The sequence below is a fragment of the Bradysia coprophila genome, unplaced genomic scaffold (genome assembly GCF_014529535.1).
Source record: "Bradysia coprophila strain Holo2 unplaced genomic scaffold, BU_Bcop_v1 contig_732, whole genome shotgun sequence".
Lineage (NCBI taxonomy): Eukaryota > Metazoa > Arthropoda > Insecta > Diptera > Sciaridae > Bradysia > Bradysia coprophila.
In genome coordinates this window covers 5,210,075-5,704,699 of record NW_023503972.1, presented here as the reverse complement: position 1 = coordinate 5,704,699, position 494,625 = coordinate 5,210,075, and the positions used below count along the sequence as shown (strand labels likewise).

General features: G+C 36.4%; 28 protein-coding genes, 5 long non-coding RNA genes and 1 pseudogene across 55 annotated transcripts; 13 read left to right on the top strand and 21 right to left on the bottom strand.

Annotated features, from left to right (window-relative positions):
* Positions 1–12,918: 12,918 nt before the first annotated feature.
* LOC119084345 lies at positions 12,919–13,617 on the bottom strand. The gene is made up of 2 exons (XR_005089048.1): positions 13,454–13,617; positions 12,919–13,093 (listed from the first exon to the last, which is right to left on the bottom strand). It is a non-coding gene; the product is annotated as an uncharacterized LOC119084345 (long non-coding RNA).
* A 42,235-nt stretch (positions 13,618–55,852) lies between these two features.
* Positions 55,853–57,426, bottom strand: LOC119084344. The gene is made up of 4 exons (XM_037194285.1): positions 57,182–57,426; positions 56,831–57,126; positions 56,525–56,776; positions 55,853–56,462 (listed from the first exon to the last, which is right to left on the bottom strand). Exons 1-4 carry the CDS (start codon positions 57,340–57,342, stop codon positions 55,915–55,917), a joined length of 1,257 nt encoding a protein of 418 aa, XP_037050180.1. The 5' UTR covers positions 57,343–57,426; the 3' UTR covers positions 55,853–55,914.
* An 11,797-nt stretch (positions 57,427–69,223) lies between these two features.
* LOC119084342 (low-density lipoprotein receptor-like) lies at positions 69,224–231,541 on the top strand. 9 transcript variants are annotated; one of them, XM_037194274.1, is made up of 16 exons: positions 69,224–69,965; positions 92,394–92,537; positions 164,224–164,343; positions 171,960–172,082; positions 204,022–204,248; positions 214,462–214,726; positions 214,803–215,022; positions 215,084–215,183; positions 215,259–215,855; positions 215,914–216,123; positions 216,299–216,497; positions 216,862–217,116; positions 219,023–219,331; positions 227,737–227,867; positions 228,020–228,169; positions 230,386–231,541. In XM_037194274.1, the coding sequence occupies exons 1-16, from the start codon at positions 69,809–69,811 to the stop codon at positions 230,428–230,430; spliced, it is 3,252 nt and encodes a 1,083-aa protein (XP_037050169.1). In that variant the 5' UTR covers positions 69,224–69,808; the 3' UTR covers positions 230,431–231,541. The 9 variants fall into 9 exon arrangements, with proteins under 9 accessions (XP_037050169.1, XP_037050170.1, XP_037050173.1 ...); XM_037194275.1 differs by lacking the exon at positions 171,960–172,082 and adding an exon at positions 164,484–164,603; XM_037194278.1 differs by lacking the exon at positions 219,023–219,331 and having other exon boundaries at positions 69,226–69,965.
* LOC119084343 lies at positions 194,055–195,564 on the bottom strand. Its single transcript, XM_037194284.1, has 2 exons — positions 195,015–195,564; positions 194,055–194,957 (listed from the first exon to the last, which is right to left on the bottom strand). Exons 1-2 carry the CDS (start codon positions 195,439–195,441, stop codon positions 194,107–194,109), a joined length of 1,278 nt encoding a protein of 425 aa, XP_037050179.1. The 5' UTR covers positions 195,442–195,564; the 3' UTR covers positions 194,055–194,106.
* Positions 231,542–234,816: 3,275 nt separating the features above from the next.
* LOC119084341 lies at positions 234,817–235,386 on the bottom strand. Its single transcript, XR_005089047.1, has 3 exons — positions 235,279–235,386; positions 235,051–235,218; positions 234,817–234,999 (listed from the first exon to the last, which is right to left on the bottom strand). It is a non-coding gene; the product is annotated as an uncharacterized LOC119084341 (long non-coding RNA).
* A 4,215-nt stretch (positions 235,387–239,601) lies between these two features.
* LOC119084340 (transmembrane protein 165-like) lies at positions 239,602–240,841 on the top strand. The gene has a single exon (XM_037194273.1). The coding sequence runs from the start codon at positions 239,812–239,814 to the stop codon at positions 240,766–240,768; it is 957 nt and encodes a 318-aa protein (XP_037050168.1). The 5' UTR covers positions 239,602–239,811; the 3' UTR covers positions 240,769–240,841.
* Positions 240,842–246,226: 5,385 nt separating this feature from the next.
* On the bottom strand, positions 246,227–249,058 carry LOC119084339 (collagen alpha-5(VI) chain-like). The gene is made up of 6 exons (XM_037194272.1): positions 248,963–249,058; positions 247,889–247,997; positions 247,727–247,815; positions 247,510–247,633; positions 247,224–247,438; positions 246,227–246,864 (listed from the first exon to the last, which is right to left on the bottom strand). The coding sequence occupies exons 2-6, from the start codon at positions 247,974–247,976 to the stop codon at positions 246,289–246,291; spliced, it is 1,092 nt and encodes a 363-aa protein (XP_037050167.1). The 5' UTR covers positions 247,977–247,997; positions 248,963–249,058; the 3' UTR covers positions 246,227–246,288.
* A 3,256-nt stretch (positions 249,059–252,314) lies between these two features.
* LOC119084338 lies at positions 252,315–256,044 on the top strand. Its single transcript, XM_037194271.1, has 5 exons — positions 252,315–252,409; positions 254,232–254,388; positions 254,788–254,858; positions 255,008–255,131; positions 255,210–256,044. The coding sequence occupies exons 2-5, from the start codon at positions 254,307–254,309 to the stop codon at positions 256,010–256,012; spliced, it is 1,080 nt and encodes a 359-aa protein (XP_037050166.1). The 5' UTR covers positions 252,315–252,409; positions 254,232–254,306; the 3' UTR covers positions 256,013–256,044.
* A 1,711-nt stretch (positions 256,045–257,755) lies between these two features.
* On the bottom strand, positions 257,756–260,055 carry LOC119084337. Of its 2 annotated transcripts, none has more exons than XM_037194268.1 (2): positions 259,812–260,055; positions 257,756–259,064 (listed from the first exon to the last, which is right to left on the bottom strand). In XM_037194268.1, exons 1-2 carry the CDS (start codon positions 259,878–259,880, stop codon positions 257,844–257,846), a joined length of 1,290 nt encoding a protein of 429 aa, XP_037050163.1. In that variant the 5' UTR covers positions 259,881–260,055; the 3' UTR covers positions 257,756–257,843. The 2 variants fall into 2 exon arrangements, with proteins under 2 accessions (XP_037050163.1, XP_037050164.1); XM_037194269.1 differs by having other exon boundaries at positions 259,821–260,054.
* Positions 260,056–263,206: 3,151 nt separating this feature from the next.
* Positions 263,207–270,093, bottom strand: LOC119084336 (zinc finger protein 62 homolog). Of its 2 annotated transcripts, XM_037194266.1 has the most exons (7): positions 269,892–270,093; positions 269,630–269,830; positions 269,008–269,175; positions 268,854–268,949; positions 266,756–266,821; positions 264,674–264,769; positions 263,207–264,613 (listed from the first exon to the last, which is right to left on the bottom strand). In XM_037194266.1, exons 1-7 carry the CDS (start codon positions 270,024–270,026, stop codon positions 263,330–263,332), a joined length of 2,046 nt encoding a protein of 681 aa, XP_037050161.1. In that variant the 5' UTR covers positions 270,027–270,093; the 3' UTR covers positions 263,207–263,329. The 2 variants fall into 2 exon arrangements, with proteins under 2 accessions (XP_037050161.1, XP_037050162.1); XM_037194267.1 differs by lacking the exon at positions 266,756–266,821.
* Positions 270,094–270,373: 280 nt separating this feature from the next.
* On the top strand, positions 270,374–272,810 carry LOC119084335 (probable nucleoporin Nup54). Of its 2 annotated transcripts, XM_037194265.1 has the most exons (8): positions 270,378–270,535; positions 270,603–270,726; positions 270,781–270,857; positions 270,921–271,103; positions 271,166–272,049; positions 272,115–272,282; positions 272,347–272,554; positions 272,618–272,810. In XM_037194265.1, exons 1-8 carry the CDS (start codon positions 270,481–270,483, stop codon positions 272,743–272,745), a joined length of 1,827 nt encoding a protein of 608 aa, XP_037050160.1. In that variant the 5' UTR covers positions 270,378–270,480; the 3' UTR covers positions 272,746–272,810. The 2 variants fall into 2 exon arrangements, with proteins under 2 accessions (XP_037050159.1, XP_037050160.1); XM_037194264.1 differs by having other exon boundaries at positions 270,374–270,535; positions 270,603–270,857.
* A 1,502-nt stretch (positions 272,811–274,312) lies between these two features.
* LOC119084330 lies at positions 274,313–292,060 on the bottom strand. Its single transcript, XM_037194261.1, has 9 exons — positions 291,754–292,060; positions 280,315–280,437; positions 276,747–276,933; positions 276,442–276,546; positions 276,208–276,342; positions 276,013–276,141; positions 275,769–275,929; positions 275,543–275,693; positions 274,313–275,466 (listed from the first exon to the last, which is right to left on the bottom strand). The coding sequence occupies exons 1-9, from the start codon at positions 291,762–291,764 to the stop codon at positions 275,347–275,349; spliced, it is 1,122 nt and encodes a 373-aa protein (XP_037050156.1). The 5' UTR covers positions 291,765–292,060; the 3' UTR covers positions 274,313–275,346.
* A 1,649-nt stretch (positions 292,061–293,709) lies between these two features.
* LOC119084327 (26S proteasome regulatory subunit 6B) lies at positions 293,710–295,411 on the top strand. Its single transcript, XM_037194257.1, has 4 exons — positions 293,710–293,867; positions 293,983–294,072; positions 294,140–295,017; positions 295,084–295,411. Exons 1-4 carry the CDS (start codon positions 293,832–293,834, stop codon positions 295,325–295,327), a joined length of 1,248 nt encoding a protein of 415 aa, XP_037050152.1. The 5' UTR covers positions 293,710–293,831; the 3' UTR covers positions 295,328–295,411.
* Positions 295,412–297,889: 2,478 nt separating this feature from the next.
* LOC119084324 (serine/threonine-protein kinase SIK2) lies at positions 297,890–353,273 on the top strand. 3 transcript variants are annotated; one of them, XM_037194254.1, is made up of 15 exons: positions 297,890–298,419; positions 311,209–311,916; positions 322,321–322,437; positions 330,315–330,378; positions 330,544–330,659; positions 335,219–335,389; positions 336,378–336,501; positions 345,272–346,182; positions 346,241–346,498; positions 346,763–346,881; positions 347,169–347,599; positions 347,667–347,826; positions 347,887–348,449; positions 348,531–348,784; positions 351,987–353,273. In XM_037194254.1, exons 2-15 carry the CDS (start codon positions 311,632–311,634, stop codon positions 352,104–352,106), a joined length of 3,693 nt encoding a protein of 1,230 aa, XP_037050149.1. In that variant the 5' UTR covers positions 297,890–298,419; positions 311,209–311,631; the 3' UTR covers positions 352,107–353,273. The 3 variants fall into 3 exon arrangements, with proteins under 3 accessions (XP_037050149.1, XP_037050148.1, XP_037050147.1); XM_037194253.1 differs by having other exon boundaries at positions 348,504–348,784; XM_037194252.1 differs by having other exon boundaries at positions 348,501–348,784.
* Positions 353,274–355,785: 2,512 nt separating this feature from the next.
* Positions 355,786–381,349, bottom strand: LOC119084333. Its single transcript, XR_005089045.1, has 3 exons — positions 381,337–381,349; positions 371,880–371,891; positions 355,786–355,906 (listed from the first exon to the last, which is right to left on the bottom strand). It is a non-coding gene; the product is annotated as an uncharacterized LOC119084333 (long non-coding RNA).
* On the bottom strand, positions 356,482–356,832 carry LOC119084334. The gene is made up of 2 exons (XR_005089046.1): positions 356,751–356,832; positions 356,482–356,650 (listed from the first exon to the last, which is right to left on the bottom strand). It is a non-coding gene; the product is annotated as an uncharacterized LOC119084334 (long non-coding RNA).
* On the top strand, positions 359,537–360,275 carry LOC119084332. The gene is made up of 2 exons (XR_005089044.1): positions 359,537–359,674; positions 360,064–360,275. It is a non-coding gene; the product is annotated as an uncharacterized LOC119084332 (long non-coding RNA).
* On the bottom strand, positions 361,519–363,937 carry LOC119084326 (SET and MYND domain-containing protein 4-like). The gene is made up of 4 exons (XM_037194256.1): positions 363,727–363,937; positions 363,256–363,522; positions 362,088–363,193; positions 361,519–361,981 (listed from the first exon to the last, which is right to left on the bottom strand). The coding sequence occupies exons 2-4, from the start codon at positions 363,514–363,516 to the stop codon at positions 361,612–361,614; spliced, it is 1,737 nt and encodes a 578-aa protein (XP_037050151.1). The 5' UTR covers positions 363,517–363,522; positions 363,727–363,937; the 3' UTR covers positions 361,519–361,611.
* On the top strand, positions 366,117–368,398 carry LOC119084325 (large subunit GTPase 1 homolog). Its single transcript, XM_037194255.1, has 4 exons — positions 366,117–366,356; positions 366,416–367,706; positions 367,775–367,980; positions 368,056–368,398. Exons 1-4 carry the CDS (start codon positions 366,261–366,263, stop codon positions 368,311–368,313), a joined length of 1,851 nt encoding a protein of 616 aa, XP_037050150.1. The 5' UTR covers positions 366,117–366,260; the 3' UTR covers positions 368,314–368,398.
* On the bottom strand, positions 369,413–370,984 carry LOC119084331 (RNA polymerase II subunit A C-terminal domain phosphatase SSU72). Its single transcript, XM_037194262.1, has 4 exons — positions 370,441–370,984; positions 369,932–370,061; positions 369,735–369,863; positions 369,413–369,661 (listed from the first exon to the last, which is right to left on the bottom strand). Exons 1-4 carry the CDS (start codon positions 370,668–370,670, stop codon positions 369,560–369,562), a joined length of 591 nt encoding a protein of 196 aa, XP_037050157.1. The 5' UTR covers positions 370,671–370,984; the 3' UTR covers positions 369,413–369,559.
* LOC119084328 lies at positions 375,691–377,875 on the bottom strand. Of its 2 annotated transcripts, none has more exons than XM_037194260.1 (4): positions 377,650–377,875; positions 376,956–377,283; positions 376,840–376,896; positions 375,691–376,776 (listed from the first exon to the last, which is right to left on the bottom strand). In XM_037194260.1, the coding sequence occupies exons 2-4, from the start codon at positions 377,271–377,273 to the stop codon at positions 375,940–375,942; spliced, it is 1,212 nt and encodes a 403-aa protein (XP_037050155.1). In that variant the 5' UTR covers positions 377,274–377,283; positions 377,650–377,875; the 3' UTR covers positions 375,691–375,939. The 2 variants fall into 2 exon arrangements, with proteins under 2 accessions (XP_037050155.1, XP_037050153.1); XM_037194258.1 differs by having other exon boundaries at positions 377,659–377,875.
* Positions 381,350–384,944: 3,595 nt separating the features above from the next.
* Positions 384,945–386,443, top strand: LOC119084323 (latent-transforming growth factor beta-binding protein 4-like). The gene is made up of 2 exons (XM_037194250.1): positions 384,945–385,084; positions 385,300–386,443. Exons 1-2 carry the CDS (start codon positions 385,021–385,023, stop codon positions 386,412–386,414), a joined length of 1,179 nt encoding a protein of 392 aa, XP_037050145.1. The 5' UTR covers positions 384,945–385,020; the 3' UTR covers positions 386,415–386,443.
* Positions 386,444–388,745: 2,302 nt separating this feature from the next.
* Positions 388,746–389,606, bottom strand: LOC119084322 (annotated as a pseudogene).
* A 453-nt stretch (positions 389,607–390,059) lies between these two features.
* Positions 390,060–391,727, bottom strand: LOC119084321. Its single transcript, XM_037194249.1, has 3 exons — positions 391,521–391,727; positions 391,060–391,462; positions 390,060–390,992 (listed from the first exon to the last, which is right to left on the bottom strand). Exons 1-3 carry the CDS (start codon positions 391,592–391,594, stop codon positions 390,147–390,149), a joined length of 1,323 nt encoding a protein of 440 aa, XP_037050144.1. The 5' UTR covers positions 391,595–391,727; the 3' UTR covers positions 390,060–390,146.
* Positions 391,728–394,859: 3,132 nt separating this feature from the next.
* LOC119084320 (sperm-associated antigen 7-like) lies at positions 394,860–396,188 on the top strand. Its single transcript, XM_037194248.1, has 4 exons — positions 394,860–395,086; positions 395,214–395,370; positions 395,514–395,842; positions 395,916–396,188. Exons 1-4 carry the CDS (start codon positions 395,008–395,010, stop codon positions 396,029–396,031), a joined length of 681 nt encoding a protein of 226 aa, XP_037050143.1. The 5' UTR covers positions 394,860–395,007; the 3' UTR covers positions 396,032–396,188.
* Positions 396,189–402,988: 6,800 nt separating this feature from the next.
* LOC119084319 (nuclear hormone receptor FTZ-F1 beta) lies at positions 402,989–417,387 on the bottom strand. Of its 2 annotated transcripts, none has more exons than XM_037194246.1 (8): positions 417,215–417,387; positions 413,268–414,292; positions 412,793–413,207; positions 410,978–411,220; positions 410,771–410,920; positions 410,597–410,699; positions 410,372–410,526; positions 402,989–407,571 (listed from the first exon to the last, which is right to left on the bottom strand). In XM_037194246.1, the coding sequence occupies exons 2-8, from the start codon at positions 414,242–414,244 to the stop codon at positions 407,488–407,490; spliced, it is 2,127 nt and encodes a 708-aa protein (XP_037050141.1). In that variant the 5' UTR covers positions 414,245–414,292; positions 417,215–417,387; the 3' UTR covers positions 402,989–407,487. The 2 variants fall into 2 exon arrangements, with proteins under 2 accessions (XP_037050141.1, XP_037050142.1); XM_037194247.1 differs by lacking the exon at positions 417,215–417,387 and adding an exon at positions 415,480–415,726.
* A 4,873-nt stretch (positions 417,388–422,260) lies between these two features.
* On the top strand, positions 422,261–425,756 carry LOC119084318 (zinc finger protein 227-like). Of its 2 annotated transcripts, none has more exons than XM_037194244.1 (7): positions 422,261–422,630; positions 423,124–423,768; positions 423,840–424,004; positions 424,074–424,130; positions 424,373–424,567; positions 424,678–424,734; positions 425,489–425,756. In XM_037194244.1, exons 1-7 carry the CDS (start codon positions 422,481–422,483, stop codon positions 425,579–425,581), a joined length of 1,362 nt encoding a protein of 453 aa, XP_037050139.1. In that variant the 5' UTR covers positions 422,261–422,480; the 3' UTR covers positions 425,582–425,756. The 2 variants fall into 2 exon arrangements, with proteins under 2 accessions (XP_037050139.1, XP_037050140.1); XM_037194245.1 differs by having other exon boundaries at positions 422,283–422,851.
* A 380-nt stretch (positions 425,757–426,136) lies between these two features.
* Positions 426,137–428,214, bottom strand: LOC119084317. Its single transcript, XM_037194242.1, has 3 exons — positions 428,101–428,214; positions 427,971–428,037; positions 426,137–427,905 (listed from the first exon to the last, which is right to left on the bottom strand). Exons 1-3 carry the CDS (start codon positions 428,115–428,117, stop codon positions 426,202–426,204), a joined length of 1,788 nt encoding a protein of 595 aa, XP_037050137.1. The 5' UTR covers positions 428,118–428,214; the 3' UTR covers positions 426,137–426,201.
* A 2,839-nt stretch (positions 428,215–431,053) lies between these two features.
* LOC119084316 (aminoacylase-1-like) lies at positions 431,054–433,168 on the bottom strand. 2 transcript variants are annotated; one of them, XM_037194241.1, is made up of 7 exons: positions 432,972–433,168; positions 432,217–432,912; positions 431,835–431,917; positions 431,645–431,778; positions 431,357–431,417; positions 431,113–431,288; positions 431,054–431,081 (listed from the first exon to the last, which is right to left on the bottom strand). In XM_037194241.1, the coding sequence occupies exons 1-6, from the start codon at positions 433,054–433,056 to the stop codon at positions 431,145–431,147; spliced, it is 1,203 nt and encodes a 400-aa protein (XP_037050136.1). In that variant the 5' UTR covers positions 433,057–433,168; the 3' UTR covers positions 431,054–431,081; positions 431,113–431,144. The 2 variants fall into 2 exon arrangements, with proteins under 2 accessions (XP_037050136.1, XP_037050135.1); XM_037194240.1 differs by having other exon boundaries at positions 431,058–431,288.
* A 3,394-nt stretch (positions 433,169–436,562) lies between these two features.
* On the bottom strand, positions 436,563–444,118 carry LOC119084315. 6 transcript variants are annotated; one of them, XR_005089043.1, is made up of 8 exons: positions 444,031–444,118; positions 443,658–443,758; positions 442,910–443,599; positions 442,250–442,843; positions 441,851–442,185; positions 441,651–441,785; positions 440,814–441,384; positions 436,563–440,722 (listed from the first exon to the last, which is right to left on the bottom strand). XR_005089043.1 is itself a non-coding variant. In XM_037194236.1 (8 exons), exons 1-7 carry the CDS (start codon positions 444,039–444,041, stop codon positions 440,866–440,868), a joined length of 2,385 nt encoding a protein of 794 aa, XP_037050131.1. In that variant the 5' UTR covers positions 444,042–444,118; the 3' UTR covers positions 436,563–440,778; positions 440,858–440,865. The 6 variants fall into 6 exon arrangements, 5 of the variants coding, with proteins under 5 accessions (XP_037050131.1, XP_037050132.1, XP_037050133.1 ...); XM_037194236.1 differs by having other exon boundaries at positions 436,563–440,778; positions 440,858–441,384; XM_037194237.1 differs by having other exon boundaries at positions 440,858–441,384.
* Positions 444,119–447,458: 3,340 nt separating this feature from the next.
* On the top strand, positions 447,459–466,390 carry LOC119084314 (nuclear cap-binding protein subunit 1). Its single transcript, XM_037194233.1, has 8 exons — positions 447,459–447,682; positions 447,793–449,128; positions 449,187–449,290; positions 465,022–465,266; positions 465,384–465,627; positions 465,708–465,829; positions 465,899–466,087; positions 466,152–466,390. Exons 1-8 carry the CDS (start codon positions 447,637–447,639, stop codon positions 466,263–466,265), a joined length of 2,400 nt encoding a protein of 799 aa, XP_037050128.1. The 5' UTR covers positions 447,459–447,636; the 3' UTR covers positions 466,266–466,390.
* On the bottom strand, positions 450,190–454,968 carry LOC119084313. Its single transcript, XM_037194232.1, has 3 exons — positions 454,677–454,968; positions 453,133–453,368; positions 450,190–452,571 (listed from the first exon to the last, which is right to left on the bottom strand). Exons 1-3 carry the CDS (start codon positions 454,737–454,739, stop codon positions 450,252–450,254), a joined length of 2,619 nt encoding a protein of 872 aa, XP_037050127.1. The 5' UTR covers positions 454,740–454,968; the 3' UTR covers positions 450,190–450,251.
* Positions 466,391–471,375: 4,985 nt separating the features above from the next.
* LOC119084312 lies at positions 471,376–472,806 on the top strand. Its single transcript, XM_037194231.1, has 4 exons — positions 471,376–471,908; positions 471,993–472,108; positions 472,167–472,500; positions 472,563–472,806. Exons 1-4 carry the CDS (start codon positions 471,535–471,537, stop codon positions 472,804–472,806), a joined length of 1,068 nt encoding a protein of 355 aa, XP_037050126.1. The 5' UTR covers positions 471,376–471,534.
* A 9,543-nt stretch (positions 472,807–482,349) lies between these two features.
* On the bottom strand, positions 482,350–483,684 carry LOC119084310. The gene is made up of 2 exons (XM_037194230.1): positions 483,065–483,684; positions 482,350–482,864 (listed from the first exon to the last, which is right to left on the bottom strand). Exons 1-2 carry the CDS (start codon positions 483,644–483,646, stop codon positions 482,586–482,588), a joined length of 861 nt encoding a protein of 286 aa, XP_037050125.1. The 5' UTR covers positions 483,647–483,684; the 3' UTR covers positions 482,350–482,585.
* Between the last annotated feature and the right edge of the window lie 10,941 nt (positions 483,685–494,625).

Here is a 494,625-nt window from a genome sequence, read left to right as displayed (position 1 = left end):
TTAAGTTGCCTTGTGTGGATGAAATTTGACATTTCAAAATGACCTTGGAACAAACCTATTGTTTATTGACAAATTTTCATTAAAAAATATTATTTGACAATTATTTGTGCGAATTTCTATCAATCTGTTTGAACTAAAAATTTAAAATTATTGCCACTTTTGTGGCTCTCATTAAATTTATACCAGTGGCGGATCAAAAAATGTTGTTTATTTTGTAGCAGATCATCTTAGAGAGGCTAAACATCCGTTAAAAAAATCACTGCTTGGATCAGTGCTATGATTGAGCCTGTTATTAAACGTGTACACAAAAAGTGCGAAGCCAATAAACGGTACTCTAAATAGGATACCGCAACTTCTTCATTACTTGCGCTCCTAGGATGAAATAACTTCACTCTGCTAAATATTCATGAAGTGTCAAAGTAGTGAAGCTGGTTACGAAAAAGTAGAGTAGAGAAGAGTAAAGTAGAGTTCTGGCTTCATTAATCTCATAACGGAATGTACTAGATGTATAGTAGAATTAAAGAAAAATCTATTACATTATTGAGCTTTAGTTTCCAAACGATGATTGTCGTAATAGTATTTTACATGACTAGGGATAAAAAGATGAAAAGTAGAGTTTTCGTGTGAATTTTGTTGATCCGAGGCGAAGCCGAACACGAAAACGAGACTTTTAATTTTTATCCCAAGTTATGTTATGGATTTTACATGCTGAGGGCGTCGAAAGAAGTGCTTCAAACATGAAAAGTACGGTTTTCGACGCATGTAGCATGTAAATTTCTATTACATTTCTGGTACATTTACGCTAAAGTCAGAGATCTATTTTTTTGTGAACTATCTTCACTGCTATTTGATATATCATAGATATTTAGTAGAGTGAAGTTATTTCACGTGCAATTAGAGCGCAACGAATGAATGTACTGACAAAAATTGTGAGGCCTCTAGGCCAACCGACTTTTCCTACCCTTCAATGGTTCATAATAAATAATTCATTTATTATCAAAGCGAAAAAAAGACTGCTCGCATACGGCGCAGTCAGTAAAAAAACGATCTATTCCTTCCTAAAGTTCCAAGAATACATGCCGCATTGCCTCTTTGTATAGCAATAGAAATTTTCTACAACATGTAATCTTTGGAACGTGGCTTCCCTGATGCTCTCTTCAGTAACGATCACAACTTCTCAATAAATTTCTTTGTTTGTTGTCAGGACCCATGCAACCTAATGATTTAAAGGCAATGGGGTAAATAAATAGTTTTCTTTAAGACGTATGTAATGCTTGAATATCTCCGCTTTATCCGTGATGGATCCTGCTTTCTTAGAGGATTCAGTGATGTATGAAGAAGCTAAAGTATCACGTATTGTCATATCCCATAAAAGTGACTTTCCATGACTCCACTGAACTATTGTCATACCATCAGGTCTTTCACCGTCGTCTCTAGAAATACCAGGTGGTTGCAAAATATTGGGAGATCCTGCAGAGGAAAATGCATGAGCAAAAACATTATTGACAGAATCGTGTTTAACAATAATCACTATCTTTAACTTGCACGATAAACCATGCAAACCATCCTTTTTAACCACATTACCACAAATTCACTTGTACTCTTCACACAACTGGGATCCTAAACGAAGAACAACAGTAATTATCGCTGCATTGTTATCTAATACTTTAGAAAAAAACCAGGACAAGCATCAATTGTTATGCTTACCTACAGCATCTACAGCATCTTCAAGAAGGGCCCAATGAACTGAAGATTGCTATATGGGAGTACTGTGCTGATTTATCCTATTGCTTATTCTTTGGAAAACGTATTCTATTACAGATTCTATTGCAGATTCGGAACGAGGTAGAGATGTTAAATTTTGATTAACGACAATTTCTCAGATCTCCTATAACAAAAGCTTTATATTCTCGAAAAGATTAAAAGTTTACAGTGCACATAATTTGCCTTAAATTCAAACTTTCGGTAAGTGAGAACTTCAGATTTCTAGTTAGATGACGGATACACACACACACCGAACTTGGAACCTAAACGGAAGATGTTTGGATGGAAGAGCGATTATCACCGAAAACATAAATACGATCGAATATATTAAATTATCCATCAACTTGGTTTTGTGTAACCACATCATGACTGGATGGTATTATAAATAGATGTAGCATCATATCGGATAAATGTTACTGCATGGGTGGTTGTAGTGCTTTCGATTCCATGTATCCGCACCATACACACATAATATATAAATTTCCTCAAGCTAAAAACAAAGATTTATAGCTAGCAATTTGTCTTCCTAATATTGGCATTCCATAGGGCATATAAAATTAGTTTATTACATTTTATACTGCCTCCCCTCCTTCCATGAGCCATTCATTTCATATTTTATCGTCTCGGTACGACTTTTGCAAAATATCTATTTCATTTTCTCTGTCTCTCCTACGAAGAAAATTTAATGACAGACTCGGTTCGGCTGCCTTGAGCACCATTTATGAAAAATGTTCTTGTTTTGTTTACCACTATTCGACATGTATGAAGGATTATGGTAAGCTACTAACGCCACCCGATCGATTCGAACGTGTTTCGAACCACAATTCAAGACTAAAATTGAAGTGAGTGCCGTTTGAATTGATGTATTTTCGGAGTTGATTGAAATCTTCGTCGCAATGCAAACAATTAATTAAATCATCGTGAAGGACTACTCGTCATAATTGCGTCAAAATCACTTCATTTCTGAGAAAATTTCGAATTAACTTTCAATCAATTTCCTCTTCAAGTCTGTATAATTAAGGAGGTCACGCTGAAGATACGCGGGTGACAAAGCACTAGATGATAATATGACAGATTTTCGCACAAACAAGTTAAGGACTTAGCAGACGCGGCGACGTTAGCCCGTACGTACCCGTGTATATGTGTTCCTAGTTCGTCCGTATGCCTATATATACTACTTGCCCGAATTAAGTACTTGCCCGAATTAAGTACTTGCCCTAATAAAGTACTTGACCCAAATAAAGTTCTTGGGACAATTAATTACTTGACCCAATTAAGTACCTGATCCAATTAAGTACTTGACCCAAATAAATACTTGCCCGAATAAGGTAACTGTGCCAACTTGTCACAATTAAGTACTTGTCCCAATTAAGTACTTGTCCCAACTAAGTACTTGTTCCAATCAATCAATTAATCTGAAAATTTGATAATGAAATGACTGTCAAGTTAAGTGAAAGTTTATAACCACGACCATCACTTTTTACACAATGGCTTCATGACGAAACTTTTTCCAATTTACATTTCAAGCTATTCAATTTGTAAACGATTTCCGAGTATCTCTTTCTGTAAACTTTAATTCCCACCGTCACACAATAAGCGAAGGCCTGGGATGGATGTTTATTACTACAGAGCATAATTTTTGGAAGAAAACGTCACAAATAAGCCTAATTAATGGGTTCGCATACAGTGTGATACAATTAAATTTTGTGTACGGTGCATGGAAGAAGCATACCATAAAGCACTTGTAGAATTTACATTGCAAAATTCTATTGTACAGCACATCGTCTGTACATGGCACATGGATACGAAACAATTCTCTCAAAATGGAAAATCTTACCAAGCAGCCAAACGTACCCTTTTTCGCAAATTTACCTCTTTTGTTGATTTAATCTTCTTTCCCAACGAAATACTGCCCTTATTTATGTAATTATACGTAAATTCAACCAGGAAAATTATTTTCCATAATTAAAACGCACACATTTTCCCATCCACCTTATGTAAATGTAATATTTATTATACGAGAGCGCGATGGCATTATTATACGAATTCCACATTTTCAGTTTGGAAGATATTATTTTGTATTTATTTGTGATATGAGCGAGTTTTCACTTCCTTTTTCTATTTAAAAAAAGGAAAATTTAATTACCACAAAAACACACCCCTGTAACACCATTTTCCCACGATGAAAATTTATTCATGACACTTTCGTAGGAATATTATATCTATCTCTGCGTTGACTTGCTGTATATTTGTTTGAAATGAATGCTGTGCTTAAATATACGAAATGTGGTTTTTGTTCGGAAACTTTCAGAGCAACAACAACAACAGCAAAAAATGCGTATGCTTAATGCTAAAAGCTTTCGACTATGATTGACTTAACAAATTAAAATTAATTTAATGGAATGGATATGATTCCGATTGAAAAACTTTTCGGCAAGAATTAGGACGTTCGCTTGATTTGAATAAAAAAATGAAACGAAGGGGAAAAAAGTGAGAGAGAGAAAAAAGTTTATTTTATGAAGTAAGAATTTGTGGTTATGTTATGATGACCTGGTCCCTTTATAAATTAACTTGTCTGCTTAGAAGCTTCTCGATACTGTTCTGAGAACTGAATTTCGGTACAGGTAAAGTTTTACCTGAACTTAATTGACATACAAGCCTTTGTTTTGATCTGAATCTGATGCAATGTTTGACCAAACCTGAACTGACCTGAAATCTAAATTTAATATTCAGGTCAAACCTGGCCTGAAACCTGACAGGCTACCTGGAAAAACTGACAGTTCTGAATAAAGCCAGGTTCACATCAGGTTTTCTTTTCTGCTGAATTTTTATGGAATCGAACTCACCTCACCTCTAGATGCAACTTGACGCAAACGAATTCAATATGTGTGCAACATAACGAAACTAAATTTACCTAAAGATAGGGATCCGTTGGGATGCTACCAATGCAGATTTTTGGCATTGAATTTATAAGCTAAAATGTGCTGCAATGACTTAAAAACCATTGAATGTACAAACCAGGTATGGTATGTCCATACAAACCGGAAGATATAGCGATTTCATGTAAACAAACTCACCTCCCATAAGAGGTGAGTTTGTTTATATGAAATCGCTATGTCCTCCGGTCCATACAAAGTTTGACGTTCGACCATACCTTGTGTTGACGTTCATTGTTAAAAACGAATTTAGAAGAAACAATACAATCGAAGGCATAGATTAGGAGATAATTTCGCATGAAGTAGGTAAACCAACAAATTTCTACTTTCCTAATGCGGATTTAATGCCTTAAACTGCATAAGCCCAAACGCGCTGCCATAAAATGTATACCTAAAGTAATATTAAGAAGGAAAATTGAAAAATGTGATGGCGTGCTCGTACATAGATCATTTTCATTATACGGTACTTGTCAACGTAACCACACTTAATTTTTCGTCAAGTAGTCCTTAACCTCAATCAATTGACGTTAACTGCGTTCAATTTACTGATTTTTATATGAAAATGGTTCGTTCAATTCATTCGATATTTTTCGACATGTCTGACAGTTGGGATCGTGTCTGACGTTTACAAGGTCATGAAAATGATCTATTATCCGAGTTAGAAATCTCACAATCGTGCTAAATGATAAGCGTGATTTCTGTTGCTACCGAATGACACTTCAAGTTATGCATAAGTTTTATGAATTCATGTTAACTTTCTTATTAAATTTTCTATAAATTATTAGGGTTTCCCGCAACTCCCACTGTCAGCTGTGCATTTCACGAACAAGATTTTTCTAAAATTTTCAATCTCAAGTAAAGTGCCCATTCCACTCAACAAAATGTACTCCGTGAGAGAGCAAGCTGTCAAATAAACAAAGCAAAAATTGAAAAAATTCAATTTTGTCTCTCACACGGAGTACTTTTTTGGTAAGAGGAAACTAAAGGTAAGTAAACAATAATAGAGAACGTTAGCTAAACGGCCGCTAACGCTAATTTCCAACGCTAAATCCCCCGCTAACGCTAAAATCAACGGTAATGCCCTGTCAATAAATGGCACCATTGTGAATGCATACACATGGACGACGCAATTTTCGATTTATTTTCATTTATTATTTTAAAAGGTCATCCGGATCAATATTTTATTACTGCAATCCGTAGATCTAATCAGCTTAATACCGCTGGCTTCCTACAATTTAGATCTACTAATTCCATTGATAAAATGTTAATCCGATCACATTGTGGGAGTAATAATCACAAAATTATTTTCAGGTGTTTCAATTGCAGGTTAACCACGTGATTGTTGTGTAGTGGAGGATGTTTGTCGTCGAACAGCGTATTGTAAAGTGAATAGATTTTTTCCAGTACAGTGTCGCTACCTTACTGCAAATTAGATCTACGGATTGCAGTAATAAAATATTGATCCGGATGACCTTTCAAAATAATAAATGAAAAATAAATCGAAAATTTCGTCGTCCATGTGTATGCATTCACAATGGTGCCATTTATTGACAGGGCATTACCGTTGATTTTAGCGTTAGCGGGGGATTTAGCGTTGGAAATTAGCGTTAGCGGCCATTTAGCTAACGTTCTCTAATATTGCAACGAAATAACCTCAAATTAACTGTCCCAAACTTGTCATGCAATAATTGGATGAAAATCCGAGAATAATTTTTAAATGCTCTCATTTGTGGACCCACCATCGTATAGGTAAATTAATATTTAATTAATACTGTTGGAGCGATCGGGTTAAAAAAACAAATAAAACTGATTTTAGCAGCAATGTGGCCTAATTACACTCCTCCACCGTCGTTCGTCCCCCCATCATATAATAAACTTTTGGCTTTATTAATAAATTGTTAAACCGAAAGCTTCCCAACTTTTTGCACAACTTTGATATTGATTTACATTAATAGATATTTATGTAAAATGGTGCGATTTCGATTATTTATTATTTATGTTGCACGATACTTATACTGTTCCACTTCATGATTCATATCATACCGGAATGAAAATTTATCGGAAGAACGTTTCTTATTATTGCTCTCCTGTCTGTAGTACTTCTTTTTCCGCTAAAAATGAAAATAAATTGTTTGTTTGTTCAAAATTGTGCTATCAAACACGAAAACATGGAAGCAAAAGAGAAACAAAAAATAAAATTCCAAGTCTTTTTTGCTTCCAGTTAAAATGAACGTGACATAAATTTACTTGCGAGGAGTGCTGTCCAATAAATGACTACAAGTAATTATAGGCATGCTTTTATTACAAGAAAAAACATGCTAATGATTTCGGGGACAAAATGTTTTTTTTACGAACTCAATTTGCTTTGATGATAACGGAATTTCATAAAAAAAATTAAATTCGTTTTTTTACTTCCGAAGAACGAGAGTTGGTTTTTTAAACCAATTTCCGTGATTAAAGTCATAAAATCGGGTATCTTTTTCCACAAATAAAAACGATGAGAAATGGGAAGCTTTCGTTTCACATTGTACTAGCAAAAAATCACCAATCAACCCAACATTCCACCAAGGGGATTTAAAATGCTGTTAATGTCAAGATCTCCAGAGTCCAATGTCGTGTATTATAGAATGGAAATGTTAATACGCTTTCGATTTTCCTCAAAGGCATTCCGAATTGATGCTTTTGAACTTTGGATTTTTCGTTTTCTAACAATGAATCTAACAAATTGAAAGTAAATGCGGAAAAGTGGAGCGGAACCTTGCGGGTGAGTTCAATTGCAGCGTCATGTTTAATAGAATTCACTCAGTGTTGAATTACTTATCCAAAATTCGTGCTCTCATATTCACCTCAACCCATCATCTCCACTAAAATCGAATGTGCTACACTTCGCTGCACTCGAATTAGCTGCACTTCAACCAAAAGTTCTTCGACTGACAGCTGCCAAATAGAGTATTGTTTTGTATGACATTGTATTTTTACAGTGCTTTTTACAGTTGTTCGATACACTGTCCAGTTTCAGTAGTGTCTATTTAGAGTACCAATCATGCTTGAAGGGCTTGAAGTGCGTTGGTACCATAATTATTTTAAAGCTCATGTGAGTTCCATGCAAGAGTTGCCTTTCCCTTGTGTCCGTTCTGGAATCCACTAATTGTGGACGATTTTTTTTTCGACTGTCATGACTGATTCAAAGTAACGTTGATAACACGAGACAAATTTCGTTTTTGTTTCCATTAATATTCCCCATGTCGAGTACGTAAAAGTTTGAATAATTTTTTTCCCAGCAAAAACACACAACGCTGAGCTTCAAATGACATAAAATGTAAAGAGAATTTGTTTTAATTTATACTTTGGAAGCGATGGCACAAAAAAAATGTGTGTGTACACAGTCCATCTTTTTATACTCCATACACAGAACAAAGATGTGGAAAAACAAACAAGAAAAATTTCAAAACAAAACTGAACGAAAAGTTTGAAAAGTTTTGTCAACTAAAAATACAAGACCCAAGAGACCCAAACTCGTTCATATTGATATGGTGAAAACCAAAAGAGACGACAGTTTCATTTCGTCGTGGAGAGGAAAGAGAATGTTTGTATAATGATGACAAAGCTGTCTGTGTAACATCTGCATCAAAAAGCTTTTTAAATTTATTCTGTCCATGCATTTTTTTTGTATACGTTCATAAATAACACCCCGACTTCAACTAGAGCAGGTTACGGAGTTCTTGATAATTTTTTTAAAGCTCAAGAACGAATGCCCGAAGGTTGTTGACTGGTAAAATTATTGAATACAGTATGAAGTTTAAGTGGGATAACCGAGGGGATAACTGTGTAATGTTAGTTGTAGCACTTAAGAGTCAATTCGCCAAAACTTCGTACAGCTTATATGGAATCGGGATTCAAGCCGACGGCGATCCAAACGAGCTATGGCTCAAATGAATCGTCGTTCAATTCTAATAATATCGTGGAACAACTTTTTTTCCGAAAATTTTTTGTTGGGCTGTCATGGCTATTAGAAAAATTTTCTCCGAAGTGATCGCGAAAATCGTTTTTTATCAACTAGGCCCCACCTGTTGGGTGGGTCAGATCCCTTGTCTGAGCTTCTCAATAGTATTTTTATTGACAATGATTTATTGATTTATTTCAATGAAATGTAATTTTGTATGTTGATTGCCACAAAAACGCATTTAGAAGAAGAACTACTGGAACGGTCAATAAATCTCTCATTGATGATTTAATTCTGTTTAGTTTCACTAAAAATCTTCGAAACTATGTATATAAAATGCCCCGGTAAAAAATGACGTATGTTTTCAATAACATTTAAACTCGTGTCAATTGCGGCCCTCGCTTCGCTCTGGCCGCAAGCTTCACACTCGTTAATTTTTGTTCTATTTATTCGGTTTTGTTTACAAGGCAAAGTCACATAACAAGAAAAATACTATTGAAATAAATACAAAAATTCTGTTAGCAACATCAGCTTGTTCGTTAGACCAACATAATCTATCTTAGAACCTAACCTCAGGAATTGATTCCATTCTCCACCAAACATCTTGTTTTTAAATCGGTTGAGAATTACTCCAGTTGTCGTGTTAACAAAAAGCAGAAGAGCCTTCTTCGAGAACTACTCCCAGATGGTTGAACCGATACCGCCCATTTTCGAATTTGACCTGAGGATTTCAATACTTCGTCGATTAAAAAAAAGTTTTTGAAAATCGGTTGAGATTTACTCAAAATATCGTGTTAACAAAGAGCAGAAAAGGCTTCTTTCAAGAACTACCATTAGATGGTTGAACCGATACCACCCATTTTGAACTTAACCTGGGGATTTCACTACTTCGTCGAATAAAAAAAAGTTTTTGAAAATCGGTTGAACTTTGCTCCAGTTATCGTGTTAACAAAGAAAGGGCTTCTTTCGAGAACTACCACCAGATGGTTGAACCAATACCGCCCATTTTCGAACTTGACCTGAGGATTTCAATACTTCGTCGATTAAAAAAAAGTTTTTGAAAATCGGTTGAGATTTACTCAAGTTATCGTGTTAACAAAGGGCAGAAAATTTTACATTTAACGTTTTTTCATCACATTTCCATACATTTTTAATCATAGTGAACGTGTTATGTACGGTGTATTTGTTTTCGTAAAACCCATGACTTACAGTCAAGGGAATTACTCCAACATGCGAGATGTGAATAATGTCAAATTGTGTACGTTTATGAAGGTCGATGAGCTGAATATTATTGACCAACAAACGCCGAAGTTCGACCCACTCAGCCGCCGAACCAAGTGGAAGACCTCGAAAAAACCGAAATTTTTAAAGGGCTCTGGACGGTTGGGAAAGTTAGTTGCAGGAAGCTCTAACCCGGAGTTTTGTAGCTTACTTCTCGCCCTATCCATTGACACCCCACTCGACCATACTCACCGTCCCAGATGGAAATGGAGTTCATTTTTCACAATGTATCTCAACCCATCAAATTTTGGAAACTCTTCGAACTTCCCCAAATAACGTTTTTTCGAACGAATTTTATTATTTATAGTTTTACGAGATAATAGTCAGTAAAACTACCGTGATACAGCCAGAAGATGAGCCATAGACCTTTTTTTTGTAGAGGACGTTGCCATTGTGAAATATCAACTCCATTTCTATCTGGCACAATTTAACATTATTCACATCTCGCATGTTGGAGTAATTGATAAAAAACGATTTTCGTGACCACTTCGGAGAAAAATTTTCTAAGGGCCATGTCAGTCCAACAAAACAATTTCGGGAAAAAAGTTGTTCCACAATATTATCAGAATTGAACAATTGACGATTCATTTGGGTCGTAGCTCGTTTGGATCGATGTCGGCTTGAATCCCGACTGTTAGAAGTTTTGGCGAATTGACTCTTAATTCATTTAATGATGAAAAATGTATCCATGGCTGGCATCTATTTTGCGTAAGAATTAACAAATTATCAAAAATAGTTTAAGGGAATCTATTACTTCAATTCATATATTGCCAAACGACAAATTGACTTTCCTGTAGATAATATGACTACTCTACTATTAAATTCGTGTATACCACCACTACGTTACTTTCTTATAACATTGCAATACTTTATTCGCGTTCAGAGCATTTAAATCTGCATTTCAAAATAGCGAAACCCATCATCGAAATAAAATAAGCTTGTAATTCGGTTAGAAGCAGTCTAAAACCATTCAAACAGATTTTTTTTTCTACTCGCACCAAGGAACACAGAGATTAATTCCGTAGTTCGCCATAAATTTTGTAAACAACATACGAACAGAAACATCCAAAACACTAAAGGCGAGGGGGTGTGAATATGGGTGGTTCATTTATGTGGTCTTATGGATGGTTCTATCAATTTTTTGTTAACATTAAATTTGTAGTTTAGCTGTTTCCCCATCTATGCATTTAGATAGAGAATTATTTTCTGTTTGCTGGTGCGTTATTAACGGATTAATGAATAGCGGAGATGGAGTAGTTACCGTGAAACACCATCATCATTTCCAGTTCCGATTTTATGAGCAGCAAAATGAAATAGTTAGCATTATATCAATTCTTTAACATTGAACGCCAGAAGCATAGCACTGCTCCTTGCAGAGCTGTGCCAGCCAGCCATATTACTGCAATGCTTGCAGTTAAATTACCCAAACTAAAAACTACTACATGCTAACCTTGCTTGAAAGCTCCTTCACATTATCGACTGTATCTACCAACCTAATCGACTGACTGAGCGACTTCATTAACAGGATTACATTTCAGCCAAAGAGTTTTTAGCCCCGTACGAAGTACGAAGGGGCTTATAGGATTACGATGCCGATAGGATTACGAATGACACGGCAAATGATAGGTATTGTCAATACCAATCCAGGAAAAAGAAGTTTTTTTAAATCGGGTGAGTGGACCGTGAGTTAGGGCCTTAGAAGTGAAAAGCTACTAGGGCCCTATGCGTATTTTACATAGAACTCAAGTAAATTTCATTCGTTTTTCGTAATTTTTGTGTCATTTGGAAGGTAATCAAAGGCCGAATAGAATGTTGTTGAAAAAAAAATTAAATTTGGGTCCTCGGACTAAGGCCGCTACTAGGGCCCTATGCGTATTTTACATACAACTCGAGTAAATTTCATCTGTTTTTCGTAATTTTTGATTCATTTGAAAGATAATCGAACACCGAATAGAATGTTGTTGAAAAAAAAATTAAATTTGGGTCCTTGGACTAAGGCCGCTACTAGGGCCCTATGTGTATTTTACATATAACTTGAGCAAATTTCATCCGTTTTTCGTAATTTTTGTTTCATTTGGAAGGTAATCAAAGGCCGAAAAGAATGTTGTTGAAAAAAAAATTAAATTTGGGTCCTTGGACTAAGGCCGCTACTAGGGCCCTATGTGTATTTTACATATAACTTGAGCAAATTTCATCCGTTTTTCGTAATTTTTGTTTCATTTGGAAGGTAATCAAAGGCCGAATAGAATGTTGTTGAAAAAAAATTAAATTTGGGTCCTCGGACTAAGGCCGCTACTAGGGCCCTATGTGTATTTTACATATAACTCGAGCAAATTTCATCCGTTTTTCGTAATTTTTGTTTCATTTGGAAGGTAATCAAAGGTCGAATAGAATGTAGTTGAAAAAAAAATTTAATTTGGATCCTCGGACTGAGGCCGATACTAGGCCCTATGTGTATTTATACTCAATAAATTAAAATTTTAGGGCTATTTGAAATTTTTGTTTTATTTGAAAGGAACGTCGTACGGGGCTTCGTAATTGCGCTATGCACAATTTCTAAGATGTGTACACATTACATAATAATTTTACTTTAACTACTTTAACCGGCGCATAGGCTTACGGTCAAAGTAGGGTGACAGACGCACTAGGGTCACGTACGCAATAGATATACGGGTTTGTACGGGGCTCAGTCGCAGCAAACGCTCCGACTGTTCTGATGGCTCGTTTAAATCGCTTGCAATTTGTTCGATTCATGCAACAAAATGTGCGAATGCTTGTTCATAAGGGTGAAAAATGTACACGTATGCGCGTTGAAACAGCTGAAACAGAATACGTCACACATCTCATAGTCGCCGACTGTAACGAATACTTGTGAAATCTAGGGATGACAACAATTTTTTGTGGACAACACCAGTCCTGGTCCTTTATTCATTACGCACCCATAATACTTGACATAATTCAAGAAAATATCAAAAACTTCAGAGGACATTTTCAGATTCAGTCAAATTTTCGATTTATTTACAATTTTCATTCAAAAGTTCTCAATTTTAAGCCAATGTGCAGCAACATTTGATGTATTGCCAGAACAGATTGAATCGAATTTCCCGTTGACAATTCAAGAAATCGTCACTTTCACAGACACCCCATGGCGGCAAAATGAAGCAGTTATCTGATGAAGCAAAATTTTGTTAAACACACTTTTTTGAAAACGATAAGTTTTTTTTTTGTTTTCTCTACATTTCTCCTTAATTAATGCGTTAATTAGTAATTTTTTCTTCACTAATTAAAGAATTAATTATTTGCCACACAATTGTCGAATTTATTTTTTGATTATACATCAAATGTTAATTATATTAACCAAACAAACGTTTAAGAGCAAATAGCATCAATGTTTCAAATAATTTGACAAAATAAATTCGACAAATGTGTGGCAAATAATTAATTCTTTAATTAGTGAAGAAAAAATTACTAATTAACGCATTAATTAAGGAGAAATATAGAGAAAACAAAAAAAAACCTTAACACTTACCATCACGATAGAGTCCCTCAATCGATACCAGGAACGATGCAATGAAAATCAAGCACACAAAACCGAAAATTTTACTCATTTTGTCAAGGTGAGATTCCTAGAATGGACTATTAATTGGTTAAAATGTTTACTGAGCACTGATGGTGCATTTGGAGTGCATCTATGCTTTTATATGGAATCAGACTTTCGTTCAGTTCTTTGTAACCGGCGATCGGACGTGATTCAATTCACATTTATTTTGTGATGTTTTTCTGGATTCACTTGTATCATCATAATGTTTACGATTGTCCGGAATTGTTCATTGTTATCGCTTTGATATGTTAGTGTTTTCATTCATATATCGTACACCATCAATTGATGGTTATATCTTCTCATCGGAAAGTTATTTGATGAGTGTTGATAGAGACGAGAACTATATCACAATCAATGACATTGACCTTTCTGGTGTTTTATTTGTTGTTTTCGTCTCGAGTGTATGTGCAGAAATCGAACAATTCGTCGCTACCGCTCTATTCATAAATAAATTGATCTGAATGAGACCATTTTTCGCTAACTTACTCGACAAATATTTTGTTTGTTTTGGTTGTTTCATTTTCATATTGTAGTTTACGAATCACCATTTCGGACATGATATTCCATTCCAATTTAGTTAAAATCAAGGTTAATATCAAATTCATGAGTTTAACATTGTGTTGTGTACTAAATGTAACAACACCGGCTCGTTTTTCAGTGCTAGGCAGTTTTTGCTATTGAAAAAAATAAATGCATTCGAACAGTCAGCGTTTTCGGAAGCATGTTAGTGGGACGAACGAAAAACTCTTCTGTGAAATTAATTAGTGCAATATCAGAGTGTAAATGCAATTTGCTTTAAGTATAGTTTCCACTTAAAAAGAGCACTCCGTTTAGCCTCCGTCTACATGACAGTTGTAAAATAGAACAAAAGAACTGTCACGCAAACGGAGTGGAAATTGAATTTATTTCAATTTTTTACTCCGTTTACGTGACAGTTCCTTTGTTCTGTTTTACAACTGTCATGTAAACGGAGGCTAAACGGAGTGCTCTTTTTAAGTGGAAACTATACTTTAACGACATTATGTGGATAGTACTGGTGGGTGAAACAGCTGGAAGCGATAGGTTCAAAATTGAGTACTCTTGTATTTCACCTTTTACGATGCTTTCGGATTTAGAGTTTCACGACATTATGTGGATAATACTGGTGAGCTTAAAGAGACAAAAAGTCGAATTAGAAAAACGTTACTTAAGAGGCACCGGCACTTAGCTAAAATTGTAGCCTACATTTGCGTGTTTCGTATTTCATTTTTGTTAATATCTTTTCATCAGAATCCTTTTTGAAAAACGTACGACCGCAATTCCGACCACGAATCTGTTAGCTTTAAATAAAAATTAGTTTTGGTTGTAGTCGTTTGATCAGCTCTGAGAAAAGTGAGCAGTTTAATGAAATTTTCATAAACTGCTCATTGTTCTCAGAGCTGGTCAAATTGTTATAACCAAATCTATTTTCTGTTAAAAGCTAACACATTCGTGGTCGGAATTGCGGTCGTACATTTTTGAAAAAGGATTCTGATGGAAAGATATCGTCAAAAGTAAACTAAAATCCTGTATTTAAAAATCGCCCTAATGTATGCTTTTCGGAAAAGTACCGGTGCCTCTTAAATAGACAAATTTGGTTTGCTGTAGAGTTTTAAGCCTTTACTTTCAGCGGTGCCAGAGCCGTTATCTTGTTCACCTCAAATAAACTCAAAATTTACATCAAAGAAAATTTTCAAAAAAAAGTCGTCACAAAATTTACAGAACAGAGGATTTCTGTGGGAATTTGCACAAAAACCTTTTTCGAAAAATAAAACGAAAGAAATCTTTTGTTCCATTTTTCTAAAAAGATTTTTATGCAATTTATGGCAAATTTGGATTTCCTCTTTAAAACGTCTTTCGATGCACTTTTTTGTATTTTCAAATCTTCATTAACATCTGCAAATGAAAATTTTCTTTGATAAGTGTTTTGAGTTCAGATACAGAATGTGTCACCAATACTGCCGTAATTTTAACGGACTTTTATTTTTTCAGAACAATAGAAACTCTTTGGTTCTAAAAAAGTTAATTTCCTTATGCAAATTACGGCAGAATAGCTATGTCAGATATTTTGTAAGTGAAGGCATAGTACTTGCTTCACCTTTACTAATATATGAAAAGATAATTTTTTGACGCCTTGGATTATCTCCCTAACAGTCGGCAACAATGACCCCATTAAAAATGTCATGTAAAATTTCTAACACTCCGGACAATTCGTGTGTGATAGTGTGAAGAAAATTTCCCAGACCATCACGCAACCTACCTTTGTCCAATATAATCCTACTTCCTAGATTTAATCGAGTAGAAAATAGGATAAAATTTGGTGTCACTTGAACCAGTCGTTCCGGAGATGTGAGGTTAGGTGTACGAAGTTTTGAAACTTCATAGGAAAACGAAGATGTCCTATTTTTTACCAACTTAATGGGCGATAGCTCGTTGGAAAGACCTCAATGAGTACTAAAAAATAGATTTACAATTTACTATTTTAATGCGCTGCAGCGCATAAAGCTCTACAAAAACGATTTTGAGGGAAAATTTCCTTAAGTGTAACGTAAACGTGTTCCACGTTCAACAAGTGGTTTTTAGGGATAGGAGACGTTCAAAATTATCGATAATATCAATCGAAAGAAATTATCGATAATCGATTATCATATCGTTATCGATAATTTAATAATTATCGATAATTATCAAAATATCAAAATTCGATAATTATCAAAATATCGATATTTTGATATTTATCTGAAAATTCATGATAATATACCGATGTATCGGACCGAAATAACGATATATCGAATTATCGATACCTTGGTAATTATCAAAATATCAATAATTATCGATTATCGATTTTTTTTTTTGATAATTTTCGATAAAAAAAGTCGATAATTATCGATAATCATTATCATTATCGCCCATGCCTAGTGGTTTTTTTTAAGGTCATAAAAATAGGATAAGATTTGAAGAATTGGAGATCATTAAAGATTAAGAAATATATTTACAAGAAAGCGCTCAAAATGGCAAGTATGTCGAAAATACCCTAAAATTTCTTCTAGAAGAGTTCAGATCCTTGACTCGTTAGAAAGACCTCGTCTAGAAAATGATACAGCTTGCAGTCTTTGAATACTACACATTAATTTTGAAGAAAGAGGAGCACATACAAAAATATACCTTTCGCGTTCAGCTCCACTGGAGAGTCTCCAGTACACTTCAAGTTGAAGGAGTTACAGTATATTACGAAAATATTAAAATAAAGTTCTAAAACGTGTTTTGCTTGGTCCAATCCCGAACAAGTTGATTGAAAAGCTGTTTTCATTTCAGGAAAGAAATGTGAAGTTTCGGGTTTACCAAACCCACTTTGATTTTGAACAGACCCAGAATGGTCATATTGGACCATCGGAAAGAACCGTTGGCTTTTTATACATGCTCTTTAGGCCAGTAAATATAATTTTGGCTGAAGCTTAAAAGATCGCCCGACAGGCCAGTTCCGCTATGATTTTGAATCACAAAGCTTTTACTTACTATGACTAAATGCAAATAGAATTATAACTCAGACAGCAACATAGTTACTGTTCACATGATGTTCGTTGCATTAGTGCAGGTGCATGCTGAACAAACTGTTTTATTGTTTAAACAATGTAAATAACATCAGCACATGCCGTCGGAAATGAAACAAAAACTATTTTTCGTATTTTAATTCTTTTCTCACTCGCTGGCATCTGCTGAGAACTTGTTTATTACAAAGTTGTGTAAACTTTAGTACACACAAAAGTTTCTGAATTTCTTTTACCAAATATCGTCTGTGACGGCTTATGTAGGTACCAATACTTTTCGTATGCACTGGCTGCACGTACCAAATAACACTTTCTTCTGTCGGAAACAAATAATTCTATTGAAAAATACACTCCGGGCAAAACTTTTAAACTTATCACTCTATGGAGTAATGGAGTAATGGAGTAATGGAGAAAAAGGTAACAATATAAGAAAATGTGGAACGAACTGCATCTCGTCTGTGTTAGTAAGAGAACGTAAAGTATTTTAGATTTTACATTCACCTAACAGTGAACTCAGTGCTGTCTGAAGCTCTGGTGGAGCCAAGGGAAATTATTCTTTTGGCTGAGGTCCTGAGAAAATGAAGCTAAATTTTCTTTTAGAGCTTAAGAACTATAAAAGTTCTGGCATTTTCAAAAAGCATTTTTCGCCTTACGTTCGGGCTTAGGTAAAAATATTGCAATGACTTTATCAAAATCTTATCACAGAGCCGAGGCTTGGTATGAGGTTCAGATTATCCAAACTTGAATAAAAAAAGGTCCAGCCCGACCTGTTCCGAGAATAGACTATGGTATACAGGTATACTATGTGGTGGAACACATGTGAAACGAAAGAAACAAACAGAACCCGCAAAAAGTAAAAGCTTATGATGAGATAAGTTCAGTACCGGACTGGCTCGAAAAAGCCCATCGGGGGCTCCATGCAACTCAATTTAAAATAGGCCCACAAATTAAAAATTCTCACACAAAAATCCAAAAGGCCCATCGGGAAGAAATGTGATATAGTTATTTGTTCACTAGATCCAGTGCTATGCAAAATGTAAATTTAACCAGGCATGATGTGCAACCTAAAATAGTCTCTGTGTGAGGACGGAACGCTAATCTAAAGCAAAAATTGAATTAATGTTACATTAAATTGCAACAATTAATTGTAAGGCCCTTTACCAAATCCCATTAATCAATTTAAAGTTAATTAAACCGATATTCCAAATACATTTTTTTCTGAACCGGGACCGTATCGCGATTTGTATCTAGTTGTGAGGGCGGAGATAGAATTCGGTAAGAAGAACATTTTATACCGAAAATACGTTCATTCCGACAAACTTTATAATTTTCAATACAGTTTAACCGGTGACCTCTCCGCTTCTCTCCATCTTTGAGATAACATCGCACTATACGAGTATAGAACTGGGGGATGAATGGAATGAATAAAGTTAAATTGGTCGTTTTTAAATTGTAATTATCTCACACCCAGGCTTTTTCAATTATTTTTGTCGCTGAAATAATACACCGAGTAAAAAAGAAAGAAAGAAGGAATTGCAAAAGGCATAATGGCATTGTTAAGCGAGATATTATGAAGTGTGTGACGATGTTGATAGAGATGGAGAGGAATGGGGTACACAGAAAAGAATAAGATCTCGGTGTTAAATTTTAATTTTCATTAAAATTTCAGCAGTCACAAAGATTGGATCTAATGTTGTTAGCACATAATGCTGGTAAAGATCCGCAAAAAAGTTTCTTCCTGCGCTGTTGCGATGCCAGTGCAAATGTAGTACACCACCATGACTTTCAATGTCTTTAAGATGCTGTCGTTATTTACATTAATTCATTAAGCAAGCTACCAGGCAAGCTGTCTTTTAATAATAAAAAACAGCTCTAACAACTTGCGTGTACCGAGAGTGTTATTGCCATTACAGAATAAGATAATAGGAAGGTATAACAGTCATTAAATGATCACCATACTCGGGTTTTCATCGTTGCATAAGTTCGAAAACAGACGAGTAGTTTTACGTTGCTGAGATCGAAAATGTCGATTCGACATCGACCAGCAAAATTGCTTGTGTATTTTCGGGCTGAGTATTTGGTTGTATTCTTCACGATGATGTCTACAATCGTTATCATCAACCTGTTATTTCTTTATATCTAAAAAATTCCTAGAGACTGATTGAAACTCTTCTACTTCTTATTCTTTCAATGGATCAATGTGCGTTCGTAACTCTAATTGTCCAATAACAAACCGTTTGTTACAAACGAATGTTCGTACAAAATGGTAGACACTATTTGGCGGCTGTCAATACGATGACTCATGCTTGCAGTGCGTTGATTTAACGGCACGCGTTTTCTAAGTGTATGTAAAATGTATCGCGAATATTCAATAAAAAAAATCAATGAATCTCACCTTTGATATTTTCCATGTAATCGAAGCTTGCGATTCTTTTCTAAAAGGAATGTAACGAACGCTTGTCTTGTTTCTGCAATTTACGCCACACATCAAAGAATCCACCGTGATGCAAACGATGAATAATATCGTTTATGCAGTCGGTAGATGGAAATTCTCGAATAATAAAAGTTTAAAATCATTTGCTCAAATCAGATCTCGTTATGATATGCTTTTATGTTCAATCGTTTCTGTGGTGTTACATGTGCTTGAGACACTCAATCACGTTCGGTATAAATGCCACAGAATCTTTGTGCACGTCCCATTCTAGCAATGGATGTCTTTGATCATATGGAATTTTGTGGCTGAAGAGTGTGACCTCTAGTGCCATATGTGACATTGACCAAATCGTAATTGTCGAACGGGTCTGATGTGTAAACTACCCTCGCAATGTTTATAATTCCATGTCGATCAAAAAAAGGACTCAACGGTGTCGATGGAGGTAAGTGCATTGGTGAAAAACATCCCAATTTTTACATCATTGTAAAGCATCTTCCTAAAACTTTGAGTTATTTATCAAAGTGTTTGTCTTAGGTATTTGAGGTGTAAATTTACGCCTGGCACGACAACATGAAATTCAACATGAAAATATTGTGGGTGTCAAAGTCGAAAAAATCGATCAGTTGAGAGATTCGCGATTGTGGAAGCAATCCTTAGTCATCATTGATAGATAGTATAAGTTTAAAATTGTCGAATATAATTTGTAGTTCATCATGTCTAACTGAAGTATGGAACTCAATATGAATACTAACTCGTATTTAATGGTATCACCTTTTGCTGTGGTTGATGAGACAATGGAATGGTTGATTGTTTCTCATTAATGGTTTTTCACTGTCTGTTTGTCTAGACGAATGAATAGTAATTAATTGAAACTCTCTGTTCATAGGACAGTTTGGGGTATGTGGTAGCCCGGTAAATTCAATTGTATTACTCACTATGTCATAGTTCATAAATCATTGGGCTTTATGGTGATTAGTACCAGCAGAATCAAAGAAGACAAGCTAGAATTAGTACATATACTAGACGTGATCCTTTGTCTTGTGCACTTGAAACTGGATCAGCATACCGGAACATCTGCAAGCGAAGGTCACATTTCGGGCCAGGAAAATTTGATAAAAATTCAATCATCTCTTTTTGCCAAAGTGGGAGTAATACCTTATGTATTAATCCTCATTACTTTCCAACTGGAGTTTGGGTTTGGCTAAGGTCACGTAATTTTTTAGTTCTGGTAACCTGTTCCTGGGAATCTCAAGCTGAGTGTCATTATCAGAACAAAGATTATGCCAATCTGATTATCTGCAGGATTATAAACGTCTACACGCGAAATGAAGGAGAATTATAATGATCTTGTCCAGTGGTTACCTGTGCTAGCCTTTCACCAAAATTATCCGGGTTCGATTCACCGTACATGACAGTTGGAATTTCATGCAATAAAGCGAGTTCATGGCGAAATATCACAGACGTTGACTGTAGATTTCGTAATTCAAATTGCGAAAACTGGCAGTTGAATGTTGGGTCAATAAAATGAAATGGAAGTATGTGGGACACGTTCTTCCATCGAGTTGTAAACCACCCTCAATTGAACCATTCTTTAACCAACAACGCATTTCCACTCCCGTTCCGCCTCGTATATGCATTGCATATATTATAGTGCCTAATTCACAAAATAATACATCGGCCTGACTCTTTCCGCGTTTTCCATCCAATAAAAGAAGCATTAAAGCAAATTTATTTATTATTTTATAATTCATCCCAAAACAATTGAAATGTGTGTTTTACACATGCGGCAACGCTGTGGTTTTGTTGGTTTATTATTCCAAAATTGCCCCTAAAATATATCCCTATTAAGCAAAATGTTTTCGTTCAAAGTATAAATAATTCGAGAGTAACATAGCAAGACCCTCTTGTTCCACTGGATGCTGGTGCCGAATGGTGATGTTTGTTTGTTAGTGTGTGTGTGTGTGGAGGAGGAGGGCTGAAATGAGGAGGTTTGTATATGACGGTGGCGTCTGTTAAAGTAGATGCAACATCGTCGTAAATCATCATGATTTCGTAAGCTTTTCTGCTCATAACAAAATTCATTGCTCTTTGCTCTGTTTGGATAGATATATATGAAAATGGAATGTAATGTTGGATGTGAAGAACGTTTTTGGCTTTTATCTGGTATATATGTGTTGTATCAACGACGGTACAGTTATTCGTGTAACATAAAATGATGTACAATATGAAAATGCTAAAGAGTTTCTTTGAAATGCGCTGGATAGAATAAACGAGATGTGTGGAAAGACCGTTATGTGTGTATAACCGCGAAACATAAATGGCAGGCTGAAGATTTTTGAGCTTTTGTTGTCTTTTTTCTCTAAAAAAAAATATTTCGGATTTCATGTTTGCTTATATGTGAAAGCAAAAGATTCTTTATTTTATGTTAAAATTCAAGAATGACAGAAAATATTTCCTTTACCAACTACTTGAAACCCTATATGTGACGAATGAGTGACGCTCAACAGATGGTATGTGCCACTATTGATGTGTTTTGCTCCTCTTGACATTAGAGTATTACCGATTCCACTTTGCAATGTGTCAATTTTTGACTGCTAAATATCCGTCTTAGAAACGAATATCTGTCCTTCACTTCACAAGATATTGGAAAAATAGTCTCTAAATCACTTCCATGTCTTGAAATAAAATTCCAGTTGTTCAATCGACACTAACTTAACACTTCAAGTAAAAGTGCTTCAACTGACAGCTCGATCTTCCATTTTTTTTAGCAGTGCTAAAATTAGTATGGTACACTGTCCAGTTTCAGTACTCTATCTAGAGTACCACTCATGCTTGAAGTGTTAATCAATAAAAATGAAAACAAATTCTGGAGATTGGAAAACGGATCTTACACTAAACTGTCTATTTCGTTGGGTAAAAAAGCACTTTGCATACATAAACCATCATGTTCATCGTTTATAGAGCAAAATATCTAAAAAAATTTATTCTTTTTATTTAACATTTATTTGAAGAAAAAAATAGGAGCTCAAAAATTGAGATTTATTTTTCGTGCACACGTAATGTCTCGTCTCAATTTTATGCTATTTTGCTGGTTGATTGGCTTGAAAATTGATAATCGAAAAATACGAATCACAGGTCACGGCCAGATAAGTGAATGTAATTAGGTGCACGTCCGACGGTACACTTTTACATTGTACATACTAATGACATTTCGACGAATACAATTTAATTTTCATGTGTCGGGGCCGAAAATGAGGGAGTTTCGAGATTTTTCTCGGGTTTTCGACCCCTTACATGAAATTTTTTTTGAGTATCTGTTTTGGACGATTGATTTTAGGCACTTTCGCATGTAGCCCTCACTTCGTTCGGGCTACAACTCGCGAAATTGCCTAAAAACAATCGTCCAAAACAGATACACAAATAACTATTTCTTTTAATTATTAATAAATCAGTCCATTGGAAAATGGAATTACACCATTAGGTAGGGTTACTGCGTCGCGAAGGCTTCCTATTTAATTTCTGTTCTTTTGCCTGTTCTTGAAGTTTATTGGTCACTTACAATGATATCAGTTGTTTTGGAAGTATACCAGGGGCGTCACTTTCTACTCTTTTAAGGGCTATTCACAGCTCCGGACTGGCTCAAAAAAGCCCTTCGGCCGTTGTTTGGAGAAATTTTTGAAAAAGCCCTTCGTCATCATTTATCCATACAAAAATCAAAAGGCCCTTCGGGAATCGCCAGTCCGGCACTGGCTATTCACTGACAGTTGCTACTACAGTTTGTCAAATATCTGACTGCTGGTTAAGATTGATACACTTTGTATGAAAGAAACCTGAGAGGAAACCTTTGTTACGAAGACAGTGCCTCGGCAGTGCCTTTAAGTAATCAATATTTTCTACTTGTCTTTTAAAGAGGCCGACTTATTTCTAATGCTATCTGATTTTGGAGAGTTCAATCGTTAGGACTTAACATCCCAAAAGCATATGCGAATAAAAAATTTAAGAATTCAAAGCTACACGTTGTGGAAGGCATAATTTGTTGACCGTAATTAAAACTTGAAATCGATTACAACATGAAACACGTAACATTTGTCTATCTAAAACAATTTTTCAAAAAAAAACATTTTTCAATGTAGTCAGGTCTGGTTGGTTGAGGCCTGAAGGCAATTTCCACGGAACCATAACTGAAAATTTACTATAAAAGTATGCTCATTTTTTCAGAATTTTTAGTTTTTTTTTGAGTCTTTTTGACCGTTACAAAAATCTGTTCCTGTGCCTGTTCTTGGAGTGCGTTGATAATCTCAATGAATCTATTAATGAAAAACTTTTCGTGAATTGGATTTATTTTTTAAAAATCTTGTGATTTAATGGTACGTTTGAATATGCTCCCATCTGCACTATGCCCATACCGAAAATTATGAATAATAATTTTTCTTTATGAAAATATATCGCGAATGGGGATAGATCTTCAAGATACGGTATTTTCACACGTAACCTCACTTAAGTTTCGTAAAATGTTTCGTTCATTCATTCATTTGAATGAGATTCTTTTAACGTGGATGGCATTTCTTATCGTGGATGGCATTTCAAACGGCCTTGAAGATGATCTATGATACTCGTCGTGTTAGTTGTCACTTTCCATTTTGAATTTTTAGCGCACTTAACCTGACAAACCTGACTACAATATAATGATGGACTCATGATCGATTGATTTGATTTTAACTTTGTGATTATAAAATGACACCCGACACCCGAGTTAGTGACCAGTAAAATTTCGTTCAAGAACTATGGAAATTCAAGCAATCCTAACCCTGCTGTCGCTACCATCTCAAGAAACAGAACTTATTGGCGCTTTGAACAACTGCTTCAACTTCGACCACAATATCCTCTTGGTAGACTCCAGAGGAGATATCAATAATTTTGTGGGACGGGGAAATCAACCGAGAAGTATATTCGCTTTCGAGAGTGCCAACGGAAGTGTCACGGGCCTGGCTAGTCTGCCACAAATAAGAAGCAAAAATGCCTTCATGATTGCCGTTCCCCAAAGTTCATCATTCGACAAGAACTTGAATATGCTACAACAGCTCAAGGAAATTCAATATCAAGCCATAAATATGAAGTTTGGAATATTCTTTGAAACTAACACTTCAATGGACGATATTCAAACTCATTTCCAGTGGTTCAGAGATGAGTTGGTTGTTAATGCATTTGCGGCAGCTTACCCAGATACTAGTCGTTCGTTGAATATTTTTACTTTCCATTCATTTGGGAACTTTGAAGTGATTAACGTAACGAGTTGGAAGACATGTGAAGAGTTTTTTCCAAACCTAGACTCCAACTACCATCAATACAAATTCCGAGTGGCACCGTTTGAAAGTGTTGCCTATAAACGATTCTGGATGGCAGTGTTTCAGTTAATGAATGCGTCATATACAACAGAGGATGTTCGGAAATATCATACGTACATAGAGTATTTCATGAATGGAATTGAAATTATTCCTCTACTCCATGGGTACTCCGTAAAATCACGCAAGTTTCGCATGTACCCAATTATGTTGACACATGAAAATATTATTGTTCCCGAAGCAGAACCATATTCCGGCTTCTATGCTTATTTTCGACAATTAACGTCGAACGAATTTTTCGTATACTGTGCGGGTGGAATTGCTGCAATTGTACTAACATTGAGCGCATGCCGTTACATGAAACATGCAAAAATTTTACTTGTTCAAAGCTTGGTGGATGTTCTGAACCTTCTGATCAATGACAACGAGCGCATAAAATATCAACGACTCTCTCGCGCCGAAACCTTCGTGATTGGTCCACTAACATTCGTAGGATTCATTGTCGTCAATGGATATCTTTCCAATTTGCAAAGCTATCTGACAAAACCGACTTTACAACCCCAACTGAAAACCATCGCTGACATTTACAATTCACCAATAGCTATTGCCGTTCCCCCGAGCTTCGTGGACATTGTTCTCGAAAGAGTAAGTTATCGGTCAGCTTATGACGGTTGGAGTAAGAAAATTGTTGCTAATCCAAATAATTACAAAACTCAATTTCGTAATTTTAACACGTCGACAGCGTATTTGTTGACTGACAATGATTTCGATGTGCTTTCGAGAGTTCAACGACGGTTAAACATTAGAGGTTTCTACGACACTGGTGTAACAGTGATGAACTCACTTCCTATATTTTTAGTACACGACTCGGTGCTGTTCTTTGATAGACTAAACGAAATTATTCACTGGACACATAGCTCTGGACTGCTTTATCACTGGATAGAGGAAAATTATGCTGACCAGGAGAGACTTCTTCTAGCTCTCAACGGTAATAGATTAAAAAATCGACATGCAGTAGATGAGTCGGAATTTCCTATGTTTATTGTTTACGGTTGGATTGCCGGCACAATTGTACTACTAATTGAAATTGTGTGGGCTAAGCTACGAAAACATTTTCCAAACAAGTTTTATTAAGGAAAAGACTCCAGCTCTCAATCATCTCTTAGATGCGCTACATCTGATCACATTTTGCACACAAAAAGATCTTGCTAAAGATTTTTGTTGACGTAGATCTTTCTAAGCTTTCGATATAATTCAAAAGAAAAGTTTCAAAAATTAGAATCATCGCAATGACATTTTTTGGATGATTGACGTCCTGCAGTTTTTTTTGCCCATCGTTCCACATTATCGACACCAAAAGGAACGTAAAGAGAGTCGTCGCTCTCAGTTTGAGAACGGAAGACATATAAAGAGAGAACGCAAAGAACAAAACGAATAACAACTTATCTCGGCATCCTTTCTTAATTTTTCAAAATTACTTACAGTTTGAGGCAGTGAAATACTGAAATTTCATCATAAATTTGCTTCAGCTGTTTTTCATCTGATCTAATCAAAACTATTTATACGGTTTAACCCTCGGCTCGGCTTTACCACTGCTTTCATTTGCGAAATACTTTTGAATAAGTTCACGAAGGTAACTTAGAAACACTGGAAATTCTTTGTTTGTTTTAAAGCACAGCAACCACGTTTTTTGAAGATTAAGAGGAAGTGTAAAATTTGTTGGAAGTAATAGTCACCATGTAACATTTGTTGTTGTCATGTGAACATCGTCCTATTCGTCCTACAGACGCAGTTTTCATTAGGGAAATGAAATTAATGAAACCCGATTCGGATAATTGAGAAAGTTGTTGTTGTTGAATTTACAGTGAATAAAATATGACTTTGATTGACGTATTTCAGGTAAATCTACTATCCCCTTTTTCTCCTATTTACTGATTTACTAGAAAATTCCAACAAGACACAAAGCGAAGTTTTCGACTAGAGCGATTGAACGAAACACGGCAGAGTAAAATAAACCAGGCAGGAGTGGTTCATTTTCGAAACGTCAAATAAGGGACCCAATACACTGTATGAAAATGAACTCAAATAAACACTTAACATAAATTGAGAAATTTTATTCGCAACAAATATAGGGCTAGATTATTCAGGTCCCTAATCAAACCAGCGCTCCTGCCTGGTTAACTTTACTCTGTCGTGAACGAAAACATTAATTCATTTTCAACATTTTAAAAAACAAAGTGCTGATTCAGGTGACATAACTTCCATTGCTGTGAGTAAGTGGAAATTTTCTCATCTGTTTCGTAATCAGAAAAAATCTCTTCAAAATTCCATTTTGGCACGGCAAAGTAAAAGTAACCCAGGCAGCCTTACAGTGCCGGACTGGCTCGAAAAAGCCCTTCGGGCGTTGTATGAAGAAATGTTTCAAAAGGCCCTTCGTTGCTCTTTATCCATACAAAAATCAAAAGGTTTTTCGGGAATCGCCCGAACGCCCATAGGGCCAGTCCGGCACTGCAGCCTTATTTATTTTGCGAATTAAATTTTTCAACTTATGTCAGTGTTAATTTGAGTTCATTTTCATACAGTGTATTAGGTCCCTCAATTGACTTTTCAATAATGAACCGCTCCTGCCAGGTTAACTTTTACTCTGTCGTGATTTTGGCAAAGGCATTTAACGCTGCATGCTGCGAAAATGATTCATTACATGAGGGAACAATTTTGAGATACGAGTTAAGTCATAAATGTGTTGTTGAGCAACAAACTTCGGTAACTGTCAGTTTCGATAAGTGTGTAAACCATTTTCGCAGGGGGCTAATTTATATTTAATAATCAATTTTCGCATGGGGCAAGCAATAAAATGTCTTATCCTTGGCTTCGCGTCGGAGTTCCAGTTTGCCATCTAGTGCGGTAAAATATCAACATAATCAACATTACGATCTGTGTTCCATAAATTACTACTTGTTCATTGTTCAAGGAGAAAAGAAGTCACCAGACCATATATAATCAGACACTTCGATTCGATATACCGATTCTATTATTCTAACAATTAAGTTTACAGATAAAATCTTTACAAAGGCCTTAAGCACCCTTTAATGCAGAGCCTATTTTGAGAAAATATTTTCTTGGAAGTTTTGCAACATTTCTTAAAATCTTTCTCGAAATGAATTTTAAAGAAAATTGTGAGAGTTCAAGAAAATGTTTTCTCAAAAATAGGCTCTGCATTAATGGTTTCGAATGTCCTTATTGAACGGCTTATTGATTATTCTTTTCGAAATTGCAAACTGACGAGCTTTAGTTGATTTAATGGCACAATTTAAATAGTTGTATGGATTCAACAGACCGAACGCTAATGGGAAAAAATATATGGCTTATATTTGTTTAAATGTGTGCGCTCGTATATATCCTATCGGCCTCCGACTCCACTCCCTTCACGAACATTCAACTCAGATACACCCTCCCACATCGTGCAATCATGACTCACTTGACCAGTTATGTAACATACTACTTTTCGATGATAATCTGGGGACTAATGCACCCGATTGACTGAATGAAATTTTACAAAAAAGACTTCCTAATTGATTGAGGACCCTTCGGTCCAAATTATGCTTCCTTTCGCCTTGCGTTGGTGTATAAACTTCCAGAACCGTTACCCACTTTACGATAACAATAAAGGTATGTGTATTGATTAAACAATTTACCATCATCTCGCGACAAATTTTATGTTTATTCTACTAATCTTCCATAGTAAAATTTGTCGAATCTGGCAACCAAATTTTTTTAATTAATTTTTAATGAAATAATTGAAGAAATTGTGCGTATCGCATACCGAAATGGAACTCAACCGAACGCTATCATTCAAATTCCTAATTTTATAAATTGCTATTAGCAAAGTGTTCGTCTAAAAAACCCACAAATCCGAACGTTGCACAACCCTTTCGAAACCACCACGTAAATTTTACCCATCACTCACATACCGATCATTATACACACATATAACACACCCACCCCGCGATTATGTAACCAAATGATTGATTTACTTTTAACACTCATCGCTGAACATAATAATAAAAAAGCACCATTCTACAGCGATGCTCCTCCGTTTCTCTCCTAGTTTTTATCCCATCGATATACAACAACGAAATTCCCGTACCCTATTATTCGAACGCAGAAATTTACAAAATATTCCAATTACTTACAGACATTTCGTCGAAAATGAGTTTTGTCGGGGAACACCAATTTATTATACACAAGTCGAAGTTTAAGCTTAAGCTAACTAAACTAAAAAAAAAAGTTCTTGGATGATTGAACTCTCTAAAGAGAAGAAAAAAAAATCGTTTTTCCGCATCAATGTCGATGAAGGCAAAATGGTATATGGGTTGTACATATAGACGTTACATCCATAACGCTAAGAAAATTGAGAAAACAATTTACTTTTTCTGGATAGATGGATGATGGTTTAAGAAATGAACTTTGCAGACGGGTAAATTAGCTAACAAAAAAGCGATGTATTGAGTTTTCGTTCTGAATAAGAGATCCCACACCCAGAATTAAGTAATTAGAATAAATGAGTGAAAAGCCAAAAGATGTGGAACTGTGAAGAAGACGAAAACGAAAAGGATTAATTTTAATAAATTAATTTGTCTCTGGAATTTATTTTATTTAGAATCGACGAAACCAAAAACAGAACAGAACTCGTCGGTTAATACTCTTCTTAGTTGTCATTAGTGACTAAAATAAATGCTAGGGACTACTCCATTAATTCCAACAATTTCATTCGATACCAACAATTCCATTTGTTTCAGAAAATTCCACAAAATGTTGTAATAATTCCACAGATTATAACAAAACCAATAATTCCACAAACTCAATTGTTTCCACAAATTCCACTGAAAATTCAAATATTTAAAAAAACCGGCAATTTGACTCAATACTCAACACCAAACATTCCATTCAATACCATATTCACGCCACAAGTGCGCCAAAGATTCAAATATTATCAACTGACAGTCGCAAAAAATAACGATGTAAGTGTACTCTATAGGTATGGTCTAATATCAAAATTTGTATGGAGCGGAGGAAATAGCCATTTCCTATCGCCCAAAACCACTTACAGTGGAGGTGTGACGCAAGTCCTGTTATTCACTTACAAAAGAACTGATATCGGTGTAGGTGAGGCTTACAGATTCGACACGCAAAAAGATATGCATCACAAATGGCAGCTCATGAGGAAAGTCCGCGAAAGTTTTATCAACAAAAATCTTACCAGAAAAATTTTAGGAAGAAAATTATAATAAAAAAAATTGCGTCAAAAAGTGGCAGATGATTCGGCTTTCTTCCGTTTGAATTCCATTCATTAAAGGAATATATTTCACAATTTTAAAAATTTTCCTTCCTTAACATCTCTAAGCATCACCTGCACCGATATCAGTTCTTTCGTAAGTGGATAACAGGACTTGCGTCACACCTTCACTGTAAGTGGTTTTGGGCGATATCAGCTCTTTTGTAGGTTGTGATTTTTTAGAATTTGGTCGTAGATAATAGACAATCATATTGTACAGTTTGAACGAAAATATTCTTCTTATAAAACTGAACCTTCCAGCTTTCATTTGACGGAATTCGAAATCGAAAATTTGATGAAAACAAAAAATTTGACGGAATTTGAAAATTTGACGATAAAAATCCTTTGATAAAAATCGAAAATTTGACTAAAACCGAGAAATTTGACGCACTTAAAACGCTCATGGCTCCCAAATAAGCGACTTTTTAGTGAAACCATGAAGCATGTATCGACTAGAATCTAAAACTCTATAACTTTGTCTTTTACACAAGGTTTACATCTGTCGTATTTTCCGAGTTATGGCTGACATAGTTCGCACTTAAAACGCTCATAGCTCCCAAATAGACGACTTTTTAGGAAAACAATGAAACACGTGTCGACTAGAATGTGAAACTCTATAAGACTGTCTTTTAAACGAACTTTCTATCTGCAGTATTTTCCGAGTAATGGCTGACATAGCTCGCACGCAAAACGCTCATAGCTCCCAAATATATATACTTATGCCAGAGTGCATTGAAATTTATTTTTTGATTCATATGTTCATCCACCGATTAACCCAAAATTCCGATGCTGAAGCGCACTTACGATATGTTTCAATATTAGGCTCAAGAAGCGACCGAAGCGAGTACATAGATGTAATATCTATGCACTTCCCTCACGATTTTTGGGAAATGGATTAATTCAACTTAATTCCTTGATCTAAACAGGCTCTGAGAAATACTTATAATAAAATTAGACCACACTTTCCGGAGATATGAGGAAATTAATTTAGATGTAGGACGTTTGGACGTTGGGAAAATGCGTTGGAAATTCCTTAAAAACTCTCTACAATTTCTGGTAGATAGAAATGTGTCACAAAATAAAATGCAAAAGTGTCTCTAATGTCCATTAATAACAGACTCGACAGCAAATTCATGTACATGGTCGTTTGCGCGTCCCAATCTGATCTCCGTTTCTCCTCTGTGTGTATTGGTAGTACATCAAAGACACTTAATTCTATAACCACACCAAATTAATAGAAATGGATATGAAAGCTCTTCCCTTTCACCTGATATGGCGCCAATTTCAAAGGTAGATTTAATTATCAGATATCACCGCAGTCACAAAGGTCACAATGTATATCGTCTACAAAATGTTATTTTGAAAATGGAATGTAAATAATACACAGCTCGTATCAATGGGCTTTCATTACACTGATGAATCCAACACACATAATAATCATTTGTTTGATACGTTTCCAAAATGTTTTCTTTGGTTCACGTTTTAAGTTCATTTGATTTTACAATGGGACGTACACGTATCCTTCGTACACACACAACAGTGGAGTTAGTATGGATGGTTGGATGAATGGATATTCCCACTTTATAATAACCCTTTTCGAATGAATGGTAAAAGTTGTCAAAATGGATATCTTATAACTATGTACTCCATCAGCTTCATCTTCGGGTCGTATGTTAAATTGTCAGTCAAATATTTGTGTTTGTCAAACTTTTATTCGTTTTGTTTAAGTTATACACGACAGGGATTTATATCATTTGTACTTCGTTACTTCGTTACTTGCAGACAAGAGTCGAAAAAAGCTGGTAATTAACGAAGTTAAGGATACTTCACCGTTCACAGGTACTTTTCCCTTGACCAAAAGTCAGGGTCTTACGAAATAATTGCATGAGGGATAAGGTGGTAAAAAAAACACTTTGTGTGGCTTGATCGGGGTTAAGCTAATTGTACTGCTAGCCAAAATCAGAGAAAGAAATTAACTGAAAGTACAGGCCTCCTGAAATCGACAGGCCATTTGTTTCAATGAATGTCAACACAAGGTATGGTCGAATGTCAAACTTTGTATGGGAGCGGAGGACATAGCGATTTCATATAAACAAACTCACCTCTCATGTCCTTCGGTTTTTATGAACAGACCATACCTGCTTATACATACATTGATTTGTTTATCTTTTTAAAACATTCGATATATCAGTCTTTTACTTGCTACTCGGAAGCAACAAGAACGCTTAAATGAGAGACAAAGAAAACTGAATCCGTAAAAAACACAACAAAACACAAGAAACACAATCACTAACAAGGTGAAACCAGAACACCAAGACCTAGGCTCGTCGTTAACAACACTCTGGCTACGACGTCCAGAGATACGTAACTTCCAAGTTCCAAACCTAACCTCACTTTAGTTTCGTTAAATGTTTCGTTAATTCATTCATTTGTATGAGATTTAACGTGGACGGCATTTCAAACGGAGATTCAAGTTCTCAACAATTTCATCTACCAAAATCTAATTGCTCGAATTCTATTGCTTAGTTTGTAGCATAATGCCAGTATGAGCAACCGGCACGCTTAGGCTAGAAAGACCCCGTTAATTTTGAGTTGCTGAAATCGATAAATATGCTGTACTATGTTTACTATTGATTCAACAAATAGGATTACAATGGAAGACACAGCATAACTGTTGATGTCCGATAAACACAATTGCTCGTGTGTTTTCGGCTTTAGCGATTAACGGATGTTTTTCACATTTCGGCAATCTCACTTAAGTGTCTGCAACGACAAGCAAGGCGGATAATAATTGGCAGTGTTCCTGTAATTAAAGCGAAATGTAAAGATTCTGGTATAAATGCGACACGGACCACAAAGCATAGATAGAGAGGTTAATTACGTAATGTGTTAAAGCTCAGGTCGTAATCAATTTTGCTTTATCAATTGTTCAATGGTTATACAGGTGTGCTTTGTGTAGCATTAATAGGTGATTGTGGTTAATACTAAAAGCTTTCCATCTGGACACATCTCATAGAAAATGAAAATTTGCAATGAAAATTCAATGGGAGAACCTTTTCAAAGATTCAGAATGTAACTGTAATTGTAACCTCTGAATAGCAAAACGACGATAGCGATGTGAAATTACTTCATTTTCTCTGCAGCTATAATGAAACGAGCATAATCTTAATGTAAATGGTATACGTAATAGCAATTAGGTGCTCGGCATATAGTTGTTGGATGGAATATGGAACTTTTCCACAATTTCAGATAAATATTATTTAATTTGACGAGTACAGAGCGAGCGACTTGCTTTTTGTTTTGTTTCCTATTTTGCCTTTAAAATGATTCAATTGTTTCCATGTTTTGCTCGTGTATGATGGGAGAAACGGCATCGCAGTACAGAATCCATTAGAAGTTTATTAATGTAATGAGCTTTTTGAAGAAGATCAAAAGATTTTAATCCAAAAATTACTTTGCTGGAAACAATAGACGAAAATTATTTTCCCTCTTTGTACATTTTATCTGGCATTCTTCGCTTCGTGGATATGAAGGGAACAAATACAATGAAAATATTTCAAAGCAATGAAAATATTCATATTCTTAAAGATAATAATGGAAAGATTTCACTCGAGAGTGTTATGAAAATACAAAACTACGAGACAATTGACACATTTAAAAAAAAAACTGTATCAACCATACACCACGCTCTAGCAGCGACCCAACATTTTTTATAGTGTTTAGGGATATATTGACAGGCCACTGTCTTCAAACGCCTTCTCGATAGCATCCCATGCGGCCTTGGCAGTCGTAGTTGTTGCAATATAGGAATATACTGATTCGTCCAACAACAAATTCAGCTCCGACCACGTCAGTAAATCCGTGTGATAGGTTATGTGCCATCACGAACTTGTGTGGTTACCAGAAAAAAAACACAACCAAATTGATCCAACGAAATTTACGACAAACGATGACCATCCGCTTTAGAAATTTTATAAAATGACGACCAGCTTCCTTTTACCATCCATCGATACACTTTATATTTTTAAGCGTTTCTGGGCCCATAACCCGTTACGTTTTGGTGTTTTCGGGAGCAAAACAAAACACGTCCATTAGCTTTCGATTAATAGAAGAGAAGAAATTTATTAACAAACGTCAAATTACAATATTGAAGTTCGTCACTTAAACTAGACAGATGACCGAATGCCATCTTTGTCCGGAATTCACAAAAATCCAACAAAAACGATGTTGCTAAAAACGTAATAAGCAAGAAAATGAAATAGCATCGCCGCTTCACTCCAATTAGATATTTGGTGGCATAGTTTAATTTTGTGTCGCTGCTAGAGAGTGCAATGGAGCATGCTGTTGCAGGCCAAGGCTGTATACTTTGAGGAGGTCACGCAGACCGCCATTTTATCAGATACGCGGGAACACACCACTTCTGATGATTTTACATGTAAAAAAAATTCACCACATCATCAAGACGACGAGAATCATCAGAGTAGGTGAATTTTTGTATGAAATCGGCCATTTTATCATCAACTGTGGTGTGTAACCCGCGTATCTGTATCTGCGTGACCTCCCCAAAGTATACAGCCTTGGTTGCAGGCGTGGGGAAATAGTGTGTTTTGGGGACTATTTGATTGCGCGTGTGTATAGTGTCTCTTGGATGCCAAAGTCTTTTCCAGCCAAATTACGTAATAGTATATTATGTCACTAGAGCAAAAACGTGTATTTTTGAACCAGGCACCAACATCGTTACATTCAGTTTTTGGTCTGAATATAAAATTACTTTCTGCATCTTCGGATCATAATTCGACATTTTTCGTCGCTGCAACTACAATCGAAAAATTTAATTTTTCGGTATTACTCAGAGAGAGGTATTTGCGGCCATGAAGAGCTGCCGATAATGGAAGTTCATATATGCTTTTAAAGCCACAATTGAATGTGAATAATAGTTACTAAAATTGTTGTAGAGTTATTTCTATGTGTGTATTGTTGTGGTTTCGTCTCGTTATGATCCGTGAGGCACAAAAAGCGTTTTTCGTAACTCGTGAGGTATTTTTTAGGACACGTTGTAAGGTTCGACGTTCGACCGGCCGACTTCTCACTACACTTTTCGGCACTTGTAACGAAAAATACTATTTCCATCATTCTCAACTATACAACATAGTTATTTGTTGAACGAGCTTCGTTCAACGAAGTAAGAAAAGTTGGAAATTCAATTTTTGGGGGGTTGTAGCAGAGCGTATCGAGGGTCACTATTTCCAATTTTTTTCCCGAGTTAAACACAACGTTTTTCACAACAAAGGCTTTCGAAGTTTGAGCGGAGGAGGAAAAACGACTATTTTCTCGCTAGCATTGTAAAAAAAAAACATTTGTACGATCCTATACACTATATGCCAACGCCTGTAAATAGTCATCATGGGTTCCTATAGGCTATAGCATCATCAAGTTTAAAATGACGTATAGATTTTAACATCTAAAATGTCTCACTATCATGTTTTCTTAGAGTATTCGCAATGGCATGACACATTGGATTCTCAGAAAAACTTTGACAGTGAGACATTTCAAATATTACAGATACCGATATTAGAAACTGTACATTGAAGGATCTACTTTCTTTTACTTAAATGTCACTTAATTGAGAAGAGGGGGTGTCAAAATCATGAAAACTTATAAGATGCTATTTTATGAATGGCTCTCAAGTGCTAGGAACGAGCTTAGTGTTCAAATTGAAAATGGTCATCATAAAATGTTCGAAATATTGAAACGGATCAATTTAAGTAAATGTCAACCGTTTATCTTTGCAATAAATTTACCAACCACATCAATAAATTCTGGGATTCACAATTTTCGATGTTCACAAATTCGTTCAATTTGAATGTGAAAACATTTGTGCAAATTGGACTCTGAGGCATACATAGCTAACAGTCCAGCCGAAATATATTATAGAAAAAAAGCAAAAAACCTCTGACAAATCGCTCTTTATCAAACATCAACACAATTTGCCAGTTCACCCAAGGCGCCACATATTGATAACCTCTTATTGCAAGCCACTCAAATTCAACACCTAACAAAACTATAGTCGTATGGTAAGCACATTCGATCCCACCATAAATCAAAAAAACGAAAATACCAACAACAACGAATAAAAATTCTAATTTTTGTCCCAGTGAATTTCCATATATACCACCAAACCCTTGGAGACTATAAATTTCTGTCTAATCTGCAATCGATCCGTATTCGTTTTCACATGTTATCAAAATCGGTTCATTTTCCAATTTCGCCATAATATGAAATGGCAGGGAATTAGGTAGCGTCGTAGCATGCCCACACGTTTGTAAGCGGGCGGGACGCAAGTCCACAACTACAAAATTTTCCAAAACAATTTTTAGGAACTAATACCTGCATATTTGGAATCTAGTCATCCATACGAGTTCAGCGAGCTATGACACGTTAAAGTAGGTTAAGATTTGGCCGAGATATTAAATTTCGAAATCTTGGGTTAGTACGACTAGTTAATTATTTAGTTCCTCTTACGATTTTCTTGAAATTTTGGTTATAGGTCAATCTCGGGCCTTAGATCAAAATAAGATTTAAAAAAACGGGGGGAAAATTGACCCAAAAAATTAAGAAAGAAAAGACAAAAAAAAATTCCGTCACAAGTGGCAGATGTGAGGAAACTCTTGTTAGGAAAATGTTTCCTGAAAAAATGGAATTTAAACAGAAGCAAGCCGAACAATCTGTACTTTGTGACGCAAATTTTTTGTAAAATTATCTTTCTTAAATTTTTTGGGTCAATTTTTTGTTGATAAAAATTTTGCGTACAGGAGCAGAATACTTCACCCTCAGCGATATCAATAATTTTTTTGGACTTGCGTCACTTTCACGCTTCGGGTTTTTAGACTGATAATATAATCATCATCATCATCATCATCGTCATGTGCCGTATAGTGTGTGGGTGGGGGGATTAAGTATGTGAAAAGATATGGGACTTTGTGACGATGATGGCGTTTATCACATAGTAGTTTGCTGAAATGAATTTTATCATCGAAAACGGAATGGAATTTTCCCGAATCGAGCAATGTGAACGTTTTTGCGCTCTAAATTAAAAATGTACCCAGATGACGGTCGGTATATATTGAATACTTATGGTGTGTGAGCGGTTTTTCACACTATTGCCGTTAATAAAATTTTCGGCATGGAAATAATATTATCTGCCGTTATAGTTACTTTCGCTGTTGAATGGCATAAATATCCGATTTAAAGCATTACCTCAACAATAGTTTCACATCTCAGAATCTCATTTGCGAGTATATGTGTCAGTGCTATAATCACCAAGAATTTATCCTGTTAAGCTTCTCAAATACACTAACTGCTTCTTCACACAATACCCGAACGATTTTTAATTCGACCAATTTATTTGTTGCAACAATTACATGCATCCCGATACAACGTATATTAGTGCAAAAAATATTGCTTGCAATGACATTGTGGATTGTGGATTGTATTACCCGAATGTTTGAATGGAAAGGGTTGGTTATCTTAAATTTGCGGTCTTAACCGAAAAAGACAAAGACTTTCTCTTTACAAAAAAACTACCTTCGATGCTTTTCAATAGAACTTGTGCTGCAACACAGCACTGCTCCCAGCATGAACAATGAATTGGCATGTGATAAATTTGGAGGTTTTAGTTATAGGAGCTAGATTATATGTTTTAGCTCATACAACGACCACAAATCATCTATCCTTACACAAGAAACGAAGTGCCTGCTCTGATTTCATCAAACTCCGAATATTTTCTATGTTCATGCTAGGAGCAGTGCTGTGACTGCAGATATTTCAACATTATGTTTGCTTTTCTAGACTTCTAAAAACCATTAATCATTTTTTTTCTCATTTAAACGAACTTCCCGGGTAAAAAAAAAAGTGGTTGTGAGACGTCTCTTCGAGACAGCTATTTTGTATGGAGGCGAGACGTCTCTTTTTTGACCTTTGAGACTGGATTAGTTCTCATAATTCATCCAAAATTCATCCGAATTCATCTGAAACTGTTGAGAAGTCTTGTTTTAAATGTCTTTCGGAGATGTTTGAGACTGGATGAGTAGTCTCTTTTCAAACTTTTACGAGACTTTATGAGAATGTCAGAGTGGTCTCATTTTGTATATTCTTCGAGAATGTTTGAGACTGAACGAGAATACTTTTTGTTGGACTTCAAGAGACTGGTGAGAAGTCTCATTTCGACCTGATTATACATTGTGAGACTGAAGGAGTGGTCTCATTTCGGCTTTTCGAGACGCTGTGAGACTGAAGGAGTGGTCTCATTTCGGCTTTTCGAGACGGTGTGAGACTGTAGGAGTGGTCTCATTTCGTCTTTTCGAGACGCTGTGAGACTGAAGGAGTGGTCTCATTTCGTCTTTTCGAGACGCTGTGAGACTGAAGGAGTGGTCTCATTTCGGCTTTTCGAGACGCTGTGAGACTGAAGGAGTGGTCTCATTTTGACTTTTTGAGACGATGTGAGACTGAAGGAGTGGTCTCATTAAGGATTTCTTAGACGTTATGAGAATGGATGAGTGGTCTCATTATGGATTTGTTAGACGTTATGAGAATGGATGAGTGGTCTCATTTTGATAAGAAGAAATAGGATAAAAAAGACTGTTTGAGTTTTTCCGATACCCTGTGAGACTTCTCATTTTTTAGTTTTTCCGAGACCCTTTGAGACTTCTAATTTTTGAGTTTTTCCGAGACCCTATGAGACTTCTCATTTTTGAGTTTTTCCGAGACCCTTTGAGACTTCTAATCTTTGAGTTTTTCCGAGACCCTTTGAGACTTTTTATTCTTGAGTTTTTCCGAGACCCTTTGAGACTTCTCATTTTTGAGTTTTTCCGAGACCCTTTGAGACTCCTCATTTTTGAGTTTTTCCGATACCGTTTGAGACTACTCATATTTCATTGCTTTGGCCATGCTGTTAGACTATTTTCTTCTTTCGATATTATTTATCGGACGATTTGTTTATGTGAATATCTGTACTTCTATGTTGAGTTCATAGATGGCCACTGCCCTTTACTTTTCTTATAATTCGCTAGATCAAATTGACTGAAATTATGTAGAATCGTTAGTAATATTTTTTTTTTACCTTTTTGTAATGTTTTTTCCGGTCACCCATCCAAGTACTAACCGCGACGAATGATGCTTAACTTTCAATCTGGACGGCCATCGACGTTACTCATGTTGCTAAATCAGATATATGTATTTGTGGATCTAATTTTGAACCGTTGTTGCAATTTCCGAGACCAGATGAGTAGTCTCATTTCTAAAGTTTTTTCTACTTTTGAGACCCGTTGAATGGTCTCATTTGAAGAAAATATTTCCTTTGATTTGTGAGACCCGTTGAGTGGTCTCATTTGAAGAAAATATTTTCTTCGCTTTGTGAGACCCGTTGAGTGGTCTCATTTGAAGAAAATATTTTATTCCATTTTTGAGAACGGAAAAGTGGTCTCATTTCGAAAAAAAAAATTTTCTTCCAATTTTGAGAACGGAAAAGTGGTCTCATTTCGAGAAAATATTTTCTTCCAATTTTGAGAACGGAAAAGTGGTCTCATTTCGAGAAAATATTTTATTCCATTTTTGAGAACGGAAAAGTGGTCTCATTTCGAGAAAATATTTTCTTCCAATTTTGAGAACGGAAAAGTGGTCTCATTTCGAGAAAATATTTTATTCCATTTTTGAGAACGGAAAAGTGGTCTCATTTCGAGAAAATATTTTATTCCATTTTTGAGAACGGAAAAGTGGTCTCATTTCGAGAAAATATTTTACTCCAATTTTGAGAACGGAAAAGAGTTTTCTCATTTCGAGAAAATATTTTATTGGAATTTTGAGAACGGAAAAGTGGTCTCATTTCGAGAAAATATTTTCTTCCAATTTTGAGAACGGAAAAGTGGTCTCATTTCGAGAAAATATTTTATTCCATTTTTGAGAACGGAAAAGTGGTCTCATTTCGAGAAAATATTTTCTTCCAATTTTGAGAATGGAAAAGTGGTCTCATTTCGAGAAAATATTTTATTCCATTTTTGAGAACGGAAAAGTGGTCTCATTTCGAGAAAATATTTTACTCCAATTTTGAGAACGGAAAAGAGTTCTCATTTCGAGAAAATATTTTATTCCATTTTTGAGAACGGAAAAGTGGTCTCATTTCGAGAAAATATTTTCTTCCAATTTTGAGAACGGAAAAGTGGTCTCATTTCGAGAAAATATTTTCTTCCAATTTTGAGAACGGAAAAGTGGTCTCATTTCGAGAAAATATTTTCTTCCAATTTTGAGAACGGAAAAGTGGTCTCATTTCGAGAATAAAATATTTTCTCGAAATGAGACCACTTTTCTGTTCTCAAAATTCGAATAAAATATTTTCTCGAAATGAGACCACTTTTCCGTTTTCAAAATTCGAATAAAATATTTTCTCGAAATGAGACCACTTTTCCGTTCTCAAAATTCGAATAAAATATTTTCTCAAAATAAGAACACTTTTCTGTTCTCAAAATACGAATAAAATATTTTCTCGAAATGAGACCACTTTTCCGTTCTCAAAATTCGAATAAAATATTTTCTCGAAATGAGACCACTTTTCCGTTCTCAAAATTGGAAGAAAATATTTTCTCGAAATGAGACCACTTTTCCGTTCTCAAAATTCGAATAAAATATTTTCTCGAAATGAGACCACTTTTCCGTTCTCAAATATTTTCTCAAAATGAGAACACTTTTCTGTTCTCAAAATTCGAATAAAATATTTTCTCGAAATGAGACCACTTTTCCGTTCTCAAAATTGGAAGAAAATATTTTCTCGAAATGAGACCAATTTTCCGTTCTCAAAATTCGAATAAAATATTTTCTCGAAATGAGACCACTTTTCTGTTCTCAAAATTCGAATAAAATATTTTCTCGAAATGAGACCACTTTTCCGTTCTCAAAATTCGAATAAAATATTTTCTCGAAATGAGACCACTTTTCCGTTCTCAAAATTGGAAGAAAATATTTTCTCGAAATGAGACCACTTTTCCGTTCTCAAAAATGGAATAAAATATTTTCTCGAAATGAGACCACTTTTCCGTTCTCAAAATTCGAATAAAATATTTTCTCGAAATGAGACCACTTTTCCGTTCTCAAAATTCGAATAAAATATTTTCTCGAAATGAGACCACTTTTCCGTTCTCAAAATTCAAATAAAATATTTTCTCAAAATGAGAACACTTTTCTGTTCTCAAAATTCGAATAAAATATTTTCTCGAAATGAGACCACTTTTCCGTTCTCAAAATTCGAATAAAATATTTTCTCGAAATGAGACCTTATTTTCCGTTCTCAAAATTGGAAGAAAATATTTTCTCGAAATGAGACCACTTTTCCGTTCTCAAAATTCGAATAAAATATTTTCTCGAAATGAGATCACTTTTCCGTTCTCAAAATTTGAATAATTTTTTTTTTAAATGAGACTACTCGTTCAGTCTCGGAAAGTATTAAATCCGAGACCACTCGGACAGTCTCATCGCGTCTAACAAATGAAAGTCTAAAAAGACTACTCATTCATCCTCAAACATTCTCGAGAAGTAGTCGAAACGAGACCACTCGGTCAGTCTCGGAAAGTGTAAGGAAAAATTATTCGAAAAGAGACCACTTGTCCAGTCTCAAAAAGTATTAAATCCGAGACCACTCGGACAGTCTCATCACGCCTAACAAATAAAAGTCAAAAAAGACTACTCATTCATCCTCAAACATTCTCGAAAAGTAGTCGAAACGAGACCACTCAGCTTCTCTCGTTCATTCTTGTTCATTTACATAAAATAAATTAAAATTGAGACTTCTCGTAAACTGAAAAAGTCAATGAGACCGAAATGAGACCCTTGAGACTACGTATTTTTAGGTCTCACTGAGACTGAAATTTTTACCCGGGTTGGGACAGCATTTTCCCCAATCCGAGTTTTCCCCAATCCAAGTCCTTATGCTTTACAGGTATCTGTTGTTGTCTGAGACCGGAATATCTCTTTTCCTTACGCGATATTTTGTATTTTTCAACCTTGACTGAGTGACGGACTATACAAACTAATGTGCGTTTGATCAACTCATAGATTTAGTTTATAATCGGTTCAGTTATTCACAGCCGTTGCTGTGCTTGTTATTTTCCGCTTAATAAATTAATGGCTATATCAAGAGAATGGTTAATGTATAGGATGGGCTTGTACGTGCAACGTAAGCCAACGACAAGGGCAGTAATCACTTAAATCAATTTGCAACTAACATTATCGAAAAACAGTAACCGAAGCAGGTTGTTTCCGAATCAGTGAATTATGTAGCGGAGTCTAATATATTCTGGTTTTTTGCCTTCCCCATGCAAAAGTTGAATATCACAAAAAAATTCAAGGTAAATGAACCGAAACCGAAAATTTGTTGTATTTTGTTATGTAATGGATCGTTTTCGCAGTGGATAAACTGCCACTTAATGGTCTGGTTTCGCGTGGGCCTGGCCATAAAGTCTTTTAATTCACCGAAAAACTAAAAAAAAGGCAGATGAAGCCTGGAACATAAGAGTACATTATGATACCGGTGAATATTACCAGCGTCATACAACCGTGTATATTACATTAGTGCAACGAATGTCTTTGCAATATACAAGAGTATTATGCGTGCAACGATAAATTGTTCAACCCAACCAGATCTAGACAAGCTAGTTAGTTAGCTTGGAAATTAAATTCAACAACCTGTTTCGGAACCGATCTAATCTGATTATTTATCGACCGACCCAACCGTAATATAACGCTTCGACCGAAAATTAGATCATTTTCGCAAATTAAGTGATTATCACCGGCGTCCTTATATTTCCTTCTTTATTTGACCCTGCTTGTACAATGGGTAGGTATGTGTATTCCCTAATGATAAAATAACTTCATTATCCATTATAACGAGTCCCTCAAGGATGCCGTCAAAGACGGGTGTGTAAATTTATATTATATCGCACGATACACACACATTCAGTCAGTCGTTCGCATATTTTCTATGGTAAACATTTTCTGGTAACAACGTGTTACAAAACTCATAAAACTTGTCATTAAGTGGTAATGTTGCACATTTTGTATATGGTTAGCATGTTATCCAAATTTCGATCTCCCGCGTCACCACACATCTACTAAACCCACCATATGGAACGGAACGAATTAAGTGTGGATGTGGTTGGAAAATAAACTTTTCACTCATTAATAACATTTCTATCGTACACACCCACACACACACACATTTGTTTAAACAATATCCGAGAAGCAATCTATGCCCATAAATTCAATTAGCATAAACTGTATTCCCTTGGCTAATAAAAAAAAAAATTAATGCGTTGTTGCCCATTTGCATTATAACTCTCCCTAACGTTATAAGTACGGAACAAATGGACTTCTGCACTGCTTGTATATGAATGGGAGATTACAAATAATGGTATATTATGCTTCACGTGACATTGTTGGTGGTGAATTTTACCGATTGTTCTGCTTTCAATACAAAAAGGGGGACTATGCAAAATCTATTCAATAAAGTAATAATGTTGTTACATCGACCATTTTGTGAGATGTGTCTGGTGCACTTCAAATCCCATATTCAATGAAAATATTTCGAACCGATATTTCCCTAACACAAGAATTCTGCATCAAAACTGGATGTCTACTTAAGAAGGGACATTTGGCTTAATGTATATTGTCATTGATCCTTACTATTGATAAAATTGGATATCATTGCGACGATGACTTTGAGTTCGTTGGTTGTGTAATTTTGTAACAATCATATTTTGAGTGACTGTTTGAATAGAAGCGAAATGTTTTGAAAACAAAGGGTTTTGAGATGAATGCATACATCCAGTGCGGTCCCGTCTTCCATAAAAGACGTCTTCTCTTCTTCTGAGTATTACCTTTTATTCTTTGTAATTCCATTCATGTAATAGACTGTAAGGCAAAGAATTACTGCTGATGTAAGTGACTAAATTCTTTTTAAAATGCGTTCATTTAGTTCTTTCAATCCCATGCGGTGGATGTGAAAAGGGGGTCATTAATGTACATTTTTAAGAAGAATTCACAGTGATGGCCGAGTACGTCAGCAGGTGAATTTTAATGTATGAAAATCCACCGTATTATCTTCACGTCAGAAACACTCAAAAAATTTACTTAATACACTCTCTAGCAAACAAACTTCGTTTTGACGCCGTCAAAATATACTGTCAAAAAATACTGTCATCTAGCTTCACCCTAACAAATTTAGTTAGGTTGCTATAGAGACTATTGCTTTACTCCAAAATCTCATTAGTTTAAAGTAAATTCCTAAGCACGAAATGCAATACATTCCGTTTATTCACCGTTTACGCTATAACATTGGAAAGAGAGGACAGTGGAACTACCACTATATTTTTCTCTCCTCAATAGGCAATGAGAAGATTGCATTTTCCTGACGATTGGTCGAAAGAACTTTCTAGTGAGAAAAATGCAGCCATTTTTTTCTAGTCCGTGGGGACAAAATAGAACTTTTCTCACTCGAATTGTCACTTAAGTTGTCAAAAATGGCATATGGTGAAATAATATTCTTTCGTTTCGTGAAAAAGGTAAATCACAGCTAACACATATGACAAATTTGCGTCCACCTTTGGAATAAATCATGTCCGGAGCGATAGCGGAGGACTTGACGCAGTCAAACTTGCAAAAAAAGAACGAAGAAATTTTTTTGAGACGCGGCAACTATGTAAAGGCGAGATTTCTACTGTCGCCAAAATGTCCAATATCGTAACCAAATCATTTTTTTTGCACTTTTAGGGTATATCGGGCAGCTGAAAATATTTGGTCAATTTCAGGGTATGTTGGGCAGCTGGAAATATTTGGTCACTTTCGGGTAGTTGATTTTCGTCAGATTTTCGATTTTCGTCAAATTTTCAAATTTCGTCAAATTTTCGATTTCGATTTTTGATTTGACTACACTTCTAAAACGACTGATATCCCAACAAAAATCTCTTCTGTCCTCGGCAAAAAATAGTTATTTTCATGTTTGGAAGCCGAAAACGAGGGTTTTTCAAATTCCTTCTCGGGTTTTCGACCCCCTACATGACAATTTTTGTACTTTGTTCGGGTTGCAACATGCAAATCTGGTTAAAATCAGTTGTCCAAAACAGATACGCAAAAAACTATTGACTGTCTAGCAGGTTCATTGTAAACCAATTAGATTTGGACATCTAAACTGTATAACAAGGGAACTCTTCGGGAAGTAATTAAATCTTTATTACCGTGTAAAATTATCACCCTTTCTCATTAACGTCTGTTATCAGATTCTCCAATAATAAAGGAATGTACAACAACCAAGAATAGCAATTAAGTTTATGTTCCGTACAAAAACACCATACATTAAGCAGGAAAAAGAGAGTGGAAAATTCTGAAGCGAATTAAACTCTTAATTTGAAAGCGACCACTTGCATTCCGTTCTTGGATATAAATATAAAATGAAAAAAAAAGTTGGTGGGTAGCAAAATTACATACATAAATCTGTGGATAAGATATGGTCTCCCACAAAGTTGGAATTATATATCTTACACCCGAAGCGATAAAAATGTTTTTAAAAATATATAAAACAATAATGCCGTTTTTCTGTTTCCTCCGCCACCACCATATATACCGTTTCTTCATCCATTCCTTTTTTTTTACTTTACAGCAAAAATTACATTGTTCTTGTTCTACCATCCATGTCCTATTTATATACATCTTGTCATATAATGTTAAGTAAGCAGTAAGCAGATGACAAAAATAATCGCCATGTGAACGACTTAAGATGTTGTAATGCAATAGAATATAGGAACTTCTTCATGTCAAACGAGTTAATCCATTAAAAGTTTTTGCTATTCACATCAATTCATCTAAAATGTTAGTTACGGTCACATTTTATCTCTTTTTTGCAGTTTTGCAGCAACTTTTTCACGAAAATAGAGCAATGTGAATTTATATAGTTGCAGTTATATTGTGAGAAGTGATGATTTGAGGCACTTCAAAGAAAAATCGGTTGGATGTTGGTCAGTGGAATTCGTAAAAGATGTGGGTCGATTCAGTTTAAATCGATCGTAAAAAAATTCACGCAGGTATGTGGAGAGAGATGGAAAAGGGTGTTTCGTTTACTTGAACAAAATCTGTGAAAGGTTTTGTAAGTAAAGCCACACGTAAAAATTATTCTACAGTTCAATAAGTAGCTAAGTGCAAGTTGTTGGCTCATTTTTAATGTAGAAAATTATCAACCCTTCATTTCAGTTTTGTTTGCAATGAACTTTGCTCTTGCCATGGCTTGACTCATTGTTGGAAAATTAACTTTTGTAGAGTCGGATCTAATACTTCTTTAGTACTCACATCATTAAAGTGTAAGAGTTCTTTTCTAAAGCCACACAGAATCTGAGATAAGTCCTTGACCGATGAACAAGTTTAATGAATTATAAGAAAAATGAATTGGTAGAATACGTACTCTGACTTCCACATTTTATTTTAGAGTGAATCATAATGGAAAATGAAAATACAAACAGATAAAGAAAAATATTTAGATGACGAATGGACTCGATCAATACTCTCTCTAGCAAACAAACTCTCAAATTGTATTCTACAAACACTATTCTACATTTTGACTGACTACGATGTAATTTACATGTAAATTCCAAAGGTCCAAAGGCTACTTGACACTTTCACCGCTTTAAAAAAAAGTGGTTTGATTGCTAGAGAGAGTATTGACTTGATACAATAACCTATAAAGTTACATTTTGAAGAAAAAAAAAATCGGAATTTATTACCTTCAATGACGAGATCATTAGAAAAATTTGAATCCCCGAAAATGTAGAAAATCTAAACTCAATACCACACGTCTTGTTGCAAGAAATAGTAATCGTGTACAGGATGAAAATTGCCATGGAACCAAACTATGAGTTTGTATCCTCCTCAAATCTTGTTTTGTTAAATGGCTTACATCAAAATATGTATTTCCATTCGTATAATGTCCATTGTTCATCCACTGAACAAAACAAGTAGAGAATGTAGCAGGCGCTGCGACGTTAGCCTCGTACGAACCCTTATACCTAGCGCTCCCAAACTCCTAATGCTGAATTGGTTTTACCACTGTCGCCATGGCCATGGTACGATGCTTATCACATATCTCACAGTTCGAAACAGTGGCCAGAGACCATTTTCAATTGGAAATAGTTTATGTCAGCTCTTGACACTGATGTTTGTTTGGTCGTTGGAGGTTGGACAGCTTTGCAATGACACCAAACAAGCATGGGTTTTGGTGAGGCTTTTTAAGTGGCTCTGGCGTCCAGGGACCTTTCAGGGCACATCTAAAAAAGTACAAGTAATGGATCCCTCATACAATTTTTTGTGGATTCGTCATCTGCAACCGTAGACAAATGCTTTGTCATTATCGTCTGCCTTGAATTCCGTGTGTTACGAACGGCATTATAGTCATAAAATCCCCTACTACTTCGTATGATGCTAAAAATTGAATGGAAATCAATTTTCCGAATAACAATCCATGGCTCGCAAATAATATTCAGTCTGAGTGCGCTTATCGGAATCGAGTACAAGGGGATTTTTCCATGATTCAGCAAAACATGTCAATAATTTCACACCGAATGCTAGAAATCAACGAAAAAGTCGAAAACAACTTTAAATAAATGTGAGCAACTAAAAAGCTTAAAGGGGTTGATAGTGCCGAGAAAGGGATGGTGGGCGTAAAATATATCTGCTTTTGTATTCCATCAAGCGTTTTTTCGGTTGAATATTACTTGATAGTTTCTCGAGTGAGTGTTGGAGTAGATTCGAGTGTATTTCCATAAAATATACACAAATCCATCTGCAGTAAAAACGGAATGCCACACTTGAATTTCCACATATTATATCGACATTTTACAACATGGTGAACGGAACTTGAAGAATATGTTACATCAACTTCGAACATTCTACCGAAAAGTGTAAAATTGGAGCTACGCCATTAATTTTCTCCTGTCGAACAAACAGGAAAGTTTTCTTTCTACTACAACCATGTTCACTATTCACATCTCATCCATTTTTAAAGATATGGAAGGAAAAAAATCTTTTAACGACTTTTCAAATGGAATTCAAAAAATACGTAAATCACTTCATTGGACACCACCATATCCACCATACACACACCATTTTTCTTTTGCATCATTGTTGAACGGAAATCTTTCGAATTAAATCCATTTTATCGCAAATGCATTGAAGATAGAAATTGATTGAACGAAAGCGAGGAAGGACGAAGGAAAATATTTTTTTTTAGAAAAAAAACAGCTCGTTTTACAATGCACTTGCTGCTTATACTAAACATTCTACAGGATGTCGGGTAATTTCAATTTTATCTGAATAGGAAATGGAAACTACAAAATCAAATTGATGTCATCCATAAGCTTAGGATTATTTCAAAATTTGCATTTCTCTTCTTTTTTTCCGCTGCGCTCGATGGGACGTGCATGTCTACAAGCACACATTATTATGTCACGATTTCTATAAACTTAGAAAATCTTTGCCCTCGTTTATTTTCCCAGGAATAAGATTGATTTGTCTGTCGATTTGATCGATTCCAATAGTTGCAGCAGGGCGGTTCTTTGTAGTTAAACGATTGGAAAGTTGTATAGACGAACGAAGCGGGATGATTTTACATAAAATTGGATTTTCATTTCAAACAATTTTTATGCCAGAAATGGATAGCTGCGCATCAAATCTGATTTATTTTTATTGTAATCATCCAACAGGATCCAGAACACATTTTTCAGAATATATTTTTTACGGTTTTTCGTGCATTGAATCACCTCTTAGTCCAAAAAAGACGTCTATGGTTTTGTAACAGCAATTTGATTTTTCATCTTTTTATCATTCTCTCCGCTCGTATGGAAAACTTGGGTCTAGTGCTGAAAAAATCAACATTTTAACACAAACATACTATTACAGAACAAGGCATAATAAGTTTAAAAGTCCAGTTTTCGTGTGAATTCTGTTGACTTGAGACGAACTTGAGTTATGTAATAGAGTTTACTGCCTGCCACATGCTAAAGTTGATCATTAAATAGCAATTTTCCACTGCGAAAATGATCGATTACATGAAGATTACTATCGTTGGAGTAGAGTAGAGTTTTCGACGCATGTTGCATGTAGAGTATTTTTTGCCAGACCCATACCCTCTCTAGCAAACAGACTTCGATTTGACGCTGTCAAAATAACACCTTATTCCTTTGTTTGTACAATGTACAATCATACACTGTTAAGTAATTTCTAATTTTAAATGTAAAATTCAAAGGCTACGTTGATTCTTTTACCACCTTAGTTAGTCTGATCGAGAGGGTATTGGCCAGACCTGTAACTCTAACAAGTATGGGGAATCACAATAGCCACAGTTTCATCTTTTCATACTAGCCAATCTACACAATGAAAAGCATTTATAAAATGTTTAAATCGCTGGCTGAGGACTGGCTCAAATCATGAATGTACAAATCAACAATGATAAAGAATTCATGGAATTTAAAAAAATAAAAATATTTATCACTGTAAATCCGACACACACAACAGTCATGCATTTTCATTCATTTTTTCCTCCTTTTCATGCAAAAAAGTTTCGGTTTTATTTTCATCATAGAAAATAGAAAAATATCACAAGAAATGAAAAATATAAAAAATAACAGAAATACTTCGGAGACACATAGTTTTGTACTTAGTCTGTGTGTCACATCCATGCTCATACGTTCTTGAAAAAAATAGAAGCGAAACGAAAAGGAAATAGTTTATGGTTCTGTGTTATGTGTACAGAGAAACGTACCTATCAAAATCGCATATAAATATCAGAACACAATAACTTAACCCTCTGTAGAATACGACCGAAGAGCTGGAGAAAAGTCATAAATAAACTGAAAATTTAAAATGTATCTCAACGACGTTTTTATTTACTCGAATGTACAGCAGAAAAGCTTTATACCACAGAAGAAAAACATTTTCTTTAAAATAAGTTGACTTGACAATATCGAAACACTCGCAACCTCCCTTACGGACATAGGCCTTTTTAAAATACTAAAAAGGGAATAGAGGCCCTAAAGAAGATCAGTTTCATTATCGACCCGCTCACTGTTGTCGTTTCTAGCCAAACGCCATGGTCAGAATATTTTTTGTCAATTTTTTTGTCAAATAGAAAGATGAAAAGTAAAATTTTCGTGTGAACTTTGTTGATTCGAGTCGTACCCGAGGTCAATAAACACACAATAAAGAGACCTTTCATTTTTATATCGAATGGATTTTACAAGGTGAGGGCGTCGAAAGTAGTGCTTGAAGCATAAAAAGTACGGTTTTCAACGCATGTAGCATATAAATAACAATTAAATGTCCGCCTTCATATTATGACTAGATCTCTTTGCAACTGCTGATATTTTCTTCGTTCACTCAACCTATTATTACCTAGCAGGTGCTACGAATATAAACATGTTTTCAAGCAACGCACTGCAAGCAAAAGTGCTTCGATTGACACCTGACAAATTGAGTACTTTTGAACGAAACTTTATTTCAACTCTTTTTACAGTGTAAAATTTTGTATGGAGCACTGTCAAGTTTCAGTACCCTTAAGAGTACCACTTTTGCTTGAAGTGCGTTGTTTCAATGCGATACAATATTCATAAAATACATTTCTCGGTAAATTCACTGTCTTGGTTTATTGTTGATGACGGTTGATGACTTGTAGAAAAAGGAAGACGTTGAAGGACTTTTTTCTCGGAATTGTCGTTCCATGTTGTTGCAACCGAAATTTACATTCTAGTGTTTGGGGTCATTCATAAGTTACACTTTCATCTAAAAGATGAATCAGGGAATTTTCGAAGTGCGTGCCCTTCTGTTTGTCAGTCTGTGTGCCTGTTCCGAAAATCAAGTGTACAAACCTTCCATTTCATTACACTCAATCCGATGATGTAAATAAACGTCCGTTGAGTGGACTCATTCCAATAAAAAAATACCAAGGTAATTGTGATAGCAACTATAATTACCTTGAAAATTTTGTGGCTAAAGTTTTGTTGTCGAGTTTCAAAGTTCTTCAATAATGATGCTACTTTACGGTGGGTGCTTTATCATAACATCATTAGGAATATTTTTCCAATGACAAAATATGGAAACTATTAGAAAAATATGCTCGGAATCCTCAGAATAGTTATGCCAAGAGAAAATGTGACAAAAAACGTTCGATTTACAAATGTAAATAAACATCTCGTACGAAAAGGTACTTTTTCCCCATATTCGATTGTTGAAATGGTTTAGAATTATCCATAAATCACCTTTATCGCCAGTAAATTCAAATTTTATTGCAATTTTTATGATTTTCCGTTTGTTTTCGATCGTTATATGGCTAAAACCATTGCTATCCACGTTACATATTTTGATAACTTCTCATAGTGAAAATTCGGTTTTTCATTTTCGACGTTGTAGACGACTTTTCGAATTAACGGCGAATCTCATATATTGAACCAACGCACTTCAAGCATGAGTGGTTACTCTAAATAGGGTAGATAAACTTGACAGTGTATAAGACACTGTAAAAAACCATTTTATACAAAATAGTACTCAATTTGGCAGCTGTTGATTGAACGAATGGCTTCCAGAAAGTAACGACTAGTAGATACATCAGTCATAGTCTATGGCTCATAGATACTTATGACTAACAGATATTTACTACTCACATAATACTAAGGACTCACAGTTTATGAGTCATCCTTACATACTTTAGAAATTTCGACAAAACTGACGTTTCCGTTGAACTATTTTTATCGAATCGTTAACTTAAATCCACGAAAAATTCTGGCCTTCTGTTGGTCATTGCAATTGTCTAGCGCAAAAATAATTTTCACAAAGCAGTCGAGAAAATAGCCTGAGTAACATAATTTGCCGTTCTCCGTCACGGCAAGTACGATCGAAAAGTTCATTATTTTGGTACTACCCAGCTTATTTGCGGTCTTGAATAGTTATTTTCCTAAAGCGTGCTGAAAGGCTTTTTTTTTAGCGAATGAGAGGTTTCCAGCACGATCCGGAGGCGAGTTCTGGAATCGAATTCGCTAAAAAGCATATGTTAGGAACAACGTTTTTCCTAAACGACGTCGGAAGTACGCGACGAAGCGGCGATATTTCAACAGTAGTTAGGAAATGTAATTTCATTTTCGGACGCGATTGAGTGTGCAACGGTGGTTGCTAAGAAAAATTGAAATTACGCAGAAAACGTCGTTTTTCATTCGTAACTTTCACTTTCATCATAAATGCCTAAAAAAGCATTTATCACTCGGTTGTATAAATAACTATTTCTCACCTCATCTGAAACTTCTCTGTAGCCTTTGTTGTGAAAAACGTTGCGTTGACATCGGGAAAAAGTTGGAAATTTCATTTCGAGGCAGTTGTGTGTGGCCAGAGCGTAGCGAGAGAACAAATACCCATGTCGTAGAACTCCAATTTTACAGATCCACTCAAATGTTTCAATTTCAGTCGGGTAACGTTTCGGCACGTCTTGCATAAAGAACTATGTCGAATAAATAAATTCCAATGTTCAGACCATAAATATCGCATGAATATTTTTGCATTTTCCTTGGCATTGTTGACAATGTTTTCAATGAAATTGATGTTCGCCCAAGTGTATTATGTACATGGAAATTTCTACCAGGATGAAACGTATTTTTCAATTTTCCTTTTCTATTATTTTAAGAATCAATATGCGAAATTGAATGAAGGAATTCCATTTTCTAATATATATCGATTGTCGGGGTTGTTTTGTCCGGACATTTTGAGCATTACGAAAATAAAAATTATTTCCATGAACAAAATTGTGTACGTAATCTAATTAAGGTTACTGGTAAAAAAAATTATTGAAAAGTTTGAAAAACAAAAATAAAGAAAAACCTGAATGACATCCAACAAAGCTTTACAACTTACGTCGAAGTCTTTTCATGTCAAGTGGAATATTATAGTTGGAAATTAGGAAAGAAAGAAAAAAAAACAACTTGAACTGGGGGAGTTTAGTTGTGCGGCTTTGCATTATAATAAGGAACCCGAATAAAACGAAAAACCCTCAAAAGATTCACAATGAATAAAATTCTCCATATTATCGTGCAGTTGCATGCATTTATGCATATAGCTAGGCGCTTGATATGCACCGAATGAATAGAACATTTCGAGTTTTCGAGTTCGGAATTATATGTAAAGTAAAAGTCGGTGCAAAAAAAACTTATTTTTCTCGAAAAGTTTTTGAGCTTCGAATGCAATATATGCAATGCAAAATCCACACAACAAACATTAAGTTTTATAAGCTCAGCAGATTTGGAAAAATTAGTCTGTTTATGAATTTGTTCAATGAAATAAAACACTGACGTTCATGGAAACGAGATTATTTTTATTTAAGTTTAATCTCAAATTTTTAAGTTTTTACAGGTGCAGTTTTACGTTAATAAATAAATGAATCGTGCTGTTTGGTGATAATTTAAGTTTACGAAAGAAAGAGAGAGAGGGACACACAGACGATGGGTGAAGGGGTAAAGTTTCGAGGGTTTTTTTCTGTGTCACGAGCACGACAGAGTAAAGTTAACCAGGCAGGTAGCGCTGATTTGACAAGGGACCTGAATAATCTAGTAGCCCTATATTTTTTGCGAATAAAATTTTTCAATTTATGTCAGTGTTCATTTGAGTTCATTTTCATACAGTGTATTAAGTATAGTTTCCACTTAAAAAGAGCCTCCGTTTACATGACAGTTGTAAAATATAACAAAGGAACTGTCACGTAAACGGCGTAAAAAATAGAAATAAATTCAATTTCCACTCCGTTTGCGTGACAGTTCTTTTGTTCTATTTTGCAACTGTCATGTAGACAGAGGCTAAACGGAGTGCTCTTTTTAAGTGTAAACTATACTTTAGGTCCCTTATTCGACGTTCTAAAAATGAACCGCTCATGCCTGGTTTATTTTACTCTGCCGTGGTCACGAGCGATGTTGTAAAATAGTAGTAGGGAGCGTTCCTTTTTTTTGAACAATAAATCCTAATGATGACACAAACATAAAGGGTAAGATGGATCAACGACAACGAAATGTTGACTGCACGGATTTTAATCGAACAAAATGTGTAGCCAGTGAACTCAGAGGCCAGTATTAATTTGATCAGATCGATATCTCCCAAGTGATAAGCGATTGATTTCAATGATATGCAATTTCGAGAGTTGTTTTCATGCAAAAGCTCAAAAATTCTAGAAAAACATCCGAAATTTCTCTCATTTTCGGCACACAAACACAAGCATGAAAAAGTCACATTTCGAACAAAAATTGACACAACTGGAACGAAAAAGTTGGAAAAACTATTTCCAATTTGGCTCTCTATCTGGTGAGAGAATTTGATGTTTTTGGCCTGAATACGAAATCGTTGTCTCAGATCACTGACGAAGAGTAAAGCAGCTGTTGTCTTTGTTGAGCTACTTGAATGTATCTTTCGCATGGACACCTTATTAAATGAGTCATTTATGAAAAATGAATTGGAACCTGAAAAAAAAATTGTTCCGCAACTTTTCATGGCAAACAACATGGAACATCAAAAAATTTTAGGAACCTAAGGCCCGTCATAGGGAAATGACAGGACAGTTTCCCGAAAATGTATGGAAAATTTTATCACAAAAATTCACCGAAAAAAATTAAAGAAACTCACCTCTTATGCTTTCCATTGTCGCCAAGGCATATTTGAACACTAAACACTTTTTACTCGATGCAAAAACAAAAAGTTTTTTTTTTGTTTTGTCTCGACAAAAACACAGAAAACATTTCGACACAACTGTCGAATGAAAATATTTTACCGCCGAAGTGAACACAGCAAACATTCATTCTAGTTATTCTAGTTAATAATAGTGTCACAGTTGTGTCGAAATATTTTCTGTGTTTTTGTCGTGACAAAACAAAAAAAACTTTTTGTTTCTTAATCGAGTAAAAAGTGTTTTAGTGTTCAAATATGTCTTGGCGACATAAAGAGACTATGCCCGAATACAATGGAAAGCATTGGAGGTGAGTTTCTTCGAATTATTTTGGTGAATTTTTGTGATAAAATTTTCCATACATTTTCGGGAAACTGTCCTGTCATTTCCCTATGACGGGCATTTAAGGAGCCATTTTCATGTTACTGAACTATATTATTGAAAGGAAAACATTTCTAACATATTTTGAGACAGCAAAATGTAGCGGATAATATCATAACAAATAGATGCCCTTGCCTTGACAACACGGATGGCTCAAGTACTATGGAATTATGTTACGCTGGTACTGTTCGGGAATTAAAACTTCGATCAATTGTAGTCCAATTCATTCCATTAATTCCTCAGCCCTCTCATGGAGAATTTACTGAAACTTTACTAATTTTCTTTGTGATGCTCGCATTGAAAAACAGTGAGCGTTAACCGATACTTTCACTTTCTCTTCTTTTCGATTTTGTTCTAAAGATTTGAAACTAGAATCAAGACAGTTCAGATTCAGAGTGTCTCCTAGTATAGTGCTGAAGAACACAATTTTCTACTTGGAATTATGGGAGGGGCTAACACATGAGAATAACAGGAAGTTCTTGCACAAATTGGAGTCATAATGGTGATGGTTTAATCGATGGAACCAATTTTATTGAAGCCTTCGATTGGCTCAACACAACAGCATGAGCTAAGCACTAATCACCAAATTACATTTCGCGTAGAACTGCTTGCAATTACCCTTGACATTGTGCTTGATGCTTAGATGTTTCGACATTCTGCGTTCACTGACTCGAACATAGTCGCAAATGTTGCACACAAATGCCGCCAAATAATCCTCGCCCACACAATTGTATTGCTCGTAGATGTCTGTGGTCAGAGTCGACTGGCATGTGTTATGCTGGTGGCGCTTCGAAAAGGTTCGTCCGCACTGTTTGCAGAAGTAAAAATTTTCTTTGGTGTGCGTCAGAAGATGTAGTTGCCACTGCAGTCGTGAGAATGAATTGCGCTGATCGCAGAGGATGCACAGACCAGTTCTCCGTTTCCAATTTCGCTGCGAACCAAGCTGACTTCGTTCAGAAGCAACAGAGCTCAGTGTATTCGGTTCAGCCGAAAATGTAGAAATCGACTTTTTCTTCTTCAAATTTTCGATTTTTTTCATTCTTTTGGCTTTTCTCAACGCTGAACCGAACAGCTTGGGCGTTCGTTTTTGCTTCGGATCTGATTCTGCCGTTCCTCCTAGATATGTGAATTACGTGAGGATTTTCTATTTAACAAAATGTTGTGTCATAGCCCCTTACCTGTGGACGGTTTGGATGAAGCTTCATCTGTCGACGGTGTCGGCAAAGGTTCAACTGTAGTCATCTCGTGCATGTCATTCGAGAAACGTACAACAGTAACAGCCTCGTTAAAGCTGACATGTTGATTAGCGAGATCTACGAATTCCTTAGCATGCAACGACCTTCCACAAGTGCTGGGACTGTATTTTTCGTCTACGATATCGACCTCATATTCGGAGGAATTTTCTGCCGGACTTGATTCACAGGATTCTTCTACACAGCTAAATCAGATGACAATTCATTTATATTAATTGTGTCGTATCTTACCAGTCGACGAAATTGACGAAGATTCATCCATTTCATTTTGGAAATGTACAACCGTAACAGCATCCTTGAAACTGACTGCCTGTTCGGTAAGATCAACATGTTCCTCGATGTAGAATTGCGTTGAACGAGTGTCACTGTTTGGTCGATGTTTCTCTTCGGCATCACTAACAGCTGGGGAATCACCAGGACTCACATGATCCATACCCTCAACTTCAACCGATGCACCAGCACAATCGTTTCCTGATTTGATTGTCATAGCAGTGGTCTCGAAAATCGATCGGTACAGGTCGATCAATCTGGAAATTGCGAAAATTGGTATAGACTCGAGCATTTAAATGGCTTCCCACATACTTGTCATTAACACGAAGCGTCTGACAATTGTCAGCAATGAATGCGATGTCCCGATCCTGATTCCATTTTGTTCGGAAGGTTTTCAGCAGATCGACATTTTGTTCGTATATTTCAATAGAATTGTCGATCGCGTTTTCAAGATTCTTTATTTGAACATTCATTTTTGACTTGAATAAGCAAAACTATTCACGCGTCTTTTTCACTAAATTGAAAGATCATGAAAGGAAACTGACACTGACAAAAGCTTTTTTTTTACGATAAAAGCTTTTTGTTGAATCGGTCCAAATCGGTTCAAAAAAGTCATTTTGCTCAAATGTTTGAATGAACAGGTTAACACCGCACATTGAAATTAATTGCGGCTCGCCAACTTTCGGCATTACTTAAATTACTTAAATAGTCGAGGAATGCCTCCAATTAAATTTTTAAAAATCCAAAACTGAATTCTAGACTTTTAGTTTGGAGGTATTCCACGACTATTTAAGTAAAGTCCAGGGTGCCGAAAGTTGACAAGCCGCAATTATTTTGAATGGAACGAATTTGGCACGGTTCTGAAAGAACCAGGTTAAGACTTAAGACAACTCTGAGTTGATCAAGGTTCTGAAAAAACCAGGTTAAGACGACTCTGAGTTGATCACGAAGGCGGTGACACACAAATTGAGTTCAGCGGCTACGAAGTTTATATGAAAAGGGCAACGTAACAAAAACAAAATTCCGAATTTTCCTAAAAAAACATTTTCTTCAAGTTTATTTCACATACAGATTCCCATACTGAGTGCGTTTATCGATTTCGGTGTCACCCGCCGTCGTGGGTGTCTTAACCTGTTCTTTCAGAACCTTGGAATTTGGCACAGTCATGACTTTTCGTTACATGTCGTAAAAGGGCGCATACTATGATCGCGTGTGCCAGATTCCCCGATGCCGTGTAAATATTTTTGCTATCTCATCTGAACAGATGGTTCGATTTTCTCCTCCATTTTGTTTTTAACGAAGGGAGGAGATAGCGTTTATACCGAACTTTCGTGCCACCGTACATCTGATTTGGTTATGGCATTACTTCTGGGTTCTTATATACATCCGCGCGCTGGTGAACTTATCGAAATTTTGACAATGGAATATAATAGAGGTGTTAAAGTTGTAGAACAATTTTCTTTTCTTGGTGTCACGAACCGGTAATACCGGTAAAATAAAAGGTTTACAGTGTAAAACTAAAAACTTGAATATCTCCGTTAAAAACCAACATTTTTCTTTGGGGTTTGTTTTGCTTGATAGCCTCGTTCATTGCCGACATTTTATGGAAGAACTTTTTCTGGGATTGGTCCTAGATCCCAAAAATGTGACCCAAATAAACCACTAGCTGTGACCCCAATACTGGCCAAATCGAAAATATAGGGCTCTATAAGATCTCATCGGTTGACGGCTGGCAGTGCCATCGCATGCCAAAATTTGTGTGCAAACTAAACATAGTCAACTTCGCAAAGAGGGGAAATTTTTGAAATATTTTTTTTGGAAGACAGTTAACATAGAAAATGCTAATGGAAAACTGAATTAAACACATTTAGTAACCGTGAAATGTTTATATTTAAAGTCAAGGAAAATAAAAGCGTTGAATTGCTCGATAAAATGTTTAAAATTTGTTGCTGCATTTGCAGGAATTTAAATAATTTTCCGTCTTTGCGAGGTTGCCCATGGTTAGTTTGCACACAAAATCGTCGAAGTAATCCATTCGCTGTCGAAACTCTGGGGACAATTTGCAAGGATGGTCTTAAGTTTATCAATGAAATTGCAAAGCGAATTGAAGACGTAACTGGTGAGAGTCGCGCGAAAGAATTCTTACTATAAAGAATAAGTATCGCAGTTCAACGTCGCAATGCAGCATCATCTGTTATGGGAACATTCCTCAATGGAAAAGCGTTGGATGAAATTTTTAATTTGTAATTCGTTAATTTTCTTATCTATATTTATATGAAAACCGATCTCTGATATGACAACCGATGAAATCGTGTTCGTTCGGCTAGTTTTACTAGCCCGAAATATCGCGTTTACAGTCACTTGGAATTAACCTATTTTGGTGGGTTTCGTTTTATATTACACGTATTCCACCACACAGAAATAGAGATTGCCTTTACGTTTCTTCAATTCGACACGTACGTGTGAGTGAAACGACTACCTTTACGCTTCTTTTGTTGACAACATGTGGTTCAATGTGGAACCATTAAAACTTCATTTGCTATTTATCCCAAGGCTGTAAACTTTGGGGAGGTCACGCAGATGCAGATACGCGGGTGACACACCACACTTGATGATAACATGGCGGATTTCATACAAAAATGCACCTACTTCCCAAAGTTTACAGCCTTGATTTATCCAAGTCAAAACTTGTGATGAGGTCCGTTTAGGAAATTTTTTTCGACCACCGCCATTCTCTGCTATTTCTTAGAATTTGAGGGTTCTGGAAATCAGTTTTCAATACAGGGAAGAAACCATTATTTCCACGAGCGGTTTTATTTAAATCCGGATCTGGCACCCGACAACAAAAACGAAAGTCGGCGCACCTGATTGCACCATTTACGATCTTAGGAGAATCGTCACACACTTTTCTGAGGCTCACAAAAAAGAAAAGAAAAATTGCATTTTCCGTCGCAAGAGTACATTTTATATTTTTATTGAATGAGCTCATGAGAGACTTACAAAGCCACAACAAAATTAGAAAAATGTTTTATGTTAACCAGATACAACAAACGTTACCCGCTGTGCAAGTATATTGATTATGTTCAATCACATCAGGACACTCAGCAAATGGAATGCATTCTCCACCTTGTTCACGACATTCCGGTGTTGTCGGGTCGGCATTTGGGTCAGTAGCTGGGTCGGTATTTGGGTCAGTAGTTGGCTCGGCAGCTGGTTCAGCGGCTGGGTTAGCGCTTGGTTGGACAGTTTTTACAGGAGGTCGTGTCCAACAATCTTAACATAATTTAACCGTTCCAATGTTCCGGTTTTGAAAATGCTTTTAATTAAACATGAAATTTAAATACTTCTCCTGAAAGGCAGTAACCCCACACTCGAGCAAACCATCATCAAGTTCAAAATTAAACACACCTTGAGAACCATTGTTACTTTTTCTAATTCAAGTAGATTTTATCGTCGTTTTTGCACTGAATCTAATAATTGTCTGTCGCCTTCATTTATATCTTAGCACAAACACCTTTGGTCTTAAGTAACCTTTACACCAACAACAAAAATTCGAGTTTGAATGACTCAAGCACAGCCTTGCTCCTAGCATTATCATCGACAATATTTGGCTGCTGATGCAATTGGATTTCTTTCGACGAGATTACAGTCACTCATACATGCATTAAAATGAGGCGTTTTGACGTCTGAAACGTCTGAGAGCAAAAACGAATTTTGACAGGCCGAAAACGACCGACCGTCATCCACAGAAGCTACTTAAACAAATTTGTTCGTTAAAACTTCAAAGTGAGGTTGTGTTGGCTTCTCTGTGGATGACGATTGACATTTTGAACGGCCTTGGAAGAAACCTATACATCAAGTTAAGTAACGTGCTCTCAGTTCTTTCTTTTTATTAAATTTGAACGTATAGTTTGATCCAGGGCCTAATATTTGACAAAAAATCACAAATGTTTTCCAACACTTGTGAAACTTTGTCAAATATTAGACCTTGATTTGATCAAAAACTTTTACCTTCGTTTAAATATTGGATCTTTTCAAACGGAGAGTGATTCTTCTACTAAGATCCCAAAGTACATAAACACTGAAGGTAATGCAGACCCTCAGCGGATCAGAGAAATTGCGGATGAAAACTTTCAGGTGAATTCATTTTCGTATGTTGTCTAACTTAGACTTGTGCAACATGACGGCCCTAAATCCTTCCAATTCACCACTAAATACAACTTGACGGAAACGAATTTTATATGTGTGCAACATAACGTCGCTAAATCGTTCCAAATTCACCACTAGATGCAACTTGACGCAAACGAATTCAATACGTGTGCAACATGACGGAGCTAAAATTCACCTGAAAGTTTGGATCCGTGTGTAACTGTGGATTTGCATTAACTTCAGTGTTTATATACTTTGGTGTTGTCTAACTCAGACTTGTGCAACATGACGGCCCAAAATCCTTCCAATTCACTACTAAATACAACTTGACGACACAAACAAATTTTATATGTGTGCAACATAACGTCGCTAAATAGTTCCAAATTTACCACTAGATGAAACTTGACGTAAACGAATTCAATACGTGTGCAACATGACAGAGCTAAAATTCACCTGAAAGTTTGGATCCGTGTGTGTAACTGTGGATTTGCATTACCTTCAGTGTTTATATACTTTGCTAAGAGTCTACATGGAAGGCAATGACATCTGATATGTCACAAATATTTACAGTAAGTAGCGCCAGGGGCACCAAGTTCATTTGACGACATGTGTGGCAAGATTATATGTTGATAAAAGTTATATTCGTTAAAAAATTGGAGACTAATTTAAGTTTTGTCTTATAGGTTTTGAATAATTCCATGCTCAATGGAAGTCGGCGCCCTGAATAGCGCCAATGAGTCTTTGCAAAGCTTTAATTCTAGAACAATTTCATGTTGCTCGTGTGTAGTTAACTTAAATATGCGTCAGTAAATTATTTTAACAGGTGGCTCAATAAATTGGATGTTTTTGCAGAGTTGAAAAGCAAACATGGAAATAATAAAAAGTTCTAGCTTGTCACCATTAATGCTAATCACATGCCTGTTGAAAACAAAAATTGAAATAGTCTGCTGTTGAGACTCATTTAAATAGTATTGTTTCCATTTCCCATGACTTTTCTAGCTAGCTGCTAGTAAATGCAGCATTACTGTCTCGCTTTCGGTTGTTCATAGCAAAATAAAAGCTCAAGCATAATTCTCTATTGATCCAGATAATACTCTATTGATCCAGAACCATGGAAACTGGCCTGATTCAGGAGAATCAGGGGAAAACATTAACTATCGTTTTTTATTCTCATTCGAAAGAAGATAATAAACCTTGCCCAATGATTGGGTTGACGGCAATGTACCGAGCACAGAAGCTGAATTTCCACGTTGAATGTTTATGGATAATCTTTGCCGAAGGAAAAACGTAGCTCTCTTCTCGTTAGTGACATTCGAGATTCTCTTGCCTAATTCGGAAACAAATTGCGTTGCATGAGGACACCATATGGACCTAGCGTTTCAAAACCTAAAGGAACAAAGTGATATTGGCCAATTAAAGGATTGTATAGTGTGATCTTTTTATCCTCTGCCGTTTTTGCCACCCAACCAACATGTCTTGAACTGTTCATCAAATACGATTATCATAAGATTATTGATTATAGATATAGAATTGTGAAATGACAAAAAAAAAAATTAATGCGTCAGAAGTATTTTCACGTGTCGAAAATTTATTTTCACGCATCAAAAATCTTCACGAGGTAACAAAACAAGGTCTCTTCCTTTAAAGACTGCATCCACGACCACGCCCAAAACGACATAAAATTTAAACAAAAATTGTGATTTTTTTTTGAACTTTCCCTTAGCAGTCGGAGACGTCTCCAATGCTTGATTTTATTTTACGCCGTTTACGCTCTGTTTAGCTAAACCACGCCTTTTTTTATTATTTAAAGAGTAAATGGAGTGCAAACGGAGCGTAAACGGCGTAAGAGGAAATCAAGCATAAGTGGTCAACACTGCTATAGGTACTAAGGCGCAAAATATTCAAAAATCTCTAATAGTGTAAAATACTTAGAATACTTGTCGGAATTCACGTGGTCCCTAGTGTTAGCAATGAAAGTGTAAAACAGGTATGGTCTATTGTCCGCCCGGAGGACATAAAAATTTGATTTTCGTACTTAAACGCACTCATTTTCATAATATTTTGACATAAAATTAAGACGAATTCGACGATCGACCATACCTGTTCTAGACTTTCATTGAGTGTTAGGTCCTTACAATACCATGTAAAAGTACATTCACTAGTTATAGCAGCAAATGGAATCCGAAATCTGTCACTTTGAAATGTGTCCTCCCGGCTGAACAATAACCATACGTTATTATTATTATTATTATTATTATTATTATTACTGTTGCTTCCAGAGCAGAGTTACTTCGCGCCATGGTTTACTAATTAAATATTTCTATTTTAGATGGATAAACACTCACAGGCACATTCATCTTCCGAAAAGTTTGTTTCTTGTGAGAATTACCAAAGAGTGTTATACAGTGTCGCCAAGATGGAACACAACCATAAAATTTCAAATAAAGTCTTCTTCATATCGTGAAAAAAATCCGATTTTAACTTTGAAAGTAAAATGCGATTTGTGGTATAGGTATTTTGCTGTTACTGAGTTATTCCTTTGTTGTCACACTTTAAAAATCAACGACTGACTTTCCTTATTCTCTATTCATAAGTTAAAGCTTAAGTGTTCCGGCGATAAAAGTAAAAAGTTTTATTTCAACAGAAACTTTTGGTATTATTCCCTTTCTTAGTGTAATTGGACTACTTTTTCATAAAATTTGAAATGAATGACGTAGTTAAGATTATTTTTGACTTTCATTTAGTTTTATCGTTCGGCACATTGAAAACTGCGGGTAATTAATTCGTTACTACTCCAAAATTTGCAGTGCAAATAGAAAATAAAACGCTTTTCCGCTGGAAGAAAAAAGGATTTTAAATTTTTTGCGCTATTTTTTGTCCTATCTAACGATGAATCCCAACTTTCAGTTGAATTAATATTTGTAACGTTGCTGCTAAGTTTGTACGAAATCGAATTCACATCGAAAGGGTGTTAAGGAATCTCGCGCCGCGTCATTCACAATAATTCACAAAGTGTCATCTTCCTTATACAAAATGTGTCAAAATGTGAATTATTGTGAATGACACTGCGCGAGATTCCTAGCAACCATCGAAAGTCACTGACGCAACATAACAAAAATTATATTCATCTGAAACTTGTGCTCCGCTAAGCGTTCCCGTTACCTTCAGTGTTTATTCATCTGCGTTGTGCGTAACTGTATTCAGTGTTTTTATACTTTGGAAATGACTCACCACTATGGCCAATGACTACTATTACGATCACAGACAGAACGGTGATGTAAAGTGATTGATACCGAAGACAGTGTAATACACAGAAAAAACAACTTACCGAGTGCTGACATGATAAATAAATAAATGAAAATTAATGCACAGTATCTGCTGAGAATGCGTCAAACACATACTGGGTCTTCACTTAACCTTGTATGAACCAAGGCTATACACTGTTAGGGAGGTCACACAGATCAACGGGTGACACACACAAAATTTGACATTTTCATAGTAGAATCTACTAGGTAGATGGATTCTCAAATTTTACAACTCCATAGTCTAATGAAATGGCGCTCTTCGTGACTTCCCCAACAGTCTGTAGCCTTGGTACGAGGAGAGGAGGTTAGTGTGAACAATTCAACATCTGATAAATCGTCAGCAACGACTAATAATATGTAGATTATGCACCTCTGTCTAAAATGTTTATTTTGACGATTTGGAAGTTATATACCGAGCCGAAGGCGTTATTCCAAATCGTCAAAATAAACATTTAGGACAGAGGTGCATACGCCATTTAAAGAAATTTGCCCAAGAGGGCTAACATCGAGATTATCGTTCTAGGCAGATAAACAGATAATTTCCACAATGGAATGGTGAAATTAAATTCCTTCCCATAAATTAGGAAATACAATCGCGGAAGGCAATAAAAAACAAAGAATCTACTGCAACAAAACAATTTTATCATGCCTGCACGTCATTTAGTAGGTGTGACGCAAGTCTCAACGAAAATTGACTCCTCACGTCCTTCCTATAACTCGGCTTAGAGCATACTAAAGCTTCGGTCCAAAAATTAAACTTGATTTGTTGTTAAAGAAGTTGTGCGAATTATTTTAGCCGATGGAGAGTTTTTCACGGAGAACAAAGATGGAGAAGGAAGTGTATCTCCATCTCTTCATCCAGGGAACCCACAGGCCGAAATAGCATTAAAACAAAAAAGTTAGAATGCCAGTGACCTTCTGTAGGACTGCAATATCCCAGGGTGAGAACTCTGGGATTTTGAAGGTTTTTTTTAATTTTTTTTTTGGTTCCCTTCTGGTCCATTAGGAGCATCAAGGTGTTGATAGAATGGTTAGTAAAATTCCACTGCCCGTCATCTTCTCAGGGCGAGAACTATTTGGGCTTCTGAGGGTTTTGTTTGGTTTCCTTCTGAATTTTTGACATAATTGAAGTTAGAGCTAGGAACAGATCAGACCAATCTGAGAATTTTCAGATCAGATTGAGAAATTTTCAGATCCGATCTGAACTGAATCTGAAAAATGCGATCTGAAACTTTCAGATCGCTTTATTTCAGATTCAGTTCAGGTAAAAACTTATTTGATCTGTTTATCTGAAATATTTGTATGAAAATTTCAAAAAAATTCAGAAATTTTCAGATCAATCCGAAAATAGTTATTCAGATCAGATTGAAAAATTTTAGATTTTTAGGTTTCATTTTGAATTGAGATTTAATCTGAAATTTTCAGATTCAGATCAGATAAATTTTAAATCAATCTGAACTGAACCTGAAAATTTCAGATCGCATTTTTTCAGTTACAGATCTGTTCCGAACTTTAATTGAAGTCGTGATAATGTTCTTAAATTTCCATGGTGACGTAAATTTACGGTATGATAAAGAAATTGACGAAGGACGTGATTAGATCCTTAGATTCGTAATGAAAAAGTTAGAGCGGATGTTGAGGAAGGTTTTAAAATCTTTGTTAAAATTTTAGAGTTATTTTGTAAGCAAATGCACAACAACTTGCGTCACCTTCACCCTATAAGCGTTCTCTGACTAATTTTTGTTTTATTCATAAGATCTCAAATTTTTATTTTAAATTTACGCATTTTGCCCGCGGCCTTTTAAAAACCAACATTCATGAGCCTGAACAGGTAAATATTACATAATACATATCGTAGAGTAAATAACATACAGAATTACAGCTTTTCCACCCAATAATAACACACATCAATATAAAATTTTAGAGTTATTTTGTAAGCAAATGCACAACAACTTGCGTCACCTTCACCCTATAAGCGTTCTCTGACTAATTTTTGTTTTATTCATAAGATCTCAAATTTTTATTTTAAATTTATGCATTTTGCCCGCGGCCTTTTAAAAACCAACATTCATGAGCCTGAACAGGTAAATATTACATAATACATATCGTAGAGTAAATAACATACAGAATTACAGCTTTTCCACCCAATAATAACACACATCAATATAAATTCCTTCGACTGACACGAACAACACTAGTAATTTCCCTGTGGATTTTGCATATAAGAAGCGTATGGAAAGCACTGGAAAAAAATTTTTCCGATTGAGTGAATTTTGACACTGGCAAGCATGTGTATTAGTCCAATGCGTATATATACAGCGCATTTTCTTCTCAAGCAATAATGTTGTTATATGGAAATTTAACGAGAGATAGATAGATATATTTCGCAAAGATCATTTCCAAGGAAGGAATAACTTTGCTGGTATACAAAACGTTCTTACCACATTTTCCCAAAATGTTGGTCTCTGTAGCTATATGGCTTATAAAGTAACTTACACGCGTATCACGGGAGTGCTACACTTAATAGATTCGAAAGTGAATGATCGAGAACGGACAGTCTCTCAGTTATAGACACAGAAAATATGAAGGCGAAATCACCATCCAAATAGACATCCGTATTTTGACATGTGTCTCGTTCAGTTTAGTGCTAGGAGTGCTTTGATAGAAGGAAACCGATTAGAAAGAACGTTTTTCCTGAATAGTATTCGAATACTAATTGCGAATATGTGAAAATTGGGCCTGCTGGAGATTCTCCAGGGGAGAATGGGTTCCTTAAACAAAGTCTTAAAGTTTAACCAGCCGAAAAATTGACGCATGGAATAGATGTAAAAGGAAAAATGGGGGTGGGAGTGGGATAACATAGATACGATATGATAATGTCTATTACTCCGTTGGTTAATCGATAATTTACGCACTTGATGTGAAATTTATACGTAATGGATTCCCAATATTTTCTACCTCATCTAATGAAATCAACCAACCGAGGTGGAAAATACGAATATTTAAAATGCAAAGATATTTTTGTATGATCCGCATTTTTACCACACAAAATACCCATAAGTGTAGTATACATCAAATCGAATCGAAATGTATTCTCTTTCTGATATAAATGCCTTACGTCCATTTATTTCTCTCATGAAAATCGGAAATAAAATTGTTTTCCATTTGAACATTTACCCCAGTATGTAATGCTTCTCCGTAAATCGTACACATCCCTTCCTGAAATCATTCCTAAAAGTTACCCCTTGAGATTAATTTTTATTTTTTCTGTTCCGCACTGTAAATGCGTAGTAATATGTGTTTTACTAACTAACCTACACCAACAACTGCGGAATTAATGATTGAGGAACGTGTAGTAATGGGAAATCAAATGTATTCGATTGTGTAACAAAAAAGTGGAAAAGGATATCTTCGGAAGAACGAAAAAGTTGGGCCATCAGAAAAAGCGTTTGGACTAATGTTGGTAAAATAAGTCATGGAAACTGAAAAAAAAAAAACGTTCAAAGTAGAAAAGGTTTATGCGTTCAGGCCAAGGCTGTATGCGGGAGGTCATGCAGATGCAGATACGTGGCAGAACCTTGGATACGCGGTTTACACATCACATTTCATACAAAAAATTCACCACGCCATACAAATCCAATTTTGGTGAATTTGTTTGTATGGAAAAGGTGTGTTCCCGCGTATCTAATAAAATGGCGATCTGCGTGACCCAACATACACAGCCTTGGATCCAAAGAGTTTTTCCATACTACAGCGGCATCTAGTGTCATTTTTTTCGATTGTCAGTATTTTTCACTTTAACGGACTAGTGCGAAAAAAACATGCATTTCGATGTCTAAATAGTTAGTAAATGACAGATGAAAATTTAACATTTTAAAATCAAAGAGTAAAAAGATTTCACTTTATTGACTCTTAAGGCGAGCAGTCACTTTATCATGCTTAGGAGACGAAAATAAGGTCAATCGGGATCTTTTCTCAGGATTTTGTCCCTTTGCATGAAAAATTACACAAGGTTCTGAAAGAACAGGTGAAGACACTTACGAAGGCTGGTGAAACACAAATTTTGACAGTTTAGACAGGTTTTGTAAAACACACTCATTGAAAACAAAACTTGAAAAAAAAAATGTATTTTTATCAAGTTGACATTTCACACAATCTGTTATCAGATTATCAAATTACATACGTACACGGCCACTGCAAGAAAAAGATAAACATAACTAGGCTTCAAATTCCTTTTAGAATCTAGTTTCTGATATCAACTCTTACACTTCAACCGAGGTTGTTGCTTTTTTTTGTCGTCGTTATACGTTATCGATAGCAGGTTGGATGGAAACTTAATTTTAGAAAGTATTACTGCATTCCTCGCCTTTGGCTTGAAACACAAACTTTCCCACACGCCTGTCAACAAAAAATGTCTCAGCAAGACAGAACGGAATTTTGTTGCCTTGCGGCCAGAAAATGCGAAAAACTGATTTTTGTTTATGCAGTAATGAGTCGTTTTCGGCTTCATATCGGGTCGACAATCGACATCTAGTGCGAAAAAATACCTTCATACCAACCTCGGTAGATAAGTAACTTTATGCCACTCGGCATCATAAATTGCATTGCATTGCATAAATTACTAAAATATAACATTTACATATTACGATACATGTTATGCTACCATGGCTTACGATACAAACGGCTTAGTTCTGCTGACACTCGTATCAAAGTATTTTATCCGACACGCATACCAATGCATAATCTAAAACGTCATTCATATATCCTCACATCAGAAAAATATCTGCACACATCGGAACACACTCATATAATATTGACATTAGTTCGTATTGGTGTGCGCCACTCTCGACTCTCTTTCACACTCTTCGAAATCATTTTAGTGCCCTGGTCGATCGGCAACGTCTGCCTGTAAATTCAGTTCGTTATGATTCCTTTTAATGTAATGTAATGCGCCGAATCACAAAATAGATGAAAATTTGTAATATTTCGTATTATGCGGGTGGTTTTTACGTGCCGATCTAACAGTGTAGTTTCATATGTGCAATACACACCTCCGGATAGTAATATTTCGAATAAATTACAGAATTAAACAAGAGGAAAACAAAAATCGGAAAACAAACACCGATTCCCGGACACATAACCTCAATTTATCGGAAATAAATACAAAAAAAAAACAAACCGAAAATCAGAAAAGTGTTGTACGATTTTCCGTGGACAGACAATAAATTCGGAACAGAATAGTTGAGCTCAATTTTCTCATTTATTTGTTAAGATCCTTTTTCGTGTTCAAGTAAATTGTGTTATTTTGTGTAAAATCGATAAGAGATGATATTTACAGCATAAGCTACAGGAACCAACAAAAAAAAATTGTCCAAAGAAAGACCAGCCGAGTGTGTAGTACACTAATAATATTGCTGTGATCGGATTCGGATTTCATTTATTTATATTTTTACGAATAATTTTTGTTCCATTCTATATCTAAAACATGTGTTGGTATAGTACTAGTCGAAAGTTTATTTTTAAAATATTTGTGGCGTGTTTTTTAGTTCAATTTTGTGTGTTCGTACAAGGTGGCAAAGGCATTAGCAATAATTATACAATCGTCAACAACGGTACCAAATTGTCCAAAGGATACAATTCAGGTTAGTGGGGGGAATTTGATTTTTGTTTCATTTCAATTAAGGAACACGTATCCCCCACATCGAAAGCAATCGTAGAACGTGTGCTGAATTACACACTATCCGATAGTCAATACGTAATCAATTGTTTTGGAAATTTTATTTATTTATTTATCGAAAAACCTGTTCTTCTACGTATCCGAATGAGAAGGTAAACACATACTCACACTTTGCATCTTACAACGAAACGTACGGAATGTGTTTACCAAAAATATCATTTTGTTTACTCTATGATCAAAAAAAAAAAAAAAAAATTGGTTCGATTGAGAAAAACCAGGTTTTAGCAAATTGATGAGAAATGAAACGGACAGTTTTCCTTATATTGTCAAAATATGCCAAGGTGATATCAATTAGTGTCCGCAAAAATTGTCGTAAGACCTGCAGCTCACTTCACTCATTTAACTCAGTTATAATAATTTATACTATACAAGCAACAATACAACACACCTCCCAGTACTACATACTACATAACAATCCGACGTATTTTACAAACTTGAATGTGTAAACAAAATAAAATATCGGATGATCATCGAAATTTTTTTATCACTTTTCTCCGAATTTACCATGAATAACCCATGTAATGCAGTGAATGTTAGTGTTATACCTATATATTGGTGGTGTATATGCTATGCCACTATTATTTATGTTCTTTACATATGAAACACACCTCCGCTTTATCTCAAGATTGTATGGATTGGTATAAGTTAGATTTTATACTTAATTGATGCTGTCTAATTTCATTCATCGTCTTCACATATTTGTTTGATATTCTTGCACTCTATATATCTCATCTTTCTCTCATTTTCATTCTCTCCCTGTCTCTGCAGCAGTGTTTGCATGTGTGTTCCATATGTGATTAGGTTGATGATTAGTGTGTAAACATAAGATCTGCAATGTTATGCAGATAACAATGAAAAGAAAACCGTTTTTCCGAAGATATGTTGACCAACTTTCAGTTACAGTCCGAGACGAATTTTCAAAGTTGGTCTTGTGATATCTCCGAACAGCTGATTTGTCGTCTTTATGCAACTATGATTATACTATTCGACCCATTGTGTACCTGTACCATACGCTTACACAGTGGATTGAAGCTTTTAGAAACATCAATCATTTTGTGATCTAGTACTTCTTTTGTTTCACGCCCAGTGTTCGATATAATAATCTTTTACTTCATCATTTTTAACACAGCATTTTTCGCAATATAAGCGAAGGACACCGAAAAACCATATGCTCACTAAACTCTAAGTTCAACCTACAGTTCAACCAGACGTTGAACTGGTTGGACCTTACATATAATCTTTACGTTCTATCGGAAATCCACTCCCTATGTGGACTATGTTAACCATGTCATTTACATGAGAATGGACCGCGCTTGTCCTCTTCCAAGTTTGTCTTTTCGTCCAATAATCCCAAACATCCTATTTACATCAAACTATTTAATTTTCATATTTCTTACAATTCGCTAGTGTGATGTGTCCGCTTTCTATATTTAACGATTCAAATACAGTCCCGATTGGAAATGTTTGTCAAACCCAAGTGCAATAACAGGAAGATAACTTTGAATATTTGAGAGAGATTAACCTGTTGTAAATATTGGTTCTGTTCGGTAATTTTCCGCAAAATTTATCTTTCTTTTAGAAAATGACGTTGATCTCACCAAAACAATTATCTCCAAATTTCAAAGAACGAATATATACGGAACGAACGTGTATACACATACACACATGACTCAGAGTCAGTGGGTCTTTTTTGATGTTTCGTGACTTATTGCCAACGATCCTAATCTTATCGCTAATTTAGTGCAATTAGGCCAATCAAAACGAATGCTGACGGGAGGGAAACAACAATGTTGATAAGCTGTTAGGCTGTTACGTAATGTAAAAAAAAGTGAAAACGTGTAATCATATTCGCGCTCACGCAATATTGATGCAGTTTATTTACTTTAGCTGCTTCATAAATTCATAGAAGTCAAGGGAATGAACTGAGAGCATTACTGAAATATGTACTGATAACACAGCTCAGCACAGAATGGACGCTGCTCTTAGACAAGATTATTTCAAAGAATTTTAAATTTTAACTCTGAAGGGATGCACTCGAATTCACTAAATATAATGAGTTTTTTCTCGGATGTGCAGTGTCCTTTGTGACATCACATTTCATTAAATCTCGTAGGTACTGAACGAAAGATATGAAGCTTCATCAAGTATCACAAGAAAACAGTGTTCGATCGTTCTCCTAATATGATGAGGCGTTACTTTCAGTAAGGACCGAACTGGCTACCCAAACGCCAGTTTAAAAAAAAAGTCGAAATCACCTTCGGGCCTCACAGACCTGCTTTCAGTATATTCCTGTTACATTTCTGAAAACTATTTTCTAAAGTTTCGAGTTGTCAAAAAGCCAGTGGAAGTTCAAGTTACGCCCGAGTCCTGAAGGCAATTAGACGATTTTACATCTTTTAGTGCCTGCATTTCCACCCCAGAATTCAGTCCCCTAGAGAATTACAGTTCCACAACAATGAATTGATATTTCGAGTTAAGGAAAAGAACAGCGTCGTTAAGTAGACAAATCTCTAATAACAAAATCTGAAATTAATTCCAATTAATGTTGTGCTGCGTCACAATGATACATCACCTGTATTTCGTCATTATTAAATTACAATTCCTCAAATACAAACTGCCAAGTAAACAAATTGCTGAATAGAATATGTTCGCAAGACGCTCGTAAATAATATAGTGCACAGCACTGTGTTCTTCGTCTTCTAGTTTCGTGTGTTTAACATTTAATAAATTTAATTTGTCAGATCACTCTAACACCTGTAGCAAACATATCTATTTTTACGACCCAGGAAAAACTTCTGTTGAAAACAACATAACCCGACAGTTTAGCACATTTTAGCAGCTTTTAACATAACGCATAATTCCGATGTTGATCTCGTATCTTCACAGATTGAGATAAACATTACGGTTGATGCCATTGGAACTTCGACAAGATGGACAAGATGTTGAATATGGAAATCGAAATTTCGATCAATTTTCTATCTGAACTTGAATTTGTGCCAATCAAGTAGTTCGTCATTTTGTGTTGTTTATTTTTCTTCAGATTATTTAATTGCGAAACAGAAGAAAAGGTTGTTGATTTGAACCCATCTTATCATCGCATTAAATTGTTTTTGTGTTTATCAACAATGGTGGGCGGGCAATGGCGAGACGGAGACGATAAATCTTTTCAAAATTAGATAATTTTCAATTTACCGTTGGTTAGTATTGTATTTCTTAGCGCCGTATAATAAGCGCCTGTGTATGATTAGACGCGCAATTGTTATGAATGGAGATTAAATGGACATGCTGATATCAGTTGATACGGCTGGTGTCAACGTAACGTAAATTATTTGCTCTATTACATAGCGATTGTTCAATGAAATTTCTTGAGTAGGGTAATCAGTTGATCATTCAATGTAATTTTTTGATTGGACGTACTTGACGAGTTAAGTTGTTCATTTTACCATCTAAAGTGCTATCTCTATCTCTGTCTCCTCGATAGTGAACAAACCGTTTAGTTCTGCTCCCAATTATTTTTTTGCGTGCCAATTAGCTTCTTTCCATCTTCTAGCAAAAGTACCAGTTCAACAACATCCCAATAATATTAATCACAACCTTCGCTAGGTCCATTCATCCGTAAGCAAATTATTACAAGAAATTTCCATGGTTTGTGCTTGATTTTGCATTCAAACCTAATCCAATTTAGAATATAGAACCAAATCGAAAAGCAATTAATTGATGAACGCAAATTGTTGTTGGATACCGCGTTATGTAACATCCGGTATTTGCTGTGCTGTATTGCCTTTATAGTATATGATGGTAATGGTAATGTTGTCGATGTTTGAATGTCAGACATATGAGATGAAGGAGTCGAATGGCAATAGAACGAAAAAATTTAAAAATCCCATTTCGAGTCTACGAATCGCAATATCGTACAGATACAAGTGCCATCACATACTTTGCGTTTATAATGCGAAACAAGAGCACAGAATTCTTCGTAAGGCATTTCTATGTGCAATGTAGATTTCCAGGCATTTTCCTCTTTTGCATTTTATTCGTGGAATTTTATCCTCAGTCTGCTGAAGTGTAATTATTTATGTAACACGTTGAAGTGTTCAGTAAAGAGTTAAAATCACACTCGTGAAGTCAGACGCTTCCACTGTGTTAATTATAAATGTTTACATGCCAAGGCATTTTGAAGCTCGATTGCCTTCGCCTATGTTTGAGACACGAAAGTAGCTTTTAAAGACTGTCTGCGATTTACGATCTTTGAAATGTATCGTCATTACGTAACATAAAATTCCTGTTTGGGGGACGATTTCGAATGGTCCTTAGAAAATGACATTTATTTGTATGGAAAAATCGTACGATAAAGGAGACGATGAGTCGAACATTACTAAGAAAAGAGTACGTAATTTGTGTACATTCCCTTTCCACTGATACTCCGTTACACATTTTATGATCAACTCCTTAATCACCTTCCCGAGCTTGAAATCTAACTAAAGCTCTACCTCTGTGCGAAACATTAACTATTATGAGATCAAAGAATCCTTCAAAGGGATGAGACATCGCCATTTCCATCCAAAGTCCATCCTAGTGGAATCGCGCCTCATCCTTTTAATATAGAATAGGGAAAATTGGATGCCAATATGCAAAAGTGAGGAGAACTAATGAAATTGATGTTCACCGAGGAACGGACATTTCGATTCGGTCAATCGAACATGCAACAACAATTAAACGAAGCAATTAATTGAATCGCTCTGCATTCGTTTTCACATCCATTTGTTATTCGGACTGAAAAGTTAATAACACACTCACTATATCGCACTTCGTTCCCATTTGTTTTTAACCCCTTCACTATTTCAATTCGATTTTTTTTTCCATGTACGACAGAATTGCATTACGGTAATGCATTAGATGAACGAAAAAAAAAATGTAATTTGCATCCAATTCGAATTCAGGGCGAAAATTATGTGAAAAATTACGCATTAAGCATGACCCTCGACATTAACTGGACGTCAACTGACTATCATTGTAACGAGTCACACAATTGTGCAATTTGCAAGTATAGTGTGAAGCAAGCCGCATTTACTCGGTCAGTATTTCCACTCGCAAGTCTTTCGGGTCAAATGTGTGTTTTCTGGAGATTCCGTCGCTTCTATAAGTGGGTGTTGGGAAGCTTTAAATCTGTGAAACGACCATCCTACTGTAGAATTATTTTTGGTAACCTTTTAGAAACGGCAAGGTCACTAAGTCAAATATGAACAGATACAGTTAATTCGAATCGATTCATCAAGTCCACCCAATCCGGTATGACTTTACGACGTAGTGATCTCCAAATCTATTACTTCTGTTGTTCAAAGTATCGCCCAGTTTTTGTTTTATCATTAATTTTACTATTAGGAGACCCAATGTACCAATGTACTTGATCAAAGGTCAAGTAGTTGATTTCATAGTTTCATCTTTCAGCTATTTCAAATGTCAGCATTGAGGAATCTTGTACTTCGAAATTCTGCTTTTTACCGTACTTATGTGAAAGCCATTAATTAGAATGGACATGGAACCACTTAAATAGCACCTTTGTTCATCAATCAACCTCAACTTTTCTGACAGAAAATTCCGAGTCCAATTAAAAGTGAATTGAAAGTCCACATTAAGTTTGAAACAGATCAGACTGAACCTGTCTTATAGTTTACGTTTAGCCGAACCTGACTTGCATCTGAACCTGACTTGCATCTGAACCTGACTTGCATCTGAACCTGACTTGCATCTGAACCTGACTTGCATCTGAACCTGACTTCCATCTGAATCTGAGTTGCATCTGAACCTGACTTGCATCTGAACCTGACTTGCATCTGAACCTGACTTGCATCTGAACCTGACTTGCATCTGAATCTGACTTGCATCTGAACCTGACTTGCATCTGAACCTGACTTGCATCTGAACCTGACTTGCATCTGAACCTGACTTGCATCTGAGCCTGACTTGCATCTGAGCCTGACTTGCATCTGAACCTGACTTGCATCTGAGCCTGACTTGCATTTGAACCTGACTTGCATCTGAACCTGACTTGCATCTGAACCTGACTTGCATCTGAACCTGACTTGCATCTGAACCTGACTTGCATCTGAACCTGACTTGCATCTGAACCTGACTTTTCTACATTGGCCCTGGCCACGATATGACTTCTGATGCTTGAAGTCAATCTTTTAAACTACGGTCAGGTTCCTGAACCTGAACTTAGCAAGAAAAATATTCAGCTGTCCAGACATGATAAGCCTGACCTGTTCCGAGGCTGAGTCTGCATTTTAACGTAAACATTTTGATAATGAAAATGTTTACCTTAGTGGTCTTACGGACGGGCGGGAGACTAAACACATTCACTACCAATACGTAAAGAATGTAAATTCAGAATGCAATTTCAAGTAACGTGTGTGTAAGTTAACTGAAATAGAAGTGAACTTGTGAATGTAAACTTCAGTCGATCAACGTCACGAAAAATCATTATGTCATTGATTGCAATTCATCGCAACGTGCAATTCCCTTTGGTGTGTGTGCGTACTATTGTGTATGCAGATTCCAAGTAGCTATTTGATGTGCTAATTCATCAGAAAATTAATTACACTTTGTTCTTGTTCGGTACAATTAACTTGGTTATTACATTTAAGCACACTCGTCAAAGGGGAGCTCAATTGAACGAGAATTGTCTTTGATGATAATTGAAACCAAAACTCTCATCAATTCAAATGGTAAATTCATCTATCATACATTTTCGATGATCGAACATCATGTAATTGGTTGGTGTGTACGCATTGTAGACAGGCAGACACACTAGAATCGATGCATTGTAGAACAGTCCTACCACGGGATGATGATACAACAGCACACTCTACACATTCCTATGCAACATACGTGCAAATTTTGCTTTCGTGTGAGAAACCGTGCACGCAACCGTTTTTAATTTTTTCGCCAATGAAAAATGAACGTAACGTTTATATCTAAAAACCATTAGCACTTATATCTGTAACTGTAGAGGTCGTGTCTCTACTAAAAACAAACGGTCACGTGATATATCGTACGATGTATTAACACATTGACAAAAGAATGTTTTGTACTATATTCATTTTGCTGAGTGGCGGCCGAGTCATGAAGGCAAAATAATAAAAGTCTCTCGTTCCCATGTGTGCATAAAATGTAATGTAATATGTAACATCATGCTTGTATGGAGTATCACATTACGCTGTATTAACGTAGACATTACCTCGTTGTTACGACTTTACAAATTTTACAAAAAAAAAAAGTTTTTTTTTACCTCGTCGATAACAAGAAAAGGTTGAGGTATAACACGATACACAGAAAGTGATACGCCGAAATGTTAACTCGCAAATTGTTATAATGCTGGTGTTGGTTGAATTCATCCATGCTGCGGGTGTATTAGATATATATGATGTGTGATGCCGCTAAATTTGGATACATGCGTTCATTCATTTGTGTATCGTATGATACCGCACCGAAATGACAATTTCAAATATTTTTGCTATTCAAATGGTTTTGTTGGCGGGATTATCTTCTAGTAAACAGGAAAACACCTGCCGTAGAATGTAGGTCTCGGAAAGGGAAATTTTAACTTGAACTTTTCGAGCATCAAAATTTTGGCTCGAACAGGGGGCAAGTACTTTAATGTTCGCTGAAGTTTGGTTAAATGTCCAAAGTTTTCAAAGTTAAATGTTCTTATCTCAGATTTAGCGGAATGCCATAGGAAATGATTCGTTGCTGGTTCTCGGAAGAGAATATTTTGGAGAATATTTCATCGGATTTCGTCAGATTTTGTGTGAGTAACATCAAATTGGAAAACTTTGGAGATTAGATCGACTGTGATGGATACATAATACTTAACAACAAAGCCAAGCCAAGTTTTTTATCTGTTCATTTGTCGTGGTGTCTCGATGTTGTCCGTTTATTTTTTGGCTTGATGCGTATTACGAGTTCTCTATCTACGTACTTCCAGTCAATGTTATTTGGATACTTTAGATGTTGTCATTTTAACTCAATCTGCTACAAACGACAAGCATTTATCACAGTGCAGTCATTAAATCTATTACTTCGAGTATTACTTACAAGAAATTTTTCGAGTACAAAATCTTTTACTTCATTAATCATACATTTTGTTAAATAATATAAAAGTACTTAGAAAGGATCGGCTTAGCTTAGTTCACATGGCGGCGCAGGGACTGACCGCTAACAATTAGACGTAATAATCGATAGGTCTCTTTCTAATTATTTAAAACTTATGTTCGGAATAGGTCAAGTTCAGATCAGATCAGAAAAAACACAACCTGAATGCCTCGGTTCCGGATCTGACGTGACATTAAAAATTACCTGATCTGACCTGACTTGAGTTGGTGGAGTCAGGTTGATATTTATTTCAATTTAAGTCTCAGATTGACCTGACCTGTTCGGAGCTTATTTGGAACCAAGAAAGTTCTTATTGGCTTTCGAGTTTTAAAAACGTCCCTACGATTTGATCAAAATAATATCTAACGAAACTGATCACATTAAACCACCAAATACGAATGATGCTCATACTGGCTCAACAGTAAATTGGATCGACAAAAAATATTTTTTTTTGTTTATTAATACAGGCGAACGAAAATTGCTGACAGAAATATTACGAAAAATCTCCTGACGATAAATAGCGATAAATTTGTTGATCAAAAATAAACAATTTTTGCGTTAATTGAGCGCGTTAAAGAATAATTTCGCCAAAATTTATAGCCCACACATGTCAGAGCGTTCTTTGCGAGTTTTTTTTTCGTTTGAACGTAAGCAAAAAAATGTAATTTATTTCTGTAAATTGACAACCACATTGGAAAATTTGATGGTAGTCCACAATTTTGTCCAATATTCATGCACCCAATCAAAATATTCGATGGTACATACAATATGTGCGTGCATTTCATGTATTCTTTACGCTTCATTCATTATTTGATTTACATTGGATTGGCATGAATGGAGTGAATATAGACTGTTATTAAAATGATTGAACAAAACCCGACAATAAACTAACCAATTCAAAATATTGAACCAATTTATTCTCGGAACATTTATGTAGGTAGTTTAGATACACAATATGGTACACGATGAAAAATTATGATGATAAATACATGAAATGCTAATTTATTTATGTTCGAATATTTGAGAATGTTCGATTAAATTGACTTTTAATTGTGACTAATTGAATTAAGAACGGTTACAGTTGATATTGCCAGCCGATAATAATATTATACGTATGGCGTCTCTGTTAATATGCTAATTTCGATCATTGCTAAAGATCTGGGATCAAGGGATGTGAATATAGAAAATTCAACTGCACATTTTAAATCTGTTTTTAAATAGTCCTGATTTAAACTGATCATACTTTAAACTGGTCCTGCTTTAAACTGATCATACTTTAAACTGGCCCTGCTTTAAACTGATCATACTTTAAACTGGTCCTGCTTTAAACTGATCATACTTTAAACTGGCCTTGCTCTAAACTGGTCCTGTTTTCAGCTGGTCCTGCTTCAAACTGGTATATATTTTAACTGGTCCTGCGTTGACATGATTCCAAGAACACTCACACTCCGACGTCAAATTTCTTATCCAATTTGCTCAACTTTGTATGAATGGCAAGCGTTTCGACCTTTTATCGTTAAATCTGATACCTCTGTTGCTCGAATTATTTTGTAGTGCTTATATACCTTAGTTACGGCCAGGGTCTAAAGTAACATATAAGCTCGTGGGAAAAATCCCCCGCAGTCCCCTTTCAATCCTCCCGGTTTTTTTAAATCTTACAAATCCCCCCGACTGGAGGGCCTGAGATCAAAAAAAGGCCATCGAAAACAAAACTTTAATCTAACTAAATTCAAGTTGTTTACGTTTACCATAAGTTCACTAATGGCAGTGTCCTCGATTTTTCAGTTGATGAAGAAGGTCAAAATCAAAGATTATTGCTAAATAAAGAGCTGAACCAAGTTTTCGTATTTTTGCTCAAAGCTTGACTGAAAGTAAAACCAATACAAGATTCTCAATGAATCTTTGGATCATGTGTTACTGATCAGATGGTTTTACAAGAAAATAATTATTTGCGGAACGGTTTTCCCGTTTTTTCGAAGGATTAGCTCAGATATAGTGGGACGGGCATTCTGAGTCCTCTGAGGTCCCATCACTACTATTCCATAATTCTGAAAAAAATTGAAATTGAAAAAATGTTTTATGTGAAGCGATCTGCTCAGACGTTGCGGAGTGGTTTTCTTTTCATACGAAAATTTCAAGAAAAAAGCACTCTTCGACTATGGATGGTGGTTTCTTGTAAAACGATTACATCTTTATCGATAGAGATCTCGGCTCGGTTAGCGTTAGAAACGCAAATGGTCGATCCTTAGATTTTCTGAAAATGTCATCTCAAGATGAAGGTTACTTAGGATGAACATTACATGATCTAAAATGAACTCAGGACTGATGATTTTTCAAGAGATTACTTTTATCAATTTTTTAAAGTTTCTTAAACTTCTTGAGTGTTTCTTCATTTCTTCTGCATTTTCAGTTCAATGTTAGTCTCAAAATATCAATCCTTCTTAGCTTATCCCCGAGGCTTCATTTTAAGAAATTTCCTTGAAAGTTTTCCTTTTTTCAAAGTTTTCTTTAATAATTTAGAATTTTTTTCAGAAAGTAAGGAAATTTGTAGTGAATATGAACCGTAAAGTCTAATTTCAATTTCAGAAAAAAACTAAAACTTCACTTTTGAGCCGAACATTTTTTTCGCTACGGATAAAGGTGCCCTTCTGACAGACAAAAGGTGTCATTCTGACAGAAAAAGATGGAACTTCTAGACATTTCCTCCCCCGGCTAAAAATCCTTATTTTAGGCCCTGGTGGTGGTTACGGCCATCTCAATCTCAACTTATGCTTTTATTTTAAATCTATTGCATCGTTCTGGATAATTTACGTGACACTTCAGGTGCACTTGAATCTGTACTTTATCAAAAAATATTTTTTCATTATGTCCTCTTTAATATCCTTTAAATTATTAAAGTTAATGCGTTCTGTACGAAACAACCTGCTAACACACATAGAAATATACATCCCGTGGATATATATATGAAAACACCTTCTGACTGCGACCCAATTTAAGTCCTTTTACATCACCAGCAATTTCGGTTTAATGTTTTGTTGCTTGCCACTGTATCCTCTCGGTTTTTTTTGTGTCCATAAAATAAAATTTAACACCAGTCGACCGTCTCCTTGTGTATACCATTATTGCTGTGTATAGCCATAATATTGCGTTTAGTGTTTATGTTACACGTCTAGCTGTATCTTCTGTAATCCGATATTATGATTTTTTTCTACTCGAAAAATGAAGAGTTTCTGGGCTTTATGTTTTATTTTGGTTAATTTGGTTAAGGCAAAAATTATTACATTAATTCGGGGAATTGGTTTTAGAGCAGTGTCCAATTTAACTAGAGCGCCGAAACTTTGTTTGTATAATAAAATGAAGTGAAGCGGGTGGGTCGCTCGAAAAGGGAAATCTGAACTGAAAGTCGTTTTGATGAAAAGAGAACTCATTTCGGCTCGGTCCATTGTGTAGCCACCTCAGTTTATATTGATCGCTGCACAAAACGCAAAACTCCATATTTTTCCGACGATATCCGACGATATTTGTGGTGATTTTCATTTCCGCGGGGTGTCGCGTAACTTACGTAATTATGTGGATATTGGGATGATAACCATTGCCTCTGGCGTGAGTTACACATTTTCCATTTGTCAAAATAAAAAAAAGTCCGAACAACGATGTTATCTACTTCGTTTGTTGAAGAAAGAGACTGAAGATATGGTTAAAAATGTGATGGAAAGAGATGCAAATAGTCGTCACGCATACTTTACAAATGATGCCTAACATAAATCGTTGTTGACTTTTCCAAGTAAAATCTAAAATCTTGTACTTCAGGTTTTTTAACGTTTGTTTTTCCAGTTTCTCTGATTACTTATTTTTGTTGGGTCATTATCGATAACGAGTCATATAACAGTACTTATCTACAACATCAAGTAAAGTGGTGCTGTGAAAGAACCAATTAATTAAGACCACCTACATATCCACCCACACGAAATTGTCATAGTGCGTTAACTCAATTCTTACTAACGTTCGCAGAGAACAGGTTAAAATACCTTTTGAGGTGATCACAGAGTTGATGGCAGCTAATTTCTATGTTGACTCCTCCAACTGTTATTTAGAAGAAGACGTTTTGTGCACTAAAAATTTTATTTAAAAAAAACACTGAACTCGTGGAGCTCTAGCCGCCTTCGTGACCGTGAGTGTCTTAAGCTGGTCTATGTATCACGCTCTTCGTCCTCTCCATTCAAATTTCTTACGTTCGAAGACGAGGTGACTTTTGAAGAGCGTAGTTCTCAGACAAAGATAACGACGATCGTTTTTGTAAAAATACTGAAATATATGGAACATATCTTTTAACCGCTATGGAACCAACTTCCTTAGCGAAATTTCTCCCCACATTTTTCGTGTGGCGTCTACAAAACATTGAGAATAATGAATGCACAAGGCCAATTCTACAATTATGATGAGTCTAATCCATTCGCAATTCTGAAAATGTTTTCCACTTAAATCGAATGAAGTTTCTGATTCACTTGTATGAAACGCATCCATTGAACCCAACGAATAAAGTGGAAATAGAGAAATGGATAGACAGTAAATGAACATTGATTGATGAATCGAATTTGGTTTTTGTGAAAGAACTTCGTTGGGCACTTGTTTCGGGACACACCTTAAGATCTCACATGAAATCATTTGGACACCCGGTCAATGTCACTTGTAAGTTGTAACATTCTGACCACACCTCTCCAAATTCTCTGAAAGAGTGGATCATTGAATCAATGAAAATTATTTCCCGTTTCACGACGGCGGATGTTACACTGCTTCCTTAACCCGTATCGAAATCAATTGATTTCAATAGGAACATCACAAAATTCCAATTTACAATGTGAAATGACCCATGAACACGTCATAATTGCCTTGTTTCACTATTATTGTGATTGTGCAACTAAAGAACGAATTAAAGAAGTTAATTTAAACTTGATCGGCTGCCTGGAACCGACGATAAACAAGTGAAGTGCTCAGCTCACGATTGTTTATTTGACTTCCATTTCTTCTTCTCTTTCGATTAACATAATTTTCGATAGTAAAATTCTCGACTAGTTCTTTACATGCTGAAACGAATAGTATACAGTACATCGACAATTTCAAATTTAAATGCTTCTTCTCGTGTTCGTTGTCTCATTTAATTTCAGTTTAAGTACACGCCGTCTCTATTCGGGTAACTTCTTTTTTCGGGTACATCAGAATGGTGTATGTGTGTGCGGATGACATCAAGTCAAAAGTGACGAAGCGAGACATGAATTCCTAGAAAACGTATTTAATGAAGTTAAAGACTGTTTTTATATAAACATCTTAAAAATTCCATCCTATTAAAGACACTGCGTATACATCGTTTGTTTGAATGAGTTGAGTGATGCATTCGTGTTAATTTATTCCGATTTAACTGCAGCACCATCACAAGCTATCAATAGACGATTTTGTGGCTGGGAGTTTTGTACCGAACATGATATGTTATTATGAATGAATTATTTAAATTGAGATATTGAACTTCACGAAAATATGTTCGTGGTGTGGATCGTACGTATATATATCATTTTGGCTGTCGTACCGCTATGATGAATGTTCTTTTAATTGAAATCAATTAGAATCGAGCTGTGCGTATGTTCGTGTGTGATTTTTACTTTTATGAATCCATAATTTGGACTATATTTGATTTGCTTTTGATTTATGACTGGCTTTATGAGCTGTATATCAATTACGTTCGAATGTGCCACATGCATGGACTGATGTGGTTGAGGTATTGTGGGAATAACACGACGCCACGAAACTGAAATTTGCTGACAATAACATAGCAAACGGGCACAATAGTAACCGCATTTGTGTTTAGCGCAATATGATTGGAAATCAAAAAGTAAAAAGGAACCTCATACGGCCAAGACTTGAAGTCTATGCTGTATACTATAGTATTGCACTTTATCCGAGACCAATTCGGGTTTTGAACACTTGAGATGACTGAAAAAAAGTAGTCTAAATGATGATTACGTATGTAGTTGAGTATTTCGTATTTACATAATTTATGTGATAGATGGTAAAATCGGTAAAATGCGTACTGAAATATGTATGGAAGTTTCAGTGCCGGACTGGCCCTATGGGCGTTCGGGCGTTTCCCGAAGGGCCTTTTGATTTTTGTATGGATAAATGACGACGAAGGGCTTTTTGAGAAATTTCGCCATACAACGCCCGAAGGGCTTTCTTGAGCCAGTCCGGCACTGGGAAGTTTATAGAGCACAATTGTAGTCCCCCTATATCCTAAAGTACTGACCAACACTTGTATCACGAAATTACGTAGATACGAAATGTCCAATTACGTACGTAATTCACGATTGTGACGCCGCGCCGTAGAGATGTTATAATGCAGAATAATGCCAATAATGCGACTTTTAAACTCAAATTTTTTATTGAAACATGTGTTGAAGTGTCTGACATTTTCATTAGTTCTTAGACTCTTACTCTGCATCATGTTCGTTATCAAAACCTTTTGCTTTGTTAACCTCAATTCATTCAAATAGTTCGAAATTAAGTTCCGATTGATTTTCCTGTCCGTTGCAGAAGTTTTGCACAGATAAGAATAGAAATTGTTTAAAAACTTACATAAACTTCTACTTGGAAAATGACGACGACGATTGATCTCGATTGGAGTGCTTGCCTTATGTTCAGAACAGTATTTCTCATCACATAGATTCGCATAACATCATTTTCTGCGTTTGATTTCATTTCCTTAATTAAAGGAAATCGCAACGGAATTTGTAATACTTTATAGAGTTTAACGCTGTGTAGAATATTGGAATTTAAAGTATTTAATGACGGGTACCCATTTTTTTCCTAGATTTTAATATTTAAGTCGCACTTTCATTTTGTATAACAATTAAAGACCTAGATCTATATTGTGGATCTATACACCAGATAAACTAGGTCCCACCTTTTGGGCGGGTCAGGTCCCTTGACTGACAATTTTTTCAATATATTTCTGACCAATTTCATTGTTGAACTTCCGGTGCATCACTGATGCAAATGCCTACATTTAATATATCGATTACTCTAAACATGACAACGAAATTTGACAGAAAATGTTCTTCTAATAAACCTTCGAAGACCGAATGATCTTTGAGTTCTGATTTTTCTTATAAATTTGCAGCAAGATTTTCAATCAACCACACAAATCGTAAATAAAAAGCGACTCGTGTGAATTACGGCCCTCGCTTCGCTCTGGCCGCAAACTTCCCACTCGTATGAGCTATCTATTATTCTGTTTGATTGCCATTTCGTCATATTTAATCAGAGCAGATGCGAAGTTTTACAAATGTGGAACGATGAGAGGACTCTTTCACTTTGGTAAAAAATTAAAAAAAACCGATAGATGTTCTTTTCGTACAGTTTTGTACAAAAAGGAAGTCCCCCGGTATTTTACAAAACCGTCAGTCGTGAATAAAATGTGGATGGTAATAAACAACCGATAAATTAATTAATTTTTTTTTCGTTTCTTCACTTTTGTCGATTCAGAAAACGACAAAAGTGAGGAATTGACAAAACGTCTTTAAGTTACTTTTCGTAGAAGGATGAATTTCCCTAGGAACGAACAAAACGTCTTTAAGTTACATTTTGTAAAAGGATGAATTCCCTTGGAACGAACAAAACGCCTTCTCGTTACATTTTGTAAAAGGATGAATTCGCTAGGAAATCGACAAAGAGTGAAGCAAAGACAATTTTTTTTTTACTTTTTACTGATTTACTGAAGAGGTGCCAGTGACATGTACCACATTTCTATCGGTATTTTATTATTTTTTATCGGTAAAATTGAATTTTTCTATTGGTCGAATATAATATCCCATAAAATTATTACGACTCGTGAGAATTACGGCCCTCGCTTCGCTCTGGCCGCAAACTTAACTCTCGTATGGGAGGTGTAACATATTTTGTTTGATTGTTGGAATAATGGATTTAAAAAAAAATATTCAGAAATTTGTTGAGAATGACTTATATCTTATATTATTGCCTACAAAGAATGATGGTTACATTTAACGTTTTTCATAAAATTTCCTACACTTTTCAATCATAGTGTGCTCATGACATTTTTCTGCCGTAAGACCTTGAGTAAAAAAAACAACTTTCTTTGGTAGTAGACGCATTAAATTTGTTAGTCAACTATCAAGTTGTTAATCAACTATCAAATTTGATAGTCAACTATCAAGTTGGTAGTTAACTATCAAGTTGTTAGTCAACTATCAAGTTGTTAGTCAACTATCAAGTTGTTAGTCAACTATCAAGTTGTTAGTCAACTATCAAGTTGTTAGTCAACTATCAAGTTGTTAGTCAACTATCAAGTTGTTAGTCAACTATCAAGTTGTTAGTCAACTATCAAGTTGTTAGTCAACTATCAAGTTGTTAGTCAACTATCAAGTTGTTAGTCAACTATCAAGTTGTTAGTCAACTATCAAGTTGTTAGTCAACTATCAAGTTGTTAGTCAACTATCAAGTTGTTAGTCAACTATCAAGTTGTTAGTCAACTATCAAGTTGTTAGTCAACTATCAAGTTGTTAGTCAACTATCAAGCTGATAGTCAACTATCAAATTTGATAGTCAACTTTCAAGTCGTTAGTCAACTATCAAATTTGATAGTCAACTATCAAGTTGATAGTCAACTATCAAATTGTTAGCAGTTCACTAACAAGAGATGTTTACCGGTTAGAGGCTGGGCATGTAGTGCCGAAATTTTTCTTTCTACTTGTTTCATGGACATTATCGAAAACATACTTATACGATTTACACACACTACGCAACAAAATCAAATTTCATCAAAGTAATCTTTTTCGATTGAGGCTATAATCAACAGTGTAAAATCCTGTTTTTCTGGGATAGCTTCCAGATCCTTCGTCCCACATAGCCCATCTTCGAACTTAGCCTCAAATTGCAATTTTTTATTTATTTAAACAAGCGAAAAAAAAGACTGCTCACAAAGGCGCAGTCAGTAAAAAAACGATCTTTTCATCAACTTAGCCTCGGTATTTTACTTCCACAAATTTAAAAAAGAGAATCATCCAAGTTGGCTAACAATTACTCAAGTTATCGTGCCCTCAACGATTTTTTGTTACCCACATTTAACGTTTTTCATACCATTTCATACATTTCAATCACAGTGGACTTTTTTGTTACGCACATATTTCGGTATTTTCTGGTGTAAGACCCTGACTTTCAGTCAAGGGAATAACGTCGTTAGGGGATTTTCGAAAAAACGTTCCGGTTCTCTGTAAAAATGAGTAAAATAGCGTGATATCATTTTTGAACTTCCCGATACGCTACACACTCAGCCCTATGTGAGAAATTTTGAAAAGATCGGAAACCAAAAAAACAAATCATTTTTTGTGTCATCCCTGTTTTAATACGATTTTTTCAGATATAAGAAAACCGTGGTGGTAGCGTAAAATTGAACTGTTCTACGGATGTGAACAACAGACATTGTCTATAGAGTTGAAGCTAGAACTTATTCTGAAGGACTTAAAACAGTCACTTATTGAAATGTTCAAATCCAAAAACAATCACAATCCTCGTCACAATCCCAATGACATTCTCTCACTTATATTAAACATTAGGCATCCATTGGGTATATTAAAACGAAGAAAACTCTCCTCCGCTTGGGTATTTTCTTCACGTTTCAGCAAACTATTCCATTGTTTAAATTTTAATTAGAAACGTCGTCAAAGTCTCAAATCATAAAATTTTCTTTCGTGTAATCCCATAATCAACCACTTTCCCAAAGTTTCAACACGAAGACACTATATGCTTTCGTTATTCGTTAGCGTTATGATTATGATTGTTGTAAGTACCTCATCGTTAAAATGATGATCCTCTTGCGATACGTAATACAATATGCAGAAAATGTTTGCTATTCCAAGGAACAACGTTGTACACAAGCACAAATTTATATAAAACGAAACCCCATTCATTCCATAATGCTCATTAAGCATTGTGAGCAATGCAATGGTATATAGAGGACTAGTAAGAAATATTGTTCAAATATTTTCTATGGTTTTTTGAGTTCTGAATTATTGTTTTGGGTTTACTGGATTCAAGTGCTTGTTGTAGCGTAGCTCTCAACAAAGCTAGAAACGGTTTTTTCACGTAAATAACTTCTCGCACTCATATCTCAGAGTTTATGAACGTACTTCTATCAAAAACACTGTCTGATTGTCTGGCAGTTTTTACATGTTATGCGTGTTCTTATATGCCATTGCCTTTGAATATTTGCAAGGATCAAAAGCATGTTTGTGACATCTATGATATATAGTGTAGTTTGTGTGACTTCAGCACCTTATTGTAAGTGATGCGACAGTGCAAAAATGAGTAAACTCCAAATGACAGACGTGATGAACACTTCAAACTAAAGATTGTCATCAGAGTAATTTATGCAATTCCTCATCAAGTTGGATATTTAATGCAATTTAAATGCATGGTTGATACTTGTTCGCAATTGAAGCAATTACAACCCGTACAGGATGTCAATGATAAAAGCCTCTCACTCAAAAAGGAACGAGAATATTAGGGACTCACACTACACACATATTGTTGTCAGTTGCAAAATATTAGATTGAACGTGTATTTACGAAATGACAATCAATGAAACCATAAATATCAGCCTGTAACGTAAGTCTTAGTGTGTTACGTGTACATCGTCGATCTCTGTCCGTGACATGAAAAGCGGATATGTGAAAGCTTTAATGAAAACTTATTACGATATTCTGATGTGTAGTTTCAAAGTTTACTTTCGGAACTTTTGCTGATGGTAGTTGAGAATTTTCTTTTTTATTGAGGAAGAAGTGGGAAGTTGGAATAGTTTTTGTACGATTAGTAGAAAAAACATCAAGGCGAAAGTCTATTTCATTGGCACAAAGGTTGTCGGTTCTCCATGGTTTAAGTATAGTTTCAAATCTTTTGCCCGCTTGAACCGCGATTTTAGTAACTGACTTATTTTGGTGTTGGGCAAAGACAAGAAGTCGACTCATGAAACATTTCCACCAAATGCAAATACTCCCTGAGATGCACACACTCCCCGAGATGCATATACACCCCGAGATGCACATACTCCTCGAGATGCACACACTCCCCGAGATGCACACACTCCCCAAGATGCACACACTCCCCGAGATGCACACACCACAGCGTTATGTTCAAATATTATTTAAATCGATTCAATGACCTGAATAAGATTCAAATTGGTTTTATTTGTCGGAGCTGATGATTCGATAGTAGAACTGCTTCTATATCAATTCTGTCTTGCAAGACATGTCTTTAATTTATACGCTCTATATGTCGACTTTCTTACAATCACACATATGTGTTCAATGCACACAATATCTTGCAGATCCCATTTAGAGCGCATAAATAACGTGTGCCAATTGGGGTTATATATTAGCCAGCTAGCATAGCTCCACAATTTATAATACAAATACCTCTGCCACATTAATCGAAATTGAGTAAATATTTGTTGACAAATTGCTATCAATTGAATACCCAGTTAAATGCGGTTATTGAAGGAGGATATTTATTTTCGAAGTAGAAAATCGTTTTCGGAAATTATATATGTCGTTGTATGTTATCGCGCACACACGGGTTCAAAACGTTTTAAGCTGGGTACGAGTATTGAGTCGTTTAACTATGACAACAAATAGATCAATCGCTGTATATTCCTGTTTTATCCAAGATGTTTGTGAAATATGGAGATGGTTTTTAAGGAAGAAAAAGAAGTGGAAAATTCGTCAATATCTTTTCCGATTCTATTTGGCATCTCACGGATATTGAATTACATATACGAACCATACGACAACGACGAAGAAGGTAGATTAGGCGTTTACATATTTCCTTTTCTGTATCATCTATATGTAGAAAACATCAATATCAGATGATTTCTTTTACATGGGTTTAATGTACCGATTAAGTCTACAGATTTTCATATTTCATATTAGGTAAATGATGGCGATGCAATATTCAGGTTCAGAGATGGATGAAAGGATGAGTAGGCACTCGAGCGAATAGCCAAAATAAAGAAAAAATCGTGTTGAGTCAATAATGTATATTCGGTAAATGCCATTCGCACTCAGTGAATCGTCTCGACTCAGTCACAATTTGACTAATCACTGAGTGCGAATAGCATTTACCGAATAGTGATTTTATAGTTGCCGAATTAAATGTTACCGTTCAGTACATACCACACATCTAACTTCAAATTACCGCATACGCTGCAGATAATATTCACATTTTTGGTCATGCAAATGAATTGAAAATTAAGTTGGCAAGCCGTTTAAGTTTATTTCTGAGTTTGAAAGGCATCATTGCGTTAAATTATCGAACATTCAGCTGTGAAAAGAGTTCCTGTGCTATATCCTAGCGTTCATAAGCAGAAAGGCCACAGGTCTTATGTGGGGTGATATGGACACGCAGTCTGAGTTAGTAACATTTTGTCAGGCTTTTCTCGTTGTATTTGGTGGTAGCAAACTAGAGATGTCTCGAAATGATTTATGTCAACAGAAATTTATAAGCCAAAAATATATTTGGAGACAATTAAATTTCCCAGAATTTTACTATTTCCGTATCTAACTTCCTTACTATACTTTCATCTAGTTACTTGAAACTTAAATGAAATGAAAATTCCAGGAATTTTCATCCGACAAAGTGCTTGTTGTCATGGAATAATATTTACTATTTCTACGGCGAATCAAGCTAACCTACGTTTTAACTATACTCCTTTAAAGACGTCCAAGTCAGAACAAACTTATGTTAAATTTGTAGGACATACGGTCATAGCAACGAAGGTAATAATAATAATAAAAAGAGGATGGTCAGAAACTATATCAAAACTTACGGAGTTCCTTTATGGACAGCCCGTTAGAGCTGCACAATGAAAGTCCTTCTGAACCAGAATAAATGACTCACTAATATTAAATTGGCAGCTTAATTAAAAGAACGCCGAAAGTGCAATCGATGAACCTACCTTTTCAAATCAGGGTCACTTATTATCGACAGCTTCAACAAAAAAAAAGCGATAAGCTCAGGTCAATTCTGTTAAATTATAGGAAATGTTTGTTAAAATGGATTCTTTTGAAAAACAGCCTGCCCAAATAAATGATGGAATTTGTTTATGTACTGTCCGTTTGACAAGAGGATCGCCACGGTTCAGCAGGGGGTTTTGAACATTTGTTTTTTACACGTTGGCACACGTGCTCTTGTCAGATTCAAGATTCTTTTTACGAAGGTTACGCTGATTATACTTTGTGAAAAAGGCCAATACCTTGCAAATATGTCACATCTTGGACAGAATTTGACACTGCAATATCTGCAACATGAAAAAAACTAAATGTTCGAAACCCCCTGAAACCCCGTGCTTCCACCTACGTAATATACACAAACTAGGTGAGCCAATCTTAATTTATCGGACGCATTTTCTAGTGGATTTTTTGATATGTGCCTAGATATGTATTGGTCTCTAGAAGTTAAAACCACTTTCAAAAAAATTCGTCCAAGCTTGTGTAGCTAGTGAGAGGTGACCAGAAACCTAAAACATGCACGTTTCTAATGGAAATTTCTCGTAGGCCACGAAACGTACAAGGTCGTGTGGGGTGTCATTAGAAAGGTAATTGCATGTACTTTCGGGGCAGATTGGGTCTTGTTGGGTTTAAAATTCATCCACACTGAGTTATGAGCAGTTGAAAGTATGGGTAAAAAATGGATATAGGCGAATTTCTAACAGTTCCCATGCAACCGAAAAGCAACAGAAAAATAAAAAAAACTGTTTTCCCCATATGATACTGGTCTTAGCTTTCCAATAATAATTTAAACTAAATAATGAAGAAAAGATTATGAAACAGTAGGCGACACTTTAAACAAACGAAGTAGTAGATGTAATTAATTACGCTTGTCGTTTTTAAAAGAACATAACATTAAAGCTTATAAATCAATATATGAACCACTACTGACGAAAAACACTCACTTAAGATGCAACACCGCAACGACGTTACATTAAATGAAAATCCTTTGAAGAAATTTATTTTAATTAAATTACGCACAAAGTTTTACCATTTTCGATCTACCAGCTCTATGGATCCGATAAATTTTATTTTCCTTTCATTCAAAAAAGTTTCTTTTGTTTTCTTTTCAGATGCAACAAATAATCAGTCAAAGTGCTCAGATAGACAATTTCGTTGCGGAAACGGTGATTGTATACACTCAAGTTATGTGTGCGATTCTCAGATAGATTGCGATGACGGAAGTGACGAGTTTTCTGAACTGTGCAATTCAACTTGTAAGTAAAAGATGTATTTTCTTCTTTTTTTTTAAGTTTTCTTTTACAAAAGGAAATCAACATAATTTGATCATAACATAAAGCATTTTCATTCTCATATTCCCTTTGAAAGGGAGAAATAATTAACATAATTCTGATCTGCCTACCCCACCGACGACATTCGTAAAAGTAATTCAGCTAATGTATGTAAAGTTGTAAATATGACTTCAAAGTTCTAATTTTGCCAAGAAATTGGTTGAGTGTACAGCGCATAATATAATTTTCACATGTCGTTGAAACTTTCATAACTTTTCCTTGGTGTTATGAGGCGCTTTTTATGTCAGTTTTATGCACCAACAACAACGACAACAACAACAATAATAATATACGAATTTTGGATGCAAAGGAGTTAGATGTTTGGTTTCCTTGTTTGCATCTTATAAATTTTCATCATAGTTTTTAGCAAAGGCACAAGCAGTGACGAGGATGTTATTTTCCAACTAAATAGAAAGTATGCATAAATCGAAAGCCCTACACTGTCTTGTGCAAACACATTTAAAAAAAAGTGTTAATGACAAAAACCAGAGCAAAGGATTGGTCTTAGGCTGAATGGTCACGAAATGTTTGTGTCTGAAAGAAAAAAAAGATTTTATGACTTTTTCTCAGGAGAGAACAGTGCTATTGGTACCTCACGAACGAAATAGTTGTTTGTTCAACGAGAGGAAAGAAGTTAGAAATTGTTTGTTTTTCACTTCGGCACCTTTGGTGACTTATGACCCTCGCTACGCTCTGATGGCCACAAACAAAAGCCTCTAAATGCAACTTTATTTCCCTACGAATAACTATTCCGACATGTATAGATCGAAAGCCTATGTCAGTCAACTTGTCACCTAGTAAAGATCTCCGATAGATTTCATCGTGCGAAGCTACTAAAAATAAAACAAAAATTTGTTGAACTGCCTCTCTGGCCGGGACAAGCTGCCCTTACATTTTATTAAAAAAACGAATCAATTTGAGGAAATAAATTCATTTTTGTGGGTAGACTTGAAATTACAGTTGACTTCAGTGAAATTTAGACATGAATCGATGAACAAAGTTGATTATACGTATTTACACGGTTTTACAATACTACCGCGCACATGTGTTATTTTACTCGTATAATGGCTCGTATAACACTTTTGTTTGTATAAGAGAACCAGCTGAAAACAGCTGAGTCAAATTGATGTCTAAATTTCACTGATTGTAGATTCAAGGAAATGCTCGTTTTCTTTGAAAGAATCCCTTCAGTTCCAAATTGAAAATTTTTAGGAGCAAGATACCTCGTTTTTAGAAATATTCCACCTTTGCTTCACTTCCTTAATTTCCCAATCAATCCCCTTCTAAGAAAAGTGTACTATGGATGGTCGGCCTTGTTTTTCATTTAAAATCAAAACTCATCTTTCAATTAAAAATTCACTTCAAAATTACCAATTCTAAGGCTTCCACAACAGTATTAGAAACGAAAATCCGAATTTAATACAGCTCTACATATCCAACGAATTATTATTCATTTTGCAAAAGCCTTTTCAACGATTTATATGACCAATACTTCACCATTATTATGATAAATCGTTGAATTATTGAATTTATATTGCTTTCAATTAGTAATGAAGTACGTATACACTGATTATACATGACGGACGACAATTGTGTGCCATGTCGTTTATTATAGTATATGTAATACCAAATGATTAATTGTTTTGTTTGTTATCTGAACTGAAAAATACACAAACGTGCGCGGACGTGCATCACTGTCGTCTGTATTATTTAACAATTGTTACCAATTTCGTGCACTGCCAATACAAACTATTAGCCGGATTCATTTTTTTTTTTTAAATTGATTTCTGGATTATTTTTGGTGGAATTTAATGCGAATTATGAGATTAATGTAATGCCTCAATCGCATTGTAAAACCTTATTGAACGATTGGTGGAAGTAATTAAAATGCATGTCATATTCGTCACGTGTAGCGTGAGAGGATTTGATGCATTGCCATACAGACGGTATTAACGACACAATAATTTATTGATTATTCGTATTGCATACAAGGAGCCTTGTTATTATTCTGAAATTTTTCGAGAACTCTTCAGAATTTTCAGGATTTTTTAAGAACGACGTGACTTTTTGTAGGCGCATGCGAATAGTCCTATTATTAAATGAGAATTGGACTATTTGCAGGCGCCTACAGATAGCATTTTCAAAAATAATTCTTTTCGCAGGAATTCTTTTTAATATTTAAGAATTGAAATGCCGAATAATAAGCCCTGATTGCATTGCATAACACAAAAACTACCTCAGTTGATGCAAAGAGTGTGTTACATAAACACAAAAGTTTCGTTTCACAATACAAACGACAAAACGAACAACGTAATCAGAATACCCTTTGACAATATGTCTCAAAGTTACATTCGCAGTTACAACGTGATTTTCATTTACTTTTAATTGAACGAATAACAAGAATGACATTTTCCAGTTTGAGGACTTTTAAAATTGCATTCTCCTCTTCGTTTTAACAATAAATTGAATACGAAATAATGGCAAGCAATGTGTATTGTAATAAAATTGAGCATTGCAATTGAAACGGAAGCGACAGAGGTGGAAGAAAATATTTTCCAATTCTTATCGCAGTACCGATTGAGAATAAAGCATTGGGTGCATTGGGTGGAATTGTACCCTTGACTTTTCGTAAACATTTTAGTTCTTTGTAGAATTTACATTGTCCCACTCACTCTTTCCGATTCTTCCCTTTATTGTGCTTACCCATTTTCATACAAAGGCATCTAAAATCATAAATATCTCAAATTTTAAACAGTCGGTCGATGCAAATTGAATGTATACACGAAATATATGAATGCGTTAATGAAATATTCAAAAACTACATCTGCATTTTCAAGCTTCATCCATGCGCCAGTGTGGTGTGGCCGCTTTTAACCCTTTTCAAACAATGATGCAATTTCGGTCTCTAACGCAACAAAAACTCGAAAACCATCCTTAGTCGTGTGGTTTTCCAGAGCCTGTTATTTAAGACTTAGATCTCAAAATTCTCAAGAATTGCATATAGTGTTTATTTGGTTCGGATTTAAATAGTCTAAAATACACCATTTCCACTCGGGTGGAATGCAAATAGTCTAGAATCTACTATTTACACGCAATTGTCATAACACCCAATTTCTAGACTAGTTTCTACAAGGAAGTTTCAAGTTGTTTCTGACATCCAATGGTTATGCCAGTTTGTATAAGAATGATTCAAGTTGCTTCTGGCGAAAAACTCAATTGTTAATCTTAGTTTGTAGAATGAAAATTAAAGTTGCTTCTGTCTTTTAATCCAGTTTGTAGGATGAAGATTCAACTTGCTTCTGATGAAACACGTAATCGTAAGACCAGTGTGTACAAGAAAAAATTAACTGTTGCAAGGCCGCATGGGTGTAAGTATTGTTTTATAAACAATTTGCAATCCGGGTGTAAAAAATCCCTTCGTTCTCTAAAACTCCAAACTCAACTCTCAAATAAGCTGCTTCTCTGTTCTGCTGTGTCCCCTCTTTAAAAGGCATACCATTTAATGGGGTAAACCATTTCAAACAAAGTAAAGACTTTTTGTGCAAATACAAGTCTATAAGTACAATCAAAAGAAGTAACAGACTTAACTGCAATATCGTGACTCCCTTGCCGTTTCTGAAATTTTACATAATAATAATTATCCAATCAATTCGACAAGCATAAATATAGAAAATGCCTTCAACCGTGTATACGCGTCTAGCTCACATTTTCATTTTAAATTTAGCAAATATTGAAGACGTAGGGGTCTATGATGTTACTCATACTGTTTCCATTCGAAGCTTTGAACATTTTTTTCTTTCTTGATAATCGCAAATTAAAAGGGAAAAAAGCGAAGAGAATTAAAGACGCGGTTTTAATATGTGAAAATAAGTAAAATGAAATATTACCTCGGGCTGGTTTTTCAGCCTTACGGTTATCGTTTGCACAAAAAAAATAACAAAACTCAATATATGCGCGCACCATTGAATAAATTTCATTAAAATCCAAACAACAGAATTATAATTTAATTTTAAAATGTTCCCCAGCAACATATACGTTTATAAAATATACCCCGAGCTTCCATAGCATATGGTTTCGATGTGTTTCTATGTTTTATAAAATAATAAATCTGCCGTAGTGTGCAATAATCCTTTGGATTAATTAAATATTAAAAATGTTACTGGTGCTCAATACGTTCTGCTGTTTTGTGTAAACCGATACTGTTGTCGAAATATTAAATTTATGTCACATTGCGTTCTGTTTTCATTGTATGTTGAACATTTGCAGCTGAAGTACATAAATTGGAATCGATCGGTAGTTCGGCCATTTTTTAAATTTGAAAATCAAGTATTTAGCAAGACAAACCTTGACATCAGCTCGTTGAGCGCGCAGCGCGAAGCGCTGCGCTCTTAATACATGACTTTCCAACAATCTAAAAAACAATGCCCGAAGGGCATCGTCCATTTTAAAAATCTAAAAAGTAGGTAGGAGTGTTTTTTAGGTTGGAGAGATGGGAAAAAGTCGAATTCGGACCTAGGTTAGGACTGAGGCCGTACCTCGGACCTAATGATTTTATCATTGATTTCGGTAGTGCTTTTGATGCTGATTCTGGAAATGTGGGTCAAAAAATTTTTTTATGCGTCGCTTGGCCGCTAGGTGGCTTCAAAGTCGGAATTTTTGAAATTTAAAACAGCTGCCATTTCGCCTAAAATTAATGGATTGGCGTGAAATTTGTGTCTAAAGGGTTTTCGAGGTCGGCGCTTCCAATAAAACACATTTGAGAGCGGTCAGAAGCGTGTGAGCGGCCACAAATAGCAAAAAACTGCTTTTTCTGACAGTATTTCTCGATTTTCTCTAAAATTTGTCGATGGATTTTTTTGATATGCACATCAATCGATAGCCACTGGAAATACCTATCGATTTATGTGCATATCAAAAAAATCGTCGGAAGCGTTTTTGAGAAATGTCGAAAAATATGCCAAAACATAGCAACAACTTTGACGTTGGTACGGCGACAAGATGGCGTCGTAGAGTTTTGGTTTCTTCGGAGAAAATGTTCACACAAAAAAGTTGAGGGGGGTCCCAGAACAAATTTTTGATGGCCGAGGTCAGTAGACCGATTTGAGATTTTAAGTCACTCGATGTTCCAAGAGTCTCAATGTGCGGCACCAAAATGTCATTTTACAGTAGAGATCTTTATGTAGCTTGAATTTCGTATACAACAATATCCTCATAACGCATCGATTCTAAGACAAAAATCTATTTCCCAAAATTTGAACCGGCAATAATCTGAATCTAATTTAAGCAGTTGATGCCGGATCATTTTCCTAAAAGAATTCGAAAATTTCAATCAGTGCATCTTTCGATGCATGTTTATGAATTAAATTACCTGCTTAAAGATAAGACCTATCAATTCCACAACATTTCGTCATCAAACACTAAATATTTTATATTAAAATATTCGAGTTTTGATTTCAACTCTTACAGAATTCCATTAATACAACGAACCATTTTGTAAACATCAACAATGTTTTTCATTTCGCTTTCTCAATACGTCAAAATGGCAGTACTGAACGTACTAGATCAAGAGGTGCAACAAATCGTTTGTTTTTTGTGAGCGCTAAAATTCGAAAAAGTTCATAAGTTCACATGCAACGGGATACTGATTGATTGCTTTACTGTTTTGCCATTCAATACGTTTAAGTTGACATACACAAAATTAAAACTTCTAATTTTTAAATCTAATGTAAAAAAAACATTAAATTTTTAAGGTAATTTGCTGTCCATCGATTACATGGGATCGCTATGACGATTGCAAATTGTTTGACACCATCTATTTTAATACACTTTCAATAATTTTAAAGTGAAATATTTGCTTTGGTTCAATTGAATTCATCCTTTTACGAATTGTTATAGGAAAGCAGTTTTGCCTTTAAAAATCTGGAACAAATAGATGGTTTCGTGGATTGATCTAAATTTTAAATAATCTTTTGCGACGTTCGAACGGATCTTAAATAAATGGCCACGTTACCCCGTTACATGGCGAAGGAATCGCGTCGGCTATTAGTGTAAAACTTCTTGAACCAATTTTCCGAAGATTAAGAATTTTCAGCCAATTTTTTAAAAGAAAGAATCATGGCCTTCGTGTGTCCATTTTCTCTTTCATTTTCAATGTTCAACGGAGTCACTATGTAAAACGTCGTTAATGGTTAGGACTCTAAATTATGGAGCGGTTATCCAAAGAAAGAAACGCGGGTGACACACTAGATCTAATGATAATTAGCGTCGCCGTGATAATGGATTGAATTTTATTTTTATGTAAAATCGCCAAAGGTCCTACCCAAAAGTAGATTATATGTATTGAAGGATTAATTTAAACAGATTAAAACTGTAGTTTCTGCACTGGGTCAGTAATGCAAAAGTGTCTGCATTAAAGTTTTTCACAAACGATTTATCTAACTCATGAAGAAAACCTAGGATGATGGTTAAGCAGCTTTAGCTCTTTTTGAGTTTACAACTGTGTTTGGATCATAAGCAGCGAATGAGATATATAATAGACTAGTAATGCGAACCTTAATCTCTGTTTCTATCATAAAAATGACGTTCGAATTTCTCATAAAAACGAGGTAAAGTTTAAAATTTGTCCATCTGTAACTTTGATCGCGACCAATTCTAACTAAACTAAAATTAAATTTATGTGTCTAAGGTTTTCCCCTCTATCTCACCGTACATATCGGTATGTTTAACCCGATGGTAACGAATTCACAAAATTCTAAGAATTCTTTTATTCTTCTTTTGTTATAATGGCAGACGATACCAGCCGTATTTGTAGAGTTAAGACGAATAAATCTCAATGAAAATGCTTCGTATGGGCACAATCTTTCGTTTGTTGCTTGAAAACTTATTCATAATCCATCCTTTAAGTAATACTCGCTTGGGTAGTCAGGAGAAAACTTTAATGAAATCTCGAAATTGCGGGAATTTTAATCAAAGATTCAAACCATTCTACAGTAGGTTTTTTAAGTTCTGAACATATTTGAAATAAATTTCTAAAAATTGAAAGTCATCGATGTTCCCAGTCAATTAAGTCATTCCTGTGAGGCCTTATGATATATTGGTACAAAATTTGAAAATCCCTTAGAGAATTCAAATTTTGCGCCAAAATATCATATACTAGAAATCACTTAATTGACTGTCGATTACATCGATGACTCTGATAAATATAAAATTGTGTTTTTTAATGCTTGATTTCCTCTTACGCCGTCTACTCTCCGTTTGCCCTCCTTTTACGTTTTAAACAATAAAAAAGAGGCGCGTATTAGCTAAACGGAGCGTAAACGGAGTAAGAGGAAATTAAGCATAACTGTGCCTTCACACAGCGATGCGAAAGTGACAGTTGCTAGATTTTTCTTTTGTCCTAATGTCAAAGAACAAAAGACAAATTTCGCATCTGTCACTTTCGCGTCGTTCTGTGTAGGTACAGTAAAGATTAATAAGCTGATCGACCTCTAACTTATTTTTTACCAAAACCAATTCGAAGTTCGGAATTGACCGAAAAACCGTTCATTACGTATGGCTCGAAATTCGACATCATATGCTACTGTTGATAGGTTTTTTTCCATCGTACGAATTTTGACAGGCCGAAAACAACCGACCGTCACCCACAGAAGCAAAATTACTCGCAACTTAAACAAATTTGTTTGTTAAAACTTCAAAGTGAGGCTGTGTTGGCTTCTCTGTGGATGACGATTGACAATTTGAACGGCCTTGGAAGACACGTATTGAACTACGATCTTGTGCTAGGTGTTGGACTAGTTGACTAGTAACTTCCAGGCTACAAAAGGCTTTTAGTTAATTACCTGTCACAAACAACTCACTTTTAGACGAGCTTTTAGATGACTTACCGTTTGCAATTTAAACGTGAAAAGCGTGTAACACACTCCAACTCCACGTAATGTCCTTCTGTTTTACTAACTCAGTATCACAACGTCTATTTTCGACAGCATTCTTTGTAACAACGGAAGAATGACAGCTACATTAGTAGTAGATTATAGGAACTAGTTTGTACACACGTTTATTTTGATGTGTCAGGTCATTAGCCTGTTCCGATAGGAATGTAATTAGGCAAATAGGAATTCAAAAGCAGTTACTTACTTCATTTCATCTGCTACGTAATAATTGTTCCGCTTAACGAAGAAAATTCGTACCTACGAAGTACGGAGCTGTTTCTAATAGTAGTAAGCGTACATACCTATGTAGTCGGTTTACTCAATACATTATATTGGGGTGCATTGTAATGGCAAACACTTATAACTTAAATGATAATTACTAGCGCGACTAAAGGTATTTACTTAGAAATTAGATCAATTGCTACTGAAGTGAATTTTTTTTTTAATTCGGTTTCAAATTGATAATGTACACGAAGTCAACTCATGTCGTCTCAACACGGTGTAAACCTTGGACACAATCCCACTGTGTATATCGTTTCGACGAAGAAATGGGAAACATTGTAATCACACCCCGAGTTGGAATGGGACTGGTTTTGCATGGCTGGATTTAGACTAATGTGTTTATTAATTCGGTTTAATTCAAGTATGGTCGTTCGAAGCATGTTTCGTGGAATGCATTTCCGTATTACGAAACACGGATTTACAAAATATAGGCACACTGATTGTGTGCACTTTATTAGCGACCGTAAATATATATGTGTGTGTATTGTGCATTTAAAACGTCGTCGTTTTCAATTTTATTCGAGTCGGATCTAAGGGCTTTTACGTGATATTTTATTGTTGCAAAATAGTAACGATTTGACGGTCGTTCGTTTATGTGTTCAGATTTAAAACATTTTTACCCCGAAGTCAATGAATTATTGAAATTTAAGGTTTTGATTAACAGGGTGGAGCGGAGTAACACGTGAACAATCAAAGATAATCCACCGCACGTTTTTATTTTACATATGGAAGTCATTGAGAGTTGAATGTAACTGTTAAATTTGCCGCCTTTTTCCAACAGGTTAACGAGGTTAACACAAATTGCGTCAATGGCTGCAAAGTTTATATAAAAACTGCAACTTAACAAAAACAAAATTCTGAATTTTCGAAAAAAACAAATTATTTTCTTCAAGTTGATCTCTCACACTATCAGTAGTGAGTGCATTTATAAATTTTGGTGTCACCAGCTCCCGTGGTTGTCTTTCTAGAAAAAGTACGACCATCGTTTAGTTTTAAAATGTGTTAGTTTTCAGTAAAAATTTAAATGTTTGTGGTGATGCAACCTCAGTCCGAGAAAACTCAATATTTCTCGAAAATTGACACAGATTTTGAGTTTTCTCGGGTTTAGGTTACATCACCACAAACATTTCCGTTTTTGTTGAAAACTAACACATTATTGAAAACTCGAAAATTAGTTTGAAAATGTAAAGTCACGTTTTTGTGTGATCAACACGCCTCTGATTCAACACAGATGAACTAGACTTTTCATCGTTTTATGTCATTTGTAAATAACTATTGTTGTTCAAATGGCAGAGTTTATGAGACTGTTGTACTTAACTCAAAAATGTGTGTTCGTAGACACGATTTTCTGGGTGTTAGATGACGTCAGCTTTTAAGGTTAGGAGGACTGAGTCTTAAAAAAGATCATGAACTGGAGGCCACCTAAAACAAGACCTAGAGGTAGACCACCAGAGAGATGGAATAATAGTATAAAGCGAACTGCAGGCGTAAATTGGCAACGGATCGTTCGGAATGGAAGAGAATTGAGGAGGCCTACGTCCAGCAGTGGATAGAAACAGGCTGAAAAAGAAGAAGAAGAAGAAGGAGGACTAAGTCTCGGCTACAATCCAAGAATTCATCCTCAAAAAAAAAGTTTCGAGCAAGTTGACTCTGTACTCGATTTGTTTCTTTATTTCACGCGGCAATTTCTTAAAACAACTAAATCTTTGTTATTGTTGAGAGAGTTGAGGCATTAAGATAATTCTATTCGCTTGTTGGCCTAATTTCGTCCTCAATAAATAGCTCGCATAGTATATCAAGCTAGAATCGACGAGTTTCAGACAATTAGAAAGAATATACCTTATGAATGACCCCATCTATATCCTTGATCGTAATATGGAGTTGCAGCATCAGTATCCCTGATACACTGACGCCTTTTCTAATAGCTAATATTTTACACAATTGTGTTATGCAACAAAAAGACAGAGACAGATGAGTGAGCGATAAGGAAAGGGTGAGTTAACGATAAGCAAACGATGGGAAAGAGAGGTTGAGAGACACATTAATGACGTTAAAATGTAATCCTATTTCACAGTCATGCATAAGTTAATAATAATCAAAATACAAAATGAAACTTTGATGGAAAACCTAAATCATTTTTTCAAAGAAAACCTGCACCTACAAAATAATCAAACTTTTTTTTCACTAAAACTTTTCCTTCCTTGAAGAAAGTTTGTTCGCCTCCTCCTTTTTCTTCTTCATCTTCTTCTCCAAAACTGAATTGCATTTGCATCAGTTTTGTGAAAGCTTTACCTAATAACGGAAAGTTGAACGAATCTTCCGATGCTACGTTCTTCACTATCATATCTACTACCTCTATAATAAATATATATTCGTTGTGTCTACAGTGTGTACGTTTCTTATAAAACGAGGACATGATCTACAACTGCTTCCTTTCTAGCTACATTTATTTTCTTACGTACACCTATATGGATCTTCCATGCATGCTATGTATATCATCTAATAATGCCTCCAATTATGTCTAACTTAAGGACCTACATAACATTGTGCTGGCATTTAATATATTCCTACTAGTCGGGGTACAGGTGATGTTTATTTTATTTAAATTGGATATCAAGCTGACTGTACACAGGCAAATCAAGTCAAACTTTGTGAATATTTCACATACATATATTGAGTGCTCATAGAAGTTCATGGGGCATATAGGGTGTGTGTTAAAAGATTTATTGATTAAATATCCCATGTAACAACATTGTCGTTTTTAAAGGGTAACATTTTGTTGGTTCGTTGCTTTATATGCGAAATATAAATTTTGATTTAATAACCAATAACTGAATTGATGTTATCGTTATTGACATAATTGCTTCGGCATTTGATGTGAACATTGTACGGGAATGAGCCAATATTTAGGCAACATGAGAATTCAATTTAAACTCTTCGAATAAGTCAAAATGTTCGCCTGTCTGCAAACATACAGAGATATGTTTGTGCCATGTGTTCTGTTAAAATGGGAATGTACATGTACGATATTAGGCACGCTATTTTGTCATTATAAATTAGAATTGAGTCTCACTTCGTTGTGATATAGTGAAACATTTATTATTAGACCGAATAGAATACAATACAAAGTGTTATGAACAAATGAGACGTCCACACAATGAGTGGGATTTGGCGAAATGTTTCGAAAATGTGCTTGAGGGAAGAACTATCAAAACTGCCTAAACATATATGGATATTCCCTAAAAGCTTTTATGATTTGTTTTCTTTCAACTATTGCTTTTCCACCAGTGCCTATTTTTTAAAAATTAATTTCTCTTTCTAAAAATCTCTCAAATTATTTCTAAATTTTCTAAAATTATTTCCCAAATTTCTCAAAATATGTTTTAGAAATTTTAGAAATAATTTGAGAAATTTTGGAAATTTTTATAAATTTGAGAAATTAATTTTTGAAAAATAGGCACTGTTTTCCACTTACATAGATCGTAATCATATCCCCTAATCATATAATCACGCAAATACTCTATGAGTAAAGTTAGGTGGTTAAGTGATATCTCGCCTAAATGTGGGCTAATTGTATTTGGGTTACACACGAGTCATTGAGTGTGTACATCGTTGCAGCCACCAAATACACTGCAACTACCCAAATTGTAAAGTTGAGGAGTGAACTTTAGGACGTTACCAAATAGATATAATCGTTAGAAAAGTACCATGTGGAATTATCTGACACGGGAATCGAGCCCAGCTCATTTTAGCGGAAGGCTAGTACATCAAATGACACATCTAAGGTAAACCTAGTCATTTTTCCGCTTAAATATGTTTGGTTTTGAGTATTTTACTTCTCTTAAACCAAGCTTTTTCAACCTATTCATGAAAAATCTTTTACTTCATTTGTTTTGACATAATTTGCGATTATATAACCGATCATCTTTAACATCAGATGATTATTCAAGATTTTCTGATTTCCACGTAATAAGGTTCTCTTCTACATCAACAAATAGTTTCATTTAAAATACAATTTCCAATCCGATGCAACTGTATTCGAGCATATTCTCTGACATTGTCTCTGGTATATGAATACAATTCAACCGTATTTTAACTTCAGTGCAATTCCGTCTGATTATTTTATACATGCGCTAATTCACTGTATGTATTGTATACATAAATCATTTGCCAAAAAACCATTTTAATTAAAAACTATTTTCGATGTGTCGTCAGTGAACTATTGTGGAGATGCCGTGCAGTGGGTACTAAAAATATATAAATAACTGAAATTGAAACTCCACATGCAGGCGTTTTAATAAAGCTGTAGGAAAGGCTGTAAATGCCGCCACGATAATGTAATGATCGTATCTTCACACTTGCCATAAAAATCGACATGAAAATGAAATTTTAGAGACTAAAAATTGAGAGAAATAAATTTCATTTTTTTTAATGATTTACGGTTATGATTGCATTTTATCGATAATTGTGTGTCACCTGTTTATAGTTTCCCGTACAATGGAAACTACAGAATCTTCGGTGCATTTCCTTTTCAATCGCATCGTCGTTCACGGTTTATTGTTTGAACATTAGCATGGGACAGAATTTATTTAGCAAATGGGAATAGTGTGGGCTACCCCTCGATACTGTTGCAATAAACAATTCCATTGAATAGTACATGCACAACTGACTTCGATTCATACAATTAAATAGTCAAATAATCAATTCGTTAAAAGCGAAAGCTTCACGGTCCTTGATTAGTTACTATAGACTAAATTCGTTTTGTCATTGCTATTTCATCCCATTTGCAACAAACGAACGATGCCAATGAAATTTTAGGTCTTCGCTGTTATATTACATTAACTTTTCGAACTGTTAGTGGAAATGAGAGCTCATCCATTTATATATTCCTTTTATTGTTTACATTCGATGGAAAATTGCTTTACAAATAGCATAAATGCATTGATCCATGTAAATGGAAAAATTCGAATTGTTTTCCTCGTTCTTTTTTTTCTCTATTTCTACATTGATATGGATGGTACGACATTACCAACCACATACCATTCTATATTGTTAAATTCTATCACAGTAAAAGTGTTGCTTATACTTATATGTATATATAGTGCTGCTGCAAAAGGAGCAGTGCCAACAAAAAGAGTTATTTTTTTCTCAGTATTTCCAACTTATCAAGACAAATGATTTGAGATTAGCTTACGTGTCCATGAGAATATAATGTAATCTAATACTGTTTTTCGGTTTATGGTTCGCCTTTTTAGTTATCGCATTTTACGGCTTATGTTCAAACGTATCGTATGTGTCCAAAAATAAAGTTTTGTTTTTAAAAAGAAATATTCGGGAAATTTATTTCGTCAAATACCCACAAAGTCGGTGAAAAATGGCTGGATTCGCATAATAAATTTCCAACATATTTTCCATTCAAAGTTAATTAAAACGAGCGAGGGAAAAATGAAACAAATAAATTGGACTTTTTGTTGCATTCAAAAAATTGTCATATATGTGCGAGTTGCAGTTTTTCCTAATTTCGGAAATGCCACAGCGTCTCTAATGATTAATTAACATTTTTCCGAGTTTTTTTCTTTTGTTATTTTTTGCTATTTTTGCATAACATACGATTCAAACAAATGCCGAAAATGTTTCCCTCTGGTAAATTTTCATTCGTTGCAAGCTTTTGCAATTTTAACTAGATTTTCATTTCTCGCGGTTACATGTCTGTTTATGGATGACCTACTTGAGAAAAAGTATCTTGGAAAAATAATTCAATAAACTGCGGAATGCATTGTTCGCGTCACTAACTAATTTATGGTAATTATTGTAAGGACCTCATTTATTACGAACTTTTTCCAATGAACAGTTGACTGAAAGTTTTTTCTCCGAAAACGAGGAGTGATTTATCGATCAAAAAGATTCTTTTGTACAGTTTTCGACGCATGTAGCGTAGCATGTATAAATGACTGTTTACGAAAATAGTTCTTTTCATGTTTCAAGCACTACTTTCAACGCCCTCAGTATGTTAAACTCCTTACATAACTCGGCATAAAAATGAAACACTCCGTTTTCTTGACCTCAGCTTCGCCTCGGATTAATATAATTCACACTTAAACTCTACTTTTCATCCCTAGTTATGTACAGTTCGTTAGCTACTATTACTGACGGAAACTACGAAATATTCATTTTCAATAATCATCACCTAAGTAACAAAGACTTCATTATTGTACCCTCCAAAAAAAAAATGTTTTTTTGCCAACAATCATTCAGAAAACCACTTTTAAGAAATATGCGGCACTAGGAGCCTGAACTAAATTTTATTGAAATTTTTTGCGCATTCGATTTCTCTTCGTATTTCACTTTTTTTTTTGTCCATAACAAACCCATCGTGTACAATACAATAAGGAAAAAAGTTGGACCAGCAAACGAAGATAATATAAAACAATTCAATACGCACTGGATGTCTTTCACGGGCTTATAATATTATTTTTTTCAATGAAAAGAAAAGTCTATAAATGCAAAGAAAAGAATTTTCATATCCGTTCAAAGCCAGTGCTTTGCTTGGTGCTTTGGTAACACCATGCAGACTTTTGTGATATTAGCAAACGGACAGGATTTTTTTTGCAAAGAGACGAAAAACAAGTACCCACCCACCTATATTTATGAATCGTTTTATCTCGAAACAAGATGTTTTCTAGAATTTTCTGTCCGAAAATTTTTTGCTTTTCCAAAGCAGGTTTTTCTCTGCTTTGCTTTGGTTATTTTTGTTTTATAAATAGTTGCGAAGGTTGTTGTTGATGTCGAATCTTTTCAAAAGAAACGATTCAATGGGCTTAGGCACAAACAATAGGATTTACGCAAAATTCGAGCCGATTACGAGCCGGTCAATAATTGTTTAATGGAAGCGTCAAAATTCGTAGTCAAGTCCCGTGTGTAAATCCGCTCGCTTAACGTTTTATAAATTTCTTCTTTAACTCATCTGATTGGTCATGGAAAACGATGGAAGCTGGAAAATCAACTTTTACATAAAGAAGTCATAAATAAGTGAAAACAGGATAAATTTTGTTGAAAATGCAACTGAAACGTCACAATTTAAAGTTAATAGTGTGATGATGAACATATTCATGGAATGTAAAAATATATCTCTTTCGTCGTCAATAGAATGAGATAAAAGTGTCCAAAGTTCATGAAGATGTGACGGTAATCCCCATACTTCAGAATGATATTTTTTTGTAGATTTGACATCGTAAACACCAAACCGATGACCTCAGCTTTCCAACGAACCGATGGTCAAATGTGTTCCTCAACTGGAGTGTCTGTAATTTTTGAAAGACAACTTCACTTCTTCGAATTATGGAGATTCTTCCAAACTTTGGAATCCAAAATCCACATGAATTTTGGAATTTTGCTTTGAATGTGGTTGTAAAATCTAGGCATCAAGGCATTCCAAAAAGCTTAACAAATTGATGTGACCGATTTTCGTATGCTGTTTCTCAAAAGAATCAATCACTCTAGCACATTATTTAGAAATTTCAAGCGTATCACAATTAATAGTCATTTTTACTTCATGTTACTTCTTTTGTTTACAAAGGATCACCTTCTGTATACCACGTTTGTTTAACCTGAGACGAAAAGCTCAGTGGCGCAGATTGCAAGAACCAAATTCCGTTTCACATCCTCCGACTTTCGAAGAAAAACTCTTCGTAATGACAAGCAGAGCTATAGCTCTACCCTTGCCCGCTCATCACGTGAAGTGGCAAAAAGAAGAAGAAAAAACTGTTTCCTCTGTAAACTTCCAATACGTTTTTAATTGGAAAGTTTACTGCTGTCTAGTGTAGGAGGCTGGCGGAAGCAACTGAAGATAGTCAGTCCACTCTGACCTCGGAGCTCCGCTAGTTCTCAAGGTCGAAACAGCTTCTTCTTCTCTTTTTTGCCACTTTACGTGATGTACGGGCAAGGGAAGACCTATAACTCTGTCTGTCGTTCCAAAGAGTCTTTCTTTGACAGTCGGAAGATGTGAAAGGAAATTCGGTTCTTGCAATCCGCGCCCTGAGCTTTTCGTCTCAGGTTAAGCAAACTTGTTATGCAGAAATTAGTGTACAAAATCTCCTACTTCATTTGTTGTAACATACATTTTGCCATTAAGAAAACACTATCCAGAGATTGGTTGCTCATTTTTGCTGCAGTTTTGGATAGCACATGATCAGCCGTTTCTGAAATGTCACTTTAGCTGTGAAAAGAAGGACGAAAAGTAAAAACTTTTGCTCTGTAAATAAGCCATACGTCAATTTGGATATAAACGTTCATAGCGCTCTAGACCTATAATAACTGTTTATCCCTACATTATTTGACTAGAGATGAGCGGGCCGACCTTTTTTCAATACCCAACCCGACCCGGCCCGATCCAATTTTTTGAACCCGAGCCCGACCCGACCCGAGAATTTCTAAGCAAGACCCGGCCCGGCCCAACTCGGCCCGTATTTTTTAAATGAACGAAAAAACCTAAAATTGTTATATTTGAACAAAAATAAGTGTCCGCATCTGACCTGACATCCAATACAATAAATTAGTCAACATTTTGAAAATATTTATTTGATCTCTTTATCTTTTAATTTCACAAGAAAAAGATGACAAATTAAATTTAAAGGAAGTTTACCTGTATCGAATCAGTTACAGTCATTTTACAACAAAAAATATGAAAAATCACCATAAGCGAAACCGTATCAGTCTTTTTTTAAATGGGTGAGATTTTGCTGGACGAAAATGGTGTCCGATAAAGTATTGATATCCAGCAAAGTTCGTCGGGGATTCATTGCGTATCCCGCCCCTGAAAAAACCCTCTCCGCTGTGATCTCTGACGCTGGTACTGCCAAAACACGCATTGCAATTTTTTGAAAGTGTAAAATCAAATTCAGATAATGACTTGGGAGCCTCGATATCGACTACTCTTGGTCGTTTTCATTGGTTCTATAAATAATACAGTAAAATTGATGATTCATCAAATTCATCAAACTAAGACGTAGAAATACACAAGGGTTAACGGACGATGACGAGTATATACAAACACAACATTGATCGGCATTTAAACCAAACATATTTCACAAAATCACAGGTTAGCCTAACATTTATATCCTTGCCCAATGCTGTAAAGATTTGCATTCATATCACATGATGATCACAAATATGTTTACCTTTTCAGATTGCGCTTAGCGCAGTAATTATGTTATTATTTAAATTAAATTGCACAAATAATGATTTTTTTCATAATTTTATGAAAAAAATTCAGATTACGTAATTCACGTATCAACCATAAAATATGACTAGCCAGAAAGACCGAATTTTATTGGCAGTCATGCAATAATGGCACAATTAAAACCTTTTTCAGTGTCTACCTCTGTGAGAATTCTATGTAGTTATTGGAAAGTCTCCATGATAGAGCCTAATTCTTTTTAAATACAAAATGTTCGAATGGCAATGAAAGTTGAATCTCTTAACAGATCATTGAAAAAAAAAATAAGTTTTCTTTAACTCTCCATCACAATTAACATTAACATTAACATTAACAATATTCCAGACGCTTAAATGTAAGTTCAGCCTGAACTGAACCTGAACGTTCTGATTTTTTTTAAGGTCCGAAATTCCCGGGCAACCCGAATCTTTGTTTTTGAAACCCGAACCCGCCCGAGCCCGACTAATTTTTGAAACCCGGACCCAAACCCGGACGGGCCGGGCTGGGCCGGGTCGGGTAGGCGAATTTCGGGCGGCCCGCACATCTCTATATTTGACCTAAATTTCATTGGCTACAAACATGATACTCAATTATACACACTAATATATAAAGTATCCAGATATCCATAATCAGAACGGCGTTTCTCGAAAATGATTAATCGAAGCCATTTCGATATGATCCAGGAATAGAAAACAATATAAATGCACAAAAATAATCAATCATAAATTTGTTTCACATTCGTTTTGTGTGCATAATGTATAACAAAACGAAAATTGATTGCAAAGTTCATCTCCAGTCAGTCCATGTTTAATTTACTTCGTATCAAATGTGTGATACATGTACCTCGACATGTACTCTCTACATAGAGACAGTGAGTGTTATGAACTGAAACACACAATATAAAATGTCGTATTTTTCGGTCAGAGACATCCAATAATTCTGATAAAATGGTTTGGCGATTTTTTTTTCGGTTCTGTTCTCGACAAAGTTCATAATTTGCTTATTATTATTTACTGATTTCAATCAATAATAAGTCGCAAATTAACATTTTATTGGGAGTAATAAATAATGCGCCATATAAATCACATCCGAAAATTTATGTCACAAAGAATTACAACTGGAAATTGTTTGTTATCTCGTTGCAAAAAAAAACTGTTTGTAAACTATTTCTATTATGAAAATTCCATTGCTATGAATGAGAGAGAATGAAAAAAAAATTGATAAATAAATGTGAAATTATCGCCATTTCGTCATTTTCTTATCAACTTGTGAAAACGAGTAATGACATTGAGATTGGTCCATTAATATGCTATTTAGAACACGAACACACGAACCTACATTTTATTTATTACGCTTAGAAAACGTATATGTATAAAGTTATAGTAAAAAGATTTATTAATTGTTATGGCTTCAGTCAACTCATCCATCAGTTATTTTACAGAGAATTTAGGTACTATATTATTAACGTCGTAATAAACATTAATGTAAATAAAAATAATAAAAAAAAGGAAAAATGATTTTGTCTCTCGCTTGTTCGGAAAATATGTCAAGGGATGAAATGAAAATGAAATAAATAAAATTTGATTGCTCTCTGCGACAACGCAATGTTACCAAGTTTTTATTTCTGTTTCTGGATGGCAAATTGAAATGAAACATTGAATTACTATATTGCCAACAATGAAAATTAATTACTCGGCTGAAGTGTATGGATGGGGTTTGCTGGATACATATATTTATATACAGATTTCGAAATGGCCTTATCGTTTGATGAGGAGGAAGTGATGTTCATAAGCTTAACAGAATACTGTCTCGTTGTCTGAGTGCAATGAGAGAAGCACCAGTTTGTACTGTTTTCTATGTAGATATTTTCTATTTTTATGTAATAGTCGAGGATGTCAAGGAGAAAGGGAGAGATAAGAGTCAAGGAGTTAAAGCATCATCTTCTGTTTGTATGGACGGCATAATATTGCTTTTTTACAGTGTTTTGTTAGCTCTTTAATCATCCACTCCCTTGAGCTCGTTCTGATAAATTTTCTTTATTTCAATTCGAGCGAAACAACTGAAAGTAGACTTTTCACGATGCGGCTGGAAACTTTTTTTTTCATGTGTTCAGTGTGAATAATAGTGTATAAATGCGCTATGCTCCGCTACATCCTCGGACATTTTCACCACATGGGTCAAAAAGAGACCGTTTTGTTCTGAGTAACATTTACTATATTTGAAGGAATTTACTTTGCACTTGCTAGAATCTCACGCCTCTTGAGTAGCTGATTATGCATTTTGTCAGTGACAGATGTTCCTAACTTTGCAACAATATCAAGACCACCCTTGAGTCCCGTCAGACATATTTTATAATAGTTTTTTTTGCGGCCAGTTCGATTTGAGGATGAGCCAAATAAGTCCTGTTCGCTCTCTTCTAGTTACCATGATTACTGTAAGGAATGTGCATGACTGTTTTTTTTTACCACCGATTCGGTCGTGGCGTCTTCTATTCCAGTGCACATCGTTGAAATCACATTTCATTCATATAAACTACCAGCTATGGTCTAATGGCACCGCGGAGGACATAACGGCCTTAGAAACGTAATCAAACGCACTCATTTTCGTATTATTTTGACATGTACCGAACTCTGTCTCTGTCCAAATAATTGATCTCCTACCCAGGTTGGGCTAATTTTCGTCTTTATTTTATAAGTTCAAATATCTGGCGGACGAGATTTTCTAACATCTGCCTGACTTGATTCATAATGGTGAATTTCAGCCAACCAAAATGAAGACGGATGTAATGCTTTGGTCTGATGGGCTCAGGGCTTTTGAAAGGATTTTTACCGTGGTATCGCCCACATTGACTTCAACATTTTGTTCCTTTTCAAATTTTGCATGAATTGGTTTCGTCATGAAAAAATCAGCTGAAGAAATGATTTTTCGTATGATTTTGTTTCGATCGACATTACATCATTCAACGCATATACAAGTAAACGAACGCACCATGCTATCAAAAACCTGATGAAATTAAAATGTTAATGACATACGTGCTTGATGGTTAATAGCCATAAATATACACCAGCAGAAAATATGCAACCTACAAATCAATTGTGTATGAAAAAAAAAAAACGAAACGAAAATGATGTTAAAGTCGAGACAGGTTTTTTTTTCACTCGTCGGAACGCTGGTTCTTTTTTTTTTCTTCTCCCAACAAGTATCGCATTCTTACACACCGTTAAAAGGCATTATACTGCAGATAAGTCCATCTATACACACGCTGTAATTTTAATGTTGCATTTTCAGTTCTCATTTTCCATCATATCTTATGGTGCTTTCCTCCACCACAATGTTCGAGAATATCACAACAGCGATACTCATACAAATAACCACTTTGCTGATGAAGTGAAGATTATGAATTGCAAATTGCATGCTCACAATCGACACACAAAAGTGCCACTTTTATATGCGCTCATACCAATGATGAATTGCATCAGATAACCACTTTATATGAAACCAAAGTGTAAGAATATTGATCGATGACAACAAAAAGAAGCAAGAGGAGTGAAAGGGAAAAAAATTGTAGGGAAAAAAATTCACCAAGACGAAAACGGGAAAAAATGATGAAAAATCGAAGACAATTTAACATTTTTATCGTTTTCATTGGGAAAATATTATGAAAACTAGTGACTATGGCACTTTGATGTAGAAAATCGGGATCGGTTGTAAATTATATGAGAAAAATGCTCCAGTTTCTTTTTTATAGGACTTGCCGTTTCTTGTGGTCTGTAAAGCTGTCAAGACTAACAAGCTTACAATATTGATATTTTGTGGGTATAAATGATGAGCTGTGAAATGAAGGGAATACCTTGTGTACCGTCTATCTAAGGTATCATGGCATTTTCGTTTGAATATCGAGAACTGCTGCTGGCCATGACGGCAAGCTGTTACTTTTTTACTACTGAAAATCAATCGCAGTATTTTGTATAGGTCCCGCAGACAGATTAATGGGATAGAAAAACTTAAGAATGAAATGTGGCAATACAACGTTTGCACAGTCCTTGGTTCACTTTATCACAAACGATAAACTGTTCTGCTGACTGCACTTCTACTGACATGAGAGGGACAAGAGGCCAAAAGTTTGCACAATAAAAACGTTTATTTTTAGAGCACTCTGCGCGGTAATCGAAGCCAGACAAAAAATGCCCGAAGCTTGGAAAATTTTTGACGACCACCCGAACAATTTTCTGCTTCTTCTCGGACTGATCACTCAAAATTTCACTCATCCACTCCTCAAGAGACATCTTCACCTGAACCGAAAAAGTCTAGAGAAAATGGAACGCTTGGCGTTAGCGAATTCATTTATTAAATATCCTAAATTTCCTGTTGTCGGGCAGCTTACAGCTCGCACAGATTTCGTCAATCGATGGGGATTTTCTTTATTGAGGTCCGTGTGCATCGATTAACAATTATTACGGGTTGTATGGTCATCACGACATGTTATTGGTTTTCCTTTTGTCGGACACGGTTCTTTAGGCAGTTTTCTTTAAAACCATAGAACCATTGAACACTACACTGCCAATGATGGGCAATGGGAATCTTAGACGAGAATCCGTGACGTTTGAGGGACTGAAAAGCAAACATTCTTTTTCGTAAACAATTGAGTGACGTCCTCTCCTTTTATGTAGTGCCAGTTGACACCATACAGTGATTCGTCGAATATGTGGGCGTTGCATCGTCTATAAATTTTCCTGACTGTATCATCACTGATTAAAAAACTGTTTTTTCTCACGATTCCTTCTGGAAATGTTTAAACTTTTAAAAGCAAATTCGAGTCGCGGTGAGTTTTAAACCTGTCGATGTTGGTTTTTTTTATCAACGGATGTAGCCTAGAATGCTTAAACTATTGAATAGTTTCTACTGTCAACATTAAGAAGATTGTGGGTTGACTCATTAGTTCATTAATGCTTTGCTAAGCTTTTTGACTTTGCGATTTTCACGATGTCAATTATGAGAATTATTTCCTTCGTTACTGCCAATTATAATTGAAGTATTTCACTGTAATCATTATAACATTTCTCTAATTTCTATTGATTAAACAAAATCCTCTTACTGTGCATTACCGTAATCTCGTTAATATTTTCTCAATTCCATTTTTAGCAATCAACATTGAATCCGTAACGATTACCTACACCCACTTTCCATCATATTCCCACTTTATCCGCATGTAATATAAAGTCGTTGAAAAAATCTACATTTTATTTACAAAAATGAATATATCTGCAATCTCCATGTTTATTTATATCAATAACATAATTGAAGAGGAAATGTTCATCCCTTGTATTTCACCGATCTGCAAACTGAAGTGAAATCATCAAGGCATAAGGAATATGCCATTAATAAGACTCAGTGTTTATCCACGAGAAATAAAAATAGAAAGCTTGGAGGAGAGGGAGAAAAAAAATTAAAGAGAAAGAAAAAAGAAACTCGCGAGAAATATCAAAATATTGGCATTTTCGGAAGCTGGTTATTTATATTCAAATTGAAATATCTGAATAAATATAGCAAGATTTTAATAAATATTTTTCAATTTTCTTTCGCTTTAACAATTCTTTTTTTTGGCCTTATCAGAACTTCGCGGCCCCACCCGGTGTCGATGATACATCACATATAACGTAACTAAAATTGTATAGATGTGAGTTAAATTGTAAACTTTTATCGAACCATTCAATGGGGCCTATTCTTTAAAAATATTCCCACCATTTTTTCTTTCTTTGCAAAGTCAAATAAAATTCGATTGGAGAAACTCGTTGTTAATTTGGATACAATGGGACATTGAACTTTTGACATTTTTTGTATTTAGATTAAGAATGTTATTGTAAACAAAAAATTGTTCTACACTATTGCCGAAATTTCAAGTTTTTTACTTTTAATTTATATTTCAATTACGACTACGACCCAAATTCAACCCAAAAGCATACCTTTTTCGTGAGAGAATTAAGAAAAAATGACATGAGAAGAAAAGAGAGGCATATAGAGACGTATAGTCTTTTTTATGTTTGACTGATCTTTGAAAATCAGAAAACAATTAATTAAAAATATAAATGTTTATAATTTTACGATAGTGTAGAATAATTTTTTGCTTAGAATAATGTTGTCTATCGAAATTATTGAAACTTCAGTCCCCCATTCTGAAAAACACGAAATTTATTCAAACCAAAGATTTTGCCTTTTGTTGCAACATAAAACTTTCAATATAAACAGCGCAGAAAATGAATTGCGATTTTTAAAGTCAATGTTTGGTTGGAGCAAAAAGTTGCATTCTATGAAATAAAAATGTAAAATTCAGTAATGGCTTTTTAACATTCTTTTGAAAAAGTTTCTGAAAGGAAAGCTAATAACTTTGTTATATCTCTCTAAACGACGTGAATTTTCTGCTTTAGCCAGAGTGGTTGCTACTTCCGGTTAAGATTTAATTCCTTCGGTGTCCTTTAATGTTGAAACATGAGGAATAATGCAGGCATATACGCAGATGATGGGGGACATCCACAAAAGACGTCTACAATTCAGTGTTGTCAGACAAAGTAATAACTCGAGAAATACCTATTTTCGGAAGTTACATTTATGCTCTACCCCCTGTGTAGGTTTTCTTTTTCTTTATTAAAAGCGAAAAAAAAGCTGCAAAGCGCAACCGATAAAAAAACGATCGTTTCAAAAAAAAAAAACAAATATTTACAATAAATAAAAATCATCAATTCTATTACGTCCCAAGGTCCCTAAAATACAACTGGAATTTCTTCGTTGAACGATCATCGTTCGGAAAATCATATTTGTTGAATGATATACTTAATGATTTAGGACATGTATGGCAACACTGAATTGATGACGTACTTCATGGATGTTCCATGAATCACCATCGGCCATCGTTCGTAATCGTAATTCCAGCTATCTTTGGAAAACTACGAAATCCGTAATAAATTATGTGATTCCAATTACGGAACGTCTCTTCTAATATCATAAAATTAAGAGTTAAGGGCAGATTTTAGAGCAGCATTTATTGACCTACAATTGAAATTTCCGTAATTCCTTTGACTGTAAGTCAGGGTCTTAGTCCAGAAAATACCCCAAAATGTTTGTCCCAAAAGATGTATGAAAAACGTAATTGTTTGTCCCAATTTTTTTATTGTTAACACGATAACTTGAGTAACTTGCGTCGTTGTTGTATTTAATTTATGATTGATGGTTGAAAATCTTGTCGCAAATTAACAATAAAATTGAGAACACAAAAAGTACTTTTGATGGCTTATTCCAAAGAATTCTTTTTTGTCATTACTGTCATTTTGCGTAAAGTCTCAACATAGAAATAAGTTGGACTCATGCGAAGGTTTTTGTATAAGTGATTTGTGATGCGTTGGAAGATTACAACGACAAATAAAACGAAATTGTTGAAAAATAAGTTCAGAAAATTGTTAGTCAAGGGACCTGACCCGCCCAAGAGGTGGGGCCTAGTTTTCTTAGATTTTTTCATAATTGCTTAGCTTTCCCTAATATTTGGGTCAATTCGGAAATTGTGGAAAAATTCTGGGAAATAGCATACATTTCACATTGCTTTTTTTGATCCAACAGTTGAAGTGCATTCAACAGAAATTAATATAAGGAAATGATATGGGCTACTAAATATAGCCATCGACATTAAGTTGAAATTCCTCAAACGAAAAATCGTCAATGACCTTAATTTTCATTCAACAAATTTTCCTACTTCTGAGAACTTGCTGCTGTTGTTGTTTTTACATATTTTTGATTTTGTTTTGCTTTCGAATGTAAGGGCCGATGGCAATGGTAACGTATTTTCCTGTATTTGAAACATATTCTATCATAACAAAAACAAACCAGGTAGTAAATAGACATTGCAAACTGGAAATGTACGCCAATTTAATATAATTTAAGGGAAACAAATATTTTCGTTGTATTTTTTTTACATTTTGTAAACTTTGATGTTTCTATCGCTGTTCATTGGAAAAACATTCAACAGTCGAAAGTATTGTTCTAAGTCAGGAAACGTTCAGCAGATTTGTATGTCTTATAGTAACACTTATCTAGGTGTACAGTACACAAAAGCTTGATCAAAATTCCATCAAAATTTCGTACATATTCTACAGTCGATTGTTCTATTGCAAAATTAATTACAACATTTTTTATTCTTTTTCTTTTCAGGTAAGTTTGAACTTTGGCAACTTTGAATACGATTGGTTGAACATTGAAACAAATATTACGTAAGATATTGATACAATATTGTCTAAACGCATTTCTCCAGCTCTGTTTTACTATTCCGTGGAGAATTTATATTGACTGAAACGATTTTATGACATTCGACCTATTCGAATCGCTTACAGGCTAAACGCTGTAGAAAATATTGCGCTGTAATTGAGACCCGTAATTGAGATAAAATTTCCCGTTAATTATTATTCACTGTGTCCTGTAGTTATACTTCGATACCAACGCAACAAAAATGAATAAACCTATGGAATCCAAGACGTCCATTCATTTATTTCAATGATGGTTAAAGTTATAATTTGTTGCTTCTTGGAATTTCCAATTTTAATTCACAGCAAATATAACGGTTAATAAGGTAAAAATGACAAAGAAATTCTTGGGAATATCAGCCTTTTAAGCTGGAACCGTATTTTCCTCCATTGACAAATTATGCTCTTCGTTAATGAGTAGTGAGATTCTAGCTTTTGTCTCCGTTCAGTTCAGAGGTCTCCCTAAAATTTATTGGCTCACCAGCTTCTAATTAACTATCGTCTAAGCGGACGAGCTGTTTTTTTAAAACCGGAGTTAATGCGATTCCAGCGTTAATTGCTTTCTTTGGTTGACTTAGCTTAAATGAATTTCCGATTGTATTGTGATATGTGAGCAGCCGAAAACACACTTTTTCGAATCTTAGCCGCCAGCGCTGCACAAAAGTCGTTTGAGTAATATAAATTGTCCTTTGAATCGTGAAACCAATTTTCACAATCGCCGCATAAAAACAGTCTCTTTCGTGTCATTATTTCACTGCTGGAAAAAGAGTGACAGAAAGTGCATACATTTTCGATCAAAATTTCACGATGGTAGCTTAAGGCTTGATTTCCACTTACCAAAGACGTACTCCGTGTGAGAGATAAAATTGAATTTTTGGGATTTTTGCTTTGTTTACCCTCTCACGGCTCTCTAGCGGAGTAATTTTTCTTGAGTGGAAACCATACTGATGCTTAGTTCCCTTTTACCAAAAGAGTACTCCGTGTGAGAGACAAAATTGAATTTTTTCAATTTTTCCTTTGTTCATGTGACAGCTCGCTCTCTCACGGCTCTCTCACCGAGTACTTTTTGTTGAGTGGAATGGACACTTTAAAAAACTAAAATCAAAAGTTCAGTTCCGGACAGCATTTTTCAACGGTTCTCTCGTCTCTCAGCTGAATGAACGTCATTCGACGACTCTTACGTCTTTTATATAAATTGAATACGTCATTGAAGTACTCCAATTTAATCGTAACTATATTCATCGTCTTGAAAGTTTGTGCTCCATACAAAAAACTATTTATTTCATTTAAAACATCATTCAATTATAGAAAGCTTTGATCGTCGGATGAATACTTACATCTGTAGATATACCGTCGTCGATTTAAATTTGAAAATTTTCAAATTCTCCGTTGAAACGAATCCTTCTCCTAAAGCTAATTAAATCTCATTATGAATATCATGCTGAAGGTATCTCAATTAAAAAATTATAAAAAACTAAAGGAACAAACATGCTTCGTCTTTTTTGTTAATGTTTCTTCTCTTAAGTTTTATATCATTTTCGTCTCGCCGTTATTATCTTAGAACAAAAAAATGTTTTTTTTCCTGTTCCCTTGCAAAAGTTATTCGGTAAGCTAGGTGCTCTGCTTTTCGACTTTATCATTCATTAGCATTGCACGTTCGTATACATAATACAATACCAACACAGTGAAAGTATTTTTTTCCCCGAACATTTTCTACTGAGACACACTGTGTATAGATAAGCAAACAGTAGCAACTTTTCTCCCTTCGTATGTATGTCTATACACATCTGTAGATATCAGTCGTGGTAAATAAAATTTAATATTGCGGTGTGTTGAACACAAAACATATTTTGTTATACCCAGCACGCTTTTGCGCCACACATACAGCATCCACTTGGAACGATACGAAAGGACCATACGAGAGACAGTCTAGTGTTGAATTCGATGAGATTCTGACGTGTTGCGTGTTATTGTTGTTCGGTTTTTAATTTTGAACCAATAAAAAGAAAGAAAAGTTCCGTTTGGAAGGGAATGTTACCATAAAATTGTCGTTTCATTTCGATGAAAAATGAATTTTTGAGTAATTAAAGCAAGTAAAGAAGACATAAAACATAAAAAACATTCGGTTCGTTTTGCGGAATGATCTTGACGAAAAATTGAAGAAAAACATTTGGAAAAAGTAATTTCATTTAAATTGTAATTGTAACAGTGAACTGGTAAATACGAAGAGTGTTTTGGGTGGTGGTTTTTCGTCTCCTGTTATTTTGTTTAAAAAGTCTAGTTGATTTAACGAAAAATTTGTGTGGTTTTACTCCGGATCCCCCCTTTTTATATTATAAAAGACAAGGGACATTAAGTTCTTTTCCTTTTGTTTTCTGTTTTCTTTTTTTTTTCTCGCTCGATTGTTGTCGAAAATTTTAATTTGTCAAGAGTGTGAACAATATCACTTGTTAAATTGTGTGACAACGAACATAAAAACTTGGATCAACAGAAAAAATGGAAAAACTTTACTGGCCAATTCCCTGGATTATCTTATTCGCTGGCATAATTTATGTAAATGCTGCGGTTCCGCAACAGGAACGATTAAGCAAAGGTATCCAAACAATGTTAACATTTATCAACAATTTTATGAGTCGACAACGTTTTTTTTTTGTATTTCTGTTGTATATGCGTCTGCGGATGCCTCTTTTTTTTCGAATGCCTCATTTTCATTAGCCACAGAGTGTTGGGCGAGGATTTCAAATTTAATTCTCACAACAAAAAAAAATATTCGAAACAAGCCAGGGCTTATTTTTTGGATTTTTTTCGAGAATTCTAGAACTTTTGGCAATTTTTAAGGAATTTTCGAAATTTTAAGAATTTTTTAGAATTTATGAGAATTGCAATTCCGAATAATAACCCCTGCAACGAACGTTTTACATGGGTACACAGTCTTCCCTCTGTGCTGTAGGTTTTGATTTATTTCATGTGTTTCGCCAATAGACATTTTTTTGTGTGTATGTCTCTGTTTATCTTCTGAACATAAACTCGGAATACATATTCATTCGGCCGTGACTTGAAATATTGGCGAAATTTCTCGTCTTTTTTTTCCAGATATTTTTTCTGCTGTTTATCTGTACAGCAGATATACATCGGGCTATGTCAATTGAAGGGGGTGGTAAATAATGTATACACGGCAAAGAGATGTCGCAAAGTTCACAACTCCATTATTCTCGTGTCTCAAATGTGTGTTAAATGTAAAAATGAACGATGTTCGAGAGAGAATGTAAGAAAAATAATAATTAAGAGGGTGGTAAAAGTAAACATGCGTCATTCTTGTCATTCATTTAAAATTCAAAGAACACACCATATTGTGTGTACCATGTTAAAAAACACGAACTAAAGAAAATGTTTGGCTTTTGTATACCAGTTCTTTCTTTTCTCCCCGAATACTGATTTGATCGACATTTTGCTATTCAAAAATTTAAAAATAAAAAAGAAAAATTCCGAATATAAAATGCTCGTCAGGGATGATTTTCCGTATTTCTCCGAGTTTTTCTTTATTTTTATATCGGTATCAAACAAGAATAAAAAAAAGATTCACGCACTTGGTGATGGGTGTTTATTCAAATTATATTGAAACATATGACAAAATCTGTCAGTAAATGTTTTTAAGAAAATATTTTAATTTTTTTGATATTTTTTTTCTCGTGCGTGTGTTACATGTCGGATGAACATCGAATAGATTTAGATGTAGAAAGAATGTTGTCAGAGTTGACATATCATTAAATTTCCATCATAAATAAATATCGTTTCGTAATCGAAAATTGTTTCCGAAAGTTTGGAGGATTTTACACGCATATCTGGTGGATGATGAACAATGTTTTTACCATTAAAAGCTCAACGTAGTAGGTAGACATGCATATAGTATACTGGTGAAGGGGTTACTGAAGGGCTGATAAAAGAATTTCTGCGGAAATCCGCCGAAAAAATTGGAAAATATTCTTCGAAGAAAGTCTTCAATTTCACTGAAATCCGTTATTGATCTTCAAAATGTTCAGAACACGTCCAAATAGTTCAAGAAAATCCTCAATACACGAAAACGAAAATCCTCCAAGAGAAGTCTTTTTTCTTGTCTACAAATTCTATCGTCACTGAAATTTTCGAGTATCCGCCGCACGGTAATTACCACAGCATAAGGTATTGTTAACATTTTTCCGCCATGGCATGTGTCAACTCCATTTGAACAGGCATTTTATTGAAGTTAATTAAAATGGGAAAAGATATTGGCCTGTCTTCGTATACATAGTCAATGAACAGTCTCAATAAATCAATAAAAAAAATAATCGAAAATTCGAGCATACCCATTCGGTCGTAGAATTTCTATGTAGTAAAGAGTATAATGCTCTTGGCATTATGTAATAAAAGACTGTTCGGTACACAGATATTGGCTTTATTATTCGCTTCTTAACTGGTCGAGTGCCGGTAATAGACTGATTTATAAAATCACTCTAGTTACAATGATAAGCAGTCTGATGTGACAACACGAGTGTGGATGTATGTGTGTACCTCGTCTACGGGTCACTACATTACTTCCCTTCTAGCGAAGCGACTAACTAAAAAAATCAAATACTTTTTAATAAGACTGAACGAAAACTTATACAAAACAATTATATCAATTGGAGCACTCGATCGTCATACTAAACATTCGACTCAAATTTTGCATTTACTTTTTTTTTTTTTTTTAATTTTACACATCGTCATAGCTCATTAACAAATTGAATAAATGCGGACGACTTTACCGTTTGACGATGTTTACAGTTACGGGCGCTTTTTGCGATTTCTTGTTGTTTGGTTATGCTTTTCGACTACTTCACAAACCGTTACAGCACTCCTTTGTGTTGATTTGCACACAGTATCCATGGAATGCTCACAGAATGATATGTCCTTAAGCCTGTCGTTGATTCGGTACTGGTGTCCAGCCTTTGGTTGACGACAATTATATGGTCTACCGTGTCGGCAGCCACTCGATGAACCATATCGCTAAGACTAGATGCCCTTGATGCTTGCCGGTACCCCTCGTTGACTCTTGCCTCTTTCATAACTTCCAATGTAGAAATTTTTATGTTAAAAGAGATCGGCTTCACGATGGATGTACACGCTTTTGATTCTATTACTCGATCGTTATTTTTTCTTATTCGACCAGTTTCTTTGTGTTGCATTAAGCCCGGTGATGTTGTTTAGCGCCAAAATCGGATGGAATTTTACAATCAGTTTAGCGTCCTTCGCGCCAAACTCCACCAAATTTCTCGAAACTTTCGGAATGTTCTATTCGACCAATTCCAATCCAATGCCGAATTACGGTTTATCTGCGGCGATTACTTGTTCCGAGTTTGTATTGATTTCATGCCAAACAGATTTTATGTGCACCGAAACTGTTTTCTATCGTACAACGCTGAATTATTAGCAAAATTACGCAAAATTACTTTGATGAATCGATGTCCATTTAAACTTATGCAATTCACTACGTCGAATGTAAAAAAACTTTATTTTCACTTTTCATGTCCAAAAAAATTTATCAACGTCGGGGTCACCAATATAATGCTCTTGGCATTATGTAATAAAAGACTGTTCGGTACACAGATATTGGCTTTATTATTCGCTTCTTAACTGGTCGAGTGCCGGTAATAGACTGATTTATAAAATCACTCTAGTTACAATGATAAGCAGTCTGATGTGACAACACGAGTGTGGATGTATGTGTGTACCTCGTCTACGGGTCACTACAAGAGCTTTGTTGAACCAAATCTCAAGCCAAGTCTCAAGCTGTAATTGCGTTTGCTCCCTTCGTTCGGGTTACAATTCGCAAAATTGCCTAAAATCAATCGTAATGCGTAAAAATTCACTACCCTTAATGTATAAGTAACTAATTTTATGACACATACTGAGAAAGTTCGTATTTTCGCCCCTCAAATGAAGGCTTAAAGTTAAGATAGTTATCTATGTATCTGTGGTGGACGGTCAACTTTAGGCAATTTCGCGAGTTGAAGCGCGAACGAAGTGAGAGCGACAAGCGAAGTGAAAGTGCCTAAAATAAACCGTCCACAACAGATGCGCATACAACGTTTGATGATGCTAGCCTAGAGAAAAATTCCAAAATTTCTGCCCAAGGCATGGGCCAAGGTGACCCAACAGGAAACGCCGAAAATGGGTAGGCCCAAAATCACGTCGACGAAATGAAAAAGGCGAGAAAGAATAGGAAGTCAAGGCATCGAACAGAATACAATGGCGACAACTTGCAGACTCTCTAGTAAGGAGTAAGACGACAGATGATGATGATGATAATGATGATAAATATAAACTGAAATCACGCCCGTTGTACCTCACGATCTGTTTACCTTCTACGAAAACGGCAACGATGAGAACACGATGTGATCATTAAATCTGCGACATTTTGTTATTTAAAAAGACTGTAACCATCAGCAGGTTAATTTTCTTGCTTATCAAGTAAATTCCATTTCAAACAAACTCCTCTTAACTTCTGAATCATTTACGTACACACTCATTCTTCCGATATGCACCTAAGAGAAAAAAATGAAAATTTTCCATTCGTGTTCTTTCCATACTTTGCAACTACACATTTCATCATCCGTCATTTCCATTGGAGTGTTTTCTTTATCTTTAAAAAAAATATTTTAATCTATAAATTCCAAGTAGCAAAATATTTTGTTATCGAAATAGATCTGAATGTTTAAAGAAACTCAATTGTGTGGAAGTTTAAACTTTCTGATTTATAACGTTTCGTTATGAAATAATTGTATAGCTTCTAGGATGACAAGAATGACATCAGGTTCTAAAAAGAAATTGGAGTACAGACTTCCTATGCATGTTCTTTCTGTAATTTTGCTCATTAATTAAGTTGTTTTCCCTAAAGATCTAGACTAATTAAATGTCTGCACGCAATGTATAATTAAACGGACAACAAACACTTCACGTTAATAAAATAAAGAAAAATCCGCACGTTTCTATTTTGTATCCTTTAAAACGAAAGCCATTCCTTCTTAAATGGTCGGGTGCATATCTTTACTCGTTTAAAAAATTGCTCTGTGTTTCGAGGGTGAATACACAAAAAAGGGAACGCTGCTGAATGAAATATTTTTTTTTGTTTAAAAAAATTGCTTAAATCAAAACGAAAGGAATTTCGGCTTTAATTATTTCACTTCTGTTTAGAAAAAATCAAATTTGTTTCGGCGGAATGAATTACAGCTTTTTTTTTGTTGTTGTTACTAATTGAATGAATTTGCAATAATTGCCCATAAACAAGAAAAATTATGCAAACGAAATTATTATTTGAATTTAAAACAAGCCTTCAACGATGAAAATGTTTTATTCGAAAAAATAAATAACATTTTTTTATGATTTTGGTAACCGCTTTTAGTGACCTAATTTTTGTGGATACAAGGTCGATGACTGTTATTTGAGTAATCAAATTTCCATCGACGAAAAAAACGGTGATTGGAAATATTCGCTTCAATTCACAAACTCCGCTCAAAACATTTTTTTAAATTGTGTTTAGTAGTTCCTATCGACGTTCGATCAAATACTTTTTAATTTATACCCCCAACAAGTCAGGGCATAATATTCAGAAATATTTCACTAAATTTCACCAAATTTCATAAAATTTAGTGGAATTTTATGAAATTTAGTGAAATTTTATGTCCTGCGCCGAATTAACAATGTACATCGACTGAAATCCTAAAATTCTCTAAAACAATTCCCCAAATTTAGCACACAAAAATGTTTTGAAATAAAATGAAAAACTTTGAAAATTTAGTACAAATTTAGTACAATTTAGTATAAAGCTCGACACAGTACCTGTACCTGTTTTTTCCTGAACCCGCGATATTGCTAACTTTGACCTGACCGGAAACTTGAATCTCAGGACAAACGTTACCTACAAACTCTGGCAAGTTTTTTTTGGAAAATTTTTATGAAAATTTCAGCTTACCGAAAGCTTGGCATGACTAGGATCGAATAAAATTAAATAAAATTAGATTCAGATCAGGTTCGTTTTCTATAATTGCCTGACCTGTAGTATGTTGTGCTGAATTTCGACCTCAACCGATTCCGAGCTTTATGCACAGAAAATTTGAGTAAATTAATTCTCAAATATCACTTACAGTCGAGGACGTTCTCATTGTGACATTTCATGTTTTATCAATTTCAGCTGTTTCGCAATTGTGATTTTTATTGGTAAAACAGCTGAAATTCATAAAACAGTAAATGTCATATTTTAGGCTGTCGGTTATCTAACCATATTGGGGTTGCATACTCTTTCTAACATATGAATGTCTGAACCCCTGGCTGGGTTAATAACAATATCCCACACCAAATGTCTATCCATTAGACCATAAGACAAGAATCACCCTTTCCGGTAAATTGCAAAAATTTCTACGCATTTCATTCGGTTCCATTCTAACTAGATTCGACTATCGACTGATTTATGAAGTTCACCCTATTAAATTATAATTCAACAGCTGATAAAGGCGGTCAAGCTATGTATATATCTTATACGCCGAATCTAGGACAGTGACGTGTTGGTTGAAGTAAAAGGCAACTGAAAATAATTCAACCACACCGACCGTACCTCTAGTCGAAATAATTATGCAGATTTATTTGAAATCCATTCGAAAAGCGTAACTTTTGTACTCTTATTAGCTATGAATAACTTATAGATTATAATTAACTCGAAAAGCAAACGACTAAAAACCCTATAACCCGTCCGTCGCCATTCGGATGTTAGCCTTGGTATCAATTTTTAAAATGCAAATTTAAAGTTGAAAATTTGGACTCAGGTGCAGGTTTCATGCATCGAACATTCAAAGTTTTTTTATCGGCTTTTTTGCCTTCTGTAAAACAATTAAAAACCAGTTGCTGTGTATACCATATGTACACATTTTCTGAGTACGTGATGATGGAATTAATATGAAAATTACAGAGTTTTTGCAGAATTTTTTTTTGTTGCAAAATTATTTCGAAAATTAAAAACTTGAACACGAGTTTTTGAGTGTGTGAGCATGTCGGAAAAGTATGTCAGTTTCATTTAGCGCAAAAACGAAATTATAGACGATATTTAGTACTCTAAGCGTGCATCGTTAACATTAAACCACTTTCGAATGCCAATGTGAGACATTGATGTGTATATAATGATGCTTGAGAAATAAATTTATTTTTTTTCGTAGTTTTCCATCAGGAACGTAGTCAGATAGGATTTTAAAAAGGATCTCAGAGCGGGGAAAAGAACTTTTTATATAAAAAAAATCAAGAAAAACTGGGTCAAGCAAGTATATAGACTCCCTCTAGGTCTTGCTTCCATATGAACTCTTCGACTATCAGATGACCATGGATGTGTCTCATTAGAAAATAAGAAATTAGAAAATTCAATACATGACGAAAATGATATGTAGGCAAGGATGTGTCTACTGGGTCTTCTTGTCTATCATTATTGATTTTGCAAATTATTTTCATTCTTTGAGCAACGGCTTTCGTATCGTGGCGTAATCATTAAATCTGTTACTCCTTTTGTTGACAGTAAGAGATCGTTCATAATTAACGTTCGCATTATTTCCACGTTTTTAGATCCTCCTCCCTTCTCTGCTATTTTTCATTGAATGTGAACTTTTTTGCATAAACTGTCTGTTTGTGTAGATAGATCAACCTCACCCCAAGCACATTCGTCATTTATTAGCGCTCTCTTACGCTATATGTTACAAATTCTTTATTGCATGCGAGTTCCTCGTTCATCGGATGTCATCGCTGATTTACCTTGTTGTTGTCGACAACAGATTATTACAGTGTTTCTACTAGGACTGTATGATTGCCCTTGACATGAGTATCATCTGTTGCGGCCTTGAGTTGATCTCTCGAGTAGAATCTATATTTCCAATAATTTTGTTTCCGAACACCTCGTTGATGAGATCAATTATACATTCGAGATCAAAAATTTTATAAAGTTTAGACACCCTGTAAAACTCACACACCATCTTATGTCTGGGAAATAAGAAAATTTTGCTAAATATTTAGTTAAATCAGCGGAAACGATTCTACGATTTCCCTTTAATAGTTTCAATTGTATTTATGGCCTCCAATGGACAAATCCCTAACACCCCGTGTACATATATGAGTACGTTATAAATCACTTAAACTGTGATTGATGATGTGTCCCGTGGAGCACATACACCCACTCATTCCTCTCCATATCATCAGTCAAAAACAATGTCATGATAAATATTTTTCACCCCATACCCGTCATGCCGTTCCTTCATGCCAACAATATTTATTTAATTTACTCTACTGTTTTGGCGTGTGCTTTTGCCTCACTGCCTGACGATCCATAAAACTCAAAACATCGTCAAAACAAAATAATCTACCAATCAAACGAACGTTTCAATTTTGCGTAAAATGTTTGTCGGCTCACAATAATAATAAATAAATTTCGTCATGCCTAGCCATATCAACATGGTGGAAAAACAAATGAAAAAAAAGCATCATTCGCGAGACGGCAACCTTCTTAACCCCTTATTGTGACAACATTTCTCCTTATTGTAGCGAATAATGACGGAATTAGCACTGTCAAAAGTCAGCAGGAGCGCATACATTCAGATCTTTCGTTGTTTCGCATATCAAAATTTGATGAAGTCGTTAAAATTTACCAAAAACAATTCGCTGAAACTTGTCTTCTTTATCATCAACGAACATATTATAACGAACGATATTAACAATTATAAACGCCCAATGTATGTCTGCTTATCTGTTTATCTATTTCTCTATTTGTCGGTCACAAATTCCCAGCGTGAAAAATACGCAAATAAAAAACCCCCAGCCAAAAAAATTGGCAAAACAAAAATAATTGTGCCATGCAAACCAATTAGAGTCGATAAGCTCACACACAGCACCACGTAATGTGATACGAATGTATGAAATTCAATGACCCTAACCATAGTACGACGTACGATAATATTTAGCGATTAATAAGAATTATGTATCACTGTTTTTTATATGAAAATTTTTATGTATGTGTCGGTATAGTGAGTGTGTTTGTTATGCATGCATAGTCAGCGCGTATATTTTGTCGGTATAATGTTATGCATGCGCAGTGTGTGTGTGTGTGTACATTGTCAGATTGAAATATTTAATTTGAATTTGATATTTTTTTGTGATATTTTCGTTATTAGGATTGTATGTTGTTGAGACAGATGGAATATTGGTTTCTTCGGCAAAGTCTTAGAGTTTTGAGAGTAGAAGACGACGGCATTCATGAAAAAGTCGGGAAGTTAGAATTGGCTATTTCAATTAGGTTTTTGGGATTATCTCTGGAACTATGTGAGATGGAATATTGGTTTCTTCGGCAAAGTCTTAGAGTTTTGAGAGTAAAAGACGTCGGCATTCATGAAATAGTCGGGAAGTTAGAATTGGCTGTTTCAATTAGGTTTTTGGGATTATCTCTGGAACTATGGGAGATGGAATATTGGTTTCTTCGGCAAAGTCTTAGAGTTTTGAGAGTAGAAGACGACGGCATTCATGAAAAAGTCGGGAAGTTAGAATTGGCTATTTCAATTAGGTTTTTGGGATTATCTCTGGAACTATGTGAGATGGAATATTGGTTTCTTCGGCAAAGTCTTAGAGTTTTGAGAGTAAAAGACGTCGGCATTCATGAAATAGTCGGGAAGTTAGAATTGGCTGTTTCAATTAGGTTTTTGGGATTATCTCTGGAACTATGTGAGATGGAATATTGGTTTCTTCGGCAAAGTCTTAGAGTTTTGAGAGTAAAAGACGTCGGCATTCATGAAAAAGTCGGGAAGTTAGAATTGGCTATTTCAATTAGGTTTTTGGGATTATCTCTGGAACTATGTGAGATGGAATATTGGTTTCTTCGGCAAAGTCTTAGAGTTTTGAGAGTAAAAGACGTCGGCATTCATGAAATAGTCGGGAAGTTAGAATTGGCTGTTTCAATTAGGTTTTTGGGATTATCTCTGGAACTATGGGAGATGGAATATTGGTTTCTTCGGCAAAGTCTTAGAGTTTTGAGAGCAGAAGACGACAGCATTCATGAAAAAGTCGGGAAGTTAGAATTGGCTGTTTCAATTAGGTTTTTGGGATTATCTCTGGAACTATGGGAGATGGAATATTGGTTTCTTCGGCAAAGTCTTAGAGTTTTGAGAGCAGAAGACGACAGCATTCATGAAAAAGTCGGGAAGTTAGAATTGGCTGTTTCAATTATGGTTTTGGAATTATCTCTGGCCCTGCGGGAGATGGAATATTGGTTTCTTTGGCAAAGTCTTAGAGTTTTGAGAGTAGAAGACGGCGGCATTCATGAAAAAGTCGGGAAGTTAGAATTGGCTGTTTCAATTATGGTTTTGGGATTATCTCAGGAACTATGGGAGATGGAATATTGGTTTCTTCTGCAAAGTCTTAGAGTTTTGAGAGTAGAAGACGGCGGCATTCGTGAAAAAGTCGTGAAGTTGGAATTGGGTGTTTCAATTATGGTTTTGGGATTATCTCAGGAACTATGGGAGATGGAATATTGGTTTCTTCTGCAAAGTCTTAGAGTTTTGAGAGTAGAAGACGGCGGCATTCGTGAAAAAGTCGTGAAGTTGGAATTGGGTGTTTCAATTATGGTTTTGGGATTATCTCAGGAACTATGGGAGATGGAATATTGGTTTCTTCGGCAAAGTCTTAGAGTTTTGAGAGTAAAAGACGTCGGCATTCATGAAAAAGTCGGGAAGTTAGAATTGGCTGTTTCAATTAGGTTTTTGGGATTATCTCTGGAACTATGGGAGATGGAATATTGGTTTCTTCGGCAAAGTCTTAGAGTTTTGAGAGTAGAAGACGACGGCATTCATGAAAAAGTCGGGAAGTTAGAATTGGCTGTTTCAATTAGGTTTTTGGGATTATCTCTGGAACTATGGGAGATGGAATATTGGTTTCTTCGGCAAAGTCTTAGAGTTTTGAGAGCATAAGACGACAGCATTCATGAAAAAGTCGGGAAGTTAGAATTGGCTGTTTCAATTAGGTTTTTGGGATTATCTCTGGAACTATGGGAGATGGAATATTGGTTTCTTCGGCAAAGTCTTAGAGTTTTGAGAGCAGAAGACGACAGCATTCATGAAAAAGTCGGGAAGTTAGAATTGGCTGTTTCAATTATGGTTTTGGAATTATCTCTGGCCCTGCGGGAGATGGAATATTGGTTTCTTTGGCAAAGTCTTAGAGTTTTGAGAGTAGAAGACGGCGGCATTCATGAAAAAGTCGGGAAGTTAGAATTGGCTGTTTCAATTATGGTTTTGGGATTATCTCAGGAACTATGGGAGATGGAATATTGGTTTCTTCTGCAAAGTCTTAGAGTTTTGAGAGTAGAAGACGGCGGCATTCGTGAAAAAGTCGTGAAGTTGGAATTGGGTGTTTCAATTATGGTTTTGGGATTATCTCAGGAACTATGGGAGATGGAATATTGGTTTCTTCTGCAAAGTCTTAGAGTTTTGAGAGTAGAAGACGGCGGCATTCGTGAAAAAGTCGTGAAGTTGGAATTGGGTGTTTCAATTATGGTTTTGGGATTATCTCAGGAACTATGGGAGATGGAATATTGGTTTCTTCGGCAAAGTCTTAGAGTTTTGAGAGTAAAAGACGTCGGCATTCATGAAAAAGTCGGGAAGTTAGAATTGGCTGTTTCAATTAGGTTTTTGGGATTATCTCTGGAACTATGGGAGATGGAATATTGGTTTCTTCGGCAAAGTCTTAGAGTTTTGAGAGCAGAAGACGACAGCATTCATGAAAAAGTAGGGAAGTTAGAATTGGCTGTTTCAATTATGGTTTTGGAATTATCTCTGGCCCTGCGGGAGATGGAATATTGGTTTCTTTGGCAAAGTCTTAGAGTTTTGAGAGTAGAAGACGGCGGCATTCGTGAAAAAGTCGTGAAGTTGGAATTGGGTGTTTCAATTATGGTTTTGGGATTATCTCAGGAACTATGGGAGATGGAATATTGGTTTCTTCGGCAAAGTCTTAGAGTTTTGAGAGTAGAAGACGGCGGCATTCATGAAAAAGTCGGGAAGTTAGAATTGGCTATTTCAATTAGGTTTTTGGGATTATCTCTGGAACAATGGGAGATGGAATATTGGTTTCTTCGGCAAAGTCTTAGAGTTTTGAGAGTAGAAGACGACGGCATTCATGAAAAAGTCGGAAAGTTAGAATTGGGTGTTTCAATTATGGTTTTGGGATTATCTCAGGAACTATGGGAGATGGAATATTGGTTTCTTCTGCAAAGTCTTAGAGTTTTGAGAGTAGAAGACGACGGCATTCATGAAAAAGTCGGGAAGTTAGAATTGGCTGTTTCAATTAGGTTTTTGGGATTATCTCTGGACCTATGAGATTCGGATTATTGGTTTCTTTGGCAAAGTCTCAGTTTTGAGAGTAGAAGACGGCAGCATTCATAAAAAAGTGTGGAAGTTGGAATTGGGTGTTTCAATTATGTGTTTGACGGAATTATGTGTTTGGCGGGATTAGTTGTTTCACGGCATTATGTGTTTGACAGGATTAGGTGTTTGACGGGATCATGTGTTTGACTGGACTAGGTGTTTCACGGAATTACATGTTTGACGAGGTTAGGTGTCTCACGGGATACGGGATTAGGTGTTTGATGCGATTGGGTGTTTAACGGGATTAAAGTTTCACGGGATTAGGTGTTTGACGCGATTGGGTGTTTCACGGAATTACATCTTTGACGAGATTTGATGTTTCACGGGATACGGTATTAGGTGTTTGACGCGATTGGGTGTTTTACGGGATTAGGAGTTTCACGGGATTAGGTGTTTGACGCGATTGGGTGTTTCACGGAATTACATGTTTGACGAGATTAGGTCTCAATCTTAATTCAATTCCTAAATTGACTGATCTTGAGTTGAGATCTCAACTCAACTTAATTCCTAACTTTCTTCTCGCCCTAAAGGCGTTTTGTTGGTTCCTAGGGAGCTCATCATTTTATGAAATATAACGTTACGGAGTGTTGTTCGTCCTTACAGAATTCATCTTTTTACGAAAATTTACAATTTTCTTTGTACATAAAAAGCGGTTTAACACGCCGAGCGATCCGGCCCATTGCCCCGGAGCGAAGCGGAGGGCCGCAATGCGAGCCGGGCGCCGGAACGGTGTCGGTAACTTAGGAGTTATTTTTTTTTCTTTCGCAACGTCTAATAATTAGTATGTGTAACTTTTGTTATAAAAAAATTTAAATTTACAGAACCAAATTATAGACGGCAACTGAATTCACCCTTTAATAAATTGTATTAGGTAAATTGTTTGGTTTGTCATAGAAAGGTAAAAAGTTGGTTCTGGAGATATTATAACTAGATATGGAAATAACAAATGTATGGAATGGAGATAAAACATATTAAAAAGTTGAGATAACAATTTCAGAAAAGAAGATAACATCAGAGATTAAAAATTTAAAAATGAAGATTTCAAATGGAGATAAAAACAACTAAGACTGAGATAACAACATGAAAATGCAGAAACTATGAAGTATTTGACGACATAAGGGATTAGGTGTTTGACGGGATTAGGTGTTTGACGGGATTAGGTGTTTGACGGGATTAGGTGTTTGACGGGATTAGGTGTTTGACGGGATTAGGTGTTTGACGGGATTAGGTGTTTGACGGGATTAGGTGTTTGACGGGATTAGGTGTTTGACGGGATTAGGTGTTTGACGGGATTAGGTGTTTGACGGGATTAGGTGTTTGACGGGATTAGGTGTTTGACGGGATTAGGTGTTTGACGGGATTAGGTGTTTGACGGGATTAGGTGTTTGACGGGATTAGGTGTTTGACGGGATTAGGTGTTTGACGGGATTAGGTGTTTGACGGGGAAGCTTGCTAGGCGGCGATGTGGCGCGTAGCGCCACGGGAGTCGACTAGTTTGATAGATATAGCACAGCGACAAGTCACATTCGCTTTTGTGTAACAAAAGGAGTTAAAAGTTTTCTGTCGTACAACACAACGTATTGCAATGTCGTTGATTCGTTCCAGAAAACTTTTTATAATAAATTGTGTGTCTGGGACCAGATATTGCAACTTAAAACTTTTTCCATATGTGCGAATATGTACACTCATACAAAGGAATTGACACTTCAGTCGAGGGCGTACATATATATATGGGGGTGCTTTATATCCGTATGCCACTATGACAGTTTTATACGCAGAGCAGCTACATCATATAGTATACGTTGATGTACGAGATAAATGTGCTTCGAATTTCGGAATTTGATTGCTCAGTCGATTCTTTTCCATTATATTGCATTCGAAGTCGGTACACAAAATTGGTGCATGACTTTTCGGTATATTGGTTTTTGGCCACGTTTGTAACAACTGGGTGTAGTCTTATTGGCAACAGAATGATATATTCAAGTGTTGTTCTGTATCACAAGTGTTGAACCTGAGTTGAACCCGTGCGTCTTTTTGCTGTGTAATGTTTAAATAGCAGACAAGCAACAATCCAAAGGTCAGAGCCTCTAAAGCTGAGTTAGCGTGTTCCAGTTCGTCATAACACAATTATGGTCCGCAGTCTCAACTGTTCGAAAACTGCGCTGACTTCATAATAGAGCTTTTCATTTCGAAGAGTTAGCACAGTTTTCGAACAGTTGAGGCTGTGGACCACAATTTTGGCATAACGAGCTGGAATATTCTATTAAAACAATTAGTACCCGCAGCCTCAACTGCACTAACTGTTCGAACTGGAACACTCTATCCTAAAAAAGTGTGTTGAAGGACAAGCCTGTTAAAAAGAGTTGAACAATAATGGAAAATCTAATTCAATAAGGTACGTCGTGCGGATGTATGAAGTCGAGACAGTGGTCGCCGCAACTTTTTTCTAGTCATCATATTGCATGAGACTTTATTTTTCTCCAATCGCTCCAAATTGTATCCTCGTCACAAGAATGTCATTGGAACATGTCTGAACGTATTGATGTTAGTTCGCATCTGTCTTAGTCGATAACACAATTGAAATCGAACACGTTCTAAGATATTTATTGTGGACTCGTCACACTCTTTCGGCATTTCAATTTTATTATGTTGAATGTGTAGCAGTTAAGTGTCACTTTCGTTTTGTACGTTACGTTGTCTTGGCTTTTTTCATAGTTATATCGAAGCTTTTCCTAAGCATTTATTGCACAGGAACTGTTCAGGCTTCAGAAAAGCGTTTACCTCGTGTAAGATAGTGGTCTGAAACAGTTGAAACATTCAAATATGGCATTCTCAATCGAAACTGGATTGCTGCAATGCCATTTTAACAGACCACAAACACTTCTGCCTTTGTCATATAAAATTTCCAATCTCTATCAATCCAATTAAATTTTAAAATGTCTCTTTGCCTGCACAAAGAAGTAACGACTTTACAATAGACAGCAAACAATTACGCTTGTAAAAATACGTCCATGGATGCCAGACTTTATTTTCATTCATTAAATTTCTTTTGAAGTTCAATAGGTAGAAAATTTACGATTTTTTTCATTGCAATAAAGTTTCCGTTGAAAAATATAATGTCAAATTGATCCCGTTCAATCAATTTTAATTGTAATATTCCTTTGGGGATCTTTTTTTTTACATGGAGTACATGGTAGCGACAAATAAATTCTACCTGGAGGAAATTGAGTGACCTGGTTTACCACAGTTTGTTCAACAAAAAAAACGGATTCAGATTTATCAGAGTTTTAAAAGACGCAGTCAATGAAGTGATTCTTAGTTTACGATATTTTGGCGCAAAATTTGAATTCGCTCAGGTGGTTTCAAATTTTGCGCTATAATATCATAAACTGGAAACACTCGATTGACTGGGAAAAAATCTCAAATATATTCATAACTAACAAAAACTCTCTGTAGTTCAGCCAACTATTTGTTTGTAGATTGGAACTTTTATCTGCCAAGTGCGAAGGAAATTCCAAACAATTCCGTATGGTAAACCTCGGTAAACGACCTTTAATGACCCAATGATAATAATTTCCAAGGGGTGCAGCGAGTTTATAGAGTTTACACAACAAGGGATAAAAAATTCAAAGGTTCAACGAGGCGAAGCCGAGATCAATAAATAAGCTAAAATGTTTAATCCGCAGCTGTTCGTTTCCTTTTGTAAGCCTTTCACCATGATCTTGGACACCAAAGGATTTCTTGATAAATACAATTTTTCTTGTGAGATTTATTCAGACGAGGCGAAGTCAAGTTTAAAAGCTACGCAAAAGCGCAATGCTTAATTTCTTCAAACTATTTCGCCGTTTTCTTGAGTTGTGCACTGTCTTAAAAATTCAAACCGTTACCGAGGTACCTGCTGAAAATTCGTATTACATATGTAATATTCGTAGATTGCCCTTATAATTGGCTCCTTCAGAGTACTTAACGTCATTCAATATTAGAAATTAATTCTCTATTATCAGATTGCATGGTTGTTGCACCGCACAAGGCACAAACCAATAAAGTCAATTCATCGTAGAGATATAATATCTCTTGTTAGGTTGAAAGTGTTCCGATCAATGAAAGTTAATTATTTTCAATCAATCAAACTTTGTAAAACTGAAATTAATTTTTAATTGAGTATAAACATTCATTCACAGTATATACAGTTCAAAAGCGAGTTACCGAAAACTTTCGCAAACTAATTTACCAGTCTAATTTCGTTACGTTCAAGGAAACATTTCTAATCAATTTTAGCGCTGAACAGATTCGGTTATACAGGACATTTTTCTTTATTTATCGTAACTGGAAGTGGAAACATTTTATTCTTTCGTTTTATCTTTGACTGATTTACTCGTCGCCCGTGGCGTTGTGGTGCATTTTCCGTTGAAACGGTAAATTTGAAGAAACAAAAAATTTCTTCAATCACAAAAGCACTTTGTTGGTCAGTAATTGCAACTCGTCGTACAACCCCGAATGGTATATGGTATATATATGCAATGCATCTTCCCTGTTATCGGTAACAACGACAAACTTCGTTGATTCGTTTTCATTCAACGTATATTGTCTCTGTAACGAAGTTGGATTCTTGCATAAGAACGTAAATTGGTGGAACCCTAAACAAAACAAAGTACTTACGCCAATGGCATTCTGAGCAGATAAAACAATCTACGAAACAGCAGTACGTTAAGCACTTATTCCGTCGAAAATGAAAATTTTTGGCAAGCGCTTCTGGCATTTCTGGAATTTCATTTTCAAGAACACACATACGAGAGTTAATCGATATTGTTACAGGATCAGAGAATGGGATACCATAAATGACGATTGGATTGGAATGAATTCATTGCTAATTATCGCATTCATGGTTATACACAATATGATACGTCCGTTTCTCCATATCCATAAATTTCGGATAATGTATTCTTGTGCATATGCTGGCCCGGATCCCGGAGGCTACAACGATCATTGACCTGAAGTTGAACAAAATGTAGTTCTTTTGATGGCGCTTTGCAATGCGATAAGTGTATTATGTATGTAATGCGCTGTGTGTACGCAATAGCACAGTGGTAATGTTTACCACCCACAGCATGTGGTAGAACAGTATGAAGTGCTTAGCTTGTCTGGGGGATAATGTAATCAGGTGATTAGTTTCATTTGTGCTATTTTAAGACTTGACTTAATGAACTGATTCGAGATAATGATTTGAATAATTCATTTTGCGGGGACCCACTTCATTCCAACCACTTAATCAATTTAGGCTTTTATCAAAGGGGATGTTTTCGAGATTTCGTACAGATTTTTACAATTCGTTTTTTTTGCTTTCGTTTTTCTTTGTAAATGAAATACATTGAAAAGGAAGGAGATGTATTCAATGTGTTGATGTAATGAAGTGGTATACCATTAACCACACCAAATGAAAGGTCATTCTTTCAGAAAAGTAGATCGTGTGTTGCGTTATTAGCACCTGCTACTTTTTTACTTAACGTAATCATTTCGTGTTTGATACAAAATCTCGAACTTCATTTACCTTAACATATTGCTACGTATGCAATCTCGATAACAGGAGTTTTTATCCGTTTCAAAGAGAACACTCAGAAAGAGACAATTTCATTGATATTTCAGTTTACATTATGGGAAATATTGCTCCTGAAAATGCAACGAACACGAACGAATTCTCCATCTCATACTTTGATGTGATTTTGCTCGGACCATTTCAGTATTTGATGCTCCAACAGTTTGTAGATAGAAAATTTCAGATGTAAACATTTAGGTCAAATTGTCTTCATAAAAAGAATTCAGGTCAGCAATTTGCCAAGTGTTTCCCTTCAAATGATTTCCCTTTGACATTCGCAGTAAATTCCTTTGAATGTACATAAACATCTACCAACCCAACAGGATGAATTCACGGACCTTTTTCATACTTATCAAATCAGCAACATTGCTCATATTTCGTGAAGCAAAAAATGTTTCAAAAACTATCTTAAATCTGTGACATTTTCGGAGAAATAAATGACAAATTCCAGTTCCGACCTCCGAATTCTTGTAAATTTATTTTCTATTTTTTCGTTCGAACAATGCGAAGAATTTACCTGTGTCACATTGATTAACGTTAAGAAGTGCGTTAAGTGGACTGTGTACACCATAGATACGACATTTTTTGATCAAACTTACTGGTGGTCGTCTATAGCTTTGAAACAGTTTACGGAAACCATGAAAACTCTACGATGAAGTTTAACATGATATCGAAGCCAAACCCGCTAGAAACTTGATTGTTCCGTTTCCGTTATGTGTTCGACGTGCATTTCGTAAATTTACATAGCAAATTTTACCAACCAAACAAAAGATTTCGTTTCAAAACTTAGAAATTATGAAAGCCCTGAAGTGGAACAACCGGAGACCGTTGCATAGATCGCTAGAACTTTTTTTTTCTACTGAAAATTAACTAACAAAATTGAAGTGAAAACATTATGTTCTGCATGGGCACTGTACAATGTATAGTAGGAAACACTGTAAATGCACGACGAAATCGAATTTTATATCCACAAGAAAATTAACACCCAACTTTCTTAACAATGACTAACTGTGACATAACATTAAACATCTCACCGCATTAACCTTAATGATTATTCCCGCGAGATATTTTCATTTTCCTATCTTCCGCTTTCCATTTTCTTGTTCTTTTTTTTCCTGCTCTTTCTGTATAATGATTTCCACCTTATTATCCATATCATTGAGTAGATGGGGAACCTTGACATCTATTTCAAGTTTCTCGTGGGTTTTTTCTTCGTTTTTTTTTTAACTTTTACTTTAAACAAAAATGATCTTTCGCTTCACTCATTTAGTTTTTTTCTCTCTGTTCGTTTGTTTTCTTAATGCCAACCATTTCCTGGCACGCAAAAAATAAAACAAGAATAAAAGAAAATTTGTATTTGCTTATACATTGTTAATATTTCCTCTGAAAATCTTTTGCAAATTTTATCCAAAAAAAAAGAGGAAAATTCCCGTTCACTGTTATCCTTCTAAACAAGATTAAGTGCGGGAGTTTATTTTATTTATTTTGTGTTAGCGCGTTTTTTCTCTCTACTTTCCTTATGAATGCATAAATTGTATATTTACCTTTGTGTGCTGTACAGAAGCAGCCGCTTGACGGGCTACACAAAAGCTAAGGATATATGAGCGTAACATATTCGTTGTTTAAACTCATTATTTAAATAAAGAAAAAGTAAGGAAAATAAAAGGCGACGAATACAAAAGGTGCAAGAATATACCTAATATGAAAAAACAAAAAATTGTCTGCAAAGTAAATTGTATACCTGATGGTTGAACGGTGATGGGGTTCCATGAGAGTGTTAAGCAAAGACCGTATGTTTATAAAATATTACATCATTACCCTCACCGTCTGATTGAAAATGTGTGTAACAGTGTGGACCATCCACGAAGTTATCATAAAATAATGAACGTTGATGTAAAGTTGTAATTTTGCGCAAATTGGCAAATTCGAAAAGCTTTTTAAAACATGGAAAAAAGTAAGAGGAAAATACGTTTCATTTTATAGTTCAACCTCTTGTGTCAGAAAAAGTGTCGGTTCTCTGGCTTTAGGTTTTTAGAATTTTTTTCGTTACCTCGTATGATTGAGGATGAGAAACTGTGGACCTAATTTTTCGAAAGGGAAAATCTCTATGTCGAGGCCATTTTGTTTAACATGAAAAAAAAATGGTTCCACGAAATATTGGTATTTAATCAGAGGCTTTCAAGAGAAAAAGAAGAAGAAATTTTAAAAAAAGTTGTCACGCTCACGTTCGGCAGACTTTACAATTATCATGCTTATTGCTCACTCACATGAGACAACGAAAAAATTCGAAAAACTTAAGGTGAGCGCGGATTGACACAAGGGCCTGAACTATTATTATAAATTGAAATGGAAAAAAAATCAATTAATGAAATTTCCCCGAAATAAAAAAAACCAATCACTCACTCAGTTCAGTTCTCTTTTTTGCATTACATTTTATGTAATGCATTCCGTATATAAAAAAATCGCTTTGGCGAGATATACATTTTCACAATTTCAATGTTAATAAATGGGAAAATAATAAATTTGGAGCAATATTTTGTAATTGGATGGTTATTTATGGGATATCCATTAAGGAAATTTATTGAAATTAATTAGTGTATTCATTCAACCACAACCCCTATTTGAAGAATTCTACTTATAATTGGTATTTGGATGGCTTTATCTAAACGTGGAATTATTTTACTTTCACGAATATCAATTCTATTTATTCCGCTTGCGATATTAATGTTACTAATTAAGCTTTGAGTAGTGCAAACAGATAAATTCAATAAATGTCAAGTAAACGATAGATTCAACAAAAAATAAAATGAAAATGCTTCGATTTCCACTTAGTTCTTTGAATCTTTAATAGCGGAAATTTACAAAAATCTATTAAATCAATATTTAATATTTAATTTAACCTCCAACTTATGCGGTACGTTCCACATAATATAGCGACTCAGACGTTACTATATACATGTTTCGCAATGTTGTTCACATAATTGTTTTGACTGATTATGAAACGAGCGAGAATTGAATTGAAATGGTCGGTTCTTTTGAATAGTTCTCTAACAATAAATTTTCTCCAAAAATTTCCGGAACATGTGCCAAATTTTAGATTTTAATTTGAAAGTTTAAAACTTACGTCAGCAGCTTCAGTGTCCGGCTTATGTCAGGAGTAAAGCAACCTAGGGATCCTGAAATATGTCTTTTTCGATGAAATATGATCTCGAATAATCGTTTGAATAGCTTCAGCTACTACCCAGAACTAGAACTACCCTCATTACTAACGCCATATAAATAGTAATGTGTCTGTCTGTTCACTTCATCGATGAAACATTTTTTTCGGCGTATCAGAATGTTAAATATTGTATAAATATTCACACTAAAACACGACGTTTCAACGTTTATGCCCTTGTTACTTAATGTTATTTATGAAACTCAGCATCATAATGTGCAAAATTTGCAAACTTTAGACTAAAAATTGTGTCATAATTACACATCCAGAGCCTAATGAAGTGCTTTGTACTCGATAACTATCTATTTCATGTAAAATATGGAAAACCGGAGAAAATTTCGGAAAAACCACCGTTTTCTGCCCGACACATAGACCAGTTTTTCTTTCGTTATTTAATCCTTTCACTCTGTTCCAAATTCGAATAGAGTGTGTGGATTGCAGGACATATTTTACTGAAGTTATTGGTTATTGAACTAAATAATTGTAATAAAAAAAGACAATTTCAATTTTTCGGATCGAATATACTTCATATATCAGATATCCAATAGATTTTGCGAAGGATTTTCTTTTATTAGGTTTTTTTTCGCTCATGTCTTTTTTTTCCTCTATATTACCATACTCTCTTATTTCATCTATTCAAACATAATACCCATTATAATAATGTGTACGGATTGGATATATACATACACGTACTCATAATGGATACTAAAAGAAGCAAAGGATGAAGAAAAAGAAAGCAAAAAAAACTTGAAAAGCTTATAGCTTCGCTTTATATTCGTTGTTGTATACACTATATGTATACACTTATTCGTTCAGTAGCATATCACGGAAAGGAGGACTATAATGTAAAATATGTATACGAAAAGGGAAGACGAACAAAATAAAAAAATTGTCTAAAAATAGGGTTACTGATCGCAGTTCGTACTCATCTCATTGGGATAACATAAAAAGCCTTCATGACACATACAACGCTTTTTGAAAGATTTTGAATTTATTGTGTATGAATGCATGAGACATAAAGTGTGTTTGTTATGTATATTTTGGTAGCAAATTGAAAAGAAATGTAAAAAGAAGTGGTAAATTTGACGAGTATGTGGAAAATATATTTGTGCTGAAGGCCAACAAATAGAACGAGAACAGAAAATATTGGCTGACTTTAGTATTTACAATCGCGTGTGATATTTGTATCTCGAAAATATTTTTCCATTTTTATTTGTTTGAATGTTGATTGTGTTGCTTGATTTATGAAAGATGACTTTGTAGGATAATAGAGATGTCGTAGTGCAAATTCAAAGTTCGTTTGTTGTTCAACCCAGGCGACTCAAATGTTTCTAGCACAAACTCGATAATATATCGAGACCTACGTGTCTTTCATTCATCATTTTAATTTAAAACGAACGCCTGGAAATCTTTTATCAATTCAATGTTTTACCGTTTGTTAGTAAAGTATAGATCCGTTCTCAGTAAAATCAACATGAAATTTGACTGTTAAGAAATTTCTCATCGGTAGTTTTTTCAGCAGAATAGGAGAAGACTTTGAGGCAGGAAGACAAATTTGTTCAACCTTTTTTCTCAGCATTACCCCGAAGAGTTGTTGTATTGAAATCAATATTTTATTTCTCATCTTTCCCTGTTAAGAGCAATGGTTCCTTAAGCTTACATGCAAACATTGTATCAATAAAATACAGAAAATGAACATAAGAAATATCCAACAGAAGTAGGATAGCTTACGGCGATTTTGATGTATAGAACTTCGTCTTTTGACCCCACGACATTCTCAGTTGATTTTCACAAAAAAATAATTATTTATCTGCCGCAAATTGAAAATATTCATAATTTTTAGCAACAAACTAGTTAGAAAACGTTAGTGATAGCTATTTTGCTAACAAGTAAATGGTGTTTTACTAGAACGATGTGTTGCCGAACTCGTATCTCACATCTAGTATGCAAAACAACCCCATTTACTAACTAGTTAGCAAAATAGCAATACTTTTTGAGTTCTAAATGTGCCGTAGGCTGAGTGTGACAATGTACGTCGTGTCCCTAAAATAGCATTTATATGTTTTCTTCAAAAAATCCAACGAATTAATTCAAAATTAGAAATCATAAACCGAAACGTAATGAATTTAAATCTGAGAAGAAAAATTTGTTGCACGGATGGGACGCGAACCCACAACCTTCAACAACTTGCCGGACTGATGCTCTATCATTGATTTACCATGTACATTCTCTTCTCTCAAACCTAATTTTGAACCGTTCTTTCAAATGCAAAGTTTACGATTTCTAATAATTGTTGTACCAGTTCTAGTAACTTTAACTAACCATTAGTCTAAGATTTAATTAAAAATTACTTTTTGTCACTTTTTTATGGGAAGTGACAGTGCGTGATACGTTGGCTCCTTCATACATTGGTGAAACTGCAGAGAAAGCGGAGAGATTAAAGCATAATCATTATAGAAAACTTAAAGAAAATTATTTATTCACCCCGCTTGCTTTTGAATCTTTTGGTTGCATGGGTCCAGAAACAAAGAAATTTGTCACGAAATTAGGATAGTTGATGAAAAAAGCATCAGGGGAAAAGCGTTCAACAGATTACTTATTGCAAAGAATTTCAATAGACCGTGTGCGATTTTGAGAAAAAAGTTTCATATTTTAATGAAATAAAGATCTACCATGAAAACCATTGAATAAAATATTTAATTTATTTTATAGAAATTATTGAAAAATATTGTTGCCATCCCGATGCCATCCCACTTATTAGAATCTTAGTAAGAATCCAATTAGAATGAATTAGAATGGATCGGATATCCTTTAAGTCTAATTCAAATTACAGCTTTTAAAGTGAGATATAAAATCAAGCAGACGCTTTTTAGATATTCTGTTTGCACTTTTGTCTACAGAATAATAATTTACATCAATTAAAAATAAGTTATTTATACTTCACACGGTCTGTTGCTATTCAAAGAGGAAACGCAGCATGTATTCTTGGAACATTGGAAAGGAATAGCGTGGACGATTTTTATTTATTGTAATTTCTGTTTATGAAAAGATCGATTTTTTACTGGCTGTGCAATTTGAGCTGTCTTTTTTTCGCTTATCTTAAAATGAAAATACAATATTTTGTCACTGAGTTGCGGAAAATATTATTTTAGAAATGTAAATATTTGTCTATTTAGTCCGATGTTCTGACTGACTCACGTCTCTCATCGAGCCTCTATTTACGTAATCTCAAGTGTTCTAAATTGTGTCATAATCCAGAATGACGTGATTTCTAACCAATCATATTTAGCTGATGCAACATTTCAAAGTATTGCGTCATCTACATAAAACATCCAATAACATCAATCAATACCCTCTCTAGCAACCAAACTTCATTTTGACGCAGGCAAAATACCACCTTATTTCGACAAATGTGACACTGACTTTTTTTTTGTAATAGAATTGCCGTGCCGCGCTCTTTTTTAAAGCAATATCGACGTCACACGAAAAAGATAAATTTAAAACTATTTCATTTTTGAACACCAAAATAACGAAGCAACACACAAAAAAACACGTCACAATCACAGATTATTAATTTTCGAACACCGAAATGGTAAGAGTCCTAGTTTGGTTGCTAGAGAGGGTATTGCATCAATGAAATACATCATGTGACATCAATTCAAACCGATCATTCTTCATTACTAATTTTCAATAACAGTAGTCACGTGATATACGAGCCCTTAGAGTATGACGTTAGATTAGCTTTTCCATCTTAAATACGGAAAGTACGCAGTTTCAACCAAACCTGTAAATATTCTCAGAACTATTTCGTCTCAAAATTCATTAATGTTAATACGTTGAATCAACTAAATAAAGTTGCTTTCTGATTGTTGACTGAAAAAGAACCATAATAACTCAGACAGCTACAAACAGTTAAGAATAACATCATCAATAAAGTTGATAGTCCCGAGGAAACAATAAATGAAAACAATTTAAATTCCTCCAATAATCCAATAAAAGTTTTGTGTATGAAAAACATTTTCTAGAGGAAATTCCATGGAAAGTTTTTCGAATTCATTTGCCAAAATATTGGGACCAAGATATTGGATATGAGATGTAGTAGAGCATACATATACACAAATCTAAAAACTTATTTCAAATTTCATCAATAAAAACAATAGTTTTCTGGATGCGTCTTCGATTATCGAATAACTTATCGAAATTTTCGAAAAACTCTGAATCGACTCTTTTTACCGTGAAATTGGACTAGTTTTCAAACAGACGAAAAGATGAATAAAAGCGAAAAAGTTTTGTGTTCGAAAATTATTTTAACTTTAACCAAAGTTCAAATGTTAAATTTCCATTTATTAATCCGCCAACTGAACGATTTCGTTTCGCAATTCATTGAACGAGAAAAAAAATTGAATTGTACCGAAGGGTAAAACACACCTTGGGCAACGCACTACTGGGAAGCAGACGAACTAGGAAAAACGTTTCGAACATTGTTTGAGAAATTATATACAAATTTTCTTCATACGATAGCTCACCTTCGATAGCCCTTCAGGCATCGAGTGTCTGTATGACTCTAGGCAATGAACTGGACTAGATTTTATGTTCACACAGGGGTTGCTTGAAGTTGCAATTTTTTGTATTAAACAGATGTTACCAGCAACTATTTTTGGGAAATCATTTTCCAAAATTGTATCAAATTTTGGCACATTTTTACAGGTTTTTCCATATTATCTAAAATTAAAAAAATTGCAAATTTTGGGAAATTGTGAAAAAATATGGTAAAATGTTGGAAAGTTGGAGAAAATGTGTTCCCAAACATTCTACGTGTAACGGCCGATGCCTTCTAAAACTCTTTCGAAAACTCGTCTCGCACGATTCTCACAAGATGCCTACCCCTCCCAACACAACAATAACTTTTCCCTCTCTCCTACAATTTTTCACAGTCTCACATTATTCGAATAATAAAGCCTTTGGCTATATTCCCCACACCACAGCTGAGCTTAAATTAAAAATCGATTATTTATTATGCTACTTCGTCCATTTGTTCTGATAATTTTTGCTACATTAAACACGGAGAATGTTTAACTGTTAGAAGAAAAGTAAAGGAAAAAAAAAACGTGAAAAGTCTGGGGCCATTTAATTTTCGCATGCATGCACAGCAGCTTTCCTGTTTTTTTTTTATAATTTTAGTTTGATGACTATAATAGATATCAGAGAATATACTTATAAAAAGCATGCAGCTAACTATATCGGATATTTCATACGATTTTATGTATAAGCACATGAGATCTATTGTACGAACTTTGATAGCAAAACTTTTTTAATCAAAAGCATTTCGCCCTTTTTTGTTAGATATTATGAAAAATATATACCACGGCGATGCTGGTCTGTAGCGATTTTTTAGAATCATGGCCGATTATGGTCGATTATAGCCATTAAACAGAATTGCGCACACATCGTACATCGTGTGAAACGTGCCACCGAAATTACAATTTGATTTGTGTAATGAATTTACTGTCGCATTTGTCGTTCAAATGATTGATATGTGATTGTGCATTGTGTAAGTAAAGTGTTTCGATGCCATGCTTCACTAACCAAGTCATTTCGAGATTTCACTCACAATTCTGTAAATAATTGAACTGTGTGACTGCTGTCAATTTTACATTTGACTCAGCATCAATTAAGTGTTTGAGTGGCGCTGCGTATAATTGATTTTTATTTTACATACAAAGATCAGTCGATTCGAATAATTAATGTTATTTCAGTTCAGTCGTGAAATTGAACTTTTAACTCAAGATAAGGCTGGCTGCTAACCGTATATTGTTGACGAAAAAAAAGGTTTAAATTTGATCTCTTTCCTATAAGCGGCGATGTTGTACTCTATCAATTTTGATTATTAATTTTGAATGCTATGCTAACCTAGTTTTCGTTTTCGTTATTTTTTAATTAAGAGACGCTTAACCCAATTAAATTGCTCAAAAACAAGTGCAATGTTTTCGCTAAATGTGTACGGTTACGAGACGTTTTTCGTTTCGGTTTTGTTGTGAATTAATTTCATTCAAAGCTTTTCGTGTAGATAACTCTGGAAGAACGAGAAAAAAACATTCGAAAAAATCATTTCTCAACCCGACTGCGCTTGTTCATTGATAACGTGACGAAGGAAAGTTGCAATTTTATGGGAAATACGCAGCGGGAATAACAGAACAAGACAAAATAATTGAAAGAAAAACAAAACAAAATTTAACTCGAATGTCATCCAGAGTTTAAAATTTTTCCGAAATCACAAGAACTTTTAGCTGAGACAATGATGAGTTTTCTTTGTTTCTTTTATTTTTATTTTTTTTTCAATTGAAATAGGACAGAAAAAGTATGTGTCGAATCTACACAGAAACTATTTTTGGGAAAACATTTTCTTGAATTTTACCACTTTACCATTTTCTTACATTTTCCTTGAATTTTCCTATTTTTTTTTAATTTTCACAGAAATAGGAAAATGCTTGGAAATTTGGAAAAGCCAGGAAAACTTCTAGTAACGTTTTCCCGAATTTCCTTTGAATCTATAAAAACGAGTTCTGCCGATTCTTTCAATTTATATGCAAACGTTAGCATCAGGGCTTAACCTCACGCATTCGGGTACCATTCCTCCATGATCATGACTTTTATAATGCATTACAATTGTTATTTGTTTACCAAGGGGAAAAAATATAAACGAATATTTGCGGCCATACCGAAGCGAATTGAAAAATTAAACTTTTCAGACAACTGAGGGGTCATTCATAAAGTATGTCACGCTGAAATCGATGATTCTCAGAATTTCGACAAAAATGTATGAAAACCTTTAAAAAAATGTATCAACTGTCATGCTAGTTCAGAGCCCCAGTCTTACTCTGAAATTGGTAGACTAGAACAACTCAATAGCGCAATGTGTAAATAGAAACTTCACAATAAATTATTGAATTGTCAGTTGTGGGTTCGAAATTCAACCGCAAAACATGGGAATCTATGCATCCGACCGTTGTCCACAGTAACTCTATTTGATCGAATCGAATGACATGGTTTACGCCTCCGATTTAGTACCAATAACGTCACTCTCTATTACTACGAGTAGGTCTCGTTTGTAAATGTCATTCAGTCAGCTTAGGCCTGTGTGCGGTTCCTTTTAGAAGAAACCTTAGTTCTGAACTCAGAAGCAACGAGGTATTTAGTATGCTGACCCATACTCATACGTTAGTGACATTGATTGTGTCTCTGAACACATTTTCCTCACATCCCACCACACACACAATACTTCACAATACTTAATTTGACGGAATCCTCGGTATTTATCGTTCATTTCCAACAACAATTATTCGTTACGAACGAAAATTATTGACATTGCAGTGAATTAACCAGCCTCAACATGTCACATCCTACGCAAAATGATTGATTGCCTAAAATTTACAAAATCATTTCAAAAATGTATTGGAAACCTTTAAAACGGTTACGATTTTCTTGCGATTCATAACACTATAGACCCGAGAAAAAAACTTTTTGCCTTCCATCAGCTTTTGCGTTTACCATTTGATGCATATTATACACAGTATACGATTGCGATATTTGTGTCTGCTGATAGCATAATCCCCAGCTATAGCTGCCACACAATGGAATTTCATTATCCTAAAGACAATGAACTCTCATTCCAGTTCCTTTCAATCAACACATTTTCCAGCCAAAATAAAAACACCGGAACGTGGGTTCGTTTTTCTACTGTATTGAAATTATATTTCCTATCTCCGATGTATAGTCGGTTTTTATCTGGGGGAACCAGAAAAAGGTCGTTAATTAAATCAGAGCCAACAAAGTTTTGACATTCTTTTTTTTGGTATATGGAATAAAATTATATGAACGAAACACAAAATGTTAATGACACTTTCCAATCAGCCACATCGACAATGTATTTCATTAAAAAAAATTGAATTTTAAATTCGCTGTATCTCGTTATTTCCAATCAAAATTTTGATTCCACATTTTAGTACTTCAACTCAAAACCAAACAATTTAAATCATATCGCGGAGGGTTATCATTTTGTTTGTTGATTACATTTTTTTCTGCCCAAATTATATTCGATTTTGAGTGTGAAAATGGAATAAATTTATTTGCATTGTAATGCAGTTCGTCAATTGAACGAAAAAATGGTGCAAAGACTGAAAATTCATTGTCAATTTACTGAGGCTTGTAATTTTGAATAAAAATAAAATATTTCTTTCTGTTTCTTCGCTGATAATTTCCACACGAAAACGGTTTCTGCCACTGTTTCTAACTGTGAGACGATAAAATAGCACCTTTCGATGATTATGGCATTTAATAATGCTGCTCAAAAATACCACAGCTCATCAAACCATGGCGATAGCGACACAGATGTGACCAAGACCTCTACGGAGTAGGTCATACCCCTTTGCATGTACAAGTTTAGCGAATTATAAATGAAATGGAAGTACATTTTGATATCATTTCATCACCAGATGTGCTAAAACACGAGGTTGTTGTAATGTAGTGACGATTGAGATACAATATAAAGCCAGACGTAGGGCATACGTCTTTGCATGTACAAGTGTTACACGAGGGTACCGACAATTGAGATACAATATAGAATCAGACGTTACACGCACTAGTGTCGAAATTTGAAGTTTTCATCCTCCAAATGTTCATGAGAAGCACTGGTATGTCTTTTTGTTGGGATGAATATTTAAGGTGAACGCTGGTATATATGCGACCGATTGACACAGGGGCGCCGACTTCTAAGGACAAGCGAGGCTCGGGCACCACTACTCGAATGATGATATAACCCTTCCAATTGCTCCCGAAAATCACTCTTGCCGTCCAAGAGAAATTTTCGGCTCATGAACAATTAGAACGTTATAGTTTTGCAATAGAAACTTCTGGCGTCAATCACTTGATAAATTAAACAAACCGAATTAGCGACCGTACAAAAAGAAAATATTTTTATTCAGATTCCTCTTGTTTCCTTAAAACTAATATTTAACTTCAATTTTTCACTTCTTAATTATCATTTATTCTTAAGCCTAAAATTTCTAAATGCGCAAATAGAATAAAAAAAAACTCACGATGGGTACCTTACTGCAATTGATGAATTTGTGTCCATCCATTTTCGAAGACCATGCCACCCAAAATCGTCTCTATGTTACGTAATAATATCGTGCGATATTCAGTTACCGTTCTTCGCAATTTATTTCACTTTTTTTTTTATAATTTCTATTGGAACTGTTAACCTTGCAATATACTTCGGCAACAAATGTTAATAAATGCACTTGTCCCTATTCGCTGGGAAAACAGTTGGACTAAATTTGTCTTATCGACTGAGAAATTTTAATATAAAACGAAAATTGACTTTATATGAGAAAATTATTTCACGCGATTTTATATTTAAAATTCTTGATCACTCTTAGTTAATTTGGCGATGGTGCAACGGGTAAGAGACCGAAATCAGTGACTGTACCAGTATATATAACCCTTTTAACCTCTCTCTCTATCCGGTTTTGGTGGTGAATATAACTCGGTCAGTCAAAGCGGTCAAAGCTCTATCGAGTTTTAACAAATTTCGTTCACTTAAACATTATTCGAGCTTAATTTGAATTATTGAGGCTTATATCTAATACCTTAAACTATGGTCGCTTGTCTTTTCTTTTATTATTTTGAATTTTCTTGTTTATTTTTATTTATTTTTTCTAAGGAGAAAGCGTCATAGCGCACTAAAACTCCCCGTAAACGTTATAAGGAGGTTCTTATTCTAAACTTAACTACAGGTCGCTTTTCGATATATGATATGACGCCTATTAAAAATACTTATAAGGTTTCAACTCATGAAGTGGGTTGACACGTTATAATGAGCACCACTACATCTTTCCAGTTTTACTTGAAAGAGCACCATTACTCCCATATTCGCTTGTTGTATGAGCACCACTACTCCCAAACACAAGTCGGCGTCCCTGGACTGACAGCACACTTAAAGTATCAGTCCCTCGCCCGGATATAACGAAAAATGATTATTTAGTTGAGCAAACTAAATTTACACGTTCAGCACACATTTGTCCTAAAATGTGTGACTATTTGTCGTGAAAATGTTGCGGTAATTGAAGAACCTCATACATTTGACTTCATAAAATGAATACCGACCAAATTGGTTGCGGTGAATATATCTTTATTGTAAATTTGAGATGTCCATAATTCATTTGTGGTCAATTAAGATGTCAAGTTCTCAAGTGTCTAAACCGTTCTTGGCTACGAAAAAATGTATGGAAAATTTCGTCAGAAATAAATGCATCCGTACACGCACGGAATTTTGAAAACTGACACATACTCTGTTTTGTGATTTACTGGTTTTTTGTGAATTTTGAAAGTTCCGTGCGTGTATCAATTTCGAATAAAATTATAATGATCAAGTTGGAGTAACTAACGATTCTGAGAAAATCTATTCATTTGCATAACATTCCCCGATATATATCTGAAAAAGATATTTCACAAAATTTCGAACAAAAGTGAATGAAAAGAGTAGTAACTGACACAATTGATAGAATTGAGAATTCTCTATTTTGTCATGGAAACGTGACATTGTAGTCGTTTGAAGCGAATTTAATATTTAGAAAGCTTAGCGATCGTCTGTTGGTAGAGTAGATAGAAACGATAAAAAGACACGTCGCAACAAAATCGGATTACAACCGCATAGAAATTAATCCCTCCCATGTCATGGGTATTTGAAAATCACAATGTACATAATGGTTTACGAAGACTCGTTACACATAATTTGTGGAAGCGCATCAAACTAATTACATTTCCTCTGAAAAATAATACAATTTTTTGGGTTATGAAAACTTCTAATTCAGTTTTCGAATGAAATTTAACGATTTCGAGGAGGAGTGTTTTGTGAACTGGCGTGGTACAGTCTATACAATTTGTTTTCATAAATTTTTGTGTGACAGTAGGTGGTCTTAAAAATGTCGATTTCATACTTTATGAATGACGAATAACCCCTAGTACACTTGACATTATTTACTGTTCAACTTTCCTCTTCAACTCCATATGCACCACATGTTGTCCACAGCCCAAGGTCTTCGTCACCTTCGTCATATAAAACCTTGGCTTATTAACATACATACACGTTCTTCGCTAAAATTTACTCGTCGCAGTCAATAGCAGACAAAATGGTCGGCTACAAACTGGTAGGAGCGACATATTTACGTTCTGTTTTCTGACAATAGTTTGTGAATGTTTTCAATTCTCAATTTAATCCCAAATTTGAAATTTCGGTGTAATTGGTTTCGTTGGAAAATTAATTATTCGACTGCACAGTTGGCCAGCTAATCATCCCACATGAAAATTATGGAAAGCTCATAAAAGCTTACAAGGTCACACTAAATTGAACAAGACTGTCATTATTATGACTATTTATGACATCGAGTGCAAAGTACTTTATTATGCTGTAGACGTGTTATTATGACACAAGGCCGCAGTGAGCCCAATAAAGTACTTTGCACCGAGATTCATACAAAGATTTATGCAACAGAGACATCTAAAGTTTGCAATTTTTGCACATTATGATGCTGAGTTGCATAAAAGTAAAAAAAGGTCGCACTCAAAAGGCCTTTGATGTTCATAGCTGGCTGCATCAAAAAATAAAAGAAAGAAAAACGTCAAAAACAATTAGTTGCTTCATTACTCAAACATGAAAAGTGTTCAGCCACAGCTGCACACACACACATTTTCGAATAATAATTTTTCACGTCGCACAGAAAATTGAAAAATTGCCAATTACAGCCATCGTCGTGGAATATACGCTGTGGCTGACGAGTGTATGTGGTTGGTTGCGCTATAAACTTCACAATTTGAAAATATTTACATAATTTTCCGTTCGAAAGCTATAGCAAAACAAATTATTTGTTGTCTTAACTGCTTAGGAGAAACATTATTCAAAATAGCTTCTTTGGCATGCAATAAAAGAACCTTCGAATACACATCGTCGTCTTTTCATATATAAATACTGTGCTCTCCCATTGTATAACCTTTATTGAAGGAGAAGCCTTCGAAACGACGACTGTCGCTGTGTGCACGGGTATCATATACGTCTTGCGACAAAAAAAAAAGAATCGCTTCAGATAAAGCTATGTAATATGTGCGGCACACATATTAAAGAGCAACGACAAAATATGCTCCATTGTAAAGTAGAGGGGAAAATAAATAAATAAAAGAAAATGGAAAGTTAACGAGTAGGCATTAAACGTCAAAAGCACATGTCTGCCTCATTAATCTGAGATGCGTGTGTGAGAATTGTAAATGATATTACCGTGGCATTACACCCCAAATCCCTATCCCGTAACAATATTATAAACTGTGAGGAGTAATTTTTTTTCCCTTCGGTGAATCTCACAAAAAGTTCGGCTTCGGAGATGATTATTGAATAATTTTTAAATTTTGGTACATGTGTATGGGGTATGGGGTACAGATCGATGGGGTCGATAGACTCATTGAATCGTGACCAATTTAACCAACTTTTTGTCTTGGGAAAGGGTGACTTGTGTATACCTATCTTCTCCAATATTAACACTTAGGGGATAATGCTCGAGCAGGCACTTTGGGCACGCCGGAAAGTGCTAAGGGGGTCGTGGAATACCTCCAAATAAACTTCTAAAAATCAAAAGTCAAATTTTTGATTTTTAGAAATTTATTTGGAGGTATTACTCGACTCCCTCAGCACTTTCCGGTGTGCCTAAAGTTGACAAGTCCTAATAACCGGCAACGTGTCAAAGGCGATTTTACACCAAAAAAAGTCTCACAGTTTTCATTCCGTTTAAACAATAGAGCACATGTTAAAAGAGGCATGGCCTATGAGATATTTTTGAATCGCTGAATTCTAATTCAGGAAAATACGCAGAAATGTCGGTAATTTTCATTGCATGGCAGTGCGAAATTCAAGTAAACTTGAATTGCACTGAAATTAACCTGATTTTCTCCTCTCAAATGCGTTGATGAAATGACGTTTTCTAGACAATGGCAGTGACGACAACTCGGTTGAGAAAATTCCTATTTTCTCGCAACTCTGCAGAAGAGTCTGCGAAGAAAGAGAGCGGGATGAAAATAGAAATTTTCTCACCTGAATATATTGTGGAAATCGGGCAAACATCAGCAATGGCACTGATTAAAAAAAATTTAAAAAAAAAACAATAATTTGGTTGTGTTCGATCAAATTGTCCATGAAAATATTGTTTCTATGAAGTGACAGAAGACCGACTTGCCGACAGAGTCAATCTGTGACAGTACTGACAAATATTGCTCAAATCCACGCTCTATATAATCATTTTCAAGTACGTTGGGAATGACATCCACGAAATATTTAACGAAACTTTAGTGAGGCTACGTCTGAAAGTACCGTAACTTGAAGATGATCTATAGCTCAACTCAACATTCCTGTATTTGCAAAAATAATATTCTCTGGATTCTCAGCGTTCTAACCGACAAACTTAATATTTAATTGAAAGTTATATGATTTCCTCAGACGCCTGCGAGCATATTTTTTTGTATTTACCAAGTTGTAATACACGTCTAGCTACACACATGCAACACAGGTATCAACATCATTATTTAAACTGTGTGCTCTAAAAATGTCATAAAAACCCATTTTTCCATTAATGTCACATACAAAGTACGAAAAGCGACATCAAACTCGTTATAATGATGGCAGTATAACCAAACCACACACGTGCAGGTTATGCTTTACTATACTTTTCTATATTCACTTATGCGCTACAACTGTATCACTTTAGGTTTGATTTTTCTCTGGTTTTTTATTCATGAAAAAACAACCTACATCGTCGAATTGGTAGAATTTTTACAGAACAATACCCAACCTGTACGGTTGTGATGTTATTTTGTTTTTTTTTTTTTTGTTTTCTTCCTTTATTTTGCATTGTAGCCATCAACCATAACGTACCCTAAAATATCAACATTTTTTTCCTCTTCCTTATCTGTACACATTTGTATGACCGAACGAAGTCATCGTTTGTATTACATTCTTTGCGCCACAAAAGTGAGACCTAATCTCGTTTTCTATTCGCGTATGTGTACCATACGATCATCATCATATATGGATGGTATATCGTTTTCTCGACTTAATTTATGGATTTATGTGGATGTTGTACAGCACCGACCAGTTCTCTTGCCAATATTGTTGTGTTATGTATCCATTGGACATATAATCGAACCCCGAACACAATATTATATTTATACACATCGCATCCATCATCAAAACACAATTCCGTGTAGGTTTTATTACACGGGAAAACGGTCGATATATTGTGTTCGAGTTTATTAGTCATTCCAATTATTATCGAACACAATGTTACCTGGGAATGGATACAGGGGATTCGTATAATTCATTATATAACTTAGCAATTTATGATGTTTGAAACAATGAACTTATTATGGTCGATGTACCATGGTAAATAATGATCGGAATGGATGACGGGGTTCATTTTAGCGAAAAAAAACAAGGGAAGAATGTTGGCGATGTTAAAAAACATGAAGAAAATAGTTTTTGAAATAGAAACAACAAGTCAACAAGTAACATTAATCTGAACATGGCTGTTAGCTGATGAATACAATTATTCAAGAGATTGTTCAACGAGATTTCGCGATTCATTCATTTATTCAAACTACCATAATGAAAGGCGCGATGCTGTGAGTACACGGAACAATGAGTAAAAAACAAAGAAAATATCTGTCCATTTTGCAAACAATGAATCAACAAACCAAGCTACGTAATACTGACAGAAGTGGCCATTATTATTTTTAGCTCAATAGCATTCTGCTAATACAACTGAACAATAGGATAGAAACTCAATTGCATAAATATTTGAACCGATTGTCACATTTGTGATTGATCCGGCTCAAATAGAATGAAGTTGTCTGTAAGATCCGTCAGTAAAATGCGTTGTTGAAACGAACCGGTACTACTAAAATACTCTCATTCCTAGTACACAGTAGATTGATGGTTTGTTTCACAGTTTATTACTGGCACAGTAAAATGTTTCCAATAAAAAACGATCCCAAAACCTTTGTGAGATGTTAGGACTCAGACTTCACACAACGAGAATGGGCGAGGTATGCATCCATTTTTTAGAGTTTACGTATAGTCCGGGCCCAAACTATTGAGCTTTGAGCTCCACAAAGTTGCAGTAATCCAAAAATCTTGAACCAAAAACGCACAAGCCTTTTTACATTGTAACATTGTCAGTCAAAAACTGAAATTTTTCCAACTTCATATAAAGGAACAACATAACGAGCCTTCAGAACAGTCGGAGCGTTTGCTGCGACTGAGCCCCGTACTAACCCGTATATCTATTGCGTACGTGACCCTAGTGCGTATGTCCCCATACATTGCCCGTAAGCCTTTTGCATGAAATCAGTACATCTTAGAAATTTCGCATAGCGCAACGACGTTCCTTTCAAATGTAACATAAATTTCAAATTGACCTAAAATTTTAATTTATTGAGTATAAATACACATAGGACCTAGTAGCGGCGGTGGTCGACTACCTTACAAATAAAACAAAAATTAGGAAAATCAGATCAAATTTACTCGAGTTATATGCAAAATACACTTAGGGCCAAGGAGCGGTCCTAGTCCTAGAAGCCAAATATAAAATGTTTTTCCACCACATTCTAGTCAGTATTCAAAATTAACAAAATCCGATCAAACATTTCCATCGTTTATTTTGCCGTAGATATCCCCAAAAGACCTTAAAACACTTAAAACCATCTTCGAACTTAGCCTCACAAAAAATTTTGAAATCGGATTTGATTTACTCAAGATATCGACGTGACGTACAGACGTACAAACAAAATTTTTATTGCGGATTCGTTATCTATGAACATAGACAAACACTTTGCCCTTAGCGTCTGCTTCGAATTCCATCAATTACACACATCACCGTAATCCTATAAGCACCTTTGTACTTCGTACGGGGCTAAAAATGTTTACAATTGCCTTATGATTCACTAGAGCTGTACATATAAAAACAAAACTACTTCTTTGATGTCGGTTATCGCTGCGTTATTGTCACTGCAGTGTTGAGGAATGACATTGTTTAAAGTCTGTGTTCATTACAAATATTGTAATGCATTTGTTTCTGAGATAGAAACAATAGCAAAGCAAATTGTCTTAAGATTGAATTGGGTTAAATAGATCGTGCAAGGTGCTTCAAAAATATTGCGTTCTGTAGCTTGCAACGTAATAGTACAACTTACTCCACAAAATAACGTTGGAGCACTGTCATCCTGTGATTTATTGAAACGATCCAGGTCCAGTTTGAGGAACTTTTGAAAGCGTATTATTAAGCCTTGTGTTACCAGCAACTTATACATTTCAATCAGTTTGGTTTATGAAGTGCCTTTTGAATTCGAATTTAATTTGGAAAATGGCTGGCGTTTCCATCGAGACTTTGAAACGTTTCTCTTTTAATTAAGCTAATTAAAAAATCATCAAAAATCAACTCGTTCCCTTTGTATTTTTGAGAGAGTTGGCAGTGTTTATATTCCGTAACCCAAACATATAACATCGGTAATGTTTCGGGTCGTTGGCAAGTAAATCAAGATACTGAACTCCCTCGAAATAAAAACATAAAATTTTATGTTCGGATAATTTTATTACCCTCCCGATTTTCTTTTAGTTGTGAAAGCTTTTCTTCTACCGAGGCAACGTTCATAAAAACATTATGTTTATTGACGGCACAGTTCGTGCGAGTGTTTTGCCCGAACCGTTGATAAAGTAAAATTGTCGAACATGACAGCATTCGATTGTCGATTTCGCTAGCTTTACCATTTATTGTTTTGCTTCCAATTTTTTTTTTTTATAATTTTTTTTATGTCTACCAAAGTAGAACTATCCAACGGTATTGAATTGAATTGATGGTAAAAGCTTTATTTTTCAGTTTGATGTGTTTGTATGTGCTTTTGCCATTTGCACAAACACAGAGTATACATGGTGGTGGTGTACACAAAATAACATTTCGACATCTGTACGGTGTAATAATAATCATATTGAATTTTATGACTTTTGATTCTCATTGCAATAAAAACGTTTTCCCAGATAAAAACTGAAACACGAAAATGAAAAATCATAAAAAACAACAACATTTAAAGCATAAAGATATGGAGACGAAAATATTTTGTGTTTGTTTTTTATGGGAAAACATTTTATGGCTTTTATGGGAAATGGTGGAACCGACCGTTTCAATTTTAACTGGACGAATAAATCTCTTTGCAGAAGAATAAAAATAAATTCTCTCGCCAAAAAAACAGTGTAAGCGAAACCCTATAATAATGAACATCCATTTAAATTAATGTACTGTACCGACGACGCAAAAACGAAACGAACGAAATCTGAGAGTTCAGGTATAATTTCCCTTATCAGACGAATTTTACTTTTATTTTCGGGACTCTAACCAAAATTGTTTTTTTTGTTTGTCGATTTATATTTGACACAGACAAAGTTCTGCTGTAACGAAGCATTTTTTTTCGCTTCCTCCCATCTGAGAGTTCATAGCTCAAAGTGGTAATGTTTGTACATTGATCTTTATCGAAACGAATTACGAACCGAATGACTGATTCGACACACACTCTCACAATAAGTTTATTGGTTACCGAATGTATCGATTCAATGAAGTTGAATTAATTGCAAATAATCAATTCATGTCAAGCATATGTTAATGATTGATATTGGAGAGTAAACGTGTTTCAGGCAAGTGTTGTGTGTACTTAAAGAGAATTGAGTCTGAAATTTATGGTAAACTTTTAAGTTAAATAACTGAGGTTTCATGTGTGGCAATAACATCAATGTTTGTAATTAGTTTCGCAAAACTTTCAAACAGTTGATCAGGTATGCCAAAAGATGAATGTTGCGCTAGCTTTCGAAAGGGTGCGGTGATAGATTATTCCATTTCAATGCTGATGAGATCGATTTTAACACAATTTTCTTAATTGAACCGAGAAACTCCTGACTTTTACAACCTACAGTTTTGACGGAATTTTTTCGATTTTAGTAATGAAATAACGTTCGTTTTCTCGGTAAAATGGTAATGCAAATTCCTGACAAAGCCAAAGGAGACTTTCGCCTCGAATCCGTACATCGTGAACGAAACACTCAATTTCACCTTCATTTTAAGCCCTCCTGGGATCGTTCATTAACCACTCTTGCATTATTAAAATGACCCACGATATATAATCAAATTACAAAACAATTTAATATAGGCCAGTCCTCAACGCGTCGTCGTTTTTCCAACAGCTTTCACATCTGTTTACCGTTACCATTTGAATTTCCAGTCCAAATCTTTGTTGTAAAATATGTCCCGTTCTAATGACCATGCCAAGCGTGTACATAAGGTGGACTTATCTTTAAATTTACCGTCTATTGTATCCTTTTTGAATACATGGCATGGCATAGTTGAATGCAATTAAAGTCTCTCCGTACACAAACGTTCCACAATTTCAGTCAGTGGTTTAATTATATTTTGCAATTTTGGTTAGGGTGGTTGGTACGTTTTGCATTATGCATATCATGCGTTTGAATGTTCAACAAGCTAAAATTTTGATTGCTTACCATTACATTCTCAGACAGTTAATGTTACTGTTTGTATTGTATATGAACGGTGTTCAATAATTGTCGATGTCGGTCCAGGTAGTTCAACATCTAAATAATCGTTTACAACCGCAAGAGTTGCAAGATACAATCGTTAGATCTGCTACTTCTTTTGTTCAAATTGTCTTTTATTTCATCAGCAACAGCATGCAATACACATTAACGTTCAATGTTCACGACTCAAATTACGCTCTTAGTTTCCAAAGCTCGTAGGCCGCAAAATCGATTACATTCGGATAGTACTTTTCACAACGCAGGCGAGAAAATTGTCATTTTCTCTCCTCCGACGCAACCTGAAACTTTGGAAGCCTCTGTTGTGAAAACGTTGTGTTTACCTCGTTGAAAAAAGTTGTAATTTGCATTTTCTGAGGTAGCTTATGGCTCTCGCTACGCTCTGCCTTGTCAACAACACCATTGAAAGGCAAATTTACAACTTTTCTTCCCTCGTTGAAACAAATTACTATTTTAAGATTAAGTGATGGTTCTATTTTCGGCCGCTTGGAGGCCCGGAACTAACGAGAGAAACCGAATTGGTTTCTCATGAAAAATGACATATGTTGAAGACACGTCAAATTTCAAATTTTGTAATTTTCAACATATCCGTCCCGTCAGGGGTTACACTCAAAACTACATTGTTCAGGCGACCCATTTTATTTACTCGACCCATAAATTTGATTTGTTTAAATGCAGACCATTATTTTCTTCAAATGGACGAAATATGTCTTCAAAATTATGTTCATGCACTTTGGCCGCCCTATTGTATGCGAACATCTCCACAACAGTTATCTTCACATTGTATCGACCGAATAGCATTTGGAACGTTCGTATCCATTTCTCTGCACACAGAATCTTAGCCATTTGCATTAGGAAACAACTGGTGACGCCAATTCAAATTATAAATTTCTGTGTTGCATAAATTTTCCCTTCACAGCATCGTTCTCGATACGACAAATTAAATATGCAAATTACAACTTGCCGCGCAATTACAATTAATATAAAATGCCATTTTCCTTTATCCACTTTGTATAATACAATACGGAATATAACAACGCAAAACATTGTGTATAAGTAAGTGTGTATATGCACAGAGTGCTGGCATTCGATAAATAAATGAATTTATAGTTAATATCCATCGCAGCCGACACATAAAACATAATCTTTTGAGTAAAATTAATTTCGATATCTGCGACAAATCGGCGATTATAAATTGTCATTTTGAATGATAATTGGTAAATTATTCTGCTTGTTGTAGGTAATTTAAATGTTCAACATTATCCGAGTGTAATAATCGCCTGAATTTGAAATTACGTTTTAAATTGGTCATTACACCGAGTAACTAAAAATGTCATAATAACGACGCGACATCAACAGAGCCGTCATTTGATACTTTGTACTTTGGGTGGGCAAAATTTTTCTTTAATTTTTCCATTTTTCGTAAATATGTTTTATTGCCTATCCCATGCGAAAGTTGAACATTACATAGCAATTTGCCCCCTGCGAAAATGGTTGATTAAATGTAGGACATCGGTTCATTTTACGTGATATTGAACTTTTGCATGGACGGTAAACGGTCACAATAACCTCAAAGAAATATCGAACGGACAAAATAACTACGATCAAAGTTACACTGGGTAAAAATGTGAAAAATGTCAAATGAACGAAATAACTAAGGAACTGTTTTCCGACAATTAAGGTTTAAGTTACAAGCATTTGTTGAAAAGACAGCTACCGAGCTTGTTGCTCAAAAACACACTTAGACTTATGTAATGAAATACTTTCGCAGCATCCAATACTACTACCTGTATCCTTAATGTTTGATTCGATTTAAGACCGCACTAACAGCTTGCTACTGGTCTATTTCTCCTCATACATTCTTAGCTTTCATTCAACACTACACGTTCCACTATCAGATTCAGGTCAAGGCTGGATACCTGAAGGCGCATAGGGCATTTAGTCTACTGGCACAAAATGTTACTCTAATTATGTAAGATACCAATAGCAGTGGCAGTCATTGAGGCGAATTAAAAAAAAAGAGTTTTCTATTTCAAAATACCGAGACCCAATTGGCTCTTAGGCTAAGGTGGTACTGAACCCAAGTTTAATGTAAGGAATTTTCCTTCGATTTCATTACTAAAACGTTTTCATATACGCAACATTGTTATACATTATCCGTCGACACATTTCCTAAAAGACTAAGATCCTGAAGGATTAGCCGGGAAATGATAAATAAATTATTATGTTGAAGAGGCGGGGCACGTAAAGTATACAATTGTTTACAATAGAAAAGAAAGTATTGTGTCTTCATGTTCAACGATGGTGTAAGCTTAGTGTTTTATGTGCTACGATTCGAATGGAAGAATGGAAGCCATAAGAACTCAATTGATTTTCTTTCTTTTCTTTTCATTTCTTTTTTTTATCGTATAAAGCTGTGAAATCCGAAACATTCTTTGTTATTTATAGAGAGCGACAAAATAGATGGTTTTTCCAAGAGTCTATTATACGCCGAACATTAACATAGATTCGACATTCTCAACATGAATTTGTCAATTTCAATTATTCAATATTTTAATGAAATTTTCTTTCTTTGTTTGAGAAGGCGCACAACGGCTGGGTGCGTAGGTACATTAGAATCAACAAGAACAAAAGCGATACATACAATTTTCTCACTTTGAATATATGTGCGCCCTGGGTATTTCATTTTTTTTTCTTCATTCGTATGATCGATACTCTCATTTATTTATTTTTTTGATAAAAGAAAAGTCATTGGGAAAATTATTTTCTTTTCAGACTCAGGAAAACTCTATTCCGATATTCTCTTTAATGTTTTCTCATTTCGTTTTGCAATCGTTCGCTTGGGGTTTTCATTTAATGAGATTCTTTGTTGTTTTTGTTGTTGTTGTTGGTTTATTTCTTCTCGCATCCTACCTGAATCAATGATTAATTAACTCTGTGTCGTGGACAAATTGTAAAAAAACGACAGAAAGAAAAATAATTATTTCGTAATCAGCTCCGGCTTTTTTTTGATATGACAGGGGAAAGGATTCCTGTGACCATTTGAGAAAACTGACAAAAAGAATGGTAAATGCAATCGGCATAATGTGTAGTCTCACAAGTGACTTCATGCAATTTTGCAGATTTTTCGATACCTTCTCGTGTCACGGAAAAGGGGTCAAAATTGACCCAATTTGTTAGAACCGCATTGAAAATTCACTATTCGCACATTCAGGTATGGACAACAGTGTTGCTTTCACCATGGAAATAGTCTCAATAAAGGAACTAGAGAAATGAATCAATGGTCCTTTGGGTCTTGTTTTGTAAATTTGATAGTCTCTCGAGTCACATTGTGTTTAAAAGAATCGAAATTTTCAAGTCTCTCGCAGCGTCATTTTGGGGAAGAGGAAAACTGCCTTTCGCATTGTGTTTTGTGTATGAGTGAAAATCGATCTGTTCACTCAGTTCGTTTGAAAACTTTTAGTAAACCCTTTTGGAATTGTTATGATCGCATATCATAAATTGGCACTAAAGCCGTAATTATATTCACGCGCTACAAATTCTTTCATTTCCATATATCGCTAGACACTAGCACTAGGTATTCTGCCTTCTGTTGCAACTATACTGGATGCCTTTACGCACTTTTTTACGAGACCTCAATCTGTCATTTTGTTAAGGTCATTAATACACTGTTATGACGACATAGAAGGAAATACAATTTAGACCAACCAGTTATTTTAACTTACCTTGGGGTATATGTCAAAAATTTATATGAAAATATGCAATGACAAGTACCCCAAGGCAAGTTATAATCAACTGGTATTGGGAACTCTCGCTCTAGTCATAACAGTCTCCTTAGATGGGACAAGATATTCGGCACCGTATAACAAGGAACACGGTTCGATAAATTCTGTAAAATTGTCCAAACCGAAGTTTTCTCTTTCAATGTCAATAATTCCGTCAATTTTCTTGTTTCAGATACTCAATGTAAACCGGATCAGTTTAAGTGTAAAAACAACAGATGTATACCTTTAAGATGGCAATGTGATCAAGAAAGTGATTGTGGTGATGGCTCGGACGAAGATTCAGCACTGTGCAGTAAGTTAACTTTAGATTTCCCTTGGCAAGATTTTTTTTTTGTAAATATTTTGCATGCAAATTACACTGAAATCTTCAAACTGTCGTGGCAATGCGACAGTTTTGAAATATAATAACATTTCTTTCCTCGAATCACAAAGAAAAGACAATCTGTTTACGTGGTGAATTTCTGTGCAAGTCGTACGAAAAATGCATACCCGAAGCTTGGGTATGTGACGGATCAGCCGATTGTAATGATAGTTCGGACGAAAGTAATTGTGGTAAGAAAAAAAAATGCAATTTTGGCATGCTGTTCATCATCAGCCAATCAAATCACATCAACAGCATCGAATTTTCGGTTATAAAATGAATTAAGTTTTTTTTTGTAATCAAATTACATTATTAATTCTCGCTCTCCACCACACCAACCCGGAACGCTTCCATAAGTTTCCGATATAGTACTCACCACTGAATGTTATCATCATCGGTTACACAATTTGAATTTTGTGAACTTTTCGTCAAACTTTTTCATAATTAAGTTTTTTAACTGTAACCGTTGAGTGGAGAGGAAGGTAGACTTTATTTACATAGCACAGCACACCGATTTATGTGCTTTATTCCAATTACTCGTTTACTTTTTTATTAGCCACGTTATTTACGAAACCGAGAAAAGTTTTGCTCCGAAAGTTGTTTTCTACTGAAATTTTCGTTTTGTTTTTGAATATTTTAGTTAGCTGTAATCCAGCAACATGGCCAACAGACAAAAGTTGCTAAGACTGGTTAATTAGAACAATTTTTTTGTTATAAATATAAAAATCGTTAATCAACTCTCCGTCTCGTCGCGTGATTGGCATTTCGTCGCAGTTGTAGGGAGGTATTATTTGTAATACATCGGAAAATGATTTTGCGCAATCTGGGTTTTTTGTTTGATTGCATTCAATGCCCCGTCTACAAATCGTAACTTCTTCTTTTCAAAGCATTGTTGGTTCTAGTTCTAGAAGATGTTTCATAAAGGTGTAGGAATATTTTTGGGGGTGATTATGATGTATTAAAAAAGACATCAATTAACTGCTGCATATGAGATGTAACCCGTTCGCAAACGGCAATATAATTTACTGTCTCGGACGTATCTCGTCGCCAAGGAATAATTAACAATCCATGACAAATTAGTGGTGAATCAATTTGTATGGTGTGCCAGATTACCCCACGCTCAGTACAATGTGTTAGGAGCAAAATTGGTAGTAAAACCGGCGTCTCAGTAGCAAGTAAATGTGTTGTGGTTAGCCACCGATTCCGATAGCGCATTTTAATGGTTGACCTAAAATAATCACACCCCATACGGCAAGGTGTTTTCATATTTTAGTTGTGTGTGACGAGTGGTAGGGGATGTCGAAAATTCAGTATAATATCGTGACTTTTTTGCGAACAGTGAGCAAACATGAACAATCGAAAAGTTTTATTTATTCGTTCCAAAATGTCGTCGATGTCAAAGAATAGTTTTCCTTATCCTAATGCTGGACAATTTTAGGTATCGCGGAATATTTTGAGTGTTAAATGGTAAGAACTTTACTCTGATGTAAAGCATTGCTCTCGCTGTTAATTGCATCAATCAATACCCTCTCTAGCAAACTAAACTTCGTTTTGACGCTGTCAAAACATCACTTTATTCTTTGTAGAATCATAAACTTGTTGACTGATTCTAATTTTACCACCTTAATAACTGAAATTAGGTTACTAGAGAGGGTATTGCGCCAATTGATAATAAAAGCATATACTGTGCTCAGCCTCTTTCAAGGCAGGTGTGCAATGTAATTCACCTGCAATAACGGTCGTCCTATGAATATGTAAAATATTATCACTACACACTCTTTACGTTCCTCTTTACATTAATTACGTGCAAATTGAATTTAGTCAATCTACACTACCGACGCTATCACCAACAACACGCTTTTATGTTTTTGATTACATTTTACTGTAACTCAATTAAAAGCAAAGTTAAACACACAAAAAATGGAAATTTTATTAAATTGTGTATACTACTCAGTGTGCACGTAAAATCACATTCACTCGATATAGTCGATTTTAATGAGTAAGTGAAATTAAATTGTAATTTCGAAGATTTATGAATGTGGCATTTCGACAGTAGTCCTCTTTTTTTGGGTGGCGCGGTCATATTTAATTCTATACGAAACAAAATGGCCGCATAGAATGGTTGTAATTAAAATATATTTTTCAAATTAAATGACTTTTTACGCACACAAATTTATCGCCGGGATTTTTTTTTTGTCAGACAGTAAATTCGGTGCATTATTTTTGCAGAACCAACAGTTCATTATTTTTAATTTGCATGCACACAATAAGACTATTACGGTAAATAATTTATCAATGGATAATGGAAAAGCCATTTATTCTATGGGAGAGGTTATAATCGCACCCGGACTGGGAGTTGTATATTTTAAACAAAGAGATGAAAAGTTGGCGACTGGGACGTCGCTTCGACAGACAGAGGTAACATCTGGGGCCATTTGTAAAAATATTGAATCCAATGATACCAATAGAAACCGTCATAACCACACATTTTAAATTATTTTCAACACAACTAATTTCGACGAATAAATGTGATGCGTGTAACATCAGAATGAACACAAAATAATTTTTGTAAGAATCAGATTCAGTATTATGCACAAATTCTTCCTTTCAAAAGTTCCGTTTTGGAGACCAATTTTCGAACGCGTATATCTCCGACAATATGGAAGTAGCTCGACAATGAATGTACGTTAGTTTTGACAATGTAGGAAAACTATTCCCATAATTTGTAGCTCGAATCATTGCAGTCAAAAATTATTTTTTTTGTAAACAACAAACCCATTTTTGGAAATTGTCGGCCATTTTTGACTTTTCATTCGTTCTATAGAAATGGCTCACATGTTACCTCTATCTGTCGAAGCGACGTCCCAGTCGCCATCTTTTCATATCTCTGATTTTAACTGTTTAACCAAGTAGTTGATTTTTTGACGAGCAAATCGGCTAGAAACGTTGAAACTTATGAACAGAAAAGCTGTTTGACTCTTTGCTACCGGAAGGAAACATAATTTCTACTTTCTGTTACCACTATTTCAACGCTCAAAAATACTGTTCTGCGAGTAATTCCTTCACTAGCTTACTAACTGGTACATGAGGCTCGATGACAACCAATTTCCTTTCGATGTTTTTACCAAAATGACTCGTGCGACAGAAGGTAATTGTTGTGCAAAAGTAATCACAGAAAAATCGCTTCGCGCATCTACCAACCTCAGCCGTCATTCACAAAGTACAGTTCTTCACCTTTAGAAAACACAATTTAGATTTGTCAGAGTTTTAACAGTCATCGATTAAGTGATAACCTGGAAACACTTTATTGACTGGAAACATCGATCACTTTTAAAACTCTAAAAAAAGAGTCAAACATGTTCTGAACTAAAAGAAACCCCACTCGTTGTCACGCTAAAATCTATCAAAAGTCTATCAATTTACCGAGACAAACTTTTGTCTATGAGAGATAAACTTGTCAACGCCGATAAACTCTGACGGGAATTGAGCTGTTTCCTTCTTTTAGTTAAAGATTGAGTTTGGGTTCGTTTCGTCTCTTTAAGATTCTTTGTGACTAGAGGTGTGCACCGCCGATTTTACGCCGGCGCGCCGCCGATTTTTTGCTAAATTTTCGGCGCGCCGCCGCCGAAAAATAATAGCTCACGCCGCCGCCGCCGCCGATTGTATTTTCGTCGCGCCGAAATTTTATACGTTTAGTGCTTTCAGAAATTTTAATGGGCGACAATAAATATAAACTTAAATTGAAAAATCTATACAAAAGTGTGTGCCTGAGTACATGTACAAGGTTTTAGCAAATGTTTATCGCTCTTAATTTATAAGTCAGGTTTCTATATGCTGCTATGTTTCTATATGCGTAGAAACTTTCTACTAGAAAGGAGTTTTTTGTTTAAAAAAATTTGTTGAAACTTTGGGTTTTTCTTCTTACTTGCACTGTACGACGGTGATTTTGTTTCTGATGCTACGATAGGGTTATCTTCGAAGTAGCTTTCTATAACGTATCCTATTTCCATCAGTAGATGGCAAGTGTTTTATGCATATTTTTAAATACTTCTTCTTCTTCTTTTTCAGCCTGTTTCTATCCACTGCTGGATGTAGGCCTCTCCAACTTCTTTCCATTTCGTACGATCCATTGCCATTTGCTGCCAGTTTGTACCTGCAATATTCTCAATTCCGTTTGTCCATCTCTCTGGTGGTCTACCTATAGCTCGTCTTTTATATGGTCGCCATATAAATACTAGTCCAAAGAAAAAGTTGGCTGCTGTCTTGGGAAGGGTATCGATGGATACTACTGAGGATGGTCAGATCACGCTGGCCCGAGACCGCCATCGATACCCGAGGTCGAAACAGCATTTGTCTTTTCTGTATCCTCACTTAACGTGAACTCTTGGGTACGATACTCTATTTTCTGTGCATATAAGAGGAAGAAGAAGGAGAAAAAAATTCAGTGAATCAGTCAAAACTACTGTAAGAGGGGCAAACTTAAGACCTTATGTGGAATTTGGGTGGAAAATGGCGCAAATCATGTGTTTTAGGAATTTATAAAGTGGAAAATCTTTCCGGTTTCAAGTTTTTTCGTCAAAAAGACGAGACACGGGTATCTTTATTTTCAATTTTTAGCTGCTTTATTTAAAAAATTTGGGGAAAAAATCATTTTGGCGTAGTCTATGCACTTATTACTTATAAATTTAAGTTTATCTAAATCTCTTATTTGCGAAAACCTTCTACTACGATCTCACTCCTTCATCGAAGATGGACTAAAGGCAACGGGAACGGTTATTGCATAAATCGAAAGATAATAGTAGTGAGTTTGCGTAAATGACATAAATTATAAGTTGGAAATAAGAAGCCTGCAGAACATCTGGTATGAAGATGTGACTTAAAATTTCTAAATTATAATTTGACTTATAGCTTACATGTCATTTACGCAAACTCATTAATCATTCTTGGATTCATTAAATTAGATGTTTTCAAAATAATAGGTGATTGTACATTGTACACAATATAAAAGGTGAGATACGCCTCAGTTGATTCCCCTTGTATAAGTGGTTGATACTTCAGATTGCAAGATAGTAAGATTTCAGTGTTCGGAAAAATGATTGCGCACGCTTTTTCAAATGTTTTTGCATTATTTTCGAAAGTTTAGATTTTTTGTAAATTTATCGGCGCGCCGATCGGCGCACCGCCGCCGACTATAAATTTCTTCCGGCGCGCCGCCGCCGATCCCTTACCAGTCGGCGCACCGCCGCCGACTATTTTAAGATCGGCGCACACCTCTATTTGTGACAAAATCCATTTACAACATTGTGGAATGAAAATAACATGAGAAATATCACGTATGGTATGTGATCCGTGCTAATCCTATATTTTATACAAATGTTGACCTTTTTATGGCATACCAGAAAGGAGAGTAAATTTGAGCACAAATTAGTCGGAAATTTGTGAACTGTAAAAGAGTTCATGATAATAGGCGACGAATTTGCAATTAAGCATAATGTTTGAACAACATTGACAATTTGGACGGACATAATACATAATCCACTATTGTTGAACGGCTATGGTACAAAATCGTTTCACTAGTTTCTGAACAGAAGCTTTCAAAAGAACACCACATCGAAGCCGGCACTCGCTCACTTTTGTGAATCTAAGCACTAATATGAAATTTTCAATATAACAAACAGTAGATATGAGCAAAACAGATAACGAATCAAATTATGATTAAACCGTCAACAACACATCAAATATACAATTCACCTACGGGGCATAATTTCGGGATATACAACGAATAAATAACGGACGACAAAAGTACATTATAAGTCACTCTAATTTCACAAATGTTTGGAAACTAAATATTCAAATATTTTTGGCAACCACAATCGAATCGATAATAGTTATTTACATAATAAGGAAAACTGATTTTTTTTAATGAGTTCGCAGTGTTGCAACCCGAGCGGAAGGCAAAAAAAACACTTTCCTCGTGTTATATACAAAACTTCTCATGCCGAGGTTGGCAAAAGTTGATCTATATTCTTCACCCCAAGGCATGAAAAGCGATGTGTGTTATATAAAGTTGTTGGTTTATGTCTAGCCTACATTTAGGCGAGATATAAATTTAGCGCCTAACTTTCACTGAGTATTTGCATACTTTCAGGCGTTGTTTGGAAATCAAGTTAAGCCAGACTGCACTTGTTATTGGCTGTTAAAGGCTGTTACTGAGTCTCTAAGCAAATCAAATTAAATTACAAGTTTAGTAAGTGAGATGGTAAATATATCTGTAACATTTCGTGTATTTCCAAGGAACCGATATTTCCTAGTAGTCTCCACATATCTATCACAATATTTACCAGAGGCTTATATTTGCCTCTAATCGGCTTTTGTATAATGGATGTCAACCTGTTGGAAAATATTTAGCATTAAATTTTAAAAACTCATAAAAAATCGGCTGGATTTTCTTTAATTTATTGCCGAATGCTTTGCTCACATTTTCTTCCGGTGAAAAACATAAATTTACACACAACCACACACACATATACATTACGTAACACAAAACCACCCATAACCATTTTTCTTGCGGTTGGATATATTTAAAAACAAATTTGATTTTGCATGTTAATGCTTCGGTATTACTATATTGTACATATGTCAATTTAAAAAGGCTGCTCAGTGCTCGGGAGGGCTGTGTTTTTTTGCATGTTTTTTTATTGGAGTAATGAAACAGAAAAATGGGGCATATTATACGGCATTTTATTCTATACAGATAACACCACCGCTACGTATGCTATATTAATATGGCATGAACACGGTATATGAACCGCAGAGTATGTTTTTTCATTGCTAAATTGTTCGCTAATTGAAATCATTCGATTTGTTTTATGAATCGACTGGAATGTATGGGAAAAACAATTTTTCAGATGAAAAAATGTTTAGCGACGAAACTTTTCAAAAATAAATAGTTTCGCTACTTCAACTGATTGGCACACCGCAGTGCTTCTCTAGTGGACGATGCAGCTATTGGGCAGATGAGTTTTTTTTAGTTTCGTTTTGTGGGATGAGGAATTATATTTTTGAATAGCTCGGATTGAATTTTAGGGCTGAAGTGGTTGGATGCAATGATGAACTGTAGCAGCAAAATCAACATTTTGTGAAACGTTTTTCACTTTCATTGAAGTACTAGATTTTGACGATAACAGAACTGTAAATTCTTTGCAGTCAGCATGCGACCATTTCGCGACTCCTCAATACAATGCTGAATTTTCGGGGACTAATTCAATCGTGAGATTAGCAAGGTGTAATAGTTTCTGTTTGACAAAATGTAGAACAAGTTCGCAAAAAAAAAAAACGCAGAGACACAACACAACCACAAACAATACACACACCACACACCTTTACGAAGACTGAGTGATGGATTGCGATGCTGAAGCAATAAAATAGAAAAATTTGCAAATACAAAATCAACTTTTAAAAATTCGGAAAGGATCCTTTCCGATTGCCCTATCAGTCAATTACACTTTTAACCGACCGGAAACCGAACTTTTTTTCTCTATTTTCAGAGCATAAAACATGTACATCGGAAGAGTTTGCTTGCAAAAACAATGAAGGCGAATGTATACCATTAGCATGGATGTGCGACCAAAACGACGATTGCACTGATGGATCGGATGAAGCCGCATGCAGTAAGCTAAATTTATATGTGTTCTTGTCCTTGTGTTACACAATTTTCATTTCACTTTACATTTCACTCCATTCATCACCCTCATGGAAATCGTACAAAAAGAAAGGAAATTCATTTTCCTTCTTTGTATTTACAACATACGCACAGTTACTATTTTTGGGAAACATTTTCATTTCGGGTTTTGTCCTCGTTATTTTATTGTATGTTACAATTGTTGAAAGGTTGGAAAAACTGAACGAGAAAATGTAACAAAAAATTTTCTCTGTAGCACAACTGGTATGGCATGGTTCTACCATATATATATAAATCGCATCGGGTTCTAATAATATTTTTATGATGGATTTCAATATATAATCATTTTCGCATGAAAAGTGGGATAATGTTTTGCAATAAAAGGCGCCCCCCGATATTATTTACAACAATAAATTTGCTCGAGTGTGGGACGTATATATATATTATGGGTATGGGATTGGGATATATTTTTCATTGGCATAACTTTTATTATATACGGGGTATGTATGATTGACGATACGCTGCCATTTTTTGGGATATCTTTATGTTTAACGGCCATATTTTATGCAATTTATTTATAGTTTTCTACTCTTAACGAGACGTGTTATTTATCGGCAAATTTTACTGTCTATCCCCATTTACGAAATGTGATCCATCTCTTGAAAACACATTTTGTTGGACGGTTGGTCGGGGTAAGAATGACTTGACAATAAATGTACCTCGTTCAAGTGTCAAATTTACATTATTATCAGATGTAAGATTCACATGAAAAAGCGAACTCTTGATGTCTGAAAGGCTTAAGTCTGAGACATATCTTGTAGGTATCTTGACAATTCTAGGTCAATTGTTTCGACTGCTACGTATTTTGTTAAATGTACAGCAAGAGGCAGTGAAATTTGAGCATGAATTCGCTTCAGCTGTTTTTCAGCTGATCCACACATACAATCAAAACTGTTTATAATTGCTTATATGGTTGAAGCTGCTTCTCGCACACGCGTGGTAGTGGTAAAATCGTATAAACAGTTTTGATTGTTTGTGTGGTCCATCTGAATAAAATTCATGTTGAAATTTCACTGCCTCTAACCGTATTTATAGTGCCAGATTTAGTGCATAATTTGCTGTATAAGCGAAACCAAGCGACATTAAATATAATTCGTTGTAATCGAGGGGTTGCTCACTCTTTTTGATTAACCTGATTTACTATGATCCATTGATTTACCATTGATTATCCAAGTTAAACATCGTAACTTAGCTAGAAATCGTGATAACTCAATGAAATAGAATTTAGCTCGGAAGTTCTCAGATCATGGTAAATCACCGTCATAATTTTTGGTTGTAATTGCTATCGATAATAGATCACAGACCGCGTGTTTCCAGTTCTGATTTTTTCATTTGCTTCGACCATTTCCTTCCGAGACGTAGTGATTTTCAAATTACTTTTTCTCACATTTAGCAGATGATTCACCCAATTCGATTTGACTATGTTATGCTCTAACACTTTTGGTGAATTCAATTTTCAGCAGATTTTTTTCTGTGAAGTTCATTTCATGAATTTGTCTTAGTTTAATCGAAATGTTCTTATATTACCACTCTCAAACACCCAACACAGTTAGATAATCTACACTTTTAGCTGCATGAAACACATCCTAAAGCTTAAGCCTGTTTCCATTTTGATAAAAATGTCAGGCTCGCAACAACTCTGAGGGGACATTGATAAAAAACGTCCGCTTTTTCACAATTTTAATCTTCCCATCTTCCACTCTGTCCGCACTTTTCCAATACCTACAACCCACTGACAAAAAAGAGTTGAAAATCTCACCTGACATAAATAGCTTTGTCCCCAGGTGATCAATAGCTGCCAGAGCTGTGCCCGCTTCTTACGAAAAACGCAGCTGTGGCAGATAATGTAGACAGGATGGTCCCTAAGATATGTGTCAAGTTATCCAATGGGCATTTTAAATATTAGAGTCCCATTCGTCCCAAAATATACAGAAAATGTCGTCATGCTTAACTCCAAATTGTTCCTAAGAATCTCCATTCACATTCCCTCTAGAAATAATCGAAAATCACCTCATTGATTTAAGTATTTCATCTGCTGATTGGACTAGAATTTTTTTTTTCCATACGATTGTAAACCATTGCAACTATAATGTCGTCATTCATGCAAATTATCAAAATATTTTTTTATAAAATTCAAAATTTGACTTTCCCTGTGACGATAACAATCTGAAAATTATGTTTTTTTCACTGTAGAGCAACATTTCGAAACGGATAAACGAATCAATGAATTCATAATGTTCCATCAATTTTTCGCAAAGCTTTTTTACATTTTATGATACGTTATATGACGACGACGTCTATATTATGAAATTTATTCTACCAGCATTGCAATCTATACACCAATGCCATGCATATATGTATAGCGTTCGCTATGTACTATAATATCCGGGAAGCATAGCCAATAAATAAATTTAAATTCAAATCTGCCTCAATGGTCCCATTAAATTCAATTGAATGTTTTATGATAAATATATTTTTTTCAGTTATTTTTTCCATGGATAAAAACGGAACGGTTTCTCACCACTCCACCATACATCGGGTGTGTTAACATTGAAATGAAGTTGTATTTTTTTTGCCCGTTGTTAACGGAGTACATGTTGTACTCGCGTTTCGTTTTTCTTTTTTTTAAACATTTCGTTTAAAAACATAGTGAAATTGAACGTGGAAAATGTGTGGTATAACTTGCGGTAGAAAAGTCGAACAACAACAATAAAAAATCATCTCCCCAGTCGACACTCTGGAGGTAACGATTCTGAATTCGGAGCATTTTTCGTATTGAAGAATAAGACCGTGAAACTTTATTGAAATTCATATTTTGTTCCCTTTCTGCTCTCTATCCCTCTGTTAATTTAATCAAACGGAAAAGATAATTCCGCATAAACGTAACTCAAAATTTCTATTCCATTATATACTACGGTCACCCGGTCATATACTGCGTATATAGTATGTATTAGGCGTGTGCGCCGCCGAGATTCATGTGTTCCATTTGGTCGATTGAGTCTTGTATTATTCAATTTCTAAGTGGGAAACTACTCCTTCTCAGTAGATTTTTTGAAGCTCAAGACGCAACTGTACGTTGTAATGGAAAATTAATCAATTCGCAATTTTTAACCATCCCCCACTATTAGCCGCAAGGTGCGATACTCCTCATTCACAGTGGAATTGCAATTATATGTCATCCTATTAATTCAGGCAAATGCAACCCAATTTTCGTCGTGGGTTGCTTCAGCTGTTTTATCAGTTGGCCCATTCTCACTATCGAACCGGTTGGTATTTTGTTTTGCCACTTCCAAGCGCGTTTATGTGACTATTACAACTAAAATCCCTAAGCAATGAGTGAAACTAGTAGACGTAGAATACCGGCAGGTGTTATTGGTCGGTAAGCCGTGTGACAGTAGTTGACTGTAGTTGATTGAACCCAGAATCGAACCGGTTCAGTCAGCTGTGTTTGGTATACAGGTCTAAGAACCGTTTTTTTTCTGTTGCGGTTAAGTTTCGAACCCTCGCACTGACAACTCATTAATCCATTAGTTCATCGGCCCGCAGTTTCATACATTTTACGATCGGCGCACACCGCTAGTGTGTTACGTTGGTAAACGTTCAGCTTTAACGATGATAATAAACATTTCATGGATATTTTCGAGGTTATTTTCCTCTCAAAGGACAGACTTTCCGGAGGATTTATTTTCATTCTTCCATCCTTCGGAACGTAATACATTTTTTTCCGTCTGCCCGATCATTCTGCTTTTGGCGAAATTGAGGTTCGTTCGTTTTTGGCTGTAAAACGGAAATAAAATACAGAAATGTTTTCCATGTTGCACCTTGATGAATAAATAAAGAAATAAAATCTTTCTCTCATATATGCTGAAGCACTCCAATTTCCTGTTTCAACATTATATTTATCAAAAGTAACTTCGTTCTGTGTTGGACTTGGTCCAACAAAATCTTGAGTACATAAATGAACACTCAAAGACGACACGATATTTACACAAAATTTCATTTACATATTACATTTTACAACCATAGCGCTCAGCAAAGTTCTCTCTTCAATTCCATTCTTTATTTGACTTTATGGCCAAAGCTGTGCTCGAGGCATTATAAGTTTTTTTGTGTGTGTAAAATACTGAAGATTAAAACAGCTTCCGTGTGCATCTTACGATACTTCTGTCTTCTCAAGCAACGGATACACACATGAAAGCGAATGTGTAAATAATAAAAGGGATGTATAATAGTGCTGCACAGAAAAGAAGACCATTTCAATTCACAGGCGATGTTATACAGTTTTTCTATTATATAATGTGTGTTGCAGCTGCAGTAATATTATTGGCTTTTTAAAGAATTTCTTTCATCGCCGCTTTTATTCTCAGCGTTTAAGAAGAAAGAAGGGAAAAAAATTTCAAAAAAGAATGTAGTCGAGTAATCGACTAGTTTTTTTTACATCGCCTCCTCCCCCTTCTTCTTCTCCTTCATTTTCTTTCATCCATTTATAGTCACATTATTTAGATGGTGTTCAAGAAAGATGTGAGCTCAGTCGAAAGTGTAGTTAGAGACAAGCTAAGTGTTTAAATTTGATGGTTAACGAGAGTATTTGTGTTTTGCAGTGAAAGGCAGCAGGGAGAACAAAAAAGGAAAAAAAGAAAAAAATACTCGAGGTGTTAGTGGAAGATAATATTAAATTAGATATAAAGCTCTTTGCGGTCGTGTAGTCAAAAGAATGGTAGTTCGATCTGTACGATTTATACAAAATGGTGTATGATGTTAAATGGATGTGTACATACAAGCACTAAATGGGGGGAACGTTTGTTTTTACAATTGATTCGTAGAACAAGATTTCTTCAGATTGTATTCGATTGTTTGTGAAGGTGGAAAAGTATTCGAGTGAAAGTCGAAGCAATAATTATGGAGTTAACTTTGTGTGTCATTGTGTGTAGCATTTAATTCTGGTCAGTTCGTTATATTAGAGTGGTGTGGATACAATTTATTTTCTGCTAATGAACTTAAAAACGTTTGAACGATCAGAGTGATTTCATGATGATTGTACATCTTCACAGCTACAATACACAATGTAACAGGTAATGCTGACGTCAATCAGACGAAAGTTTAACCAAAATTAATTGGAAGTTAGTTTGCTAACAGATGACTAGCCATGCCAATAAGGTTATAGAAGTCGATATACATGACAAACGAAAATGTGGCTCGTGTGATAGCATGTCCTATTTTGAGAAAGGCACAATGTGTGAATAGCCAAAGAATTATGAAGCGACTCGCACTTTCTGGAGAAATAGCATCTTCGTTTGTGAAATCGGGTTCTTAAATATTTCTAAAAATTTCTTACAAAGTTTCTCAAAAATAGTTCCTGTTTCCACTTTTGATCTACCTGTTTTCCGACCCTACCTGTACAGTTCGTTGCGTATGCATTGGCTAAGTAGTCCAGAGGGAAATTTAATGTATATTTGAGATGGAAATTGAAAATGTTTTTAGACACACTGACTCGGTGCGTACTTAATGACTGTGTACCACCACTTCTGGCTTTGCTTTTTATATTTTTAATGAAAAATTAGCAGAACGTTTATCGTACTTGAGATAATTAAAGGCTCATTTCCATTTACTTTTATGGGAATATGCAGTTTTACTGTCGTCTATCGTTGATGCTGCTTTAAAATACAGTACCCAACCGGTAGCAAAAATTGTAAATATTTAAATCTGTTGGAAAACTGGCCCTTATCGTCGCATATTTATAGAGACTTCAGGAAACTACTCCACAAAGTTTACTTTAAAACGACACCACTAAAAAAGCGCTACACATACACACAGAGTTGCATAATCTTAAAAGTTTCGAATTTCCAACGTTGAAAAATTGCAACGTTATTTGCTTACCATTTGTCTGCATTTCCATGGCATACATATTTATCTACAAGCGAAATGTTTATTTAAAACATTCATATTATTCACGGAAAATTGTGAAGCAGAAAAATGAAATGCAAAATGCTAAAGAAAAATAATAGAATTTTCAAGTAGCAACATTTTCAAACTCGATTTGGGTGGAACAAAATTGCAGATTGCAGAAAAGTGCAATAGATTTTTCCATATCAACATTCGGTGCAATTCTCTTGATGTGAATTTTTCTTATTATTTTATTATGTGCAAGCTGTGTGCATTGAGACTTTCACACATCAGCTTTGCCGATTTTGAGGCCAAGTGCTTCCCATTTTTCTCATGAAAATATACTTAGATTCATGCCACTGACTGATGAAGGGCTTTTGTCAAAATACCAACTAAAAGCTTTTGACGTGTTATCACAAAGAAGTGTGTTAACGGGCACCGTGACGCAGTTCTGGCTTTGCTAGAGACTACAGACTGAAATGCTTTTACCATTCATTCATAATCGTTTTAACGAGACCTTAGTTTAAGGTGAGGAAGTATACATGTACCTTATGTCGTCTGACGGTTTCTGTATCAAAACGAAAGTGCACTCGCTCGTACATAACAGGTTCATTTAGTATATTGCTAAAGATCGATTACTCTCTGGATTCAGACACCCTCCTCCAGGGCTGAACGCCATTTATATCTGTAAATGCAGTCTGTAATTTTTATACCTAACAGCGACTGTGCTTTAATACTCAGGCAACTTTTATTCTACGTATGACTCTCCCACAAATGTACGTACAGTTCGTCCAAAAAAGATAAATTTACGCTACAATTGTGCTGCAGTGAAAAGTACGGCAACAAGAAGTAAGAAGCAAGAACAAATTTTGACAAAAGAATTCCCGAAGCTGTATTTTGACAAGTAATATAAAGCCAAGTGACGTTGAATCTGTCTTTTTTAGGAGACCTGTACTTGCTGTAACCAATACCAAATTAATATTCAAAAGAATTTTTGAATTAAAGTTTCTACTTTCGTACAAAGTGTACTTCAATGTTTTAATATTCTGACAGACAGCTCCCAAATTGTGATTGGTGATACACTATGCCAACGCAATATGGCAAGATACGGCAAAATGTCTTGATTGATGTCTATCATAAAGTTTTCTTTTTCATTGGAAAAATTTACTTTTTCCAACTCTGACAGAGAAATGAAATGAAGCAAAGGAAGAAGAAAGAAAAAAGTGTAATTGATGTGGTACGGACTGACGGGCTGATAGGGAATTCTCAATTCATATAAAAATGAAATTTTCGATCACATTCATTCAATCAATACTCAATAGCGAAGATGGTAAGACTATTCTTTCAACAAACTTTGGCACTGTTTGACTTTAATTTGAATGGTCGTTGTTGATCAAGACGTATTTGCTATTACATACAGGAATTGATTGCCCCAAATGTCAGCTGCAATTCGCTCATAACCAGTTTTCATTGTATGAGTGAACCAGCTGAAAAATCGGCTGAACCAAACTTAGACTGAAATTTAATTGTCCTTTCCTGTAAGACGAAAACTTTTCTTCAAATTTTTAGTTTTCAATCTGAAGAACATCTGCCCCTTAAAACTTAAAATTGATTTCCCTTACCAACAGATTGAAGCAAAGTTTTTGATGTTGATTATCTTGAAGATGATATATAGGACCTAAGAGTAATTATACCTAGAGAGGAAATTTCGAACAAAATTACGTAAAATATGTGGTCCCAACATGAAATACGAAATGTTTATTGATATGTGTGCTTGCCCTCCTAATTAAGAGGGCAAATTGAACTATCAAAAGCGAAATTGCGTCAACGCATACATGTGTTGGTGTAAAATTATACGAAATGTGTATATTATACAAACTGATGTTAGGACCACATTTCGTCGTACAAATTTCCTCTCTAGGTATAATTACTCTAAGTATAGGACTTGAGGAGCGTCCATATATTACGTAACCACTTGAAGTGTTGGGTCTCTAAAAAGAACACAATAATTGCCTACGATGTTTCTTGGTCTAGCGGTGACTGAGACCTGAACACGCTGTAAGCATGCTTACGTAAAATGTTAACACTTAGAGAAGCTTTCAGAAGCAATAATATTCACGATATCTTCTGTCCCGGCCCTGCCATCTGGTGCATGCAAACTTCCGTACAAAATTGATTGCCGCCCACCGTACTCAATTTACATTAAAATATTTTGTTTCATATTTTTGCTGGTAATTAGGTAGCTTCATTGTAGTTTGTAGACGAACTTCAGGAAAAATATTTCGTTATTGCTGAATCACGTCTCTTTTTTCGACGTATCGAGCAGCGAGCTGACCAACATTTCAGTTTCCATTTAAATCCAGATAAAAAACATCTAATTTACAGAATCTCTGCGATAAAAAACAAAACGAAACTTTTCCACTCACATAATTTCACTAACATTACGGTTATAGCCGCAAACTTTTAGCGAAATAAATATTTTTCAAATGAAATAGCACAGAACGGTTCGTGGTTTTTTTTCTGTCCTGCAATTCCGAATATAGTTAGTGCACAATTCCACAGCGAAATAAAAACTCACTCACATAATATACTTTCCATCTTCCAGCTAAAAGTTTTTAAACCAATTCTGCAAATGAGAAACAAGCAAAAAAAGGACAATTTCATTGTGGTTTTTATCGTACAGATGTTTATAATTGCTGTTTAATCTGAATTGTATGGGATAAATCCACTTTCGGAATTGTAAGTACGAAATTACATTAAATTGATCTGCCAAGTTCGCTGGGAGGAAAAGCAGGACAGAAAATATTTCTGCAAATAAAAGTTATGGGTTCCGCCGCGCCATGGACACAAATGTAACGTTAGGGACGTTGATGTTTATATACTTTTTCAGATAAACTTTAAATAATGTTTTGCTCATCTCATATTCAATGTTCCCATTAGGCATCCTTCTCAAAAATATTTTTTCAAGAAAAAAGGCTGACACTACTAAGAAACCATAACCTGTCTGAAATCAGGTTACATAACACTGGGTGGCTGGATGTGCGATGTGCTAGGCAATATGTGATTATGGCAGTAACTGGAATTTTCTTTTGAAATTCATGTTGAAGTTTTCCCTAACGACACCCATCTTCAGAACATGTAACGTCTTTCAAGAGTATAAGAAATTCGTTTTGCTTTCGTTTGTAATTTAAATTGCAAAAGTAGAGTTCATTCATCACAGCTTTTAAATTTTGCTTGCCATTTAGTTTTGACTTTTACTTTGCTTTCGAAAGTGTCGCGGTACGTGTCAAAGCTTTTCTTTTACGTATCTCGTATGTCAAGTATTGATCAATTGAATTATATACTGGCACTTTGAAGAACAAATATTAAATTGTGTAAGATGTCTGAAGACATTAATATTTCAACAACGGAACATAGAATCTGTTACTTCGTTTGTTTAAAGTGTTGTATTCCCCTTACTTCTACTGTGATACGTTCACTTTTTAGACATCTGTTTGCAACAATGATTCTTCTTTTTATCGCACAAAAAATCTATTCTTCATTAGTTTTAAAATGAATTTTTTTACATATTAGCGTCAGCTCATCGTTTTCTTCTCGTCGCTGTCGAAAACAGATAACTAGCACTGATAGGCAAGTAGTTCGAACCGTATGTACAACATTCGTCATGCAAAGAATAGGTTTCGGCCGAGACCGAAATGTCTCCTTTTCTGGTCGTCTGGAACAACATGTACATATGTTTGCGTGGCTCCGAAAGACTGCAAGAGTTTGAGAGAATAATTTTTCTTTTCCGAGGTTATTCGCATTCCAAATCGTACAGAACAGTTTGACTATGAACATTCAACTTGAGGTACCAATTAATTGGATGCACTGGAAAGTGCACACCACGCAAATTGCACCCCAGCTCGTTTACAGCATCAATAATTAGTTATTAGTCTATTAATTTATTCAAAAATATGATTCGAATAATAAACATCTGTTGAGATCCACTTATACAATTCAATGCACTTACATACAGCGCAAAACGTGCGATAGTTCATTACGTATTCATTCATACGTTATTCACATTCAAATGGATGGCGTTAATTAACTTAAAATTTTCGCTAAATCTGTTTGTCAAAACCGAAAACTATTTCCGTGACACTCAATTCAAAGGGAATGACATCAGGTGTCCGACAAAAATGTTTAAACATTTAACCCTTTTCAAAGAAAAAAAAACGAACAAACTAACCGAAAAGAAGTGAAAAACTGGAATCTGCTAACACTTTTCGGAAATCTAATTTGTTCTTTTCGGGAAGCAATTTTTCCTTTAACATAAAAGATGTAAGTTACTCCCACATGGAGAACCTACGTCTCCAACATTAGAAACAACAACGAATATTTTGATATGAAATAGTTATAGCCATGGGTATTGGGTATGTTTATATTGCGTCCACATGGATGCTTTAAAATCCATTATGGCGATCCGAAATTTCCAAATTTAGATCCAAAGTTTTTAAGGATATATAAAAAAATGGAGCGCTAACTCTTTTCCTGTTGCCACCGCACCACACACACACATACATATCAAAACAAATCTAAAGAACAACACAGTCCCAGGATATTGTTTTGCAACGAAAAGCATTTGATGTAACCCTTGTCATTTAAGTTACCTACGTCCGAAGTTTTGTCAGTCCCACAGTGTAACTTTATAAAACAAGAAAACCATCTCGACGAACCGGAAATGGACCATAAATAAATTTACGAAAGTAAAGGAAAACAATTAAAGTGATTTGTTCGTTGCCATCACTAACATATTTATGGGTCTCTCCATACTACACATATACACTCGGCATGGACAAAATGGAGAAGACGTTTTGTGTTCCCTCTTAACATTGCATAGTAACATTTATAATTGTCCCAGAGAGTTATAGGTGGATAGTAATTCCGGAAAACGAAATCAATAATTTATACATACCAAAGACTCCCTGCATACCCCACGTAAATGTGTAACATAAACTTCACATTTTGGTATGTCACTATCGTGTTCCCGTGTACGATAGCGTTGTAATCCTTAAATTTCATGAGCTTTTCAAATAATTTAATCTGCCAGTATGGCTTTATAATCCTAAAATTAGAGAGCAATTAGTACTGGCTGGTTATCGTGATCCTCTCGTATATCAACTGGAAAACCTAAGATTGTTACAATTATATGTGCGCGGCTATACTCTATATACGGGATTGTTATGTGGTGGTTTTATGGATAATGTGTTTTTGGGATTGGTATGGGTTGGAATCGGTGTGGGATTCTCATGGTATAGTAAATTATACAGATGAATGGCTCTCGTAACAAAAGCTATTCCGAAGAAAAAAGTTTTGTAGGAAAATGATTTATAGAGGAAGTGGATTTGTTGTGTAACGGACAGAGATTATGATTTCAATAATGGTTTCTTGTTTAATTCTGTCTTCAAGTCAGCCCAGCAATGGTGGTAGTACTAAATGGATCTAATATTTAATTGCTAGGTAGTAGTATCAAGATCGCGATAGCTCTGACCAGCTTTAATATGAAATTGTAGTCTAACGTTTCTAACCGATTTTGAAAAGAATCTGAATGGATTCGTTGGGCACCCATGCATGGATGAACGATTGAATTTTGACAATGTTTCCATTCCTAATTTAAAACCAGGGACTGGAATCAAAAGTCGGTGTATTCCATCTGTCAAAGTGACGTTTGAAACGTCAAACGAAAATATGCCGAGTCTTAACCCTACTGTTAAGCAACCCAGGGGCTAAACGGTGAAGTGCGATTACAGCTTAATTCGCATATCTTTTTTTGTTGACGTTCAAACGTCACTTTTCCAGATGGAATAGATCATTTTCATTATACGGTACTCGTCGACGTAACATCACTAAATGTTTCGTCCAGTAGTCCTTAACCTCAATTAATTGACTTGACTGCGTTCAATTTACTCGTTTTTACATGAACATCGTTCGTTCAATTCATTCGATATTTTTCGACATTTCTGACAGCTGGGATCGTGTCTGACGTTTACAAGGTCATGAAAATGATCTATAGACCGACTTTTGATCCCAACAGTCACATTACATCGTTAGGGTTCGCTGTAAACGAAAAACCTTACAAATTCGTGAAAATATTGCAAAATCCATTGCCAACGATGTGTCCTCGTTACAAGACCACATAGTTAAAGTCAATTATGCGTTATGTACTGCAGGATTACCATCCTGTGTCATACATGTCGTGTAATAGATGAATCGATTGAAAAACGTCAATTCGATATTTCCGATATTCAATTGCATTTACTCGTCAATGTAACATACGATTCATGGAACATTCCTCTCATGCAAAACCACATTTTTACATCCAATCAGATATGGTTGGAATGTTCTCGGTAAATTCGGCAATGTTCCATCCGTGTACTAATTTTAGCGGTTCGATATGAAGGATTTTTAACGATTCAATTGCACAAATCACATTGCGTGACAATATATTTCCGAGCTGCCATGTAGAGAAATTCAATATACCAAACATTACCGTTCAATATCCTCGATTTACACAAATCAGAAATTGTTTGCGACAGTATTATGGAGCCGTGATACGATACACACACGTGTGCACGTGTCGCTGTTTGAGTAGCAAATTTGCTGGAATTGATTCCATCCGTATATTATTGCATGTTGTTTTATTCACCACCCCATTCCCCATGTCAAGGAAAAAAATACATTTCTGTTTACTCAGACCAGATATGTTAGCCGCCGACTTGACGTCGCCACCGCCGGGATGGCTAGTTCCACTTCTGCCAATGATTTTCACCGAATGAAAGTCGGAACGACTTTTGAGACATCTCTACTTTTAAAAAATTCTTTGCGCTTCAATAAAAAGTGCAGTTCAACTCACACCCCACCGACACAACCAAACACTCAGTAAACATTAGAGATCAATAAAATTTTAAAATCTGCTCAGTTTTAACGCAACTGTAAGATAATTCTTTACCGACCGGCGCACGCCGCCAACATTTTTTTTTTTCGACCGACTAACATGTCTGTATTGAGACTATTTTTATTCGAATCGAAACAACGAATTTTGTTTTTGTGTACACGACCGTATAGTTAGGTCTTAAGATTTTCTTCTGATCTATGGAGTATTTTATTACAGCAAAATTTTATGGGAATGGTGTGTAATAACGAATTCATGATGTTTCGTTATGATGAAAGCATTTGTGGACATTTTTTGTCATTATTTATGTAGAACACAAAAAGCCCTATACAATGGGAATGGTAAATTGATACACGCACAGTCCTTATTGCGTATATAAATTAATGAGATGGTCCTCCTTCAAACCGAATAGACATTTTCACATCGTTGAACTGGTGAAAATTTCTCGCTTGGGTAATTGATTTCGTGTGATTTCACTTTTCGTTACTTGATTTGATTGCTGTAATGAGGCTCGTTGTCGTTCAAACGCTTAAATAACTTCTAAAGAAAATTCTAATTTTACGCCTCACTCGTCCAAATGGCATGCCATGGCATACAATAAACGTCTAGCAATAGCAGTAATAGATGCTTCGACATCTCGTTACGCCATCCAATCGAAATAATTATCGCCCGTTTCGACTACTATTTAACTTTCTTTTCGTTCCACACCAAGTAATCAAATCTTAATTCTTTAGCATGTCGCCACACAAAATCTTTTACTTCAAATATTTTAACCGAAAGTTTTCTATTTTGAGAGGACATGAGTAATTATTAATTGGACTTGCTGTCGTACGGATGGATGGTTGATGGTGGGGATCTTCGGAAGACGTCCTAACAGATCTTTCAAATCATGTCACCACATTTAAATATCATTATCCCTTCAAAAAGCTTTTTTCGGATTCGCCTTTTTCATTCATTCCGGTAGTCGTAAGTTTGAGCCCTTATATTGTAATGAAATCGATTTATCATCGTAGAAACCGTAGAATTCTTAGCTTTTTTGTAATTCTCATATTCTCTTGATTTCTCCTCTGCCTCGAGATAACGTTGTATGCCAGCTGCATATCTGTACTATGCGAACCTTTTTCTGACCATTCGAAATCGGCTTTATTTTTCATTTGTTTCTAAAGTCCGACACACAGTACAATATCTTGATTGGTACAGTAACTGAAAAGCGTTGCTGTTCGGCCAGTGTGCACCTTTTAAAGATATATATTTAAACTCAGAAACGGAAACTTATATTACATAAATTAGTTAGCTTTATGGTGTACACGTGAACTGTATCCACTATCTAACGAATAATTTATGAGTTAATGTTCCTATCTCCATATCCATGAAGGCGAAAAAAAAGCTCTTTTAAAGCGATAAAATGGAAATGGATTTGGAAGAAAAGACCTACGGACGGCAAGTAGAAAGTTCAGGAAAAATTTGGATTGCGGAGCTATCCCATTTAATGTGAAAATGGGAGTGAAAAAAGGTGAAATGGGATTTCATTTGAATATTTATTTTACTGTTCCGAAATTGGATAATTTTGCGATGGAATATGTACAATTGCAAACATTTCGATGGGCTGGCGAACAACGAATCGGATCGCTTTGATGATTTGAATTCGTAATTATCAAAAGACGACTCGTCTGCAGCTGACGAGAGAGTTGATTCGTTTGGTAGTTTAATTTTTAATAAAAGCTGCAGAATAGCAGAAATTTAATTTAAATTCAGGAAATGTCCAACACAGCATGGACAATTCAATAATGCATAAAGCAGCTTTTGTGTGTGTGTGTGTGTCTCGCTGTCTCTCCGATCAACCTAGTGCAGAAATGCCTTAGGTAACATGCATACTCTATTATTTTACTGTGTTTCTGTATTTACGACACATCAGTTCACAGTTCACATACGACAGATACTTCCATTCAAAGCAGTAACTTCGTGTACGGAGTTTTAACCCCGGGGGAATTTTGTATTTCGTTGTTTCGGATTATTGAACTAACAAAAATCGGTCGAAGTCAAACGGAAAAGGGTTGATCAACACAATTATTTCAAGTTGGCTTTCACATTAAACTTTAATGTTATGTGGTTTCCATTTTGTGTTTCGTTTTATAATAAAAGAATTCGTGACGATGGCAGTGTAACATTGTGTTTTGTACACTTTCTATCAAATTCGGTCATTCTCAAATGTAAATGTCCAGGGACAGATGCCTAGCCAACATTTTCTTAGTATTATTCTATGTCCTGTGTATTTGCTACGCATAATAAAAATGTTTTCGTAAAATGAAACCGCCACGGACCGTCTGGGAAAACCACAAAAGTAATCTGATACAATTATCCTTTTCAAGAGGCAGACATCAAAGTGGATTTTTCTTAAATTAGACTCATCGAGAGTAGTTAATTGATCAGTGTGACGCCTTCGCTTATTTATGTCATTGTTTGAGTTATTTTTTAACTAGTGTCAATAGACTGACAGAAATTCTCTCACAGTCACAGCTTTCAACCATTAACATAACGGCTCCAACTGGCGAAATAATAAGTTTCAAACAAGGAGGTAATCTATTACGACTTCTCAGCACTTTCTCTCCCGTTTGGTTTGAAAATAAAAATTTAGCTCTCGTTTCGCTCTGACAGAAAAATTCACTCTTTTTGGAACTTCCTATTTTCTCCCATCGTTAAACAAATAACTATTTCCTACGACCTTTTGAGCGCCATGAGCCGTAACGCAGATAGGGCTTAGTGTATATCATCGCCGTCACACATTGTAAAAAATTGAAATTGATGTTGAAGGTACAGTAAACGTCAGCGAAATTTAGACATGAATTTGCTTCAGCTGTTTTCCAGCTGGTCTACTCAAACAAACAAATCTGTTCATAAGTCTTTATACGGTTTTACCACTACCACTACGATCGGGTAACTATTTCATCCATATAAGAACGTTTAGGCACTTTTTTTTGAATGAGCGGACCTGAATTTTAGTGACACACAGGTCATTAGTTTCCCTACTAGCGCTCAAGAACAAATGTAGTACAACATTATGTTTGTTGTGTACTCCTCAGCATACAGACTCTATATTTACCATATTTTGGTTAGTTCGATAAATTTTACAGAATACACATATCAAATTACGACAATAATAGTTCGGTTGAACGTTTGTAACGTATAATCGTGTTTGTGTTAGTCCTTTCAATATTATGCAATCAGATAATTTTGAATTGTTGAAACTGTTTGCATTGCGGTTGTATATTGTTCGTAAACGGTTAAATAGAATTGCAACACAGGGAATCAAAATGTAGAAATACCCGAAAAATATAAACTTTACCATGCGCCCTACAGCTCATATCTGAACATTTAACCTATTTAGAAAGTTAAAAACTTATGCATCAGATAAAATATGCATTCACAATAACAGGGAACTCTCTCCATCTCGCACGCTCTCCCTTTCCCTATTACGCTAACTATAATGCTGTTTATTTGCAACGAAGTTTTAGATTAAGTATATTTATTCGTTTTGAATTGTTTAAATGCGCTCGCTTTTAAATTCATAAACTTGATTATACGATGTGGTTTCGAGATATTCATTCGTGAATTAAGTCTTAAAACTTTTGTGTACACTGAATGTTTGTACATAACTGTATAGATGCTGTATGTGCAGTTAACGAGCTTTTTCGTCTTGAATTTTAGTTTTTATTTAGCGAGTGTATACGTATACGATCGACTATGAATGCATTTCGAAACTCTGGATACAGTCACACAATTCCTACGGGCAAAATGAAACGGAGGCAAAACATTCTTGTGTATATAAATGTACATGTGTTATTTAATGTGCCAGCAATTAAATTTTAATAGTCAAACCATAAAAGTCCTTAAGTCAAATAAAATGAAATTTAAAGTGCACTTTTATTGGACCAATTTTCACATGGAATTCCACTCAATTGCAATAAGTTTGCCAATTGTTTTTAATGTGGGTGTGATAGGGGGAATAGATTTTCGGTGGAGGAACGTCCTCCAATTTTAATGTGTTCTAATGCACTATCCCGGCATGTTAATGTTCAAATTAGTTTCATCCTCTCGGGATATGTCTGTTCATATTACGTGAATTTTTTAAACACGTCCCATCCGTTAGAAATACCAATGTTTAGAAAAGTGTCTGCAATTTAGGATAACTCATTTACCGATTTCAGACTAAAGTAGAGTCTGACCGACAGTTTAAAATTTTGCTGGCCTATGGCAATTTTCACTGACAAAAAGAGGTGAAAATCCTCAACTGTAGCTGGTAATGTGGTCTACAAGTATTGTACACAATCTGCCACAGCTGTTGCGCTCCATACAAAAAAAATACAGCTGTGGATTACCTGGATACCAAGTAACCTGCTACAGGTGATATTTTCAACAGTCTCTTTATTTGTCAATGATAAACATTTGAATGGTCAAAAATTTACCATAATCAGCGTAACATACGTCCAGGCAGCTCAATCGGAAGAGCGATGGACTCGCGCCCTATGTGGGCTCGACTCCTGTGTCAGACATTGTTCATAGGCTTTGACCTAATCGTAAAAGATTAGTCTCTACTGTTAAGTTAACAATAGTCAGCTCTATCGACCGTAATAGGTCTTTAAGAAAAACCGAATTTTCCAACCTGAGCACAGTTAACAATACATCACATCACAATTGTGATTCTAAAAAATATTAACTACTAGCGACACCTATGTTCTAATAGGTTAATCATACGATTTGCAGTTCACAGATGTTCTTCTCTCTAAACTATGGGTCTACACAACAGGATCAGCTCTGTTGTCGATGTTCTCCTGTTCTTTCCTATATCCTATAGTTATCGAAGTGAGTATCCAAAATTCTTCACGTGTACATCTTTCAGTTGTTTTTTCCATTCAGGGATGAAAGGAGTAAACATACTAAGCAACGAATAGGATTAAATTCAGAATGAAATAAGCTAACGTGTACGTTAGAGCATGTTTCGTATACTAAGTGTGTCGTAGATCATGCTAGACTAGATATCCTTCGTTGTATAACTATTAACCCGTACAAATGGTACAATTGCGTTACACAAAGGTGAAAAGAAAAGAATTGCGAAAAGACGAAAAGGATTCGTTATGTCTCATAAATTTTCCCACACATTCTTCGATGTGACTGATGCAGTTAAGTTTTATAAATCGCTTTCTTTCATAGAAAATAAATGGATAAATATATCACAACGAGATTATTGTTATAATCCTCCCTTTTATATTGTCATCTTCTTTCATCGCTGGTTTTATTTCGGTAGATGGATGTGTTGTATAGCATTTCCGTGTGTGTACACACATAACACCAGATAATACAATAAACAATAAATTAACAGTAGCAGACAGTATACGCAACAGAGAGAGCACATAAGTGTAGTGTGTACTACTTGTAAATATACCGACCACTTCAATACATTTTATCCGAACGAGAACCGAAGAAACAGAAGGAAGAAAAGTAGAACCTCTTATAATATGCATCGTAGACGCTCAAAAGCTTTCCATTCATATCGCATATATCTCTGCTTCAAAAAACAAGCGAACTACCCTCGAATTGTAAAACTTTTTCGTATTATTCCTTTGCCTCTTACATATACGTCTCATTTTTCACCCCACCCGTAAAAACACTTATTCGGTGAGAAGAATGTTGAATGTTGCCATACACTAGGTGTGAATTGAAAGACATAAAAAGAAATTCATTTTAGGCGTAAAATGTTATATAAATGTAAAGTAAAAGGGAAGCGGAACAAAAAATCGTTTAGAGATAAGAACGACTTTTGCTGGGATACTGTTACACCATGACTGATGTTTCAAACGAGGTATAAAAAAATGAGACTTTCAAAGAAGGAGACATATAATATGCACAACGACACAGCATATTCCCGAAACGTAAATATGTGTGTAATATGGGACAAACCTGATACCTTCATGATGCGATTTACGGTAGGTTTGTAGTGTTTTGTATTTATTTCGCATTTTTCTTTGGGAACGTTTTAGGGGCATCATTCCTTATCTTGAACACGGAGACTTGATGAGCGTTCACGTTTTTACATCTTTCTCTTTGATGATACGTAATGTATATCTCAGTGCTTGTCGCTTGATGAACTTTGCAGCTTGCATGTTCATTTGAATGTACAGCATTGCTTGGTTTCCACTTACCCAAAAAGTACTCCACGTGAGAGACAAAATTAATTTTTTTCAAATTTCTTTGTTCGCTCTCTCACGGAGCACTTTTTGTTGAGTGGAAACCATACTTAAGTGTACGTACTGATCGTAGTTTTGTCGTTTCAATTTTGGAAAATGCGCCATTCTTAGATCCAAAGTATCCCATTCATCGGGAAACTTAGCCCAAATATGCAATTTTAAAAGTGACGTGATCTGCATAAGTTCGTGGAATTTCTTTTTGAAATCACTAGCAAATTTTGTATTTTTTGAAACGTACAAATGTCGGCTAAACTATCAGCGAAGCATCAGTGGCTCTTAAACCCTGGACACTGTCAACTGACTTGTCAACTTTAGGCACACCGGAAAGTGCTAAGGGATACCTCCCACTAAATTTCTAAAAATCAAAAATTTGACTTTTGATTTTTAGAAATTTATTTGGAGGTATTCCTCGACCCCCTTAACACTTCCCTGTGTGCCTACAGTGCCTGCTCGAGCATTATCCCCTACGTGTTAAATTCTTGAACAAATATTTGACATTGCGGTCAAGGAGAGATTCTCACTGCGAACAAGATGTAATGGTCCCCAATGCTTGTCTTGCTCACTGTCTTGAACCAATGATTTGTAAACAAAACAACTTTTTGTTTGTTTTGTTGAACGCCTTGCATTCGACTCACCCGAAACATCATCATGGCTAAAAGGCGTTGCGGGTTTTGTCCATTAAAAAAGGGGGAGATGTTTCAATGACTTAAAGATGAATTTCTATACCAATTTTTGCTCGATTTTCGAGGACTTTTATCAATTTTTCAGTTGAGTATTGAAAATTTTCTTAGATATTCAAGGTTTTTCTTGGGATCCACTTTTAAAATTTTTCTCGATTTGAAAGATTTTCTTCGGTTTTGAGGATTTTGAGTATTTTTCGGTTGACAAAGAATTTACCTGTTTATCCGCCCCTCGATTGTGTTATGTGTAACACAGATACTTTGAATTTCAAAACCTCTGAAACTGGAGTTTCCATCTACGTAACATAGCGTGACAATTTAAATCTTTGAGTGCCAATTCTAGGAAAAATTTGCTTCGATGAAAGTGTTGTTCTCATTAAACATTGAACGAATGTGTTATGTCATAAATCAACGGCACACATTCCTGGAAGAATCCTGCTGTAAGTTTTAAGTCGTTTAAGTATGCACTGAGTGCATTGCACTCCACTCCAATGTAATTTCGCAATGAAAGATTTACGCCAACAAAGTTGAAATTACAGTACAACAGTGCAACGTCGAAATGCAAAGCCGTTCTAACCGTTGAAGTGGATGAACGAGCTAAAAGCCGAATTGAATAAAAATTCAACAGCATTTCGCACATATTTCGTAAAAAGCTTTTTCCATCACACACATAGCAGAGCAAGTTATTTTCATTATAATTTCATTTTTCGTTCTATATTTGTTTTTATAAAAAGCTCATATCCTGTTCTACTGTACGGATAGGTGTGTAGGTATTTCCAATGCCACCAGTAACTTTATTATTCTTTAATTCACAATTTCCTCCAACAGTTTTTTTTTCGCTCTGCTTTTCTCCGTTTATATACATTGCGTGTATGAGGTTACATAAAAAAATAATAAAAGTTCACAGTGTTCCGTGTTCCACTACATATACCGTCTAAAAGGAGAGAGCATTTCGTTATAGTCATTATGTATAATACATTCCTGCAGCTTTAACCTGACGGCTTAATGGAGATAATAGCCTCAAGTATTTTCATTTACGTTTACGTTCAAGGATTTAGCTAACAAAACCATTATAAACGTAAATGCACAGAAGGGAGTATTATTCCCGAGTAAATATAACTTTCGTCTATGAGAGACTATGAGAATTTATTTGAGGTCTTACTTATAATAATCATTTATAAAACGAAGTTAGCAATGTTTTTCGGTATTACCAGCCAACCGGAATAAGGAAAATTTTTATGATAAGATAAAAAAAACGAAGAAGAAACGAACAAAAGTAAGGTAAATTTTCAGTTGCCTTAAATCGGATGTAGGAAGAAGAGACTTAATACTTTAAGTACAGCAAATACAGCGAATGTATTTATAAAGAACACAACTTAATTGTTGAAATAAGAACTTCGTGGTCGTTGAAAATATCGATGCATTTACGTTAAGTAGCTACGATGTCGAAATGGTGCCATGTTTGTAATAAATTCTTTAAAAACTGTACAGTCTGTTGTTGAAGAGGTTGTTCAAGCTCCATCAACGGAAAAATTGTACTTGAGGAAGCTTATACTGGAAACACTACCATTGGTAGTCTACCTCTACCAATACCAATCGCTTTCATATGTATTTATGTGGTTGCCTCAGAAGTTATTGTTGCTAGTGTTGTGGGCAATTAGGATGGAAATGTTATAGTCAAATAATTCTAAAAATGTTTATTGTTTGGAGTGGGCTTGGTTACATGCTTCTGACAGCAATTTGAACTTAGACACATTGTTTGAAGTTACCTTTGATGAGCTAACAGAACGATAGAATAAACCTTAGCAGTGTTTAGTTTCAAGTTTCCAAAGAAATATCAGAATTTATAATACCGAGTGTAATCGGTTCGGCACTCGTCTCTTTGATGAGAAAAGGGTGGCAACGAGATCACATTTCTCAATAGTTTCATTGTCAGGTTCTATGATAGTGACAACGCTTCTGAAGATTGTTCATATTTTTCTCAGTATCACCGAATAACCACCTCGGCTGAGAGAAATGTCGCTTAATCTTCTTAAGTATCACTACTCGCAAACCGATGGACAAGTAAGTTGTTGATTTCATACTATGCTTGTTGTTAAATGATAAAAAAAATTGAGATAGGATTGGGAGGTCACACACTCGGTCACACACAAAACACCTGCTTACAAAAACTTTCTTTTATTGATCTTTCAAGCATTTGAAATTTTCGTTTTTGTTTTATGAATAGATCGGATTAATTCTCATTTCAACCATATTTTGTGCAGCTTCTCTCGATTTAAATACGAAAAAATCAATGTCAATCTTACCGTAAATCACCTTAGGATCTTCCACAACATCATATACGCCACCAGGGTGATACTCTATTTTCTCTCCCCTCTCAAAAGTCGCGTCTTCTATATCCTTACCGTCGATAGGATCAACCCCGCCGCCGCCACGCAAAACCGACATAGTAGCGCCCTTTCCACCACTCCGAAGCGACATACTCATTGGTTTCACTTCCTCATCGAAGTACACTTTTTTCCCATCCTGAATGAACGAAGTAAGTTTCCAAACTAAAACCGTCAAGCGACGATGGCCCAGTTTTTCTCTGGTTGGAATGCCCACGTCCTTAGCCGAAACAATTATAATAGCGTCGTGGTTGTCATACGCTGATATTGTTAGTCCTCTATATGGACAAATTACCCAGGAAACAATATCATCTCCTTCTTCCGGTTTTATACTGAACATCATTCCTTTATGGCGCCGAGTTTCCACACGGATGCCTATTGATGTTCCCTTTTCGCACAGAACTACGTTAGAGAAATCCGTAACCACACCATCTTCTCTGGCCGGTCTTACATGTGTCATCATTATTGGTTGGAACTTGTCCTTTGAAATACCGTCATTCCGTGAAACTATAACGTCAATGTCTCCATCGTTGAAATAGTCCGAACTAACACCAATTAGATCGGGCTGGATCTTACGCTTAATATCGACCATGCGTACTTTGCTGCTGCCATAGAGAAAATCTTTTACCTTCGTCGTCTTTTCACTTCCATCCATTGTGATAATTGCGTCATTCACGGTACCTGTTTGTTTGAACCCTTGTAATTTCCATGTAGAAGATTAGATTAATTTCGTTTTACCTTTCTCCGGATCGAATGTCGGTGATAAGAATCGCCAACCGGTACCTTCAGTATCGTCGATAATGAACTTTCGTTCGATCAAAACTTTTCGTAGCTCAGCAAGGGTATTCGTAACATCGAATTTGACCTTTTCCTTAGCAGAGTCTGCGAATACTTGAAGATCTTTCTTGAGATTGGTTATACGTATTTTGTTGGTGTCGTAGATATAATCATTGACTGGAATGTATATCTCGAACATCTTGTCAGTTGGTTCAGTTGCTTTACCATCCTCTACTTTTACGAAACGCCAAGGCTGCTTTTCGTCATCATCAGAAATGTGATTTAGGTCGATCAAAGTTTTCCGTAAGTCGGCCAATTTGCCAGTAATATCGAACTGGATTACTACTTCTTGATCATCACTTGCAACGATTAGTTTTTGTACTCCCATTTTTAACGATCCGTTGATTTTGTCGACTTACAAAACTTCACTTTCTTAGTTTTATGAAGATTGATTGAACTGCAAAGTTTGTGGCACAATAATGGTCTACACTCTGAACAAACATCGTCAATGTCCAGACCTTTTATGTTGGGCACTATCATAAAACGTTTTTAATCTAAGCGGCAATGTCATATGCCATATAAGCCGTTCTCATTTTGTGTTTTGATTCTTTGGTTTACAGAGTAGACTCGACGGCCGCTTAATAAGAGCTAAAGTTTTAAGTGTTGACAGCACACGATATGGACTTAGTGTGGACGTAACCTAGTGCGACATATACACGTCGATTGTTATAACGGTTGACTCTGCAGAAATTAGTAAAGCAAAGTAGTAAAGCAAAAACCTAATTTATGTCTTCATAAGTTATGTCATTATGCACTTAGTATCCAGTCCAGTGAGGCGAGCACTCTCTCGAATTGTAGTAGAATATAAAACCAATTGCAGTCTGCAACCACAAAAGTTGTTTTTCGACCGACTCCGCAAAAGTATTAGCGGCGCACAGGTCTAACTTAAATTTAATGACGGACAAAGTTTAGATGAGATGATCTTCTGACCCGACTTTCTTTAAGCAACATTAAAACAAATTCAATTAATGCAATACGCTACGCTTGATATGCACCGTCTTATCAGATACAAAAATATTTTAAATTTCAATTCTTTCGACTGTAAGCATAGCACTGCTACTAGCTCGAACACTCATTCTATGAACATCAAAATAGGATCCAAATTTCAAAGATGTATGCGTGTACGATTGCATGTGTCGTGCGTTTTTATAGGTTTGTTCCAAGGCCATATGAATTGTCAAATTTCTCAATTTGTATGCTCAATTTGTATGAAATATCACGTAAGCGACGGTGCTGTGGATGAAATTGTCGTTGTTCAGGTTGTCAAAGTTCGTGTTTACAGTTACTTGGAACAAACCTACACTAACAAATCATGACTCCTGTTTTTACAAAAGAATTACAACGTCTGTTAAGATAGCATTAGCCTCCAAATATTTCTTATGTTCATGCTAGTAGCAGACCTGTGCTGTAAGTCATTGGTCTTTTACAAAAACAAATAACTCGAAAATGTCGAAGATGTTTTGCGTGATTTTTTGGTTTCTATGAAAGAAAAATAACATTTCAATGAATGTGAAGTTGACACGAGTTGTATACTTTATTCACGAGCAAATGGGACAAATTTTCTAAGTAAATTAGGTATAAAAAAGTCTTACAAAATAGAAAATTTCAACGAGGGTGAATTTTGCGGCCTTGTGAAGCGAGCGAAATTCACAAAAGTTGAACTTTTATTCGATGGATAAGCGAGAAATATACCCTCTTTCCCGCGCCTTTCACGAGAATCAGACTAATGCATCACTCGTTTGAAAATGTGAGAAAAGGTTCGATTTGTTTATCGTGAAAATTTGTTGATCTAAGATAAAGCAAGACCATTTTATGGTATTTGTGTAACAATTGCAAAAATCTATCGAGAAAATCAGTCAGTCAAGGGACCTGACCCAACCAAAAGGTAGGGCCCAATAGCAATATCGCCACATAACTTACACGAATTCGATCTTTAATTTCTTTCGATCTACGTCACTATTTTGCAATTACAATAGCCTACATTTAGGCGAAAAATATTCTTTTTTGATGATTTATCTGAACTTTTTTTTGTGGAAAAGTAAACCACTAGAGCACGCAAAAATGTGTTACTTTTAAAAGAAAAATGGGTTTTTGAGTCATAACGTATCCCACTTGTATTGGAGAAACCTGTGCAGATTACATAAAATTTACACAATCTGCAAAGGTTTCTCCAACAGTGATAAGTTATCACCCACACACAAATTGTTCCTTTAAAAGTAACACATTTTTGCTTACTTTAGTGGTTTACTTTTCCACAAAAAAAGTTCAGATAAATCATCAAAAAAGAATATTTTTCGCCTAAATGTAGGCTAAAAATTTGCAAAAAGTGCTCTTAATAAATTTTACTGAAGGTATCCGTACTCAGAATAGTAAACACTATATAAGGACATATGAGATGAGTGTGCACTGTGCATTGTGCAATTGAAAAGCGTTACACCCACATCTAATAGCGGAAACATTTTCAAAAATCCCGACAATGTCCTACTCGTTATTAACACCCTTCAGATCTATTTTAGGTGAAATTTTTCTTCTTTTGTTTATTCAATCTTCATTAGCCGTTGTTTTGATGTCGACTTTCAACTGCAAACACTTTAAGCATCACATCATGTACACAATTATTTGATGTTCCGGTTTGAGTAGCTCTACATGTATACATACCATTCATTAAAACCCCTGTTATTATACGACGTTATGTATGTGTAGAGATATCGGAAGATAATATAACATCCATTGAATGCTTGTTTATTATTATGTTCTCTGGATGTGTTTCAGATAATGCTAAATTAAACTTGACATCCTGTATTCGAATGTTAAAGCTGTTTAATATGAAATGAATAGACAAAGTGGCAGAGAGATACGAAGTCGAGAAAAGGAATATTACGAAATACAATTTATTAAATGTGTTCTCTTCCGGGGGGCTGGAACAATGGTACCATAGCATGTCTTATATGTCTACCCGAAATATCAAAGTAAACATTTCCATTAGAATATCTCGAAAATATCGTTGGTTTCGTTAACTTCAACCGACGATGACTGATAAATCACGCCAAATTTCTATTTAATATTTATGTTGATGTGATGTGAAGTGATTTTATAGCACACATTCTACATTATATTTCTCATGCTGAACTAGTTATGCTCTGAGACACTCAGCAAGATTCTGTCAAATAAATGGTAAGATGAAGATGCTGTTAAATGTGTGTCGTTATGAGGCAGTATGATTGTGACATTTAGAACTTATGTTTAGTATATTGTCAGTTTCAGTACACATTCCTGCCAGAGTAAACTCAACATTTGCTTTGAATTAATGAAAGTTTTGCAATAATTCCAAGAATCTATTAGATTAAACCACCAACGAACTGCATGTTTGCCATGTTTATTATCGCTTTGAACCTCAACGCGTATACTAACTCCTTTCTGCCAAACATTACAATCGACCAAAAACGACCTTTTTCTTCAATTTTCTCTGCTTTTGATGTGATACGCTTATAAGCGTATACGCTTATACACTCACAATGTACACATGCTTCGATACATGGCTTTGTTCATTTAAGATGTTTTTTTCTGTTCTCAAAAAGAGAAAATTTGAGCTTTGTTTTACGTTCGGTTTTATGGGAACTTATAAATTTTGCAATAAAATATTCAGAACGTAAAAAAAACCGTTCGAAATGTCCTACGAACTTCAAAGGGAAATGGTTACGGTTTACGGTACATAAAGCAGATGGAATACTGGCGTTGATTCGGCTGATTTCTATTTCTTAGAAGCAACATTGTCATCATACTTCGTGTGAGCTCTACATTGGCTTTACCATAAAAAATTTAATTTTTCGTTTTTTTTTTACCGCTCACAACCTTTCCCAGGGTAGAACTAACGTCATTTATGTCTCTGAATTTTTTTTTAGAAAATTCTCGTCACGTGACTACAACTCTTTTCAAATAAATTCATAAAAATGATACCGAATTGTGTTGCCGTTTAGACACGGTCGTTGGTAAATTCTCCATTCATTTTTTTAAAGTCTCTCTTATGTTGATTAGGATCGATGGGAATGACTTTTTTTTATGGACTTGACTCGAAGTTTTTCCTGTCGTGGAAATGTAAATTTATTTTGCGTTTTGTGTTCAGACGACAGAGCAGTGAATGATTTCAGCACTGGGATTAACTTATTTTATTTGTTTGACGGGTTGGAGCAAAGAAGAAAGAGCACATAAATGGATAAATGTTAATAACGTTTGAATGGTCCACCATAGATTTAGATAATGTGAAATTTATGGGCAGACATAAAATGAAATGGTTGGAATCTGTCGAATATCAAAATTGGGTTTTTAAATAACGACCGTGAAACGTCGTACGTTCGTCATTCATTCAAATTTTTTTTGTGTGGAATGGAGAGGAAAGATTTTGAATCAACGTTCGAATGTTTCAAGATTAGGCCACAGTCGCCATGACCCCATGAAACAGTGGCTAGGCCGTTCGTATTTCAATAATTATTGCAAAGTCCGATGTAGATTCAGACAAATAAATCGTGGAGCTTGGAACAGGTCGACTGCGGTTATAAACCATAAAAGTTCTGATATATTTAAGAAAGGAACCTAATCTGACATGAACCTAGTTCTATTCAGGCCTCTTATTTCGGGCCATGTCAGGTCAGGTTTGACCTGGGTAATATATTCAGAAGGGTTTTAATACAAAGAAGACATGCTAGAGAGTAGAGTCCCTTGGTATTTTAAGACAATGCTTGGTCCATAGCACTGCTCCGAGACTATAGTGATAAGAGCTACTGCTTAAGTTTGTTTGTAATGTATGTCCTAACTCATACAACGGAAACAAGTCATCTATTTTAACGCCATACTGTGATTTTATCTGCCTCTGAATATTTTCTATGTTCATGCTAGGAGCAGTGCTATGCATATACTTAAAAACAGATGACTTATTTATTGACTTTATTTATTAAAACATACGAACAATCTTAAACAGAAGGTTTTAGCGTAAAGATCTCCAAATTTTAGGCATGTCAATTGAGTGTTAATGCTAGGAGTAGTGCTATGCTTGGTACTAGTCAAATAATCGAATATTTTTGTATTGTACCATCATCCTTTATTTAAAACGACGAACATCCCTTTAACATATGCAAAAAAGCAGCTTTTACGAAGAAAGCTGCGGGAAAGTGTGAAAAATATTCTTTTTTGTCAAATAAAAGCCTTTTTATGTTATAATGTGTTTTTTTCATACTTTCCCGCAGCTTCCCGAATTTTTCAACTGTTTGTTAATTTCGTTTTGTCTAAATTATGGTCTCGTAAAATTTGTTAGGACGCGCGCGCGTTTTCAAATGACTTGAATAATTTATTCTAACTTTAATCAAATAACAGAAAACTCCGACTTAACCGCATAAAGTAAATAAATAAAAACAGAAATTACAAACTTTCGCATTCGTTGTTGTTTTGACTGGATAAACGCCACCACCTACGCACGAACCCGAAGAAAAACTTCGTTCGGTTTACTCTTTTTTGTGTGTCTATGTTCGCCGCATCAATTCGTTTTCATCCGAATTACTTCGATGAATCTTCCATCCAAATCTTGGCCGAAATAATGTCTAACCAGTGAGATAGTGAAATAACCAATATATAAGTATACCGGAACGTGATCAGAAAGCCGAATTGAGTTTATGAGGATTAAAGTATGCTTGATGGAATATAATAATGCAAAGGGAACCATTAGACATGAGAACACTTTGGGATGAATGGATGGTATGCTATATAACGATGTAGTATGCAGACTGCGTATTATTATAATGTACATCAGCGATATAAGGCCAGGCATTCGATATAGAAAGTATAACGACCACACGATTCTAATGTTCAATATCATATCAGATTAGAAACCGTGTGGCTATGGATGTTTTATCGAACGCTGGCTGGTATATGGAACCAAACGATTCGACAGCTTTTCGGTTTAATTCCGATCAAAGTTTCATTGCGAGACGATTTTGTCTCGTAAAATTTTGTTATTATATTTTTGCACATATTTTCCGTGACGTTCTGTATCGCCAGTCACGCCACACAAAAGTAATTTCGTAAGCTATCTGTTATTCGATATAAATATAATGATAACAACATCGGAAATATTGCTCGTTGGAGGCTGTGGGATGTTATTCCAATAATTTGTTGTTGTTGTTGCTTCACTTTTATCTCATAAACATTATGGGCAAACAATCTTCTAGCCTCGTATATATCATAATTTGGCTCTAATTGTCAAGCTATTTATCGATTTTTCCATCACAAAATCCCAATAAACCGTGTGAGATGAAATGCCGAGTCATTTTGTTCCATCCCATCTCTTTTTCGCCTCAATATCGTTCCGGAATATTTTCGTAATGAAGATGAATTTAATGATGTATAATGCTACAGTTCGGAGCTGTTAGAGTAGAAAATCTACGGGAAATATTATGATTTGGAAATGAGATCCTTGTACATAACGTTAATACCACCGCAACAGCATGTTGTTGTGTGCGAGGGTGGAATCAATGCGTTTGACACATATAGAAAACACAACAACCAATGGTAGTGAATACGAAACTAACATTTCCAATTTGAGCTTTAAACGAATTTCTTGGTATTCCAATGGAAGGGGACGTGTATGGTGTGGATGTTTGTTTGCCAATTGAATAATCAAATCATTTCAACTGTGATGGTGTCGGTTTTCGTACGGAATTTTTCTAGCACTGATAACGTCCTAAAGTTCACTTCATAATTTGGGTAGTTGTGACGATGTTCACACTGACGTAACCCAAATACAATAAATTTGTGGGCACGTACTACTAACCTACATTTAGGCGAGATATGAACTTAGAAACTTATTTTCCTCAGACAATATTTGAATACTTCGGGCGCGGTTCGGAAGTCATGGTAAGCCGAGGGTTCAGACTGCACTTGTTATTGACCGTAAAAGGCTATTAGCGAGTTTTCTGGCATCGAGCCATCCAAACGTAGTACTTTTTTCTTACTTTCCTAACTCTCTTACCTTGTAAACTCTTCAAATTTAAACCTCTGAAACTGCCTAAAGCTAAAAGTTACAAGTAGCTGTGGTGATCGGTTTTAATTCACTGCCCACCGATCCAATCACGGCAGAGTAAAATAATCCTTTAACTTTACTGTGTCGTGGTCCAGTGGATTGGTTTAATAAAATCAGCGATAGTCGGCTTCTTTCTAGAGCTGACCAAAACCTTTGCCCAAGAATACGAGCTGCCACCTTGAGTTCAAACCAATGTATTGCATTCGACGATGAAATGTCTGTTCAAAAAGGAACAAAAGTTTGTTGAACCGAATGCATTTGCCGAACAAGGACTTGGGTATTTAGTTCAATAAACTACGAGCTCCTTATCCAATGATTTTTTTCCCTCTATTAAACGTCGTATCAAGTCTGACAACTTTTCGGTGGTTTTTGATAAATTTTCTGTAAAACAAGACGAGTCATTACCATCGTCGTCGTGTAACGGAGCAATATTTTGGATTTTATTTTTATTAGCCATCGGCGGTTTAACTGAGTCTTGCCAGTATTTAAAAATAAATTTCCTAAATTACACATTGCAAAATTGTTCCATTTTACTGTCTGGTCTACCCATACAAAGTTCTGTGTAATAAAACATCAAGAAAATTAATTCTTTTTTAATAAAACCGTACTGTTCTCTTCTGCTAATCTAACAACAACGAAAGAAATGGAACGAACAAAAAGCAAAAATTGTTGGTAACTCAGTTTTACTTTAAGCCCAAGGATGGTAGATTAAAAGATTGAAGACGAACTTTTCAATTTACTCCCGCTGCTGACGTTCTGAGGTGTAAATAATTTAATTAATGTAAAATAAAAGTTTCCGTATTCCGAGATGGATTTTCTTTTTATCTTCCCTTTTATAACATTTTATTTTCTTTTATCTTTTGAGTAATGTTTTCCGGCGACCGGATAAAGCGCATCATAATGAACAAGTGAAAAAAAAACACACACAACGAAGTACATTGCTACTGATTAAAAACTCATTTTACTAATTTAACACGAAGTGGCCTCCTTGTCGGGAAAGCGGAGGAAAAAGCTGTAGGGAAAAAGTTTATTCTTTGCCTTTTGCGCTAATTGATGGACTTTATTTTCTATTTTAAATGAGCGAGTCTGAATCGTACCATTTTGAATTCATGCTTCAAAGTTAATAAGTCATCGTAATGTATTATAAGTTAAGAGCATCATTCACCAAGGTTTTCAAATCGTTTGGATAAACTTTTTTTTGAAATAAAAAACTTCTCTGGTCTTGGAGTGATAATAAAAGTTTTCACATTTTTTTCCCTTCTAAAACTTTCTTTCGTTCGGTCGGGTGGTTTTATACATATAACATAATCCACCCCTCTTGTAGCCTTCCGGTGAAAAGTAATTCAAAATAAAATATTCGTTGGATTCTCCGTAATTTTTTTTTCTCTTCCTTTTCTTATCTTATCAGCAACTCAACACACGTCAAGTTCAACACCTCTACTCAAACCCACACCGAAAAATATTTAATTCACTTGACGAACACATTTTTCATTCATTTGAAATTATATCTACCCAGGCTTCTCATTAACAACGTGGCACTTAAAATATAGATAAATGGAGGAGAGAGAATACAACAAACATCTCTGAATATTCATCAAGTCCCACAAAATTATTCATTTCAACCCATTATCGCACCATAAAACAATTTTCATTAAACATTCACCAGAGCACACACATTTTAGCTAACACCGAAATTTATTCAAAATCATTATACATTTACATCGCAACGCATTATACATACACACAACTAAAAACCAACCCGAAAAACATCATTCAGTTCTCTACAATAAGAAAATTAATTAAAATTTGTTTTTCCTTACATTCTCGTGCCCATCATAGATGAAACCTGCCGCTCCGATGAATTCACTTGCGGCAACGGTCGTTGTATACAGAAACGCTGGCGCTGTGATGGTGATGATGACTGTGGCGATCAGAGCGATGAACAAGGATGTCCACCAACTACCTGTCCGCCGGAAACGGACTTTAAATGCTCGGATAATTTTTGCATCACCAACAAATGGCGTTGTGATGGGGAACCTGATTGTCCAGACGGATCGGATGAACGAGTGAGTATAGTTTTTGTTTGCGGTTGTTTTGTTACTTTTGCCCTTAATTTGCATTGAAAACCGTCCATGGTGAAAAGTGAGGGGAAAACCGCTGGACAAAATCGTGTGCCACATACTTCTGTGTCCTTTAATTTAATTGAAGTCGATTGCGAAGCCAATCACAGTAAAGTTAAATGCCAATTAATTTTCGGAACAGGTTGGGTTTAACCTGAGCTTAATCAGTGTCAAGTATGTTAAAGGTTCAACGTGAGTGAGAATCTATCAATAATTTGAGATCGGCGTTCAGGTTGACCTGGAATTCTTTTACCAAAACCAGATTAAACTAAGTCAAATCAGCCGATCCCGATCATTTACCGTTACTTTACTTCAATCCTATCTTCTTTGCCGACGATTTGGCTGATGTTGACCATGGCTTTATATGAAGAGGTTACGCCCATCATTGGGCTGAAATTTTCATACAAAATTGTAGAGCGATTTCAGTTCAGTTGAAATTTTGAATTGAACTGCAGTTTGAGTTACCGATAGCCGCCATCAAAGCACCTAGCAGGGTAATAGAAAAAAATAAAGTGGTACTTTAATCGAAGTATGCCAATATTTCCATACCTTTTTTTCATAATGTCATTGCAAAATTACCATTACGGCTGATAATGGTATTATTGGTATCAAAAAACTACTCTATTTGACGTGTAAAATCCTCTATTACCCTGCTAGGTGCTTTGCCGCCATGTTTTGTTTACGATACGGCCCCAGTGAAATAATGGCAATAATGGGCTTAACCTCCTCACATACAACCTTGACTTTGCTGGTGGTTGATTTGATTGAAAGGAACTAAATCCATCCTTTCACTTGCTGGTGTCCCCCTCGTTTATTAAAACATTGGAGGCAAATATGACAAAAAAGCTGGATGAATAAAAGACGTCAAAGGATGACAAAACATGGAAAGGAAAATGAGATTAATTTGAATACAAAAACATCCCCCTGCGTTTTCCATAGTTTCAATTTATGTTAATTTAGAATTTAAATGTTATTTTCCCTATTTATCTTCACACAATCTTTCACTCTCTTACACACACACACACACATGCACACACCACGTAACGTTTATTTGGTTTATGAAGACAATAAGCATTTTACGTGTTTTGTTTGCCTTGTACATATTTAGCACTACAAAATTATTTATTAAGTCGTTAATCAACAAACACAGGTAGATTAATTAAACAGAACAGAAGAGGAACGAATCGTCGAACCGCCAGAAATAAGAAAGTTTGTAGTCTCTAATAACATTGTAGTTTCAGATGTCGAACAACAGCAGAAAATGAAATTAATAATTAAGAAATCCTGTTGTGAAGGATATGACTTTCATGTTGTGGATGTTGTATTGTATGAAGATAGCACATTGTAGGCAACTTTTACGTGATCCTTGTTTGTTTTTGATCTTATTGTGACAGTGTTTAGTCGTTCAAAGTTGGCATAATGAACAAAACTGAATTTGATAACTCTGGTAATACAATCAAGTTTTCACACGATGTTCATTCACTGCTGTATAGGAACATTAACACCAAACACAAAAGAATAAAGAAAACGTTCCCCAGCGACAGTCAATTAGTGAGATGTATTGGTTTTGTAATATTTGAGTTTTCGTTGCTTGCAAATACCTCTATGTGTCAAGACGAAACGTTAACTTCCGTGCCACTTTATAAGTAGATTTTCTTGGATTGGTGGGAATAAAATCAAAAATTTCATTTGGAATAATTCAAATAGTGCACGGAAGGGGGTCAGGCCAAAGCGTGCACTACATACATTTTCATTTTTCCTATCTATTTATGCTTGTGTGGGGAGGGGTTTTTAAAATCGTATTATTTAGCGTGTGCAATGCTGTGAATTTTCACGAATATATGGCTAATGTCACACAATCTAAATTATTGCTGAAATTGTTGCCAGTTTTCTTTCATTTCTATTGTTTAATCTTAAGTGTACATTCCACTCAACAATAGTACTCCGAGAGAGAGCCGTGAGAGAGAAAGCTGTCAAATAAAGAAAGGAAAGATTGAAAAAGTTCAATTTTGTCCCTCACACGGAGTACTTTTGTGGAGAGGAAACTAAGCATTAGAAAAAATATTAGGGAAAATTCGAGGGACTGGACCGATGCGTTCACTGAACGAAAATTTATGTCCAAACCAATACAGTGTAAAAAGGGCATAAAAGAGAGAAAAATGACCAGTTGCTTAACTGGTTTCGATGGGTGATATGTCAAAAACTGAATGTAAAAGTCCAGTTAACTAGGAACAAACCAGTTAATTTAACTGAGCTCGATGGGTGAACACTCTTTTTGACATTCTATTTTAACACTATATATAGATTGTGGAAACTGTTATCGTCACTACCGCAAAAATCACCGATGGCACTGCCTTCGAGTCGGTCTTTTGAGATACGAAATTTAAAAATCAAAATCATTTGTTTGGAGATTAAATTTTTTCGGTGAAATGACAGAAGTGACCGACTTGCCGACAGCATCAATCATTCAGAGTCCTGTGAAGTAGTGCTCAAATCTACGATCCATTGGAGGAGACATGGTTCTGTGTGATCAAAAACCACTTGTGTGCTTTGTAGTTCCAGCCCACGTTCACAACAATTTTGTGATTAAATATTAATCATCAAACTGAACGCAAGAAAGTCCTGAAACAGGTCTAATTTTGTAATTTTAATTACTTTGTGTGATTAGTCTTTATTTGAATATTATTCAATAAATAATCGCCTCGCTAATCGCACAAAGTGCGAGTAGTGAAATAATGATTAAAGGCACTTTGTGCGAATAGTCTTTATTTCACTATCGCAATACTAGACTGAACATCTTTTTATGACGCAATTTATGAAGCATTGGCTTAAATCAAATGTAACCGACGACCTCTCGTGTTATATTTAGATACGAAGTGCGAATAGTATGCCTACCAATTTTCATGAAGATATGTGTTGACGTTGAGTCTTCAACATTGACTAACTAGCAGTTATCCTTCGAATTGTGGACTTAGGGGTTGGGTGAAAGTAAACACGTAATTCGGGCGTGTTGCCCTTTCAACGTTCGTATTTATTCTGCTGATTTTTCTCTAACAAAGTTTTCCTCAGAAAACTTAATCTCTTTTTTGTTACATGTTACAATAGCTCACTTCGATTCGGTGTTGCATCAATATGGGTAATGTCAAACAATGAATGTACAAACCAGGTCTGGTCTATCCATACAAGCCTAAGGAAATAGCGTTTACGTATCGATTGAGGAGGCCGAAAGAGTTACGTATTAAGTTTTGTATGCTTGCTAAGAGGACCGAAAGTAAGTAAATGTCAATTTAAGGGGCGAAAGCGATAGCTTTCGCCTCGCGAATTGACAGCTTTACTTTCGGTCCTCTTAGCAAGCATACAAATAAGCATTCAATAGTTTCAATGAAAATCATTGAGAGGTGAGTTTGTTTATATGAAATCGCTATTTCCTCCGCTCCATACAATTTTTGACATTAGACCATACCTTGTGTAAACATTCATTTATGTCGCACAGTCTACATTATGGCTGAAATTGTTGCCAGTTTCCTTCCATATCCAAAAATGTTAGTAATTTTCAGTCATACAAAACTACGATAAAAAAAACTTTATGAAATTTATAGTCATGTGATTCGTTAGTGTAGTTTTTGATTACTTTTATTACATAAATTCAAAGCTACAATGCATTGCACATTCATTTGCCTTAATTTTCTACTCGCTAATTACTTTGCCAGTTTCAGGGGAAAAAGTTGAGTACATTTCCTCTTTGTGTATAAAAGCACATATGTGTTTACGGACAGACTTAACTGCAATTTCAATTAACTTGTGCTGACAAACAGATATAGATGTTCATGTTGAAGTCTCGTGCACGGTTCTGGGATTGAAAATTTAATTAAAATTAATATTTTCCTTTACATTTACATGAATCCTCCGTGGTGCAAATTGATAAGCGTAAGCCATCTTTATTTAGATAGTTTACTAAAGCGTTATGTTCTGTGGACAAACTTAGAGCACAAAATTGGGTTCTAACAGAATACCATCTTGTCATGATAATCTTGAGCATGTCTTCAAAAACGTTTAATCAAAAGCCAAATCGTGTTTGAACGACGAAATTTCTAAGCTCCAAGTTTCTTTGATAATTTGCTTCGATATACGAACCACTGAATAGAAATCAAACATCCATCACATCATAAAACCATTCCGTCCGGTGCAATTCAATGTATAAAGAAATGTATAGCAAACATTGATTGAATATCCTTTTCCTAACTATACTTTGCCCCAGATATATCATGTGTCAAAGAAGCTGGAAAGAAAGGAAAAACTAGAAATCAATTCTAAGTGGAGAGCCAATTTTAATCCGACTGCAGAAAAATATCAAACGTGAAAGCATTTTATACCGTTTATGAAATATGAAGCTTAAGAGGGTTCTGAAGAGAACGGTAACATGTCGGTATTTCTTTTTGCATTGAAGTAGACAAACGGATTTATTGTTTCGAAGGTTTTTCAAATATTTGTCAAAGAAGCAGCTTTTATAGAACCAATGGATAAATCAAATCTTGACATATCAGTCGACAACAAAAGAAGAAGCATTAATGTGATGCAATTAAATGTCTTGTGCAATTGCAAGCTTGAAAATTCGTTTGGTGAACGCTTAGAATAAATTTTGATTGTCCGAAGTGTCGTTGTCAATTTTATGAGATTTTTTACTCCAATAGCGAAGGCGTGTATACACTCAATTCAGTCACATATCGCGTGTAAGAGAACTTCCAAAATAGCCAAACGAAAACTAGGAATTTCTCTCACGTTTTGGTGTATCATTTTGCCCTTGGCCTCATATAGTTGCTAATGGATCAATCATCAACGTCTGTGGTATAATATATGGTTGGTAAAACTTGCTTTTTTGAGTCATCTGTATCACGCCAAATTATACCATTTACCATTTACCAAGTACCTGCAGTTCAAACTAGTTCACGCGAATTACGTCGACAATCTTTGTGAGATGAGACCAATATTTGGGCCTTAGAATAATCTTTTTCGATGATTAGGTTAACACGGTTAAAAATACTACCCTGACCTTGGTAGACTCGATACTCAAGACTCGAAACAGGTCGATTTTGAACCTGACCTGAACCTGAAACAGACGACCTGAAATGTTCAGGTCATGGTCAGGCTTCTCATTAAAATTACCTGACCTGACCTGATTTACCGTGCACCTGATCTGTCTTCATTTAACCCGACTTGAGTTGAATTTTAAATGTAAAATGGAGAAACCTCACATCGAAAATCAGGTCAGGGTAAAATTAAACCAATCAACTTCACGTCCATTCAAGCTCATGTAACCCGGCTTCAGGCTAAGAACAGCTTGACCTGATTTCGATTTTATCCAAGACACCCAAGGGTTTATATACCAGCGTTACGTAATGCGGTCACATAATTTTAGTTGTTTAATTACTGAGATAAGGGTAAATAACTACAGTTTGAGTTGCTATAGGTTTCTCAGTGCTCCTCAGTGGTCAAAGCTTAAATTCATCGAAATTTTGCAGAATTCTAATGAAAAATTATCTCGATGTTAGCTCTTCACCATCGAACAACGAATTAAGTTTTAAGTACAGAATCGAATACGTCTGAACGTTGATCGTATATATACACCAACGTAACGTTCCAACCCGTTTAGTTGCTATGGTGCACTTCTAATCAACCTAAGGAATATTTATACCATTCGAGTTTCTTAATAACTGTATCACTTGTTCCAAACATAAACTCTGAATACATATCCCCACACAATCTTCGAGCCATAGACATTGTGTAACGGTAAGGTTTATAAACTCTTACGCTTTGTAATAAATGCTTAGATAAACATTACCATGTTAGATGGGAGAGCCAAAGCATACACAAATCCATTCTATTTACCTCAGAATACATATTTCTTCTTACCAACTTACCAAAGAAAATCGTGGCTTTAAGCTAAATAGAAATCAAAGTTTACGAACCAAAACAAAGTCCATCTCTCTGTACGTGTGTGGTATGTCCATAATGTCTAGTTTAGTGCTATATATTATGCTCAATGTACGTACAGCTTTACAGACGAAAATTTTAGTATTTGCTCGGTATGAGGGCAAGATGCAATGTGGGATTAGCTTTTGATTTATACTTTGACATAAAAGTTTGGCTACACATATCTTTGCATTTGTTTTGGAACGGTCGAAAATCTCTGTATTAGAATTGATCGATATTACAGAAATTGTATGTAACGCTACACGCACTGGGAGAACAACGTTTCTGAAAGAATCGAATGCGATGGAGATAAATAAATCCATATTTTATGCACAGCGACGGATAACAGAAGGAGCTTTAGCTCATCGTTGAGACAATTTTGTCGCATTCTCACGACAGTTATCTTGATTTTGGCAAGGGTTTTGTGGTTGGAATATAGGAAATAGGAATCAAATTTATATATTCTTATCGCTTATGTGGCAACAGCATTTTTGTTACTTTACTGCAATCCAAACGAATCAACGACGGTGGAAAGTTCTAATAGGAAATATGTTGCGTCGATGCATTAAGAATTCATCTAAATCCTTAATGAAGCTAGTAATTTGGAGCTGGTTTCGTACAATAGGTTTGTGTGACGGACACAAAACGCAACTTTCCGACCGTCGATGCAATTAATGTTAAATCGTATGTTGCCTTGGACACGATCCAAAGATTTTCTTTTCGTTTACAAACAATCAAATGATAAATTGTGATCTAAACTCAGTTCAACGAACTACTCTAGTACTGATTAAGTTTCGGTGGGTATTTGGCGCTACGGCTACTTGCTAACGAAATGTTAAAATTGTATGGCCATCAAGATTATTTTACAAAAAGTGGAATGTGTTGCACTAGCAAGTTATAATGAAAATGTTTCTCGTTATCAAAGGAGCAATCCCACTCATACAATAGGAGGAATTTAAGGAGTGTGGTTCCTCATTTCGACAATTTGTATTCAATATTCACTCTGAGTTTGGTCGTTTCAGAGTCTTTGCAAAATACTTTTCCGCTTGCCTTGGTGCAAGGAATTCTTTTGCAATCGAACATGACCAATGTTAGACCAACGTCACAAAAGCGCCTTTTTATTGGGAACTTTAATTCTGAAAATTCCGAAAAAATCTGAGAAATTTCCGAAAAATTGTCAGAAAAATCCTTTTTTTCGGAATTGTTCGGAATTTTTAGAAGTCGCAGGAAGTTTAGGAAGTTTTTTTGCATCGATAAATTCAACTCTTGGAATGACCCAAAATCGAAGGCAATATTGTTTTGAGTAACAGATGGGTGGATAGCCCGAACTTTTTCGAAGGCTCGACCAAAGCCTGATTCACTTTAGGGTTTCAAAATTTTCATTCGAATTTGGTTCGTTTTGCTTTTTTTTCGGCCAGGTGATTTTGATTATTATTTTTTAAAGTTTTATGTGGAACTCCAATGAAGTCTGTCAACATATGAGGTGGTGCTCTCGCCTTGGGTTCGCAGCTGTCGGATTTCGAAAAATGTCGACCCGCTCATCTCTAGTTTTTAGTCCAAAGTTCATTTTCGAAATTAAAACGCCAGAATTTTGCTTTTGTGAACACGAGACAGTTGTCATTCGGCACATAATATGTCCAATTTAATCGAATCTAAGTGATATGAACATGCTAACAACATACATAAACATAAATTCCGTTTAGGATGTCGAATACATTCCTTAAACTCCATTTCGATCCATTAGAAATTCTTAAATATTTACAAATTGGATTTATTTATACAGAAAAGAGAGACGAATCCATTTCACTATCTCCAAAAATCAGTCCCTCTAACCGAAACCTAAACGGAACAACAAAAATTTGCCAAATCAGCACCATAATTTAGAATTAACCTTTTTTTCATATTATCCATGGACGAGAGATGATTGGAATGAGTGAGTGTATTAGCATTTGGTAGGCGGATAGTATACCTCACGGCATATACCTTTATCTTTTTGCACTTAGGAGTGAAACCTGCCTCCAAATCCGAAATGAATATATTTGTATGATGATGATGGAGATGAGCCAGAACGTTGTGGTCCATTATTGTGTTCGCTTTTTGTATACGTTTATATATATGTAACGATAGGTCGACGGAATACCCAGCCAAAAAAAAAATGAAGAAGAAAAATCGGAATAATAAAAACGAATGAATGTAATACACAGATTACATGGAAATAACAATGGCAAAATTTATTACTTCAATTTTCCTTTCTATTTTCCTAAATTTTTTCTCTCTATGGTTGTGCACCCCTCTCCTCGTCTTCAGAATACATTTTTTCTACCCCCTACTTTTTGCGGGATCATTGAAATACTCTATGTGAATTGCCGGTCATATTTTCTCTATATGTTGCTATTTTATGGTCCACAACAATGATAAAATATAACAATTGAGTCGAAGGATATCCTGTAACATGCCGTTGAATATAACGTAGCAAATTCATCAAATGGACGACACACAAAGCTGGTGTGTTTGATTCGCGTTTGAAGCGTTTTTCGCTCGAAGGCATGTGGATGTGTTTGCGAGAGATGTTCGTTAACATTTTTCACGATAAAATTAGAAGGAATTTGGTATTTATTAAACCTGTTGATTTTTCGAATTTATTTACTTTACTCTTTCGCTGCTGAAATGTAACAAAACGCAAATGAAAAATTGGATTAATTTGAATTAGCCGAGTAAAATGATAAAGTCAGACAGTAATTGAGATGTAAATCTGAGTGGGATTCCGTAGTATTTTTCTTCGTCGTTTCCTTTCTGTTCTATTTAACTGGTTTAATGAATTCATAGTAGAGATCAGAGGCTTTATTTTATAAGTTGATAGATTTCAGTTCTACGACGTAGAACTTCTACGTAATGGAAACTCATGTGTAATGGCAAAAATGTGGATGGAGTGGTAGGGTAATTTAAACAGTGTACAACCTTATTTAAAGAGAGTACTTACAAATATTTGAAGGAAAAGTGGTGTTGTACGGCCAGACATTTATTAAAAAGTATAAGGAAAGTAGGGTGGGCGTACTAGTCTTTGGAGAGCCATTATTCTTTCATTGATAAACGTTTAAATAAATAAATGAACAACACGTGTCTGACTAACGATTCATGTCCTGATACTGGTGCCGTCAGCCTGATTGCTTATCCCTCATTATGTTTGTCGTTGTCAACTATATGACCATACCCGTTCTTTAAAGATTTCTGAATCGCATGTCTGGCCAGGCCTTCCTATCACAAAAGTGTCAAAACGAACGGTTTTCGTTCAGAGCATTAGAGGGGTTTGCAGACTGTGGCCTTGAGAAGGACGCTGATGGAAAAGCATAGGGAGCACAGGAGCATTGCTCCCGGGAAATTTGTCCCATTCGGTACAAATTTTTTTATTTTATTCAAAATCGGGAAGTTTTTGCTTATTTTTCTCCCGGGAAGAAAATCGGTTTTTCCATCAGCAGAAAGGGACCGACAAACACTATAGTCTATTGATTCGCAATCTAACGTCACTCATTTTTTTCTAATCAGCGTATAATTGTGGTGAGTTGTCTTGCATCACAGTGGCCCTTGAGCCGCTCGTGACACGAAAATGAAGATGAGAATGAGTTATCGGCAAAGTGAAAGTTTACAACGAATTCGAACATTTCCACATCAAATCCTCGCCAACAACTCAATAGCGTAGTGGTTAACGTGTCGACTACTTTATTGAGTTGAGAGTTCAAAACTCTTTGAATCGGTTCAAGTAGGGTGAAATTGAGTGTAGAACTTTGGCACGGTTCACTGGTAATATTGTTGAGAGAAACGATATTCGACTCCTACCTGCTAGTTACGCTCCTAGTACATCATAGATGACATTAGGTTGGGTGTGAAAATTTCACCTGAAGCAGGTAACTTTGTACCCACGTAATCTACAATAGCTGCCACACAAAAGAACAGCTATTGCAGAAAATGTAGTATACCTGGCGATAAAGAGACCTGAGACAGTGAGATTCTCAACTGCACAAAGTTTCGGTAATGAATGGGTCTTAAAGATTGAAACAATAACAGAGCTAGTATCTAGTGTCGCCTAGTGTTTGACGCGACATCTTTTATGTCATTTCTTCCCATGCCAGACGGTTTTTTGACCCTGAGATTCGACAATTCAAACAAAAAATTTTCCTTCTTCAATTTTCAGGGTTGCAATAACACCGTTCGTGCTGTTTCGCTATGCCTACAAACCGAATTCCAATGCAACGATCGTATCACATGCATTCACAAAAGCTGGCTTTGTGATGGCGGCGTAGACTGTCCGAATGGTGACGATGAAAAGCCACCACATTGTCAAAATGTTACGTGTCGTCCCGATCAATTCCAGTGCAAAGACCGCACTTGTATACCCGGTCATTTGATGTGTTCCGGAAAAGCAGAATGTGCTGATGGAAGCGACGAATTCAATTGCAGTAAGTTGTCTATTGGAATTTTGAGAGTAGAATCTCAAATTGTCGAGTCGAAAAATTAATTTATTTTGTGGTACAGCCATGCCAATGCGAAAATGTGATCCAAAGACCGAGTTCGACTGTGGTGGTGGCATGTGCATACCTAATTCCAAAGTGTGTGACTCGAAAATAGATTGTCCGGACTCACAGGATGAACCTGTCAGTAAATGTGGCATTGATGAATGTAGACAGCGTAATGGAGGTTGTGAACACATATGCGTAGATACTCCAGCTTCTTTCTATTGCGAGTGTCGATCTGGGTAATAATGCTGTTGAATTGAGGTATTATAGAAATGGTTGAGCTAATCGGTTTGATTTTAGCTACAAATTGGTAAATAACAAGACATGCGAAGATATTAACGAGTGCAGCGATCCTGGGGCCTGTTCGCAGACTTGTATTAATGAAGTCGGCAGCTTCAAGGTAATGAGCCATTCAAAGTTGAATGCAAAAATCGTTTGAACGAATAATTAACGAAAAAAACTGTTCAACTTGCAGTGTGAATGCGGTGCTGGCTATATGCGTGATCCAAGACACCATACCCGATGCAAAGCAACGGAAGGTCATGCGTCGTTACTGTTTGCCCGTCGTCTAGATATTAGAAAAATTGCGTTGGACCACAATGAAATGACGTCGATTGTAAACGATACGAAATCGGCCACAGCTCTCGACTACGTATTCCGAACGGGAATGATTTTCTGGAGCGATGTGTCCGAACAGAAAATCTACAAAGCACCCATCGACGAGGGCAATGACCGGACCGTCGTTGTCAAGGATCAACTGGTTACGTCGGACGGTTTGGCCGTTGATTGGATCTACAGTCACATTTACTATTCGGACACAAAGAAGTGTACGATCGAAGTGACCAATTTTGACGGAAATATGGGCAAATCGTTGATTAAGGACGACTTGGAAATTCCGCGTGCAATCGCTCTGGATCCGTTGAACGGATGGATGTACTGGACCGATTGGGGATCATCGCCGCGTATTGAACGTGCTGGCATGGACGGCACACATCGACAAGCGATCGTTAGCAGTAATGTAAAGTGGGCGAATGGTTTGACTTTGGATCTAGTAAGAGAACGGGTGTACTGGGTATGAATGCAGCTAATGTCCGTTTACTGCAATTTAATCGCAAATTTTACGGTTGCAGGTTGACGCTAAATTGCATGTGATTTCATCGTGTAACTATGACGGTTCGGATCGCAGGGTGATTCTGTATTCGTCAGACAATTTGAGACATCCGTTCTCCGTAACGACATTCGAGGATCATATTTACTGGACCGATTGGGATAAAGCAGCTGTGTTCAGAGCAAATAAATTCAATGGAGACAATGTGACTGCTATCACCCCACTGAGAATGGTGAGTTTTCTATCTCCCTTTAAATGGCGGGTTTTTTCGAATTTTGGTTGAACCACATCCAAACCTTACTAATTGGAATGTGAATGACGAGATCGTTACTCCGTCACCGTTCGTTCGGATTAAATTCTTCAACTTTAAGTGATTTTAACATTGTCCTTTAAATCCACCTAAATAGCTTCAGCATCCAATGACCATCCATGTATACCATCCATATCGTCAACCAGACGGTATAAATTATTGTCAAGCAGTCAACGGCCACTGTTCGCATCTCTGTCTTCCCGCTCCGAAAATCAACAACCGAAGTCCTCAGATATCGTGTGCATGTCCGACCGGTTTGAAACTAATGGATGATGGCCTGATGTGTGTGGAAGACGGTAAGTACCCAATTCTGTGTATTTTGTACGCCAACTTAAGCTACACTCGAATCGGATTTGGCCAAGTTATTAACAAAGCGATTTTGATTTTCCTCCTTTTTATTTTTCAAACTCTCTTTTTACTTGTATACAACCACCACCACCACCACCGTCACCTACACAAAATTCATACTCGCGATGTACAAAATTTTTCTTTTTTGTTTTTCTTGATTTTTGATTTTTTTTTTCTTATTTATTTTTCTTCTTTCCAACTCACTATGTATATCCGACCAACTGTGTCTCCCATCCATGAAAATAATAAATTTTACTCGAACAAAATGAAAATAATAAAATCGAACCGGGAAAATATTCCAAATAAACAAAGACACGACAACAACAACAAAGTTCCCATCCACCACATACCGTGGTCGAATAAAAACAACGACCACTTTGCCACGATCGGATAAAACAACAACGACACCACCACCAAAAATATTCGGTATGCCGACCAAATACCCTAAGAAAACAAGCATTGAACATCAATCGCCTTATGACAATGATACTGAAAAGCACCGTCTCAATAAGCCAACGAATAGTAGCGGAACAAATCATTTGGTGCCTCCATCGTTTCATTCTCCTTGTGAGTATCTTCCATCAATATTAATAAATCATAGTAACCATTCCATTCACATCCATCTAACCGGACGCGGCCGGGTCCAATGGAAAAGCTTTATTCATAACAAACGAATAGAGAAAAATTCAATTTTGTCATCAAGCTTTTTCATTAAATTTTACGACTTCTGATCCGGGGGATTTTTTTGTGCTATTTTTCATTTAATCCATTAATAATGCATGGAGTGGCTCAAACAGATGTTGACGAATTTATTGTGAATTTTATTTTAATGAAATGCTGTGTATGATGCGACGCAGATTTTTTCCAATTTATTTTCCTTTGGCTCGTCTCTCATTGACACACGGCATCGAACGGATAGTTGATAAAATCGTTTTATTGGCATAGGGTGGATCGGTTCGGTGTTATTCCCTTTTCGGCATTCATAAGATTCGATTTCCACTAACGGTCATTTCAGAATATTTTTGTTTTCAGTCAACACACAACACTTTCGGTGAAACTAAGTTTCGTTAAGCCTGACAGAGTGTCGTTAAGTTCTATAGAAATTCGATAAGTTCCACTAAGTGCAAAGATTCGAAAAAACTTTGCTTCACAAGACTTTTGAGTCACCCTTAGTTGTTGCAATCCTATTAATTTAGTAGGACGAAAGAGTGTATTGTGTTCCCATGGTGAAAAAAAATGGAGTGAATTTGATTAGATTGGAATTTAGGTAGCTTTCCGACATGTGAAAGCAGAAACCTAGATCAAATATCTTTCCTAGACCCCAACACTTACTCCTTCTTCTGTCACTGGAATTTTCCAGGTTTCAGCAGAAAGTTGTTAAGAGGTCTTCCTCATCCAGGGATGGTAAATCGTCATCGTGAAGTTCATAATATCCGAATGTATAAAACCTAAGCCGATGTAAAGAAGATAATCCCTGAGGATATGCACACCAGTCTCTGGTGCTTTAACACCCAAACAGACCCCACTATTTGTGTTGGTGTTAAACACTACTCACCCAAAAGATGGAATAAGATGGATTTGTAGTCCCCAAAAATTTGTAGTCACGGGACAATGTAAACAATCTATTACTTCACACCTTCGTAAACTCTTCATTGTTTTCAACAAAAATGGTGCAAAAATTCCAAACGTGCGACACTGATTTCTTCGTCTCCAAAGGAACTCTAGATACGATATGTTGTTGTCATTAGTATGAAAACGTTTCTATACGTTGCAAAATGAGAGAGTTAAATATGTTACTTCAGTTGTTAAAACTACTTTCTAGTGTCTGATGGTAAAAGTAATCTCTTCCTTCATTACTTTTGCATTCATTATGTCTGTCCTAAAAGAGTAATTCCAAAAATTTGAATAGACTATGGTTTACCAACAGTATTTTAGCGGTTATTCCTCCTGGTGTGAAAAATGAATTACTAGCCGATAAAAAACGTAGCACCAAACCATCCTACTTTCGATTCCATTGCAATACCAATGGGTAACTAAATTTTCTGCATTCTTTCCTCCCGTCCGAATATGTAGAACACACGTTCCCATCGCAAAGTTCAAAATTAAGCTCTGTGCTCCCATTTGTTATCCGCATATAGACGGCCAGCTCACCTCTGTTCGGTATTATATCGATCAAACGCTTATTCGATTATAGCCGTTCCGAAATAATTTTCGGGAAATTTGTTCAGTCGTTAAACCACATTGACCACATGGAAAATCGCATTGTATCGTAACGCATATCGAATAAAAACCACAATAATCGCGTCAACTATTTAAGCCTAACTTAAACACAGTCGACCGTAAATACCATAGATATAACCTGACATCACATCCATTGCTTTTTTGAATTTTGAAATGAAAAAAAAAATTGTTTTGTGCTAATTCTGTCGATAAATTTCACCGATTTTTCTCTCCCATATCATTTTCCAACCAGCTTTTGTAAATAATACCCATGGTTCATACCTGTACGCTTTTTGCTTGAACCTAACCCAATCCTCGTCACACAAATATCGCATCAAATCGCCAGCATCGCCATCATCATCATCATCGTCGATAATAAGTGCCAATCCGTCCGCCACCGTGATTATGACTTCCTACTGGAAAGATAATCGCGACTTTCATCCGATTAATGTCCATATCGAACGGACCGTGGCACAGAAGTATGATGAAAACGTTGATACGTTAGATAATCAATTTGTGTCGACGAATTATTTGGATTGGTTGTGTACGAAGGTGCTACAAGGTACACGTTCATTTACGTAAAAAAAAACGGAAACTTCATTTTAGTTTAAAATCCTTTTAGTGTGTTGGAGGTTTTTGTTTTTCCTGTTTTTTTTTTTCGATTTATTTTTTGTTTCCTTTTTTGTAAGATTTTTTTTTGTTGTTGTAATATTATTTGTGTTGCGAGTTTTGTATTTTGTTTGTATCCCCATTTCCGTTTTGGTCTCGTTTTATTTCTCTCTCTTAGCCCATCAGTTTTTATATTATTTTTTTGTGTAAAGCGAACATACATTTTGGTGGTGGTTTTAAATTATATTGTGGGTTTGGTGTTGAGCTATTTTTTTTTCTCTATTCCATAACATACTTTTTCAGGGAAAACACACTCATTTTACACAGCGTGTTTGAGTGTTTGGCACACTTTGTATTACTTTTTTTGTTTGTTTATTTTTTTACACCACACGTAACACGGGTAACTGACGATGGAGTTAACTCAATCATTCATAGATGCTAGACGCAATGAAAACATAAAACTTTTTACTTTGTTGATTTTTTTGTGTAAATTTATTTTCATTATTTACAAGCAAAATAAGCAGACCGTGTGACCAGAGAGAAACCACAGTCGGTGAAAATTGGAAATAAATTCGATTCAACGAATTAATTTTTGAATTAGATTTTCAGATGCGAATTTAATGATTGTGTTTGGTGTGTTTTCTTGGGTTTTCAGTAAGTCTCGAATTATTATCCCCTGTCCTATGCGAAAGTTGGCCATTAGATAGCAATTAGATAGCGAAAATGATGCATATCCATTACGTGTGACTATTTTCGGTTAATTTTTTTCATTCACCTGGGTATGGAAATCAACTTTCCCAATGGGTTGTTAGTAAATCAGAATACATTTGGTACTGCTGCGTACTTCATTACAACTGTGTGATACTCTCAAACTTACTCGTGTGTATTTGAGCAACTGGCTTCGGCAGCTGTTATTCGACAAGAGTAGTTGTCTACCTCACAAAGTTGTTTCCGAAGTAATGAAGTATTCCCGGTTCCGGTAAATTGATTCGTGGTACTAATTTTATCGTTGGCAATGCAATTCCCAACAGTTTTTCATTTATCTTAAACTTGATTTTGTTATGAACCGCATGGACCCAAGGTTGTACGCAGAATGGTGCAAAGAATTGATCACAAGAGAATTTATTTTAAATTAGTTTTTCCTAGGAGCAGTCAAAAGATATTTAATTTTTGTGGTATAGTACTCCGTTACCATTACTATTGACTAGAGTTGTCAGCCTGATAATGTAGCTTTGACGTGGCACTAACATGCTGGAGATAGAAAACTCCATTCGGTCATGGTAGCTCCATCAACTTTCCACCAGCGTTACAATAGTACCACTCGTTTAGTTCCACTTTTTTCCGTAAAAGGGAAAAAGTGAAACTATTGTAATGCTGCATATATGCAACGTTACAATAGTTCCACTTGTATAAGGAAAATGGAACTAAAAAAGTGAAACTATTGTAACGCTGCATATATGCGGCGTGAAGATAGTTCCACTTTTTCCTTTTACGAAAAAAGTGGAACTAAAAGAGTGGTACTATTGTAACGCTGGTCAACTTTCCCGACCATGACTTTTTAACCAAAGATTCCAACTTTATTTGCGGACTTTGTGATATGGCATCATCTCGTGACATAAGCTCTTGGACCAAAAATATTCTCGTGTTTTACAGTTCTTCGTGTTTTTTTGCTATAAGTTTATTAGAGCCTATCAATATTAAGTTAGATAACAGACAAACAAATGAGCAGGCTACTCGGGAATAGACCTGCCACCATATTAAACATTTTTGGCATGTGTGAGAAATCCACTCACCTAAAATACTTTGTGGATACAAAACTTACGTCATACAATGTCCGACTACCATCTCGGCAATCAATAAATGAAACCGTCAGAGAAAATACCCAAAATTATCGTAATTGAGCTAAGAAAACGTGCAATCACTGTCCATACAGTTCCATTCCACCGAAGCTGGTAAAAAATTTGGAAAGAAAAGAAAATAGAAAATTAGTGTCACCTCATCAATACCCATTACTCCAAAAATACCAACCAGACGATTAATCATTTACGGTTTCTTTTTAACACAAATTATGCGCGACTATAATCGACACAATTCAAAACATTCCCATATGTTAAAAGATTTGAATTTGTGCAATGTGTTCGATGACAAATTCTAGCGGAATTAATTGTTGTTTTTTTATTGTGTATGAGGTAGGTGGATTTGTTGTTCTGCTTCTTGACATAGTTTCCAAATCCGTCAAGAATTTTCTCGAATGATTTCAAGTATTTTTCTCAAACTAAATAGATTATCAAACTGTTTAAAATGGAAATTTCTCACTGCAAAATAGAGCAAATGTACCAATGGCAAAGATGATAAAATTGTCCTTGTAATCCCCACCGATCAATATCCGATTAAACGAAAGCTTCACTTCAGAAAACTTTTAAGCAATCGAAAGCCATCAGAATCGTTCAAGAGAACAAGAAAAGCGATTCAACTTTCATTTGTGATGGTATGTGCACAAATGATATGCTGGCTGTAAACTACAGAGATATAGTTTTTAGCTTCGAAACAATTTCAAAATTGGAATTCCTTAATTGATTTACGGTTTTGTACATTTCTCGTGTAATATCAGAAAATCCTCCACGTAATAACCTTACGGCAACGAAGAATGTGGCAGTGAATGACGAAAAGCGATTTTCCGTTTTTTCTTCTTTTATTCATTTTATTTCACTGAACTGATTAAATTCCACCTGTAATTCGTCTACAAAGTATTTATAATGTAAGTCATTGCTGTCAGTTTGGGAATTTGTTTGGTATGGGTTGTGAAGAGAACAGATAGGCAACTGACAGGATTTGTCTACTTTATCTGCACTCAGCATTTACCTTGCATTCACTATGTATTTATTTGATTTCGAGTTAAGCTTTTGCCTTTTGACAGCATTTGTCAGAGGCTTTATCTATCCTAGATCCGAAATTATCTGAGAGCTGCATAAGTTTTCAGCCAAACGAAAATAAACCCATCGGTGATAGGATTTATGCCGACAGCAATTCATCTTTTAATAAAAAAAAATATTTCCATCAAAAGCACATATCATCAGACTAAATAAAAGTTTTGGTTCTGTTTGTAGATCACCCTCAGGATAGTCAATTACAAAATTTGATTAAAATTCATGTTTTTTGTACATACATGCAATTCCAGTCACAAAAGTTGCGTTCCTTATTTAGAAATTTTTGCACAGATTTACTATACATCGGACTCGGAAAGTTTGCAGTTTCAAATTACAAGGGATATTCGAAAAATTTCTCTCGAAAATTCGATGATTTTTTTGAGATTTTTTCTTTGTTTCAATTTTCCGTCACGAAAAAACACCATTTGATTTGGTGTACGTAGCAGCAAGTTGGTCTGTCGTCATATTACAGTGGGAAACAAATGCAAAAACTGTAGGTCTAAGCAGAAACTTTAGTTAGGTTGAATCACTGAATAATTCAAGCACGACTAATACAATAGTGCAAATGTATAACATTCAAAAAAATCTATTACTTCTTTTGTTAAAAGTATCGCCCTTTGCATCACCTGTATGTTACATTCAACAATCTATTACTTCATAATATTTTAACATCATTTTTGCTATTTAAGAGCACAGCATCCATATCTCATTGCTCATTTTCGTCGTTACTGACAATAGCAGATGACTATGGCTCCACTCCGCTCGTTGTATATTGTTTCAATTTTTTAAAATAGTTTCTCAGCTCCAGCTGGAAAAGCGGTTTATATGAAAAAATGAAAGTCAAATAAGGAAATCCTGACCAAGTACCAACATTTTGTGGGACAACTTTTTCGATTGAAACAAAATGGCGTCAATTCCGAAAATCTCTAAACCTCGAGGCTATTTCAGGCCAATTCCAAACCGATTTCAATAAATGAGGGTCGAATGCTGCCTTTGGGTTTGCACTTTCCAGGACTTTTTTTAATTTTACAGCCAGAAGTAGCGGACCTTTTCCAAGAGCATGCCACACAAGGTCACTTCATTTAGCATTTTGTTTCGTCCATGGCTCACGTTAAGTGAGTAAATTATATTCCTTGGATTGACACAAGCGATTGAACTTTAATAGTCCTACGTATGGTTCATAGCTTTGCCTGACAAACTAAACTCTTGTTCACTGATTCGATTTATCAATTTTGTTCGAATACTTTCAACGTTGAGCTAATTTCCCATTTTTATTACTTTCCCATCAACCAACGATATAAACATTCTTCATTCCAAATAAAATCTGTTCAACGGAACACCATCATCGCCTGTCGGAAGAAAAACACATTTTAAGTGTTTGTTAATGTTCTCTCCGCTGAACATCTGTACCGATCATAAAAATTATATTTCCACGAAAATTGTTCGCTCTATCACTACCGCATAGCACTTCACATTTTCAGTAGATCGTCATTATTAGTACAGATAATGTGCGGATAATATACCGTACATTGGCCATAGTGAATTTTGTATAAAAAGAAAATTTTTCGTGTGAACAATATAAATTGCGAGAACGAGCATGCCATTCAGCAAAATAACATTTAAAATTCTGAATCGAACACTCTGCGGTGTGTTGTGTTTGATTATACACGGACGATAGTTTAATCTTTTATCAGTTTTGTTTGTTATGAGTGTCAATATGTGGCGAAAAGTTTTTGACAGAAAAAGCACGCATTTCTCTGGCGGACTTTCTTATCCCATTATTTTTTAGCATTGAACGTAGTGACTGCAGCAAAATTCCGAATTTGAAAAAACGAGAAAAATTTCCAAACTTTGAAAATATGAAAGCTTTGCCTTAATATCGATTCAATCTGCCATACTAGTGTCTCGGAAAATATTCGCGAAAACTATGCTTTCATTGGGAAGGAAAAAAATGCACAACAATGTCACACCAACTCGCGTAGAACTTAGTTGCACTATAGTAGGTAGCTTCCTGTCCGTATTATTTATATGCCAAAACATCCACCCACACGGTATACATGTTGGGTATAATTATGCAGAGTTATTCGTCTCAGGTTCAGCTATTCCAAAGTTGTTAGAAAACAATGTGACATTCTGGTGTTGTGCATGAAATTGAGCTATGTATGGTACCGAGTTACGTACCGACGCTGTGTGTTCGGAGTTAAGATACCAGTGTAATGGATAGTGTGTGATTACCTCATTTTATTATCTCATTTGCCATATTATTGTATTGTGGCTCGTTTCGTTTTGAATATGTATATAAGAGTGAACTAATTAAACTAATCCATCAGACGGTTGAGCTGTTTATGTCAGTAAAATTTCGATGCATACGAGAGTTTCGTATTATGAAACAGATTTTATTGTTAAGGTCTTAATATCGCTGATAATGGTCATACGGAAATCGATTTTATTCGACCTACCTGACTTTAATTGTTTATTTGATGATCAATACAAATTTAAACGTTAAGTAAAGTTGATTTTACGTGATGACCGCGAAACTTTGTCCTAATTTTTTTTGAAGTACTTGCGGAGTTCCCACGACTTAGGAAGGCTCCTAAAATTCCTAATTTTAATTCAATTATTCAATTATTCAATTTAATTTTAACGGTAATTTTAGGAGAATTTTAGGAGATTTTGCAAGTAATTTTATGAGTATTTTAGGAGATTTGATAAAGGTTTTATAAGTAATTTCCAGAGGAATTTTTGCAACCTCAAGATCTTTCTGTTTCTCATACACTTCGTAAAATAATAAAAGTGTTTCAGAAAATTAATATGTTCAATTAGGGATGTGCGAAGGATATAGGATCGAGACAGGCATAGTCCACAAAAAATTGTTATCATCACTAGATGTCAAAAACTCGATTTTCTCAATTGAGCCATTTTGCCTCAATTTTAGACCAAACAAACACTCACGAAACAAACATTTCTCACATGATTTTCAAAAACTTTTTTGTTCTGGATAGCCTACAACATTCGCAAAAATTTAAGCCCACTTGAGCAAAGATCGAATTTTCAGTTCATATTTATTTATTCAAAGCGATAAAAAAGACTGCTCGCATACGGCGCAGTCAGTAAAAAAACGATCTTTTCAATCAACAAATATTACAATAAATAAAAATCATCCGCTCTATTACTTCCTAAAGTTCCAAGAATACATGCCGCATTGCCTCTTTGTATAGCAATAGAAATTTTCTGCAACAGATAATCTTTGGAACGTGGCTCCCCTGATGCTCTCTTCATCAACGATCCCAACTTGTCAATAAATTTCTTTGTTTCTGGACCAATGCAACCTAATGATTCAAAGGCAAGGGGGGTAAATAAATAGTTTTCTTAGATCGAATTATTTTCTTGATAGAATTTCCGAATTTTCAAGTTTAAAATCCACTCAATTTTTCATAGTCGGCAAACTTTGACGACTCACCAAAAATACCTTCTCGACAAACTTCGCCTGGATTTAATTTTTTTTGTAGCACTGGACTCCAATTAGTAGAATAAGACTAATGCAGCTAACAAAGATCTCAAAGAAGGTTTTTGGTAGAAGTCGAAGTAGGTGGAAGACCGAAAACTAAAAAATTTAGCTTCTATGACTTGTCTCAAGTTGTAAATGAATTTTTAAAATTTACGCCAGTCTCGATCCTTTCTCCATCATACACCCCTAATTGACAAAAAGTTTTTTTTTTATCAAAGCATCGTTTTACTTATGTAGTTCAATAATTGAAACTTTTATGGTTTACACTTTTTTGACGCCAGTTAAGACCAGGAACTTGGTATTTATCAGTTGTTTCTTGTCGACTGGACCCTTCTTTCAAGTTAACAAGATTCACCATAATTTTGTTTTCGCTAAATCCACGTTCAGGATCAAAGAAAGGACTGTTTTCAAATTCATTGCAGCGTAATTAAAAAAATTACTTGTTATTCAGTTTTAGGAATTTTAGGAGTTTTAGAAGATTTTAGGAGATTTTAGGAGGATTTGGTCCATTTTAGGAATTTTATGAATTTTAGGAGGAGTGGGAACTCTGTACTTGTCAACTTGTCAATAAATCAAATTTGATGAAAATGTCTTCTCGTGAGAGTCTTCGCCTCAGATTAATAAACTTCATACCAGAAGTACTATTTCCATCATTTGTCCTATATTGATGAGTAATGTTCTATTGCACATTAACTTAACTTCGAAGAACTACCAGGCAAATGTAGAGTTTTATAAGTCGAGACTTCTTGTAATTTTTCTGCTGTAATCACCAGACACGTCGTTACTCGGGACTTTCAGGTCCTGAAAACTAAACGCGACCGTCTTGGTAAAGGGTTCGTTAGTGAATATAAATGACATGGTTTTTAGACGGTGTCAGTGAATTTCCATTGCTCATGACTCTACTACCGTAAAGCTGTAATCGCACTTACGCCGTTTAGCTCTCTGTTTACTTCTTGACAATGAAAAGCGGGAGGAGATTCTGCTGTTAGCGGAGAGCTACATGGCGTAAGTGCATGGAGACCTTAAGGACTATATGAGCTTCTAAATCTGAAAACATTTGAACAGATTTTTTGGGTTACAGAGACATATGAAACGTATAGCCGTTTTGGTCAAAAGGAAGAAATATTTTGGGAAAATGTTGGAAAGTCTAGGAAATACGGGAAATGTTTTCTCAAAAATTGTCCCTGTTTTGTGATTATATCTCTGGTCTTAACGGATATAGCGTAACACTTGACTTAATCACGTTCGTGATACTCGGCCTCTTTAGTTCAAATGTAACAAGTATCGGTCAATATAACTCGGGCACTCAGTACAATCCACCCACTTCTTATTAGGCCTATTTCCGATGTTAAACATGAAAATTGTATTTCGTTTGGGTCGGTTGATGGTAAACCGTAAACCTTTGATTTCCACTTCAAATATCTGCTTTCAATGAGTAAAGTCTAAAAATAAATTCAAATGTTTATGGTTGAAAGCGATTTTAATATCGGAATGAGTGAATGGTTTAGCAGAAATCAAATCTTGTGTCTAAATATTTCCACAGCGAAAAACTGTTTATGAGCAACGTATGCGAAAAATTTCGATTAAATGAAAATTGCTGGCCGTCTTCTGATTTGATGGTTGTTTGCGGAGAATGTGGTTGGCTTAACCCTATCGAGATCGAAATTCTTAACTCTTCCTGGATGAATAATAAAATAAATCAGAGCGGGGGTTTCAAATCTCCAAGAATTTCACAATTTTACTTTTGGATACATTAGGACAACTCTGTCAATTGTGTCTCACTTAATACGAGAATCTGACAATTTGTTTCGGGTTTTATGTTTTCAATTGTAGCAAATCAAACAAAATTGGTGACGGTGTATTGTGTTCACTCACAACAATGAAGGGAAATGAAAAACTAATTGCAATTTTACAATTTTCTAGCCGCAGTTCGTCCAGCTGGAAACAATACATTGCCCGATGGTACTTTACTTCATCCCGAGGAACCCGACAATGGCGTCGTGGCTATCATAACCATCGCTGTTTCGATCGTTGTTATTTTGGTACTAGGATCGGTAAGTTGTTGGGGCGGGAGAATAAGAGTGAATTTTTGAACGGAGAGTGGTGAATGAAATGGAGAGTGAAGGAATGTGAAATTTAGCGAGAGAAAGATCGATCAAATGAAACAGAAACTATAAATCAAAACAAAATTCTTTTCTTCCCGCAGATAATACTGTGCTGTTATCGACATTTCATGCATCGAAATTTGACTTCAATGAATTTCGATAATCCCGTCTACCGTAAAACGACTGAAGATCAATTCAGTTTGGAAAAGAATCTACCAGCTCGAATGTATCCCAGCACAGTTGACGAAGAGGTAAGAACATTGTCACGTGACCATCGTGATTGTATGTTGGGCTTAAGATAAATATTACGGTAACGGTTTGGTTGCATAAACAGTAAAAAAAAGAATTTATTGACATACGAAAGGGAAAATAGTCCATTTTCTTTGGGAGATAATGAGAGCGAGAGCGAATGGGAGGAAGGGAGCGATAGATTCATGAAAATCCCATTTATCAAAAATTGGGCGAATGTTTAACTAAAATTGAAGACGAAGCAGAAGAAAGCTCTAAACTAAAATTAATGAACAAAAAAAAAGTTATATTTGCACGACGAATTATCAACCTAAATAACGGCACAAACAATTGTAAAAAAAAATGAAATGAGATTTAGCCATAAAGAAGACAATGATCCAGAACCCATAAATTATTGCAAAATAACTTGAATGTTTTCTATTTGATAAGAATGTCAATTTTCTGATCAAAGTTAATTAAGATTTGTATATCCTATCTATCTTAACAGTAGAATTAACGTAACGTAATGAGACTCAAAACACCCGTTCAACTTTTTTAGAACTTTTAATTGGGAGCCGTACAACGGTGCGCTCTAACGCCACAACAATTCATCAAAAGGTCTATCGGATTTCTCCGTATTTTTATCAAGTTTTCAGGCCAACAGGCAACAGTTCCTATAAAAAGACTTTTGGAACAGTCCGCGAAATAGATCGTCACATTTATTTGCTGTTATTGGTGACCTGTCGGTCATCATGGCCGGATTACATTAGAATATGGAATTCATTCGGTCACTCACTAAATTATCATTTAGTTCCTCAGTGTTCGGCCGAAATTCACTCACATGCATCAATTGAATTTCATTGATAACTAACTCTATCTGAGTGTTCACTGAGCGAGTTGTTCGATGAGCGAGTTGTTCACTGAACGAGTTGTTCACTGAGCAAGTTATTCACTGAGCGAGTTGTTCACTGAGCGAGTTGTTCACTGAGCGAGTTGTTCACTAAGCGAGTTTTTCACTGAGCGAAATTTTCATTGAGCGAGTCAATATTGTCTACTCAGTTGAACATTTACCACTTTAATTATTCGATAATCTGGAGTTGTTGCTCGGATTTAATATACAGTAGAAGAATGCTGTTAAATCATCAGATGTAGTTGCACCGTTGCACCAAAACTTGATGGAATCTGCAGAGAAAAGCGAAGAGGATTTTGTTGAACTTCAAATGTTAAAGCGCACTGTGTTAATGGGGTTGGACGTTTATTATTATTACGATGCGACGGGTAGAATTAAAGTTTCGAATTAATTTTTTTCGTTTGAATCAAGAATCAAGAAATTTTGTGCCAAAAAACAAATGAAAATCTGCTCATCGTCAAGACAATTTGTGCCAATAATTTACCGAATCGAGACTATTTTCGATGCATATTAAGTTTCACAAATTTTCCACATAAAATTTTCCATTTTTCTCAATTTTCCAATTTCAATTCATTTAACATGCCTGAACGAAGTTTCTTGCGAGAGAATTTCAATTAATTGGTAAGTATGGTTGGACGTGACTTGATTTTTAATTTTGTATTTTCTATTTATGTTGAACCGTTTGCAAACGGCATATATACGTATAGCCATGTAATCGATAAATCTGCAACTTCGTTTGTCTAAGTATCGCCTAATGTTTGATACAAAACCTTTTACTTCAATTGTTTCTACATACAAATTTCTATGTAAGTGATCACCATAACTTGAGCTGACCGTTTATCTTTGGTCGTTGTCGATAACAGATGGCTTGGACGCTTTTAAAATATTTATTGCAATTCTATCTTCTATATGCCAATGATCTAACAAAAAACATTTAATGTCAAGTTGTGAATTTTAAGGATGGAACAATGTTTTTTACCTCAAATAGTCCCTGACTCTCCACCTTTGAAGAAAGGACTATAGCATAGAGATAGGAATGGAAGAACATCAGTGCAACTATGCCAATTACTGAACGTGGTCTAAAGAGAGCCTATTTTTGGAATTTATTAAGAAAGTAGTCATAAAAATAAGCTGTGGGTCTACATGGCTCATTTGTTATCATATTTAAAAAAAATCTTTTACTGATTTACAAGAACACTTACCTTTCCGATGATATCAGACCTGACTGAACAAAGTTACAGTGGTTATGCTTTCAATATGTGTTACGACGAGACTCAATTCAAATCTATACAAATCAACTAATTTCATTTTTTTAAATTTAATTTACAGACTCAAGAACCGCTAAACAAACCCGGAACAAATGAATTTGTTTAAAATAAAAAATTGAGATGTTAGAGAAACGAAGGAGGAATGAAGGTCCACAGTGATATAGATTTATGTATATCGTCACGTAAAAACAAATATGAACGCATCCCAGTTAATAAGGAACCATAACAAGAACAACAGTAAATTATTTTCGTACATACGATTTTGTAAAATCAACTAAATTATAAATGTAAAACTTACAAAAACAAAAATGGTAAATTTTGTTAGTCAACACAAACTGAGAGAAAAAAGAAGAAAAATTTGGAATGTTTGTGGAATGCAGTGAAGGTGTTACGGAACAAAATGAAAACATCAACAATAGAAATCGAATGAAAAAGACAAAATAATTAACAAAGAAACAAAAGCCATAAAGATTTTTGCTCATTTTGTACTCACTAATTTTTGTTTTTAATTTTAATTAGGGGAAATTTTTTAAATTACTAAATTATGTTCGCGTATGGGGCTGTTTATTGTGTTACACAGTAGACAAATGATAAATTAATTTATAAGGAAGAGAAAAAAAATGATAATGGGAAAGGTGAAAATCATTTTGATTGAACCTCTAAAAAATTGAGAGGAAAAGTTTTGCTTTACCGAAATATTTACGTAAATAAATGCAACAAAAAAGAAAAAAAAAAGAATCAAAAATAGTCGTAGCAACAAAATTCATTTCGATTTTGAATCTAAAAAATTTGTTTTTTTTTTGTTTTGTTGATTTGTTTAATTTTAAAATTGAAAAGTGAAAGTTAAAAATTAATTAAAAAAAATCGTCAGATAAATATATAAAACTAGATGTATGTTTTTAGATAACACACAAAAAAATATTATTGAAAATAACTATAAACAATTGTAGGTGTAAGAAATGAAATGGAGTTTTTATGTTTAAAAAAAGTGGAAAATTTAAATTTAAAAAAGAAATATTTAAAAAGAAAACAAACAAAAAAATCAGAGAGAATTGTATATATTAAGAGTTAACTTTGACCTTTGTTAACTATAATTTATGGAATTAAGTGATTAATATATATGGGAAAAATATAAAAAAAAGAAGAAAAATTGAGGTCGAATGTTTACTAATGTCAAATAAGCTCAATTGTGCGAATAAAAAATTTTTTGTTTTTAATTTAGAAAAATTTAAATTCTATAACAGATCTGAGAGTCGTGGAAAAATTGCTAGCGCAGCCCCAAAATTCTCGATTTTTCTATAAATTTTCAGAAAATTCAAGAATTTTGAAAAGAATTGACAAACTTAAGGAAATTTGAAAATGGCTAAAATTCTTGTAAGTTCACGGAAATTATTGATGACTCATGCAAAAAAAATCCGCGTCGGTGTCGAGACTAAAATTAGATTTCTTTGGATTGGGACGAGCCCCGCACCTAAGCCTCTGATGGGCCTATTGTGCTTACCCATTTCTTCTAATTTGACCAACTGATTAAAGTGGAAACTACTGTCAAACGCAGGCCCTATATTATTTTTACGTCGAGAGACACATTTCAACTTTCAATCTCGTACTGGTATGAAATCCGTGCAAAATCTTTGCATTCGATTTATTCTATTTATGTCAACCTAATAGTGGTCAGTGCCAAGGTTCTAAAAGAACAGGTTAAGACAACCCTGAGTTGATCACGAAGGCGGTGACACACAATTGCGTCAACGGCTGCGAAGTTTATATGTAAAATGGAACTTAACAAAAACAAAATTCTAAATTTTCGAGAAACATATTTTCTTCAAGTTGATTTCGCCCACTATGTGTTTATAAAATTTGGTGTCACCCGTCTTCGTGGTTGTCTTAACCTGTTCTTTCAGAACTTTGGTCAGTGCAAGGTGCAAGCAGTATCTATTAGTAAAAACCGTATGAGTAAGTTTGCTCTGGGGATCGAACGCAGAACTCATATGTTATGTGACCAACACTTAACAGATTGAGCTAACCGACTAACACTGACGGTTTAGATAGGTGTCATTCGGTTCACTGCTGACATAAACTGAAACGTCAAAAATAAGGGAAAGTTTGTATGAATTTTTAGTGCATATTGTCCAGGTACCTGGGAAACCTTTTTTTTTCATATTTCCTTCAATTTTCAAACATTCTCCTAACCTTTCACATATTTTTCCTTAATTTTACAAAAAAATAAAATAAAATGGAAATAGGAATGTAGGAAAATGCAAGAAAATTGAGGAAAATATTTTCCAAAAAATAGTCCCTGATATTGTCAGGCACTGTGTCAAATCATTATCATTAGTCATCATTATTTTTCTAACAATATCAGTCAAACATGCCAGCAGCAAAATTTCCGATTTTCTGCTGTCTAGAGACGATTTACCAGCAGCTTGTCGGATGTCGTATCGCTTACGATAGTTACATTCGATTTTTTTTGAAAAAAATGCGAAAAATTTTGATTTCTATGACAAAGGGTCAAAAAGTCTAATGTAAGGAGTACAGTGCCACTTCAATATCCACAACAATTTTTTTCAGGTTGGACGCCTGAAGGTCATACCTAATTATACCCTTAGTATGCTAAAAAGATCGACTGATTTTCGACGGCTCTCAGCTTTCTTCCAATTAAATTAATTTAGTTTCAATACCGAGTGCAACTGTTAGTCGGACTTCCCAATGACTTCATACAATTATTTTTCTCGGTCCGATTTCGTAAAAAATTAATTGATTAGGACTGAAATATAGTTGATAATAATCGTCGTCCTAACAACAACAACAAAAAAAAAACGTTGCATTTCGATAAATTAGCACTTTTTTTAACTAATAAAGAAAAACAATTATTTTAATCTAAAAATTTAGAAAAAAAAGAAAAACATTTTCGACGAATCAATCTACGTCAAAATAAAAATTTGTTTTCTCATTATTTTACAATGGAAGTCGTTAAGAAAAACAAAAAACAGAAAAAGAAAAATTTGTATTTTTAGGATTCGCTGTGATTTCTTTTGTTTATTGTAAAAATTCTTTAAATTTAATTTGTAAATATAATTGAATTTAGTTATTGTTTGTTTATTCAATTCATTTTACTTCTACTTCTACTACCTACCAGCTTATACATCTTTCTCGCTCTTTCTTTTTATTTCCAACTTTAAAATGAGATTTCCAATTAAAGTTCCTCAATAAAATTGGTGGAAATATAACTGGTCTTTCAAACACCCTCTCGCTGTAACGTGATAACCTCTGGTTGGAAACTTTGTTCTTGGGATCAGCACAGCAAGTGTACAAGGAATCGAAATGTTCATCAACCAAGACCAAAACTCAAAGTTTCGTAAAACGTATTTTTACGTCTCAAAAGAGAGTAGAGAGTAGAAAGGATTAGAAAATTGTGAGAAAAAAGTTCCTGCATTCAAAAACTACCTAGTTCTAAGGTCATTGAAAATATCAATCGTCATATGCATTATTGTTGTACAAGCTCAGTTTTTAACGAAAGAATTTGTTCACGGTGCGGCTATGTTTGCATCTGTGGATAACGGTCAATTGTTTCTGGCCTATCAAAATTTCTTTTTACCGTACGATGGAACAGACCTATAAATCTAACTGATTAAAGTGCGCACACTTTTTGTTCAATGTACCCCAAAAATCATTTGCAAGTGTTCGAGAAAAAATGACTAAAAATACATAAAAATGAGTCTCAACAGCAGGGACTCGGCGATTATTTTTATCTGTTACATACGGCAAGCATCCGACCAGTATTATTATCGGGTCTTTTACTTCCATCGATCAGAGTATTTTTAATCGGTTGATTTTAAATCTTGTACTTCAATTTTTTTAACATGTTTTCTCCCATATAAAGGACCATATTACCTAGATCTTGCCATCATTTTTGTTGTCGTTATCGTATGTGACAGGTTAAAAACGGGAAAATCCACGTGCCCTAGAGTACAGCTGCTGAAGCAACTAAAGTCGGTTTTTAACTGTAAATTTTTCCAATATATTCACATCACCCATACCCTTTAACAATAGGTATTTGCATCACTTGGATTGAAACCACGAAATTACAGTACACGTGTGAATGAGTGTTTTCAATCCTGTGGTGCACAAAATTTTACACTCGTCACACCATTAAATACACAAAGAACAAAACCAAATATAGTACACACCGTTCAAGGCTGAACTTGAATGTATAGAAGAAGAATGAGAATAAAAACGAAACCGAAGATACGCGATATAAAGCCGAATGAGTTGAGCGTTTGATGTGCATCACACTACTCGTTGATAGGGATCTCCGCCTTCGTATCAAATTTCTCTCTTTGACGAATAAACAAACTCCACCATTAAGGAAAACATCACCTGGATCCCTAGACCTGTTTGCAAGGTCTGCTGAGAGAGAACTAAAAAAGTGTGGTTTCCGATAACTTTTGACGCGTGATATTCAGTGTTTTCATGGTTTGGCGAGTGTAAATAAATTTTTGTTTCAGAACTCTACAGCACTCGTAGGTTTCACTTCAAAATAGTCCGTGAAAGACACTATAAATTCTTCCAAGTTGTTTACAATTTTCGATACAATGGTGTCCACTTTCCATTCTCCTACTGGTACCAACGGGAATCGTTCGTATTCCGGAACGTACGGCTTTATGAATCGATGGCCCTAAAAGTAGTCATTTGTAATCGTTTGCTGTTATTTCGTGTTCAATCATACAGTAATGGGACACGGATCGAACACATTTCCCTTTATTTCGTATTTTCAAATTCGACTGAAGAATGGGTGGTTCGTCGTGTTTTTAAGTTGAGCACACAGTTCTGACTTCAATTTTAGCATATGCTGACGGTATGCGGTTCGAAATTTCTTATATCCAATAATTTCGATCTGTAATTGGATTGGAAATTTTACAAAAATCGATCAGCAGACTGAAATGAAAAATTATACATAGATTGGCGCCTCCACTTTGAGTCCAGGACGTAAGTATAGATCCATCGAACACAATTTTGATGTACGATTTAACGGACGGCACTTAGCGGATACGTTGCAATATTTTTTATTAGAGAACGTTAGCTAAACGGCCGCTAACGCTAATTTCCAACGCTAAATCCCCCGCTAACGCTAAAATCAACGGTAATGCCCTGTCAATAAATGGCACCATTGTGAATGCATACACATGGACGACGCAATTTTCGATTTATTTTCATTTATTATTTTAAAATGTCATCCGAATCAATATTTTATTACTGCAATCCGTAGATCTAATTTGCAGGAAGGCAGCGACACTGTGCTGGAAAAAATCTATAAACTTTACAGTGTGCTGTCCTCTACTACACAACAAACACGTGGTTAACCTGCAATTGAAACACCTGAATTAATTTTGTGATTATTACTCCCACAATGTGATCGGATTAACATTTTATCAATGGAATTAGTAGATCTGACTTGTAGGAAGCCAGCGGAATTAAGCTGGAAAAGTTTTATTCACTTTTGATTGCAATAAAAGGTTTTACGAATCACATTGCATGTTCGTCGTGTGAAGGATACTATTTGTAACATTAAAAAGAGAATAAAAAACGTTTCCAGCTTAATACTGCTTGCTTCCTACAAGTCAGATCTACTAATTCCATTGATAAAATGTTAATCCGATCACATTGTGATAGTAATAATCACAAAATTAATTCAAGTGTGTTTAGGACTCGGTGTGTTTGGGACTAAACCTGTCTTGCCCGTTTCTCTTCTATATACTCATTGAAGAGTATAACCTGAAGTGAATCATAACTCGCCGATCCATGAAGCAATCGTCTTCTTCTCGTCTTTTCTACCTCTTAATACATTCCTCCTGAACCCAATACCACATCTCGCAATGAGAATGGAATTTTTTACCTGTCGTATTAAGAAAGACGCATAGGGGTTTAGAGCGTCTACGGATTATCTGTGTAAGAAAAGAAATCTCGTTCACTCACAGTCTCAGCGTCACTTTTTTACCATATTCAAGACTTCAACCGAGCTAAACAGAACAATAAAAACCACGACAGAAGGGCCATATTCTAAGTCCAAGTACAGTCAAATCCGCGTAAAAACGCAAGAGCGAATTAAACAAAAACGAAAAGTCATCCGAGTCTCGTCCCTAGAGAACCCAGAGACAACGTTTTGATCCGCTAAATTCAAAAACTTCGGAGTTCATCTTTACAATTCCAGTGAAATGTAAAGTGAAGACAAACACATTGGGGAACTCATCAGGGACGACTCGGTGTGTTTGTTACCTGTCTTGCCCGTTTCTCTTCTATATACTCATTGAAGAGTGAAGTGAATCATAACTCGCCAATCCATGTGTTACACCGAGAAACACACCGACACCGAGACACACCGAAATTGCGTCGTCCATGTGTGTGTATGCATTCACAATGATACCATTTATTGGCTGGGAATTACCGTTGGTTTTAGCGTTAGCGGGGGATTTAGCGTTGGAAATTAGCGTTAGCGGCCGTTTAGCTAACGTTCTCTATTACATTTTCCGTAGGACCTTTGAAGAAAAACGGACATAAACTGAAAACATTTCAATTAGAGGCTTTACAGCTACGAGGAAAGATAAATGAAGAAGCGTATAACCTGATCCGAATTTATATATTCGATGCAGAATAGAAGCAGCAGAAAACATACAATATTTGTTATTAACTTCATCATCTCGTCAAAAATACTGAGTTATAGTGTGATTGAGCGGATTCGGACGATTTGGATAAATTCATCGATGTGGAAAATTGTATGCTTTTAACTGTGATATTTAACGAGCCAAGTGCAGTGGTCCAATTACTCGGTGCAAACAATTCCGCCACGTTTGTAAAATATGCAAGCTTTGATTCGGTAATGATTTTTTAAAATCGCTGCGACAGAGGTCAATAGCCAGGAGTGAAGCACTCTGTGCCTGAACTCAAACATTTTGAAACACTAAACGGTTTTTTTTAGTAAAATCTTTGGTCTCTGACTGATTTTATTTCTCGGATATAAACCATGGTTTGCGTAGGGAAGGGAATTCGGTACAAAGTACAAGTACAATCTCATAATACGAGGAAGTACTGCAAGTGCACACATAACTACAAGCCGTTTGTCATATCCAATGTCGTAGTGTTGTGAGCGAATGATCCAGCCTCTGACTCGGATGCAACAGTCTCAACTACAGATAGAAAGATGAAAAGGAAGGTCTGCGTGTGAATTTCGTTGATCCGAGGCGTAGGTAGCCGAGGTCAATAGAAACTCGAAAAAGAGACTTTTCACTTTTATAAGTATGAAATGGATTTTTTATGCTAAGGGGATCAAAAATATGAAAGATGAAAAGGATGGTTTTTGACTAATGCAGCATGCAACGAGAATAAGGTGAGTAAGTGTCATAGCAAGGCTGATGTTTCTTTTAACAAGAAATCAATGTTGTCTGTAAAATTGCATCAATTAATCCTAATTGAGAGTTCTATAAGATCTACTATCTATAAGATCTAGATATTAACAGGAGATCTAACCAGACAGACAAATCCAAATTTGTAAGTCACAACTCCATCAACCTTATCAGCATCATCAACCGAAATATTGTTTTATCAATCGTCATAATATTCTATTTGCGGTAAATAAATATTTAACTCGGTGATTGTACATCTAACTCGATCGCACACAGCACACAGCACGTAGTACGATTTTTATCGTTTTTGATTAAACAAAAGTCAGATTATATACTTGCACATCAGTAAAACTTCTTTGGCGCATTTCATCATTATAACTATAAAGCAAACCAACGTTGGTAGTACTAGCAATAAAACAAATTGTTCACCTCTCAATTGGATAGTGAATAGGTAATTAACGTCTTCAGTTTTATAAATTAACCTTTCGCAGACGGATAGTTGAACTTTTTACGACAGCGACGATAATATGGAGATGAGCACCGGGATTGAAGTAAAAGATTTTGCATCGAATACAAGGCAATACTATAAATAAGTCAACCTCGATAATATACCAGTGATATGCATGTCGTCTGCGAAAGGTATGTGGTTCATTTTGCTGATAACATGTTGAATAACCCACAATCCAAAGGGCAGTTTGTATGTATGCGTCATATCAGTAGATTGTGCTTTTTCTACATACTTGTTGTTAATACTGAACATGACGTTTTTAGATGTGATGTAAATTTGCAGCACAGCTGCGAGACAGAACTATTTCTAGGAAATCTATAGAAATCGTCGTGAGAATATTCTGTCGTTTTCTCTTTTATCACTCTCGTATGCGAGAACGTATCGGGAAGCTCAGCTTTTCTTATAAGGCTTGATTTCCCCTTACCAAAAAAGCACTCCTTGTTAGAGACAAAATTTATTTTTTTCTCATGGCTCTCATGGAGTACTTTTTGTTGAGTGAAAACCATACTTAAGGCAAGTACTGATAGCAAAAGAGAATAAACAATCAAACAACGCCATTTGCCTTACAGGAGAGAGTTTGAACCATTCAGATGATAGTATTTGCCTTACATGAGACAAATTTCCTGTAAATTGCACTTACCTTATGGGTGTTGCTAGAAGTTTTCCAATAAAATTGAATGTTGGAAATAGAAGCCCCTATACTTTCCAGTCCATTCAGGAAAATGTTGAACACGTCGCAAAAAATTTGTTCGAATTCTAAGGTTGTACTTAGGCCCTGATTGGCCGTACTGGCTTTTTTCGCTTGACAGATAGAAATATAGATCTAGATTTAAATCTTTTTGGGATTATCAGGACGCGATCGAATCTTTTGTGGCTTTCAAATTGAATCTCTCAGGGATAACTTCAATCACGGTTGGAACTGTACTGGACTGGTCATCTACTGCGTGTTCCCCTTCTTACACATCTGGTATGGTATGAGTAAGTTCTTCGTGTACCCGACAAAATTTGAACACGGGACTTACACACCCATCCTAACTCTAAGGTCAGAAATTTTTCAAACTTTATGGACATCTTACGAAAAAGTATTTTTGGGAACCACAGTTCGGCCCTGTTTGTACTTTGGTTGCGGGTTAATAGCGACGGAAACATCACATAGGAAAGCTGCCATAGATTTTCATTTTCAACTTCAAGGGAAAGCTCGTCACAGAAAGTTTATTTAAAATCTTCCTGCTCTTTCGAACTGTTTCTATTACACCCATTGTACGAAACAATGACGGTGTTATTTACATCAGCTTTGTAATATATAATTCGGAAGAAATTTTACAACAAACAAATCGTAAACCAAGATAAAGCTCGAGTATTTGTCACTAGCGCACAACAATTTAAGTGTCTCAGTTGAACGGAATCGGTTAGATCGAAGACAACACTCTTTTGTAGTGCAGTGACTCAGTGTGACGATTAAGTTTCATGTGTCTATCGGCGTTCAGAAAAGTTAAAATCAAAGAAATGCCCACTGAATCCACCATTTGACGAACCATAATTCAATCGAACAGAAAAATAAATCAAACAAAATTGAAGAACGATGACGAAGTCTGCGACCATCATGGTGGATATCTTAAATAAATATTTACCGACAAACATGTTAGTGCCGACCAAACACCAGACAATTTTTATTTGTCTCATGTTGCTCTGCCAAAGCAGCATAGTTCTGTGCGATGACTCGTATGAAGCGGCACGTATGGTCGACTATCCGAACACAACCGTCGAACAGAATGTATCCATTGCAACAGATCCCACACCAACCGAATCTCAGTCATTTTTTTCCAATCTGCTGAACAATGGTTTCGTCCACGCGTTCGTCGCTTCGTTATCGGTCATATTGGTGTCGGAATTGGGCGATAAGACATTCTTCATCGCCGCCATAATGGCCATGCAACATTCACGGATAATCGTATTTCTCGGTGCAATATCAGCCTTAGCATTGATGACCATACTGTCGGCTGTATTCGGATTAGCGGCCCAATTTATACCGCACATTTACACATTTTACATATCAACGGCGTTGTTCGTGTTCTTCGGTTTGAAGATGCTGTGGGACGGCTATCATATGACGGCCAAAGACAGCAAGAATGAACTGGAAGAAGTTCAGTCGGACATTCGACGGCGAGAGATTGAATTACAGTCGACCACAATATCACCGGATGCAGAGAGTGCGACGAGTGGTAAACAGTCCAGATTTCTCACATGGAAAGTGATCCTGCAAGCGTTCACAATGACATTCTTGGCTGAATGGGGCGATCGCTCACAACTGACAACAATAGTTCTGGCTGCCCGTGAAGATATTTATGGCATAATGGTTGGCGGTTGTTTGGGACATGCAATTTGTACTGGTGCTGCGGTAATTGGAGGGCGATTGGTTGCACAGAAGATATCGGTGAAACATGTTACGCTGATTGGTGGTGTCGTTTTCCTAATTTTTGCTGTAGTATCGTTGATAATGGGACCGAATGATGAGAAACCGGAAGACGTAGCTCCATAATTTCTTCAAAATTTTTTTTTGTAAATAAAATATTTTTAGTTGTAAGCATTTAAGCCACAGCAACCACTCATTATACTGATGATGTTACTTTATTTAACACTTTGCCCTTTAGTAACTGAAACAAGAAGCATACCTAAAGCTTGAAGCAATCGTTAGCAAATCACCAGAAAAGAAATTAGTTGCGAAGTGGTTAACCAGTTTCTAGCACTAGTTTCGTTCATAGATACGTACACATCTATAGCGAATCATAAAGGAAATGAAAGGAAAGTTAACAACATTTAGCCCTAATGCGTCTGCGGCCACATTATGTACTTCATCCTATAGCCTGCGTCTTAGAAATTGCGCATAGCGAAATAATCAAAGCTAGTACGAAGTTCGTGGTAGTTCCAGACTTAAGATCGGGACCATTTTATACACGTGAACTAAAACGTTTCTCCTTTTTGTTCAAGAAACATCGTTGCGCACAGCTATAGGTACTGGTAAAATTGATATTTCGAGTTTCAGCATTACAGCGGTAGGGTATTGGACAACGTACTAGTTCACCCTGAAAACTATAAAATCGCCATATTCAGCTGAAGAAAATTTGCTGACAAGTGGTGAAAACGTCGACAAGATCCATGCCCTATTACTACACGAAAAATGTATCGAGCATTCGAGCATAGACATTGCTATACATTCCACTCGACTTTGCATAAAATTTATAGATTTTGAAAATTACAAATAATTCTCTGGATTGGGTTATTCTAGTCGAAGAGGTGTAAAGGTACGCTCTTCATTTTTGATGCTGTTCATTGAAAGCATACTTGTGGTATAAAGTAATGCGATTTGAAAATGGTTTTTAAGTGGATCGAAAGGGATGAGTGGGATAATTTGGTGCAATTTTCTGGTTTCTATAGACATTGAAATACGTGCAAATCTATACTGAAATTCGAATTATTTTGAACAGAAATTTGCATACGTGCACTTTACAACTGAATATATTATATTTAGCGCCAACAAATACCTAAAACCGAAATGGACGTCTAAAATTGTAATGTGTTCGATATTTCGAATGCATTGTGTGTATTCTCGAGAGCTTAATTTAACACAAAGGCGGGTACACCACAATAGGCGAAAAGAAGAACTTCATTGAGCTGTTTTTATTAGAACTAGAGTCTGCTTGCGGCCCTGAACAGCTTTCCACAAAAAAGATATTTTCAACCGTGCAGTCCGGAGCAATTGGACCAAGGCTCCCCAGAGTGCTCTGTGGGTGCGAAAGATTTGATTGGAATTGCAATCGATGGGGTATGGAATTCTAATAGTCATGGCATAAAAAATTGGTCCTGTGGATGCAAGATATCCTGGTCGGGCCTCGTTGAAGGTGAAAAATTAAAATTTTTGAAAATTGTCGCGGTGGTATTACACCAACATGCAAAACTTAATTTACATGAAAAATTCTGACTACTGCCTCGAGCATGCCCCTTGTTTTAAATCTATTCTTGTGGATGTTTTGGAGTGCGTTGGTCACACTCCTGATAATTTTTCGCAACTAAGCTGCTCAATTTTGTTTTGTTAGTCTCAGCTTTCCAACAATACCCATTTGCTAAATCTCCGGTCAACAGTGCCGTTCTATTGAGTGCTTAAGTGAGGCAAGTCCATATACGACGAAATTTTAAGTATGCAAAGAAACGATAACTAAGACAAAAATCTGCAGTGTTGTCAGCCTATTGAATGGGTAGAATTTCAATCTAACTTTATATAGATCCGACAAGATAGTTACATTACCACCATGCGCCGCTGGCTGTTGTGTATCAGTTTGATGAGTTCCAGACCACACAGTCGCGGAATTGGTAGTACCCTCCAACGACAGCACAACATTTTGATTGTTAGATTAATTCATCTCAACTCAACAAGGGATCAATCTAAATCCACTGTGTAATTGTACAGTTATTAAAGATTCAATTATGATGACATGATGCACTGACAACGAGTTACGTAATATATGAAGGACCCCCAAATTGATTGTGACCTCAAGACTAAATTGAAATCTTCCTGAAGAGCTGCAGCTGAGAATAGGGTCAAAAATGTTGGTATTTCAGGTTTTTTTTGTAACAACATTTTCTGGTCTATGCCAACCACGGGCCTGACACTATTCATGCTATTCTTCATTTTTTTAATGCTGCTATTCATAGTGTCCAGCCCGTGATGCCAACAGAAATCAACCAATTAAATTCCTTAAAATGTATCGTCTATTATTAGTCTATTATCGTTTGTGGCTTTCTTGTCACTGGTCTGCCGTTGTGTAAGAACGTTTATCTACTGTAAGTTGAAAAAATTCATAATTTTCAGCATGAATCTACTTAGCAAAGGCAGTTAATTGACACACTAAAATTTCCGTGCGCATAAGTTTATATATTTAGTTATATGCCTTAGGGAAAGAGGGGTAATGATGTATATAACCAACTTCTTCTTCTTCTTCTTCTCCGGCGCTACAGCCACTTGTGGGCCTTGGCCTGATCGAGAATCCGGTCCCCTGCTACACTTCGCCAACTTCTTATTCCCAGCGTCCGTAGATCTGATTCGACGCCATCTATCCATCTCATCTTTGGACGACCTTTTCCTCGTCGCCCTTCTGGATCGTTTCGGAATAACATCGAGGGGGCTCTGTTCATATCCATGCGTGCTAGATGCCCCGCCCACCTCAACCGTTGGACTTTCACCACTGCCACAATATCCGGTTCACCAAAATCACGTTTCAGTTCAAAGTTGTACCGTCGCCGCCACCTTTCACCTTCGCGCATTGCTCCAAAAATGGTACGGAGGACTTTACGCTCGAACGATAGAAGCAACTGTTCATCGCTTTTCTTCACCGTCCAAGACTCGCATCCGTAGATTAGAAGCGGGCGAATAAGCGTTTTGTAAACTTGGCACTTCGTTTTCTTTGATAGCAACTTTGATCGTAAATGTTTCATTAGCCCGTAATAGCACCTGCTTGCCGCCATGATTCGCCTTTGTATCTCCGGCGTGTTGTCGCCATCAGATCGAATCAGCGCACCAAGATAGACGAATTCGTCGACTACCTCGAGGATCAACTCATCAATGCTCATCACGTCTCCTTGTTGATTGGCTACCGAATCGGGCTCGGCCTTCATGTACTTTGTTTTTGATTCGTTTATCATCAAACCCATTCTCTCCGCTTGGATTTTCAGATTTGTGAAAGTGTCCACTGCTGCTGCATGTGTGCGGCTGGCGATGTCCAAGTCATCTGCAAAGCCCAGGATTTGGACTGTTCCATTCGCCAGTGTTTTGTTGGTTTGGATACCAGCACGCCTCATGGCAATTTCCAAAGCCAAATTGAAGAGCAGGCATGACAGTGCGTCGCCCTGCTTTAGCCCTTCCATAACAGCAAAAACATCGGACAAGTCATTTTGCACCTTGACACGACATCTGGTGCCTTCCAATGTCGCTTTCACAAGTCGAATCAATTTTGTTTCGAAGCCCAGCTCTTTCATCGCCATATACAGCTCTCTACGCTTGGTCCTATCGTAGGCTTGCTTGAAGTCGATGAAAAGATGGTACGTCCGGACTCGAAATTCTCTGCCTTTTTGCAGAATCAGACGAAGGCTGAAAATTTGGTCGGTTGTTGAACGATCTCGTCTGAATCCGCCCTGGTACTCTCCTATGACATTCTCAGCTCGTGGATTTAATCTACCGAGTAGCACTCGTGCAAAAACCTTGTACGCCGTGTTAAGCAAAGCAATTCCACGGTAGTTTTCGCAAATCGTTTTGTCTCCTTTCTTGCGCAGAGGTATAATGGCACCCTCTAGCCACTGGTCAGGCAGCGATTCGTTGTTCCATATTCGCAAGACTAAATCGTATATCACGTTACACAATTCCTCACCACCCATTTTCAGCAGTTCCGCTGGTATATTGTCCGGACCGGAAGCTTTGTTGTTCTTGAGTGAGGATATTGCTGCTGTTACTTCCTCCAACGTTGGTGCATCCACGCTACGACCGTCGTCGTTGAGAAAAGAATCATCCATGGTAGTGTCGTCTTCTACATCCCCGTTATATAGCACATTGAAATGATCCTTGAATCGCTCCAGGACATCATGTTTGGCTGTCAGCAACGTGCCGGTCGCTGATCTGCAAATGGTCATTCGGGAATTGAAGCCCTTACGCTGGTGGTTGATCTGTTTGTAGAACTTTCGGGACTCGTTCGCGCTACGAAGTTGTTCGAGGTGAAGAAGCGTCCTTTCTTCAAGCTCCTTTTTCTTACGCCGGTGCAGACGTTTTTCAATCCTCCTAAGTTCCTTGTAGCGCTCACCCGCCGCCGCTTTTTGCTCTCTTGTTCTCGCAGTTTCCTTCTCTATGCGTGCAGCATTTTTTTGTTCCGTCGCATCAGCACATTCCGCATCAAACCAGGTCTTGAAATCGTTAGGCCTCTGATAACCTAAGGTGTCGGTTGCTTCTTGTTTGATTACCGCGCTCACCGATTGCCAGTCGGGAGGGTATCGCCTGGTTGAGCTTGTCGTAATTGCTGAAGCTTTGTGCTGATGTTATCTGCAAACGTCTTCACTATCTGTGCATCCTTAAGTTTGCCCACCGCAAATCGCCTCACAGCTTCACTCTGTCCATTATGAAACCGGGCGAGATGTGCTCTTAGTGTTGACACAACAAGATAGTGATCGGAGTCGACGTTTGCTCTCCAACATGATTTGACGTCAATGACGTCTGTGAGGTGTCGCCCGCTAATCAGAAGGTGGTCGATCTGATTTGCTGGCAGATTGTCGTTGGGGTGTTTCCAGGTAGCCAGGTGCCTGCTCTTATGTTGGTGGAAAGTACTTTTCACAATCAGGTTCCTTTCAGCAGCGAAGAAAATCATTCGCTGGCCGTTCTCATTGGTAATGTTGTGCAGGCTGTACTTTCCAATTGTTGGTCTGAACACTTCCTCTTTGCCTACTTTGGCGTTGAAATCTCCAATCACGATTTTAATATCGTGTGCCGGTAGTTCATCGTAGACACTTGCAAGCGCTTCATAATAATCGTCCTTAACCTCTTCCGCCGATTCATTATGAGGTGCGTGTACGTTTATCATGGAGTAGTTCTTAAAACGGCCTTTCAGACGTAACACGCATAATCGCTCGCTGACCCTTCGGAAGTCCAGAACCAGGTGTTCCTTCTTCGTGGCTACCAGGAAGGCATATAACCAACTTATGCGCACGCAATTGACAGAATCCTACTACGATCATGTTTAGGAGGATTTTATGTTGATGAGTTTTGCTTGAAAATTATGAATATTTCAACTAATAGTAGATAAAATCTTGTTGCTAACACGTTAGTAAATGGGGTTTTGCGCACACGATGTGTTGCCGAACTCGCTCCGTTCGGAACTCACATCTAGTGCGCAAAACAAGCCCATTTACTAACTAGTTAGCAAAATAGCTATAGTCGTCTGAATAAAATATCTGAGACACGATCTTAGTTTATAAACGATCAAGTGTTCTGGCACCATTTGTATTTCAAATTTTTCATACGATTTTATGATGGGCATACTTTCAAACTAAGTGGCGCTAACAAATTAATCAATAGGTCAAAATTATCTGTTGTGAACACTCGGTTTGCATCATTTCCAGCTATCACAAGTAGTTCCTGTAGATTTACGCCTTGTGTAATACCGACAGAAAATGTCCGAATTCCCGCACTAATGGCCGCTTGTGCCGCAGTAACGGTCAACGCGGGATACGTAGACGCACCGTCCGTCAAAACGACCATATTCATGGGCACGCCTCGTAGATTCGATGTTAGCTGCGACGTTGCCAAGTTAATAGCTAGATCCGTTGCCGTATTGCCAGCTTCCCATGGAGTTGCCAGAATCGAAGAACTAATTGCTGCTGGTGTTAGATTGTTCGTCAAGTCGATGCGCACTGTTGCACGATCCGAATACGTTATGAACGAAAGGCGACTCGGATCGTACTGGACAAAGGCGTTGGCCAGTCGTTCTACGAATTGCTTTGCTTTTTCAAAATTAGCGCTGCCAATGCTTCCCGATGAGTCGAGCACAATTGCTAGGTCATTGATTTGATAGCAGGGAATGGCTATTGTTGGCACTTGTACCTTTGATTGTTGGAAAGAACAGGTTGGTTATTACCTTGCTTCCAAATTAACGAGTCAGTTAAATGAGAGACAGAAGTGATGCTAAAGCTGTGATCGCAATTCACCGTTTTAATAATGCGCATGCGCAAATAGACAATTATCTCTATATGTGCATGTACATATTCATAGCAGAGACCTAAAACGGTTGGGTGCGCGGAGATTTTAAAGCGTGAAATGAGTACATATGAACAAACACCCATGTACAATTAACTGTACATTTTTTGAGTTTCAAATTGCGCGCGGAATTTTTCTCGTTTTATTTTCATTGAACAACCTGGCAACTATTATACACACAGAAACAATGAAACTCATTCTTGTACCTCGCATATGTACCGATGGAGCTGCGTATTCGAAACCGTTTTCCAATAAGTGTCGTAACGATTGCCATAATAAATCAACACACGTAACAGTGTATTCGGGGTGCTTGGATAACCTGTTCCCCACGGTGCAAACGGTGGCAATTGCACATTATTGGCGGCCCAACGCCAACGACTGTTTGGTGGATCGTAGAGTCCACTGGTCCAATAGTCAGTGGCTGAGTTCGGAAGTAACGGATTGTTATTAAAAGGGGAAAATTTGGCAGTCACATTCGATTGATGTTCATACCGAATCCATAATTTTCCAGAATCTCCTTTAAAAATTCCCATTCTTCTTGCGATTCAATAGCAACTATTGTAGCACTATCGCCGAGTAGTGCCTTGCAATCAGCTTGTGCGCTATTCCAGGCTCCCTACGATAATCATTTTGTTGTTAAGCGACAAATTGGCCAAAAACTGAAGTTAATTGACTTTGTGAAGTCTACCGATTCTTATCAGATACATACCGCATTCTGACTGATGTAATAGTTGCTTTCGTCGAACGACTGCGTACCTTCGCTCGATCTCGATCTGAATGTTCCAATGTATGTTAGTCCTATTGGACAAAAAGTTGCATTAGCTTTTGAAAGGCGGAATTTTTCACAAATTCATGTCCAACGGAAGATTACCATTTTCAGATGCAGATGGAATACCCTTTGCCAGCACTACGCCAATAGCAATGACAATTTGCAGTGAGATCAAAAAGAATCTCGACATTTTTGTTAGTGTGTACTAAGCCTGAAAACAATGAACGGACGTTCAATTCAGAATGATACGACAAGTTAAATATAGTCAAGTGACCAAAAAATTTCATTGTCTTTGTCTTTCAATTAATTAATTTTTAATTCCTAAATGGTCAGGATCTCTCTGAAATAGGGCCTAATCAAGCTTTCCTATTTTATTTAAGTTGAGTTGAACTTAGTTTCAGTCTGAAAAATAATCCGAAACCGGAAAATCGTTGACCGGTTAACCTATCTTGGAATTTAAGTCAATCAAACCTAGGAAATCATTTGTAGAAGACTAAGCTTGGCTCAATGTTTCTAAGTTTCTCTGTAATCAGAGAAGTGATAACAGATGTCACAGCGCCACCTGTTATCATTCCTCAGATTGTAATTTGGTATGTCAATATATGTCCAAGGTCTCTAATTTGTGTTAGGTGAAGTCATTTTCAAAAAAGCATTCCGCGTATTCTTACAATTAAAAAAAAAAATTGAATTTGTCGAAACTCGAAACCGGTGGCGAGCCACTAATATCTTAGTATGATTTCTAGTCGACATCAACTTTGTACATCATTGCACATATCGGTGCTACAGTAGGTTCCAACTTAAGTCCGGACAAACCCGGAAATGAGTCAAACACGAGGTCAAATATCCATGGAAAATTACTAAAAGTTTTTAAAAATCTTGAAAATCTACCACAAAAATCGCGACAATTTTTTTCAAAATCTTTTGCTCGGGATTTTTTTTTGAAAATCTGAAATACTTATCGAAGAATAAGGACCTGACAAAGTAGTGCAGATGTAAGTTCAGGTAAAATGAGAAAATTCAGTGAAAACAAAAGGCTAAAATACAATTGAGCATAAGTCCCATGAAAAAAAAAAGATTTTACGAAAAACTGCTGGCTGCTGGCAGTTTTGCACAGATCCGCCCTTATCTACCCATTTCTTTAATTCATTCAAACAAAAAGTAAAAAAGTTCACTTACTCTACCTGTACCTTTATTATAAAAGAACTAAAAGCTACTGAACAATTTCAAAAGTTGACCAGTAAAACGAAAGCTATTTCTGTCAGTGATAAAGAGATTACACAAAGAGATTTAGTCGAGACTATTCGATGCGCTTTTTTTTACCAAAAAAAAATGTAAACTCTTCAGTGTAGATGTCGTTGTTGCTGTTAATTTGTTTAAAGACGCCACTAACATCCTTGGTTATTTGCTTCATGTCGATTTACTTTCAGAGGCACCACAATAACGTTCACGACCTCTGTGGTGGTATTAGCTTGAAATAAAAATTGGTTTTGGTTGTAGTCGCTTGACGAGCTCTGAGAAAAGTCAGCAAGTTAACGAAATTTCTGGTCAAACTGTTACAAGTGCTACAACCAAATCTATTTTCTATTGAAAGCTATCACATTCATGGTCGTTATTGCTGTCCTTAATTTTGAAAAATGATTCTGGCGAATGATATCATCAAAAGTAAACTAAAATCCAGTATTTAAAAAACACTCCCAAATATTTGCTTTTCAGCAAAGCATCGATGCCTCGCATTTAGACCATCCATGATGGGTCTATTATGAGTTGTCCCACTAACATTCTTACGGACATTCGAAAGTTTTTTCTGGCTTAACATGACTTCTTAACCACATCTCGATGAATGCACTTGCTAGACAAAACCGATCGATCCAATCGATTAGTCTGATAAAAATAGTCAACTTCCAGCAATAATGTAACACAGACCTGACTAAGGAAATTAGTACTTGGCTAAGTCGGTTACTTGGCAACGTTTTTATTTTAATTTTTATTTGCGTCACCATTATACGTTTAAATGCACTCTCTGTTGTGTTACAGGTCACTCCCTTTACGTCTCGGTTTTAATAGTACGCGTGCACGGAGGGAGAATAGAGTTGGGGCCTTTCGACTTTTTCGACGCAGAACGTTATTTTACGTTATTTTATGCAAAGAGTTGTCCTACAACTTCAATCACGTCGTATCCGGGAATACTCTAAAAAAAATCCTTGAGAGATAATTTCTCCTACTTACAGTCAAACCGAAAGCGAACATTTTGATAGCAGGAGATAGTATGAAATCTGATTGGCGACAACAAATTAGATTTTGGCATTCACAAACGTAAGGCAGGAGATACAAAGTAAAGGTAATATATAAATTCGTATAGATTGATTAAACTTAGGGGACACCCATATAGAGGACGTCCGCAATTAGGTGTTCTCAGCAAAAGGACCCGAAGACGAAGAGTGAGTTCAATATAGCGAAAATCGTTTGTAAAATTTAAAATTTTTGCAGAAATTTAATTTATATAGAAAAGGCCCAGAGCTCTACCCTCCCAAAGTTTTTCTTTTTTTCTCGATTCTCGAAGTTTTTTTGAGGTGTAAATCCCTAGATGAAAATCACTGTCGCACAATGCCTTTTTTACCTTTTAGAACTTATATGTTTAAACAAATGAAGTAAAAGATTTCTCAATTGCTGCCATCAAAATTAATCTTAAATAGAGACTATGTTCGCGTTTTCTTGAGTTTTAAAAGTCGAGTTCAGAAATCTTGGGCTTTATTTGTTTGAACATATTCTATACGATATAAGATACTATGCTCATTATTTTCATCGAGACTATCCATTAGTAGGGATGGGAGGCGTTCACAATTATCGATAATATCAATCGAAAAAAAAATTATCGATAATCGATTAATCATATCGTTATCGATAATTTAATAATTAATAATTATCGAGAATTATCAAAATATCGAAATTCGATAATTATCAAAATATCGATATTTATCTGAAAATTCATAATAATATACCGATATATCGGAATATATCGATAAATATCGGATTTTCGGACCTAAATATCGATATATCGAATTATCGATATCTTGATAATTATCAAAATATCAATAATTATCGATTATCGATATTTTTTGATAATTTTCGATAAAAAAAGTCGATAATTATCGATAACTGATAATTGATAATTATCGATAATCATTATCATTATCGCCCATTAGATATTACCAATATGTAACTTTTTAAGACGTGTGTCCGCTTATACGGTTTTCACACTCAAAGCTAAGTTGATTTGATGATAAAGATCGTTTTTTTTTCTCACGTACACATTTCGTTACATATAAAGACGTTTCGGCTAAAAACATCAGCAATAGGAGGACTGACCTTGAGAATCTTCCTGATTATTCGCAATATTTTTTTTTTCTTTATCAATGATGTGATAAATTATCAAATCTCTTAGTTGCCGACGTCGTCGCTCAAGCAATTAAATTTTCAATTTTTATTTGTGGTCGCAAAGAGATTAACTTTCACTTATCATTTCTTGGAAAATGCAGGAAATTTCAAATTAATTTGCGATTAATCAATATCTGGTTCAATGTCATCGTTTGTTTGTTTTCTATTTTCAGAGCCTGAAATTGATATTGGGTTAAATCAATGAAGTGGACTACTGAAAGGTTTGCTGATTGAAATGATATGCACCGATTTGATTGTTGTTGTTTTTACACACGCGCTAGATCTTCATCATTCAAGACTGATTTCTGAAATGGTTTGACGACTTGCAATCTATTTGTGGCGACCTTGAATGGATTTAAATTCAATGATTTGATTCTGTAATCGACATAGATAGACGTTGATTCTTACTTCGATTAATCGATGTAGCTCTACCACAAGCTACACATAGCGACGTACCGACGTAACGATATCTAATTTTTCTTTCGTTCTCCTTGCAACTTAGACGGTGTAACAAAAAAAAACTAACAAAAATATTTATGGTGAGCAAGCGCATTTAGGCCTTCGTCTGGACTCCTTTTCAATTTTAGAAACTGTTCTTTAAGAACTTCTTTTAGTACAGAGGCAACGCACTTCAATCAAAATTGATCATAGTCGACAACTGCCAGATAGAGTAGGTACTAATTTGTTTTTTACAGTGTTTTGCAGTTATATGACACACTGTCAACTTTCAGTACCCTAATTAGAGGAATTCTCATGCTGTTGGTGAAGTGCGTTGTTTTTTTTGAAGATGAAGGCATTCGAACGTCGAACCGTTACGCACGTCCAATACACCCGAATTACTATTTGAATTACTAAATTAGCCTGCAACAACAAAATTAGAAAATTACAGTCAATCGGAGATATTATCAATGTTTATCCATTGGTAATATTGTACGCAATATAGATATACCGACTTTATTGTCTGATGAACGCAGATGATAATAAAGCTTTTTAGTGTTGTATATAATCAGCGAAAAGCGATTTCGTTTGGTTAGTTGTTTGCGTTTGTTGAAATTTTACACTTTTCATTCCATATATAAGTAGTTATTGTGCATTAGAAACAGTATTCCAGTAAAATTGTTCAGTTACGCACGAGGTTACGCAATACACGACATCACCATTGACATTATCGGCATCTTCAAAATATAGGTTACTATTAACATTACTCGAAAGATCTTATCGAAATTGTTTATATATTTTCGGCACATTTTTAAGTGACGTGACGACGTATCAATATGAATATTGTCCATTAATGATTTTGTTATATTGGGTGGGATAAACCCAAGACGAAATTACACCTCTGGTTCATTTTTCTTATCGCAATACCTAGTTGTAATAGCTATTACTTTCTGAACTCTTTTATTCGTCCATTCATTTGGATCGTTTCTACTATTCTCATGAAATAGGTAAAACCAATCGTACCCTGTCCTTTTTAGTACATTACTGTCTTGCTGCGACATTTTTTGTTGAGTGGTGCGAGGGGTATTTCGAGCCGAATGCCTCAACAAAAAATTTCCCAGCAGGATAGCACGTTACTTTGTTGTCTTCAGAGCCTAATATTCGGGATAACTCCCAAAAATTCGCATTTTTTTTTGCTTGTTCATAGTTTTTAAACGTTTCTGAGCATTTAATGCAATTTTTGGATATTAATTCCTAAATATTACTATCTGCTAGTGGCCAGAACCCTCTAAAACTGGTTTTGGGCAAGACAGTAATGACGCAATTTCTGGCCGCAGGACAACAAAAAACTATTTCAGCAAACGTACAACTTAATATAATAGGTGCTTCAAGAGTCGCATGTATATGTTCTTCCTCCTTCAAATATCTGTTAGGAAGGTGGAACGGCAATGCGACCATGGGTTTATCCAAAGCACTGTCAAGCACCTAAGCTGTCGGACGTCAAAGTTAGCTTCGGTGCTAGACAGTGCGTTGGTTTATCAGAAAAGTGGGATCAATAGATGAAGTAGGCACTAAAAATATTTTCAAAATATCCAAACAATTACATGGACTTAAAAATTTCAACTTTATCTTCGGATAAAATCTGCTAACCATGACCTAATGAGGGATAAGGCCTGAACGGATAATTTTATGGAAAACTCAGTAGAAACAAGAAATTTTCGAAAACTTAGGACGCTTTTGTTAAGAGGCATAGATAAAATTAGAGTCTAGAGTAGGGTGTTTTTAGGGATATTTTTGTACAAAAAAAGAAAGGAAAATATTAGACGACAATAGGTTTGTTCCAAGGTCATATGAATTGTCAAATTTCATCCATAGAACCATAACCTCAATAATATCTCTGCGTAAATCGCGTAGGCGACGTTGCTCGATTTGTATGAAATATCACGTAAGCGACGTTTCTATGGATGAAATTTTCGTTGTTCGGGTTGTCAAAGTTCGTGTTTACAGTTACTTGGAACAAACCTATAGCCACCACAAACTAATTAGCTTTCAATTAAAAATAGACTTATTTGTGGCTTTGACCATTTCTGAGAAAAAGCCGACAGAGCTGTTCAAACTGTTAGTGTCGTCACTACTACTCGTAGTGGTTAGTGTCGTCTGACATTTTTCAAAAATGGATCTTTGTAAAAAGATTTCAGCGAAGTGCGTACAGACTGTCCGCCGTACAGTGCTGAAAAAACTCCGTAATGTAGGCTATTCCACAAAACATCCTACTTATTTTGAAGGACGAAATCGGAACGTCTTCAATGTACAAGCGTGTGTCTCCTGAGGAAGCAGTTCTGTGCTGTGTTTAATGGGGTCTTCTTGTTCATACAACCTCTTATTTCCATTCCATTTATAGGTCACCCTAAGGTGTTGAGTAATTTCGCGCCGCGTCATTCACAATAACCCACAAAGTGACATTTTCCTTTTGTCAATTATTGTGAGTGACGTGGCGCGAAATTCCTAGCAGTCCACCCTAATTTTTAGATCTAGCTTTGAATTTGATTTGAATTTTTAATGTACATTGCAGAACTGGAAAGTTGCCAATAAAGACAAGAGAGAGCCTGTCTTCATTGAACAAAAACAGATAAATTGACGAATTGCAATGATTGGAACATTCACATTATTTTCCATACTGCAAATACTGTTAACTACATGTCTAGTGTCGGCTAGAGTTGTACCTAAAGGTAATCTTAATCAACGTAAGCAAGTCGTAATTGAATTGGTCTTCGATAGGCTTTCTAGGTCAAACGATCCGAAAAGAGCAGACTTTCAGTAGATTTTGTTCTAGGGTGTTTACACTGAGAGTAATTTTTTTCGTGATACCTCTCGCGGTAAGAGCAATCGATGCTTAGCTGAAAAGCCTACATTCAGGCGTTTTTCCAATTTTTAAAGGCCACAAATGTGTTAGCTATCAGCCAAAAACAGATTTTTTTGCTGCAATTTGTTTAGAAAATGCTACAGTACGAGCGTTTATAGCCCGCAATGAAGACAAGTGCTACAAACAGCTCCCCAAATGAATATACCTGTAGATTTAAGACACCAGAGGTGTGCATACCTTTAACGAATAATTTTCTTATTGATAGGCTTCTCCCATATTGGATCCTTTCGAACGTCAAGAACTGATGAGGAAAATTATTACATCAGCTCGAATAAGGTAATTGAGACGAATGGTTATGCATTCGCCTATTCCGGTATCACCCAGTCTTATATTAAGTTCTTCCTCCTGAAAAGCATTCCTCTTTCCATGCTAATCCTATACATTACCCTGCCGTGTGTTTGAAGTAAAATTTCCTTCGATTACAGCTGCAATGGCCGAGTGCACAGCAATCTTGCAAAACCTTATTTGGTACCAATTCTAGCACAGTATCTGTAAATACAGTGGAGGAATGGAACTACCTCAAATCCATTATTGAAGTATATGATGTCGGTATGATTGGAATCACTGATCTGATGTGATGAGACGTCCAGATTCTGAAAATTTACTAAAAATATTTTTTCCACTCAGGAAGTACGTACTGGACGGCCGGCATGTATGACAGAAACTCGAACGTCTGGAGATGGGCATCAGATAATTCGATTTTACCATCATGGGCACCGTGGGACACCAATCATCCGGTATCGAATCCGTCTGCTCTTCATCGTGTTCTCATTGCACATACGAATCATAATGTGGCACCGTGGCGCACCGTTTCTAACAGTCAATTGCATCGGTTCATTTGCGAGGTACCCTATTCATCACCGATTCCAGTTTTGTGCTTGGACATGGACTTGGTCATAGTACTGGACTCGTCGGCCAGTATTGGATCACACAACTACAAAAAGGCAAAGAATTTCGTTGCGGAATTGGTGGCAGAATTTACGAACAATGACGCAAATCGCATTGCCTTTCTGATTTATTCTGACACAGCTACGTCTGTCATTGAGTTAGGCAATACGCTTACACCTGCACAGATCTCTACAGCTATTAGGGATGCTCCGTATCTTAAAGGCAGCACTGCCACTCATATTGCAATCGAACAGGCAATCGAGCAATTTAAATCTTCACCAAGGAACAATATTGCAAAGAATGTTGTGGTTGTAACTGATGGCGAATCCACAAATGCAGCATTGACTGCTGCAGCTGTGAAGACAGCCACCGATTTGGGAATACGTACATATTCGGTTGGAGTCACTCCGTCGGCGGACGAAGATGAACTTCTTGTTATCGGTGCGGGACAGAATGACTATGTTTTCACAACTGATGAGTGTGACAAGTTAATTTCGTTAGTAGAGCCAGTTGCTCGAAAGATTTGTCCGGATGATGATTGATTAAAGCGAAAGAAGGTTGTCATGTGATAAGAGCTGTGTGTGCTGGGTTTTACTGTTGTTGTTGCATAAGGCTCGGGCAACATTACGACTAAATTTGTCGAGGCTGAGCAATATCACGACTCGTCAATACATTGAGAATTTTTTTGTCTTTATTTAACGAAAAAGTGCATTGCTGCGTAAGTAACAAATCAATCTTGGGAATTCTATAACTCTACCTATTTTTGGATCTATTACTTCTTTTGCTCTAAGTATTGTTAACCAAGTTGAACCGATACCGATTCTTTTCCTCCAGAGCTTATTATTGGCGTCATTATCGATATCAGCCACTCGTCAGTGACTACCTAAATAAAAGTTTTTACATGATTACTAGATAAAGGTAACGCAAGAACACACGGACCACTACTTTCGGGTGAATAAAGAACGCAGTTCCAACAACATTGTTATCTTAAACGCACGGTTGAAACATAATAAATCTTACATTCTCCCGAAACTTGAAGGCCGTATTTCATGCTATTCCCTGAGGATTTGCGATACCTTCAGTATGTTTGAGCGCAACGAGGTCGCGTAAAGTTCTGACATTTACTCTAAGAACCCTTGCGATTTAATCATGACAGATGGGGCCGATACCCACAGAAAGGAGTTTAAGGCATTAAAACCTGTTACTTATCAACTGTTATCGATAACGACGACAAAAATAATGACAAGCTCTGGATAATATGGTCCGTTATATAGTAAAACGAATGTCAAAACAATTGAAGTACAAGATTTGAAATCAACCGATTAAAAATAACTTGATCGATGGAAGTAATAGACTAGACCCGATAATAATACTGGTCAGATGCTTGCCGTCTGTAACGGGATAAACAGTTCATTCGCTACAGAATTCTTGCAAATGTCTTGGAAAAGGGTCAGCGACGATTACCGAATCATGGTATCATAGCACTGCAACTGAACCCAGAGGTTGGAAGACAGTATGTGGAGAGAGAAATTTCTTCGATGTGGTAATTCCAATGTTCCAAAAATTCCATCTTTTCGTACGGAATTTGTTCTAGTGGTGTCCCAACACTTAATTTCCACTCGAATTTGTATCCGAATGACGTCATGCAAAAGTTTGTAAGTAAGGTGCCATTCACAAAGTACGATGGAGGATGGAACAGTCGCTAAGGATAGGACGCCACCCATAGAAGTATAAGTATTTCGACTTGTGCAAAAATTTCGACCAACACCACGCGACAACATAAAACGGTGCCCCTGAAAATTTCTAAGAATTCCATTGTTCAAATTTCCTTCCATAGTCCGGTTTTGTTAGCAATGATTTGCGTAAATCATGCGTAAATAGAACTTGTCAGGTCCTATTTTTAGGAATTTAAAATCGTACGAAATGTGTAGAAACTGATGTTGGGGACACATTTTATCGTACGAAATACCAGTCTAGGTATAATTAGCCTAGTCTCAGACCAGAAATGGAAGGCTACTCGGCCCTAAGTATTTTTTTTTATCGAATAGAATGTTGTTAAAAAGAGTGATTTTGGGTCCGTGGACTGCCGTGTCGCTTCTTCAGGGCCTTGAGTGAGTTTCCACAATTTCTGTTTAACTTGAAAGGTACTTCGTACGGGCTTGCGTAATCACATTTGTGCAATTTCTAAGATGTGAACTTTTAGTGGAATTTTTCCGTTGCTCGCTAAGCTGATGTGGGCAATACAGCTAAGGAAATCCCAGAAGATGTAAAGTGAAACAATTCGATAGATTGAATTTGAAATTAATTTTTATTTTGCTATCAAAATGCTAAAAACATAATAAGAATGCGTACGCACGACGAGAAACGAAGAGATCACGGTAGCGTATGAAAATCAATAAACGGCTCGGTGTTATTGCTGCATCGTTCGAAGTTTTGATTCAGTTCTACCGTTGCATTAAAAAATCCGCAATTTTTCAAGTAAAAATCCGACTCAACAACACCGCCGGCAAAATCTTGTCGATTCCGTTCAGATGTAGCATCACCCGTGAGCTGAGCTGCTGTGATCTCATGCCAATTCTGATGACAATCCCGAATCCATTGATTACCGAAACGAGCCATTCGACAGATGTGACCCGTTTCGGGTAGGAAATTCTCCGAGAAGGAGTACAAATTTCGCAGAAATAAACAGTCCATCGGTCGCACAAAGCTTGCAATCAACATCCAGTGATGTTGGTCCGGTGACCAGAACCAAGCGGTAAACTGTGTGTGCCTGTCACTGGGCGATGGTGTGGCATTGACAAGAAATTTGTATTTGGTTTCCGGTTTCCAGTTGTATCTCAGAAAGGATTGCCCGCCCGATCCTTCATTGCCGAATTCACCCACATAGACATTGTCGCCTTTTCTGCTCAGACGCACTTTGTACTCGTCAGGGATACACGCAGGATTGTCTGTATTGTACGGTGACCAGATCGAAAACAGTATTCTCCTTTCCGTCGTGCTATTCACTTGTATACCGAAATATCCTCCATCGAAACCGGCTGCACAAAAATAGGCACCAATTGCATCCTCTCCTTGCGGTACAATGATTTCATTGTAAAAATAGGAAATATTTTTATTGCAAGGCAGCTGATACTTCAAATGAATGGATGGTCCTCTCCGTCCAAAATAAAAATCATCTGCAACGCACCGAATCTCATGCAGACATTGAATCATCAAATCCGAAACGTCGGCAAAGAAACCGCCAGTCGTGTGAACACCTTTCAGTTCCAGTTTCATGTACCCCACTTTACACAGTGGATAGTTTCCGATTGTTACGGTATGGTACTCAGATCCCGTAAGATCTTTTAAAATTACTTCGTGATGGGTCACGTTGTCCGCACACTTTAGGGTAACTTTGATGGTGCTCGTTCCGAACGGCACTTTCAGTCGTAGAGCCAGTTGTGCTTCACAGCTTTCGGACACATGAAAATAGATATTCGTAACAGTTTCCGGTGACATCCAATTGCCCAGACCATAATCGGTTATTACTTCGGTGTGATTAGGATCGCATGCGGTGATGAACGCATTTCCGGCCAATGGTATCGTCCATGCGTTCTGTAATGTAAACTTTATTCAAATTTGCTGCTTTGATAGACCAGAAATTACCAAAGATATGATGAAAAAGGATGTCGCCTCCACCTGTCGGGCGAAAGCAACGCCACTTGTTATCATTTCTCTGGGAATTACACAGGCAGGAAGGGACCCTAAGAATAAAAGGTATAGGAGTCTTATATAGTGAGCATTACTACTTTCCTCTGCTGCATGATTTGTGAAAATCGTATCAAAAGCTAAATGGCCAGTAGACACTAGGGTTCCCTAACCAAGTTTCGAAAGAGTCTATGAAACCCTGTCACACTTCCCAAAATGGTTTTCTATGATCTCCCAGATTATGCTCTCATTTCTCTAGAACACACATCAAACTGGGCCCAATGAACCGATAAATTCTGCTGTGGTATCGTCGCTACTCCATCAAAACAACACAATACCAATCATAGATGGAATGCCCTCCAATTTAATAATTTTTCTTATGAAACTAATCGACTCTTCAAGTCAAACATAGTCTATGTATCCGACTCTGTACTGTACATACCAGTAGACGAACAAACCTTTCACTAGCAGAGGTCTTACAGAATCCAATTCATAACGCATTTTAGATTCTGCGCGTTGAAGTTTTTCGAATAGTCACCGATTCTTCGAACAGCTGACTCTTACACATCAGCCGAACGAATAGAGTGAATCATACAGAATGGATTTAGGAATGTCACGTATGCTGTAACTGTAAAAACAAAATTTTATTGTAACTTCCCGTACATTAAATGAACAATGTCCATGTGCAACGGTTTTAATCGGTGTGGATGTTGTTTCACCCATAATTGTTAGCACTGGTGGTCACAGTAAAAATCGTAGAAATCTGCTGCACACTAAACAAATGAATTCTAATTACTAACAGGCAACGTTTTCGTACCACAACATCACGACTCACGACCTATCGTTCGGAGTCAAATAAATGTTTGTCCGTGTTGTGACGGTGTGGTGTATAAACGAAAAACGATACATCGTGTTTTTGTTTTCGTACGTTTAATTTCGGTAAAATTTTAGATATACGGAACTGTGTTGGCTATTATCAGTCTTAGATTCATATTGCAATGTCGGTTTACAATTTGTTTGTATGGTAAGACTCATTTAAAAATTAAAGATCGGCGAACACCTTTTGATGTTGATATGAGATGCATATCAACGAATGAATAATACAATATAAAGAATCGTGGAATTAGTACTCGGAACGGCTTGGCCTCGATCTGACATGAACCAGAACCTGATTTCTACCCGAACCTGAAATTTTGGATTCCGGACTCAAACCGAATCCGAACTGAATCTGCGTTAGTTCTTGGAATTTTTAGTTTCGGGTTTAAACCCGACCTGATCCGACTTGAAGGTTTCAGGTTTATGACGGCTTCGGGTTGAAAATTTCAGGTTCAGATCAACTTCGGGTTTGGGTGGAAAATCCGAGTCGAGTTAAGCTGAATTGAAACATGCCAAACCGATCCGAGCCATACTTTGAATCTTTAATCCGTCACAGTCTGAAACATATTTGAACTGTCATTTATCCAATGATGTACTTTGCAAGCAAATGGCTGAAAGGGATTCTTTCGTAAAAATTACATGCCGGACGCTTTTTCCAGTGAACGTTTTTATGTGTGCCTGGATAGTAGGGCGTATCGAATTTTGCAAATTTTAAGGACTGCGATAGCCTGTGTGCGGAAAACGTATATCATCGAAAACTGTGTCCGGGCATGTAGTTGATGGATCCAATGGAGCCATGGAAGAAGTCCCCCCGGGCGACTTTAAGTTTCCGAAGGTCATAATTCGGAAAGTTGATAGTATTTTTGAAAACAATGTTCTAGCGGAATGTAGAGCTTTGAAAACTCTACAAAACTACCGAAGAAACCGATGGTCCAAAAGGTGTCACTGCCAAGATTGCCTAACATCGAAAATGTGACCTTTTGGTTTTTGACTTATATTTCCTGAGAGACAAATGATTTTGTTTAGCCTGTGGTATGAGATAGTAGAGGAGGTCGAGCACTACCAGTACACTAGGCATTTCCCGATCGGATATACTCTTGAAATCACTTTTATAACATTTGTGAATGGAATTTTTAAGAGTGGCCACGTCGCCCACGAAGTGCAGACACTGCAACCGGTACTGGTGAGTCGAAGACACCTTGGCCAGTAAGTATGCATAATATTCCATGACAGTAGCTGAACTCTTTCACAAAATATTTGTTATTTCGATGTGGTACATGAATTGAAAAACTATACTACGAACTTCAATTTTTCGTAAATATATCGAAAAATATGTATAATCTGTGTATTTGCAACGAAATCGACTTCTTACTACTATTGAGTGGGTGAAATAACTAATTAAATCGATTATTTCTCGTTTTTCTCATAAATTCAATTTATTCAGATTTTGTAGTACAAAGTGTGCCACATCGAAATCACAGATATTTTGTGAAAAAGTTCAGCTACTGTCGTGGAGTATTATGCATACTTACTGGCCAAGGTGTCCTCGACTCAACAGCACCGGTTGCAGTGTCTGCACTTGCTTCGTGGGCGACGTGGCCACTCTTAAAAATTCCAATTAAAAAGGTTAAAAAAGTGATTTCAAGTGTATAATGGATCGGGACATGCCTAGTGTACTGGAAGTGCTCGACCTCCTCTACCACCTCATACCACAGGCTAAAAAAAATCATTTGTCTCTCAGGAAATATAAGTCAAAAACCAAAAGGTCACATTTTCGATGTTAGGCAATCTTGGCAATGGCACCTTTTGGACCATAGGTTTCTTCGGTAGATTTGTAGAGTTTTCAAAGCTCTACATCCCGCTAGAACATTGTTTTCAAAAATACTCTCAACTTTCCGAATTATGACCATCGGAAACTTAAAGCCGCCCGGGGGGACTTCTTCCATGGCTCCATCGGATTCATCAACCACATGCCCGGACACAGTTTTCGATGATCTACGTTTTCCGCACACAGGCTATCGCCTTTATGTCCTTAAAATTTGCAAAATTCGATACGCCCTACTGGATAGGTATTGGTCCTAGAAGCCACAAATATTTTTTTTAAAAGATTTCTAGAGCTCTCGGGCAAATAGGGTCTTATTGAGTATTGAAATTCATCCACTCCGAGGTATTGCTAGTTAAAAACATAGAGACGAGAGTCTAATATTTGGGAACTAATTCTCAATACTCCCAAAAATTCTCTAAAATTGGCATATCGCCAAAACTTCAGGTGATGTTGATAGGGGAACAAGCGATTTTAATGAGTGATAGCACGTTAGATTCGTCTTTCAATTCAGCATGAAAAGTTGTATACGCATCTGTTGTGGACGGTTTATTTGAGCCACTTTTCTATAATATACCATCCTCAACAGATACGGTAACAACTATTTCTCGCTCGTCGTGTATATTTTGCTGTCGCTTTCGTTCCACTTCTTACATCATCAGAACTGGTCGTTTGTACATCGTTAATTTTAGTAAGTAGCGACATTCGGTCCAATCGATGTTACAGCCAGAGCCTAATATTTGGGATTTAATTCTCGGTTTTTCCGAAATTCCCAAAAATTCCTTAAATTCCCTAAAATTTCCTAAAATACTCAAAAACAATTCCCAAATATTAGGCTCTGGTAGTGACACGATGAATGTACCTTTAAAGTGTAAATTCGATAGTCAAATCATCTACTCGAATATCTACGCAGAAAAGATTTGATAAAAAAAATGAGCCACGTATGGCTCCAAAATGTCTCCGTTTTCGATATCAGCGAACGTAAACCCATACAAAATAACAGTCACAAAAAGTTCTTACATAAAATGTGATGAATTGATGATCATAAAAAAGGCAGTTACTTCTCGAGTTAGAACGGACACTCAAACGGTAATTTGACCGGTAATATTGACCAAAAAAAAGCTCCACAACTTTCGATACTTCAACTAGAATCAATTCAAAAAAATCAAATCTTGAAACCTTGAATCTCACAGGATGACACAATCGTACGAGCTGGAGAAACTCATCTGCACGAAGGTTTTTGATAGACAATTATCTCCGACTGAAGAAAGTTGTATGAAAATTCCAAACCAATGGCTTCCACCTGGATACCGTATTCTGTCTTGCGTTATTTGCGTTGATGATGGAAAAAGACCGAAATTTGTTTTGGTTTTAACTTTAATGAAAAAACTAAATTTTTAAACGGAAAACATTTCAGAAATGACACAAAATAACAATCTTTGTCCGTGTCTCATAGCATGAGCTCTTTTGTTCTCTATGGCTTCGATTTACAGTAAACCGAATGCTTCCAGCAAGCCGATAGGTGTTTGAACGTCGTCGCACAAAATTCACACTGTAGACTGTTCCGATGATCGCCGCGCACAAAATGGTTCAGCATGGACCGTTTCGATGAAAACGATCGCCCGCAAATATCACAAATGAAATGCGTACCGCTTCTCTCGTTCAAATGGATTTTCCGGAAGTGTTTCTTCAAATTCGTATTTCTGGTGAAAATTCTCGCACACACCGTGCACTGATATCGTGGCAACTCCTTCTTCTTGCATTTGCTACGTCGGAAGTGTTGCTGGTACAATTTTTCGCCGAATGTAACGTTGCATGTGGGACATTTGAAGTGCTTTCGATTCTTGTGCATTCGTTTCCGGTGCTTGGCCAGAGTCAACGCGGTGGCGAATGTTAAATTGCACGTCGAACACGAGTGCTGAGGTATCGACATATTATCGTCTTGGATCGCGAAGTTCTTTTCGACATGAACCTCCGTCTGATGCTCCAGCAGATTAGCTTTACTGATGAACGAACATTTGCAAATTTCACATGCATGTGACGATCCCCCATTCGGATCGCCGGCAACCGTGCCGTTGTTTTGGGAATATTTTTCGAACGTTTTCTTCGGTATGCAGTGCTTCTGATGCAAATTGCGACCGCTCTTGGACTTCAATGTCAGATTGCAGTAGGTACACTTCAGGTCGATGTGAAGCTTCTTCATGTGGTAGTTCAAGCTGTTTTTGGTGAAGAAAAATTTTGTACACTTCGGACAGTCAAGTTTTTTTGTGGTATTGTCGATGCCATGCACTCCAGCGAAATGCTCCATCAATTTCGCTTTGCTCGGCAACAGTCTCGCACAATAGTCACACTCGTATATGATGAGCTTGGCACATTTTTGCGCCACATGTAGAATATACGAATCCCAGTAACGGTACAAGAATCCTCGTCCACAATCATTGCACCGGAAATTGTCCGGTTTCGTGACGTGCGTTCGTTTTACGTGTCGGTTCAGTTCGAATTTGTTGAAAAATCGCTTATTGCACTGCGAACAGCTCGTGTTGAGCATATCTTGAGGACGTCGACCATCCACACAGGCGTGCATCCGGAACGACGGTGCACTGGAATACGACTTATCACACAGTGTGTTCGGACAACGGAAACGCTTGCGTTGCAAATTGGAGTGGGCAAATTTCATGTGACGGTTTAACGTTCGCTGTTCGTAGTAGGACATGACACAAATTTCGCAATGGAAATGTTTGACTCGTTCACGATGTGTCTGAAAGTGGAAAACAGAGGAATTAGTCGACAGGGACCGGAATACGGTTTGGACCTTCACCTTCATATGTTCGTATACGTGGCCCTTTTGACGAAACCGTTTTTTGCAGATGTCGCACTCGAACTGTTTTTCTTCGTGAATCATCTGATGACGAATCTGGAAAATTGAGCAAATTTTTTTACTGAACAAATCCCACTTCCGAACGGCAATATGAGGCCGACACAGATAGATAGATAGAATAAGTGGGTGGCTTTTACGCCTGCACCTAAGCCTCAGATGGGCCTGTTGTGCGTACCCACGGTCGTTTATATTCTTTTAGTCTTGTTTAGAAATTTGAGGATGTTTGATGGAGCGATACTCCATATCGAGGTGTACTTGGTTACGTATGAACCTAGATACTGTGATCGAGCCATAATGTATGCTGGGCATTCGCAAAGAAAGTGTTCTGTGCTTTCGATTTCACCACACTTTTCGCAGTGTGGATCGTCTGCCACCCCAATTGTGTGGAGATGTTTCTTTAGAGAATTGTGACCTGTAAGTATGCCGGCAAGTCTTCTGAGGTTATTCCGATCGAGTGACAGGCAGTATTTCGAATTTTTGTTGTTTATTCTGATCGATATTTTTGCCTGTCTGGCAAAGTCTAGGGTATTCCAATAATTATTGAATTCTTTGGTTTTACTGTTCAGAATGAGCCGATTAAGTGTTGAGAATGATAAGGCCATTGCTGGCTCAGGTCCTATGAAAGGTGTACTAGAAGCTAATCTTGCTAGTTCATCTGCTTTTTCGTTACCAGCGACATTCGTGTGCCCTGGAACCCAAATAAGTGACACTTGGTGTTTTCCAGATAGTTCTTCTAGAGTATCGCGACATTCAAGGACTATTGAAGATGAAAATTTAAAGCCGCTAATCGCTTTAATTGCACCTTGACTGTCTGAGCAAATATTTATGGGTGAGACATTAGCTTCGTGGTTATTAATTATTTCTCTGCAGCATTCCATGATTCCAGTAATTTCTGTAGTGAATACTGTTAAAAAATTTCCTAGTGACACGGATATTTCTTTAGCTATGCTAGGGCAAAATATTCCCGACCCGGTTAGATCGTCCTTTTTTGATCCATCAGTGAACCACGAGAAGTGATTGTGTGCAATTGCATTCGGGGTATCCCAGAAACTACGATCCGGTATATTTACTTTAAATGATTTTTCGAATCTGTAAGTTGGGATGATTAAGTCGCAGGGCATATTGACTTCAGGTATTTGTTGGGACATGGCTGACCACAACTTAGTGTGCCCGAAATTGGCATCATTGATCAAGAGTTCAGACTGTTTGAACCTTAAAAGGGACGACTTGGCAAGAGACTTGATGTGAATATGTAGCGGTTCTATGTTCAATAGTGCTTCGAGTGCTGCTGTTGGGGTAGTTTTCATGGCGGAAGTGATTCCAATTAATGCTAATCTTTGTAATTTACTCAGTTGGGTTTGAACAGATTTCACTTCGCATCTGGGCCACCAGACTACTGCTCCATAACATAGTCTTGGTCTTACTATGGCTGTGTAAATCCAATGGAGTACTTTGGGGCTAATCCCCCAGTCATTGCCAAATAATCTGCGACATTGCCATAGGGATGCTACCGCTTTTTTAATGACGTATTCTGAATGGATGATCCAGTATAGTTTTGAGTCTAATATGACGCCCAAAAATTTTACAAATTCGGAAAAATCGATTTCCTTGCCAAAAAATTTGGGTTTTTTGAGTCCTGTAACCTTCCTTTTACGAGTGAATAATATCAGTCTCGTTTTATCTGGGTTCGCTGATTGCTCCCTACTATGACACCAGGATTCAACTAGTTTTAGTGCTGATTGCATCAAGTTTGACAGGGTCGAGATGCAGATTCCTACTAGGAGAATTGCGAGGTCATCGGCAAAGCTTTGAGAGTAAAAGCCAGCATTATTAAGTAAAGATAGTAAGCTGTCTTTAACCAAACAGTATAGTAAAGGCGGTAGAATACCCCCTTGAGGACAGCCTTTGCTTACGAAAACGCTTACTTTGGCAGTATTAAGGTAGGAGGATACAATTCGATCCCTAAGCATTTTAATAATCCATACAGTTACAGTAAGGTCCAATGAGGCCGACACAACTTACAAAGCTCTTTTTCAGTGCAAATGTCTTGAGGCAAACTGGACAGCAGTGTTGTGGTTCTTGGTGACACTAAAATAAAGCAGAAGACAAATCAGTTCGATGTCCAGACAGTCGACAGTGTCAATCACATAGACAATGTGCCGTGCATTCTGTTCTCAATACTAAACAGACTAGGGACTAACTAGATCAGCCGATTCATACCAAAATAGAAATTGTTGAAGCGAACTAAGGAAATCAAGACAGAAGCTGAAGAATTTAGCACACGCTGAAAGGGGTCTGTAGTCTGGATAAACTTTGAGTAAATAAATCCGTCGAATGAAGAAGTTCATGAAACTAACAAATGATGAACAAGTTAGACGATTATTCCAGTCAGTGATGTGATTGAAGAATTGGCATTCGATCTTTGACGGTAAGCGAAACGAATTCCTTTGCTTGGCCCCATTGAGCTGAAACGAATTCTTGCAATAGTGAAACAGAATAACAGCCTAATCATTCCTGCAGTTATAAAGTGAACTTTTGTTGCGTTTGTGATTAATTCAATGACTGTCGATGTCTCGATGGATGACCTGGATGACTACAGTCAGAGTCAAAATTTTGTTCCTTTTCTGCAAAAGAACCGAGCAGAATCCTTGATGCAAAAGTGAAACATTTTTCCAAAATTTCACTGTTTTAAAACAGTCTTGTCCATGATCTTCCCTACTTTTGATTTGTCGCAGTGATTTTAGTTATCCAACGTTCTTCTACGTCAGAGCCTGTAGAGACAGTATTTTCATGATTCTTCGGGAATTTTCACGGTTTTCGTGAATCTCAAAAATCATTGAAATTATTCCAGTGAAGAATTGCCAAAAATACCGATTTTCCTTGGCCTTCATTCACACACTGGCGATTTTTCCTGGCGTTTCTTCACATTCTGTCGATTTTTTTTTTAAATGAGCAATCAAAAATGATAATTTTAATTAGCGACATGGTTTCTGCTACTGTTTCGATCCGAGAGACAGTGAAATGCAATGTCATAATTCCTCAAAAGTTCTAAAGATTTTTTTTTGCCAAAATCTCATCAAAGTCTAGTGAATCATTAGCAAAATGAAAGTACACCTTAATTCCACTTAATCTCTAGCCATGCAGTCACATGCGGGACATGTGGTCAGGTACCACAAAACTGCAGATACCAACAAAAAACACGTACGAGTGTTGTGCAAGAACGATCTAAGAACGAAACTTCGAACACCGAGGTATTTGAAAATGATAATTTTGTTCGATTCCATAGAATCTATCCTTTTACGACAATTAACGCAAAGGCCTTATATTCAATCCTACGGAAGGTCTCCTCTTACAAACGGTGAAGGAAAGTCGTTTTGTTCGATTGTAAGGAAATGTAGCAGAATAGACACAATGTAAGTCGTTTTATCCGTTTTTTTAGTGTACGACAGTCTTTTTTAAGCAATCCTAGAGGTATTATTTCACTTTGGTGTTTTTTCACACTCTGACGATTTTTCTTGGCAATTCATCATTTTTGGTTGGTTTGTTTATTCACCAAGAAACATCGCTAAAGTGTGAAAAGAATTTGTGACTATACAGTCACTGCTTTGCGCAAAAAAAAACTTTTGGTGTCAGGGGTTCGAATTCTGGCCAATGCTAGATTTTTCTTTATAAAAATTCAGTCTTTGTTGAAGGCTCTAGAAGAGCGAAGTAGTATTTTTCGTAACTCACTAAAAAAAAGTCCTTTAGCAACATTTTTTTTATGGGTCGAAAATGAGCGACGAAGTCGCGATATTTTAGCATTAGATAAACGAGAAAAATTCTTATTTCACTGCGTGCGAAAAAAGGTCGTATTTCACTGTGTCTTCACATTCTGGCGATTTTTCTTGGTGATTTAACGAAGCCACCAAAAATGATGAATTGCCAATTAAAATCGCCAAATCGAAAAAATTCGTGACAATTCACGGCTGTATGGAAATTCGTTTTCAAGATTACAGGCCTCTGTTTTATATAGCTCTCGCTACCCGTTCATCTTTAGCTTCTCATTCCTTTAAATTCGAATTTCGATTGCGAAAATATTCGCTCCCCCGCTCGACAACACCGTCACCATTCAAATTCTTACCTTCATGTGTTCGTAAATGTGCGATTTGCTCTTAAACACGTGTTTGCATAAATCGCATTGAAATTTCTTTCCCTTGTGGATGCTTCGGTGTGCTATCTGATGAACGACATAACATTATTCAGCGAAATTAACGAAACAAAAATGTCCTTCTTACCAAACTTTTCACAATTGGAAACGTTAGCGAGCAAACATTGCAAGCGTATGGTGGTCCTTTCGATGAGATTTCCTTGTATTCAACTATCGAAATGTCTGTGCGTTTCAGATTCTCATTTTTTTGCAAAGTTTTCGACGGTCTCTTCTTTTTGCTGCCAATTTCATAGTCCTGTGAAGTGATAAGGAGATGTCGTGAGAAATATTGGTGCGATTAAATGGGTGTTTTTGACAACGTATCAAGCGACTTCTCTCAAATTACTCGACTTTGAAGCAAAATAAATTTCAAAATTTTACAGAATTTTTCACGAGTAAAGCAGAAGTAATGTACTCTGTTTAAGCCTCGGATCGGGACCTGTTTTAATTCAAGTTGACCCGAACCGGATTTTAACCCAAGCCTGAAGTCGGCACGAACTTGACTTGAAGCTTAAAATTTCGATTTCGAGTTCAACCCAAACCAATTCAGACTCGGGTCGAAATCTTAGTGCAGGTTCGGGTTCCAGTCCCAGTTCCGAGCATTAACAGTGACAGAGGCGTTTGAACTATTGCGACCAATTAAAACTTAGAGCGCCTTTACATTACTCAGAGAAACAGTCGAGACTGCCACAACAATAACATTCACCCACCTCGTCTGTATCATTTTCGCCATCTTTATCATCATATTCCGAATCGGGTTCGTAGTCACTTGTCTCATTGCCTCCATTGTGTGACTCTATGTTCACATATTCCAATGGATCGACTGAGTCAGCTCCATCATTATCACCATAAATAGCTGGTTCGAAGATATGTTCAACGCATTCCTGTTTCACTTGAACTGGAAAATTTTCCTAATTTTTCAATTTTGAATGTGAAATTAGATCGAACGTGACAATTCAAAAAGAAGGTTACCTTCAGTTGATCAACCTGCGGTGTGTACGTATCTAAGGCCACATTCAGTTGTTCGTCCGATATCGACGATATGAGGTAGTATTCGACTGGCTCCTCTTGTTTTATTTCTTTGGGTAGTCTCCATTTCACATCCATTATTTTTGCGATGCTTCACTCTCTACCCTCTCTACTCCCCGTACCAGAGTATTTACGTTGACAGTTTGAATGTCATAACAAACACTTTTTCATTGTGTGTGCTGTGATGTGACGTATGGACTGTCAGTGACATTGCGCCAGTGCTGAGATGATTTCAAATACTGATTAGCAATAGTTTCAATGTTTATCGTTCTGAAATCCACTGCCCGCCATGTAATAACTCATTTTTTGTGTTAAGCATCAAGTCTCTAGATATCAGATTTAGACATTCAAATTTTACTTTCAACATGCATCGACGCACTGCTTTCTGTCTACATTTTAGCGTTTACGGATGTGTGTGTATGTCACACTGTTTTCGTGTGTATGTACACGCTGTATGTCAACTGAAACGTTAGAAGATCGTCGATTGTTGTAGGTTAAGTAGTTGAAGTTTTGTATTTTCTGCGTTGAAGACATGGCATCCTTTAATTTTGGAAATACTGGCCTGGCTAGCAGTACACCTGCAAAACGTAATACTTTGTCGTAAAACCGTCCCGCAGCGCATGGAATTTAATCGAACGAAATTTTCCATTTCAGCAACTGGATTCGGAAATTTTTCATTTGGTGGGAACACAACGACTCCTGCGTTCGGTGCAAATCCAGCAACTCCAGCATTCGGTGCCAATACATCAACAGCGGCGTTTGGTGCTAATGCATCAACTGCGGCGTTCGGTGCAAACACAACAACACCTGCTTTCGGTGCTAACGCAGCGAATCCTGCGTTCGGGGTAAGCACAGCAGCTCCTGCATTCGGTGGAATTCAATCGACTCCAGCCTTCGGAGCATCTACTGGTAAGAAGAATGTTGGTTTTCATTTTTCATTTCATTTCAACGACAAACAATTTCGTCCTCAAGGTTTCGGTCAAGCATCGGCTGCTCCTGCATTCGGAGCTACTGGATTCGGTACGAACACCTCTTCAACTTCAGCTCCACAATTTGGCTTTGGAACACAAACGACATCATCCACTGGATTCGGAGCACCAGGAACTCAAGCTTCTGCATTCGGCAGTGGATTTACCGGATTTGGCGCGACACCAGGTAATTTTCGGAACTTTTCGGTTCTGACAACTCAATCTCATTATCTGCCTAATTTTCTTCAGCTTCGTCAGCACCTACATTTAACTCATTCGGAGCGGGTGGGTTTGGTGGAATGAACACAACCTCGTCAGCAGCGCCATTATTCGGTGGATTCGGAAATACAGCTACAACATCTGGATTATCCGGAGGATTTGGAGCATTTGGAAAACCAGCTACTGGTACGCCTGCATTCGGTTCAACATTTGGTCAGCCCCAACAGCAACAACAACAGCAGCTTCCACAGCAATTGAATCCAGACGAATGTTTCGCTCAGTCCATTTTCAACGTATCAATTTTCGGCGACGAACGTGACACGGTGATAGCAAAATGGAATTACTTACAGGCAATGTACGGAACGGGGAAAGCTTTCTACAATCAAAGTGCGGCTCCGATCGAAATTACTCCGCAAAATTATTTGTGTCGCTTCAAAGCAATGGGCTACAGTAAAATGCCAGGCAAAGACAATAAAATGGGACAAGTGTCGCTAGTGTTTAACAAACCAGTGAATCAGGTGAAGGACAATCAGCCACAGATAGTGAATCAATTGAACCAGGTGCTGGGCAATAAGCCAACACTTATCGTAAATGTGGACAGTATTGTGCCACTTTCCGACAATAAGTCACAGTTGGTGATTTTCGTGGAGGAGAAGTCGCAGACATCCAACGAAACAAAGAAAATTTTGGCCACTGAACTCTGCAGCTTCTTGAACCAACCGATGACTAAGAATCAAGTGACCGGTATGGGTGTTGAACAGGTCATTGCTATGGTTTTGCCCGACGAAGATCTGTTAAAAGAATATTTGGACAATCCGCCGAAGGGCATCGACCCGCGCATGTGGAAACAGGCCAAACAGGACAATCCCGATCCCAAAAAATTCATTCCAGTGCCGATTGTTGGCTTTAGTGAGGTGAGGTATTATTCGGTGACACGAGCCCGTGAAACTAATTTATTTTCGAATTTTCGTTCAAACAGCTCAATTGGCGAATCAAGTGCCAAGAAGCCGAAACTGACATACACAACCAGTACATGTCGAAATTGACAAAAGACATTGAAGAATTGAAGCAACGGCACGCCAGCACAACGGCTAAAATGATGGAGCATCGCAGGAAATTGGCGGACTTAAGTCACCGCATATTGAAGGTATATAAAGTTGCATCGCAATCAAACCGAACCAGTTTCAAATCCGATTCTAACGAAATTTCAGATCATTGTCAAGCAGGAAATTACTCGCAAAGTGGGTGTCGGTATGACACCGGAAGAGGAGATTCTGCGAAGTAAATTGGAGAATATGCAAGTGCTGGTATCGGCACCGACGCAATTTAAAGGACGCTTAAGCGAACTGTTGTCCCAAATGAGAATGCAACGGAATCAGTGGCATCATGCGGTCGGAAATGGTTACACTCTCGATAAAGGTAACGAAAATTTGGTTCAATTGTCCCGGACAACATTCTCAATTGCATTTTCCACCCACTTAGACTCGTCCGAGGAGATGAAAACATTTTTGACGATGCAGCAAAAGGCCATGGCTTTCGTGATAGAGACCGTGAACAAGGACATGAAATCGCTGAAAATAATCACGGACGGAATGAATCAAATGGTGTAACATTAGCTTAGAATAAATGAACAGAAAGCAGCAAAAAAATTCTCGCCAAACTGTTCCACACACACGACGTGTTTTTGTTTCATTTGAGAATGTGCGAAGGTCTCTTTTGTCCTCCGATGTGCCCTGACAAACAAAATTGTCACCCAAAATATCATTTCTGCAAGTTAAAGAATCGTTTTCTCAAACTACCACACTATCCTCAGCCGATGCGGATCAGTAATCATATCTCTGGATGTTTGTCAATGTTTGGTCATTAATTTGTACTTTTTTAGTGGGTACACCGGAATCAGATGAAAACCTGCCCATTTGCGTAACAAGTTCAAATTGAGGGCGAACAGGTGTCAGACATGTCGTCTGTGAACCCAATCTTCATTTCCCGGTGAATGAACCGAATATACGAATGTCTTTGTTTGTACGTACTTAGAGTGCACATGGTAATGTTTGGTGAATTTTAAGCAAAATGAATTGGTTGTAATCAGTCGGTCGAACTATGAGTGTGTGTTGTGTATGAGTACTATACAACATGAGGTACATTCGTACACATGTTGGGATGTGTATACCGTGTTAGATTGGAGACGCTTATAATATTTTCGATGAAATTTTCTTTGTGATTGATGGGAAAGGTATGCAATAACGGTGGGTATCGCTGTAAATTCTATCATCCATTCGTGGTCTTCTATTGTTTTGATTTTCCTTTCATTGTTTATTTGCTGGAATCACTTTACTTGGATTCATGTCTCACGATTTTTATACGGACACCAAACCGGACTGATTCGGTAATTTCATTCTAATATTTGCGGTTACGTTGGCTTCCTTCAATCACCGAAATCACCAAAATTACTGAGTAGTCCAACTACTTTCGCTCGTTGAACTTTTGAATGGTTTCTTTACGTTAAATCAACCTCTTGTTCTCCTTTCATCTATTCCTCTAAATGGTGTATGATGTCCGTCGGCATTGCATGGAAATTGTAGAAACTTGGATCTCAATTTTGTGACGCTTTATAGGGCAACTTTTCTTTAGCTGAACATGGTGCTGTTGTAGTTTTCAGGGTAAACTAGTCCCACAGCAGTCAGGACAGTTTTGGCTCAGGAAACAATTTTTGTGTTTCGGGTTGAAAAGAAGATCTGATTCTGAAGATGGTTTTTAGTGCTTTGGAGTATAGTCCAATTGGTCCTCGAGAACACTCCATTGATCGTAGCTCTTTCGAATTGACTTCGTCACACTAGAGCTACGCAGATGTTTTTTGTATTTATATTCGAATTTAAACTGAAATAAATGAAATGAAATGAAATGAAATGAAATGAAATGAAATGAAATGATATCTCAAATTTGAAGTTTTTTTTCGGAACCAATTCAGCTTTCAAAGTAATAACAGGCCAAATGAGAAAATGAGAAATATTTAAGGAGACACAACACCACAAATAAATTCTCCCATTTCCCATAGTTTAGTCATTTATCTTGTTCCAAGAATTTATGTGTGCGATTTGTTGTTGCAGAGATTCTCTGGTGACTTTCCAGGGTACGTTTCTGACTGTCGCTTAAGGGTACAAAGAGAAACTCATCTGATTTTTTATGAAACTAGATATGTTGATCGCTCAATTTTATTTCTTTTGTTTTTGTGTGTACTTTACAATTTCAATTTCAATTAACAAGTGTCGTCTTTTCTAAGAAATCATATGATTTTACAAAAAAAAATGTTTTGCTGTGTCCTACGAATGATTAGATTTTACCCGCAGTTCGGTAACTTATAAGAGAAATGGTAACAGTGGCTATGCAACCCGATCGAAATGTTAACAGCAATTATCACTTTATCCTTAGACACATTATCGACGAGGTAACGACAATCTTTTTGCGATTTCCTGATCAGAACGACCTTGTAAGTAATTATTATTACCCGATGTTACAATGAAATACGAAAGGGACTTGTATTAATACTCTTACAAGCACTCGTGTACGTACGCGTCTCTTACACATTTCGCTAAAGCAACACTATTTCCTCGGTAAGTCTTTGATTGACCAGTAAAGATTGAATTGAATCGTAGATAAAGTGATAATTGGACTTATTAACCAATGGACTGTATGTGACGAGGAACAGAGAGAAAGAGAGAGAGAGCGATATTTTCATTGAAATTCTAAATGAAATTTTTTTAAATTTTATTTCAATTAAAGCCTAGGGCTTATGTGATTTCTGCTAATACAAAAACATTGTTTTGCATCACAAGGGAATGTGGTTGCGTTTACATATTATAGGAACATTGTGGAATGGCGTCATGATCGAGAATTCTATTTTCTATTAAATAATAACGGGCCGGGCGACTCGGATTGTATTGATATTAAAGGAAAAATTAAGTTCTTAAGTACTGTTCGCGTGTGATGACGAGATAAATCCCTGAAAACGTCTTCCCTAACTAATTAAGTAACTCTACTAACGACTATATTTACACACAACCTCTTGCAATGAAAATAACCGAAAAAAAAATTCTAAACGAAAACCAAAAAAACCTGCAAATAAAACCGGAGATACTTGACGTGGTCATAGAAACGCTTTAAGTAGCTGCCTGAACCAAACCAAACTGTTAAATTACAAAGCACCGACATATTTATACAGGTCGCCGAGTACTGTTCCGCTGTGACAGCACCGAATCCGAGTTTTTTAATTCCATCGCCAGCTTGTAGCCCAACTCTGGTCGTCGATCTCTACCCTCAACCATCGCTTTCACCTGTCAAAGCAACACGATCGAATTAGTATACCGAATGAGCTGCATAGTCTGAATCACACAGTAAATGGAAACGAACCTCTTTCGAATGAGCTATGATCCCATTGCTGGAAATGACCGTTTCCTTGGTGTGTTCAATGTCTTTCAAATCGACACCGCGGCAACAATCATCGATTAAGATTGTACGGTATCCAGCTGAGATGGCATCAATAGCCGTAGCACCGACACAGCTAAAAAACGAACGAAGAGGGAAAAATTAGATGAAAATTGATTAGCACATTCATTGTCATGATAATCGTACTCACACATCATACGCCAGTCCGCATACATAGATATCGGACGTTCCTTTCATTTTTAGTTGCGCATTCAGTGTCGTGTCCGACAGTTTCTTATTATCCCAAAACACCGAATAGGAATCCACTTCTGGATTCGTGCCCTTGTACACTTTAATGGAATTTTCGGCCACCTAAATTATTCAATCGAGTCGACAACATCGAGACGAGGAAAGTTAATTTTATGTTTCTCGTTCGGCGAAGTGGTGTCATATACCTTTAAGTCCTTATGCAATTCAGCTCCCCACGAATCTTGAACACAATGACGAGGCCACATTCTCTGTTTCATCGGTGGTGGTCCAGCATAAATCACTGTGTCATACACTTGTGCTGTGTCGGCGTCAACCTGAAATTGTCAGCATAGTCGTTGGTTTTGGATGGACGTCTTCTTCTTTCATTCGTCAACACTTACAGGGCTCTCTGAGTGCAAGGGTCGCTTTTTGATATTGTCGATGAAAGAAATGTGATCGCTTGGATGCCAATCCAACGAATAGAAAATCGCATCGAATTCAATGGTGTTTATCAACTTGTTGATGGGATCGATGATCTTTAAAGAGAGAGAAATTTTTGTAAAAATTGTCGAAATAGACGTCCTAATACTCGTCATGGGATAGTGCATTTCTCCATTATCTCTATTTACATTTACCTCGAGTCCATTCTGTTGTGCACTGCAATTGCTGATGTCCAACGAGCCGCTGATAAAATCATTTTGAACATCCACAACCAAAAAGGCATTGATCGGCCGGACGATCTTTTAAAGTAAAGACAATTTTGGCTTCTGGTTTGTCAAACTATTGTTTTAAGCCGAAAACACACAAGCAATTTTAACTGCTGAGATCGACAATTACACAGCATTTTCCATTGTTAAACGGGTGCTATAAATCGATTTACAATGGAAAACACCATTGCTCGTGTGTTTTCGGTTGTATCGTGCAACACGAAAATTCTTACCGTTTTGATCCAATGATTCCAGCAGAATTGAAATTCTTCCCGATCAATGAATCCGTCCCCGTTTTTATCGAATACCGAAAACATTTGCTCTAGCCGTTCCTGCGGTACAACGTAAATGTGACCTTTGTCGTTGCGGAATAGTGCGCGACAAATGAGCGTAAATTCGGTGATGGACAGCAGATCGTCGCTGTGGGAATTGGATTAGTAGAATAAAATATTTTTGATATTGTTTAACGCAACCGGAAATTGAAAATGAAAAATGATTAAAATTTGCGTAAGTACGAATTGTTATGCGGTGTACGCCTCTTCATTTTCGCACACAATCGGTTTTTTGATGTAATTTGTAAAATAATTAAATTTTGCGATACTTTCAAAAGGATTCCACAGCAACAATGATTTTCGTTGAATAATACGACTTGAATAGACCAATCATTTTTCGATAATACAACGGTCAAAATTTACATGAAAATTGATGTGCTTTGATTGTACGATTCTGTAACAAATTGTAGCTCATTGTGCTGTGGACAAATATGTTCATTGAATTTTCTAGAGCTTCAGAATATGAAACGTATGTTGTAGGAGTCAAAGATCCCACATTGGACATACTTCAAATTTGTGGGCGGATGAGTAAGGATGGTTTAGTAAGTAACACAGAAGCACCGCAGATTTTTTACACAAATAGTGGTTTAGGTCTCGATGCCATGAGTACGAAACGCGCATCCGTTGGTTCCAATGAAGTCTCATGGTTCCACTGCAGCCGTTTCACAAAAAAATGTTAGAAGTTACTAAAAAAGGTAACTTATTGGTGCAGCAGGAATCTAAGGTGCAGTGAGTTTAAATAACGAGCCCAGATGAGGTCTTCACTACCTATCGTTAGTACAATATCAAAATAAGACAAAAACTACTCATTCCTGTAAACCTTCGATATTGTACTAACGATAGGCAGTGAAGACCTATAGAGTGGCACCGCAGATACTTCCCGCACGAATAACTGTTCCGTTCCTATTACTTTTTTTGTGAAGAGACTGTAGTGGACCACGACTTCATCGGGAGCAACTAGAATTTAAGATTAATAACCTAACCCTCAACCCGATGCTTACATCTTCAATATCGGCTTAAACAGGTCATTCCAGAACTGAACAACTTTCATGACCTGAATCAAATCAGGTTCTTTACACTTCAAACCCGACCTGTTCTGAGCAGAAATTCTTAGCAGAACAAACTTCTCCAACTACAGAATCCTAATTTTAAATGTTACAAACGTAATAGTTAGTGTACCAGTGACTACAGTAGAATAACACATGGCAACTGAAATTATTGTGAGGAAATATGTAGGAGACAGTGTGCCTTCGTATCGTTCAATGTAAAACAAATAATCAAAATAATCCAGTTCGTGTCACATGATTGTCCCATATATTCATTTTTCATTTAAAAACAGAAAATCGAATGCAATGATCTGATGCGCGCTTGAGTTCTGAAAATAGAACTGCAGCAACAATTCAATCGAACTATAGGCTCAACCAACCCAGCTTATATGAATTATTGCAGTTCAATGAAACATTGAAATTTAGACTGAAGCGAGTCAATGATTTTGGTTTCCGGTAGTAACTAGTCATACAATTGATTGATTATGTATGCCAAAAAAGGCACTTAGTTAAACAGGTGTGTGGCACAATAAAATCAGAATACAATTTCGTGCACACGATAAATTGTTTCGTTTAATTTTGATGGGAAAATAGATATGAAAATCGCGTTATTGCCACTGTAATTGGCTAATTATGACACAGTGGATTGGAGTACAATCGATGTATTACGGTGTACTAAATTTGAATGAGAAGAATGGAGTTTGAAGACTTCTTTTGAAAACTTCATTGGCAGTCATTCAAAATGTCGATTGTTTGACAACTGACGTAGTTCCTCCGGCATATAGACGCATATAACTGACTTTCTGATCGTGCCGATGAAAAGTGATAACGACTACAAGACTTCATCGCTCAGTTGACTAGGGATTCCATAGCTATTAGTTTAAATGTGTTTGTCCCTGAGAAGCTGACTATGGACCTTAGTTACAATTTTAGAATTTTGTGCAACCGGCAATTCAAGGGACCATCAGTAAATTACGTGTGTTTGCAGATTTTTGTATCACATCGTCCATGACTTTACATATCTCACTTAACCAAAATCCGCCGCCCTTTTTGAAGTAAACGTCATTTACGTGGCTGTCAATAAAAGATGTCTGTAATTTTTACAAATTCTTACAAATTTACAAACGCTTTTATTATCAAAACACCTATGTTCGTTTTATGACTTTTAAATATCTTTGTTTTCCCTAGGGTCGAAAATGGCTTATTACAACCCTAGCGAGTAAAATTAAATTGACTTTAAACTCAAAAGCATGTTAAATCCATTAAGTTGGGCTCTCGTTTGTTTATCACGGACGATCCCTAGTGAAAAAAAGAACTTGGTACAAAAAATTGGGTGTGAAATGGTGTAGCTTAAGTCCCGTGCAAAAAAAAAAATCGCATTCTTTCCACAGCAAAACTACAATAAAATTACGCGATTCGATTGGATATTAACTTTTAATTAAATCAAATTTAATTTACTCGGTTGGCTTAACACATTACCGGGTTATCTTGTAGTCGCAGAAAATGTAATTGAAAATTTGAGCGGATATGAGTTTTATGAAGGAGTGTTTGCTATCTCATACTGATTTGAATTACGATACAATTCAACTTAAGAGCTTGGACGCAAACACTGTCCTCTAGATAACAAGGTCATTTAATTATTGGGCGAACAATCGATAAAATTTTGCGATTTAATTCCATAACCACTGATCATTCTACGAGTACTGAGGATATTTCAGTAATTTTGTGCCAAATAGGTTATTAGTGGGCGATTTTGATTGAAAATTGACCAGGACGAACAGTTGTCTCATCATGTAAAATCAGAAAATTGCAATATTCTAACGGTAAAAATTGATTGACTCAATGGAGGTTCTGTGAAGCAGCTGCGAAAGTGAATTTTCAAAGTTTCCTTTCAGCTTTCGAATGCTTTTAATGATTGTCTGGGTCAAGATTTTACAGAAATCATTTGAAGATCACAAAGAAATTGAAAGTAAAAATATAGAAAAAATCAATTGCACTGCGACTCAAAATGTTTATTGGACACGCATACATCAAGAGGAAGCAGCGCGATATTTATTTGGATTACCTCACCGAATAGCATGACGAAAAATTGCAGATATTTTTTTGTGTTGAAATCGTATCAATGACGAACCTTTGTTAAGACTGAATATATCCGTCCATAGAGGGTATTTTGAAGGCCTTACCACCATTTTACTAAAAATTTTTTTTTTGTTTTTTCAAGACCAAACACTAATTTTCCAAGAAATTTTAGATTAGATATTACGCAGAATGCCGATAACAATTCGCAATGCAAACACCAATTCTCCGATATTTTGTTGTTGTTTTCAAATATTTTTCAAAGTCACAAAATTTTCATCATTTTTCAAAATTCACTCCTCAACAGTCCTCCGACAGTATTATGCATCAAAAAATATTGCACTCACCCATCCTTATCGAATGCAGTAAAACACGCGTCCATTGCTATGAATCGAGGATCCTCAACTAAATGTTGACTCGGTGATTCCATCACGACGGTCGCTAAATGATAGTTGATTGCGGGCATAACGCTGCAACGAAACCGAACAAAAAAACATCAAAAAATTTATCGAAATAACAAAGTCCTGAGATTCACATGCGCATAGAGACTACCGTTGTGCTATGATAATGAAGTATAGACACTATGGTGTATGCGAACGGTTGGTGTATATGTTCTTTTACTACGTAATGCCACAAGTCTACGTAGGAAACCGAAATGATTGAGCAAGAAAAACGTCATGCTTATTCAACCAAAACGAATTTTGGATTTACTGGATGTAAGTACAATGGAGGATAAAACAACAATTTTGTTTCGGCATACAATAGAAACACGGAGTCATGTTATCTATGGCGTAATAAAAAGTATCCAATGAATTCGTAAACACTTAGTCTCAGTCACCGCATTTGATATCGCTATGCTAACAGGTAGAGTGTATGAGGAGGAATAGGAATACGAACTTTGCTGAATTGGAATCTACATTCCATCGTTCAGAATGATTATTTGTTTAACAAGCGAAATTTTTTCCACTGAATGGTAAAGAGTGAAAGAAATTTGCAGTTTTCTCAACGCATTTCAACGGACAAAATAGCTATTTACATAACTGCGCAATTGATCCGAAAATAGTCAAGTCAAGTCAAGTTGAGGCGTAGCCGAGGTTTCCAACAAATCGTATGCGCAAAATACCAGTTTAGGCACAAACTCGGAAGAAAATTTTGAGCGGCTTGAAAACATACATGCCGAAATCGTACGCAGTTTCCAGCGGACTGCCTCAGTAAAAAAAAATTGTAATTGAGACTTCTCTAAAGCCTAAATCGAACGAATTCAGACTTCTGAGTGATCAACTTCATACAAAATTTTCCTCACTAAGACAGTGAGAAGTCTGAATTCGATCGATTTAGGCTTTGTGAGAACTCTTTTTTTACATATTTGACATATGTAGACTCTTGAAGCCAATTTTTTTCTTTACTTTTTCGATGGTTGTGTGGCTAGTAGGAAGATGTTTGGATGTTGCCTTGCTAGCTGTCCTTGTTGATCGCTTATACTGTTTTATCAATTTAATAGTGATATCGCCAAATCTTCAGGTGATTGGGGAACAAGCAGTCTCCGATTTTGATGAGTCATACCTCGTTGGATTCGTCTTTCAATTCTAGTAAAACACGTATCTTTCACTTTTTCTAAAAAAAATTGTTTTCTTTGAAAAGCGTTCAAAAGTGAAGACATGTCAGAGGGTACCGAAAACAGTTTTTCGACAATAACTCTCAAAGAAATCTACATTTCGGCACCAACTTTTTTTCCAAGACTTCTGTAGGCTTGTAACCCAAAAGTACTGGGTTCATTTATATGTGCAACGACAGTGGGTGAGGCCAGCTACAACACCCCATACTCAGTTCCGTGGAACATCTAAGCTGCAGAGAAGGCGGACTCTCCGAACATTCACTATATTTTAGTCATAACAATCGTGGACCTACTAGCACCAAGCGGTGCCTATACTCTACCTGTAGGTCTTTCCAAGGCCGACATTCGTACAACATTACAACAATTTAAAATAATTTTTTCTTGAGGTATTGTCGAAAAACTGTTTTCGGTACCGTCTGACATGTCTAAATTTTTGAAAGCTTTTCACAGAAAACAATTTTTTTTATAAAAAGTGAAAGACACGATAATAAAATGAGCTACGCGGTGCGATTAGTTTAAGAAATATTTTTTGTAAATAAATGTAATTGAAATTGAAATTGATGTGCACTTTTCTTATGAATTTATCTCTGAAAACACGAACGCGAGGTGTCGGTGTCAAATAGGGTCTTGTTGATTATAAAATTCATACCTTCCAAGATATGGTCGATTGAAAATATGGGTAAAAGTTTGACTACTTCAGCGAACGTCTAGTGGTTCCTCTGTAACCAGAAAGCAACAAAAACATCAAACTGGTTCATCCGATATCGACATGTATATTTTCAAAATAGTCCCTCTGTGCGTATGAAATGCATTAACGCACTAATTTGATTCCATAACTGTACTTGTATGATTGTGTAAGACGGCCGAACTTTGTGAAGAAAGTGAGACGACGATTTTCATTCAAAAATTTTTAGCTGAACTAACGGCGAGTAGTTCACTCACATGTGCAGAAACTACTCGCTATTTTCACTACAGTTCTTTTTTTACTATTTGAACGTGTTGCTGGAAAACATTTTTAGCACAAAATCTTTATGATTATCGAAGGTTACGCCTTTACACTTCTACTCACAGGAAGGAGTCGATGAAGCACATAGATATTAATTTCGGGCACTGCGGTAACTGTTTATGATTCGGTCAAGCATTCGTGTATCACACACGGAGTTACACATTTAGACGACAAACGACAGGATAAATAATAGTAGGTTACAGTGCACCCTGCGAAAATGATTCATTACATGGGGGAACAATTTTGAGATATGAGCAACTCACAAGTGTGTGTTTAAGCGCCTCGGTTTGAAAACTGTTATTTTGACGCGGGTAGTTACATACCTCGCCTTCGGCTCGGATATGCAAACTCTACCCTTGTCAAAATAACAGTTTTCAAACCGAGGCGCTTAAACACACACGCGTGAGTTGCGAGTTTCAAAATTGTTCCACCATGTAATGAATCATTGCAGCAGGATGCACTGTATTCTATTTTATTGCTTGCCCATGCGAAAATTGATTCTTACATATCAATTTCTATAAATAGCAACAAAAGCTGATTTAAATACAACCATCTCTGTAGACAAAATCAACAAAACAAATAGAAATTTTTTCGGCACTATAAAACCAGTACACAGCCGAAATCGGCTCATACTTCTTCATAAAATATCCCGAAAATATTGGTATTGGTACAGCAGTACCAACCGTACCGAAAGTGATCGAAGTGATCACACTATAGCAGGTGCCATGTTGTCATTGAATTGTTATTCCGTACCATGATAATACATTCTAAGCAATGATTTTGTTGTCTTTGTTATTTAGACGAAAAATTTTGCAGTGGAATGAATTGTGTCTAAAATTAATCAATGTGTGAAGTATTTTCGAATTTAAGTGAAAAATACGCAACTAAAAGTGCTCGCTATGTGTGTTCATAACAAACATTGAAATTATTGCTAGAACAAATATGGCCGACGCTTTCAGTTTTGTGATTTTTCTTTTTAAGAATTGAAATTCTTTTGCCACACTGAACTCTCGCCACTGCAAAATAATTGTCCAAAAACACAAAACATCAATAATTATTCTCGTTTTCATGTCAAAAAGCATAAAATATTTCAGATGACGCATTCACTTTCAAATGGCTGCACCCCACGAAAACTGATTTTACATGAATGACTCGAGCAACCCGCGAAAATATAGATTCCCTGACGAAAGTGTCACGCAAATATCCCTAAGGGAATCGACCATTTTCGTGGGGCCCAAATTGATATGTATGAATCAATTTTCGCATGTGGCAAGCAATAAATAAATAAAACGACTAACGTCTCCAATGTCTTTCAAGTCTTGCGAGTACTAAAGATAAAATGATTGTAGTGCAAGGTAGCTGCCTTGTTGTAGTGTCATACAACTATGACAGTAGACGTAAGACTAATTGTCGTCATGTCACGGTTGTTTTATTAAAGATATCAACATACTGATAATGAAAAAAATGTTCTCCGCTCCGAAATAATATTCTACGACACGACAGACGTCTTTGCTTTGCGTAAAAAGATGTTAGGAGAACGTAACTGATAGCGAATGGCATATGGGTTAGTCCAATAATACATTTACTAAAGTCATTTCGACCTTTACAGTGATTATATTAAATTTTCTGATGTCTTAATTTGACCTCAAAATTTAAACTTCTCTGAATGGAACCGTAGCACTTAAAATGTCAATTTTTGGCCTACACATTCTTAAAATTGATTTTTAACTGATTTTCACGGTTAAAAATCGATTTTAAGAATGAGTAGGCCAAAAATTCACATTTTAAGTGGTAAAGTACTTTGCCAATTCTTGTTCAAGAACAGTGATTACGATTTGAAGAGCCGATAAGAACTAATATCTGATTAGTTTTGACACATAATAATGGTCATTTATGACATTGAGTGCAAAGTACTCTATTAAACCCTAGGTGTGTAATTACTCATTTACATAGGCTCTGCGGTAATCTACTATTAAAACATCGGCGCCCGGCAAGTTGAGTTTGCCTCGTTAGGAAGCACATTGAATGCTGGTTTGGCGTATTTCCAACGTCTTTTAAGAAAAGCGTTGTTCCTAACTTATGCTAAAAGGCTTTTTTTTAGCGAATTAGAGGTTTCCAGCACGAGCCAAAGGCGAACCTTTAAGCATACATCGGGAAAAAATAACAATTTTATACCATAAAACAGCAGCATTTTGCAATAACCGTGTTTAAAGACATTTTTTAAATGGAAGAAACTTGGTTATTATAAAATGGTGTCCCTAAGAGTCCTTAACAAACACTAATGTTGGTAGGTTAACTTGACCGTGATTACCAAATGTCAATGTCAATTACAGTTCAACGTCGCAATGCAGCATCTGTTATGGGAACATTCCCCGATGGAAAAGCGTTGGATGAAATGTTTAATTTGTAATTCGTTTATTATCTTTGGTCTTACTACAGCCTAGCAACCTTCTATTGCTCTTATTCCATGTATTCGCCGTATTACACGATATTAAAATGTTAATAATCTTGCTTGAAAGTGTACAGAATGCCAATATATTCAGTAGGTTTCTTTGCCGGTTGATCAAAATGTTGGTTTCTTTATGCCGCGATAGTTCACGTAAACAAACCAACATTAGAATACCAACATGATAAATTATAGTACTAACTTGGCCAAATTAGTAAGTCAGATACACTTGCTGGAACCACGGCAGAGTAAAAGTAACCCTGGCAGGAGCGGTTCATTATTGAAACGTCAAATGAGGGACCTAACACTGTATGAAAATGAACTCAAATGAACACTGACATAAGTTGAAAAATTTAATTCGCAAAAAACATACGGCTACTAGATTATTCAGGTCCCTAGTCAAACAAGCGCTCCTGCCTGGGTTACTTTTACTCTGCCGTGCTGGAACTTATTCTCGTCATAAGATTTTTTCTTGTAAACTGCATTATTTCATGGTATTCATCATCAAATCAAATCAATTCTTGAACTTATCGTAGATGTATAGAAACTTAAATGCGAATGTAACGTTGGTCAGTGGGTCGGTGTCGGTGACACCAGTTTCATTTTCAATAGCTTAACTATTTGAGTTTTTAAGTTGATTAAATTTCTGTAATTAATTTACTAAATAAAAGAATGCCGGAATTCGTCTAGACAGCACGGTTGAGCAAATGATAGGCAAAATAATTTTTTTTTTTGACCGAAACTACAAAGTCATATTTGAGCTTTTACTCATGTTATACGAATTAACTATAGTTATTTATCCCTAATGTAGTCCGTCGTATAAATGTATTTTATCAGTACAAAAAAAAACCTAAGTGGAAGGTGACGCAAGTACTTGTGTCTACTTATAACTGATATCGTCTAGGGTCAAGCATGCACCGTCTGAACGCAAAAGTTTTAACAACACTTTGATGTAGAGACAAAATTTTACACAAAAAAAAAGTTTGTGCCACCGAGAATTGAAATACGACTCTTTTCAGCACTCATTTTAGTGTTGTAAAGTGACTTATTTCAGCACCCGTTTGCTGGGATATTTCAACACTCAAAGCAGTGTTGTTATGGAATTTGTATGAGTTATTACAACATTCGTTTTAGAAAATGCAAAGCAATGTGATCGATCAAATTTGAAGAGTGATTGTTTACCATGAAAATTATGATTTTTTGGGCATTTGTCTATTTCAATTCTCGGTTGGCACAAAGCATGATGTGTTACACGTATTGTAATGAGATTTTTTCAGCACACGACCCAATTTTCCTTACTCGCTCCGACGAAAACACAGTAATGATCATGTAAAGAGAAGGTAAAACAAATCGAAATCAATTTTCTCTACACAATTTACACTGTATGCTCAACGGTCGAAATGTATAGTAAACCTCACCCCACTAAAGGTTAATTTTTTTTTTGGTTGAAAATGACTTTTCTTTCATAAATACTCAGTAATTTAAGGAGAATTTAGAGGTCGATTATAGTCAATTATAGTCAATTAGACGAAAATTCCAATTAAAATTGGACTCACTTTACTCGGTTAGCATGGAAATCATATTTAAATTTCAGATTTTTTTATTTTTATTTTGCTTGTCGGCAGTACCGACTCAGTACCAGGTACGGAAATACATCAGTGATCCTAATAAACATCAATAGGTAATTACTCTAAAAAAAAGTTTTCAAAGTTAAATGTTGCATGTTGTCCATATATGTTATGATGTAGAATTGCAGTTTGCCACAAATAGATCAACGAAGAAATGTAAATTGTAAGGGAAACTATTTTTTCTTTTCTCAAATTAGGTCACTGTCTGGGATGTTGTACTGAAAATATTATTGAACCGTGACCGTGACCAATCAAGAATTGGTGCCTGTGTCAGCGGAGGTAATTTTATGTGCTTTTGGGCCAAATATGGACTTATGGGGTTTGGATGCATATGCGGTGAAATATGAACACTTAAACCTTTCAACTTCTATTTCATCGTAGATGCATTCAGACCCTATTTCGCCTAAAAGCACATAAAATTACCTTTCAAATGATACGCCACACGACCATGTACGTTTTGTGTACCTCGAGAAATTTCTGTAAGAACAGTGTAAGTCTTCGGTTGAAAACTTTAACTGTATATATTTCAGTGTGGATGAATTCTAAAACCAATAACTGTAGAAATTTTTGTAAGAAAATTGCAATTTTTCGGTATTTGCTCACCTTTCACCAGCCACACAAGTTTCGAAGAATTTTTTGTGAAAGTGGTTTTGGCTTCTCGGGTCGAAGTCCTTTCTAGGTACATATAAAAAATTCCAATAGAAAATGCGTCCGATTTTGGTAGGCTGTTTTTCAAAAGAATCCCTCGGTACATTTGAATAACTCCACCATTTCCGCCCGGTGGTTATTTTTTTTAAATTCTAAGAAAACACGAGTCTAATATTTTAGCCCGTCATATCATCTGAACACATTTTGTGCTATATTTTCGGACTGAGCTGAAAAAACTGTCCGGACTAATTCTAGTACAAGGTTCTCATGGATGGATTCGCAAATAAAGTGTTAAACGTGACGTAGGCCGGAATATACAATGCGTTACTAAATATAATCCGTGCGAATAAACCAATTTTACCAAAACTAGGTGAAACCGTGAAGTCTATTAATATTAGAAATTCTAACATCATGCCATGCCAATTGTTATTAAGACCCACTAATAAACTCAGCGTATTAAACACTGCAAAGGATTTTATTATTAGAAATTTAATCAACTCAACAAAAAGAACAATTCTCTTTGCTTAAATGACGCAGCCTTTATTTTGTTCGTTTGTTTGCCCATTAAAAAGCTACGTCATATGCAGTAAACCAATATTACGATTTTCGATGTATGATAGATTTGGATGCACGATTACAGAGCGATAACATGTTTTATGTAAATACGCGACATGTATTACGCTATTTCCATAATATGCAATACGAAACAGAGAAAGGAAAAAAAAATGTTGTGCGGGTTGTTTGTATACAACATGTATTGCTGAATTTTCCAACCATATTTTACCCCGAAGTAAAAATTGTTAGATAGGTCATAGTTCGAATAAATAAATTGTTGGCTATGGATTTCGCTCTATAGATAGGCGATTATTGCATGCCGAACGGTTTCAGTTTCACAGCGAAGAACAATAATAGTCACATTCGCATAAATCTACCTTTCCATCGAACCGTACACAATGTATCATATCACCCACAGACTGTGTTTTCTTATGCGCTCTACATAAAATGATTGTATAAATATCTGGTAAATGGTTTGGCATATGAATATATTGTCTATAGATCTTCGATAAAATAGAGACAGAGAGCCTTTATTGTGAATATAAAGTATTTCTAATTCCTTTTAAGTAAAAGGTAAAAAGGAAAAGTGAAAGAAAAATTGATTTTCTCGTGTTGTTTAGCTGAATGGTAATCCATAAAAAGAAAAATATTTTTATTTAAATCCGAACGTATAATGTTATTGCTCAGCACTTCTTATAGTTACCGATAACTTTCAAGGAAATGAGTAAAGTCAAGCCACTGCTATACACATTCACATCAATTGTTTTTTGGATAAAGTGTGAATTAATGATTTGAGTTCTTTTTTGTATGGTTTGGTATTTACACACGTCGAGCGAGCGTGTCGAAATGGCACGTTCGTGAAATGGGTCGTGTTTTGTTATCCTATTTCAAGAAAGCGATCTGAGCCCTTCAATCGACCCCTTCTGTGGTTACGGCAACCCAAACGCCATTGAAGATTTAGGACACTTACAAAACTGAAGATTGAAATTTTTAACGTACATTATTGACCGACACCACACAGTACAACAGTACAACAAAACTATTTATGTTTCAGGCATGTAGTATACGTTGAATAAATTGGTTTATTGAGTCTATACCTCAATTTCAATAGATCATTGAAGTGAAAAATCAAAAAGAAAATGTTGACATTGGCGCTGGCGATCAGTTTCGACGGTCAAACCATGAACTTTCATCACAACCCATTCGACTGTATCCGACTATATCCGAGTATTTTCATCTATTCGACTATACCCGAGACTATTCGACTATACCCGAGACTATTCGACTATTCCCGAGACTATTCGACTGTACACGGCGTCCCTCAATCGAAAAAAAAAAGTTTTATGAAAGGTTACCCACAGGGTTACTACAGAAATGAATAGAGTACATCCCAAAGATCTCAAAACAAGCTTCGGTTGAGTTTGATCAGATCCTTCCTGTTACAAGAATTTTCATAATCAAGAATTTTCTACGATTTCCTATGTAAAATACTCGAAACATCGTCTACATTTCACTATCCAAAATGATGAATTTTGAAAGGTTACCCACAAAAGTTTTACATAAATGAAAAATGGGATCCACAAGGAACCGAATCCAGGTATCGGTTGAATCTGACTCGATCCATCATCAAAACTTTATTTCGGTTGATGGACACCGTGTGTATCCGACTATTCGATTGTATCCGAGTATATTCGACTATATCCGAGGACTTTCAACTATTTGACTAGCCCGAGACTATTCGGCTGTCTCCGACTATTCGACTGTATCCTACTATTCGACTATATCCGAGTATTTTCAACTATTCGACTATACCCGAGACTATTCGACTGTATCCGGCTATTCGATTGTATCCAAGTAAATTCGACTATTTCCAAGTATATTCGACTATATCCGAGTATATTCGACTATTCGATTGTATCCGAGTGTATTCGACTATATCCGGGTATTTTCTACTCTTCGACTATACCCGTGACTATTCGACTGTATCCGAGTATTTTCAACTATTCGACTATATCTGAGACTATTCGACTGTATCCTACGATTCGACTGTATACTACGATTCGACTGTATCATACGATTCGACTGTATCCTACGATTCGACTGTATCCATGTATGTATATTCGACTATATCGAGTAGATTAGATATCAAGCTCGATTGTAATTGGAAGATATAGAAATTGTGATTGGTTTTAACTATAAATCACTTGATTTAAATAAGTACACCATCGAGAACAAGGCGAACAAGGTTTTATGTACAGGAGGGGAGAGGGGAATCATCATTTTTACAAACGTCACTTTTACGCACTAGGGCATCTTCACATTCAATTCAAATATAATTTCTTAAATATTCGGAACTGCTCCTATTTCATGATTGTTTGAAAAAAAAAGTAGCTTTCTATCTTAACTCCCTAACTTGGTCATTTCTTTGTCATACTGTCGTCATCGCCCGATAAGATTTGGCACTTTAAGCGGTATGATCTGGGCTTTTAAATCTTCGAAACCCGACGTTCTGACGATCTTCCAATGTTCTGCGACATAAATACGATGTGATTGTCAGATGTGTTGATAGACTCAATAGACCGTGTGAAGTATAAATAATTTATTTTTAATTGATGTAAATTATTATTCGGTAGAACAAAAGTGTAAACAGAATATCTGAAAAATGTCTGTTCGATTTTATATCTCACTTTTAAAGCTGTAACTTGAATGAGACTAAAAGCATATCCAGATCCATTATAATTCAATCTAATTGAATTCTTACTAAGATTCTAATAAGTGGGATGGCATCGGGATGGCAAGAATATTTTTCAATAATTTCTGTTAAAAAAATTAAATATTCGGTCTATTGCAGTTATTGGAATCCATAGAAAACCCGCACATCTCTATTTCTAACATGTGAAAGTATCTCTACTTCTAGTAATACTATGAGCAATGAGCATGTGGTAAGAAGGTAATATTTTGGTCAAATAACAAAAGGATTTCGCCAACGCATTCAAAAACAGGCACAAGAACAGATTTAACATAAGAGCCTACTCGGCGCAGTAATCAGACTGTTTCGATCTGTGAGAAAATTAAATTCGTCTTTCGACGCTTTCGACGCTAATGTAATGCAGTTGAATAATAAATGTGGATTCTAAGGCATTTTCTAGAGTTTCTAGAATTTTCGCAATTTTTTTAGGTATTTTAAGAATTCAGGAATTGAAATTCCGAAAATACGTCCATCAGGTGTGTAAACTGACGCGAAAGCGTAAGGCAAATCATGTTTAAATATTCTCTAGCACGACAGAGTAAAGTTAACCAGGCAGGAGCGCTCTGCCGTGTCTCTAGGGATCTATTGCAAAGACAAGAGACATATATGAAACAACGTTGCAGTTGCTGTCGTTTTAACCAATTTATTATGAGATTTAAATCCACTTTACCATAAATTAAAATAAAATGAATTTCCTCCCAGTTTTATGACAAATATTTAGTTTTTTACATTGGTATATTACCTCTGCGGGGACCAAAATAAGAGGCTTTTTGACCGTTAAAAAATTCTGTTCTTGTGGCTGTTCTTGGAGTGCGTTGAAAATTGAACTTTCATCTCGACATCTAACTGTTTCATCAATAAAATCTTTGGGACTGACATCATTTTAATAATGGTTTGTATATGGAAATGATATATAAATTCGATTCGGTTTGATTTACTGATTACCTAGACATTCTTGAATCAAAATGGTCCCATTTTAAATGAATTAATAATTAAAAAGAAACGTTGTCGATACAACGTGAAAGTGTCAGGTGAAATGTTTGAAATACACAGCATTCCATTAGTGGAAAAGTTAACCATCCCACTTGAACGTAATCAATTAATTAAACCGAATAAGATAATATTCAAGTAACACTTACCACTCGTTCATATCTTGTGAAATCGAAAATCAATTGGAATTTCAACGAAAACAATGAATGGTAAACAATAACAAAAGTTCTTCACTGTGATGACAACAACTTATTCATTATTTAATGTGAAAGGTCGGAATAAAATTACGAACCGAAGCACAGTCAACCAAAATAACTTTTAATTAAAACATTTGCATTCGTTATCAACTTAATGTCTGACGTGTCGTCATTAAGACACCACCGGCTAAAGATTTTTTTTATTAGTGGATTTGAAAACTGTCACAACATTGTGAAAGTATCTAATACCACCATGCGCGACATCCTCACACATTCATAACAGTGAATTTCATTTGATACAGGACTACCTGTCAATGGATGCGGTGTGTGTGTGTATTGTGTTGTATAGTGTAAGTGTATCAAAACGATCAAAACGATGAAATGAATTTTGAACGGTTGAAATTACAAAGCGAAGTATCAGACAAAACATTTGAAACGTTCTCTGGTGCAATGTGTTTAAGTTTCAAGTTTTTCAAACTGTGCGTATTTAACTACAGACGCGATCGCATTTCTCCGTTAACTTTTCACTGATTTCCTTTACGGTCTTTCAATCATCACTAATGGACTGCTAAACGGAGAAGTGAGATATCACTTAAACTAAGTCGGTCTGGCTACCAATAATCGGCTCTGTAAAAATATTTAAGGGCGCCAAGTTACAGTTATTCAATGAACGTCAACATAAGGCATGGTCGAATGTCAAATTTAGTATGTAGCTCTGATGAGAGGTGAGTTTGTTTATATGAAATCGCTTTGTCCTCCGGTTTGTATGAACAGACCATACCTGGTTTATACTTTCATTGCACTTATTGATGTATATAAAGAAGAATCCCTGAACTCAAAGCTGTTGGGGAGGTGGGTGACATCGTAATTTTTTTAAAGCAATTTGGGCACATTCGCAATTTTACAGAAAGAGGATGAATGAAGAAAGCGATGAAAACGCTCCATATTCTCGAGTCACATTATGCGATGTGAAAACATGAGGCTTTTCCTTGGAAGTCTCCAAAGATGATATGATACTTTTACTTTTATTTCTGAAGGGATGGTAATAAATGAACTCGTTTTCGGTTGATCGTAAAAAAAACCTCAGTTTACAAATATTTTCGGTAAATTCTTACCGATTTGACTTTATAAGCTATTTAAAATATTTTTAAAAAGAGACATTTATTGTTAGACCGAAAAAAAATCCATCGAATCTAATTTTAGCTTTTTGAAGTAGACACACAATTTTTGACATTGACATTTGATATTTCGTATCCAGATGAGTAAAAGTGTCCGAGGGCACTTGTATAGTAATATACTATTATCACATACGCGCGGTGTTCGGATGTCAAAATTACTTAACTAGAAGAATAATTCAAAAATTACACTTCAGGTCTATGTTGTTGTCTCGTTTTCACTTATGTAATAAAATATAGTAAAATCGGGATAAAAGTTGAAAAGTCTCGTTTTCGTGTGTTTATTGACCTTGATAAAGAAAACGATAATTGAAATAAGGTTCTGAAAGAACAGGTTAAGACACTTCTGAGTTGATCACGAAGGCGGTGAAACACAAATTTTGACAATTTAGACAGGCTTTGTTAAACACACTTATTACAGATTGGTGTAAAATGTCAACTTGATAAAAAAAAATCAAGTCTAAATTTTCAAAATTTGAGTTTCACCCGACTTCGTGAGTGTCTTGACTTGTTTTTTCAGAACCTTGCATTAAAATTCCAGTGAATTTATAAAATCTTTTCATTACTTCGTAGCACAATCTGTTTATCATTGTTGCATGTTTGCATATGCCGCTATGATTTCCTAAAAAGATAACTAGTACTAGTTCCATCTGTCTGTCAAATCATAATTTTTTCCCAATTCTACGTTTGGTTGTAAACACCTCTTAACGAACATTTTTGGACGATTTTAACGAAAGAACGAAAGTCAAACTACACGTAACCTAAAAATCGAAGAGAAAAACAAAGATTTCTACAAGTCATCGGAATTGTCCACACAAAAAGTCGAGATAAAATTAGTCTAAACTCATTGTAATAATGGCAGACACTGATGTTATTATGCCTGATAGTAAGGTGAGTGTTGGGAATGGAAAGTGGAATTTTGAGAAGTGTGTGAAAGGAAACGCCGGAATTGATTGAGAGTTTCTGGTTGTTATGATCTGGATGCTTACTTCTCCAATCGTTTCAGGATGAAGCTATGGATGCGAAAACATCGAAAGATACTTCACACAGTTCAATCGATGATTTGGACACCGAGGATTTGTACGTAAAATTGAAGGTGAGATTTTTCTTTCCGTTTATTTCCCATCAGCAACATAACCTACAGCCCAATGACTTGTCGCCAGAAATTGCAAAAAACCTTGGAATTCCTTGAGGTGCAAGAGGAATACATCAAAGACGAGCAGCGCAACTTGAAAAAGGAATATCTCCATGCCCAAGAAGAGGTGAAACGCATCCAGTCGGTGCCGTTGGTCATAGGTCAATTTTTGGAAGCCGTCGATCAGAATACAGGCATCGTCGGTTCGACAACCGGTTCAAATTACTACGTTCGCATTCTATCCACCATCGATCGCGAATTGCTCAAACCGTCAGCAAGTGTAGCCCTGCACAAGCACAGCAATGCATTGGTCGATGTTCTTCCACCGGAGGCGGACAGTTCCATATCGATGTTGCAACCGGATGAGAAACCAGACGTTTCGTACGCCGATATTGGTGGTATGGATCTGCAAAAGCAGGAGATCCGCGAAGCTGTCGAATTGCCACTCACCCATTTCGAACTGTACAAGCAAATTGGTATCGATCCGCCCAGAGGGGTATTGATGTACGGGCCGCCTGGTTGCGGCAAGACAATGTTAGCTAAAGCTGTGGCTCATCACACAACCGCAGCATTTATTCGTGTCGTGGGTTCGGAATTCGTGCAAAAGTATCTGGGCGAAGGGCCTCGTATGGTGCGTGACGTGTTCCGTTTGGCGAAAGAAAATTCACCGGCCATCATTTTCATCGATGAAATTGATGCCATTGCCACGAAACGTTTCGACGCACAGACTGGTGCCGATCGTGAGGTTCAGCGTATCTTACTGGAATTGTTGAATCAAATGGACGGTTTCGATCAAACGACCAACGTCAAAGTGATCATGGCTACGAATCGTGCGGACACATTAGATCCTGCCCTGTTGCGTCCTGGTCGTTTGGACAGAAAAATCGAGTTTCCTCTTCCCGATCGGTAAGTGTTTCTATTTTAAGTTCCGGTTGAATCAAAGTGACTGAATTCCCTCCGTTTCACTTCCAGTCGCCAGAAACGGTTGGTATTCTCAACGATAACTGGCCGAATGAATTTGTCGGAGGACGTTGATCTGGAAGATTATGTGGCTCGGCCCGATAAGATATCCGGTGCCGATATCAATGCTATTTGCCAAGAGGCTGGTATGCATGCGGTTCGAGAAAATCGATACATCGTTTTGGCCAAGGACTTTGAGAAGGGCTACAAGAACAACATTAAGAAGGACGAACAGGAGCACGAATTTTACAAATAAATTGTCGGTGTTGCGTTGGTTTGAAAGAGCCTCTGTGTGTGCGAATTAACCAGTCGATTTGAATAAATTTAAGTTTCTAATTAAGCGAAGGGTGTTGTGTTGATTTATAGCCACTTTGCGAGTCCAGTCGACGTCGTTTTTTTTGGTTTTGAAATCGCTACATTTGCATAATTGCTTGAAATGCAATTTGTGGATTGGTGATCAATACGCAGGATCAAATTGGTGTCTAATTACAGAAAGTTTTACTTGAAGTGGTAACAACATGTAATGGAAATTCCGATTCCATGAGTATTGATTTACAGGGGACGTCAGTGAAATTTAGACATTTGCTTCAGCTGTTCCACCGATTTTCTACTGTTTTATCACTACCACGCGTAAAAAGAGTAAACCGTTTTGTATAAATGGGTGAACCAACTGAAAACTAGCTGAAGCAAATCCATGTCTCAATTTCACTGAAGTCCGCTGTGCAAAAGCGATAAGAAATTTGTCAAGAAGCGAGTCTCAAAGGTGATTGAAGATTTCTACGAAAGATTTTTAGGAAATAGTCTGAAACAGTCACAAAATCAAACGAAGGTAAAGCCTAGATGACTCAGTGTTTGTCGGATTATTGTTCTTCAAGAACAGTTCTTGATTCATTATGCATGCGGTTAAGATGTAATTTTCGAATTGTTGGATGTGGTGCTTCAGGTTTATGAGGAAGTATTTTCAATCCATTAGAGGTGAATGTCCCTCGAAAATGTTATGTTTCATACAAACTTGACATTACTTGGCATTCCTATAGATTGTGAAAATCAGTGATGGCACTGCCTTCGAGTCGGTCTTTTCAGATACGAAATTTAAAATTCAAAATCATTTGTTAGGAAATTAAATTTTCGATCACATTGTCCATGAAAATATTATTCGGTAAAGTGACGCCTTTTCCATATGGGCAAAATGGGCAAATGCCCGTGGCGCTCGAAGTAGATCAAAAGAAATTGGCGCCTGAAATCCTTTAAAAAAATTACCTTTACCAAATTGACGCTCATTTTTCCAATTGCCCTATGGCGCCCAAAAGCTAAAGACGGCACTGTCTATTGTCAATTAGCTTATCACATACATTTGTTATCGATAACGACGACAAAAATAATGACAAGCTCTGGGTAATATGGTCCTTTATATAGTAAAATGCATGTTAAAAAAATTGAAGTACAAGATTTAAAGTCAATCGATTAAAAATACTTTGATCGATGGACGTAATAGACCAGATACTGGCCATATTCTTGCCATATGTAACAAGTTAGTGTTTTTACTGTCAATGAGTGTGTCTACAAAAAGAAAGGGAAGGGACAGAAAATCGATTCGCAGCTCGTCTAAAATAACGTGCATCTTTTTAGCAATACATTGAACGTCGAGTACAGTAGTAAGAGGTAAGACATTTTCGCAAGGTATTTTAAACTACGTAAAACAATCCAAAAATCCGCACCCCAAAACGTGTAAATTCAAACTGGTCTCATAAACTGCAATTTTGCCGATTAAAAAACCTTGTGATTGCTGGTAGTCTTTGCAACTCGTTTGGTATCACAACATGACAACAGTGGATTTTAATACCTTCAGCGAATTGCTATGTCATCTCGAACTGGAAAGCGACGAAGTTTTCACCTATTTGGTCTCATAGTTTCATGTATATGTTAAAGCTTTTGAAGTAGTAAATTTTATACCAAACTTTCGAATAGGCAACACAAGACAAGTTGCGAGAAAATATTTATACAAAGGACAAATCTCAACTGAAATTAAACGAACTGAATGTTAAACGATCTATACTGATAACCATATCCATAACGAAAAATGCAATCACGTAAAAAAGTTCACGACAAAACATTTCGGTAAACGAAAATGAAAAAAATGCGATGAAAATACGATTGCGCTGAATTTGAGAATATAAATCACAGAATGCATATAAAACTCAATAGTGGTAAATCACGTAACAGTCGACTTTGTTGCCATGAGCAACATTTTGCGTTAGATGGAGATATCAGTTTCGTATACCCGGTGTATAGTATCTTTTATTTTGCAAAGGCTGCATCCACAACGTCACTATATTCCACTTAATCATCATCATTGAAAATATCTGATTTTTTTAATGAATCCAAGAAAAGACATTAATGAATAAGAGCATTATCAAAAAGTGATTTTTTAAAGGATTTTTCAACAAACTTAAACAATTATTAAAGCAATCAATACGGTATAACCGAGCGATGTATGTTATAGCTATGTAGCTGCAACATTTTATTTACAAAGCTTTTGACATTGTTAATTCGATTTGTTCAGTTCTGAGTAATGTGCATTTGGTTTTTGCAGAAGAAACCTGTGCACTGCTTTCGATTTATATTTAAAGTGAAGAGGAATAATGAATTAAGGACTGATGATTATTTGGATAGGACGAAAACTTAATAAAACAATTTACAAAAGAAAACTCTGATGCGCGTATGAGAATCCACACAGCTTTGATGTGGATGCTCTTGTCGTTCTCTCTCTCTCTCCTCTCCATAATAATTCAACGAGCGTAGAACTTCCAACGAATTCCATCAGTAGTATTTATGTTGTTGAACGGTGTGGTCGCATTTAATTGCCCATAGCCGCACTACGTCGTGTCAGTGTGTGTGTTTAACCAGTGTGTAGACATTGGTCTGGAGAAAATAGAATATTTCGGTTTACAATATAAAGAAGAAGAAGAAATATTCTATTCAGTGAAAGAAGAAAGAAAGAACTCACAACAATTAGGCGAATCAATAGTCCAATTTTTAAAATTGCCAGTGAAAATGTTGTCCATTTTGATGAATTAAATGCGGGTTCATTTGGTTCGGTGCGTGAAAATAAATTGATTTAATGTCGTTGCCTAGTCGGTAAATCGGTGTATTATATTGGATAAAGTTGAATAGATTTTTCCGCTGCCAGAAATTTTATTCGTTTTTTGATACTCTCCACAAAAAAAAAATTATTTGTATGTGTACGTGTGCGTGTGTGTGTCCGTGCGTAATCACAACATTAAATTAAAATTGAAGCAAAATTTTTAATTTATTTTGGATTTTCCGGCCGATAAAAGGGGATGAACGGTAAGTGACATCGAAATTATGTGCAGAGATTTTCTTTTATCCATTCAACGTTAACGTAATTTTTCTGTCACCATGAACAAACCATGTATCTTGAGCTGCTACACCTAGCCCCATCATTATAATACATATTATCATCTCTCTCACGGGATAGGTTGGCTTTTGCATATATCCTAAGCCCAAAGTCAGGTTAGGCATTAAATATATGCCGACAAATTTCATTGTACCAGTCCTCCTCCCCCGTCAATTAAAATCCATCCTCATCATCGCTGTTCATTTATTCGTAAAAACTCAATTGAAATTTGCGATAAAATAAATTTTTTCATCAGTCAACCGTAAATCTCTTGAAATGAAACAGTTCCACGAGAGAAGGTTATGGAAATTATTCCAAAGGAAAAAGAATCCACCGACAATAATCCCATTTACAATGCCGGTAGTCTTCAGGGAATATATACACTTTATCGTGTCGTGATAAATAAATGGATTTGCTTCGGGTGTATGTTGTACGTAATAATAATCTGGTGTTTGTTGCGATAGAAGGATCTGCCAAGCAGCAAAATCGTTGATTTTATTGGAATTCCTTATCTGCTCTTTCGGCCTGAAATGTTACAATTCTTCTGCAACATGTTATTGCCTAAAAATCATAATTACCCAAAGGGGCGTGGTATCCATAGAAACATTTTAATTTATTAACTGCTCTTGTTTGTGTATAATACTTCACCAAATTATTTACAAGTTCGTGAACTTCATCTGGCCTATCGATCGCCTCGATCGCAGATGTTTCGCAATTCGATTTTTTGTTTTGTAATTTATACTGTGCATGTCGTTGATCGGAATATTCATTCATATAAATAAAAATTTCTCGGTAAATTCGTGTTCGTTTATATTGGTGGGCAATATTATAATAACTCATGTGCGTCAATTGCAAATACATTTAAAAACAAATTTACCCAGGCTATTATTACATGCACATAATAATATCAATGATTGGACAACTGATGATGGAAATGGTGCTTCTGGTGCCGAATCGATAGTGGCCGATATGCAGTTGAGGTCAATAAATATACAAGAGGATATTTTCATCGGTTGTCCCATCGAAATGTGAAGTATGTTTACTCAAAAAAGAGATAAAGGTTTAATGGTGTCGACGCACCTGGCATAGTAATAGAATACTTTTTGTGTCTATTAAATACCAATAGTACCATTAATGGTATTGTAACTACTATTAATGGTACTAATGGCATTAAATAGATCAGTATTCTGAAACACAAACTATTCAATTACTGAGCTAGGTGAGTTGTAAATAAATTTCAACTTTACCTCACGTTGTTGAGTTTTGCAATTCTTTTCGTTAAGATTGTTTGTTTCGTTCGACTCTTTGTCGAATATAGGTGGTCGAATACTCAAATTAGGGTAAGGAATCTGTTCTCGCATTATTTGTTCGTAAAGCGAGTCGTCGAAGGTCAGCAGTTGGTTTTTATTTTTACAAGTTGGCACACATGTACTGGTACATTGTACCCCTTGAAAACCTGTGCATAATAAACACAAACGAAGCGAGCTAACCTTAATCTATTGGTGAGTTCTGTACGTTAAATCGAAAGTATCACTCACTTCATGACAAACATCAATATGCCCAGTTATTTTTGAGTTAGCACGAATGAACAAGGAACACTCCCGTCCTCGTTTCTTCCATATTTTTTGAATTTCATAGAAAAAATAAAATTTTGTACGGAGTATCAGATCTGTTGCCCCTTCCATGGGGACGGAATTCAATAAATGAACCCATAAATGGACAACTAGCTGAATTAAGACTGTTGTAGACTGTATCAATGGTTCACAAATTTTCAATGATATAAATTCCGACGAAATTTTGTTGTCCAGGCAACGGTTGCAATGGAATTGACTGCCATGAGTCATGGCCCATGGCAACCGGATACAAAGTGCACTTAAGTCAGAACGAACACATGACTTGTGGTAACTTTTGTGTATAGTTAACGAAAACGACCTTTCATACTGACTACCTGTTGCATACACTGCAAGTTAAAAGCTGGATGCTTGGAATTGATTCAATACTCATAATTTTCAAATTCAATTATTTCAAGAGAAAGAAAGTACAGAAAGTGAGAAAGGACAGTACAATTAGAATCGCGGATTGTTTATTTATGCGAACGCACAGAGCGGTATTTTAATATTCATTTTCAATTCCAACGCATATTTGCTGCATGTGTACGCAACGTACACGTATAATTGCTTTATGTCGGCCGATAATTTCCAATAAAAATACAATTTTTCCCGTCTATCCAACACACAATTTGTCTATCAATGAATCAAGCAGATAATGATCTGTAATTGCATATTTTGCATGTGAATCAATCTGCTTGTGCTTCGCACTCGGTTTTGTGTCTTCCGAAATTCGTTACACACAAAAGATGAACTCCACCCGAAAATTAAATTCACAAAAAATGTCGCTGTTGGTCATGCTGTTTAATCACTCAATGTTGTCAGTTTCGTTATTGATTCTCATTAAAGGGTTATTTTTTCATAGTGCAGCCGAACAGAACGTTTTGCACGTGAAACGTGAACGGAATAATTCCAATAATTATTGTTGACCTTTCATTAAACGACTCACGTCACGCACCAGTGTCATAATCTATTACTTCTTCTGATCAAAGTAATTTTCAACAGATTGAACCAAACCAGAGTCAACGCCAACATTACTTTACGACTCACTTCTGCACTAGGTGTCAGGTAGTCTAGGCTGCGGAGTGAAGTCTGTGGAACTTTTTGTGGGTGTAATATGTAGAGCTTGTTAATCCTTACAGTTATGGTACAAAAACTTGGTCCCATGGGTGTGAGAGACTGTTTTTAAAAATTTCTTTTTCACACCCTTCAATCAATATAAGGAATTACCAAATGTACCCACCACGAATCTGCGGGAGGACGACGTTCATTGTCATTTTCAAATTGGGACTAGTCTCCACGAGCTTCTCTTGCACCCATGGGATGGGATTAATCTTTTGTACAATTACTAATAGAATTACAACATCTACCAATTAACATCCCCAATCAGTTCTTCAGCACTCACTCCGTGTTTGCAGACCAACAAGTGGATTGATTAGATCCAAACATATGAAAACTGAATTTTCATTAAAATTCCTGTCAACCATACGTGAGCCCTAGTAGTCTTTTCATTCATTAAAGTTTTTACAGCTGACCCAGAGATCATATAAATTTAACTGGTTTTTGTTCTCTTTTAACACTCGATCCCAAATGAACTACTTCGTACTTTCACACCTTGACAGAAGTTAGGCAAAAATTTTTACATTTTTGAAGTGAATTGATGGTTTCATTGGATGTTGTGAATGTAATTTTTTGATACAACAATTTTGTGATAAACCCAAACTCACGAACTTTGGTAACCGTCTTTTCGACATCTGTATAGTTTGTATATCCGAGCCGAGGTATACAACTACACTTGTCCGAAAGACAGTTACCGACGAAAATTGCTCAAAACACGCTTGTGAGTTTGCTAGCATCACAAAGTTGTTTCCGAAGTACCTAATGTATTCTGGCTTACTACCTGTCCCATGCAAAAGTTGATTTACACAAGGAAAAATGAAAAAAAGAACCGAAAATAGTCCACAATGGATCATTTTTGCAGAGGGCAACGTGCTCTATAATGGTCAACTTTCGCATTGGTTTTGTAGTAAAAAACTTTAATGAGAAATATAGTTTCGATGATTTGCATTATCAACTATGTTCTGCTCTATTCCATAATTTTTCCACTCAATTTTACTGTACCGTCAACTTTGACATATTTATCAACAATGAGACCATTGTCTTCTCATTGTTGGTGTTGTCAACTACCGTTCCAAAATATATTTTTCCCAATTTTTTCAAGCAAAAAAAATTATTCTCTGGTATTATAATTCATCAGACTTCATATTACAGTGAACCACATTTATTTATCTCTTTATTGGGATGTGCTTGATGTTTTTTGCACCACACACAAGACATTAAAAATCCGTACTATGTGCGTCATAGAAAAATTGAATTGATCTAGGCTCAAACACCATCAATTTTATCTTAACACAACACAAAAGCAAAACAGCAAAAAATAAATTATCTCGAAAGAAAATATTGATTTCAATCTATTTTTAATAGATGCAATGAAGTATTTATTTTATTAATGTTTTGCGATGAAGATAAGATAGTGCCTTGGCTGGGCTGACTGACTGTATATATTACATTACTAATAATGTTATAGCTTCTGCCTTGCGTAAATTGAGTTTATTTTATGTATCACAGCTAATAAACAGCTGTCATGCAGAAAGTATCCGAACCCCGTCTCGCAAATGGAATTATAGATTTTAATCAGGTGTTGATTATAGTCAGTTCGGAAATGCTCAGTTGTCACTCATATCCAACCATATCATACTTATCGTAAACTATAAATTTTAGTAGAAATTCTCATGTCTCAATATAACCATGTAGTCAATGTAATGTATTAATTGTAGTTTTGCTTCGTATGTGATAATTCTAATGTATTAGTGGTTGTGTATGAATGCGATGTCGTCAACCCACAATTTATTGGTTTGTCTCTTGTTTCATGATATAGATAGCCGAGTAGAGGTATTGTTTGACGATGACATTGTATCGCGGCATCGATGACTTTGATTCTGTAGCGATTGGTATTTGTGATTGTTGGAAATTACGGGTTTCATTCGGTTTACAATGTCTGAGAGTAATGATGATTCTGATCACGAAATCTTTCTTACTTGCCCTGTATGACGTTAAAAATGGTATGTGATGAATCCAGTCAAGGCTGAAGCGACTCAATGACATTTTATGTGCCTCACAATGCACCTTCTTGTCGTCTGCAATAGCCTCACCACTTCTTTCAGATCTGTGCCAACGTCAATTGGCTCAGTCAGTGCGCCACTGTTCGAATGAAGTAAAAAAGTGATGAAGTAAATGGAAATTGTCTTTCGGAGTGAATGTTCCCTCTGAGCAATCTATCCCACTTTCGTATGTTCGTGGTTTCAAGTTTCAACGTAATAGTTGAGCGATTACTTTTAAGTTGATCCTCAACCCACCCAGATAATAAATCCAAAATAGACCTTGTTGATCCATATTTGTTTTACTTAAAGTCCAATTTTCGAACCAATGCAGGTAAAACTAGTCCCCACAGGCAATTCTATAAAAAAGACTGCGAAGTAACATTCCCAATATCACTGCCTGAAATCTTGAGTGTTGTGTAAACTCATCAACTACTCATATCTTGACTTGAAGAAGCGATAAAATCTCTCAGACTGAAGTGGATTTTCTGAAATTACGAAAGCAGTGACCGCCAAGTAGACATTTCTATACAAATGTTTATCTATACGAAACAAACGAACGAAAAATTGATAAATTTTCCCTTACAATACGATCGTGATGTGATGTGACTGTGAAAGTCATTATACCCATGAACGTTGTTATTGTAACAAAAGCTTAAAAATAGACGTGAAAAAAGCCCACCACATGCGTGTGTGTACATTTCCAGTGGTAATTTATTTTCCATTTATTGATAATATCACACACATTTCGTATTCATATACAATGTCTAATCGCTTCTTACATCAACAATAACTAAGAGTCATGCAACGAAATTCTAATTTAATCATTTAAATACTTCATTTTCCGTCTACATTTATACGAACTTGACAACGTACTGACGTAGATAGGTGAATTTCATGTACGTCAACCATCACAACAATTTTAAATTGAAATCACCCATTTCGAGAGCTTAAAAAATCATTATCTATTGTTATGTCTACTATACAACGGCGTGTACAGAAAAGCGAATTTGTATTTCATTTCATATGATAGACAAAAAAAGCTTTACCAGTTGTCTACGCCTGTAATTATTATTGTGGATGTTAGTTTCAAACTCACTCGTTTCTCTCTCTCTCTATACATATTGTTTCGTTGTTTAACTTATTTTATTGATAACGAAGATAATTAAAACTGATGGAATTAACTGTTGGCTACGTCTGTTGCCGTAAGCAATGGTAAGAGTTTAGTGCGATAAATTCGCAAAAATAACAAAGACGAACGTGAAACTTTTGATGATTAGATAAGATCATGTTCAAGACTTAAGCTTCCAGTGAGGGCTGGTTCGATTTAGTTTATACTCGAATTTACTGGCATATGAGTCGAATGTGTCGATGTGAACAGAATAACCATAAAATCTAGAAGGCTATAGTATTAGTGATATCAAATCTCGTACTTCTTTCGTTTACCTATATTTTTTGGCATACAATTAGAGAACACTGTCGAAAGCCAATCACTTATCTTTGTCATTGTTGTCCATAACAGATGACTAGCCCTGTCAGGAAAGCGAACTGAACGTTTCACGTATAAATTCAAGATATCTGAAGTCCACAATTCAACGTTGTCCAACAGAATTAAGACCAATTCAACCTTGAGCACCTCAAGCTTACGATCCAGATGAGAGTGATCTAGCCTTTTCCGAACTTTTTCCTTTATTTTCCTTCACAAGTTGTCAACTTTCCGGAGCAAGTATTCAAGGTGCTCATTCATAAATGGGCAATTCAAGTGCTTTCTCTTAATTTAGAGTCTCTTAGCTGAGGAAAATTTAGAAATCACTGATTTAAAAGAAGAAGAAAAGAAAGCATATAACTCATTGACATCATTTGACTGTGGAACATTGCTCGAATGGAGAAGTTGAGATAGCTCAGAGGCTCAGAGACAACTCCTTCATAATCAACAACAGTCTTGTTAATATAAGCATACTTGTCACTCGCCAGCAGCGGTATGGTAGAAATAGCGACACTGTGATCAGTATACTGGTGTGAAACAGTAGAGCAGTGAAAGGTCTTGTCACATTTGAAGACGGCGTGATCGAGCAGCGCCTTACTACTAGGTCTGGTAACTTTATCATTACCAATGACATAATTGGAACTTTCAAGAATGCTAGCATAACGTCGCTTAAAGGAAGAGGCACGGCAAAACCCACTGCTTGACATATCAAAGTTCAACTCTATGATCAAATATACTGTGACGAACGAAAACAACTTTTTTTGATTGTTCGTTTGGATGTTGTAAAATGCGTACGAGTACGAAGCCAAGATGGGCTACCTAGATCTGCATTTTGTTCAAAATTCAGCTGAGATGTTTCAATAAAATTTACTTTAATCATCTTCCTATCTTAGTCTAAATCTTTCGCATATAATCGAGCTCGCTGAAATATCGGCACACTTAGCACATTTTATGATTCTAAATCGTCATCGTTTAATTGGTATGTGAAACGGTCCTAATTTTGATAATAAATTCTAATCACATTTCGGGTTAATGATCACGGGACGATAAATCGTCACCGTTTTTAACAACTAAATGTACGAACTCAGCAAAAAAAAAAGTTTCAGTTAAATATTTACACGCGTCTTCCAACCTTGATAGCGACATGTGACGATGATGATTTTTAACCTTTTGCAAATTACACTTGAGTTGAGTTATAACGTCCGTCGTTTGGTCGTTTATCGCAAATGTGTTTTCTCATTGAATTTCTGCAAAATATTTAACCAAAAGCACCGCTATCCTTCAAAACATTGACTTCCCTTGAATTCGTTTATTGACAGAATGTGGTACAGTAAATTATACTGCTTGGTGATGATGGCACAAAAACTGTTCGCCGATATAATGAACGTCCTTAGCTACAATTTGTCTGTTAATCTCTAGTGACAAGTCGTGTCCCATCTTTATTATTATTTTTTCACATTTACTGCAGGCTCATCGTTTGAATGTCGGTTCGGATTATCTACTTTTCAAAATTTGCTTTGAATAGAACAAATTGGTTTCCACTAGCTACGCCTCATGGTGAAACGTCTGGAGATATTTCGTTCATTACTTTATATATCGCTGATAGCAGTCGTTAGCAAATGTTTGCATACAAGGTTACAGGATGATTCAATTAAGTGTTTGAGTCAGTAGTGACGTGACCTCATATTAAAATGTTTTTGTTTTGTTATTCTTTTCTCGTTTCATTTAGTCTCCTAAGTTTGGTATTTTATCAAATTAATACAATTAATCCGAACTAGAACGGGTGGCATCAGCACTGGTCGGTTGGTTGGTCAACACTAATCAGATTCTGATAAAAAAGCTCGAATTGTAATGTCTCCATTGTTTATACCTTATCATATTTCACGATCAACGACTCAACACTTTCTATGGTTGTTTTTTGTGATCGTTCCATTTTCTCCCACTACATAATTTTTTGTCTGGTGATGTCCATGTTGATGTTACATTTGTGCTTTCTGTTAGGTGTTAGCTGTTAAAACGTCATCCATAGAGACATAACCAAACAATTATTGTTGACAAAAGCTTAAGGTAATGGAGCCTCTCGTTTGATTTCGGCTTGTCAAAAACCGATGGAACATGAACTATAAACACTCTTAACATTTTTTGTGTGGTATGACTGAAGGGAAGAAGATCTTCAAGTTAGTTTTTACAAACAATTATCGTTACTAGCTTCAAGAGCTAGTCTGATCACATATGAGTAATTTGACATTTGAGATTTATGCTCTTATTATAATAGCACGTCCCTACTGTAATCCGATTTGTAGCTAATTGTGAATCTCAGCAACGCAAAATTGGTCGTGTGTTGTCAGCTTTAAAGATTTTGAAGGGAAATATGTAACGCATTTAGGACTGGCCATCCTGGGCAATCTGGATTCGCCCGAATTGCTGCATACAATTTTGAGCTTTTCCAATTTTTGATATAAAAAAAATCATGACAGCATTGCTAGAGTGGCCGTTTAGGAACGGGAGTTGAGCGACACACAAATTTTTACTGTATTGCAATGGTCATCACTTTGATGTGATAAGAAGGTATGAATTAACCTTTCACAGACGGGAAGTATATCAACGGGCTTCGCGATCGGATCTATTTAATCTGAACATTGACAGATTGATTGCAAATCTATTACTTCATACTTTGTAACAAGTTATGTAAGATCACATTGGTCATAACTTATCGTTTATTTGAAGTCTTAACCGATCCACCTTAACACATAGTTGTACTTCACATCCATTGATCATTTTATAATTATAGACACAGTGTTGACACACATCGAACCAAAAAAAAATGTCGATATAAAAAAAGAACAAATCATTCCAGCGGCAATGCTGTAAATAAAAAACTTATTTCAAATTCATTTTTTTTTTTATTTACATTAAACTTATCATTTTCAATTTCATGATGTTTCGTTAATCACTGCAAGGCCAAAAATCTTTATTAACAAAACATTTTATTATATTGCTGTGTGTTCTTACATCACATTCAAACAGCATGTCCATTGACGATTTTACAATAACGCACTTTGATCATTCTAATTATAATAACATTGATAACGCTTGACTCTCCGCTGTTGTACTTGTGTATATAGCTCCATATGAAGACTCCTCGATGTTTTAGTAAATAAAAAAAAAATTATTCTCAAATTCCCATAATAAAGTTGCTGGCGTAATGAAGACAACAAAACAAAAAAATTATGTTTTTGCTGTGTTGCTGTAGACGTAGACCATTTTTTTTCTGTCTTTATCATTTTTGTTTGTTTATAATTTCTTTTCTGATTTTTCTTGTTGTTGTTACTTGATTCTAATCAGGAGTCCCATTTGTAATATAAAATATCTTCAAAGTAAACTGTAACGAAATGAGTGTGCCGTTGAAAATGGAATGAAAGTACAGAAACAAATTTTCTTAAAAGGAAGTTGAAGATATCCTTCTACTGTATTCGCATAATGTGATACATTTCGAAGTCTAAAAAAAATTCTCTTACGCTTAAAAGCCTTCCTTAAAGAATCTACAGTATAACTTTATAACTCAGAACGACAAACGAATGTAAAGTACGAAAGTGAATATAATTTTATTGAGTCGAGCAATATAGACAACAGAAGTATATTAACCGAATACTGGTTCTAATTTTATTGACACATTCTGCTTCATTTTAATCTCGCTCACATATTAACCCTAAAACACAGCGAACGTAAGCAATTCTTCTATTCTTTTTAAAGATCTAGTCATCAAAGTACTTTACATGAACGGTCCCTTCCCATGCGACCTTCTTTGTTAGTGCTGTGAACTGCATTAGCTACAATGAAAGACGACGTTTGTCGTGCAAGTGATCGAGCAGATATCAATCGATTTGAACAGTTTTTCCATCGGGAAGACCAAAGGGTAAAAAGTGATTTGTCTGCGTTTCGGAAAGTATGGCTCATAGGGAATTGCATCCAAAGAAAGAATTATGGAAGTGGACATCCGAAATCATCAGAGTACTGGGTGAAAGGGCTTTTGGGCTGTTGCATAAAAAAAGTTAAGGAAGCTCAAACTTCGGTAGTTATTCTTATAAAAAACATTGTGTTGAATTCGGGAAAAAAATATTAGAAGTTTCACTTTCTCGTGTGATCTTTGACCCTCGCTACGCTCTGGCTAGAAACAGCACCCTCGAAATGAAATTTCCAACATTTTTCACACGACGTGGTTTATGGATGATCTCCAGGTCTAGAAAATTATTTTTGTTCTTAGAGGTTGAGCATTTGTCGGCCTAACGATGAAAAGTTGCATCTGATAACACAATCAAATTCCATTGTATTTCAAAGTCTACCTCTGTTCGTCGTCAGACCGAGTATATTGAATCCATTGAAGCCTAGGCTGATTTTGCCATAAAAGTTCATGACAGTTACATAACGGTCTCTAACTATTGAAACTCTGATATTTTCTACTCCATAAGGACTGTTGCAATTGCACTACACAGTACACACTCACCTTCCGTATCAACGTTTTTCCTTTATAAAGTTGGAGTGATACTTAGTTACGGCTATTTGAAGTTTTGTTCGACCAGCTATATGTCTCTAATAAGGCTCTCGATACACCTGTCAATTGTCCTTTGCATTTCATATATCTTGGTTATGTCATTGACACAAAACTTTTTACTGTGCACTGGGCATAATCCAAATTATTTTTATTTTCATTTTTAAGGAATGTTCCGAATGTAGAACGATTAAAGTTGAAGCTTTTCTACAAACGTAAAATTGAATGGAATCCCTGATCATACACGTTTCTGATTCAATCTTACGAAATATTCTCAAACATTCGCCGAAAGACAGTTTAATTGATAAATTTGGTGGAAAGTTTATCGAACATTTTTACGTCTGTCTTGCTGAATGATTTGCTCTTCAATTGGTTTTGCCTTATTGTGCTCTGTGGACAATATATTGTGGTACACAATATCTACCACATAAATCAAACGCACAAATATGGCTTTTTGTTTTGAAATCATTTTCCATACTTGAGGATATTGTCTCAAGTCGATTGGCTTTTGATTTGCAAATATTTCCACTTGAATACACCTTCAAACAGATGAACAGTTCAGAACGAAGTGTATTTATTTATTGAAGCAAAAGATATTGCCAGTCGTCTTCATCGTCTTAAAATAACAAGCACATTTTGAATAGAGAAGGCATATAGAATGAATTAAAGATTTTTGTTCGAAAAAAAAAGTTTAGCGAATTTCCCATAAAAAGTTTTGTTGTTTTTGAAATTGTTGTTGAAATTTGGAAAAACTGAATCGTTACCGGCCATAATATTCTACGACATCGAATGTGCGCTATACAATCGGATGTCTGTGGCGAAGATGTTTCAATAGTAAAAATTTTTTTGTACTTGCCCCTATCTTGGAGAGGGATTACGGCATCAATTCTCTTACATCTGTTCTATGTTAACTCTACCGATAGAGTGTGATTCACTATTTCACTCAAAGATGTTGTTGCAACGAAGCCAATGTCAACAGAAAAATAATTGATTTTTTACACGTCGGATTTTAGTCAAATAAAATGCCATTGTATAGCACCGCTGGTGGAAAAAGTGCGGGATCACGGGAGTAAACCCAAAGCTTGGAAATTTTTCTTTACAGAACGGGAAGTTTTGCACTTTCTTTGCTTCCGGGAAGAAAACATTTTTTCCACCAGCGTATAGCACATGACCTGAGGACTCTGGAATAGTAATCAGTTTATCAATCGGCCCTATGCTTGGCGATAAGAGTCTTAAAATAGTTATTTTCTCAACAAGTGACGAAAAGTAGGACTTTCCTTTGCCTTTATTGTGAAAAACATTGTATACAACTCGATGATAAATGCTTTTTTAGGCACACGATGTGTGCTTTTTTAGCGAATCAGAGGTATCCACCTGGAGCCCGGAGGCGATCTCGCGATGTTTCAGCACTAGTTAGGAAAACGTTTTTCCAAACCCTTATCTTCAAGAAAATATAGGGACGATTGAAAAACTGGTTACTCTGTTCCGGATCCACTTCAGATTTTCTACCCTTTCACGAGCGACCCCGACGTATAAAAGAGCAGTGAGCTTTGGACAGGATTCCAAAGTTTTAAAAACGTTTTCGCGAGTGTTCATGAATTTATACGAATTGTCGTGATTGATGCGCTTCGTGAAAATTAGCGAAAACGTTTTTGCGAATACAAAATGCAACTTTTGCACGAAAAAGGAATGCTTCTAGTGCAGTCTTCTGCATTAGCTGGCAGTTACTTCAATTGGATATGTTATTATTATCCGAGGCGAGGCCGAAAATGCGACTTCGTTTATTCCGAGTTTTGTAATGGATTTTACATGCTGTTAGCTCCAAAACTCTGTTTTTTCTCTAGTAATGTAGTAAGCCATTTCCGATCCTAGCGAAATCAAAAGCGTGTAAAACTAATCCATTTTTCTTTTATTTACAGATTATCCTGATCAATCAAGAATCAACAGAAACTGTTTCGTAATGAATGTTGGTGGTATCCATCTAAGTAGATAAATAATGAGTGAATATTCTAAGTGATAATAAAAATATTTAAAAATAAGATAAATAAATAAAATCTGTGTGCTACGTTTCAGCAACATAATTGCACGGCACCAACATCATGATAACTAGAATTTTACACGAAAAACATTGATAAACTCCGATAGTTTATTGCATTTTTTAAAAAAATAGTTAATCAATCCATATTGATATGTGACACTTTCGGCAGGAAACTATTTTTTTGTTGGTTTATCTCAAACAAGAAATTAGTAAAGAAAATTTTTCATCAAATTTACCATTAACGCTGATCAAGGATGTTTTTCTGATCCGGTACGAAAAAAAAGTTTTTTTTTTAAATACCAAAATGGGGGAACGTGAAACCGTTACGAATGGCAGCTGTCAGCAAAGTTCCACCACAATATCAGCAAATCCGAATTTGTGTGGAACGAGTGGTTCGATTTCCATCGGTGGCGTTGCCATGCATTCGTGTTCGTCGGTTAGTCTGAGTAGTTCAGCGTCAAATGGTGTTCGGTCTTCCATTAAGTCAAAGGGACCAATACGGGTAGGATTTTATGACATTGAACGGACAATTGGTAAAGGGAATTTTGCGGTGGTTAAATTGGCTCGACATCGGATTACTAAGAATGAGGTGAGTCTTTAATAGTTTATTATCATTTGCCTTTCTTAAAGGCTTGTTTTAATGTATCTAGTAAGATTGAACCACATTTTTCCATACTTATGACAATAAAGGGGCATTTTTGATGGAGGTCAGTAACAGCACGCCGTGACAGTGAAAAAGTTCTTAATCTAAATTTACAAGTACTAGGATGCCTCTATAACATAGAGACTAATAAATCGATTGACACTATCAGCGAAGATGTTGTACTGTGCAAGACTGTCAATACAGTTATTGATGAAAACGAGTGATGAATGATTTTTAGACATCATATGTTGAACGAGGCGTAGTTGGGCCGAATTTAATAGTACACAGCGTATGCACACTAGAAATTTTCACCATGTTCAACAAAAACAAAAAACTACTTTTCGCCACTGAATTATGAGAAGTTGTCTCTCGTCATCTTTTGAGAGTTTTGTAAAAGAGCTTTAGAAGAAGGTCGGAATTACGATTAGTGCCTGTCTTACTGTGTCGTCGACAATCCATCCGTTTCTCATTCCGGAATAAGTCCATTTTTTATATTGCGAAAGTTGACCATTACATAGCAGTCTAACCTTTGCGAAAATCCCTAACAATTTGGATACCGGGAAATCAAGCATTCAATGAACAACGTTGATGTCAAATTGACAGTCAATGAAGTAATTACTCATTACACGAGGGCTTAGTGAGCAAAACATTATGTATTTCCATGCCCAGCGAAAATGATCAACTTTCGCTTGGGACCTGTGATAAACCAGAATACATTGGATGCTGTTTCGTTATTCATTTGGAAAGACTCCTGTTATACTCGCAAACTTACAAATGTGTTTTAGAGCAGCTTGTTTCGGTTTGACAAGTAGTGTGGTTGTACACCTTGCCTTCGACTCGGCACATTCGGCGCAATTCTCTATACTTGTGAATCTGTTTTTATCATAAAATTGTTAGCTCATGTAATGAATAACTTTCTCAGCATTCAATGTCTACTGTTTTTAAGCAAGAACCATTGCGTTCTGATAAAAAATTTAGATTTTTTTTAAAATCGTATCTGTATCAGCGGAAGTTTGATAACCGAGTGAAGCACATTCACTCTGGTGTTTTCTAACAATTGGCACCCGGTGTACCTCTGGCTTCGAGAACACATCTAACGTGCATTTTACAGTCAGAATGAACAATATCATGCGAATCATATTGAAGAAAAAAAATCCCTCACAAAATGTCGTGTTGTTGAACTACTTACAAAAACAGAACAAATTCCTCGTAGGTCACTGAATCTGAATAGTCATTGGCTAATAAGCTATAAGTGTAAGACGAAACGATCACGCACCTATCTGATGTCTTATCGAAAAAATCTTTCCTTCTCTCTTTGAATGTTAACTTCATTTATTTTGGCTACTCTACATTCTCCAAAACGAAAATAATCGTTCCGTCTAAAAATAACCGACATGATTAAAAAGAAAAATCAAATCTTTGCAAAAAAAAAACAAATTCTTTTCTCCGATTGTCTATCTGTATGTAAAACTAAGTCTGCATGTGTGTATACCAGTCGAGTAAACCTGCGAAATATGCGAATTTGCGTTTTTTTTTTACTCTTCGTCTTCTGTACCTTCTCAGTTAATGACGTCTAAGATTTGAATTGTTTACCCACTCTGCTGTCTAAACATTTCACACTTAATAATTCATGTATATGACGTCATTAATCACAGTTTTCAAACGTTATGTGTAAAGTAGGTAGACTTGACGCTGATGGAAATTGCGATTGGCACACTAATTTATTAGATGAAATTAAGTCTATTATGGAAGATGTATTACTCGAGTTTTCTCATTTTAGCGAAGTATTTAGTGTCCTGGATGGTTTACCGGTTCAATAATTGAGAGCCACAGATGTATAGGCATTAATAAACTGTATTATTCATGGGTATAAAGGATTGTAAAGGTAGTTCAGCTGAAAAAAGGTTAATGATTCTGAATGGAAAGTATGGAAGATTTATTCTGCACGAACATGTTCTTATTTGCTCTGGGTGTGCTGTCATACAAATCACCTCGAAAGGTTTCTTTTAGTAACATTGTCGACGTCAAACTACGCAGTGTGCGCATAATTTTCCGAATAGAAAGTCGATATATCATTGATGAATCGCGTCAATACAGACCGTTTGACTTAAAAGATCGATCATTGCTATCAAGTTCAAGAAAATTTTAACCGGAGCCTTGATTATATACGTAATAGCTGATAATGGCGGATAATTGATTTATAATGTGAATCCGATAAAATTGAAGATACAGTTCGGTTAAACAAAGTAACATACGTCATTCGAATTTCCTTCAATAAATTTTGTAACATTTTGATACCATGTGACGGTTTTACGTTTTTATGCGTTGCTATACATTGCATTTCACAACAGGTTAGCTGCTGAAAGTTTACTTTATCGTTTTTCTTTACAGTGTGCAGTGTCAGTCCACTTGAGATAAGATTAAATTATCAGATTTGTCGCTACGTCAGGGGTTCCCTGCGTATTTAAAGAAAAGTTTTAGATAAGACTGTTACATTTCGTTTTAAGTATCCTGATGAACTGCTACAGTTCTAGAAAATATTGAATTTCATTGTAAGGGCCAGGACTCCGGTTCTCATGAATTTAAGAATTCGTAACTTGACAGTTGGCACCCTAAAAGCGAATCATTTAGACCACTCTTTGCATCAAGGGGACAACTGTCAAGTTACGAATTCCTAAAATTATGAGAATCGGCACCCAGTTGGTTAAAATTGTGTTCAGAAAGATGTATACAAAGTCGACTTAAAACGTTGCCAAGCAAATGACTCTGATAAATGTTTGATCGCCTGTTTCGATGATTCACTAATATCCTTTTTTGGGCAATGCAGTCCGAATTATGTCTCGAAGTATGCAAATACTTTCCGAGTAAGTTGGACCTAACCTATATCTCGTCGCCTAAATGTAGGCTAAACGTATCAATTGAAATTTATCGTATAAGGGCCAGAGAAATGATAAGATGGTATATGCCTGTGGCGAGATAGAAGGAACATGTGAATGACAGTTGGCTCCTATGGGAGAGAATGTAAGAGAATTTGTATGCAATTGTCTCACATTCTCTCCCATAGGAGTCAACTGTCATTTACATGTTACTTCTATCTCGCCACAGGCATACCAACTTATCATTTCTCTGATTGGGGTTAGTTACGTTGTTCTAGTTATTCAGACGTCTTTTTTTGAACGACACCTATCATGACAAATTCTGATTATTTACGTTTTGTTCAAATTATGACCCCCAGGACCTAAATATTTTCAAGAAATTTTTAGAATTGAAAGCGAAAACAAATCACAAAAATAGGTCTTGCGTTGTACAATCCAAATGCTCTGTTCACATTTAATGTCGGGACTAGAAATTTAAAAAAAAAAATCCTACCCACAACTCACCGAGAGAGTCAGGAGAGTCACCTACAAAATAACCATAAACAATAAAGTTTAAAAAAAAAATCACGAAAATATATTCATTCCAATATGCGAAATGTTTGAATGATGATAAAATTGTACGAAAAATGCCAACATCATTTTTCGCACTGACGTCAAACCGAAACCGAAAAGAATTTTTTTTTGCTTCGCATTATCTGCACCAACGTTTTTCAATAAAGAACAAAGATTAATTTAAATTTGTTAAATTACCGTTTGTCTTGCTGCTATCTTTCATTACTAGGCTTCATTTATAGCACTACCTTTTTACGTACACCAAACGAACATTTCATTTCACTGGATGTATTGTGTAGGCCATTTTCGGTTTAATGAATTGTTTTTATCTACACTGCTTAATATTATGGACAGGTCTGCGTCATATAATGTGTGAAAAAGTGTTAATTGTAAATGGAGGGCGACGGCTGCTCTATACATGGCATATTATTGCGCAAATGCATTATAGCTGTCCGATTTATAATTTGAAAGTCATAAATCATCACACTTTTCAAAATAAGCGTAGAGAAGACCTACAATAATCGCCAGTTTATGAAACTATAGGTTTAGCATTATTTTGTTTGTACAGTATAGACCCGAAGCTGTTGGTATATTAAACAAGGGCTGTAATTTGATGTCTCGTATGTCTCGTCGAGATAAGTAAGAATTTTAAAGCATTCAATGTGAAGGCTAAAATTGATAGTGATACTGATGAAGACACAAGTCAAGTATGTATTTTCCAAAAAAAAAACTTTTTAGAGGGCTAGCTTAAAATGCTCGATTTATTGAGATTCAGATTTTTCTGAATACGTTGCTCAGCGTACCTTTACAATACTTTCGTTCAAACTTAAGGAATTATTACACTAAGGGAACCAATCATGAAACATCATACAATCTGTTACTTCTTTTGTTGAAAGTATAGCTTACCTATGTCGTAATTATAATTGTCAGATGACCCGAGGTTTCTGAAAATTTAATATTGGAGAGTTGCTCATAAATTATGTGACGCCCTACATGGTGAGGTTTTTGCGTTTTTTTTGTGACGAGTGGGAAGGAGGTGTTGACATCTGTGTTTCTTAATGAACACTCAATATTAGTCTCCTTACAAAATATTTGAGTTTCAACCGAGGAAACTACGTAATTAATGTATATTGCTAAGCTCTTCGAAATGAACTGTCTTAAAATGAACGATATCTTTCGAATGTTATGGATTGAAGAAGTTTCGGTTCTCGTTGTTGCGTATGGTATCAAATGTAGGGTTTAAAAGAGGCTTCACTGGAAAACTTGTGCTACTCTTCTGACAAGGGAGAGAGAAGAATTGCGATTTATAAGTTTCGTAATTTATGAACGGCTTCTTAGTAATACAGTCTGCTCACACCTCTTACTCAAAACTCAATTGTATCACGGCATTCAGTTTAGCTAATAAATTCTCGACTTCGGCATTGACTTCATTTGCCTAACCTCTTAATGCCGGCAAAATTCTGGCTAGCATATTAAAATACAAAGTTCCTAAATGGAGCAATGAACCTCAAGGTCGTATTTGTTTAATCATTAGATGTATCCTGAATTTCGTAAACATATTATAGCACTGCTGAATCAATAGGGTAAATTTGAATTATCTGAAGAAACATTTTTTTTTATTTACATTGCGTTGCAGAGCCTTGGTTGGCTTGGCAGCTATATTTGAATTCGAAAGTAAACAAATGTGTCTCATTAGTGAGAAATTTTGTGAAAAATTTATTGCCTGCTAAGTAAGTGGTTTTGCTCTTGAAAATGTATCAACATTCAGTTTTAAAGCTAAGTTTTTATTCTAAATAAACTTAAAATAATGGCAGAGCAATCCAATACATAAACACATCTATACCATTATACACGTGCTTCACATTAAATAATGGTATAAACAGATACAAATGGGTTATACGTATACAGATTAATGCTGTTTACACTGAAATTTTCGCTATGCTTCGCATGACTAAAAATTTATTAAAAAATTTATCTTTTTTCCGAATTTGCAGTTGTTTTGTCTTTTAATGTTAAAAAAGATTCGCGAACTTAAGTCGGAAAGTAGGTGTAGACGAAAGAGTATGGCTGAAAGTCGCGTTGACGTAAGTACATGTCTAATTATGACTGGCTCTCTCAAAGTTGAAAAAAAAAATTATGAAAAATATAATCAGCGCACCATTAAAATTGTGAAACCGATTAACGCTGACGTTGATATTCACTTTTTTTAGACTATTTTATTTATAGACGCACTTAGTGTTAACTCAATAAACAGCGAACGCAGGAATTTGCAGTGCTGAAACATTTGATGATTAGACTGAGCCCCAAAATTTGTCCAAAAAATGCTACGAAAATGTAATAGTTCTCTGGGCAGGTAGTTTAACATTACTGAAATTAATGTCAGACACTAAAGTAAACTTAATTATTAGAACTCGCCCGGGCGAAGAGCGGCGACGAAATTAACCTGTTACAGACGACTTTCATCTGTTATCGACAACGATAGCAAGGATAAACGACAAGCTCTGACTGATGAGGTCTTATATAGCAAAAATCGTGTTAAAAACAAATGAAGTAAAAGATTTCTGAAATCAATCTTTGAAAATGTTCGATCAAATGAAGTAATAGTTGGAATAGTAAAACTGTTAATATGCTTGCCGTGACAGGTTAATTATGTTTGTGTGTGGGCACGTCATTTTTTCTTATGAACTGACCTGATGTTCCCTAAGTATTAAAAGAATTCAGAAGGGTACCAGAAGTTATCATCTGAAATTCACTGGAATTATATATTTCTAGGATAGGAAAGAAAGTGGACTATGAAAATGTCACTTATTTTTAGGAAATGGTCGTTACAAATGTTTTAGTGTTTAGAACCAAGTAAACAACAATTTTCATAGACCAAAACTTTATATATAGTCCCTGATCAGAAATAAAGAAGAGAGGGTATTGAATCTTCAACATTACTAGCTACCAGCTAGTTTATGATTTGTGGCCTTTGGGGATTGGAGAAAAAACACTTTAATTTGGGCGTGTTGCCCGTTCAATTTTCGTATTTATTATCTGACGCAAATTACTTTTCTTACACAAATCAGTGCCAATTCGATACTTTTTCCGATTGATCTGGTTACTTGATTTACCTCGATTCGACCAGTGAAAACACTCCTGTTCGAGTTCCAACAGAGGGGTTACCGAAGTAGTGATGCTTGTGCCAAATCGCGGCTCCTGAACATGAATCATGGCTGGTCGGCTGGCAAGTACTTGAATGTAGTTTTCAAATGACTCCTCATTTATAAAAAAAAATGAAAATGGTCAGTGAAAATGGCCTCAAAGTTGATGAATTATCCGGAACACTTTTTGAGAGAACCCAAAACATAAAAATTCTTCCATGAAATATTAGTAGTGAGCCATACTTTCCAGAACAGAAGAAATTTCTGAAGGACTTTTAGAGCTTTTATATAAAATGCTTTTCCTGCTAGAAAAACAATTTTCTATTTTCCGGAAAAATTAATTGGTTTCACAATCATTCATACATGGAGCAAAGAAAAATCTTAAAGAACTTAAGGCTAGGCGAATGGAATTACACAAGCTTTCAATGCGTTCGAGATAATTTTTTTTAAACATGGTAAAGGCAAGTAGTTTCTTTCTTTGTCAGTTTACAAAGAGTTAGCCGAGAAACCGATTTTTCCTTCTTCATTTTCTCTAAAACAATAATTTGACGAAGATAAAAATTAAAATGTTTGATTTAACGTTTGGTATGAGAAAAGGAGCATCATTGCGCTGCTTGCATTTTTATATGCAGTTACAGTTACCGATTTATTTAGCTGTGTTGAGAGTAAAATACAAAATAGTCAAACTGTCGTGGTTAATTAATTATAAATAAAATCCAATGAATTTTGGATATGAAATCACAGATCCGAACATCTTACCGAAAACCTTTTATAAAATAAAGATTTTCTGTTGAAACATTCACGTCAACCTTAATCGTTGGATTCGCTTATAACGGTTCACCTATTCAATATATTTCAATACAACAACCTTCCTTGCAGGGCATTTCAATTTATCGGAAACGCTCTGAACCATAAGGCTAATTACAAATTCATTATTACGTATTTAGGTTAAACGGACCTTATTTCTTGACTGGTATGGTTAATTTAGTAGCATAATGTTCATAATTCAACGAACAAAATTTATGGAATCAAAACCCTTGCGCCCACCAACATATCTAACCTCAAATATCAATTTTTCTTTCTCCGCCAACAAATCATCTTACGTCCTACGTCATTCAGCACTATTCGAACAACAAAAAAAGCGAAAGAGAAAAAATTACCACACGAAATGTAACCTTTAACAATATTATTCGATTGTACTTGAACCCTAACACATGTAGCTCAAGCAATCCTTCAACCATATCATGCCTATAGTCATCTAATGCCGGCACGTCTTTGCTAAAGCTTTCTTTATTCAAATACCAAATCGTTGTTTTGTATAGCACACATCATACAATAGAAGGGCACAAAAAAAATGCGGTTCGGCTGTACTTTCGTCCGTTCGTCTCTCTGTGTTCTATATAATCCATTTTCAGTATTTTTTTTTTTTCGTCGTTCTATTGCTATTTGTATTACTCATAGAATAAAAAGTATATTGTATACCTATCGACAAATCATATAATGATGTCTTATGTACACATATACATAGATATACATGTCGCCCATAAACATTTATCTCAAAATCCATAAAGACGAAGAAGAAAATGCTTCACAAATTCTGTGTGTAAAATACCACGCTCAACTGACGTCATTATGACGTCAAGTAGAAAACACATTCGCTATATATAATACACCGAATTATACGAATTTATTTTAGAGTTAAAGAGCAGAGAATCGGCCGTATATATTTGTATACACCGCTGTTTTATATGGCATGGCATGTTACAAGTATCGGAACATTGTAGTAGCTAACAATGATAAAATGAAATTAAGTTTTTGTTAATGCTATGCCATATCGGTTGTAATATTTTACATGGTGGTTATGCTTCTCGTTATTATGCATTCGTCTGATTCAAGTACTGAGGCTGTTAGGTTGGTTCGTTTTCTCCATCTTTAACCATTATCGCCATGAAGGAATCTTCTTTGCGACTGGATGATCCCTGTTGATCTGTTGATTGCAATGATACTTCAAATCAATCAATCAACAAGTTTCATAATGAACAGCCTTTGGTGAAATAGAAATGATTGCAGGTCCGTAGCTAGCGCTTATATGTCCCAGACCGGAATGGCTTTGGGGGAATGAGCTACTAAAATTTCAATCGAATTAAAGGAAAGACAAACGAAAAATTGAATGAAATTTTGAGAATGGGAGTGCTTTTGTTCACTTCGCTGTGAGTATATAAGAAAAACACCTACCCTGGTTTCAAATCTTTGTGCTTCCGTATTGGGCAAATGGCTATGCATAACTGGAGAATAGGTGTAAATGTTGCGTTCTCTCAGGAGATTCACACCTTCGAAAAGTAACTTTTTAACTTCATTTGATTGGTATAAAAATAACAATAGTTCGTTGCGTGCCTACGTGCCTCCAGCTGGCAGATAAAAGAAAGTACGTAACTTCTTTTAAAATTGTTATCTTGACGTGTTTTTAACTTGATAGTCCCAGGTGAATGTTCAAGCAGATACGTAATCTACATTTCGGTGGTGTAAATTTCGGTTTTTTTTTAGTCTGGTCTCTGGTCATCAAACTTCGTAGTTTTCCTTTTAAATTTTGTTTGTGTAAAAAAAAACGGCTATCGCGTCTAGGTTAAAGATCTGTGAGGTGACGCACGTGGTTCTTTAAATTTATCTTGATATGAATTATCTGTAATAAAAGACAACACACACCGTCATCGTCAACTGGCTTTTCGCCTGACTGACTGAATGACATTATACCAACGAACAATTACATGTAACACAAAAAGATATTATCGGTACTAAATCCAAGACGCAACCTAATAACTGATTCAATCAGATGTCGTTATTGTGGACAACAACCTGATGAAACGAAATATTTGTGTTGCGGTTGAATTTCGAACCCACAACTGGCAATTCAATAATTCAATGTGAAGTCTCGACATACACTTTGCGTTATTGAGTTTTCTGGAATTTTCCTACATTTCCTAGAAATATTAATTTAAAAATGTAAAAAAATGTTGGGAAATATGGAATACACAAATATCATATACAAACTCGACAATTTAGAAGGCTCATAAGCGAGTGTATTAACCCACCCACTCACTATGAGGATATTTTAAGCTTCACGCAGATAAAGTTATAAATATATGCTCCAGCTGAATTCACCAGCTGATCTATAGCCACGATATATATCAAAGATAAACTAAACGCAGTGTAAGTATTACGCCTACGTCATTTTATGTGTGCAAGTATCAATATCAATGTAGGGTAGCTGGTAGTTGGTAGATTCGACAAAATAAAAACAGCAAATAAAAATTTAGCATAATTTAACGAGAAGCATAAAAGGAGATATTAATGGAGAGATGCTTTGCTGAGAAAGCCTGTCCTATAAAACAACGCAGTAAATACGTTGAGATAAAACATAAACTTTGATGCAGTGATTCCCGTCCCGTAATCGGAGGAAAAACCTGCGCGACTAGTCAATCAATTTATAAGAGAGACTTAATTCAATCTAAAAATTTTAATTGGTCACAACAGCTATGTATAACCATAAGCAATGCTAATGAATTGCGTCAACGGAATGTAACCGGGGATATTATGCGTAACGCCCAAATTGCAAACTTTTTCAGCAAACAAAAAACGACTTACTTAATTCACGAACTTTTGGTAACAATAAAAAATTAAGATTTCTTCTGCTGAAAGGGTTCACAGTTGATGACATTTAGCGTAAACTTTCCGACATTTCGAAATTGAGCTAATTTTTTTTCTTTTTTTTTTGTTTACAGGTAGCAATTAAAATAATTGACAAATCCCAGTTAGACAGTGGCAATTTACAAAAAGTTTACCGGGAAGTGGATATTATGAAACGTCTGGATCATCCGCACATCATTCGTCTATATCAGGTAAAAATTACAGTTACAGCATATCACTATCGATAGAATTATGTTAAGCCAACGCACTGCAAGCAAAAGTGCTTCGATTGACACCTGACAAATAGAGTACTATTTTATACTAGCACTGTAGCCTGGGCTTCGCCCGGGATATACTGACAATCTTAACCACACTGACATAATTAGTTCATGTGACACTCCAAGTACACCGACACTACCAACAACACTGCCACTTCTGAGATCATCCTGAGACTCAAAACATCACTGAGTATACTGAAACTCTTACACTTTCACATCTAATCACAATGACAATCCTAATCACACGGACACTTCCAACGCCACCTAACACTACCACTTAACACCCATACTAACACTCCCACCACTCCCAATAACACTGACATTCCCAACCTTACTAAACCTACACTGAGCCTCTTAACCCCACGAATTCTCGCAACCACATTCACAAAATGTTCTACCACTTTTATTTAATTTTAGTAATTCCTTAGAAATCATAATTCCGACTGAGTCTTAGTTCCACAGTAACCGTATTTCGTAATTCTTGTGGAAACATAATTCTTGGGGAAATGGAATTACTATTTAAAGTTAAGCTAGGTGAATCTGAGTGAAGCTAGGTGAATCTAAGGAAAGCTAGGTCAATCTGGCACTGATCTTCCTCTTCTAATTCACACTCTTATCACAATCACACTCCTTATCACACTTACACCCATTATCACACCTGCAACCCTTAATCTCCACTGACATCACTGGTCTATTTTTTGGAGGCTGGTGTTTTTACTCACCGGCTAAAATCGGATGAGGTTTTCTTTCGGCTGTTTAAGCGTACGTTAAATCATTAATCACCGTTCACGGATTTTGTCGACTGGAGTCGGTGTACGTTTAATGAAGTTTTCAATGTCATGAGTAAACGTTTCTCAATTAAATGATTCTTTGGTGATTAAAAAAAAAATAGATTCAGTTGAGCAGACACACCCAAAATAGACCAGAAAGTAATTAACATGCTCTTGTCATTAGAAAACACAATAGCCAACTACCTTACCTCAGTTTTTCAGGGTAACCTTTTTAAGCAAGATGAAAACGTTCTCACACAATTTTCTCAGGTTGATCTTGAATATAGATTGTTGGACGTAAGCAAGTGGCCGTTGGACGGTGGGTAGCCAAACCCTCGTCCTAGAGGTCAGGCGAGTAGCCGTTGAACAGGTGGTAACCAAACTGTCGTACAAAAGATCAGCTGAGTGGCCGTTTGACGGAGGTAGCCAAACCATCGTCCTAGAGGTCAGCCGAGTAACAGTTGGACGGGGGGTAGCCAAACGCTAGTCCTAGTGGTTAGCACAGTGGCAGTTGGACGGTGGGTAGCTAAACCCTCGTCATAGAGGTCCGCCGAGCAGTCGTTGGACGGGGGTAGCCAAACCCTCGTCCTAGAGGTTAGCCCAGTGGCAGTTGGACGGTGGGTAGCTAAACCCTCGTCCTAGAGGTCAGCCGAGCAGTAGCCAAACCCTCGTCCTATGAGTCAGCCTTGTGACCGTTGGACGGGATGGTAGCCAGGTGAAGCTAGGTGAACCCAGGTGAACCCAGGTGAACCTAGGTGAACCCAGGTGAAGCTAGGTGAGCCCAGGTGAAGCTAGGTGAACCAAGGTGTAACGACCTCTCGGTTTTATTATATAGATGAAATTTTATCCCCACTCTTTTTACAGTGTAAAATTTTGTCTTTTGTATGTCTGTCAAGTTTCAGTACCCTATTTAGAGTACCACTTTTGCTTGAAGTGCGTTGGTTGAACTCTTTAATATTGAGTCGACTTTGCATTTTAATCACTTTTCGAGAAGGTTGTGTCAATTCTTAACGATTCCCAACATAATCCCGAGGGTGGTTAAGTTTAAGGTTGATGTTGAAAATGTGAGAACCCGTCACAGGTGAAAGGCTTCAAAAGTAGTTTGGTAGTCCTGCGGTCTAGGTCGTTATTCTTTCAGTGATTTGTCACGTGACGTATTCGTCATAATTTTTATCTTTTGAGCTGTTGGAGTTCTACACTCTAAGTTTTGATTGATTGACATTTGTTTTCAAGTTAGCCAATCGATAGGCCTCGTCGCTCATTCCAGGGATTCAAAGACCAATGTCGGGCTTACCATTCGAAAATTGCACTCTGACGCTTTTATTATCACTGTTCGATGCCGTTAACACCGCTCTTATGCTAACCGTATGCAAACGAGTAGAAAACACCTGCTTCACAGTCAATTTACGCAGTGTCTCTTTCAATAATTACATCAACTACTTAGCATTGAGTTGATTCAAAATGGTAAAATTCAAATTATGAACTTTTCAATCCAAAAATCTGTGAAAAAGCCTGATGACAATGGTGCTACACTTGAAAATCGTGTACATAACGTAAATGTGTATGGAAATTATTCGCCAATTTTCTCGCTCTACACTTAACTTCGATTTGCTATAATAAATATGTGAACGAAATGCGTCTGCTGAATTTCAATATCAACTGTTTGTCGTATAAAATTAACTCGCAAAGTGTCTGACTCATATTATTTGACTGGTTTCCAATTTACTCGCAGTGTCTTAGAACGGAGAAGTTTCAGTGATGCTGTCTGTTGTCGAAAATACGTTACGTTTTTAATACGTGCGGTGGTTAATTAGTTATGACAATGCCATTATTGTGTTAGCCTATAAATGTTATGTACATTCACCTATACAATGAGTATAATTAATGAGTAGGTGCTAAAATGTCAAGAGAAGCAGAGGTGATACGCTACGAATTGTGGTTATTTAGATTGTATGTAAAATACTTCAACAACCACTTCATTGTGGAATATGGTTTTTTAGAGTTACCCTTGCGTCATCGCATATAACTCTGTCACTTTAAGGGATCCTCATTGTGAATTTCACTTTCACATTAGTCACTTTCATCTCGAATGTAAGTAGTTTGTGATTGTCTCTAATACAGAATAAAGGCGTACCTATGGAAAGATTGGGGTTTCCTTTAGATAACTATACATTGGCTGGGAAGCTGGGATGGCTAGGATACCAATATAATTTTTGACCTACACAAATGACAGATTAGACGAGGAAGTGAGTCGAAATACTTCTTCATATCAAAAGCTTCCGCTTCCAGACCTAGTTCTTCTGGATGAGTGCCATATCTGGGTAATTTGTGTAAAAATTCGCTCAAACATGGGGATCGATACCCGGCACTTTGAATTACGCAACCACTCGACAGGACTCAATAGCCATTTGCATACGAAAAGCCTTTAAGTTTTCGGTCAATGCGAAGCTGAGAGAGTTGCAGGAAATGGCCAATTTGTATGAAGAAAACACAGAAACAGCAACCCTGGGTCTGAGTCATATGTTGAAACCCAACATTAAGTTTTGCTTGACTTTTCAGTATTCTTTAAACAAAGTCAACGAATTCGAGCATAGTGATCCTCGTCGTGTATCCTCTATAAAAATTGTCTTTCAAGTAGACGCATCTATTTTGACGTTTATAAAACATTTGAAAATCACTTGCAAAATCCTTTATACTTTCTAAACGATTGTATGAGGTTATCTCGAACACGGCTGGAAATCGGCGTTCTTTCTTTCCCTAAAGAAAAACGTTCGTTTCGCAAAATATTTCAAACTAAAATGGGGAAGGGTAAGAAGTGCTAATTTCTAGTCTTGTTGGAGGTACATTCAGACAATCCTTGGGTGATTTTTCAAACGATTTTCAAATGAATTGCGAGTTTTAGGAAAAATTGTTATGTAAATCTGTGTTTCTGGCCGACTCTCATAGAGCGTTGACTCATGTACTGAGTTCAAAAGCATGAACCTTGGGGAAAAGAAGGAATTATTGTTCGAAATGTGCACAGATTGTTGTATTACACAAAACAATGAATTGTAACTGACACTGTTACTGACACTCATTTCTAACGACATGTCATGTCATATTCATGCAGTGTCTTTTCTGTAGTTATGATTGGGTGCCTTGAAATTGTACATTATCTGAAGCCACTTAATAAATATGCAAAGTTCAGAGCCATAAGTAGTTCTTTTTCTCTATTCATATACATTGTGGATTGTGTGGTGTGGTGATATATATCAAACATTTCCATTTGTTATAATTAACAAATTTATTTGTTCAAGTGAAAACAGAATATTTACAACACATTCTACGATGTGTTCATTATATTTACATTTACGTTGTCGTCATTACAATTTGGCTTAATTTTCGAGTGCTTATATACGCGACAAACATGCTTCTTCGAACAAAACAAGAATTGTGTAAGGTGTTTGCATCTTCCTTGTTTGAACATTTTAATGATTTTTTTTGTGTCATATTTCTTGAAACAATCAACTTTTTTCAGTTTAACAACTCATCATTATTCAGTAATTTCAAAGGCCAAATACTACCGGAGAGGAATTATAAACAATTGGCGAAAATTCAAACATAGACCTTTTGTGACCATGCCGGTTTGTTTCGCAAACCGTTTCCTCTACTTTTGAGAAGTTGATGGCTACAAATATATTTTTCCGGATTGCCTCTTCCATCAGCTTTTGATTGATATTAAATGTGGGAAAGTTAGACAAAATTTGTTTTTTTGGTGACTGTTTTTTTTATAACGTAACATGTTTACCCCTCACTAGAGCCTGTTAACTTTTTTTCTTCCATAAAACATCAATCTAATTTTATTCGAAAGCTATAACCATACTTTATGCTTAACATCCACGAGACATTGAAAGAAATGACGTAACTGTCAAATTAAGTTAGGAATTCTTCTATATCCAAAATCACAACTACTGTCAATGAAAACTGAGATCAAAGCGTCAATGTCTCGTGTGTGCTAAGCATTAACAACAATCTAACTTTAAAAAAAAATAAATTTATGAAAATCAAACAATACTTACATTTGACTCAATTGTTGAGTAGTGTTCCGTTATACGGAAACAGTCGCCTAAAATACAAATTTTGTTTAAATCTATCAAAATTGGCATTGGTTAGTGAAACCTTCCAAAATGATAACAAAATATGTGGATTGAAAACGGACAAGATGGATAAGTAGTTACGTACTAACGTCGTAAAGTTCACTAAGCTTCATAATTTCGGTAGTTACAGTGTGTTTGGTTGCTGCATCGATGTACATTGTACACACTGAATCACTCGTATGACGTAACCCAACGTAACAATGAGTTTGTGTGTTATGTCTAGCCTAAGTTTAGGCTAGATAACAATTGAGCACCTAACTTTCATCGGCATAATTTGCATAATTCGAGGCGTGTTTAGGAAGTCACATTAAGAGCAATGTACCATTTGCAAATTTGAAGCCTACATTAAGGCGGAAAAATGTTCGTTTTTTGATGATTTCTCTAAACCAATTTTTCCTTTAAAAGTAACCTTTTTTTTGACTACATGTACATGTTAAATGTAGGCTACAAATTTGCAAAAGGTCCATTCCTCTTAAGAGTGATATCGCCATCCTGGCCTGCAACGCAATTTATCTGAGGTTTTGTTTATATGGGATGATAGTGAGTGTGTCCAGCAACAACACCCCATAGTCGGTTTCGCGGATAAGTTCGGTTGCAGGCCAGCAGTACTGTGCGAAAATTGACCATACTTTCATTGTTTACTACCGAAGGTGCAGTGGTACCGACCTTTGCCTATACACTAATGATAGGTCTTTTAGAGGCGCACACTCGCACAACATTTCAACTTTTAAGAATTCGTCTATCTCAAGTTAATCCTATTAAAGTGTTTTGTCTACCCTTTGACATGCTATCAATTTTCACGTGTTCACTCCAAAAATAGGAAACTAACAGAAAAAACAAAAGATACCTATTTCTTAGAATTGAAAGACGAATCCAACGCGATATAGCTCGCCCGGATGGCCGTACCATTGTATTTATTTTCGAGTTTTGGCGATATCATTCTTAAGTCGGTGTTCCAGACGCAGTCTCAGTTGTCAGTAAAAAGCTGTTAGTGAGGTCTACAAACGAACAAAACAATCAACCAATCGCGTGCGGAATACTTGAGCTAGATGAATGTTATAATTCCACGACTGTATTCTTATCAAGGTGCATTAAACTGCTGTTTGCTTGTTGTTGATAAATTTTTTCGTAGTAAAATTATTGCTGAACGACACTTGGTTCACCTTACATCGTATACTCTCGTTCGATTAGTTTATCCAGCACCAAACAATTGAACAATTTGCCGCGTCTGTTCGGTTATATGACTCATAAAAATGGAATATTTTTTTCCCAATATAAAATTTGAATTTGAAAAGCAAAGTTTTTTTTTCTATGTGGAAAAGTTTGAAAAGGCAACGAACGCATTTCATAGAAAATGCGTCAATGAATTAGGGTGGTGTACCGAATAATATACCTTTTGGTAATTTAACTTTTTATTGGTTTCCATAAAAATCACGTTGATTTATACAGATAAGGTATCGCAGCGAAAAAAGTAAGAAAACCGTTTGATCGGCTGTTATACAAAGGTTATAAATGATAAAATCAAAACATCTCCAAATTAACTCATGTCTAGCCCAATTATACGAGACGTTCTGGTTACCTCGTAAAGAACGTAAGTTTACATTCAGGACCGACGAGAGGATGAAGAGAGCAAGGGGGCAATATTTTTTTCGGTAATTTACACGAACGGTTAATCAATTTTTGAACACGGTCGTTTACCTTTTACCTTATTGAGTTAAGACGTTTTACAATCTGTCCAGAATAAAAAGGGAATTCCGATCACGACTACAATTCATTAAACTAGATTACCTTCAACAACTTCACTTATGATTTTACTAAGCGAATCAGATAAAGTATAGCGAATCTGCTTCCAAATTGATGGCTTGATCATTGGGCTTCCTGCTTTACATCCATCAGTAAACAAAAATTTGATGGCAGGTATGGAGTCGAATGTATACTGTTGTCTTTACAGGCCGAGATACAATGGAAATTCGTTCTTCAACAATTTCTTTAAAGTTTCGAAATTTTTCCTGATGCTCTAATTGCTAATATCTACGACCAATAGTGAGCTAGTCTCTTCTGTTCCAAAGTCTAGGCTTAAACTTAAAAATAATCGCAGATGAGCACTAAAAAATTTCCTAAAGATCACCAATGACCCGTACTAAAATATCATTACGCCAAGCGACTTTGAACCACCTTAGTGCAACCGAAACAATATTGACGCAAGAAAAATATTAATATTTTTAACTGTACCATCGACCTTGTATTGTATCATTTAACGATCTATTTGAATAGAGTGTGTGATGATTTATTCGGTAAAGAATGTGATCATTGTGCATTGTTTTGCTGGCCGATAGAGTTCTTACTGCTGTTGTAGATAGACAGGCGAGGTAACCGATTTCAGGGTTTCGGGTAAATGCTGTCACAGGATTATGTGTCGCGGAAATACTGGGAAAGGTTCGAGAGGTTCAAATTTTGGAATACGAGTGAAGGCCACATCGGGTTAAATTCAGGTCAATAAAGGATGCGTATCAGGCCTCTTTATAGTGAGTGCAAAATATCCAGACGACACGCACAGTGGCTACGCTTTGACCATCGTAAATTCAAAACTAACGAAATCTTATCGGGTTGCAAGGTTGACCTGAACTGTAAGTTTTCAAGTACGGGATGCCGCTTGTGCAAAATTCCCAAAGTGCAGCTACTGTACATAGTGACGCCTGGTGGTAAGCCTTAAGAATAATAAATTCCAATGCGGATTGACGGTGCAATGTCTAGAAAATGCAGAGCAACTCTTACGATTTCTTCAAAACTGTAGAAATAGATAACGATAGTCCCATTTGTTCATCTAATGCAAAAAGTCGTTGATTTTAAATCTTTTTTTCGCATAATTTAAAAAAACACTAACAAAAAACACTCTACGTTTCAGGTCATGGAAACCAAAAATATGCTTTACATTGTATCCGAATATGCAAATCAAGGTGAAATATTCGGTGAGTCTCACTTTATTTACATCTTTTTTTCCATTCAACAATTCATTCAAATGCTTTTTTTCTCATCATCAATAATACAGAAATAAAATTCAAATTGATTTAGGTTTAAGATTTGTGATGTTAAATGATTTTTTGTTCTTCTTTTTCCTTCGATTTCTTCATTAGATTACATAGCACGGTATGGCAAAATGAACGAAAGAACGGCACGACAGAAATTCTGGCAAATTTTATCAGCCGTTGAGTACTGTCATAATCATGGCATTGTCCATCGTGATTTGAAAGTAAGATTCTTTTAATTTAATTTAAATCATCACATTGAATCACAATCATTTTTCTACATCAAAGATTTATTTTATTTTGAAATTTGTCTCGGAATCGTTTAAGTATGGTTTCCACTCAACAAAAAGAACTCCGTGAGAGAGCAAGCTGTCAAGTAGACAAAGCTAAAATTGAAAAAATTAAATTTTGCATCTCACACGGAGTACTTTTTTGGTAAGTGGAAATCAAGCCTTAGTTTTTGATGTCTCGTTTTGTTTGTCGAATTTTTCATTTCTTTTATTTGTTGCATAGCAAAGGAGATAAAAATAGAAAATTATAAAATGGAAAATAAATTTTTTTGATATAAAAATAATCGATGTCTTCACACATTCATGTTGACTCTGTCGCGTCGTCGTTTGATTTTTTTAATCTTTGAAATCAACTAGTCCAACAACTACATTTATATTGTGCGCAAACAATCGTTTGAGATTTGATATTTCCCATTACAAGTAAGATTGATTGAGCACATTGAATTCTGAATCGATCATGTTAGGTGGAGTGGACACATTCAAATATTCCCGTTCGCCGAAGTATGGGTGGTGATAGACTGTGGGGTTATTTAAGATAGTCTAGAATCAAACAAAATACTCTTGATCCAAGTAAATAAGTAGCAAACAGGAAGGAAAAGGGTTCGCTGAAGAATGTCCTGTTATGAAGGTTTAATGATTCTGCATTTTCCGCGAATGAGTCTACACATGACCTTCTATCACCTTTCTTTTTTTAATGGTCATGAAACAGGTTAGTCACCTTTTTGGGCTCTGTACCATGACTTTCCGAAGTCACTTTCCACTCGAAAAAGTTGATCGATGGGTGTGTCTAGTACTTCAAACGTTTTAACATAAAATTGACTATAATTGATGTAGCTGAGGCTCATGTTCATGGCTTGTTTTTGTCGTTGTTGTTACATCACTAATCATCTGTTAGTTTATCCGTTTCTAAAAGTTGTAAGTGGCTGTGAACGCCTAGAAACAGACAGTGACCTTCAGTGCCACACATCTAAACGTGTAGATAACTAATCCATGTCAACATGATTTACTTTTCATAATATGTGCAACACGTGATATCACGTCCACATTAGATATTATTACCAGAACGAGCTCCGTGTAATGTGTACTTACAAATTCCTTTCTGTTAACAAGTACAATACGCTCGGCATACATTTTATCGAACGCATGTGACCTTTTTCAATCGAAAAAAGAACACAATTTGTGTATACCATACCATATAATTAGCTAACCTTAAAAACAAACTTCTCCAAATATAAACGATATGAACTGAGGAAAACTGAATGAGAATGTCATTTTGTGTACCTATATTTGGATGGAAAAAATGTTTGTAATAGCTTTTGTGGAAATGGAAATACGTGAAAATCATCGAAGATGCGGCATATTTCTTCTGGTTATGTTTTCCTTTTTTTCTTTTTTTTTTATTTTGCTTGTGGAATGTGAATGTTGAATATCAACACCGCGAAAGATGGAAAACAAAATCTTTTCGAAACAAAATTATTAAGTAAGTCAAATAAAAATATTTGAAGAATGAGAGAAAGATTTTTTGCATAATTTAAAAATAAATTTCGTTTATAAATTTGAATATTTGAATGGATATCACCACAGTTTTTAAACGTAAAAACTGCCATGGTAAACAAGAAAGTTTTTTAAATTTTGTTGCAACGAAATGAACGTTTCTTTTAAAAGCATTTTGTTATGGAGATACTTTACTTTAAAAGTCCAAATTTTCCTTGTTTTATTTTAAACTTTTTCGAACTTAATACCGAAACTGTTTTTTACAATAGGGCAATTCCCGACCCGAGTTTAAACTTTTATACTCGAATGTAAAGTTTAAAGTATAAAATTTTGACAGAACTGGCGTATCGATGAATGGTTCAGTAATTTGATAATAATTACCACCAAAGTATCGTCGGATCTTGATTTTATTTATGAAATCAGTAAAGCTGTTGTCTCTAAAGCTAAAGACAGTGAGCTGCATAAACTTTTTCACCTATATGTAGCGCTACTGAATGACAACTAAAAACATTGCACGTCGAACACGTGCTCCCATGCAATGACATGAGAGCACAGTTTGGATTGTCAATAACTATTTACAAATACGAATAATTTTTTCCACTTCACTGCCTCTAGTTTCAGAAATATGAGCTCTGCAGATTTCATCAATAAAAACAAGATCCGACGATAGTTTGGTGGAAAATATTATCAAATTACTGAGCCGTTTAACAATATGCTAGTTCTGTCAAAATTTTATATTTTAAACTTTATACTCGAGTATAAAAGTTTAAACTCGGGTCGGGAATTGCCTTAATATTTGGAGGATTTCGGAAAGGATTTTTCTTATTTATTTATTTGGTAACATTGAACATTGAACATCAGGGCCTACTTTTTGGAAACAAATTTCTTGAATTTCTTGAAATTTCTCGAATTTTCTCGAATTTCTTAAAATTTCTCGAATTCAAGAAATTCGAGAAACTTCAAGAAACTCGAGAAATTAGTTTCTTGAAATTGCTTGAATTTCTCGAGGTTTCCCGAATTTCTTGAATTTTCTGGAATTTCTTGAAATTTCTCGAATTCGAGAAATTCAAGAAACTTTGAGAAATTCAAGAAATATTTCTCGAAATTTCTTGAATTTCTCGAAGTTTCTTGAATTTCTCAAAGTTTCTTGAATTTCTCGATTTTCTCTAAAAGTTTCTAAAAAGTATGCCCTGTTGAACATATAACAATCGTTGATTATTCCAAAAATGGAACTTTCCTTTTCTTAATCCTTAAATAGAAATGAATTAGAGAGGATTTAGTGGTGAAATGTCTGTGCAAGAAACACTAGAACTAGTATAACCCAAATTATTGCTATCTTCTATTGATCTTGAAAAAAAATTGCAGCCCATATATCAGGCTTCTGAACTTGAATCATGACCAGCCGGCTGAAATCAGAACTACCTGGAACCGAGGGGGACCCAATTTGCAACTCTTTTTCCTCGTGCAACTCTTTTTCCTCGTGCAACTCTTTTTTTCGGCATGCAACTCTTTTGCAACTCTTTTTCCTCGTGCAACTCTTTCGCAACACTTTTTTTTCGGCATGCAACTCTTTTGCAACTCTTTTTTTCCGTGTGCAACTCTTTTGCAACTCTTTTTTTCGGCGTGCAACTCTTTTTTTCAGATTGCAACTCTATGCAACTCTTTGCAACTCTTTTCAGTGCGGTCCCCCTCGCTTGGAACTAGCTTTACTAGCTTTCGAATGACACCTCATTTATGAAAAATAGATTGAAAATGCCCAGGAAAAATGACTGCAAATTTGATGTATTTTTCGGGACACTTTTTCGGGGAAGCATTACCTAATATAGTTTTCATATAAATTGCTTCTCCGCTAGAAAAACCATTTTCCATTTTCAGAAAAAAAAATTGTTTCACAACTTTGATTTCCAAACAACGTGGAATAAAGATACTTTAATAGAACTTAAGGCGCACGGAGCCATATTTTTCGACACAAGCACCTAGATTATTTATCCAACTAACTCCAGATTTCGGAATATTCAAAAAGTATGCTAAAAATCGTAAAGAACCACAGGTCAGGGACTCCAAAATCCAACACTGTGAATGTAAAGTATTCACTACTACACCCGACGATGTTGAAATAAAATATGAAACTAATGTTTCAGGTGTTTTAGTCGTTCAGTTGGTATGCAAACATGCGTACGTATAAATAAATAGGGCTGTTCTAGTCATTCTCGTGCGATAACACGCGTATCAAATTTTATGCTATTTTATTTTTCACAAGTTTGGCCTGTGGAAAATTTTGACGATAGGGTAAGCCTTTCCTTGAGGGTTTACCTTAGATCGAATTTTAATTCGTCAGTTTTCAGTTTAGTAGGAAATGCTAAAAATTGAAGAATTCGGAAAAAGATTTAACTTAAATTCGTTATCAAAGCAGTCCTTTATGTAGAGCAAAGGACAATTGAAGTAATGAACAGGACTCTCCATTAATTTGCCGACCGGCTTTACGTTTAAAATTCCAACCGCAGCTTTGTAACCCTAAAGTATAGCCATCATTTTTATTTATCATCATTTTCATAAAATCCAAAAATAAATGCGAATCGAGACTGTTGTTCGCATATCAAAAACAATTTTCTCTTCGGAAAAAAACTGAACAATTTTCAATGACGCCACAAGAAAACTGTCGCGACACACATAGGTACCAAAGTCAAATTAAATAAATAAATAAGCCAATGGTTACAATATCAGAACCGATGATGTGGCTGGGCGTCATTTATCCGTGCCGATTATTCGAATTAAAGTTTGTTTTATATAGATTGTTCGGTTGTATACCATTAATAATTTTCCCCAGCCACCCACGTCCCACGTTCGAATATTTTTTAATTTATTTAAATGCTGCGCATTGACTGTAAATTAATTTTGTTGGAAACAGGTCACCAAGAATTTTAAGCAATCGACTGGATTTGATTAACGTTGATTAATGTGATTTTCCCTTTTCCCGTTCCCTTTTTTCTATCGTTCAGGCCGAGAACCTGTTGTTGGATTCGAACATGAAGATAAAAATTGCTGATTTTGGATTTTCCAATTTTTATTCACCCGATGAATTATTGGCTACATGGTGTGGATCGCCGCCGTACGCTGCGCCTGAAGTGTTTGAAGGAAAGCGTTACGTTGGACCGGAGATTGATGTTTGGGTGAGTTTAATTTGTAAACTGGTGGGTTGTCGATTTGTTTTCAAAGTCAAATTTTATGAGATCTTTGATAGACTACAATCCGTTACATCACATTACCTAGGGTTGGTTAAGGGTGCATTCACAAATTATGCATTCTTATTGTTATCCCCTACAAGGGGTCAGAAGTTAAGCATACACTTCTCACATTTTCAAAAAATTCTTTAATCATTATGTCCTGGAAGGAGTGGTCTGAAATTCATCTATTTTGGCGTTCGCCCTTTATGAATGACCGCTGATGCAATGGAATAAAGCTTAGGACAGGTCGGACTTCCATCAACCTGAACTCGAAATTGATGTCAGATTCAGGTTTAACCTGAAATAAACGGAAATTTCGAATTTTTTGACCTGACCAGCTTAAAATACCAGGTCAGGTTAGGCCTGTCTTTGGAATAATCAGGCTTGGCGTGAAACCTAATCTAATTATTTCAGTTTGACTCCCTGTAACTTCACATCAGAGCATTACAATAAAAGTTGTGGAAACATTTGGTTTGGTTTGAACCTAAATTAGAGACTGAAATTTTTCAACCTGCTGACATTTCACTCTCTGCCTTCAACCCTACGGCTGTCCTCCTTCAAATTGGACCTCACGAATAGCACACGTGTCTTTGGTTCAAAAAAGCTGTAAATTTCCCACATGTTAAAACAACACATTTTCCAATCAAGACAGAAAAGCCGCAATTAATTGCACATCAGCTATTTACGAGGCTATTTACACAACAAATCTCTGATTATTCAACCTAATCAGGGCATGACACAAAAGATTTTCCTTCCCTTCAATTACCCATTGCGGTTGATAGGTCAGATTAAATTCCTTCATAAAATTATGTCATTGAAATGACAGAGTTATTGTGAGTTTACATAAATGAACAGAACATGCATCCCATTCTGTTGTTATATATATAGCCGAGCCACAGTCAATAATATCAATTTTCCTTTCGTTTTAATGCAGTCACTAGGCGTCGTTCTGTACGTTCTTGTGTGCGGTGCACTCCCTTTCGATGGATCAACGTTGCAGTCGTTACGTGACAGAGTTTTGTCGGGACGCTTCAGGATTCCATTTTTTATGTCATCAGGTAAGTGGTTCTGGGTTACGATGAGGGGGAATCTATTAGACATGACAATCATTTTGAGTGAAGAAATTTACCGGCATGTTACTGTCCGGAAATTGAAAATAGAGTGCTTTAATGACGCGACGCTCTTTTCTACGAAATTTTTTTATGACCTAAACATCCGCTGGATTTTGATTATTATTAAATGTAATTAATCCAAGGTTTTCAATCTAACTTCATAAAATGTTATACACAACCGACCGTATACAATGTGACGATATATATTGACTGACGTTGCATGTCTCTTTGGATACATAAACTCTTTTATAAATTTATTATCTCATGTTCATTTTTGCCATTAACTAAACAGAAATTCAAGAAAATAAACAAAATCCCTGTCCTTGATTTTCATTTCAATCCCACACACTTTGTACCAGACTTTACATTGAAATTTATTAAATATGAACTGTAATCGAACTGTGCGTACAAGCACAGTCATAATCCACATATTAATGACGATAAAATACGAAATTTATTGAAATGTCTGTCTGCTTTCCGCCTGTACAAAATTCCATATACGGCCGAGTAGTCAATTTTGTGCCTACACATTTTAGTCGATATTATGCCCACACTTTTCACGCTAGTAACAGATTGACAGAACACACTGACTTTGGTACCGTTCGACAGACAGACTTTGGTATTGTAATTGTTCGAACGTAAGGATTGTGGCAAGAAGTGGAAGGTCTTCCACATCTCCATGAGAAAAAATAGCACGGTTTATAGCCCTGACCATTTAGTTACCTATAAGACGAAAAACGTACGACTTCTCTCATTCAATAATGAAAAACATTAAGAGGCACCGGTACTTAGCTAAAATTGTAGCATACGTTTGTGTGCCTCGTATTTCATTTTTTCATCAGAATCGTTTTTGAAAAATGTACCGGCCGCAAATCCGACCACGAATGTGTTAGCTTTAAATAAAAATTAGTTTTGGTTGTAGTCGTTTGACCGGCTCTGAGAAACGTGAGCAGTTTAACGAAATTTTCATAAATTGTTCAGTTTTCTCAGAGCTGGTCAAACTGCTACAACCAAATCTATTTTCTTTGGAAAGTTACCACATTTGTGGTCGGAATTGCGGCTGTACATTTTTAATAGAGGATTTATTCGAATTTATGACTTGTCTGGCGCGACAGACCTTACAATTTTAAAAACTCAGGTGCCATTTCAACACGAATGTGGCTGGTCTACGATGAAACTGGTGGACTAGCCTTAAGTTAGGACTCTACTGGCTCCCAAAAATAGAACCGTGACCGTTATATTCTAGCAGAGCAAGCGAGTCTCTCATTTTTAACGCTACTAGCTCCCAAAAATAGAACAAACATTTTTTAGGTATAGGATGATGCCGTGGTAAGGCAAAACACCGTATCACAATGTTTGAGTGCTTTGACGAACTTTAGAAAGCTCTGAACTTTTTGTGGATTTCATTGGAAAAGTTTAATGTGGAATACAAAAGAAGCTTAAAGCTCTCGAAAGCTCTTTAAAAGCGAAGACACAAATGCGTTACGCGGGAGATGTGAAAGCTCATTTATAATAGTTACGTTCGACTGACAGGCAATTTTCTATCTAATAACATTCCTTGAACAGTTGGAAAAACTTTCAATTTCAAGAGCATATTTCCACTTCGATACCATCTAGAATTGCAATCACAACGAAAATCAAATATAAATTCTCCCAAAACGTATATATTGCATCAAAAGCATATATAGCCGTCTACATGTGGTATAGTTACTAATAAAAACGCACATCATGGGAAATAGCCGGACGATGTTTATTAAATTTTATTTTGCATACAAATAGAACGAAATGACGTCATTCATAGATCAGAAAAAAACATGTTCGAGCGAAGAAGCAAAACTTATTTATCGTGTACCGGAATGTCTGTGTCTGTTTTTTTTTCACGATAGAAAATTGTTTTTCTCCGTGATTCGAAGTTTTTTTTTCAGAAACTTTCGGCATTTTTTTCCTTCTGTTTCATATGTTCTATATAGCGCTGTGTATCTGTATAATGCAGTGAGTGTGCCTCAATAAAATCACGACTCGGTTGTGTGTAAATGATATTTGCGGCGGCACGGTTGTGTTTTGGACATGAACTTTGTGGAAAATATACTTTTCGAGTGTAAGTTCAATGAAAAGATATTGAAAATTTTTCGTTTTCAAAGGTCGTGGGTAATTGATTAACTATTTATTTGATGATTTGAATTTGAAATGGAGTTATTTTCGGGTATGTGACTATACGGTTAGCGTCGTTGAATTGATATTGTTTGCAGTATCGATTGGAAAAGTAGTAACATGAACATTTAACCTTTTACAAACAGCAATCATATCACTAATTTAGTTCCATGAATTATCACGTAAGTGATACCAAATCGTTTGTTTCCATTTGATTTGACATAAGCAATTTGCTTTATAATAACACGTTCGAGTGATGTTAAGTAGTGGTAGCTACTTTTTGGAAACGGTGTGGGCTTTGTCTGTGATCGATTGTAATGCCGTTTCAACACTAAAAATGTTTTTAAGAGCTACGAGAGTCACCACTGCCATGACTCTTGTGGAGTAACTTATGCAGACTTTATGACTGGAACAAATTATTCAGAACTATCAATCCTCGAGAGGTGTGAATTAAGAGTCGCCAGATTACTAGAGGTGCGAATTCTTCCAGAGGTAGGAATTCGTCTACAGTTATGAATTTCTGTAGAAGTAAGAATTGCTCTAGAAGTAGGAATTGCTCTAGAGGTAGGAATGGGTCTAGAAGTAGGAATTGCTCTAGAGGTAGGAATTGCTCTAGAGGTAGGAATTGCTCTAGAGGTAGGAATTGCTCTAGAGTTAGGAATTGCTCTATAGGTAGGAATTGCTCTAGAGGTAGGAATTGCTCTACATGTTGAAGTTCCCCTAGAGGTGGGAATTTTTCTAGGGATTGGAGCTCCTCTAGAGGTAGAAATTCTGTTAGACATAGAAATTCATTTAGAAGTTGGAATTCATCTAGAAGATGGAATTCATCTAGAAGATGGAATTCATCTAGAAGATGGAATTCATCTAGAAGATGGAATTCATCTAGAAGATGGAATTCATCTAGAAGCTGGAGTTCCTTCAGAGGTAGGAATTTATTCAGAGGTAGGACTTCCTTCAGAAGTAGAAATGTCTTTACAGGTACAATTTCCTTTAGATGTACGAATTTCTTTGGGGGTACGAACTTCTCTAGAGGTATGAATCAACTCATTCTGCAAGGAATAATTACATGTAACTTTCTGAAGCTTTTTCGTCTTAAGCTAGAGGACACACGAGCAATTTTGCGTTGATGGGATCGACAATTACGATGATGCGTTTTCCATTGCTAAGCCTGCGGTGAATAACCGATTTCAATCGAAAACTGAGCATAATAGTCGATCCCATCAACGCAAAATTGCTTGTGTGTTTTCTGCCTTAGCAAAAATTGATTTAAAACTCAATATCTAAAATCACGTAACCTAAGTCTCAAATCGTAGTGATCAAAAGTAACGTTCCTTAACAAACCGAAAGCAAAACCACATTCCATTTGTATAATATATTACCAATATCAACCATAAACCAGGGACTTGTTTTCATTAAATCTTTCTAAAGTACCCCGTCGTGACAATAGTCGAATAAGGATAACCGAAAATGAATACAAAATAACCTCGCAACAAAAAGAAAACACTCCACATTTTTATATCCAACAAGGGTCCAATTATGCAGACAGGAGAGTCGAACGAAATCATCCTTCCAGGGCACCCATAACAATCTCTATATTATACCTACCCGTTTACAATATTTTCCATCCTACATCAACAAGCCGAAATGTGAATTTCTGCTTGTACAAGCAAGACAGTATTTTCTTCACTCCTTTTTGTGCAGCATTTATGCTGGTATTACAGTGAACCTACCAGCGTCTATGACGTCATTGCGAGAGAAAATCATTATCCCGAAGCATAGGAATTCGTTGGGAGTTTATTTTTTCTCAAACCGATTTGATAAGGGTTCAACTAGTCTATATATCCGTCTATCCGAACCCATATCGTACAGGAGAAATTCTATCCAGATAGTAGATCAGATGACTGAATACATTCGGATCTGTACACGGCGTGTGTATATACACACCGCTTTCTATATTTACTGTATGTCTATCTAATCGAGAAGAGCAATTTATAACATTAACCTAATGCCGGTTATATCGTCATTCATATATTAATATAACTACGGCGATATTAAGCAGATACGTTGAACCTTTTTATGGCACAATGATTGTGGCAAAATTTTGTGCTTTAGTGATGTAGGCGTCGTAAATGGCTTTTTCTTGTGCGAGTTTGGGGTGCCCGGTTTCTGGTTGTTGTTGTTTTTTTTTTGATTAAACAGTGGTTTAGTGATGGAACACAGCTGTGTATTGTCTTTTGATTTCGTATTCATTTCGTTGATTTGATTAGTTTTCAAACTAGGGGCATGTCACATTAGGAAATTATAATTGAATTTGTGTAAATTGAAGGCAATTCGAAATATTAGTGTGGGGGAGAGAGTTGTTATTGTGTAGTATGATTGACGTCAATTTGACTTTACTCGGACTCTAAACCTATTATTCGTCGTAGTGGACACTAGATTACGCAACAGAAATCCTTTAGCTTCGATTTGTATGTCAGTGTGCCATATTACCACTGATCAATCCACGTAGTTTCATTCTCTTCGATACCCTTTCCTTTTATTAGATTTTAGTCGATTTTGATCAACATCTTTTACTTCAACACGTGACTAGGTAAAATAGTGGTGACAAAGAAACGGTAGACACCAATTATACTGCAACTACCCAAATTATGAATTTGAGTGAACTTCAAGACGTTACCAAAGCGATATAATCGCTAGAAAAATTCCATGTGAAAACGTATCTGACACGGGAATCGAACACGGATCACTTTAGATAAAGTCTTGTACGTAACCACTGATCAATCCCGTCCAAATAGGATTTTTGATCCAAGGCCCACAGATTCTTTATTCACCAAAATTTTCTTACCAAAGGGAACCCTGAACAGTGAACACATTCTCTTCCACATTTATATTTAACCACCACAAAAAATGGAAATTTGTTTTGTTATTTCTGGTGGCTGTAATTATTTATTCAGTTGTCGAATTCCAAATGAAACCGACGTTTTTTCAAATATTGTCTTAGAAATTCAAAAATAGAATCGTGAAAGTTCCTTAAATTTATGCCAAAAATGACATGACAAAAATTTCTAAATTATTTTCCGATATCCTGAAATAGTTTCATTTTTCCCTCCATTCATTTTTCAATATTTTTTCATAATAAATTAAACGGCAGAATATGGCATCATCGACCACATACATCGTGGTACTTGGTGCATAGTCTCTATAACTTTTTCCAATCAGTGAAACGTCGTACACAGTGAAAACCAATTTATGTCACTTACATAATCTAACCAACAAATGACGTCAGAGCGCCATAATATATGCTATGCAACAGCTACGTTATACAGCCTTTCTCTTCCCATCTCTTTCCTGTCGCAAAGTTTTTCTTGGTTTTCTTCTTCTTTTTATTTTTTTTACTTTTTTCGTTAAAATTATGGGTATATCACAATTTCAGCCTCACGTCACTGTGAATTAATATACAAAGTCATGTTTGCCACCCCATAGCAATCGGGCGATAATGATGGGGGTGGCAGTGAACACGGCCTTTATGGGAATATGGTTTATGGTATGTATTCAATTCCGACGGTGTGTATATGTCGTTTGTCGGCTACGATTATTACTACTATGTAGGTAGTATAATGTTGTGTTATGGTGCATTATATACATCGATACTATAAGTATGTGAATCAGGGAGGCCGACTTTATTCAATGATAAGGTCAGAGGCTGTTAACCTCCCGTTCGATGAAACTTGTTCCATTTAATGCGATGAACCATCCAAGTGTTTGTTTGTGTAATGGATGCAGATGAGGATGTTGTTAGCCGTACATTTGGAGAATTATAAGTGTGTCTAACAAATTGAAAAGAATTTTTATTTGAATTGGTGGCTGAGTTTTCATGTTTTATTTCGAGGGAATTTGCAAACAATTGAAGCATGAATAAACAAGCACGGAGTTTTCATTTCGTTTGTGTACACAAGGTGTCTTTCACAATGCCAGACAATAGATAAATGAAGTGCAAATTGGCAAATTCGTGATATTTCTGTTGGAATGGGGTTGTTTCCATTGTACTTTTCTACGTAATCCACTTTAAGTCCACTAGCATGAACTTCGTTGAACAATTAAACGACAATACTTTTAGAGGAGCGAGCTTATTTGACTCTTTTGCAGTTAACGTAAGGTGTGTATTAATACCTAGGGCTTAATTTTGGTAAAACAATCTTTTGGTCTTTCGGAAACTTTTACCTCTAAATTTTATTAAATCGATAACTCGATTTGCAAAATTTCCCCAAACCAGATTGCCTTAATTACCGTGTGAGATATACTGTTATACATTCAATTGAATCGTGGTTCGTGGTCAACAATGTGCTATTTAGAGTTAAAGATTTTCTCCCCTCAGCTGAAGCTTCGGAAGTCTTTGATGTAAAAAACGTTGTGTTTAACTTGGGAAAAAGTTGGAAATTGCATATTCTCGGGTGAATTGTGCCAACAACACACTAAAAATGTAATTTCCAACTTTTCTTCCATCTGTAAACAAATAACTATTTCAGACAATTGTATTGTAATAGTCTAATTTAAACGTCACGATAGCTATTTATGTACAGTAGTGCGATCAAAGTAGTGCGTAATTGAATTTTGATATATACTTTTCCGCACTAGTGCGCAGAAGTGACGTTTGGAAAAATGAAGATCCCACTACTGTACATAAAATCATGTTGCTTACTTGTGCCTAAACTGGAATTTTGCGCATACGATGTGTTGTCAACCTCGGCTTCGCATCGGGCTGACAATTTTCACATCTATTGCACAAAATTTCCATTTAGGCACACACTGAGAATTTGTAAAAATTGAAAAAAATTAGGAAAACATTTTCTCAAAATTAGTGCCTGCTATTTGCTAACATCCACTTAGAAAAAAGATTACGGCTGACACGTATAAATCGTGGTAAGAAAGTTATACACCAGACATGTATGCATGCTCACGAACGACACGTATTGTTATACATACGTCTTGTATAAAATACGAGTGGCATGTTTCTTACCTTAGTCATCGTATATTATACAATGACTATGCATGGACATGGACATACGTGTCGTGTGGAAGTACACATACGTGTCTGGTGTATAACTTTCTTATCACACTTTATACGTGTCGCACGTAATGTTTTTTCATAGTGTGTGCCTAAATGAAAATTTTGCGCAATAGATGTGAAAAATGTCAACCAGAGGCGAAGCCGAGGTTGACAACACATCGTATGCGCAAAATTCCAGTTTAGGCATCGCTAAATGAATATATGCGCGCAACATATATTTAAACAAAGGTCATACCAATCATGTAATGAGTTTATAAAAATTGTTAGAAAGATAAGCCTAAACTCCTATTAATATAGTAACATAATTGGTGGTAACAGGCCGACGGATTTATGGAATTCAATGAACTGTCGGAAATATTGGAATTTTGAATTGGTTTTTTTAATATTGAATTACATATTGAGGATTTACATTAGAATTTTGGGAAATGAAATGGAATTTAGTGTCATTGAATTCTAAAAATGGACTTTTTAGACTAAGTAATTTCTAAATTGGAGCTTGGTAAAGCAATTGGTGCCAGGAAATTGGTTATTTTCCCATACATCATACTTTTGTCACTTACGAAATAACTTAGAAACAACTCAGTCTATAAAGCTGCAAAGCCTACTTAAGCTACAAAAGGATGACCAGATCGGTACAGCCCTTCGTATCTAGCCCAGAAACTTTTCAGATGAACTATCATAAACGAAAGCAACAGATTGAAACTAATTAACACACACCGCGTTACATTTGCCGTTCGTAAAAGTTTGAGAATGCTTAAGGTCTAATGTTTGACCTTATCAGTGAAAACATCAGTAAGATGACAAAAGATGGGGTTTTTCCACAAGCAACATTTTTTCAAGCAAATTTAACTCCATATAGACAAAATCATCTGAGGTGGTCACGATGGCGATGCCGTACATTTTTTTTTTTTGTTGGATGAACCTTCAGAACTTTTATAAATTTAATTCAATAAATTTCGGTAAATTTCCGTACGTCCATTTACCAAAAATAAGTCCCTATACCGGTGCCGGACTGGCCATACTGTGAATTCGGGAGGAATGAAAAGAGGTCTTTTTCCTAATTTACGCGCCTTTTCCTGAAAGTGCATTTTGGTAGTCGGTCCGCGGCTCTGCCATCACCGAGATATTTTCATGCTTCCAACAATCAAACTGAAAAAGTAAATTTTGTTTTATTGATTGATGAAAACAAACGAAAAAAAAAATTATTTTAAGAACCACAACGTCCATTATAAACACATGAACGTACACAATATCATTAAGTCAACAATAAAATAATTTTTCCAACTTGCGTCATTGAAACACTCTATAACAATAAAATATGAAACCTAAACTAGTCAACCGATAAACAATTTACATGAGAAAAATATGGAGTGGAGTGGAGAACACATTAAAAATGTCTAGCAATAAACTTGTCGGGTTATTTCATCTGCGACCATTCGATTTGTACCGCTGATTTTTTTATTATTTTATTTCAATTTTTCTCTCTCCTTCTTGCAGACTGTGAATCGCTGATACGAAAGATGCTGGTACTGGATCCGCTGCGTCGTTACACCATCGAGAAGATCAAACGGCACCGCTGGATGACCATCGAAGTGATGGATCCGATTCCAATGGAGAATGCATCGGGTGGCACATCAACCGTCGAACCAAACGAACAAATTTTAAGACTAATGGCTACGCTCGGTATTGATGCACAGAAAACGCGCGAAAGTCTTAAACTGAACAGCTACGATCATCATGCCGCCATTTATTTACTGCTGCTGGATCGATTACGTTCGCGTTCGATGTCACAGGAAGTGACCGCAGCGAATAAGCATCCGTCGCTGGAGTCACAGAAACGACGACCCAGTTCGATAGCGGAGCAAGCAATGCGAAAATTAGGCATAAACAATAATTCACCACCACAACAGCAGCAACCAGTTTTGCAACGGACTGAATCGTCATCACCGCGACACAGTGCGCTTCTGACTAGTGACCGGAGTTTAGAAACAGTTTCATCGACAATCCCATCACCCAGACACACCAATTCACCGTTGCTGGCCGAGTCCAGTTTGGATCCGATTGCTGGCAGTCGTACCATCGAAACAATAATTCATCTCAGAGATACGAATATACGGGATCCACCGCAACAATTACGCGATAGTTCATACTTCCGCGGATCATCTGTATTGAATTCGTGCACACCAACTCTGTCGGCTAGAGATCGGGATTGTAGTTTGTCGTATCTGGCTGGTACCGGTCAGTATGGGAGTTTAATCGGTGCACGCGAGAATAGTTGTTTAAGGTCACGGGACAATTGTATCACGGCAATAAATCATCGCTCACCGTCTAGTCGTTTGTTAAGTAGTGGAATTGATCAACGAATCATCAAGCAAAGTACTGAAGACTGCCGAAGATTGTTGCAGCAGGTTCGTATTGATGATATTTTTCGTCCGGCGAGTATAATTGACTCCATTGATTCAACAGGCTACAGCTGTTGCCGACCCCACTCGTTTGTCAAATAATCCAACGATGGACATTGCATCGAATCCATCGAATACGGCCATACAATCGCATTCAACACCGCCGCCACCATCAACCACACCATCGCGTATACTAACTTCGTCGAATAGTTTTGATTCGAAGTCGAATATGGCCGGTTTTGCTGCCGGATTTTATATGTCAGCCGAGGCGACAAGATTATTCAATACGCTGCAACAGAGTCCGTTACCATTGGTTTCCGATGTAATTAACACTGTTGAATTGAATGTTTAATGTACAGAAACATTTTATTTATTTTTACGTTAAGCATTCCCCATCCTTCACACGTACAACTTCCTACTCCTCGTTTTTTTTTTCTATCGATTACATCGAGTCTGATCGATGGAAATTCAGTTTTTTTTTGTCCATTTTTTATTTTCATCAATTTGTTTTGATCTCCCGACTTTACGAATGAACCACACCACACGCATGCTAATTTTCCTTTTATTTTGCTTCGTTTACTTCTAGACAAGACCGGTTGAAAATTCAAAGATTCCTGCACAATCCAATTCATTCAATCACAATCACAATGAACAAAGACTGCCAGAGCCGCTCAGTTCCAAAGAGAATAAATTAGCAAATTTTGGGTGAGTTTCATCTTTTATTACACTCAATCACCACTCAATTTTCATACCCATCGCTGACCCACTTCATATTCACCACACTGAAATTGTTCTTGAACTCAAGATTTTACTTGACCTCGAATTTTTGAACACGAGAGAGCAGTCTGGTGTTCAATGAATTTGTGGCTCGTATTTCATTGTCGGTCGGGTATCATAGTTCAACTCAACTAGGTCACCCACACCTTTATCATCCATTCGACTCACTTCTCATTGTACTATCAACTAACCGAATATCTTCCTCGATTCCACAGTGACTCGACACGAAGTACACCACCATTTAAGGACTACTTAAACAATCAACAGGCCTACGCTTACTTTCAATCGATCGAATGTGATAAATCATCGTTGCAACCGCGCCATCACATCATCACCCAACAGTACAGTTCCAGCACGGACGAAGGTTGTGACACAGATCACGGTGAAATGGATGATGCACCGTCAACGATACCAGCGCCAATACAACGATTGAATTCGTATGCCAGCAGTAGTTCCAGCAGCGGAGTGGCGACCAATTTTCATTCGAAAAGTTTAAGCCAGAATTTGAGTTGTGAATCGTCGCGAAGCAATTTTTCCACATTTGAAAGTTTGGATTTGAATTTGTCGGATTGCAGTGATTTGGCGGGGAGTTTGCCGTCATGTGCATCGAGTTCGGTTATTACAGCTATCGATACGACTGTTGATGGTAAGTGAAAATAATTTGTTTGCCTAAAAATTGTGGGGTTTATCCCTAACCGAAAGGCTGTTTTCAGTTCGGCGACCGGTAATTAGCGCTTCTACAATCCATCCGTGTGTCTATGTATCACTATCGGGAAAGTCTCCATGTTCATTTTCTCGGCACAATCCATTGGGACATAAGCACAATCTGAAGGGTAACTGTCGAGCAGTTACACGCTCACCAGTCGATTTTCGGTATGACTCGGTAATTTCTGACATCTTTACGATGATGAATTGAATGAATCTATTCCATAGTGAGGGTCGTCGAGCAAGTGATGGTTTGGTGGCCCAGGGCATTCTTCATTCACAGTCCGAGTATCCACTCAATTCCACTGTAGCATTTAATAGTCAGCGATTACATGAGGCTTGCAAGGCCAAAGGTGTTTTAGAATTGCATTTGCTGCAAAAAGAGGCGGCCCAGTTGAAAACGCAATATCAAGCGAATGTACCAGTCGATGAGATGACTGTGCGTCAAATCCAGCACAGTCAATTCCACGTGAATCCAATGAAGAACGGCATTGACATGCAACCGAATTTCCATTCGGGATTAAAGCAAGGCTGTGATGGTTATTATAGTAAGGCTGGCGATCTATCGGCATTTGTTGGACTGTTGAAGAACGACATGGGTAAAATGGATGCAATGCGAGACTACAAATTGGAGCAACTACAGCAGTCACAGTTGCAAAAGCCACCTTTGCAACAACAACTCATGCAGCATCGTCTGTTGCAGCAGAAGCGACAGATACTTCAGAAACAGGTTGCAATGGAAACAAACCTAAGTCGACGGCAAATGCTGCGCCAACAGAGCTATAAAATCGGTGAGTTTAGCGGAAAACAGTTAAACGAACTTGATGAGAATGAAGTGATAGAAGAATTTTCGCTATCTGTTTCAAAAACAGCCCAACAGCAACAGATCCTTCCTCCCTTGCCACTGAACGAAATCGAATCGGAGGATTTGTTGGCATTTCAGGCGATCGTTGAAGGCCCGTTGCCCAGTCCGATGCAATATGGTTCACCCAAACTTATGAAAACGACTCACATTCAACAGCAATCGGGTGACTGTTGGAATTCGCTGTCCGGTTCCATGCAAACGTGTCAGATCAGCGAAAATACATTGGCGCACGAGTCATGGGCGCATCCAGCTATCTATCAGGTATTTTTTAGTAATAAGTGAATTTTGTTGTTTTTTGAGGCGAGATGGATGGGAGGGCCAGGAACGAACTATTTTTTTGTTTAGTATTTTTTGACTAAGTTCATTTTGATGTGCTCTGTGTATTCACTGGAGACTCACTTGGGTTTCTAACTTCTGAAATTAGATGCTATATCGTAGTGTTAACTATTGAAATCAAATTTAGGAAAAGAAAATTTTTAGCCAGAAGCTCATATCGTCTTGTAATGAGTGTATCAGATATTGTTTCATTTAACAGCAGGGGTTGGAAAATGCACTGTCGTGTGAGGACTTTTTTCGTAATGAGAACACGAAGTAAAAATAGTTTCTTGACCACTTTTTCGCTAACCCAATAGACTCTCGATAATGTTGCGTTTGATTTTTGTTTACCGGAAGACACCAGACAACACCAACCCACAACCGAATTCAACATTATTTTTGACCTATAACGTTCTGGAGCCGGTAAAATGTTTGCGTTTTCACTTGCTAGACGATTGTTCTGTCGACTGCAAGCGAGAATATTTGATTCATTTTTACTTTGATACACCACTTGAGAATAGCGACTCATTTTGTCTTCCACAAAAGCCAAGATATTTTTGTTCTAGAAATGCGTTTCACTTTATACTGGCGCAGGGCCTATTTTCCAGATAAAAATTTTCTCAAAAATAGACCCTGACGCCGGGAGTCAATGTTAGCGTCTGATTTAATTTACGTCAAAGTTCTCTGAGTTTGCATTACTTTCGAAGAAGAATTATTTCGACCTCAAATTTTTTCTTGCCATGTAAGACTGATGGAAGTATGGAAGTGTACACATCGTGTGCCTAAAAAAACCACTAAACCCCAAGTTGCAAACAACGTTTTTCACAAAAAAAAAACAATAAAAGTTTCACTTTTCGTCACTGAGTTGGGAAAATCATGTTTTGGTGACTCTTTGTCTGATGACAGTTCAAGTGAGGAAATGTCTTTTTATACGCTTGCCGGTCGAAAATGGTTCTTTTCATCGAACTTCATGAACTTTCGACGCTCACAATGTAAATAGCATTTTACATGACTGGGGATAAAAAGATGAAAAGTAGAGTTTTCGTGTGAATTTTGTTAATCTGAGACGAAGCCGAGGTCAATAAACACACGAAAACGAGACTTTTCATCTTTTTATCCCGAGTTATGTAATGGATGTTACATGCTGAGGGCGTCGAAAGACGTGCTTCAAACATGAAAAGTACGGTTTCCGACGCATGTAGTATGTAAAATCCATTACAAAACTCGGGATGATAGTTGAATCGTCTCGTTTCCGTGTGTTCATTGACATCTTCTTCGTCTCAGATCAACAGAATTTTCACGAAACCTCTACTTTTTTAATTGATGTCTTTGTTCTTCTCAAAACTTCACTCTTCCTGATGGAAATTCCTAATTTCTCCTCTCGGTAAACAAATAACTATTCCACTCAGTTTGACGCTCCGTTAGTGATTTGGATTGGTTAACAACTATTAGTATCCACACAATCGTGTTGTAGCTAAAAGAAACCCGTGACGGAGTAGTAAATCAGTGAAATGTCCGTTGCGGCACGTATAGTCACGAATCCACAGATCTGCAGGGAACTTAGTCAAATTATCAGGGTTATAATTTAACGTTTAAATTATTGTGTACTTTTGATAGTTCCTATGCAAATGCTAAAGAATTGATTTTGTTTTCGCTAAAACGAGGGTGGAAATGATGAAATATTGTTTGTTCGTTTGTTTCACTCGTTTGTATTTATTCGTAATCGTAGAAAATATTTTTTCATAATTATTTCTCTGTTTTTACATTTTATTTATTTGATAAAAAAAAGGAAATTTTGTGTGTTTCGTATGATGTTAATTTTACCAAAAATTTAAAATTTATTTTTTCTCGTAGTCTTATTGATTATAACTGAAAAATAAACGTTGTACATTAAAAATGAAGAACGAAATTTGTTTGTTTTTATTTCGAATTTAGAATTTAAAATTTCATTTTTAATTTTCATTTTTGCTGCACTCTTGTATTATGTTCGTGTTTTGACATTTTATAATTCTGAAAGTGGCGACAATGGGGTGTTGATATCAGCAGGTGTCGCGTGTCGCCGTAGGGGAGAGCTTTGATTTATTCATTGGTTAGAGCGTTTGAAGGGAGAACGATATACAATATACAGGGATCACACTTGTCGTACAGTTAGAGGCAATGAAATACCTGCATGAATTTGCTTCAGCTGTTTGTCAGCTGATCCACACAATGAATCGATACTATTTATACGACTTTACAGGGTTTTTTAGCGCTGAAAAAACGTTGATGCAAATTTATGCTGAAATTTCACTTCCTCTGACAGTAATGAAACGAAAAGAATTTTTGTTCGGTTTTATGAGCACTTCAGCGGGCGCAACACTAGGAGCAAAGATCACAATACGTAAAAACTGAGAGAGACAAATAAGACGAGAACTCGCCATCCATGCTTTTTCTTAGGAAATTGACGCCAGTACACTTCAAGTGCCAACAGCTAACCCAACACTCAAGACCAATTTTTTTCTAAAACTAGCTAACTTTCGATACGTATATATGCGTAAATATTGTGATACTAGGGGGATGTCCATGAAACATTAAAATTTAGGCAGAGGTCCACAAAAGCAGACAAACAATGTCAAAGTCATAGTAAAAACCTGGATGAAGGGGAGAAGGGATTAAAAAAGTACGGACCTCATTTATGGACACGACAAAAAATGTTTGCTCTTCTGTTTTTGAACGTTTGCACTCAGCCTAGTACTCAGTGCTCAGCCTAGATAGTGATAAATGGCACTAATGCGTCACCTGCTTATCAACTTCCTCTACAAGAATAAAGAAAATTGTCGACAAAAAACTAATGGGTAGACGTACTGAGATTGACACGGCTTCAGGTGTGCGAAATATGATTGGACGAAAATATGTAGAAAAAATGTGAACGCCAAAAATGTGTCGGGCGAAATGTTTTTGTCTGACCTCCTATTCTTTAATGAGCGTTCCCACTGTCATCGGAATTACCACTGAAGCGCAGGTTATGATGTTGGGCATTTTGTAAAACATATAGTCAACGACATGCACTGTCGAACAATTTTCTTTCGCCATGTCCACCTGAGATTTCTAATTACCTAAATTTTCTTACCGAAAAATTTCTTACAAACTCGCACACACAAACCAACAGACAACCGGCAATTTGTATCCACCACCTTGGCCACTGGGAAGTCATCCACTATCACCGCCAATGCAGCCGTTAAGTGAAAGTCCGATATTAGAATTAACTGAACAGATGGAGTCAATTTAAAAGTAAATTTAAGCGTTAAGATCAAACAGATGGGAATCTCGATAAATTATGTTCCGGACGCGAATTGTGTTGTGTACTATTGGCAGACTGATGCATGGATACGATTTTCATGACCCAATTTTCTTTCAGTAACTTCGAGTGCAAAATTGTACGTTTCTATGATCTTACCAATAGGGCGTTCGTAAAATAGTTTTCAATGAAGCGAAAGCTTGAACGAAAACGATGATCTTTGACCCACGAGATTAATACGCACACATTATAACAAAACTCATTTCATGGCCAAGCAGTCACTGCCACACTTTCGGTCAGCCGAAAATCAAATTCAACCGCAGATTTGGATTTTTTTTCTCGTGATTTGGATCTTTAGCATGTAAAGTACCTAAATCTGTTTTGGTTGGATTTTTTAAGGTGATTTTGCCTTCAGATTGAAACTTCAAACTGAAAGAACGTGAATCCGAAATTTTAAATTCAGTTCCGATAACTTAAGGGTATAGGTTCAGGCTAACCTGTTTTCGGTTCAAAACCTATCTGCACCTGAAGTAAGGAAACCTGATTTAAAACAGGTCAGGTTCAGTTGTTAGAACCTGAAATCTTATCTAAAATCAATCGTCCGAAAGAGATACATAAAAAAAACTCCTTACCCAAGGCTCTGATGGAAGAAAAGCTCGTATTCGTGCATCTATCTGGAATTGACAGATGTTGAGTTCAACGACTGTTTAGGAAAATTAAAATTAAAATTCAAAATTTACAGTCATCAATAAGAAACTTTGTTACTAGAAAAATGTCGTATACAACAAAAAAGAAACTATTTACCGAAAAATGAAAATGTTTTTAAAACATCAAGTTAATATAGTCACTGCAAAGCAAAAACAAAATTTAGACTCAGTTTTGAATTAGAATTTAATGTAACACAGACTTAGCTAAAGGAAAAATCAATGTATCGACACAAAGACATTGATAAATAATAATTAAGATTTGTAAGTGTAATCAAGACTGCAGTTTTGAGTCAATTGTAATTTTTAATAATACAAAAAAAATGAAATCTAAAAGCAAAGAAACATTACTCACCATTCCTCAACGTTATCGGTAACAATTTACAGAATAAAATAACAAACAAGAAAAATACTCAAAATGAATTGAACATCAACCAACAGAAAGATTTTGTAATTTAAGTTTTCCATTTTTTAAATAATAAAAAAATAACAATATTGTCGTCGCCGGTATTTTTTACGGCGATGCATCAGACACAAAATGTTTTTACCATGTATACACTGCAGCTAAATAATATATATATAATAAATTGTCTTCAGTTACAACAAAATGAAGAAATCCATCAAAATATCTGAACAAAAAACGTTAACTTTATATAATAGAAATGAAAATTCAATAAAATCAATCGAATTTATTAAATAAAAAAAGGAAAAGAAAAGAAAAAAATTGAAAATATTCGTAACAATCATAAAACCATCACTGGATAAGGAAGAAAGAAAAACCAAACACGACAACAACAACAACTTGTTATTATACTAATGTTACTATAAAATATAGATAAAACTTGAATATATAGATAAGGAAACAAATTTTGTAGGAAAATTTATCATTAAGTTAAAACGTACGTTTCGAGAACAATAAATTTAAAAAAAATTAGGAAAAAATTTAAATTAAAACCCAAAATTCAGGTATTTTTTAGATGCAGGGCCTATTTTGCTGGATTTTTAAAATTTCTAGAAAATCGGTGAAAATTTAGTACTTTTATCACCCAAAAATAGGCTCTGATTAAGATGATGGGGGCTAACGATGCACCATGGTTATTTAGGGAAGCTCGACTTAAAATATAATTTTAATAAAAAAAAAATCTGTTCACTGAACTTAACAAGTTACGGCTATTCAAAATTATCTCAAAAGAATCCTTGGGAGGAATTCTTTTGAAAAACAACCTACCGAAATCGGACGCATTTTCCAGTGGACTTTTTTGATATGTGCCTAGCAAGGTAATTCAACCCTAGAAGCTAAAACCGCTTTAAAAAAAAATCCAAGTTTGTGTGGTTGGTGAAAGTTGATCAAAAAGTGTTTTTCAAAAGAATCCATCTGGAAGTCGATTTGGAGCCACGATAAGAAACAAATTTGTTTGAGCTGACCGGTAGCTAGAACTGTAGATCAATGTCAAATAGTGGTTTCTCCTATCAAATAGTGTCAAAGAAGCTGTCAATTTCACAAAGCTAACCTAAAAAAATGAAAACTTCATATACATTTTTGACATTGTGGTTAGCTTTGTGAAAATGACAGCTTATTTGACGTCTCAAACGACATTGACAAGATCAATTATATTTGGCCACATTTTTGATCAATATGAATGTCTTAAAACAGTGTAAAATCGGAGATATGGGTAACCTTCTTTATACACTGAACAGTCCTAGACAAACTTATAAAAAGATCGGTTCATTTTGGAGGCACACAGTAGAACAATTTTTTGCTTTGTATGCTTTGCGTCGATTAAAAATAACTTGTGTAGATACTCCAATCTCATTTAAGTCTCCCAAACGGACAGCCACGAACTTATAGCTGGCCATCATGCACAACTATTGCAGTTCGAAATCGAAGTTATTTTGTGTGTGAAAATGAAAATAATCGGGAAGTGGTTTCAGTTGCATCAATGCTCCCTTATTCTTGGCAATGGTCCATAAAGGACGTTCTTTACTTATTTCAGTGCTGCCAATTTGCCTGGGAATTCATTAAATATGGATTTTATGCAGATAAAAGTGTTCACTGCACCTCCTGCTATAAATGCTGAGGCCAGTTACACATTTTACTCTACTAAAATGCGTTGTTTTTGATTTATCAATGATTTAAAAAGTCTGGCAACACTGCAGTTTCGTGCATACGTCGAACTTGTTGCATGCTTTTTATTATAACGGATGTTCCTTCTTTTTTTTTGCAGCGAGGTTTCATTTATAAATATGAGTTTCAGCATGAGTCAAACCTATTTTGCATGCTTCAGGGAGGAAAATATTACTTTTCATTGTTGACGCTTTTCTGTCAGCACTTTCAGTCATGTTTAATACAAATTTTAAGACACTGAATGGCATTGTTTAACTCAAGTATTAACCGAATGTATTAACATCGACGAGGATGAATTAATTTTACCGTATGCGTCGAGACTGGAAGCAAAAAGGAAACCTAAAAATTTACGGAACCTTTGCTGAATCTGAAAACCCAAATGCAAAGTTCCAATTAAATGGGTGGGCTGGATTTTTGTTTCTCGTTTCACAAAAATGATAATCGTATTTAAATAACGAACTTAGGTGCATTAAATTTACAAGAAACAATTGGGAATATGTATAATCATTAAACACATTAAAACGTGAGAACAATAATAATCTTAAAAAGAAAATTAAAATTAAAGGAACTTATACTCTCGACATGATAATGGTACTTCTAAAATAATAATCAAATAAACAAACAAACAAAAACTAAAGAAATGAATTAATTATTTAGGAGATATTACATAATTATACCAAGTATGATTATTACATTTTGAATAATTACAATTATTATGAACGAGTTGCGGGAAACCGATCCATGTGTAAACATCATTTCGACAAAATTTCAATCAAAGCAATGTGCTACAAATAACATCACACCGTCGGTGACCACTATTTTTTTTAACTTTTCAAAAAATTCTTCTGATGTTGGGAAATTGTTCAATCGATTTAAATGGTTGCTGTGACAGTGACATTACGTCGCATTTTAAATTTTATTTAAACAAAAATTGTAGAAAGGTGACTACAGGGAAGGCAAGACTACATATTACCATATGACTACGTCCGAGATAACAAGGTTGCCTTGTTCATATGTATACTACTACCTACATCGAATTGTGTTTTTAATGAATAGCGTCGATAACAGTCAAAACATTAATGTAACTTTGTAAAATGATTTTACATAGATGAATGGATCGGTTCCCGCCACTCCGTAAGTATACACATGAAAATATTTATTCCGAATGTAGAAAATATTTGTAGACAAAATTTGAATAAAAAATTGAAATGGAAAATTTGATTAGTGAAGCAATAATATCATTAAAGTAATTAGTTTGTAAAATTAATTTTTGTAGGAAGAAGAATATATTGTTTTCGTTTCTTTTTTCTTTTTTGTATAAAACAATGGACAATTTATCATATCCGTTATGAATATTAGACGGAAAAAGAACACAAAACGTAAAGTTAGCGAAAGACATTTTTATTACCCGGAGGGACAAACGGTAAATCTAACATAAAAATCGAAAAAGAAAATTAATTTCATGCAATGCAATGGGCTTCAAATTGAACAATTTTATTCAACGTTGAAAGAATTATAGTCAAGGCCGAGGAGTCAATCTGTGTAGTAATCGCTTCCATAACAAAAGTTACCTTAAGAATCAAGATTTATCGAGAGTTAGCATTTCTTATAGTTTCAACTTCTCTATTGTTACCACTTTTCGATAGTTACCACTTCTCGATAGCTACCACTTCTCGATAGTTACAACTTCTAGATTGTTACCACTTCTAGTTAGTTACCACTTCTCATGAGTTACAACTTCTCGTGAACTACCACTTCTCGTAAGTTACCACTTCTTGTGATTTACCACTTCTCGTGAGTTATCACTTCTCGTTAGTTACCACTTATCGTGAGTTACCACTTCTCGTGAGTTATCATTTCTCGTGAGTTACCACTTCTCGTGAGTTACCACTTCTCGTGAGTTACCACATCCCGTGAGTTACCACTTCTCGTGAGTTACCACTTCTCATGAGTTACCACTTCTCGTGAGCTACCACTTTTCGTGAGTTACCACTTCTCGTGAGTTACCACTTCTAGTGAGTTTCTATTTGTCATGAGTTACAACTTTTCAAGAGTTACAACTTCTAGTGAGTTTCTACTTGTCATGAGTTACAACTTTTCAAGAGTTACAACTTCTAGTGAGTTACCATTTCTAGAGAGTGCAACCAATTATTCACACGAATTTTGGAAAAATTTGAAAACTTATTTATCTACTGTAATGTCATAATATTCACAATTTGAGTGTCACTTTTAGAATCAAAATGGGCTAGATTTAAACACGTCATTCACAGAGCGTACGTTTATTAACTGAAAATTTCGATAAATGGTCATTTGCGCACGGCTTCGACTTCGATAATTTCACATTTATTCACGGAAAACTTCGATAATTTCTCATTTATTCACTGAAAATTGACAAATTCTTGACAGATTCTTGACTAGATGTGTGTTTTATTTGTGGGGAATATGAATGAGTGACGGCGTCATGGCGTGTTTATGTTTCAGTTTGATTTTTTAAATTTGGTTTTTATGGTGATTATGACATTACAGGAGATAAAACCTTGTTCCTAACACGGTAGTAAATGGGGGTTTTGCGCACACGATGTGTTGCCGAACTCGCTTCGCTCGTATCGGCAATCTCACATCTAGTGCGCAAATCAATCCCATTTACTACCTTATTATGAAAATAGCTATAATGCTTGATTGACGAATCCGCCAGAGTAACGACCACTCGACGACAAATGATTATTTCGCTGACGAATCAATAAGTAGAACTAGTGTGATGAGTCGCACAATGCGATGCTTTTATGTTTAAGCTCAATTGACGTTTTTTTTTAAGTTTTCGTATTAAGTTAAATAAACTGGAAGATGGGATCTAATCTGTACTCGCACCGTTTGATAATGAAATTACGTTACCACAGCCCATTGCGAAAACATTTCTAAATTTTTTATCAACACCAACATATACTTGTTTTTGTAGAAAATAAAAACCAAAGAGAAAAAAAATGTTAAAATTACTACCGATGCTTAAACCAAAAATATAAACCAAAATTAAATAAAATTTGAAAAGAAAAAAATAATTTGTTTTTGATGGAACGTTCTCAACTGTAAAGCTTCCAAACAGCCTCCCAGAGAGACTCTTGCTAAAAATCTAATACGGTTCTCGGAGGAGATTCCTAATCTTTATTTGATATGGTTGCGAATGACGGCAACACAGTTTGGCAAGTCTCATTAGAGTAGTATACTAAAATTTGGCATGCCCTCTGATTAAAAAAAAAAACATTTTCGCAAAGCGCAATCAGTAATGCATTTATATAGCCTACATTTGGGCTGAATTCGGTATCGAAATACGAAGTTATTGAAGGTAGTATAACACAGGGCGACTTTCTTTTGTGGTAAGAATAAACAGTTTCATTTAACCGCAATTCACAATTTTACATTATCATTTGGCTTGTCAGCTATTGAACTCTATTGGAAAATATTGACATTAACTCAGTCGTAATTCAGCTCATTAATACGAGTCGACACAACCCTAAATTGTAGCCTAGTGCGAAAAAATTATATATTTTCGATGATAACTTCGCATCCGCGTCCTTTCTGGAAAAAGTGGGACCTTCGTTTTGTGTCAAGAGTGCTGGTTTTGTAGCTCTTTCGAATTAAATTCTACGAATTGTTAACAAGCTGGAGCTACGCGGTGGACTGAAAAGTTTTGCTTCGAGACGATATTTCTCGCTTTGACGACAGTTCATTCCGTACAACCGATGCTGATTTTGGAACTTATTGGTAACTGTAGTGAAGCGTATAAGCGCAAGTCGAATAGCTTACCATGATAACGCTATACTGGCCAATAAGAGCGGAGCAATGCTATGATATCGTTTGTGAAGATTACGGCATTCGCTAAAGGAATCTCTTCTAATTCCAGTTCATTTTGTGTGTTCCATCAGCACATATTTTTCAAAATTTCCTGTCCAATGAAAGCATATTGAGCAAGCAGAGAAATGCAAAAAATGGAACCGTAGGTCTATCATGTAATTTCACGTTTTTGCACTGTTTCAAGTGTCATGTCATTTGAGTAAAAACTCCTCTTTTTGGCACAGACAATTCTACAGCCATGCTAGGTTCTTTGGTGTGAGTAAATTGCTAGGTGAAATTTGATTGAAATTTATTATTGACTTTTGATGAAAATCTTACTTAGTTGATTCTCTCAGCACTTAATAGTCAGTCCACCATTTAAAGTGAATATCTCTAAATTCCGTCCAACTTACCTTGAGATCTTTCGTCCTCCCCAATCTCTTATATTAAGAGAAGAATTAGTGCATCGAACCCACGCTTATGTACATTTGATTTGCGTTAAGAAAATGCAGTAGCGATGACCCCGATTTCGCAATTAATTTTGTTTTTATTATAATTTTAAATAATGAACTTCCTGCAACGAATACGCACAAAACGCGTTGACATAATTTCATAGATCGACAGGAAATTGACGCACAATATTTAAACAGCTGCACCCAAGGGTGTCCTCTCAGCGAAATGAGATTTAGTAAACAATAATTGTATATGCTTTGAGACGACCGATTTCTCATACGCAACACCTTTTTGTAGTAAGTATAAAAGAGCTCGCATTGATTCGTTACATTTGCAGTTTAATTTTGTTTAAGAGACGGTTGGAATACAAATCTTAAAAAATCGTTAAAATGCAAATCTCATTACAATCTGTAGTAATATTATTGTTGGAAGTTCTGATTGCAGCTGAAGTAAGTGCTTTCTTTACCTTATAATGGCGAATTCGCTGCAATTTATACGATTACGCAACACACTTCATTGCTTTTGATTCACAACTTGTGACTTACGTTACACAAACCTAAAGATCTCAAAGAGCATATCATGACTCTAGTGACTTACGCGGTAAATGTCCGAGGATGTTTCCAACATCCTTAGATTTGTGTAAAGTAAGTCACAAGTCGTGAAAATAGCAAGTGCGTTATATCACGACAGAGTAAAATTAATTTTACTCTGCCGTGGTTATATCTAATATTGAGCCATGAAGTAATGTACTACGATACATTTCGGAAAAACGGCTATCAGTCGCTTTGCTGCAACGTTTGACATTCTTCTCTTTTAACAATAATAAAATTTATTGCAGCTGATCACGTGTGCTCCTCAAGGCATATTACCTCCAATTATGTTATCGTATGTGATGCCAGGTGCAGGAGGAGGACTTGCAAATGGAAAATAAGCCCTTCATTGAATGGATTGCCGATTGAATCATTTGAAGGTGTAAAGGGCGTATAGAAAATGATTTTTTTTTGATTATTTGAGACATAAATAAACATCCTTGTCGGTATACCAAAACTATCTAACGTTCTTTACTACTGTCACTATCATTTTCCCCTCTCTCATCTACGAAATAAGTACGTCTAAAGCAAAACTGAAACCAATAGCGTTTTTTGCTGTTTTGTGCCTCAACATTAGCCATGAAGACACTCAGTGTAATCGCCATTTTCAAGAAACTATTCAATAATTTCCGAGAATTTCCAGAATTCCATGAAACCAGGAATTTGAAAAATTTCCAATAAATTTGGATTTTCGCTAATCCTTTAAAATTCATGAATTTCTTAAATTACAGCAGCAAACGTCAAAGAAATTTAGACATGAATTTGCTTCAGCTGTTTTTCTGCTGATCTACACATACAAAAAATGCTCCAAACGTCTTTATACAGTGTTACCACTACCACAAGAGTATAGAGACTTATAAGTAGTTTAGTTTGTAAGAGCGAACCAGTAGAAAAACATATGAAGCAAATTCATGTCTAAATTTCATTGGCGTCATCTGTAGAAATTTTCAAAAAAGAGTATTGAAGAGTATCAATTGAATTGTAATACACAGCATTCAACATTTAGCAACAAGGCCAAAGAAAACTTTGTACCACACGACATCACAAAGCAATGTCCTTTCAACATCGCCTTCTATTTCAAAATCACACAGTGGAGGATAAATCATTGGCTTCTTAGTTCATACAAATGGTCTTCGTTCATCTGAACTGATGTCTGAGTTCATGTACAAGTGGAATGAAAAGTGAAACTCGGAACAGGTCGTGCAACTTTGACTCTCGATCGTCGTTTCAAAGTATATGAGGGGTATGGGTATATGCAACTGAGCGACAATGACTTAATATCACTGTCACGACGGTTAAAAAGACGATTGAGAATTAAGAGTGATTTCCTTGCTTCATTACGAGTTCCACGAGGTATAACTTACACCTCAACGAAGGATCGTTTTAGTGGTAGAGAAACATGGTGAGAAAATTGTGTTCCCGACTTTTCGACTATTATAGTGCTAGACCAGACCACAATTATGTGGAACCGCTGGTTGTAGTAGCTTCAGTGGCTGTATTAATAAAAAATATTTTCTGACTGGTGTAGGCTTGCAGTGAAGGGCTACATTACTAATTAATAAAACATAAAACTTAGACGGGAGCGACTTCTGTTAAAGCAGTCATTCCCGACGATTGTTCGCTGTATTTTCAGAATTGGGAAACTAATTCCTTGGATATCAAATGCCTCGGTAGACATAGAATAAGTGCCGACATCCACAAAATCTGTTTACCGGGAAGTGTACTTTAATATAAAAATATAAAAATTGACGGCACAAGGCAGCACAGAACGCCGCAATAAATACATGTCAAAAACATCAATCATTTCGGATTAATCTCGAATATTCAGTAAACATTAGGTCCGTATCATATGCTTGCACCAGTTGCCGCAGTAATTGTATCATTGCTTGGATACACCAACCCACCTCTCTGCTAATGTACGGCAAGTTACGATTCGTGTTTAGGTAGTAGAGGATAAATTTTACACTACGGACAATCTCTGTAAATTTCAAACACTTCTCTGCGATCACTGGAATCGGTGGCGAATACCGACGTCCGTCGAATGGCTGTATATCGGTATATAATTCGAAATCCTCTTCACAAGCTGTACAGTGACAACATCGGCCGCTGAATGTCTTAGAACGTTCACTGCGGCGGTTCATATCGGTTAAAAAGTGATTTCGAGACCTGCAAAGGTAAAATCGAAAAACGTTGAGGAAATGGACACTGGCCAAAGATGAGGCGGGTCGAAAGCACTTGTACTATTCAGAAATAGAAGGAATGAATTTCTTACATTAGTCCCAGTTCGATCGGTTCGTTGCGGTTGATTTTAGTCATAGCGAAACCAATCAAAGTGCCGTTATTATTCAGAAGCAGAACGTTCGGCGCACAGGAAAGTTTAAAGTTGCTGGCGAATGGAAACATACCGCAACCGTAAGTAGTTATGTCATTTCCAACACCATCACCGCTGAACGCAGTTTCCTCCAACAGCACACCATGTTCCTGGCTGACTTGAATCATGTGAAAAATGGACACGGAGAACATAATTGCAGTGATCGCATCACGATTGAACAACGAGCCAAAAAGTGATTTTAATTTTTCCGCCACAACGACCACAGCAACGTGCTGTTCCATCGAAAAGTTGAAAGACCTGGTCATATTGTGGATCATCAGGAAGACCTTTTCGTTGGCGGTCTCGCCAGGCTCCGTTACGTTCACGTCGAATGGTTCAGTCTCATCGCCGAAGCACATAATGATCCTGTTTTGATAGTCGTCCATTGACCAATTGCATTCGTGGAAGCTGGTGAATACGGTTCTAAGGCCGAGGTACATGGAGTCCGGGAGAAAATTGTAAAGTCCGTCGATCATCGGACACTCGAAATGGTGAAAGACTTTCATGGCCATTTTGTAACACACCCCGCTGCAAAACATCGCGGAACTGCAGTTCGGGCATGGGATCATTGACAAATATGCTTTGTTCGTTAGACAGTAAGTGCATCGTTCGTAGACGTGACTTTGGCTTAAGATTTGACTGTACGGTTTCTCTAACGAAATAACATCTCCAGGCTGCAACGGTTCGCTGGTAACAATGGCATCACGTTGCTTCGATAAACAATTGATGTAAAATGGCTGGCTTCCTTTGGCTGGGCGACTCAATTCTATTATATTGCGTTCTTGCGGTTTAATCCCTGTTGCTAGTAGTTCATCTTGAGCTCGTACATAACGTTGATATAATTTTGCTTTCAAACGATCGCTCAGTACGTAATTGAGAGCGGCTCTGACATTTACCATGCAAGCTTTGAACATCGACAATTTGAAGTAAGCAGCCGATCGGTTTGCGTAGCAAACGCCTATATTCTCTTTCGATTTGGCATGGGCCAGGGCCTTGTTGTACCATTTCTGTGAGAAAAAAAAATTCCCGTTAGTCCACTTTCTTCATGACCGTTATGTCGTTGACCTACCAAAGCTTCAACAAATTCAAAGCGCGTAAAGCATTCATTTCCAACATAGCGAAACTGTTGCGACTTTTCGTCGTTTTTGCCGTTACTCCAATCGATTGTTGGTAGAAAATCACTTTGTTCATCGATGGTCTCAGCTAAAAAGTCCAAACGTTGCATTGCGGATATTTTAAGCAGCATTTCCTTGTAAAATTCCATTAAACTTTTACCATTGACGCATGGTAAGTTTGCTAGCACCTTTTGTGTATATTGGGCAACAGACATGTTGATCTGCAACCAAAATATTTTTTATGTTTGGCGAGGCGAACAGTAATAATTCAAAGGAAAAAGTCAGTTGAAAATCGACAAAAATTTCGAAGAAACAAAAGATTGAATAGGTTATGTGTCTCCGGTGCTCTTCTAAAATTGGAGACTGTCATCGCCGTAATTTTTTGTAAATCAAATTATGGCAGATTCTCCTTCCAGTTATCATACCTTGAATGTTTATGTTGAAGCTCAAATTTGTTTTAATGTTTCTAATTTAATGCTGGCGTTTTACTACAAACAGAGTTCTACCGAGCCGACCAAACCGATGTGCTGCACTTCCCGCTTTATCCACAACTGAAACGTTTCAGAATTTTTTTCAGGAAATGTATTAGAATATTATGTTGACCATGAAGATTCTGTTATGTTGTGTGCTCAAAGGCCAGTTTTTAGTTTACCATTAGGTCATTCGCGTTCCATTCAATAGTTATTTACATGCTTTTACTTTAGTAGGTATGTAAAGTGACCTTTCCCTTCTAAGGAAAAATCCTTACATCCCTCGTAAAGTAAAACGTTATTACTATCACGATAAGTAAACGTTTCTTGGGCTGAAGCTTTCCCTGGTATAGTACTATTTTTTACCGAGATTGACTTATTACAACACTAGAGATGAAGTGCAAAATTTGCAAACTTTGGTTGCCTCTGTAGCATAGAACGTTGTATTAATCTCGATGTAATAGTAATTTATGACATCGAGTGCGAACTATTTTTTCATGCTTGCTTAGAAAGCCGAGAGTAAAAATGTCAATTAAGTCAATTAAGTTTTTCATGTGTCGGGGCCGAAAATGAGGGAGTTTCGAGATTTTTCTCGGGTTTTCGACCCCTTACATGAACATTTTTTTGAGTATCTGTTTTGGACGTTTGATTTTAGGCACTTTCGCATGTAGCCCTCACTTCGTTCGGGCTACAACTCGCGAAATTGCCTAAAATCAAACGTCCAAAACAGATACACAAATAACTATTGTATGCTTGCTAAGAGGACCGAAAGTAAAGAAATGTCAATTAAAGGGGCGAAAGCGAAATGTAAAAGTTATGTAAAATACTATTAAAACAAACAAACACAAACTATGTCGATCACTTCAATAACACACAAAAATATTGCACAACACGACAACGATTCTTGACAGCGTTCGTTTTTGAAGAGAGAGAAGTATCTCAGTTTACTATGTCTCTACAATTATGATAGATTTGTTTAATATATAATATACTTTGGTTACTTCTAGGTGAACAATTTCCAATATTTAATCCCTATAGAGATTACAAATTTGTCTATGTGTTAGCGGGGAACATTTTGACATTTTCTATGCTAATTAAAATAAATATTTTCGATGAAAGGCGAATATAAAATCCATTACATACCTCGGCTTCGCCTCGGATCAATAAAATGCACACAAAAACTCTAGTTTTCATCTTTTTAATTCCTTGTTACGTACAGTGAACGACATCTCAAATGTCTCACTGTCATTTTTTTCAGAGAAATGTCATTGTGAATTTGCAATGACACAATAAAAGTCTCAGAAAAATTTGACAGTGAGACATTTGAGATGTCGTTCACTGTAAATAATAAATGCTTTTGAATTCTCTAATTTCGACCTTAGACCTTACATGGCTTATTACATTACTAAAGAAAACAAGAGAATTTGCTCTGGAAATCACAGCATTATAAATAAATAATAATAATAGCTCGGGATAAAAATAAAGCTTTAATTTGAATATACTTTTATAAAAAAGTCTTTCGATTTAAATTGTCTTAATCTTGTCCCAATCTTGTCTTAACAAAAGTATTTAAATTGAAGAGTCATCCTGTCATCCATGCGCATAGACAGATTTTCTGTAATTGGTGCTTCACCTGAAAGAAAACCTATCCATGGTGAAGCCACGGCAGAGTAAAAGTAACCCAGGCAGGAGCGCTTGTTTGACTAGGGACCTGAATAATCTAGTAGCCCTATGTTTTTTGCGAATTAAATTTTTCTATTTATGTCAGTGTTCATTTGAGTTCATTTTCATACAGTGTATTAGGTTCCTCATTTGACGTTTCAATAATGAACCGCTCCTGCCAGGTTTACTTTTACTATGCCTTGGTGAAACCGTATAAAGACGTATAAACAGTTTTGAATCAAAAACATGCAGAAATTTCACTTTCTCTAACCGAATTTTCGATTTTCACGATCTACAGATGACACAGATATCTTGATTTCTATGCATACGATTTGTATGATTGCATACTTCTTGGTGACGATATTGTTTCCGCTATGAATATAATATATTATGTCTTCACTTTTTATGTTCATTTACTTTGTGATAATGATAGTTTTCAGATAGATAATAGCTACTTCCACCCAACTGAAAAGCAACGTCTCCTGTTACCATCTGTCGGGGTCTTTCAGAACCAGAACGTATAGGCTTTTTGAAGCAAAGAGCGAGACTTGTAACAGAAAAAATATCGTCACTAAGAAGTTCATATATCATGCATAGAAGGCAATGCCATCTGTTGATGGTGAAAAGCCTCAATATTACTCGAAAGGAAAATTGTACTAAACTCCCAACTGCTGTCATCACCTCTGATATGATTTCAACACTGGCTCGGCTTTGACATCTCAACTGTCACTTTCAATGAAAAATAAATATTTCCTCCGTAGTGTGTCAGTCGCACACATGTTTTTCACAAAGTTTTGCGAGATAAATTTTAGATTTCATTGAAAATTATGGGTAAAAAGTCCAAAGCGAGCAATCTTGGACGCTCATTAATTAGGGATCGGTTCAATCATGGTGGCCGGCGAACAGTTGACAATAACTCAATGGTAGGACACTCAGTTCTAACCAAAATTTCAATTATCTTTAAAATGTCTCGTTCGAACAGCTTCACACAACCGAAGTCCAGGATGGCTATGACTGGGGTCGACTAAATCTCCAATCCGTCACCGAAGAGTCATCATTCCAAGAATTTCTTCGTACGGCCGAATTGGCCGGCACAGAATTTCAAGCCGAAAAGCTGAACATTGCGTTCGTGAATCCTAAAAGTACGGTCGGAATTTTGTCTGCATCGGAACGTGCCGAGGCAGAAAGGAAGCATATTGACAAAAAAAATCTGCTCAAAGTTCCACGACGACCGAAATGGACGGCTGAAATGTCTGCTCAAGATCTACAGACCAGTGAGAATCTGAGCTTTCTGGAATGGAGACGTGGTCTGGCCATACTGCAGGAAGATGATGGTCTGCTATTGACGCCTTACGAAAAGAATTTGGAATTCTGGCGTCAATTGTGGCGAGTGGTCGAACGAAGTGATGTGGTGGTGCAGATTGTGGACGCCAGAAATCCACTCCTGTTCCACAGTGAGGACTTGGAGAGATATGTGAAGGAAGTGAGCGAACATAAAATGAACATGGTGCTGGTGAACAAGGCGGATTTCTTAACCGAAAATCAGCGACAGATCTGGGCGGAATACTTTCAGTCGAGGAACATTCAGGTGGCGTTCTTTTCAGCAATTTTGGCGCAAGAAGAAATTAAGAAGGAACAACACCAAGAACGGGAAGCCGAAGAACTCAACCGCATGAGGGATTTGAATGTTAGCGAAGTGACGCAACTGGCCAAAAATTTACTCGATTCGCTTGTCAAGACGGAGCAACAGTTAAACACAATTATCGACAAAATTGAGGCCCAGTCGTCACCATCGTCTGAATCATCTTCCACAAAAATCCTAACTCGTTCGGAACTGATCGAACTATTCCGTAAAATACACCACCAGCCCAAAGTCACCGAAGGATTGACAACAATCGGGCTGGTCGGCTATCCGAACGTAGGCAAGAGTAGCACAATCAATTCGTTGATGATCGAGAAAAAAGTGTCTGTGTCAGCTACGCCCGGCAAAACCAAACACTTTCAAACGTTGTTCTTAGACAAAGATCTTTTGCTGTGTGATTGTCCTGGATTGGTGATGCCGAGCTTTGTGCTGACCAAAGCTGAAATGATTCTGAACGGGATTCTACCCATTGACCAGATGCGTGATTTTGTTCCTCCGGTCAATGTTTTGTGCACACAAATTCCACGTCACATACTGGAGGATCGCTATGGGATAATGATAGCCAAGCCGCCGGAAGGAGAAGATCCGAAGCGACCACCATATGCTGAAGAACTACTGCTGTCTTACGGATGTATGTTTGACTTTCATTTCTGTAAAAGTTTCATTTTGTATGACAACGACGCTTCTTTCTTCCCACAGATAATCGAGGCTTTATGACCGCGAACGGTCAGCCAGATCAGTCACGTTCGGCTCGCTACGTTTTGAAAGAATACGTCAGTGGGAAACTGCTCTTTTGTCATGCTCCGCCCGGTGTCGATCAAAGTGAATTCCACACGTTTCCCGATCGTGTTCGCTCCGAGATCGTCGAACAAAATCTACCCAAACAACAGCAACGGGCATTGCGAGTAAGTAAAACATTTTGAATTCAAATCGTCTTTGGATGACCCTAACATGTTTCTCTGGTTTCGCCTTCCGTGCAGATAAGCCGACATCAAACTACCAACGACATAGACAGCACATTCTTCAACCAATCCACGAACACGGCGTACATAAAAGGCAATTCAAACTTTCCGCACATTCGACATGGTTCGACTGCCAGCGCATCGGGGACGTCCAGTGTCAGTGGATCGATGCAGGGTCTGAACGCAGTTGTGCAAATGGAAAAACCATGGAGGCATCAGAAGAAGGAGAAGCGCGAAAAATTACGCAGAAAATTTGCGCATTTGGATGAACATTAATTGTTGGCGTTATTGTTGTTGTAATGTCGAGACGTTGATGCGAGGCAGTACAGGCAATTCGAAGAAAAATATATTTGAATTTGAATTCCAATGGCTTGTTGATTGAATATATTGGTCTCTCAAAATGAAGCGAGTATTTCCTTCCACGACTTCTGGATGAGGCAGAAAATCAATTCTGAATCGATTCACCAAAAGACTCAAGGTAAGATTCGAGACCTTAGGCTCCCAGGCGATTTGAAAAAATTTTCGGATTTCAATCGACTTAACAATGTAAACTCAGTTCCAGTTTCACTGATTTTCCATCATTTCCTGCACTGACCTGATATCAAAACTAGTCTCAATACAAACAGACACACACTCTACGGAGTCATGATTTTTGTTAGATTTGATTGAAGTGGTCCTCGGTTCGAAACAAGAAGTTCTGCATAAAACAGGGACTAATATAGAGGAATATTTGACTAAATTGTCGTCAAAATAAAAGCATTGGTGCCACTTGTAGATCGGCAGTTTTCGAGTATTTCCCAAGTCAGGCCGAGCAAACGTTTTTCGTCTTATGTAATAATGTCGGTGGCAAAGACTTCAAACCGTGACGATTCCACAAAAGATTCTAGTAGTTGAAATGGTATAATGTACCGCTAAGATTTTTGCAAAAATTTGATTTTTTTTCCCACCTGAAGTTGTTCTCCCCCATAGAGTGAAAAGTGTTTTTTCGGGCGGTATATGGACCACTAGAATTTTTGTTCACCGGGAAATCAACCACCGCTATTCATCGGTCAGTCAGTTTTAAGAATAGTCATTTGCGAGCGAAACACAGACGAGAATTTCGTTCTTTACTGATGAAGCATTTACTGCCTTACGATTTGCTCTCTGTGCCTTATCTATGGTTCAACCTTAACTGAAATGATTTTAGTCAGAATGTTGTTGGAACTGTGTTTTAGGATGTGGATGAGTCGAAGATCTGAACAGGTATTCGGCTCGTTTGGACACACTCGCAATATATGGATTCCGGAAAGAACGCCAAAAAACCGCCAACAAAATTCAATGAAGCAAATGTCGTACATCCTTCCTATTTCTGTCCTTTTTGTGAGGAAAATATAATTTTCTTTCTCTTTCTTACATTTCGTTTGCTAAAATGAAAAAATTAATAAAACAATGTCTGCTGATGCATCGAACAAGAATCGGTTTCGATCGTCAAAATTCAAGATTTTAGAATGACTATGCTGGAAAACCGTGTATGCCATTCGCCCTAATAAAATAGAACACAATGGAACACGGGCCGCTGTGACCTTACTTCAAAATCGTGAAGCAGCTCGTCAATGTCATTGTCTAGATCCTTTGATTGGCTCATCTGAAAGCAAAATGATATCTCGCAGTGAACATCCACCATTCGTACATTGGATTGACAAAATCATCACACTTACCATGGATACCATATCGCAAATTAAAAACGCTCCTAGTGTTGCCTCTTCATGGTTGTCCTGTATGTCCATGTTAATGACGTGAACCGGTTGATTGTAAACCGGCTCTTTGGATTCCATGAATTCGATCACCTGAAAAATGATACGGATAGTTTGGTAACGGAAAGTCCCGTATAGTCGGGTTAGCATAGATGGGCTACCTGATCGTAGACACGCTCTTCGGCTGTAATAATTATATCGAATCGTTCCGTGCAGGTTTGGAACTTTTCTGGGTGCTTTTTGATTCTACGATTTCGGTCTAACATGTGAAGCAATCCGTTCTGTGTGTAACTGGAAAGAATCAACGAATTGGGAAATGAAAATCGAGGCAATGGGAATCATCCGAGGTGCGGAAATGTTTTCATTTTTAAGGGTTTTGTTTGGACTTTCGTAATTCAATTTCCTTTCGTAAAATTTCCCCAAAGACTAAATTGACTCCCTGAAACTGGCAAGTACCATAAGAGTCCTATAGATCGTTCTGGCATCATTCACGGGATAGCCTTTGAGTAATTTTTAATAAATCGCAACATCCTGCGCTGTATAGAATCGAGTCACTTGAACACCCTCCAACACTACTCTCAACAGATATTTCGTTCAAATGACATCTCCTTACAAATACAGAGATGCATTCCATCCCATTCTCAGTTGGGCACCACTACAAATTACTTACTAGGCTTTATCCTTGTTGGTCAAATCGTTGTAGATATCGTCATAGGAATACTGGCTGAATTCATACACATTCGGTTTGTCAGCGGATGTGCCAGGCAGTTTAACCTTTTCGCCAGTGCCAAACGATCGCACTTTGAAGCCCTTTTTCGCCAGAAAGCCATGAGCTTCCATCGACCGGTTCATATTTGACGAGCAAATCACGGCTATTGATAAATCGCTAACGTACGACATTTTTCGTCGAAATTTTTAGTTTGTCGAGTGTATCTTTCTTATCCTTGACAGAATTAAATCTTATTGAACAGGCCACCTTAACGGTATCAGTTACGTCTGCTGTGTTGTTGTTCGATGGTAACTCTTGTTTGGTCAAATTGATTTCAGCGCCCGATTTTTAATCGAAGTGTCACCGCTTCGTATTCATATTTTGAATGAGAAAGGGATGTACAAAAAATGATTGAAATTATAAAAAAAATGAATTGAAATTGCAAAATAGAGAAGCTTTGACAAATTCGACAAACTGCACTTCACTACCGATTATTAGAAACGTCTAATGGAAGCAGTGTTGTCAGCAGAATAATTACTGACGAACAAAAGTTTGATACCGGCTTAACGCCTTGCCACAGTTGCCACACGATATGAGTGCTGTCTACACGATATTATTTGATAATGGGGGATTGAAGTTTTGACCAATTCGACGCAGAATGTTATTCTAAGCAAAAAATTGTTCTACGGTATGCTTCTAAAATGTACAGATTTTTTATAAAATTTATTTTATTTACAAAGTACGACCCTAAATCTACCGAATTTTGTCAGCCGCCTAAATAAGTATCTGGAAAGTGTTCTGTATCAAGAACTACATGCGTAGCGATCAGAAGAATTTCTAAAAACAGTGTAAAATCAAAAATATAGGGCCGCCATTTTGTAATTTTCTTACAGGCGGCTGTACGTTTCGACGTTTAGACGAACTTATACAAAGATTAGTGTATTTTAGAGACATGTCGTTGAACAATTTTTTTACGTCAATTAAAAATAACTTACAAAAACTTCAATCCTTCATTCTCAATTATTTCAATTTCAATTTATTCAATAACTCAGAACAAAAAGGAAGATCCTTATATTAATGCACTGTGCGAATACAAAATACAGCAAATTCAAAAATTAATTAAACATCGAAAAAACCGTGTCTACAAAACCGAAAAACAAAAATTCCTATACGATTTGACAGACCTATCATGATATTGGCAAAAAGTTGAAATAAATGTTTGAAGTAACGGAGTAATCTTTCATATCTTAATATTTTAGCATTTAACTGAGTACCTAGTTTGTTCCAAAGTATATAAACAAAACACTGAAGGTTCAGTGTTTATATACTTTGGTTTGTTCATTCGATTTGACTCTTTCATTCAATAAACATCTAATGCACTAAATTTAATGTATTTATACAATACTACATATCTCTAGCAAACAAACTCTCAGCTCTCTGTGTCAAATTCAGACCTTATTTCTTTGTATTCTACAAACACTATTCTACACTTTGACTGACTTCGCTGTAATTTACATTCACGCGAGGTCACGCAGATCGCCATTTTATTAGATACGCGGGAACACACCTTTTCCATACAAACAAATTCACCAAAATTTAATTTGTATGGCGTGGTGAATTTTTTGTATGAAACGTGGTGTGTAACCCGCGTATCTGCATCTGCGTAGATCGCCATTTTATTAGATACGCGGGAACACACCTTTTCCATACAAACAAATTCACCAAAATTTAATTTGTATGGCGTGGTGAATTTTTTGTATGAAACGTGGTGTGTAACCCGCGTATCTGCATCTGCGTGACCTCCCCAAAGTGTACAGCCTTGACTTTCACCACCTTAAAAAAAAGTAGTTTGATTGCTAGAGAGAGTATTGATTTATAGTATAACGGCCCGGAAAAGGGAATGATTGTTGTCTCAACTCAGTGATGAAAAGTAAAACTTTTGTTACCTTTCTTTATTGCGAAAAACTTTGTATCCAAAATCCAACTCGATATTAACAAAACCATTTTTTGAAACTTTCGTTATATTTTCTAATCTGGTTACCACGGTTACCATCCTAAGAAACTACCCGCTACGATTGAAGCTTACTGAAGATAATTATTGTTCGCTGAATTTCGGCTCCCTCGATTGCTGTTAAGGAGTCATACCTTCAAAAAAATGTCTAAAAATCTAGAATTTTATCTTTTTTTTATAAATTTTTATTGAGGTGTTCCCTGACTCCTTAACACAAATCCAGTGAGCCGAAATCTGACTAGCCGCAATTGTCGGCACTTTAACTTTGATACGGACTTGCAACGACTTACACTAACTACCTTTGACGTATTTATTAGTAATTATCGGCGGAAACATCTTGCGTTGCTTGAGTTCGTAGTTAAGTATTGTAGGAGCAAACTGGGGCATTGCAAGATGAAGAAATTGGAAGAACCTAATCCTCAAACACATATTGGTATTTTCGCATTTGGAGCGAGAGATGGAACCCTCAGGATTGACAATTTCGAGAACTTACCTTCGAAAACACCAGATATATTCCCGTGAAGTATCTCCAAAGTCAAATCGCCAAGAAAAAATTAAATCGCCAACTGAAATCGCCAAAGTGTGAAGAACCGCCAAGAAAAATCGCCAAAGTGTGAAGAAACGACAATTATTTGACTTTTTTCTTTTTGTCGTTTCTTCACACTTTGTCGATTTTTTTTGGCGATTTAAAAAATTCTCAAAAACTGACGAATCGCCAAAAAAAGTCGCCAAAGTGTGAAGAGCCGCCAAGAAAAATCGCCAAAGTGTGAAGAAACGACAAGACGAAACAAGAATAGACCGGCTGAAGCCTGGTGAGGTCTTTTTCATTTTTTTTCAATTTCTGTTTACTACTAGCTTGGTACTCATTCAAGTACCACTTTGGTATTCAACTACCAAATTTTGGAATTATGAATAGGCAAGCAAGCCGATTAATTTCATCAGTCGGTGTGCAGCTCTCAAACAGTAAACATATCTACAACATCCGTATTAGTAAACTACCATGTTGGTAGTCAACTACCACTTTGGTAGTCAACTACCACTTTGGTAGTCAGTCAACTACCACTTTGGTAGTCAGTCAACTACCACTTTGGTAGTCAGTCAACTACCACTTTGGTAGTCAGTCAACTACCACTTTGGTAGTCAGTCAACTACCACTTTGGTAGTCAGTCAACTACCACTTTGGTAGTCAGTCAACTACCACTTTGGTAGTCAGTCAACTACCACTTTGGTAGTCAGTCAACTACCACTTTGGTAGTCAGTCAACTACCACTTTGGTAGTCAGTCAACTACCACTTTGGTAGTCAGTCAACTACCACTTTGGTAGTCAGTCAACTACCACTTTGGTAGTCAGTCAACTACCACTTTGGTAGTCAGTCAACTACCACTTTGGTAGTCAGTCAACTACCACTTTGGTAGTCAGTCAACTACCACTTTGGTAGTCAGTCAACTACCACTTTGGTAGTCAGTCAACTACCACTTTGGTAGTCAGTCAACTACCACTTTGGTAGTCAGTCAACTACCACTTTGGTAGTCAGTCAACTACCACTTTGGTAGTCAGTCAACTACCACTTTGGTAGTCAACTACCAAATACTCGATTTATAAATAGACCAGCAGGCCGAATAATTTCGTCAGTCGGTGTGCGTCTCTCGAGTAAGAAACATCTTTGCTGCTATATAGTTTGGGGGTCTAACTACCAACAACTACCAAATTGCAATGTCTGCTATGAGCGATTGGTTACCAGATAACAAATAATAATTGATTTGCCTGGTGTTGGTTTGCTCATAGTAGCATTGCAATTTACCACCGAGGTAGTCAACTACCAAATATTTGAGTTATAAAAAGGCAAGCAGGCCGAATAATTTCGTCAGTCGGTGTGCGTCTCTCGAGTAAGAAACATCTTTGCTGCTAAATATTTTGGGGGTCCAACTACCAACAACTACCAAACTTTCAAATTGCAATGTCTGCTATGAGCGATTGGTTACCAGATAACAAATAATAATTGATTTGCCTGGTGTTGGTTTGTTCATAGTAGCATTGCAATTTTAACTTTTATCAATCACATTTTATTTGTGACACAGACGGACGGACGGACGGACGGACAGACGGACGGACGGACGGACAGACGGACAGACGGATGGACGGACGGACGGACGGACGGACGGACAGATGAAGTGCCCACAATAGGTCTTTTTTTCCTATGGAAAAAAGACCTAAAAATTCAGCTAATTGGCGTTTCTTCACACTTTGTCGATTTTTCTTGGCGATTCTGTTGTACCGCAAAGGTATGTATGTGAAGTACAGACGAACTTGAACCTGCGAATTCTACATTATAGTCAAGTAGCTATGACGATCATTTTATAACACTTTTTAGTGATTTTTGGAATTACAAAAAATTCGCAGTATAGAAACTGCCAAATGAAAATTTCGTGGGTTTGAACCCGCGCCCATTCAAACTTCGAAAACAAAAACACAAAAGCAGATAAAAATCGCAGGTCTGAATCATAAAAAAAACTTGCAGGTTTGAGTTCTCGCCATAAAAGCGTGTTGTTGGATCCTAGGGAATTCATCCTTTTACGAAATGTAACATGCAGGAGTTTAGTTCGTCCCTACAGAATTCATTTTGCGAAATGAATACCAATTTTCATTGTACATAAAAAGTGTTTTAACACGCCCAGATACTCCAAAAAAAATTTCATGTAAGGGGTCGAAAACCCGAGAAAAATCTAGAAACTCCCTCATTTTCGGCCCCGACACATGAAAATTAATTTTGTTGGATTCGTGTTGTTGTTATTATTTTTGAAATAAGAAGCGTGTGGAACGCTTTAGTGTACAACAAGAAAATTATTTATTAATTTATTTCAATGTTTAAATCTGGAGAAGCACACACATATCAGAAACCTGGAGTGAAGACTGTGGATTGATAAGTTGTCATGTCTGGGTTCTAAGCTTGCCAAAAGCAATAAATAATCGAAGACGAAGGCACATTTATTGTTTTTGAGTGACATTAAAATTAATAATGAAAACAATTCTTCGAAAAAGTCGAATTCGGACTTTTTCCCGCAGTTTCCCGAGATTTTCGGCCACCAACCTAATATGTGGCTTAAACGACGCGTCTGGTCAACAGCTTTCAAGAAAAAAAGTTTACTGAAATCGGTTTTCATTTGGTGAAAATATTTCGAAAATTCACAAATTAGGTGAAGTTTTTCTTTTTTTTATAAATAATAATAAATTGAATTAAACGTTTTATTATAGATGCGTCATGAATAAATAATAAGAAAGTTTAAAAAAGATATTTCACATTGTAAATGGTTTCTGTACAGTGGAAACTGTAAAATATAATCCTTTAGGGGGCTCGTAACCGGTGCCGTCACTATATCTTAAATTTATCTTTTTAAAAAATCAGTAAAAACTTCGTGAAAAATGTCTCTTCTACGGCAGCTGTTGGGGGCTACTGTTTTGCTTGAGGCGCCTTGAACATGATCACATCTGTCTTCAGTTCTTCGACATTAATTTTTCTGGTAATAATTGGTAATTCTTCCCTAATATGGACCGTAATGGCCGTGCCAGCATTGTTGAAAATAGTTCTTTCTTTAAATATAGTGGTAACTGAACTAGAGTTTGTAATAGTCTGTGTTCCAGTATGTTTCTGAGGGCTGAAGGACGACGTCCTAAGGTCACTCAATTCCGCCCATTTTTCGTTTAAACTTTGATTTAAACCAAAGAGATCATATTCATCATTGTACGGACTTACAATTTGCTCGAAATATCTTACAATTATCACTGAAAATAGACATATCACAAGGATGGTTACGGTAGACACAATCATTGAGATACACCGGGTCTTCAAGTCATGACTCTCATTCAAATCGACACCGAGTACTTCCAATCCGACCACAATCAAACAAATCCACATTGATACATAAATTATGGTTGTCCACTGTTTATAGAATGACCTCTGCTGCATAAGAACATATTTATCACATTGTACCTGTAAGGCACTGATTTCTTTGATCACATCGGTACGGCGATCTTCTTCCGCTATATGTCGGGCTTCATCGACTGCTTGTGAAGATAGCGTTCTGATCATACATTTAATTTCTGAATCACTAAGCGTTGGTGACACTGTGTAAATCGATAACGCCGTGGCCAATAATCTATCGATCAATTCATGAACGCCTAATTGTTCGGGGTCCAGCGACATGTTGTTTCGCACCATAGGCGATATACAGAAAAATACCATAAAAACGGCTGCGTATGCCTGTTCTACGATGCGAGTTTTTGTATCCTAAAAAAAAATCAAACGATCAAGCGACAACGTTTTTGAAATAGATCCAACTGCTTGGCTTACGTTGTCTATCTTCATCAATTTTAAGAGATTGACCAGGAAGATCGGAGACGGTATGTCCTGGAAATATAATTAAATTATTATTGTAACACTATCAGGACTATCACGACACAACTCACTGTCACAGCCGCTTGGTGTTTTGTGCAACCCAGTCCCATGTAAACCACCAACAATATTAGAAATTGTCCCCATCCACCATATGTGGCAATCTTATCGAGATGGCTTTTCTTCATATATTCAAAGTGAATGATTGCGAAGCCAACAATCAATGTTACAACGTATGTGAGAATGTACCGCCAATTGTGACAGCTCCATTTCAAAGTGGATCGAATGAACAATGCGAAGCTACGGAGCTTTTTACTGTAGTTCAGATGATTGTCAAAAGCCTGAATCGTTGGTCGGCTAGGAACTCTTTGTGGTGGGAATTTTCTGGGCATTTTTCGTAGACTGCAAAAATTAGCAGATTGTTATGAATTGAACACAAAGACAAAAAAGAAATCCTTCGGATTGGGATACAAATGATAAAACCATTCTCAAGCCCTCAATAATTTCCAAACAGTTGCGTAATCCACTATTTTTACATCCCATGACTCATGTCAATAGTACACGCAGTTACATTGTTTCAAAGAATGTTGTACAGATTGTTGAACCATGTTGAATGGGAGATATATACGACATGTAGACCACTTTTTCATATATGGTAGAACTGTCGCTACAAACAACCTAACAAAGATTTTAATTGTTTGATCCGAAGGATGACTCACTTGGACGAGTTTTGAACATACTATTTGATTTTATATTACGTATACTTACATTACGTACCTTTTCAAATGTAGTGACCTGTTAAGCTGTGGATGTGGGTTGTAGTATGTAATTCACTGTTACTGTCTGACTTATGTCTTGATATTAATCCGACTATTGAAATTTTGGTTTTCGAAGCCGTCCACTGACTGACTGACTATACACCGCGACTCTATTTTTACAATACTGAGAAATGCCTGTTATCATCACCTTATCAGCTCGCACATAAAATATGCCAGTCAATGTGCAGAATTTTGAGTTCAGTGCATTTTATGTATATATCTTATTTATATACATAAGACATAAGTGGATAAGTGTAATCACCGGTAATCATGGCAGAGTAATAGTTCCATGTCTCAAACACTAGAGGGGTCTTCCACACTTTCGACTGTTGGCGAACACCTAATCGTTTCATTCATTCGTTTCTATACGTTTCGGTATACTAAGTTTGAAAAGTTCTAACAACTAAAGTTTTAATGATCACGAAGGCAGTTGGCAACAAAATTTGAACGGTTCAGTGGATTTTTCCATATAAAATTATTTTGTCATTTGTAATATTCACAAACACTTTGTCTAAATCAAGGTTTTGTAGATACAGGTTACGCATACTGCTCATTTTGCAACAGAAACTGAATTTTGAAATCCCCTTTGTTAAGCGCTCACACTTACGTATATAACTTTAGACATACCTAACGGACTTGTCTTCATCTCCCGGAAACTAACATTTGCAATTAGAAAAAAATTAAGAAAATTGTATTCTTGACGGTCGCCTGACAACGATAATTTTTCATTCCGTTGTCTCTGTCTCCTTTACGTGAATTTTTGCGATTTCCTTGGTAATTTTCTGGAAATCATATCGCTTCCAGAGAATTACCGCCTATATCCATTATGCTCTTGTCGTCGTGATTTCAAACAAAAATTTAATATTCATTTTTTCGATGGTGCTCTCGTTATCAAAGTTCGTTAGTGAACAACTTTACAAGCTGTAATTTACAACTAGGTCAACCCCATAACTTGAACGAAGCTTTCAAGTTTTTTGTAAAATTTGGCTGATTATGAAAAATCATTATGAACAATAGGTATTTGAAAGCATTCGAGCTTACACGAGTCGAAAATCGTTGTTTTCATCGAATCCACGCCATTTAGTATGGAAATGAAAACTATAATTGAGATATCTTTGCTGTTTTAAGTGGTTCTTCATATTTTTTGGACCAAAATGTTTTAAAGTATGTTTGGAATCGATTGACATAAACAAAATAATAAAATAGAAAAAAATATTTTCACACAATCTGTTAATGCCAATCGATTCCAAACACATTTTAAAACATTGTGGTCCAAAAAAATATGAAAAACCACTTAAAACAGCAAAGATATCTAAATTTTAGTTTTCATTTCCATACTAAATCGCAAAATAGAAAAACTGACAGATCGTAACAAAGGAGAAAAAAGCTCTCTCTGACGTATAAATTTATGACTAATGGCGTGGATTCCTTGAACGCTCGATTGCCCTAACATGTGAAATCCATGACAAAACTCGGTAAAAAGTGAAAAGTCACGTTTTAATGTGTTTATTGACCTCAGATTCGCCTCTTTAGAATTGTAACACATACTGGAGCTACGCGGTGTACTTACTATGTGTAACATGCAAATATGGTCACGATTGTAGTTAATTTATTTAACACAGATACCAAATGTCATGTGGAATGCGTGGAACGCGAGTGCTTGGAGAAACAGCGACTGCTACGCAATTGACATCTGATTGATTTTTTTGTTGATTTGTTGGTTTTGTCGGGTGCTTTTCAATTTTAACATTTTCTTTCGGTTTGGTGTAACAAGGACTGAAACAGCTTCTAGTTTTGTGTTAAAATTGTTTCAAAGTCTTCTAAATTTTATAGGTGTCAGATGTGTTCGTATATAATAAGCCCTAATTAGGCCGTTAAATCGTGAATTTTGCTTTGTGTTTGAGTGATTTGTTTCCGTACAGAACTCATTCTGTTCTTTTCTTCTTTAAAAGAAAAATTTAATTAATTTGATAATACAGTAGGCAAAGTATCTAAATTAATAATTTTCCATTAATTCGTCACAACTTTTAATTCATAATTCAATCCTGAAAATTCGTCAATCTAAAAATACACTGCTCGTTCGCATTCACATCCGCAATCAACAAACGTCAAATGGTTTTCATTGTCTCATTAGATTTTTTTGTGAAAATGTTTTTTGAGTACCTATTAAACCAGAGCTCTCAATATTTCCGAAATTGTTTCATTTCGAATAAGGAAAGTGCTCTTAAAATCAACAAATCGAAAACAAAAAACAATGTTTTTTATTCTTGGAGTTATTTTCAGAAAAGTTATGCTCCGCAAGTGTCGGATATCGATTTTTTTTTAATAAAACTTAGATTTATTGATCAAAAACAGTTAAAGAACTTATATAAATTGTTCTTCGCTTGTTCGATACTGTTTTTAATTCATTCTCATTTAAAATGTGTTTTCACTACTTATCTACTCGAAAATAAAGAAATATCAGGAATTCCTAATAAGTTGCAGATGTTTTCGATTCAAAAGTTTTTTTCCTCTATTTCAATGGATCTTTATTTTAATATTGAATAATAGAAGGGTTCTATTAGCCGGGCTCACTGAATATCTTTGAATTTTGACCTAATCTCTTTTTAAGTATCTACAGAAATTCTTATCAAGTCACTTTGGAGGAATTATTTCAGCAACCCCTTCTTAATAAGATTTAAAAAATCCATTAGTCGAAAAGATAAATCTGATAAATTTATTGCACTCTTAGCGCTGGTTTTTGTATTGAACTTCTTGAAATAAGTACGTTACTTCAGTTAATTCATTCTTCATTTGGTTTTTCGTTGCTCTTTTTAGAAAAATACCTTGCAGTGCTGCTTGATAATTTATTAATCCAGTGGGGAATAATATCCCTCACCTATGGCATTATGTAATAAATCTCATATTTCCATCTCCGAAATGCTGCGTAAAGGTCGAACATTAACAAATTTGGACAATTGAAAAATATCAGAAAATGTGAGTGTAGAAAATGGCTTGACTACTACACCTCGTAGGCTTATCTCAAATCTTAATAAAATTCTAAGCTCTAACCGTAGCTCAACTTTTTTTCGTTTTAAATATATTCTTTGGTTTTTCTGTCAGAAGGATGTGCTATGTGACAATAAACTAAAGTTGGTTGATTTCTTGGACTATAGCGGTGGTTTGTAAATAAAAGACGTTAGTTTACGCAATATTTCGAGCTTCGGCTTTGCTCTTCATCAGGCTCTTTTGACTACTAATTACATTACTGAAAATCAACAAAAATATGAAGCTAAGACTACTAACTCCTCTCCACATGCATATTACAAATGTTTTGTAGCTTTGACTTTCATTTAGCCAACGGCGAAGAAACAAAATCCAACATGTGTCAATAAACATCAGACGCATCTTCATTGTATTTTCGTTAGTAATTTGAAGGACACCACGAGTGTAATCGAAAATCATTGAAATAGGAATAGCCTTAAACCTGATATGATCTGGATCAGATCTGATAGATTTTGACTTGACCTGATTTGAGTTGAACCTGAAAATACAGACACTGACCTGAAGTGAATTCTAACAGACCTATTTCGCAAATTATTTTAACAATATCTTGAGAAATTTGTTACTTCTATTATGCAAATATCCTCCGTGAAACTACGAAACGAAAATTACGATTTTAGAACTCAGCGGCAAAGGAAACTAATAAGAAATATGCAAATGAATCAGGTCAATCCTGGTTATTTCAGGTTAAATTTAAAACATGTCAGGTCAGATCAGGTTTTTGATTTTCATGTCAAAAACCTACCTATTCCGAGGCATAAGTGGTTTGTAGTGTGGCCAAGCTAATTCACTGACCGAAAACAGCATGGTTGCCTCACCTTTTTAAGTACAATCTTCAAAACAACCTTCAAAAGAAATCTTTTCCTATTTGATTTTCCACATAAACTGAAACTTTGCCTAAATCTTTTGCCGATCCCAAAATGCATTCCAATTTGCTGTAAAGATCTTCGCATCATCGATTAAATACAACAGTCGATTGAATTGACGATTCAAAGGCTTGCGTAGCATAAATTTCCTGAAAATAACTCCAAGAATAAAAACATTATTTTTTGTTTTCGATTTGTTGATTTTAAGAGCACTTTCCTTATTCGAAATTTATAAAAATTATCAATTGAAGCATCTTGTAAACAATTTATTGAATCGAATAAATGAAACAATTTCGGAAATATTGAGAGCTCTGGTTTAATAGGTACTCAAAAAACATTTTCACAAAAAAATCTAATGAGATAATGAAAACCGTTTGACGTTTGTTGATTGCGGATGTGAATGCGTACGAGCAGTGTATTTTTAGATTGACGAATTTTCAGGATTGAATTATGAATTAAAAGTTCTGACGAATTAATGGAAAATTATTAATTTAGATACTTTGCCTACTGTATTATCAAATTAATTAAATTTTTCTTTAAAAAAAGACAAGAACAGAATGAGTTCTGTACGGAAACAAATCACTCAAACACAAAGCAAAATTCACGATTTAACGGCCTAATTAGGGCTTATTATACACGAACACATCTGAAACCTATAAAATTTAGAATATTTTGAAACAATTTTAACACAAAAGTAGAAGCTGTTTCAGTCCTTGTTACACCAAACCGAAAGAAAATGTTAAAATTGAAAAGCACTCGACAAAACCAACAAATCAACAAAAAAATCAATCAGATGTCAATTGCGTAGCAGTCGCTGTTTCTCCAAGCACTCGCGTTCCACGCATTCCACATGACATTTGGTATCTGTGTTAAATAAATTAACTACGATCGTGACCATATTTGCATGTTACACATAGTAGTTTAAGGAACTATGTTAAAAAATAAATGAAATTGAAAACTCTCTCGAAAACAGGAAGTTTTAACTTTTATCCCTTGTGAGGTAGATGACTATTTCTTACAGAAACAATGTATGAATCCTGCGCTAATTTTCATATTTTGTCGCTGCTAGAGAATACTATGTTCCAGCCCTTGTAGTATTTTAGATTTGCGTCATAATCAAATTTTGTGTGAAAAACATTATTTATTGCCTCTACGAAAGTACGATTGTGTCAATATTTGTGGATGTTGTTGGCTCTTTCGACTAGCTGAATGTAATTGATGTCGTTGTTATTTTTAGAAAAATTAATGTTTATGAAGCTGGAGATATAGCACGTCATTTATAAAAATAAATTTGCACATTTCGAATTTGTTCAATAAGGGCAACATCCTCGGTAATGTTTGAAGACGCAAACGTGTTGATTGAAGAAGAAAAAAATATTATTTTAGTCGGCGATAAAAATTATGGTGCCTGCAAATTCAGACGAGACCGTCACCGATAACTTAGTTACATTTGCTTTTCGGAAGCTGACAAATAAATGTAAAACTTTCTGAATGATAATAGGAGATTATATTAATTAATAATTATTATTATTATATTAATAGGAGAAAAAGAAAATTCCATAAAACTGCAGATTATTATCAGATATGATCGGCAACTTGACTGGACTTAACAAAACGGGGTTTTCGGTAGAATATCAGCCCTTAAAAGCACGCTAGGAATGAGTTTTTGGGTATGAGGGTGAGTTTTGTCCATAATTTATATCTCCCGTTGGCTGTAACTTAAAATTCTGAAAAAATTCTCAAAAAATGTCTGTATGGATAGTAACATCTGTGATTATTTGCAGAATTTTTGGACACCTCCTTTGGGGTTAAAAAATTCACTCAAAAATTGTTTCGAAAAATTGAATATGTTCCACCATTTTGAAAAATCTGAAAAAAATATGCAAAATACATGTCCATAAGACCAATCAATGGTCAAAATACCGAGTTAAATCTGTACCTCCAACGTACGAAAAAAAATCGCACAATTTTTCTCTGCATTTTTTCACCCTTAAATAAGGGGCCAAAAAATCTGATAAAAATCTCAGATGTTACCCTTCATACAGACATTTTTTGAGAATCGTTACAGATTTTTACGTCAACACACTAGAGAGAAATAAATGAAAAACAAAATTCACATTTTCGTCAATAACTCCACTATAACTCCATTATGGAGTTTGATACTACACTAAAAGTAGTTCTAGGCCAAGACCTTTCGAATGATGTATCATATGCTTTAGTTCCTTTGGGGGCACTTTTTACATGCTAACCCTGCTATGCCCTTTGGGACAAAATTATGCTTTACCGGTAAAGAATAACAACTCTCCTTTAGCGCGCAACTCCGATGCAACACATTTTTTTTCATTGCAACTCTTTTCCGATTTCAGTTGGTTTTTCTTTTATTTCAGTTTCAGGTCAACCTAGAAATTTGCCTAGTCCTCACCTAATTACCAGACCTAAAATAAAGTTTTATTGTTCAGCCTGAACTGATTGAATCAGTCTGATTCAAATCATGTTATATTTTTAGCAATATTTTTGTAGTATTTCAATATAAATTACTTAAAGCCGGAGCATTATAACTTGGTCGATTCTACTCATTTAATTCATTTTTAAATAATTGTAGTTTTCGAAGAAATCATTTCGAAAACATTACAGTATAAAAGCTTAGAAGCGTGCATTTGAACGGATTACCCGCATGTATACCGCGAGTAAACAGCTCTATTGCGCATGTGTAAGCTTTTATACTGTAATGTTTTCGAAATGATTTCTTCGAAAACTACAATTATTTAAAAATGAATAGAATCGATCAAATTATAATGCTTCGACTTTATGACAAATTCAAGATAAATCGATCGCTAGTTTTATTGAAATTACCACTTGGCGTATTTCGCACTTACTTACTTGCATAACGCGCACATGCCTATTGTTTACGAAATTAGAAAACTGTTTGAATTAAAACAACGTCAACTACATGAATCATCCTAATTATTTATTAATTCCATTTATTATTGTCTTCGATAAGTTATTCATATTGGTTGTCTAAATTAGACAGTTCAATTGTCTAGTTACCAGCCAAGGCTATGTTTAAACAGCAGTTTTGTTGTTGAAAATACCCCAACCAATTAATAAGAAATGCTCGAAAATTGAGCGAAAAAAACTCTGAAATCACATCTGGTTAGATGAACCCTTAAATTTCGTTCAAGTCTGAATTCGAACCAGTTTCTTTATTTGTTTATTACCCCTCGGAAATAGTGTTCGCGTCTATACCTGGTAGTTGTGCGTCAGAAACGACAAGAAAATATTTTTCGAGCATTCCCAATTCACTTGGAGACTCAGAGATCATCTAACCGAAAATAGATTTTCATTTTCAAGAGTATAAAAAAGCTACACGTCGTTGTAGTTGCATATAGTTTTCAGGCTTACTACACGAAAGTATGAAAAATCTAATTCGACTTTCGGTCGCAATCATACTTGCCACATTTGGCAACACAGCGAATGGTAAGTCAATTCAGAAATACGATAATTTTGTTTCACTGAAGTTGCGAATGGGCTTCATCGCCCTTCTTTCTTCAAAGAAAAATTAAATGAAATGAGTCGATGATTCTGGATGTATCGGAAGCAGTTGTGAAATGTTTGATAGAACACAGCTCTGCTAGCAGTGCTATGATAGAATCATGACGGACTAACCACGATTTTTCCTTATTCGCTTACAGCATTTACTTGCACTGTGACGGGGTTGTTTGCGAACACCGACTCCAATGACTGTAAAACATTTGTAAGCTGTGGCTACAGCTTGCAGCCCGAAGTTCATAGCTGTCCTGAGAATACATTTTTCTGGCCCGCAAAACAAGGATGTTTCAGTCAATACAACTGCGCCACAAACTCAATGCCCAGCAATACGAATCCATGTGAAGGGAACAACTATTACAGCATTCCGGACCCTAGTTCCTCGGACTGTTCAAAATATATTCAATGCAACCGGGGCTACGTTTACAACAACGGTATAAGCTTTCCATATCCGCAAGTCACAAGCGTACAATGTGATAGTGGAACAGCATTCAGACCGGATACTGGATGTGTCAGCGGTTATGTGTGTGCCAACTATCCATGCACCAGTGAAGGTTACTTTCCGAATTCGAACAGTGTTGATTGTACGACTTTTATTGAATGCTGGAAACGTGATCTTTGGCTTAACAACGGCCAAGTGACGACATTGCACTCAAATGTGGTTACATGTCCAGCTAATTCAAAGTTCAATCCTCAATTGGACAAATGCGACTCGTTCTACAATTGTGATGGAAATGATCCACACGCTGGAACTGATCCGTGCGGCCAGGTCAACTGGGATAACACAATAGTTGCGAACCCTTTTGACAGCACCCAATCATCGTATATATCGTGTAGATATAGCGACTCTGTTGGTTATTATTCTGGTGGTTTCGTTTATCGAAATGGTATTTTGAAGGAACAATGTCCTGCCCAAACATTCTTTTCATCACTTCTGGGAAAATGCTACAGCGCCCATGTTCCCAACGAAAATTGTTCAAAGGATCCATGCAGTAGTGGACCGGGTAAATACGTTAATTATCCTTCCGGTGGTTGTCAAACCTTTATCGAATGCCGAGATGACACCACCGACCGCATATTGTATGAACCGACCTACGAAATTCGCTATTGTCCACCGGGAACACTTTTCTCACCAACAACGGGTAAAGCAACAGGTAAATGCATATCAGGATATTCTTGTCCATCGTTCCCGGCAAATTATTGCTACCCAGCAATTGCAACGACCACTACATCGACAACAACAACATCAGCACCAGCATAGAGGGATTTGTTTTTAAAGATTTGAAATGTTTGAAAGAAATTCATTAAAGCATTCACGCTACGCCATACTTTTGCCTCATAACTTGAATGAGTAAATGAGTGGATGAACAAATGAACCGAAAATTCATTTTACCTCTCTCTGATGTTAAAATTCGTGAAGGAAATCATAACAGTAACTCAACTCAATAGCGCAGTGTGTTTACCTAGGTTTCACATTGAATTATTAGTTGGCCAGTCATGGGTTCGAAATCTAACCGCAACACATATGATTCCATTTGTCAGATTATGTCCACAATAACAACTTCTGATGAATAGGTTCAATGGTTTGCGGCTTAGATGACAAATGACGAACTCTATCTGGTATTAGGGGTAAACCATTATGGTTCGTAAAGTTCGTAAGTATGGTAATCTCATGAACTTTTGACATGTCTACCATATATTAAATGTCGAAAGTGTACGAAATCGCCATACTCACGAACTTTCCGAACCATAATGGTTTACCCCTATTGCATCGTTTGTAAATGTCCTTCGGTCATGACGGTGTTGTGCTGTCTTTTTATTAAAGCGGAAGGCTACGATACAACTGAGTTGATCACGGGGACAGTGGCAACAATTTAAATTTTATCGAGGTTACCCCACACCCCATCGAACTTTAAAAAAATTGTTGGTGAAATAAGAACTGTATCTACTACAATAGTTCTAATGTGGGCGCTTGTCGCCAAGACCGAAAACGCAACTTCACAACAACAAACAAGAATAGACCGGTTAAAGCCTGGTGAGGTCTTTTTTCTAATTTCTGTTTGGAACTACCAACTACCAACTATTTGACCTACCAAAACTACCACATTTTCGAATTGCAATGTTAACTGTGAGCTATCGGTGATCAGATAACAAATAATTATTATTTGCCTGGTGTCGATATGCTCATGGTGGCTTTGCAATTTTGAATGTCAATCCATCTCGCAACTACCAACTACCAAAGCTATCGACTACCAAATTTCCGATTTATAAATAGCCGAGCATGTAGAATAATTTCGTCAGTCGGTGCGTAGTTCTCGAATAGTAAACATCTCTTCTCCAAAAATTACGTTTGGAAGTCAATTATAGCCTTGGTAGTCCAACTACCAACTACCAAATTTTCGAATTGCAATGTTAACTGTGAGCTATCAGTGATCAGATAACAAATAGTTATTATTTGCCTGGTGTCGATATGCTCATGGTGGCTTTGCAATTTTGAATGTCAATCCATCTCGCAACTACCAACTACCAAAGCTACCGACTACCAAATTTCCGATTTATAAATAGTCGAGCATGTAGAATAATTTCGACAGTCGGTGCGTAGTTTTCGAATAGTAAACATCTCTTCCCCAAAAATTACGTTTGGTAGTCAATTATAGCCTTGGTAGTCCAACTACCAAATTTTCGAATTGCAATGTTAACTGTGAGCTATCGGTGATCAGATAGCAAATAATTATTATTTGCCTGGTGTCGATATGCTCATGGTGGCTTTGCAATTTTGAATGTTAATCCAGCTCGAAACTACCAACCACCAAAAATACCAACTACCGACTGAGAGCTACCAAAACTACCAAATTTGTGGAACAGACAGACGGACAGACGGACAGACAGACAGACGGACGGACAGACAGACAGACAGACGGACGGACAGACAGACAGACAGACGGACAGACAGACAGACAGACAGACAAACCGGCCATAATAGGGTATTTTTTCTAGAAGAAAAAAGACCTAAAAAACATAATGGTTTGCGATAATTCGAGTAAAACACAGGAGGGAATGTCTAGTCTACGGACGGTTAAGTTGGACCTTGTACATTGCAGGGGTTTATCATTTGATAAATTATCAATATTGATGAAAATTTTAAAGAAATTAAATTTAGATTTTCAGTAGAGCGAAACTCTTAATAAGGCAATTACGGGAAATTTATCAAACTCTCTGCTGCAAGGCAAATGGAGGTATTTGATTGCATTGACTATTCTCTTTTCCTCTGTGCTTTTGGTTTATTAAAAGAGGAGGTGAAAAGCACAGCATTGCTACTAGCATGCATGAACACCGAATTGACAAATATCACGAAGGCGAAAGGTGAAGTAAGAAGAGGCTTTTGAAACGATCTTGTACGGGTCGGGCTTGAAGTCTATGCTTATAAGGCTAGGTGCACAGAGCGTTGTCATTGTATTTCTATTGTTTCATCTGAAAGGCAAACCAACAATTGTTGTGTATGTGAACGAAATTTTACCTTCCCTTTTAGTTCAAGTGCGCATAAAATACGTCAATCCAAAGAACACAAGTTGTAAAGCGGAAAAAATATAATTTTAACTGTTCAACAACTTTCATGACAATTATTTCAAAAATTATTTCCTTATTTTCCTCACTTTCATTTCAACGCTCTTGAGACCGTAAAATTTTTTACCAAACAAATCCTCCCAAACTATACCAACTACATTATCGTATGACTGCGGTCCTTGGATTGCTATTGATCGTCTCTCGGTCATCCAAATTCCATTCAAATTGGATTGATAACAGTTCACATACCACCAGGCACCCCGAGCGTAATCAGCACAGTTCTTCGGTCTAATATCTTTGTCACTGTCTACTGTCGAGAATACAGAACCATTGTGATGCGACAATTTGTCGGGAACTGGCAATCCTCCGTACGAAAACGTTCCAATGAAAAGTTTGTATTTTTCGTCCTCGGAACCAATTTGAAATGGTGAATATTTAACGGTAGCAAACTCATTAGCCAAGTAGCCGGTCAATTCAATTCTCAGTTCGTAATCGTAGTTTAGTGTTATTTGGCGAATAAAATTATTACCAAGCCAATGTTCGCTGTCCACGTAGCCGAACCCGTTTCGGTATTCCTTCCAAGTTCGTTCGAAATCAACCAATCCATCGAACCTTGTTTGAACAACAATCCACCACCTTCTGCATCCATGTCACACCAAACTGGGAATGGTCTTGCGGAGGCTGCAGGTTTGATACGATAAACGCCACTTATAGTAAATCCTTTGTTCAGCGCATCTTCACAGTCAACAAGTTTAGTAAATTGCAAATCTCTTAGCCTCAAAAGACTTGATTCCACTTTCGTCACTTCCACAGCTTGGCAATAGATGGCTAAGCCACTAACTAAAAGTACTTTTATCAGCACACAATTCATGTTTGATTGATCCTCTGCAGAGAACATCACCTTTTTATATCAATTAGTGAAGCGACTAAATGAATTTACAGATGACAATAAAATAGATAATTTAATCGGATGCTTTCATCGCCTGAAAAAGACAGAACCAATAAAAAAAAACCTTCAGGAAACAATCAACCTGCAAAACCCCGTATCTTAAGAATTTACTTGCAAATTGGTTAATAAAATTGTCCATAAATGAGGTTGCTATCTGAATACAAATAGAATTATTTTGCGACAGCATACCAATCTTTTTGGATCTTGGCTTAGTTAAGCTTCGTCACATCCAAACCATTCAAGTGAATTAATATTTGTTTCGGAAACATTATCTCTTCCATTGGGTTTTTCTTTCAACATTGCTTTCATCCTGAGAATGGATTTTAGCGAACCATACTGAGATATTTGAGATATTGCTGCTACGTGCTACGAAGGAAATTTAAAAATCAGGAATGAGGGAGTCGTTCGGTAATGACCTTTTTTATTCACGAAAAAAGTGGAAACGTTTGGACAACAAAAAATCCAAATTGATTTGTTTCATCAAACTGGGTCCGATCTGTGGACAGTCTCTCCATTCACATTCAATCGACCGCGAACACCAACTGTAGCAACCATCGAACCCTTCACCCGTACAATAAGACGATCGTTTTTCGTTTCAAGAATCGTTCCGTCGAAGCCCGAACTCTCAAGCTGTTTCCGGATCATGTCGCCAGTAGCCGCCACATCTTGAACAATATCATCGAATACGGTTATCCTTTTCGTCTTTCCGGTAATTTCGGCTCTCGCCGTGTAATCCATACGTAGATCGTTTATCCGATCGTACCACGCCGATATTTTTACCTCACTGTTTGGCGGCACACTGACGTCGTAGGACATTTTGAACGTTTTGTCCTCGCCACTTTTCCAGTTCTCGTTCGCTTCAAATCCCACCTCAAAGGTGTTCTCAATTTCGCCTTCAGCCAGGAATGGTATTCCCGCTTTGCCCTTGACCTTCAAAGCATTTTTTATTGACTGGGATAGACCCCAGGAGAACTCATTTCTGATTGTCTGCGACACTTCAACCGCTCGTCTCAAACTTGCCGGACTGTTATTGTTTATCGTGTATTCGTCAATCAGCGCCTTTTCAGTGGTGTGTTTGGCCAGCTCGTCTCCAATTGGCCGAACAAATTGGAAATTATCCATGTGCAATTCCAGTTCGATTGTAGGGACAAATGTGTACGGATAACCTGCGTCAAAGCCAGGTTTCACATACAGATACGCTCGATGATTGGGAAGTTCGTGTTGGGCCAATGTGAAACCGTCAATTTCCAATTGCACGCGGTGCTTATTTTTGGGATCACCTAGAACATTCCATGTGTGAATGTCGGGAAGATGATTGTTTACCCACTAGATAATTGTTACAATCGAAAAATTATAATTAATCCAAAAAAAACTGCAAGAAATTCAATTTTACCGGTATCATCATATATTTCACTTTAAGAGCATGACCATCCACAGCTACCCATTCCGTGCCAGCACTATTTATACGTTCGAGCGTGAATCCCGATCCAATATTCCTAATTGCAATGTCTCCGTTGGTCTTCATCACATTCGGATCTGGCTTTTGAAAAATCCATTCCGAATTCGTAGTGTCGTACCATTTCTGATCGACATTACTACACGCAAGGCTAACTCCTCTGTTCTTGTCTTCCCGAGTGTCCTGAAAGGTTTCCCAAAACCAAGTCACAAAACAGCCGGGCTTTGTGTCGTCGAGCCATCGGTACGGTAAATTGAAAAACAGATTCGTGCCAGCTATTGGATCCAATGGCTTTAGCTGTGCCGATGGATTACCTTCCAAAGTTCCATCTTCAGTGTTCCTGACATGATTTTGTAACGGTTAACGGATAAATCACAAATACTTTCGAAAACACTTACGCTTCTGGTGAATTAGCGCGGACAAGCGTTAGGCACACAACTAGTAAACTGATGATGAGTAATGCCGATGCCATTTTACGCAATTTTTAGTCACGTAAAGCAAAAATATTAGAGAATCTACCGAGCTCCTGCTGTAGATATGCAACAACTGACTAGTTTTGACTAATATCTTTCCTGAACGACCGTTTTGATCTGATCACTGAAGCACTGCTGCTCTTATTATATTCTGGAATTCTGAAAAAGAATGACCTGGCGAGGTTATCAGTAGTAGTATGTTCTGTTGTATAATATCAGAAATACGAATCAAAATATTTTGTTCGTATAATGGAATCAGTTAACGTTTTACTTGTTTAAAATCAATATTCCGGCTGGCTGATCACATCAAGGTCTATTGAAATATTCCAAGGTTTCATACGACGAGGTTACGGTGTCTCCTATTATTGCCTAAGTTGCAGTTAAAAGAACAAACTGGAAATGGGGCGGTAGAGTCGAATTAATGAGCTTCTTTTTAGAAAATTAATTAATTCGATTTTGTTTTATTATTCGTAAGTATTGAGACCCTGAGTTTGATTAATGGGAATTATAAGCTAAGTTTAGTGTTTTTTCAATGTAAATAATTAGATGCTGATGAGGCAAAAATAAAATCTCGAAACGTCCCAGAAAAACGAAGTTTTTTATTTGTCGACCAGAAAATTAAGGAAAACCACAACCCTCATTCACTATTAATATGCTACTCTATGCAATTGCATTCGAAAAACGGCATAGGGTTCATAGGGTTCTCGCACTTGTACTGAGATTAAAATTGTTTGTACTAAGTGTTGCACTTCAATTCAATCCTGTGTAGGTGATTGTAAGTGCAGCTCTTCATCATTGAGTTTCTAAGTTTGACACCGAAAAGGGTCTTCCCGGAAATTTAAAAGCCTGATACATCCAGCACAGTATTTTTTTCGAAGACGTCGACACAGACAAACTCGATGGAATTTATAACTTCGGTTTCCGAGTCAAGGGCGAGAGGTGGTCAAGTTGATGTGCTGTACACTGACGTCTCGAAAGCATGCGACCGCATCGAGCACAACATTTTACTCAGGAAGTTGGCAGCTCGTTAGAGCGCGACTAAAAAGTTGGTAGGTCTGGCAGAAACGTTGGTGGATTTGATGGTTTAAACCTACCAATTTTTTTTTGTTAAATCCACCAAAGCTTTTGCTAGACCTAGATCCAACTTTTTGTCTAAATATACTATAATCAGAAGTTGGTAGGTTTAAGTTGGTCGATACTTCAAAGAGATGAACCACGGCAGAGTAAAATAAACCAGGCAGGAGCGGTTCATTTTCGAAACGTCAAATAAGGGACCTAATACACTGGATGAAAATGAACTCAAATGAACGCTGACATAAATTGAAGAAATTTATTCGCAAAAAATATAGGGCTACTAGATTATTCAGGCCCCTAGTCAAATCAGCGCTCATGCCTGGTTAACTTTACTCTGTCGTGGATGAACGGACCGAAATAGTCAAGATCTTTCAACCGACAATCGATCTGAAATAATTCAGGGAGGTGTGTTATCCTAAATGGAATTAGAGAAGCTACGCGATAGTAGTCAATTAACTTTAAGGTGGACAGTCGTGGTGAAAACTCGTATGTACGTTCACGTTATTATCTTCAGTCGAGGTCTACCCTAAGCAGAATAGATTAAGGAATTTGTTTATGTATTGTCCGTTGACATAAGTAGATCGGCACCGGTTTCTGGCACAGTATATAAACACTGAAGGTAAAGGTGCTCCGTTTACGTAAACTCCGCCTACATTCTATTGTTTGAACACATCTGTTAAGTACACGGATGAGCTAAACGGACGACACTGAATTGGGCTTAACGCAAATCCGCAAGAACACAAAGGCCCCTGCTTTCGGATGAATATAGTTTTTATAATGTTGGACACAAGTCAAATTTACTTTGTTAGGTTGCAACATATGTCAAAACTCAATACTATACAAACACTTCCAACAACATTATCGCGCCAAACGTCACGAATGCAACATAACAAATCTTATATTCACCCGGAACTTGGGGTCCGCATTTCCAAAGTATATAAACACTGAAGGTAATGCAGACCCTCAGCGGATCAGAGAAATTGCGTATCCAAACTTTCAGGTGAATTCATTTTCGTATGTTGTATAACTTAGACTTGTGCAACATGACGGCCCTAAATCCTTCCAATTCACCACTAAATACAACTTGACGCAAACAAATTTTATATGTGGGCAACATAACGCTGCTAAATCGTTCCAAATTTACCACTAGTTGCAACTTGACGCAAACGAATTCAATACGTGTGCAACATGACAGAGCTAAAATTCACCTGAAAGTTTGGATCCGTGTGTAACTGTGGATTTGATTCAGTGTTTAAATACTTTGCGCATTTCTTGCTATTCCTTGAGGATTTGCGTTACCTTAAGTATGTATATTCACGTCATAGGTATGTTCCAAGGCCATGTGAATTGTCAAATTTCATCCATAGAACCATAACCTCAATTATATCTCTGTGTAAATCGCGTAGGCGACGTTGCTCGATTTGTATGAAATATCACGTAAGCGACGTTGCTGTTGATGAAATTGTCGTTGTTCGGGTTGTCAAAGTTCGTGTTTACAGTTACTTGGAATAAACCTATGAGTGTGCTTAAAATTTGAATTTTAAGTGAACGATTCGATGAAAAAGTGAACTGAAATATATATTTCAACGCTTCCTTGTATGAAAATGACGCTACGTTAGAAAGACCTCCGCACTTTCCATTTTGAATTTCGACCGCACTTACGGCGTGAATTTACCTTGGTTTCTGGTGGGTTTTGATTTTTGTTTTTTAAACGTTGCCACACGTTATTGACGATTTCAAGATATTTTAATTGAGAGGTTACGCTGATCGCTTGATCGCTGGCAAAAGTTAAAGACCTTATACATGTGTTTCACATTGCAATGTGGGTGTAGTGGACGGTAAACGAGGCACACACATACCAGTAAAGTCACGTCTCATATCAAACATATCAACGTAATTGCAATCAGTAGTTTTAGATTAGTCTACCACCAGCACTCGATCAAACAACATAAGAATAAATAAACGTAGCCTAAAGTGCACCGACTCGTCTTATTATTTATAATAACTAATATGGGCAGCATAGAGAGACTGAATTTTAAGACCCGTGCTTCCATCTACATACAAAACACATACCGAACGAGCCAATCTTAATTTTGTTTATTTATTTGTGTTGCGCGCTCTTCGCCAGCGTGTAGTACTAGATCATTTGAATGTGCGATATGACAGCACTGTATACAGTTGACATTTAACTCTGTCAGATGTGCGCGATAATATTATACCAAAAGTATTGTTTGTAAACTCGAGTTTGTTTTATTTTGGGTTTGGATTCTAAACCACCTAACAGACGAGAAAAAAAACGTTTACGAATCGTGTCCTGTTCAAACTACACAACAACATCATGGATCTACTAGGCTCAATTCTTAATTCAATGGATAAACCACCCGAAGCGAATCAGAAGCAAAAGGAAATCATAAAAAGTTTGTCACCGAAAATTTTCACATTTTTTTTTCCTTTCGTCTATTGTCGCTTCTCTTTCGTGATTTTGTTGTAGTTGAACGACGGAATGTTTTGAAGATAAAAATGATTTTTTTTTTGAACTTACAGAACAGAACGAACACATTGAAAAGATGAGAAATCGTGAAAAAGAGGAGCTAAATCGCTTCCGGCAGTTCGTTGAAGAGCGAATCGATCGAATATCCAAAGATGACAGCCGCAAATTCATTCAATTTCAACCATTGGACAAGGTCTATCGGAGTGTTGTGTGAGTAGCCTATCTATCTGTTATTGTTTTATCCTGACAGACCTCCGTTCTCTTTTGAGAACTAGGTCTTCGTTGATCTTTATCGAATCTCACGAAGTTTAAGAATCGAAGTCCTTAATTGTTAAACCAAATTTCATTACCAGACACGACGTTGCCGAAGTGGCCGGCTTGCTAGCAATGAGCTTCGGACAAGAGGGAATCGATCGATACATTATAGTCTACAAGCGAGAGTACACACCGACCGAGGACGAAATCCATGCCAGACGCAACGGTGAGGAATGGAACGATGACAAAGCCAAAGAGTACGTTCAACGTCGCGCCGAACAAAAACTGGTCGACACAGAGAAGGCTAAAAAGCCGGAAAAAATTGTCCCGCATTCGAACTACAAAGATAAGTACGTGCATCTAATTGGCCAGGACGCGGCATTGGAAGCAGCCAAAAAGACTGAATCGAATAAGTCCTACGGTTTCGGTAAGTTTCCCTTTCTTTTCCTGCGACAGCATGGACATCAATTTTGATTTGAATTTTTTTTGTCGGCCCACAGTTCCCAGCGAGAACAAAAAGGATGTTAGATCCATCGAACAGACAATGGCTGACATTCAGGCTAAGAAACGGTTGAAATTGACTCATAATCCGGCAAGTAGCACGAATGTGAATTGAACTCAATTCATTGACGTTATGTGTGGTGGCTGAAGGTGGAACTAGACGATGTCTACATCCGAAACATATTACACAAAGGTGTAATGCCGCAATATTAGAACAGAACCGAGCAGATGTTAAAAAAAAACAGGTTGCGTAAAATACAAAATTTTGTTTCCATGAATTCGGCTCCTCTTTCTATTTTCGGTGCATGAGTCACACGGGCTTATCAGAATAAAAAGGCGATACGGTAAGTAGTGTCTAGTCCTTACCTAACACATTGCGCTAAACACCGAAAGAGAGTGATTGACCAACGATTGATTGGATTTGAAGTTAAGTCTTAAGTCGATTCGCTAGAGTTGTTATAGGTGGAAAACAAAATATTATTTCCTCGGTGGTAGTCTTGAGTTCCGTGTTAGCACTTTAGTGGAACTCCTCATATTTCAATTAGATTCGTTAGACGAAATGTTCTTGCTCGGATTCTTGGTAATTTTGCGTTCTGTGTTAGAACAATACTCGAGCCCAGTCATACCGACAACAAATTTTTAAGACAAAATAGTTTTCCATTGTCATCATTTGGTCAAAACTTTGTGTTGGAGATGATTTTCGGATAATAATTTTGCACCTCGATGATGACACAAAGCCGAGATGACCAGGGAATAATATTCTCTTTTCTTCCTATAGGAGTGAAGAGCGTATCAGCTATCACGTGACCTCCTCAGGCAGTTTTTCAGTCTTGTTATCATGGCTTCGATTGAACTATCTGCATTGTCAAAATTTTTGGAAACCCGACCTTATTAACCACACTTCTCTAACTTGAGTAAAACGCCAGACCCCAATTTCGAAAATTCCGTTTGGCAATGTCAAAAGAAAGGTTCAGTTTCAAGATTGGTCCCAAGACCAATACCAACTCGCAAAAAAAGTTTGTAGAAATCGGATGACTGACTCGTCAGGAAGAGCCCTTAATACAGGTACAGGACGTTAAGTGTTTTTTGCAAATAGGTTGAGCAAATTTGAACGGATTTCGACTATTTTTGCTTTATTAGATAGGTCGTATTGATATGATCAACGGTTGGTAACCAACCAAGGGAAAACTTTGAACGATTTTGATGAATTTTTGCTTTGTTTGAAAGGTAATGGAGACCACATAATGTACTGGTATGTACTGATATGAGTGGCCGCCAACCGCCATTCCGGAAAATTGAAATTCAGTGAAAATGATGCTTGGAGAGTTGCTGTCAAGATGGAAGCAAGCAATTTTAAATAGTGATTGATCATCTTCAAGATACGGTACTTTCAGACGTAACCTCACTTAAGTTTCGTTCACTCATTCATTTGTATGAGATGTTTTTAACGTGGATGGCATTTCTTGACGTGTTCAAACGGCCTTGAAGATGATCTTTAGTATAGGGATACGTTTAAATGAGAGATTTAAAGATGTGTTAAAAATTCTATTAAGTGATCCGCTTGGGTAAGGGAAGAGCATCTGCTTTGTTAAGTGTTCTGTTTCAGTCGTTTACCCTGTGCTTAAAGACGATTTTTAGTTTAATAGCCTCGCGCTGTAGGTGAGTTCTAATGTTGCATTAGTCCATTGCAAAAGCGTAACGTTAAAAAACCGGGCATTGCCACTTCCGCCAGTAGAAGAAAGGAGTAGTTTTTGAAACGATTTCATTGGGTTTTGCCTGACTGTGGCTACGGGAAGGTGTATGCAATGTTTTATTTAGACTTCATTCAACCGCACCGTGTACTTTCTTATATACTTTGAGTGGTTCCATCTCATTACTCCAATGATAAAACAAGTTTAAGATAAAAATGAATTAAAAGTGAAATAAAGGAAATGCGGCATTGTTTGTTATTAGTCAGGATTGGCTGTTATCTTCAATTTTAATACCTTACCTAATTGTACGCTCGTAAATGCTTTATTTATTCGAATCAAAGTTCATCATGTGTGCTGATAGCCTTTTTCTTTTCTTTTTTTATTTAATTAACTAGGTGTTACCTGTTGGGTGGGTCAGATCACTTGACTATCTGAACTGCTCAATAGTTTGTGTGTTGGTCATGATTTAATTTCAATGAAATGTAATTTTGATGATCAGAAAAACATAACTAATTAGAAGAAGAACTACTGGAACGGTCTTAATCTCTCGTTAATAATTTAATTCTGCTTAGTTTCACTGAAAATCTTTCGCAACATTCTGAAACGTTATAAATCGATAAACTTTATGACTTCATTTTCTGGTACATACAGGCCTGTTAGAGTGCTATTGTCTATAAAAAACGGTTAAAAAACGGCGTATGTCCTCATTAAAACTTAATTTCGTGTGACCTTCACACTCATTAATTTTTGTTCTGTTTATTCGCTTTTGTCAACAAGGAAAAATCACATAACAAGAAAAACTAGTGTGATTGTCATAGATACAAAAATTCGTTTGGCAACAGCAGCCAGATCGTTAGACCAATAAAATCTATCTTGGAACCTAACCTCAGGATTTCAATGCTTCATCGAACAAAAAAAAAAGTTTTTGGAAAATCAGTTGAGCATTGTCAAAGTTATCGCGTTAACAAAGAGCAGAAGATGACTCCTTTGGGAACTCCTCCCAGCCGGCTGAACCGATACTACCCATTTTCGAACTTAACCTGAGGATTTCAAAATTTCACCGAATAAAAAAAAGTTTTTTTAAATCGGTTGAGATTCGCTCAAGTTATCATGTTAACAAAGAGCAGAAACATGTCACATTTAACGTTTTTAATCAAATTTCCATTCATTTTCAATCATAGTGATCGTACGTACTGTGTATTTTCTGTTGTACGACCCATGACTTACAGTCAAGCGAATTAACCATAAATTACTAAAGAAAGCGGAATGGCGCTACTGTGCATTTTAACATTAAATTTTCTGCCGTTACATTTGCATCCGAATTAGGTCCGAATCTTTTTGGGATTAAAAAAAAAAATAGGTCGTAATCCCCTATTTCAATCCCAAATTTTTATCTGTGTTCTAATATCCGTTGAACGAATTACGTTCACTTTTCAGAATAGATTACAGCTTCGTTATCTTTTTATTTCAATTATGTTTGCTCTACGTTGCCTTTTTATTAAGGTAAACATTGCAAATTTTGGTTGATATCCACAAAGATATTTACACAGACTCTTTCAATTACAATAATAAAATCTCAGTCCCATACCACATAGTTACCTCATCATTGTAGAAAAACCTTTAAAAAGAGCATTTATATGAAAAATTAGTTATTATTCTTGTGGTAACCGAAGTGTTTAGTCGTTAAAACTTTGTGAATTTATTGAAGAGGCTAATAGTCAAAATGAAGGCATTTTGTTTGATATTAGCTTTAATATTCGTCATTTATGATGTTAACGCTGACGGACCAGTACCAACGAAAGAGGACAATTTGCGGGAGAGATACAGTTGTCTGTTCAACGATTACAGACCACCAATAACCTGTGAATCTGAGGGAGGACAATGCATCACTGGATGTCCACCTACTGTTCGTTATTATAACACTAATAACTGTCCATGCGGTACAACTTGCTGCGTTTATATTTAAAGTGGATTTTGCAAGGTGAAGTTACACTGACTGACAGAAAAATAAATTGTATTATACTTAAATACTTTGGCCTAAATCAAAATTATACCTTGGAATAAAGCATGCTTTACTACAATATATAGCCACAATCGACACAATTTTGTTTTCTTACTTATATAATGAATGGTGATTCCAATACTCTCTCTAGCAAACAAACTACTTATATTAAGGTGGTGAAAGAATCAAGTAGCTTCTGTAATTTACATGTACATTACAGCGTAATCATTCAAAATGTAGAATCGTGCTCGTGGAATACAAACAAATATTGTGTGAATCTGACACAGAGAGCTGAGAGTTTGATTGCTAGAGAGAGTATCGGTAATTACTAAGCTTTGTCACACTTTTCGATGGGTCCTGGATTTTGAGAATTTCGAAGCGTTTATATTGTGATAACTGACACACCCGATATTTAAATCTACAAGTTATATAGGACAAAAAAGATGGTAAAACGTTCGAAAAAACTTTTTCATTAGAAGTTGAATTCTTAAAAGATACATCTACCGGTAAATCAAACGGCCCTAAGCCAGTATCTCTTGGTTATCTCTTGGTCAAAACTTTGTGTTTGAGATAACCTTTGGATAATAACTTTGCTCATGAAATTGAAATAATCAAAAAGTATATTTTACCACTCTCAAGAGCGGCCAGAGCAAAACGAGTATCGTAATTCACAATTTCAGTCAGATATGATGGTTTTGTAAATATAATATCGGGGTCGTCTGCATTTTGTTTTTGCACCAAAGTGAAAGAGTCATCTCTTCTTTTCACATTCACCTCGCTACGCTCTGGCCACAAACAACACCCGCAGGCTAGTAGTAATTTCGCGCCGTATGGGCGCGAAATTACACTATTAAAGTAGGAATCTCGCGCCACGCGAAATTCCTACTTTATTAGTGTAATTTCGCGCCCATAAGGAATTTCTTGCTGGTAGGAATCTCGCAACGTCTCAGTTGCGATGCAGGCATCCTAACATTTTGTAAAAGGAAAATCCACTTTTTCTGAGTGAGGATACCGGTATCCTTGATGCAAAATATGTGTATCTCAGTTGGGATACCGGTATCCTAACGTTTTGTAAAAGGAAAATCCACACGTTCTATGTCGGGATACCGGTATCCTTGATACAAAATACGTGTATCTCAGTTGGGATACCGGTATCCTAACGTTTTGTAAAAGGAAAATCTACACGTTCTATGTCGGGATACCGGTATCCTTGATACAAAATACGTGTATCTCAGTTGGGATACCGGTATCCTAACGTTTTGTAAAAGGAAAATCCACACTTTCTAAGGATACCGGTATCCCTGATACAAAGCTCTAGGGTGTTAGAATAAAGTTCGCATCTCCAAAATTTATGTGCCTGATACTCAACTGAATCTACCGCCAATTTATCGTCAGGTACTCGTAAAAATTCTCTAAGTCAAGTTAGCCATTGAAAAATGTATGGGCGCGAAATTCCACTATAATATGTGTAATCTCGCGCGGCGCGAAATTACTCGTTACCAAAATGCAATTTTGAACTTCAAGTTCAATATAAAGTTATGTTCGCTCATATTCCTATCAAACATTTACCATTTACGTTGATGCATGCAGTAGAACTGTGTAAGTGTGTATATGGTAGGCATACACAATGCCAACAAATTCTCGATACGAATTTCTTCGTATATTTTTGTTGAAATTCGATAGATTTTGACATGCTGATTTATATCACCCCTCTATGGCGATTACAGACGGTATTGCTTCTCGGCCTAATGGAATTCGTGAGCTATCATTCCTACTAAAAAGCCCTCACTGTTTGGTGAAATGATGACACGATAATAGGTTAGGAATCTCCAAGGTCATTTCGAAATGTCAAATTTCATCCACAGAATGCAACTTAACCTCAACTTTCAGGTTGACGAAAATTTTAACGAAAAATTGACAAAGAACTAAGAAATTTGTGGGCGTTGGAAATTTGTTGGCAGGGTAATAGAAAAAAATAAAGTAGTACTTTAATCAAAGTATGCGAATATTTCCATACCTTTTTTTCTTAATGTCATTGCAAAATTACCATTAAGGCTGCTAATGATATTATTGGTATCAAAATACTATTGAGGGAGAATTGGCTCTCTCAAAACCAAACAAGCAAAATACTACTCTATTTGACGCATAAAAACCTCTATTACCCTGCTAGGTGCTTTGGGCTTACGTTATGTCTCTGTGAATGAAGTCGTCGCCGTTCGTGTTGTCAAAGTTCGGGCTTACAGTTATTTGGAACAATATTATGATTCTTTTTTCGGTTTACTGCACCTTCACAACGATGAATACCGCCTAACGCGAAATTTACCTAAAATTTCTTGTTCATGCTTCGAGGACGAAAATGATGTACTTTAAGTAACCATTATTAAACTGTCACAGAACAAATGAAATGACCCGTCAATGTGTGAAGACAGCTTCTCTAGCCACAGGCACGCGAATTAGACCTATTTTTTTTTGTTCGTCTGTCAAAGACATAACAACAATGCTAAAATTTGTATTAGGTCTCTTTGGCGCTGCAATGTGTAACTCATGAGAAAAAAACGACTGAATTTTAGTACGTATCATTTTATCGAATTTATTTTTCTTAAAAAAATATATCAAAGTAAATATAACAAAATCTTCTGTGTGTGTGTTACGTCTTATCAATTTTTCCTTTTGTTGTATATAAAGATATAAAATATAAAATATTCTCCTTGAATGTACAATTTTATTCTTACAGTTTCTGTTCACGTTCTCCTTTCTAAACTTAGTTCTTACTCTATGTACTTTTACTGATTGAATTTATGACAAACGAGACAATAAATTACTTAAAAATTGTTGTGTAGTGTAACAGATTATCATAATCATTACGTTTAATGAGCAGTTTCTTGATTTTATCGTTTAACTGTTTTACGGTCATTTTTCCAACCAAATATTTCATTCATGCCCAGTTCTGTGATCATAAAATAGTAAATCTAATAAACGAAATACACCTAAGGTCAACAGAACCCACGATTTCGTTTGGTATAATGTCAAAGGAAATTTTAGATAAATTTGAACATTAGGTGTATTTCGCAACTTTGTGTGAAAAATTTCGTTAATCCCAAATGAAAAAAGCTTTTATCCTGAACAAATGTCGCTCGGTTCCTAAAACGATTTAGACCTAAATGTCTGAAAGATGTGTCCCATTTATGATTAGGTCTATGAAAAATTGTGGTTGGAAAAATAACCGTTTTCGTGTGAGTGTAATGAGCCTAAGATGATCCGTCAAAAAAAAAATCTTGTCTAAACAAATCGCTATTGAAATGTAAAAATGTACTAATTCCTCTATCATTATAACTGTCTTTAAGTGTAATAAAATCACAGGTCTGGTCCCAAGTACACAATAGCAAGATTTACAAAGGAAAAACATAAAAAAATTCTCCGTACAGCGACACCATAAAGTGAAATGCCGAACTTAGGAGAATACGTAGAGTCTATGACATCGCTAAATCATTTTCCTTAAATAACTTTAAATTTAACTGAAGCGGACAATGTAATCTTAAAAATAATCTGTTCAGAAGAAAAGTGCAGTCATGGCCATTCAGTGTTTTCATACTGTAAATAATAGAAGAACCTCATCAACAATTTGAGTTTTTACCAAATTGTGAAGAGTTTCTATGAAATGTGCACATGTCACGATTATTCAGCCCATTGAGACAGTAATACCGCTCATAAGGTGCACGGATCTCAAAATATCTGACCCCTTTACTCCTATCCGGTCAAAGTCCGTCGAACTCAAAGGAGATAACGAAGCAACAAAAGCCTAATTCAATTCCTTTGGTTCTGCATTAAAATAACAAAAGAAAGTTGGACTAGGTGTCCTTTGCGTCTATGAAAGTACAGTTAGGCGTTAAGTTAGGCTGAGTTTTTAGAATAGAAACAGCTCGCTCATGTTAATGACATATGCGCTTTCTATTGCAGTGCCATCTTTTCTCTGGTTTCTATAGCTATAACTATGACCAACATATCCAAGGTTGTACATGATGAGGTCACGCCAATTGCTGTGAAATCGCAAAAAAACCACTGAACTTTGCCGTAATTTACATACAAAAATGTAGCACAATTTCAGTTCAATTGAATTGCAGTCTGAGTTATCGACAGCCGCCATGTTTTTTGCGACCAGTAAAATAACGGCAATCGGTGTTATCTCCTCATATACAACCTTGAACATGCCTGCGACTTGTCACTGTAATTACCCTTCGGAAATTTTAATCTCAGAATTTACTAATTTTTTGGCAAAAGTCTACGTTTTCGAGTAAGCACAAAAAATAATGTGAAAGTTATACGATGATCAGAATTCGCAAATTGTATGGCTGTTTCGATTGAGGGAGTCTTAATCAGATAAATAGAAATTACATTCTGTGAATCATTTCTCTGCTTACATTACGGACACATCCCGCTACTATTTTCACGTTTTTCTGCATGATTGTTTTTACAATGTTTTAAGTACGATAAATGTTACTGAGTTTCTATTATAATGCAAAAATGCCACCTGTGTTTTTATTATGTTCACTGTTTACGCTAAAATACTTGCTACATGTTTTTTACTTTCTAATTTTTTTTTAAATTTTAGAAAAGATCTTCACTTACTTTCCTTCTTTTTAGCTCAATTTTATTCAGTCGAGAGTTCACTCTTTTAATTTTTATTTATTGAAGATAGGGTCTGATTAAATTACTTGGTTTTTGTATGCGCAATAAAAACTTCAAATTTTAAACGTATGCAGGCCTTCTTGCAGATGAGGTCGTTGTTGCAGATAGAGACAACAACAAAAAGGTCTGACGCCTGGCTGCTGTATAGATTTAGAAATCACGTCAGCTTTTTCACTATTTTTCACCGATCCTTTTCTCTCTTTCCAAACAAAAGATTAAATTTTGAATGTCCTCGTCTTCCCGTAGGGTTACCAGAACTTATGAACAGAAGATGATTCCATCTTAGAAGATTGGCCACTATAATTTCAAATATTCTTTTCGTTATTTCTTACTATGATTTTTGGAAAGCCGCATGGTGGTCAACAACGATTTATTATCAATAACCCAACCTAAGCCACATTCCATTCCAGTTACGCATCAAAACTCATATACTCTGCGTATACTCTGCGCGCTGTTTTATAAATGTGGAAGTTGCATTAGGATGAGTGGGCACGGTACATAAGACCATGCAGACTTGTCCTACAACAGTACTCTAGCTAGGACATCATAATTGATTTAAAAAAAATGTTTCTGAGTCGCGCAATGCCATCAAGTTTACATGAAAACGCATAGAAACCCATGGTATACATACGCAACGCATCCATTCTCGATCAGAATTTTTGTCAATAATGATGGTCTAAAGTTTAGTGTTTAGTATCAGAATCAGATAGCGAAACGGAATCGATATTCCTCCGGAAATACTGAAACGGATTTAATGCAAACGAAGATGATAACATAGTGTGTAAGTCCTTCGAAAGTTCAATTCCTAAGTTGAGGATGACTTGTAAATGAAATGGAAGATATCTGCAATAATCTTTGTGAATTGGGAATAGATTTTGTGGTCGAAGGCTTGCGTAGATTCAATTTTTGCGCTAGTTTTTACTGCGCACAGTCTCAAGTATTTTGAACAGAAAAATGTTCTTAAATTGTAATTGTTGTAGTACCGAAACTGTTGTCTATTTCTAAAAATTGTTTTCCTTTTAAAAATAAATTATTAGTAAGTACTACAAGGCACAGTAAACTAGTATGCAGACGTCCGGATATTTGAATTATATCTCTGTTGCACGAGCTCAGAAAATTGCAAGCTTTTTAGTCACTCTTACGTCAATCGAAGGAATCTTTAGAATTTTTCGATTTCGTTTTCTCAGCAAAGGAAATTCAAAAATGCAGACGTCCCTTAGAGTGAATATGTTGTGCCACAGCGCCTGAGCTACTAGCCACGAACGTAGAATTTTTTTAAGTCAAAATTGGAGGATCTTTTGTGAATTTTGCAAACATTAGTACAGCCGTCTGTTAAAAATTTCTATGAAAGCCACCGACAAGCCGGTCTCGAGGACGGTCTGTAATGGTTTTTTTTAAATGGTTCGCGCAAGTAGCACAAGAACTGTGGTTGTATGTATGTATTTATGATGGGTAATCTTGAAGTACATATAAGTAAAAAGCGGATATACAAATGGTTTATACACCGCTGATTCGATCATAAGAAAAAGATGTTGATCGCACTTGTAGATATTTCTATAAGAAAACATTCCCTGACCAAATAAATGCAGCTGGGACAAAGCTCAAGCTATAAAAAAATTGTGACTTGGACAGTTGGTTTTAATATGCCATCCCCTTTCCATGGTTTCTAAATTTTCAATTTTAATTTTTGTAAACTATGAATCCAACGACCGAATGTTCTAATAGGTATGTAAGAGTCGCTACATGTTAAAAACGATTTAATAGTCCTCAGACAAGTTCAGCGCTCGAATGGGCCAGGAATTTCTAGTGATTCAGTGAGTTCAATTGATTTAGGAGCGAGTATGATCAACGAAAATGAGTAACTGAAAAGAAACTTTTCTTTTTGGCTTCTTTGACCTAACTTTCTGTCAACAAGACTTTGAATGCATTAACTGAGCATCGCCGTTGATGACATATTCTTATTGACTTCTAGACAGTAAAGTATCAGACAAGACTCTCCACTTAATACTATCATCAAAACCTTGGAAGTTATTTAAGGTATAGCGGATGCTTGTTAGCCAGGCTTGGAAGTTATCGACTCGAAAACAAAATCACTCAAAAAATCCTTAAAAGAAGTTCCAAGTATTTTCATTCAACGTCTTGATATGTAATGAGTCTTGCTCGGAACTAGCGTGTCCTTGAAATGAAAAATCCCAAACTCGAGTCAGGTTGAGACTCTACTTGAATGAACCTGTCCAAGTCATCGTCACAATCTGAAACCACCGAAAATCTTACATTCCGGTTCAGGATCAGATTCAGATAAATCTCAACGAAATTAGGTTAACCTGAGCGAAATCAGGTTGACTTGAATGAAATCAGATTGACCTGAGTGAAATTAGTTTGACCTAAGCGAAATGATCGGAGCAAGTAAAAGTATTACATACAGACAACAAATTCTTGCTGCAGAAATTGGCAAACTCTACACCGAACCAGAAACCGAACAGATTCATTTGCGTAACAAAACGAAAATACTTTCCATTCAAAGAAGTGACGTCAGAAGTGGTCACTGGATTTTGGGAAAAAGCGGCGAAACAACGCCATCGGTTTTGATTTCCATGCAAAAAATATGTTGGAATGCGACTCTACTTAAAAACAAAAATATTTTCTTATTTACATTAAACGAAAAATATCACTAAACGACTAAAAAAATTGTATTGTAAATAAACGAAGGATATTCCAGTGTTTTTAGTGCTAGTCCGAGTCGCTAGCGTAAAAAAGAAAAAAATTGTAATCAGATTGATTGCGTGCAACTATGTTGCCCTTCCATTAAATGCTACAACAATATAGGTCCTTAGCCTATATGCGATTCTAATTTCTCTCTTCTTTCTTTCATATAAATAAAATTCATTGGGAACTGATAAAATAAAAGCTGGACAGATCCACCACACTGCCGTTTACATATATTTATGTATAAATTATAAACTTCCACTTACCCTTTCACTTCACTTCTTCTTTTTCTTCTCCTTCACATTTTGTATTAACCAACAAAAATCTAATATTGCAATCTATTCAGTACTTTTAAGGCTAACGCATAAATCTATTTCCTATTTGAAATAATTATTTTTTATCTTCTTCTTCCGTTGCTTGTTAAAGTATAAAAAAATACAAATTTCGACCTTACGCTTAGGTGTATGTGTGCGATCGCTGCTTGTGTCAGTGTTCACCGCGTAGAAGTTCCATTAGCAGATTAAAGTCTTCACCATCTTGAGATTTTATGGTCAGCATTTCTTTTCCAACCTGTACATCGTGGAAGGAAAACATTTTGTTTTTATAATTTTCTGAGATTTTATGCTTTTTGGTAGAGATCAAACGATTACAAGAACTTTTTAATACGTCTGACCCCAAACCCGATCCGATTTACATCGAGCCATTAGGTTATCGGGTTTCAAAATGTTCAGGTTCGGTACGAGTCAAGTTTTATGGCTTGATTTCCACTTACCAAAAAGCACACGGCGGCGTCGAGAGACAAAATTCAAATTTTTCAATTTTTGCCTTGTTTACTTGACAGCTTACGGCTCTCACACTGAGCTCTTTTCGCTGAGTGGAAACCGTACTTAAAAATAAGATTCGGATTGCGTTCGACCCGTTCATCTCTACTTTTCAGCTACATTTCAGCTACAGTCCGGTCGACAACCATTTTTTGTGGCGTCAGTCCGGCATATAGTAAATTTGCAATGGATTAAATAAACCGACTAGACCATCCATATTCATTAGGGTGTAGCGTTTTGACGAAAGTATTTTGTTTTTTAAGGCCTGCGGGTAGATTCGATGCAGAATGGTCCACTGAACACGAAAATACCAAAAAAAAAAAAAAAATTGAAGTTCGAAACTCCCATGCGCACTTCTGAAAACCGACTTTTTTGGTCTCAAAGCCATAGTGAGATTAGTTCTGCCGGCTGTGTGGAAAAATATATCTTAAGTGTATATGATAATTAATCGTAGAGACCGTGGCTTCAATTTGGCATACTTAAAAATTAAAAAAAAATTGAGTCACCGTTGAACAATTACAAAAAGTGCTGCATTATAACCGCCAGCAATACTGAGAACAATTTGGAACCGTTTTTGCATAAATTCTGTGACAAATTAAAAAAAAATGGTTTTTCTCGTACCATTTTCTACACACTAGAAGGTCATCGAATCAGCAACTCGGTGAATCTTTACGTCGAATCTATATTCGTTTGAAAGCTCTTAAAATTGCCTTTAAAATGAGCTATGACACGACTATATTCCTTTCCAGTCACATATTTTAGAAAGTTTTAAATCCAAAAAAATTCTGAAAAAGTCATGGTCGGGAACACTTTTTGTAATTGTTCAACGGTGACTCAATCTTTTTTTAAAATTTTTAAGTATGCCAAATTGAAGCCACGGTCTCTACGATTAATTACCATATACACTTAAGATATATTTTTCGCAATTCCGGTCCATAATCATCACCTTTCCATGCATCCAGTGGTGTGTAACCCGCGTATCTGTATCTGCGTGACCTCCCCAAGTATACAGCCTTGATTATACCGAACGTATTGTTGAAGCGTACATACTAATACTGAGCATTGACTACTCGATATGGCCCGAAATTGCGAAAAACGTTGTATCTACCAAGGTAGGTATGAAGGTATTTTTTCGCACACGACGTCTTGTCGACCTCGGCTTCGTCTCGGGTCGACAATCGACATCTAGTGCGAAAAAATACCTTCATACCTACCTTGGTAGATAAATAACTATTTCCACACAGCCGGCAGAATTAATCTCACTATGGCTTTGAGACCAAAAAAGTCGGTTTCCAGAAAAACGCATGGGAGTTTCGAACTTCAAAATTATTTTTTTTTTTTTTTTGTATTTTCGTGTTCAGTGGACCATTCTGCATCGAACCTACCCGCAGGCCTTAAAAAACAAAATACTTTCGTCAAAACGCTACACCCTAATATTCATGCACATAGGTCAAAAATGTAAAAATTTAGCGCCGTCTCATTGCTCTACTTGCACGCTTTTGATTTCTAACGCTGCCCTAACGATACCCTAATTTTTTGCTCTAGAGGAAGTTACGTTATTAACGAACCAGATCAACCAAAATTTATAGATTAAATGTGAACCGCGTTGGCCGTAGATTTTCTTTGATTTTTTGTGACAGTCCTTAATGGTTGATGTTTAAATGCGTGTATGGGTAATAGCTAGCTCTACTAATAACTATGCTGACAGAGCAGCTTATTTGGTCGTTCCATTATCTGCTCAAGTGGGAGAACTCTCTCCCACGAAAAGTAGGAAAAATTCTTGCAAGATTTTTAGGGATATTCCAGTACGAATTTGAGATAATTTCCACGAAGCTTACGAAACTTACGGCCACAAAACAAAACCTGCAAAGGTGCCAATGTGAGTTCTGTTTAAGCTGACGACAGATGAGCAATTTTGCTGAGGCTGACAATTGTGCTACATTTTCCATTGTAATATCGTTTCGCAATGGAAAACGCAGCATTTAGGTCTTATCGATGCAACTTCAGTTTGGTTTTTGATGTGAAATAAGTTGTAATTGCTCAGTGAATTATACAATTTTTGTACACTGGATTCCGACAGTGATCCTAAACTCCTAAATTCCGCTGAAAACTGGCTGAAACTGTGCAGAAATGCTTCCGATATTCGTATCACTAGGTCGGTGAGATCTGTTCGACAAATGTAGTCGTGCGGCTGACTTGGATCGATTGAATCTTAATCGATATCAACAACGGGATGATTATCAACGTAAGGTCTCTTTATTTGAGGCAACCAACCTCAAGGATAATTTATGAAAAGTAGGGAACAACGGGTTGGATTCATTAAGACCACGAAAATGGAAGCGAACCGTGAAAAAAGGAAAACTTTAAAGCCGGCGGTTTCCTTCTCGGAATTAGGTCATCCGTTGTCTCCATATTTTCAATGTGACTAGACTAGACTACCTTAATTGATTAGAGAGGCACACCTCTGAGACATCGGACGTATCTGAGTGATAGCATAGTACCAACTGAATACGTACACACTTGGCGACAGTTTTGACAATTCAACATACCTGGCAAGTTCGCTGCAGTTCAGGAATGCGTAGTAGCAGTTCACCAAATTTCGATGGCGATTCCGGATAGTGTGATAATGTGTACTGTTGTAGCGCTTGTAAAGCTTTCTCTTGGCTGGCACATACCTTTTCCGGTTCCCGTAAATCAGATGTGTCTGAAAATTCGCCAATGAATTAACACGTTTTGAACACTCCACCGCATGCGGAATTCGGATTTCAACTTACCAGATTGCAGCAGAACTATCACTTTCATTGCAATGTACTCGTATTTGTCAACTCTCAGCCGTCGCAAATGATCGGTTAGGTTTAACATTCGTTCGATGCACGCCTGAAATGGTGTAGAAGGTTCCATTGGTGAATCAACTGAGTGAAAAATGTGATTCGCCCGCAACATCTTACCTGCAATCCATTTGTTTTCGCCTGATCCAAATTTATTGATTTGCCCAACGAGATAAGCACTTCGCCGGGCGTTGACACCGAACGAAAACAACACGAAAACAGCAACAGTTCACACCACGAATTGATCAGTAAACTTATCTGGTCATCAATCTGAAAACAGAAATTCAGCAACTCGAACACAATCCCTAAGTGTATAAGCAAACGAACCGAGATGTGCTTGAATAACGGCAGGCTTTTGCACCATTTCACAATTTTGTACAGACGGTGATCGGCCACATTGCACAAATTCGCTATCAGGTCGGGATTGGAATTGTCACCATTCGCAAGACCGGCACTAGCTAATAATGGATTCGCTGCTAAATTACCACTGGGCGTTGATGATGGCGCTTGATTCAAACGATTTAGTTCGCTCTCGGTGAAATGCCACAGGTGTTCAACATCCATTATTTCCTGCAGTACACAAAAAGGAGAGAAATGTAAATTGTGTTAATTCGAGCATCTGATGCATTATCTTGTTGGAGGTAGTTTTGTGATGGCGATTTTTTTTTTGGCTTTGTGTTGACGTACAGATTACTTAAGTATCGGTTACCCCATTTATCTTGTAACCTAAAAAATGATTTTAGTCGCTTTAAAGCGCCAGAAGAACCCGTATGACGCTATAACTATCCAACTAACTTTGTGAAGAAACTAATAATTTGCTGCCGAAATGAAACATGAAATTCAAAAAATAAAATAGCAAGACCGCCGTCATGAGTGAAACCTTCGAGTTTTTAATTTGTCGGGTACGCCGGCCAGTATACCAAAATTTTATTTTTAAATTTAATTATTCATGTGGCACCAATACCTCCAATTTGACATCAATCCGGTGGCTTTGTGATGCAAGCTGAGGGTCTTCCTAGTGCTTAAATACCAAAGTGCCTTTGACCATAAACATTTTACGTCTTTGTGTACTAATATGGCAAACCGTAGTATTATGAGGTATTGGTATGCACTTGGACTATCGGTCTATCTTGATTAGTGTGGATGTCAACTGAAGAGGCTTAGTTAACGAAAGATAACAAGTCTACAAAAGGCGGCAAGTTATTTACTTGACTCCAGGTTTGATATACTAGAATCATACTAGCTCTAAAGCGCGTATGTTGTTTGTGTATGGGGTGAGGGGTGAGGAACTGTGCATTGAAATATGCTCTCGAAAATAGTCCGAAAATAGTTCGTCCAATTTCATTGTTTGTCAACAATTTCTTATGTGTGTCAAGTGATAAGATTACACAACACATCCGTAGCGGCCGGTCCGCTGCTCTATATTTCTCTCTGTTCTACTACGAAGAAATTTAGCGACTTTATCGGTAAATTTGTCAGATAAAAAGCAACAGTTTGATGACCTACTTGATAGGTTCGCACTTTGGTCAGTCAATTTCGCATGTTGTTCATCTCGATAAGGATAAATCACAGGCAAATACAGAAATGAGGAAGTTCTGTTTCGATGAAAATATACATTCGTTGCTCTCCATCACCACTGGTTCTATCGTCAGCGATTTAAGTAACAATTGAAGACGCGATAAGAGTGGGGCGTTTTTGGGTCACTATCACTGAATGTCACTTCAATATCGTATGTAACGGGACTACCCAACTACACCCGAAGGCATTGAGAATCCGCAAAAACACACAGACCTCAATTTTCGGACGAATTCGAATGGAGAACACATTCACTTCCATACATTACGATTTCTATAGAAATTTTGATATTTTTCAACATTCGGGCAGCACGTTCCATCAATTCTATGAAAATCGTTAGTGCTACACCGAACAAAATGTGGCGTTGCACTTGAATTCAATAAAAAAAAAATGGGTTTTGTGGTCTGCCGAAAAATGTTCATTACCTTCAGTGCTTTATACACATTGAACAACACCGACAACCACCAAATTTCCTAAACTGAGTCACCGATTTCACTGGAAAATACTTTACTCCGCGCACCCATTTCCACTTCCCCCTTTCGCTTGTGAAACGCAAATTAAAATTACCTGCAATAACGTTGGCACCACCCGTTGATTCTGATACACTTTACTATCGACACTCTCAGTCTTAAACGATGTCTCATTCGTCATGCGACTGCTCGTTGCCGAATAATTCGTAGACTCGGAATTGGTCACTGGCGGCAAATTCGGAAATGTGTACGAACACTGATATGTTGATCGGCCACCTCGTGTCCGATCTTCACGTATCGCTTCCAGTTTCATACCACGCTGCAGACATTTCTCGAAGCGACAGGCGGGACACTTTTTACGCGTTGATATTGTGACGGGACACGCAGCTCCGCGGAGACATACGTAATTTTTTCGATTTTGCACCGTACGCTTGAAGAATCCCTTGCACGATTCACATGAAAATATTCCGTAATGGAAGCCGGATATTTTGTCACCACAAATTGGGCACGGACTGAGGGAGAACAAAAAAAATTAATTTTGCAAAAAGTTCCCTCATAGCACAACGGTTTACCTATTGATCAATTGCTGTCTCGAAATTCCCGGCGATGGAATTGATTCGTTCTCTAAAATATTGTCTTCTTGGGCCATTGCCCGAGCCCCATTTTCACTGTCGATTATCGGTCGATACAGAACGGAATGGTGTAGCGGTGAACCATTGAATCCGTTACTGTAGATTTGATGCCGTCCTTGAATCGGTGAATGTGTCGGACTGAATTCCGAGCTGTACGAATAGCAACTGCTGTGCGATGCGTCACTATTGTTTCGGCTCAGTGAGGGTGTGTACGATGCGTGCCGGGCCGTCAACGGTGATTGTCCGGGCGAACTGTGCGTATAAATCGAATGAATTGCTGAATCGGGACTCGGATTCGCCGGAATCAGATTGCTTTTCGATCGGGCCAATAACGGCGAATTCATCACAACATTCAGATCGGACAGGCCCGATTCGAATTTTATATTGGCCAGATCCGGAATTAGTTTCTTATTGGAAGCGAACAAAGCATTAGGAACTTGTGGCTCATTTTCCCGCTTAATATTCGAATTCTTGGAATTCACCGATATTACGGGTATGTTATTCGGCGGCGTTGCACTAGTATGATTACCACTAATCGTATTCGCAAACGAAACGGCGTGTATCGTTTCCACATTGGCACCATTTTCGTTGTCCAGACTTTCCTCGACTTCGGACAATTCACCTTCCCATGACATCGGTCTCGGACCCTGTGCATTCGTTTCGTTCATGCGCAGATTCACCTTGGCTGTTTGTTCGATATTCGTTAGTTCAGTCTCTGATTCGTCCGATTCGTTTTCCATTTTTGGCACACATATTCGAATTCCGCCGGCATTGTTGAAATAATTATTATTTGATTGGCCGACTGGGGCGGTCGCATGTTGCGATCCGGCCGATGCAATTGTGTCACAGTTGATGTTGGTCACGGACACATTTGACCGAGTCAAACCGTTTGAGTTGCTTCCACCGGTTGTAGCCATATTAGATTAAGTACGTCGGTTGACGCTATGATGATGAGCTCATGATAACTGAAATGACGAAGAAGGAAAACAATTGAAATAGGTGCATGGGTTGACATGGATCCTGTTGGTACAGATGTGAGCTATCCAGGAGATGTTAGGGAAGAAACAATTTTAAGCAGACGACGGAGAAAACTACATTTTGATCGTTCATTCTGAGTGAACAACTATCTGGATAAATCTTCAGGATGATGGATACATGGATGGGGAAATTTCAACCTTAATGGTCAGTAGCTCTGTGTGAGGGATTAGATTAGAGAACGTTGTCACTGTATGGGTCCCGTAAATTTACAAATTTACTTTCCAAAGACCTTAAAAACTGTAAAAATCCGTTCGGCACCATTTATAGCTCAAAAACAACAACATCGCACTCCTTGGAATAGAAACTACAACGACTAGTGTTGGCACATACTTCACACCACTTGTCATTTCGTCGTCAATTTAGCCTTCCTACCGTCGAACCGTCGAAAAGTTGGAGACTAATTGTACACTTTGAACGTAAGGCACGTCGTCAATAATTCAAGTCAAGGTATCCGTAGCACAAAACCCTCACAGACTCTTTGTGAACCAGTATCCATCAATTTATTATTGCATGATGTATGGAGCGTGTCTCATATTAGTATATACCGAACATTAACACCAGGTTATCCAATAACAGGGCAATTGGATTTGCAAACTGTTCAAATTCGAACTGAAACTGGTCTAGAACCGGCTTCAACTCTGCGCAATAATTCAATTAACATAAATTGTGCAACAAAATTGCTGAACAAAAAAAAAACACACCACCCGATCACACAACACGGCTGGTAATACCGTGATGCAGAATCAATAAAAGACAAAAAAAAATTACGCGAAACATTTCGTAACCAGAATTTGAAAGTGGAAACAGAAATTAAAAAATTCGCGTAATAACGCAGATATGCAACACAACGACAACAACAACTACAGCATCCAGTACGAAAAATAGCAAAACGTCGAAACAAAACGACCATAAAGAGCGAGTGTACAAAAGGTAAAACGCAAACTGTTTTGGTATCTACGCGACGGCTCCGCGATTGAATATATAGTAAATTTTGCACAACACGTAGATAGGTCTGGAACGACGAACAATGACTTTTGACTCACAAAAAAACAACATTCAGTGTACGGAGCGATTTTATTGATTGATTTACCACCGTAGCATCAGTAAACATTACCGATTGTTCCATTCAAAATTCGAAAGCACTTAAGCTGCAGCTGGTTGCATCATATTTATTGCTGATTTATTGCATCCAATTCACTCGAATAAACACCACACAACCGAACGCAGGGGTAAAATGTTTTTCTTTCTAATATATCAAAATCGTCTAATTAACTTCATTCAAAGCCATCTTACACACTTCGAGAGTTTCTAGTTTATAAACTTTACATCTTACATTCATACAAACCGACGACGACGACCACTAAACAACTTTTCAAAAAAAAATTGAGAACCCATACACTCACGACACCTCACTCACTCACTGTTAGTATTGTAGCGCTTCTTTGGATTTTCGAACAAAAACCCATTCAAACAGTCGATATCCATCTCTATCCGACCAATGAAATTTCTATATGGAATAATAGTGACGCACAGCAAGGCCGTTGCGTATAGCTTCCAACATATCTGAAGGTCGTTGGACTGGTCACGTGACTCATTCACTTTATGTTATATTATTGCATTTGTTTATGTGTTGGAAAGTATCAAAATCATAAAACTTGTTTTATGTAGAGCTGAAATATACGAACAGAGTCATCTACGTGATGAACCGAACACACATTTTGTGTTTGGTTTTCGGGTTTCGGTTTTGATACAACTTATATGTGTATTGCCAATGTGAACTCCTGAGATTTCTTATTTATTCTGATTGAATGGGAGAGCAATTTACTGTTTTGGTCTCATTGATGGTTTCTTGTGGTTGCTGACAAAGAAATTGGTTCGATTGAACTGGTGGAAATTGTTCTTAAGGAAATGTTGAATAGGTTTTTATGCAAGTGGTCTACAACCCGGAATTTGTTCGTCTTATTAAAAAAAAGAAGAAGATTTTATCGCAATGATAATGGAAAGACAACAACATTTTCGGTACATTTGTCGTACACGTACCTGTACAATGATTGAGAATGATCAGATGGCGAGTCAGATGGTTCAGATTGATTCTGTCATCATTGTCATCATCATCATCCACCACACATATACCGCAACAGAAATCTCTCTCACTTCAATCAGAAGAACCGAAGAACGGTTAAGTCGCCACGTTATCTACATAACTATATACGAATGATTAGCACACACATCACTTATGGATGTTCATCAATCTCATTGATTAACATGCATATGGAATTCGGTTTCCATTGATTCGCATTCGAATGGAATGTGTACCTTTTTCTGGCTTGACTTAATCGAATATGTATCCCCCACTACCACCCGATACGGTTTTGCATTCAGAAAATGTTGTTTTTTTGTTGTTGCATATGCAATATGCACTCATTCTGCACGTTCTGCAACAACAAAAAATGTAATTCACATTCGAAACGAGTATATTGGACGGTGTAACCTTGGAAAAAGAAAGCCCAATTTTGTGGTATGAATGGAACTAGACCAAGAAAAGGAGACCTTATTGAGTCACAAACAATAAAGGTTCGTTGAATGGAATGCAATAAATTCACAACTATCGAATCGCATGCCGAGAGTATGATGGTTTTATTAAGTGGCAAAAAAAGACTGAAACATTTCAACAACTTGAATCCGTCCTTTGCTTTTTTTTTGTTGTGTGGTTACACCGAAGACGATGATGTCTTGTACATACACGGGACAGAAATTTAGTGTGCCTATCCGCACAAAGGTTAAAATTTTTTAGATTTCACAATAAATTCACATAAGAACCCCGTTTCACATTTACCGAGTTTACTTACATGCGACTGGAAGCGATCACTTTTATTAAATGGAACAATTGTTTCTGATGCAGTAAATATAGCAATTTTACGAAATAAAAACTCAGAAAATCAACGAAAAGGCTTTTTTTTAACTTGGTTGTACTTGATCAAACAACATTCTCGCGATATTTACCTCTCTGATATATGTCGACAAAGTTGACATTTATTACGCTTTAAACCACAGCCGCATTAAACGTTAAGACAATACAAAAACTAGCATAACAAGTTAAACCCACGAGAGACAGCAGTCTGATGTCAATGAACGCAATGAACGTATAGGTTTGTTCCAAGTAACTGTAAACACGAATTTTGACTGGCCGAACGAACCACGAATCCAATGAACGTCAACACAAGGTATGGTCGAATGTCAAATTTTGTGTGGAGCGGAGGACATAGCGATTTCATATAAACAAACTCATTAGAGGTTGTTTATATGAAATCGCCATGTTCTCCGGTTTGTATGAATAGACCTAGACCATATCTGGTTTGTACATTCATTGCACAAATCCACAGAGCTCGGTTTTCATATATAAATATTGATGAGGTTATGTCTCTATGGATGAAATTTGACAGTAATTTGACAATTCGTATGGCCTTGGAACAGACATATAGAAGATTAATTCATCAAGGTTCTGAAAGAACAGGTTAAGACACTCACGAAATTTTGACAAAAAGATGCTTTTTGTTGAACACACTCATTGTCATTGTTTGAAATGTCAACTTGAAGAAAAAAAATAGTTTTTTGACATTTCAAAAAATCTGTAATGAGTGTGTTTAACAAAACCTGCATAAATTGTCACAATTTGTGTGTCACCGCCTGCACCTCCTTCGTGATCAACTTGTTCTTTCAAAATCTTGGATTACACTCACACTCATTTTTGTAGTAATCAGTCGATTGGCCATGCCTAGTCCCTAGTTTCATTTATCTGGATGTAACATCATTGTAAAATCCCCTTATGTGAAATCTGGTTTAGATAAACGCAACAAAATTCTATCCAAGGCTCTATCAACTGTACACCAACCGCTGATATGTAGCCCGCGTATCTGTATCTTCGTGACAGCTGTTCCGTCCGTTTATATATGGCGTCGAACGCGTAATGTCGCAGTTAGCAGCCTTGGATGTCACTTGGGGAGGTCCCGCAGATTCGTGATGATTATCGTCGCCGTGATGATCGTTTATACATGTAATATCATTGGAATTGGAATAGTTTCCTCTTTTATCTAATGAAATAGCGTGACCTCCCCAACCCCAACAGCATACAGCTTTGGTGATTTCTTTGTACATAAACTGATGTGTCACCTGTGTATCACAATCCGCATGATCAAGTTCATAGCGTTCAAAAAAGCAACGCATATCCACTCGAAGAGCTCTCGTTACTCTCTCCTTTTCACACTATACAGTCAAGCAACTTGAATAGTTTATGGTAGCAGCCAAAACTATCGCCTCTTCGGATTCCGAAGTTCGAAGTGTTAAATTGTCAAAAATTACGATTCCTCAAGGATTAAGAGTTCTCAAGCCATACGATAATGAGCTTTAGATAGACCAAAGGAGAATAGATCTGGGCTTGCTTTCTCTGCGAAATTTTTATTGCTATCGCACAGCTCTGCTACAGTAGCAGTGCTATGCTATCTGTTATGATATGTAAAACAGAAATTATAACCGGCATTTAAAAAATACGGCTATGACTGCGCTGTTCTACAAAATAAACTCGCCGCTACAATTTTCTATGGCTGTGGTTATCCGACACAGAGGTCATTGCACTAAAACCGATGGGCGGGAACAAAGTGAATTGAATTATTGCGAATGTTCACATACATAAATTTGGCGTCTTTGGACCTTTAATCTTTACAGGTGTGTGTTCCAATCAACTTTACCTCAGCTAACGTTGAATTTACCTCTGTTCATCGATGTTAGCATTTCTCATATCAATTTTATGTCTTTTCATTTATGGTTGGTTGTACGGCATGTATAATAGTGTGTCTCTAAATGAACCGTTTGATTACAATAAAAAACGAAAGAGAGTACGCTACACTTTTCACTGCGAATTTTGTTTGAAAGACGAAAAAAATTGCTTCGATTGATGGAATGGGTCCGAGTACACCAGTGATGGCATTTATTTTGGAGAAAATAGAAAAGAGTGATGAAGTTGGTAGTGCCAACTTATACTGATTGAAAAAAAAAATGATGACCCTCCTTGCGAATGCCTTAGCGAAGTAGAGCCTTGACCAACTGTTATAAGAACAAACCTCCTACCGTAATGCAATCAAATCTTGTATCACATCTTCATTAAGTATTGAGTCCGTTCAGCTAAAATTTTCAGAATCAAAAGAGTTTGTTGCATGTTGCATCCATATAGTGTGTTGTTCTTCCACGCCTAGACAGTAGTAGGAAAGATTTTACACTCATGAAACAGGTAAAAATTCTAGAATTAAACTGATGCTTTCGTTTGTATAAAAAGTAAAACTATTTATTTGAAGTAGTGAACTCTTTTGTTATGACAACAATGTTGTCTGATCGTCACATGGAATATAGAAGGCGCATGTTGCTGAAAGCCAGTTGTAGCAATACCAACCCTGGTATAGACTCCAAATACGTAAATCTAGATCGAAACGCATATCAAACCCGAATACAGTTCGCTGTAAAGATGGATTCTGCTGAAAAGCAGCAGACCGAAATCGGATGCATTTTCCATTGGAATTTGTAGGTGTGTCAGTAAGGTATTCGACCCTAGAAGCCAAAATCACTTTCAAAAAAATCTTCGAAGCTTGTGTGGCTAGTGTGAGGTGATCAAAAACCGAAAACTTTTCTTACAAAAATTTCTCCAGTTACACGAGCCGTTCAGGGCCGTTTGGGGTGTCATTAGAAAGGTAGTTGCATGTACTTTCGGGGCAAATAGGGTCTTATTGGATTTGAAATTCATCCACACTGTGATATGTGCAGTTGAAGCTTTCAACCGAAAAAGACTGAAAATTTACACTTTTCTTACAGAAATTTCTCGAGGTATACAAAACGTACATGGTCGTGTGGGGTGTCATTAGAAAGGTAATTGCAAGTACTTGCAAATCGTCAAAATAAAAAAGGGTCGAAAATAAATAAATTATTTATAAATTTTAAAGGTTATGTTTTTAAATTGACTCACTTTCCTCGATGATAGTCAAAATAAACATTAAGGACAGAGGTGCATACGCTATTTTATCTGCCGAGAACAGATATATTGAGATAAACAAATTTGCCCTAGAGGCATAACACCGAGATTATCGTTCAAGTCAGATAAAAATGGCCTTATGAGAAACAGCTGGCCCAGTGGTATGGTACGTTCTGTAAGTGTCGAGTCGATGGGTTGAGACTCGGTCGGCCATTTTCTACTGTTAGCAAAAAAATGGTACGTCAAGGATAAATTGTCGAAAGTTCAATTCCTTTTAATTTGTTGTAAACAATTCGAAATTTTGCCAAAAGAACTGTAATTTAATTTAATTTAATTTAATTTTTACAAAAGCCAACGGTAGACAAAAACCTACTGGCTCAAATCACAACAATATTCGTACATATCATCTCGGTAGTTCGTCAATAACATTACAGCTCAGTCACAGCATTACGGTGAAATGACTGAAAAGGCAGAACCGGAAGCAGCCATGTTGGCCCAGTCGACCCGTCGGAACCTCATCTGCCCTCTGCCTTGTATGCCACCAATGAAAGTTGGTTAAATTAAAGACGTCCTCAGAAATCGAATGACGCATATCACACGGCTCCACAATGTCGTTCCAACGCAATTGACGTGAGAACTGCCAACTCGAACGATCAATGAAACAAAATAAAAAGAAGAAATTAACATGATTGTTAAGTCAGGTCAAAAGAGTAAATATAAATCAGTCTAACGTCAAAATAAATCCGTTCCTTCTCATTACTTCGTTCGATAAAATTGCCGACTTCACTCTCTTACGAAACACACTTCTGGAAACATCATCGTCATAAAAAGCAGCAAACAAATTAAACGTTCTAGCCACGTCATTCAATGGTTCAAACTGGCCATAGTTCGTACGATGCCTTTCTAGACGCAAACCGCCGATATTCCGCGACTGCCTAACCGGGACACTCCAGTTCAATCTCGATGCTAAAGCGGGTGCGTCTAACTTACCGCGCAGAACATCAAAGGCAAAAATAGCGCACAAGTTCAGCCTCCTCCGCAAAAGCCTCTCCACACCAATCAACTGGCACCTATCATCGTAGGGCGGAGTATAATTCAGAGTATAACAGAGTAGTATAGAGTGTTTAAGTGAGAGAGATGGCGAAACGACAATCTATTGTTCGATCTCGGGCTCTGCTGTCAGATTCTTTTGTATTATCTACTTTAACACCGTATAATGAACCGTAGATTGATTCCTCAGGAACAACAATGAGCAACAGCAATCAAATAGTTATTTGTGTATCTGTTTTGGACGATTGTTTTTAGGCAATTTCGCTTGTTGTAGCCCGAACGAAGTGAGGGCTACATGTGAAAGTGCCTAAAATCAATCGTCCAAAACAGATACTCAAAAAAATTTTCATGTAAGGGGTCGAAAACCTGAGAAAAATATCGAAACTCCCTCATTTTCGGCCCCGACACATGAAAATTATGTTTTCATGCTTCGGGGCCGAAAATGAGGGCAATTTTTCGAATTTTCTCGGGTTTCCGGCCCTTTGCATGAAAACTTACATGTGCACCTGTTTGGGACGGTTTAAAATCAATCGTCCAAAACAGGTACACAAATAACCATTTCTTCCCGGTATCCGGTAGTCAAGATTTCCCGGTATAGAAAAATGTAAAAGAGACTTCACGCTACATACATTTCCCGCTGGTTTGTGTAGCTATAATTCGATTTCCTGGTATCCAAAAAAATTTTCAGAAATTTCCTGGTATCCTGGATACCACGGATACATATAATTTGCACACGCGCCAAATCGTTCACAAAATAATTGAAATTCGTGAACAATTCAAAAAACTATAATTTATGCGACAGGTTATACCCGTTACATACACCTAGACCATGAGAACTGCAATTTCTAAGAAGAGTGGTTTCACGATAGACGTTTTAATCGCTGAAAGTGTTCCCTTCTTGCCGTGTTATTTTGTTATCATTGTTTTTGTGAAAAAATTTGTGTATTGCAAAGGTCTGCCAAAGAAATAAATTCCACACACCGTATTCTCCATTTCGGTAGACTGTGTCACCCGAGCATAAATGCAAATTTGGACAAAATTATCTTAGGATGAGTGAAACAGTGGTTAATATTGAGAAATGTCGATGCTGTATGACGGAAACAGATGTAACTGAGCTACGGTCAATATTTAAGTTTGGCAAAATATGCGGTCAAATAAAGAAACTGGCCGATATGCTAAAATTTACCACCAATCTGGATGTAAGTTTGAATGGAAATGAACGTTGATGTTTGATGGTGAATGAAATTTTTTTACGGGCAATTCAAAGTGGTCGTTCATTGATGGATTACAAAACAAAATGGTGAATTGTGAATTTCAATGAAACACCAAAAAAACATTCCGAACCAAAACGTTCACAATGTTTGTTATGAAACATTGGGGGAAAACTGGAGTCGTTGCATTACTTGAATCATTTGAATTTGTGTAGTGATAAAGAAAAGGACGAATTCGAATGTCTTTCTAGTTTTCGCCCTTACGCCCAATATGTTGTCACTACGATGATCCATAGTAGACGTAGTCTGAATTTCGACTCACTTTTTCCATAATTTGTTGGATCTGTAGTTTAGACGTAATTGACTTAGTTCTTGTAATGAAAGCTTTTCACTTTTTCATCTAATGTATGAGTGATGCGTATGTGCAGCGGTTACTCTTTCTTTACGCCTGTAGGTAATTTCATAAAATATTTTGTTCCAGATGTCCGAAGAGGATGGCCTACCCGCCCATATTTGTAACAAATGTGTGGTACACGTTAGCAAAGCGTACGCTTTTAAACAACAGTGCGTCAAATCGGACGAAGAATTGCGCAAGGAACAGCTTACCTTAATCGAACATCAAGTGGACGACGTATTTTACGTGAAAAACGACGAACCATCCGAAGAACCTGCCGACGACGACGGCTATACGTATCACTTGGTGGAAGAATACGAAGATGAGGAACGCATCGACGAAGAAGCTGAATATGGCGAAGACAAAAATGTGCAGATCATACTGAAGGTGGAGCGACGCGACGACATTATCGATGGACAGAGTGGTGGTGCTGTGGAACAGTATAACATTGAGATGAGCGAGGTGGAAGAACCGTCGGTTGTGTGCGCTAACGATCAGGACATGGTACAGGATGAGGTGTTCGAATGTGAAGTTGAAAATGACGGGAGTAGTCAGACTGAAAAGGTTGAAAGCGACGAGGATTTGGATGTTATACCAAAAATGGTTTTCCGGAAATACAACAAACGGAACAAAAAAGTGCTCGATCCACCGTTTGTGTGCCAAGTGTGTTCGAAGGTGTTGAGCAACTACAGCTCATTCAAATATCACATGCAATTGCATTCGGATAAGAAGGTAATTCACATCTGACCACTTAACTACTGCACAATGCCAAAAACTAATTTTCTGTAAAATCATCTGTGCAGCCCTTCCTGTGCGCAGACTGTGGCGAATCGTTTAAGACTAGAAATGCGTACGACGGCCACATAATAACACACAACGAAGACGCAATGCACAAATGCCATATATGCGATAAGGCCTATCGCCAGGCAGCGAGTCTCCGGTGTCATATGTTGTCACATACAGGCGAGGTAATTCTTTTGAAGACGATTGAGTGTTTCGGTTGGTTCATGAATTTTTACGGATTGCTTTTCTTGCAGAAACCGTTTGTGTGCAACATTTGTGGCAAGGGCATGACTCAGAAGAGTGGTTACAAGGTATGGTGAATTGTAGATTTCTAATCATAAATGAGGTAGACAGTTGTCGACAAAACTTAGCGAGAATTGTCTTGACCTAATTATTAGTCGTGCTAACCGGAGGCGAATTACTAGTCGTGCTAATCGGAATCTGATTATCACATACGTGTGGTCACTCGACAACTTATGAAACTTCTCGGCCGTTGGATTCAGTAGATCAAATTGTCTCACCATCACACTGACATTTCCTGTTTTAATTGCAGAAACATATGTTAATCCATAGTGGCGAGAAGCCTCACCGCTGTGACCACTGCGGCAAAGATTTCCGGTACTCCAGCAATCTGATCATACACAAACGGTCGCATATCGGCGATAAAAAGCACAAATGCGATGTTTGCGAGAAGAAATTTGTGGGCATTGAGCAATTGAAGCGCCATGCTCTGATACATACTGGTAAGGTAAGTCATTGAGAATCTTTTGCGCACGGAACTATATGTAGTGACAAACGGCAAAATCCCTTCTCTTTACATCGATTGAATCGTGGAATAAATGGTTGTCTCTGTTTCAGAAACCGTTTTGCTGTGATATCTGCAACAAGTGCTTCAACAGAAAGAGTTCTTTGCAAGTAAGTCACCTGATTAGGCAGTGGATAAACGCACATACAAGGTGGAATGGAAGTAGAATTTTGTTTGAGTTGTGACACGTAACTGAGACTCACATGAGCTCTTACATCACGTCATTTCATTTAAGCGATTTTAACAATCGGAACCACTTTTTTCATACAAAATCCAACTGGAACCACATGTCAAATAACGCAGCTGTCACTCATTCCCATTATTTGAGTGGAGTGTTGTATTGTGGTGAATTGAGATTATTTAGTTGCCTTGATGTTGTGGTGAACTGCTTTATAATGTAAAATCATCAGAAAAGGTGCGTTACCGCGCATCTAATAAAAGATCGATCAACGTGAGCCCCCCAACAGTTTTGGCAATAACATACAGTTCTACGCCATATTAACATTGAGCTCTGCAAAATTCTGAACTCAGAACAATCCTTATCCGAGAAACCTGCCTCACAATTCAGGTTCCACAAATTCCATTTATTTTTGACCCACTAAATCCACTAGTACTTTTTGCCTTAACACACTCAAAGTGTCGGACGAAATTTGTTTGCTGGTTGATACAACCTAATGCTCCTCATGCTTTTAGTCTACGTTAGCTTCGACGTTAGCTCAACAAAATCGCGATAATAAGTCCCCCTGACATAATCTCCCGTTTACTGCATCCATTCTACCGTAAAATGTGCAGAGAAAATCAACCTTTTACACACAACGTTCAACTGCAATGTAAAACCAAACCAATTTACGACAAATCTTTTAGGCTCATCAAAACACACATTCGAGCGACAGAAAGAAACCGGTTCCAGTTGCGAAAATCAGCAAAGAGGATGATGAGCACATCTTTGGAACGTAATAAAACAACGTTTAGGTTGGCCTGCTGCATTTACAAGTCACGGGAAAGTTTGGTTTCAATTTTTTCCACTCACGATACTGGAACTTTACGGACGGGAGATGATTAACGGAGTTTCGTAGATTATTTTGTATTATACACATTGCCGGAGGTTTCCATTACAAGTTCTGTTACAAGATTGTGGCATTTTGGTTTATTTTCTGTTTGCCGACCTCCCCAGGTTAGGTTCCAAGAAAACTATCTGTGGTAGTGGTGCGCAATTGCGTAAAGACTTGAATTTTTTTTGAATTTTTGCACTTACCATACGGCTAATCGAAAGTCCTTACGAACCTAACGTTTTCCTGATGTTAACTGCCCCCATCGAATTATAAGTCTTCGAGAGGGTTACGAATTCAAAGGAGTAGAGTCAACGAGCTCAAGCGTTACTCTACCCCTTGAGCGTCCCGATCTGTTAAAGTGAACGTTTTTCTCGCTGAAACCTCGCTTTCACCGCTCCAAATGAAATATTTGATCGTTTAGGGATGCTGTTCGATTTTGAATGAAACGATGCCCTCATCTGTCCTGCTGTTTATGCTAAATTCATTTATTTACTTCAGAAAACTCAATTCAAACTGGAACTTGGTCTAAATTTTAACTTGTACGAAACGACCGGTGTTCACATAACTTGACAGCAATACATCCTCACATTCACTGTCATTGTCCGTGTCGGCCGTTGCATCGTGAATTGGTGGCTGATAAAGGATTCGTCGATTTATCGGTATGATATTGCGTTTGAAGACGCTCGTGTTCCGTGCATACTTTACATGAATGCTGTTTCTGTAGTCGCTTTGCGTCACTAGCATCATCGTATCGTCGATTTTGGTGCCGAGTATCGTGTCCGAATTGGGCGAATGAATGACAATTGTTGGTTGGGATGGATTTTTCATCAGAGTTTTTCGTGGCAACAATGGTCGCCGTTGCACAGATGATGCCTCTGCTGTTGTATTCTCAATCGTTGTGACATGATGATAGCTAGATAATTGACGTTCACTTCCCTTCAAAGCTTTTCGTGGTCGACCTCGGCCCCGAATACCGACTGTTGGGATATCGGGAATTTCGATCGCTTGATCGTCAATGCTAGAAAGTGACCGATTAGCGGTCGTAGTCACTTTGGGACATGGTAGTCTCGTTAGATTGACTCGTACATTGGATAGATGAGTTTCTCTTCGGTTTGTTTGTTTGTCCTTTAGCGGCAATCTGGAACGATGAGCCGAATCGTTTGTCTTTTCGGGTGACACGATCGCCAACGGTTCAGAATCCATCAGATCATCTTGTTTCTTGCTCTTGACCTTACTTTGCGAGCCACTCTTTTTGGCCGTGGTCATCACCGTTCTCGACGCCTTATCATCTCGTATTGCCGAAGTTCTCAATGTCTTCGTCGGTTTATCAACACTTCTTTCATCTCGTACTGGAAGCACAGCATTTTTCTTCAATGTCGAGCGGAGGACACGTTTATTTTCATCGACCGGCTGCATCACGACCGGTGGCAACTCGACAGGCTGTAAAATTTTCTTTTTTGATTTAGAACTATTTTGCGTTGTTTTTGGTTCTTTGTTAGAGTCGAGATGCGGATCTGGTCGTTTGGTGGGCTGTTTCGTTTTTTTAATGACTAAGCTATCTGCTGGATGGTCCACAGTTTGCTCACTGTATGGCTGTTTAGGTTTGGTCAATTTTGATACGTTCACATTGGGCAGTTTCGAAAGTTCGATCGTCACTGGCATTTTATTGACTTTTCCTTTTGACGTCGGCTGCTGATGATTCGGCTTGCTGATGTGCTCATATTTCGCTTTTTCATGGGTAGCTGTGATGTCATCCGGACACTTGTCAATGTCCGGAAGAATTTGCTGGTGATACACATTGTTCAATGCCATCGGTCTGGGAAACTGGATTGCACGGAATGTCGCCCGTTGTGTAGTAGTTTTAGTCTGTTTCATTGTTGTTGTGGTCGTTTTATTTTCCTCGTTCACAACAACTTTTTTGTACTTTTCCGTTGTGGTCGTTGATTCTTGATTCTTCAACCATTCCTCGACGCTTACGCTTGGATCGACCCGTTTCAATTGCAAATTTATTCCCTTTTCTGGCCATGCGTTGACCCGTTCTTGGATGACTGGCTCCAACTTTTCCGCTATGTCATCCATAACTGTATCGCCGTCATTTGCATCATCCCCTTCAATGCTACTAGACTCTGAAAATGATGAACCAGCTGCATTATCATCGTCCTCGACCATTATATGGGAAAAATCAAAATCGACCAGTTCAGCATCTTCACCCTCGTCGATTGAATATTTCTGGATATCAATTGTGGATAGTGAGTAACAGAAAATGGCGGAGCAAATATCAACAAAAAACTTACGTTAAACAATGCGAGTAGCGTATTATCCCGTCGCACTAACTCATCGTCCGAAGGCAGCAGATTGTCACTAAAAATTTGTTATTTTTAGTTCATTCGGATTGGATGGAATTCGCATCATTGTTGTACTTACACTCTGTCGCACGGCATTTTATGAGATTTTGTCACATTTGCATTCAAATTACTTAAAAATAATGAAGAAAAACAGTTCGAGTGCTTCGATCGGTTGATTTGTCTGTTTGTTTTATTATTGTTGCTGATAAATGTCAAAATTTGAAATTACAAAATTGAGTTGCATTAAACGCACCCTTTTTGAAATGAACGTTGATTTTCAAAATTATTAATGCTCAGCAGCGAAAAATTGCGACGGTTATGAGATACAAGGTTCTGAAAGGACCAAGGTTGTATACTTTGGTGAGATCACGCAGATCGCCTATTCATTGGATACGCGGGAACACACCACTTCTGATGATTTTACATGTAAAAAAATTCACCACATCATCAAGACGACGAGAATCATCCCAAGAGGTGAATTTTTGTATGAAATCGGCCATTTTATCATCAACTGTGGTGTGTAACCCGCGTATCTGTATCTGCGTGACCTCCCCAAAGTATAGAGCCTCGGAAAGGACAGGTTAAGACCAATGAAAGTATAATCTATGGGCATAGTCTAATGTCAAAATTTGTGTGGAGTGGAGGAAATAGCGATTTCATATAAACAAACTCACCTTTCCATGAAAATCAGTAAATGATGAGTTTTTATATGAAATTGCTATTTCCTCTGGTTTGTATGGACAGGACCATACCTGGTTTGTACTTGCATTGGTTTTGGTTAAGACAACTCTGAGTTGATCACGAAGGTGACACACACATTGCGTGAACAGCTACGAAGTTTATATGAAAAGGGCAACTTAACAAAAACTAAATTCCGAATTTTCCTAAAAAACATTTTCTTCAAGTTGATTTCACACACAATCTGTACTGTACACACAATGTCGGTGTCAACCGCCTTCGTGGCTGTCCTAACCTTGGCTAGAACGCGATAATAAGGAATCGTCGAGGGATGACTGTAAAAATAGATAATGATGTCCCTCATCGTACTAAGGGATTTTTTCGAAAACGTACGTGCCGAAATTGCACGTATTTTCCAATGTCGTTATGTGCGCCTAACTGGACATTTAAAGAGCGACATATAGTGTCAAAATTGACATTAGAACAAAAGAATTCTGTCAATTTCGACACTATACGTAACCCATACTTCTTTCTCTAAATGGCCAGTTAATGCGTATACAGTGTTAAAAGAGAGTCGAAATTTTGACATATCACCCATCGAGATCAGTTGAATTAACTGGTTTTTTCCCTTGTTTTTACTCTCTTTTAACACTGTACTGTTAAGGTAAGTGACGCCGTAAGTGCGATCGAAATTCAAAATGGAAAGTGCGTATTACTTTCTAACACAGCGTCATTTCATAACAGAACCGCTTGAAATGTATTTCGGTTCACTTTTTCATCGAATTGTTCACTTGAAATTCAAATTTTAGACACGCTTACGACGTGAATTGCATGTAAATAAGGCATTGTTAGGTCTAAAATCTACTCTGAGATATGTAAAGTTGAAAATATTGGTGATATGGGTAAACATTTGACTACTTGATAAACTTGTAGTGGTTCCTCTGTAACTGAAATGCAACAAAAACATCAAACAGTTGGTTCACTGATTGCTACTATTCTCAGCTTTACAAAGTTCCGCTGCTCGAAGATCTACACAGAAAAGAGTGCTGAAAAAACCCTTTTCCTGTCGAGATACGAACGACGTTTTGTGCATTGGACAACTGAAATAGGCAAAACGCATTAATTCACTTGAAATAGTGCCTTCGGCGCGGGCTCCAACTCTCGCACACGGTTGAATTTTTTTACTTTCGCCCCTTGTCATTCATACTATTTTTTTTGATATCAACATTGAAAATTGATACGTATCGCAAACATCGCAACAAAATGTTGAAATAAAAAGGCATTTAGCCAGAAAATGCGGGGGTCCAGGGGGCGGCAGCCCCCTGGTTTATGAAAAATATAATAATTTAGCCATCACAACAATAACACACACAAAAATTAAGATATAACTAACAAATCATTCAGTAACAAAAAGTATCAACTTTGTATGCTAATTTCAATAAGAACACTGGCGCACAGTGTTTTACAATTTTGATCAAAGTATTCTGCATAATATGAGCGGATTTTGTTGACAACTCGACTCATTTCTCTCATTTTCTGTGACGTCAGTCACTTTCGCTGTTCGTTCAGTTGCGTTCGCTCTTCGTTAAGTACTTTCTCCCCGTGGGATGCATTTTTTTACTTTCGCCCCTCATATGCGGGGCGAAAGTATCATTTTTCAATGTTGGTATCAAAAAAAAATAGTATGAATGTTGGTATCAAAAAAACATACATACTTCACATTCACCATATTAAATTTGATCAATCGTATAGTCATGGAAAAATTCATGTAACTCCTTTCACGCACAATAAATCGTAAAGAAAAGTAGTATTTTCCCGCACGATATATCGTTCTGGAAAAACTGAGATTTCTCAACGAAAAATCATGTCAAAATATGTCGTATTTCAGTTGTCCGATGCACAATAGTATTTTAGAAATAGAAAAATCACTTTCCTGTCGAGGTATAAACAAATCGTAAAGAACTGCCTGCCCCAGAATACATTGGCTGCTATGCACTTCGTTACTTCGGAAACAATTTTGTGATACTCGTCAAATCACTCATGTGTTTTTGAGCAACTTGCTTCGGTAACTGTCTTTTGGACTAGTGTAGTTGTATACATCGCCTTCGGCTCGGATATGCAAACTCTACACTTGTCGTAAAGACAGTTACCGAAGACAGTTACTGACTGCGCCGTATGCGAGCAGTCTTTTTTTTCGCTTTGAATAAATAAAAAACTTTAGTTACCGAAGCTTGTGGCTCGAAAACACACTTGGGGGGTTTGCTTTTATCACCACATTTTTGCCTCATGTAATGAATCACTTTCACAGCATCCAATGGAACCTACTATTACTTACGAATACATTACAAAACCCATTAGTCCAATTCAAATAAATTTATTGAAATTTACGATGTAATATCGAGGATAAACGGAAACCGAAAGCGGTCCAAGAGAACAAGCCACCAATCAAACACCACCTATTTTCGGAATTATTTTCTTATAAATCTCAATGCCAGTCAAAAAAGTGTCGGCCAGTATGTATTCGTCGTGATCATGTAGTAGGACTGGAATATTGTTCAAAGGTGAAAATCCCAGCGCCGGTATGTTGACCTGCAATTTTATGGTGTAGTTCATTCATCCGATTCAATTGAAAGGATTTGTCTGATTTTTAACTTTACCAATCGAAGGAATCGACTGTCGGTTGCAGCAGGAAATACTTGGGTTGATATCTTGAGGTTCCTGTGGTAGTGAGGTAAACAATTATAGAGATTCTCGTGTTAAGTTATACAATGAGCAGGATACGCCTTCAAGACTTGATAATTACTTGGCCTTTATCGCCAAATCTGTTACAAGCAGATTTATTTAATGATTCTACTGGGCAGTTAATGCTATGATGCCAATTGAGAGTTCACTTATCCTGTGCCACTTTTGAGTGGAGTTTCTATACGACAACTACACCGACTTACATTTCATCAACGGCACTTTTAAATGCCACCCAATACGGATTCGAGTCATTGATAGCAGTGGCTGGTGCTTTTGGATTCTTCGCAATGAATTTCATTTCAATGTCACCCCCGGCCTCTTGACACCATCGTTGGATCTTTAGTCACACATTTTAGTCATTTTCTTATAGTACTGTTGAATGGTTGAGCATACCGTCTTTTTGAGGTCCTCAACATTGACGTCGTTGGCCACACGAATATCAAAGGTTGCACTTAGTGTAGGTGGAATAACATTGGCTATGAATTCGGTTTTAAAATGGTTAGTGAATCTATGGCAGTTGTTGTGCTTCTAGTGTAGGCATTGAATTGGATTTAGATAAGTGAGAATTTCGTTACTAGACTTAAACTCCTTCAAGAGAGAGTGTTAGCCCTACAATAGTCCTAACTCTTCGCAAACTCGTTCACTTCTTTCGTAAATATTAAAAAAAAAAGTTTGCAGAGACCGTAGGCTATAACTTCTGATCTCGATGTAAGGTGCTCAACCACTAACATTCAATATCTCGTTTAAAAATTCATCTGAAATCACAAGATTTTACCCTGAGCGCCTCCGCTTAGCATCGTCAAATTGACCGTTGTCACATCCCCGATCTTGAGTTCCGGATGATTATCCAGTTTTGCAGATTCTTGCTTCCGAAACTGCGCAAATTTATCGATAATGTAATGAATCTTTTCGCCGGGAGTGTTTTTCAACAACAACGATCCATGACCACTCTGTCCATTGCAAATGAATTCGATTTCCCAAATAAATCTCTCCGCATAAAAGACACTAAATTCTTCAGTTGGTGATGCAATGCCCTCGTCAAGAGAGAAGCCAACGTTCAATGCCTTGAACTCATTCGATTCAACGAAAGGCATCATTCCAAGGTCACCTCCAACCTCCTCATCAGGAACGAACGTAACGTGAATCGTTCGTTTCAATTGTCTTACACCATCCTGTTTCAGTGCCCGAATGGCGGCCAAGTATTGAATGCCCACCGATTTCATGTCTTGTGAACCTCTTGCGAATATCTTCCCATCGGCATCCATTTCAGCACCGAATGGTGTATGCTTCCAACGCTCGGGAAAGACGGGCACAACATCCATATGCGAATTTAGCACAATTGAAGGTAGGTTCGGTTCGGCTCCTGTCCATGTCAAGACGACAACAGGATTCTTTTCATTTACTGGATAATGGACCGCCACAGTTAAGTCCAAACTTTTCGCTTGGCGTTTGAGAAATTCAACGCAAGGCTCTGGGTGAAGAGAGGGTTAGTGTTAAATCAAAGGTCTTCTATCTGATGGACGGCTGTACCATAATCAATATTCGGATAAACACTCGGAATGCGCAAATATTCACGCAATATCGCGATTTCTCCGTTACTTTCCCACTTTGACATTGTTGATATTGAAGTAGATACTCGAGATACGCGGATTCAATAGACGAAAACTTTACTTACTCACAAACGACAGCTTACTGAAAGTCTGGCTGTGCTGTGATTCGAATAAAAGTTATTTGTGAGAGACATTTATCTGGTTACGCGAGTTGCGATAATAAAGCCACAATAGGTTGATTTGATAAAGAAAGCGGTTTTAATTGCAGATAAAGTTCATGTATGTACACAGAAAACAGCAACATCACAGAAGATAAAAGATTTTTTTTTTCATCTATGCGTCCGGAACGTTGCATTTCCTGAACTGTTTTCAGTGAATGAAAACCACTAATTGTGGGTCAACTGAAACAAAATCATTTCAGTAAATATTATGATACGCAATATCATTTACTGATGCTTTTGTCTGCACAAAATTGGAATTTTTAAAAAATTTCCAAGAAAATATGCAAAAAATGGAAATTGTTTTTTGATGTCGTTTTTAGCTCATTGCAGCGCGTTTGGGCTGGTACATTTTAGGCCAATAAATCCATATCTGTAGCCTTGGAAGCTGCGGGAATTTGCTCATAGATAGGCCTCACAGATAAATGGAATTTTTGGCTAATACGTAAAACATATAATTCCAGTCATTGAAAGTGTATTTAAAATTCCACGAATCAATGCTAACTTTTTGCATTATTGTTCTTTGAAGAACGAATTAAGTACAATGACGCTCTTAACGATAACTCGAAAAATTAGAACGAAGTTCTGTGAGATATGAAATCTCAATATTCCCATCTGCGTAACAAGCGCCTTTTGCAATTAAACCAAAAAATCCATTTTATTATACGAGCCTATCACGCAATTTTTTTCGTTTTAATAATTTAAAATTAAACCTTTCCAGCTACCAGTCTAAATAAAAAAGACAAAATTTCGATTCTGTGAACAATAATCATTCAAAATCAAAATTATACACGAAAATGCGCGCCAACAATGCGAATTGAATGATTAAAGTGTGCGCATTCCAAACGTTTCAGATGTATGCATTGCACAGTGCTTTCTACGGCAATAAGATAGCCGTGCCTTTTTGCCCACAAATGTTCTCAGTGATATTTTGACCAAAATATCCGATTAACCTTCACCAAACTTTAGAGAATGAAAGTTCCACACGACTTTTAGCGGTACTCCCCAAAAAAAGTTCAAAAAGTTTTGTTTTTGTTCCCGTACGGACTCTCTCAAAAGGGCATTTGGGGTGCTATATAGCACCCCAAATGCCCTTTTGAGAGAGTTCGTTTTCATAGTAAATATTAACTTTTTGATTTGTTTTTTGGGAATATCGTTAAAAGTCGTGGGGAACTTTCATTCTCTAAAGTTTGGTGAAGATTGATCGGACATTTTGGTCAAAATATCACTCAGAACATTTGTGGGCAAAAAGGCACGGCTATCTTATTGCCGTAAAAAGCACTGTGCAATGCATACATCTGAAACGTTTGGAATGCGCACACTTTAATCATTCAATTCGCATTGTTGGCGCGCATTTTCGTGTATAATTTTGATTTTGAATGATTATTGTTCACAGAATCGAAATTTTGTCTTTTTTATTTAGACTGGTAGGAAAGGTTTAATTTTAAATTATTAAAACGAAAAAAATTGCGTGATAGGCTCGTATAATAAAATGGATTTTTTGGTTTAATTGCAAAAGGCGCTTGTTACGCAGATGGGAATATTGAGATTTCATATCTCACAGAACTTCGTTCTAATTTTTCGAGTTATCGTTAAGAGCGTCATTGTACTTAATTCGTTCTTCAAAGAACAATAATGCAAAAAGTTAGCATTGATTCGTGGAATTTTAAATACACTTTCAATGACTGGAATTATATGTTTTAAGTATTAGCCAAAAATTCCATTTATCTGTGAGGCCTATCTATGAGCAAATTCCCGCAGCTTCCACATCGAAATATTTCGTTTCGCAGAGTGGGTAAAAATTAAAAATGTCGATTATTTTGGTTGTTGGCCCACTTCCTGCGACATTATCTCCCAATCTTTCTATGCCTCCGAACGTAATTTTTCCAGTCGTTTTTAATGCTTCCTTTCGTCTTACCGAAAAAGTACTCCGTGTGAGAGACAAAATTGAATTTTTTCTTTGTTTATTTGACAGCTCGCTCTCTCACGGCTCTCACGGAGTACTTTTTATTGGGTGGAGTGGACACTTAACTCATTGCAACTTGGGCTTATCCAATTTAAGTCAGTTATCGGAAGAAGGTGCAAATATAATAACAAGATTCCAGACAATGTGAAAAAATGGTGTTTAAAAAAAAGTTCCGAAAAAATGGGAATTTTTTAAAAGTTTCCAGAAAATGTGCAAAAATTAGAATTTTTTAAGTTCCTTCCCAGAAAATTTGCAAAAAATTGGAATTTGTAAAGCGTTCTCAGAAAGTGGGAGTTTTAAAAAAAATAAAAAAAAATGTGCAAGAAGTTGGATTTTGTCGTTTTTACCTCATTGTGGAGCTTTTGAGCTGATTCATTTTTATCTAGATTTTTGTATTGCTGGGTTGGTGACGAATAATGACTTATCCTTGTATCGTTTGCTTTGACCCAAAATACAAGGATAAGCCATTATTCATTTTAAGTCAATAATTAATGAAATATTAGATGCTTATATTGTTATCATATCAAAGACTGTCTGTTAGCTCGACACGTAACGAAGCAGTTTCCATCTTGCACATTAATCTACCGATTTTCGACTGCTCGAAGCTCTGAATGAATCTATTTTTACTCTTATCTTCCAATGAAATCAAATTTCTACCGAAGGTACCCATTTCTAGAAGAAAGATATCTACAACATTTGAGTGTCCCTGATCTGCAATTTTAGAATTAAATGAAAGTATAGCGATGTTGTCAATTTACAGCTGCCTGAAATTTAATACGACAGGAAACGTACTGTAATCTAAAGAAAATTTGATTTGACCGATTTTTAGAAATAGAGTTACAACGTTACATAGATGGTAACGTAATTGTAACGTAATTGTAACGAAAAAACCAAAAAGACAAACAATAATATTTAAGATGCCTGTCGAATACGAAAAATTTAGGATCTGATCAACTTCTTCTGAGCACACCCTGTTTAACGTTTTTTTCAGACTGACCAAATTTTGCCACTGACATTTGAATCAAAAAATTCCTGAATCAGGTCAGTTTAGACTAAATCTCGTTCCTCAGGTTTAAGCTAAGTCTGGTAAAACTTGATCTATTCAGATTCTGAACTGCTTAAACGAAAAAGAAAACTAAAACTGGAGGATTCCTCCAGTGGAGGAGCCAACTAAGTGAAAAAAAAAACGACCAGAAATTTTGCACGAAAATAAATTTTATTTTCCGTTTGTTTGTTTGTATTAAAAACTTACGAAACTGTACAAAACAACTTAATACTCACAATTAGTCAGGTACCAAAAAAAAAATAATTAAAAGAATCAAAACAAAAATTGTTTCCGAGAAACTTTTCTCTCAATAATCACAATGCGAGCGAAACTGCATGTTAACACAATCCTTTGTTCGTATCATCCTTCCATTTATTTCCAGAGAGCTCCGTCGTCGTTGCCGTACAATCAATCCATTCTTTTGTCCCACATCTGAAGCGCCTTCCGTTGATGTATACTTCGTATTGGTTAATGTTTCAGTCTTGTTTTCTTTTAATGAATTAAATTAAAGGCTCTTAAGTCTAGCTCGAACTATAATGCGAATTGTTCAAACGATTGGTAAGATAGCAAAGATTGAAGAAGGCACAAAGAGTTTTCACAGAGAAACTAAATGAAATTTCTTGATATGATCTGCTTTGCAGAAATTGATTTTATGGGAGCAAGGATCAGGAAGCATTGAGATGTCCGAGACACTTGTTAACACCATTACGAATTTCAATGAATTCAAAGACGAAAATGATCGCGTACTCAAACTCAGACTTAAAAGTTAGACAAATTGGTGGCGTTCAAACCATAATTGAGCTTTTACGAACATTTGTTATCGTCTGTTAGCTAAAGGTGTAATATATTTCAAAAATTCTTGGATCAAATGAAGTAATAGATTCGAAACTGTCCTAATGAACTGCTTGTCGTCCGTGAAAAGTTTATTAATTTTTCATCTTTGATGAGGTCTGCTAAAGATAATACTATAATGATATCAGTAATACTTGCTGGACAAGCTTTTATTTTCGGATACAATGATAAACTAAGCTGCAGAATGTGTTTAGACGGAATGTGTTTTTGCCACATACCACTAATCTAAGCCACACAACTGACCATATCGACAAAGGGTTCAAAATTCGGAGGTAAGTACTTTGAAACTACATTTAAGTGGAGTGGACTAAAAAAATCATCGAAAAAATCATCCAACCCGAACTTTGAGACACTCAAACCAATACAATTTCACTTTTACTCCACTCCGCTTCAACATATTTTCAAAATCCTATTCTTCCTGCGAGTTTTGAGCTCTCTATCAACCCTAAAACGACTCCAAAAGGGTTACAACAACAGAAAAAGTTATTTACATGACAAAGGATAACAAGTTGAAAAGTCCTGTTTTCGTGTGACGTCCAAGGCGAAGCCGAGGTCAACAATCACACGAAAAGGTGACATTTCATTTTAACACCATGGATTTTTCATCGAAGAGTTTAAAACTTGACAATTATTGCTTCGGTGTCGTTATTTATTTATTTCGGTGTCGTGTTTATTGGATACTGTACGCATCGACGTAAAATCCAAAATTAAATGTTTTTCGGTGTTGCAGGGTCTATTTCTAGAAATTCTTTAAATCCTATAAATAGGTCCTGGTGTTGTCTTAGATTTTGTTTGAATAAGCTATCATTGCTATCGGTACGAATCGATTATTTTTTTTAAACAAAAAATTTAACATTTCGCATTATAGATTCAGCTTTGTTTTAGTTTGCTTTTAATTCTTATCTAAGTATTTCATACTTTTTACCAGTGACCGCACAGTGATTTCTAGTCACGCAGTTGTTTGTTTGTTTTTAGAAAATTGGCTTTTTCTTTTCTAATTTTGTTTGTTTGTTTGCAAAGAAAACGATTTTTAGTTTAGCTTAATGAAATGTTACGTCTATTTGAAAAGTGAACAAAAAACAAAAATTTTTATTTTTCTGTTTGACTAATGAAAAATGTTGTTGTTTGAGGGATTAAGACTGAATTTTAATTCGTTTATTTGTTATGACCAGGATATAATCTTAAGTTTAACTTTTCTCTCATACTTTTCTATATTTAAATTTAAATTTTATTATTTTAGGTTGTCCTCTTCTTATGCACAATTTATTGTTGTTGAGTTTATTTATATGTCCTAATATTAAAGTAGTAGCAACGTTTAACTAGAATCTTATTTTACAAAAAGCAAATCAATTTTTTTGATTAAGTTGAATTATAGCAAACTTAAAACTAATTTCAACTTCTCGAATTGATAATAAAGTTGTTCACTATTTATTCTTATCCAATATAATCAAATCATCACTAGACAAATGCGAGCATCAAACAATAAAATGTAATTCGGATACAGAACGAGATTTGTGTGAGAAATGAAAACTGATTCTCAGCGAGTAATTCGGTTCGGCGTCTAATTTGAAGCTGGTGAATGCAGGTAGTTATGGATCACACAGGCGTTTTGAATTTGGAATTGGTGTAGTTTGAAGAGAGTTAGTGACTTAAAGAAGTTTGAAGTAACATTATACAACTTAAAGGGTAAATTTAGTGACTTGATCAAATGGGTACGTACTCTTTGTTGATCAGCCTGATTAACCAGAGATTAACCAGAGATTAGCCAGTGATTAACCAGGTATTAACCTGATAAACCAGAGATTAGCCAGATTAACCACTAATCTCTGGCTAAGAAAGATGAACCAGTGCTTAACCAGAGATTAACCAGTGCTTAACCAGAGATTAACCAGTGCTTAACCAGAGATTAACCAGTGCTTAACCAGAGATTAACCAGTGCTTAACCAGAGATTAACCAGTGCTTAACCAGAGATTAACCAGTGCTTAACCAGAGATTAACCAGTGCTTAACCAGAGATTAACCAGTACTTAACCAGAGATTAACCAGTGCTTAACCAGAGATTAACCAGTGCTTAACCAGAGATTACCAAGTGCTTAATCAGATATTAACCAGTGCTTAACCAGGGATTAGCCAGTGACTAACAAGTGATTAACCAGAGATTAACCAGAGATTAGTCAGTGACTAGCAAGTGATTAACCAGATATAACTCTATAGATTAACCAGAGATCCAGTGACTAACAAGTGATTAACCAGAGATAAATCTATAGATTAACCAGTGATTAACCAGACATTAACCAGTGATTAACCAATGATTAACGAGATATTAACCAATGATTGACGAGAGATTATCACATAGTTAAGCCAGTGATTAAGCAGTGATTAACTGTAGATTAGGCAGAGATTAACCAGTGATTAACCAATGATTAACGAGATATTATCCCAGAGGTAAGCCAGTGATTAACCAGAAAGAACTCTTTTTCACGGCAAAGTTGGGTGACAAACAATTTCATAAGCCCTCAAAGGGTTTCGAGGCAGGTCGGGCTGGACTTTTTATTTTTAAAAGAATTCTCTTCCGAACGGCTGTAGAGATATGGAAAGAATTTGACCGTCCATCTAATCTGTAGTTAGAAAATTTAAACAAATGAACTGGACGGCAGGCCGAATTCAATGTCGCAACGAAACGAAGGTTTTGTTTTTCGTACAATTTAATTGATAGTCGTGTTTGTATAATAAGTAGCTGGGCTTTACTGGTAATAAAATGTTGTTGTACACAAACTATACGAACAATTGATTTTCTGTCATTTTTATAAAAAGTAAAAATCAAAATAAAAATCATAAAACGAAGAGAGTGTGGAGTGTCGATAAAATGATAAAAAAAGAAAATTTTAATAAATAATTTTGCGTTCTATCCGCAGCACAAACATATACGTTTACACGTCAACATACAGAGTCAAATGTCAAAATCAACACAAAAAACAAGAAATTCTCTTATAAAATGTACAAAATGGAATTTTTCGTGATTAAAATTTAAAAAAATAATAAATTCATTGTGACAGGGTTACACTCTCTCCCCGATCAAATTCGTTCAGTGTTTTGAACGATTGTTTTCTTTCTCTCTTAAACATTGTAACATGGTTGTCCTATCTAAATTCTATTTTTTGTGTGCAAAATATTTACATTTTGTAGAAGGACACAATAACAAATCAAAACCACATTCCGTTAGACTATTGATGTTGTAAAAATTTTTAGTTTGTAAATAAATTCAGCAAAAGCCGTACTGGAGAATCCGTTTGATTGAGGTGCGTTCTAAATCAAATCAAACTTATGAGCAAAAAAAAAAATTGTAAAATTTAATAACCGAAAACTACTCGACTTTAGTGCTTCAACATTTCAGGAAAAAAAAAAATTTGATCAAACAAGAATTTGTAAAATGGTGTGCTGGCACTGAATCTTATATTACAAACACAAAGCATCAAAATTAACTCGAAGGGAAAAAAAATTCTTCAAAATTTTGCTCTTATCAAAAAAAAAAAGTTGGACAAAAGTCTGTGTAAATGCCGGAATCGCCCAAACTGCGGATCTAAAATTGGAACCACACTCGTCCAAGAAATAAAGAAAAACACACCGCGTGTTCCGGAATATCAGTTCACCTAAAGTTCACAACAAAACGTGCGTGTGAGTGTGTGAAATGAGAATATGTCCGCAGCTGGACGCAAAGAAAGTTTTTGTTACAGAAATTACTTTTATCACAAAACGCCCACAGACGCCGGGACTAATTCAAGTACCTTACGTTTTAGTCGTTGCTTTTGATGACGATTTTCTGAATTTTCCGTTTGGCCGCTTCGTTGATCCCGATTTTAGCGTCAAGCCGATCGAAAATACCTTTGGCCGTTGCATTTTTCGTTAGCAACATTTTCGGTTTCACCACAGTGTCGGCAGTGGTCGACGATGACGTCAACACGACCCGTCGATTTGTGAACATTGTGCCGGTCACATTGGTCGACGGTGTGGGATTTGGTGGTGGTGTCGGTGAATCGGCAAGCAATTCGTCTTCGTCGTAGTCCTCTAAATCGCTGAGCCGTTGGTTGGCGGTTTGTAATCGCAACACTGGGCGCACGGACTTGGTCGCTATTGATGGTGCTGAGGATTGTGAATCGGTTTTTCTAGCAGCTTCTGGTTTTGTTGACGATGAAGTCGTACGTTGCACGACGGGATTTGTTTCGGTCTTTTTCTTTAGCGAAATAATTTTCTTTTCGGTGACGATGATCGGAGTTAGTTTTGTGGTCGCCGGTTCATCCGCTGGTTTTTTTTCCTGATCAAATAAAATGGAAATTTTTTGTTGTAAGCTACGACGGCCAATAAAACAATCCTTCAATGACTCAATCGCCTTCCAGCAATGACAAAAGTAAGCAATGGCTAGTAGTATCTTAGACACTTACAGCAAGAGGTTGCTTAAGACACACGAGGTAGAAGATATTGTTTACGGAGAGACTTAAAGACTAAGCAAGCAACATATTTACAACTGATGTGCCGTTGGACATGGTTGGAAAAGTTATTTTTTTGGTTTTCAAAACTTACATCGTCTTTCGTTTTCTCCTCAGCCGCTTGTCGTCGACGCATCTCTTTGTCCCGCAGTATTTTCTCCCTCATCGACTTCTGTTTCTCGATTTCCAATCGATACTTTTTTGTCTCCTCATCTTCGGGTTCATTGGGCTGGCGAGACGCAAACGTTATTTCAATTGTTGCACCAGAACAATTTAAACATCACTTCCACTCACCTTATCGTCTACTTTGTTCAATTTATCACGTTCCAAACTGCTGCTTCGTCTCCGCTTCGTAAACGGTCTGTCACGACTGCCGGCCCGTTGATTTCGGCCACCTCGATTCTGCATTGGCTTACGGATTTCACGTTCGCGACTGTAGCGACGCTCTCTTCTCGGTGGCGAATAGCTTCTGTCCCGTTCACGATCTCTGTCCGGTGACCGTTCATACCGTCGCTTTTCAATGTGCATACGATTTTTGTTGATGAACGCTTCCTGTTGTCGCAACAATTCGGCATCGCTTTGCGCCGACATATACTGGGGATTACCGAGCGTGTCCATCATCAATTGATCTGAAACGAACATTTATGATGAGGTTGGCCGGATAAGCGTGACGAAATCACACTGAATACTTACTCGTCGCAGCCTGTACACCGCCTTTGAAATTCGGATTGATCAGAACCTTTCTGGGAACGATTGCCGGTAATCCAGGTGGTGCGATGTGAGGTGGTGCCGTTTCATGTCTAGGTGGACCAGGATACTGTGGCGCTGTTGGACAACGAAATGGTGGCCTCGATGGATACATCATCGGTCCATTCTGTTCGAAATGGCCCATAATCTGCTGTGGATTCTGTTGATTGTACGGTGGAAATGGTGGACCGTTCGTCGGTCCATTCTGCATAAAATTGGGTCGACTGACGGCCTGACCATGTTGTGTAAAGTGTAGTCGATTGCCCGGTCTCTGCATATTGTTTTGATACGGCGGCCGAAAGTTTAATGGTGTGATGCCTCTGAAATCCATTCGCTGGCCACTTTGATGGTTTTGTGGAGGCGCAATCATTGGCGGTGGACCATACCGTGGATTGAATTGCATATTGTTCGGTCGCTGTGCGAATGCATTGAATTGAGGTGGAAAGTTTTGTGGCGGTCTGGGACCGATATTGTTTCTGGGTGACACGCCACCACGTTGATTTTTATAGAACGGATGCCTCACCTGGTTCACTTGTGAGTCTAAACGGAAGAGACAAAAAATTTGGGTTGGAATGTTGAACACTGTGCTGATCCGCCTAAATTTACCTTGGCTACCTACGTCCCGTTCTACACACAATCTTGCGTTCGTTCGTTCCGTACAATCATCCGAATCTTCCAGTTCTGTGTCGACTTTGTGTCGATTGTAATCGGACTCGAGGTCATCAGCCACAGCTGATTCCTCATGCGAATTCTGTGCCGATACAGTGTCCTGACTCCGTTGCGTCAGAGACACACTTTCACTTTCACTCTCATCCACACAACTTAATGATTCATCCTGGCTTGTCACTGTTGTTGTCGGTGTTGTCGTATCACCGCTCTGTGAGAAAATTAAACTAGCGACCGGACTTTCTAAGTCAGACAATGAACAAGCATCTGCATTTTTGTTCGATTTGGTAGGTGTGACTGCCTCTGCCGTCAGTCTAGCGGGAAGCGTGTCTTGTGAATTTTGTGGTATTTCCTGTCCCAAATCGGAGCCACCATGGGACTGAGATTCTTGCTTTTCATTTTGCGATGATTGTTCATCGGTCACCTGTTTCGCCTGTTTCGGCGGTATTTGTGAATTGACTGTTGTGCAGACATTTCGCTTTAGCGTTCGCTTTTTCGTTGTTGATTTATTACTGGAGTCGGTAACCGCTGGTGGCGAAACGATTTGTCTGTCATTTTTGGATAAACGACCGGCCACTTCTTTCTTCGCTTGCGTTGTGTTCGCTGTAATTTCATCGTCTAAAGTGGGCTCTGAAAGATTGCACAATTTGATGAAAACTGAAAATTGAAACCGAAGGATCATTTTTACCATCGTCAGACATTAGGAGTTCATCTTCGACGGCATCTAAATCATCACCATCATCATCATGCACATCGATGTCACCGATTTCATAACTAAGTAGATCCTCACTGAAATTAAATTCGAGATTTTCCGATTAAATTTGTGGTTCGAATTTTCGGTTTTTGAAAATTTCTTCTTTTTTTTGTTGGGAGAGAACCAAACAAAGTGTCAAACATAACCTAAATCGAACGTTTGACTGCATTTTCACTTGCAATTGATCCATTTCCGATCAATATTTTACATTCTTCCAGTACACTAGTGATTGTGTCTCACTTTGCGCTTGAATTAATAAATAAATGGAAGCTCTGGAGGTCTTAAATAGAATAAATATTCAACTTACTTGTCCGACATTTTGATAATTTACAATAAAAAATAATGTGAGCCATAAACTTTGACTGATGTCAACGAGGGGGGATGTTCAACAAATTCATTTGTTCGAGTGAATACGTTCAATGATGAGTAATGGAAGAATTTAAACGATTTAAACGCTGAAAGTAACGCTAACTCAAGGTTCTGAAGGAACAGGTTACGACTCTTACGAAGGCGGGTGAAACATAAATTTTGACAAATAGACAAATTTTGTTAAACATACTCATTAGAGTGTGAAAAATAAACTTGAAAAAACAAATATTTTTATCAAGTTGCCATTTCACACAATCTGTAATGAGTGTGTTTATCAAAATATGTCCAAATTGTCAAAATGAGTGTTCCACAAAGGTTCTGAAAGAACAGGTTAAGACACCCACGAAGGCGGGTGACACACACATTTTGACAAAGAGACACAATTTGTTGAACATACTCATTACAGATTATTTAAAATGTCAACTTGAAAAAAAAAATTGTTGATTTCAAACAATCTGTAATGAGTCCGTTCAATAAAAAGCATCTATTTGTCAAAATTTGTGTGTCACCGCCTTCGTGATCAACTCAGAAGTGGCTTAACCTGTTCTTTCAGAACCTTGTGTTCCACCGCCTTCGTGATCAACTCAGAAGTGTCTTAACCAACGCAAGGTTCTCAAAGAACAGGTTAGGACAGCTCCAAGTTGATCACGAAGTCGGTGACATACAAATTCCGTCAGTAACTACGAAGTTTATATGAAAAAGGCAATTTGACAGAAACCGACTGACCGACATATTACCACCTTACCAATCCCAAAAGTATATAGAAGAAATTAAAAAAAACCAACTCCGTGAAGATCACCATTTTAGATACTCAGGAATACATCACTTCTGACATCACAAATAAAAAAGTTCATGTTATGTTATGGCCACCAACCGCTTGCTGGCAATAAAAATCATGTTTGACGTTCGCCCATGCAGACTTTTTTTTCAATATTTTATTTGATTGTAACCACATTGACAAAAGGTCAGATACATTTTTGATAATCTCAAGTCAAGACTTTTGAGTCAATTCACTGATCGATTGGTATAAATCATCTAATGTGTTCCCGAATATTTTTTTTACAGAATTTGTACAGTTTGGATTGAGCAATCTTCATTTGTCCAGCCAGGCTTGCATTCACATTTGCCACATACACAAACTCCATTATCAGAACAAATTCGTCCTTCGCCACGAACACAAGAATAGTTGTCGCATTCACAGTATTTGCCATAAACCAGCTCATCCCGCTCTATTCGTAGATCACATTCGCATATGCCACACACGCAGCTACCTCTACCACTGCACTCAAGCGTTGTGTTACTCTGAACACAGCCGTACTCTGATCTGATGTTTGCGTAACTAAACAAAAGATACAAATGCATGAAACCGAGGCGAGTGATTGGTTTGGCACTCAAAGATGACTTACGCGAAGCACTCGCATCTCCCACCGAAATGCGATTCGTTGCATTCGCAAACTCCACAGGCATAGTTACCATTGTAATTACACTTGGGTGATTGAAGTTCAAGCGAATCTTGACACAGTCCTTGGCGTCCTTGGTCAACAACGGATTCGGCAGCGAATACGAGGTGTGTTGCAATAACTAATAACATTGTCACAATTAAATTTATGCTAAATTCAGATTGGTTTGTCCTGCTCATTTTTCCAATGTTGTTTTTTGCAAATAATTTTAATTTTTACTTCAGTTCACGGCAAACTTTTGTGCTGTTCATACAACGACAACGATTACCATTCGACTAAGTTCTATAATTTGAATTAATCTCTTGAAATACCAACTGATAAGTGGATGCTGTTGCTAAGTGAAGTGTTGCTAAGTGAAGTTCTGTATTAGTTTCAAATTAATGTTCAGACGAATGAACAACAACATTTTGGCAAGTTGAGCCTAAAAAAAATAAGGGAGGGACTTATCGATTTTATTCGCGATTTCTTGTCAAATATCAATAGAAATACGAAAAATAAGAAACTCGTACATCGGGCATCCTCAAAATATTGTCTCATTTAAAAGATTTTACAAAAAGAAAATCTATGAAAATAGCACTTCCCACTCAATTTCACACCCAAATCACATCCACCTCGAACTTAGTCAAATATGGTTTAACGAAGAAAATCATCGTAAAAGTCGTTCATCGGAACATGATTATAGTTTTTCAAACGTCAAATCGCCAACACAAAAATGTAGTGTTTGTTGTGAAAATGTCATAATTTCGGTGATTTCGGTGTGATTTAATTCAGATTTTGTGAGGAAATGTGCTTCTTGTGTTGTTTTTAACAGTTCACTTATCGGTTGACTTAAAATATTCGTCGAAGCAACCAAAATTATGAAAAAAAATTTATGACCAATCATGTAAACAAACAACAATATTGTCGTTTGGTGGGACGTGAGTTGCAGAAGAGATGACCCAGTAGAAATAAAATGACGGCGGTAATCTTAAAAATTACGTTTTAGCGGAAACGTTTTGCTTTAAATGTGTAACCGTTTCCGGTAAAATAAATTAGTGCGAAAGCAACTACTTTTCATGAGCTTTATAATAACACCTTTAGTTAGGGGTGGGTCACATCCCTTATTCTTGGTAAGATAATGAACATCAAAACATACAATCGCAGCAAAGTGAAAACAGACACGATCGAGACATAGTTTCTGTTCGAATATTTGTTTTGATTAAATCAACCCAAATGCAAGTTTCTGAACGAACAGGTTCAGACCGATGAATGTACCAGGTACGGCCGATTTTTCAAAATCTGTCGATTTATCTTGTACACACTCATTATTTTTTGTCAAAATAATCAAGGTTCTGAAAGAGGTTAAGATACTTTCGAGGTGATCACGAAGGAGGTGGAATTAAAAATTTTCTGTAGCGCCAACTAGTTTTGTAAAATTATATACGCCGATTTTTCATATAAACTTCGCAGCCGCTGACGCAATTTGTGATCAACTCAGAGTTCTCTTAACCTGTTCTTTCGAAACCTTCCCTAAGTTTGATTATCCACGAGCCGGTCATCTGATTTTGATGAACCTTTTCCCAATAAAAGTGTTCTCTATAGGCATGGTCTAATGTCAAAATTTTGATGGAGCGGAGGAAATAGCGATTTCTAATAAATAAACACTCACCTTTCGATGATTTTCATCGCTATTTCCACCGATTTGTATGACAGACGATACCTGGTTTGTACTTTCATTGCTTTTTCTTACTGATTTTTGGTATTGCAATTTCATTTGACGTGTCAGTTACAAATGTAGCGTTTAAATATCCGAAGATATCTTCGAAAAACCGTCAAGTACTCAGTGGGACCCCTGCGATAAAACTCCTTTGATCATTTTGAAAACTAAAGCTTTAAAACATTAATCTATCTTCCAGAATGAAACGTTGTCACACCATCAAACGCACCGCACAAAATGACATAAAATTTGACGCCGCCATTGAAATTAAACATTACGACTACAGTTTTAGTTGAAGCGGTTCATATCTATCAAAGTTTCTACGAATAATTGAGTCAATTACAGTTTCTACCGGCAAAAGAATTCAAAGAAAAATTCTTTGCGCAAGATGAACAACAGGAGAAGAGGTCATGATGACGATGAAGGCTACGGTGGTAAGTTTTGTTCAATTTAACTTTCATAACCTTACTCTTATTGTGCTGCAAGACCGTAAACAATAAAACAATTCCGACGAAAAAATGACCCAAAAAATTGCCCTATTCAGATCGCCGTAAAAGACGTCGCGTTTTGCCGGAAAACCAAGAGATCGAGGACCGATTGGAATCACTTATTCTGCGTGTTGGTGAAAAGAGCACATCAACACTCGAATCCAATTTGGAGGGCCTTGTGTCGGTATTGGAAGCAGATTTGGGCACATTTCGTTTGAAGATTTTGCGGATTCTGTCCGAATGTGCCATTAAAATGCCGGAAAAGTGTACGATCTACACGACCCTAGTAGGTCTGCTGAATGCAAAAAATTACAATTTTGGTGGTGAGTTCGTCGATCATATGGTGAAAACATTTAAAGACAGCCTGAAGGCCTGCAAATGGGATGCTGCCAGATATTCGTTGCGATTTTTGGCTGACCTGGTCAACTGTCATGTCATATCAGCTGCATCGTTGCTGGTGTTGTTGGACAACATGATTGATGTGTCCAATGAAGATATGGTGCCACAGGTGCGTCGCGATTGGTACGTATTCGCTGTTCTGTCGACACTACCATGGGTGGGACGTGATTTGTACGAAAAGAAAGAATCCGCCCTGGAAAGTCTGTTGGTTCGCATTGAAGTGTTTCTGAACAAACGCACCAAAAAGCATCACAACGCCCTGCGAGTGTGGTCAGTGGATGCACCGCATCCGCAAGAGGAGTATCTGGATTGCCTCTGGGCACAAATAAGAAAGTTGCGTCAAGACAATTGGGCGGAGAAGCACATTCCGCGGCCGTATTTGGCTTTCGATTCGATTTTGTGCGAAGCGTTGCAACACAATTTGCCAGTCATCAATCCGCCACCACATCACGAAACCTATGAGTATCCAATGCCATGGGTGGTTTATCGGATGTTTGACTATACCGATTGTCCGGATGGACCGATTCTACCCGGTGCACATTCGATCGAACGATTCTTGACGGAAGAACATCTTCACCACATCATCGAAACGCATCATTTGGAGCGAAAAGATTGTGCCGCTCATCTGCTGAACTTTCCGTACAAAAGCAAAATTCCACTGGAGTACTGCATTGTCGAGGTGATTTTCGCCGAATTGTTTCACATGCCGACGCCCCGTTACTTGGACGTCTGCTACGGATCCATTTTGATTGAATTGTGCAAATTGCAACCGTCAACGTTGCCACAGGTGCTGGCTCAAGCGACGGAAATTCTGTTCATGCGAATCGATTCGATGAACACGTCCTGTTTCGACCGATTTGTCAATTGGTTTTCGTACCATTTGAGTAACTTCCAGTTCAGATGGTCATGGGACGATTGGGACAGTTGCCTGTTGCTGGAGCCAGAGCATCCGAGACCAAAGTTTATTCAGGAAGTTCTTCAGAAATCTTTGAGGTAAATTCGTTGTTGGATTGGAGGAATTGTTTCACTTGATCCGATGTCTTTGTTGTAGATTGTCGTACCATCAACGCATTCGCGACATGATGCCAGAGACTTACGCGAAATTGATTCCCATTCCGAGTGCACCCACTTATAAATACAGCAGTGAAGGAGCTGGTGAGTAATTTGCTTTTTATTTCTTCATTCGGGACTAATTCGGGGGTTTTATTCGCACAATTTGGTCACGGTGTCTTTCATTTCCATTAATTTACTGTGACCGTGACATTAATCACTGCGTACCACACACAGAAACTCATCGCTGAATGTGTTCAATTGATCAAAGACTCAAACCGAAAGGACTTGAAATTCTTGGCTCCCCCTTTTCGCTCTATACGTTACACACACGTGCATTGCACACGTTTACTATAAACAGAGCTGGGTGCTAACGATTTATTAGACTAAAAGCTAATAACAATCCCAGTCGCTCGACATAGTGATCCGACTATAACCGATTCGATTACCATGCATGGCTCAACCCGACCATACTGTTCGTCCCCATACATTCAATGTTACCTTTTGCGTTCTGTCTCGTTCGCAATCTGATTGGACTTTATTCATCTTAGAGTGATTATGGCAGGTGGTCATTACCTGTTAAATGGGATGTATTATGCCTACAGTGGCGCTATCCCTTCGTTTCACATTACGAATGAGATATGAAATGACCTGTTGAAGTTGGTGGTTTCACGAGAGCGAGTAGGAAAGAATGGTTGATGTAGTGAGATTATAGTGGAATTCCCTCTTGGACTTGACCCACTCGCTTTGATATCTTAACTGGAAGACGACAGAAAAAAAAATTTCCAATTGAACCAAATGAGTCAACAATAGAATGAGTCTGATGACCTAGTAGAACGAAAATTAATTGCACGCAACTGCTTCACAATTTTGGACATCATCCATTGCTTCTAATTGAGTTCCTTCCAAAATTAAATCATAAAATCGATTGCCTTTCGTAAAAATCGAAATTAGTCTAACTACACTACCTTCGATTGTTACCAAAAGTAGAGACGGAGGAGAACTCGTAATTAAATAAATTTTTTATTAAAAAAATCAAAATTTACAAAAATGCCAAAACAACTTCTCACAAACCTCTTGCATGCGTAATTATCGATTGCGCTATGTGATCTTCTTCTGCATCGTTGTCATCAATTTCTCCCGATCTGAACAACTTCAAGTTACTCTGATTTGTTCGGACCGCCTCTATGATTCCCCGAACCAGTTCAACATTCGGAATGACTGTTGGCAAAAAACCGGTAAATTCTTCCGATTCTTTGGGTTCACTTGAACTGTTTGTCGGCCTAGTTGTTTGTTTCGAATGCGACAACACCGGAGCCGCCGAATTCGATCCAACTTGTACACTTATCGAAGTGCTAACGCTGGTACGCGGCTCTTCACTGTGATTGTTAACAGGTGTAACTGTGACTATCGCTTCCGTTGTGACAGGTGATGCCGTTGAGGCACTCTCGTCGGCATCTTCAATAATGGTTATCGATCCTTTAGGTTTCGTTTTCTTCGGCATCCATTTCAGAATCGGCTTTTCAGTTGTAGTCCGCGGACCATAGTATCCACGGGGACGAACTCGCCTGGGCTTTTCGTAATTAGTGGAATGTTTTGAATAGTCATTCGATTCAGCTGACGTAGATTGAATCAAGGACGTTTGTGTTATCACCGACGATTCCACATAGGGAACGGTCAGGTCATCATCTTGTTCCGGTGGAGGCAATTGCGCATTTATCGAATCCGGATATTTGGTTTGATTTTCAGTACGGTCTGGTTGCTGTTGTTGTTGCTTTGATTTACTTTGTGTTTTTGCACGCTGCCGTTCCGGCCTCTTTCTTACGTTAACCGGATTGATCTCATATTCCTCTTCATCGTTCTTTAGTTCTGTTTGCTTCTCTGGCTTCTCTTGATTTTGATTTGAATTCTCCGTTGGTTTTGGTGCCGACGTTGCTTGTTGCTGATGGTTTCCAATGTCAATAACGGGATCGAATCCAACCTGCCTTGTGTAGGGTGCAAGCGGGATATTTTCGCCATGATAAATTGGATCTGGCTCGGAATATCGGTTCGGTTCAAATTGTTGATTGTAATTGACATTCACGTCGTTGCTTTGGATCGGAAATTGCTGACGATTGAACCTTGATGGATAGTCGATTATTGGTCGGAATTGTTCTAATTGATACTGCTGTTGTCGCAGGCTGAATGGTGCTGTGGTTATCGGTGCATTTTCGAGGCCATTCACTAAGTATTGTTGAGGCGGTGTAGCGACTTGCAATTGTAGTGGATGATTGTAGGGATGATTTTGTTGGTAAAATTGGCCGAATTGAAGCGGAGGAGCGGGTACTTGTTCGGATAGTGAGTATGGTGTCTGCAAATGTTGATGATTGCCAAAAATATTACCAGACGAATCGCTCACCTCGTACACGTTGTGTGGTTGTTCTGTGTAAAAATTGTAACCAATGCCAACCGCTGTTGGTATTGGGTTATTCTGAGGCGATGCGTTCGGTTCTTGTTGCTTATTGGATTGACTTTGGTCTGGTTGTTGATGAATTTGGGATGAATCTTCCTCGATTTGTGGATTGCGTACGCGTACCTGCGTTCGATAATCATCACCCGAAGGATCCTCGTAAACAGTCTCCTTTTCAAATCCGGTAGCCTTGATCAGCGGAACATTGTTCCGATTCAAATAATAATGATGATGCAAATGAGTGGACGTGAACGGACTTATCGGATAGGTTCGGGTCGCTTCCAGAAAATCATTCGTTGCTGTAATGGCATCCGGAAATTGTACATGTCCGCCATACGAGCTTGTTGTAGCAACCGGCCGTTGATAGTACTGTTCACCATTTCGCTTGGGATGATAATATTCGCCGGTGTTCAGATCGTCCGGGTATCGGTTTTGATACCTCCCGACAGAAAACGGTATTTCATATTGCTCGAACGGTCTCTCTGACAAACTGCCAACTAAGTCGAAAAATCGTTTCTGAATTTTACTGCTCGGTTTCATTGACTCGTCAAAATATTTCGGGTAATCTTGCTCTCGAATCACAAAACTTCTCCTCTTCGGTTGATTCTCCGTCGCATCTCGCTTACTCTCCGCACGATACTTTTTTATCGGGAAAATTGTTATTCTCAGTTCGTATCGGTGGCCCTGCTTTTCGTCCCTGTGCCTTAACTTTTCGACCAACCAGAACGCTGTAATATTCTTATCGTCGTCACCGTTCAACGAACAATTCAGTTTTTTACATTCATTGCGATCCATTTCGATGAAGACGAAATTTTTGTCCTCATCGGCTTCTAATCGGCCGCGGGCTAGCGATACAATGTCACCGAATTTCTGGTACGATTTGTGAGATCCTCGTACATAAGTTGCGGTTTGCAGTTGAGTCTCGTTGACGAATTCGCTGGAAAAAATTAAAAATTTTGAGTCGCAAGTGTACATGTCTGAAGTTTAGTTAAAGATTAGTCTGACTTCAGCGTGATAAACTGGTAAGTTGTTGTCCCCCATCACTGAAGTGATGACTCAGTCCATTGCATCCTAGTGCAACTGGTATTTCGATCTATATTAGTTAACGAGTTATGATCTGATCTTTCAATGGTTAACTAAGTCGTTTCACTCCTCCAAAGTGAAAGAGAAACATTCAGCTGCTCGATCATTAGATAAAGTAGATTCAATCAGAGAGAAGTTTTTTCATAGAAAACAGATGCAAGAAATGATTCCACATTTCAGTGGCAAATAACTCAGCCATGAAAGCGTTGTCTCTCATACGAAATCCACATCTGAAAGTTCGGTTCACATAGTTGTCTTCATCAGTCAGCCACACTCATCTCAACAAAACTTAATAATTGTTCACGGTATGATGCTTACAATGTTCATACGAATTCATGTCGAGTAAATAAAACGTCTGGACGTTAGATCATTCATGACGTGTGTAGATTACCGAACAATCGAAAATATTCTTTACCTTGAATTGTCGTTGCCATCAATCTTATTGTTGAGCACCAAATATGTGGCGTGTTTTAGTGGTTCCTCCCATGGTACCTGAGTGGTTTGGACGTTTTCTTTCAACGACCGTTGCTTCGATGCTGATGAGCTTTTATCGAATGGTTTGAAATAAATTATTTTTCCGACGTGCTGTTGCGTTTTGTTGGGCGTTAGAATTATGTCACGGTCGTAATGGCTCGCATATATTGTCGGGAGCTGGAAGTTTTTTGAAAGGTCAGATCAGTTAATGGATTCGGTTTTGCTTTCCTTCATTGTTAGGGGTCGTTCATAAATCCCGCCCTCTTCAAAGAGTAGTAGTATGACGAAAGTAGAACATGCATGTTATATGGTGGTATAGGAAAAAGGAGGACAATTGGAGTGAGGATCTAAAAATCTGCAAAAAAAAAGCTGTTATCACAGAGACTGCTACTTCCCATGTTCATTTATTTATTTGACACCGAATCTTTTACATCCTTAGATTGAACTGAACTTAAATGTTTTTAAAGAAAAGTGCACATCGCTTCTCATTTGGAACCTTAATTCGGAAAATTACGAACTTTTCCGAATTATTCGGAATTTTTTCCGAATTTTAACAACACGAAACTTCTGACAATTTCGCCTTGGATTGTTTTCTTGCTTAGACTGCAGTATTTAGACCTCAGTTTCTAAAAAGTTACACAGAAAACGAGCTTCTTTTTGTAGATATATTCACTCTCCTATCTCTCTTCTGTTAATTTGGTTGTCCGAAAATATCGTTTGATTTATTGTTGTAGACTAAAAGTGGAACATTTTACCGTAGAGTATTAAATTCCAGTCTATTGAGCTTCCAACCGTGCAGAAAATTGTTCGGTTCTTGGTTGTGGGTTTTTAAAGAAAAATAGAAGAAGAAACCTGCCACAGATTCCGGCGTTCGGAATCGTATTCCAGTTGGACTTTAAAATCATTTGATATTTTCGAAGGGTGGCCGTACTTCTTGGACTAAATTTAGTCCGAGAAGTGTATCACCCCTCGCATATTATCCATGCTACACTTGAAAATGTTGATTTACATGTCGTGTTTCCTTCTGAAATTTTCTACAAAAAGGGGAAAATGGAGACAATTTTATGGAAATATGGTGAGTCTAAACTGAACAAGTGGAAGGAAGGAGAAATATTTTAAGAAACCGATTTATCAAAAATTCCTCTCAAAAAGATGGAACTGAATAAATTCCCCAAAAAAGGGAAGTAATCTTTTCTTCCTAAATTAGGACATTTTTCATGCAAAAATAAAGCGCTGCTACTCACACATGTATTGTTATATCAAATCAGTGCGTCTTTAGAATGCTGATAGTGTCAACATTGAATCTACTACTTCGTTTGATCTTATCATTTTCAACAGACTACTCAATGTCTTTTACTTCACTGATAGGTGATTTATCATCTAAAGCACATAGCTGTCGATAGATGTCTCTAGAAAAGACCTCACATGGACGATCCTTCCTTCATAATCACTTGAACTTATAAAAAAAATGTTCGGAAAACTTACAAGCGTCAGTAGTATACAGATAAATTTTGCTAATCCAAAGAAGTGGTAATCCATTGTCAACATTTGTTTTTGATACTATTACACATAATCCCGTTTAATCGACTTTTGTCTCTAGATTGTCTCTCTGATTATTTCCACAAAAACAGTCTATGGAAGAACGAAGTCTCTTAAGTCACTTAACACATACACCCAGGAGCGGACCGATTACTTATTTCATTTAAAACAAACCAAAATGCGCGAAAACTTCTTCCACATTTTTGATTTTGAACTTTAACGCTAGGCTGTTGACTTCAAACTGAATGTAAACAAATCTTGTATGTTTAAGGTGATTCAAAACAAAAAAAACAATGCACAAGCAAACTCTCCCCACCGTGCAACTGTAGCATTCGAGTTCCATTACTCTTTTCGATTAACTTCGTCATGTGAAAATCGCAAATTACTTACGCTTGATTACTGTGAGGGATGCACCAGAGGATGACGATTTATGACACAGTGATGCACACACACACATATTGCATAAATTCCGATAACATAATTCGGTTGATGGAATCTAGGCTGGCAATTTTCTGTCGATTTGTTGATTTGAACATTCGTACGTATCAATGGTGAATAGGAGCATTTGTGACTCGATTGCAAGTATCATTGCCCTACGAGTTGCTCTGGCATAATCGGTTCAATGTGGCAATTCAGTTCGCTTCAATGTGGCGCAGGAACAGAGAACTAAAATCCCTGAGTGTTTCTTTTAAGTAGATGTAAGAAGTCGTCGGTCGTACATACCAACAGATTTTAATCAATTTTTGGGTGTAAGGGATTTTCTTTGTATTACTTCAAATCATCAGAATGTAAAACATGTCATACGAACCACATTACATCGCTTACGAAGTCATTGAAACAATTTCTATTTGTGTTTTTATGCAATTTGTCGCTAAGCCATTGCTGATGGTTTACAGTTTACACACACACGATAAGTGGCGTAATTTTTAATAGAAATTTCATTTTGATTGCAAACTGTACAATACCCGCCTGTTTATCACTGAGCAATTTCTTTGTTTATCATCCATCCATGATGATATGTCATCTAATGTTTGGCAATATAGCTGAAGAAAGAAAAAAAAAAAAACAAATTTCTTGTTCTGAATGGAAGCATTTTGATTTCAAATCGAAATCATCGACCATAATTTCAGTTTAATTTGACGAAATTCAATTATTCTTGGCTGAACTAATGTGATTCACTTCAGATATCGATGTATTATAGTATCGGATTTTTTCAAATTCAATATTCGAACTGGTTCCGTTCCGAGGCAATTTTCTTCAGGAAAATTCAAATTTATCGACTGTATCATTACTCTGAACCGTTAACAACAATTGTCGTTACTAAAATATCAAAGCATTTCTAAAGACCAGTTGTATCGAATGAATTTAGCGTCCGAATTTTTTCGAACCAATATCTGGAGGACAGTTCATTAGATTAATGTGTGTTTAGGCAAGATTAATTAATTAACACCTAACTGTCCGCAGAGAGTATTTGCATACTTCGAGGCGTGGCTCGGAAGTCACATTAAGCCTGAGGTCCAGGCTGCACTTGTTATTGTTCGGAAAGGCTGTTAGTGAGGTCTCTAGACGAAAAAATCAGATAATATTGAAATTCTTTCGTAAAACAGTCTACCGAGATCGGCCGCATTTTCCAGTGGACCTACTTATATGTGCCTAGAAAGGTATTCGACCAAGAAGCCAAAAACACATTCAAAAAGACTCCTCGGCACTTGTGGCGCTAGTGGTAGTTGATTGAAAACCGAAAACATGCACTTTTCTTATGGAAATCTCTACAGGGTGAAATGTTGTGTTGCGTGTCATTAGCAAGGTAATTGCATGTACTTTCGGGACAATATTGTGTTATTGAGTTTAAAACTCATCCACACTGAGATATGTTCAGTTGAGAAATGGATCAAAATTTGACGATTTCGGTGAGCTTCGGTGAATATGTTTTCTGACTGTAAGTACGCGTGTACACTTAAGAACACTGCAAGTTAAACAACTTCGTCAACAACAGAAGTGCCAAGACACAGAATTTTCAATTTATCCTACATTCTTGGATCTACAAGCACGTACCGTGTTCGAATTTCAAATGATTCTCGGTAGTTAGGGTAGATTCTTAGTGTCAATTGAGAACCAAGGTACACAAATTGGTCCAAGTGAACCAGTTTGAGTTTTGAACCAATGATAACACAGGTTATGGTTCACAGAAATTTTTGAAATTTTTGTCCCTGACATCCTCAGCTTATTCCCTCGCGCGTTTTAAGCGACAAATTTGTAAGTTTAACCCAAAACGAAAACAAATTTAGTTTCTAATCAACCATCAATGGACCCAGATATCAGCTGAGGGCTGGCATCATTTCTATCGGTAATAGATAATCTTCCCGAGCTATACGTTTTGTTCGTGTAGTCAAATCTGTGCTTTATCGGTACTGAGTTAGCAAAAAGTAAATTTTCTGACAAAATGAGCCAAAAACAGGATGTTGGAGATTTTATAAATTTTTCATCTAAGGGGCCATTCACAAATTACGGACGCACCAAATTCGAAATTTCAGACCCTCCCCTCCCCCCTTGCACGCGAAAATGTATGGAGAAAATTTCAAAAATGTATGAAGCGTACGCTTTTGTCAAACCCCCCCTCCCCCTTAAGAGCGTGCGTAATTTGTGAATGGCCCCTTAGATGAAAAAAGCTATGCTTCAACTGCCTAGACTGTTTTTAAGAAAAGTTTTCTAAATTTTCAATATTTTTTTTAATTTTCGTCCATCGAGAAATTTTTAAGGATTTTCTAAAATTTTTGTCGAAATTTTTTCGGTGTTCTTAGTTTTCTCAAAGCCAGTGATGAAGAATGCCCGACCATTCACAAAAAGTGAAACCAAGCTGATGAAAAATTCGTGGAAACGGGTTAGCGAAGCATTCATTTCAATAATAATCAAAATAAAATTTCAACCTACTCAGGTCGGGTCATGCGTGGCTAAACTCTACACTGCATTACATAGTTCTTCGCATACGGCTATATATTTATGGTAATGGTATACACGATGCATGTTGACATCGTTAGTCCAGTAATTTTTTGTAATTTATTGTTTCAAAACAAAAACAAAATTTAATCCAATGATTCCCACCGTAAATATCGCGATAATTAACGAAATGATGACTTTAGTGTTACAATAAAAGTCATCAAAATGACACTGTTTAGTCAAGTCACGTCAAGTTTCTTTGTTTCGTGTCCGTTTTATTGTTGAATGGAAAATGTCTTAATTGACCAGTGGTTAAATGTGAGAATAAAATGATTAATGGACATGGTTGATGCATTGGCTCACAGTTTCATCATTGTTCATTCAATTTCACAATTTACATAATCCGCGTTCAGCGCAAAAATTAATTGGTCAGATAATTCTTCACATTCTTGCTTCGGCTTGGGTTCCACACTTTTACTTTCGGTGTATGTCAAGCATTTGACCGTTTCTTTCTTTGCAACATTTTGATGGTATTACGTTTCTATTTACTTTAATAATTAGGTGTACCGTACATTGGTTCTGGTCAATTATTTTCTGAATCGTTTTTAGTCTCTGGTGTATGTATTATGTTGCAAATGTGATTTCTGCCTACCACACACTCCATACGGTCTTTTCATAAAAAAATCATTTTTTTTCTACTTTCAATTTTCATTCGTACACAAAGAATCAAGACAAAACCATTTCCACGTTATCTCAGCGCTCGCTAGGGAAATAATTAATGCGCATACCATTTAAAGCATAAAACGGTTTCCACTTCAGTTTCATAGTTGGATAACATCTCTTCATAACACTGTGCTGAAAGTAAAACCAAGACCTTCAATAGCCGGAACATATGGTTCATATATGTTTGCTGGTTAAAGTAGCGTACTGTGGTTGTAGATTTGTTTATCGGTCTGAATAGATCTTGATCGGAAATTACTTTTATTTTGTATTACATTGAATACGTTAATTGTTTTCGTTTTGTTGTTTTGGATTTGTTTTTTTTTTTAGTTTCTCCGTTTAGAAGTCAAAACGACTTTAAATGTTGTGGCAGTCACTGAAGGTCTGAGGTATTAGTTCCTCCGATTGTGTGGTCAATGTCGGACATCATAAGGAGACGATTTTGATGGATTCATATCAGGCTTCCAAATCAAACCTTGAGCTGAACCACAAACCTTAAACTTATCGTTCGATAAGATTTCTTTTAAAATTAAAATGAATCACAGAAGAATTGGATTGGATTGGATTTGTTCACTTCAAAAATGAAGTCAAGCCAAGTTTATCATCCAGTGTGTTTTGAAACGAAACACCAATGGCATCGGACAGCAATGTTTGTCTTAGAAGGAACTAAAATCCAAACATTTTTCTTGCAGAAGAACGAAGCCATGAACCTTTATTTTAAGCCTAGAGCTGAGAACTGAACTATCCTTTCTTTCAAAAATTATCAAGCTAATGCTAGACAGTATTGAGTCCAATTCTAAGAAAAATATCAAAAATTCCGAGATATTTAAAATTTCCCACTTCCTCAGAAATTGTTAAGTTATTCGCGATCCTTTCAAGTCGTCCACTATACTTCTGTTCCACTGTAACTTTTTTGAGCTTTTTAAACTTACATTGGCTTACGAAATCATGAAAACGTTGCACTAACAGAACCCTTACATTTTTCAAATCCGATTCCTGCTAGCACACACTTTCCTTTTCCCACTTTCCTCAATAGAAAATTCCGGCATCATCTTCCCATCATTTACTCTAGTCATCACATAACTGGTCGAGTCAACCATATTATTCAGCAATTTAATGTTTTTCTAAATGCTACATCAAATTTGCGTGTAACAACGAGGCATATGCGTGTGTAATGAAAGTGATAAAAACTTTCTTTTGTTTTATGCTTTTGGTGATGTCATTTTTATGCTTCGAACGCACAATCTCTATTTCAACATCAACTGAGTGTGTCAATTCTGTATTGCTAGCATGCTGGTTTCATCACCAGTTTAGAAAGAAACGAAATTTTTGCTAATTTGTTGATTCAAATGAGTCGCTTTGTTCGCTTAAATCAATCATTTTCTTCATAATCATGCTTTTATTTACACTAAATGGCAATGCGGTGGGTTATCGTGGATGGAAGAAGAGCATTCTTATGGGAAATAGGGTTTTCCTTAATTTGTTTACATTAAATTGTCTTATCTGGAAATGTTTGTATGATACAAAATTGTATCTGAACTTAAGGCGAACTCTGCAATCTATCTAGTCTTTCATCTAATTTTTACACGTCGTTTTTGTAGAGGGTGTCATGCTTTTACTATGTTACTCCGAAATAACGTATGTTTGCTTTTAAAGAGTTTTCGATAGCTTCTTTGTATTCCACTTTTCCAATGGAATCCAAAAAAAGTTCAAAGCTCTCAAAATCTACCTAGAGTTGTCGTCCAAAAAACAGAGGGATTACACGGTGAGCTTGAAAAAAATTTTATTCGACCTCTCGTGGACATGAAATGTTTTTAGTGGTTTTTGTAGAGGGCGGCACCACGAGTAAGAATAACATAACAAGAAAATATTTCGATGGGAAAATTTTTAACTAGATCGATTTTTCGTTTTTCTGTGCCCTGCAGGAAGCTTTGAAAACTGTTTGGACCCTACTGGTGACTTGTTTCATCACAAAAATATAGTTACTGTTTAGCCTGAGGTCTAAGCTTTACAGCGATACCAATCATGACATTCATGACTACCGACAAACATCTTTTATGAAGGAAAGTCATTCTGCTATGTCGATGTGAATTTTAAAGGCTGTATCATACGTGGATTACTTTTATTTTCTCTTATAAATTATTTTTAGTTATTTTACATAATTTAAGGCGTTAATAAAAGGTCGAAAGAAGATTTTTAACTCGAAATAGGTTTCTTTGTAAATTGCACCCATGAGTAAACTGCATTATCTCGAGTCAAAAATTAACAAACCTTTCTTTTGTTTCGTTCGTAGTTTCTCCAATAGTCATTCTAAGCTAATTCTGCAACATTTTAGTTGTTTCCACTAAAAAATGAGACATTATACGAAGAAATTTGGGTGGTCGTTCAGGTGTACCTAGAGGTGTGCACCGCCGATTTTACGCCGGCGCGCCGCCGATTTTTTGCTATATTTTCGGCGCGCCGCCGCCGAAAAATAATAGCTCACGCCGCCGCCGCCGCCGATTGTATTTTCGTCGCGCCGAAATTTTATACGTTTAGTGCTTTCAGCCATTTTAATGGGCGGCAATATAAACTTAAATTGAAAAATCTATACAAAAGTGTGTGCCTGAGTACAAGGTTTTAGCAAATGTTTATCTCTCTTAATTTATAAGTCAGGTTTCTATATGCGTAGAAATGAGTTTTTGGTTAAAAAAAAATTGTAAAAACTTTGGGTTTTTCTTCTTACCTGCACTGTACGACAGTGATTTTGTTTCTGATGCTACGATAGGGTTATCTTCGAAGTAGCTTTCTATAACGTATCCTATTTCCATCAGTAGATGGCAAGTGTTTTATGCAAATTTTTAAATACTAGTCCAAAGAAAAAGTTTGCTGCTGTCTTGGGAAGGGTATCGATGGATACAACTGGGGATCACCATCGATACCCGAGGTCGAAACAGCATTTGTATTTTCTGTATCCTCACTTACCGTGAACCCTTGGGTACGTTACTCTATTTTCTGTGCAATGGAATGAAGCGTGGCAGACGGCAGGCGGCAGACGACGTTTCTCTTATTGTCTGTTGATGCAGATAAGAGGAAGAAGAAAGAGAACAAAATTCAGTGAATCAGTCAAAACTGTGTGATACTAATGTAATTGTAAAGTGGCAAACTTAAGACCTTATATGGAATTTGGGTGGAAAATGGCGCAAATCACATGTTTCAGGAATTTATAAAGTGGAAAATCTTTTCGGTTTCAAGTTTTTTCGTCAAAAGACGAGACACGGATATCTTTATTTTCAATTTTTAGCTGCTTTATGTAAAAAATTTGGGAAAAAATCATTTTGGCGTAGTCTATACACTTATTACTTATAAATTTAAGTTTAGATTAGATTAGATTAGATTAGATGGGAGGGTGTAAGCCCAGCACCTAAGCCTCAGATGGGCCTGTTGTGCTATTGTACAAGTCTCTTGATCATATGGACTGTGATTTTACATCATATCTCTCCCGACTTAGATTGTTCACAAATCGACCGTGTGTTAACGTCCCATACGTTGTGAATTCTCCAAGCCGTGGGTGGTATGCGAATACCACAACCATCACTAATTGACCTGTACATTTTCCCAAAGATGGCGCTATCAACATTGTCATGTTGTAGCTCTTTCTACTATTGACATTATGTCGATATGGTTTCTTTTATGGAGAAAGCGAATGTTGGGTTTTTTGATATTTCCGACTTTGTTACGGTCACGGCTATTAGTTTTAGGTAATAGCAAGTGTCTAATCACCATAGGCCATGAGTTGCCTCTTCGTATAAATCGCCATGCCACCATGTGACTGAACTCGTTCTGGCGTTGCAGGTTGTAGCGTTTGAATGATTCGTATTTCGTCATATCCCTTGACATCCATACAACGTATCAATCAATAGATCTGTTAAACCTCGCGGTCATTTTGGAGTACAAGATAGTTTCTGTATCTTGGGATTGTACCACAGCAAATTTGTAAAAATTTGCTATGTGGTTTTGGGGTGTCAAATGAGAACCCGAGGCGTTTGTACCTTACCTGCACTAAAATTGACTGCCAGATGCCATACGGCAATGTGTCATTTTCGTACATTAATCGAGCACGTAATTTAGCATTAGCTTCTGGTAGAGTCGATTGTTAATCCGTACACCGACGCCACGAAGCACATGTTAAATAACAAAGGAAATAACACAATTGTTGATATCGCACAATGAGGCGAGAACAACTTTATTGATCAAAGAGAAAATGACCTACGAGAACAACACTTTGACTTCGTTAATAAAACCTTTAAAATAATTTCACCATTTAACCATTACAGCAAAATAAAAACACCAAAGCCGTAAAAGTTGGCACAGAAATTAGACAAAATCGAAAATGAATTCACACACAGCCACACAAAAGAAACACTTTTAGAGAGCAACGCATAAACACGTCCGTTCTCTGTGACTGTGACTGTGCTACACTCAAAAAAAATTTAAGTTTATCTGAATCTCTTATTTGCGAAAACCTTCTACTACGATCTCACTCCTACATCGAAGATGGACTAAAGCAACGCACTTCTCGCTCCTCGTTCCCTAACTAAATTAAATTAACACCAACAACAAAAACAAACACAACAACAGCCTGATTACAACAGAAAAATGAGAGCAAATAAGAAAAAACGAGAGTAAACAATAAAAACAAACAGAGCTACTTCAGCTCTTCCCTCCAAATTGTGAGTGATTCAAGAGAAAAATCGCTGTTTCGACCTCAGGTGTTAATAGCGGTCCCAGGCCAGCGTGGTCTGGCCATCGTCAGTTGCTCTAAGAACACCCTTCACAAGACAGCAGCAAACGTTTGACTTGAACTGGTATTTTAAAGATTGCATGAAAACGTTTTGCCATCTACTGATGGGAAAGGACATTTCAGTGAAAAGCTACTTCGAATAAACCCATCGTAGCATCACATAACAGAAATGCGTTGACTAAAGGCAACAGGAACGGGTATTGCATAAATTGAAAGATAATAGTAGTGAGTTTGCGTAAATGGCATACATTATAGTTGGAAATAAGAAACCTGCAGAACATCTAGTATGAAGATGTGACTTAAAATTTCCAACTGATAAGTTAACTTATATGTCATTTACGCAAACTCACTAATCATTCTTGGATTCATTAAATTAGATGTTTTTAAAATAATAGGTCAGTTATTGTACATTCAAAATATAAAAGGTGAGATACGTCTCAGTTGATTCCCCTTGTATAAGTGGTTGATACTTCAGATCGCAAGACAGTAAGAATTCAGTGTTTTTGCATTATTTTCGAAAAATTTAGATTTTTTTGTAAATTTATCGGCGCGCCGATCGGCGCACCGCCGCCGACTATAAATTTCTCCCGGCGCGCCGCCGCCGATTCCTTACCAGTCGGCGCACCGCCGCCGACTATTTTAAGATCGGCGCACACCTCTAGGTGTACCAACAAAGATTTTGTCAGAATGAAATCCAAGCTCATCCTTTAACCTTTTATTAACCCCTTACATTATGTTAATTAACTAAAAATACTTTTTAAGAGAAAATATAAGTAATCCACGTATGATACAGCCTTTAATATTCACATCAACATAGTAGAATGACTTTCCTTCATAAAAGATGTTTCTTGGTAGTCATGAATGTCATGATTGGTATCGCTGTAAAGCCTAGACCTCAGGCTAAACAGTAACTATATTTTTGTGATCAAACAAGTCACCAGTAGGGTCCAAACAATTTTCGAAGCTTCCTGCAGGGCACAGAAAAACGAAAAATCGATCTAGTTAAAAATTTTCCCATCGAAATATTTTCTTGTTATGTTATTCCTACTCGTGCTGCCGCCCTCTACAAAAACCACTAAAAACATTTCATGTCCACGAGAGGTCAAATAAAAAAAAATTCAAGCTCACCGTGATTAGGACAAAATATTGAAATTTTCTATCAATCGGTCAGTCTTCAATGAGGTAGAACTTACCACTATGAGAAGTACCATTTCCTCCAACAATAAATCATTGTGAGTCTGCAGCCTAACACACAGCGCTATTGGGTCGAGGCGACCCCCAGACACTACGACAAAAAATATATGTGAATAGCGTGAATAGTGTCACACCCTTGATGTGGCTCTAATGCAATTTGTAATAAAATGTGAGCTGTCGCTATTTTAAGATTTTTTGTCACACTTTCCCGCAGCACCATACACATATACGAAGTTATCTTAAATCTTTATTGAAAGACCAAATGATTCTTGGAGTCCATTTCGATGTTTTTGTTATGAATTTTTTAAATGTTATAGATGCAGGCTGAGCTCTACTATTTCTAACAATCACTTTCGTCTGTTTCTGTTCATACAATATAATGGCAAATGTATTTAATCAGAAACATAATGAACAAGGTGTAACCAAAACGTCTATCATTTCTTCGCATAAAGGAATTTCACAATCAAATAACTGCTGCTCATAATCGCAAGAAAAATATTCAAAAATCAAAATTGCCACTTCCTCTGCTAAGCTGAGAGCACACATTCAATGTGTGAAATTATAAAAGCATTAACAAAATTTTGTGTTTAGCAATATTCTTGCGCAGAGGTCTGTGAATCGTTTAAAACAAAATTTTGTTTATTTTTCAAATTACAGCTTCTCTACCGGGAACGGCAACCGCCCATCAATTGGTCATGGCCATTCGACAAAAGTGTACAATCGAGGAGGCAATCAATGTGCTGAAAGATCTACAGAATCCCGAAGAAATGGACAGTGACATGACCGATTCCCAGTTCAATCCACTGAAAATCGATGTATTCGTTCAGACACTGCTGAACTTGGGCTCGAAAAGTTTCTCGCACAGTTTTGCGGCGATTTCGAAATTTCACTCTGTGTTCAAGGTGCGTTGGTTAAATTGACTGTGCACTTGTAGTTGGTGTAGTTAGAGCATGTTACACGAAATGTGTTCGATTTCAAGTGAGGTCATTTCGTTTACATATGTTTGTTTCCACTTACAGCATTTGGCTCAAACGGAAGAGGCACAAATTTGTATTTTACACAATTTGTTTGAGTTATGGCACACACATCAGCAGATGTTGTGTGTGTTGATTGATAAACTGCTGAAAACGCAAATCGTTGAATGTTCGGCCGTTGCGACATGGATCTTTTCCAAAGAAATGAACAGCGAGTTCACCAAAATGTATTTGTGGGAGATACTCCACTTGACGATCAAGAAAATGAACAAACATGTCATCAAATTGGGTAGGTCGTCGGGTCACGTGGTGTCGAGGCGCTCAGGTATATAGCGATGAATTTAACGAAAATCCAATTCAAATTTTCAGGGAGTGAACTGAACGAAGCCAAGGAGAAACTGTCACGGGCCGATACATCATCCAGCGATTCGGAAGATGAAGGGATAACCAAGCGAAAGAAGGTTGAATCAGCTGACAAGCCAACCGAAGAGGTGTGTCTCCATCGGGATTTCCGTTCTGATTTTTGTTTTTGCTAATCAAATAATTCTTCGTCCATGCAGATGGTCGAGAAAATGGAAGAGAAACTGGAAGCAGCCAATGTGGATCAGAAGCGGCTCTTTTTGATCGTATTCCAACGATTCATCATGATCTTATCGGAACATCTAGTGCGATGCGACACGGATGGACGAGACTTTGATACGGATTGGTATCGCTGGACGATCGGACGATTACAGCAAGTGTTTCTGATGGTAAGAACTGATTTGCCTAGTGTCTGAATGTCAATGCCAATTTTTTTTCGTTTTATTTTCACAGCATCATGAGCAGGTGCAAAAATACAGCAGCACATTGGAAACTCTGCTGTTCACATCTGATTTGGATTCGCACATTTTGGATGTTTTCCTACAGTTTGTTGCCTTACGCGCATAAGATCCTGATTCGCTAACAAATTATTATTGGACTCACTTTGCGGTATGACTTGTTAAAGTTACATCGAACTTAACTATGTACTAGGCTAGCGTAGCCAAGGATTAAAGTAAATATTCACAAAATTGGAAAACATTTGAAAAGCCCAGAATTTGTAAAACAAAACTTCTATTTCTCTACATGGTCACACCATTGCTAATGGTGTGAAGGAAATGAATAAAATAGTTTTTTTTGAATGCCCGTGAATTTTCATGAAAACAAGAACAAAACCAAAATAGCAAGTCATTCCCAGCAACAACTCAGGTTAGTATTCAACCAACATTGGTCTGTTTCGGCTTAGAACATTTAAAGTTCCGCGCACTAGGGTCGCTAATATATTTGGAATAGGAAAATTCACAAAATTCAGAAGGTCCTTTGGAGACAAGTGTCGAAATTATCAATGGCATCCAGTCAGTCAAAAAGTTCGAAGATGAACAAAACGTAAGAGAAAGTGATTTTGTAACAGGTAGTGATATTAAGAGTCAAAATTTGTCGTAATCCAAAAATCCTGCACAAGAAGATGGAGTGAGTCTGGCTCATGAATGTAATTAAAACAGACGAGAAACACAATCCGAACGACTATCGAACACGAATCACGACATAGTGGTCGGCGATGAATGTATTGATGCAACGGAATCAAATGCCGAAACCATGGTCGTTGATCCATCAGAAGACGACGCCGAAGCACGAACGGAATCAAATGACGAAACCATGGTCGTTGATCGATCAGAAGACGAAGCCGACGGACAAACGGATTCCGATGACGAAACGTCATCATCATCGTCCACTGATGAACAGTCAGAAGACGAAGCCGAAGCACAAACGGATTCCGATGACGAAAGAGTGTACGATGAACGGTCAGAAGACGAAGCCGACGCACAAACGGATTCCGATGACGAAACAGTGGAAGATGATCGATCAGAAGATTGGGATAAATGTCATTTTTTCACACGTTTCATTTTTAGACCCGTACGAAGTACTGGGGTCTTATGGGTTTACGCATACGTTTGTAACACGTCGAATTGGACTCCCTGAGTAAGGGGAAACCTATTGTGGTTGTCTAGAGATGCCAAACCCGCGAAAAAAAAATGTCCGTCTGTCCGTCTGTCCGTCTGTCTGCACGATAACTTGAGTAAAACGCATCCGATTTTGAAAATTCTTCTTTTTCCCGTTTGGTAATGTCAAAAGACAGGCTAAGTTCGAAGATGAGTGATTTTGGATCGACCCCTCCCGAGCTGTGGCCCAATAAGTGCTTTACGGTTTTTCGAAGATATCTCCGGACATTTAAACGTTAAACTTGTAAGTGATACGTCAAAAAAAAGGTATTTACAATACCGATCGACAAAAAAAAAGTTTATGGAAATCGGATGACCGACTCGTGAGTTAGACCCCTTGGTGTGGAACAGGCACAGGGCGGCAAGCAGTTTTTGCTTGTAGGTCGGCCAAATTTGAACATATTTCGTTCGTTTTAGCTTTATTAGATAGGTATTGACCGTACCAATCAGGGAAAAAAAATTTATGAAATTATGTTCTCCGGAGCGTGAGCTAGGTCTCTTGGAGTGAGCTCTTATCTGGCTACTCGGAAGTACAGTGAACGTGGTGTATTTTGACAATATCTCGAGTAAATTTTGAACGAATTTCATGAATTTTTTTTTGTTTGAAAGGTATTAACGAATGTAAAGCGTCAGTACTATTTCCGGTCTCCTAACAAAATGGCTGCCGGCGGCCATATTGAATTTTAGTAAAATAGAAATATCTTGGGAAAAATGATACTTAGAGAGTTTCTGTTAACATGGAAATAATTTGTTATGTGTGTGGGGTTTCAGGGATTCCATATACGGACATCTATATATACCTATATACAGCTATATTGAGCTATATACAGGCATATAGAGCTATATAATAGCATATATTTATCTGTGAAATGTTTATTTATAGTGAAATATAGTTAAATATAGCGGTATATAGCTGTTTAAATAGGAATTTATGAAATTTGTCTTCGTACGGGGCTGTCTATATTGCCTCCGGCAATTTAGTTGTATATGATAACAAGGCAAAGAGTGGATAATGTAAGTGATTTTAAAGGGAGAATAGTTTTTCAGCAGAGAAGAAAATGAAGTAAGAGAAATGAAGAGTTTCACATTAAAGGCTTTTGATACGAATAGGTGTTTCGTACGGGTCGGCGTTAGCTATGTTTTACGTTGAAATAAAAAATGTTCCAACATTGGTCGGAACAAAGCAATACAACCGCTTAGGAATTTAATATTACCAGACCAGCAATACAACAAATAGAAATGTTTTGACATTTATTTAATTAATTTGGTTGACATACGGGTTGTAAGTCCAACAATGCTATATGTAGCAGATATAGCAGCAAAGCGAAATACAAAATAGTTCATAATATAGTTAACCGCCTGACAAAATCATCCACACACGCATTTGTTGCTAAATTTGAATCACAGAACGGGAGTTGTTCAATCATTTGTGTTTTCATTGGACTGAAAATTTTGATTTTCATTTCTCGATCTTCAATTTGCATTGTTTGCCGTTTTCTTGAACCTATGGCCGATGTCACTTAATTAATATTAAAATATTTGTTTACTTCATTGTTTTTGTTTACGTATAACATTGGTGGGAACACTGTATACAGCCATTATTATAGTTGTAGCGTAATAGCCAGGGTCTAAAATGATAGTTATTTTAGTGTCACAAACATAAACATTAGCGGGTTTACACAAAGAAAGCTTATAATATTAACTTAATGATGCAGGGTTTTAAGTCACACATTTACATCTTGTGGATATTACACCATACGAGTGCAACAGCAAGTCGTAAGTTAACGTAATAGTTTTTACCTCCTATGTGCTGCAAAAATTCATTTTTCGCAGGGCGCAAAAGAAAAATTCACTTTCGCCGCACTTAAGAGGTAAAATAACTTATATAATTCTGCGGAAATCGTTGTTTTGACTCGTGTGGTTGTAAACTTCGCTTTCGGCTCAGCATACAAACTCCACACTCTTCAAAACAACGATTTTCCGCACAAATATGTAATCTACTATAACAAGCGGAAAGAGCTGAAGGCAAGGGTTGCATGCAGACTCGCACAAAAAAAAAACACTTTCACCGAGCTATGAACAAACTTCTCGTGGGGTGTTAAAGATTTGCAAGTGAAAGAGACAGAACATTGACTTATATCAGCGTACCAGTAACAGTCATTTTGAGCATAACTCAGTAATTTACATGTATTTTATATGTATACTAGTTTCAGTCGCTGTTAAGTTTTTTTTAGACCGTCTAACACTGGTACCATGACTGCTATCGGGACAGTCTGACTGCAACGCAGTTTTTAATGTCTTGTATGTTTTTCATCAGTGCTATTCTACACTGTTATCCTACACTGATCAGGCCCGTACTGGTCATATAGACTAATCGGGTAAATCTCGATTTGCTCTTCACCATTTTTACTCAAAATTTCAATAGTGACGCCTCTTCCGAGTAGAATTTGCGTCCTTTACTCAGTTTATACGCCTTTTAAGCAGATCGCCTTTTGGTAGCCAGTCTGGGTCTGACACTGATTCAATTCAATCATTCGAAAAGCATTGAAGTGAATAAAATTGTTCGATAAATTGATGTGAGTGTCGACGTATAAACCCGAGTATGCTATAACCACAGTTAATAATATATTTCTCACGAAAGTTGGTGTGGTGCACCAACTATAACATTAGAAACTTCTGTACTAAGTTATATGAATTTTCTTTCCACTTATCACTTAGCCTTTAGTCGACAATTTGAATTAAACACATTTGGTTCTCCTGCTCAATAAGTCGTGTCCAGTACAAAAACGATGAACTACAAACTGGCAATCACTTTGTTCTTTGTACAATCGTCAATTATGTACACACTTGCATCCCGACTAACCGCAGTTAACAACAATAACGATTCATTTGACTCTAATTGCGATTTCATTTTGTCTTCGATGGATTTCCTTAGCACTCAGCGATGTGTCCAGTTTGTTTTCGGTTATGAGTTGAATTCGATTGAGTGCAATAAAAGGATAGTGGAAAATTCTGAAAATGTAACGTTCTACATAAGATCCCTGCAATGGCTGTCGAGTCGCAATATTCACGAGGAAGAATCGTCGTCGAACGCGATGTACAAAAATTCGACCAAATTTTGCGAGAATTTCTTGTTTGTGCTGAAAGATTGGTTCTCGTTGCAAGCTGTGTTGAATGGTGCAAAGAATGATGCTGCATCGCTAACGTTTATGCCGTACAGCAAATTGTATTTCATTTTGGTTGATGAAAATGTTGAATTTCAACCGTCCAACATGTTTAATGAATTATCCAAATTTTTCAACGAAAATGCTCTGTTCGGTTATGTTTACGAAGTGGATGCCGTCTCAAGAAAAATTAAGTTGCGAGATTTTTTATCGCAAAAAATTGTAGCCAATGGAAATGTAGAATCGAATTTGATTCATCCGATTGTGAATAGGGACAATAAGGAGAATGAGTTGCGACTCAGTTTCTTCAATTGCTCCCCTTACGTCATCTACGCTGACGAGGAAAATTTAAGGTGATTTGAGTTATGGAAGAAGTACTAGATTCAATTTATCCTTCTTTGGACATTTCTATTTTGACGAAGTCGAGCTTTGTTCAGCCCGAACCGAAGGAAAGGGCGAGTCTCCCTACTCGAAATAACAGAGTCCAAACAATTAAGTGAGCTATTTTTGAAGCCCAAGTAATGAATCATGTCTGTGTGCAGTGAGAGCCAGGGCCAAAAAGTGGTTACCCAAAGAAGGTTCTGCCGACAGCACTCTTTAAGATAAAATTTTCTGTTCTTGAGACGTTGATGCGCCGAGAGCCAAAGGGCGCATCGAGATTTACCCGATCCTCTCATAGTTCGGACCTGACTTCAACGTCCGTAACTCAGCTCGATGTGAAGTTATAGAGTATCGATTTTAGAGTTTCTGAAGTCTTTGATTCGACATGTGTGGCGTCTGCATCCTCTCATACAGTTACACGAGTCCAAATAACAATAAAAACAATTATGCTTGAAAGACTGTACTGTTAGGGTGATAGACGATTATGCAAAGCCACGCAGCCAGTAAACAAGGTTCACATTTTTCAGATTCGATGGCATCGACTATCGCATAGTCAGGGAAGTGACAAAAAACTGGAAAATCAAGCACATATTACGAGACGAATGGAGAACTGGCATATCGCCGTGGAAAACAATGTTTGACGATTTACAGAATCACACGTCGGACCTAGCAATGTGTTCGATTTGGGTGTCCGTTTTTAAGGATCAATACGACGTGTCATCGTATTACAGTCACGCATGCAATACTTTAATCGTACCGATGCCGAAACGTTTGAGTGAAATAACAGCCATTTATACAACGTTCAGTGGCGATGTTTGGCTCACGTTTGCTGTGCTCTTTTTTGCTACAGGACTATTATTGTGGATCAGTGCGATGATGGGCATTGTGAACCGAACTGTGTACGTAGACTTGAGTAGATCGTTGTTGGAGATGATGAATATTGCAACATCGCACGGTGTTGATGTTCTTCGGGCACAAAAAACTTCGATCAAAATTCTGTTGCTGAGGTAACACAAAAATTGTGTGAATTCTGAAACTTTTCGTTATATTCAAAAGCATTTCAAACATTTGTTCGATTGCCGACAATTTAGCTGGATAATTGGCTGCTTATCGATCGGTATAAGTTACGTAACCATTTATACTTCTCGCTTGTCAAAGCCTGGCTATGCAAAGGTTATCCATACAGTTGAAGATTTTATCGAAAGTGGTAAAGTGGCTCTCTCAAATCAGTAGCCATCAGATCAGTGATTGGACTTTTCTTTTAGACATGTGGTGGGGATCAGAAAATACGCGAGCATATAGTGACATACATTCCTCCTTGAATTCATCATCAAACTCAGCACATCATGAGCTCGATCGAAGAATTGTTGCCTTTGCCAATCACAACGATGCTGAAACTGGCTGGATGAGTGGAAAATTTGGAATGTTTGCGGGCATTTCCGAACAAAAATATTTGGTGTTCTACGAATGGGGTGATCGACTACAGTTTCTTTCGTCATATCGAGTGATGAAGAAAGCTTGCATTTTCAACTATTACACCGTGTTTGCGCTTCAGAAGTTTTCACCGTACAAAGAACTGTTCAGCCATTATGCGTTACAGTTAGTTTGCCTAACGTTTTGTCACCAATTACATTCTTAGTTGCCTTTATTGAATTATTCAGGTTTCAGGAGCACGGCATCACACAGTACTGGTTCATGACCGTCTATCGAGATAAATCTGGGTTGAACAAATTTTTTTACGATCATCCGATGGAAAACAACGAACCGGTTGCCCTCAAGGTTTCCAGCATCATCGGAGCGCTGTTAGTTCTATTTGTAAGCCACATTTTGTCGATTGTCATTTTCATTTGTGAATTAACTACGAAAACTATCGTACGAAATACACAGCACTTCGTGTCTCGCTAATTTAATAATGACGAATTACTATTAAACTACGTACGGTTTTAAGATATTGGCTCAAACACTCTGCTCTGTAAGGTAAATGGGGTTGTTTGATTGGATAGCTTATTCTCTTTTGCTCTCTGCACTTGCCTAACAAGGGAGTGTAATCATCCGATCTGGATCAACCCGTTTACTTTAGAAAACGTTGACAAAGTGTTGTATTGCTTTGACTTGACCAAAATTGTTGAAAAAATTTCTTTTATTCAACGAAGGGCGAACGAAACGTGTTACCGTTTACGATTCGTGACGAAACGTTTTACTTTGTCAATGTTGAATTACTGACCAAGCAATACAACAATTTTATTAATAATTGTATCGATGCTTTTTGAAGTTTGGCATCGCAGCTGTGGGTGGCGCCACGGCTGCCATACTCTGCGCGGTTTTAGTAACAATTTATTTATTGTCACTAAAATTACCGGAAAACAAATTGTCGGATGTGAGAGATCCACAAATGCTGTATGTGAGAGATATAGCACAAAAACAAAACAAAGAGTTTTGATTTTTGAAAAGATCGTTTTTTTACGGGCTGCATCATTGTGAGCAGCCTTTTTTTTCGCATATTTAAATAAAGAGAACAAAAAGTTTTAACAAATGACGAAAAAGTGTATATAATGCTCGTACAATTGAAGTGATTGCTCACTTCAGTTTGTGTCGTGCTGATATGCACATAGTCATCGCAAGACATAGGTGCACTGATGATGGCGTGATACGCCGAAATCAGCATTGTTTTGTCCTGTTGTTCGTCCGCATTATGATTGTAAACGGTAAAACGTTTCGTCACGAATCGTAAACGGTAACACATTTCGTTCGCCCTTCGTTGAATAATAGTTATTTATCTACCAAGGTAGGTATGAAGGTATTTTTTCGCACTAGATGTCGATTGTCGATCCGAGGCGAAGCCGAGGTCGACAAGACGTCGTGTGCGAAAAAATACCGGCATACCTACCGTGGCAGATACAACGTTTTTCGCAATTTCGGGCCATAATCACCTTTCCAATGCAAAATATTACCAAAATTTCTACCAAACATTCACATGCAAACATGAATTCATTTGAACGATCAAGCAACCTGTTCTATATACACATTGTGTGATGTATAGAGACGCGCTAAATAAAATCACTGTCTCACGTAGTCAATGCTTAGTATATACGCTTCAACAATACGTTCTGTATAATTGTGTGACTCTGTGGCCGAATGGCTATGGTCGTTGCTTGGTGTTTGGAAGAATTTTGGTGTTGGATGTTCAAATCCTGGTCTGTGCAAAGTTTTTATTTATAAAATTTAGTCTTTCTTAAAGGTACTGAGCTATGTAGCGTGCGAAAAAAATGTGAAAAAGCCCAAGTGCGAAAAAATAATCAAAAACGCACTGTGAAATAAATACCTTTAAAACGACATTAAACGGATGCATGGAAAGGTGATGATTTTGGACCGGAATTGCGTAAAAGAAATTTTTTCAACAATTTTGGTCAAGTCAAAGCAATACAACACTTTGTCAATGTTGAATTACTGACCAAGCAATACAACAATTTTATTAATTAAGAAAACGGACTTCCATTAGGGACAATCAGTAAAATGGAACCACATACTCAAGTGACCTTCTTCATACCTAATTCTGGATGGGAAGATCTTTTCTAGCCTAATACGAACTGCGATGATAGTGCGGTCAAAATTGTGATGTTGGTCAATCGGTTAAAACGTGTCCGACTGGTGGCGTTCAACCACCAGCCGACACAAAAGTGGAATTATTTTATTCGCAAACGGGAGAAACAATGACCATTTATTATGACGTAAGTTTGGTGGACGGATACACCTTGCCAATGGAAATAATTGCAAGCACACAAGTAAGTGCTAGATACGTCAACCGTGCTACCAAACTACGAAAGAGTTACCATTTGTCCGTTTGTTTTCGTAGCAAGTTACATGTGTTACAACCAATTGCGCTTGAGATGCGTGTCCATCAAGGGAATACACAGTTGAATATGTGGTTCGTAGTGAATGTCCAACCGCCTATGACGATCGGGGAGCTAACCATGACTGTCCCAATCCGACCAATTTCAATGTAAACATTTGTTGAGTACAGAGTCGCAGAGACTATTCTCGTTTGTTCGATTTCGCTGGATATAAAATTGATCTTATAAAATTGTCTGACAAAGAGGATCTCCATATTTCTATGTCCTAAAGGAGTCAATTCAATGGTTTGAAAAATTTATTAGAACTTTATTGTCCAGAAAGAAGCAAAGTGAATAACCGAAATTTGATACTTCGCTCAATAAACGAACAAACAAATAAATGGTGCCGCACACCATTAAATTTTCGTGATTTCCCACTGGTTCACCAAATAATCACGCTTAGTTGCATCGTTGCAGAACGTGTCAACCTCTGGTTCGATGTTGGTGAGACGCAAGATATTCAACGCAGGAAAGGTAAATCTGCTCTGATTGAAAGGGAAGTCGTTGTCTGAGAAGTCGCCCAATGTAATTTTCGACTCGGTCTGTAAAACGAAACAAAAACCGAAATTTCCTATAAATAAACAAATCCAGACGTTATAACAAGACCCTGTTTCAGAATCTTAATTTTTTAAATTCTTTAAAAAAATCCTAATTATCTGATCTATCAAATGAAGGAAATGTTAGGAATTTTTCCATGAATTTTAAGAGTTATTTTCCTAAAAATAGACGCTAGTCACAAATAACTTACCTCAGAAAGCTTCTTGTCAACGTTTCCTTTTGCCTCGCCTTTTGCATAATTAATTTTTCCATTTTCCTTGTGTTTATTGCGCCTCTCAACCCATTCATCCACGCTGTCGTCATTGACTTTTAAATAGCCACAGCGAGATAATCTAACGTTTTGTATTTCTTTTTGAAAAAATAAATTGAATCCTTGTTCACAGAAATGAAAGCCATCCAGCATGAGAACCCTCAATTTCCGTGGCAATTTGTCTGTCGGCAAAAATTGGTATGTACGACTGGTACTGACTATCAATCGTCGTAATTTACCGAATGTTGCCAGTATCTCGAACGTGTACTCATCGAACACTACATTGTTCAGCTCCAATTCGTCGAGATTTATTTTGCCATTCAACGTTATCCGCAGTAGAACCTCGTTAATATCTCCATCGACGCAGTCCAGGGCCAATTTGCGTGAAGACTGCAACGTTGATAGGAACTTTGGTTCCAATATTTCGGTGTCATAAGTTAATCCGAGCCTCTTCAAATTTGGCAGCAGAGGTACAAATTTCGAATAGTCCAACGTCCTTGAATTGCACGCAAAACTCTCTATCTGCGGGTTTTTCTCGCAACACCTTTGCATTGCAGTGACGCTGATGTTTTCACAGCCGAGCATAGTCAACGACTTGCGAATGGTAAAACTTTCGAAGAAATTGTCGTCATTCGCAAGGGAACACGACGAAAGAAACAGCGTTTCCAATGTGTCACTGAAATGATCTTCGAAGGGATGATCATTGTGTTCGCTGCGATCAAATTCGATGAGTGCAAGGTGTTTGAGCTGTTTGCACTCCTTTTGAATTGAGAGAAGATTTTCGACAGTATAGTTGGCTTTATCGGATAGTTTTAGGGCCAATGATCGTACGAACGGTCCGACATGATACATAATACGACTAATGTCGAGACTCCGTTTAAAATCGATTGCAATTCCGTTGTATCTGCTCCGATAGATACGATCTGCGGCTTCCCATAATCCTGCATACGATTCGGCTAAATTTATATGGTCTTGTAGTCTGTGCAACCGTTCAAAAATTTCGTACCAACAATAGTGATTCAACGGAAATCGCATCAGATTTTTATTTGACACGTTTTGCAAAACTTTCGAAGTTTCGATTTCAGTGGAATGAAAGTCCACCAGGTCCACCACTGTAACTTTCGGTGGCTCCATCGAATATTAGTATGTCCGTTCCGACCGAATATTATTATTGAACTGAGGATGGTCACTCTTGTAAAGTTGAAATCTTTTTTTTTACGTAGGACAAAAAGGAGACGAAAAATTGCATACAGGAAAACTGCACGATCCTTTGCTTTATGACAACCAGTTTTGAGAGAATAGCAAAATTATTGCAATGAGATATGGATTGGGCATACATGCAAAACAAACAATTGTTCGTGTCCTTTGTGTCGACAATTTTTTTTTCATGCTTCGGGGCCGAAAATGAGGGCAATTTTTCGAATTTTCTCGGGTTTCCGGCCCTCTGCATGAAAACTCACATGTGCACCTGTTTGGGACGGTTGATTTAAGGCACTTTCGCTTGTAAGCCTCACTTCGTTCGGCCTACAATCCGCGAAATTGCCTAAAATCAATCGTCCAAAACAGGTACACAAATGACTATTTTTGATACCAACATCGAAAGTTGATACTTTCGCCCTCGAAATCCGGGGCGAAAGTAAAAAAATGCAAGTTATGTGTTTGAGCGGGGAGAAAGAAAGAATACATAAAGCGAAAGTCAATATACATAATGCGAAAGTCGACTACATAATGTAATAGTCGACTCTTGTCAACAAGTGTACTGCGATCAAAATTGAAATAAAGCGTGCGCCAGTGCGCTTATTGAAATTAACATACGAAGTTGATACTTTTTTTGATACCAACATTGAAAAATGATACTTTCGCCCCGCATATGAGGGGCGAAAGTAAAAAAATGCATCCCACGGGGAGAAAGTACTTAACGAAGAGCGAACGCAACTGAACGAACAGCGAAAGTGACTGACGTCACAGAAAATGAGAGAAATGAGTCGAGTTGTCAACAAAATCCGCTCATATTATGCAGAATACTTTGATCAAAATTGTAAAACACTGTGCGCCAGTGTTCTTATTGAAATTAGCATACAAAGTTGATACTTTTTGTTACTGAATGATTTGTTAGTTATATCTTAATTTTTGTGTGTGTTATTGTTGTGATGGCTAAATTGTTAAATTTTTCATATACCAGGGGGCTGCCGCCCCCTGGACCCCCGCATTTTCTGGCTAAATGCCTTTTTATTTCAACATTTTGTTGCGATGTTTGCGATACGTATCAATTTTCAATGTTGGTATCAAAAAAAATAGTATGAACGACTCGGGGCAAAAGTAAAAAAATTCAACCTGTGCGATTAGAGCCCTTGCCTTCGGCGCGGGCTCCAACTCTCGCACACGGTTGAATTTTTTTACTTTCGCCCCTTGTCATTCAATGTACTATTTTGTTGCTGAATGATTTGTTAGTTATTTGTTAATTTTTGTGTGTGTTGTTGTTGTGATGGCTAAATAATTAAATTTTTTATATACCAGGGGGCTGCCGCCCCCTGGACCCCCGCATTTTCTGGCTAAATGCCTTCATATTTCAACATTTTGTTCTGCTGTTTGCGATACGTATCAACTTTCGATGTTGGTATCAAAAAAAATAGTATGAACGACTCGGGGCAAAAGTAAAAAAATTCAACCTGTGCGATTGAGGCCCTTGCCTTCGGCGCGGGCATCAACTCTCGCACACGGTTGAATTTTTTTACTTTCGCCCCTTGTCCTTCAATGTACTATTTATTTGTAATTCCTTTTCGTCTTATCGCAACATTTACCTGCAAGGCGATTTGCTGAAAGTGGTAGTTTTTTACTAACGTATTTTGTTTGCTCATGTGGTGGTACCAGCAACCAGCTTATATTATGTTTGTTTCGTTGATAATAGCAGAAAGAAATTGTCGAAATGAATATTTTTAATCAAAAACGATTCACGTTAAAGCATAGTATTTTTTATCGTCAATGCATGCATAAAACAACGATACCGAAAGGCAGTTTACACATTTGTAAACCACGGCAGCGTAAAGTAAACCATACAAGAGCAGTCGATTTGATGAGACCTAAATGTATTAGTGGGCCTCCGATTTTGGTGCAAAACGCTTACTAAATAAAATGCATGAAACAAATACGCAAAGGATTGTATCGGGATTTAGGTCCCTTCTTTGAATGTATTTTCGTCCACTACTACTACTACCTAAACAGCCTCGATGAAGCGGGTAACAGTGGCAGAGTCGTTTTGTCGTTGCGTCATTATTGCGACAAAGTGACAGTTGAGAAAATTCTAAATTAAATTTCACTGCGGCTATTCGCACGCGCGTGCGAATAGCCATTACACTTTGGATTTGACTATTCGCACGCTGATTTTGATTCTGATGATTTTTCGGTTTTCTTGTAAAAAAAGTGTACAAAATTATGATTTTATTTATAATAATTGTTTAACAATGTACCATCCGTGTACAGTGTTCTCATAAATATTAAAATCGTTGTTCAATGTTTTTAAAAACATAAAATCCGTGGCAAATATTCTCGCTTTCATAAACATTAAATTTGGTTTTATGTGAATAGATCCAAAGAATTTGTTATATTGAGATATGTAGCAAGGATAGCACTCAAACGACCTGATTCATTTTCTGTGATCTAAACGGTCTAGATTCTACACGGTGAGCTTGAAAAAAATTTTATTCGACCTCTCGTGGACATGAAAAGTTTCTAGTGGTTTTTGTAGAGGGAGGCACCACGAATAAGAATAACATAACAAGAAAATATTTCGATGGGAAAATTTTTAATTAGATCGATTTTTCTTTTTTTTGGAACCTGCGGGAAGCTTTGAAGACTGTTCGGACTCCACTGGTGACTCGTTTGATCACAAAAATATAGTTGCTGTTTAGCCTGAGGTCTAAGCTTTAAGGCGAGACCAATCGCGATACCAACAAACATCTTTTATGAAGCAAAGTCATACAACTAGGTCGCTGCAAATTTGAAAGGCCTTATCACATGTGGATGATTTCTATTTTGTCTCAAAAAGTATGTTTAGTTATTTTACATAATTTGGAAGTTAATTAAGGTCGGAAAATAAATTTGTATTTCATTCTGATATAATCTTTGTTGTTAGACCTGAACGGCCATTAATTTGTCTTCGTATAATGTCTCATTTTTTAGTGGAAACAACTAAAATGTTGCAGAGTTAGCTTAGAATGGCTATTGGAGAAGGTTTTTTAATTTGTGGCTTGAGATAGTGCAGTTTGCTCATCGCTGCGATTTATAAAAAAAACATATTTCGAGTCAAAAATCTTCTTTCGACCTTTATTAAAATATGTAAAATAACTAAACATACTTTTTGAGACAAAATAGAAATCATCCACATGTGATAGGGCCTTTCAAATTCTCAGCGACCTAGTTTAATGACTTTGCTTCATAAAAGAAGTTTGTTGGTAGTCATTTATATCATGATTGGTAACGCTGTAAAGCTTAGATCTCAGGCTAAACACCAACTATATTTTTGTGATCAAACGAGTCACCAGAGGAGTCCGAACAGTCATCGAAGCTTCCCGCAGGTTCCAAAAAAATGAAAAATCGATCTAATTAAAAATTTTTCCCATCGAAATATTTTCTTGTTATGTTATTCTTACTCGTGGTGCCGCCCTCTACAAAAACAACTAAAAACATTTCATGTCCACGAGAGGTCGAATAAAAAAAATTTCAAGCTCACCGTGTCTAGACCTAAGATTTTTCTGAATCAGTTTATGTGATGATATTTTCGCTGATTCAGTTCCTGTGATCAATAAATTGAGATTGGCTCGTTCGGTTCGTGTTTTTTATGTAGGCGGAAGCACGGGGTTTCGGGTGGTTTTGAAATTAATTTTCGTTATGTTGCTCACATTGCAATGTCAAATATGTCTAAGGTCGTTTAATTTGTGCTAGGTGAAGTCCTTTTTCGCTAAGCAATCAGCGTAACCTTCGTAAATAAAAAATCTTGAATTTGTCAACAATGTGTGGCAACATGTAAAAAACAAAAATCAAAACCCCCTCAAAACCGGTGGCGATCCACTTGTCAACGGACAAAACATAAACAAATTCCATCCGCTATCAATTAAAAGCCTAAGCCCAACCTGATTTAAATTAGATTTTCTCGTTTCAGGCCAGGTTTGAGCTGTAGCGAGTATTAATTAGAAAATTTTGATTATTTCTTGTGTTCAGTCAATTAAAATCGAATTCTTAAATATTAAAATTCAAAAATGTTGCGCGAAGAAAATACAAACTTTACGACAGAACCACTTTGTCGCATTTTCTCACGTCGCATATTTCTGTCTCTGCGCCACTGTTACCCGCTTCATAGAGGCTGTTTACTACTACCTGGCTTAGTTTATTCTGCCGTGATCTATCGATATCGATTTAAATTCTTTGTGTAACGTAACAAGTCATCTACGTTCACAAGCAGGACCTATTTCAGAAATTTATTTCTTAAGAATTCCATAAAATTCTTTTAAAAAAACTCCTAAATTTCTGAAGTTGAACTGAACGAACTTTATTATTTAACAAAATACACATACGACTGTAATAATAACATTTCAACTGAGCTTAGCCTACTTTTCAATTTAATTTAGTGTTAGTGTGTTAGTTATTTACATAGTGATGGGCGAGCGAGAAGGCGATAGGAAAAAACTTAACAAAAAGCTTTACTAATACTGAAATTTCTTAAGCTTTCATAGTCGACAGCTGCCAGCCAAATAGATTACTATTTTGAATGAAATAGCTTTTTATAGTGTTTTACAGTTGTAACATAGATTCTTTGAATATTTTCTAGTTATACTAGGTCCCACCTGTTGGGTGGGTCAGATCCCTTGACCGTCTGAATAGTTTTTGTATTGGTAATGCTTTATTCATTTATTTCAATCAAGTGTAATTTTGATGGCCACAAAAACATAATTATAAGAAGGACTACTGGAACGGTCTAAGTCTCTCATCAAGAGCAATGGACCCATTGCAAATTTGCAGCCTACATTTGGACGGAAAAATATTCGTTTTTTAATGATTTCTCTGAACCGAAATCTTGTTTTCAACAACAAAAACCATTACAGCGAATCGATACAACGCGACGCTAAATTGTAGCCCAAATTTGTGAGAAAAAATGATATATTTTCGATGTTAACTTCCCATTCGCAGTCTTTCTGGACCATCGTTTTGTGTTAAAATGTGTTGGCTTGGAGTAAAAATAAAAATGTTTGTAACAACGAAAAAACGCAATAGTTCACTAAAATTGGAACAAATTCTGAGTTTTCTCATAGTGATCATCGTAGGCTACATCATAAAATGATGGTCCCAAAGCACCTGTGTGTCTAAATATTGTGAAATTCTACATGTTTCGTGTCCAGTGTAGTGCTGTTTTAAAACGTTATTATCATTCGTTTCATAAATTATTTTAAACATTTTTTCCGCAATTTGGTGATGAAAGGTCCAAACTTTAATATTTTGTAGTCCGATACGTGTCTCAATGTGAATTCCGTTCAATAATGATTACACAAATTGTGGTTTGTTTTTTACAAAAGACGCTCTTTACAAGCTTTCAACAGATGGCTCTCAATCACGGTATGAAAATGAACTCAAATGAACACTGCCATAAATTGAAAAATTTTATTCGCAAAAAATATAAGACTACTAGATTATTCAGGTCCCTAGTCAAATCAGCGCTACTGCCTGGTAATAATAATAAGTAACAAATAATAAAATCAGTCGAAGAACACAGCTGATGCTATTCGACACCTAATTTTGGGAACCAGAAATAAATTTGGCGGCCGGACTGTGTTGATGAACGGACAAAATATCGACATCGGTATTAAATAGCATGCAACGTGTTGAGTGGCTATTCGACACCGATGTCAAATAGCATGCACCGTGTTGTGTAGCTATTCGCATCCGGTGTCGTGGTTGATGCTATATTCGCATCCGGTGTCGTGGTTGATGCTATTTCATCCTCTGTTGAATAGTTTCAGCCAAAATTTAAACAAGTCCTTCAATACAACGTAAACAGAGTACAATATCAAGGCGCTGCGCAAAAATTTTCCAGTTTCTCTAGCAAACATAAAAAGTTTTGCTCGGAAAGGGTTAACCGCATTGTTGTTGTACGTGTCAACCTCCAGTTCGATGTCAGTAAGACAACTCCTATTCAAAGCGGGGAAAGAAAGCCTGCTACGATTGTAAGCGCAATCAGAGTCTGAGAAGTTGTTCAAGTTTATCGTCGAAGTGGTCTGTAAAAGAGAACACAAATTGAAGTTTCCCATAAATAAACAAATGCTGGGATTACAGCACTGCTTCTAGCATGAACATAGAAAATATTCGCAGGCTGATGTAGCGGTAGCTCTTATCACTAAAGCCTCCAAATTTGACACATGTCAATTCAATATTCATGCTAGGAGCAGTGCTGTGCTGAAAGTCAGAAATAATTTACCTCATCAGTGCGGTCCTTAGTAATGATCAACTGTATGGGGAGTTTTTGGTGTTCACGTTTATTGCGTTTCTCAATCCACTCATCCATTGCTCCTTCATAAATACAAGCAGAAAATTTAAGGTCCGGTATTGAATGCTCTACCAGTGTATCGAATCGGCGTTCACAAATATAAAACTTATGCAGCACAATACTTTGTAGTTTCGGTGGGAATATACAGGTCGGGGGAAAGCTGCATGTGCGTCTGGAAATGATTATCAATCGTCGTAATTCACTGAATTTTGCCAGTATCTCGAACGTGTTCTCATCGACCACTACATTGCTCAGCTCCAATTCTTCGAGATTAACATTGCCATTCAACGTTATCGGCAGTAGAACCTTGTTGATATTTTCGACGCAGTCCAGAGCCAATTTGCGTAGTGACTGCAACATTGGTAGAAAATTCTTTTCCAACATTTCGGAGTCATAAGTTAATCCGAGCTCCTTCAAATTTGGTAGCAGATGTAGAAATTTCGAATAGTCCAACGCCCTTGAATTGCACGCAAAACTCTCAATCTGTTGGTTTTTCTCGCAACACCTTTGCATTGCAGTGACACTGATGCTATGACAGTCGAGCAAAGTCAAGGACTTGCGAATGGTAAAACATTCGAAGAAATTGTCGTCTTTCGCAAGAATACACGACGAAAGGAACAAAGTCTCCAATGTGTCACTGAAATGATCTTGGAAGGGATGATCATTGTGTTCGTTGCGATCAAATTCGATTAGTGCTAGGTGTTTGAGCTGTTTGCACTTCTTTTGAATTGATGTTAGATTGTCGGCTGTATAATTGTGTTTGTAGGATAGTTTTAAGGCCAATGATTGTACGAACGGTCCGACATGATTCATAATGCGGCTAATGTCGAGACTCCGTATAAAATCGATTGTAATTCCGTTGTATCTGTTCATGTATATCCGCTCTGCAACTTCCGACAATAAGTCATGCGATTCCGATAAATTTATATGGTCTTGTAGCCTGTGCACCCGTTCAAAAATGTCGTACCAACAATAGTAATTCAATGGAAATCGTAACAGATTATCACTCGTATGAGGCACTTTTTGCAACACTTTCGAAGTTTCCATTTCCTCGGTAATTTTCTGTGGAACCATTGAATTTTAATATGTCCGTTCCGGTCAAATGTTGTAATAGAACTGATGATGGTTAAATTGAAATACCGTTTTCAGTAAGACAACAACTAATTATTGAAACGGAGACAAAAATTGCATTTGTGACTCATTTAACTCGTTGTAGTTCTTAAAAGCTGCATACATTAAAACTGCACGATCCCTTGCTTTATGACAACCAGTTTTGAGAAAATAGCAAAATTGTTGCAGTGAGTTACGGGTTGGATATTTGCAAAGTAAATCAATTTCGATCGTTTACCATCTGGCATTTCTTTTCGTGTCTTAGGTTTCTTAACATTTACCTGCGACTCAATTTGCGAAAAGAGGTAGTTTTTTTTTGTTAATGAAATGCAAATTCGTACATTAACAGGTATGATGTGAAGATTTTGTTTTATATATGTTTCAACAGAGTGTAACAGAGACGCAGTCAAAATCCCACTTTATTTCTTTGTGTGTAAAAACATGAATCATTTACCCTAAAAACTGCCTCAATTCAATTTTTATTTTTGAAATACTTTTTTGGTCTTCAAATGAAACCAAAATTAGCAAAATCGGATGAAATTTACTCAATTTATATTCAGAAAGTACTTCCGCTGAATAGGCTTCCACTCCTCGAATGCTTTTCCCTTACCGCCTGCCTCGGACTCCGTGTGTATTACAGTAAAACTTTTTTTTTTGAGAGCTACAGCTCGGCCCAGTAAAAGCGTTTTGTGAAAAAACACGGCAGAGTAAAACTAGGTCCCACCTGTTGGGCGGGTCGGGTCCCTTGACTGATAATTTTTCCAAAATAATTAACCAATTATATTACACTGTTATAAATATCTTAATTTATTTTAACTGATTTTTTCATCTCATATCAGATTAATCGTCTACAACGTGACAAAGAAGCGCATCCGATAAAGACACAATGAAATTCTATTGTGTTTTAAAGCCTTTTTCAGTGATCACATTTTCATTGAAAGAACGTTCGTGCCTAGTTTTCAAATATACGTTGGCTCTCATCGCAATTTTACGAGTGTAAAAATCTTACCAAATCAAAATGACATTTGACACCGCCAAAATTAACTGCTTTATTTTTTTCTATTACTCTGCTCGCTCGTCCGAGCTGTCTAATATTGCAATACGATACCGCAACTCGTGTGAATTACGACCCTCGCTTCGCTCGGGCCGCAAACTTCAAACTCGTCAGAGTTGTCTAATATTAGGTTTGGTCTAATCGCAAACTTCTCGCTTGTCCGAGCTGTCTAATATTGCAATACAATATCGAAACTCGTGTGAATTACGACCCTCGCTTCGCTCGGGCCGCAAACTTCACACTCGTCAGTTGTCTAATATTAGGTCTAATCGCAAACTTCTCGCAAGGCCGAGCTGTCTAATATTGCAATATGATACCGCAACTCGTGTGAATTACGACCCTCGCTTCGCTCGGGCCGTAAGCTTCACACTCGTATCAATTATCAAATACCAATAATCGAATATCAATGATATTGTTCATTTATTACATTGCATTTCTATTTTTTGGGGTAACTTCCGAAGCGTTGATCACACATAGCTTATCGTCGAACTTAACCTTCCAAATGTCAGATGTATAATTTTATGAACCAAAATTTTTCACTATTTTCTGCCAGTCAAGGGAATAAGACATTAAATTATCAATTGTCAACAGAGTAAAATCCTGTTTTTCTGGAATAGTTTCCAGATACTTTTAGGCCCACATGACCTATCTTCCAACTATCTTTGTGTGGTTACAAACATTTCAGTGAAGGGAATTATCAATTACCAATAATTATCAATTATCAATTATAAGCAGCGTAAAATGAAATTTTCTGGAATAGCTTTCAGATCATTAGGCCCGACATGGCCCATCTTTGAATTCCATTCCTCGTCGATTAAAACAATAGTACATTGAATGACAAGGGGCGAAAGTAAAAAAATTCAACCGTGTGCGAGAGTTGATGCCCGCGCCGAAGGCAAGGGCCTCAATCGCACAGGTTGAATTTTTTTACTTTTGCCCCGAGTCGTTCATACTTTTTTTTTTGATACCAACATTGAAAATTGATACGTATCGCAAACATCGCAACAAAATGTTGAAATAAAAAGGCATTTAGCCAGAAAATGCGGGGGTCCAGGGGGCGGCAGGCCCCTGGTATATGAAAAATTTAATAATTTAGCCATCACAACAATAACACACACAAAAATTAAGATATAACTAACAAATCATTCAGTAACAAAAAGTATCAACTTTGTATGCTAATTTCAATAAGAACACTGGCGCACAGTGTTTTACAATTTTGATCAAAGTATTCTGCATAATATGAGCGGATTTTGTTGACAACTCGACTCATTTCTCTCATTTTCTGTGACGTCAGTCACTTTCGCTGTTCGTTCAGTTGCGTTCGCTCTTCGTTAAGTACTTTCTCCCCGTGGGATGCATTTTTTTACTTTCGCCCCTCATATGCGGGGCGAAAGTATCATTTTTCAATGTTGGTATCAAAAATTTTTTATTAAAATCGGTTAAGAATCACTCAAGTCATCTCAAGTCGTGACAAATAGATTACAAACAATTACGTTTCTCATAACATTTCATAAAATGTCACAGCACATTAAATTATCAATATTAATTTTCAATTAACATGTATTATCAATTATCAACAGAGTAAAATCCTGTTTTTCTGGAATAGTTTCCAGAATCTTATCCCGATATGGCCCATCTTTGAAATTAACCTCTGGAATCCCATTCCTCGTAGATTAAAAAAAAAATCATAAAAATCGGTTATGAATTAATCAAGTTATCGTGATTACAAAAAAAATAGGTTACAAACAATTACGTTTTCCTTCACATTTCATACATTGTTAGGTTACAAACATTTTATGGTATTTTCTGGCGTAAGACCCTTGACTTTCAGCCAAGGGAACAATATTATTATTACCAATTATCAGTTATTACAGTTACATTTTATATAATAATATCACCACAACACATTAAATTATCAAAATATCAATTATCAGCACTGTATTATCAATTACAATTATCAACAATTAAAATTATCAACAAAATCATGTTTTTCTGGAATAGTTTCCAGAACCTTATCCCGACATGGCTCATCTTCGAACTTAACCTCAGGAATTTCATTCCTCGTCGATTAAAAAAAAATCATCAAAATCGGTTAAGAATTACTCAAGTTATCGTCGTGACAAAAAAAAATATTTCAAACATTTAAAGTTTTGATAATTTTTCATACACTGTATGGTTACTAACATTTTAGGGTATTTTCTGGCATAAGACCCTTGACTTTCAGTCAAGGGAATAAACCAGAATTTTATTCGCGAAATATCAAGGGCTACTAGATTATTCAGGTCCCTAGTCAAACAAGCGCTCCTGCCTGGTTAACTTTACTCTGTCGTGGAAAAAATTTTACTCAAATTTCTCAGGATAAACAAACAGACTTTTCGTTTGAGCCATAGAGTATCTGGATAGAGCAATACCTTAAGCATTAATGTACTGCCCAACTTGGAACCAGGCAGATTCCTTAGAACCACAAGTTCAACTTCATCCACGGAAGAAAGATCTAATTATTCCTAGGTTTCAGTGCTAGTGACAAATAATTTTTAAACTGAAAACCATGCGCCTTCCTCAAGCTATAGACAAAGATTCTGTCAAGCAGCTTGGTGTCAAGTATGCTAAATCACAACAGAAAGAGAAACGTACAGCAGCAAACTACAGAACTGTGCAAACTGTGAGTAGGAAATTTGTTTATTTACATATCGATCGAAACAAGGTGCCTAGTACGTCGTGGACCCAGTAACATCTGTCTGAGTTAGTATCCAAGCTTCATAATAACCGACCGTAGTGAATACGGCCGGTATCTTTTCAGCGCATGTGGAGAATGACAAAATTCCAGTTACAACTCTCGACGATGGTCTGAATAGAGGACCGCCTTTGTCCGAATTACAAATCGAACTACCCATGTTAAACGTGCCAAACGCACACATCTGCTGGGACGTGGACGTAGAGAATGCAAGCTCGTTGGCCGGAGCATAGTTTGACAAAAACATCTGACAACCGAGATTAGTTATCGTTGTCACGTTCAAGTACTGCAGATTGAATGCAGTTCCAGTCTATTTGGACGATAATAATGGAAATGATTTTCAAGGCTGGTCGAACTGAATATGTCAAACCTCGGTATCACCCCAACCGGAAGTAACTGCAGCGACATTGCACGACGTGGTGTATTTATAGTAGGGCGTTGGCGCAACGAATGTACTATTTAACACTTCTCTGCTAGTTTTCACGACGGCTATATCGTTGGCCAAAGTAATTGAATCGAAACGCTCGTGTACTGTGACATTTTCGCAACCATAAATTGTTCCATCCCATATTGAATCCGCCCCAACAACAATTAGCATTTGATTTGGTAGCTTGTTGTACACACAACTGCCCGCTGTCAGAACCCATCTCTCACTTATCAATGTTCCGCCAGAAAAGTGGGAGTTGTTCGTATGCCTTAAAGATATTTGAAATGGGAATGCGCCCAATGGTGCGGTATTACCACCGCTTATTCGATTGGCGATTTTTGGTTCGTCACGATCGATCAAGGACATGCAACCACTTAATCCAATGAGCAGTGCACTGACGAACAACACCGAAACGACAAGATTGTTGATATTAGTTTGGAACATTTTTTAAGCGCTGCAAGCCAAGTACCATAGCACAACTAAAATTTTGATCGCTCATTGAAGCGCTTTTATAACCCTGTCCAAATTGTTATCAGATAATTTTGCACGCCAATAATTTGATAATTCCTATCTCTCCGAAATTTGGTCTCTATAACTTAAATTCAGTGTAAGGCATGTGTAAGTGGACATTTATATTCATGGGACGTATTTTAGACATTGATTTTCTCCACTACCTTAGAGTCAACAAACTGTAGCTTGCTCGATATATAATCTATTCAAGTTTCAAGTTTCTTTATTCAGCCAGAACTCATTTTACAACATTTTAATAGTATATTACTTCCGAGGTTCCAAGTTGTGTATTTGATAAGTGGGGTGTCAAATAACAACTTGGAACCTCGTAAGTACAATGCTTTACGTGATTAGACAATGTAAATGAAAATGAAACATGCCGTAACACGTAAACTTCATTAATGAGAATCAATCTTCCTCTACAAAGATTTTGCAACAAACGAACACGATCTCCCTTTACAAAGAATATAAAATTTTTTGCTAAGAGCGGCGCATCCCGGAAATCGGAGGAAAAAAGCTTAAAACCTCCACATGAATTTTAAATATAAAGATATATTTATGCGACGCATCTCAATGTAGTATCTACTCCACATCGCTTCTGACATGCACCGAAAATTGATCGCCAAAAATCAACTTAGGGATCATTCATAAATTACTTAGTTCATAAATGATCCCTTACTTATCACGAAAAACCAAACGCAGTGATCGTACATCACATAAAAGCCCGAAGTGTTTTGCTTATGTGTTATAAGGTAGGATAGACATGAAGTTCACGTCATAATAATTTAAATTTTGGGTGAAACATTGGATGAACAAATAAATTGAAAAATAAATTTGAACGCACTCTGTCACGATTCTTTTTGAATTTTCAGCTGATATACATACTATAGAAACGGCAGAGTAAAATAAACCAGACAGGAGGGGTTCATTTTTGAAATGTAGGAAAATGAACTCAAACGAACACTGACATAAATTGAATCAATTTTATTCGCAAAAATTCAGGTCCCTAGTCAAATCAATCTGGTTTACTCTACTCTGCCGGATTATACGTCAATTTATTAAACAAATTATGTCGTCCTATTCCACCTAGCGAGATTTTGCGAGGTTAACAGACAAAACAATGGCTTGAGAATACTGTACATCTGCCGGATAAGATCTGATAACAGATATAATTGTCTGTATAGGCGTCAACTTGTCGCGATAGAGATTAACGTTTTTCTTAAATAATGATTCGCATAACTAGGCATATGTAAACTCTACGCCTCGCATATAATTTGACATTACGCAAGGTATAGAGTAGAATGAGGGAGTCTCATCTGTGTTCGATTTTTGATTCGCTGGTTTTCAAGTGTCTTGTTCTAAACAGCCTCGATGAAGCGGGTAACAGTGGCAGAGTCGTTTTGTCGTTGCGTCATATTGCGACAAAGTGGTTCAACGAAAAAATGACAGTTGTGAAAATTCTAAATTTTTTTTTTTGTTTTGATGTGGTTGATTGTGATGATTTTTCGTTTTGTGTGTGAAAAAGGGTGCAAAATTATGATTTTATTATATTAATAATTGATTAATAATGTGCCACCCGTGACAGTGTTCTCATAAATATTAAAATCGTTGTTAAATGTTTTCAAAAACGAAAAATTCCATGGCCAATGTTCTCGTTCTCATAAACATTAAAATTGGTTTTATGTGAATAGATCCAAAGAAATTGTTACGTTACGTTGAGATATGAACCTAGGAAAGCACTCCAACGACCTGATTCATTTCATATGATCCCGTCGGTCTAGATTCTAGATCTGAGATTTTTTCTGATTCAGTTTATGTGAAGAGATTTTCTCTGATTAAATTCCTGTGATCAATCAATTAAAAGCCTCAACCCAACATGATTTTAATTAGACTTTCTTGTTTCAGGCCAGGTTTGATCTGTTGCGAGCATTAATTATGAAAATATTTATTAGTTCTTGTGTTCAATCAATTCAAATCGAATTCTTGAAAATTAACATTCAAAAATGTTGCGCTAAAAAAATCCAAATTTTACGACAGATCCACTTTGTCGCATTTTCTCATGTCGCATATTTCTGTCTCTGCCACTGTTACCCGCTTCATCGAGGCTGTTTAACTATAGTACGTGTGCTACGTGTGGCAAAGGTAAATTCTACTAACTTAATTTAACCTAATCTACCCAATATTATAAGTAATTTACTTCAGCTGATCCACGTGTAGAACGTCACAGTAATTGTACGTGTGTATACGAGTAAAATCCAGTGAGGCTATATGAGTGGACCAGGACCAGGTAAATCAAATTGCGTCATTTCGGATGGGATTTACTGCAGACAATTATGGAAAAGCATCGTCTCTGCTTCAACTCGACTGGATACTGGGTATGGGTAAGTCGCAGTTTCTTCACAGTCATAAATATCATCAAATCAATTTTATTAAATCTGTTTCAACAAGCCGACACACCATACCCTTAACCACCTACACCAAAATGCACCAACCAACACAACGAATAACGTGTTTCTGTTACACCTGTCTGAAAGCAGTTCTTGTTGTTTCATCCACCTCTTTGGAATAGCTAGATCAAAAATAAGATTTTTTATCTTTCTTAGATAGCTTAGAACGAACTTCACAAAAGCTCTGAACCGATAGAAAATCTGTTCGAACGCCATCCTTAAATGTGTAGGTGGTTGCGTCAATTCGATACTGTCCTGGCTGAACAACATCCGGCAGTTTACTGAAATCACTTTTGACGTCGATTTCGTACCTTCTCCCCTAAACGATTAATTTTTAAATTGAAACATCGAAACAATCGAATTGATTGCGGTACCGAAAGTGGACAGGGATCGTAGAAATTTCCGTTTATCTTTCTTGTGCTCAGGCTCAAAACGCGTTTCAACATTACTGCCTCTCTTGAATAACTTCCGACAGCAAACATGCACATGTCTTGATCGATTTTAAATAAAAATGGTCGGTAAGTTGACCCAAATTTTCGAAATAGCTGGATCGTCACCTGATGTAAATATGAAATTTCAATTCGAGTCTTTTAATTGAAATTTTACCCGGTTTACATAGCCATTGTTCAGCTCCACACCGGGTTGAAAATATATGTCTCGTGTCCTTAGGACAGTTGTTGGATTGACATGTTTCGTGATGCAGCTAAAATTGTAAACTATGTTTGTGTCAAGAATTTTGCACAGATACGACTGCGGCAGGATGTCATAGTATTCCTGCAAAATATTTCCTAGTAAGATTTCAGATGCAATTATTCCCTTCAGGGAGAGCGAAAACTTATTTCGAGAGCAGCAGTTCACTACCCTAGCGGAAACAATTCCGAACTTGGTATCTCTTGCCATCTCTCTCTTGTAGATGAACTGTATTAGAACAAAGACAGAGATAGAGAGAGGAGAGAAACGTGAGACTAAGTTTGGAATTCTTTCTACTGTAGTAACTACTGCTGAGCTAGCTCGCTAGCTACTGGACTATGTCACTTTTTAGTGCACTTAATCACCAACTAGACTATAGCTGACTGGATCAATAAAGCTGGTAACTTCCTATTTCTTAACTATATTAGCAATGGTCTCGTTAATATCACCGTTAGCGACGATAATTCAACACTTTTGTGGTCCTATCAGCAAACTGTTATCTGAACTGAGGAGCTGAGTCTTTTTCTCTTTCGAAGAAAAATACAAACCTTAGCATTGGCACCCGCAATACACAAGTAAATTCCAATACAAACGTGGAGAATCAGTGTTGGAATTTTGTCAGCCATCGCAGACAACCTGTCCCTAACTAAAATGTTTTAGTGTTTCGAGGTCGAAGGGGAAACTGTAGCAATTTTTTGCTTTAATGAAATGTGAGTTAAATTGGCCGATCGTTTATGTTTCAAAAACTTCGTTTCTCTAAAATTGTGGGACATATTAAAATGTAATTTGTCATTCATACGTTATGCATGCGCATCGTGGCATATCATGAAATTTGACCACTTCCATCTATTTCATTAAAATATTATAGATTGTTGTCTACCTCGACTATTTCCGTAGGTGGAGACTGTCTGCTTCCTAGATAATTTTTGATGGAACGTGTAACTAGAGGTGTACGCGGCAACATTTATCGAAAATCAAAACCAAGCCAAGCCGCATTAAAAATTCATGAAAGATATCACATTTCGGTGCAAGTGATTGGCGATTATTTCAGTTTTCAGTTCCTTATTTTGTCTAGGAACTTGAAAACGCGAACGTGCTGGGTAAGGTCTGCTTAGACTGGAGTTCTTTATGAACATTACGGTAACTTCTACGCTTTCGTACCCCGACGACATTTTGCATGCATTTTTCACCAACTTTGTATTAGCAGAGAACACCGCTTGCAGAACAGAATGTATTGCAAACATAGGAGAGCTCAATCAAGAGTAGTGGACAAATTTCTGGACTACCTTTAACTAAACTACCTTTAATATGTTGTCCCGACACGAAATACTAAATGCTCGGTAGTATGCGCTTACCCAACGCACTCCTAGAACAGGCAAAAGAGCAGAATTTTAATTAGAGTCTTCACCACGCAGTCATATCAATTCGTCGTTACAGACATTTCATACAAAAAAAGAATCATTTGTCTGTTCTTGAAGTGGTCTGCCCTCTTTAAAGAGCATTGGACCCTTTGCAAAGTTATAGCGTAAGCCGGAAAATATTCATGATTTATCTGAACCAAAATCACAGCAACGCAAACCAATGAAAGTGTAAAACAGGTATGGTCTATTGTCCGCCCGGAGGACATAAAAATTTGATTTTCTTACTTAAACACACTCATTTTCATATTATTTTGACATAAAATGTGAGTGAGTTTAAGACGAATTCGCCGATCGACCATACCTGTTCTAGACTTTCATTGACGCAAACATGTGTTACTTTTAACGGAAAAAATGGTTTGTGGGTGATAACTTAACCCACTTGGAGAAACCTGTAAATTTGTGTTATCTGCACAGTTTTCTCCAAATGGGTTTGTATATAAGTATATAAGAACGATGTATGTATCGGAGAGATCAGATCAATCTCAGCTCTCATCGAGTTCAGATCTCAATAAATAATTATGGAGGAAAACATTTCTTGTTTCATTACTTCCTCTCCATAGGTTTAAGCCATGACTCACGAACTAATTTTTCTTTTAAAAGTAACACATTTTTGCGAGCTTTAATGGTTTCACTTAAAAAAGAAGAATTTGGTTCAGAGAAATCATCAAAAAACGAATATTTTTCCGTCTTAATGTAGGCTACAAATTTGCAAAGAGTCCATCGCTCTACAGCTTCAACGTGTGTCAATCACACGAAATGTGCATCTTACACAAACTGTTGTTGGGGACCATTTTACCGTACGAAATACGGTCTATATCAGAAAAATGATAAGATCGATCACGAGGGTTGAATGGGTCTGACCGTCGAAACTGATCGCCAGCGCCAATGTCAACATTTTCTTTTTGATTTTCACCTCAATGATCTATTGAAATTGAGATATAGACTCAATAAACCAATTTATTCAACGTATACTGCATGCCTGAAACATAAATAGATTCACAAATTGTGTATTTACTGAGCGTCATAGACCTGAAACGTCATTCTTCTTCTTCTTAAAATGGCGAAAATCATAACCCATTGTCAGCGATTTTACGCTCCA

Excerpts from the sequence above, each read along its gene's own strand:
- LOC119084323 (XM_037194250.1), top strand. The coding sequence starts at position 385,021 with ATGAAAAATCTAATTCGACTTTCGGTCGCAATCATACTTGCCACATTT. Across the intron at positions 385,085-385,299 it reads ATTTGGCAACACAGCGAATG|CATTTACTTGCACTGTGACG; the intron begins GTAAGTCAATTC and ends ATTCGCTTACAG.
- LOC119084330 (XM_037194261.1), bottom strand. Across the intron at positions 276,547-276,746 it reads GGAATCATTGGATCAAAACG|ATCGTCCGGCCGATCAATGC; the intron begins GTAAGAATTTTC and ends TTACTTTAAAAG. Across the intron at positions 276,343-276,441 it reads CACAACAGAATGGACTCGAG|ATCATCGATCCCATCAACAA; the intron begins GTAAATGTAAAT and ends CTCTCTTTAAAG.
- LOC119084318 (XM_037194244.1), top strand. The coding sequence starts at position 422,481 with ATGAGTGAAACAGTGGTTAATATTGAGAAATGTCGATGCTGTATGACG. Across the intron at positions 423,769-423,839 it reads AATTGCATTCGGATAAGAAG|CCCTTCCTGTGCGCAGACTG; the intron begins GTAATTCACATC and ends TCATCTGTGCAG. Across the intron at positions 424,735-425,488 it reads ACAGAAAGAGTTCTTTGCAA|GCTCATCAAAACACACATTC; the intron begins GTAAGTCACCTG and ends CAAATCTTTTAG.
- LOC119084339 (XM_037194272.1), bottom strand. The coding sequence starts at position 247,976 with ATGTCGAGATTCTTTTTGATCTCACTGCAAATTGTCATTGCTATTGGC. Across the intron at positions 247,634-247,726 it reads ATTACATCAGTCAGAATGCG|GGAGCCTGGAATAGCGCACA; the intron begins GTATGTATCTGA and ends TGATTATCGTAG. Across the intron at positions 246,865-247,223 it reads TCCATCGGTACATATGCGAG|GTACAAGTGCCAACAATAGC; the intron begins GTACAAGAATGA and ends CAACAATCAAAG.
- LOC119084319 (XM_037194246.1), bottom strand. The coding sequence starts at position 414,244 with ATGGCTACAACCGGTGGAAGCAACTCAAACGGTTTGACTCGGTCAAAT. Across the intron at positions 410,921-410,977 it reads CGTTATTCAAGCACATCTCG|ATTGATGACCAGATAAGTTT; the intron begins GTTCGTTTGCTT and ends TTCTGTTTTCAG. Across the intron at positions 407,572-410,371 it reads AACTGCAGCGAACTTGCCAG|GTTGGAAAAGAAATGCTGAC; the intron begins GTATGTTGAATT and ends CACGATGTACAG.
- LOC119084317 (XM_037194242.1), bottom strand. Across the intron at positions 427,906-427,970 it reads CGCTACTCGCATTGTTTAAC|AAATATTCAATCGACGAGGG; the intron begins GTAAGTTTTTTG and ends ATTGATATCCAG.
- LOC119084336 (XM_037194266.1), bottom strand. The coding sequence starts at position 270,026 with ATGGATGTGAAATGGAGACTACCCAAAGAAATAAAACAAGAGGAGCCA. Across the intron at positions 269,176-269,629 it reads GCGAAAATGATACAGACGAG|GACTATGAAATTGGCAGCAA; the intron begins GTGGGTGAATGT and ends ATCACTTCACAG. Across the intron at positions 264,614-264,673 it reads ACGTATACGAACATATGAAG|ACACATCGTGAACGAGTCAA; the intron begins GTGAAGGTCCAA and ends TTCCACTTTCAG.
- LOC119084340 (XM_037194273.1), top strand. The coding sequence starts at position 239,812 with ATGACGAAGTCTGCGACCATCATGGTGGATATCTTAAATAAATATTTA.
- LOC119084327 (XM_037194257.1), top strand. The coding sequence starts at position 293,832 with ATGGCAGACACTGATGTTATTATGCCTGATAGTAAG. Across the intron at positions 294,073-294,139 it reads ATTTGTACGTAAAATTGAAG|AAATTGCAAAAAACCTTGGA; the intron begins GTGAGATTTTTC and ends ACTTGTCGCCAG. Across the intron at positions 295,018-295,083 it reads GAGTTTCCTCTTCCCGATCG|TCGCCAGAAACGGTTGGTAT; the intron begins GTAAGTGTTTCT and ends TTTCACTTCCAG.
- LOC119084337 (XM_037194268.1), bottom strand. The coding sequence starts at position 259,880 with ATGGGTGAAACAACATCCACACCGATTAAAACCGTTGCACATGGACAT. Across the intron at positions 259,065-259,811 it reads GTTCATTTAATGTACGGGAA|AACGCATGGACGATACCATT; the intron begins GTTACAATAAAA and ends TTTACATTACAG.
- LOC119084314 (XM_037194233.1), top strand. The coding sequence starts at position 447,637 with ATGAACAACAGGAGAAGAGGTCATGATGACGATGAAGGCTACGGTG. Across the intron at positions 465,267-465,383 it reads AATTTCACTCTGTGTTCAAG|CATTTGGCTCAAACGGAAGA; the intron begins GTGCGTTGGTTA and ends TTCCACTTACAG. Across the intron at positions 465,628-465,707 it reads CAAACATGTCATCAAATTGG|GGAGTGAACTGAACGAAGCC; the intron begins GTAGGTCGTCGG and ends TCAAATTTTCAG.
- LOC119084338 (XM_037194271.1), top strand. The coding sequence starts at position 254,307 with ATGATTGGAACATTCACATTATTTTCCATACTGCAAATACTGTTAACT. Across the intron at positions 254,389-254,787 it reads GGCTAGAGTTGTACCTAAAG|GCTTCTCCCATATTGGATCC; the intron begins GTAATCTTAATC and ends TCTTATTGATAG. Across the intron at positions 255,132-255,209 it reads TATTGAAGTATATGATGTCG|GAAGTACGTACTGGACGGCC; the intron begins GTATGATTGGAA and ends TTTTCCACTCAG.
- LOC119084310 (XM_037194230.1), bottom strand. The coding sequence starts at position 483,646 with ATGCAAAGGTGTTGCGAGAAAAACCAACAGATTGAGAGTTTTGCGTGC. Across the intron at positions 482,865-483,064 it reads CTAAGGACCGCACTGATGAG|ACCACTTCGACGATAAACTT; the intron begins GTAAATTATTTC and ends TCTCTTTTACAG.
- LOC119084328 (XM_037194260.1), bottom strand. The coding sequence starts at position 377,273 with ATGCCCAGAAAATTCCCACCACAAAGAGTTCCTAGCCGACCAACGATT. Across the intron at positions 376,897-376,955 it reads AACACCAAGCGGCTGTGACA|GACATACCGTCTCCGATCTT; the intron begins GTGAGTTGTGTC and ends TTATATTTCCAG. Across the intron at positions 376,777-376,839 it reads AATTGATGAAGATAGACAAC|GATACAAAAACTCGCATCGT; the intron begins GTAAGCCAAGCA and ends ATTTTTTTTTAG.
- LOC119084320 (XM_037194248.1), top strand. The coding sequence starts at position 395,008 with ATGGATCTACTAGGCTCAATTCTTAATTCAATGGATAAACCACCCGAA. Across the intron at positions 395,087-395,213 it reads GCAAAAGGAAATCATAAAAA|AACAGAACGAACACATTGAA; the intron begins GTTTGTCACCGA and ends TTGAACTTACAG. Across the intron at positions 395,371-395,513 it reads AAGGTCTATCGGAGTGTTGT|ACACGACGTTGCCGAAGTGG; the intron begins GTGAGTAGCCTA and ends TTTCATTACCAG.
- LOC119084316 (XM_037194241.1), bottom strand. The coding sequence starts at position 433,056 with ATGTCAAAGTGGGAAAGTAACGGAGAAATCGCGATATTGCGTGAATAT. Across the intron at positions 431,918-432,216 it reads GCTAAGCGGAGGCGCTCAGG|CCAATGTTATTCCACCTACA; the intron begins GTAAAATCTTGT and ends CCGAATTCATAG. Across the intron at positions 431,779-431,834 it reads TTGAGGACCTCAAAAAGACG|ATCCAACGATGGTGTCAAGA; the intron begins GTATGCTCAACC and ends GTGTGACTAAAG.
- LOC119084315 (XM_037194235.1), bottom strand. Across the intron at positions 442,186-442,249 it reads CGGTGTACAGGCTGCGACGA|ATCAATTGATGATGGACACG; the intron begins GTAAGTATTCAG and ends TGTTCGTTTCAG. Across the intron at positions 441,385-441,650 it reads AGGAGAAAACGAAAGACGAT|GAAAAAAAACCAGCGGATGA; the intron begins GTAAGTTTTGAA and ends TTATTTGATCAG.
- LOC119084331 (XM_037194262.1), bottom strand. The coding sequence starts at position 370,670 with ATGTCGTACGTTAGCGATTTATCAATAGCCGTGATTTGCTCGTCAAAT. Across the intron at positions 369,864-369,931 it reads AAGAGCGTGTCTACGATCAG|GTGATCGAATTCATGGAATC; the intron begins GTAGCCCATCTA and ends ATCATTTTTCAG. Across the intron at positions 369,662-369,734 it reads TTTGCGATATGGTATCCATG|ATGAGCCAATCAAAGGATCT; the intron begins GTAAGTGTGATG and ends TTTTGCTTTCAG.
- LOC119084313 (XM_037194232.1), bottom strand. The coding sequence starts at position 454,739 with ATGTTGACAATGGATTACCACTTCTTTGGATTAGCAAAATTTATCTGT. Across the intron at positions 453,369-454,676 it reads TCTGTATACTACTGACGCTT|CTCCCGACAATATATGCGAG; the intron begins GTAAGTTTTCCG and ends AAAAACTTCCAG. Across the intron at positions 452,572-453,132 it reads GATGGCAACGACAATTCAAG|CGAATTCGTCAACGAGACTC; the intron begins GTAAAGAATATT and ends AATTTTTTCCAG.
- LOC119084344 (XM_037194285.1), bottom strand. The coding sequence starts at position 57,342 with ATGAATGTTCAAATAAAGAATCTTGAAAACGCGATCGACAATTCTATT. Across the intron at positions 57,127-57,181 it reads ACGCTTCGTGTTAATGACAA|ATTGATCGACCTGTACCGAT; the intron begins GTATGTGGGAAG and ends CGCAATTTCCAG. Across the intron at positions 56,777-56,830 it reads TTCGTCAATTTCGTCGACTG|AAGAATCCTGTGAATCAAGT; the intron begins GTAAGATACGAC and ends TTAGCTGTGTAG.
- LOC119084321 (XM_037194249.1), bottom strand. The coding sequence starts at position 391,594 with ATGGCATCGGCATTACTCATCATCAGTTTACTAGTTGTGTGCCTAACG. Across the intron at positions 391,463-391,520 it reads CGCGCTAATTCACCAGAAGC|GAACACTGAAGATGGAACTT; the intron begins GTAAGTGTTTTC and ends AAATCATGTCAG. Across the intron at positions 390,993-391,059 it reads TGAAATATATGATGATACCG|TGGGTAAACAATCATCTTCC; the intron begins GTAAAATTGAAT and ends ACAATTATCTAG.
- LOC119084325 (XM_037194255.1), top strand. The coding sequence starts at position 366,261 with ATGGGTAAAAAGTCCAAAGCGAGCAATCTTGGACGCTCATTAATTAGG. Across the intron at positions 367,707-367,774 it reads ACTACTGCTGTCTTACGGAT|ATAATCGAGGCTTTATGACC; the intron begins GTATGTTTGACT and ends TTCTTCCCACAG. Across the intron at positions 367,981-368,055 it reads AACAGCAACGGGCATTGCGA|ATAAGCCGACATCAAACTAC; the intron begins GTAAGTAAAACA and ends CCTTCCGTGCAG.
- LOC119084312 (XM_037194231.1), top strand. The coding sequence starts at position 471,535 with ATGTTTGACGATTTACAGAATCACACGTCGGACCTAGCAATGTGTTCG. Across the intron at positions 471,909-471,992 it reads ATCAAAATTCTGTTGCTGAG|CTGGATAATTGGCTGCTTAT; the intron begins GTAACACAAAAA and ends CCGACAATTTAG. Across the intron at positions 472,501-472,562 it reads TTCAGCCATTATGCGTTACA|GTTTCAGGAGCACGGCATCA; the intron begins GTTAGTTTGCCT and ends TGAATTATTCAG.
- LOC119084342 (XM_037194274.1), top strand. The coding sequence starts at position 69,809 with ATGTGTTGGTATAGTACTAGTCGAAAGTTTATTTTTAAAATATTTGTG. Across the intron at positions 216,124-216,298 it reads CTATCACCCCACTGAGAATG|CTTCAGCATCCAATGACCAT; the intron begins GTGAGTTTTCTA and ends CCACCTAAATAG. Across the intron at positions 219,332-227,736 it reads GTGTACGAAGGTGCTACAAG|CCGCAGTTCGTCCAGCTGGA; the intron begins GTACACGTTCAT and ends ACAATTTTCTAG.
- LOC119084326 (XM_037194256.1), bottom strand. The coding sequence starts at position 363,516 with ATGTCTGTTGCCCAATATACACAAAAGGTGCTAGCAAACTTACCATGC. Across the intron at positions 363,194-363,255 it reads TTGAATTTGTTGAAGCTTTG|AAATGGTACAACAAGGCCCT; the intron begins GTAGGTCAACGA and ends TTTTTCTCACAG. Across the intron at positions 361,982-362,087 it reads CCGATCGAACTGGGACTAAT|GTCTCGAAATCACTTTTTAA; the intron begins GTAAGAAATTCA and ends TTACCTTTGCAG.
- LOC119084324 (XM_037194252.1), top strand. The coding sequence starts at position 311,632 with ATGGGGGAACGTGAAACCGTTACGAATGGCAGCTGTCAGCAAAGTTCC. Across the intron at positions 311,917-322,320 it reads ATCGGATTACTAAGAATGAG|GTAGCAATTAAAATAATTGA; the intron begins GTGAGTCTTTAA and ends TTTTGTTTACAG. Across the intron at positions 348,450-348,500 it reads CCAACAGAGCTATAAAATCG|AAGAATTTTCGCTATCTGTT; the intron begins GTGAGTTTAGCG and ends ATGAAGTGATAG.
- LOC119084335 (XM_037194264.1), top strand. The coding sequence starts at position 270,481 with ATGGCATCCTTTAATTTTGGAAATACTGGCCTGGCTAGCAGTACACCT. Across the intron at positions 270,536-270,602 it reads TAGCAGTACACCTGCAAAAC|CAACTGGATTCGGAAATTTT; the intron begins GTAATACTTTGT and ends TTTCCATTTCAG. Across the intron at positions 272,283-272,346 it reads TAAGTCACCGCATATTGAAG|ATCATTGTCAAGCAGGAAAT; the intron begins GTATATAAAGTT and ends ACGAAATTTCAG.
- LOC119084343 (XM_037194284.1), bottom strand. The coding sequence starts at position 195,441 with ATGGGAGTACAAAAACTAATCGTTGCAAGTGATGATCAAGAAGTAGTA. Across the intron at positions 194,958-195,014 it reads GACATTCGATCCGGAGAAAG|GTACCGTGAATGACGCAATT; the intron begins GTAAAACGAAAT and ends TCAAACAAACAG.